The sequence below is a fragment of the Mugil cephalus genome, chromosome 7, assembly GCF_022458985.1.
Source record: "Mugil cephalus isolate CIBA_MC_2020 chromosome 7, CIBA_Mcephalus_1.1, whole genome shotgun sequence".
NCBI classification, from domain to species: domain Eukaryota; kingdom Metazoa; phylum Chordata; class Actinopteri; order Mugiliformes; family Mugilidae; genus Mugil; species Mugil cephalus.
The window spans coordinates 11,757,023-12,185,096 of NC_061776.1; the positions used below are offsets into that span (position 1 = coordinate 11,757,023).

Genomic DNA, 428,074 nt, shown 5'->3' on the forward strand with positions numbered 1-428,074 from the left:
GTTGAACTGTTTCTGATCATTAACAACTGTTTTCCATTTATTTATAGGTGATAAACGATGGCAACAGTTAAAGCACTATGAGAAGAGGTGTGACAGGACTTTTAATGTATGCCAAAAATGTTCTCCTCAATGTCTCCTCGTGACTAAGTGCAGCTCACTGGTTTTGTGATGCTGCATACGCACCTGTCTTTCACTATAAACACTGTAAGTCTCACACTTAAGAGTTTGACAGCATCTTAAAATTTTAAAATCACGATCTACAGAAATAACTTGACCTGAAAGTTCCCTATGATATGAACACAAATTGTAGTAGGAAATCAAACGCCCTTGTAACCATGACTACACCTAGAGTTTAGACAGCTCTGAAGCATCTGGTACAGTATGTGTCTATTTTAATAGACAGCGTTTAATTAAGCTACAGGCAAGTTAAATTTGTACTGCATGTATATATATATATATTTATATGTATACATATAAAATGAATGATCAATAATGAACGAGACATCTCATGTCATAATAAAGCACCTAAGGATGCGTTCTGATGGCATCACATCTGTGATTAAACTTTATGAGCCAAACCGCCTGCCAATCCACCCCCCAGGTCACTTTCCTGATCCACGGCTGACTGCACAGTAACTGGACACATACTGAGAAACAGCTGTCACTCAGTCGACTCTCAGAGGTGTCCATCACAAAGGCCTGCGGATCCAAAATTCTCACCATCTGCTGCTGTTTTGCTGGACGTGAAGCGCAGGCCCGTATCACTTCCACTGTTTGGTGTAGGAGGTATCGTCACTGACTGACAGCAGCTTGCGAGCATGTTCAGAGCCATATGGGGAAAGATTGACTGCTGCACGCTGGCACAAGGCAAAATCATTAGTGTTTGACTCAAGAGTGGTGTAAACCTCAGCACTCTGCCAGACAGATGCCATCTATCCGTTCATTTAGAACATTAATTCGCAGTTTCACATCATCACTGGAGGCAAATCATCTTTTTCCAGTACTCTGACAAAAAAAAGCAAGTACATGACTTCTGGAATCAACATCCGGTGTAACACGACTCACTGTCATAATTAAATGACTTATAGCTTTCACAACCTCTGAGTTCTTTCCCTTTGCTTTTATCCAGTTCTCTGTCCTTAAAATGTTCAAAAATTTTGCCATTGTCAATTCAAGACAATTATCAAATTGTGACAGGATCTACAACTTGTACCTTGGCTCCAGAAGCTCTACAGAAGAACCACAAAAATAGGCTGGTCATTCAACCGCAAACTCTGTAACCCTTTCTGTAATATTTTACATCCCAAGAAAACCTTTCTCTTCTTTTAAACACAGCATTTTGTGTTTCTGGTGGTGAATCAAGTTGGTAGTACTGACTCCTACGATGATCTCCTACTACCACATCAATCAAACATGTGTCTAACTGACTTCATTTTCCACTGTAAAGTACTTCTACACTGGTCAGGACAGCCCTACTCGGTATGGTGTCTGGGCTCAGTGTTAGAGAAAGACTGAGGACCTCGGTGTAGACTCTGAGGATCTTCTCATTGAAAGGGACCAGTTGAGATGGTTCGGGCACCTGATGAGGATCCATCTGGACGCTTACCCATGGAGGTTTACCAGGCACATCCAGCATCCAGAAGATCCAGGCTTTGCCGGAGGGATTATACTATATTTCTCGACTGGCCCTGGGTTACTTAATTATTTTCCAAGAGGAGCTAGAATGCAGGAACGCACATCTGGAGTACCCTAATTAGTCAGTTGACACTGCAATCCAGCTTCAGATAAGAGCACATAAATGGATGGATGGATGGATTTAGAGAAATTTGGCAACCATAAATTGACAATGCTGTGGTCAAGGCAACCCAACAATGGTTCAGGTATGACTGAAGTCAGACAACTAAAACACTTCACTTGTAAACAATTAAAAATGGATGTCTCCTTAGTATCTGGGTCCTTAGTCTGCATAATTCCAAAGTAAGCTGACACTGCAGGCACTACGGTCTTTGAGTGAACTTTATTGGAGTCAAAACCACCCATCTCTTAAGTCAGGGCACAGTCAGACAGGAACAGGGAAAACAAAATGCATCGTTCAGAAAAATGCCTTAAGTATAAAGCAGGGTGGAGCGGGAGCGTATCGATCTCTGGTCGCAACAACTTCCTCTGTCAGCAAAATTCTATTTCTGGATCTCAGGAAGCCAACGAGACCTGATTTGCGGTGAATGACATTACATTACCTTGTCTCTCCCCCAGTCCCAGTGATCTATTTCCATCCAAGCACTCTAAACTGTTAAATTTAGGTTTGACAAAGAGACTGAGCGAGGCAGAACTGTTTGTTGCGGAGGCTGCTCTGCATCCCAGTTAATTGCCTCCTACCCTTGAGTAAATTCCTCCTAGCCGTCTCGTCAACCCGTGTGACACTTTACCTAGCGTGAATGAAACCTGAGGGTAATGAGCAATACTTTTCCTCATGTCAGCAGACGTCCATGAGCAGCTTGGTAAAGCGGAAACTGGAACTCCGCGACGAGACAATCTGGTCTTGGTTTCGCAAGCAAAACTACTCCGAAAGTGTCAAAACCTTCCTTCCAGAGCTGAGGGTGCAGCGGTTCCTCCTATCAAGCAGGACTGGAGACTCTTGGGGGGATTGTGACAGTTAAATCTCATGAGGGGGAAGGGGGGGTCTCATGTTCATGCACTTGGATCCCGTGTGTGTCACACTTGGTGACAAGATCATTTGGACGGCGGAACAAACAAGTCCCGTGTTGCTGCTTTAACAGAGATGCTCCATTAACTCAAGTGTAAACACATCTACCTACAACAGACATGGAGGGGGATATTTTCACTCAGCCCAAAAAAAAAAAAAAAAAAAACCCTCTCTGGAGAAAAGCTCTGAACAATCAATGAATTCTGATTAAATCGACAATAGCGACGGTGAGGCCACTGCAGATGAGACAGTCGTCCGTGGGTGAAGCCGCATGATTCATGGCAATCTAGAGAGTCATTCATCCCCCATCAGGCGGCCATGTCTCCCAAACCTCTGGGTCAGCCCCATAATAAATATAGATGTTGACACGCAGATTCTACCAGTCACAGGAGCAGGCAATTCATGTTGTGGGTGGACTGACTCCGGCCCCGTGTCCGCACCTGACACCCTCCAATTAAACGTGACAGATGCTTGGCGCGTGCACATGCACATTAATACTCTGCAGCACAGAATGAAATCTCCATATCTGACACTGGGCTTTTCTACCCCCCCCCCCCCCCAAGTGCCTTTTGTTCTCTGGGTGTATGTGACCAGATGTGGCCCTACTCCAAATTTAATAAAGATGTGTGCGTCTGTGTGTGTGTAACCTTTGTGTGTGTGTGTATTCGACTTTAATGTGTGACAGACTTTGAGAGTTTCTAAATGTGCGACATGCACTGTGTATATGTATAACATAACAGTGTCGGTGTGTCTGGTGTACGTTTCACACGCACACACTGATCCTATAGATGGTTTTTCTCCAAACCACCTTATTAGCAGTCTCCATGTGTCAGTGGTTAATCCCTTGGTTTCTCTGGGGACGCCCCCTCCCTCTTCCTCCTGTCCTCCTGTCACCCCCTCATCACCACCTCCACAGATGGGTTCTTTTATTTCCCCGCAGAATACTAATAATGGCCATTGAAGGATTCCAAAGGGGCTGGTTTTGCCCCTTAATACCAGCAGCGGGCTTGAATGGTATAATGATGCAAGTGGTGGCCAAGGGAGGGAAGAGGGAGGATCCTACGAGCAAACAGACAACAGCTAATACAAACAACAATTTTCTACAAGTACTTCCCTTTGAATTCATGGAGTGTTTTCATGTCAACTCCGTCTCCAAGAAAATGACGTCTACAAACTCTTAATTTGTAAAAGAAGACAAAATATTCTGTAAGAAATTTCTCAGCTGCTGAGATTTATATGAATTTATATGATTTATAAGAATGTTGGTAATTACTCCGATCAGCCAAAACATTAAAACCACTGAGAGGAGAAGTAAATAACCACCTTGTGTTAATTCAGTGCTGGGAGGAGTTTGGACCTGGTATTCATTCATGTGGATGTTACTTAGACACGTACCACCCACCTAGACCAGACAAGGCACCCCCACCCCATAGTAATGACACTCCTTGACGGCAGCAGCCTGACACACACACACGCACACACGAAAATGTTTAGGAACAAGTAAAAAAAACAGCACAAGGTGTTGACCTGGCCTCCAAATTCTCTAGATCCCAGACTGATCTGTGGGATGATCCACAGAGGTCCCTCTCATCAACCCATAGCACCCAAAGGACACCCAAAGGACACCCTGAGAAGACCCATGTCAATTCTCTGATGAGTCACAACTGTGACTGATCGACACAATGTTAGGCAGGTGGTTTTAATGTTATGCCTGATTGGGGTTGCATAATATAATTTATGTTGTATAATGCTTAAATAAAAGTCAGACATGAAGAACAAAGAGCCAGAAACAAACTGGGGGGGTGGGGGGAGTTGAAGCAGGAGATCTCACAGCTAGCTTGTGTTAGCGCCAGCTGGGGCTCTAAACTGTCCTTGAACCGAAAAAAAAAAAAAAAAAAAATGCTAGGCCACTTGTCAAAGTCAGCAATGGAATTATACTACAGAAATATACATCTGTGTAAGGAAGACACTGGATAAGAGCCTATTTTATAAATTTTAAAATTGGCCCTAGCCCAAGAGAATGAACTCTTTTTATGGAATAATACTAAACCAAGATCCTCCAGGGTGGATTACTGCTGTAGATACTAGAGGCAATAAGTGAATTGAATCATGGGTGGTGCCGTGGTTAATGCTGGGGAGTTTGCATGTTATTCCTGTATCTGAGTGGATTCTCTCCGGGTTCCTAAGACACATGTGTTGGGCAAACTGGCCATAGATATGAGTGTGTTTGTGGGTGTACCCCGGCTATGACTGCTAGGACAGGCCCCAGCCCCCCCCCCCCCGGCGACCAGTGAGACAAGGCTGCCTATGGTCGCCATTCATAGCCATCAAAACACGGATGGAACACAACAGATAAATCCTCCAATAAAAAATATACAGCAAAAGTTGAGCAACTTACAATTAACTGTTTGTTGAGGAACTCGCAGAATCTGAAGGGAAATAAATGTGCTGTAAAACGAAATAAATAAAATGAGGGCACGTATATGTCATGGAACCATATGGTGGCAAAATATAGCTCATATCATTAAAGCCGAGACGCAGCCAACAGCATCCAGAAAGGAATAAAGAGGGGAAATGAGTGTGCCACTATAGTTTCTAATTATAGAGGGACATTATTAAATGTCTCAGCGAGGATGTAGTCAGTGTACACCAAACACAGGCTGGAGTCAAGATACGTCGTCTGCGAGGCTGGGAGAGGGAGGGATGAAGAAAGGGGGGGGGGGGGGGGGGGGGGGGGGGGGTGACACAGCTATTTAAGAAAAACTGACAATTAACACTCTATGTGTATAAAGGCTAACCCTATCAATCCACATGCACTTGGAGGGGCACAGGTAATCAAGGCTCAAAAAACAGCCCTGCGGGACGCCTCAGAGAGGGGGAGATAAACAGCATTAAGAACAGATCCATCTATTCAGTGACAAAGTGAACAAGAGTCGCGGTGTAGATGCCCAAGGCTTGAATTGATTTATTAAGTCAGAGTCTGGTTTCACCCACTGATAGTCTAACTGCTGGATCCCTCTTTTTACAGTACATACACCTATCAGGCATAACATTATGACCACCTTCCTAATATTGTGTAGGTCTCCCTTGTGCCTCCTAAACAATTGTGACTCATCAGAGAATGGACATGGGCTTTTTGAGGCAGATACTTGATCAGTTTGGGGTCTAGTGAATTTGGAGGCCAGGTCAACACCTTGTGCTGTTCTTCACGCGTTCTTTCTAAGCTCTTTGTGTGTGTGTGTCTGTGTCAGGCTGCATCCTGCTGGGGATGTCTGCTGCCATCATTGTTATGGGGTCGGGGTGTCTGGTCTGGTCTAGGTGGGTACATGTCTAAGTAACATCCACATGAATGCCGGATCCAAAAGATTATAGTTTTTGTTGAGAAAAATTAGTCTCCCAGCCTCGCAGACGAAGTATCTTGACTCCAGCCTGTGTTTGGTGTACACTGACTACATCCTCGCTGAGACATTTAATAATGTCCCTCTATAATTAGAAACTATAGTGGCACACTCATTTCCCCTCTTTATTCCTTTCCTTTCTGGGAGCTGTTGGCTGCGTCTCTGCTTTAATGGCTTTAATGACATGAGCTATATTTTGCCACCATATGGTTCCATGACATCTTCTGGGTCTGAACAAGAGGCGCGATGTAGATGCACAAAGCTTGAATTGATAGGTGCTACATGTCTGAGTAACATCCATATGAATGCAAACGTTTCCCAGAAGAACACTGAATTTGTAACAAGATGATCAATGTCATTTACTTCTCCTATCAGTGGTTTTAATGTTGTGGCTGCACCCTTTTCACTTTCCGATCACGTCACAAGCAAATTTTTTGAATGAAAATAATAAATAAATTCATAAACCTGTTTAACTGACGAGAGTGGATTCAAAACAAATTTTTCATCAGCAAATAAAACTTAAAATAAAGATACCACACCATTGTGATGTCAAGAGGGTTATCTTAGCTTGGCCTTGGGGCTATAAATTAAATCTGACAGAGCTTTTACCCGACGGGTACGGCGTAATGATACTTTTAGACACATTCATCATGGAAACTGTCGTAGTCGGTCATAACATATTGTTTTTTTGATTCATTTTACTTAGATCTAGTGCCCTTCTTTATTATGGTTTCCGTATTTTCAAAGGAACAAGCTGTCAAATGAGAGACGTGGAGTGATTTCCGGCTGGTGAGAATACGATATCGAAATGGAGTATGACTTGACTCGGGCCAGACGGTAGCTTTTCAGAAGACAGCTCCAGGATAAACTCTGTGGTTATAAAGGAGAGGTTCACAGACACTGTTTAGATATCATTACAAGGGGAGGACTGAGTGACATGTTATTGAAAATCCTCCCATTCGTGTCAACCTCTCTCTCTAAAGCTGTTGTTTCAGTTGTGATGGAATGCCTCTGTGCCTCTTTTCAAGCTCAGAGTTTAATATTATACATTTCCTTTAAGTATTAATAAAAACGAATGAGATCATACCTTTGCGAGTATTTGAGGTCGAGTCTAAAAGAAGGTTCCTCACTCCTGCTTTGAAAGCATGTATTCACCACACTGAGGTTCAGTGACCTGCTATCTGCTCAAAGATGATTAGCTTTCGGGGTTGTTGGTGGCAGGTGTTGTCACAAGGTGAACTCTAACCTTTACCCTGCCACAGTGTATCTATATTATAGTCTGAGAGGCCGCTGTGTCAAAGGATGTCCGTCCTCTGTGGGCTCAGATGGACTAGAGTGGGACATTTGTCTGTATGAATATTATAGCTTCAGTCTAAATTATTAAACAGAGTGCACTCTGGAAAGCAGCCTCGGATACAGCAAATTCAATCCTTTTGGGTCTTTCTGTTTTTTTTTTGTTTTGTTTTTTTGGTGTAAAAAAAGACCCCTGCGTGAGGCTGGGAGATGGAAAAGCGTGGTGGAATTCCTCCCCGCTGGCTACATTACAGGCCGACTCGTCTGCCTGCAGAAGCAACAGATGGCCGTGGTCTTAGGTTGCTAGGAAACTGGTAATCAAATACTTTAATTCAGATTGATTTGAGAATCTGAGGTTTATTAAAAGCGGGGTGAAGTCTTTTGTTATTTGGATGGCGAGATGTCTTATTTCTCCTTATTTTGGGACGGTAAATATTTGATTGCTCTCAGACTTGGATATAGACTTGGCATCGTACAGTGGACAGGCTGTGGTTGTGTTTTGCGCAGAGCTGTGAATGCAAAAGACTGATGATATCTCAATAACCATAACAGCAGATATAACGAATACTATTAAACTGAAAATGAATGAATGGCACTATTTACTTTTGTGTGCATGGTAGGCCTTGTTGGAATCTGTGGGTTTACAAATTAGACAAAAACACTGAATTCAACCTTATTTAAAATATTAATTGCAACTTAATACCTCAACGAGTCTTGGACAGTGCGTGTTTTCCTGGTTCCTCCTCGTTGCCCATTTATTCTGAGAGCTGGGGAAAACAAAATCGCTGCCGTATAATTACTGCACATGGTCACAATCTTGTTTTGCGTCTTAACACATCACTTAACAAAACTATTGGAGAATTAGAACAAATTCAATGTGCTGTTATTTTCTAATTCCCAATTAAAGTCACAGCGGCTGCGAAAGCTACAAGTCCTCGCTTTTCAAAATGAAAAGTTGGATTGATCACAAAGGGCAAACGAACATGTGCGGATTCGCTCCAAAGCAGAAAATTAAACTGAAAAAAAGAAAAAAAGAAAGGTTGCACGACTTCAGACACAGATCGATGATCAAAATCAAGTTTTAATACGAGGACTTTGCAGTCTGCTCAGACAGACGGATATTAAATGGCCGAACATGACATTAAATAGTCTTTCCACAGAAAACAGGCCCCGTACGTACAATACGTACGATGACTGTAATTATTCCCACCTTTAATGTTTAAATTTATCTGGTCACCTAGATGTTTTTGGTAGCCTAATTCCAGCTAAGCACGAAAAAAAAGAAGACACGAGTGAGTGCCATAATACTGGCAAACACATCAGTCTCCAGATGTTGACCGTTTTGCAAGGAATCTTCTGTTACCAGAGAGCAGAGTTGGCTTTGGCCAGCTCTGGCACAGTAACAGTTAAAAGTCTAGTGATGCTGCAGCGCTGCAGCCGGTTCCCTCAGTTAGTGAGAATGATCAGAGCTGATATAACATTTCCCTGGTGAGTTCATAAATAGATCCAAACAGAAGACAGACAAACCTAGAGGAAAAACACGGCCACTGACTGCTGGTGTTGATGCTAATTGTTCCAAAAGGTGCCCATTTATGAGTTTGTTTTTTTGCCCTCACCTAAAATTAAACCTAAGATCATATTTATTCCTCCACGCTCTGTTCGCTTTGTGTTTATTTTAAGTTCGGCAGACAGATGACTGGGGGTGAGGTATATATGAACACACGAGCAGTTGCGTATGCAAATCCATGTGGCTATACATTCACACTAACGCTCGCGGCAATTGGACATTTTTACCCACAATATGCATCATAATGTGCAGCAGATACGGAGCTGTATAGTCACTCTAGTCATCAGTCCAATCAAACATCACGATGTGGGTCCTACATACACCGATCAGCCACAACATTAAAATCACTGATCACAGAGGCCCCTCCCCTCAACCCATAGGCCCCCACTAACAACATACTGTTGTCAGACACCACAGGACAGGGAGACCTACACAATATTAGAAAGGCAGTCATAATGTTATGCCTGATCGTTGTATGACAAAAAGCCAAAAATTCTTCAAATGCATCATGATTAAATGGACGGTAAGCTGAACCAAAATACCTCATGCTTTCATGGAAATCTTTAATTTTCTTTCAGAGTTGGAATAAATGAATTTTCAACATGACCAGTTTCCAGCAGAAATGGAATCATAGTGAAAACAAAGTGGCACATAGCAAAACAAATATTTGTTCAAGCTGAGGAGAAATAAAGCCAGAACTGATGTGGGCTCCTCAGTTGTAAACGTTGCTCCATGTTGCTCATCTTGTTCTATTTAATGAATGTAGTGTGTCTCTTCTTCTGCAACAGATTACATGTTGGAAGTTGGAATCTCAAATCAGGATTATTTCAATTGGAACAAAAGAATATTGAGCACAGAAACAGCCAACGAAAGTGAATCAGAGAGCCAAAAGTTAACACTTCTTCACAAAAGACTGTACGTCAAGAGAAGGTTCAGTATCGATCAGAGGTACCGACCTTTAGGGAAGTTTAGTTTTTCCACACACACACACAGTCGCAGAGTGCCACTACAGATGAGAAAAGTAACTGTGTATTTTTTTTTGGACCTATAGATATAAAGAAAATCTTCTGAAGCACTTCATATCTTCCCGCTAGAGGGAAGGACTGCCAGGTTGACTTCATATCCTTTGAAGATGTGAGCGCTTAGTGCTGAGCACGGTATCGGCGAATTATTGCAGAAACACCGCAAATATAAGCTGACAACGGATTTTATGAACGTGTTTCATTTTCAGAAATTTTCAGTGCGGTTACTTGAAAGTGCAGCACACGTACGGCAACACAGGCTCTGCTCTGTTACATTCAGTGTAAACCCTGTTCCTGATTTCTGAATTCACACCGATTAGATTAGGTTGTGTCCATCAAGGCAGTTCATTTATTTGTTCGTCAGTTCACAGCACACGTATAGCTTTGTTCCATATTTCTACGTTTGTAGAAACCGAGAGCAAATCACTGCACCAGAACACCATGTGTAAAAATGTGTGAAAAAGAGGATCTGCACACTGGGATCAATGCAAGTATCTTTAACGCACCAAGCTTTCGGTCAGAGGACCTATGTCTGTAGAAGAAATCTGGAAGATTTTAAAAACACATTAATACAAATTGGCCTGCAATTGGCTGAGAGTCTATTGAGGTGAAATCCCAGATGCACGCTTCAGTATTACAGCCACCCTACTAGTGTACATGTTTGAAATAAATAACTAGAACACATACAGTTAGTAGGGGGTCCATACTCCATCAGTTTTTGGGATCCCTGGCCTGAAAAACATTGAAAACCCTTGATCTACAGTTAAAACTGAGCATCTTTCATGTGAACCTTTACAGGAATGAGAAAAAAAGCAAATAACATCATTTCAACTCAGTCTGAGGACCACATCAAATATTAACGACCATGTTGTAATTATAATCCTCGACTGATTCCAAGAGTTTTAACTGTGCAGATTATAAGTCAAAGTGATACAAGCATGTCTGAGGTCTCCTCCTCTCTGATAACGTTAAAATGAATATCTTTGTTTGAAATCATCTTCCATTTCGTGAGCTTGTGAGATTTGATTTTTTTTCCCCCCGTTAAGAATCGAAGTGAAGCGTTTTATCTTGGGATCATGAAAAAACCATTAGACGGTATCAGAGCCACATGTCAGATGTTCTCATCCCAAGAGTGGCGACACGTCATCAACCTGGTGACACGTCCAGTCCCCACCCGCCCCGCTCACGAACCAATAATCCAAGAGGCAGGAGTTTCAAACCGCGCTGAAACTTTGGAATCAAACACGTCCTTCGGATAAAACACCAGAGAGCTGCTTTGTAAATAGAGGGCAAAATCTTTTTTTTTTTCCCTCCAATTTATTATTATTTTTTTATATTCTTCCCCCAAGTCCAGATTCCTGCTCATAAATATAACATTTATGAGCCAAGGAGTAAACTACAAAAAAGGGATGTTCAAATATGATGCACTGTTTGCGAAGCTCGCAGGGAGTTTCACATATCTCCAATCCTATAAGAAAGAATTTTAAAAGAAATACCCATGGAGATTGAGATGCTCAGAGGTCACACTGCTGCAGGCAGCTGAATACAAAAAAGCCAAGATGATAGTGACTGACAGAGATGTTTAGTGTACAAATTGAGTCTCAACTTTAGGGAATATCAGTATGAGAGTGCGACACACATATATATCACTGCAATATTGCTGTAAGCTTTAATGCTGTAACTTTAATACAGAAAAATGACAGTTGCTTTTATGTGGTGGCTTAACCAGAAAGAAAATAGCACATCTGATGTGTTTCCAAGTTGCTCGTTAACCCCGGTGCTCATGATCATGTAAAATAATGAGCACTATCTTTTATAAGCGGTATAAGTGTTGGGCGAGTCTCATGTCAGTAAACAGGCTGCACCATATAACCTTGCTGTCTTCTCTTTCTGGGCAGTCTGGGTTTTTCTTACAGACTAATTTTCTTGCATTGCACAAATATAAATTGACAGTTTTTTCCCAAAAGACTGTCGTGTCTGCTGGGCTGGACTAACACTACTTTTTGCCAAGCTCATTTTTAATAAGCTCTTTAAAGTGGTCACTTCATTTTTCATTAATTATTTTACAGTAATACTAGGGAACGGCAGAACGCAGCCAAGGACAAACATGTTTACTTTTTGATATATTTCAAATTCATACGTCAAAAATAATTAACAAGAGATGAATTGCGCTCTCAAAAGAGAGCAACTAAAGAGAATGAGACTAAAAATATGGCTAAAAAAAAACATCTAACTAACCTGCAAAATAAGACAAAATGGGAACTTATATGACAGCTAGTCTGACACAAACACAAAGGTGAAACGACAGAGACAATAATGTACAACTGACTACTATGAATCGCTATTCATCACTATAAAATTGGTTGTTGCAAAGAAACCAGGGTTACAGTGTGGTAGTTACTAGCTCTGAATTCATTTAAAGATGCTATATATATCAAACTTAAGCAGAAAGTTCATCCTCTACATCCTCTATGTTCTGATAAACACATTTTGAGCATGCACAGCAGAAAGACAAAGTAATGGACTTGTTTAACCCAGTGACCCTGGATGGGTGAGGCAGAGGAGGATGGATTTGTTGGGTCGCAAGAACCTGGTTCCAAATCGTTATAATCATATTCCTCATATGGGAATGTTAAGTTTTAGGTTTAATTGAAGGGATTCTACTTCATTTAAACCCATTGTCCTTCATAGTGGACACCTTAGTCTGCCATCTAGTGGTAGCAAAGGGTCAATACACTAGTCGGTAAAAACATGAAAGCAGGCATTGCATTGGATTCATTCTACGGACGATCACAGGACAAAAGTGTTCAAACTGTTTTTAAATTTATGCTTCTCAATGTTTCCAGTTTGATATGACATGCACATTTTATCAATAGCAACGAGCTACAAAATCTCTAATTAGCAAGTACTCATTTGAGGTCGTTGGGACTTCATTGTTCGCAATTCTGGTTTTGTTCAGCCATGTGCAGGTATTAAAAGGTACCTGTTAAAAGGTAACAGTTTTATATTTTGTCACACATTGGGTGACTTTATTACAATATACATAATGGAATAATCCCAGTGTCCACATATGAGGACATAGTTATTTGTTTGTTTTTTTCAAAAACTACTACTTCCTGTTGGAAGATGATGCTTAGTTTTTATACTATCTTAGGTCCTACTGATCCCAAATACCTTGGAGAAATTAAAAAAGCATAGCAAACAAAAGCTCAGGTCTCAGGAGGTTAACAAAGAAGACAGTCATTATTTCAACAATCAAAAAAAGATATGTGAAATATGTGTAGTTGAGATTGTTGTGGTACAGACCTGATTAATGCAGCTTCAAGTTTTGGCTAGTTACATTAACAGTTTTCCTTTGCTTGCATGTGAAATCGGATAAAGACGAGCACGGAATGGACAAACTCAGCCTCCCCCTAAATGTGTTTGACTAAATCAATAAGACATCATTTACCTTTTCAAAAAGTGTCTGTAATCTGGTTACATTTTTAATCAGTGACTAACGCAATGTCCACCGAGACGACGGGGTTGTCAGCTTGATGCTGCACACCCTATTAATTTAGACGCACAGCTGTTCCGTGTGTCCATCTGTCTGAGCTGGCACCGTCTTGCTGACGGTGGCGTTGTGCTGCGTTGTTTGGAATCTGAATCATTGTTCTCTCTATGAAACTTGGGACTTTCCTTCACCCCTTTGCCAGCCAAGTTGTGATTCCCTGAATGCACCCAGTGGTGGCAAATAAACATCTGGGATCTTTATGCCTCCCCTGTCAGAATGTCTTTGAAGTACACTTCAGCCACTCAGCGGCGCGTCTATCGGGTCAGTGAGAATACAGATGAGTGAACACTGAGAGACAAGCTGGACTCCTCGTGGCGGCGTGCGATGTTTGCCGCATGGGGATTCGTGGTGGTGGACTGATATTTTCACTGCGCATGCAAAGTTTTTTTTTTTTCTTGTGGTTCTTTATTTTCATTTTGAACTGGATTAAAGGTGAAGTGGGAGGGCAGACACAATAGTGGGTGTGTCAACTCTAATCAAGATGATACGGTGCAATTTTAACATCAAGGGCCACTGGGAATCCTACTCCGGTCAGGTCAAAGGTGCATGTTTTACTACTTTACATCGTGTTTTACTTGACATGACCCCCTCCCAGCTACTATATATTCATTACCTGCCACACCGTTTCTTCACCAGTATCAAATCTAATAAAATGTGGCGGTCATGGCAAAACATAAATAAATTATTTTGATAAGAATCCCTTAAGCTTTTTAATATATATATTTTTTAAAAACATGGCCTTTGAGAAGTGTGTGAAGCAGCTATAATTACCGTAATATATTAGGTGTGACATTTCAAGATCTTTTCATCGCTCTCTGGTGAATTATATTAAAATTCAACAACAACATCACCACCCCCCTTCTATCTTCCCTAGTTCAGCATTTTTATTTATTTATTTTGTTCTAATTTGGGATGATGAATACAAGTCTGACAGTCTGTAAATGAACATGAATCCATGTATCTTTGTGTGGAGTCAGCGCGTGTCCAAATAACAACAGATGGCAGACATGCATATCTCTTTCAAAGCCGGGTGACCAGTGGGAACAGAATGAGGCTGACTGGGTTCTGCCCAACACTGATTCACTGTTAGTCACATAAGTGGACCGGAGGAAAGGCAAGACGTTAAATAAACAAGAAATGGATAACTGGAGCACTGGTTGTCAGAACAAAAATAGACCTACCTGTGCTTATTAACAGATTGGTGGAGTATCCTGGGCCTGGGCTGATGTGTCTCTGGCTTTTCACCCATACGTTTCTGCAGTAAAGAAATCAGGGGATGCCATGAAACAAACAACTAATGCTGTCAATATGTTACGTCACATGATCAACCCCCACCTTTCCTTTTAGGGATTTACTGTATTTTTGGCCTTTTTTTATTCTTTATTTGAAAAAAGACAATGAAAAGATAAAGGGAACTTGGAGACGGAGAGTAGAGGATTGGAATGCAGCTATTTGATGTCAAGGATTTGCTTATAAATAGCGAGCCACTTTAGGCATTTGCACACTTAAGTCCGTATTAATCAGCGACAAATTGAGTCGAGTTTTTCAAGTCAACATGTTTCAGTGTTTCTTTTTTCAGCCATTCGGAGACAACTTACATGCAAACGCTGTCATCCAAAATGGCTTGTAATAAACTCCCTAGCACACTCCCAGTGGCTGTTATGGATCAACTTGATAAATATTTTTGGATGCTTTTCCAGTACTGATAGCAGCCTATTGGACAGACCTGAAAACAATCAGGGTGGCTCCATAGCTCGTTCATTAGCAGACGATGTTCTTCTAGCTCTCGACCGCTTCCCAAGACTGGTTGGACCAAATACTTTCTTTTTCTTCTTTAAAGAATTGAGAGGACCACAGATCAATGGCATCCTCGCTGTTTGACGACCACGTTATGTCTTGTATTGGACCGAATCTGAATAATGAATAATAACTGAATGATGAAACAGACTGGACACGGCGTGGGAGATCACTATAGCATTTCAAACACTGCATACTATAGATACAGATATTGAGTGGGCCCAACCAACTAAAAGACATGATATAAGACCAAACAAATAAATATGGACTTCTGTGTTGCTCGTACGTCATCAGATGAGGCATGCAGGGTTAGGTTACACAACGTCCAGCAAACTGGGAATCAAACAGGAGGGAGTATGTGGCAACATGGCTTGTGATTGATTGGCTAATGGACTGACTCATCTTATATAGGCGAGGATGTAGTTAAACATCATTGGAAGATTTTCAAAAAAGCAAACCAGTTTTGAGTCATTAGAGAATGGACATGGGTCTTCTGAGGGTGTCCTGTGGTGTCTGGCAACACGATATTGTTAGTGGGGGTCTTTGGGTCATATGTGTTGTGCTGTTTTTCATGTTTGTGTTTTTTGTTGGTCCTAAACCGTATTTGTTTGTGTGTCATTGCTATGGGGTGGGTGGTACATGTCTTAGTGACATCCACATGAACGCCAGGTCCAAAAGTTTCCCAGCAGAACACTGAATTGTCACAGTATGGTCAATGTTATTAACTTCTCCTGTCAGTGGTTTCAATGTTGTGTTTGATTGCTGTATATACTATATAACATCAAGATGTGAAGGTTGTGCATTAGTTGGTTGTGAAGTTAATGCTGGAGGAACTTCTTTTTGGCAAAAACTAGGACTCTAACGCTTCTCATTAATTGCACTGTTGTTAGTAAGTCAGAGAATCGACAGAATAACAAGGTCTGGGCTACTGAGAACCATGGTGATGATGGTAGGGGATGAATAGCTGAGAAAAAGTCATTATCGACGGAGAATTTTGATTTTTGCTTCATTTAAAATAGTTTTTCCCCCACACACAGAACACAGGGATTTGTGGTGTTGATGCGAAGGTGATAGAATTCTGGTTTAACAGTCTTTCTGTTCTTACGTCTTCCCATCGCGGTGTGCTCCTTGGTCCCTGCACTGCTGTCTGCACACTGTGCACATGTGTGGGCGTGTTAAGACCCTGTATATTATTAACAGAAATCCAAGGGAGCAGGTCGATACAACCCCTGCCCACCAGTGTCCCCCCAAAGTCCTACACACCATCTCCCAGCTTTGCCTGCCTATAGTCATCTATGGTAATCAGAGGGATCACATCACAGCACATCCTTAATCATGCTGGGGGCGGTTCTCGGAAACCGAGTACGCAGTCAGTGAACCGCTGACCTCCGCGGACTACCAACTTCTTTCATCTTGTATCATCAGTTTGTACTTTTTCTCGGCCAAATGCCCAAATTAGAACATATTCGTTCACGTCACAGCGCTGTGGAAGTGATTCAATTTCAAAGAGGTAGGTGCTCATGTGAGCGTGGAGAACTTAGAAGATAATATAAACGCGGTTCTTTTATTGCCTTTTATGACTTTCCAGTGGTCGAAGTATATCTGATGTGTATTCTTTTCCTGTCTGGGTTTTTCTCCTATTTTATACAACATTTCAGACATTGCTAACATTGTGGCACAGGAACAGTAAATCACCTCGGTGCTTCTTTCATCGCCGCCTGTTTATTCACGTCTGTTTGTGCATCTGCAGCCCTATTGACAAGTGGAAGCGTGTCAACCATGTTGATGTAGAGACCCTGCGAAACCTCAGAGTCTAAACTCTACCATTCAAGCCCTCGAGCTAGAAATCCAGAGGACTCGCCGCCTCACTCTTCCACGGCAAATATTTAGAACTTGATTTCCAGCACGGACGGAGAAAAGTGACAGCGAAATAAGAAACTGAGACGCTGAGTTGACTCATTGTCTGCCGTGTGCGGGCAATGTAACCGGCCCCGAATTGGCAAGCGCGCAGGAAAATGTGAAATGAAGGTGATTGTAACCAATAACAGCTCAGATTTTCCTGGTGTATGCAAAATGGAGAGATAGAAGATAATGAAAGATTAATGAGTAAATCTCTGCCCATGAATATTTGAGGAGGGGAGGTCTGTTTAATACATGACCACCATGTGAAAAGCTTCCTGTACATGCCCACTGCCTCATTCGCCGATTTAGAGAGGGATGCTTATTAGATTTTTCAGGCGGATGGCATTTTCATTGCTCTACTCTCCAATGAGGCTCTTTCATAAATCATTTTCTATCACTTTATGTTTTGGTTTTATTCCTGGATGCAGTACACGCAGAAGGAATAAGGATTTTCTTTAAAAAAAAAAAAAACAAGCAGATGATGATAGATGTTTTTTTTCTATTTCTTGCTCAGATTAAAGTCTTAGACAAAGGGATCTTTAACAAAAATAGGTCCATCACGACGTCTGACCGCTTGCATCCCAAACTGCTTTCACATTTCCGATTCCTGGTCGACGAGGGCCACACTTGACATAGCAGCGCTGCTCTAACCGCTTTTGTGACTGACACATAGAGAGGGATCAATGGATTAGTTTCAATGAAATGGGTGTTCTTTGGGGCTGTAGACGTGCCTGTACATGCTAAGAGCGGGATTACGGTGAGGTAGACACGGGCTCTCTGGCCCGGCAGGCGGCTGGCGGCCCATCTCGTGGCTCAAGACGGTGACGAATGGAGAACGCTGCCGGCAGAGTGCACTCATATCTCCAACCCAATCACACTGAGTCAACACGGGAACTCGCATCGTCAATCAGGCTCGGCCATTTATGCAAACAGGAGAAAAATCGGCAAGCGGTCGGCGTACACTGACTCACGTACTTTTACATCAGGGGTTGCTTTCATCGCAGGAATATTAGCGCCGTTCTACTGTGACGTTACGACTGACACAAAAAGTCTCCGTGATGGAGTAGCAGCTGTATTCCTCACAGGTATAATCTCCGTCAAACCTAAGCGACAGGCAGGATTTGAGAAATGGGAGGAATGAGGGATGGGTGTATTTCATTTTTCCAGCACATCCGTTACCTTGTCAGAATGTTCAGATTATGTAATTACCCAATATGTAGACATATTTTATCCAAGCTGGTGGCTCAATTTGTCTATGACAAGAGGCTTAGCCATGTGTTCCGCCCATGAAAGATATTTATAGTACAGAGGGGAGGCTGTGTTTTATATTTTGTTGCCTGTACAAGGGAAACCCAAAGCCATGGAGATGATGTACGGCTTTAATGAACACACTGCATATATGTAATACCAGAGGGAAAACTGGTTGAAAATAACTTTAAGCGAAATGCGATCTTCTACACATGCACACACACCTTTTGTGTAAAAAAATAAATAAAAAAATACACAACGGTGTAAGCACTCATTTACATGCACAAATCTTACCACATCTATGTACCAGCCCACACACAAACACACACATACACACACATACACACACACAGTCTCATTTAGGATTCCTGTGTTCAAGTTGATCACAACGGCAGGGAAATGCTGGGGACAGCAGATGTAAGCGATGCAGAGTCTTCCCCCCCTTCTTTGCATGTCATCAAAGTGGTGGTCGGGACTTCCGATTCCCCCGTCTCCGTAGCAGGGTATGAATAATGCAGCAGTGCGGGGTTGCCTGCCTGACAGAATGACTTGATAAAAACAGCTGGGTGAGACTGCGGGAGACGCCACTAAACCGAAAAAGGACTGCAGCAGCTAAATATAAGAGCTGCCAAAGTCCCAGTAGGAAGAGAAAGTGTGTGTGTGAGTGTGTTCTTACATGTATGTGGTCTGGGTAACTAAATCCGAGGGTGTATGCATGCACGCGTGTTTGTGTGCTAACAACACATCCGCGCCAAAGCACACACCGCGGATGATCAGCGGGGTGTTTACAGACAAAACAGCGGCAAATATGGCGCACCACTGGCACCGTGTTTGGGAGGTTTTGAAAATGTTCTTTCCTGAATGTGGACAGTGAAGCTATTACTCTAGTCAAAGGTGTGCAGACACACCATAAGCCTGTATTTAGCTATAAGAAAAGGTTTAGCATTGACATTAAAGTAACAATGTGTAAGTTATTTAATCTGGTTTTAAGAGAAAAGTGGAATGGTGATGTCTTGTGGTATTGGTGGTAACTGGTTGTAACTTTCAGTAAGGTTCGATTTTTTCAGAAAAGGTAGAGACAGACATGTTTCTAATGACCTCAACCTTTCATTATGCCTGTATTATGCATTTTATTGGCTAATGGTCAGGTAACCATTAGCTTGCTCAATAATTAGCATAACATATGTGTTCTTACAATTTATGGATTATGCCAAACATACTTCTTTACCATGTATTTTCAATATTCATTACTTTTCCTGCACAGTCTTTAGCTGTGTTAAGCAGTCTATGCAAACTGGAATGGGTAAAGTGATGGTGGGAGTTTGGAGATGATGTGGTCCTTCATCACAATCTCGAAGCACTTCATGATAATGGGAGTCAGTGCTACGGGCCAGAAGTCATTTCGGTTACTGGATTTTTTAGGTACTATGGCATAATGGTGGCAGACTTGAATGGACACTTCTTATGTACAGATGCGGCAGGATCTTTTTTACATGAGTCCACTATACTGCACCATGTTTCCACAGTTCCCCAAAAATGGCGAGATCAAAGCTAGATCAAAAAAGGGCTTTATGCAATTTTAGTAGCCTCCACGGTTTCTCGTACACGGATGTAAAGGGAGGATGAGGCAAGGTGTATTAAGCTTGGTGCAATCTGCAACATTACTTCTGGATACCACTAAATCCCCAGACCTTTAAGATTGTCTTATGATTGTCTGGTAGGGAGAGTTGGAACTTTAGGTGATAATCCGCTGCATTTTCATCCCCCTTTCAAAACTCGAATTCATTGTGAAATACATCAGTATGCAGTCTGCTGTCTAGTCTTTATTAAACCAACAGGAGAAACTTAGAAACTTTTGCCAACAGATCTCATTAAAACTGAGACAACTAAACGCTTTAAGTTATGCCAGTGATTTTTTTTTCGTGTACTTTCAATATTCATTACTCTTTATGCCGAATATTTATCTGTTCAGAGCTGAATTTCAGCTTTATGTTTTTGTTGTTTATTTATGCATGCCCTTGTGAGTCATACTCACATTTTCCCTCATTTACACACTGTATGCCGTACTTCACAGCTAATGTTTGTCACAAGAACCTAACTATAGGCCTAAAGCTTGAGTACTGAAGATAAACAGGAGTGACATTTCCCCCAATGAACGCTCTAATCAGACTAACTGCTTCCGAGCGTGGAACTCGCTACTTATCACCACCCAGCGAAACAGGTAAAAGATGCGGTTTAAACGCCGGGAGCAAACTGTACTCACTTAAGTGCGACTTCTGTTCAGTGGCATCACCCTGATGGTCTATTAATCACCAACGCTGACATTGCACATGAACAGTACAGCTAATAACACATGAGTTGCAGCTTTGTCTGAGCAGACAATGCTTAGGAACTGACTGGAAAACCATGTGTCTAGTATCATTTAATGCATATTTTTAGTTTTAGAGATTGCACATTGACTTGGTTTATCACTCCCACCGATACATGGTTTCACAAGCTCAGAGAAGCCCACAGTCAATATGTGCACTGCCTGAAACAACAGTGAATCAGCAGCAAACCAGGTGCTGAAGAAGAAAATCCAAGCAAGTAGCATCGGTGGGCAAACAAGACAACCCGAACCCTGACACTGACACTGTCTGGGTCTTCTTTTATTGGTCTTTCAATAGAATATGAAGTGTGTAGAGCGAACTCTGACTCTCACTTCATGCTGAGGAGTGTATATTAGTGTTCAGGACTCTAACATCTAAACAAAGAAAAATATTTTTTTGGTAAAATCAATGAACAACATTGGGGAGAGTTAACCAATTGTTGCAACATCACAGCTAGCTTTAATCCATTGTTAAGGCTGATGATATTTTTTTTATTATCATGATTTAAAGTAATTGTTACCTTTCTGGCACGTTGCAGAGCATTTAGTAAAAATTTGAACCTGAACAAAGTTCCACCGCCTCCCCCTGCCTGACCTTTGACACTCCCGCCTCCCATGACACATGCAGCGGAAAATAGAGGTGAGGCGGAGGAGCAGCGCGAGTGAAATGGGTCAATGGAGTCAGATTCACAGGCTTTTTCTCGGTAAGTAAAAACAGTAATTAAATAAAATTCAATTATTAGCAGTCTGATGAACTACTATTAACGTTATTATCGCAATTATAGCATTTCAGCGTTGGTTTGTTTACAGTCAAATTAGTCGTTTTTTGGCAGAATTCATATATATTTTCTTGCAAAACTGCTGCTGTAATATCTTACCTCATCAAAACCGTCCCAGTAACAGTAGTAGTTAGTCATTAAACTAGGAGCAGTAGCAGCTGTTTTGCTTGCAGATTAACTTTGTGTAGTACCTGTTTTGACAACTAATGGTGGCTAACTGTAGCTAACTGTAGCTAACGATCGCTAACTGTATCTAACGGTGGCTAACTGTAGCTAACGCTAGCTAACTTCAGCTAGCGGTAGCTAACTTTAGGACACTTTCAGACATTTAGCTTCAACATTTTTTTTCCCTTTTACCTTTATCTTATATCATCATAAAGTAATATGCATACTGAATAAAACTGATTGGTTAGACTTTTATCAGAAATATATGAGAATTGAATATTGAAGAGTGGATTTCTTTTCAATTTTAATGTGACATACGCTTATTAGGAGCATTTTAAGATTACAAAAAAAAGTTTAGAAATGCCAGAAAGGTAAGAAATGCATTAAGTGTTAGTTTATCAGCTGGATTTATCTGCTGGATTTTTCAGTTAAAACATCAAGAAGATAAATACTGACAAAATGAGATATTTAGTGTCCTGGTTAGATTCACCTTAAATGACATGATTTAACGTAATTGGCAAAATAAAAGTATCTTCCTGTTATTCATAAAATACAATGTGATTGTGTGTATTCATGAGTAAGTTCAACGCCTCTTTGTGAGAAAGCACCTGTCTAAAACAAAACGACTTCTTGCTAATGATCATTAGAAGGATGGGAAACATGAAAGTTCAGTCTCACGAGACATTTGTCACGCATGAAGCGAATGTGTCGCGAGAGGCATTTACTCAAAGGTCAGCCGCGTGTCACGAAGCTACAATTCACTGGGCTACCTCGACTGAAATATCTACAGCAGAAAGTGAAATGTTGGAGGACTTGATGAAATGAGCACAAAGGTAACCTATACAGCAGACCTATTCTGGTCTTATTACTTATTCAGTGCTTTGGCAGCTTAAAAATAAAAAGCACATCTCAACCTATTGTCATGGCAAATATCACTGAAGAAGAACTGGTATAAGTTATAATAGAAAAGTAACTTACATTGTCATGGTGACCGTAGTCTCATAATAATATTAATGTGAAAACCCGACGGTCATTTCTGTCGTACATTTAACAATAAAATAAAATAAAGCTTTTGTAACAACATTTTTAATTGCAATTTCCTCATGACCTTTTTTATTATTTTTTTTACATAGTTCATTTGTTGCGGCACTAGTTTGCTTTTTCTCGTTTATCTTTTACAATAAACAAGATGTAGTGGGGTTCAACTTACAGAGCACACTTTACAGCTCAATCTCAGTTGAAATGCTTCGTTGGGGAAATAATTAGTGTAAAAAAAAACAAAAAAAAAAACACTGCGTTTTAAATAGAAAAGAAAAAAACAACCTCCAGATTACTTTGGGGCCACCTCTGCTCTCACAAGGCTTTCCTTTAAAATTGAATTCCGATACATGCAGATTACATTCATTCATCTTTGTGAGTACAATCTTGGTTATGAGTCAGGTTACTCCAGAGGTGCCAGAGGTACACTAACCATAAAACAGCTGTACAGTATGATGCTTCTCTGCTTATAACTGAGCATCGCTCCGAGGCTAAGAGAGAATACAGTGAGCTAATAAACTGCTACACACGAGAAATCCCTTACCGCGAACACCATGTTAACATTTCAGTCGATGTGTTAAAAAGCGAAGGGGTTGCATTGTGTTTCTACAGGAAGCTGAAGATTAAATGTATCTGAGATTAAACGTATCTATAGTACACTTTTCATCCACAACATTAAAACCACTGACAGGAGAAGAAAATAACATTCTTGTGACAATACAGCGTTCTGCTGGGAAACCTTTGCCATTCATGTGGATATTACTTAGGCATGTAGCGCCCAGGTAGACCAGAGCAGATACCCCCCTACCCCATAGCAGTGACACTCCTTGATGGCAGCACACATCCCCAGCAGGATGCATTCCTACGCAGACACACAAATGGTTTAGGAGCAACTCAGAAAACATGAAAAACAGCACAAGGTGTTGACCTGGCCACCAAATTCATAAGATCCCAAACTGATCCAAGTATCTGTGGGGTTTACTGGATCAAGTCTTGATCACAGAGGCCTCTCCCATCAACCAATAGGTCCCAAAGGCCCCCATTAACAACATCCTGTTGCCAGACACCACAGGACACCCTCAGAAGACCCATGTCCACAACTGTTTTGGAGGCACAAGGGAGATCTACACAATATTAGGAAAGTGGTCATAATGTGACACCTCATCGGTGTACGTTCAGAATGTAAAGGTGTACCAGAAACATAAGACATCAATCTTGATGAGTCCAAGACAAACAAGGACATTTGTTATAATCTACCCCAGTAGGAGTGGGCACTTATACATATTTAATTGGCTAATATGTTGTGCCGCCAGATGACATCACAATTAGGAATAAACACTAATAAGATAAACAGTAGTCAGCTGCTGTGATAAACATTAATCAAAGCCAACGCCCGAGTAGCCGTTCTGTATATGTCAACAGATGACGGATGATTCAATAGACCTGAGTGAAACTGAAAGAGGATTCAGTGTTAAAGCACAGACGACGAGAGTCGAAATGTCTGCCCTACTGGCTGGTGATTCATTAGCAAATGTTACTAAATGCAACAATGGCAAATGCATTTTGATCTACAGGACAAATATTAGTTGAAAGAATTGGTGGCGACAGTCCACATGCTCGTGCATTAGTGCGACATGTAAGGAAAAACATAAAATAACAGAGGCTCAGACTGTCAATGCAGGACATGATCAGACTGCTTGAGGAGAAACAGTCCATTGATAATTACATAGAGGATATTGTAGTATGGCTCGCACACATTACAAAGATGAATGCACATTTGGAGGGTCAGTGGTGCAAAAACTGTAGACAGTGGTCTATAGAGATGAGGAAGAAAGTGTTATGGTCAAATGATTCGTCCATCACCATATTCTCGACAAGCTGTCTCACGCATGTGTGGTCCACCAGGCCTGGATGCTTGACCCCTGCAGAGAGGGGATCCGATGGCTCGCTTCTGCTGCGGGGGGAATTTTGATGGAATGGTTTTGTTCCCTTGTTCTGGGGATCTGCAACCTTTACTATCAAGAGCTTGTTCTCTAGCCCATAAAATAAAATTTGTCCGGAGCCGTAAAATATATTTGACCCTCAGATTATAAAGTTTGATTTATAGTGATGCACTGTCTGCTGAATATCCTTTACACTGAGCTGAATTCAGCAGTCACGCTTTTTCCCTCAATTCTCGTTTCACAAGAACTTTACTTTTTTTGGATTTATGCATGTTTAACCGAGGCTCCTACGAGACTGGGCTCCTGCAGGGAAAGGCCCCGGGGGCGGTAGACGTAGTGGGGCACGTAGTGTGTTTTAGCTGGTGAAAAAATATATATATTTTATTTCGGCATCACAGAATAACTTTCAACTCCAAGATGAGAGCAGCTCTTTTAACAAAATCGCCCAATACGCAACAAAAAATAAAGCAGAATAAAATGAAATAGTCTTATTTATTTATTTTTTGACAAAGCTACAGGGGTTGTCATAGAAGGAGGGGTGACTGCAAATCAATACAACGTTGTTTTGCGGTAATTTAAATGGACAAGCGATATAAAAATGTTCCCTTGTAGAGTCGGGATGAACGGTGAAAACTTATGTATTGGTTTGTCTTTAAACTAAATTTGGTACTTCTATGTTGCCCAAACCTCATGTTGTGCTCTGACACAGCTATAATGTAAATATATTAGTAAGAATATGAAGAATGTGATGACTCGCACAGGCAGCTCCAAATGTTGGGAATTGTACACTGCCTCGTACAGACAGTGCCGATCAAGACTGTGCACTATAAATGCTGGGCTCTATTTGACTTAGAGGGAGCTATTTACAGTGCACTCAGGCGGGTTATTGACTATCAAATTAGTAAAATATTAATATCGAAATATTAATAATTGCTATACAAATATTGGATTTAACTAACATTAAATCCACCTCGGGGCACCAGACAGCCAGTTTACCAAAACTCAGTCTCATAAAGGTGGGTATGCTAACTATTAACACAGAACCTTGTTTAATAATTAACTTAATAATCACAAACAATATTACCTCATTAATAGTAGCAAATTTGAAGGATTTAAGAGTTCTACAGTGTAGAGGTTGGCATATTCACTCTTGTACAACATTAACAGACGAGCAAAGTTTCAAGCAAAGTTCCCAATCCCAATTGTTCCCCTTAGCCCTTCCCCTTAATTTTGTGTGTTCATATGAGGGGTAGTGGAGTCCCAATTCTACTTCTGGTCGAGACCTAGGGCTAAGGGGGAGAATTGGGATTGGGCCTAAATCTTGTTATTTTATTATTATTTGTTTGTTAATTTACATAGGTACATATTGACTGTATCTTGTTTTCTTGGTTTTACTCTGGGCCACATGTACACTCCCTGTTCAATTGCCTGTTAACAAAAATAGCTAAACATCCAATCACATGGCTGCAATTCAGTGCATGTAGTCAATCAATTTAATGCATATAGAGCGATTCTGGTTACAACCAAGGAATGCAGAATACCATCTCTGAACACACAACACGTCCAACCTTGAAGAAGATGGGCTACAGCAGCAGAAGACCACACCGGGTGCCACTCCTGTCAGCTAAGAACAGGAAACTGAGACTACAGTTCACACAGGCTCAACAACACTGGACAACAGAAGATTGAAAAAACGTTGCCTGATCTGACACGTCTAGATTTTTGCTGCGACATTCGGATGGCAGGGTCAGAATTCGGTGTAAACAACATGAAAGCATGGATCCATCCTGCCTTGTATCAACGGTTCAGGCTGTTGACACGTTGCCTCAAAGAATTAAGGCAGTTCTGACAGGGTCCAACCTTTTACTAGTGAGGTGTACCTAAAATACGTATACTCCAGCAGCATTTCTTCCCATTGCATAGTCAAGAAACAGCAGCAAACGACATAGCCTCAGTCAGTCTTTTATTACATATTAATTCAATATTTGTATATTCATAATTTATGACACCGTAATCTTGGACGCAGCGAGGAGACCATGAAGTTAAATTTGTTCCAGCTGATTTGACTTGTTTGCCGTGCATTGAACTCTGCTAAGTGCGTGTGTGGGCACTGAGAAGAACGAGAGAAATGTGTGCGTTTATATATACTATATAAAAAACAAAAAGACAATCCTGGATCCAGCTGTCACATGAGAACGCTAATTTGCGGTATTCTCTCGCTGGCACTCGTACATGATGATTCGCATGTTAACGTTCACCTGCAGGCAATCCTCGAGCCTTCTCTCTCTTTCCACAACCATCTCTCACTCTCATGTGCATCATTCGTTTTATTGCAGCATCTCAATTATTCAGTGCTGTCAGCTGAATCCATACGCGCATGTCTTTACGTGTACGTGTGCGTATAGGTTTGTGTGAGGAGATGCAATGTGTGTCTATGTGTGTGTGTGTGTGACATAAACTGAACAGCAAGGGCACACTAGGGTTGCATTTTCATTCATGGCCAGGTCTTTGCTGTAAAAAATTCATTCCACCACTGGACTTGTTTTTCCCCATGTATGAGAAACAGACTTGGACCTCATCTGGCCCCTGTGCACTGCAACCATATGCTATGAAATCATACCTCCAATTACAGCCTTCTCCTTCTCACTGTGAATTTTGTGCGAGGCTTCACAAAAACCAAGGTAGGAATACGCAATGGCAGCAGCCAGCAGCAGCCTAAAGATTAGAGGCATGAGGGATGTACCACTTTGAAAGCCTGAATCAGTCTGGATGGAGATTTTTAAAATGGTTTCTATTTTTCTGTTTAGCTCTCTTGGCTCTCCGTGAAAGTTGTTTAGCTTCACCAGTAGAGAGTAGAAGAGTGGAGATAAATGGCTGCTCCTGAAGAACTCCAAACTGAATAAACGAGGCACATGATGTACAGCTTCAGCCGCTGCTGTTCTTCACACTTCATGTGTGGTTATTGGAATAAATATTGAAGTTGCACTAATGAACATGTTTTGTTACATAATACATGAATACCTACACCGCGAGCCTGACCGGACCAGATGGTTAAGAAGATGGATGGAAACGTCTAATGTAAAAGTGACCGACTTTGCATTTCCTTCCAAATCCATAACCCATTTTGCTGTCTGTCAGCTCATTGTCGTGCTGTTTGCTGTTGCGGCAGACCAAAGTCTCCAGCGGAAAAGCTCTTCTCACACACACACACTTTGCTTGAGCTCCAAAACACCCCCACGTAATACGCTGTGAGACATGAACTCCGCAAGACCTCTGATATCGGTATGTGGTACCAAGGCGTGAGGAGAAGACGCTTTCAGGGCTCTTTCAGTGAACCACGTAGTGCCTTCGAGCACTTCATCTGCTTCATTTGGGCTGGTGCAAACATGGCATTTACACTTCAGAGCACACCAAAAAACAACCAAGGCCCTTGAGAGGAGGAGGGTCATAGAGCAACATCAACATGGATCGTGATCCAAAACCATGAACCTTGAATGTTAGTTATATTTAAACGGCATTGGGTGCCCATTTCCACAAGTTCATATGTTTCATTCAGGACTTGATGGAATCTTAGTTACATACTTATTCTTAATGACTGAGTTAAACGGGCACATTTCCATCTTATTCACTATGTCTAAAACAGCCCTATTCACTGCAGGACGTTTAGGTGTTTTCCCGTCTCATTCCTGAGGATGAGCTCCTGTAACCCCACCCCTCTAGTTGTGTTGTCTTGGTAACCATACAGTACAACGTGCGTGTTGCTCTGCAATAAAATCAGTCCATCCATTTGTACCGGAGATAAACCCAACAGGAGACCTTTGAAGAAGTTCAGTAGCAAAGGTTTGAACCAGATGTTTCTGAATGTTTGATGAGCTTAATGCTACTTTTATTTTCTGTAAATGTACGCTAAGTAGCGCCACTTTGCTCTTCTTACTCCTGAGGCTGGGATTCAGTGTAAGATTAGATTGAAAAGAGTAGATTGACTCGTTTCAATACATTCCCCACAGCCCCTGTCCTCTGGCTGAAACAGCACGGCCCTTATCAGAGTCACGTAGGTCTTTACCAGTGCTTTTCATGCAGCTCTCTGCCTATGTGAGCATGGCATCGCATTTCGACTTTTGTCTCGACATTCTCCTCAAAGAGCATAACGGGGGGGAAAAAAATTACCTCCTCTCATTTTCTTTTTCTCATGAGTGGTTCCAATGCTCGTTCCTAGTCCTTAAGGCAAAGATAAGCATGTAATTTCATTCCCACACAAATATGCTGTAAGAAACACCATAGATACACTGACACCTGTAAAGAAGCACTGTTCTGTAGTGCTTCTGTGAACTCTCCATTTATCTCCGTTTGCGTGAGGAAACTTCAGCTCGTGTCGCAAATCACTGAGTAAAAGTGCTTTCGGGTGATATAGTGATCTTCATCACAATGTGATGACGAGCATCGCGGCAGGAGCGAAGACCTCCGCTGCTTTATTTAACACCTCATCAGATGAATTTCAGGCAAATTTAACTAAATGCACGGTGACACTCTGTGACTATAACCTGCCTCGAGGTGCACTGAATCATTGCGAGAACGCATTAAAATTCCCATTTGCTCCAGTATAATAGCAGATCTGCTGTTTCTGAAACCAGTACCAGGTCATTTTAGACAGAGACAAGGACACGTACATGTGCGTACATGCTTGTAGATCACCTTTAAATGCGGCACATGTAGCGGATCCCACACAGGAGACGTCCGGCCGCTTTATTGAATGCACCGCCTTATTCATATACTTTTTTTCGCAAATGCTTCTTCAATTATTTAGCCGCCGTGCTATTTATGGGCCAAATGTTCTGTCTTCAAATATGCATGACTCGTCTATAAAGGGTTTAACATCTCCTCGCCTCCGTTTGAGTGGCAGAATCATGTGACAGCGGGCCACAATGGGCAAGAGAACACAAATAGTACAAGAGTGAGGTCTGTGTGTCACAGTCTTGGTTTATTTCTGGAGGAAGTGTCTTGGCTTGCGTGACCCGCGCGGAGCAGAGGATGCTGACAGAGCCACCGCTGCACCGGGGTTCGGAACGTTTTGAAAAGTGCACCGGGAACCTGAACATGAAGCATCTGATGGGGGGGGTGACACAGAGTGGGAGGATTGTCTGTGGAGACTGATTTACAAACAGAACTGTGGCAGCAACATGCCAAGTTTTATCAAGGCTGGGAAAAAAAAAAAAGCCCAGTAGTCGTCTCAGCACCTCAGATTAAGAACATCCGGGATCATTTATTTCATTTTAATGCATTACTGCGCTTTTACAAAAGGACTTCCGAGCTTTACAAATTGTTTTGTTTGTTCCAACTGTTGCAGTATAAACCATGAAGTCATTACATGAACAGAAAACAACTCTTTCATACACAAAAAAAGAATTCAACCCTTGCTACTTCACGAAAGTCCTCCTATTTTTGCAGCTATTATTCCCCAGTGGAGTGATTTAACGATAAAACATATTTCCCCTTTGTGTTTTTCTCTCATTTGCCTTCATAGAGGAAAAATAGCAATGTTTTAACTGGGATAATACTCTCATGACTAAACTGTGAGGCAAAATACAAAGACAAACAAACAAACAAACAAAAAACAAAGGGAGGCCATTGAAGCAGCCTATGGAGCTGTTTGACATGAGCAACAGCTCATCTTTCATGTTATATTCAGTCTTTTATAGAGAGGTAAAGCCTGTTCTTTTGTGCAACAGATCTCTGCAATTGAACTGCTCCAGCAGCAGCAACAGCAAATGATTAGTATTAATATCAGGGGCGTGGCCAAACACACGAAGCTATAGGAAACAAAACGGTAAAGAGAAAGACGAAGGTTTTACTTCTATCTGACGCCGGTTTTTCACAGCACAGGTCCAAATGAGTCAGTGTGGCGCAGAGACACCACAGCAGTGACCACTTACCACCACTTGCAAGGCTAAAATCAATTTAACATCTCCTGGATTTACACTCTACTTTAAAGCTTTTCTCACTTCCTCAGCGATGATACCTTCTTGCTGTGTGCAGTCACCTCACACCCACCTACAGCATGTATTAATATTCTCAGAGATTTTGCCACATATGGGACATTAGGGTGGTAGATATAAGATTAATATTTATTCAGTGCACTTGGCTTTTCCTTAATATTTCTGAGACAAATCAGAGCAGCATCCTGACATTCAGACTAGCTGCCGACCGCACGATTCAGCCCAGATAGCGGTACAGTCATGCATCAGTGTGCTAATGTGAAAGTATTCCAGTGAAGGCAGAGCCAGAGGAAGTATCGACTTCCACTTCCTGTTTTTCCTTCATCAGTGAGCACGGCGTGCCAGCTGCACCGCGAGGGCAACAACGTTCTGCCTCATGACTCTGAGTAGGTGTATGGGATGCTGAGGGCTCGTGAGTCATCCACAAGTACGTCTGAAACGGCTGACCAGGTTCCTCCTCCCCATCCAGAGGCTCCATCTGTGGGCCCCATGGGCCAGTAGCTGGCCTCTCTCACGCTCCCTCAGCCCGAGCTGCTCAGGCACGATGCTCCAGTCGTAATCCTTCCCCCTGCCTTCTCCTCCCAACGCTTATGAGCTTCCACAGCCTTCCGCTTCCTCGCCTGACTTCCCGCGTGCCTGGATGCCGAGCTTGGAAACCCAGCTATAGGCAGACATCAGTTAACTCCCTCGAAAAGCCCGCACGAACCCCAGCCCCTGCAGCGCAAACATTTGGAGAGCAACGCGCACCTGTCTAACTCTGTGCACCGCAGAGCATGTGAATGACAGTGTGAAAGGAGAAATGAAGGGAAAAAGCGCAGTCAGAGCTGGAAATGTGGGCTTCTGCTACAAGCTGGTAATTGGAGGCGAGGATGAAGCATTGTTTTTGCACCCTGTACGGTGAACACGCACCGATCAGGCATAACATTATCACCACCTGCCCCATGTTGTGTGTGAATCGTTGGGTCCCTCTGTGAATCAGACTTGTACCAGTGCATCCCACAGATACTTGATCACTTTGGGATCTACTGAATTTGTAGGCCAGATTAACACCTGGTTCTTTTTTTCATGTTTTGTGTGTGTGTGTCAGGCTGCTGCTGCTGTCGGGGAGTGTCATTACTGTGGGTTGGGGGTGCCTGCTCTGGTGTAGGCGGGTGGTACATGTCTGAAGTAACATCCACACAAATGCCAGGTCCAGAGTTTCCCAGCAGAACACTAACTTGTCACTAGATATTCAGTGTTATTTACTTCTCCTGTCAGTGGTTTTAATGTTGTGGCTGATCGGTGCACCGCATAAGGTTTTATATTTATAGAGGGCTGAAATGAACCCAGACTAACAGCTTTAAAGAAAACACTGTAATTGTATTTGACTACTCACTAAAAAAAAGGAATCACTTTAAACCTAAATATACAAAAATGACATGAAATAAGAGAAATACATTTTAGCTCCCCCAATTTGAGCTCATACACTGAAGTCATACTTTTAAAAAGGGAAAACTATTCTAAAGGTCTTGTTAGGTCAGGGGTCAGATGAGGGAGAGGGAGATTATGGAGTTCTAGGAACCGTCAATCCCCACTGTGACTGTGCATCTCATTTGCATAATATGTCCTCTTTCGCCCGGGACCTCTCTCGACTGCCACGACTCATCACTCATCCCATATTTACATTTTATTTCACTTTGTAATTCAGTCTCAAGTTGCCATTTCTTAATTTATTTTTTTTTTTTTTTTAAAAAGATGCAGAAATTGATTACTTGCTTGCTCACTTTGAGTTAAGCAGCAGCACTTGATTCCTTCCCAACTGAAGTATCTTTGTAGCCGCGCAATTAAAGGTCCCGCTTTGCCCTTGTGTGTTTGCCCGACCCATTGATTTTGAGCAGAGGTTCTCTGTGGCAAAGTCAGCAGGGGCCTAAATCGATGAGAAAATTATATCAGAGGCCCTGCCTGGTGATTTGTAGGATCTTGCCCGTGTCCATATTCGACAAGCGCAAATTTGAATTTTATTTCATGCGTTCATGCGTCATACGGTGGGCTAACTCTTCATCTGTGGTAATCTTTTTCAGGGGAGAAGGAGGGGAATAGCTTGCCCTGTTTTAGATGTTTTAATAATTCATCAGTGACATGTCCCCAGGAAATTAGTCTTTTTTTAATATATTCCTAATGGCCCACTTAAAGGTTATGTCTATCAGATGGCTCTAGCTGGAGACACACTGGCATTTTAATCAGCAGAAGAGATGGTAGACTTTGGCTTTATTTCTAAACGAATTCCCATGTTCTATTGATTACATGGAGAATTTGCTTCTGTCTCGAGCGCGAAGATGAGCATAAGCGCTGTTTGATAGCAGATTTACCCATGAGCTCATGCACACACTAACAGAGAAATTTGTCGCCCTAAAATAATCTTGGATGTCTGAAGTGCTTTAAAACACAAAACAATGGATTTTAATTGCTTAAAATTGAGCCTAAAGGTGTCTTTTTGCTATCTGACATGTGCACAATCAATCCTAAATACCTGTAGGAGGTTCAAGAATCTAACTCTGGAGGAACCTTTGCCCTGAAATTCACAGGGAAAACCAAACGTTAACTCTGAGCTGAGGTCATAGGTAGGACGACCAATGACTGATGAAGGAAATCAGCTGTTGCCACTAGCTTCAATTCTTTTATTGATGTTTTGCTTATTTTATTTTTTTCCAACTCAGTCCAACTGAGCGTCAAACTCATACGTCTCCGGTGCTAGAAACTTGCAATAAGTGGTCATGTCAGGGAATAAGAAATGGTCAAAGGAGTTGTTATAATGTACGAGTCTGAAATCATACCAACAAGCTGTATATAATTTACAAAAGCCAAACTAGCCACCAGCATCGCTGAACACCAACCAAGAATCTGGAAAAAATAAATATTTTTCTTGACTGCTCACGCTGCTTCTGTCATTTTGAGTTAAGGATGTTTCCTTTTGAGATGGGCCAACAAAATATGGGTAAATGTAAAAGTTGTAGTGTTTATATAATGGTAATTACAAATAAAGGGTATACACCTGACATCACAACTAGTGAAGTTTCCGTGGTTACGGCCACTGAGTGGCAAAAAGTGACAGTTGAGCATGAAGATTAGCAGCATTAGTTTGAATGATAGACATTAATAACATCTAAATTGTAAAATTAATTTAAAAAATGGAGAGCAGCTGCTGTGCTATTGACTGAACCAACAGATTTGAAAAGCAGAGATATATTTTTACAGGTATCAGGAAGTAAATGGATCACTGCATGACGACAAAACTACTGGAGTCCAGGCACAGAAACCTGGTGTTGTTGTTCACATTTAGTGTCAGGTAATATTCATTTATGCTGTTTTTTTTTTTTATTAAGTCACAACTTAAGTTACTTTGTAAGTTACGTTCTGTCAAGTAAGTTTGTTGGTGTTGTTGTTTTGATGTAGTTACGGCCGACAGTAACTATTTCAGTTCCATTAACAAATGACAATAAAACAAAAAACTGAATATTTGTGATCACTTCTCGTCGTCCTTTTAACATCCAGACAGATGCTACAGTATTGTATGGCTAACATTACTGAAATGACCTAAAACTAACCTAAACAACATGAAACTGAGGCTGCTCCACTTCTCTAAATTCATACTAGTTCGTATGGATCATTGTCGAGTGCAATTACTTTTAATTTGTTCAGATAATCCACATTTTTCACTGGTCTCACTGTATTTACTGATATATTTCACCATGTTTTTTCAGAGGAGCATGACTGTGGGCGGCAGTGTCATCAGTGCATACCCTCTATAGGTTATGAACACCAGCAATAAATTGGAACATCTTGAGTTTAAAAACCAATGCGATATATTTTACACACGTATGCTCATACGTACTACATATGGATGCCACAGTTAATGTCTCCTGGGCAATTTTCGTACGTTCTTCTTCTTCTTCATTGTTCTTCCTCCTATTTCTGCATCTCCATGTACTTCTCATCCTCCTTTCTCTTCCCTCCTCCTCTTCTCCTGCTCTTCCTTCTTTCTCATTTTTCATCTTCTCCTGCTCCCACTGCGTCCCCTCATCCTCTTTTCTCTCTTCCTCCTCCTTCTTCTTCTACTCCTCTTCATTTGCAAATCCAGCCTACCCTGTGGTTTTGATCAAATGTTTGACATCCCTGCATGTCTGGGCATTTTTAAGGGCACTTGATCGAAATGAACATCAATAAATGCCAGTGGTCACACTTACCGCTGAGGCCTAATTTCCACAAAAAATTATGACCAACCACAAAAACTTTTTTTTAAAGAGGATGTGTCAGAACTTTGTCTGAGATCAAAATGCAACATTGAACATAAAAATATTCTATCAGTGAATCACTAAACAAAATAAAGTTGTACTGATGCTTAGAACCTCTGTAGGACCATCTTTTGGTCCAGACAGGGAATTGATCAGGAATCAATAATAGAATTTGCTGAAATAAACAGGATTGTCATCGTTATAAATAGAATTTTATCCTCCTGTCTCCTACCAACAAATATAGCAGAAGTGACATTTCTTTTAAAAGGAAACTGGGTAAACAAACTAGTTGTATAAGTGTCATTTGGAGAAGACAGGGCTACCACATGAGCTCAGTCACAGCCTTGTGCGTACATGAGCATTCAGCCAGATACACTTTCCAATACACCCACGTATAATTATACGCTAACGCCCACATATGCATGTCTGGGCATTTGCAAGGGTGCTGACCATTACCGTTCAAGAGGAAGTCCCTGTATTTTCTGCCGATAATGAAGGTGCTTATTATTTCCCCAGGACTTCCAAAAATCACCACAGCCATTGTCATTATGATCCAGACTGTGTTAACAAAATGTGGCCAAATTCCAAACTTCTCGCCATCTCATTACCGCGGCCGAGTTTGTGAACTTGCCGCTCAGTATCTGCAGGTGGTTGTTCTGATGTGGAGACCAAAGTCAACAGGGCACATGAATTTGTAATGTCCCCAGCACTCTCGGGACTGTCATAATGTCAGAAGCTGGGGTTATGGAAAGATAAAACAAGGAATGATGGTGATAAAAAATACATAAGAACCTTGTAAAGGATGACCTCTCCGAGAAAGGGCCCTCATTTTTGATGATATGTGCATCTTGGGGGTACTGTATATGATTATTTGGGGATGCCAGAGCAAACACTTTATTTGCAGCTTCTTTGGTTTTAAAGATAGTGCAGGTGTAAGTTGTGCTGAAGTGTTGGTATTTCAAAAAACTGGTTGTCCTGGGGTTGAGTGCTACACGAAAGGGAAGAGAAGAAAAGAAATAGGATGTATATTAAGGGCGCAGTCCTTTTGTAAAAAGAGATATCTCAGCTACAAAGGACTGAGTATGACCCGGGCACAGAGGAGGACTCAAGTGTTAGTCACCTCTTTCACCATCTGGTTCTCCCAGAAGGGTTAAGGCAGAGGCATATGGAGCAGGATGTGAGGATGACGCTGTATCTGAATTGTTAATGCGAGGCTGCTCTGACAACTTGTGTTAATGGCACGGCTTCAATCTTTGAGTCCATTTCTCTAAGCTGATTTTTGTTTCACAAATAATTAGTAACTTAAAGGACAAGTGTGTGGGATTTAGTGGCACCTAGTGTTGAGGCGGCAGACTGCAACCTAATGAATACACCCACCTCCCTTCGCAAGAATGCGCAAGAATCTCCAAGAAATCAAAAGACCCTCTTCCGAGACTGCTTTACTCAATTTCTCCTGCCCGAAAATCCTACACACTCGACCTTTGAGTAAAAAAAAAACAAAAAAAACAGCAAAAGCAATTTGTAGGGTGAAATAGTTGAGGTGAGATTTAATCTAAAGGAGTAACAGCAATGGCACATTGAAAGGTCATATGTGCTATTACTTCCTTTCCTGTGAGACATACTGACACGGACAAAGCACCTCATCTGAGCAGCCCATCTCCCCACACAGTGACTAATCAATGCATGTCGGCCACTTTGCACCGGTGGCATGTTTCCACCTCTCTGCCTGACACATATTTAAATATTAATACACATATTCCACCTCCACCTTGAGCCACCAAGCCCAAAAGGTGTACAGAAAAAAAAATAGAAATATGCATCATCCTGTGTGAGAACGTTCTACTTTTTCCTTCAGTAGTTTCTCAAAGTCTACCATAAAGGTAAATACCAAGGGAAACTACATCTAATTAGTTTTCATGACGGCCACTGTTTTGCTGACACTAGGTCTGAAATAATTTATAGAGCAGCCTGCGCCACTGTTACATTTTAAACACCTTGTTAGTTTTGTAGGTATAAAGTTAGAATTTCTGTCCTAATTGCCCTAGTTTCAACTGGGAAGTGTCCGCTTCCTCCAAAGTTGAAAAACAAAGAAATGGGAGGTTCGCAGAAAGGATAATAAATGTGGAACTAATTTTACTGTAGCAGCTCTAGGTAAATGTGGATAACTCAAGATGAGAGTTGAGAGTTTTAAGGACATTTTCACTATTCTTATATTGGTAATACTCCCCCTTGATTGGTCTTCAAATGGGGTTGCATTTATATACGAAGTTCATATGAATGTTCTCATCTCATGGTATTCACAACTTGAGAATGGAAATGTTCTGACAGCTGTGACATGTTTGATGTTAATATTCTGAATGGCCACAATTGTTTCATTATTCCTTTGGATTTCTGACATTATGTTACCTGCTTGTTATCTTTCGTTAGCCTCAGTGTGGTCAAGAACAGTGGTTCCCAACTTGGGTTCCACGCCCCTCCACGGGGGACACCAGAGATCACAGGGGGTGCGCCAAAACTTGTCTGATCTGAGCTCACCGTCAGTTTTCAGCTGTTTCACCAGTTTTTAACCAGCATTGAGTGCGCCTCCCTACATGTACAATATACAGGGCTTAAAGTATTCCTGAACGTGTCGTTTCGTTGCAATCAATAAAAAAGATGTAAAAAAAAACAATGTGCGGGATATTGTCAGGCTCAAGCAGTCAATAGGGTTCCTACACCAATGGCATGAGAGTAATGCAGCTTTCCCCCTCCAAACTAATATTAACTTGCCAATCAGAAGTAGGGTGGGGTCAGGTCTTGGAAAGTTTGGTTGAGATCCAGCTGCAGCTAGTGCGGCATTCAAGACAACTTGGGAAAAAATGAGCTCTGAGTTGTCAAACTCAGAAATGACTGCTTCCAAAATAAAAAAAATCTGCTGCACATAGTTTAATATTGAGCAAACGGTAAGAATATACCAAACTCGAACGCTATGAGATTGGAAATCCGAAATTTCCAAGTTGGAATATAGAATTTCCGAGTTCCCAAAGTCCCCCACTAACAACACCACAGGACACCCTCAGAAGACCCATGTCCATTCTCTGATGAGTCAAAACTGTTTTGGAGGCACAAGGCAGACCTGCACAATATTAGGAAGGTGACGGATAACAACTAACGGCTCCTGCATTCACCGAAATGCAGCAAATAAATATCAGCCACTACTGATTGGATAGAAGAAAATAAACTCAACAACAAATCAAACTGATCTGATTATTGGCCTATGGCCCAACAGTAAACACATCAGACATACAGTACATTCTCTGTTGCATGGAAATAAAATCAAGTAACCACTTGTTGAGTCGCCAACATTGATCACAATCACAATGTAGACATTTTGATGTATGATCAGTAAAACGGCTTCCACCATAGCACCATTAAAACGGAAACGATTTGCATTATTCATGTCCGCAAACCGACTGCCATTACTCTCAGGCTCTGGTCATCTTAATAAAATGCAGAACCATTAATGCTGCCGTCAGTGCCTATGTCACAGCAGTGTGATTTTAAATTAAGTACTTTTAAATGTCTGAAAATTGTTAATCCAAAGCTGCATAGTAAGTAAAGATTACCAAGGCTGATAGTAGAGCGGCACACCGTCGCTTCCAGGTGTTATTATTATTCAGAAGTGATCCGGAGGTCAAATCGAGGGGAGACAGACGAATGCGGCATCCACCCGCCTTTTTCAAAATTGATGAGGGGCACCCTAAAATAAACAATAACGCTCTCTCACTGCCATATCTCTCGCTGTGTCTCAACAAATTGGCCTGCAGCCAGTGCTTTCTGACACGGAGCTAACCTGTTTTGAGTGGACGGCTATATTGAAAGAGGGGAAGAGAGGGTAGACCAACACACAAAACACAACAGACAGCGCCGTGAGAGCAGGGCGGCAGATCCGTCTTCATTTAAAGGCTGTCTCGGGCAGTGATTGTGTCTGGGAGGGCAGGCCTGAACTCGTGCTGAAAAGAGGTTACGGTGGCTGCTGCCCACCTGGGACGAGCCGATAAAAGGGAAGTCTTGTTGGAGGTCTTGGGACTCATAGAATCATGCTTGTGGGTTCCTCTAACGGTGTTGCTAACATGATAAAGGGCTTTTCCCATTCTCTGCCTGCCTCCGGTATTAGCTAACAGCCTCTGTTTTTATTGCCGGACAATGACAGACTGGAACAGGGACAGGTTTTAAACAATAACCACACGTGTGGATCAGTCAGAAACATTATTTTTAGCTGTACATGAATACGTATTTTTAATAATATTTATCAAATAATAAAGGTGAGGCAAAGTGGTGTGCTTTTAGTGAAAATTATGTGGCCATTTCATTAGATATACGTCTAAAATCCCAATTTTTTTTTTTTTTTTTTTTTTACACATTTAAGTGTGTGTTGCAGTAGCGTTGTTACGCCCTGAACTATATTGAGTGTTTCTAATAAATATATAGTCATTATTAACATTATAAGGGCAGACATTGATATTGATATAAAGACCAAAACCAGCTTGTAAATATATTTATTTCTGTTGTAATGTTGGGGATTTTAACGTGGAGGACGTCTGTGTGACTTTACTTGCTTTTGTAGGCAGCCTCAAGTGGCCATTTGGGGAACTGCAGGTATTAGCATTTCTCTGCACTGACTTCATTTTTTATACCTGGAGGTTGCTGCTCCTGCTCCAGTCACACTCTGTAGGTGTATTTTATTAAAGGGCCACTGAGTGTATTGGATAGTGCTATAGGCTATGCTTTCTAATATATACTGTTTATAAATGTGTACTGAGCAAGTGGCCTTGTAGATATGTGCAATTATGACTCTAGTGGTGCAACTTTCCATCCTGAGGGGAAAGTAGTATGACCGCTTGTTTGGAGTACAACTGAGGTTATATGCACGGGGCTTATCTATTATACACATCACATATAAAAATGTAATGGAATATAAATTGGCTTTAATGTAGATATGGACTATGCCGCTACAATAATGTATAAATGTTATTAATCTTCTTTTTTATTTTGTTTAGTTTTTTTAAATGAACTTTACAGGTCCAGACGAGGCTGCTAAACAGTTTTTCTTCTCTAATTTTTTAAATTTTTGTTAATGTTGCATTACTATCGCAATTATAATAGTTTGAGGGTCTTATCTCACACATTTGTGAATATTTGTCAGACGAAAGAAGTTACTAGAAGAGACTTTGGACTTTGGGGAATATTTTCCAGTATTTTCGAACATTTTGTAGAAAACATGATGAAAAAACAAAGTGAGAAAATATGCAGTAATGATGGTAAGCGTTGCCTGCAGCCCTCCTCCTGCATGTACACTCAATTATCTCTGATATTTCTTCGTTTGACGCATCTGAAAGGAGCGGAAAAATGAAACTTGTTGATGATGGCAGCACATTTCGTCCTCGGAGACTTCTTTTGTTTTGTGGAAGCAGTCGCAAAGCATCTCCAGAGTGTCAGTGTTGAGACGTACTGTATGTGGTAGTTATTATATAGAGTCTTTCATTCTTGACTTGGCAGGTAATTGCCTTGGGAAAGTGTGTTTGTATGGCTGCCAGTGCCTTCGGTTGTATATGTCAGAGCACTCTCAAGAGTAAAAAGAAATGAAACCTTGGCTCAAATGTTAGTCGCCTCATAAATTGTAAATTAAATTATGCCATTAACGCTTTCTCAACATTTCCAACATAAATAATTTTGGGCAAAAGTGAGAAAAGGAAAGATTTTTTTTTGTAGAAAGTGATGACCATTCCTGGAGGCAGCCATCCTTCATCCCATTAGTGATTTTACAGGAGTGGCTAATGTGACAGGACCTGATGTGATGGGCTGAATACAAAAGGAGCTCTGCATGCTGCAAAGGTGTATGGTAGGTGGTAGTGCACTGCAGCATTGGGAGTGTGACTCATAGCTGTACCCGCAGCCGGGGATCGGCCACGTTGGTCAGACGGAGACCTCGGAGTAGGAGCTCTTCGCAGCTCGTCCGTCCTGGAATCTATGTTACATCTTGAGATTTTGAACGTGTGCAGAGCGCCGTCTCCACCGTAATCCGCCCAGCTCATCAGTGATGATTATTCAGCACCGACGCCAGAGTAAACATGACAAAGGGCATGTCTCCATTAGCTAATTAATGGGCTTCCTCATTACTTTACTCATTTGCTAAACAACAACAACAAAAAAGCACATTTGGTTTTTCTATCACCATAAGCAAAAAAAATCTACGCCGTTACAGGACATTCTTGTCTTTTACGTGTGTCCAGGTTGTTGTTATTAATACGGCTGCTACCACACAAGGTAGCTGTGAACTGTTGAACTTAAAAGGCTCTGGTATACTCAAAAGTGATTTAACATCTGCAAAAATATGCACAAAAGATCGCATGAAAATATGCAAAGTTTTTCTGGTCAGGCAATTTTCTTGCAAAACTGTCTTTTCCAGTCTGCACAAAGCAAATATTGTAGTTACTCATCTCAGTGCACCTGCTTCACAGAAAAGAATTAATTTTAATAACTAAAGTAGCAAAATAAAATCACAATTCTAATATTATTCTTTTTTTTTATAAAAATGCTGGAACCAAGCTCAGACCAGGAGAAAGGAAGGATTTGCACGACGTAGCATTTCTTAGAGTTTTATGTGTTATGAGCATCAAGTTTCACGCGTGACGTGTGCACCATACTCAAGTTAATTGACCCTAAGATGCACCAACAACACACAGTGTCGGCATCTAAGTTACAGGGTACACAGATAGCACCTGTAGTCTTTATTTGATGTTAGTCATTGACCCAGAGTGAAGGTCATCAGCGCCAAGCTCAGCATATTTGCTGGAAACCTTCACATCAAACATGTCAGTGGGCTTTGAGCGGCCGGCCAGAATTACCAACACGACAACAACTTTAAGTCTCTAGCGGTGGGAGTCACGGCCTTAAGCGTGCTGCATCAATCTCGGGGTTGATTCAGCATGCGCTTATCTGATGCCGAAACCGCACGCTGGTTTTATTTGCGAGATCAGTTACGTGTGTCACACAGGACGATGCAATGCGCCCGGGAGACAGCAGTTAGACGATATCGATATGTATCTAGGCCCTGCTGCCGGGATGAGACATGAAAAGGTCAAAGGAGTGAGCTCCATACTGATTTAGTGAGTGATGGATCGAAGAGCCCACACATCACAATGATGTTTTTATACATCCTGGCGCTGATTCGTCATCCTCTATGGAAACATTTCCACAGAATATGGAGCAAAAAGGCCTAGTAAAAGTAAAGAGCAGTGTAATGTCACACAGAAACAAATCAAAACTGCTTCATGATTAAGTATCAGGCAGATAAGGTGAATTAAGACATTTTGTAAATACAAATCATCATGTTCAGTCCATTTTTTGAACTATCCAAAAATGTCAAAAACGCCACATCTTGAACACAACTTTTCTTACAGTGGATTTGTTTCTAAACCTTTTTAAATCCCTTGTCAGACTACCTTTTGTCTGAAGGCATTAAATAGATCTTCAGATCTTGGCATGAAAGACACCACACATTTGAACAGCAAAGAAAACATTAGATCCTTGATGTTAGAGGTTTGCTAAATAGGGCTGCCACTCCCTAAGAAGGCTGTATGCATCAGCACTTAATCTAAACCCCGATTCTAACGTTACAGATGAGAGTTTCTTCTTGTAGAGTTTCTTGAAGACGTTTCATCCAAGTAACTTCTTCAGGTCTAAGGGACTGGTGGGTTTAGATACTTGAAGCAAATTTCTGATGGACGACACCTGCATATGTTCCTATTTAAATCTGAATTCCTACCATTCCCTTAGACCTGATTATGCTACTTGAGTGGGTGGCGGAAAGTCTTCAAGAAAGTTAATTTGCCTTTCTTTACCGTTTTTGGAAATACCTTTACCTGGATGACTGAGAACCTTCACAGACATTTAACAGAACTCAAAATCCATAACGTTAGAATCAGGGGTTCAGATTAGGTGGCGATGATTGCGGCCTTCTTAGGGAGTGACAGCCCTCGTATTTAAACCTCTGAGGGACCTCAGATCATCAAGGATCTGGTGTTCTCTTTGCTGCTGAAGTGTGTGGTGTCATCATGCCAAGATCCGAAAAAGGTAGTCTGACAAGGGATTTAAAAGGATTTCCAAATTATTTGAAACAAATCCACCATAAGGAAAGCCGTCTCTAATACTCCGGTACATTTTATACCACTGCCAAACTGCTGTTTCTAAGAGCCCAAAAATGTCATCACAGGTGGCAGTTTTATTTGAAGTGCATGCGTCTAAGATCAGAAAAAGACAGCAAATTTGACCTGTGTGGGGAGACTCACCAAGAGGAGGAGGAGATGAAACTGTTAGGTCGTGACAGAATGAAAGACCTAGCCTTATGGAATAATGTGGACGTGACAAAAGTAGACACGTTTAATTGAGACCAAAGGCAGCTTTTCAATGGAAGAACCTCGTGCCAGCTGCGAAGCATGGTAGCGGAAATGCTATGTTTCTGGGTTGTGTGGCTTGCCTCGGGTACTGGGCAGCTTGCACTCAGTGATTCAACAATGAATTCTGCATCCTGTGAGAAAGCGCTTGAAGATAATGCGAGACCATCTGTCAGAAAGTTAAAGATGAAGCGGAAGTGGACCTTTTAATTGGGTAATCATTGCTAAGCACACCAGCAAATCCACAAAGGGACGGCTCGAAAAGGAAAAAGGAACAGCCAAGTTAGGCACCAGATTAGATCTCATTGAAAATTCAACAAGCTGAGTTCAGGCTGTTTATGCAAGAACGCCTACAACAAGTCTCCTCTGGTAAAAGAGGCAATATTAACTTCTGAGGCCGAGGGTGTACTTTCCCAAAACATGTATTAATATTTTTTGTTCAGATGTGTCTCCTTTATCCAAAGGCACAGTTTCAAAGATAAAAATGTCAAAGAGGTTTAATTATTTTTCACGCTGGGGACTCACAGCATCAAGTTTGTTTTCAAAGTATATGTTGTTAGTAGGGGTGGGTTATTGGCAAGGACTTCACGATACGATACGTATCACGATACTTGAGTCACGATACGATGCATTATTGCGATATATTGCAATATTTTACATAGTTCACTGAGAAAGTTTAAATGCAGCTTAAATCACACATTGTATGTACATCAGTTAATGTTATTCAGTGATAATTAATTGGACAAATTGAGTCAAAAAACAATATTAATCCAAATGGTCCATTTCCAATTTATTGCACCTGTAGAGAAAGGGTGGTGGTGGTGACTATTTCTTTTAAAATCGATATTGAGACATTCAAAATCAATACTGTATCAGAAGAAAAGGTATTGCGATATATTACCGTATCAATATTTTTTCTGTCATTTTTTCTGTCACCATGATAAAAACAGTTTTCCTCACTATATATCGTTCTGTGATGATCAACAGAGATGGCAGTCTTTATTATTAATAACAATAAAACACAAGACATGTTTAATACAGTTATAAAACATCTTTTTTATTGACTATACAGCTTTTGATTTGTTCCCACTCTCATATCTGCTACAACTGCAGCCATATTTCAGCTGGCATTGTTCATGACCGAGTTTGGGCCTGAGGGACTTCACCAAAGCGGTTTTAACCACTGTCTTTCTGTCTTTTCCCCTTTTTTTCATCTGTTTCATAGCGGGTCCAGGCCGGCCGTCTGTTTTCTCTGGACACTTGTAATTTTAACATGGGGAGCTTTCATCTTCTGTGAAGGATGTTTTTCTTTTGTTTGTTTTTTTTTTTTTCTCCATTTTCAGCTCAGTCTCCGGACACGTTGCTGAGGTTGGCCTTCGCTGCTATAAATGTGTGGTCGTGTCTGAGCGCGGATGAAGCTGTCTGGCAGACGGAAAGGAGATGTCGTGAGCGTGTGTGTCTGCCGGGGGGGTGGATCAGGAGAGAAGGCGTGATATGTGAAAGATGTTATCATGCAGTGTTTGCATCTGTCTTTCAGGCGTCTGTTTGAATTCCTCGAGTGTTTTAACGAAACAAATGGATTCAGACAATTTGAATCGTACCTTCACACATCTGTTCGCCAAGTTCCGATATTCATATCAACACAAGTATCCACAAGTCCCTTAGAGATCGTTATTAAACCTCCGAATCTAATTAGGCCTTCTAATTAATCAGTAGCAGACGTCAGGCTCAGAGATTATGATTACTTTTATGCTGCATAGTATATCATTCTGTGATCATGGTTAATCACGACTGCAGACAGAGTTTTGGGAAGAATTTGGCAGCTTTTCTGGCCGACCTTGTCCCCGTCACTGCCGCTGCATCCCAGTCAGTCCCACTTGGCACTGGATGACCAATAGTGGTCCAGAAACCTGCAGAGGCCGCACACAACTGTAGCCAAACGACACGAGAGCCAAAAAGAGTGACTTTTCCACTTAGCATCAGAAGTGTTTGCGTAGGGTTTTCTCATTGTAGAAAAAAAAAGTCGAAACCAAGTAGGAAATCCACAGCAGTGTCTCCAAGTTTTGTCGAGTTCAGTGGATAAATCGTTACGAGGTAGAAAAGACAGCACAACAGACTTCTAGATGGTTTGACATGTCGCAACACGACAGCCAAGACTTGGATTTTGCACGACAGTTATTACTGTTCAGGACACACAAACATGTTTTACTTTTAGCACACACACAAGGGAGATCTACTCCGAACAACACCCGATGAACCGACACCCATGGGGTTACGTTCAGGCTATGTTACACTCCAGGCAGCACTTCTTAAAGGTGAAGGCTGGGCCTGTTAAAACTGTTTATAAAGAGAGTGGCGTACATCAGCCACAGGACAGAACATCCACAGGAAATGTCTTTTATTCCATGAACCGAAATGGGTAAAGTACGTTGTCTGTCTGTCTGTGTTCAAACCCCACAACTTAAAGTCAGGGGTGAAAGACGTCCTCAGATTTTAAAAATAAAAGTAGTCAATATGGAGAATGACCCATCTGACTCATACAGGCTCATATACACTGATCAGGCATAACATTATGACCACTGACAGGAGAAGTGAATAACACTGACCATCTTGTGACTATGTAATGTTCTGCTGGGAAACCTTTGGACATGTAGCACTCACTTAGACCCGCTACCCCATAGCAATGACACTCCCTGATGGCAGAAGACATCCAGCAGGATGCAGCCTGACACAGACACACACACACAAAAAAGGTTTAAGAACAACTCACCTGGCCTCCAAATTCACTAGATCCCAAACAGATCAAGTATCCGTGGGTTGAAGTGGATCCCCTCAACCCATAGGACCCAAAAACAACTAACAACGTTCTGTTACAAGACACCACAGGATGCCCTAATCCTCCCTCATTAGCTACCCCTTAATAAATTCTAAGATATGTTTTCTTACGAACTGAAAAGAGGCAGAATCATGTCATAAGTGATATCGCCCACCCGGAATTCCTATTAAATGTCCCAGGTATTCTTTTCCGGCTCACTGGTTTGACTGACTGAGACACCTAAAGACAGCGTTAATGAAAAGCCATGAAGGAAAAGATAAAGAACAAAGCTGTGTATGTTACATAAACTGTAAATTTGTAATAAAACACCTCTCATGTGTTATCCGCAATGAACGAATCAGCGGTAAAAAAACAAACTCCCTTTGAGAAACTGAATATATAAGCAACCACCTAACATTTGAGTGCTTCAGCTTACGTACAGTCAGGCTGATTTTCAATTTCTGAACAAATTGCCAATGCAGATGTCTGGAACAAAGAGAGATCAGCACCTTCATTACAATATCAAACAGTGGTTATTGAAATGTAACGCTGGCACACGTAGCACACAGCACGTTCAGCTGTTACAATTTATGCTACTAGTTGTTGTGAGTTTCATTATATGCATCTCATTGGGTTGCGTGCATTTTGCCTTTTATTATATTGACATAAAGTTCAGGGTGATTTTAATTACTGGTTAATCTGTATTATTTTGTCCGATCAGTGCTGCGAACCCAAGAGAAATCCAGCTTAGAGTGACATGGAAAACAGAAAAGATTTCGCTTTAAAGGATTTGTTGACTATGAAATTCTTTGCGTGCATTCACGAACTAAATTCCTGTTTAATGCCATAAGAGCTAGAAGTTTCTGGCATTTCAAGCCGTGCCTGTAGTGGTTAGCACTTTCCAGTGTTCACAATGTTCTTTCTTCATATGCCACATGTGAATAAATGAACATACCTTAAATATTTATTAAAGCAGCCAGATCGTCAGAATAGCTGAGCAGGATGAGACCTCACAGGTCTCTTTGATGGCGTTCTGCAACTATTAAGGCAAGTGTGCCTTCACTATCAGAGGCTTCAGTGGAAACTAAGAGACGTGGGAGTAAGATGTACTACTCCACTTGATCTCCGCTTTTATTGAAGTTTAAAGTTGAGCTGATCAAAGACCCGAATGCCCGTGCGCGACCGCGTCCGCACGCAGACGTATCCGCGCGCGGGCCCCTAACAGTTTTCCTATTTTGTGCAGGAGCGACGTTCTGCCTCCTAGCTAATGTGAAGGCGCCGTGTGAGTGCAACGTGAGAAAACTACGGGATTTCACGGACGAGAGCGGCCCGGGCAGGTGCAGTGCACATCGAGCACACCCCGGCCCAAAGCCTGCCATGTCCTCACTAACGGGCTTTAGTTTCCTGCTGGGAGCTCTGTGGTGTGTGGATGTCAGAGAGCATCTACGCTCCCTTTCATATGCTGCGTAATTAGCATCCATATCCATCCGTAGGCACGCATGGCCGGTGACTTGCAGCTGACAAATCCGAATAAAAGATCCGCGGGGCTTTGAAATTCAGACCGTTAGTAAACATCAGAGCAAATTATCAGGACATTAAATCTGAAATGTGTTTGCCGTCTACTGTCCGGGGTATGTTGCAGTGTTGTAGCGCACATACATCTACAGTACGCCTGATAATCTTCGCATGTAGACACTTGGATCTCCTGTGTTTGCAATCGATTTGATGCTGGTCGTCATTCGTTCGCAGGCTGGGATCCAAAATGAATGAAATCTGATGCAGGAATTGCATCCTCCACCTTGTTGTTCAGGAGTTTGGCCGCAGCTTCGTGACGTGTGACCCGCGAGCACCTTCATTTACACAGCGTAATGAGACACGGGCTAGTTATTTAATTGGATGCAGCAACACTTGCGGAGACGGAGAGCGCGTTTTGACCTCCTCGCACGTGAGCTCGCACTCTGAACACACACGCGCACGCCGACGCCGACACACACTAGTAAAAGTCCACGGCTCAATTATGCTCACAAATACCCACATACCTCACAATGCGCCACGGGCCTATAAATCACGGTGTTCCCTAACATCTGGTCTTGAGGATGAGCACGACGAGCCAGCGGGACAATTGAGGACCGGGAGGGGCGCGGTGCGGGGCGGAGTCGGGACGCTGAGACGAGCTGCAGTTGCTCTGCTAAAAGACATTTTTCTCAATCTGGACTGTCACCGAGTGAGATGCTCTAAGCAAGATTAATCCCCGGTTTAGGATGCAGGTGACTGGCGTGACATTCGTCATGTGCTAGAAGGAGAAGAAGCCGTTCTAAACAAACACACGCATGCGCACATCCACGCGGACTGAATGCAGAAACAGACAAAAATATATCTTCTGCTTGCGGAGCTTAAACAGACAACAGGTTCTCCATTGGACTGTGCAGTGCAAATGTGATCCTCTGTCAAAAGAAATAGCGTGGCTTGGATAAAGGTTAAAATAAAAAGGTACCAAAAGTGTGATATTTGCGAAGGAGTGTAATTTTCCTGAAAGGCCTGACAGGCAAATACTCTATTAAGGGATGTGATAACCTGGGCTTGCCTGGTGGGCGAGTCCCCGGCTAGCTGCAAACAATTAAGGCGCGTTTCAGCATGAGACAAGTTAACGCCGCAGAATAATGAGCAGGTCAGCTAACAAGTAGCCAGCAGCCCACATCCTGATTAGGAGAGGAGCTGGTGAAAGGACCACTCACACACGAAGAGAGCCATTTAGCATAATTAGATGTCCCGGGGAGAAAAGTGCTTGGACAAAAAGGTTCGTCGCCTTAGATCAGTTCAGATGGCGGGTCTGTCTTTATATCATGGAGGAGGGAATAAGATGGTAAATTATCTTTAATGTGATCTCACAGGTCAGCGCTGTTGTGGGATGTATGTGTCTAACGTCCTGAATTCGCTAAATTAGTCGTCTTCACGTGTTGAAGTCCGTCCTTTGTGGTTGTTTTTATCTCAACGTTAAAGTCCTTTAAAAAGCCCATTAAATTTCGGACTGTATGGTGTTACATGTCTGTAACCACCCGTTAATCGTACGTTAATTAGATAATTATTTTGGATTAATTGCATATTTTTCTTAAACTTTTAACAAGAGCGTGTTGATCGGTCTGTTTGTTTCTGTTTTTCTTTTTCCCGCTCGACGAAACTGAAACGCACGACCGGACACCAGTGCGTTTATTCATCAAAGGCTCGTTTGAACACCGCTTCAAAGACCTTATTAAAGAGTAACGCTACACTACATTTTGGGAGAAGTGAAAACATGGCAACATCAATCTCTACTGGCTGGAAGGGTTTTCTCTGACCACACCCAACTACAAAGCTGGAAGTGCCTCTTATTGCATCATCTGTTGTAGTTCAACCACACCTACGTACCTCTGGATGAAAGGAGTGCTGCACCCCTAAAGACTCTCAGCACCACTCGCCATGTTTACACTAATATTCCAGTTTATACCGATCAGGCGTAACATTGTGTTATCCTAATTTTGTGTTGACCTCCCTTGTGCCTCCAAAACTGTTGTGGCTCATCAGAGGATGGACATGGTCCTTCTGAGGGTGTCCTGTGGTGTCTGGTAACAGGATATTGATACAGATACTTGATCAGTTTGGGATCTAGTGAATTTGGAGGCCGGGTCAAAACCTTGTGCTGTTTTATTTTTTTGTGCTGTTGTTGCTATGGGGTGGGATTGTCTGGTCTGGTCGAGGTGAGTGCTACATGTCTAAGTAACATCCATATGAATACCAAGTCCAAGCGTTAAGAGCAGACCATTGAACTGTCACAAGACGGTCGATGTTATTAATTTTCTGGTGAAGGTGGTTTTAATTTTTATGCCTATGGAGTGCGTGTTGTTCTGAAGTGCCTCACTCTTTCATGCCTTTAACCACCTTATGACATTATGGTATCTGAGAAGATCTATCTGAGGATTTCAACATGTCTAAATGTACAGAAACTGTCCAGCCGTGTAAACTATTGGGTTGCTGATTTGTGCAGCTGTCAACTGTGACTGTCAACGTTTGCCAATTGACGGACCACCAGTTGCGTTCGTCTCAAATGTGGTAAAAATCCCATCTGAAATGGATTTTTTGAATGCTCACATAACCCAGCTAATGAGACCCAATCCAAAACGTCTTTAGCGTAGCTTATATTTCTGCATTGAATCTATGACGTAGGTGTGTATGGCATGGCTCTGTACATTTTTTTTTTTCCTCCACCTACGTCTCTTGCAGACTTTGGAGCAACAAAGTTTGTCCGGCGTCACATTTTCTCCTTGGCATTTCCAGCTGCTAACGTGAGAGGATCATGTTGGATTTAGAGCTAATAATAGACGACCAAATCGTTAAGTCCACCTGCCGAGATCCAAAAATGCGCACAGAAAAACTCACCCTCCTTCTGCCTCAGCTGGTTCAGCGGTCACCTGCTCTCTCTTCTGCATTGAATTAAATCGTGTAAAAGAGGTGCGCACACAAGAAGAAGTGATGTGGCGACATGAGACTGTGTGTACATTTGCGTCGTGGGTGAAGATTGGGGTCAGGCGAAAAGCCTTTGGCAAAGTGGGTGGAAAACCAAGTGCTCAACCTTGAGGAGAAGAGATTGAAGGAGCCACCAATGGGAGCAAGGGATACAGTCGATTGACACAAATGACACGAACAGAGAGTTTCCCCAAACATCCAAGGACGCACCATCCACAACTTTGGGTCACACCACCAAAATGAATAATGTTGATTGGAGCCTAGAGCATTAGAGTTGGCATCATCTTTTCAGATAGAGAGCGGTGACCGACAGAAGAACTAGCTCTGCCCATACACTCAATATGTTTCTGCTTTTCTGAAACTTTTGGGGTGGCAATTGCGAGAGGGTTTCTAAGGCAACCAGAGCTAAGATTGTCAACTAGCGACCACCACTTACGTCAGCTCCAAAGCGATCGGCGACGAGCAAATCGTTCTATATGCTCAACATTAATTAGCTTCGCCTCTAATTTGGGAAATTTAGCTTTAGTTTTCTGGACAGCCTAATGCACTCATGTTGGAACAGCAAGAGAAAAGAAATCTTCTATCGAGTTAAAACCCATTCAATACTTTAGATAAGGAAACATAATGTCGGTGTCATTTGTTTTTCTTTGGTAATAATGGACCATTTCATCTCAAACAGCAATTTCCTCTGAGCTGTTTTCCTTCAGTTGACTGATATTTGTTTGCTGAGCTGCAGAGCTGCATTAAATGAATTTTTTAAAAAGTACAAAGACATTGAGCTGGGATCTGATTGGATGGACTACAGCTGCCTGTAGAATTAATTGTGACACATTTGCTGATTGGGGGAAATCTTTAAATAGAGAGAAACCGCACTGAAGGAAAAGATAAAACCGAGGGGGGAAAGAGGAAAAAATAAAAGATTTGTTTGAATAGACAGCTAGGTAGGTGGTATTTTAATTTGCCTCGAGTTTGTTGCTAGTTGTACGGCGCTGATTCAAATTTTTGGTGACATCTGCAGTTTTCTTTCTCTCCTTCCCCAAGTTATGAGTCACCTCGGGAGGGGAAATAGAAAAAAAAAAAAAAAAAAGAAAAAATCCTTGCATTACAGAACAATTAGATCAGAAAGCTCCGGTAATGCAGCAGGGATCCAGCGCTCGCTACCTACAGTACAGCCGCGGTGAGAAATGGAGGGGGAGAGGAGAGGATGTCAGGACGGGAGGGGCGAAGCATCCGAGAAGGCGGCAGAGGAGGAGGGAGGAGAGCAGCAACAAGAGTATGACTCACATATTAACACAGCCACTTTGCAGATATGTGAAAGATATCTGACGGGAAATTTGCATTTTCTTTTTTGTTTCTTGTTCCTGCCACTTTTCCGTTCATCAGCTCAGCTTTGATGTTGTCTGTATTATGGAGGCTAGAAAAAAAAAAAAATAATAATAATAAAAAAAAACAATGAACAAACTACTCTGCATTTTACACGGCATTCTCTCTCACTGCACTCTTCCTCCCCCTGTTTTCATATTTCTTCTCGTACCCAGTAATCCACCGCATCAAAGGCTATGGGATATGAATCGCCGATGTGTTCCAATCTAAATTTTGCTAATTCATTTCCCTTGTGGATCTCTTCACAAAGCCTCTTAAAATCATTGACTGATAATGAAGCTCATTAGCGGGGCTTCGTATTCTGCCCATTTTCCCCTCTGCAGCTTACTTAGTCTCGACAAGCAACACTAACAAGCAGCTGTGGATCTCTGCTTCTTCTTCTTCTTTTTTTTTTTTTTTTTTTCCTCCTTTGTATAGAAAACATCAAACCGAGGCTTATTATCTTTGGAGGGCCGGGGCGTAAGGATTAACACTGATTGTCGATCATTTCGCTTCATTAGCGGTATTACCGTTCAATAAAATACCATTTTCAAACTAGTACGACTAATAAAGGGGTTTTAAATTATTTTATTAGCCTGTTTTTACTATATTTAGGCGTGAGCAGGGTAAGAAATTCATCTTTATTCAGGCGTGATATGACTGACGCATTTATGAGGCAGATCAGTATAACATCCATATGGATCCGCCGGAAAGAATAAGTATTATCTGACTCACCATGCATGAATTCAATTAGGATGTCTTGACTGCAGCTTCTACATTCAAATGACTACCTCCCAATTTGCTACCTCTCACTCGTGCATGGATCCAAATTCTCAGAGGGCTCGCAAAACACAACTCGGGTCAAAACGGGGAAAGTTGCGGTATCGATTAAGCTGCACCTTAAGCTCCACAAGTGCAGTTTATATATTGTCAGCTGGCAACTAATGAATTCCTGCAGCACTGTGCGCTAATGAACGGCCCGAGTTCCAGTGGTGAGCAGGTGTAAAAACTAATGAAATCTCAGGCGCGAGCCAGACATCGAATTGTAAAAACGGTGGTTTTCTCCCGAGCGGTGTCGCGTCTTTGTTCCCGCCGCGATGTTTCCTGTGATTTTGTTAAACAGAACTGCCAATTACACGTGCTTTATGCCCCCAATATCACATTTTCATTACGCAGATGCAAGACGCGATATGGATCTCCTGTCACGGCCGCGCATTTAGCCTTCGAGATTTGCCATACCTAGAGTAGCATTATTTTGAATGGTCAATCGCTCCGCCGTGATTAGATTTCCTCCTCAGTTTTGGCCGACATTCTCCTCCAGCTTGATACTGGGCATTTGTCTGTGGTAATAATATAAAAACAATTCTATGACAGGTGAAATTGAGTTTATGCCTTTCTCATTTTTAGTAAAAGAGAAGGGAGGTAACCGAATCAATCCTATCATCTAATGCCATTTCTTCTCAGAGTTGAGATTATGTAATACCATATAATACAATAGTGGACATAACCAATATCTTCAGACGGGAGAGCGCTGAGGTGCTCCGCAAGCTAATAGCTGCTCATTACTCTCGTTTTTTTTTTTTTTGTCTCCCATGTTTTGCCTTCCCGTGTGTGAAACTTGCTTTTCGCGATTGTTTCCTTTGAGTTAACTTTCCTTTTGTGTATGCTTCCCCCCGCGCTACCAACACATGCACACAGACGCCAACTCGCATTTTCTTGCCGGTAAAACTGTCATTTAATTGCCCTTTTCTGACACCGATCCCGCGGTGGAAAAGGTGCGCGGGGAAGAAGAAGACGACGACGACACGCCGCAGAAGCCCTATTTATAGCGTTTCTGTTGTGCTTTACAGCAGGATGCGGGGGTGTGACAGGCGTGCACAGTGCAACTTGCGTACATACGAACCTATTTAAGAGTAGTGGAGTAGCTCACTGACCTTTGGGTGCGATATATATGCGTGTATATATAGATATGTAATTTGCTCCTGTGCTTTAGTAGGGGTCAAGTAACAGGTGCTGTGTTGATATAGTCAAAAAGTCACACTCTGAAAGCGTAAAATATTTGTGTGACTAAGCAAACGCTCGGGGCTAATGACTAAAGCTTTAATAAAGTCCTTCCTCACCTCTAGCCTCCAAGAGATTAAATATGAAATGTCAAAACTGCAACATCAAGGAAGTCTCTTTTTTTTGCAAAAAATAAAATAAAAAATTATAATTAAGTAAAGTTGAAATTGGTAGCCAGAACCGCTGCCCGCCGAGGTGAACTGGTTCATGATGCCTAATTAGAACAAAAGTTATTTTTTTCTGATAAACTTTCGGTCTCTAGTTTAAGAGTTTATGAGCATGAACCAAATAAACCATCAGTAACCGATTGCATATGTTTCGCATTCTGGGTGTCTCCATTCACGGGCTCATTAATAAACACAGCAGCGTACGTACGCAGTGCTGCGCAAGCTTCCTACACGCCGTTTAGATTGTGACCCACTATCGTCAGGGGCGTGTCTGCTCGATCCCGCACGCAGCGTGACGAGCACACAGCCAGAGGCAGGTCTCTGGAGGCAGGGGGAGGAAACGAGGAGTCCCCGCAGAGCCCCCGAACCGAACGTCAGCGAAGTCAGTCAGCGATCACACGAAGGAGACGGAAGACACCGAGGCAGCTGGAATCCACAGAAGACCTGCGACAAGCTCCTTCAAGTTGATGGGAACAACTCGTTCCACGCGCGAGGTGTTTAGGGATCGGAGTAGATTCAACTGTATGTGAGAGTCTCGTAATTAATTCTACTTATTGGATTGTTTATTGACTCGCTCACTCGTCCCTGGTCGGTTGTCTGTGTGGTAGACGTATAAAGATTTTCAATGTCAACACAACTGTTTAATTGTATTGAGCCAAAAAAAAAAAAGGCAACCAATCAGGCACAACATTAAAACCACTGAGAGAAGTAAACCTCCCAACTACAAACGAGAAAAACTGTGTGGATGTTACTGTGTGACATTTACCGCTTACCTAGACTGGACCAGGCCCCCCCACCCCATAACAATGACAGTACTTGATGGCAGCGCCCACAAACGGTTTAGGAGCAACTCGAAAAAAAAGGAAAAACAGTACAAGGTGTTGACCTGGCCTCCAGATTCACTAGATAGCAATTTTAATTACAGCGTAATTTTAACGTCACTGCAGAAATATGTTCCTACGATTTCACCGGATCCAGCTACTTTACAACTTGCTCTCTTTTAGCGATATTTCCTTCTCTGCAAAGGCAGATTGTTCAAACATGTGAATAAAATGGTGCTGTAAGTTTCTAAATAGGTTTTAATTTGTAGGCATTTGTACAGGTCACTTGAGTGTAAGCAAACATCTTCCTGGAGTTGTTGAAAAGATTAAAACAGCGACATTGTTCTCGTCAGTGGCACCAGTGGCAATTTGTGAAAACTGCTCCCAAAGATCATTCAGCTGTAACCACAGTAGTATAATTGCCACCAGTTTGTGTACTTTCATTTGTCTGTCCGGTCACAATATTTAAGTCAGCTTCATGCTCGGTGACGAAAAGGCCGTCGACAACCGGGAAAATCGCCTCACGACTTTCATGCGATTAGCCGCGCACGGACAGAAAATGGACGGAATAGGAGGTTTACTCCGACAGACGTGGCCCGTGACGGAGCTATAGCTGCCTTTAGTTATTTTTGGACTCAAGTCCAGACCTTCCGCGTGTCTTCCATCCATTATTCATCGTAAAATCGTTCTCCCCAGAGGAGAATACGTGACGACATGATGGCAGCTGGCTGGCTGAATGTGTTTATGACTCATTTAAACATCATTTACAGTACGGCTTCGAGGAAAAGACGCGACACAGCGATGAAACGGCCCACAAAGGGGGAGAGGAATGGGTTGTCTTTCACAACTGGGCCAGAAAGAGCTGATATGTATGTAAATCCATAGAGCTCAAATGGGGCGCTGCACTTTTGTGCAAAATGTAAAAGATTTTTTTTTTTTTTCCTCAAAAGATTTGCCCAAATCCCCATTTTTATCTGCAAGTCATGTCTCGCGGTAATCAAAGAATTGCGTCGGGATTTGTGCTTTGTGTCAAGCGATGCGTGTGTCTTTTTTTTATTTTTTATTTATTTATTATTTTTTTTAGCTTCGGAGAGCGCTGCCAACTACAAGCAACTCACCCAAGAAAGTGTGGATCCCCTGAGCTACAGATGTGTATGCATAGGATAATGAGGATTCGAGGGGAGTGGAGTTGAGCGTCGGTGCTAGTAGATCTATTTTTGGCTGCGATAATTCCCGTTTTTAGACGAACACAGCCATCGGAGGACGACGGTTAAAAAAACATCCAGGATTCTTTGTGCTTGGATGCAACGCACAAGTCTAAGAGAAGACGAGAAGTAAAATCCTCCCTGAGTCGACGCAATTTTAAATGCTTTTCATTTAAACACACAACAACAAACGCACAATTACCTCCCGGACAAGAAAGCCATACTCTTTCACACTAGTGTGCGGTTTCTTGTGTTACATATGAAGATAGTTCGCACTTCTCCCGGGTCAAAGACGTGACCTCTACTGGACGTTCTCCTTCAGCGGAGACCCGCTGTGATGGCTCGTGGCAGCATCATCTGCTGCAGCTCATTTACTATCCAGCATCAAAGAGAAAACACTGCGACAGCTGCGAGCCCTGTCCGTGACAAACAACCGCCCACGCTTTTGTGCGCATCCACACACACACACACACACACACACACAAATTTACACACGTGTCTATTAAGCTATTCTTTACGCAGAGAGCGGGATTCATTAGCGAGACCAACGGTGCGCTCCTTGCTAATGCCGATCTTCACGTCTCTTTGATACATTTCCTCTGTTATGCCTCCTGACACTTCAGCTCCATAATTGTGATCCCTCAAGGTAGCGGGAATGATATTAGAGTGACAAACACTATATTTCCCTGTGTCTATCAGGCAGGTGAGATAATGGAGAGTAATGCGCGGCTACCTTTGTAACTTATTGACTTTTGAATTAATGCTAATAAATCTGATTAAAAGTTGAAATGAGCCGCATATAAACTCCGTGGAAAATTTTTGTTCCATCCTCCGAGACGCCGGAGCCGATGCCTTGCGACAGACCTTCAATGAGTGGCAGCACGTTCAATGAGAGCACTTTAGACATGCCTATAGAAATTATTTGTACAAGGCCGCACTCACCAAGGGATCAATAGCAATTAGAGGCATTGTTGCTTCTCTCACCTGGTTGGTATTGACAGAAATATTAGACAACTTAAAGGGATCCCGGTAGACTTTGCGTTTATCTGCTAACCTGGACGAGTTCTCATTGTCTCCACTTCTTAAGTTGTTTGCACTATTAGTCACTTCAAGGCAACAGATAAGAGAGTGGAAGAAGAAAACACTTTGATCTCAGCGAACAGACAACATCTCAAGGTCTCTGTTCCGGTGTTGTCGCTGAGCTGGTGTTTTTTCTAGAAGTGGATTTGATCTCGTTCACAGTCCCGCTGGGTTGCGCTGAGCTAGAGAATCGTTTCATACCTGCTCGGAGGTAACACCAGAAGCACGGCAGGAGCAGAGAGACAGTGTCCCGGGATCTGTGGGAGCAACTCTCCCAGTATGGTTGTTGCCTTCAGCTTCCAGATCTTTTCTAGCTCCTCTTTCAGCCCTTGGTATTTCTAAAACTTCTCAGGTCCCTTCAAGTTCACTTGGAATTGCTACATCTATCTCTACAGACCTCTTCTATCGTTTAACCAACCGGACGATGTAGCGGAGGACAGTCGTCTCCAGTTTGTCAGAATGTATCTACAAACTCTTGACTCTTGAAGGATCTTGACTCGGCCGTTCTCCATGACCTTCGGAGAACCTTTTTGACTGTTATGACCTGCCTGCAAGCATCTTACACAACCCTGTCATGCACCGGATTGCCTCAGGTGCATCATATTTGGACAGCAAGGGACATTCATGCCGTTTTACACTGATAGCTGTGATATTAAACTCGCAATAGTCATTCTTTACGATTACCAAAAACCAGAAACTGGTGAAAACTTCCAGTGTCTTCTGTTAGCACGTTTACTAATGTTAGCTGCTATGTCTTCATATTAACTAGACTCTAGTATTATATGGGGCCAGAACCCTGACTGAAAAAAAGAATCAGTCTCACTGGTTTTCAGTTTGGATGTTTTGTTTTTCAGTTTCAACTTACTGGGAGGATTTTGGCGTGGAGGGGAGGGTTTGGGGGGAGTGGCTAGGTATTATAAAATTGGGTGGAGACCAATGGCGGCGGCCGCTGCTTCTGCTGACGACATGGACGGAACCAGTTCGCCTGGAGCTCCCCAACCGCCAGAAAGTCTGTTATTCTCTTTTGCTGTTATTCACGTATGACCTTGCTTTATAAGGACCAACTCAGTGCAACATTACTAGGAAACTAGTTCGTTTCTAGCTAGCTTAGCTTAGCGTTTGCGCATGTAGCAGGCCGTGTTAGATAAAATTTAAAAGAGAGCAACATACTTACTGGCAACATTGTGAAAAAGAAAGAAAACTTTTGTTACAATGCCAAATGTTACTTTCAATGAAAAAATATAATCTTTTTTTTTTTTTGAATGCCAAAGATTAAAGTCAGGGTTCTGGTCTCATAGTATTACAGGTTTTCAAATTTGTCTGAGGGAAGTCGGAAAAAATAAAATTGATTTCTGTCAAGTTTTTTCATCTATAATATTTTTTGGCCACACTTCCAACTTCTCAGTGAGGCGTCCAACTGCTGGTTCCCACCAATAACCACAGGTTTTGTTTACTAGATATGAGACAGGACCAACCCAACACATACATTTTTATTAGAAATCTCTCCACCAGCCTTACATTACATTTTTTTTTGTATGATAAAATGTCCCTTAAAGATTATTATTTTGGGTCTGAGTATCTCCTCTGAGAGCATCTTGCTGACAGTCGGCAAGTTTTACCAACTCATAACAGAAATGTAACTTTGTGTTTGAATCACATCACAAATTCTAATACACGAGAAAGTCTCAGTGATGCCTCTTTTTTTTTAAATATCTGATTAAAATCAAACCAAACTATTTATCATGCCATGCTCAAGGCTGCCTCACAGAAACAAATTGCAACGAGGGGCATGTTCTTCCCTCTCGACATGGGCAGTTCCTTTGAAAATCGTGACTTGAGAGAAATGTGTTTATTTACATTCAGTAGACGCCAGAAGCAAAGTGACTTGTGTACACTTTAGGAATATAATTTAATTTTCCGTGTATTCAGCGAGGGAATTCATTATATGAGGATGAGTCTGTGAAAGAATGGCGTCGTAAAGTGTCGCAGTCGGATCTTAATGCAAGTTCTGAACGGGTGATGTATGTTTTTCGAGGAAAGCTGTTCTATAAATCTGTAAAGGATCCCTCTCTAATTGTTCTTTTATTGTCCATTACAAAGGTGTCTTTCCATGTTCCACGTTGGAGGTGGAAGTTTCATTTAGTTGCAACATGAATGAAATAAGAAGCAATTAGAGACGGCAAGAAATGGCCAGAAAAGGAAGTGTTACGTGACTGACTTAATGTAAATTATATGTACATGGAAACAAGTCTCTTGTGTCACATTGACATTCCTCACACTCACAAATCTGATTTATTTCGAAAGAAAAGTGTTTAATGAGAATATTAACTGAATATCTGCACTAAAGAGACTGTATAAATATGGACAATGTGTCGCCACTTCCTTGCATTGGTCAAACTGGTGCTAGTTTACAGAGGATACAGGTGGCACCATCTTAATCTGGTCTGAGAGCAGAGCTACGTTATTGACAGCACATCATCACTTCTGCCAGACTCACTCGTGTTTTCCTTTAATTAACACTCTGCTGTACCGCCACCAGTTATAAGGAAATGCTGGATTACACACTGTACTTTATTTATTTTTTTTCCAACTCTCAAGGCCCAACTGGATCGCTTCACAACCCGTTGGCATGGCAACTGGCAGTCATCATGATGTCACATCCTGTTTCTATAGCGTAAAACAACTAACTAACACGAAACCTTAGAAAAATTGCTGCTTGAACATACATCAACATTGCATTAACTACCTAAAATAACTGAAACCATTCTGGAGAAATTTTTAATTTGACGTTTTTTTTCGTGTTTTAATCTTCTACTAACACGGAAGGGGTGGAACTTATGGCCAATACTACAGCCAGCCACCAGGGGGAGCTCTACTTACTTTGACTCAAATTCTGTGATGCGAAGAAGACCAGCAGTTAGTGATGCTGATGAGTTGATTAACTGATTGATTGAGCAGTCTGGGATTTGCATAACACAAATGAAAAACATATGAAAAACTACTCGACATTTAAATTTTACATGACATCCTCATCACTGATTGTATATGGTGATTGTGTATAGTATACACACATGCTCTAAAGGTGTGTACAGGCATGTGTATGTCTATAGACGCATGTACGCCTGTATGTGCATTAATAAATAAATGAGTCCATCCCCAATAAGCTCCGGTAAAATACTTTACTTTAAAACTTTATTCCTGGTTTATTTATGTTTATTTCTGGTACAAACAATGGTCTTGGTTTCTGTAACTAATTGTCTTATTCACGGCAAAACTGTACAGAGAAAGGATTTTTCCTTCTCGTTTAAACTGGGTGTTTACATGGCCACATCAGCTCCATTCATAGTCCACCTATTTGCACATTTTTGAATTAGCTGGGGTTAGTCAGGGGAGAAGTCAGGTGTACCACGACGATCCACATTCAGCGTTAAAGCCACTTTACATGAATCCGATGGGTGACGGCACTAAAGATCATCCATCTTTTTATGCAGGTATCCATGCATGGAGAGCAGGAAACCATAGCTAAGGCTGAAAGCCATAATTAAATATATATATATGTATACAGATTTCCGTCAGAATGGATTAGTCGTGGTCGGCATCTCCAACAGGTTGTTTAATATCAGTCTGTCAAAGTGTGCACTTCCTACCTCCAACATAATTAAACATCTAGAGATTACATCCGTGGGTCTGACAGACTTGAAGACTGTAGCGCTGGTAATATTTCATCAAAGCATCAACAAATGTGCCCACACACACACACACACACGTATATAAATATATATGCATCTTGAGCATCATCACAGAATGTGGGAATCCTCCTTTCCATGTTTCGCACTGGCAGCAACACAATAAAGTGAAAACGGGGGCTTGGCTCTGCTGGTTTTCTCCGAACAGAATGTACTTTATGAATCATTATTTCATGAATCACATTTTGGACAGGTACGAAGTTGTTACTCTCGACGCGGTGCCGGAAAGTCGAACGCGTATTCGAAAACACATGTAGGCTACTGTGCATCATATGTCCTGAACTGTGTGCACCAGACGCCTCGCTTTGAACGTCTGCCCCTGATGTGATAAAAAGTCACGGCGATAAAAATAGATTCGATATTTCTGTGCCACATCTGACCCGTTTCATAACTTGTTTCATAAGAAACAGGAGCTATTGCTGGTGGTCAATGGTGCTGAAATTTACATAATAATTGTAAAGAGAGGGTGATTTTGTTCTCATGCCTCTGGGCCATACAACTCAGGATGGAGGGTTTTTTTTTTTTTTTTTTCCTTTCTGGGCCAAGTAGAGGGTGTGGAGCTATTAGAAACTAGAGTTCAGATGGGCTCCGATGGTTATTAATGGAAAGTACCGGAACGAGATCAGCCTCGAAGGATGAGTCACACAGGCAGCGGCCCATCCCCTGAGGTCTCCGCTGGGCAGTGCTTTATTACCCAAGCGTTGCAGTGGTTGGGTGGGATCTAAAGAGCTCCCGCAAACTGTGCTTTTTAGGGCTCTGCTGCACCTCGCGTCTCCGAACCTGCCTCTCAACTACCCGGCGTTCAACTCGCCAATCGCCTGTTTGCACAAGAGGCATTGTTATAAATAAACATGTCTGGTGGAGGTGGCGGGAGCAGAAGATGAAGAGGATACGGTGGGAAAAGAAAACAGGAGGAAAATTGAGGGTGATCCGTGTTTTATGCAAGAAAATGTGAAACAGGACCGCGGCAGAGACGCTCTGGCTTATTTTTTTTTTATGAGGTTGTTGATATGCATGGTTTTGTAAATGAATTGCACACAAAATATGCAAAACATGTTGTCAGAAGAAAATCCTTTATTAAATTCGTGCCATTTGAGATAATGCAACCGATTTGTAAAAGGGACGCTGTAGGGAGATGCAAAAAAATTTCAAGGCTGAAGCTGAAGTCGGTCTTCGAACACATGTAATGCGAACAAAACAAACACATTTTTTAACCCTCGCATCTATAAAACAGTGGAATTTAGACAGAACTGCAAAGAACAGATGTCCCATTATGATGTGGTTTATGCACAAATGCATATTTTAGTGTACAATAGGAATGTGTATATGAGAGTAAAGAGTTTCTGTTCGAATCCTTCACCTCGCTGGAAAACATTAAGCCCGTCCTTGATTCAGGCTCAACATCCAGCTGTGTCAGAATACAAACAATGACTTGAGCCATCAGGTGAGACAACAAAACATGTATCACTAATATATGTTTGGGGCTTTTCCGGACCACTGGATATCTGCAGCCATGGTTTTTTGATAGGGATTAATATCAATGTTTTGTTTGCCCCAAGATTTAAACACCTCTTCTTAATATTCAGTATCAGCTGATCCAATAACCCCTCTGATCTTAAATATTGAAAATGTCCACTACTGAACATTTATAAAGGTTTTTTTCTTATCTTACTTGTACTTTCCTAGATCACATGTGAACTGTGTTAAGTCCAGTAAATAAGGCTTTCAAATCTAAGCTAGTGAGGAGGTGTAAGCTTGTACCCTGGCTCCAGAAGCTCCAACAGACAATGAAAAACTTTGTTTTCAAACGTTGTTTTCAAGAAAGCAAAAAAAATCCTCAAAGAAATACATCCTATTATTTGTTCAGAGACAGGAAATTTGTGCTTGTTTTAATAATTTTGTGCTCATTTAAGGAATTTTCGTCAAGCAAAAAAAAGCTTAACCCATTTTTTCTTACAAAAAAGGTGATTTGATTGAATATATAAATATGTTGCTTCTTTCCAGTAACGTTGTTTTTGCAGTGTACTGCAGAAATGAGCTGCCTTAATCCTGTTACATACTCCACGAGAAGTGAGAATTTTTTTGTAGTTCTCGAAGTAGGCAAGAACTAAAAGAAAGTTCGCTTTGGCCACATCGATTATACTTCCAGGGCATCCTCATAGGGCCGCCCCCCTGCAGTACACACGCTAAGTATTGTGGGAGATGGACAACGAGACGCACTTCTTCATTGCTATTATTATTTTTGGATGTCGGCCGGTCGCTTTGACTCACATAGTATACCGATCTCTGCGCAGGAGATATTAGCATCTGGGAGCTGACAGCGTGGCCATTTCTGCTTTTACGCATAACCACACCCACTCCAATTTTTAACCAATCAGAGAATAGTTGCCGGACTGCACAAAAAGTTCTGCCCGGTCGATGTGTCAAAAAATGTCATTTTGTTCTCGCAGCCCAAGTAGCGAGAACAAATTTGTATGTAACAGCCTTTCATCTCTGTAACGCTCGCTCTAATGTGTTTCACTTGACACGGTTTCCAGGTAACTTTAAATACTGATATCAACACCAGGATGACGGATCAGTACTTCGTCCCTGTGATCTGACCTGAAATTGCACATTGCCACAGTTGTCCCTCTTCACACTGTGGGCTTTATGTAAAATAAGAATATGAATATTTTATAACCATCAGTCCTTGTGTGTAGCCACAAGCATATGTGACTTTTCCGAGAAGGAAAAAAATTCTTGAAAACATAAAAGGTTTTACATGAAGACCTCTTATGTTAATTTTACGCCTCTGCATACCATCATTATCTTAACGCATAATTAACCAAATCTCCCCACTGCCCTGCTGTTTGACCTGATATGTCCATCTGGAGATCATTAGTCAATCTCTAAACCAAAAGCTCTGCAGGTTTATTCAGCCTCACTGAGCAGTATTTGACTTGTGGTATTTCCATTATCGGCCCAGCAGTGCAGGTGCGAATGGGCGGCAGGAGCTGCTACCTATTTGCCGTACCTCCGTTGGGCCGACACATCACTTGGACCAATTAGCTCGTTCTGTCACCCCAGCTCAGAGGCTGCACTGTCTACAGCCAGACACCATAATAGAACCTGTGGGATTAAGTGTACCCCACTTAGATCAACTCCAAACACACAACATGTGGTTCAAATTGTGAGTTATGCCGCGCTCAAGCGACATGAGTGAGGATTAAAGACACCCGACAGCTTAAAAGAGACAAAAACACAATAATTCAATACATCACATGCACTCTGTTTTTAAATATATACTGTCCGTCAAGATCATTTTTTTGTAAATTCCTAATTTATCCCCTGGTCATTTCAGTATTAATCACATTTATGTTGAGACTAACTCAAACATGTGTATATGTTTAAATATCTGAAGAAAAAAAAATGTTGGTTATCACTGCAAACTGATGCTAAATTATCTAGAACAGGGTCTTCAATGTTTTTCAGGTTAAAGACCCTCGAACTGATGGAGGGATGTGTTCTATATTAAACTTTTATAAACATACATTATCATTATTTTTCATTCAATATTAGGCTATTCAAATAATACACAGGTTCAAATATTAATTTTTCTTATTTCAAACATGTGCAACAGTAGGATGGCTGTAACATCTTCTGACTCCATTTATCACTTTACTAAAATATTTTGGATTTGTGTATTAATGTGTATTTAAAGAATTTTTAATTTCTGGGGGAAAATTAAAAAAAATAAATATATGTGAATGTCTAATCAAATAAAGATTTTGAAAAAAAAAAAAGGTTTTGAGTCATTTTTATAAAACCCTTCACGTTTTTTGAGGGGCGTGGCTTAACTGGAGGCAAAACATCTCGAACACGCTAGCTTGTTAACAGCGGTTAGCACATTTCAAGAGGCTGTTTTGGCAAGAACAGCTGAGGAAAACTCATGTTTTAGAGAATATACTAATACACTCACTCTCTGAGACCGTGAGTGTTATTTTAAAAAGTTGACTCTGACTGATGGGACTATATTCACAGACTCCTACACTCTCACACACTGGATGGACGGTTGACCAAAGGAGGACACAGAGGGGACGAAGTCTGGTCTGTTTTCATCAAGTGAAGCCTCTTCAACAAAGATATTTCAAGAAGTAAGTGGAACCACTGTGGAGGGTAATGTAGTAAATGCAACTTCTGCCTTGACGCCCCTGAAACATACAACTAATGTTGAGTTAGCGCAGTTAGCATTAGCATTAACATGTAACAAGAATTCCCCAAATAAGGATTAACTCAGCACAATTTCAGTCACAACTTATTCTAACCCATAACGTTATACAGGCTGAAACTGAAACATTATATATCAATCTTATCTGATAAGAAGTGTGCGTGTTGTTGACTGTCTCACTCCAATCCTTTCTTTAATCAAATTTAATGACTGGTATGTGATAAAACTTCAAGCTAGTGTTTTTGATTTTTCAGTTTTGGCACCGAAAAAATACAGCATTTGCAGTCTCTAATACAAAGTTTTCATGGTTGACAGTGACCAGCATCTAGCCTCAAGCTTCGCTCTGTTCTGCCTCCAGGTAACATCGTGACATCACAGTGATGTAGGTCATGAAGGGGTCTATAAGAAATACAAAAGATTCTGAGGGGCACAAATACTTTTAAGGGACGTTGTATGTGTAATACTTTCCTCTACTCTTGCTGTTACAATGTGAGTCTGGACGAAGAAGTTGGAAGGAAAATTGCACGTCTGTTGTTTCTCACTCTGTTATTAATGAAGTGTGTGATATGTGTTCTTGCACATTTCCTCCTCTTTTCTGCAAGTAATTCTCTCTCCAAGTCTCTATCAGTTTCAGTTTCCTGCTCCATTTACAACTAAATTCAATTTTGGGGCAATTCCCATTTTCTTGCACTCCAAAAAGCTCCCCTCATTCACAGACTCAGGTTGTCACCGCACATGTTCAATTAACTCCCCAGAGTTTGGGTTTCTGTCTGTAGCTTTAAAATAAACACAGTGATCGCTATTTCTCGACTTGGGTTGTTGATTTTGATGCATTCAATGAATAAATAAATAAATGCGTCGTGTCATTCCTGAGTTGTTTTTGACTGGGCGCAACCTAAAAAGCCACTCAGAGCTTCAAAAATGTATGGAGCTTATTCAGCCACACTGAAGCTGCTATTTTTTCTGTCCTGTTATGATGATACAAGACTTCTTACAATATCTGATCCTCTGCACAGATTCTAGGAACACTGCATTAACTCACAACTTGTGAGATACCACTTTTGTCAATCCAGCGAGCACTCATCTGTCCCTTATGTACATGAGCTGTTGTTGTGTAGGTTTGTTGCGTGGGGAGTGCGTCATTCCGCAGACGCAAGGGGAACAAGCGAGAAAACAAATAACAACAACCCATCTATTAAACATGAGGCTGAACTAACCTGGGACCAAAGGCGGAGGTATGGAGCATATTTAGCAGCAAAAAAACAAAACCAAAAAAAAAATAAAAAACAAGCTTCAGTCTAATTGGGTTGAAGTGAAGTTACATTTGGGGTGGGAAGGTGCTGCTCCAGTTATGTAATGACAAACTAAAAACAACCGGAGCCAAAAGATCCTGGCTATACACCAATACATCCAACCCTGCACATGGGTACAAGGAGTACAACTGTTACTTCTCGAAGCCACAGAGTTGGCATTAAAATTTTAGTTGTTTGTGTGGCAGGCTCGCTGCAGGATGATGGGGATAAAACACATCCTTGGGGTCCAATTGGAATTACAAATCTGCCTGGAAGGATTTTTTTGTATCAACTGGGAATCTTAAAGTTTAATAAGGAAGGGGGCTTTTTTCGCCATAAAACATTTTATGAAAAATAGTGCAGCTAGTCAGCATAAAAAGGACAACGTGGGTCTGAAAATCAGTGTTCCACATCCCTACATATGCACACACATAACTAGGGCTGCAACTGACCCTTTCGCAAAACCCCGCCCCCAAACGGTCATTGATCCTAGTAAACAAGGTCCTTCATGTTGCCGACCTCCAACAAGTGAAACATTGAAGCGGGGTGTCTATGGCGTATGTGAGTTGGACTACAACTCTGAGGAAGACGGACTGGTCACATGACCCCCTGCGTCATCTCTGGTGACGCTGCTGGCAGGGAATTGTGAAAAAAGAGTTTCCATTGCACTTTTGCAATAAACTTTTATGTCAATATGCCAGAAAAACCACCTTACAAGAGTGTAAAAGTGATATTTGAGAGTTTTTTCGAAATGTAGGTGTTTCCGTTACCAGCTTTTTATTGCATTATTTGAATTGTGCACATTTCCAGTAATACAAATGCAGCAAATGATAGCTAGCTAGTTAACGTTGAGCTGGCAAGACTATATGAGCAAGCTCATATATATAAAAATGTATGGTTACTATCAGATTCATAATATTATCATCTAACTAACATTAGTTAACTTAATGTTAGCTAGCTAACTTTAACTGTTGCGTTTGGTCTCAATACTGGGAGCTCAATCTGACGTTATGTTTCGTCAATTTACATCAGTTGAACATAGCGTCCAAGCAGGCAATTTAAACTTATTTTGTTTTCATCTTTCATGTTGTCCACTCCTGACTATCCAAACCCTGTACTCGTACTATGGTACGCTTTCACCTCAGTCATCGTATTTTCCCCTTCATTCCATATTTTAATATTTGGGATATGTCCCTCCACTGCATGCTGCAACCCCTTTTGCCTCGATGTGGAGGATACTGTGCAGGTATTGCTTCAAAAACAATCACTGACACGCACCGGTATACTTCTCCCCACTATGGCTAGCAACAGTAACTAAGGCCGGCGAGGCTTTGGTAAAAGGTCAATTAGTAATTCTGTTGCTTTAAGTTTTAGACCAGACAATATCTATTAAACAATGTCAAGGAGATGACTCTATAAAACATGATTTATTCAATCAACCATCCGGCAATCCAGCAATTAATCAATTATATCAAGAGATATCTGGATATGCATGTAAAAAGCCATTAGACCATCGCTGATGGGTTCAACCAGTGCTGCTAAAACAAATTTCCTGTAGCATTAGATTAAAAATGTGACTTTATTAGTATTTAGTGCCATTATTCCATCAATGCATCTAGGAAAACAAGAACACAGACATTTGAAGTATAGCAGGGAGTAATGCAATTTTCTTTTGGCTAATTTTATTTATTTGTTTATTTATACTGATAACAGCTGCCTGTATGTATAACCAAAACAATGGGCTGAAAGATGCCAAAATTCCAAGTCAATAGCTGCCAAGTCAGGGGAAGATTCTGTGGGAATTAATCATCATAAAGATCAAATATAAAAATAGGGATCAGAACATTTACAAATCTGTTGCCAGTCAAATGACATACTTTAAAATTAAATGTTTTTGTGAATTCATATATTTTTTTGTGTTGCTCAGCAGATTAAATGCTGTTATCATTATCTTTCCATGCTGTCCTTTATTTTTAACACCCGACAGAGTGAAAGCATTTATTATAAGGATTTAATTAAGAAGAATGCAGTGAACCTACTATTTTCATTTATTCATGGTTCAAGAGGTTGTTTTAAATTTTTATGTTTTAGGACATTATAATTGCATAGCGGTATCGTTTATTTTACTGTGAATGAAAAGGGAAACAAACCTTGAATTTCAGCAACTAATCCGCCAACTAAAAAACCGGCTGCTGCAGCCACTATTTATATTCAGGTTCACAGGAGTGTATGTGACACTGCTGAACGCGGTGGAGACAAGTTAAAATACACTAATGGAGATCTGCGGGGGCAGACTCACACGGGGAAATCAAAAACCATAGAAAATATATCCACACGGGGCGATCGAACGCCATGGAAACGAACCCGTGTGACGCCATGCAGATTCCAGCCGGGTTTAGAAGTTTGAAAGCAGGCAAGGTGAGTTGAGATCCCTCCGGGGAGTCACTTGCTGAGTTGTAAGCTGGAGGAGAGTACAACCCGTTTTTTTATCATCAACTACACACGCTCGTTCTTTCTGGTTCATTCAAAGACGTAAAAAGATGTGCATTGATGCCAGAATCAGCAGGGAATAAATTCATTTTAAAGAGTCAATTCTAGGAAAAAAAGTATAATATTTGCAAGTCTTTTAGAAGGTGGCATCACTACTGAGTCCACATCCCTTCACAAAAAGAGAGAGGCCAAAATGACAGAAGACCACAAATAGATATTGCAATAACTGTGTATAATGTGCTAATTAATTTCCTAGAACTGAGCTAAGGGTTCTTGGTAGGATTATTTATTTCAAGGGAAAAAGTGCAGCACTTTTTGACTGGCTTGTCTGAACATGGATGCATATACAGCCTTAATCCTACAGCCCATGCTCATCCCTGAATGAAGCAGTGTGTTGGTGTCGCAGCAGACTCGAGTGAGGCGATATGCGATATCTCATAGCCTCTGCTTCAGTTCGTTGCCAAGACGCGAGTGGGCTTAGTCTGAAAATAGAAATGCGTTTATAGGGGCAGGTCAGATTCCTGATAATAGGAGCACTCTACAGCACGAGATGCTTGTCATCATGACATAAACTACTTAAATTATCGCACGAACATATTGAAATAGTTGACGTGGGCTCCGGAGCAGTGCAGAGTCAAGATGATTTGGAATTTTTTGCACTTTTGGCAAAAATTCACCAAAAGAAAACACATTCAAAATTATAAATTATAGTGTACCCTGAGGATAGGATGAATATTTTTGATAATGAATATAAGTTGAAGACAGTTTTGTGATACATATACTTTCAGCTTCTCAGTGGTCTGACAAATATAATAAATAAAACATATAATTTGTTGAAGAATGAGTTCAGCTAAATATTTTACTGAATCCTTTTAGATATTTGGAGGTAAAAATGTTACTCTTGCTCCAGCACTTTCAGCTGGTAGCTGGATTTAGTGGTATCTGACCATTCTTATAGCATCAACTGCAGGTCAACGTTTTATTTAACCCTGTGAAATATTTCAACCAAGTGTCAACTTCAAGGCAGCTCCTAGAATCAAACTCCCAAACTTGAGTCGGGCTCCAAAGACCAGTGAAGCACCTTTGACCTCCATGTTCAAAACAGTACAGCAGAAATAACCAGGTTTACCTGGTACAAAAAACTGTTTTGATTTCTTTAGGCAATTTTGTTAAGGCCTATCTGAACTCCTTGCATTATATTGACTTGGTGATTGACCCATTTGTGAATTAGGTGGGAGTTAAGGCCAAGTCAGGCATCACCAAGATGGCTAAGGCCTATTGGTGTGTCATCTTTATATACAATTAGTTTTCTACATTGCCATGAAACTTGGTACAGACATCCATTGTTCCCAGAGGCTAAATCCTAACGACTTTGCAAGTTTAAACCTTCATTTTTTCTTTGGTTTCCCAATAGCTTGACTGGAATATGAGTGTCTTAACACCCCATTGGGAGTGCATCAACAGATACAGAGAGAAAACTACCCCCAAGACCGAATGGATGGTTCTAAAACCAATCAGAGCCATTTTTCTTGATCAATATCATCTCCAGAGCGCCCTGATGACATGTACGAGTGCGTCGCTGTCTTGTCTGTCCTCTCGTCATTACCTCATAAAGCCCGCCCAAACAACTTGGACGACCTGGATGGTCTTTGCCGGAGCATAATTATTTCCCTAATGGAACAACCCCAGAACAACAAGTTTCTGGTCCAAAAATAGTGGGGCAACAATTCTACGTAGGGTTCATTACTGAGGGGATCATCTGTAATGTGTCAAACCTGTCACCAGCACAATTTTACCTGATTACTTCCGTTACTAACCTTATGACTTTGTACATTCTTGGACAACCTCATTTATGAAATGAAATTAGCAATGAATCAAACTTGTCTGTAATCATTAGGGACAATCCTAATGGGCTGATTGACTCTAAATGCAATCGCACCGACAACCCCATACCTGCTAGTCTCATTTAAAAAACAATTAAAGTTATTTCCCAACTCCCTCCGAGTTGGAAGGGATCAAGATTGAAGAGTGAGTGTCGCTGTGCTGAGACAAGACAGATGTCAAAACACTTTAAATTGACTGCAGCCATTATTACCTTAAGCTTTTAAAACACTCAATCTCTCCATGTACCATATGTGGCATTGAAATTACTTTTATTATAACAAAACTTTCACAGCACACATTTTTGTTTAGTCAGACCTGCGTGCCTGGATGGCTTTGGCTGAATGAACCTCGGAGCACCAAGCTCTCCCATTGAAAAGAAAAGCGATTCAATTAGGACAAAACAGCTCCGGTTGTCAAGCAACACCAAGGACGTCCCATTCTTTTGCACCGTGGCATTCAGATGTTTTCTGAACTGTAATGGCATTAAAGTGAAAATCACAGCCAAGGATGATTACAAACCTTTTCAAAAGCTTGGACGGATTGTCGTCTCTCACCCACATCCTTCTTTGTTTGATTCCGTGAATTGATTGGTGAAGATGTGACTTTTGGTTTAATAGAATCACCTCGGTGGCAATGAACACTCAGGACTGAATTACGAAGCACGCAAGCGGTGAAAATATTCCATATTCTGACACGGTGTCTGCGCAGCCTGTAGCTCACATAAATTAGTCAAAAGGTACAGTTCAGAGACACGCTCTCATTTGTCTGAGCAGAGGATTCAAACGATAGGCTAAAGGAAGTTTTTGGCAAGGTCGAAACCACAAAGCTTTTAATAAAAAAGTTAAAAAAATAAAAAAATAAAGACTGGAGGTCACAGAAAGTTCCCTCATACCCAACTTTCAGCGTTTCTCATTTCATTTCCAACCAAGAGAAGAAAGCAATATCGTCCAAGTATGACATAAGGCCTTGTGTACCTCTTTTGATTTCCTGAAAATATTCCTGACCTCTTTCACGATCGCATGAAATATGCAGACTCTTTTACAAGGGGAGGATTCAAAACTAATAGCATTTTGAAAGGGCAAGGAGCCCCATCTCCCCATTTATTTTCTGAGCCTCTTATCAATAACCGCAGGGGGATAGAGGCTGTGCCAGCGAGCACTGGGTGAGAGAAAGGTTACACCCCGAACAGCTTGGATATCACTCTCACGAAGCAGTATTCTGCCTTTTGGGGGTTATCGAAGGTTTAAATTTAGATAAGATGTTTGACTGAAAGTGACTCAAGTAGATAGTTGTTCCATTTAGAGACACTTAGTAGGTCTCAGTTTTCTCCTGCCTTTTTCCATCTCTACTGACATTGTTGCCAAGCAGTTTGTGTCTAATAACGGCGCACATACTGTGAAGATAGGAAACCCACAAACCTAAAATCACAACGGTGATTAAAACCCATTAACCACAAATTACTTTCAGATATTGCGTACTGAACAAATTCAGATGTCAGGGTGTCCGTTGGTTGTACAGAAACTCAGGGACTTGAATTGATGGATTTAATGACTAAATAATTACCACTGCAAGAAATCTGAGAACACTTTGTACCCCATTATCCTACGGGCAAAACTTTAGCGCAGCAGTGAACCAATCTCCCGCACCACCAAATGAGGCAAGTCAACTTACAGACGCTGGGGTATTTACAGCAACTCAGCCAGCTCTGATTAAGATAAAACATTCAGCCAGTGAGTTACACTTTCACAGGCGGCCTCCTCTTCAAACCAGCTAACTCTCCGCTACGTTCCATGTGCGTGACGCTCATTAAAAAGGACAGGACTAAGGCAAAGGATGTAGCCACGGGACTGTGACATCACCTTGCCCTTGGACAGAAAACCAGACAACTCGGCCAAATTGTTGGAGATAGTGAAAGCATCACCCCATTTTTGGCAAAGCGACCCCCAAACGTTTGGCAGCAAGACCCTATAAGTTAGATTCTCGATGGGCGCGGCAGAAAGGACATATGGATGCAGGTCGGGAGAGAACCTGGAGGGGAATGGGGTGCAGTGAAGCGGCGGCGGCTGGCGGGGGAACAGAGAGCAGTTTTCAATTTTGACGGCAGTAAAACGAGTGGCTCAGAGACGAGAGGTCAGAGTAAGAGCTGATTGGTTTAACTGGAGCTGCTTATGAGAAAAGTTTGGAGCAGACGTGCACGGAAAGTACGGCATTCAAATCCTTTTACTGGTAGAAAAATAGAAATGACAATAAATGACCTGGTTTTTAGCGCTGCTGCATCCAGTCCGCATACAGCGATCAGCCACAACATTAAAACCACTAACAGGAGAATTAAAAAACATTGACCATCTTGCGACGATTCAGTGTTCTGCTACTTTTAGACCTTGAGCAGCGTTTCCACATTCCTCTGATCGTCCACACCTCAGTGCATCACAGAGGTCCGTCCTCTGTTAACGCAGCCACCACGTATAAACAGAAAGCAATACATTCAGTAGGTGGTTAAGCCAAACACAAGCGATAACTGACCAAGACGTTAGGATAAACGACGCCTTCTCAATTTTCCTCTCGTTGTCTTGGCAACGGCACAAGCACGCCTCAATTCAAAACAGACTCCCACATGCACATATGCCACCCGATTCCGCCGACACTTGGGTGTCTCTGTTACAAAATCATAAAGTCTGTTTTTTTTTGTTTTTTGTAGGAAATTTTCTATTGTGTAACACAACGCGGGGTACAAAGTATAGCATACATTAGCCTTGAACACCTTCTTTTTCCACTTTAATGACTGCACAGTTTGCCACACTACGCAATTGATTTAATTTATTTAAGCAACTGAGGCAAAATGTATAAATAAAATAAAATATGAATCCAAAAGTGAAGTGAACATTTTCCGTCGATTTAGCGCTGTCCATCATCAGCAGGTTGGTTTGGGACTAGGTCTTCCACAAGTGTGAAAACTTTCAAAATCTGTCAATTATTGGACTGTCAGAATAAGACGTTTCAGAAATATTCTCCCCTACGAATGTCATTCCCACACACCCAAGTTATAATTTGAACAGAAGTGAATGTTAACGTAGTGACATGCCAAACTAATATTAGGAAGATGGTAAACATGAAAGCTAATAAATATAATCATTGTTAGTGGGACCGTGTTGCAACATTTGCATCACGTTATGATCCTTATTGTACATTTTTGATGCCAGTTTATTTAAAACTGAAATGTTACCAGTCACAACATCTGCAATACCTCGCACTGTGTGTCACTGCTGAATATGAAGGTTCAATAAAATACAACGAAAGTCTGCAGTATTCTGTGTGCAGTCTGTCCTACAGCAATCAGCCACAACATTATGACCACTGACAGGAGAAGTAAATAACATCGACCATCTTGTGACAATTCAATGTTCTCCTGGGAAACTTTTGGACCCGACATTCATTCATTCATGTGGATGTTACTTAGACATGTAGCACCCACCAAGACCAAACCAGACACCCCCACCCCATAGCTGAAGAATATATTAAATGTGCCACCATGACTCTGATCAATTATCTGTGGGATGATCCACAGAGACCCTTCCCCCCTACCCACTTTCCCCAAAGAACCCCTCTAACAACATCCTGTTACCAGAAACCACAGGGCACCCTCAGATCTACGCAATATTAGGAAGGTAGTCATAATGTTATGCCTGGTCGGTGTATGTGGCTTCAGTCTGTGCAAATATGCATCTTGCTTGTTTTTTTGCAACTGTGTGCATGCAGCGTATGTGTATATTTAATTCCAGAGTAAAACCAAAGCCATTAGTTTCTTGCAGTGGCTTTGGGAGTGGTGGCTGTAGCAGCACAGCCTACTAATGAGGTAACTCCTGTTTATTGATTCCAACGCACATCTGCTTGACCAGTCACTCAGCACTTCTTAAGGGTGGTGGAATTCAGCCGCATCCATCTCCGGGTTTACAAAACTGACGCCCATATGCGTAGAGTAAATAGAGAAGTGTGTTAATTACTGTAGTAATAACATGTCGACACGACAAATACATGAGAGGTCATGAGAACAGAAATCTAACGTGTAAACTCGGTATATTATATCACAGTAGACAACGCTGAACCTTCACACCAGAGCTGGATGTAATGACGAGTGGTTTAATGCCCGCTACACAAGCTGAACGCTGTTTGAAGCACATCATTTACGTAACGCCCGTAAACACTGTAATTATGTACTTTAGAAGATGGAAGGTTAAGTCTCCTCCTCGCTGTATCGTAGACTTATTCTGCATTCATTCAGACTAATTAGGCGCTCTGTAAAATATGCATCTATTTTAGTAGTGGCTAACGGTAAGATACAGTGCTGCCAACTTCATTAATAACAGCCTATTTTGTCAAACCCGCAGTTTACAATTCAAAAATATTCATTTAACAATCACATGTGGTTGAAGAAAACCAGCAAAACCTCTCATTTTCTATTCTTACTTTCATAAATTGATGATTAATTTATTAACTGGCTGGTTCTATATTGTTTTCTTCGACATGTTTACGCCCTTATATTCAAACCTTGTATTTTAAGGTACGTGAAAGGTGTCAATTACTGGGATTGGTGAGACACAAGGCGTTGAGACTTCTGAATTGACTGTTCTCAACCTTTGTCACATATCCTTTTATAACATGAGCACTAATAGTGTAAGTATTTTTTTTTATTAATTAGAGCAGTGTCTATTAACACAAAAGTAACACAATTTTTCTTTTGTTTCTCATTGATTTTTAATTATCACATTGAAAGCGTATCTGTTTAACCTGAAGCTGTTAGTATAATCATGACACCTGTCGTGAGCAGATGTGAACAAGCGGTGAAGGGGTTTCATACATTTTTCTTCATTCAGTTTCTTTCAGTTTCCACCGCTAATTTAAAATATGGTCAAAAAATGGTCACTTTATTGTACATATATCAGTTTATTTTTTTTTTTAATATATAAATTTAAACTGTAATATCTCTTTTATAAACGTACCAAGAACATCCTGGTTGCTCTGATTATCATTCTGACCTGTACAGAACCTGGAGTTCACCTATGGCAAAAATGAACAGACCGACATAAATCAGGAGGGCACACGCACCAGCATGACCCCAATTCCATCTATACGTCGGGACAAAAACCAAACCATGAAGCCCATGAAACTCTCAGTAGATCACCATGATATCACTATAAATCAAGGCAAGGTCATAAAAACCATTTCCAAATCTTCGCTGGAACTCATTGACCTCCGTAATTGTGAAGCAGGGTGCGTTTGAAGCCAGCAGGAGCCTTCGTAGTGTTGGTCATCGGGCCAAACCGACTAACTGAGCTTGAAGGGCCTTGGTCACGGATATGGTGGAGCTTGAGAGGATGTGCCAGAAAGACTGAGATAAACTGCCCCAAATCTGGGAGTGGGGAGATTGTGAAGAGACGTACGCACAACGAGTCAAGCTGTGACTGGTGCTGAAGGGACTTCTATGTAAGCGCTGAACAAAGGGTCTGACTAATGTAATGACTAATGACTGAAAACAATACACACATCAGGTACATCAACTTCCTAATAATGTGTAGGTCAACACTGTAATCTCCAAAACAGTTGTGACTCAGTGGGGATCATCCCATAAATCAGTTAGGAATCTAGTTAATCTGGAGGCCAGGTCCAGTTAAGGATGGCTGCTGCCATCAAAGAGTGTCATTGCTATGGGGTGGTGGGGCCTGGTTTAGTCTAAGACCTAGACCAAACCAAGCACCCCCTCCCACCTAAACTCTAGGTACATGTCAAAGTAACATCCACACAAATGCCAGGTCCGAAAGTTTTCCAGTAGAACATTGTATTGTCACAAGAAGGTCAATGGTATTCGGTTCTAAATTCATCCACCGTTTATCCTGCACTAGGGTCGCGGGGGATTGCTGGAGCCTATCCCAGCTGTCATCGGGCAAGAGTCAGGGTACACCCTGGACCGGTGTATTGCAGGACCAACAAACAGACAAACCGTTCGCACACACGCTCACACCTAGTGTCAATTTGGGATCACCAATTAGCCTAACGAGCATGTCTTTGGAGACACAAGGAGAACATGCACTCCACCCAGAAAGGCCAGAGTTGGACTCAGGTGCACAGGGTGTACCCTGCCTCCTGCCTGATGACAGCTGGGATAGGCTCCAGCAGGTCCCTCCCGAGACCGTAGTGAGGATAGGCGGTAGTATTAGTTGAGATGAGACATCGTCCCCTCTCTGCATTTCTAAACCAATTTCACAACTGATTCTGCCAGCAGGGCTCTTCACGACCGTGAACAAATTTCAAGGTGAAAGTGTGCTGGCAGAAGTTAGTCCATCTCTCTTGTCATGTTTAATTAAAACACGAGCTGATGCAACGGCAATGATGTGGCACCCGGGAGTGGGGTGATGCGATCAAGGTATCTTTGACATGTTTAAGCCTGTCCCCAGGCCCCTTCAGGTGAAGTCATTTCTGGCTTCCTGCAGCGCTACATTAGTCACCAAACCACAGAGTCGGGGAAGCTTGTGCAAGCTGCTAATTTAGACACTGGATTCACCCTTGAGTAAAGGCATCAGATCACTGGGGAAAATCATGTGGTTTGTCAACAAGAGCAACAGGAAGAGTAGGTGGCGCATCCAAAGAAATGTTTGCAGTAACTTTTTCTATTGTACTTCTGTTTCAGTCCTTGTTTTAAATAGAGTCATGGTGGCACATTTTATATATTCTTGTTATTAACAGAAGATTCTTTGTAGGAATATTTTTAAGTTTCCAAGCAGATGCAACCAACACGGAGCTTTCCTCACCCGGGGGCTTTCGAGGACTGAAGAGGCAGCAGTAGTCAATGTGAATGGGTAGATTAAAAACACTTAAGTGGAGTTACGGCAAGGTTGAAGGGTGGGTTAGGATTCATCCACAGCCCACACCAATGCATTTTGTCACTGCAGCGGGATCCATTAACCAGGTCTAATAACAACTAATAAAGTTGCTTTCCCATTGTTTGGTATTGATTTCTCCTCTGCTCCTCCAGACGACTAGAACACCAGCCTTTAATGAGGAGGATAGATCCACACGTCCCTTCATACGTCTGTCATAGCCTCCGCAGCTTTCATTGGTTTTTTCGCGGTGACTTATTCTATGTGATGTCCAAGCCTTTTATTAAGGCACCTGTGTGTTTGGGGAGATCTCATCTCAATTGACCCGTGGTAAGCTGAAGTTATTAAAACAGTCGCTCCTCGCCTTTCTCTCACCAACCTTGTCCCTTCGTTCCCCAACCTCCTTCGGCGCCGCACACCTACTTGATCACTTTCTTTCTGCTTTGACAGCTTCCTCCCACTCGCTCTCATTCTTCATTATTACTCTTCTCTAAGTCTATCTCTCACCCGCTTTCTCTCCCGCTACCCACTCTCTCCCCAGGGTGTTCTCTAACTCTGTAAACCGCTTTCAACTCATTCACTATCCACAGCCTTGTCAATTTACCTGTCCTTTGTTGCTTGAACTTGTCGTTGCCTTGTAACAAGGGACGGTTTCCCTGGGTCTTCTGGCGCCAAAAGTGAGCACTTGTCATATTACTTTCGTGACAGAGTGGCTCCTCCTGTCTCAGAAGTGTCTCGACTTGCTTATCTTTGTTCCGTTTCCCGTGGTGTCCCCGTCCAAGTCCAAAGACAGCTCCTGAATTCCTGAACGCACACCTGTATGCGCAAAGAGCGGCGGCACATGCCTGACGCCTGCCGAGTGTCGGGTGGCGTTAGAAGATATTTATATTTATTGTTTAGTACCTGCATCATTTGCATGACCGGATTGACAAAAACAAGGATTTCAAGTGCAATGCAAAGATCTAAAGATAAGAGGATTTGGTGAGACGTGACTGCGGCGTGTTGGACTCGCTTTGTAATGAGCAACAAAAACAACTTTCAGAGGAGGCTCAATTTATCCGGAAAGGTTACGGAAAAAGAAGAAGAAAACTCCTCTGTGGGAGAATAACAGTGCAGCCAAGCATAGGCTGTGAAGGGTTGTCTAACAGGTACATTAAGTAGCGTGAGTGCTATTAAATGGGTCCAAATATAGTAGAGAGGAGTCAAGTTTCAAAATGTATAAATGGCTCTCCGTGTGTAAGCAGATATGTAAAGGAATGAGGGAGTAGGACCGTTTTAGAGACTGCAAAGATTCCACCCACTAAGTGTATTGTTCTGCTTAAGAGTGAGCTCTAGTGGCAATATGCTGAACCACAAAGAGGCAACAAAGACATGCTGTACATTCCCAGTTACGGGCACTAAGCTGCTTTAGATGATAACACAAGAGATGCTTTGAAAGAACCTGTTTCCTCTGTTCGGCCAATCAGTCAATTTAAGTTGTGGTATAGCAACAATAACTATAATATGAGTCATCATATAATAAATTCTTGTAATAAATAAGAATTAATACTTGCATTTATGAAAGGTGGTGGAGTGTCATACCACCTTTTACAACTAAGTGCACTGACGACTCGATGCATCACTCGCCATGTTCACACTAATATTTGAGTTTATACCGATCAGGCATAACATTATGACCACCTCCCGTATACTGTGTAGGCCTCCAAAACAGCTGGACATGGGTGTGCTGTGGTGTCCACTGCAACCCACAGATACCTGTGCATTATTTGAATAGTTTAGTACTGAACGCAAAATGATAATAATAATGTATATTTATAAATAGCATTAGGTTTAATATAGAGGGAATATAGTGGGTAGGGGTCCCTACTGAGTTTCTACATCAGTTTCAGGGTCCTTGGCCTGAAATACGTTGAAGACCTCTCATCTAGTGACTCTGGAGGCCATGTCAACACCTTGTGCTGCCCTGCTGCCATCAAGCAGTGTCGTTGATATGGGGTCGGGGTGCCTGGTCTGGTCTAGGTGGGTGGTACAGCCACACGAATGGTCTAAACATTTCCCAGCACAACACTGTATTGTCACAAGATGGTCAGCGTTATTTATTTATGTCTCCTGCCAGTGGTTTTATTGTTGTGTCTGATTGGTGTACATGCTACAAGTAAATTCTTAAGTGTCATGGTTGTTTACATCGGAAGAACTTTTTTCCTAATACCAACAATTGATTGCCTTCCTCCACGCCCAAACAAACGTCTAAAACGGAAAAACAATGAGCGGAAAAAAAAAAAAAAAAAAACAGTTGAAGATGACTCGGAGAGGGACTCTAGTAAAGGAAATGGTACTTTAATGGCTCTCGCAAAGTGCTCACAATCTTCCCAAAACAAAGCAATAATCTTCAGTGCGGTAGCCTAGAGATTTCACTAATGAGGACAGATAGGGAGATAAACTATTGCCTTATATTACAGTTGCAGCTGAAAGCCCTTTAACTGCTTCCACTTGGCAGGGATTGTACATCCAATAACTACGCGTGACATAAGTTATGATGTGAATTTGGCCCTGTTGCCTCTTCATTGAAAGACTCGGAAGGTTCGTCGGGAACAAAAAGAAAATGTACTTAGAATTGTAATTTTATTGGTTTCATGTATTACACTTAGGTGCTTTGATATTCCTGAGTGATAGACATAAAATACTGCAATTACTCCTCTCCCTTACCCTTTGACAACATGCATTTCTTTCAGGTATCTGGGTGAAAGCAATTCAGCAATAAATCTCCCGCTGATAGAACACCGTATGCACCTTGATTAAAAAAGCAAAGCTATCACAGCGCAGCTTGTTCACCCTTCAGAGGATGGTCCTCGTCCACATACAAATCACTGTGAATGCCTCGCTGCCTCTCTCACAACACTGCCTCTGCAACAAAAAAAAAAAACAAAACAAAACAAAACAAAAAAAAAAAAACCCTGTTTATTATTCAGGTTTATCATCACACCACGTCTTCTGTTTGCTACCAGTTTCATGGATGGACTGGCAGCAATTTAGAGTTGCTACATGAAACCCCGGCTTTACCGTCAACACTGAAACGGATCCCACTTAGCATTACACAGCCAACCGCATTGATGTGTACTCACAGAAAAAGGCGCGCGCACACACACACACACACACACCCTCCTCCCCGACAGCCACTGCAAACCGCCCACACGCCAAACATTCAGATGCAAACACACATCAGTTCTGGGAAATGCCTGTCAGTTTACCATTTGAGTTTGTGCGCATCCTCAACACCGTGAGCTTCTCATCCCCACACTCAGCCATCAGTCTGAACAGTGGAGGGAAGAGGAATGGGAGTACTACTGCAGTAATCGCACATCCTCTGCCATGGAAGATAATTACCTCACAATGACTTCCTTACTTATTAAAAACCCATTGAAATTACACATGAAGTGGTGAAAAAAAAAAAAAAACACCCATGTGTGCACGGTCTCCTCAGTCTGCACCTTGCCGTCTGTGCTTATTTACACTGCTGGTAACCTGCTCCTGACAACTTATCTTTCAGTAATTCTCAGCTTCCTTCGATTAAAGGCGTCACAATCCCCATGAAAACTTTTCTGCTCGAGAAATTCAAGATACAGGCGAGAATAGAAAAGAATAATCAAAACGAGCCCCGGCTCAAAAAGAAGTTAATCCACACTCATTAAGAGAATCCTGTACGCAATCACTCACAGGATGTGGCAAGTGTAGGAGATCATTACAGCGGATATTCCCAAACACAACAGACAAAGGAAGAACGCTAATTACTTTGACAAATGAAGGTTTGGTTTGATAAATGGCGTGACCAGTGATCCCACATAAAAAAAAGGGACCACACTGAAAACTTGATATCCTTCGGATTCCATTTTGATTTAAATGTGTAAACAAAGCAAGTCTTAAAATAATTACAAGTATAATTGAAGTGAAGTTGTGCATGTACAGTAAGCCAGCAAATTAGCAAAGATCGGTGATTGAGGACAGTATTGTAGATCAAGTAGGGATGTCCTGATCGAGTTCTTCTTGTCACGATCCGATCTTTTAAAAATCTGTATTGGCCGATCCGAGTCCCGATCTTAAGAAAACAGAAATGTACCCATGGCGATTCATAAAGGCGTTTCTTATCTTACTTGCATTCCTCCAGCTCACATATGTACTCTGTAACTAGAATAGTGCTGTCAAAGATAATGTAGCAAAGACAGGTTAGCTCGTACCTTGGCTCTTTACCGCAGAAATGGACTGGTCATCCAACACCATTAACTCCCTAACCTGCTCTTTTCTGCTTTGACACCGTCACTAGAAAACATTTAAAAAAAACAAAAAAACATTTAGTGTTAGTTGATGATGTAGTGCTCTTTGGTGATCTTTTTGGCAACTTTGCAGCTAGCCAAGTGCCAATACAACAAAAGAGGACGAAGACACTTTGAGGCCACAAGGATGTGGTTTTGGTTTATGGCAGGTCTAAAAAGAATAACTACAAAAGATCGGGCTTGGCTGACGCTCTATGCCAATCCAATCCAATCATTTAAAAAATGCCCCTAATACTGATCTCTCCATACTGATTGGGACATCCATAGGATCAGCTACCCCAACACTTTAAATGGTTGAACATGCTAATAAGGGCGTGGCATCTTGAATTTAAACTAATTTCTTTGTGTTGAAATGAGTTCTCTCTTTTCCAGTAAATCCCTACTGGTTAATACTGGACATGATAAATCAGATGCTCTGTTAGAGAGGTAAAACCATGTCATTGTTAACTTGCCGTGTCAGACAACTGCTGCTGCTTGATTGTTGTTGTTTAACAGTAAAAATATGCAATGGTTTGGGCAAGCGCTAGGGGAAGTCATTAGGGTGTTATACTTTGAGCGCCAAAATGGGTGGACCAAGAGTACTCTATGGAACAGTACTTCACACTGATTGGACCATTTTGGGAAGCACAGGAACAGTACCCAGTAAATAAGCTTTACATAGTTTCATAAGCTTGGCCCGGTTTCCCCAAATGGAGCGAGCAGCACTATCCATCTCATCGTGTTGCGCTGTAGGATTCATAAATGAGTAGTTAAGAATTTTGGGGAACTGTGTGTGTTCGTGTGTAAGCTCACTAATTAACACATTTAATTGGCATAAAAACTGGAACGTGTGGGAGCAGTGATTTTCTGGTGGTTGCCTGGATAGAGGTTTAGGGCCACAAACGCTCCGTCGGCCAGTGAAAATCACAGACCCTCGTGAGTACTCTTGATGCGTGCTCTTACGCACCAGTGGGAATCAATCTCCAAGAAGGAGATGCAGGCGAGTTAAATTTAATCAGCTCATTTCCATGACCATAGTTGTGGCATCTATCAAGAAATGTGTACTACTGTGTTTACTCTACTCTACATTTATATGTATAAGCATACCCACTTCTTTACTTGAACACTGTCTTGTTTGTTGTAATATAGTTTTTTTTTTTTTTTTGATATTTTTATATTCTACTTTTTACATCCATATGTGCACTGTCTGCGATGCCGAATGTCTCTGCTACTGTTAACAATGAGAATTTCCCCATTGTTGGATGAATAAAGGCATATCTTATCTTATCTTAATAAAGGGGGAAAAAACATAGCAAATGTAATGTTCATCCTTTAAATCGTTCACCCATTAGTGTCTCAGACAGCGACCTGTCTTCAAAATTCATGCCTAGACCTGAGAGGGGGGGTTTTGTCGGCAGATTCTGATATATTTGGACAGAGGTTTGGAAATAGTGTGGTAAAAACAAAATAACAAGATGGGGTGATGTTCTGACTCTTAAATCAGATTTGGACTGAAAGTATGGTTTTACAATGCAGCTGCAAACTATGGAATCCATGCGAGTTCATCAAAACAAATCTTATTCTAGCTTGACTGTCAGCCCCACTGTTAACCACATCATCATAGTTTTTAATAAATGAGACCCCTTTTAAAGACGTCAAGCATGTGCTTGACCAATTGTGCCTCTGAAAGTAATAATGGTGACGTACTCTTTACCTGGGTGAAAGGGTTGACCCTGTATCCTTATAGGGTTATGCTATATACTATATACTTTGATATTTACAATAGGAAGAAAAGAAGTATTCCACACAGCGTCTATCCAGACTTCAGTCGCTTCCTTTTTGGAAGACATATCTATTGAGTGAAACAACCTTTCACATAGACACATTGACATCAAGGCAACAAGGCCATGGTCACTCTTGAAAGGATGTTTTCACAGTGTGAAGACGTCCTGTTGTTGCTGCTGAATGCCTCAAGGCCGAGCACATCCATACTAATCCACGCATGCTTCTTTCTGAACATGGCAACACCACTAGGCTTTTGAAAAAGATCCTGTGAAGGAGAGTGATTTCATTTTCTATTCATTTCATGGTGCCCTAAGAGTTCATGTTTCACCCAGCTGATGCCAATATCGCCAGATCCACAAGCCTGCATTTCGGAGTGCCATTACCATTCACCGCACGGCGGCCCTCCCCGAACAAAATGAGAACCCGTAAATCCTGACAAGCACGGTGTCTTACCAGCCGTCTTCTGATTCTGAGGACTTATCCACCCATCATTCCTTCATCTGTCAGTTTCTTTTCACGTCTGTCTACTTATCAAAAGGCATTATGGCTGCATGGCAAAGGCCTGCACCTCAACAGTCTTATTCCATTGAGGACTTTTTGATCCGACCACATTCTACCACTCTGATGACAGGAAACGAGACGGTGACACGACGAATGCGGTGAATGGCTTCATCACGCTGATGAGCTCATGGATGACAGCGGCTTTACAGTTTCACAGATGTTGAGTTTGATGATGTGTGAAGATTGAGCTTGAAGCGAATATAGCATAGCACTACACAACAACTACACAACATAAACATACCTGGTTTGGTGTATGTTCCCAATCTGGAACTTGATCACATTGGAACGTGTGAAGAGGCATGACCACATACTGTATGTTGACACTAATTATTAGGGATGGGTACTCGGTACCATAATGACACTGGTGCTGACGCAAACAATAGTAACCACAAACAGTGCTTAATTTCAGTGCCACTGAATTTTTAATAACCACTCCCTTAGCTCTCTTGCTATTGCTATCACTATTGCTGACGATGCAACCTGTGAGACCCCACGCCACTGTTTTTATCAGGATTTGTTATCAGTTTTATTTTATATTGGTTCATTTATTTCTTAGTCTTAGTTCTACTTATATTATTTAAATTAATATTCTGCTCAACTTGCACATCACAAAATGCCTTAAAAATAAAAAGGAATGGGTAACCTCAACGATACACATTCCTACTCATTACTATTCAGAAATGTTGAGCTTGTGCAACTTTTTCTTAAATTATCAATTAATTAGTTGACTGACATTAATCAATTGCCTCCAGTCATAAATTTCAGTCACAGTGTTAGCTGGAGGCAGAACAGAGGGAAGCATGAGGCGAACACTGTCACTTTCAACCATGAAAATGTCGTCTTGCTGTATTTTTTGGTGCTAAAACCATGAGAAATCAAAAACACTAACTTGTTATCACATACCAGCCACTGCCAGATAACTTTGGATTGGCTTCGGCGAAAGATTGGAGTGAGACAATCAACACACACTTCATATCAGATCAGGTTTTTAAAGTAACACTCACGGTCTCAGGGAGTGAGTGTATTAGTATATTTTCTAAAATATGCGTTTACCACGTCCATTCTTGCCAAAACAGTCTGTTGAAATATGCTAACCGCCTTTTACAGGCTATAGTGTTTGAGATGTTTTGCCTCCAGCTAAGCCCCGCCCCTAAAAAGAACTCACATTGTGTACAAAGCGTGAAGGGATCTATTTTCAAGTTGCTGTCAATCAAAAGTCCAGACAAGACATTCACTCTTTCACATGTTCAGATGTCACAACACATGACTTAATCAGTTAATCTAAGTTAATTTCATGAACAACTCAAGAAGTTATTTCACCTAATAGTAATAAATACTGTTTGTTAAATGAGCTTCTTTCAAATATTTGGTAAATATAGGATAGTATACTAAAGAAGAGTAAGACGTGATGTTTCTTTTGTGGATTCACACAAGATTGCAACTCCGTGTGTGTGTTTTAAAGTTTGAAACTTTCTTAAACCTAACTATCTCTCAAGGGCCACATAAATCTTCCTCTGACACACTACCTACTCTGATGTGTAAAAACGTGTGGGCCAACTGGCTTCAGGGGGCGAGGCAGGAGTACTGCAACTGGCATTGAACTGTGGTCTGTGTGATGGTGGGTGGATGGATTCTACCTGTGGTTTACAGGGGCCTAATTCAGCGTAACAAGACATTGGTAGCAAAAGTTCAGGCAGAACTACTATAAACTGTCAGAAGCAGCCATGAATGGTTGTAGCAACATTATCAACTTTTTGTCTTCAATTACTCCACCAACATTTTTAACAACCCTAGAGAGTTGTTTTTTTGCACATTTGCTTCAGGGGGCTTTACAATTTCTTCCAAAAAATGTCCTCTAACACAGACATCCTGGAGAAATTTAGAGATTTGTCTTACTGCAAAGAAAAGCAAGCAGTATATGATATGCAGTGTTTCTCATACAATGTTAATACTATGGCGGGACACCACTAAATAACGGATCGGAAATATTTTTGCATGTTTCAAACAACGTTGTGTTTGCGTTGTTTTTCCCTATTGCTCCTGAATGCACCTTAGACACACACTGGTAATGGCACTTATGTAACATGCAAAGCTATTTGTGTTGTTCACGAATAAAATTTCACATTGTCTCAACTTTTTAAAACCCAATGTTTGTGTTCTTGATGTTTTAGACCACAAAGATTTACAGTTATCTAAAGAGACTGAGTCAAAACCAGAGGAAACGACATAATGTGAACTAGCTAAACTTAATAAGAGCCAGCTTCCAAAGTTAGACTGAAATTAAACAGTTTGCTTAAAATAACTTTATTCGCTGATTGGATTTTATTTAATCTTACATAAATTTGTTCATAGAATTGCACACAAGTGAGAGAAAGAAACGAGAGGCAAATCTGAGTCTCCAGGAGGACAATGATACAGATTCCCAAATCTGTATTTTACATCCCAAGATGGTGGATGGTGAAAAGAGAGGACAGGGAGGAGAAAATAATGAGAGGTGTGCACTGGTCTGTGAAGTGTTTATTTAATTTTTGATCTGTTTTGTTGTGTTATTTTCTGCAGGCGACTGCTTTTGAATAAGTTCGACTACAGTGTTCAACAGAAACCCATGCTGGCACCGATGGGCTCCTTTTTTCAAACCCCGTGGCTAATGCTTTCTGAGGAGCCTGTATCATCAAAGATTACTCTAGAAAAAATGTGCAGAGATAAAAATGGTCAAAGACAAGACAAGTTGGTCTACTGCTGTCTTCAAAGCCACGATACTCCATTTACATAAACAGTCATTTTGACTCACGAAACACAGGAGTAGCTGGAGTAATAACCTGCTGCTTTGGTCTTTTAACACATTTTCAGATCTGAACTAACGTGTCACCGCACCAAAGTCACATAATAACACAAACATGCTAACAGATCAAAGGTGCTCATGTTTTCTGCAGGGTGAAAATGACTGTTTTTGCCAGTGAAGTCTGGTGGCTTTGAACATACAACAGGCCTCAGTTACATTTCAGAAAAGTGGGGATGGTATCAAATACTTAAACTGATGTCATTTCACTCAAGTAGCTAATGTTAGCTAATGTTAGCTAATGTTGTTGACCCCATGCACAGTGGTTCCCTAACCCTAACCCTAGGTTCCTACATACCCAGCTCCTAACCCTAGGTCCCTATGTACCCAGTTCCTAACCCTAACCCTATTTGCTGTAGATGATTTACCATCATCAAGGAGTGTCATTGCTATGGGGTGGGGGTGCCTGGTCTGGTCTAGGTGGGTGGTGCATGTCTAAATAACATCCACACTAATTCCAGGTCCAAGCTTAGATGAAAGTCGCACAATGCTTTGATGCACGTCTAGAGGCACAATCAGACCACCACAGAAGAATGTATTAAAATTGCGTTTATTGAGTAAATATCGGTGAACTTGCTCCCCATAATGAATTCATAATGGACATATGTGCAAACACATTAGTGTGATCATCCCCCTTTCTTTCCCCTGGCAACAACTTGGACGGTCGTACCATCAAAAATGCATTGGCAGGATGAAAGTTTAAACAGCTGCAAGCTGTTGCATGCCCTGCAGACCCATCTAGTGCGACACAACTGCTCAACATCAATCTGAGCAAATCAGCTGCAATCATGTCCGGAGGAACGTCTTTTATTCAACCCATTACTTTTCTGCATAATGATACATACAAATCCTCACAGAACATGGTGGCTGCCTGGACAGGGTTTCAGTGACCTGACAAAGTGGAGCAGAAACTTTTTTAATGTCACTGTTCACAGTGGAGGAACCACGCGGCCATGTTCTTTGACTCCAAACGCTGACTCAATTAACAAGAGAAGGAAGCCACCCTTTTCCTAATGTCAGCCTAAAAACCTTTCCCCAGAAACCAATTACTGGAAAGTGAGTTTGCCTAATTCGCCGTGACATGTCTGGCTGCGTAAAAAACACGAGAAGACCAAGACGGAGCTGTGATGAGGGCTCTTTTTTTTTCTCTCACTATCCTTCCCATTCCCATTTCTGTCACCACGTGGTGACCTTAAGCTATAAGCCAACAGGGGCCGACAGCTTTAGTATTCTGCATCCAACCCACTCATCCATCACATTTTTAAGGTCAGCTTCTATTTCCAGTCACTCTATCAAAAGATATCCCAGTCACATTCATAATGGCAAAAAAAACTCAAGACATGCACAAAAACAACATACAAGTGGAGCCAGGCGTGCAAACAGACATTGGTTTAAATACTTGCATGAATATAGCACCTTTTTACCTGTTAGTTGAAGGATCCGAGGTGATCACTAACATTTTTCATTTCATTAGGGAGGAATGTCCAAAACTATTCACTGGAGTATCGTAGGATTGAAAACATTACAGTATATGATGCTCCCAGTGTTACCCTGAGTGCTTGGTTTCACACCAATTCCCACCTAACTGATGTGACCAACGACTCTCAAGAGTTCTGTGTGACCTTAACAACACTCATGTGTCGCTGTGGTGTTCAAATGGCTTTAGATGTGATCATTCGACAGCTCAACAACCCAGTGGATAGATTAAGTTGTTAGGTAAAAGTTGTGGTATAACTGCCAAAAATAGAAGACATTTTCCACAACCAGACACAACCACTACCTTGTGCTTTTACCTTTTAAGTCTTATTATTTTACAGGCACTCATTACAATCTCACTCTTCTTCAAAAACATAGACAATGATTAACTCTAAAGAAGAGATCTTAGAGATCACTACTATCACAGGTGAAGCAAAGGTACTTAGCAATGTGCAGTCATCATCCTTTGACGTCAAAAGAAATCCTGACAGCACATCCAGGCTCCAGTCGCTGTAGGGCTTGATGCAGCCCCTCAGAGGTTTCCTTTCATCTGTCACTCATGTTAGCGATCTCTGCTGTCCAAATTCTAACAAGAATAAAGACGTACTACAACAGTTAGAATTCCTCAAGTTTGTCTGGACTGCTTGTACCGTTCGCATTGTTTTGTATTGCACATGTGCACTATGCACTGTCCCTTGTATTGTACTTTGTCCTATGTCTTCATGTAGCTCCAGGGTCATAGAGGAATGTCCTCTCTGCTCTGCCATGAAGATCGTTGATTGTTCGCAAATAGAAAGCATAACGCCGGGGTACAGTCCGAGCCACGGGTAGGTGGTTGTTGTCTTTGGGTCTGCATGTGCAGGGCGGACCGCAAGACCGTTTGGTAGATTCATTTTGTGTTTGGGTGTGCGGGTTGTGGTTCAGTCCTGCATCCTCAATCCTCATCCCCTACCTACCTACCTGAACCAGGCTCTGTATCCTCATCCCACCCCTCATACCTCCCTAGAGAGAGGTAGCATTTATTGAATAGGAGTAAAAAGGGCTAAGCTAATTTCTCGGTGGTTGAAAGTCACGGGGTTGTATGGTGGCACCATGGAGGGGGGTGACTCCAGGGCGCTGGAACTCACTGTTAAGCCTTCCTGAGGTGTTATGGATCTAACTTAACAAAACATCTGTGAAGGAAGGTGCCCACTTGAAAACCCAAAAGATATTGCCTACTGCTGTTGGCTAGCCTAGTTAGCTGGAGTCTTCTTGTTGGTTGCTAGCTGGTAACTGGTAGAATGCTAGCCTTCTGGTCAGTTTTCCAGTTGAACTGGGCTTCTAAATGTGTTTTGTCTGGGACTTCGGCACAAGGGATTGTAACATCTTATCCTTTGTAATAACGAATAAGGTCACAATCACGACATGGGAAATTGTGTACACAAAATGCTGTCCTTGAAGTGTTGACACCATCTGAAAGTTGCCAGGCAACAGCTTGCCAAACAATTCAGTCACTTAATGTAGTAAATGAAAAGGCATAATAATAGGATGAGGGCACAGGGAGTATCGGCTCATTCCTCAGACAGATAATAAAATTACTGAGAAAAACTGTGTATAACCGTCCACTGAAACAAACTTCAACGGCCCGTGACATGTCTAAAAATGTAGGCTAACACATCACAGCTTGTGGACACTTCTCCTATGAAGGTCATGAATATTACAAGGTGGGGGCGTAACCGGAGGGCTTCAACGTTGTGTTGGGTTACCAAGAACTCGTCACACCGCTAGCTCACTGTGGTGATCTCCATTTATTCTGGCAATGGGTGAATTTAACCAACAAGAACAAAACAACCCTGTAACTTAGTTGCCTGTTCCTTTTTCTACAGGAAGTAAGCAAATATGCAACAAGAGGAACGTTAGCTTAACACACATTCACCGCAACTTTACCAACATATCACAATATTGGGAGAATTGTAAAAAAGGAAAGTGGCTAGAGGGGTCAAAAAAGTATAGAGGGGCTACCACAGAAGAAGAAATATCTGAGGAGAGAACTCTCAACCTAAAGTGACACTTTCTAACGTTTTAAGAGCCAGATATAGAATCACATTACATACACAATAGACTTTGTGAAATACAAGAAGATGTGCCAGATGTCTCTGTCTGCTTGTAATTATTACACACATTGAAATCGTTGCAAATTTTTTTTAAATACGATACTTTTTCTTGAGGCAGGAAACATGGAGTAGGTGAACACAGCAGTAGAAAGGCCAATACAACACTCGATTAGACGTTATACAAGACACTTGAGTCATTCAAAATGGTTGTCAATTTGCTGTCAATAGAACAGCTTGGCTGACGTAGGAAAGGTATGGTGTATCAGTAAAGGAGAATTGCAAAGACGTGCAATAGAAAGCAGTGAACCAGTTACTGTTAATAGTTGACAAATTGCCTTCACATACGTTATATAGTGGTTTCCTACTGTAGTGGTTTTTAAAGTGCTTTGCAGTGTTTCTTATTAACACACACACAAATGGGAGAAGCGACCACGTAAGGAGCAAGCGGCAACCTCTGGGTCTGAGCAGTGAAGCCCATGTGGAAACTGAGTTATAGAGTAGCTGCTTGAGGCTGCATCGAAAAGGAAGCAAATCCCCATAGACCCCCATGTTAAAAAGCCTAACTTAATAGCAATATTATACATGTTTACAGGCTGGTTCAAAGAACGATTTTGGTCTCACTAGTTAATTTTACTATTTATGACAACCCCCCCAATGTCCATATTTGAATCCGAGTGTGATCGGAGGAAAGCTCATTCAACATGGCGACTGCGGTCTCCGCCAACTTTGGGCTTCATTTTCAAGGTTCATAATCCAATTGGTGACGTCATGATGGGTTTGTCCATACAGTCAAAGAGGTAGCCTACCATAAGGAGAAACTTCCAGTTTAGGGTCATGCCCAAGGAAACTTGGCCGGTAACTGAACCACCATCCCCGTGTTAGTGCGCATTCTGCTTCATTAGCAGAGCCACATCTGCGGCATCTCAAAACAGAGTCCGAACCAAACAGAAAATCTGTGTGGAGCAATAAGCGGACTGTAATTTTACTCAAATTAATACACGCTACAAACCTTACTGTCACTTTCTCACCGTTTTAGTTTGCATGTCAACACTGGTGTTACCTAATCTCGTGGCACATTCTCATTTCTTGAGGACAAATTAATTCACACCACCAGCTACTTGTCAATGCCCTCTACTCCTAACATTAGCATAGTATAACGTTAACCTTTACCAGGCATTCACAAGTCAGAGAATTGACAAGCATGGTTACAAGGTAAAAGAAAGGAAAAGCCTTATTTGTATCACATAAACTGCCGAGATGTTTTCTTGCTGAGAGCAGAGCAGGGCAGGTTCGTTAGCAAAGAGCCAACATGCTTGGAGGCGTTTATGTCCAGATTAGTGGACAAAGTGTGACAAAAAAAAAAAAAATGTTAGCATAGTGCATTAGAGAGCATTGTCATCTTTGTTATGTTCATATAATATAGCTTGCTACTGAAACTTCAAGCCAAGAGTGTGTGTGTGTGTGTGTGTGACATAACACGCAGTATGCACAACTGCCATCTATCACCCACACACTGTCAGCAGGGGTGCAAAAGAGTACACACATATGCACACACACAAACACAAAGTGCTTGTTCCATCTTGGCACACATTCGAGACAAACACACACAAACACACACAGTCAGTAGAAAAAGTTCTTATCAATTCTCAAGAAATCTTCCTCCTCACAGTCTGAGACTTGATATTTTGTGTTTTATATTTATACCAGACACTTCCAGCGCTAATGTTTTTAACAATCGATAGGAGAATTATTCCACACTCGTCCTTAAGTCACACTTAGATCAGTGAACATCTATCGCTTGCCTTCCTTTCACGGCAATCCTCAAGACAAGGCTCGCATTTACAGTGGGGGAAATAAGTATTTGATCCCCTGCTGAATTTGTAAGTTTGCCCACTTCCATAGAAATGATCAGACTCTGGTTTTTATGGTTGTTTACTGGTTATGGGTATAGACAGAATATCAATCGAAAATGCATAAAAAACACACAATCTAAAAGTTATAAATTGTTATGTATTTTATTAAGGGAAATAAGTATTTGATCCCCAACAATTCACTTAGAATTCAGGCTCCTACAGATTGGCTGGTGCGCATGTGGCACACAGCTGTGCTCAGTCAACTAATTACCAATACTCCTGATCTTAACTCGTCATGTATATAAAGCACACCTGCTCTAAGAATCAGTTTCTTACATTCCAACTTCTACAGCACCATGGGCAAGACCAAAGAGCTGTCAAAAGATGTCAGGGACAAGATTGTAGACCTGCACAAGGCTGGTATAGGTTACAAAACCATCAGCAAAAGGCTTGGTGAGAAGGTGACAACTATTGGTGCCATTATTCGCAAGTGGAAGACCCATAAAAGGACCATCAACTGTCCTCGGTCTGGAGCTCCCCGCAAAATCTCGCCTCATGGAGTGAGGATGATGATGAGAAAGGTGAGGGAGCAGCCTAAAACAACACGGCAGGAGCTTGTTAATGATCTGGAAGCAGTTGGGACCTCCGTCACCAAGAAAACAGTTGGCAACACACTGCGCCGTTATGGATTGAACTCTTGCAGTGCCCGCAAGGTCCCCCTGCTCAAGAAGGCACATGTACAGGCCCGCCTTAAGTTTGCCAGTGAACATCTAAATGACTCAGAGAAGGCTTGGGAGAAAGTGCTGTGGTCTGACGAAACCAAAGTTGAGCTATTTGGCATTAACTCGACCCGCCGTGTTTGGAGGATGAAAAAACGTGAGTATGACCCAAAGAACACCATACCCACGGTTAAGCATGGAGGTGGAAACATCATGTTTTGGGGCTGTTTTTCAGCAAAGGGTACAGGGCAACTTCACCGCATTATGGGGCCAATGAATGCAGCCATGTACTGTAACATCTTGGACAAAAACCTTCTTTCCTCAGCAAGAACACTGAAGATGCCTCGTGGGTGGGTTTTCCAACATGACAATGACCCAAAACATACTGCCAGGACAACAAAGGAGTGGCTCAAGAAGAAGCATATTAAGGTCATGGAGTGGCCTAGTCAGTCTCCAGACCTTAACCCGATCGAAAACCTGTGGAGGGAGCTGAAGCTCCGAGTTTCCAAGAGGCAGCCAAGAAACTTGAAGGATTTAGAGACTGTCTGTAAAGATGAATGGGCCAAAATCCCTCCTGCGCTGTGTGCAAACCTGGTGACCAACTACAAGAAACGTCTCATCGCTGTGCTTGCCAACAAAGGTTTCTCTACAAAGTACTGACTTGTGTTGTGCTTGGGGATCAAATACTTATTTCCCTTAATAAAATACATAACAATTTATAACTTTTAGATTGTGTGTTTTTTATGCATTTTCGACTGATATTCTGTCTATACCCATAACCAGTAAACAACCATAAAAACCAGAGTCTGATCATTTCTATGGAAGTGGGCAAACTTACAAATTCAGCAGGGGATCAAATACTTATTTCCCCCACTGTATTTTAATCACAGATAAGTTTACTGTCTATTCAGCCATATCACGATCATTTCCAAACCTCTAATTGGATCCACCTTGTCACCTTTTGCACGCACCAGCTGGCAATTTGCTGGAAACGATATCTATTTTATTTTTGAGGTATTTACGCTTAAAACTTTTTCAAGGTGTCCTCAGAGAAGAAGAAGAAGAAGAAGAAGAGGAAGAGGAAGAAAAAAACACTTGATGAATGAAGAGATAAATAAATGATCTGGATGCCAAAATGTCTCTTGGTATCTCACGGCAGCCATTGTTAACACTCTGTGCCTCTAATTAGACTCATGAGTCGATCGTTAGCGGTTGTTGTTTTCCAGGATGCAGACAGGCATGGAGACGTTGGGACGGTGGAAGTTTCACACTTTCACTGGCTGACAGGACACGCTGTGCTCGGATTTTATCAAATGGCTCGTTGCCAAGAAAATAAATAGTGCTTAATTATATTGACATTAAGTCTCAGGAGATGGAGGAAGCACAATATTCTCCATTGCACTGAATGACACAGTAAACAGTGTTGTCAGGTAGTTGTTAGCGTCTCAATTATAAGGACGGTGACGCACCAAGACGGCCGGCCGCTTCTGAGGTGTCTGGCCATGAGTGAGAGGCCTTGTTTTTGGCATAGTGTCCCACATTTTGGCCACGAGTAATTCTCCAGTAGGGACACTTTTCAGATGATTCAGCACGTCGCACAGGTGGTGGAAGTTGGTGAGCTTGCAGCTTGGAGAACCAGTGGCTCCGGTGATCTGTTAAAACTTTCCTCTTTGAATGGCAAAAACAGAATACCGCAGCCTCATGATATGAAGTTATTTCCTTTCACACAGGCGCACAACGTCACAGGTGGCCTTCGTTGCCGGTAGTTTTTTGATATTCGTTTGTCGTGTTCGTACTTATTAAAGGTAGCATATTTATCAGAAAACTCTAACGTTAGTGGAATAATATATTCTGCCAATGACTGTTGCATACAAGTTCTTCAAGGTCCATATCATATGTTCTGGTTGAATAGGCCTTCAGCACGGCCTGTTCAACCAAGTGAAGGATTTTAGGAGGAGGAAAGATGTGAAAATGCATTCCGGTACTCGCAGCGGTGGTTTTATGAAGTGGATTTATATCCACAGCATTAAAGGTTTTACAGCAAAAATACACACCGCTTTACATCCAGTTGATTGATTGTAAGAATGTGAAGGATGTACACAAATCGAAGTAATTAAAGACGTTTAATTAATGCTGACTGTTCTCCGAGCAGGACATTACGAAGCTCAAGGTACAATCAAACCCATTACCGAGTCTTGTCGGAGTCACAAGGTGAAATTTCACCTCATAAAAATAATAATGCGACTGCCACCTGCTCTGACAGCAAATGTTATTCAAATATATTACGCGTCTCACTGACAAAAGAACCCATAATGGCTAACTACTCCATTTCCTGCACCAATTAATCCACCTCTCTGTGTACTTTATGGCACTTGAAGGTAAAAGGAGTGCAGTACAGTGTCCTTGCAGAGGATGCTATTGGGCACCTTGACACCTGTCAGAGCTGGCTGTCTGACTTTTAGCCTCACCGCGGCAACAGTCTCGTTTTAAATGAGCTCATTTGTGGCTACCCATCTACACGGGGGTGGACTGTCAAGAGGCCATGGCAGGGCGTCAGGACGCAGTGGTTTTCAGCAGCCTCACCCACAACCACACTCTAATTTGCCCTGCTCTCAGGTTTAACTTTTAAATGTTTTAAATCCTTTTAATCTGTTGTTTAAATTCTAAATAAATTTGCATTTGACACTACTGGCCTCGAATAGGAATTCGCCAAAGATTTTCATGTGAGAAGACTGTAAAAGATGGGGAGGAAAAAAAGGATTAGCGAGTTACTCATTAATGGATGCTTTATGAAATAATAATCAGTAGTCAGGAGAAGCCAGATCTGATGGTGCTCGTTCCAGCAGCGCGTCCTGGAGGAGAGATGATTGATGACGGCCTCTCCCTCTCTCTCTCTCCACCGGCGTTTGATGTCTCAGACCTGCCCCGGGCCTTTCCCCGCGCAGCTCTCGCCTCCAGCAAATCCTCAAACCGCCCGAGGTGCCCGAGCTCAGGCCAAGGGGCGCCTAAAATAGAAAGCGCCGGCTACAAAACAAGCCACTGGTCACAGAGATTATCGACTTCTGAAGTTTCTTTACAAATAACTTGTCATTAAACCAACTGGGGAGTGAAATGTACTTATAAGATCAGCGCACAAAGACGGGATTTGTGCAGAAACACCGAATGTCAAGTGTGTTTCTCGGGGTGTGCTGTATAATCTTTGCTATCCTGGAGGATGCAGTGCTCTTCTGCTGCCCTCTTGCTGTACGCTGAAATCTTGTGCACGGGCAAAACTAGCATATACAGTATATGCTATATTATTATAACACCCAATTTGTACAATTAGGCTTTTGTTTTTCACACATGTCCTATTGTCCTATTGGTAAAGAAGCATAAAAAGCAACCTGGAAACACTGTGAAACATGTGCACGAAGATATTCTACAGAAAGCAAAACACGGGTCAGGAGAGGAAAAGGTTCGTGGATCTAGGGTCAAGGTCTCCGTTCCCCATGCGTCCAGGCAGACAGACATAACGGCAGACGGGCGCAAGCGCGAGCTGCAATTTGTTGAAGGTCAAGCTTTCTTGCCTCACAGAGAAGCCTTTGTGTGCGATTTCAATAGCAGAGTATTGACTTGACAACATGTGGCCCTCTATTCAGAGGGAGACATGGATCATTTCTGTCCCGGGAGCTCGAAGTAACCCTGGCTAAGTGACAAGCAGCGGCTTGGTTTATGAATAAACCGTAGCATGGTGCATGTGAAAACCTTCGATCACTTTATTTCTGAGGCACAAGCGCTGAACTCTTCGGTTTATTTACCGTCACCGAACATATTCTTGATATTCTGATTAGGGACAGGCAATATGGGCTTAAAAATCTATCCTTATGAATTCTGTCATTATGGCGATAATAAAAATCACGTTAAAAAATATTATAATTCCAACCCGTGTTTTTGAATCAAACTGTCACTACATTCTGTCTTGAGAGCTCCATGATTATACTTAACAGTTAATGCAGTCAAATAAGCTGCTTACCTCTAAGTTTAAGTAGGAAGTTGTGGAGAAAACTGTGGTGACTAATCAAACAGGTCTGAAATCTGAAAACAGCAACATTGCAAAATGCAATAACAGCGGCTCCATCTTTCCATTCATTTCTGAAATGACATTTACACCATGGAGATGATCTGTCACATGATGAAATGAAACCGTAATTACCCATATTTAAACTGCTATGTCTGTAACGTCAATGGTTATAACCGTTGAAATCTGTGCTTTTTTATTGTTTTTTTCTCATTAGTTTTGAGGGGACAGGCCATCCAAAACGGGGACTGTTCTCAGTAATCGGGGACGTCTGGTCACCCTCTTTTACCAGAGGATGTGGCTGTTTTTGTCCAGACGCATTTGCTGGCTCTCCTTGCATGTGGGATAAATTTGTTCCACATCCACCTTATGATATCTGAACCAGTCCAATGTTATTGATGAGGAGGTGCAAGGACGTCGAGTTCATTGTGCGCGTACGATTGTTTTTCGTAGTACATCATGTACAATAAGTTATGGCCCATTCATAATTCTCATGCTTTAAAAAAAAAAAATAAAATTATTATATCAACAGTCTGTCTATATTTACTGACTACCACACACAAAATATTAGCTTGATGCTCCCTCCTTTGAGTTAATAAAGGTGTATACTCTGGAGGGCCCTGAAATGGCAACAGACCGACGCGAAAGGCGAGATTCGTCATCTTGGGTGGAAATGTTCTAACATGGCAATTGATCTTATTACTATTACATGTCAAGACTGACATTTCATCAGAAAAAATGTATGGAAGCAGCCTCACAGGACTTAATTAAAAAAGCAAGACAAAACAACAGATATCAATCCTTTGTTAGGATGGAGCTGTTTGTAGGAGAAGAGTCAACCTCACGGAAGTCGATTTGTTGCTGGAAGCCATCGGGAACCGTTTAAATTGGAAACCTGTGTTTAATGCAGATGCTATTACCATACATACAATACAAATATATTTGTGGTTGCAGAGTAATGACGTATTCGTATGTATTTATATATATCTTTAAGTCATTTATCAAGCAAACACTCAAATCATTTATTAGTAACGGCTTATTAAATGCCTGATTTATTGTTTTTCCATAAATGTATATTGTTTAAATGGAAAACCTTCGGCAGAGCATGCAGCGTGAACAAATCAGACATTAATTTGGGCTCAGGGAGCTTAAAAAGACCAATTATGAATTCAAGTACTGGGCCTTAAAGCAACAGATCCCCACTGCTAAACCACACGAGCAGTTAGCATCAATGGACACGTGTTATCACAACGGCTACGGTAACCATAGTTCATTTTACGTTCCTCCAACAGGGATTCTCCTGCAGCCTTAAATTATAACTAGTGCAAGAAGTGCGTTTTCAACTACAGGTGAAAATTGAGAATTGTGTGGAGAAAAGCTGTCTAAGGGACCCACTAACACTAGGTAATCATGTCACGCCCAAGCTCATTTGTCTATGCCTAGTTCTTGAGTACGGTACACTGCTTGGTCATGGTACACTTGGTTAAGTATGTGAAAAGCCAAACAAAAGTATGACGTAACCACATGAACACATTTCACACTGAGTGAGTAAACTGACAGGAGATGATCTTTATTTCAGCCTAATGCACTGGTCTTTAACAGGGGTTCTGCGACCCCTAGGGGGTCCACAGGGGTACTGCAGGGGGAGTGGCAAAATCATTCTTCATATATATATCTTTTTAATCTTCCCAAGAAAATTTAAATTTGTGTAAATGCACATTAATATGAATCCAACATTTTAGTGAAGGAATAAATCAAGGTTATCTGTCAGTCAGTATTTCTTTCATTCATCGATACAGGAGTGGTTTCTATACAGCGCACTGTTCCACACAGGGCGCCACACTAGGCCTGTCAATCTAAGCTGCCTGTACACAGTAGACCACGCCCCTTTCGCTGCTCATCCAGTCATGAGGCCGCTTGTTACATGACGACTCTGGCAGGTTCCCGGCAATTGGCCGAGAGCCCATTCAGTTCCCAGGTGAAATCCAGACGCATGCAGCAGAAGAGAAGCTAACAGCGCAGCTCGCTGCCATGTTTTCATGACTAACTGACCCCACGACATTTAGCTATGTTTAAAGGTAAAGGTATGTGTGTTTATGGCAGTTGCACGGCCAGTCTACTGCACATGTTTCAAATTCGAACCTGTATTATTTGAATAGCTTAATATTGAATGTAAATTGATAATAATAATGTATATTTATAAGTAGCACTAGGCCTAGTTTAATATAGAACACATATAGTAGGTAGGAGGTCCCCACTTAATCTCTCCATCAGTTTGGGGTCCTTGGCCTTGACCCCTGGTCTAATGAATTTAATGGGACTACAAGAAAAACAGAAGAGTAAGTTTTGTTTCAGAGGATGACGTGACGGCTGTCGAGGCCTTAGTCCTTCGCTGTCCTTGTTCACTGTTTAGACTGTATCAGTATGCAGCGTGAAACTGCAACTTGTCAATATGTCTGTGCACCAATGTCACCAAGACAAATCTGTCACTTTTTTTTCTCCCTCTCGGTGATTAACGCGCATCAATAAAAGTTTAAAAAAATAAATAAATAAGACGTGGTTGTACGGTACGTGCGTGTGTTTGACACCTCCGCAGCAGATTTCTCTTTTTGGATTAGACCAGATCAGATTCAACTCCACTGTCATGAGCACCCACATGTCTCCGGGTGCTCGTTGTGGCAACTCTGCTCTTCGCGGTGACAGTCAGTGCGTAATAGTCCAAAGAGGGACATTTTGACACCTGTGACAAACTCCCAACAAAGAACAATCATCGTTTCACAAGCCAGCGTTTGTTTGGCCGGTTACACCGCAGCGCTACAGATATGAGTGTTGACCTTTGGCTCTCTGAACCCCCCCCCTCCGCAACAAGCCCTCGAATAAACACAACGCTTCCCAAGAAATGTCGTCCTTTTTTTTTTCTTCCTTTCCGCTTACGTGTTGGCCTCCAGGCGAGAGAGTGGCCTCATCACTGCGTGAGCGCGCCATTAAACCGGCGGTGATATTGGTGTTTTCATCAACCGATGAGTTAAATAAATAAAAACCGCGGCCTCCTGGCCCCTTTGGCTCAGGCCGACCTCCGGTCAGACCCGAGCGCCGAGAGGCGGCCCGCTAATCCAGCTGAACCATAATGCTTTCAATCATCCTTTCCACTCCTTTCTCCTACCCTCCGTCTGCTCCTTCACTTGGCTCCTCCTCTCCTGCCATCACTCCCACTTAAACCCGGTGCGCTGGGGGCCTGACCGAGCGGATTGATTTCCAGTAAGGCGGTGTCTGGAACGCGTTCTGGAGTTTTCCGGACGCGTTCATCCTCCTTTATTGCACTCTAATCTCAAGGGGCGACCGTGTCTGCTCCTCAGGCTTTGCTGTAGACACACACACACACAAACACACACACACACATAAAACCCACGAAGATGGACAAACAGAAGCACACACATACTCAGCCACGTGGAGCCCACAGGATAGTAATTTCGGTATCTGGCTCAACCCTCCAAAGGCTCCTGCTCAATAGCTAAGCACCGTTATTGCCTTCTTTGTCTTAATGAATTTTATTGGCCTTTCACAGTCGGCCTCGTCTTATTGAAGAATAGATAGGCATTTCATTTATAGCAATAAATGCTACCTATCTGTATTAGGGCTCCGATTCAGGAGGCTCGTTCTCCGGTTGCACAGATTAGGTAACCAAAAGGCAAAAGAGTGAAAGGAGATACAGTCTCCTTTGGCCAACGCACTGCAGCCATGAAACATACCCCCCCACTCCCCACCCCGGTCTTCTGGTTGTCTCCTTAAGCCGCTCTACTGCTGCCGGGGAGGGAAGAGAACCCCTCGCAGCGAGAGAAAATCCCTCCATCTTCTCCCAGCGCAGGCACCCAGCAAGTCATGCCCAATTAATGGCGGGGTCAGAGTTTTAACACACTAGCGGACCGTAGTTGCCATTCAGCGCGGCGCGCCGAGATCAGGACCCGGGATAATGAGATTTCTTTGCACCTGGTGATTACAACGAGCAGCCAGCCAGAAACAAAACAGATCAGGACGGCAGGATATGCCCACTGATGGGCCGATTGCTTGGATCGACCCTCGCGGCCCCCCGGTCTATTCTTAGCCGCGCTCCGCCTGCCATTTCCTGCAGGGTCAAGGGTTTGCGGAGCATCACAGGAATCCTGGCTTGTTTTTTTTTGTTTTTTTTTGTTTTGTTTTGTTTTTAATAACGGAGAAGGTTAAAAAAAAAAAAAAAGTGACAGCTTCATGAATGAATAATACAGTGTGGTGATGACATTTTGTTGAGAATGTTTAATTAAAAAAAGGTTTAGCCCAGGCTCTGGCCACTACTCAGTCCCACCATCGTATTTATAGGGACAAAAACAAACAAGTATTTTCTTTTTATATTAGGGGTGGAGCCAAATACGGTATTCGGAAAGGCACAAATAACATGTTTTTTTACAGATACTTATTAAAACCAATAGTTTTCATATTATTTGTTTTTGAGAGGAAAATGGCAAACATCCCATCAAAAATCTGCCTTTCTTCATGTGAACTCCAGAACAGAGGAGGCTTTTTATAACTTTTGGGAAGCAGAGTTTGACCGGAAGATTATTCCGTTACATTAGCATTAGCATTGAGACGTCTGCAGTCAAGTTCTCAAGTTAGCGTTTGTCTGTTCAGCTCAGTAATTCACTAAAACTATTGTGTATTGGTAAATGGTAAATGGTCTTGCTTTTATATAGCGTTTTTCTACATATTGGTACTCAGGGCGCGTTACAGTCACAGAGGTTCAGTGTCTTGCTCATGGACGCTTCTTATGTGGCACATTCTGGGGATCGAACCACTAACAGCTCTACCTACTGAGCCACAGTTACTCCTACTGTCTCACACAAGCACCAAATCACCATCACAATAAATGCTGCGTCAGCCTAAATCACCTCTATTAGCTGCGTTTAATGTAAAACATCAAACCAAATTGCAAATACATCTATAATTATTATAATGGCCAATTAAAGAGTACTTATTTTAACACTTTAAAAAATGCATTTTTACACCTATTTTAATTTTATTCAAATACAAATACTTGTTTTCTCTCAACAAATACAAATACTGGATGTTTTTTTGTATTAATCTTGTCATTATGTGTTCAGCACACTTCAGAAAAAAGGCAAGACATAAACAATGCATTCAGCTCAGGCTCCTACAACCATACAACTAAATTTGAGAGGATTTGCTGAAAGGATCAATTTCCTATTGAAATTCATGAATGACCCGTTTAACCAAGTAATCATTTCACACCACGATTCAATTTCTATAAAAGTAACAAGTCCACATATTTGACTTTTTTTTTTATCAAAATACCTGACACACATTTAAATGTCCGTGTTAATCATTTAACCAGGCCTCCTCTCTGGCAAATTTCCAAAAAACTTTTTTTCCCGTCCAGACCTGACGCCCACTTTCTCGTTAGCAGTCCACACGCACGGCGAAGATCCCCTCATCTAACGTGGTTGTGTCTGATCCTGCCGACCACGGCTGAGTGAAAACGCTGGCAGCGTGACACGGGTTGATGGGGTGCCGGTCCCCAGCGGCTCGATAATGATGAGATAGATGTATGACAGCCAGTCACAGGAGAGTGTCAGCCTATTTGTCTTTCTGTCTCCGCGGGAAGATGGATGACCCTTCAACCTCACGCCAATGGAAATATTCACAGCGTTGCCCTGTCACGAGAAGCCCATCATCATCCCTCACCCTCGCGCCGGCCGCCTCTCAAGGCTTCATGACTTGTTTGGGCTGAATTAACGGGGCCGGTTTGGACGTCCGCTGCGGTTTTATGGAATAATGTGAAGATCCTATTTGAATTCCTGAACAAACTAAAACATTCAAGTGTTAAAAGCAAGTGATTGTGTTAAATTATAATATACATTATATGTATCTGTCCCTTTCCAGTGGGGACCTTGAGGATTTTTCAGTCTCAGAACATTTGTTCTCCTATCGTTTGTTTTACTTTCACGTCTCGCCAATTAGTCTGTCACAAATCTTTCTTTAAATGGACATCCTCTCATTTGTGGTGGGTGCAATGTGAGCAAAACATCTTGAAAATACAGTGATCCAGCATAACATTATGACCACCTTCCTAATATTGTGTAGTTCTCCCTTGTGCCTCTAAACTTGACTTCGCCTGTCACTGGTTTTAATGTTGTGGCTGGTTGCATGTCACTAGCTGCGTTTCCATTACAGGTTTTTGCAAAATAAAAGTGATATTTCTGAAATTTCAATGACGTACAATTGTGTTTTTTACGTGTTTGGATTGAAAGGGTGTTTTGCGAATGAGCTGTAATGTCTCATCTCATAAAACTTCACTTTGAGGAAGAAGGACAAAAAAAAAAAAAAAGAACTGGTCACATGACCCCTGCGTCATCTCCCGTGATGATTAATTGCGTAAAAAAAAGTTACTTTTATATTTATTATTTTATATCGACCCGTCTAAAAAACCACCTCATGGGAGCGTTAAAGTGTTTTAGCGACATGTGTGAGGTTCTTTGACGTCCAGGTGTTTCCATCACCAGCGTTCACTGAGATATTCAAGTTTTTTAGCGTGTGACAAGTGTTAGCGATCAGTCCGTTTACTCATTCACCCTTGGCGCTCCTTTCAAGTAGTATCTCTGACTGTCGGTTCAATGGCGGGTCTCTTTTCAGTTCACAAGCGCAAATCCATAAAAATACGAGTTGTAAAAATTTAAACGGAGAGTTGAAAGCTGCAAAACTCGTCCTTGGAGCTGAGAACTGTAGTCGGGGTTCATCACATGTACCAACACTTTGCACCAGCACTTTGAGATACATAGTTGAGTCTGTTTTTTTTGTTTTGTTCTGTTTTGTTTTGAGGGCATGGAGCATGTTTGCCTCTATTAGAGGGTATAGCAACAGTAAAAGTCTGACAGGGTACAACAGGAGAGAGATGGGGGATGACATCCAGCCACACTCTGGAAGCTGCTATTACAAGATCTGCACTAAATCCCTCGGCTAGAAAAGCATGAATGGAACAATAGTTAACAAACAAATGTTGATCATTTCTCCACCTAGACATTTAAAATAAGAAGCCAAAACCATTGGCGACAACATACTTTATTACTATTATTATTATAACTGACAAATTAGAATAGATACACAATTTGAATACAAAATTATTAATCAGTCCCAATTCATTACGGAACAGGATTATTCAGACGTCCTCACACGAACAGACAAAGCACGAAGACGCATACAAACACAAGCGCACATCTCCGGGGAGCAGAGGTCAGCCACAGATGGGACGCAGAGGACGCGGGGAAGGGGGGGGCAGACCGGAAGATCGGAGGAAATAATTATCTCCATACATTTCAGCCCTTCATTTCCCTCGGGGGATGCACCACTGATGTTCCCAGCCTTCATTTCACTGGATCGCGTCAGCCACGCAGCCTTTGTGCTGCGGAAAATCTTCCAGACATCCCCCTCCGATAACGCCCTCCTCTGAAACTTTCCAAATGTGCAGCTTTATTATTTATTTTTTTTTTTTTTTGACATTACAAGCCCAAAACTCAGAGCCGGCGGTGCGGCCGACTTCAAGGACTTTTAGCGCGTCGCTCGGTTTAGCCTCCTTTTGATGGTGCATCGCACTCTGCTGACTCCCGCGGTTGCCTTGGTAACAGGAGGTTGTACTATGGGGAGTTCAGACAAAGTGCGAATTGAGTTTGTTGATGCAGCGGTTGCAACATTTGTTAATGAGAAAATGAGTATGGGTGGATGGGCCGTCCTCGTCACATCTCCGGAGCCTTGACATGTCATGGTGGCATCCGGTGCTCCCAACTTATTTAATGAATACATGAAGTTCAGTTATGCAATTCATTCATTCGCTCATTCATTTCAGCGTATGAAGACTTTTCATTAATAGATTTACATGAGAAGTGTACTTCCTTTGTGTTAATATTATATCATGTATGTACAGTAAACACAAAACTGTTCCTGAAACACCAATGAATAGGATGTTGCAATGTATTCACATCCTTTGGCCAATCAGATGAAGCTCCAGCTATCTGTCAGGTAACCTCAGATTAATTAATATCCGTAGGGTGGGGTGGTGTGAGGAAGGAGAGAAGAGCATGGAAAATGAGGGTATATCTGCCAGTTTACTGATTTCATTTATGCCATATTTACATTAATTTACATTGAATAATAATCCCCATATGCCAACCTGCAACCTGCAGGAATTCAAACCAAGTAAAAAAATAACCATCACAAACACTGGTAGTAAATACGTGGTTCTGTTTACATGACAACAAAGGCACAAGATCAAGGCCGGTTCTCTAACACCAGACAGCATCCACCCTGAGTGCTGTTTTTAGGAATGTTGTTTTGTGGAGCTACTCAAGCGTCCCCACGGTGACAGCTTGATGGATGTTGTTCCACGTCTGAATGGGATTCGGTTTTACAGCCGGTGTGCGGCGTCGCTGTGTGTTGAACAAGATGTGAAGTTAAGGTTCGAGCTTGGAACAATGCGGGACTTTAGATTGGACTAAAAAGAAGAAATAGGGGCGATGGCTTAACTTTTTTAACGCTGCATTTTAATGGTAACGTATGAAAAACTAAAAGTGACACGCCTGCATATCATATTTACTGCATCAGGGTTGGTCAAATAACTCATGAAAACCCAAACCAGACATTGTCCATGTACAATATGTACATATACAGATATAGAAATATACCCTTCACTTAAGCACAAGTACATGTACAAACTGAACATGTCTTCAATGGACATGTACAGGACTTGCAATAGAATAATTTGAACTATGACCTTTGTCCATACAAACAGAGAGGGTCTGTCTTTATCAAGTGAAGCCTCTCCAACAAAGATATTAGAAGAAGTAAGCGGAACAACTGTGGAGGGTAACGTAGCAACTGGACAATTTTTCATATTTTTTCCCCCAACCTTTCCTATAAAAGCCAAGCAAACGATTGGAGCTGGGACAGGACCTTGATTTGCAGTTTTTATTACTACCAAAAGGGATTTGTAGAGCTTAAGATGCAATGTGGTTTCTTACAGACTCCTTCACTGTGACGTTTTTTGAGGGGCGGGGCTTAACTGGATGCAAAACATCTCAAACACTATAGCCTGTGAACGGCGGTTAGCATATTTCAGTGGACTGTTTTGGCACAACTGGCCAAGGAAAACATACATTTTAGAGAATATATATATACATTCATTCCCTGAGAGATTTTAAAAAGTTTACTCTGACTGATGGGACTACATTCACCGACCCCTCCACTCTCACTCACTGGATGGAGGATTTGACCGGAGGGGGACACTGGGGACAGAGGGGACGAAGTCTCTATCAAGTGAAGCCTCTCCAACAAAGATAATATAAGTAGTAAGTGGAACCACTGTGGAGGGTAAATGCAATGTCTGCTTGGACACACGTTGCGTTAGCTCGCAGTTAGCATTAACATATATCAAGAGTCCCCCAAATAATGATTATCTTAACGTAAAAGAAAAACTGAGGACATACAAATTAGGCGTTAGACGCCTATAACAATATCTTGAATGGACATGTGCAGCACTTGCAATAGAATAATTTGAACTATGACCTTCGTCCATACGGACAGAGAGGGTCTGTCTTTATCAAGTGAAGCCTCTCCAACAAAGATATTAGAAGAAGTAAGCGGAACAACTGTGGAGCATAACGTAGCAAATGTAACTTCTGCTTCGATAAAAGTGAAACACGCAACTAGCGGTTAGCATTAGCATTAACATGTAACAAGAATCCCCTAAATAAGCATTAGCTTAGCATAATTTCAGTCATGATTTATTCTAACCCATAACGTTGTCCAGGATATAACTGATGATGCAAGTGTTGGTGACTGTCTCACTCCGATCTTTTCGTTTAATCGCCCAAGCCCAAACCAAAACTGTCTACGACTGGCAGTGGCTGGTATGTGATAAAACTTCAAGTTTTTTTTGGCACCAAAAAAATACAGCAAGACGACATTTTCATGGTTGAAAGTGACAGTTCTAGCCTCTAGCTTCCTTTTGTTCTGCCTCCAGCTAACACCGTGCAACACAGTGACGTAGGCCATGAAGGGGTCTATAGAACCAATTATGGTATATAAAAAAAAAAAATTGGTTTAGTTTTGAGGTGAAATCAATTCTATAAACTTCAATAAAATTTTATTAGAGGTTAATATTTCCCCATCTTTTAGAATCCTACCTCAGTCAATTGCGTAACATTAAATGTGGGTTAAATGAGGATCTTGTTGGCTAACTGCTTCTTGTTGCCTTCAATGAGAATTTTTAATGAACTTTTGTTTCTTTTCTTGGTACAATTTTCAAAGGCAGTTTCGCTGTCTCCGCAGCATCCCTTACACATCCTACAGCTCAGGAGGATACACTGCCCAAATCCTTCCGTCCTACATGGAAAGTCTTGAGAGCGTCTTACGAATGTGAATCAGGTAATGTAACAGGTCGATGCATTACCACTGCACTCCACAAAGAAATAAAACCCTCCTTTTGGTATAAGCAGTACCTGATTTCACGTCTCACCCTTGGCTGGTCTCTTGACATTAAACGATCATACCTCGACTACGTTGCTCAGAGAAACTCAAAGGGAAGGAGCGACACATTCAGTGGGACACGTTGCGTATAATACACACAGGAATCTGACAGTTTCCAAAAATGTCACTCCCCCAAGCTTTTGCGATGATAACCTTAAATTTCCATTTTTCCGGAATTAGCAAGACACAGAATCGTGGAATGATATCACCTTTGCCACCAGTGTTATAAGCACCAAAAGTGACAGAGCTGTGTGCAGCTGTGAGGTTTTTTTTTCTTATCACATAAAACCAGGACGTCAAGAGTCGTCAAGCGTTTCTCACATGTGACTCCGTGGCAGCTTGTTAATTGACTGCTAACCGTCGTCCTATCACCTGCATTTCCACTCCTCGAGTGTTGCACAGCAGCTAATCGACTTGCGAGAGGATCTCGGACATCTCTTCTGGCTGAATGTTGAACTTCTTGGTAACAGCGTGTGACAATGCATCCATCAGCTCGCAGCCAATGGTGTCTCATTTGTAAAGCCCGATTGATTTTTTTTTTCTACCATTTTTTTCTTTTTTTTTTTTTCCCTTTTGGCTGTAAAGATAAATAGATAAATGTCAGCTGAGGAACGCAATCTCCCACCCACATGTTTGATCACAGGCTAACTGGGCAATCCAATAAAAGATTTTACCCCAGCTGGAGTCTTGCCATTTGGAGCCTTGCCAGACTTCCGTATTAAAATACAATCCCTCTCAGTCAGTGGTATTGCTGTCATTGTTGCTCCAATACCTGACTCGCCATTCACTTCTCCGCAGCTTAACCGAGTCTGCTGGAAGATATGAAAGTACCGTTGGCAGCTCGCGCTGCCGGCGAGCCAAAAATACACCACAGATCGCTAACTGATCTCAGCAGAAAATTCATTTCACATTAACATTTACCAGCCCTATTGAATGGATCGTCACTCATCAGGAGGAAGGCAAACACAAAAATAATTGGTGAGCTCGGTTTAATAAAGTTTCTAAAAGTACAGCTTGGATCTGCTTTCACACTCTGGGGAAATATTCTCTCATTACGCCGGGTGTGGGGGAGGAAGGAAGCAGCAATAAGGTGGATTTCATCCAACGCTCAGGAGAAAATGAAACCTTCCGATGACAGTAGAGCATGTAATGTTTTCATCTGGTTCCACCCGTGAAGGAAAATTAAACGAAAATTACCGTTGCCTCTTTTTTCATCCTGTAACTGATTGTTTCCTTCACAACAGTTAAAATGAATGATTATATTGTGCCTTTATCTTCTTTTTTAATAATTGTGTAACCACTTGTTGTGCTTTGAACTGTAAGAACTCCTGGCTTTTGTGCAGCACATGTGACGATGGCATAATCTTTCTTTCTCACCATCAACGCAAATTAGGACAGATCGTTAATACAGATAATAATTTGGTGTGACACTGATACTTTTTCTTGAAATGTCATGATCATTGAATAACTCTGTAATTTTTCGTGACCCACATTGTTTTAGGAAAAACGTCATTACTGCAAAATAAGAAAAAGGAACAATGTGCCAAAAATATAAATATAACGATGTAAACCACACAATAACAATGGAAAATACAGTCAGAAACAGTAATCAGTTGAGCAAACTAAGTAAACAAAAAGCACCAACGTAATAATAAATGTTAAAACTGCTCAGAGAGGGAAATGTTGCCTCATTAATTTCCCACCACAGAAGTGAGTCTGCATCCTGTGTAACCGCCTTCTCTTTCGAGTACCAACGCATTTCAATAATGGTATCAGTGCCAGCTGTGCGATGCCGCTGTGAAGCTAGGATTCGAGTGTCAAACTCTGTCTAAATCCACCTTTTACTACAGGTGAGGATGGAGAAGCTCCTGCGGCGCACACACTTGGAGGGAAGCTGCGCTCGCATTAACTCTGTCAGGAGTAATTTGCTGGACGTACAGAAGAGAATCTATAACAAAGTATCGATCTCATCACGCTAGTATCGATCTGATACGGGTACTGTGTTTGGTATCGATACTGTCGATATTTAGATCGATACGCCTAGCCCTAACGGACACCATTGGTACGTGTGCAATAGATCGCCACACTCATTCCAGGGATACGCACCAAAAAACAAATCAAAATCCATTAAAGTCTACTTTATAGTGTGTGGGGACAGACCTCTTCACATAGCTTCTCTTCAAACGTAGCGTCCATTTTTCCAGCACTGTTGAACCCCTTGTAGAGCAGCAGTCATGCAGTTACGATAAATCGGAGGGTACGGCAACATCCACGTACGGCGTCTGATGAGGACCCTTGAGCACTCATGGATGCGGGAAGCATAGCGTCCGCCAGGACCTTAAGAACCCAAGTTTTGATCTCATTCTCCAATTCGGCTTTCAGAGGTAAGAGCTGACCACACTGTGGTATCCTGAAATCTGAACCGAAGGAGGGAAGGTCGTAATATTGCAGAGCCGAGAAGAAAACTTGTTTTTTTATTACTACCAAAGAGCTTTTGTGGATCTTAAGATTGACTGTGGTTTCGTATACAGTCAATTATGGGGGGAAAAATAAATTAGTTTTGAAAACGCCCCGAAGGAGAAATCAATTCCATAAACTTCAGTAAAATTTTATTTGAGATTAATATTTTCCCACCTTTTAGAACCTCACTCCATTGACATTAGCATAATTTTTATTGTGGATATATGCTGAACAAACCAATCCCATGCATCATCACATAGCTTCTACTGTATCTAACTGGCCTGAATGAAAGGCTTTTTCTGACATATTTTGCATATCAATATAAGTGTCCTCAAATTGAAATCCCATTCTATTTTCAGAGATTGCTTTTTGATGGATTCTCATTACAGGAATGTTGGCTATGGGTCAAATGAAAATGTCACCACCGGCTCTGCAGAGGCTGCTCGGGAGGAATCCTCTTCGACACAGACACGTCTCTTTACAGCTCAGCCGCCCTCTCCCGGGAGATGAATCACGGAGCCCGGAGAAGAGGGCGCACGGCGAGGGAAGGGTGAATGAGTGTTTGACGAGGTGCCAGTCAGCCGGTTTGTGACAACCTTACATGCTTCCTACGGTGTTATTCACAGGCCATAATCACTTTAAGTCAGGGCGCTATGTTCAGGCTGTCACATTTCCTTCTCTACGTGTTGCCACCAGTGTTAAAAGAAAACCTGAAAATTGCGCAAATCTGTAACAGTTATGAATATTAACTGCTTTAGGAAAATGATTAGTCGATTAATTCGTTAAGTAGAGTCACAAATACAACAGAAATCAATCGATTAATCGTCATTATGCTTGCTGCTGCTCTCTGGTGGACAGACGTGTGAGAACATCTGGGAGCCTAGTGTGTCGCACACCATTGACTCCTATCGCCAGCTTTTTGGTGGATTCAACATTATGAGTCATAAGTCAGGGAGAGAGATGTCTCAGATTGGCAGTTCAGCTTTGACAATTTAATTCAAGAGAGCCCAGCTCATATAGTATAGAAAAGAGGATGCCATAACAGCTACTCAAAAGTGAAGCTAAAGCAAGTAGAGCTCCCCCTGGTGACTGGCTGCAGTATCGGTCATAAGCTCCACCTCCTCCATATTGGCAGATGGGCCCAATTAAAATCTGAAGTACATGTCAAATCATTTTTTAGTTAGTTAATATAATACTTTTGTATGTTCAAGTGCCCATTTTTGTGAGTAGTTTTGTTTTAGTTAGTTATCTGATGCTATAAAAATAGGATGTGATGATTGACAGTCACCATTGACAACTGATCCGTGAAGCAGCCCCGTAGGGAGTAGGAAAAAGCAAGATGGTGCCACCAGTGTCCTAGGGATTTGGACAGAGGGGGGAAGTTTTTTTTTTTTTTCTACAGTCTACAGTCCAGCTCAGTTTGTAGATCTTCTTAGCCTGCTAGCCTCCCAGACACAGGTGACATAAAGTGACGTCGCAGTTGGCCTTCGTTGCCAGCGGTTCTTTAATGTTGAGTTTGTTGTGTCCGAACATTTATGGAGGCAATGTTCCTAAACTTCCTAAATCTTCAACCCTCTAAAAAGGGTCAACAGTGGCTCAGGACTACGTGACACCATAAGTTGGCAACCTCAGTCACTCAAAGAGCTATTTGGACCAGTTTCTACACAGAAAAGAAAACACTGGGAGCGACAAACCAGCATATAAGTTTATGTTTTTCTGCCTTTATGCTCCATACAGACTGTAGTGTGTTGTATTTATGAACTCAATGAACTGCTACAGAAAAAAAATTTAAACTGAACTCTGAAAAAAGACATTGGTTGAAGGCTACTTTATAATTAAAATACTCAATATCCATTTGAGTCCTTGTATTTATGAAAAAAAACAAACAAAAGAAACTGAACTTCAGTTATCTACTGGCAGCAAACCAAACATGCCGCCCTCTTCTGTGTGCCGTCATCCTTTTACTGAAGCGTGCAGTTCAGCTCTCAAATAATAAACAGACTTTTTCACCGAACAATGAAAAAATATGAATATATGCAAAAAATATGCAATTAAAATATTTTTCATACTTGGTTAATGTGATTTCTTCTATTGAACGTCACCTTCATCTTCACACGGCTCACAGACGTCAGCTTTGACGTCCATGAGCGATGTTTGTTTTTAACCCTCTGGAGTATAATCGGCCATTTTTGACTACTTTTGGTTTTACCTTTATATTCCATCTTAAAAACTGTTTACATTGTTTTGTTTGGCAACATTCTTTTCAGTACAACCTCACCTGTGTCATTTTACAATTATTCTGTCATTTTGACAAACTATATTAAGACATTGGACCTAAAACCACCATAAAAGACCAAAAAATCCAAGCAGGAAAAAGTTGGATTTTTCACTTTGGAAACCACAAACTTATTTAACGAACCATTTTTATAGCTTAGAATGTAAATATCAAAAGCTTATGTACAAATTTAGCAAACAACTATTTTCATTAAAATGCAGGTAATGCATCACGTATTTTTGTACAACTATTTACTACTATTGACAAAACCATCAGGTGTGTGGTTCATGTTGGTGAAGACCTGCTGGATCCAAAGATCAACAGGACTCCAAGCGCATGCTCCTTCATATTCACACTAAAGTCCCAGATAGCATCGTATGTTTCTAACACAAGTTTGTGGAGGTTTTCAGTTTCACTTCATTTATGATTCTGCTAGCAACAGTAACTAAGGGGGTTGCTAGCGTCACGGTTGTGTGTATGATTGGACAATGACCGTTTGGAGCCGGGGCAAAATGTCAATTTAGAATTAAATTTTAAAAACTAATAAAATACATTTGAATTAAATACTCCGGGCTGTTGGTTGCCGACCTCTGCACTAGCCTTAAGCCATTTATTTAAATTGTCAACTGGTTGCGCAACAACCTGGTATTCCTCAAACTCTCTCTTTGACGAAGTCCTGGTCCTCACCCAAGTTGACCCAGGAGGCTTGGGAACTCAAACAGACATCACACATTCAGCAGCTGTGACCATGGATGGTGAAAGGGAAAACGGTGCCAGGGCTTCCCAGAATGATCCTTCAGAAATCTTTAAAACACCAGACATTTACTGGTCAAGACCTCTACGGTTGAGAGAGAGCGTTGCTCTGCATCCATCTGTTACCTTCATCTTTTTAACTGCAATTTAAAAACATCCACGTTAAAACATCTTGTCCATATGTGCCAACTTGTACGATGTGCTCCATGATTGTAAGGCTGCTCTTATGAAAGAACCTCTGCTCGCGGTGGCATTGAGAGTTTCAAATGGACTGAGCTCACAGTCTGAGTGGGAACACGAAGTCTCTCTTTCAAGAGACCCCCGAACACACACATACAAAACAAAATAAAAAAGAAATCTACTTTTTCTTGTCTCCCGAGCTCCACGTTAGCGCCATCCAAAACAAGGTTAGGAGTCAAAAAACTGTTCGGTGACTTCACCTGCGTCTCCGTGGCAACGCTTTTTGCCTCCACACAGACGGCCCCCCCGCCTCCCCAGTCCCACTCGACGCCGCGTCCGCGTCCTCCAGGATACGACCCGAGACATTCCACAGCGAAAACGCTTCGACGGATTCATGGAACAAAACTCTGTTTGTGTGTTTAGTTGATTAATTGCCGCTTTGCAGCGTTTTTAGCTGTGATGAGCGGGAGGTCACAGGCAGCGAATGGGGTGGAGGTGTGTGTGTGTGTGTGGGGTGGGGGGCGGGGGGGGGGGGGGGTGCGGCTAGCTGAGCCTCATCTGCTGATGTAGAGGTTCAAGCTGTGTCGAGCAGTAACGAGCAACCTGCGGCGTCGCGGCGCACAAGTCTGCTTCTGGAGTGTCGATTCGGTAATGAGGCTTTTGTGCCGACAGAAGCCGCGTTAGGACATCGGCCTCTCGTGTGCGCGGACGAATAATCGCCGCGTCTGAAACTGCAGACCGCGCTCGCGTGTTTGTGTTTGTGGCCCTAATGACGAGCGGTGCTGGAAATGAGACGGCGGGGTGGGGGTGTAATGAAGAGGGAGAAAGGTGGAGGAGGTGGAGGGGGGGGGGGGGGGGGCAGGGGTTTGCCACATGCAGTTGTTCCAATCACTGATTAATTAGATCATCATTCTCCCGTACTCCTATTGTTCATCTTCTCGTTCGTGTGTGCGTGTGCATCGCTCCATCCATCCATCCATCCAGTATTTGTGGAGCTGAGGTCAGTCGGCTGATGCGGCGCGAGTGCGCTAATGCAGAGGAGACATTAACCCCGGTCCCCCTGGATGAGAGACCGCTTGGCGAGCGTCCGTCCCCGGGGACCGGTGGCATGCTCCTGTCTGCCTGCCAATCTCGTTTCCCGGATAGCTCGCACACTTATTTCATTTTGGCCTGTTTCACAGCCCCGTATTGATTTTTTCGAAACATCATGTCAGCGTGCGGATGAAGGGCCATCTTTCTGCAGCGGGCCTGTTGTGTATTCGCGCGCCGCCGTTTGGTTTTTCTCCCTCTTGTAGCCGGCGAAGGCAATTCCTCCGCGATGATTCGAAAATTAAAAGAAAATCGTTAATTCGGTCAGCTTTTAAATGTCAGCCTCTTCACTCTGCAGTTTCTTTTCTTTTTTTTTTCCCCCTCCACCGCACATACCTTTTCTCCGCTTTCAAGCTCTTTATCTCTATTTGTCTAACCTTTCTCTTTCCCAGCTTTTATTTCCCCTGTTGCTTTTCATACCTCGTGCGCTCGCTCCGGCTGTGTCGAAAAAACCGGCGGATGTGAGACAACAGGCCGGGCATCGGAGACGTCTCTGTCTGTCCGACGGTCCCCGCGGTACATTAGCCGTCCCTTACCATGTATTATTGATTCCCTCCCCTCTAATCACTGTCTCCAGTGTTACCAATGAGCCTTTGCTGCCAGCAGCGCCTGCACTCTGAGGAGCTCGTGGCAGCCAAAGTCCTGGCAGAGGCACAGCTCTGAAAAAAAAAAAAAACGCTGCCGAGCACCAAGAACAACAAGTGAGGTGTTCTCGATTTCGGGCCTCGACGCTCGACAGGAAAAACAAAATTCAAGCATTTTCTCACAACCTCGATTTGGCAGTTTTCGTACCATGAGTCATTGCTCATTTTTTTGCACTCGCCAGTTAGGATGTAGACAACTCCAGCAAAGCGCTGTGGATAGATGCAAGCGCAGGGAGCTTAGACACTTCAAAAATAATCCTACCTTCAACGGAAATCTATTCCACTTTCTACAAATAGAAAAATTATCATTATTTGGTTTGGATCAGTGTCTAGGGATTCACTTGGTTGAAGTTAAATTTAAAAGTTAAATTTAAAAGTGATTCTCTAGATACCAGACATCACAAACATGACTGTTATACCAGATCAGCTCAGGTCTTGGTTAACAGCGGCCGCCTCAGGCGCTGTTGACCAGCAGGGCACTGGTGGAAATTGGACTCTGAATAGCGGACAACTCGTAGGATTGCAGCTGAAATCTTTTCAAAGAAACTATGAATCATCAGGCTCGAGTTAAGTAGCAGGAAACGACACAAGAAGTAAACCAAAAGCACAGTCACAGCGGAGCTGTCAGGACGGCGTCTGGCTTGCACGGACACGTAGCCAACAAGGCTACACTTTTGCGCGGTCGTCCAATAAGCGAGCGGTCCGACGTCCTCGGGCGGCGACGCCGCACACAGGCCGAGTCGGATGCAATTCTCACTTTTGGAGCTTTTTCTACATTTTGCGGGGTGTGTGGCACGTCTACCAGCTCGGAAAAGCTGATAAAAATCTATGCCGTCAGTTGGGCTGAGACGTGTCCTTCAACGAGCAGTTTCCATTTTGACATTTTTTTTGACACAGACGATGTGTTCTGAGGATGAGATCGACCCCTTCCTTCCTTCCCGTGTACGTGAGCTGCTCTGTGTTTCGGCTGTAAAGGCTCACGAGCATCTTTAAACCGAATCCCAGCCTCAGGCGAAACAAGAGCAAAGTGGTGCTACTTAGTACGTACATTTACTGGAAAACCTGTCCACTCGACTAATAGATGACTGTAGCAAATTAGGCCACGCCCCTATTTGGGTGGAAACAAACCACTGGTGGTAAAAACAAATCCCCCCCATAGTCAGTGTTTATGTTGGAAAGCAGGTGAAATGAAATAGTCAGGCAGACACATATATGATGTCACTGCAGAGCGATGATTGGCAGTGTTACATAAAAAAGCATCAACATTCACCACTCTGACATTTTAACGTGAATTTTGAAGTTTTTACATTATAACCAACAACTCTGACAACTAATTTAAAGTGATAAAGTGTTTGTAGCTCACATACACATATGGACTATCAGGGCTTTCCATCTCTGTCCACTTGTTTTATGGCCTGAAGCCTACATTTCTTTAGTTTTCATCCCTCTATTTTGAGGGGAGAAGAGAAAATCTCAGAGTTTTATCTTTTAAATAACGATAAACAATCTTTGGTATTTTGGTGACTTGGCCTTTTTTGGACGTGGCCTTTTCAGTGACGTGGGGTCACTGTCTTCTATTCACCTTATTCAGAGCTAAAACATGGGAGCTCCCATATTATGGCACTTTGTCTTCTATTTATTATTTTTTTTATCTCTGTTTGTCTCCATTTATCTATTATAAATTACGCTCGATTATATATTTTGGTAGGAAGCAACCAATGCCAAGTTCTCCTTAGCGTGGAGGATCGCTGCTGCGTAGCTAACCAATTAGCTTCGACCTGCATCACTGGCGACACTGCTTCTCAAAGCGGTGGTGGGGAATGGAGACATGACAGCCGGGGCGCGACACGAGGCAACAAATTTACAATTTAATGCATGTTTTTTCTTGACAATAACCCCGGATCCACTATGTGAGGGACTTACTGCCTGAACGACGTGATCTACTGAAACGCTCCACAGCGCGACTGGTGGAAACACTCAGTTGCCGTGATCTACAATCGTGGAGCGCGTCCAGTGGAAATCCGGGGTTAGTGAATTCTGGGTTGGAGTGGAGAGGAAGTCAGAGAGCGGTCTGCATGCTCCTACCTTTTGCCACATCTTATCTCTGTGAGATGAGCTTCTCAGCTGTTGCTTCGCTGAAAACAAAACCCCACATCCCAGCTCAACACTGAGCAACTTTGTTACCCTGTTTGGAAGAGCTGTGCAACGGAAATCTGTCTCATTGTAGCAACTAATCATAATGTTAATAAAACTTTCACTTGCTAACCAGCTTTGACAAATGGATTTGCTTTGTTGTTTTGTGTTTTATTATTTTCTGTATTTTTGATTACTGTGTTTTTACTGTTTGTTTTTGACGCAAGTGACGGCACAACTGCACTTTTATTTTCTTTTGAACTTTGTGTTATTTGGCGATTTTTGATGTGTTAAGAAGTGTAACACTACTTTGTGTTAGTTCAATAAATTTAAAAATGTGGAACTGGTCAGGATTTCTGTTAGCGTGACTGAGGCTTGAAAAATTCCTTGAATTAGTGAGTGTCAGCACTGCATTGGAGAACTGTGAGGATGAGGACACAGCGCCTACACACTGCGACGAGGAAACACAATGGGAGGATCTGTCTGTTGCCGAGCACCTAAACAAAACGCACAATAAGAGCTTCCACGTACGCCCAGCTTCAGACTGTGACGACCCTGATGAAGCTACGCGTGAACGTATCGCGGCGTGGCCTCGCTGAAAGGTGCGGCGTCTCTCAAGTGACTGCGAGTGGAATTATTACATGACGGATTGACCTCACGGAGGAGAACAGGAGGCGCTACACACCTCGGCTTCCTGGGCAGACAATCCAAGCAGCGATGCCCCAGTGCTTCAGAGAGCTCTATCCAAAAACACCGCGTGTGACTGACTGTCTGACTTCACCCCTTGTGGAAACGGACATCCCATGTCACCTTTAAAGGTTGCAAACAAACAACAACAACAACAACAAAAAAAAAGCACTGCACTGGCAACAAGTGGCAGTAGACAGTGAAAACATGTAGATGGGCACCTGTAAAGCTCTGCATAGCAACAACCCAGTGGCAAAACAGCAGCATGCTGTCAGCTCGAGACTGTGAGGCTGTCACAATTTCCTGCAAACAATACCCAGTGCAGACTCTGTACATAAGAAACTCACAAAGTCTCAGATGTTGTGTTTTGTTTTTTTTTATATAGTTTCAGTTCCAACTGTTTTCGTTATGTATTTTCATTTTCTACCCGTACAAATGCCCTCGCGATTTGCACACGCTTGTGCCAAAATCACAGCTGTAACGAAGACGCGCAAACGCAACCGCAACCGCAACCGCGTGCTACGACCCGGCCCCGTCGGCCGCGTCGACGGAGCCGTCGGCTTAAAGCGGAGCTTTTCTCAGCCCTTTCAACTATTCAGTCGGCGTTTGTTCTGCGATTCTGACGGACAGATTCCTCGCAGCGGGGAAATCAATTACATTCACACCAATATGGATCAGAGACCACTGGCGATCTGCATCCCCCCCTCCTCCTCTTCCTCCTCCTCCTCCTCCCCCACCTTCTTCTCTCGGCTCTGAGTCTTGCTGAAGAACAGAGGGTTCTTAGTTTTTTTTTCGAAAGAGAGATGACTACTTTTGTGCGAATCTCCGCTGGGTGCTTTAGCTCGGAGTGACACACCGAACACGACGGGGGTGAGCTGGACGTGGGAGGAAGAGTTGAGGGAATATGATCAGTGAAAAAAGTGTGGGTGTGCGTGTGTGTGTGTGTGTGTGCATGTTTGGGGGTATGAAGTGGGTACTTTACCTGATGTCAGGTTGACATCACCACTCCCTTCCACGCCCACTAGAGGCTCAACACAAACCTTTACATCGGCCTGAAACACTGTGGCAGAAAGAAGCAGCTCCGCTCACGTCAATAGGAAAGTCTGACAAACCCGCGTCCGTAAATCAAATTCAACGCTATTCAAATTCGGGCCTTTATGTCTGAAGAACACTTTGTGCGCTAAAAGAGATTGCTAAAGTTTGAGGTGAAAGCAAACTTTTAAAAGTGCGTCTCTCACAAAAAATAAAAAAAAAATGCAGTGGCATTCAAGCCAAAGCTCAGGGTTGCTTCTTTTCTTCACACGTTTTTCACAAAGCACAGATGGAGAAGTGTTTGTTCCCACCGAACAACAAAAGGACCAAATCTGAAAGAGGATTACATCACATGCATCTGATTCAGACGAGTCCTTGACTAAACTACATTGAAGCGAAGGCAAAACGCGAGAAAGCGGCGAACAGAAAGTCGAAGAAAAGTAGATCATTAAAAGGTCAAACGGAAAGAAAAACGAAGGACAAAGAAGAAAGACGAGTGAATGATAAGTTTATACGGCACATCCTTCCCTATTTTTATATATATATATGTATGAATAATATGAAAATGTTGACATTACCAATGGTAATATCATCATCCTGTTAATATGGTTTTGCATTTCCACATTATAAGTTACGGCTGTCAGCCACTGTGTCTTCCAGACACCTGTAGTTGTCTAGCAACTTGACGGCCAAACTTTTTCTGGTCACGACTTCACTTCAAGCTCGCAAGTTCCATTTGCAGTGACCTTAACCCAGACTTTGCACACGCTGCAAAGTTCCTCCACGTGCCGCTCGTGAGCTGCACGACCACGTCTCACGAGCTGCTAGCGCCACACGCTTCTGTGCAAACGCTTCTGTGATTAAATGAATATATAAGTTTGTGATTAATATACAGAGTTGATTCAATGCTCACCACAAGCAGAAACCCAACAGCCAGCCTGCAAACGTATGAAAACAACTCCCGACTGCCTAAATCCACGGAAGAACTTATTTCAGGGAGCCTTCACGGCTAAATACAAAATAACTATGACCTTTGCGGCACACACTCTTTAAAATGTCGTTTTGACAGCAAACCAATAAACAGACTGCGGCGCGTCCACAGAGCTGGTATTTAATTCCTACGTTCAGGCCCAGATCTGCACAGGCTGAGGAGCGAGGACTGGAAATATAAAAACCACATTACATCCAAACCCTAACGCCAACCGGCATGCGAGATCCGCCATGCACACCAGCGTCTGTGGCCATCGCAACACATCTCAGACCGCAGTGTGACTATAATGAATAATTTCCATGAGTGGGCAGCAGCCGCTGTGTCAAACAGACTGTGGAGCGTCGTTTTTATTCTTAATGCGCTGGATCAAAAAAAAATGATTATGATAGCAACTGTTATCCCTGTATGGATAATCCATGTCTCTCCCAGGAGTGAACATCTGTTATTTTTCCTCTCGTAAGCACAGACACTCTTCATGCAATGGGTGTGTCTCAGATGTCTCTTTTTTTGTTTTTGCTGTTGTTGTTTTTTTTCTTGTTTTTGACAAAGCTTGATGAATATCTGTGTTAGAACGAAACGTGGCTCCATCGGAGCCGCAGCTATAGGGTGTTGAACTTTTCTTTTTTTCTTTCCTTTTTCTTTGACAGTTCCCTTCAGCGCCCGTCACATTCCCCAACAAAGCACCTTCAGCCGCCGCAGAGGAAACGTAGCCTGGATAAATTGAGAGCCACGCGACAAACAGCAGCAGCAGCGAAGACGCGTCGGCTCGCAGAGGATTATTCACTTACACATCACACGATCGCCACTTCACGCCCGGAAGCAGGCACGTCTCCTGTTAATAAACAGCACCAATGGGCGGCAGTTGACTGTGAGTGAATGATAACTAAACGGAGTGAACGAGGGCTCGCGTAATTTGACACAAAGCAGCACACGGTCACATAATCTCATTTCGCGCAGTGTGGAAATGTTCTGGGCAAGTGTGTGCAGAAAAAGGTGTCGGGGCTTGAATTCATCTTGAAAGTGACAAAAGAGTATTGGAGTTTCTCACGAAGCAGGCATTGTAAAGAAATCACTGAATGGCATAAAACAACAGCAACCAGTGTTGATGCACAACAAATATATATAAACACACACACATATTCAAACAGTCCTTTGCTCTCTGCTGCAGGCAAATGCAACAAATCCCATTTTTTTTACACCATGAATTCCAGATTTTTGTCAAAACTATTTTAGAGATCTTTTGATCCATTTTGTGAGCCTGTGGAATATAGTCACACAGAGTGGTTTATAAATTATACAGGTTTCTATTAAATTATCTCCTCTGTTTAAATATTTTATGACCGCGTTAGAACCTTAGGTCAATATAAACCCCAGTAAATTATTACCTTCATGATGTACCTAATAAACTGACAGTATGTGTCAGCACATTGCAAATAATTGAGCTGTAGCATTCAAGTGAAACCATCGACAAAGTCCAAAATAAAATCACAAATTACATCCAGACAATAATTCGTTTAAATGGCGCAGGAAAAGCAGATATGTGAGCCTGAAGGGGGCAGTAATACACCGAGTAGCGTCAGTGCTACCACAAATCACGCTAGACGAAGAAGACGCGAATAGCAATTAGCAGCTAGCAAACAATAAAACATAAACCACACAAATACTCAGCTGCTTGTGCATCCAAGCTATGTCCAGGGCCACAAAAAAAGACTGATCACATGTATTTATTCACGCAAAAACGTGTGACACAGTGTGCGTTGTGTTATAATAAGCTCCAAAACTTACCTGAACTAGGTAGCTAGCTGAGCAAAATGCTAACTCCAGCATTTCCTTTCACGAAAAGTTGCACATGTCCGAGGCCAAAGTTGGAGACCGTAGAGTCCTGGTTTGCTGTTAGTCCAAAAAGGCCAATGGTTCCTCCACAAAGCGACACGTTTGAACAAGTCTTACAAGCTTTTTTTTTTACGGAAAGCTACACTAGCCACCGTAGCACTGAGTTAGGGAGCAGACGGCCCAAAGCAGATGTGCAAAACGGTCAACAGGAAGGTGTTTTAACATTTATATAGCCCGACTTTTGTATTTTAAATTAAACAATAATTAAAAAGTCACATTTTATTTCTACAGAGGAATGCTTATTATTCGTAAACGAATAATGTTAATTCTGTTTCACTTGTTTGCTTTTTATTATGGTAAATGTGTTTTTCATGTAACCCTGAATGCAACGAAACCAAACATAAACAGTACACTTTATTTATTAGAACAAGAAACATATATAAGAGAGTAGTTGTGCCTCTTTGTTCGATCACTTTGAGTCTCTAGATTTACTTTCTCAGTCTGAGGCGTCACTCCACAGTAAACAGAGGCTCTGACCAAGGGCCCCCATGAGACCACGGATCCCTGGGCTTGTTCATCATAGACCCAATCAATCCATCCTTGTGTATACAATTAGTATTTATGGATTTGGGGTGAGGCATTGTTTGCAGCCCGACTCCATTTATCTGTCTGAGCAAGCTGACAGGTTTAGTCAAGTTTGCTCTAACAAATATTATGATTTGGTGAGCGGCAGTGGAGATATATGAGGCTCTATGTTGTACTTAGACTGAAATTTATTTCATAAGGACGCATTTTATTATGATTATTATTAGATATTAGCCTGAAGTTGCCACTGAGACCCACTGAATGGTACATGAAAGCCGTCCTCTAGATAGTTTAGACCATTAGTGCCGAACTAAAGTATTATTATCGTGCATTATCAATGTTCTCTAAACATTATCTTGTCAAGCTAAATGACTGCTAAATACTTGTTCCTCCTCTGATGACTCACTTCGGGAGAAGGCAGTTCAGACAGAGAGTTGAGGCTAAACATAGATTCCCTTTCACTATCACAACGGTTAAATCACACGCTGCCATTCATTAATTTAATTACTATATGGCTGAATGGCCGCGACCCATCTCAGGTGCCTTCAGCAATCCTTATTATAGCACGCGGGGGCCGGGGGTCTTGTGGATCCAGCTCATCTGTTGTATTTGCTCACTAGCTCACAGAGACCTCTCGGCCCCAACGTAATCTCACCTCATTAACATTTTAGGTGACGAGTGTGTCAGGGCCTTAATTAACAATTCATGAGCACGGCTTATAGCTATATTAACATTTTAACACCAATAAATCAGCTTCCCTAATTTGCCCATGTCTGTGTGTGTGTGTGTGTGTGTGAGATACTCAAAGGGGTGAAACTTTCTATGTGTGTGGGAGGGCGCTGTTATTTGTTTACATCCACAACAGCCAACTACATCTCTCTCCCTTTGTCTCCAAGTCTGTCTTCACGTCAGACTTTGACCATGACATTTGTTTGAACTTTTACAGTTCTGATCATGGCACTGTAGTGAATCATACCCACTATATTAAAACAAGAAAAATCCAAGCGTCAGTGTGATCCCGAGGAGCTCTCTCTCTCACACACACACACACACACACACACACCGTGTTATGCCAATTAATAATCTGAGAAGATACATGGGGCTAAGCGCCCACAAATGCAAGTGTCACACATAATGGAAAGGCTGACTAATTAGGGCGCTATTTTGGTGTAGTCGGCTATTACAAAGTGGCGAGTCGCCCTCTGACATGTCTTTTACACTTGGAAGCAGAGATGGGAGAGGGGAGATGAATCCGAAATAAAGGCTGAAGACAATCTGGCGCAGTTGATTCTTCATGCACCAAATGCGTCTTCAAAGAGCCTCTGAGAGTGGGTGTAACGGGGCAGCAGTGAGTCCATGAGTCTTTCGGCGCGTTCATATGTTCGCGTTCATATGCATTCTAAAAGGAGCGAAGCATCTGCACATCCACGCCTGTGTGATCACAACACTGTGTCTCACACAGTCTGTTTGGCTCCGTGGAGCTGAGGCAGAGACAGTAAAGCGAAGGAGGAGGCGCCCTCGCGCAGCCCGATGACCCCCTTTGAGAAAGCACCTGTGTAGGAAGCGTGCGCCGGCCTCGGCTCTCCCACTGAGTCACCCGGTGGAAGTGCAGCAGCGTCGCGGTGAACTGCACGCGGCTGCTAAACGAAAGCGATTTCTGCGGCACTGCTCACTCTCCCTGGAAGACAAACCACAGTTCCTATTGTTGTTGTTTTTTTATTTGAAAGGGTGCGTTTAATGTTGAGAAGCCACAGCGTCCACAGTGCACACACGTGGACTATGTTTCAGTTGATCCAGGCACTTTGAAGTCTGGGGCTTTAAGGGTGTATCGGGTTTACAATAAAGCACAAATCTGCTCCTTTCAAAGGAGAGACATCTGCTTTGTGTCGCCTGAGCTGCAACTGAAGCCCCCAGGTGCACTAGCTATTGTGAGTCAGGTTAGAGATCAAGGTCACAGCTTCATAGAACTTAAAGGATCCGAAGGGAGCCGTGGTGAAGGGGAGGCCTCGCAAAATGCTTGTCTCCGTGACAAATGGCAGAAGAAGCCTCCCCCGTTTGTGTTCGGGCAACCCAGGGTCCAATCAGTCCTGCAACTTCTGCAAAGTTGGGAAAATAAGAAACTGATCTGTAATGGGGTGGAAACGTACAAATGTCCTGTGAATTTATGGGAGACATCATGGTTGTGTGTTGTTGTTTTTCCACATAAAAGAGCCTGGTGTATTCCTTCAGTCATGACTCATCTTACTCCCTGCTCGGCATGACTGTCAGGGCACGTACCAAGTTAATGACTATTTTTAACTTGCGCAGCACACACAGGTGTGAGGTCCAAGCCTCAACAATATCGCTGTGGCAAAGTGGACAAAGAACAAGTACTCTAATGACCCACTCCACGATCAAAAGCAGTCAAAACACAACGTAAATTTCCGGGCTCGCGAATCTGAATTCACAGCTGTAAATGTTAGCGGCTGTCGAGTGGCACGCAGAAATGGAGAAAAGCTGGTGACGATTGAGACTGAGAGATAGCATGATCCCAATAAAATGCACTGCAATAAATGAGGGATGGTGAATTTTTTCGGAGTCCATAACACAGATAACTGACATGAGCATGATATGAGGCCAGGTGATGGAACTGGAAATTCAGCTCCACTCAGTAATGAAATGTCTTGTTCTCACTCCAACACTTTTTTTTTTGAAAGGAATTGCCATGACTACGAGGAGCTCCTGCTGTTTTTACTGCTGCTGTGCTGCCCTCTTCTGGAGGTTCAGGGAACAACCACAAAGTGTCGCCGCTCTGATTCACATGAGGCCAACCACTAACAACATGTTTTATCATGTGGAAGAAGCTTCCGTGTGAAACTTTGAATGAATGTTAGAATAAAGTGTAAGAGAATGAAAGCGTGAGCAAATAAACACATGATCAAGGTAAATTATATTTCATGTGGGTGTACAGATGGTACACCAACCTTACCTAAGATTTGCAAATGAATTCACTTACACAACATTTCCCAGCATCTTTCACTTGGGAGGTCTGATGAACTGGTGCAGTCTTACTTAGGGATTACTATTATTAGTGTTCACACCAATCAGCCACAACATTAAAACCTACCACCCACCTAAACCAGACCATGCACCCCCACCCCGTAGCAATGACACTCCCCAGCAGGATGCAGCCTGACACACACACACACACACACACACACACACACACACACACACACACACACACACACACACACACACGCACACACACACACACAATGGTTTAAGAACAACAAAAAAAAACATGAAAACCAGCGCAAGGTGTTGACCTGGCCTCAACATTCACTTTATCCCAAACTCATCAAGTATCACTGGAACAAGTCTGATCCACAGAGGCCCCTCCCCTCAACCCACAGGACCCAAAGGCCCCCACTAACAACATCCTGTTGCCATACACTACAGGACACCCTCAGAAGACCCGTGTCCATTCTCTGAGGAGTCACAGCTGTTTTGGATAAACAAGGGAGAACCTACACAATCTTAGGAAGGCGGTGATAATGTACATAGCTCCCTCCCATAATGCCCTCTGAATCACTGCACCACAGAGTGCTTTCAATTTTCTCCGGTCTTCAAATTTCAGTCCTCCCTTGTTGCTGCCAACATCCTGCGCCACCTGTTTTTATTCCTCCCCATAATCAGCTTTGTGTAAACTGACAGCATCTGTCTGTTCAGGAAAAAAAAAGAAAACAGTTAAGGGAATACCGTGCAGTACAGTGAAATATTCCCCGTGACAACACCATGGGAAGCAGGAGGTAACTGCTTGAGGCCATCTCACAAAAATAATCCTCACAGTGTAACTGTGTGCGCGCACACTCTCCTGTTCACACTTTCTCAGGACGCTAACACACTGACAGAGATTTCCGGCCTCCAGTGCAGGGAATTAAAGCTCTCCTGCAACTAATGTTCTACTTTCTCCTTCTACATTGAGAAAACATCACAGCGTGGCTTAAAAAAAGAAAAAGAAAAAAAGAAAAGAGGAAGAATTTGCCCGACGAGCTGCTGCACAAAAGAAAGAATGATTGCACTCTACGTACCCCCGTTCTCCAGTGGGGACAGACTGAATGTAAATTACTCCTGTTATCCCAGGCCATGAATATCATCGCCACCACCAATACACACACCTCTTTCAACTCTGGTGGTTGCATTCAAAGGACATTATCCTGTCATTCATCAGCGAGGTGTGAATTATTGCCTCCATAATTAATCACCCCACGTTTTAAATGGAGAATAACGTAATTAAAGTTAAAGATTACCACAATTCAAACACCTGTGGAGCTATAAACTTGCTTTCTTTCTTTTTTTTCTTCTCTCTCTCTCCCTGTTTGGATTTCTGGGAGGAGGGTGTGGGCCCTGAACGTCATTCCAGCGGAGTTGCAGTGATTGTGGACTTCCCCAAAGTTCACTTTCTGGAGATCAGTCACAGGGGCAATGTAACTTTGGTGTTTGGGAACGACAACAGAGTAGCGCTCGTTTTCGGTGTTATAAATATTTATTTTGAGGCGTCTGTTAAGTATGAATTACAGGCATGGAGAGATGGACTGGCTGTGGACAGTTTTCGCACTTCTTTTAAACTTTCTTTTCACGCACGGGTCGCCCTCCTCTTACCGTTTGTTCCAAGGGTATGCACACACTGGAGCGGTACACAGGCACAGGGATAGGTAAGTAAACGTGCTTTAAAAAAAATGTTTTTGGATGAACCATTTAAACGTTGCTGCCTCTTGAGAGTGTCTGCACAACAAACTAAACGCGGGCGTTCCTTGCACACTTTGCCCGAAGGTTACACTCAAAAAGAAAGGAAAATATGTGCGCTTTTGTTGCGAAGCTGCCAATAAAAATCCGATGAGTTCCAAACTTCTCCTTGACCGCCGGTTCGACCTCAGATCGGTGAAGGCTTATCCTCTTATGGTCAAATGTATTCACATTCACTGGTGCTTTATCGGCCACAGACTAAATTTGGCTCGGTTTCGCCAGTGTTGCCAAAGGTGATAAGATCCAGATACGCGCTGGAATGTCAATGATTCCACCAACATCTCATCCACAAGAGACCATGAATGGATTTCTAAATGTTTCCTGGTGAATTAGAGAGAAAATGACGGAGGAAACCCCGAAATGACGCTGCGTTTTGGGTAAAGCTCGGCACAGCATATGGACCTAATTATGATGATTTTATTGCATAATCACCAGACCAGCTATTTTCTGTGGTGTGTGCGCAATGGTTAGACTTCCTGGTATATGTACATCTTATTTATCTTTACCTCCCTCCCCAGGAACTGGTGCGCCTATGTGGTGCACAGGAACGTGAGCTGCACCGTGCAGGGGAGTGCGCAGAGCTACCAGGAGCCCGTGGTGGCCCCTTGCCCGCCGTACCAGCCCGACTGCCAGCAAGAAGTGACGTGAGCATCCCGGGAGCGAGGAGAAGGGGTTGAGGGTGCATGTTTAGATGCATGAAACAGACTTGTTTCCTTGAGAGAGAGGGGGAGATGGAGGCAGAGATATTCAAACTGGCTGTCAGACTCAGTTGGCAGGACCAGAAAGCACAGCTCAGAAAGCCAACTGGAAAAAGGCAAAGGGAAACACAGGAAATGTCGCATGAAGCTCGTGAAGACTAGAACTTTAAAACTTTAACTGACCATCCAAGTTGAGCCCACACCCAAACCCCGACACACAATACATGCCACATCTAAAAAGTTTCTAAAATGTTTAGAGTTGCTGCAACATGTGGCTAAATTTCTTGGGAATTCAGGCTAAGGCGTAGGGCAAGGTGTACATCCAGTGCAGGAGCACAGGTGTAGCTAAAGAACTGGGCTGAGAATTCTTCAGAAGTGTAGTATCAAATCTAGACTGCCAAATCTCCCAACTTTGAAACTGTGATACAGTATTTATATTTAGGCCAGCTTCCCTTCCCTTCTAACCAATCTTTGTCTGCATATTTTTGTCGTGTTCAAATGTGTTCACAGACAGATGGTTCACAGTGAGATAGTGTTTAGCCCTCACTATGACACAACTCAATGTCAATTTGCAGCTTTAGTAATCTTACAGAAAAATTTTAAAACTTTCTTATCGATTCAAACAGAAACCACATCATCAGGAAGGAAGTTCAAGAGCTGCGTCATATCTTTGTCTGTGATTAATGTGTTGATTGTGCAAATGATTTATTACCGTGGTTAAAAAAAAGCAATGTGTAATCTAAATATTCATGAACATTTCTCAACACGCCTATTTTCTCACCTCTTTCTAAGTTGGAAACAATAATAAATCATGTGAACTGATTAGAGCCCACATCCCAAACCCCAAACCTTTGCGGTAAACAGAGCATTTATGTAAGTGTTTGTTGTAAATAGGGATGTCTGTACCAGTAACTGGTGAGTAACAGCTGTAAATTTTGTACTGGGCGATGTTGCAATTTAATATACTTTGCGTTTGTGAATCATTGTTAGTTGCTATCTGTGGTTTAGTTTCTTGTTCCAAACACAAACACATGCGCAAGAAGCCTCTGTGCCATGGAAAAGGTCACCAGGGGATATTTCCAAGTTTCTGCGTAAAGAAAGAAGAGTTGAGGAGGCTTCCTATTATGTCATGTTAGGATGAGAGTTATGTACCCGTTGATTACAGCCACGGTGTTCAGTATCCCACACATTTTCGCTTTTCTCTTCGTTTAACTGGAACACTGTTATCATTGATAGTTGGGAAATGTGCAAAGATGATTGTGTCAGACATGTACTTTCCAGATGTTCTTCATGACATGACCCCTGCCTTTGGGGAAGTGATGTCATCCATTGTTTCTTTGGGAACTATTTTCTTTGGCTGCACAGTTGAAATTTTCATGTACCGAGGAAATAAAATATCCATGTCGGTTTGGTGATACAGGAGTCAACGCTTCCCACTAAAAACATACATATTCTTTTTTCAGAAAAGCATATAAGCTATTGTAAAGAAAGCAAAGGCAATGTTCATATTTGCTTGAGATTTTGAAGGACGTTGCCTTGTGTATTACAGATACCAAAATCGGTTTCGACCCACATACAAGATTGCCTACAAGACAGTCACAGAATTAGAGTGGAGATGCTGTCCTAATTACCAAGGTCCCAACTGCAAAGATTTAAAACCACCCCCAGACCGACAAACCGTTCAGGGAACACAGCCTTTCCTCTCACCAAATCCTGGACATACAACCAGACACACTCAGAGTAAGAAACTATGTTCTGTCTAATTTACCATAAAATACCATGTTGTTACCAAAGTGTCACTAAAAAGCTAACTCAGAATTTAATTTATTTCGTGGTTATAGGGACAGAGCGGAGAGAAACGGCACCCTATGAGGCGAGGCATGGTGGGATGGACAAGGTGCATCTTCTGGAAAATGAAGTTCAGCGTCTGTCTCAGACGGTTGTGGATCTCCAGTCTGCTTTAACAGGGTTGACCGCCAACCTCCGCACAGATCTACAGGATGACACAAAGAAGATGTTGGTGACACTTCTCAACAACATACGTCCACCAGACAGCTCCACGGCTGCAGATACAGAGGAGAGCCCTGCGGTGCTGGATGGCCATCAGGCCACCAGAGGTGGGATTGCCGGAGAGAGGGCACTAGAAAAAATCGAGGCTCGTTTGGATGCTATCAATAATGCACTGAAAAACAAGGAAGAAGCTTTGGATGATTTAAGGGGAATCACATCAAGTCATGAAGGGCAAATACGTGTCCTGATGGATGCCTCCCAGTCTCAGACTCCACCCATAGCAGAGTTTGATGTCATACAGACCTACATTGATGGTAAATTTGAGAAGCTAAAGAAAGAGCTGGACCAGAACGTGGAGGAACAAATGGCCAAAGTACAGAACTCATGCAATGACAAGATCCAGACCATGCAGAAGACCTGTGAAGACAGTGATGACCAAGTTTCGATAAAGTTGACCAAGCTGATGGAAGCCAAAGAGGTTGATCTGAGAAAGGAGATCCGGGCACTGCGTCTTGACATGGCTGCTGCAGATGGACCCGTACGAACTCAGAGGCAGACGGATCCAATCAAAGAAGAGAACCACGGTGACCATAAAGACCTGTGGCGTGAAATTGACCGCATCGCAGAGGCTCACCGCATCCTGAATGTGCGCATCGACAATGAGCTGGCACACCTGTCTGCACCTGAAGATGTCACTGATTTTGGGATGTTGATTGAGGAATTGGAGGCGCGTATAAATATTACGGAACTAAATGCAGAGACTCATTGTTTCTACATTGAAGACAAACTGACCCGCACAATAGCGGATGAAGTGGCGGCACTTCGGCAGCTTCTGGGCGACCGTTTGAACAGCATGGATGACCAGTTCACAAACATGTTGGTGGAAATGAGCAACAACTCCTCCCCAGGGATGTTCGGTGATTCTGTCAGTGCCATTGAAACAAAGGTCAACACTAACAAGCTCCTCCTCGAAGGTCTGGGCGATAAAGTGAATACTCTTGAAGAGTTATGCTCCGTGGGATGTTCAGGATCTGGAGAAAGTTCTGCACCCACACCCAGTGGTCTAGCACACATTTTGAAGGACCTGAATCGCTATAGGACTGACTTGGACGTTCTTCACACAAATGTCGAGTCCAACACTGACAAACTCAGACAACTGGAAGACCTTGTCCAGAGGGAGTCCGCTGGAAATGAGAGACATAAGAAGACGATGGAAGACTTCCAGAAGGGGCTGATTAATCTTCAAGATAATGTGCTTGGCCTGGCCGGTGCTGTTACCGGGTTAGGTGACTCCCTGAGCCAATACAACCAAGATATGTACAGAATAAATGCAACATGCTGCCACGCAGGGCAGAGTGGCATTGGAAGTCAACCCCAACGGGACAACTGGGCTCCACGTGACACAACCAGCCGTCAGGTAGAAGAGCTGAAGAACAGGCTTGATACGCTTAGTGCACAGGTGTCATCGGGCCTGAATCAATGTAAGCAGAGCACACAGGGGGTATCTGGTGAAATATCTGCCGTGGATCAACGTGTTGCCAGACTTGAAAAGGTGTGTGGAGGGTTAGATGGGGTTTCGGCCAACGTCAAAGAACTGAAAGATGGATTGGAGACACATGTTGGAAGCCTGAAGGACTGTTGCTACAGGATGAATGTCACCTGCGGGAAGCATGGCGCCGACATCATTGCACTCCAGAACACCTTGCAGAAGGTCCAGGCACAGCTGTCTGCGATAGCCAAAGAGCCAGGTGAGTTGGTGGTCCGGTTATCTTTGGTAATATCTGGGGGAAAAAAGGCTTTCACTACAATACAGCAAGTCAATTAGTGTTCAGCACAGTAATGTTTAATTATACGTCTATACTTGAAGCTAATTTCTGCAAGAAAATCTCTGAATTTAAATTGACAGAATGTGTAGACAGAGAACAGGTTTCGGTATTGAAAGCTTTCAGGTTTCTATTTGAATATTGACCGGTCATGTTTTTTGCAGACTTGAGGTCAATGAGCAAGCCAACATTTGTCAGTCAATTATCGCAAACAATTGTTTTTAAAACTGTTTAGTATAAACTGCCTGGTCGTAGACGTCATCTCTCAAAACCAATCCAATCATGTGATGATCAAGAATAATAAACTGTAAAGCAGTGATTCAGGACAGGAGAGGTTTGAAGCATCCCAGCTAATGCTAACCATACAGACTACTGCACTAGTCCTAGTAGATGTAGTCGGATCAAACACAGATGGCAGTTCCTTGACGTTGGGTTGGTGCGGCCGTACCTTTATGTAGCTGGTTAGATTGTAAACAATGACAGGAACAGGAAGCTTAGGTACAGATAACTGTTTTCTCCATGTCACACTAGAAGTCTAGGAACATTATTCCCAGTGGAGTCAGACGAATCGGGATGGGTTCACACACGTCAAAAGGCAAAAGTGTTAATAGATTTTTAGAGTGGCTGAAAAGCTTGGTGTCAGAAAGTGAGTGGCATACCACAATAATCACTCAAATGGGAACAATGGTGCATCATTTTCAGAAGTCATCCCTGGAAGGCATTCAGTTTTGCACTCAGAAGTTCAGACTCTGCTTGGGTTCTAACATAGCTGCATGAATGCCAGATTATCGTTTTCAGAAACAAATGATCTGACGAGCACTTTGAATGCGACATACGCGACAACTTCAGACCTCAAAGAGGGATTCTGTCGCAGAGATGGCGCTTATCGAAAAGCAGATTCAGCAAGTTCGGTTTCGGGTTAGCTGTATAGCAGAGTGTGATTGACAACTACAACCCCATCATGAAAAGCGTGCGCTGCTGCAGTCAGAAAAGTACGTGACTGTAGCTGCAATTATAAGTTGACTGCCTGAACGTTCTAGCTAGCTCTGCTTCATTAGTGGGTAGAGTTATCACGACATGGTCTCATGACAGTAATTAGATTCAGATTATGGCTCGTTCAGACAATTGCTACATTGCTGCACTCACGCACTGAAATTAGCCTAAAGAAAAAAAAAAAGTCTAAATACCCACAGGCTTTTTTCAGTTTCCTCCTCAACTTCAATTTCAGTTTATCAAGCGTGATTAACATCTGTGTAAACACAAACTTTTCCTGGAGATAATCCTCCATATAATACATGCTTGCTTGCTCGGTTTACACAGAGGCTTGGAGGGAAGGATCGGATCCCATGAATGGCCACAGGGTATTTCCCAGAGTGGGAGGACACGAGTTCACTGGGCCTCCCGTTCTTGCCTTGAATATGTCATTCAATATGTCCCGGCACCGAGAAAGGCAGGGGCCCACACAGGAGACTTCCTGTGACTTAGATTCATGTTGTCCCAAGAATTCCCCCGTTATTAAAATGGGAAGGAGACAGGTAGCCAGAATCTTAAAATTTTAACATCCTGTCCACCGTGATGATTTACTTGCGCTGTTTCGTCGCTCCCTTATGTAAATGTCAGAACGCCCCGAGCGTACTGCTCCATCCTCCCCGATCCCTTTATGAACAAGAGTTGGGAGTTCTTCTTTCTGTCACCGTGACATAGCTTTTTCAGCTCATACCACAGACTCCAACCTCAGCCTCTCGGTGCACAATACACCTCCCGGCCTGCTTTCTTTCTTCTTACACATGCCAGCCCCCAGAGATTCCCGTAGGGTGACCTCAGCCTGATGTATGGGGTCTGGTCCTCATTAAGGGCCCTGACTCACTGCTGGAGTCAGTCTTGATGGAGAGGGGAGAAGTGGGGCTCCACACCCAGGACCAGATGCTCCAACTACCCCTCAGCTGTGATGTCATGACTGGGGCCCCATTGGCCCGGGTGTCTCCTCTTCTCGACACCGTCCTCCCAAAACTATGGTATGAGAGGAGAGCTGAGGAAGAAAGGAGGCCAGATGGATTAATTGTTGAGAGGAGCAATCCATTTTTTAATGTTTGCCAGGCATGGACTGTTATTTCCAAACTCTGATATTTGATTTCATTACCTTAAATGGAACCATTGCTCCGTACTGTGTTGTGTTGATACCGTCAGAGCCCCCCCTCACCACCCTCCCCCCTTCGCTCCACACATTTTCAACATCAGATGAAGGGTGCCTGTGTCTCTAACTTTCCGACGCAAATATTCACAGTCAATTCACGCCACGATTGGCAACCAGAGGTGAGAAAGGAGTGGGGCATGAAAAGCTACTCATCGCTCAAGCTTTTTACTCGAGGATTTGTGGCACTTTTAGGACGCGTCTCTGTGGAGACATAGTCTGATGACTGATGTGTGCCGTTATCGCCTCTCCCTGCTCTCTCTTGGCGAGCTTCCTTCTCCACCTTCCAGTGTGGCTGTGTGAGATGAGCTCCCCGAGACCATAACCTGGCTCACGCCGCGCTAAATCGACCGCGTGAAAGACAGTGAGAAATGTACATAATAGCCCTCTGTAATGTTGTTATACGCTCGAAATAGAGGGCAAACAGCTAGCCTTGGCTCCGTCCAGATGTAGCCGTCCACCTTTAAAGCTCCGAGACAAATTAACGGCAACATCCTGGAGTCTCCACTTGTTGCTTGGTAACAGGTTTTGGCCGAGATATGGTTCGACACATAGCTCCCTGTAAAAGGCGGAATTGTCGCTGAGATGACATTTTTAAGCTGATTTAACAAACAAGGTGAACTTTAGAGAAGGCAGACTTTGTCTCCTAGTCTTTGTTCTGACCTAAGACTGCAAACTTCCTATTTATACCGACCAGCCACAACATAAAAACCACCGACCAGGAAAAGTAAATAACGTCGACCGTCTTGTGACAATACATTCTGCTGGGAAACCTTTGGACCTGGCATTCGTTTGAATGTTACTTAGACATGAGGAACCCTCATGCCATAGCAATGACACTCCTTGATGACCGCAGCCTGACACAGACACAAAAACAGTTTAGGAACAACTAAAAAAAACATGAAAAACAGCACAGGGCACATGATCAAGCATCCGTGGGATGATCCACAGAGGCCCCTCCCCTCAACCCATATGACCCAACGGCCCCCACTAACAACATTATGTTGCCAGACACCACAGGACAACATCAGAAGATCCCTGTTCATTCTCTGATGAGTCACAACTGTTTTGGAGGCACGAGGGAGACCTACACAATATTTGGTCATAATGTTATGCCTGATCGGTGCATATCAACAGTATATTCAATCAGCTTATTGCTAAGAGTGTTAGACTTTTCCTTTAAGGGCAGATCTCATTCTCTCCTACTCAGTGCCTGTATCTTAAATCCCTCAAGACAGGGAGTTGGGCCGTGTGGCTCGAGATTTAGAGCTTTCTGTAAGTTTGGAATAGAAAGACACAGTCTAAATAGAGATAAAATATCCTCAGCTCTGTGGGTGTGGTGGTGGTGGTGGTTGGGAGCCTACGGAAATGTTTCCTCTCTGCGCTGGAGCTCATATTCTCCACGCAGTCATATGACGACCCCGAGGACACCGCGAACAGATGAGGTGTTGTAATAACATAACTGAGAGATTAACTGGAATAGCTTTGCCCTCGCTCAGTGTGACTGCTGAATGGAACTGCGTGACTTTAGTTGTAAAATGTTGGCATCCGACTCGCCCTCAGCAGCAGCTGCTGTTGCCGCAGAGGTCTGCCCCCACAACGTGTGTGTGTGTGCGTGTGTGTTTGTTTGTCTCTTGTTGTTTTCTCTCTCGTAGGGGAGCCGCGCTTATGAATAACTGACTGTATCATTCAGATGTCTTCTGAGCTGGGACAGGGGATTGTATTATCGTAATGGTCGCAAATTAGCTTAATAGAGGTAATGTAATGTAGAAATATGGAGGGCGCTCCTGCATGCTGCCGCTCCTCATTCACGTGGTGACAAATCAACCTTCTCGTGCCGAATTTTCTCCTTTGAGTCTGCTTTTTTTTTTTCCCTGCTCCTCTTTTTGGAAAAGGTCCCAGTCCCGTCTCAGATCACATCCCCGTCGTTTCCACCTCCCTCCACATCTCTCATGCCGTATCTTTGAATTTGCTCTCCTTTCACTCCTTTCCCTCGTTGCTCGCTCTCCTCCCGTCCAAATTTTTTTCTTTCGATTCGTCCTTCCAAGTGCACCGGAGGACTCTCCACCCCGTCCTGCGAGTGTCTTATTGACGGACGAGGCCACTCGTTTTAAAGCGGGGATGAAAATAAAAAGGCTTTGATTTCACGGGTCGATGCTTTGCGATTGATCACTGTATATTGGACGGACGGGCTGCGAGATTAACTGCCCACTGTGATGAGGAAGTACAAGGAAAAGGGGGACATGAAAGGCTTTTTTTTTTTTAAGTCCAAGGGGGGTTGTTGGGAAAGAATGGAAAATTGTATTCGACACACACACACACACTGTGCATGTATCCAGGCAGCACCATAGTTTTTAGGCGTCGACTGGCGTCGGCTTCCCTGTTGATGAGGCTTCTGAAGCTGCGAGGTGTGCTGTTTCCATCTCTGACTTGGGAGCGCATCTGGAAGTCTTCAAAGGAGACCCATACTCACAATGGGAGTCCCAGAGGTCTGCCATGCGGCGCGCGATCTGAACCTCTCGGCGTTAATATCGCTGGAAGAAAAAAAAAAAAAAAAAAGAAAGAAAAAAACGGGGTGGGGGATTAAATCATGTCCATGTGCATTGTAAGAAAATGAAAAAACAAAATGCGCGTCAGACGGCGAGCGATGCATTACTGTAACCGCCACACCCCGCTCCGTGCCCCTTGACTCCCTTTCTCTTTCTTTCCATTGCACGATGTGCTGCAACACTCCCTGACGCTTTCACACACTTATTTCACCAAAAGTCCGTCCACGCTCACCCCTGCAGTGTCTCAATCTGCCGATGAGCAATAACACATCTGGTTGCAGCGAAGCCCTCGTATGCACGCGTGCGAATGTGCGCGGCGCTCTGTGTGTGTGTGTTGTTTTTTTGTTTTGCTTTTTTTTTTTTTTTTTTTTTACGACTTTGCGGTCGCACCCCTTAGTGAGACCCAGGCTGAGAGCTCATGGGAAATATGCACTCAGGCAACCGGCGTCCTGAAGGAGGCATAGGGAGGAAATGAAGAAGAGATTTCAGATTATGGCAGTACAACATGATAGCTGGGTTTAATTTGTTTTTGATTATACACGTGGTGTCTGCGTAGCTTGCGGTATCACTGGCAGTCAGAAGGAAGAATTTAGTTGATGGCTGGTGATGTTTTATTTGATAAGAACAGGGCGCGTGATTACTTTCATGATCCAGACTAAGAGCAGAAACAGGCAGGCTCTAATTTCATTCCGTTGCTCTCAGGTACTTCAGATTTATTGTAATATATTTGGTTGTGGCAGAACTTCAGTCCCTCATGAATTAGTATTGACGCTAACTACAGATTATTATTTGAGTAACAAGACACTGAAAATGAATTCTTATTCTGCACCTTGGAAATAAGGCGACCACAGGTCCTCTCGGGTTTTAGTTCCCATCTAGTGATGTGAGGTATGTTTGAGAGCTCTGGAAAAAACAAAAACAAAGAAACAATAGGTGTACATTTACATTATTTTAATCTAAACCATATGACTTCAACATGGAGCCCTAGTGGGTGTGCAGAGGTACTGCAGGGGGCTCGCAAATCTTTGGTTGATTAGACATTTTTTATATATATTTTGAATTTCCCCCACAAGTTTAATTTCTTTAAATACACATTAACATGAATCCAACATATTTTAGTGAAGGGATAAGGGATGGCTTATTATTGAATGCAAAATGATAATGATAATGTATATTTATAAATAGCACTAGGCCGAGTTTAATATAGAACACATATAGTAGGTAAAGGGTCCCTACTTAACCCCTCCATCAGTTTTTTATCTAAGACCTCTGAACTAAGCAAACATATTCAGAGCGTTTACACCGATCAGCCACAACATTATGACAGTAGAATAGAATAACATTGACCATCTTGTGACAAGTCAGTGTTCTGCTGGGAAACGTTTGGACGTGACATGTTACTTACTCACCTAGACCAGACCAAACACCTCCACCCCATAGCAATGACTCTCCTCGACAGCACAAGGTGTTGACTTGGCCTCAACATTCACTACTGTAGATCCCAAACTGATCCCCTCAACCCATAGGACCCAAAGCCCCACCCCCACTAACAACCACAGGACACCCTCAGAAGGCCCGTGTCAATTATGTGATGAGTCACAGCTGTTTTGGAGGCACAAGGGAAACTTACACAATATTAGGAAGGTGGTCATAATGTTGTGCCTGATTGGTGTGCATGGCTAGTTTTGAACTAGCGGTTCATTGCTAGATTTCTTTGTTTCCCTCAGGACGTCTGTTTTTAAAATTTAAGTTAATTTTTAAATGAGAGGTCGAAGATGCTATTTTTAAGACTTTTTTTTTTAAAGACCATTCTTTTGTGTGTAAAAAATAAAATAAATCACATCTGATACAGATCGTCAACTCAAGGGATCAGACGGCGATAAATTTAGACACGCTTGTCAAACTTGGCAAACAAATGGTATTTCGGGTGCTTTAGGTGCGTAGGGAATGTCGTAATGTCAGAACACCACTTCGGTCTAGACTGAAATATTTGAGCAAATATCAGATTGCAATGAATCTTCTTTATTCCTCGGAGCTATTGTTTTGCAATCATGTTCAATATTTGGTGCGCTCACTACGCCAGTTGAACCGTAAACACAGCGTGACACAAATGTGACATCTGGTCGTGAGAGTCGTCCGACACAAAGCAGGTACTGTAATTATTTTTTCTCGTCTGTGCGCTCACCTCAGAGGCTTAGGTGATGTCTGTGCCCGCGGGAGGTCTGGAAAGCAGCCATGTTGTTTCCACTCAGATCATTCACGCTGACCGCCCACTTTGCTTTTATGAGGGGTAATAAATTTAACGGTACCGGAAAAAAAAAGAAAAAGAAAAAACTGGGGAGGGGGGTGCAGCGAAGGTTTGTTGTCAAAGTCATTAAGGGAACATTTGACAGAGAAGAAGGAGGTTTTAATGTGATAGAGAAAGTTTATAGCAAAAAGTACATTTTCACAGTCTTTCCTTTCCTTTCACCTTCCAAGGAGTGGCCTTCAGGCCGGAGCGGCCTGCTTCTTTGCCAGATACCGCTGGCACAAGAACCAGAACTCAACAAATCCACATCCCTGTCATCATCCCTGCCCTGCCGTCCAGCCCCAGGCAACCAGTGCAGCCCAACCTGCACACAATCCGGATCAGTCCGCCAAGCCAGCCTTCCGTTCGACATCAACCTGGGGGCCTGCCCACTCTGCCTCTGGTTCCAGTGAGGCCCGTGGTGGAGACGGGAGAGGCGGGACCTCCGGGGTACATGCGCAGGGTGACCGTACGAAGAGGGTCGGAGGACTCATCGAGCAAACCCGTCAAAGGGTTTGCAGGAGCACCAGGTGAGGGATGCAGATGATTATTACCATCATTCTGCAGGTGAAAAAGTGAAGCCGCAAATGTTATTTTTGGGAATTCTGCATCAAAAAACTATATCACTACTGCTCATCCCAAAGAAAACTGTTTCATATACTATATATAATACTGCAGATGCATGTAGCCAAGGGGTTTGAGAAGTGAAGCTAATACAACTTTAAGCTACTGACTGTATACGAAGATGGACGAACCTGATTTGATTCCCGATGAGTGATTTTGAAGCTCATCATGAGTGGGCTCTGGCTGCCACCATCTTGGCAGTGCCTGACTCCTCCTAACTCCTGGCTAAGTCAAAACGTAGAGGAATATAAGCATTGATATGATTCAAATGACTGTGTGGACGAATTATGCAAAAGTTCCCCATCATACGGTTGTTACGAATGGAAAGCCAGAAGTGGTTTGAATTGCAATACCTGCGATGACCACTAGGCACTGGCTTCAATAGACTTCAATTATAAAACAATCACCCACTCTAACCCAGGGATCTTCTACAATTTTTAGGCCAAGGACCCTCAAACTGATGGAGAGAGTAAGTAGGGATCCCCCTACCTAGTATATTTGTTCAATATTTAACTTGTCCTAGTGCTATTTATAAATATACATTATTATTATCATTTTGCCTTCAATATTAAGCTATCCCCTATCCCTTTACTAAAATATGTTGGATTCCTGGTAATGTGTATTTAAAGAAATTTAAATTTGTGGGGGAAAATTAAAAAAATATATACAAAAAATGTCTAATCAACCAAAGATTTTGTGACCCCCCCCCCCCCCCCCCCCTGCAGTACCTCCACGGATCCCCTAGGGGTCACAACCCCCCCGCTGAAGTCCTATGCTCTAACACTACTGATCAGTGTGGTTCTGATAGAAGATAGAAGATAAATCCTAACCCTTTGCTCGACCCCAGCTCCTCCCACTTTTGGCGTCAAGGAAATCCAAGATGGCGTCAGCCCAGTGCTAAATTTAATGCTTCAAAACTAGCCCATAGATCAATAGGTGATAAGATTCATGTTACAGTATCTATTGAGTTACTGAAATTTTCCTGGAGTTATTGTTGGAAATATATGTCAGTGTTAAATTCTAAATCATTCCACAACTAATTTTCATTACCCTTTGATGCTGTATTTTCAATTTTCCAGTAACAAAACAAAAAGTACAAATTTACTGCTAATTGCCTTTCTTTAACACAAGTTGTTACCCTCCAATACACCACCCGGCAGATAGGAAACTGTGAATTAATGTGCTAACGCCGGAGCCTGACGCACAGCCTCCTTGTGTATGAATGAAACAGGAATGACTGCGATTACATGAAAGAAGATTTACGACATATAAATGGCTGTCATTCTGGCACCGCGTAGAGCTGAGAAGGAGCCAGCATTACCACATGTCTGACACAGCGTATGTATCTTCCGCCCTTTTAAGCAGCGCCGTCGGGTTCACCGTGACGTCAGGGCGCTCATCAAAACTAATCAGCGGTGACAAAATGTGGCACGGAGCGAGCGCCTTTCTGACACGCAGCTCAAAAATAAGCTTTTGATTATCACATTTGTTTTTTTGCGGATGCCAAATCAAATGGTGTGACACCGCGCACAGGAAGAATAAATTAAATATCACAAAACAAAGGCTTTGTTGTAGCCTTCACAGTTAGAGAACAGCCTACATTAGTTACTGGCAATGTGGGAGAATAAGTCATGTACATGCCAATTAGTCAGAAATCTTAACACAAGAAACAAACAGAGGCATTCAACATGTATAATTCATCTCCACGCTTTGGACTAGGGTTTTGTTTCAAGGTTTCAATTATTTACCACGTTGTTGTGGCACGGGGGTTTATTTGGAGGTGAAACAGAACAAGTACCTGCAGGTTTAGATCTATTTAAATGCTATAAACATATGAGTCTGCTTTTGCATCCAACTGACCTGAAACAGTTAATTCAAATGAAACCCAAAAACCAACAAAACAGCGCAGCCTGGATTACAAACAGGTTTGTTTTAATTTATACCTTCCCCCCGGGGGGGGAGGGACTCGCCATAAAGTTTCTAATGGAAAACCAAACAGCTGCAGGAGCGCTGGCTGACCCTTGTCTTCAGATGGAGATAAAACATGATGTGTTTGTCATCTGTTTCTCTCGTAGGATACAACCCCTTGCAGCCTGCGCCTTACAGACCCGAACCGGCGAGCAGCCGCCGAGGTACTGCAGCAGTTCGCTGTCGAGTTACGCGGCCTTGCCGTTCCAGTACATCGGAGTAAAAAATAAAAGAAAGAGAGAAAATGGGAAAGGCTGCGAATAATTTGCAGCCAGGGAGTGTGAGGGAGTGGGGAACTGGATGTGTTTAGTTTAAGGAGCTGTGGGTGGATCGTGGAGGGACTTTAGCTCGCCTGCAGGCAGTTGCCAGAAAGTTCTACCCAGGGTTGATCGGCAAATTTAGACAGTCTGAGGTGATGGATAATGAGATAATGACTATATTCGCTTAAAACCCAGACCAGCAGAGCATGCAAACACCTCGTAAATTCAGCGTGTTCATTTAAAACACACAACCAGAAGCAAGAATGAGACGTTTACACTGACCAGGCAACGACTTTATGACCAACTTCCTAATATTGTGTAGGTCTCCCTTGTGCCTCCAAAACAGTTGTGACTCATCAGATGAAGGACATGGGTCTTCTGAGGGCGTCCTGTGGTGTCTGGTAGCACAATGTTGTGGGGGGCTTTGTGTCCTGTGGGTTGAGGGGAGGGGTCTCTGTGGATCATCCCACAGATACTTGATCAGTTTGGGATCTAGTGAATTTGGAGGCCTTGTGCTGTTCTTCATGCTTTTTTTGTTTAGTTTTTTTTGAGTTGGTCTGGTGTAGGTGGGTGCTACATGTCTAGGTAACATCCACATGAATGAATGCCAGGTCCAAATGTTTCCCAGCAGCAATTGAATTGTCACAAGAAGTTATTTAATTCTCCTGTCGGTGGTCATAATGTTACGCCAGATTGGTGTGTAAGAGCAATCACTGTTTTGGCTCCCAGCTCTAACCCCAACACTACGTAATGAGTTTTTCCACTGTTTGTAGCTCCTCTCGCTAAGGTTCCCTGGAACACCATGTATCAAGCTCCCGCTGACTCTCCAGGTAAAAATCCTTCTTCTTTTTTTTTTTGTATAACTGTGAAGTTGTTGTAACCGGTCAGACTTGCAGTAACGTGTCTTTCAAAAGAGATACCAATTACCAAATTTGACGTAATCATGTTTGAGGTTCCTATCACCCTAATGCTGATTAACTTGCATGTTTCTGGCTCCAGTCTCAGTAGACCACAGCGCCTTTGCAGAGTCCTTCTCCTTCTCCGCTGGCCTCACGCAGCAGCCGTTCTCTGGAGACTTCGGCGTCATTCGCTTCAACAGAGTCCTGGTCAACGACGGTGGATACTACAATCCGAACACAGGTAGGGCGACAAAAAGATGTTTGCTACAGGTATGAAGTTGCGTTATCATCTAAAGCTGCAGGGAGACACTTGCAGTCTTGCTGTCGTTAGCCCAACGTTTCGTTTTTACAACCGCTCTTGTCGTCAGTGCAATTTCCAGCGAGAACTCTTTTTTTTTAGGCTTCACGTCCACTGCAGGGTTTGAGAAGTGAAGCTGCGAACAAGATGGATGAACCTAATTAGAGTCGTGATGAGTGATTTGGAAGCGTGAGTGGGCTCGGGCTGCCGGCATCTTGGCGGTGCCCGACCCGCGGTTGAAGTTGACGCAGAGGCTACGTGGACTCCTACGTAGAGTCTCAGAGCTGTGATTGGTCCGCTTGGCAGAAGCGCATTTCTTCATCTCTGCCATTTTCAAATCAAACGTTTTTGATCAAAGAGGACGCCTTGGAGACACAGACATTTGTTTGACTCGTGTTCGGCGAAATTTTCGGCAAATGTTTCAGTCGCCATTGTTGAAAGTAGAAACAAGAATGAACGTGACTGGCAAAAAAGACACAGCGCCGACTAGTGTTTGGGTGGTGCTGCTACAGAGCGAGCCAGACTAATGAGCACACAAGTATAGATGTCTCACACCGACGTAGGCTAGTGCGTACAGGCCCAGCAGTACTATAAAAATGCCTCGACTCCACCTAACTCCTGGCTGTTACACAAAGTCGAGGAGTATAAGCCTCGTTTTAGGGGAATTAGTTGTCAGGAATGGACACCAATACCACTTTTTGACCCAGAAGTGGTTTGAAGTGCGAGCTCGGTCCACATATAAAGTGATTTTCTTGTCGCCCAATTGTTTTGTGGCCAACAGTTAGTGCGTAGTAGTCGATAGTGAACGTTCCAGGCTCTTGCTGCCTCTGTAACCTTACTTGTTTTCAAGTGAGACGAACAAAACAAAGATTTTTCTTAATTTTTTTTTTGTGTGTGGACAGGGCTAGCTCCTTTCCGCCAGCGCCTGTAGAACACGTCAGGGTTAACCTGAATCTGGTGTAAGTCGTAGACATGAGGTAGACATTTCAGCATCTCTGTACTTGCGTCATAAACACAGTTCAGTTTGGAAACCGACTCCCTTTGTGTCGCCAAAGGTGCTTCCTGTGTTAAGATGAATGAAGCTGGAAATCGAGCTGAAAAACATGCATTGAAAGCATTAAGTAGCCAAACGTCCGGAGTAAAGTTCCTTTTTAGTTGGTGAATATCCAAACTGAGCTAAGAGGAGACAAGCCCTGAACATGAACTTGAAAGGAAGCTGGGTGTGTTAAGTAGGCACCAAATTGACTTTTCATGTCATATTTCTGCTCCTTTTCTTTGTACTGCTCCTGGTTGGTTGAATGTTATTGCAGGTTTAGTATATACAGTATATTGTTAGAAAGCTGCAGCTACATATTAAAACTCAGCTAAGGCTTTGTATCAGAAGTAGTGATATTACTGATTCAGTCCAGACTAAATCTTTGCCTTTCACCTGCAGGGACCTTCACCGTCCCCCAAGATGGCCGATACCTGATCTCAGGCCTGCTGACCGCGAAGCAGGGCGAGGGCGTCGAGGCCGTGCTGTCCGTGTCCAACCGCAGCGTTCAGAGGCTGAGGAGCTCAGCCGGCCAGCGCGGGGGCTCCTGCGGCTGCGGCGAGACGGTGTCCTTCAGCCTGATCCTACCCCTGAGGAAAGGAGACCGCGTGGGTCTGGTGAGGACCGGAGGCCAGCTGGCCACGACGGAGTCCAGGGAGATCCTCTCCACCTTCAGCGCCTTCTTCCTGTACGCGCCGCAGGCCCAACGATAGCCGGAGCTCAGCCGGAGCTCAGCCGGAGCAGCGACAACGAGGACGAGTACGTTCCCAGATAGACGGACTGGAGGAAAACAGGATGTTTCCACTGTTTTGCTGTGATGCAGATGCCACTATGTGAAGAGCCCCAGTTATGAAGTTACCTTGCAATTTTGTTAGCCACTCGCCACAGATTCCTAAATACAAGAAGCAGGATTTGTATCTAATATATTTGATTATCAAGTTTTTGTTACTTATTGTGACCATCTTCCATGTACAAGTTTTTGTAAATTAATATTAAAAGCCTCATGTTTATTTTAGAAAAGTGTCCGTGTGGTCGACTATCAGTGGTTGGGCAATAAACCGTCATCAATCACCATTAAACATGAGCTCACTTCCTCCGTGTGCAAAACAAAGCAGCAGACGATTAATAAACCTAAATGAAGAGACTGATGTGGAGAGGGAAAAAGAAACAACATTTTTTTTTTCTCCTTATGTTTTAAACTTGGCCGGCTTCCTCTGAGAAAGACAAGAAGGGGGGAAAAAATAAAAATCACTTTGGCCGTTAGGTGAAGTGGGTGTGGATGAAAGATAAATTTCCCTTTTCCTCACTCCTGAGACTTAAATTTTCCAAGCTTAAGTTATGAGAACTATTTATCCTTGAGATCAGCTTCTGTTAACCCTTAAAAAGAGAAAAGAGCCGGCTGTAATTTAATGATAATAAACAACAGTGCCCTGAATCACTTTTAGAAATCTTTAACGTTTGTGATGTTCAGTAAATCTGGGACGGCTCCAGAGGTTTCAGCTGGAAAACCCTCATTCATGCACGGCTACTTTAAAATAAGCAACAGCGTGAAGGTTATTCTGCTCGCCTCTGGTTACTGTTGAACTTTTTGACTCACTTTGCCTCAGCGCACACACACACACACACACAGAAGAATTCAGTTAGAAACTTTATTTAATACAAATACGACCACAAGCCACAGATTTGTGTTAGCTTCATTAGGCCTTCATCTCTTTTTTTTTTTCCTTCTTCTTACAATGGATTTTTGTTCTTTAAACATATTTTAAACCACATTTCTATACAAATCAAACACAGCATACATTTAAGGTACTTCTGTTGGTCAGACACAATCAAATAGCAAGCGTTAACATCCAAACGAAACAGTCCCACGTACACTTTATAAGAAATTATACAAACAAAAACAAAAAAAAACAAAAAAAAAAAGGCATCGGAGACAGGAAGGATGTGTCGATCAGAGTGCACATCAGATCATTTTCCACAGCAGTTGAGTGGGAACAAACATAATATAGCACATATGCCAGGATCATACAGGATGAAGTGTGATTCTTTCACACAAGATGCTTTACTTTCATAGAAAGAATGGAATTCCTTTGAGCTAATTAGAAGATAAATCTATTCGAACGAGCAAACGAATCAATAAACACACATTTTAATCGTCACAAACGGAGCTACAGAGCAAATGCGGAAACACTTCGGAAATAACGACAGCTATTAGTGACAGCAGCTGTCACCATAAACTGTGCTTTTCTTTTTTTTTTGTTTTTTTTTTCTTGTCAGATGGTTTTTGTTTGCTCCTGCTCGTTTAGTCTTCGCTTGCACATATTATTTATCATGTTACACTTGCCTCGGAGGTACGATCCGTGTCGGTCCTTTCTAATCGTCGCACACATAATGCCGGGGAAGCGCTTTCAAGAGCTTCCTGTACGGAGTCAAGTATTTCCTGTTTATCTCCAAACAAGACCCAGTTTGTTTTTCCCTCCGGTTCAGCGGAGGCACACATGCAGAGACACACGTCGAGGCCGAGGGGTGGCCCCACCCCTCCAATAAAACATCATTTCTGTTTTTCATACGCACTTCAGCTTTTAAAACAACAAAGAAGAATCACCTTTTCAATAATTCTAAGTCTTCATCCTGCGAGGATTGCATACTCCGGTCTGCTGTCGTCTTAGACCGTCAGGGAAGTGCATGTAGGTGAGAGGTGTGCTGAGTTGTAAGTCTGCGTCTCTCGGCGCAGCTTAGGCAAAGTGCGTCGGATAAGTCTAGGTAAAGCCACCGAGGGAACATTAGCAAGAGGCGCACGATACTGCAACCTCTACAGCAGCAGCAGCAGCAGCACTCGGTGATTAGCTGCACGCACACACGCACGTACTTACATCATCCTTCATTTTAAGCTCTTTCCCAACCTGTTTTTTTTTTTTTTTCCTCCACTGATTTGACGCTAAATATTAAAGCTGCGGATTTTGAGGTTCGGAAATGCGCCTCACGCGTTCTCACCATCAAAAAGTGGGGACGCAGGTTCGCCGCGGGACACGTGACGAGGCCTAGCAGTTACTGTTAAGTGCAGGTTATTCCGTGACCAGCCATTCAAAATAACAACTCGACGTATTTCCACATTGCATCGGTGATAAATTATTATTATTTTCTTTTTTTTTCTTTTTTTTTTTCAAACAAGCAAAGGCATCACGATAGAAATCAATAACTTAAACATACCAGTTATCATAAATAATGACGGCATCGTTAACGAAACACACCAGAGCTCGAATCAAGAGAACGCAACGGAACGACGGCGAGACAGTATTCAGCGAAGCTGCTTCATTTTGTTTTTAAACTCACAACTAACTGTGCATTTTCATGTACTTGGCGGAGAAAAAAAAAAAAGAAAACAAAAAAACAAAAAAAAGAAGCAGATCCCATGTGTGACCTTTAGTTTTAATACCAAACGTGACTCACTGTTTATGAAGGTTGTTGATTCTCTATTGGAGAATGTGGCCTTGAGAAATCTTCCCCTCCCCTGAAAGTGAACTAATCACTGCAGTCGGTCCAGAGTCGGGAAAACTGGAAACTAACTACTCTAGGTGAACTGTATATGTCTGGCTGGTTTAATTAACCAGCCACTGTTTCACCTTTTTACAAGCCTCAGTAAAATACAGCCACAGTAAAATACGACTGGTAAGTGGCTGCGTTGGTGTTAATTGCCTGCCCTGCTTTAATTAACAGTGTGTGGGGTTTTTTTTTATTAACATTTTGAATGTCTTCAGGGTGTGAGAAATGTGAAGAGAAAGACGAAAACACTTCCTTCTGCACTACTCGGACTCTAGTGCGTCAGGAGGAGCTCCTGTGCCTCCCCCTGATTGCTAAAACAGACCATCCCGTGTGCTTGAAATTGTAGATTTACAGAGAAAATAGACGATCTCTATCCCTTTACACTGGATAGCAGGTCGGTGATTATTCCCCTGTCTTCCAGGGGACTTTCTGAATAGATCATTCATCAGGATTTACTGCTCTGGTAATAATATCCACACGTGTCTAATGGCTAATTACAGTTCACCAGCTTTTTGTGTTGAAGACCCTGTGTCGCTGCAAAGTTGCGTATGTCTGAGTGCTACGGTGGGGAAATTTGGGTTCCAGTCCGCGTGTGTGTTCTGGCGATGCGTTCAAGTCCAGATTCCGACCGCATTCGCATGTATACCTGCGTATCCATGCCTGCAGGATCAGAGCAGTTCGTCGGGGTTGATGTCTGGGATGGGCAGCCTCCAGTAGCAGAAAGAGCTGAACTCTGGCATCAGGAAGGCCTCGTTCTGCTCCTTGCTCAACAAGGGGAACACGTGCTCCACCAGCTCACTGAGTCTGCCATAACTGGGAAAACAAAGATCAGAAAGACACGATCAGAGGTAGAGAAGGCAGGATAATAATAACCGTAAGAACCAGGGCTGGGTGGTACACTGGTTCACTCTGAATACAGGGATTTCTTTTCGTCATCATATGAATTTTTAATATACCGGCAAACCCGTGTATTTGATTATACAACTTTTTGAACGCTGCGCCACAACACAGCAGAATGAGAAGACCACGGAAACACGGAAGAACATGTTTAAGCAGGACTCCAGCGCACTTCGATAAGTTCAGACGCTCTCACGCCACACAGGACATTTCTCACGCCGAAAAACAATAAAACTAGCCGCACATAGACTTTAAAAGAGATTAGTAATCTATGAACAGATGAGGAAGGCACTGCTCTGATTCATCATCAGACAATCAGAAAATAGTATTTGTCGTTGCCGGGTGAAATAGAAGCGCCTTCCACAAATACGCCAAACTCGTCAAAGGAGAAGTGGAAGTCACTTCATAACTTATTATTATTTCAATAGTTGCTTATTAAAGTCTAGGAACTATGCAAGTAAAAGAATCTCACTCCAAGCTAAATCCAAAACTTGAGAGCCCTGGTTTAAATATGAATAAATATGTCAAAATAATTGAAACCTTGATTATCCCTGTTTATACATTTCACCTTGATAACATTTAATTCTTTTTTTTTATCTCCGAGCTGTAAATGTTCCCAGATTTGATTTCAGAACGTGTTGTGAACACGTAATTATGCATGAATTTTTTATTTTTTTTTAAAAATAGCATGACAGACTGTGATAGCGTCAGAGTTTTGAAATCTCCAGAGGGAGATGTCTAACTCCAAAGGGAAGTACAATGGAGAAGAGACTAGCAGCGAATGGTTGTTGTGACTGCAGGAGAAAAGAAAAAGAACGCAGGTACCAAGTAGAAACTTTGAACATTGGCAGCGCATACACAGCCCATGACTCTTCCACCACATTCACCGCGCTGAAAACAGGCTTGGAGGGTTGGGTGAACCCAGATGAAGACGATGTTATTATTATTTTTTAAGAGCTACGTCCATCCATACACTTGCAAAATCTTTATGTTCTGCTTGTTTCACACGGACAACACCGGTGAAGGAGAGCATTCCTCATATATAAAATGGAGTTGCCAAGGCAACCAGAGCTTGGGAGCGTTCACTAGCCATCGACTGTCGGCTGAAACGAGAAGACCGACGAGCAACTTGCTTTTTGTGTGCATGGGTCTCAAGGCTGCTAAATGTTCAGCAGCTCTTCGTGAAAACAGCCGAGGTGCAGACAGGAAAAAGTAAATGGTATCATAGCAATGAGTGCACATATTTTATAACATTGGCACCAAACGAAAAGGAACCGAGGTCTCGTTCGTCTTATGGGGATGTTTACAGCGGTACAGAAACCACCAGTGATGTACTCACGAGGATTTGTTGCCCTTGGTCTGCTCCTGGATCAGTTCTCCTTTGGGGTTAACTGTGAAGATCCGACACACTGGAACTCCAACCTCCTTGTAGGCAAACACATCCTGTATGGAAACACAACAGTTAACTCAAATTCATTCGACCCCTTTCAATGTTTAACGTCTCTAAATATACGATGAACATCTTTTTTTTTTTTTTTTTGCTTCATGTTTAATGAGTTTTCCTTATTTAATGAGGGCACTGACACAGATACAAAGCCACTTGAACACATCTCTTTCCAATTTAAGGTCAGTCAGTGACATTTCATAGTGATTTGCGTATTTCTCCATTGTTGTGTAACAGGTAGATGTGTGGATGCATATGTGGGGTGACACATAAACATTTCAATTTCAATAATTTTCTAAATGTGCTCTTTCTGTAAACTAAACTAAAACTGAAAACAAATTGCCAGAAACTGTAAATTTAATGTTATATTTCACATATTTTCAATTGTCATTAGTTAGAAAAACACACATGTATGTTTTCTTTTAGATAAATCAAAGTGAAAAGTTTCAGACCAAACCCTAAACAGTCATCTGAGAATACGCTCGACTATGTAATGCTCAAAAGTGAGTGGGCTCTCATACATAATACACACTGGAGGAAACTGACATAAGTGTGTTATTAACATTAACCGCAGATTTCCTGTTTGTGCTCCACTTAATGCCTCTAATGGCAATATTTCTAGAGTAAATGTTTTGGTGGGCGACAGCGTGACTGTGTGTGTTTGTGTATCTAATGTTTTTGTTTTATTTTGGTTGGTGAGAGACGGGACATTTAAAGGCCGACCCATCTCTTCATCTGGGTGTCTGTGTTTGTGCAGCTGAAAGACGGGACGCTGCGCCCGACTTGAGCTCTCCTCTGCAGCTGAAGTCACATGGGACCGTTCTCCGCCAGTGACCTCAGCTCAGGTTCGGCCCGGTGCTGATTTCACATGTTCGTGTCTTAGAAACGGATCTGAGCGTAAAGTGTCCCGTCGGTCTTAAGGGCACACAGCGACTTCCTGAAAACAAAGCTTGTTGACATGTAAGAATTAGCACTTTAATGTCTGGGAGTCAGACATCTTTAAACATGCATTAACTCACATTAGTTCTATTCCCGAAGGCGGCGTAGAATGGCTGCTTGTTATGCTGGAACAGGTTCTTGATGTCTGTAAGGCATTCAATCTTGAAGATCTCTGGTTTCTTCTCGATGACCTCCCTGAAGCGAGCAGACACACTCATTAGAGAGACGCGCATATGCACATGTCCTGGTCGCGGGTCAAGACTGAGATAAATTGGACGAACAAATGTTGAGCTTCTCTCGAATTTCTTTCTTACAGTCACTTCAGATTAATATCAGTTTATAGTAAACACACACGGTCAGTGGTTTTAATGTTGTACATCAGCCACAGCATCAAACCCACATGGTCATAATGTTGTGGCGGATCAGTCTAGATATGACAATGTAATGTAAAACACATGTGTGTGCTTAAAAATCACGATAAAAAAAGCCTCGGTTATAAAGCAATTAACATCAAACAGAAATCAACATGCTACAGGTTGCCATGGTGACACATTAACCATGACGTACAGGTTCAAGGTCGCCCACCGCTTTGCCGCGTGATTAAAAAGCTTAATAGAGAAGAGCATGTCCAACAAACTATTAACCAGACAGACAGTCAGTCTGAGCAGGAGTTGGGCGCGATAATTTAACAATACCAACGCGCCACCGGCATTTACATCCACGCGAGGCGAGCAGCTCCGGTTTAATTAACTCGCCATCAACGCGTGGCATCAGAATTCAATTTGGGCGACTAATGAAGAGACACGGCATCGCAGCTCAGGCGATGGATCAGTTGTTCCGCGGTGGAAAAAATCTCGGCAGCTACGACCAATTATTTCTGCATCAATTTTCGTCGGGGAAAAGGTTTTGATAATAGCGAAGATCAACGAAACCGACTTCCAACTAATTGTTGGACACGTTACTCTGAACAGACAACTTCCAACTGAGTTCTGAGACGGCTGGAAAACTGGGAAATAAAGATGAAAAATAAAGCAGCAGGAAAACGTTAATCACGAATGCATTTCTAGGAGCTGATGGCAAGGCTACTGAAATTGTTTTCTCTCCCAGTTTTAATAACCGGAGCATGCGACGGGCTTATTATAAGCGATGAGGCCTGCGAGAGTGAGAAACTAAGTTTGCAGGCAAAATGATTAAAATGTGAATGGAAGAAAAATACGGCGCGGCTGGAAAACAGCAGGTTTAACGTACAACGGTGAGTTCGGCATGAATGAGAACGCCGTCTGCGGCGCAATTTTAGTCGTACCTGTGGAAAGCGGAGAAGAGGCTGCTGGGAGAAAGCATGAGCGGCCCCCGGGGGAGGATGGTGCCGCCGTCGTTGACCCACTGCAGGTAACCTCTCGTCATGTCCGCCATGCCGATGGCCCGAGCGGAGCAGTACAAGAACTTGTATCCGTTCCTGCCGATGGGCAGAGCAGCGTTCATTAAACGCTCAAACACACGCATCATCATCATAAAGTCTGTAACACTCATTTATGAGCCGATAAATCAAACTAACTTTTAATATATCTCGCAACTCAAAAGAGGTGGGAAATCGGGTTATGCATTATGTTTTAATGACATTTTTGTTTTTTTGCAAATATTCAGTCTTAATTACAGTTAAACTTACTGAGTCATCGACATCAGAGAAACCCACACAAACATTAGGAGGAAACATCATCTCCACAGAAACTGGACTGGGAATGAAACCCAGACGGTCCTAACCACTGACCAGCCATTCATCCTTCCTGCGTGATTAATCCGTGTTGCACTTACTCAGCCACTGAGTGGTAGAGCTTCGCAATGCCCTGGTGAGTCCAGTCTTTACCCAACTGCGGAAGGATCTGTCCAAATACATCAGACCTGAAACGCCAAAAACAAACAAATATCAAACACGTGAAGATGTGGCTTCCCCCTCGTCTTTTACATAAACGTGCTGCAGCGCATGTTGAGTGAGAGAACAGTGGAGACGGTTCAAAAGAGGTCAAACAAAGCGCCAGGGCTACTTTACCATTTCATGATAAAGATAGAACATTATGAAGTCGACTAATGAGGTTTACCAGCCCATAGGGGAGGCTCTGTCTCAGCCCTAACTTATATCGCTTATGCACTGATATGTAAATGGGCTCATTATAGCCCCTCGTGCTCTTCACCCTGTTCTGTGAAGAAACCACATGTCACCGGTCGGCCTAAAGGGTCGCAGAGATAATAAGCCGCAGTCAATCTGGACCTGTCTGATGTCGACCAGCTATGGACTTCGCTGAGCGGGAGCCAGAGAGGCAGCAGACGTTGGTTTTTGATTTCAAAAAGTATCCACTGAAGCCGTCTTTAAGTCAAAGGGCTTCACACAAACACAAATGGATTATGTCCATACGATCTACTAGTTGCTCAGAAAACTGCACAAGACAAACAAGAAAGGAGATGATCAGTAAATCAAAGCTTCTCATCTTCAACTTATCCTACATTTTCAACCGACTTCAGCCATTGTTCATGTACATTCTGCCTCCGTCGGTGGTTTTGATCACGCTAGCAATCAATTCATAGACGTGAGGGACGTTACACACAGCACCACAGAAGGTGTCTTTCTTCTGGGTGAATTGCTTCCTTTTGTACATAGTGAGTGTTTAAAGAGCAGAGCTGAAGTGTGCTTTTAGAGTACTGCGGGACTTTGACGCCATAATGAACGTCGGTGCGAGCCACTTATACGAATTTTCGCCAAACACGAGTTATACAAACGCTTACGTTGCCGAACCTCCTCAGTTGCCCTTTCCCTCTGTATTAATCCAGAACAATCAATTCAATAAAACCAGAGCCTTTACTTGACCTGACTATTGATTTAAAACATGCCACTGGTACGACCGACAGCTTCACTGATTACTATTTTATTATTTTAACTAAGGCAAAGCACCTAAAACTGTGTGCACCAGTGGAGAACAAGCCTGTAACAATGGAGAGGTTTTCAGTAATAACACACTGATGAACTGTGATCAACATATTACATATAACATCCATTTACGCCTTTATACTCCTCCGTTTTATAAACAGTTTTCTGTAATCATTTGTATTATGTAGCGACATGAATGTGAATGAAATCTGTTGTTGTTTGTGAAACTGCAGTGAGTGACTGGAAGTCCGTACTTGGTGATGGTGCCGTCGATGTCAGAGATGATGACTTTGTCATCCCAGTTCCACAGGTAGATGGTGCCCTCGCAGCGACACGTGCCCTGGTACTGAGTGGTGATGCTGAACGTCACATCATTCGGTCCGTCCTTCAGTTTCAGACTGGCCTGGAAACAGAAAGGAGGTGAAGGCATCTGGAGAATCAGTACCAGTCACTAAAACCTAGGCGTTAACTCTCTGCTATGAGTTTCTTTTGCCACATGCACAGGTCTTCAGAGCCCCCTACAGGCGACAAGGAGAACAAGTCATGTCTTCATGGACAGTCAGCAGAGGGAGCTCTAAACTATAAAATAAAACATTGGAAGTACGAATCACATCGAGCACTATGCTGTACGGAAATAAAATGTGTAATCTGATCAAAAATCAGACGTATTATTAGAAATACAGCAGTCACACTTACGTACAGCTTAACAAGTGTGTTAAAGGTCAACAGAAAATAAAAATGAATAAGAGGAAGGAAGCCACATGTGAGACAGTGCTTACTATCTGATCAGAAGAAAGGCGTAGTGACTTCCTGTAAGTGTGTGGGCTGGGATGATGTTGAGTATCAACTGGCTGCAGTCGCTCTTGACACGATGCGGCGCTCAGCTCCTTGGATTCTTCATCACTGGATGAGTCTCCTGCTTTAGGCCTTCAAGGCAAACAGAGGGTTTTCTGTTAATTCTGACAGATAATTAACCATGTGAGATAAATTTACACAGTTTTGACTGGTAATTTAAGTAATTTTACATAAATGTAATGCAGTTTAATGAATCACTTTACAGGAAACATGTAAACACTCACTGTAAGGCCAGCTTCTCCTGAGATATCGAGGCCCCTTCCTCCTCCAAATGAGACTCCTCCTTGGTTTCGAGCTTTGTCTCCGACTGCAGGAAGTAAACAAATAAATCCCCAGACGATAAGCACAACTAACAACATTAGATCTAAAAACAACTGTGCACATTAAGAGGAGTACAGTATATTTTGCACATCTAGTTTATTTAAAATAACGCACCTGCTTGATTGTGCTATCCGCCCTCTTTCGCCAGAACCACCAGCGGCCTGACTTCTTTGGCATTTTCTCCTTCACCCAGGCCTCCTCTGTAGCCTGCCATGAACAACATGACCATGTGAGGGTTAATCATGAGCTAGCGAGCTGCTGATTGACAGTGATCCTCTTAGATTAAACGGCAAAATAGGTAATCAAAACCCGAATCACCTTTGGTAAATTCTTCTGAAATGCTTGAAGACTTAGAATCAAGGGTGCAGCTAGTGTCCAGTTATAATATCTGCGAACAAAGACATTCAACGAGACGCAATTCACACATTTAAATATATATGTTCCTCTCTTGTGCGTTTCTCATCTTGCGGAATAGAAATACTTGCATACCTATTCCCGATCTTTACTACCAGGTTGGGGTTATCTATAATTGCTGGATTTTCAGCAAATTCATGATAGGTGATGATGTGCTCCATGAACCTTTCTGCAAACACAGAGAGAAGAAGAAGGAGACTAATTAAAGACAGCAGATGAAAAGGTCAGTAGTGGTGAGCCATAACATCTTACTAGACTGAAAGGTCAGGAAACTTTTTCTCCCACCAGTGACAGCACCTGAGCGCTGCCGCGATGCGTTTCCAGAGAAGTGTGTGTATTGTCTAATTTTCAAACAGGAAAATCAGGAGTGTCGCTCTTGTGTACCTTTGGATATTTCAGCGTTTTCTGTCAGACCTCCGCACAGAGAAAGGGTAACGTCAGGGACATCGCTGGCTGAGTCAGAAAGACACTCTGTCCCGCTGTCAGCTGCAGCGCTACCCACCGACTGTGGAGACTGTGAACCAGAGTGCATCTCTGAGTCCATCCAGTGCTTAGTCGCCGCTTCGGACTCGCTGGAACGGCAAAAAGCACACAAAAAGCATATTATCATTCATTACGCTTCCTACCTCCGTTCAGTTTTAAAATAGACCGCTCTCATTTAGCACTTTTAATTAAAACGGGTCAGGCAATTATGCGCCTGTCTCATGAGCTAACCTCTTGGGAAAATATCGTGCGGCGACATCAGGTTCAAGTACATTCAGGTCATCTAGGTAGATATCCTCAGGACCCTGATGCTGGCTCCTCTTTGGGACACCTGTGTTCAACAACAGGATGATTTACTTACTCCGTGTACAATTATAAACAGAACAATTCAAACAAACAACCACCCGACGCACCTTTCTTCTTGGAGGGTGAGTCACACAGTTGGCTGTTGGCAGGGGTGGAGGTCGACACGCTGGACGGCAGCACATCCAGGGTCTCTGTGGGGGTTATGGGACTCATGGAGGTAATGGTGCTGTCGGGTGATAGTGGACTCACAGCTGTTACAGCTGTGATAGGGGTGCGCGGCTGAGGCTTGACGATGGCGCACACTGAGGAGGAGGTGGAGGACGAGGAGGCACCGTCATTCTTCTCAGCCTCCGTTTCGTTCGCCATGGCCTCCGAGCTGAGGATGACGCGGAAGTGGGTGCTCTCAGTCGGAGTGATGGTCACGGTTTTAAGCAGTTCTGGTTTCTCTTTCTTGGGGACCTGGATGTCGGATGTTAGAAGTTACTACGATGGTAAGTATGATGACAACTGCTTTGAATTTCATGAGGCAGAAGTGCTTTACCCTGGTTGTTTCGGGAAACTCTCCCCAGGTCCACTGCATGTGGGACTCTGCTCTGAGCAGACTCTCCGAGGGGCTCACCAGCAGCTCAGAGTCACTCTTTGGGGAAAAGGCTTGAGACAAGCCATGACTGGAGAAACACACAGACAAGTGGAAATAATTAATCATTCTCATAAATGTAGAAAAAAAAGAAGATAATTTATATTCCTCTCATACTCCACACACACTGTAAAACAGAAGCTATTGACGCTTCTTAATGTCAACACATACCTGTCACTTGCTGGCCAGTCCCCATCAGACATTGCGTAACCATCGAGGTTGTGCCTGGCCGCGGGTAATTTGGGGTCAATGTCACGCATTGTGGACACTGAAGGTGACCTAAACCCAGGGCGCAAAAAAAAGCACAATAATTAACCCATCCATGTTTAAACAAACCTTTATACAGCAACAAGCAATGACGTTGTTCCTACCTCGAGACATGTGCTGCGGGTTCATCGTCAGAGCTCAGGTCCATCTCAAATATCTCTTCATTTTGCCCAGGGCCGGATGTAGCAGCAGTTGTAGCAGCGGGTGTGTTGGCGGCGGCGTTACCAGTGGTCACTGACATCGGTGGGGTCAGCTCCTCTCTACGGGGGTCTCCTTTGTGCTTCTTTCTCCGTCTTTTCTTCTTCTTTGTGGCCACGGTGCTGGGAGCGGGAGGCTCCGGTGGGTCCTCCGGGTCAACGGGGTCCAGGTCTTTGGGGGCCCTTTGGTTCTCCACCTCGGAGATCCAGAACAGATGACTCTCAGTGGGGATTGGGGAGGTGGCCAGGTGGGCAGGGACAATCTGCTGAAGAAAGGATACAGAGTCAAAAGGATTAAGATGCGTTTTAACAAGTGCAACAAAATGCAGCGCTAATTATCAGTGGAGACGGCGGCAGCGACGCTCGAGTCCAGTAGAACAGGGTGGCGGTCACTGATTAGCTGTCACAATAAGAGCGCTAGCAGCTTGAGTAATAGGTCACACGTCAAATACAGCTACTGCACAACACTGGAGTAATTACTTCCTCATTCCTCTACAGCATGTGCAAAAGCAACACTGACAATTCAAACATTATTAAGACATCTGCCTTAATTGGACGTCAAAATTAACTGCGTTATTAAGGGTATTGTCATTTTATTCTGTTTCATCTGTGCAGTTAGTGTCAGGCTTACGTTCTGCTGCTCTGATTCCTGGACAAAGAAGGCCTCTCCGTTGTCACCGAGCTTCATGTGCAGGTCTACGGGCTCTCCATTCACCTCGATGTCGATCTGGAAATATTTTAGCAAAAGGTACAGCTTGACACATGTGTCTGGACTAACACTGAAACTGACAACAGTGACTTTCTTTTATTAGAAAATTTGTGTTTTTTTACTAGTATTGGCATCGTTTGACACACGAGTGCGTTAGCTGGTATGTATATATATATATATATTTTTCCCCCCAGCAAGATTTACAGACAGACGCATCCACAGGCAGCCCTGTGCTGATGTTGATGCTGCAGACCCGCGCAGCCCATACATCGCCCCTCCCCTACTAGCAGAGTGCCTGCAGCCTGTTTTTTTTTGTATGCATAAGACTGTTAAAAATTCATTGAGTTGAATAAATGTTTCTGTTTTTGGTTAGATTGAGAGTTGTGATATTTGTTATCATTGTGTCATTTTTTTTATCATGTAAATGGAGGGAGAAAAAGCAGTATCGGCTCCAAATATCGGCTCAGAAAAATTGGTAGCAAGTATGAAGTAAATATACCGTATTTTCCGGACTATAAGCCGCTACTTTTTTCCCACACTTTGAACCATGCGGCTTAAGCAAAGATGCGGCTTTTCTGTGGATTTTTTATTTTTTTTTGCGATAAATCCTTCTGGCCGCATGCGAAAAGCATCATTTTCAGCCAGTTTTACTCCGGGATGACAGCGACACGGAGAGCGACACTGACATAGACACAAAAAAGGTATGTGATGAAGCTCTTCCGAGCCTGTTCAACTCCGACACTGAAGACGATGACTTCAGTGGTTTCAGTCAATCAATAACTTTTCTGTTTTGTTTGATCAGCACTTTTACTTTTATGTTACAGGCACCCTCCGGAAACTGATCAGTTCAGTTATGTTTAGTTAAACTAATCAGTTCAGTAGATATCAGCGGCTTATAGCCTGGTGCGGCCTATATATGTACATTTCCATTTTTTTTTTTTTAAGAACTTGGGTGGGTGCGGCTTATATTGAGATGCGCTCTATAGTCCGGAAAATACGGTATATATAAAAAACTAAACAAAAACGGTATCAGCCCTAAAAATCTATATCAGTCGACCTCAATTAGAAAACAATTAAAATCATCAATAGGATACTTTGATATTCATTATTGATCTACAACATGTTGCTTAATAATACAAAGGTTTTGTGAGATGACATTGAAGGCCAATCGCGACTTACAGCCACATCCATCTCCAGAGGGCTGTAGAAGACCTAATAAGTGTACGGCTCTCGTGGGTTTGGATTCTGGGGAGTCTGTCAACAGAATGAGGCTATTCATGTTTGCCAGACAAACCTCAGAGGACCGGGGCCCATTCAGAAACCTGACACCACAAATGAAGAAACCAGGTCACGTCTAGTGCACTACAGACAAGGAGGACGTTCGGTCGCAGAGGGCTCTGCAACCTGAATCCAAATCATCAATATTAATTAAAAACTAATACCCGCCACAATAATCCGTTCCTTTTTCCTATTGTGCAACACTTGATGCTGCTTTTTTTTTTTTTTTTTTGCCTCTTTTGTCCTCTTCAAACGTTGAGCTTGACACAGTGTTGCATTACTGGAATGACTGGAGGCACCGGCCGGCAGGTGTGGGTTATTTTAGACTTTTGGAGTTTAAAGTTCAAGAAAGTGGAAAAGAAATTGAAAGGAGTTAACTACTTATGAATAGCCATGCTTAATTATTATTCCTCTGGTTTTAGAAGAAAACTCTACTTTAAAAACATTTCTGGTTGCCAAACTGAAGTGACTGTGTATGGGAACAAACCCGCTTCCCACAGCCAACATTTAATTAGTGTTTGGCTTTAAATTTTTCAAAATGTCTGGAACGGAAATCACATAATTTATTTGGCCCAGTAACTTCTAAAAAAAAATAATAAAATAAAAAACATACATATATTTAGCAGCAGCAGCAGCCCTCGAGGATCTGGTAAGTGATCCGAGGGCTTTGTTACACAACAGCCCTTGTTGAGGGCTTCTTCACATTTCCTCCCTCTCCCACACATTCAAGTTGTAGAGCCGTTACCATGGAAACCACTCATTCATTCCTCGCCTCCGAGCCCATCAGCATTCAGGGTAGGTGGTGAGGTAGTGTCAGCCCCTTCACAAATCATAGCCCACTATAGTCCACCAGCAAGAAAACCTGCTTTCTTTAAGGGCAGTGCAAAAGCAGCAGTTCACCATTCACAAAAAGATCTACATCCATTACTACGTCCATTCAATTACTAACTGAAGACCAACTACAATCTGATAAACTCAAACAAATGTTGGATTCATTTGGGTTTTTCTTACAATCTGTCAGATAACCACATCCATTTAGTTTTCCTCAGCCTGAGTACCACCAAATTAGACCCAACCTGCTGCTCCCTACTCATCATTTAGGCCGATGCAAAGGTGCTATTTCAGTAAAAGAGATGGCAACGCTAAATATAATAGCACTGTCCCTCCACCATGATTAATTGCATCTCATCTCCAGTCGAGAATATATAGAATAAAGAACTATCAAAAAGTGAGAAAAGCCCACACCGTTGAAGCCATGTTTAGTAAAAACACAAGATTTCTCAGAATGACTCTGTCACTATGCTCAACGTGTATTAATTACGCACATGAGAAATGTGGAATCACATGCTTTTAGCTTAATGGAAGGCTTGTATGACCATACGCTGGGAGAGATGTCAAAGCACATTTTATACATGCTGACGCTGTTATGAAGTATACTCTACTCAGGCAAACACCAGGGCCTCTTTTAAGTGGTGCTTCAGTAGCCTAAGTATTCTGGCACTGGCAGATCACAGTTAACATTTAAAAGACTCTCCCGACTTGGTATTGTACATCATTAACACTAGCAGATCCACGACTTGGTATTGTACATCATTAACACTAGCAGATCCACGATGGGCAGTTTAAAACAGTCTCCATTAAAATCCCCTCAGCAGAATCAGAGGCATCTTTATTGTTATCAAAAACCGGTGTCTAAATTACCCCCCAATGCAAAAGCTCAGCGGAGACACTATCTCTCAAATTACATTCTTCCATAATTGATAGTTTTAGTACGTATAAGTAGGGGAACGTGCAGTGCACTGTAAAATGCTGTGGGACGGAGCAGAAGGGAATAAGGACTGATTTTTCTGACTTCAGAAAATGATGAGGAGACAGGAGGTTCTCCTCTAAAATATTTAGTCATACATCAATCAGCCACAACATTATGACCTCTAACAAGGGAAGTAAATAACACTTGTGACCGCCTTGTGACAATTGAATGTTCTGCTGGGAAACTTTTGGACCCGGCATTCATCCATGTGGATGTTATTTAGACATGTACCACCCAACTAGACCAGAACAAGCACCCCAGCCCCATAGCAATGACATTCCTTGATGGCAGCAGTCATCCCCAGCAGGATACAGGCACAAAAACAGTTCAGGAACAACTCAACAAAACATGACCTGGCCTCCAAATTCACTAGATCCCGAACTGATCGAGTACCGGCCCCTCCCCACAACCCATAGGACCCAGAGGCCCCCACTAACAAAATTCTGCTGCTAGACACCACAGGACACGGTCAGAAGGCCCATGTCTAACGAGTCACAACTGTTTTGGAGTTACAAGGATGATCTACACAATATGAGGCAGGTGGTCATAATGTTTTGCCTGATTGGTGTGCATGACTACAAAAAGTGTCACTGTGCTGTTGCTGGACAGAAGGGATCAATATTGCTTAATATAGCCATCTGTAATGATTCGGTGGAGTAAAATGTGGCACTCAGCGTTAGCTTAGCACATCAGCTGGTTATTTATTATTTAATATTTATTATTTTATTGATTATTTATTTTCTTATGTACCGCTCTTCGCCCTCCTAATTTCCCCTTGAGGATAAATAATTTTTTTTCTGATTCTGATTCTGAAATGCTGCAGTACAGAGGATACTGTGTGAAAACATGCTACAAGAAATTACATAATTCTAGCAGTAAAGCAGAATTTAGAGGTGAGCTACAGAGGTCTGTGGTTAGAGGTCTGTTTTACCTTAAACGGGAACTATATTTAAAACGAAAGCAAAACAGTTTGTGGTTGGTATTAACTGTTTTCTGCCACATATGTATTAGACTGAGTTTGACTTTAATGATCCACAAGGGAAATTACTTGATCACAGCAGCTTAGTTAAAAGATAAAATAAGGTTAAAATAAGATTAAAATAAAATATAAGTATTATCTAATAAAACAAATTAGAAAATAGTGTAAGCAAAAAAATGTACAGAATTATCTTACGATCAAATGTACATAAGTAGGGGGCAAAACAGTGTCCAAGGTGATCTGGTTGTTTGGACTGTTGCACGGCAACAGTTGTGCGGATCTTGTCCACTAAGGGAGGGATACACACTATACGACACCTGCAGAGTCTCAAAGCTGAGCACGGACGCACTGTTGTCCGGAAAGTCCGCACACTCACAAATGTCTTTATGTGGAGCCCAATACTGTAACTTTTTTGGAGAAAAGCATAAAGAATAAACAAGCTTAACTCACCACTTTCTCCTTGGAGCGGAGCACACCCAGCTTGCCGAAGCGCACGTGGAACGGTGAGCACTGGTAGGTGCCATCTCTCTGGCGGACGACCACAACATCGATGCAGCCCGACAGCGTGGCCTGATTAATGCCCTTGTACAGCTCTTTGACAGTCACCAGAACCTGACCTGCCAGCTGGCCCACGTAGTTCATGGTGTCCGCCTGGAAGGGGGGGGAAGAGAACAAAATATTAGCTGATATTATAGAAAGACAGGATGAGGATGTGGTGTTCAGCAAAAGCGACGAGGTGAAGATGGTTTTAGCTCGTACTAGTTTTTCCTGCTCGATTTCCCCAATAGTCTCACGGTCCGTCGTGCGTCGTCTCTTCTTTGAAGTAGACTGTCGCAAACTTCCACACGACTGTCTCTCACTTGTCTTTTGCTTTCATTTCGTAGCTCGCTCCCTGCCTGGCTGTGGTGTCTGTTATCTCCTGACCTGTATACAGACTGCCAGAGTACTGCTGTCAGCCTACCGCTGGCCAATGTCCCAGATGAGCAGCCTCAGAGAGAAGGGGGCTAATGGCTGTCCCCAAACAATGAGGCAACCTCATACAGAGATCCCACTGCCCTGAGAGGAGCTCACTTCCTGTTTACATTCAAAACAAAAAATAAAACCACATTTTTTGTGACTATAACTATACAGCCTTGGATTAATGCTGCATATTTTCCCCAAAACACTTGTAGCCTCTTCGGATGAGAAGTTTGTGAGCAAGTAAATTTCTTAACAAGGGATCTGTTGAAGCTAGTAAATCAGAGAGATAATAGTGGAAGTCTCATTATGCTGAATAACATAAAACGTCCGTCTTCCTTTGGCCTCGTGGCTGAATTTGCAGTCGTTGCAATGTGCAAAGTGACACAGAGTGCATGTAACGATTAACTTAGTAAACAGGATTTTGAGTTGCCCTGTCAGGATCTAAGCGAGTGCGGCCTGTAAACACGTTCACCCTGCTGACTTCGTCGGGTTTATGCAACCTGAAATGCTGCTATCTCACACTGACCTTTTGTTCTGAGCGTAGCCATGAGAGCGGTGCTGGGGTTGTGGGGGCAGAGAGAGTAGAGAATAGGGGGATTTGTGCAAGGGTGGCGTCGTGGAATATGGGAAATTGGTATAGTACTGAACAAAGAGCAGTAAAAAAATGTATGTTTAGTCAATTAGGAATAACTTACTTTTAGACGCAACCAGAAAGGTAAACACCGTGAAACTCAAAGAGCCATCTGAGCAAACAGACCGTTTTTAGAAGGCTTCAGGTCAGCTGAGGAACTCAGGAAGCGCTCACATACTTCAAAGAACTTCAGCACACATTTGTATTCAAATAGGATGAAAAAGCAGGTTTTCCCTTTGTTGACATTCACTAAAGAGTCTTTTTCCTGGAGGACCAACACCAATATGGTGGCTACCCAAGTTATAACACTATGCAACATCACCCACATGCACATGACAATGATATGAAACTACAAAGCATTTATTAATAGCGTGGATATTTTAATTATTGTGGTCTACTGTAGGTCTGCATTGTCTGAAAACTCTGGGTGACATAATAGACAGATACCAAATAAGTAGATGAAATCTATTAACACAGTCGACTCAAACATGGGTTGAAACCTAAAAAATGAACGAAATTTTACAAATCCTGGCGGCAAAAGTAAAAGTGCAACACATTGTCTGCCTGTTCCATGCATGTTCTGTGTCACTGGAAACTAAGGACCACCTTGTTCTTGTCAAGCAAATAACACGTGACTATATGTATTTAACGCTCTAAAGCTCCTGTGCCTTACGTGAAGCAGTACGACATTACAATAAAGGTCAAGAAGGTCTTGAGTTAAGGGAGAAAATTGCATATTTAAAACAAAAACAAAACATACCCTCACAAAAAGGCCTGAAACCAAAGCCACCAGCATTCATTTATCTAGAAGGCAGTAACATGTGATAGACTTGCTCCACCTGCTCCTACCCATTGTCATGTCGTTTACTCGTACCAGTGTAAACACCCAAGTAGGAGTACACATACATACTGTTCAATTTAAACCTTAAAAAGATCTGAAACTGACATCATCTGTCTGATTCACAGTATCTATGTGTCAAAACACAAGGCTTGGCTACAACAACAAACCGAGCAACCTGCCCAACTGAGCAACAATAGATGACTAACAGTTTATTCTGTCCCTCTAGCATCAGGCCGAGCTGGACTAGGAAACTTGTTGACTCACCAGCGACCAAGACGACCTCGGGGACGAGGACTCATCCTGTTCACTGTTGTCTGTGTTGTCATCTGTGTTGCTTTCCACAAGCTCCCAATTTCCCCAGGACCTCTGTCTCTTCATCACTGTTTACAGAGCATCAGCTCCCACTTTGCCTACTCTAGGATATTCCTCTAGGATCAGTGTTTTCCTCCCTCAGTTGATGACAATGCCTCCCTGCCATCTTGGATCTAATCTGAAATATGGCCCACCTAATCACCTTCAAATAACCCTGCCGTAGGTACATTCAGATACGCTATCTGGAGACGGTGACAATTGTGCAACACCGCCATAAACTTTGTCATCCTGCTTCTTCTGGTTTATCCTTTGCTGGATGCGCACTTGTGGTTGTCCAGTCAGGTGACAGGGCACAAGAGGTTTAGCCAATGGGACGTCGTCTTGAATGTGGCAGCGCAGGACTGATAAGGGGACAGCTAATGTGAACGACTAAGCAATGTTTTCCCCTGATAAGAGTAAACGCTGAGGGAAAGAACCAAGCAGGACTCGGCAGGGCGACGTTCTCACACCGTCGCTCACGTGTTCATCACCGCCTCGGCTGCATGAGCTTGTTATTGTGCACGACTTATCAAAAGGTGGAGAAGAGGGCGGGGAGATGATGACAATCCTTGAGTCAACCAATGGATTGTTTAGTACGCCATGTGTATTTTCTTCGTTTCCCATTATCAGTGAGCAAGGTGACATCCGATACATGTGAGCACATAAGAAAAACAGCACAGGCGTCTATAAATACCAAAGAGATAATCTCTGCAGGAATGAGTCAACATTACTTATCACTATTGATTGATAAAATACATAAATGTCAGGTACGCTCAGGTTGTAGTCCAAGCACCGGTCAATTCAAACATGCTTCAACCAAGTTCTCTACGGTCTGGATTCTGGCACCTTCCCGTCTGGTTTACCTCAAAAAGCTGAGGACACACTACCAGATTTTATCAGTCGGCATGGGTGGTTAGCATTAAAATCTGTTAAGAGTCTGAGGGAGTTAAGACACAAATATGCAAGTGCGTGAGGGGAACAGACCTAACCTGACCTCAGTCGCAGTCAACGAAACCGAATCAACCAAACCAAACTGAGACGGATCTGGACGCAATCGAGTGGTGTAAACTGATTATCGACCCAACTGCTAAAACATGTAGCCGACTGCCAATGAAAAAGACAGAGTGAGAAGCAGCAGAAGCATCAAAACAACGTTGGCAAACAGCGAGAGCAAGAGAGCGGCGACAAACCAAACCTGGATCGCAGGAAAGGAGGAGAGATTAATCGAGTTGTGGCAGTGGCACGAGCGCTTATATAATGTTTGTTGGTGGCATACCACAACTGTTGCCAACTGTCAAGAGTTTGAAGCGCTCACTTGGTTTCACAAATCATGTAGTTTGTGATACCTGATCAGACTCAACCATTCAGCATGTGATCCCCAGTCTCTCAATCGTCGCACAAAAATCTGCTGAAGTCTGTTCGTTAGTGTATACTCCTGGTCTTTTCAAAATCTGCATACTGTGAAAGTTGTGTAGCATTTACTTTATAGCTATTGTACACATAACCAAACATTTAAGAACATGACTAAACTTGTCAGCAGTCTGGAAGTAATATACAGAACCAAGAAGAGATTGACGAAGCTTTATACAGCCGAGTGAATTAGAAAGATATTTAAGTTTCTCAGCTGTTTTTTCTAACCTTCCAGCTCTGTGTGTTTCTGTGATAAAAGCCAATACACTTTTCTTTAGTGTCACATATTTTGCACCCTGAAGTAGACTCGACTGTCACATAAAATCTTTACAGAATAGCTTGGAGGCAGGTTTTTTTTTGTTTTTTTTTACTTAATACACTGCAGAGCTATAACTGTCAAGCATTAAGGCCTACACTGGATTGATTTTAAAGTTTATTGTATTTTATTGAAGTGTAAAAATAGTGTGTGTGCAAAAATACCCGACTAGGACATCCATAAACATAATGTATAAGGCTCTTCCAATAAGGCCTCTGACCAACCGTCCCATCTGCTGAGCTCTTTATAAGCTCTACCAAAGAAAACACACAAGCCTACCGAGTTGAGACTGTGGGTTTGGCCTCCTCCTGTGCTAGAATCTGTTCTGTGTTCAAGACTCTGACAAGAGCCATTAATAGATGTATAAATACTTTCTCGTGTTTGAAATAACCCAGCCACAAGCGAATAAACCAAGCAAGAAGCAACGCATTAATCTTTAACTGCATACTTGTAGTTTTTATCTGGAATGATGCAAAGCACATTTGCTTCAACTGTGTGACAAATGGATCAGTCCTGTTACTGAGTTTACTAACCAAACCATAGTGGGTTCATGTTACTCTCTTTCAAGTATTAGATTACACCAAACAGCAAACTCATTATACGTGTAAAATAATCCATGGCAATCGGGCAATAATAGGCAGTGATGGCTTTCGTTTTTACTCATTTTGCACCCCTAGAAAAACACACATCATTCATTCAGGGCGACAGTTTAATTCCTTATTCTCAACACTGTATACAAATTCCTGGCGAGTGTGAATTTGGCGACACAGTAAGTGGAAACGGACAAAGCCCCAACACAAAATCTGCCATGTAGGATTGAGACTGCCCAGCCTAAAATAGTGTTTGTTTTGTTGCTTTTCAACACACAACCTCTTTCTTAGTGTTTTCTCATCTTCTTAGTAGGGTCGCGGGCTTGAGGCAGGGTACACCCTGGACAGGTCGCCAGTCTATCGCAGGGCCAACACGTAGACAAACAACCATTAGCACTCACACCTGGGGTCAATTTAGGTTCAACAATTAGCCCAACGCACCTGTCTTTTGGAGGTGGGAGGAAACCGGAGTATCCGGAGGAAACAGAGAACATGCAGACTCCATCCAGAAAGGCCAGAGTTGGACTCGAACCTGGACCTTCTCGCTGGGAGGCATCGGTGCTAACCACCGAGCCGCTAAATGGTACATTTGCAGTCTATGGTGCTGTGACACTGCCCGGTCGAGTCCAAGCGGGACGTACATGTCTAAGTAACATCCACATGAATGCCAGGTTCAAAAGCTTCCCAGCCGAACACGGATTTGTCATAAGATGGTCAATGTCATTTACTTCCCCCGTTAGAGGTCATAATGTTGTGGCTGATCGCTGTATTTTGACTTGGATGTTACACTGTACTGGTGCATACTTTTAATACTTAGTACAAGCAATACTGGCTAACTAGAGTCTCCAAAATGACCATCAATTAAGTTCATTACCTCTGTAAAAATGGGTTTGTTAAACTCGGCATTTAAGAAGCTGATTATTTCACATGGCGGATGTATTACGCTATAATTATACTACTGCGCAGTGCTATGCAAGGGCCTTACGCAAGTCAGGCTAATTATGTTTCTATGTCCTGCTTCACTTTTAACAGTGGCAACTGAAACTGTAGCCAAAAGTTTGCCACACACAAATGTCTGTATCTCCAAACCTGCTCAGCTAAACCTCACCGATTCTTTATTGATCTAAAACAATCAAAACTCACAGAGATGGAAAACAAACCAGAAATACTAATAAGTTACATATCTGGGGAAGTGGAGTCAACAATGCAACAGGAGCAACAGCAGCAGCATAAATTACGCATTACATGGTATACACTTTAATTAATACACTTAAATTAGTAAACAACAAGGTTAATGTGCTGCCACTGACTTTTTTTTCATGTGTATTGCAAAACAAATGACAGTGAGTGGTGAATCAGTGCTCACACCACATATAAATAAAATGCCTTTAGGAGTAAAGAGGTGTTTCCTGCCGTCTAATCTATTTAAAAACACCCGTGTGGTACAGGTGTCTCGTTTGCTGATGTGTCAGCGCTGCTCACAAGCCGAGACCTCTGCTGCAACAAGCCGCAAATCGCGCAACGTTACTGACACGGGACACAAGCGCTTTGAGGACACACTGCGGAAATAAGCAGGGCATGAAATAAAACTCAAATCACGTCCACCGAGCCGTGAAAAAAAACGCCAGAGACGTTCGCCACTTGCACAAATTCAAACCGTACCCGGTGCAGTGACGCATAGTGGACGTAGAGGAAAAAGAAAATGAATGGAGACGGCTAGCTGTTTTTAACCCTGTGCTAGCCTCGATGTTAGCGTTTGGTTTAACGTTATCGTGTCAGTTTCTGGGTCTTCAGTGTCCACGAAATGCAAATGCCTTTATTTGTTATGCTACGAATGTGCTGTGCAATATTTTCACTACAGTCGACGTTTTTCATTAATTAAAATACCCGAGCGCAGCTAAAATAAATAATTGTAAATAACTGTTAGCCAGCTTACATGCTAGCTAACGTTAGCCGAGGGTGGACTGAACATTATCGAAAGAGAGAAGCGACGGGCTGAAGACGGGCTGAAATGGTCCCGTCCACCCCGGCTCACCTTTGGGTTGCTTCAGCTGGACGCCGCCGGGTGGTGAAGGGGTGTCGCGGTGTCCTCAGCGAGTCCCCATGTCATGTAGCTTTGGGGAGCCTCCTCCTGACGTGTCCGTCCCTGGACCACCGTGGCCGACTGGTGTGTGGCAGCTGAGGCTGAAGTTGACGGGACGGGGAGACGCACAGCGGCGGCGCACTCGCACAACTAGTGGGACAACTCGGCTCAGTGCACGGGTTCAAGTCCGCGCACTGGTGATGTCATGCGCAAAAACAAATAGCCGGCTCCGACGCATAATTTACTGTTATGAATGATTGATTGACAAATCTCTGTTATGATGCGTGGAACTATTTGGGGACCTCCAAATAGTTCATTATACGAGCAATACAAACAGGTAGAAATTAACCCCTTTAATGCAAATCAATACATGCAAATTTATGTATATGTAGGCACGTTTGCAGGTATATATGTCTATACATTTATATTTTTATATATGTGTGTGGGTATGCTAACTGTCCACACTTTATATCAACCACAACATTAAAACCACTGACCACAAAAGTAAATAACATTGACCATCCTGTGACAATTCAATGTTCTGCTTTTGCACCTGGCATTGTGTGGATGTTACCTGGACATGTAGTAGTCTACCACCCACCTAGACCAGACCAGGCACCCCCACTACCCCATAGCAATGACACTCTTTTTAATGGCAGCAGCCAAGGTACACACACAAAAACAACTCAAGAAACGTGCACCTGGCCTCCAAATTCACTAGATTGCAAACTGATCAAGTATCTATGGGTTGATCCACAGAGACCCTACAGACCATCCCAACGAACCCAAAGATTCCCACTGACAACATGGTTTTGCTGGTATAGTCACTGATTGATATGTTATTGTCAATTCTCTGATGAGTCACACTTGTTTTGGAGGCAGGCAGGCAGATGACATAATGTTATGCCTGGTCAGTGTTTACATATAACTGTTTGAATCTCATCTCATCTAATCCTTAGAAAATGAATGATCTGTTATTGGGGATTGTTTCAGACAAAGGCAACCCTCTCAAAAACAGCTGCATCTGCACTAAAAGGAGTGCCTCAAAGAGAAACAGACATAACTTGATCATTAGTTCGTCAGCCTCAAACCAAACGCTTCAGGGAGGATTCCATGTGTGATTTCCTTAAATTGTACCTGCAATACAGCATTCCCCCAACTGTCAGCACAACGTTCTGACTGTGACGCTCATACGAACACATGTACCTCGTATGTCTGTACTATTTTCTTTAACACCTTTAACTGAAATGGTTTTCACACTCACAGTGTTTACCTGCTCCACCTTTCCTAAAAAACAGTCGATGTCTACACCTACAGCTCGCATGCGTCCGTGCGTACACATGATGCACGCTAACAGTATATGCTAACACATAACACAAACCAGATAACTGATAAAGAGTTCATGTCACATTTTTTCCTTTATTTTTTGTTTTTACATCGCGAAAACCTCTGGGTCACTTGATTCGAGAGGTCAAAGGTCAACTACACATAATACTGTAATATAAGAATACAGCATTTTGCTTTTAATGGCCTTTTTTTATTATTTTTTAAAACAAAGATTAATAACAGATAAATTCCTTCCCACACATTGCATTAACTGCTAATAGTAGCCACAGGTGACAGGGGACCTGCCAAGCAACTACAGCACACAGTTATTCTCTCTGAATCCCATTCATAGTTTCCTTCCTTGACAAGCAATGCCCAAAGCTCTTTAGCCCAGCACACGAAAGACGCAAGAGGAAGCAGCTGTATTCAAGATTTATTGAACTGCTTTGTTGCACCGGCATGTGCCGGGGTAAAATGCTTTGGAGGCAGCACGGTCGTTAATCTTCTTTACGTCACTACGCTTGCATCTTCCTTTAGTCTTTCTTCTCCTCCTTGTTCTCCTCGTCTTCTGGGTTGTACACGCTGACGGTGAACTCGCCGGCCTCCGTGCCGTACTTGTTCTTGACCATCAGGGCGTATTTGCCAGAGTCGGTGGTGGTGACGGCGGCAATCGTGATGCTGGCGAACTTGCCGTGCTCGAACTTGAGCTTGTAGCGGTCGTCGGACTGCAGCTCCTTGTCGTTCTTTACCCACCACACCTCAGGCACGGGCTCGCCCCAGACGTTGCCCGTCAGGTTCAGGGACTAAAGCGAAAGAGAAAGAAAGAAAACAGGTTTCCAGGGTATTGATGTGGTCGCAGAATTCAGAAGAAAGAGGAACACACACACACACACACACACAAAAACAAAACAGAGTGAGAGAGTAATTACTTACCTTGCCCTCTTGGATTGCAACCACATCTGGCAAGCCTCCAACAACACGGGCACGATCTGAGCAAGAAAAACAGTGGTGAGCCAAGCACGTCAACTGTCACAGTCGCTGAGTAGTGAGCATTTCCCTGTTAAACAGCATAATATTCACCAACACCGACAGTGTTAGCTGGAATAATATTCAATATTTGATCAGTGTGGTAATTTCATCTACAAATGAGCCCATTTCTATTAATGAGATATATGCATATTCAATTCCCCTGAACCAGAGTTAAAATAAATAAATAAATAAAATAATAATAATAATAATAATAATAGAGGTCTCTCTATCCAGGAAAAGTCGCATCATGTCACAGAGCCATGTCTCCTGGGAGCAAGGAATAAATAACCACTTACTTCTCTCTGCGATGGCAGCAGCTCTGCGCAGGGAAAAGAGACAGAGATTGTCAGAAGCATCTTAAAATGATATCAGTTAGTGCTAAGCTACACAATAGCAGGAAGTATATTTTGAGTGCTTATGAAAGGACTTGGAAAGTACACAGATACTATTTTAAGTTTGTGACGACTGTTACTATTTATTCGTGTAAACATCCTCTTCAGGGAAAGTCAGAAGGATTGAGTCAGATGAGTCTGTTTACTTACTTGAGCCTTTGGAATTCTTCAAATGCTTCCTCCCATGCTGCACCAACACAAATCAGCAATTATAATTTAGTTACACAAGCCAAAGTTAATAGGATGTAATGCTCTTTGAGCGTGGAGAATCTCTCTCCTTTTTGACTTTAAAAACTTTCCCTCACCCTTTCCGGACAGATCAAAGACTCTCTTCACACCGTCCTTGCCATCAAAGATGTCTATGGTGTATTTGCCCTTGTCCTTCTCAGTGGGCTCATTGATCTTAAGCCACAGCTGCTCTCCTGTAACTCCGGACTTAACTCTCTCGGAGGCGGCAATCTTAGCATCTCTGAGGAGGAAAACAGGGACACAGAGATCAAGTCGTGTTTTATTTGCTGAAATCCAAGTCACGGCGACGTAGGGCGCAAACAGGAAGCAGCTCACTCTTAAAACCCAAGCAATCAATCAGCCCCTGTACTTTAACAAAATCGCACGTGAGATGAGATTTTTCACCCATCTGTGGTTTGTCTTCTTATGATACACCAGAAGATTGTTCAGGGAAGCTGAGACTTTCCCTCAAAAGCGTCGCTTTACTGTGCAGTATGAATCACTGGAGCCTATAGCAGCAAAACCCATTTCAGAATACAATAGAAGGATATTGTCTTATGTAATGCGCAGTATATCTCTGCTGTCACATATGTAAATCCTGTTGTGGTAGAATACACAGAGACTTTGCAGGCACCTCCACCATCATTGTGACGTTTAATGAAAACACACACTTTTGTTGTAAATTAGTAAAATATGCACAAAATTTGCTCTGTTGATGCTGTTGATTAACGCGTGTCTGCTTCAAGTGCATGCAAGACTACAGTTTTTTCCATTCTGTTTGATCTTTAGTCGATTGTTGTCATGCATACTGTATGTACTGTATCCCCTTTTATGTGCTTTGACGTTGTCTTGCCACCTTTTTGTTTGATTTCTTTCTTTGTGTAGCATCGGAGGAATCGCAAATTAGCCTTACGGCTAAATCTGACACATTTAGAACGTGTTGTCGTCTTAACGAGCGTTGATCCGTCCTCAAAAAAGTGCAGAAAATATGTCACAGTCTCGGTTTATCTGTTATAGGAGTGTAGATGTTGGTATGTTACATTATGAGTAATTAATGTGTTGAACTATATACATTTTTTAAAACGGTTGCATGTATCATGATCGTTAATTTTCAAAAAGGATATCAAATATGAACATGAACTGGTTGTATTTTTGTTACGTACTTCTGCAGCCAACCAACGCGCAGGTCCTCATGGTGATATGTGACCGTGGAATAGAGAGTGATGCCGTGTTCGGTGCTGAGAATCTGGATGTCGCTGGAAGAGTTGGCTAGAGGGGAAATAATCAAAAAACACGCATTTATTGCTATTCCTTGGAAGAGGCTGTTGTCTGTGTTTTTTTCTTTGTGTTTCTTTCAGTGAGTGGACTACATGATGTGCTTCATTACCGCCTGGCAAGTGTGAATTATAATGACTCACCAATAACCCTGAACAGCTCATTCATTACAGCCTGGTATCCTGAGGAAAATGATGATAGCACTTGTTAATGTCATGCTCTCTCTCTTTTTTTTTGCAGCACTGATTTCCACTTTTCTACTTAATTTGCCACTCATGAAATTCATGAAGGGGGCCGTACCTGCGTCTGTCAGATTGAAGGTGCTCTTATCTTTGCCTCTCTCATCCCTCAGGAAGACCTCGTAAATGCCCGCGTCGTGCTTTGAGATCTAGGGTGTCATATAAAAGTCACATTAGTGTCCTTGAGGCAATAATGAGTTCCCTCCAACCTCATAGAGAGGTGAATACAGAATCATTCTTAGGACAGATAACAGACAGTGGAATAGCCACACAGAGACCAACTAAACCGAAAAGGCAAGCTTTTCTCCCGCCCGTGATGCTGCAGGCGATTAAAGGAAAACAGGGTGGAGGAAAACATGTAGAAGGTGAGACGAGGAGGACACATGGAGAAATCAGGCGTCAACTTATGGCAGAAAGATTATGTCCAGACTTTAGGTCTTGGTGGCGGGCGAACGTCGTCTGCAGGTGGTTTTTTCCCTTCTTTTTCTTTCTTTTCCTGTTGCTTAATAACCCACTGTGAATTAGACAGATAAGCCAGTTATTGCAAATGCGACAGAAGCTCGTGCAATGACAACAACCCTCCGTTATGGAATAATGATGACACAGTTTCAATGGAGCATGGATATAACTTCACTCGCTCTGGTTCCTTAATAATGAACCGGATGAACGGGAAAGCTGGGTTCTGTTGAAGCGAGGTTGTGTAAGGTTCCTGTCCAGTTAAAGAAAACAGAGATCGGCGTGCCTTCAAAGAGTGGGCACGGAAGCCAGGCAATAGTTGTGTGCTCCGTGGTAAAATGGAGGTTTTTGTCAATGGAGTCCGGTGGCTTCGAAGAGAACATAGATCAATGTAACGGCTTCCAATCCCCGATGGCTGTAGGTTAAGTGGTGATAACATTCTAAATATAGCAAATGCTCAAACCGATTTATTTGGTTGGGTGGAGTTTCTGTTAGGTGGCGAAAATAGCATTTACTGTTGACACATCCTTGTCAGTTTATTGCTTGGCGACTCCCGTCTGCTTCTCCAAACTGGGGGACGCATCTCGTACAACCTCACTCCACAAGAAACCAAACTATCCCTTGTCACAAATGGACCTTTTACATGTTTGAGTAAGGAGGCCAGAGGAGTGAATACAGCATTAGAAATGAAGTGGAAGAATGAATGACACAGATAAACCACATGCTGCACTGCCGTCACGCGGCCGTAAGCGTTGAAAAGTACAACCTCTGAGCCTCTAATATCCAAACTGATCACTTCACAGCGAGAATGAAAAGTTCAAAAGAGAATGATTTGGCTCTTGTCCGTTGTTCTGACTCTGTTGGGATATTTTTAAAAGTGCTTCATCATTTATGATTCTGTGCGTCAGAGAGCGGTCGGCCGGCAGTGCAGCATCTAGTCAAGCTCTACAGCAAAAGCGTAGCTGCGCCAGCATCACTTTTTTAGCTCTTTACTCATGAGCTCTTCCCAGAGCAAGGCCTCCTATGTAACGGCTGACCTTTCCGATATTAAAGGTCAGCTCGCTGTCCTTCATCTCGATCTTCTTCGCGTCCTCGTCTTCCTCAGCAATCTCAATGCTGTCCTTCAGCCAAATGATCTCGGTCTCCGCTCTGACATTTCCGATCTGCGACATGAAGAAGCGTTGAGGGAAAACATCTTTGAAAAGACAGCAGTGCAAGCATTTACAGTCACTTTCGTTACCTTGCATTTCAACAGCACATCACATTCTGGAGTAACGGCGAAGTCGAGGTACTCCACAAAGTGAGGGCCTGTGGACATTGAATAAAAAGGTAATTACAGAAACATGCTTGAGTAATTAGCATTAAAATTGCGCAGCAGGAGAAGAGAGATTCATTACCTTGTTTCCTGACCCATTCGGCTCTTTCAAATTCTGATTTCTTTTGGAGCTCTCTGAATTCTGCACAAAGTTAACATGAATGTTACAGTGTATCAGCACATCCTGTCCATCCAAAAATAAATAAGAGACGACAGAGAGGAAAGGTTGTCTTCTGCTGCCCCTCGATGGATAAAGAGTTTAACTGCAGCAAAAGGCAGGGATGGCTCTCCTCTCTAAACACAAATTCAACAGTCTCACTTCTTTTCTTACCATCTCCAATTAGCACCAGGCTAGTTGTACCCTTAGCCTTTCCGTCCACCAGGTTAAAGGTGAACGTCCCCTCGTCCGTCACTTCCAGAGAGTCCATGAACATTTCGATGATGCCGGTGGACTTGTCGAAGTTCATCGTGTATTTCTAGAACGCGACGAAGGTCCAGAGGTGACCAGCTGACACAGAACGGCACCATCGTGATGGGAGACTAATTAGACCTGGATCCCTACCTGTCCCTGAGTGATGATGACGTCGTTGAAGACGTACTCCACTTGGCAATCGGAGGTCCATTTCTCGACCTCAGTCCAGAATCGCACGCGGCCCTTCTCGAGCAGCTCCATGGACATTTCGTTCTTGAAGGGAATAACTGGAGAGAGGCGGACATTGTTGATATCTTGCATGGAGCCAACTACACAGTCTACTGTGTTGATGCTGGTGTTAAATGATTCTGTGCTACAGGTAATTCACCTGGGAACTTGTGCTCATGGCTGAGATCCAGAAGGCGTCTGAGACCTGAAAACAACACAAAGGCGAAATGAGCGAATGACCTCCATAAACTGACCTACAGCAACGAATGATCAAGACAAAAATATCTCAGTGTAACAGAGGGGAACTGGAAGCAGCTGTTGGGGCAGGATGACAGACGGGAGTTTACACAGCCAAGACTCACCCTCCTCAGTGAGCGTGTAGCTGGAGGAAATGCCTTCAGTGTTGGTGACCTCACAGGAGAAAGTGCCCAGATCCTCCAGGGAAGGACTGTTGAAGATGGCTCTGGATCTGAAAGAAAAGCAAACAAGGAAATCAGTTTTGACCTGGATTTGTAGATGCGTGGATGCTTTCTTCATCGGGGAACTTTAAGTGGACTTACTTGCCCCCTTGGGTGACGACAGTGAGGCGAGAGGTGTCTGTGATTGCCTTGTAGTTCTTGGACCAAATGAACTCAGAGCCCTCGCTCATCTCAGAGCACTCGAACACCATAGAAATCACGCCGTCGTCGTCCACGTCCACGTAAATCTCTTTAGTGCCTGAGAAAGAAAAAAATAAACGACACTGTGAAGAAAAGACAGCAGGGGCAAATAATAAAAATGGAAGACATGACAGTGAGTCGACAGCAGAAATCACGGATCAACACCGAGAAATGGCGATTTTCTGCGTTCCCTCCAGACTTTCCAGACCCGCGTTGGAACACTGTGCAAGGGAATGTGTGAGTTGCATAATAACACACTCACCAGGGCGAGTCTGGGCCAGGACTGGACCCAAGACGGCTGAGGGCTTTCCAACTCCGGCAAGATTTTGAGCACGAACGTGGAAGACGTAGGACGTACCGGCCTTCAGCCCGGTGACCTGGATCAGCACATGAGGAGTCGAGGGAAAGTTAAAAACAACGGAGCCTTTAGTCGCTTAAAAGCACATTTCACATGAAGATATATACGGGAAGGGCCGAGTTGTTCGAAATATAACAAATGCATCTTCCTCACCTTCATATATTTCATCTTGTTGGCCTTCTCATGGACGGCCTTCCAGCCCTTCTCACCAGCCGAGGCCTCCTTGATGTCCAGGTAGTAGCCGTTGACTGGGCTGCGGCCGTCAAAGGCAGGCGGCTCCCACAGGACCACGACTGAAGTGTCACGGACCTCCAGCACGTGAAGACCAACAGGGCGACCTTGGAGAATAAAAGATACAAGGAGTGAACAGTGTAGGGATAAATCTGGATCCTAACGCAAATGACTGCACAAATATTTTGTTTCAAAAATGAGTGTATAGTCAGTAAAAAGCTAACAATGTAAGCCTTTGCTCCTGAAATGCAACTATTATTATTGGAATTCATTGGTATAGCACAGAATACATTTTAATGGGACAATTACTCTCTTTATTGTTTTTTTTCGTATCGTATTACACAAGAGAAGGAATCAGAACTGCTTAAAAATCTAAAAACCGGTACTGTTCAGTATTTTTAGTTTGAATAATAGCAGCATTTGATTGATTGATCATCACTACGGTCCACTCTAATCTCTATAAACCTAATTTCATGAATGTATTATGTTTGGATGAGCGTGTTGCCTCATACCTGGAACAGTAATGGTCCACTCCTTACACTCCAGAGCTGCACTGGGAAGAGAGGCCCTACTCACACCTGCCATGTTCATTGCACGCACTTGGAACTGGTAGAGGACATTCTCCTTCAGGTTCTCAGCCTAATACAAACAAAAAGAAAATAATTGGAAGCAGGTGAAAAGCTTACAGATGAAGTGAGCCTGTTCAATGGCTTCCCGAAGTGCAAGGCCTCACTTTATAAGAGGTTGTAGTCAGTGCCTGGTGGTTCATTTCGTGCCATTTCCCAACAACATCTCCCTTCACGGTCCTGTAGTCCACGAAATATCCCCTGACATCGGCTCCTCCGTTGTCTGCGGGCGCGCTCCAGGAGAGCACCATGTAGTCTCTGACAGCCTCCACCAGGGTTATACCGGTGGGCTTACCGGGCACGGCTGTGGTGGGAACGTACAAGTCGGTCAACGTGATTTGTGACAGAAAATGTGAAGTAGCAGTGTGTCCGGGGAGGTGTTTTTCAGACATTCAAGCCCTTTTTATTCAATGAAAAAGCATATCATATACATAGCTCGACACTGGCCAAACATTACAGAGAACTCAGTGGTCATTAGTGTTAAAATATCATAGTAAATACATGCTACATGCTTTGCATAAACAACAAATAGACTCTTTTTAGTGTCCGTATAAAGGATAAAATACTCACGCTCAGGACCAGAAGCACACTAAGAAAATCTCCGAAGCCAGGCGAGACTCTCATTAGGATCATGCTCTTTAAGAATGTTTAAGCCTTCACCTTTGGCCATGCAGCAAGAGGAACTCCTGAGGAGTTATCAAATAGCAAAACAGAACCCCCAGCGTTTATTTATACAGATGGCAATACTAATAAAAAAAAGCATTGTGAAACATAATCTGATTTGTCAATATAAAATGTAAGAATGGGAAAATGTCGAGTTAGAGATGAGTATGACGTGCAGGCACATGCATTACTGTGTAACCACCAGCTGTTGGATAAACCACATGTATAGATGAAACAAACTGAGCTGTATTAGATTGAAACATCAGAAATGTGGACAATAATGAAAGATGGCGGGATACGGAGAGGAACTGGAGTGATGAAAGCTATGAAACAGTTATGAGCTCCTCTTAAAATGTGTGTACCCTCTTAACAATCACACCTTGGATGAATTTTTAAAAATAGCTGGGAGGATGGAGCAGAGGGAGAGAGACAGCGGGTTCAACTCTGCAGGCAAAGCGAACGGTGGAGAAGAATTACGATGAGGACACTCACAGATGGCAGCCTGGACGACCACAGCATCAGAATCGGAGGAGTTCTGGCTGTATCCGGCCGCGTTTACCGCCTTCACCCTGAACACGTAGTTCGCTCCGGTGGTCAGGCCGTGGCACACAAATCTAATCAGAGAAAAGACATCATAATTTCACGCTGGTACAGAAACAACAGGTCGCTGCACTTTAATTAAACACCAAAAGCAGGTAACGTCTGCACGACAAATGTCATTTTCTTTCTTTGAGTGAACAATGGGAGAATAACTGTGCCCACCTGGTCTGCTTGACTGGTTTGTTGTTGCAGGGCATCCAGACATCTGTGCCCACCACGCTGCATTCAATGTAATAGCCCACCAGCTGAATGACTTCCTTAGAGGCTGCCCAGGAGACCACCACAGAGGTGGCGGTGTTCCTGGTGGCAACTGGATTGCCTGGAGCTGATGGCAGGTCTGTTAGAGAAAGAAACGGGGCAGTAAGAAAACGAGACTAAGAATCTGTGATTAAATACAGTTTAGAAACAGGAACAAAATACAGAAAAGTGGAATTGATGAGACCTTTTATGCAGAGAAACGGGACTGTGTGGGAGTCCCTGTATGCAATGGCGGTATATACGCTCTTGCAAGGTTGTCCAGCTCACCCAGTTTATCTCCAACTGTAGTTTCTCCGGTGGGCACAGACGGCTCGCCCACGCCTGCGGAGTTGCAGCAGCGCACACGGAAGTTGTAGGATTTGCCCTCTGCCAGGTCAAACAGGGCAAAGCGGGGAGACTTCACCGGCGTACTGGTGTTCACTCTCTGCCAGGTGTCGGACCCTGAAATACACTGTGATCAACAGAGAGCCGGAGAAACGTTAGAGACGGAGGCCGACAACACGACTGCAGTCGGGGATCAGGGTAAGCCAGCCATACAGAAAACAAAAGGGAGGTTGGCTGTCAAGTCTCCAGATGGTGCTCTTCACATACATAAAGGTTAACGGTAAAATGCCAAGCTTTTCTGCTACCGTTTCATTTCAATAGGTCAGTTATTAGCCGTAAATCTGTCGGGGAGGATAGGAAGGATTTAGGGCGGCAGGAATGTGCTGCGATATTTCTTGCGTGATCAGTTTTTACATTAGCATAGCAACACTAACATGGCAGCCTCTGAGATGTGAGTAGAGAGTGGAGTAGGGAGTTTTCTGTTTTCTCCTCACCTTCTCGATGTAGTACATGACTCCTTCGTGACCCCTCTGCACAGGGGGCTTCCAGGCGAGCACCACATAGCTCTTGGTTGCCTCAGTAACCACGACATCAGTCGGTTCTCCGGGGATCACGCCGACTGGGGAGAGGTGAAGACATCATTTGGAAGTGGCCGCTTCAACTGATCACTGACGCAAGTCAGTTCAAATGGGTTATAATTACTGGTGTAGCTTCATTTCAGCACTGATACCAAAACTTTGTTATTTTTAAGGATGAGAAAAATAAACTACTCCCATTTTCTGTCGTATTGCAGAAATTCTCACACAGTATTTAGGTATTCGTGAAGAAATCCAAGACTTCTGCCTTGCATAATAACTAAAAACATGTATTTGCACTGATCCAAGTTAATAAGTTGTCAGTCCCACTGTCTTCTGCATTGTTTTTGTTTACTTACAGTAAGATATTAAATAAGTTCAATGTGCCATTACTGCACAATAGAATTACTGACGCACCAGATAAAACAATTCATTTGCACGAATCAGTATTTCAGCTCTATTTACAGGAAATAATAAGATAACAGGGCTTCCATGCTGTGCCGCATATATGTAAATGGCTTCCACTTCCTGCTGTGTGATGACGACAGCAGCGATTTCTGTGAAGGAGACGCATTCAGGTGGGATGCGGATGATAGGAGGCAGGGCTCAGTCCGGGTTCAATCTCATCCCGGTAACTGTAGCTATAAATTCTTAAGCCAACTGAAGATTAAAACCTCCAACACAGCAAGAGGTGGGCATACCTGTGGGATCCTCCTCTGTGAACTTGATCATCCCAGTCCAAGGTGCAGAGGGCCCGGCTGTGAGAGAAAATAACAGAAATCCATAAAAGATTTAGCCGCGGGCTTTGTCGAAATGTGTCGACGGGCGCAGTTCTCACCTCTGAGGCGGGCTCTGTCGGAGGGATCCATGGCAACCACGGCCTCGGAGACGCGGGATGGGCGGCTGACTCCCGCCTTGTTCAGGGCACGCACTCTGAAGACGTAAGAGCGGCCCTCCACCAGGCCTGTGACGGGGAAGCGGGCGTACTTCACTGGGACATCATTACACTGAGCCCAGTGATGGGTGCCCACCTCACACCTGTTAACACAAAACATATGTAAATTACATTTGCACTGTGATTACTATGTAAAAGCACTTTGATACATACAATGTACTAGTTGATCTGAACAGGTGTTGCATAAGACTTTACTGGTATGCGCAGTTATCGTTGACAGTTTTTCTGTATATCCTTCAAAAAGAATTATAATATACCCTGTATGTAAACTGACTCATAGTTTCCTTCGTCCATATATTGTAAATTCTAAGAGGCTGAGCTGACCCACCTGTCGATGTAGTATCCCAGGATGGAGCTGCTGCCCTCCACCGCTGGCTGCTTCCAGGTCACCACCACATAATCCTTGTTGGCATCATGACAGTGCACATCCAGGGGGGCCACGGGAACCCCCTCCAGCTCCACTTCGGCATCTGATCCGCACACACAAACTTGTAAGTTACGCCGTTTCTAAATCAGGTTGATCTCCATCACACACTCAGTTTCCATTTTCTGACCTACTTATGTCTTTACAGTATGGTGTACGTGGCAGCCATGCAGCTCGCTAAGTTACGTTCATTTACATCTTAGTGCATTACAAAGAATTTCTGGTGATTTTCTTGTATACATAGGCATTTCGGTTCAAACCAATCACACCTGCTCTGAGGGGTTTTCTGATATAGAAACCAGATTCCTCACAGGAAACCAAACACCTCATGTCAGACAGAGTGTCATGTCAGTCAGAGACATTAAGCAGAATTAACATGCTGTGTCACTTTACACAAAACCACAGACCACAGATCAAGTTTCATGATGTTTGAACTGAAATCACTGTACCTCTCACAAACACATAGGCAGAGTAGGAGTCAAATCCGGATTTGGTGTTGACGCGCAGGGTGTACATGCCCTCATCTTCTTTGTTGAGGTGATTAAGGGTGAGAATGGCACGATCCCCAGTCCAGATGGTGTGCACCCATTTAGAAGGCTTCAAGGGCACAGCTGGTAGTCAATAACGAAAAAAAAAAAGGTGGGAACGGATACATGAATGGATTAATACATATAGAAGCAGCGTAGACTATATATGAAAGAACACAGTACTGCCATTTCAATCTCCTACTTACAGTTTCTGTACCACACGACTTCCGGCTGGTATTTCTTCACAGTGGGATAAATGATGACAGTGCAGCCCAGACTCAGTGTCTCCCCTTCACGGCCAAAGGCCACTTCAAATTTATCAATGATGGTTGTTTCAAAAGTGACACCATGCTCGGGACAGAAACCATCTGGGGACATGGAAACAAATCAAAATCAGGAACCTGGTACAATCATAGTATGACATCTAGTAGACATTTTCTTCAATAGTCGCTCTGTTGTTTTTCCACATCCACCAGCTCCTGATGGATAATACCTGTCTGTTTGGCTTGTCTTCACCTTCTGATTGCTAACATGGTCTGACTTTAGCATTGAGCAGGTAGTTCACATCATTGACTTTTAGATTGCTTTCGGTTAAAACAATTGCCTGCAATGGCTGATGATGGAGTTGGCGATAATGAACACAGAGGGTGCTGAAATACTAAATCTTGTCTGAAATGCTAAAAGTCCCCTAAAGCGCTGGATGGCCTCTAAAATGTTACACAGCCTCTAAATGCTAAATTGCCCCTAAAGCGCTACATCAAAAATATTGTGAGGCTGTTAAAATGTTAGGTGGCCTCTAAAACTAAAATGCTTTAAGTGGAATAGATGCTAAAATGCTAAACAGCATAGCTTCTAAAATAGTACATAGCTGCGAAATTGCCTCTAAAATACAAACTCTTTTATAAAATGCTAAATAACCCACAATGAACTACACAACCTGTAAATGTTACAAAGCTACTAAAATGCCACTTAGCCTCTTAAAATTTTATACAGTACCTATTTTAAACTAAATAACCCATGAAATGACAAATACACAGTATATATAACCATCTTACGTGGTTTAGGATCAAGTGGGCCTGCTTCCTCGCCCTCTTGGAACCCTGTGGAGAAAAACTCTCAGTCAGTAACCTTGTCGCTTTGCTTGTAACTCTGACAAATTGTAACGCAAGCACACAAATTACGTTACACTAGTAAATGAGCCGGATAGACTTTCCTGCTGCAACCTCCGAAGCCATTTGACTCCTGATAAATACTTTTAACACAACGTGGGGTTACACTGAGCTTTAAAGTGGCTCTATTTTAAACCTTTGAACTTTGACCTCTGAACTGAGGGAAACAAGAGCTGCTGCAGGGAAGACGGGAAGAAAAACAGTTTCACCAGTTACCTACTTTTCACAACAATAGTGGCTGTGGATGACGCTTCCCCTTTCACATTGAGGACAGAGGCGCGATACTGAGCAGTATCAAAGAAATCGCAGCTGGAAATAAAATGTCACAAGTTATCTTTAGTGCACGAAGTGCTTCAGAAGATAAAAGCATTCAGGTTTGGATAATGTGCGTCGTTGGAACACGTCACTACTTCTGACGGAGGCCATGCAGTGAGAGGTGAATGATTACCTACTTCTTGATCTCCAGGGAGTGCATGTTGTAATTGCTCTCGGCTGTGTACTTGTCAGGGTGGGCCTTGGCATCAATGAGCACATTATTTTTGTACCTTGAAGACAGCGGAGAGACAGCTTGTTTATTTTTACCTTTGTCTTCAGAGACTTTAATTGCAGCGTTCATGTTGCAGCTATGGAAAATGGACCGATGACGGCAGCTTTCGGATGGAAACTTCTCTAATGACACACATGCACATGACGGATTGCTCTCAACGGCCTCTTGTGAGTCAGAGGAGGTGGAGGATAATGAACTTGAAGCGTAACTCACCAAGCAATCCTGGGTTTGGGCCATCCAGCCACAGTGCAGTGCAGCTTCACAGTCTTGCCCTCCCAGACAGTCTGTCCACGGGGCTTGACAATAAACTCTGGAAGGTGCATGAGGCTGTCCGGGTTCATTTTCTTGCGGAACTCTGACCATTCCTCCATCTACAGCATGGGAATGAATTCAAGTTGAGTTTATCTGAGGGATTTCTGAAGGTTCCCCCTGTCATTGCAAATCCACATGTGAATGAAAAGGATTTACCGTCCTGCATAGTTCCAGGCGTTCAGCGGATTCTCTGATATGGGTTGATCTTGTTTTCTTCTCCACCTTGACTTCCATAGCCTCCCTGGCCTCCCTGACAAACAGGTTCCTCATGGCCACATAGTTAATCCCCTCCTCTGTTACGTCCTCCTCCTGGGCCTCCATCAGACCACGAACCACTTCATGACTGAAACAAACCGAAACACGAGCATATGGAAAAACATCCGACAAAACATCAGCTGTGTTCGGCAGACTCTTTACTCACTTGGCTCTGAATACGGGGATAACATAGCCGATAACTTCTTTGTCCGTGTCCATCGCCAGGTAGGTGCGTTTGGCTCTCTTGGGTAGCGGGCTCAGTTTAACCACCTCCTGCCCCTTCTCTGTCTTCACAGACTTCTTCAGGCTTAGAGGCAACAGACAACAGTCAGTTTATTTGGCCTTCAGTGGCTCCATGCACATATTGTGTTATATGCAAAGTATATTACGACAATGTTGCACCTTAAAACTGAACCTGAAAACCAACAATCACATGATCCATGGTCGTACTCAGAAGACTGTGGTGTCAAAGCCTGATTTTGCTTACTTGTCTGTGCCACTGACCTCCACTGAATATTAAAAATACATCAGCAAGGAGCACTGGAGAAACTAAATTGTCTTAATCCTTGGAAGTTAATAGTCCCAGTTAAATGTAACATCTAGGCCCGTTTAAGAAAACTGTCAGTAATGAGAAAATGCACCATTACACTGGACAAACCCAGGCACTAAAACTAAGCTAAGACAAGAACAACAGAACTCGCTGGAGGTTTATTGAGGACGTTTCATCCAGGGGGCTTCTTCTTTAAGGGACCTCAAGCAAGTGCAGTTATCTCTAGTTGAACTACACCAAGTAAGTGGTCTACAACAACCACCCCGCAAAACACTCCAACCTTCGTTAGGCTGATGTTTTATCTTCTAATTTGAAGTATTAATTTAACTCTAGGATCAGTTAAGAAGCTGTATTTTATTTGTTGTGATTTAAACTCTGGAACTTTGGAAACTGGAAACTGCGTCCATGCATCACAGTTATTTGTAGAAAATGAGGAAAACAATTGTAAAGCTGCAGTGCAATTCCAAAAATAACAACACACTGCATGTATAAAACTTTAAATAAATGTGCCGGTTACATAAATACATATTCAGCCGAAGCTACAGTCCAGTTACTCAGAGACGAAGGTGTATATTTCCGTCCAGCCTCCAGGACCCTGGCCCATATTACACTCTGACTCATTTACCTATCAGCCTCTCTGGCCTCCACGTTGTCAGCTGGGGTTTATAAATGGAAGCGGAACTGGTGGGTACGCAGCCAGGTGGAAAGGTTCAATTTAGAGCTCCGCTTTTGCTCATAATCTCCGCCAAGCCCGCCCTAGTCATTCCATTTGGCCTGGAAGGAGAGGCGGGATCCGACGGCTTTGATAAACTGTATTCCATATTGGGGAGATAGGATCAAGTAGATGGAAGGGCTCTCAATGCACAGCAGAGAGGTGCAGTCGAAGATGAGACTCACAAAAGGCTTTGGCGTTGTCAAGAAGTTCCTCCTGCTGCTGCTGAGTCACCATGTGAATGGAAAGGAAGTCTTTGGTTGAGTGTGAAAGAAAGTTAGAGGTAGAAAAAGTTTTACAGGTGAACAGAGCAGCTGGGTTTAGAAGCTACTGTCGGTTCCGGTTTCAAGATTTGAAGGACACAGTTTCCACTTTCACCCTTTCAGAAACTCTGGACACAGAGAAACTATGCTCACTAATTATTTCGACAAGCCTTGTGTTGTGAGTGTGTGTGGCTGCGATCTCATGACTTCCATACAGTGTCCCTACAGTTGCCCTAATGGCACCGTCTCATGCCATGTCTACAGAAATAGCCCTGCTGTCCACGAATGTATCTGGCAGCCCTTCACTACAGCTGAGATTCCTTCCTCGGCCCCATTTAGAAAGCTTTCCTGGTTCCAACATGTACACTGAGGCCGGCGGCTTGAAGGACAAAGAAACTGCTCTCAACACAAACATGTTGACAAGCGATTGTTGGCATTCCTTTGACAAATCATCGTTGTCATCTAACGGAGAATTTCACATACAGGTTCAACCAGCTGAAAGTGTTGAACAGCGTTTTTAAAGAGTTTTTAGAGCTACGGACGCAAAAGATCCACTATTCATCTATTATTTTCTACTTTAACCAACGTTGGTCAGTAAAATATCGAACAAGAGAAAAAAAAAGTTTCACGTACAACTACAAACATCACAACAATACAGAGGTGTGGACTCAGATTGCACAATAACACAAAACAGGTCTTGAAATCTGAATCCGACTGGACTGGTTTGAGATTTAATGGTGAATAATCAGACCTTCTGTGAGATTTGAAAGTAAAAACACTAGGTTCTAATCCACAGATTGAATATATAACTACACAACACATAGACAGAATACATTTAACACGGCTTTGAAAGGTAAATTGTGCACATTTCGTTGAGAAAGGATGCATTATTAACTTGAATTTGCCATCCTGCTGTTGACTGGAGAAGAATATGACGCGATCTTGTTAAAAATAAAGGCCTGACATCATAAAAGATGGACATCAATGGGTATATGAAGCAACAGCAGCAAGAAAGCGCTTGTTCTTGATAAAATAAATAAATAACTTTGACCTACATGTTTTTTATTTCTTGCTACTCATTGCACTTCACTACAGGCCCAGAAGACAGTGCTGAATATTTGAAAGCTTGAACGCGTTCTTCTCCACTGAAGTTCTGGAAGCGGCAGGTCACACCTCATTTTTATTTTAAAGCTTTTCTGATATCACCCAGCTTGGTTACATGAGCTTTGGACCTCGCATCTGCTGCACTCCTACCCTCTTACCGGTGGCTGGTGGACTTGAAAGTGGAGAACGACTTCTGGCTAACGGACGACTTGGTGCTCAGGTAATAGCTGCTCTCATATTGACGCTGCTGCTTCTCCTCCTGTTGATGCTGCTGCTTCTTTGTCACTTGTAACGACTGCGACATCCTGAAGGCCGCTTCGCCAACTTACAAAGACCGTGTCCTTTACTTTACCAGCTCTGCAAATCAATCTCACCGTTATCATTATTATAACAGATTGGTTCCTGAGCCGGGGGGGTTAGTTTACAGCCGGGACGGTGATTAGATATTAAGGGTGATGGTTTAAGCGATGAGCTACAGTTTGAAAGACTTTTTTTAATCATGACGTTAAAATGGTTATTATGATTTTGATGAAGAAGTGTTAGCTCGGGTTATGATCTACTTCTAACATGTTAAATGAAGCAGCAGGTAGAAAATAATATCGATTTCACAAGACGCTCAACGTGTGATTTTAGATCTTCAGATGATCTGCAGCGGTGGAATTACAAAATATCTTGTAGAGAACTAAAAAATATGGTGACATGCAAAGATTTACTGGAAAAGGGTTCAAATGTAGTTGGTATTATTTGAATGAATGGACTGGTAAATCATCAGTAATATTATAATAAGTTAAATATTTATTAATTTGGCTAATACGATGCCAGAGAAAGAGCAATAAATGCCCATCAGAAATTCTAAATTGCATTATATTGAAAGTTGCTTGTTTCACTAAAGGTTTTCAGTCAGATCAGAATCTGTGAATTTTTAATATTTACACATGAGGAAAAGCAACAGTACAAAAGTATAGATTGTCAGAACTGTTGCACGTTTATTTAAGTCCACTGAGTAGTTAGTCGACTAAAAGTTAAAGCTCCAGTAGGTATCGCTCAAGTTGGACAGGTTGAAAACAGGAGCGGCTTCCTCTGCGCACAGTCCCGTCATAGTCGTCATTGTGTAACCTCAGGGATTAACACGTAATGTGAGAACTGCAGTTCATCTGCACTTGAAAACAAAAGACTACACAGAAACGCATTTCTACCGGATCTGTCCTTGAGCAGCACCTACTGCAGAGAGTCTGCTCTCTAGAGCGACACACTGAACGCCACTGTAAGCCATGAACGCACATACAGAGTGGATGGAGATAGAGATATGTGTCATTAAAACATTTTTAATGTGAAGTCAATGCTAAATGGAGAGATGAAGATAAAATTTCACTACAATCTCACATGCAGTATAACCTGCTAGTGTCTTAAAAGGAAGAAACCCTTGTTAGTGCAACAGAGACAATAAAAGATGAATTAAAAACATGATCAAAAATACATCAGTAGAGTGGAAGCAGGCCTCGGGCCTTATCGATTCAGGGTTTTAAAAGGTAGCCAAATGAAACAAACTAGAAGAGCAATTAGTCTGTGTGAGGAAAAAATCAAAGACATACATGTATCACTCACCACTAATAAAAATCCACAGTCGCTGAGAAGAGGAGAAATTGTGCGTAATTCCAAAAGTAGCTAAAGCAAGTTCGGATCTAGGCAAAGCAGCAGGGTGAGGGGCAGTGGACAGGACGGCAGTCCACAGAACAAAAATAATGCTGCCACTCGGCAGAATGCACAAGACACCGTCAGGACCTTTTAAGGTTGGGACAGCTTTAAATTTAGACCATGAGACCACGAGAAGGGCCGGAGGAGCTGAGGAGCCTCTGCTGGGTCTGGCCCTTCACTGAGTGCTGAAACTTAAGGGGGAAATGCAGGAGTCCGTGGGGACAAACAGTGGGTCTGGTAAATTAAATGGCAATAGAAGGAGATTGGGTGCATTCGACCAGTGGGGTGAGCTGACATTGACACAAGTTTGTGCCAAAGCCAGCACACACATCTCACAGCACAAATCTGAACTGCCTCTAGTGTGTCTAAATGAACAAAACCTTTAAATCTGCTGGGTTTTTACCGCATGTTGTTTGAGCGGCAGGGCTGCAGCAAGATGACACCACAAACTGCTTCCACTGTCTCAAATTACCTTCACCTACTGATCAGTTTTCCAGCTTACTTATTCGTAATCAATGTGTAGTCAGTCTGAGGTGCACAATGCGTGTAGTCAATCCGCTCCAAAATCTGATATTTAGATAAAGAAATCAAAATAAACCCTTGATTAAAGGCTTGATTAGTTGTAACCACTGCTTGAAAGGATGAACCATGTTTGTCGGCTGCACGGGTGGTTGCTGCCACCTGGTGGTGAAACACATTAACTACATTGTTTCTAGTATGGATAGATTAAATTAGAATGATTAAAATAAAGCTTTATACGTAATTGTGCCAAGGTGAGAATATATTTACAATATATTTACGAGTATCAGTCTGTGTAATAATTAAAAAAAAAGAAATAAGTTGACCTAACAACATGGAACATTCCAGACGGTTCGGTCCTACCTGCTTCGCTCTGATTGGTCAGTTCGTGAAGCCGGAAATAAAACATCTATGGTCCCTCTTCATCAGCCTGTGTTGATGTTCTGGTAGCTGTGTGTGCAGCTTTTTAACACTAATACCTAGACGTTTTCACAAAGGTGGGTGTTTTAATATTCGCCAGTCCAGCGCACATTGAGGCCACGTAATGTTTGGACTCAAAAAAGAGTACGTTTTAACTGTGAACTGACCTCGGCTAGCTCGGCTAAAGCCAGCCTGGTCAGTCTGGTTATGTAGGTCAACAGTGGTTTAGCTGGCTAGTGAATAAAATGTGAAAACTATCACTCTCCGATTACTATTCTATGATATTTTGGTTCTTACATTTATTGTTGTCACCCAGTATACGGTAAGCGATGCTAGCATAATTTGATGTGATCGTGGCTTGACGACACATTCTGTATCTCCTGCATAAAAAATGTTATGTAAAATACATGTTGAGGGAGTTTAGGTAATAACATTTATTTTTTACCCAGAAAGCTCATAAAGTACACTAATTCTGTAAATTCAAATACGTAAATGAACATCATTGATGGAGTCAAACCTGTGTATTACAATGTGTATTTAGTTGCTTCTGCATTGCTTCCTGTTTTGAAGTGCATCATAATGAATACAACTAAAACGTCATTATTTAATGGTACATCATATTGTGTAGGCCAAGCTCACTGCCTTCATGTCACCTGCGTTACAGGAGGGAAGACCTAGCAGCTGCCAACATGTCGAGCAAAAAGGCCAAGGGGAAGAACACCAAGAAGCGTCCTCAGCGCGCCACCTCCAATGTGTTCGCCATGTTTGATCAGTCTCAGATCCAGGAGTTCAAGGAGGCTTTCAACATGATCGACCAAAACAGGGACGGCTTTATTGACAAGGAAGACCTTCACGACATGCTGGCCTCATTAGGTAGGTATAGGGTATAAGTAAAATTATAAAGGAGTGGAAGGTAGACGGAAAACAAAATTTGCTGGCTTGTGTTTTTGTAAAGGTAATATGATCTGAATACGAGTAGTGAGCTAGGGCCACTCTATAACCTTTTAATTTTTCCAGGTAAGAACCCCACAGATGAGTACCTGGAGGCCATGATGAACGAAGCGCCAGGCCCGATCAACTTTACGATGTTTCTGACCATGTTCGGAGAGAAGCTGAACGGCACGGATCCCGAAGATGTGATCCGTAACGCTTTCGCCTGCTTCGACGAGGAAGGCACAGGTGAGACGAAGTGTTAAACTTGAGATGGATGTTAAGCTGAATGAGTTGGATGACTTAGAGCATGTAAAATGTTTCCTGCCCACAGGTATGATCCAGGAGGAGTATCTGCGGGAGCTGCTCACTACAATGGGCGACAGGTTCACGGATGAGGACGTGGACGAGCTCTTCCGCGAGGCGCCCATTGACAAGAAAGGCAACTTCAACTATGTAGCATTCACGCGTATCCTAAAACACGGTGCAAAGGACAAGGATGATTAGGGGCAGCACTGGACGAGGTTTTATCTGTACTTCATGTTTTAAGTTAGGTCAGCTGTATCTTGTTACTTGGCTCACGAAAAGGCTTCACTGTGGTATAGCTATACTGAAGGTCATTCCTTTAAGCTGCTTTTTTGAACCTCTGGGTGACACCCCTCCACTACTACTATTAAAGCTCATTTGCACATCTGTGACATCACTAAAGGGTCAATATAAGCTAGTAAAGATGTATGAAAAGACCCTCATGGATAAAGCTGGAAATTAACTGACACAAGATGTTTGTTACGTATTTTGTAGGATATTTAATGATTGAGATTAAATTGTGTTCCGAGATGAATCACAGATGCTGTTAAGTCTTAAATGTTTATTTTAAAACAAAGGAATATGGACGGGATGTTCTACAGATACATCATCAAACGCTAGATGTGACAATTGTGGTTTGTTGATGAATCTTCATGCAGAATCCATGTGCTATATAATGAAAAGTATGTGGAGAGCATTGTTTCTTGGGTTATTTTATTGGTATGAAATAGGGCTGTATTTATTTTATCAACTTATCTTTTAGTTTGTGACATACAGTATATCATTGTTGATTCTCAAACCATATTTAGTTGAAGATCGGATATGAAGAAAACCTGACATTAGACACTTTGTTTACAATCAAATTTGATTATTTTGACTTGTTGTCTTAATTCCTGTTTCAACAACACGTGTGCACAGTGACATCATTAAAGAAATGTTCCCAGTTTGGTGTGCATGGGCCTGACTTCATCTCCACATGACAGTTTTTAGGATTAAATGAACAGGACACATTATTGCTAACATGCCTGTGGCCAAAGTGGAGCAAAGTTACAACAGTTTGATCAAAATCTCGATAAGTGTAACGTCCATATGGTGAACACGCTAAAATGCGATAAAAAGGGGGAGTAGACACAGACATTTGATATTAGCAGTACTACTATGTTGGGATGTTTTTTTCAAAGGATCCACATACTTTAACACAAATGAAAGCACCTCCCACCGCTTCATGGAGTGTCTGTGGTTACAACGACTCAGACAGCGCTTCATTTCTCTCTTCAAACCAGACAATGTGTCTGTGATGTACCCAGCGTCTGCGCTGATAACCGGCATCCGTCTTTTTCGCTGAATCCTTTACGTCGAAGATTCTCTCGCACACATCACACCAACAATAAATAAACCAGGATCTGCTTCACACTGGAAGCTTTCTGTACACTCTGCCATTGCTCACAGAGCAATGTATAACACAGGAGGCTCAGCTAGTCTGCCAGGGCGAGGTTTTTCGACTGGATCTTCGAAAGGTGGTCTGAGATGCAAGCCTCAATCTTATCGCACTGGGCAAGGAAATCCTACGGACAAATATTCACTCGTTATTGGATTTTCAGTTAAAATGACATAGTTTAATTTACAGAAAAAATAATGACATAAACTCACTTGCACCGTCTTTACAAGTCCCTTTTTCTTCATCCTGCAGTCATTAAAATTTTCTGGGACAGTCTGTTAAAAGAGGAGCAGTTCAACGGTTTGTTTCATATCGCTTATAAATAAAACATGCCCTTAAAAAATGCACTAAAATAGATTACCAGAGCATCTATCTGCTCCAGTATCTTCATGAACTGCTCTGCAGCTATTTTCACTCTGTGGTCTAGTTTACCCAGCGCCTCTGCCTGGAGGTCTTTGGCCAGGAAGCCCTGTGGAAGAAAAAAACAAACAAAACAACATAAATATAACAAGAGAAATATATTGTGTATTGCTGCATCTGAAAAGAAAACATGGTTATTTACTTACATTTTTTAGTCCAGTCAGCTCTCCGTCTACCTTCTCCAGCTTTTTAGCCGTCTGCTCCACAGATTTCTCGATGTCTTTCAGCTTCCTCAGTTCAGCCTCTTCCTCTGGACTGTTCTGTTTGTAGATCATTATCAGTACTTGACCAAACACAAAACAGAGATGTGTGACGTGCAAAGGAGCATACCCGCTTTCCAATCATCATGAGTTTGCAGCCTTCTTTTACTCCATAGCTAGATAGGCTCTCCTCCATGTCCTTCAGTGATTTCCCTGGGATTTACGTGATATGGTTAGAACCAGATATAAAATATGAAACCGATGATCACGAAAGTAAGAGACGTGCAGCCTACCCTTGAAGATGAGTTTCTGTGAGGCAGATGGGACCCCAGTGGCTTGCATGAGAGCCTCTGACAGGTCTTTAACAGTCAGTCCTTTACCATTATCATCCTGGCCTGTCAGTGTGATGCTGTGCTTAGTTGATCCTAAATTAGGAGAGTGACAAAAAATGAAGCTCCTTGTGTGTCGATTATTTTCTGAACAGACTGATCATTATCACCCGATAGCTCCAATAAACCACGGACGTAAAGCGAAGCAAAGGAAAAACGCACACACATCTTCACGTCTTGATAAAAAAATGCCGGCACCGTAGATTAATTGGGAGACGGAAGAAGATTTATTAAATAAATTTAACAAATAATAAGTAACAGCTAAACTCGAAATGCTTGGTAACAGCTACATTAGCTAACCATCTCCTAGCTGCGATCAACACGTTACTAAACGCACAATTATAAAGGTGACATCTCGTAATTATCATGTAATGTAATTAACAATCATATTACTGTACCATATGCGACTGTCACGGTTAGCGTTTGGTCTGACATTTTGCTTTTCAGCGTCTTTAAATCACCACCATTGACTGTATATATACCACAACATGAAATGCACCGCTAACCAACTGTTGCTGGTTGCTAACTACTTCCGGGATAACCCGGAAATAGTTCTTCTTCTCTTTCTCTTTTTTCTCTCTCTTTTTTTAGACTTTGTCTTTAGGATACAGTCAAGGATTTCAACACGGGGCAATGGAGCAACAAATAAAAACGACACTGTAACCAACTCAATGCTCTTATTTTTTTTTGAATAAAAGTAATATGCATTTGTGGAACAAAACAAGCGCGCTTATTTTTGAGCTCTGCTTTTATTCCAGATACTTGTAGAAAACAAAGTTAAACTTGGAGTTACCGCACGATTTTGGACTGGGGGGACGTCAGGCCACGTCAGCTGGCTCTGTGGCGCAATGGATAGCGCATTGGACTTCTAGTTAAGAGCACTTGAGAAGTGATTCAAAGGTTGTGGGTTCGAGTCCCACCAGAGTCGCATTTTTATACTTTTACTTTTAAAACTGCGTATTAATATAAAGCAGGTTTTATGTTTTTCTGTCTGCACTGTCTTGTAATTAATTTTGCTTTATATATTTGGGAATTCCCTTGCATTACTGCAACATCCTCACTTTATTTCAGTATTTCTGTGTTTGTATTCTCTGAAGAAAGTTAGGACAGAACAAAGGTTTCTAAATATAAATGCTATAAATAGAATAAATGTATCTTATATATCTATTGATGTTTGGCAATAAGCTCAAGCACAAAGTACAGCTGAGAAGGATAATTACTTATTCAAGTTTTGTGACCAAAACTTGCATAAATAAGATCATAATCAACAAACTACCACCTCAGGGTTAAATTAAAGCACATCATTTATTTTGCATGTTTTGAAATAACCCCGCAGATTATTTTAACAGGCTTAGTGACAATCCTCTCCACAACTCAAAATGATCATAACTAAACAACACAATAAAAGCAGCAACAAACACAAATAAATTAATACTAACACAGGTGAGTAACACTGACAAGTTGTTGAGTATGACTAGGGTTTGTTTGTTTTTTTTAAAAAAAGGTTCAGTATGTTACAAGGCCACATGCTAGCACGGTAGTAGTAACAATACACAACCCAACACTGGGACAGCTTCAAAATTGTAGTGTTCTCAGGTCAAACTGTTTAGTTTTCTTTTTGCATGTATAAGTGTTACCCTACATATAAAAGTGTTTCCAGTCGAAGTGCAGTCGTTTTTAATCTGTTCCTCGTTTATGTGGCGGGAATCTGCGGCAGGCCGAACTCATCCACCAAAACACCATCCTGACACCGAGAAGAGAAAAACACATTAATTGGGCAGAGTTCGGGTTATACACAATCACCTTTCATGTGTTTTTATTATTTTAATTGGCTCATGTTTGAGTAGAATTGAATGTAAATGGTTTAAAAGACTATTTTTTACATATTTCACCCATTTTGCAGAAACAGACACAATTTGAGATTTGAATATTAATACTAACGATGGATAAATTAGACTCGTATGTTTCCTTTCATGTGTTTTTGTGGCTGTAACCGTGGGATCTCGTGATTGTTACCTTGTTTGTCTTGGTGTCGCTGGGGATCCCCTCGGGGATCGATGGAGCAGCTGAGGCCTCGTCCAGGTACGAGCTGTCGTCATCCAGCAGCAGCTCATCACCCAGCGCGTCCAGCTCTGAAAACACAGGGTTGTAGATTGAATCAGAGACCGGCCAGGTGGGACTCAGCAGAATTTTGATAAATATTCATTCATATTTTATTTCTTGTCTAATTAACACAGCTCTACCCTGGTCAGTGGGCCTGACCTCCCGTGTTCTCAGTAATGCCGTGATTTTTAATTTATCATTGCGTGTGGGAAAGGAGATCTCCACCATAGCAACAGTGTTACCCTGCCGTGATTCATTAATTATTGATTACTAAAAGTGTGAAAGACACTCAGGTATACCTGCTTCCAGGTCATCCTCATCGATCTCTGGAGTGCCGTAGCTGCGGCTCAGGGCTTCTTGTACCTCGTTGGCATCTTCCATCATGTCCTCCAGCTGGTCCTGTAAATCCTGGAAGTCCAAAAAAAGAGTAACGGACATTTAACCTTAATTTAACAGAAAATCAATCGAACAAATACTGGACACTAAGAAGGATCCATTTAATCATGTAAATCCTGTAAATCTTATGTTGCTGATTCCTACATTGTCGTACTTAAATCTGAATGTGGAGTAAGAAAATAAGTAAATTTTATGTACAAACAGAACTGAAATGTACTACTAATGCCTTGTGTAGCCTCTGTGGATTAGAACCGAATGACAACAGAAAAAGTTCAATGGAGAATAGACGTACGTCGATCTGATCCAGTTTCACATCCTTGTAAGCCCTTTTCATTTCCTTCGCACCGATCTTCATGGCCTCCACCTGGCAACACAAAATAAGTCAGGGAAAACATAGATTTAGGGTGCACTCACACATGGGCCTAAGCACTGTAGATGTTTGTGCTTTAATTAACTAAATCTAAACCTATAACATAGAGGGCCGTATGTCATAAATAGAGTTGAACATGTCGGATATGACCAATAGCTCGACAGTGACCCAAACTGCTCAGAGTCCTCGTCGAGCGGCGTCGTCCTCACCGTTGTTTTTGTGTCCTTTAATGTCTGGATTGTGTAGTTTGCCTGCTCCATGTTAAACGACTGCTGAGCCAGCTGCTCCCTTTGACCTTCATACCTGTGTAAAAGCAGTACAGTAGCTTTTGAAACACGCAGTAGTTTGTTTGCGCGTAACCATTTATTTTAATCAGCCGTACCAGTGCTGGGGCTCATCTTGATTAGAGAGAAGACAGGTGATGTTTTGTCTTGACAAACATTCACCGGTTCCTTGGGACTTGGGAAGCACAGAACCCTGCACTCCACTAGTTCCTACTAGCACTACATGTATCTCCTCCACTGTCCATCCTTCTACATCTTTTCTTTCCTTTGTTCCCCCCCTCTATCCACTGAGGTGTAGCACTGCCCTCCCTGCCACACAAGGTCACTACACTCAATAAAGATCAACAGGACAGTTCTCAGGGAGGGCTGGTGATGGTCACACTCACGCACTGAAGTAATAAAGCTTTCAGCTGCAAGAATATAACTGCATCAAACTCATATAATGTTGACACCCTGTGGTGTTCAACTATGCAGACAAATGCAGACAAAAAAAGGAAAAAAAAAAAAAAAACATTCACCGGTTCCAGCTTCTCAAATTGTCTGATTTGTCAGAACTTTAGACACAATTGAACGTTTTTATAGTATTTACTCAATGTTGATGAAATTGTGACATGAATTGTTCCGGTTATGCATCTGTAATGTAACTGATCATTGGATACAGCCCAATATTTATATTCATGGTACATTTGAACAGCTAAGGTTAAGTATATCTGTGACAACAGCTCGATAGTATCAGGACTGTGGTGTGCACCGTCATGACAATAAACTCTTTGACTTTTATGGCAATTCACTGTTCTACCAGGAAACTTCTGGACACCCCCACCCCATAGCAATGACACTCCTTGATGGCAGCAGCCATCCCCAGCAGGATGCAGCCTGACACAAGTGCACACACATAAACGGTTTAGGAACAACTCAAAAAAACATGAAGAACAGCTCAAGGTTTTGACCTGGCCTCCAAATTCACTAGATCCCAGACTGATCAAGTATCTGTGGGATGATCCACAGAGGCCCCTCCCCTCAACCCATAGGACCCAAAGATCCCGACTAACAACATCCTATTACCAGACACCACAGGACACCCTCAGAATGACCATGACCATGTTTTGGAGGCACAAGGGAGACGTACACAATATTAGGAAGGTGGTCATAATGTTATGCCACATCAGTGTATATTTGCACAGTGCAGGACTCACATTTTCTTCTGCTTCAGGACTCTCATCGCCTTCTGTTTCACCATATTCTGCATTTGGGAAGGAACGAATAATAAATAAATAACAAAGTTTGCTGCATCCGTCCCGTAACCTTTACAGAGCGCGGCCGACGCTGATGTGTCCCACCTTCGAGGGCCCGTCTCTCATCTTTTTCATCTGATCTTTGTACTTCAAAAGTTCAGCATCCAGACGCCCAATTTTCTTCTCTATGGACTCTGCCCTGGCATCCACCTGAAAGAGGAGATGAGGTCCGTAAGAAGAGTCTGTGGCATATATCCAAAAAGGGTTCATAAAACAAAACAAACAAAATTTTGAATTTTGAGAAGATTGTCAAGAAAGTTTCTGATGGTTTATACCCACAGAGTTTCCTATTTAAACTTCATAACTTCCCACCAGTCCCATGAAACATCTTCTCTAAACTCAACAAGCTTTTTTTGCATATTTATAAGAGGCAACCTGGCACAGCTAGCACAGTCCTGCTGACTTGTGTTTGTGTGTTTATTTGTGTGTGTGGTGCATTAGAGGATAACAAGGAGGTAAGAAGCCCGTTATAATCAAGTCGCCGCTCCGCATCTAAACCGAGATTAATGCCCCTGTTTGTGTTGCATTTGGATGAAAGTGCTCTTTAATGCAGCTGGTTAGCAGGCTAGCAGGCTTCCTACCCTTTTGTGGCCATGTTAGCTTAGTGACTGGACCACTGGGTCGTGCAGCAGCACACATATAAACAACAAAACCTCTTCTCCGCCCGACGCTACTCACGTTGCCGATACAGTCCGACAGGTTCGGGGGAGGCGCTTTGGGTTTCCCGCGACCGAATATCCTGTTCATTTTTTTTTCTAAACGCAGCAACTAGCGTTCTTTAGAAAATACACAAAAACAACACATAAAAAAAACGGGACAGGGGATTTCTTCTTCACTGAGGACACCCGGAAGCAACGGTCCAGACGCAAAACGATCCCATTGGTTGGCGTGAACTGCGGCGACCAATGAGGGGCCGAGGCCCGCGGCTGCCCCCCGGCGGTGAGTGGAGGAACCGCAGCCTCCCATTTAAACCTTTTGTCCGCTTATGACACCGCATCCATCACCAGGCTTTGTTACACTTCCTCTGCAGGAAAGCTGGAATTAAAGATGGGGTTTGGACTGTTTGATCGTCCAAAACCTATCTTTATCATTTAATAAAATACACACTCCCCAGTGTCACTTTATGATATGTTATAAGGAGTAATTTACTTATTTAGAAAGAACATTGATCTTAATAATAAGTGTGTCACTGTTAGACAGCTGAATAATTTTCAAATATATTATGTTTTAAGAACCATTATTATATCTGTGAAAAAAAAATCACAGTTGTTAAGATTATAAAGCAAAAACTGGGCATTAGCCATTAGGCTTAATAAAAAGCCAAATCAAATACAAAGCTAAAACAAATAAAGCAGATACAGCTAATGATGTTCATGTTTATGCAATAGCTGGTTCTTAGGGTGGAGACTAAATGTATTGTAAGGGGTGCCCTCATGGGTACTAATCAGAGTAAATATTTGGCAATTAAAATTGAAATGAAGATTTTGTCGTCCAGATCTGTTAACATGTAATATTATTAGTTGAGTTAAATGCCTGCACTAGTGGCATTATTGTTGTAGCAAGTTCAAGTGGAGCTAGTTTATATACTTTATTTTGATAAATGTGAGGGATCATTAAATTATTTTACCATTTTTAGCAGATAATTTAATTAAATTAACCTAATGCTGCAACTACTAGTACTTACTTGTGTTTATTATTATATAACTTCGGTCTGCCTTTCAGTTAATCATTTTGTCCATCAATCATAAGAGATGATAATGAAACATTCCCTCTGTGGTTCCCTGTAATCGGTGTTGACATCTTCTACATCTAAATTAGTTTTTTATCTGTGACCATCAGATCAATGCTGAGTTCAGTTCGGTTTGATTTATCGCATCAATAACAATCCAAACGGTCCCAAAATCCTTTAATCAATCTGAAGCATGAATCCTCCGGAGCACGCACTGAGATGACCCCTGTCAACAGAAATAAACCTTCTTGGAAATTGACACTTAGTAAGTGGATGTAATACGTGAAAGTCTCATTAAGGACCAGATTTTCAGCTTTGAAAGCTTGTGAAAAACCTCTCTCCTCCTGCACGCTGACAATTACTTTGGCTTTTTAGCTCTTGAATCCGTCACAGAAGCCTCTCTGTACAGTGGACAATTACACCATTTACCTTCGAAGACAGCCCTGCATAGCGGCCAAACCTAAATCCATTCATTTTTTTTTACATTCATAACGGAGGACATCATGTCTTCAGGGAAAATCACCTACAAAGATTTCTTTTTCACAGAACTGTAACCAGCGCCTGTGAGAAATGTCCGAGGTGTTGCCAAGCAATTTATTCACCACGTATAACGATATCTATTACTGCTCATAAACCCGTTTTAATGAGAGCTTTATTAAAAGTGGTATGGATTAATTGCCTCTTACTACACCCTGATCTAATAACACAGAACGCTAATACACGTAATGACAAATTGCAAATTGACATTCCATTTTCCTCCCCAACCTGTGTTATCTTTAGCACGCAGCTTATGCAACCTGTGGAGATTTTCCTTAGGACAATTAGATCCCAAATTGGAACCGAGAGCCTGTTTCTGAGCCGGGCTTCATCTAATGGCTCACTAATGCAGGCACACCTTGAGAGACAGTGGCAAAGAACAGGGGGGGAGAAGAAAAAAAAAAAGTCGTAATCTCTGTAATTATGGCTGACAGTTTCATCAATGCACACAAGGACAGATTGATTTAATTTGCCTCTCAAACCTCTGTTGTCTGTGCACCATTAGGACTGTCAGCCGCCGCAAAGAGAGCTTCCTTGTTCTGAAGCCTTTGACAAATGCCAGCTGGAGGAAAAATGAATAAATAAATAAATAAAACACAATTCTTTGTAATAAAAGAAAAAAATGCACTAGTGAGGTCAGAGTTTGATGGGTATCGCATCTCTTTCAGGGGTAACTCCTTCTCAGAAAGTCCTCCAAACTAAATTACAGAGTACTGACCTCTCCGCAGTGGCTCACATGACCTTTTTGTTCCTTCAATTTAATGCACTCTTGGCTTCCTGAACTTTTAGACATGCACTTAAGAAGTACTCTCCCTCTTTTTTATTTTTGATCTCTCGCCATTATTTGCCGAAGTAGCAACGCAAAACCTGCTCGGATCAGGAGCTGTAATTTTGTTCTTTGACTTAATTATGACGTTAATTTACACAACGCTCAAATAATAAGGACCTCATTCAGTTAATGATGTTATTTAGCGCTTCACGATGCACTGAAAGACGTGGTATTACTTCTAAGTGCTGCAATTTTAGGCCCGAGTCTTGAGTCACTCCAAGGTCTGGAGCATTTGGGACAACACGGTAACTCTCAAACCCCGTCCTCTGGTTGCCTAGGTAACATGCTTGCGTCTTTTCCAGCCGAAAAAGTGAGCTAGGAGAACTTAAGGACGTTGGTAACGTGTGGATCGAGCTACAGTAGCTCTTCTTCTTCTGGATTCAATCGACCGTCCACCGTCAGTGTTATTTACTTCTCCTGTCGGTGGTTTTAATGTTGTGGCTGATCCGTCTGAATGCAATGGTCAGGATCTTGCAGCTGAATGCACAGAGCAGGAGGCAGGAATGACTGGACGTAAACTAATGTCTACTGTTAACAGCTGATGTGATTGTGGTGTACACTGCATGGAAGAGTATTCAGATATTCAGCTTTGCAGCAAAGAGCAGGTCCAGCTGGTGCTGTTCCTCCAATGCAACACGCCGCCACCTAAAAAATATTTACACACACGCACAAAAAAAAGTCTCCTCACACAGGGTCTAATTAGCAGTAACCGCACATGCCCTACAATTAGCACAACAAATCTTTTGGCATGCTCACCATGGAAACACCAATGTTTTATCTGACTCGAGTTACTGAATGGGGAGGTGGGTTCAAGTCTCACAGTGATGCATGTTTTACTTCCTTGGATCCACATGGATTAGGGGCAATTAGGGCCCATGCTCCTAAGACCACACAAGTTCACACTTTAGCTTTATTGTGACTTTATTTATTTTTTTAACATTCAAAGCCAAAAGATACATCAAAATATCCAACAGATACAACAGCAGCCAAAGAGGGCACGTTATATGTACACGAGGCTCGGATCTGGGCTCAGTCTGGCTGATATTGTCTTAATGAATACAGATCGTTTATTTCATGATGATGATCAAGAGACACGTACCACAACCAAGCAAACAAATCCTCTGTAAGGCTTTGATCTATTATCTATCTAATCTAATCTAATCTAACTACTGCAGTTTGAACATACAGGATATAGGTATGAGTACAAAACTGACTCATTGCTGATCTTCTGAAGCAAGCACAATACGATTTATAGTCCGACACAATTTCTGGAATAGCTACTTTATCAGTTTTAAACAAGTAAGTATATTAGTAGTCAGCTCTATAAAAAGATCTGCCTGATCTTGTGGTTTAAACCACGTGGAATGAAAGAAATCCAACATACACTACCAAAAGTACTGTATTTGTATATATATATATGTATATATATACATATATATATATTCACATTTGTGTGTTTGTGTGATTTATTTATTTTTTTTAATCAATGAACTGCTCAGTAACGTACACCTAATAAGCTGAAAAGATGACAGTAGTTAACATTCAGTCGCACTAAACACTAAAAACCCTGTTGCATTAATACGGGGTGTTATTATCATGCTGGCTTGTTGCCTTGGAGCCCTCTGCCCAGTTTTCACATTAAGTTTGAGACGATGTGAGAACGCGCCGCGCAGTCAACATCCCCCTCGACGAGGCGCGGCATCGCAGCTGGAAATGTTCAGCGGTGCGGAACAGCGTGGGATGTGATGATACTTTAGTTGAGCTTCACAGAACAATGTGTTGACAATGAAGCTCCATCAAGTCAACGCCCCGGTCAAGGAGAAAACACTCGGATTCAGGCTGTTGACTGATTGAGATGTGAATTACAGAGGATTCATCCCTGAGAGGTTTTTAAATGTCCCGCAGAGATTCTCTGTCAAAAGGCTGTTCACGAGTTAACAGTAACAGCCAAGCAACAAACTGCAACTCACCTAAGCACAATGCTCGTTTTGGGTGCTGCTCCCGGAATAACCGGGGACAATCACTGTCCATTGTGTGCCCCGAGCAAAGCTTGATCTTTCTGTATTCACGAGAACCATATTATTCATTTGAATGTCAAAGGTAGAGGACGACGTACAAGATCAGCTCGATTAAATGTGAACGGACACCACATGAATGGTTTTGGTTTCTCTTGGATATCTTTTTTTTTTTTTTTTGCACTACCATGAACAATGTCAAAATTTATTTCTCGTCCACCTTTGACTTCTTCGCATATGGATGTCATAAAGCATGAGATATACAGAGATTAAGGTTCCAGCTAGGCTTTTTTCTCCTCGAGGCATCTTTGCACTCATATGTCTAATAGGTTTATTTTAAAGTCTGATTTTATTCTATATCTTTCTTTATGTTAACAAAAAAAAAAAAAAAACTCAAAAGCACAATAATCAACACTATGAAAAAAGAAGTAGAGCAACTATTTGCTGGTCCAGCACTTGTCCAGGGAGTATTCATGGCAGCAGACTAGATATTGTTTGGTTCAGGTCTTTCCATGGGATTTGTTATCGTGTAGATTAACACCAGGTTTATTCTTTAACTTTAGATTTTTTCCAGATTCTCTGATCAATACGCTGGACACAGAAATAGCCCCCCCTGCCTTCTCTCTAGACTCTCGCTCAGATTGCAGTGGTGATTTGCGTCAACCCCAGGTCATTGGAGTCCTCCCAGCTCTGATAGCGCGTAGGGGACATGTCCAACGCTAGTCATACAGGCCTGGCCTGCCTCATATCTCCGCGAGTTTCTGTAGGGCACGAGTGATCCCGCAGAGTGCTTCTCACTCGGCTCACCCCCTGAGAGTCACCGTGTCCCTGGAGTCCGGGGCAGCAAAAGTCCCTGAAGCACCTCTTGAAGTTCTCGTCCAGGAAAGCGTACAGGATGGGGTTGAGGCTGCTGTTGGTGTAGCCCAGCGCCACGCAGAAGAAGTAGGCGGCCATGACGGCAGTAGTCTCGGGCACGTTCCCCGACAGGGCCTTGACCAGGATGAAGATGTGGATGGGCGTCCAGCACACCACGAAGACGGCGACCACCACCAGCACCAAACGGGTGATCCGGCGAAGGTTGCGGTCCTTCTCGCGCGAGCCCGACAGCAGGCGCACACTCTTCAGACGCATGACCATCAGCGTGTAGCACACGGTGATGATGATGACCGGGGCCACAAAGGCGAAGATGAAGACGCAGATCTTCATCAGGGTGTCCCAGTAGGAGTACGGCTCAGGGAACTGCAAAGCACATTCGGTGGTCCCTGTGAAAAAGATTTGACCAAATCAGATTCACAAAAACATTCGCGCACCAAGCTAGCTACTTTTTCTGCAAGATTAGCGCGCTAATTTTGCTTATTTAGCAGATATGGCACAAGACGCAAATGTGATTTTAGTCCTGCATACAGTCAATTAGTGGACATTGTCCTCAGCAGCACACACACCAGACTTACTCATTATGAATGCTAAACAGGAGGTTCAATGTAAAGTACTGGCAAAAACAAACTGAAAAGATAACTAAAGGGCATGGAAGTCATTCAAGCTTCATTTGATTCCACCCAATACTTGTCAGGGTTTCCTAAAGTTACCTGACACCTGCAAGCTCAACAAGATTTATCCTTTGAAAGCTGTGAATGTCAATGCAAGGTTTCAAGGCAATCAATCCGGTAATGAATCTAGACTATCCCTCAGTCAAAGTTGACAACAACAGTCCAGCAACTTGTTATTCTTGGACCTCTAGCAAGGCTAATAAGTATGCAGAGTGATCACGTAGTGTCGTCATTACAGAAGTTCCAAAATTACTTCCATCATCTGGTCTAACAGCTCTGAGTAAAGTGCACTGTACTTGCAATGAATGGAGCTTGAAAGAAAAGAAAATCGTTCAAGGTTTATTCTTGGGGAAGGAAACCCTACTACCTCCCCTACACTGCGGGCTTATCGTGGAATCTAAAGCAGCCAACTGAGATAATTGAGGTAATCTTTCCGAGGGACGCTGAAATGTAAAGGAGATGTACGATTTAAATCGCCTGTCCTTGCTTTGTCCTTTCCCCACTCACAGAAGGTACGCTCTGCCTCTGCACCAGACACACATACAAATAAATGGAGGAGACACGAGAAGAGGGACTTGTAAATCGCTGCTACACGGCTAAACGGTCAGTGTACCGTTATTGGTTTTGGTGCTGCCAAGCACCATGGCAGGGATGCCGGCGGCCGACGACAGCAGCCAGATGATCACGTTGATGATTTTGGCTTTGACGGGCGTGCGGAAATCCAAGGCCTTAACGGGGTGGCACACGGCCACGTAGCGGTCCACGCTCATCATGGTCAGCGTGAAGATGCTGGTGAACATGTTGTAGTAGTCGATGGAGATGAAGACCTTGCACGCCACCTCGCCGAACGGCCAGGAGCTGAGCAGGTAGTCGGTGCTCTGGAAGGGCATGGTGGTGGTGACCAGAGCGTCGGCTACGGCCAGGTTGAAGATGTAGATGTTGGTGGCTGTTTTCATTTTGGTGTATCTGTAAGTGGGAGACGAGGTGCGAATGAGGAGTCTCTGATCATTTAAATCCTTTAAATGAAGCAGGAGATTAACGCAATCACCTTTGGAGATGAAGGTTAATTGACAATGTGCTTAGCTCAACAGCCTGCGTGACATGAGGTGAGACAAAAAACAAAAGAAAAATCTCTGTTTCACATCCATCTTGAAACGTGGCCTTCATTTTGATCTCAGCCACACACCTCTGTCTTGCAGGGTTGTGACACTGTTGTGTTGACTCAGTTTGCTCACAGACAGAGGTGTAAATACCCGCCACTGCACTCGGTCCCCGTAGTTCATGCTACGGTAAGTGTTTGCACGAGCAACAAGACAAAGCGATGCCAGGGTTGGGGCCGTGTTTATACAGCAGATAAAGACACTTGAAGCGGGTATGAGAGCGGCATGAGGCAGGGCGTCACGTTTAGACATCTAGACAACAGACAAACAGACACCTGCGACTGCACACAGGACTGTGTTTGTGCTGCATTTCCTGCAGCAGTGAGTGTTTCCAGGGCCACACTGTGCTGTGACATGTCTCACTGTCACACACAAAAATGCACACAAAGCAAAAAAAAACAACAACAACAACAAAAAAAAACCTTCCGACTGGCTCAATCTGCTTATACTGCAGATAAGGATCCTTCGAATAGGCTACATTTAAAAAGTCTGGCCACACTCCCTAATTCTGGAGCATCATCACGGGTCGGACCACACCCACGTTTGAAACAGGCCTTAATTTCGATCTAAGCTGCACACTTGTGAAAGTTTGTGAATGGATGTGGGACGCTATGACTTTATCTTTTAACAATCTGCCCACAGACACCCAGACAGGCAGACGAAAACAGACAGACACCTGGCAAAGCTAAAACCTATGTGGGGTGGTTCCTCGCGACAGGATGTGTCATCTGGATCGTGTATTGCCATGACACACACACACGCACGCACACACACACACACACACACACACACACACACACATGCATACAAAAGTTGAAAACAACCAGGCTGTAAAGACCTGGAATTGTTATACTGTGTAGCCACTGGTTAAAAGATAATTCTATTAAAATAAAATAAAAACACACACATATTATCATATTGTAACAACACACACTGGTGCAAAAAAAGGAAAAAAAAATTACTAGAGATTCAATTGATATGTATATATAAGTATATCATGTCCTATATTAACACTATTTTACATTTACTGATGTGACCATACATTTGCTTTTGACACGACATGCGCATTTTGCATATTTCCAAGTTAGAAAAAAAAAAAAAACTCACCGAATGATGACATACATCACCAAACAGTTTCCCACCAAGCCCACCACAAACACCACGGAGTACACGGCGACTATGATGGGGATGATGGGCGACATCGGCTCGGGCTCAGCATCCCAGGTGCCGTTGGGGGTGTAGTTGAAGATGTCCGACTCCGACAAGCCGGGCTGCCAGGTGAAGTTTGGGACGCACTCCCCCGGCTGGCCCGAGGGACACCGGTCCTCCTTGAAGATGTGCACCACGCCGCTCTCCATGGTGCTGGTCGCTGATGCTGCGGGGCGTAAACTGGCCGCTCAACTTGGACTAATGTCAGCCCGGAGACTGAATCTGGGTCTCACACGCGTGCTAAAATAAAATAAAATAAAAAAAAAATAAAAGAAAAAGAAAGAAAGACAAATGGAAACGTGGTCTATTGGTGCGGACTGTGGGTTCTGTGAGAGAGAAAACGCGCGCACCAGCCGGCGCTCAAGGACATTATTACACAAGTGTATCAACACCTTACCTGATTTTGTTTCCCTGCTTCCCAAAAGTTAATTCACTTGAATAAAAAAAAAAAAAAAATTAAAACAGCCTCAGCAGCTGTTAAGGACGCTTGGTGACGTGCGACTGAAATCCAGATGCACAGAATGTGGCGGGTTTCTGGGTAGTTGGCGAACGAGCAAATGCACTGCCTGTGCCACCGCTGCGTCCTCGACGGTGCGCACTGGAAGCCCGCACTGCACATTCAGTGACATCAGAGGCTGAGCCAACACATATGACTGAGTATCCAGCCAGAAGAAGGTCTCCAAACACCCGATAAGCTGGAAATATAACCAGCTCTGTTTAAATTGGCTTTTGCATGATTTGCGGTGCAAGTAATTACTAATCACTTATGGCATGCCACCATTACAGCATCTTATTCCAGGTTAAAATATCTTACGTTTTTTTTAAGATATTTTGATGAGTTCACAAGTTGCCAAGGCAAGCAGTACGTCAACAACACATGCACATCTTGAAATAGTTTGAATTCCCATTAATGCTGCTATAAAATCTTCCCTAGCAACTCCCCTGAGATGTTCCTCCGCAATACGAAAAGGCACATTGAAGAGGCATGAAGTGCGAGAAGGACATTTGATAACAACCCTCAGATGATTGCATCTATGTCTGGCCAGCAGCATCAAGGGGTAAGAAATATGGCTTCAAAGAAAAACTGATCATTTCCCCATCACCATGTTTTGACTGCTCTCTGGTTAAATTCCTTCCTGCTCTAAGAGCAGAGCAGCCTTTTCTTTTTTTTTTTTTTTTTACTGCCTCTCACATGTCCTCATAATTTACACCTCCTTTCATGTGCATCTCCTTCATTTTTATCCCCTTAACACGACTCTAAAAAAAAACACCACTGCAGTGGCACGAAGTCAAAACAGCACCAAGAGCTCGAGATGAAAAAATCTGTAAATGGAAAAGCTCTCCTCTCAGCAGGAATCGCAGGCTATCCCTCTCCTCGACACCGCCACCTCCCACCCCCAACATAGTAGATATCAGGTCATAATTAAGTGGGGGAAGTTTCCCTTCCCTCCGTTCATACATGAACAGCTGTTGCTTGGAGACCCATTGTGGCCAGGTGTTGCTTAAGTGACAAAGCCTTTCTGCGAGTTTGTCTCCATTGTCGAGGAGGGCACAGGCTTCAGTTGTTGTTTCTTCCCTTTTTTTTTTTCCGGTCATTGTAAATGGTTGGTAAACGTTCACTACTTGAACCTTGACCCGACAGTAGCAGAGGATGAATCACGCCTTTCCTCACATCAGATCCAGTGGAGGAAAAAAGATGCTAAATCTTAATGTATATATAACAAAGCTGTGTTTCCACATAGATACGATCTGCTAGTCTTCCTCTGGCACTTGAAACATTTTGTTTTTAATTTGAGCTCAAGAGAAGGAAAAGGAGAAGGAGGAGGAGGAGGAGATTAAGCGCTTGTTATGTAACCTGCAGCAGTTGAGGTCAAGAACAAACTCCCCCCTTTCAGTGAACTGAACCCGAGGTGCTGTCTGCTCGGTGAGAAGCTCCAGTTAATGATTTCACGATGGAGACGTGCACTGGACACAAAGGGAAAACATTCTGTGAAGCAATTACTCTCTTTTGTTGGGATTTCCCAGATGTTTACGCAACAATTGTTTCGAGCGTTCTTCTCCATCAGACAGTGACTGTTTCTCAGAATGGGTTTCAGTTTTAAGTCACCCTACAACTATATTATTGATTAGTCTTCAAAACATCCACCTCCACTCCCACACTAGACCGGTTACCGCGAGCAACTAGAAAGAAGGAACAGCAGAACAGCCTGGACATTGGTGATGACAGAAGAAAAAAAAAAATACCAGATTTACATTTGAAGTTTAAGTGTTAGTCTACTGGATCTGCTGGAAATAAGGCTTGTAAGAGCAATAGGAGTGAGAGTGAACTCTTAAAATTCTCTGTAGAGCCGAGGGGAACCGAAGAGCTAGCTGCTACTCTGTGGGTTGGTCACCTTTTAGAATACAATCATTTGACCATGTGATTAAATAAATGGGAGTTTGAATGTGAAAACCTTCTTTTTACTCCAAACTTCCATCACTGTATTCGCCCATTGCGATCAAGGCCATTCCTTCATCTTCCCTTTCATGTTTTTTAACAAGGGATAACACTGTAGTTTAAAATCCTGGGTTAACCCTTCAGTTGTCTTCTCATCGGTGGCTTTGCCCTCTCTGGTCAAAAGTGACCTGGTCTGTTTGACTATTTATATTGTCTGATAACTACTGCCATGAGGAGAAGACCACATTTTTTATAAAATTATGTAACATGAAAACATTTTACCTAGAGGACAGGAGGAAAGAAGGAAAAGATTCAATGAACGATCAAATTCTTTTTATGATCTTTGATAACTCACCTGTAATAGAAATACTGTTGTCACTAACAGTTTTTCATAAACGTATTCATAGCCATAACCTTCCTACTCTCTCTGGGGGATTTCAGGACGGGTTTTGCGAATCATCTTGAGTCTATTTTGGTAAACCACCCCCATCCTAATTTCCTGTCCATCCCGTTGTCCCGTTCCCACCCTTTGTCTGGAGATACAGTGTCACTCTGGCATCTGTATTTGTACAGTTCAATTTTCATTTAATTCTCTCCAGCTGATCCTCTCAAGCCATATCGAACAGTGGGCGGGAGCCTTGATCTGTGAAGCTGAATCTCCAGGTCCATCCACAGACAGTCTGTGAGACAGTCAAGGCCACCCCAGTGATGTCATGACTCTGGTTCGTTATTGTGCTCATAAGGTAATAGAAATCCATTATCTGCATCCTATGGCAACAGGATTTCTTCTGCGACCTTTCTGGATCTGGAGGCATTCATCGCTCCCTCAGTTGTGACCTGCCTCCTTGTCCTTGCCCTGATGCTGCCACCGCCGTGCTGCACAGTAGAGATTTGATTTATTTGGTTCAGAGCACGCTCCCCTGTTCTCCACACTCACGCCGGGGTCCGGTAATCTGTTCCTATTGATGAGATATGGGGTGATTTCTATAACTACAGATTACTCCCATCAAGATCCATTTGCAGAACTCACGATGGTGCCTCATCATTTTCCCGATGTGTATTTCAATCACGGCGCTTTGTTTGAAATCACAAGAGAGAGGGGGGAAAACAAAGACGGACTCGGGAAAAAGGCCTTATTATTAGCTTCATGACAATAGGCTAGAAACAGGGTTTTCTCTAGTAGCTAGGAAGGGTTGTGCTCTTTGTCCCCGTCAGGAACAAGAGTTAACCGCAGGTGCTCCCAGTTAAAACACAGATTAGATTAAAATACTAATAGTGTCCTGTGACGTGTTAAAATCCACGTACGCGTAAAGACTGCAAACCGAGCGGCCCCTTATCAGGACAAATGCATCCAGCGAGTTCGAGCGAGGGGAGCTTTGTATGCGGACGCCGTGCTGCCTCACAAACATCCACAGGTATCCAGATGGTGCGGTCACGCCAGGTCTTCCCGGTTCTGCTCTGGATGAAAATGACTTGGTTGCTGAAAATGTGATCGGCATGTGTTGCTGCTCTGGCCCTTCTTTAGGGGATTCAGCGGCGGTTTGGCACCGGCGTTTTCTTTCTGCTCTAATTTGGTCAAAAGCAGACACTCGTTGAGAGAGTACTGCACAATGTCCTCAGATTACATCGGATTCGGCCATTACTGTTGTTAGATACAATGAAACCAATAAGACAACAATCCCTTTGTTTGCTTTTTTTTTTTTTTGGCAGGGTACAGGGATTATGCTAAGTGGGTGCTGTTTAAAGCGAGAGGCCGCGGCGGCTTAAGTTCTCTTGATAACACACACCTGCCAAACACCTTGGACATTGTCCAGAGGAGAACGGGTGCTGCTACGTGTTAGCAGGTGTTAAGAAAAGCATCCTCATTTTACTAATTGTGAATAAAACTTTCGCACAGCACTGAACATCCGCAGTGTAGAGCCACTGACGTACTGGAGCTTTGCATTGTGTGTCAGTAGTGTATGGTCGTTCGTTTTTATTTTATTAATTGTAGAACTATTTGTAAGGGTTTAAATCGTCCATTCTTAAATGATTTATCCTCTACTGTGTCTTAACAGTCTAAGCTCCCAAAACTCAGCATTCAGCTATCAAACGCTCTGTAAACCCAGGAATAAATCTTCAAGAAATTATCCATGTGAGCTGGGTTTTTTTTTTTTTTTTTTTTAATTTAACAGCCAGAGTATCGTCTGAAATTACAACCTAGAGTGACTGCACACAAAAAATGATTACAGTGCACCTGCGCTTGGCTATAAACGATATGAAATCATACTCTGAACCCCTTGAGAATCCATTAATTCCACTGTGGTGTGTCATGCATGAGATACTGAGAGGTATCCACAACTTAATGCTGCACACAGCAGCAGCTTTTTTTTTTTTTTTAATTCAGGCATGAGTTCAAGGTGTAAGCAACACACTCGTATTTGTCATTCTCCTTAGACGCGGCCCTAAATCAAGCATCACGCTGCGCTGCTGTCGGCACAGCCTTGTTTTGATCGTAGCCATGGGAACGGACAGTTTCTGACCCATGGTTACAAGAGCAAAGGGATTTGATCGATGAAGCGAGGCAACAATACCCGTCGCCTTGAAAGCTGATGTAACAATCTGCCGGGCAGGGTGAATAAAAGTGTCAAACGCAAACAGTCGGGGAGCGTGAACCACAAAACTTATTTTTATTTGCCCTTGACGTGTTAAACAGCATGAATATTCAGGAAACATGCAAAACGCAGTGTCGAGAGGGAAGGAATCAAAAAAGATCGAACGGCCGAGACCAGTCGTACTGTGAGAAGGCACTTGCATCAGGGGAGTTTCATCTAGACACCAAACCTCAGAGGCTGACTGTGCACACAAACACCTGCTTTCACTTTTGTCTTGACCCTGAGCAACACGGGTGGGTAGCATAATAAAGAAAAGAAAAAAACATCTGTTTCAAGGGTCAGGATTCACACAGTTGTTGCAGATGAGCACGCACAGGGACCATTGTGAGCCTCTAAATTGTGTTTGGAGAGCAAGGCAGGGTCAGGCTCCTGCAGCCCAAAGGCCGTAAGCCCGAACATAAATATTGGATGTGGGCACGTTCCAGCTCTGCACCAAGTTTTAAAACAGACAGAAAGTTGATTTTTGAATTTTACAAAGATTAAGGACAAGGTGTTCTTTATCTACCAAGGTGAAATGTTAGTACACGGGAGAAATAAAGGGCGTCTGCCGGAAAGTTTAGGAGAAGGTTCGTCATATGTGAGAATATGTGACTTTCGCAGTTAAACAACATCGTCCACATGGAGTTTAACTGAAGGCATCTGGAAGCAGATTTCCCATGGGCACGTTGCTGCCAGCTTGGATGTCTGTCTGCATCATGTATAAGCAGCTTTGAGTACAGCACACTGTAGCTATTGTAAATACTCATACACTGTGTCATGAAAAAGTTTGGCTACGCCCGGGCAAACACAACATTCCGTTAATATTTGATGTGCAAAAATTATTGCACGGGTGAAGTAAATGCTGTTGGTTTTTCAATTATTTGTTCAATTTGATTTTCGTTTTTTCTTTCTTTCTTTCTTTAAATGTGAAAATATGAAAAATTGTCAATTCAAAGTAAAATTTCACATCCCCCTGTAGTACCTCCAGGGACCACCTTTGACTTTGTTTATAAGACGTTACCAGGCTGTCGCCATCAGTTGGAACCAGCCCTCTCTCAGTAAACATTTTATTCCTTCAGTGATGAGCTGATACTGGTTCATATTCAGCAGCCCACGCTCATCTTCAAGTTGTAGACATGTCTGTAATAAAGTGAATTTACAAAGAGCAAGTATCTTCCAGAGTATTAGTGATGCATTTGTGTTTATTTAATATTTTAAACTGAGTTGATTGTCATTTATAGTCTGTCGACGTCATGAATGCGAAGGCTAAAAGATTTAAACTGTAAATCTACACAAGCTAACATTGATGTAGTATCTTTGTAGTATTTTTATCACAAGCATAAACTTAGGAGCAACTATTCGTTACCACAAATGTTGTCCCATCAATCTCTCACATAACATTAGTTCTATTCTTCAAATAGTGAGAAAAGAACTGAAAGTAGCTCTTGAAAATTTGTAGAAATCTGATATTTGTTAGATCTTTTTTGCTGAGGCATGAAGACATTTCAGGAGTTGGAGACCAACAAAACCAACAAAATTCCCCAACAAGATTTTCAGCTTGTTACTCATTCTTTATGTTTCCTTTTGGTGTGTCACTATTACACAGAGGAATTTATTATTTTTTATTTGCATTGAATAAGTTTTACATCGAGCTTGAAGGTCAAGATAAATTTATTTATGGTTTGACTGGTTGATTGATTGATTAATTGAGATCACCTCTCATATGTCCACACTGACCTGATATAATGTTCCGATGGAATGTGATGTCATTGCTGTAACTAAGTTACTTTTTTAAAGAAGTAATCTGATTACTTTTTCAAGGTAACTATGGTAACACTGGTTGCCATGGAATGTATGTCAGAATCTTTGATGGTATGTGATGTCATCATGGCTTTGATCTGTAGAATGTTGCTGTGAGTATAAATAGGGATCAGCTCCTAAAAGCCACACGTGAGTTATTGATCGGTAAACCTACCAGAAGACACACAGCGAGCGAACGTGAAGATTACTTCATATTCAACACAGCAACAGTCAGAGATTCGAACAGTAAACACTATTCGATTTGAAATGGAGACCAGTGCTACAAACAGCTACAAGGTTCACAGAACCTTTAAAGTTACCCTGCGTAACTTTAGGCACCAAGTCTACATTCCAAAGAAGTCTGCCATGACGTCTGCAGAGGAAAACAAGGAGAAGTCTCAGCCAACGGACTCCAGGAAAATCACTGTTAACTTCCAGGAGGAGGTTGAGCAGAACATCAGCATCCAGCTCAACAACGAAGACTTTCCAGCTCTCCAGACCGAGCCGACTCAACCCCAGGAGTCACAGAAGAACTCCAAGGCCGCTAACCTGAGGGGACCCCGTAAACAGAAGAAGGACAAGATGGCAGTTAAAATGACCTACGCGCAGGCAACCAAACGTGCATCACTTGCCAACTCGCCTACACTGTCCCCCACAGCCGCCGAAGTACCTGGTACAGCAACTGAAGTACCAGCCACAGCTATCACAGTATCTGATGCAGCTCCAGGGATTCCTGTCGCAGCTCCCACAGTACGTGAGCCAGCTACTGGCATTAGAGCTGCCTGCCTGCCGCATTTCCAGATGTGCCTGCACCCACAGTCTCCGATAGAATGCCTGCCGCATTATCTCCAGAGAGTGGCATTCTGCCATATCTCCAGATATGGCTACTGCATTTCCAGAAGTGCCTGCTGCATCTCCAGAAATGCCTGCCGCATTTCCAGATGTGCCTGCCACATCTCCAGAGGTGCCTGCCGCATTTCCAGAAGTGCTTGCCATATCTCCAGATATGGCTACTGCATTTCCAGAAGTGTCTGCCGCATCTCCTGGAATGCCTGCCGCATTTCCAGATGTGCCTGCCACATCTCCAGAGACCAGTGCTACAAACCGCTACAAGGTTCACAGAACCTTTAAAGTTACCCTGCGTGACTTTAGGCACCAAGTCTACATTCCAAAGAAGTCTGCCATGACGTCTGCAGAGGAAAACCAGGAGAAGTCTCAGCCAACGGACTCCAGGAAAATCACTTCTAACTTCCAGGAGGAGGTTGAGCAGAACATCAGCATCCAGCTCAACAATGAAGACTTTCCAGCTCTCCAGACCGAGCCGACTCAACCCCAGGAGTCACAGAAGAACTCCAAGGCCGCTAACCTGAGGGGACCCCGTAAACAGAAGAAGGACAAGATGGCAGTTAAAAAGACCTACGCGCAGGCAACCAAACCTGCATCACTTGCCAACTCGCCTACACTGTCCCCCACAGCCGCCGAAGTACCTGGTACAGCAACTGAAGTACCAGCCACAGCTATCACAGTATCTGATGCAGCTCCAGGGATTCCTGTCGCAGCTCCCACAGTACGTGAGCCAGCTACTGAAATGCCTGCCGCATTTCCAGATGTGCCTGCCACATCTCCAGAGATGCCTGCCGCATTTCCAGAAGTGCCTGCCATATCTCCAGATATGGCTACTGCATTTCCAGAAATGTCTGCCGCATCTCCAGAAATGCCTGCCGCATTTCCAGATGTGCCTGCCACATCTCCAGAGGTGCCTGCCGCATTTCCAGAAGTGCTTGCCATATCTCCAGATATGGCTACTGCATTTCCAGAAGTGTCTGCCGCATCTCCAGGAATGCCTGCCGCATTTCCAGATGTGCCTGCCACATCTCCAGAGACCAGTGCTACAAACCGCTACAAGGTTCACAGAACCTTTAAAGTTACCCTGCGTGACTTTAGGCACCAAGTCTACATTCCAAAGAAGTCTGCCATGACGTCTGCAGAGGAAAACCAGGAGAAGTCTCAGCCAACGGACTCCAGGAAAATCACTTCTAACTTCCAGGAGGAGGTTGAGCAGAACATCAGCATCCAGCTCAACAATGAAGACTTTCCAGCTCTCCAGACCGAGCCGACTCAACCCCAGGAGTCACAGAAGAACTCCAAGGCCGCTAACCTGAGGGGACCCCGTAAACAGAAGAAGGACAAGATGGCAGTTAAAATGACCTACGCGCAGGCAACCAAACGTGCATCACTTGCCACCTCGCCTACACTGTCCCCAACAGCAGCCGAAGTACCTGGTACAGCAACTGAAGTACCAGCCACAGCTATCACAGTATCTGATGCAGCTCCAGGGATTCCTGTCGCCGCTCCCACAGTACGTGAGCCAGCTACTGAAATGCCTGCCGCATTTCCAGATGTGCTTGCCACATCTCCAGAGATGCCTGCCGCATTTCCAGAAGTGCTTGCCATATCTCCAGATATGGCTACTGCATTTCCAGAAGTGTCTGCCGCATTTCCAGAAATGCCTGCCGCATTTCCAGATGTGCCTGCAGCATTTCCAGAAGTGCCTGCCATATCTCCAGATATGGCTACTGCTTTTCCAGAAGTGCCTGCCACATCTCCAGAAATGCCTGCCGCATTTCCAGATGTGCCTGCCGCATTTCCAGATGTGCCTGCAGCATTTCCAGAAGTGTCTGCCACATCTCCAGATGTGTCCGCCACATCTCCAGAAGTGCCTGTCGCGTCTCCATATGTGCCTGCTGCATGTCCAGAAGTACCCGCTGCAGCTCCTGCTGTAGATGGTGCATCTCCAGAGATTCCTGTAGCAGCACCCACAGCACCTCCGCCAACTTCTGGGTTGGCAGCTGGAGACACCCTTCCACAGGCTGCCATGAGGCCTTCAACAGGGCCATACAGGATGGACACGAGGTCTAAAGTCCAACGTTCCACACGGCCAGATAGGATGGACACAAGACCTAAAGTCCAACCAGGACCAAAACCGATGGATTGGATACCTAAATTACAGCAATCCACACCAAAGAAACGGGCTGAGACAAAACCTAAAGTGGAGCCATCTACCATGCTCCAATGTGCAGTTCCAGAAATGCCCGTCACTGCTCTCAACGTACCTGCTGCACCAAACCCTGCACAGACCACCACAAAGATCAAAGTGCAACCTTTGGCATTGCCAAAACTGATGGAGCTGACACCTAAATTGTCATCTTCCACCAGGCCAATACCTGTCAATGCCAAACTGCGCCCCACAACTTTCACCCTGCAAAGACTGGAGTCTACTACAGAGCCCACACAGCAGCCTGCAGCAACTAAAGTACATCCAATTCTCCAAATGCTGCGTGGAAACACAACTGAGAAACCACAGCCTGCTGTCAAGCCTGAACTCACCAGCACTGGGATCAAGAACGACACCTTACTTCAGATCTCGGAGATGGAGTTTCAAAGAATTCTGGGTGAAGGGACAGACAAGATCTCCTCCTTGGAGAAAGAAAAGGCTGCTCTAAGAAAAGAGTTGGAGCAACTGAAAGAACAGCTCACTGCCCAAGGAAAAGAGGCAAAAGAAGAGATGGCTCTTCTTCATCAGGAGCTCAGCAAGAAGACAGAGATGCATGGAAATGTCTTCCTGAAGGGTAAACAGCTACAAGAGGCTCTCCAGTCAGAAGAGCAAAAAAGGAAGGAAGCCGAGGCCTGTCTTCAACAACAAGCAGAGGAGACCACTAAAGTTAAAGCTGCACTGACTCTAATGCGGACTCAGATGGATGAGCAACAGCGTCAGTGGGAGGAGGAGAAACTCCACTACCTTTCTGAGAATGCAGAGATCACAGCAACTATGACGGCTGCAGCTACCAAGACGCAGGAGGACCTGGAAAACCAAAAAAGACAGTGGGACCAGGAAAGGGCCAACCTCCAGCAACATTTACAATCCGTGACCGAGGCCCTCGAGAAAACGGTGGAGGAGGGGGAAAACTCCAGAGAGGCATCAATGGACAGACATCTGGAACAGCAGGTTGAGGAGGCACCAAAAAAGGCAAAGAAGAAATCTCTGAAGAAGCGATTCATCAACCTTTTCCGAAGAACTTGAGAGACCCAGCCTCAGTCTGACCTCTGTCATAACCGCTGTCCTATCACCCACTCCCCGTCCAAAACCCCCATTTTTGTTTATTGTTGTGTGAATGTGAGTGTGAATGGTTGTTTGTCTCTGTGTGTTTGTCCTGTGATGGAGCCCTGGCCAGAGTGGCCTAGTGTCTCTCTGTGTTAACCCTGTGATGTACTGGCAGCCTGTCCTTACGGTATTGGACAAAAACATCATTTGTCCATTGCCTGCTGGAAGAAGCTCCAGACATCAACAGGTGTATGCTCTAACATCTACGGACAATGAATGAATGAGTGAATGAATGAGTGTCTTCATTAACAGCATAAAAATAAAAAAAAAAAAAAAAAAAAAAAAATATCTGAATTCAAACTATTGTTTTCTTATCGATAACACTAAACCTGTTTGACTTTAACAACATCACGTAATCACACAGTTATTCATATTAACATGCTAGTACAGCATATATATCCACACATATCTACATAATACACTTACTTGCACTGTAGATTCTTGTGATTTTGTTGGTGTGTTATGTTGATGCCTGTGTATGTTTGTGTACAAGCTACTGGACACGTGAATGAATGAAGTATTTTTCTATTCAATTCTACATTTCACTTTTATTTCAATGTTGTTATTGTCACGTGAATGGTGACTAGTCGACCTGATGCTTAAAAAGGGCATGGATGGATGGACAACTGGACGATGAAGTTTTTTTTTTAAATGCCAAAACCATAACAATAATAATAATTACACCCACGCCTTTCCTTTACAAATGTGTAGACACTGATAGGGGTGTTTCGGTCTTAAGGGATTCTAAGGAGATTTTTAAAAAATTACTTGAAGGTAAAAACAAAAACAAAAGCAAAAACAGCCTTGGGTTCTGTTTTTTGGTCATATTTAAATCTGATTTAATCCTTTATCAACACCTAAGTACATCCCAACAGCTGCCTCTATAAGGAGACCCTGAACTTGTTGATTGTTGCCATGAGTGCTGAATGAGCAGAAATATTAACGTAAATACAAACACCTATGTACAGCCAAGGACAAGGACTTTATTCAAATTCAGATGGGAGTGCTCCACCGGCAAAGAGCCCTTTAAGAGCCACTAATTAACAACAAATGGGATATGGAGATGTGTGGAAGCATTGTCCTCGAGGACCGAAGGTTTCTGGTCTTTCAGAACACAGCTGTGAGACTTGAAACTGAATTTACTCCAAGACCTTGAAGCTCGTCCAGTGAATCACCCCCCAAATGCTGAACAGGAGGCGTTTTTAGACTCCTCAACACATTACATGAAAACATTTTAAAGGGATTCTGATTTGGATGAGGATCCACGATTAATGTGACAGGGTGAAGTCTGTACCGCAGGTGACCTGAAGGTCTTGACTGTCGCTGAAGGATCAGATCGAGGCGGCAACAATTATAGGGTGGGAAATTATTCCTCTAAAATAGTGGGTGACTCACATTCCTTTTCATTTTGTTTTACATGAAGAATACGTCAAGTCAAACCCAGATACACACACTTAATTATCCGTTTGCCTGCCTTCTACGAGCCACCCCGTCCCACGTCCCCCTTCTTATAACCAGCTCTATCACTTCCAGAACGTCTGCACTAAAACCGTCCACCAACCTGACGCTGCCGTATGTATAACCTCACCAGCTCTTACCTCAATACATTTTTGTTCCCCCCTGATTAAAGTGTAGCGTAAACTGTGTGAGATTAGGAGAATCTTTCCACTGTAGCTGACCTCTGGTTACTTCATTCAGGCTGAATTGAAGATGGGAAAAAAAAGAAAATAATTCTCTGCATTACTTCCATTTTCACTACAAACCTTATGACACATAAATAACTGATTTTCATTTCACAAGCTCACAAGATTTTCTTCTTGTGACTTCTCCCTGAAGGCAGATTTGAGCAAAAATGGCATCAAAAGCTATTTGAAAAAAAGAAAAAAAGAAAAAGAAATGTTGTTACACAGGTGTTGTGACACATTCTGCTGCCTCCACTAAATAAGGTCTGGGAAGAAAACTCACTAATCTTATCAAGTCGGTCGTTGCATTTGTACCCTCATCAGTCACTGATGAAAACAAAGACACAGATAAGCATCTTTATTGAGATTGTTACAACGTTTTACAGGTAAGACTTAAATAAGTTTTTCTTTTTTTTATAGTTTTGTACATCATCACAGACATAAAGTGCGACTTCAATCACCACACGTCACTTAGCTTGGAGGGCACGACACGAAGCACGACAGTCAAATCAAATAACACCGAGGATCATCTGGGGTGCGGCTGGAAGGGGGAAACCACACCGTTTGTTTCAAGTCATTACACGAAGTGAAGGGCTGATTATTAAAATGGACCAAAACAGACCGACGTACGCACACACGTTCACACTCATCCACACGATGATACGCTAACACACACATGCACAGGAGCTGTTCAGCTTCGGGCTGCCACCGCTGGAGCCTGCTGCTGATCGGTGGACTGGAGCTGTCTTCCCAGGTACTCCCTGCGAGAGACAAAATAAAACACCTTGTTAGTCCCTTTAGAGTCATTCAGTGCATTTACATGCAGAGCTTAATCGAGCTATGCTCAAAATTCGACTTTCTGACTACAGTCCTTGTCTCAATTTACATGCAGCGCAAGAAAATCGAACAACTGTTCTCCTCCTCCACACTAGGTGGCGATACGTGTCTTTTCAGCGGGATAATACCACATTAATACGGCCCGATTTCCGGTTGACCTGATGCGTGATATAATAAATAAGAGTCGTTCATGCGGCAGACCGGCATTTCAAACAACAACCAGACGGATAATAGTACATTTTTTAATCTTGTACGTGATGTTCGCGCTACTTCTGGTGCAGGTAAGATCCGCGCTATCCCTCAGATGGCTCCATTTTGCTCTTTTTCTTCTTCTGCGATCGGCTTTCTTGGATGTTTTTGTTCCGGGGTCACACGCCAGCGCAGCAGTTGTGGAGAATGCGCACACGCAGTATCCGATGAAAACTCTGATTCCAATCGGATTGCCTGGGTGTCTCAATCGGATAATGAGAACTCCGATTGTAATCAGAGTAATGTGGTTACATGCACTTAAGTTCTCCTGTTATAGCCCGATTGAGGCAATAATTCTTTTTTTTCACGTGCATGTAAACGCACTGATTCCCATGCCCCCGCGCCAGAAAACAAGACTTGCACATAGTTGGATGGTCCTGCAACCAATCAGAGCCATTTTTTGTGAACAAATTCATCTCCACCGCACTCAGATGACATGTATGACCATGAAGCTGGTGCTCCAACCAAACCACATGATTGGTTGGGCAGATCTTTACCGGATCTTAATCAATTCCCAATGAAGTGACCCTAGACCAACTTAAGTCGGGTTGACTTTCAGGCTAAACAGACTCTGATGACAAGTGAGTGTAGCTACACAAGGCTTAAAAATATTATTGGTGTTATGGTGCAAATTAAGACCAAAAAATAGTTTGACATCTTGTAGTTTTCTCATTTGTTTTCTTGGGGACAATTATGGAGAAAAAAATATCAACCACTCTCATCTGAAACTCCCAACACCAACCAATTATCTTAGCTCTGATAGAGAAACAAGGGAGACGTAAATCTGACAACACTAAAAGCTCATTAATGAACACGTTATATCTTGTATGTTTACAAAAACCTGATTATTACTAAACTTAGATTAGATAGAGTATTTATAGAGGGGTTTCACGGTGCGTCATAAATCCGGAGGCACTAGGCCAAGTAAACAAAGCGCACGGACTGAAATAGATCGTGGAAAAAGGTGACGTGATGCTGTGTTTTTGGCTGTACCAATCGGCACTCTGCGAAAAACGTTTGGAATTTTATAGACTCCTTATTAGAAATCAGGAACAATAATGCCAGAAGTTATCAGAGGAAAGGAGGGGCTTGTGGATGGCGAAGCTAAACCAGGATCTACGAGGCAAAACTCTGGACAAAGTCCAAATTTGCTGGACCCATTTCTTGTCAGATAATTTAAATGTTGATACAGCTGATACAGATGAAACAGCTACAAACAGCAATAATTCACCACTTTCCACAATCCTCTTCAGTCCAGGGGTTTGTTTACCTTGAGCTGCTGGCGTCTTCTCGATTTATGACAGGCTCATGAAAGCCCTCTATTAGACAGATACAGTCACTTCATTTAAATTAAAGGAAACACAGTATCTGGGGTCTGTGATCTTGAGTTGGACCAATTCTGATGTAATAATGTCCAACTACTCCTCCTCCTCATTTAATGCACTCGCTGGCAGAATGGTCCTTGTTTTTCTTTAATAAGGGTTTTGATGGAGCCCACATTTTAAAAATATATGAGATCCTTGCAGTTATTCCGAACCACGTGCTGAAATATGATGCCATTATTTTAAAAGGTCACATTTCTCTCTCAGGTGTCTTCTTGGCAGTAACATTTCCACATACTCTGTAGCACCTTATTGCAAGCAGAAAATACCTAACGTCTGTCAGACGCCTGAAAATGCAAAAGGATAAAAAAAAAAAAAAAGATATCTGACGTTAGGGAATATTGTCTCGTTAAAAGCAAATATTAAAGCCATTGTTTCGCCACCACTTCCTACTTTTATGTTTGCAGAATGGGATGTTTCTATATTTGCACCAATTTAAGTATGAATCACAGCAGTGAGTTAATACTGCAGCCATGACAGAGAGCTACCATCTTTTATGTGTTACTGTTTCATGTTGGTCCTCCTTAAAATGCCAAATATTGCTCATCTCTGGTTTCAGCCTCCACATCTGCACTGAAATGTTCATCTCTTTGTTTAATATGTCGATAACAGATTCCTGAAAAAAATAAATAAAAATAATCAAAGTATAAATGTCTAACTGTTCTGTTCTGTGCTTTTGCTTCACATCTCCATCTCATGTACGAGTTTATCCGCGGTGTCATGGCAATCGTTGAGAAGTCAGTAATGATCTTAAGGTAGTTTGCAAATAGCAGTCACAAGTTAATTCAGAATACAGCCTGTGAGTTAATAAATGCAGCCGGTGGTAATTGGAAGGATGAGTTATAAAGTCAGTTTCATGCAGCTGACGCACTTCGGGATGTGCGTCTGTGCATCTGCTTTACGAATTCAAACCTACACAGATAAATGAGTCGTGGAGGTTAAGCACCGCGTGATGTGAAGTAATATTCACAGAGAAACTGAATAAAGTGGCTCGGAGTGTGATTCTGCATCAATTCATTTGTGATAGTCAACACGCTGTGCTGCCCTCACAATCCACCTCACTTTTGTATCGCGGTAAAAGAAACACTTTAAGGCTATTTTATATCCCGCAAGATGTTTTTTCTGTTTGTGATCAACTTGAATGTAGTTTAAAGCCTCATACTTGAATAGTAATAAAAGATATTCCGTGTACAAATTAAAACCCATTTTCAGTGCTTTTATCTTTAGAATAAAACACAAGCGTGGTAGAGACAAACCAAACAGATAAAGAACTACAAGGCAACGAAGGCCGACTGTGACTTCACCTCAAGTTACCTGTGGCTGGGAGAAAAAAAAAAAAAATGAAAAGGTGAAAATGCTGCAAAGGCCAATGGCCAGCTGGCACATTTACACATTTACTCTGAAAAGGAAATGACTTCCAGGAAACTGAAAGACATACTAATAGCTAGGGAGCTAGGGGGAGCCGAACTATCAGAGCTGATCTGAGTCATGCTGATCACTTGGGTCTACAGTTTATTAATTCTGGATGATCACACGATTGTGAAAATATCCGTTCATTTGAATGTGAAGATTAGATTAAAACTGTCAAATGAGATGAGGCGTCTGCGTGTTCCCTATGAACTTCTGTCCCCCCCACGCACTGGTTCTCCAAGTTGAAGAGTAGGAGTGATTTCTCTCAGAGGATCCATCATGCCGTGTAACAGTATGGGATGGGACAGAGTGGAAAAGTTAAGGCCACAGACCCTCATCGACTGCCCGACACCAGCTAATGTGCCGACTATGGGCTTGTTGTATCATGGCCCTAGGGCAGATTCAACTCTCTTACAATGACACATAATATTATAGATTACTGTGGCCCATGCTCGCTAATGAAACCTACCAACCTAGCATTGACCCAGTTAGCAGTAAAAATCAAAGCATGTGGGTTTACAAACAAGCTGATGTAAGTGTGAATCACTGTTTATATGCAGCCTACTTACCGTGAAGACTACAGACTAGAGCATTAAGACCACAAACAGCGCTAACCTTCTGAATGGGCAGGTCACGCCAGGCATTGCCCACTGATGCTTGTATTGACATCAGAGGCACTATTTTTACGGGATTGTGTAAGGACCACTCTTCCGGTATTCACAACCTGGCAAACCGATTCTCTTGTTCATATCCAAGTTCAAGATTTTTCAGAAACCACTAAGTGAACTATAAGTTAATATATCGCAATTTAGTCACAAAATAAAATTAATCACAAAAGAGTTATATTATTCATTCATTATTCATTATCTTTTCATTCTCGTTCTACAATGGGTTACCTGGTCATTAGCTTGCTAAACTTTTAGCCATGGGGCCTTCTAGATGTCAACAGTTGCCTAGCAACAGTTGCGGGGCTTAGCTGGAGGCAAAACATCTCAAACACTGTAGCCTGTAGTTAGCACGCTAGCTAGCATATTTCAACGGACTGTTTTGGCAAGAATGGACGAGGAAAACGCGTATTTTAGAGAATATACTAACATAATCACTTCCCGAGGCCGTGAGTGTTATTTTCAAAAGTTTACTCCGACTGATGGGGTTATTCACTACACTCTCACTCGCTGGACGGACGTTTTGACCGAACGTGGACACAGAGGGGATGAAGTCTGGTCTGTCTTTATCAAGTGAAGCCTCTCCAACAAAGATATTACAAGACGTAAGTGGAACCGCTTTGGAGGGTAACAAATTCAACTTCTGTTTGGACACCCCAGAAACATGCAACTCACGTTGAGTTAGCTAGTGGTTAGCATTAGCATTAATATCTAACAAGAACCCTCTAAATAATTATTAACTTAACGTAATTTGAGTCACAATTTAGTCTTATTCAGGCTGAAACTGATGATGCATTACCAACTAATCTTATCTGATATGAAGTGTGCATTGTTTATTGTTGATCGTCTCATTCCAATCCTTTCTTTTAATCAGCCAAACCAAAGTTGTCTACAACTGGCACTGGCTGGTATGTGATAATACTTCAAGCTAGTGTTTTTGATTTTTCGGTTTTGGCTCCAAAAAATACAGTAAGAGGACATTTCCAGAATCTACAGCGACAGTGCAGACCCCTGCGCAGACCCTGGTGCTGTAACTGACGTGCACCTATGAGCCATGGCGACACAGGGCGGTCTGCTTGGTTGATATTCCTGTTTTAGTATTTCCGGCAGCTTCTCCATCTCCGCAACTTTCAAGCTGATTGTTTTGGATGAATAAAGATGGAACACATTGAGGAAAGGTTAACTGAGGAGGTTCGGAAATAAAAACATTTGTAGGGCTTGTGTTTGGTGAAATTTTGCCAAAAGTTTCAGTAGCCATTGTTAAAATTGAAGCAGGAAGTTCCACTCGCGTTTAGGTGGCGTTGTTACAGAGTATAACACCGTCTTAACATTAAGATTCCACACTTTCACTGGGAAACACTTTGTACTTTGTACACAATTAACAAAGGAGGTGAAAAAGAAATAAGTACATAATGAAATCTATCAAGCCTAGCGCGCTTTGAGACAAACTGTCTCAGTTCATACAGGAATACAAATAAGGACTAAATGAATTGCAACACAAAGCTGCATTTTTTCCCTTGAAATCAACACTATGTTCAAGTGTGGACTGAAAATAGGGAACGTGTTCTTTTCAATCTCCATCCAAGGTCAATTTACACATCCTGTTATTTATTTCACCCCCCTTTGCCTCTGGCAAATCTGAACACAAATTTGGATATTATGATGGTCGTAAAAGGCAGCTATTGAATTGCGATCTATTATGTTAGATCATCTCTGTAGGGTGGACTGTACTTCATTTTCAACAATAGCTGTCAATAGCTGACGGGCTTCAACAACAGACAAACTTATTCACGATCCAGAAATACATTAAAGGAAACTACTTTCCAAAGCACACTAAAGGGCACAAAGATAAATAACAGTATTCACACATTCATCACCGCTGTTGTCATGACAGCCGGGGCCTTAGGTGGGTAGGGACAAGAAGATCTTCTCCTGGAAACAACAACGGCGCGGCAACCCACTCAAGGTGACAGTGGGTGCGGTGAGCCGCAATGGAAAAAAAAAATCTTTTTGGTGGGTGAATGAGACTCCAAAGTTTGAAAAAAAAAGGTTTTTGTAATTTTCTCATTCTAAAGAGTATTGACACATTTTGCTTTCAAGGAGGGAGTGAATGTAGGCAGCAGATAATTCAATATGATGGAACAACCTTAAGACACAACCCCCCCCACCCCGCACATAATGGGTCTTGTCGAGTGGAAAAGCCAGATGACGTGAACAACAATGTCCTATTTTCATCTTTCTTCCTTTCTTTTCCGGGAAATTTAATTATTTAATTAGAAACACAAACCGATCACCGCATCGCTCTGACAGCTCAAATACGGCAACCTGTCACCTGAAACTGTGCTCGTCACAAAGGTGGGTAAGCGTGGGTGTTTAATGTCTAGAAGTAGAAGTCCAAGGAAACACAGGAACTGAGTAACGTCCTCGGCTGTGACTAGTGTCCTCGGCTTTTGAATTGACCCACAGCTGCTTTCACAAAGTTGAAAACAGGCTGTGAATGATGAAATGTGCCTTTCATTCCACATAAAATCTAATCAGCTTTGTCCTGGTATGAAGGTGTGAGCTGAATTTTTTTACACAAGTTAGAAAACTAGACCAGCAATGCTTGATTGATTCTAGTACTTCAGTCTTCTCTCTCTTTATTTGGTATTTTATCCAGTATGTTTTTGTGTGGGGATTTTTGCCTTTATTTTTTTGGTAAACAAAGACAAATTGCTAAGCTATTCGAGTGTCTGCAGGATTCACTGGAACAAGCAAGAGGAACTCTCATCAACGCTCCCAGGACCCAAAGACACCACAGGACACCCTCAGATGTCCTACAGGTGGGCGGTATAACCAAAAATGTGTATTTTTCAAAACTCTAACAGTATCATGGTATATCATGGTATTTTTTTTTCATGCATAATCACAACATTGATGTGATGATGACGGTTACATTTATTCTGACATATTTATTGATACTTATTTAAACTGTAATGGCAACAACAGCGCAAGCGCCTACCATAATATATATTTTTTTCTTATTCACAAACAGCTAAAATCGGGGACATTTTTGTTGACAGCTTTTGCCGGGGGATTGTTTATCCAAAACACTAAAAACAACCGACACCTTTCTTTTCTTCTTCTCGTTCCGTTCATCCATTTTTTGGACCTTTTCCATCGTCACCACGCCTCGCAGTGACGCAGTTGCACCACGTGTCTCGACCCTACTGTGACCATTCCCGTCCAGAATATGGTCCCTTCACAATATTAGGCGGGTGGTATTAATGTTGTGGCTAATCGGTGGATGTCATAAGAGACATATCAACAGCACAAAAATAAAAAAAAATATCCTGGGCTTTTTGCAGGTTCCTGCATCTGCCCCATTTACCATCTGCAAAACATTTTTTTCTTCTATCCATAATTTTCTGTTTGAGATAAAGAATTATTATTATTATTATTTTTAAATCAACCACTGAGTGTTACAGTATTCATTTCTGTGAAAGCCTAACGGTAGATATCAGATTTTATTTCTTCTTGGTTACCAAAAAACCTTTTGTGTTGCTCTGAATAAATATCCATGATAACACGTTCACTCCAGTGATCATATAGTTTACACGGAACATTACTTAGGGGTAGGAAGCACTACACCCTGATATTAAACACAATACCTACATACACAGTTGCTCGGGGAACTGAGTGTATGTGTTTTAGATAGTGGCCGCAAAACACATTTATTTCCACTTGCTGGTTTTTAGTGTTTCCAAGCAATTCAGGACAAGGGGGGAAAAAAAAGCAGACAAACACAATAACTGAGAAACTAAAGAGTTGTGAGCTTCCATATGTAATAAATAATAAAGTGACTGTGCTGCTGCTGGTCTGAATGGATGGAGGCAGATCCTGAAATTTCCCGAGAGCTGTGGCCAAATTATGCACGGATTCACTGTACAGTTAAAAATAAACTTCTCAGAGGTTTATGGTTGATGTATATGTACATCAAATGTTACATTCTGGTGTGTGTCTTTATCAGCTGGCACATACTCTCCGTTTAAATTACCATTCTAGCAAATGTGTGAATTAAGATCCACACTTACTCCACTTATTTCCAGCTGATCGTACACATTGTTAATTAAAGCCGTGGCGCAGGTGGTTCTAGCTGTTTTGGCTCATTAGGCCTCTTCTCAGGATTGTGTGGACATGTGCAAACCATTACTGACTGTTTACTGTACGTAAATGAGAACAAATATTTGGACAAAAAGCTCTCTCTCCACCCATGAGCCTGGTACGAGCTACTGTAACAACGCCGCAAATGTACAAAGGCAGAATATTAAGAGATTCTTTCCTGACACAATATGAAACATAACACACTGATGAATAATAATTCTTCTCTTAATGCGTTTAATCTTGTTAAAACAATTTAAGTCCCACTTTTATTGGAAAATACAGATTCTCTGAATATGCCATTACTGTTAATTTATGCATTTTAACACTACTTCACGTTTCCACATGACGCATGTTTCAATTTGCAAAATGAGGTGTTTCCAGATCTCTATGGATTCCAGTAGGATAAAAACATTCTTAACTTTTCAAGAACAATTTGTAAAATCTAGAGTTTGGTTTAAACTGGATAATTGATAAATTGTAAGAATTTATGGTTGTGCACCAGAACTGACCGGCTCATTTTGGAGTTAACACTTTAACATTGTGCTGGGTCGTAAATTGGACAGCAGCAGCTTTTTGGAACCAATCAAAACTCTGTGCAATATGTTGCTGGAAAGCTAATTTTCTTCTGACTGAAGCCATCACAGGATTCAACCAAACACAGCCGACACGACCAACAGAAAACAAACAAAACTGTGAAATTTTCGAGCCTTTTTGCGCAAACTATCTCACTGTCCACAGATTTAAAATCTTAGCAATTATATTATATTCCAATTTTTAGCGTTTTTTAATTCCCAGCGTGCTGTCATTTTTTGTATATTCTTTCAAATTTGACATTGTCTCTTATAATTTTTTTGTATATATTGTTGCGATGCTGTGACGAGGAAGTTTCCCATATGTGGGATAAAAAAAACAATGCCTTATGACAACACCACTTAAGAGTGATTCTGACTTGTATGCTATAAACTTCAGACTTTCAAAAGAGACTAAGAGCATGAATGAGCTCCAAAATGTTCATGAACACGATTCAATTTACTTTGGATATGTCCTAAATAGGCATTTTTTTGTAAGGTTTTTGTTTTTGAAAAAAATGCTGGAATGATAAGAGGTTAATAAATGTTGAACAAGTGTTTTGCTGAGACGTGGACAAAGAAAATGCCCGTTGGAGAAATCAAAGCTGTGTCCTGTGCCGCTACAATGTTTAGTTACATTTCTGAGGGGGTTACATGTCAAACATAAACTCTCTACACAGGCAGTGATTGGCATCTCTGTGAATCTGTTAGCTTCCTTGAACTCCTTAAGTATTCTTATCAGTATGGATGTCCATTGACTTTCATAGGCTCCAACACATCTCCACAAAGCTTTGACCTAAGGGGAAATCTAACCAGCCAGAATATATGAAAGTATGCATGAGGGCGAGCACCTCCGTGGAGATATAACGGATTTATCATGAAGCTGTGAACGTGTACATACCAGTTGTGCACCATCAGCTTCTGCACGGCCAGCAGGGCGTTGTAACGGACGAGCTGGTCCTCGTGGTGCATATGATTCATAACCAGCTGTTTTCCACCCAGCTGCTCAATCACCCTGAAATGGGAGGATTATAATGAATAATGGGAGAAAGGCCTTTATACACAGAAAACAGGTGCCATTTTCATGTTTTAGGTCATTCAGGGATCCATCAGGTAATCTAATCCAGCCTGAATGATGCATCTTCTAAAGGGTCACTGGCCTTGAAAAAATAGGCACTGCTGTAAAAAGGAAAACAGGCCTGTGGAGTGCTTTAATAATAATATAAAGTAAATGGTCTGAAACAGAGAAAAATGGAAAGTAGGTCTGAGCACAGGAACTCTGCACTGGTGCGGTTACATTATGTCAGGGGGTTTAATTAACAATGTGACACTGGAGATGGGCCACGGCGTCGTCAGGGTAATAAGACTGAGACGGGAGATGAGAAAACCCATATTAACGTCTATCAAAGAGTATTTATGAATAGGACTGACCTCAGTGGATTTAAGATTAAACCAAATAACTGTGGAGAACATATCGCACAACTGACATCGAAACTTAATCAAACATGAGCATTGGGATTTGCTGAATATGACAGGAGTTCTCGCTTTCATTTAACCCAATCGATTCACTATTTTAACCAAAACGTGGACAAGCTTGTTAAGGACAAACAATATATTATTCTCGTGTTTTTTTAGAGATGCAAGACTAAATAAAAAAATTAAATCTGAGTGTTTTGCTCCTCGTATTTCTTCTTTAATCATGTTAATATAGTTGTATTCGTATTCATTAGCTGTAATGTTGCAATCCTTGCTCCAGTAACGTTTACTGAAATGGTTTCAGGCATTTTTCCAAGTACTTAAAAAAAAAAAGAAGAGTGAAAACGCTCAGGATGAGTAAACCTGTTGAATCACATGCAAATGATGTTGTTCAATCTTCCAGTACATGTAAAACTGCCGATGTGACGTCCTCTTAAATAGGCTCAAACTTGAAAAATGCTGTTTTCCAGGATGTTTAATTCAGCCAACACTTTATCTAATTACAGCGTGCAGCTCATAATGAAAGGGTAATTGCAAATGGCATCTTGGAGCCACGGTGGGTTTCACGTCTATGCAATAATCATCACAAAATCACGATAACTATCAATTTCATCATTCACCGACGGCAGCTTGTGTTTCTTGTGTCGCCATCCACCCATTCACGTTAAAAGGTGAACCACAAGTACTTTTGACCTCCGTCACTAATGTGCGTGTCGACACAAGCGCACACAAACATTGTGAGTGATGGGAGTAACTATGGGAATACGTTTGTCCTCTCGGTGGCGCTTAGAGAAAAGCAACCTTGACAAACAGCTGTTCAAATAACACAAATATGTCACTGTTCATCTGGAGTAAACTCACTCACTCACTCTATCCAAATCCTGTGACTGGATGTGAGGCTTACCGTTTCCCACGTGGGTAATGTCGCACGTATTCCCCGATGTCGTGCGCTGCCACCGCGATCACTTGAGGATCGTCAGACACTTCGAGAAGCCTGGTCAGAATCCTATTGAAGGAAGGCGGGAAAAAAAGATGGTGTGTTCAGACAGGAAGGTCCACCTGCATCAAAGGATTCAATCACAGTTTCACCCCCCTCGTCCCCTCGCTAGCCTGCACTCACGTTATCCCAAACCCAGCGGGCCGAGACGCGGTTACCTCGGACACATACGTTACGTTACCGTAACTCACAGTGGTTTGCGCTATTAACCAAATTCAAAGTGTGGCTGGAAGCGTTAACTAACATCGTTTTTACCAACAAATTCCCCCAAACAACACCCTCTTCCCGTGTTTTCCCCGGTCTTGCGTCGCTCCCCGACCTGCAGCCAACAGCAATGGTGCATCATAATTACCGTAATAGCAGCTTTTTTTTTTTGTCCCACAAAGTGTCCAGCCACACTTTAAATTTTATCCATCGGTGAGTTACGGTAATTCAAATACCGCAAGCTTTTTTCTTTTTTTTCTTTTAAATCAGCAGGTGGATGTTTAGGTCTTTAAGGGTTAACAGTGTTTGCACACATGCGTGACCAACCGCGCCAACGTCCACCTCTTCCAACGGTACCGTGCCAGGGAAGCACGCTGTACCCAGGCACAGTATGGGTGCTCTCACACCAGCTATAGGATCCAGACTTTAGGGAGAAAGCATGACACGGTTGCCTAGTGTGATCACATATTTCTCGGATGCCAGTCGCCAAATTTTTTTTTTTGACAAAGCCTAAAAAAAACATAAATAGATTATTTTCACACAAGCGGTTTGGACAGTACCCATTCGTTGACTGCAAACTAAAGTAAACAGACATAATCCTTAAATCAGATCATGACATTTACTGAGAAGTGACACATCATTTTACAAAGTGAGACAAAGCCTGGGTGAAAACAAGAGGGTAATTTAAGTTGAGCTGATTTAAAGAGAGGACAGTGATGAGACGATGTGATACATCTGCGCGTGCGGTAGATTAGGATTTTTAGCAAACATCGATAAGCACGACGACGACGACGACGTGTGACCGGAATAACAAACAGCATGAACACAAACTGATGTCGTATCTCTTGTTATCTCAGTAAATGTGCATCAGATTCATCAAAAGCACGACCCGAGGTGCTTCCAGAGGGCCGACAGTTGTTAAGAGCCTGCAGCCACTTTCAGTTCATAGTGGCTGCTTCTGTTTGCACTAATCCTAATTTGTCAACCACATTTATCTGATCCACCGTGTTGCCAGCGGTTTGCTTTGAACGCGGAGCTGCAACAACCGTTGAAAGGTTTTTATTCGGACAGATGAATATTGGCAGCCTGGAAGCCAGCCCCAAATTCCATCACGCACGGAAATGTAATTCAGCAAGAATCTGAAGGGCCAATTAAATAGTTTATGTTGCGACGGCGTCATCATACACATCTTCTGAGAGCCGCTGAGTTAATTTTGTTTCTCTAAATCAATGTTGCCTGAGAAATAGTTTGTATAAATCTATCAAATTTAGGAGCCTTATTAAACCATTAAAAGCGTAATTTTATAATACTTTAATTCAAGTAAGCTTTTTAGAGTCACGTCTCGCAATTTCAGTAGCCATTTGTTTAATTTATGGCACAAAAATAGCGTTTAAAATATGAATTCCCTTCAGCGGCAACATGCTCCACTCTCATCAGACTCTCTTTTTGCTCGCAGAAGCGTCGACGTGATAACAAATCAGGTTTTTGAGAGCCATAGAGAAAATTAACTGCCTTGCTACAAGCACACGCTTCGTCTTACTTGAGGAGCTCGTAGTTCTTCTCGTTCAGGCGGACGGCGTTCTCACGCCAGAACTTCTCTGACTTGTGCACAGGACTCCATTCCAGGCGGCCGGACTTGAGCTCAGAGCTGTATTCATCGAAGGAGCTGTTGGGATTAAAAAATAAATAAATAAAAAAATAGAGGTGCCGTGAAATGCACTGAAACTAAAACCTATTGTGTAATCAATGCAGCATTCACAGCTGATGCTGAATTGAGTCTCTAGTCTTTTCATAAAACGGTTAGGACACAGCAAGATAATGCCCTTAATTATAATGAGCATCCATCCGTATATGTTGTTTACATGCATCATGCTTCACATAAGGGCTGAAAATAAAAGGCTCAGTGAAGTGACGGCCCTGCGGGTACCTGAGATCCTGCACACTCTCTCCCAGCCTCTCGAGGAGGAACTTGATGTCCTCGGTGATGTCCTCGTCGTCGTACTTCTGCTGCTCCAAGTTCTCGAGCTGCTTCAGCACCTTGCACTGAATCATGGCCAAAGCGTACTCCTGGCGAGTCTCCCTCTCCGACGACTTCTCCAGGAGATTCTGCAGAGAGAGCACAAAGGAATAAGGTAATGAGGCCGACTAAATTAGTGTGTGAGCAATTCAGTCAAGGGCGTATTTATAATAAAGTATTCATACTTTGAATAAGTCCTATTGAGTGAATGGATAAGAAAACAAATAGTGAAGGACTAAAACATAAATAAGGATTTGTATATTATAGGACTTTAATTAAAATCTCTTTTGGGAGGTTGTGATGTTTATGTTACTTATGCAATTTATTATATGTAAAAAAAAAAATTGCAAAAAATTAAAATTAAAATAGTGCTATAGTATTCATACTATATATATTTATTATCTTATATATTATATTTTTGAATGCTTTTTAATTCAATGTGATGTTCAGTATGGGCAGAAATTACTATCTGGTCATTCTGTTTCTAAGTTGATTTGGGAAAATGCAATCTCATATCCTCCAATAAAAACAATCTACATTATAGTACAAGTATATTTTTGAAGTTTCTTCACTGGACAAAGTCAAAGAGCTTTGGAGTGACTTAAAAGAAAAGTGGCTTCAGCAATCAAACCGGAGACAGTGGAAACCACTCCACATCCTGATTGGACCACTTAAAGCTTCCAGTGAGAGGATACCTGTAACAAAGATCTGTTTTCTAACAAGAACATTTAGTGCCACACAACAAACATACAAGTGCTACCTCTGAGGACGTGTTCAAGGGCTTCCAGATGGTCTCGATAATTCCTGTCACTTTGCTAGCCCCATGTGGTGAGCGGAATTATTTGCATAATTGGCACATTTGGGAAAACGGCTAACTATGGTAGTATTGTTGAATATTTTATAAAAGATCCTAATATAAACCGATCAGCCACAACATTAAAACCACCTACAGGAGAAGCAAACGACATCGACCATCTCGTGACAATTCAATGTTCTGCTGGGAAACTTATGGACCTGGTATTCGTGTGGATGTTACTTAAGACATGTAGCACCCACTTAGACCAGACCATAGCAATGACACTCCTTTATGGCAGCAGCCACCCCCAGCAGGAAGCAACCTGACACATAAACGGCTCAAGAACGACTCAAAAAAACATGAAGAACAGCTCAAGGTGTTTACCTAGCTTCCAAATTCACTAGATCCCAAATAGATCAAGTATCTATGGGATGATCCACAGAGGCCCCTCCCCTCAACCCATAGGACCCAAGGACCCCCACTTGCAAACTCCTGTTTTTAGACCATGTCCATTCTCTGATGAGTAACAAAAGTTTAGGAGGTACAAGGGAGACCTAGACAATATTAGGAAAGTGGTCATAATGTTATGCCTGATCAGTGTGTGCAGTAATCAAAAACCACTAGTGACACAACACTGGGTCTCTAAATATCTGAAACTCCACCACACATAGTACCGGTAAAGCTTAATAACTCCAGGGAAAAACCCACTTAACGTCAAGATGTTTCTGGATCCTCCCTCCGCTGCCCACCACTGCATTTAATTAGGTGTAATGTAGCAGTCAGTGTGAACGGCAAATCTTGTGGACCAATTAAAAACAAAGGCCCTCCTTTTTATGGCACACGCTTGATGTGACAGGTCTAGCAGCATGAGAGGTGCACTGAAGGGGCTTTGGGGGAAATTAAAAGCAGGAAGACAGACCGCCCGCCGAGGACAACATAGTACAGGACACAACGTCCCCTAAAAACCCCGTCTCAGAAGAATGTGTTTGAATATAAAAAGACGCTATAAAAGGTACATAGGTGTCTGCTGGTTCCTGTTACAATGGCAGCAGCGAAATTATGATGGAAACGGGCTGAAAGACAGACACAAAAAAAACAAACTCCTCTGGGTTTGAAAATCCGCTAAATTTCGAGCTCATGTTTCAGTCATGTAATCAGTGGCGTTTATCGCGCCATTGTGCGCCGGGCAAGGTCACAGAGGCTTTCTGTTGTTGCGGCGTTTGGACAAAGCCGGCCTATCACTGAACATTTTTATATAAAAATCCATATTTCCTCTTGGCTGTAATTCTTTGACTCGACAGCAACACTTAGTTTGGTATTGAAGCTGATGTGTGCCAAGGGTGGCCAGGTACTGCAGACTGTCAGCTGGGTAAATGTAATGTGACAAAGGAGATGATTACACCAGTTAATAATAATAATAAACTCCATTTAACAGAGAAATGTTCCTCCGCATAAGATGTGTAATCAAGTGGGGGCCCGAGTAATAATTTCCATGCTCCTAACTCGGTCCTCGGAAGGTATCGCATTGATTTCCAGAGGTTTTTCCCATATATTTCAAAACGCCACTGGCCCCCTGTCAGACTCAGTAACTTTCTGTAGTTAAAAACATGGAGATAAATGGGTCCAATTCAATTTTGTCGCAGCATAGTACAGGGATTTCATTGCCTGGCATAAACACCAGACAACAGAGCAAGTCCAGAACACATCTCTCGGGACTACATTAAATATTCAACATAAATTTTGAGCAATCACAGTGAGGGAGCTGAAAGGGCAGCTTAATCATAAATCACATTTTTTTGTGTATCATTTATGGCCTCGCTTGTTTTATGGGCTACTGTTAAAGAGCTGTCATTTTAGTTTGTTCCTGTTGCAATAAGAGTCAGGCTCCTAGTTTAAAACGAAGAATGAACAGTCTTACATCGTGAAAGTTTTACTGACAGACGTTCTCAAGCCGTTTCTTAAACTTGTAACAACCGATCGCTTTATCAAGTTAGGGACACTGACGTCAACATCTTTAAAGTTGATTGTGTTACCGAACAGTCGTCCATTTACTCATCCAGCGATTACAGACAGGATACTATTATGGATTGTTGCCAGTCACATATACACTCTCCAGCAGCTCCTCAGGGGAAAAAAAAACAAAACAACATCTCTCCTGCTTCTAAACGCTCCACTGTTCTCACCGTAATGTAATTAATCACATCACTTGTCTGCTGTCTGGTGTCATTTTCCATGGAAACAGCTGCACGGTAGGCAGAATAAAATAAATGAAATCAAAACAGTTTGAATTAAATGTGCAGACTTGAGTTTCTTTGTAGGTTTAAATACAGACGTGGCTCCTTTATTTTTGTCACACTCTAAATCACCGTTTTTTCTCTAAACTCCTTTTTAACCACATGATGAATACATCGTCTTTCATCTCTGTTTTTAGTCTCCATCATCTCCACTGACATGCTCACCACCAACTTGATCACTTTGTCTGTTGCTTTGTGTGTTTCTCCATGAAACCAGTTGCCTGCTGAGGCACAGAATTACACAACCAGATTGTCGAGAGTGAACCTAAACATTAAAGCTGAAGGAATCTGTGGGTTAATCATCATATGTGACCAGTTAATATTACACACTGGGACTTAATGGATTATTACTATAAATATATTAATAAAAACCTACTTGCTATTTAGTTTTTTGAATCACTTGAATCTAAATACACATGCTCTTTTAGCTCCATTTTGGCCTCCACCTACTGTCTCTTGTCCTTCTAAATGCTCCACTGTGGTCACCACCGAGCCGATTGCTCTTTTTTTTTTTTTGTCCATTGTTTTGTGTGTTTTGCAGTTTCCTGCTATGGTAGAAAATTACAATACGAGAGCGGCAAGAGTGCACAGAAACAACACAGGTAAAAAGAGTCTACATATCCAGCGACCTCCTTCACTTTACACTGTGATGTGATACATTGTTATCATAAACATGTTGATAACAGCCCCTATAATGAACCACTACCTCCAGCTTTTTGTCAAAAAGGACGAGAGCAAGCAAAGAAAAAGTGGCAAATGAAATGGATTCAGTTAGCGCGCTCAAACCTTTTTCAGTGAAAAGTAGCATTTTAGCGGCTCAACGCACACACACACACACACACACACACACACACACACACACACACGTACACAAAGTGAACATTTCTCCACTGACCCTGAAGGCAGCCAGAATGATTCGCGTGACCTTCTCTTTGACAGACTCCTGGAGGATGTCGGACAGGGCTGGCACCACGTTGTAGCGCCTCAACTGCTCACAGAGCTGAGGGCTGAAGGCCAAGAGCCACACACAGAAGATCATCTGGTACTGGAGCTGGAAGCCGCACTTGTTGCTCAGCACCGCCGTGATGCTTAAACAGACGAGAATAATATAAATAAATAAAGACTAAAATGGTGAAAAGACACAAAGAGCCCGGGAAGAGGACCCACTTTTACCCGTTGGTTAATAGAGGGGCTTTTACAGCTATGTACCTACACGCTGCTCTTCCATTATCTCTGATGATGGCTGAGATTGAAAGCTTCGGTCTATGGCTAGCGGAAGAGTTGCTCAAAATGTAGAGTACACAACTAATGACGGGCGGCAAGTCATACATTTGCAGAAATAGCTGTAAAGTGCACAGATGTGGCATCATAAATGTGCAGTAATTGTCCCGTACAAGCTAAGCAGTACGTCTGTTTTACTACACTTAATTGAGAATTTTACTTTACAACCACCACCTTTTGACAAATGTGGCTCCAGAATATATTTCATCCATGTCACGATGGCACAGAACTGAATCCTCCGAGGTTTTTGTATAATCTAAACGGCATGACAAGTGCGCACTTCGCATCCATTCATAAAAGTGGTTTTCTAATATGTTTTCTTTTTCAATTTATAGACTGGATAAGAAGAACTGAAGCAGGGGACACATTAGCCAATCTTTTTTTTTTTAAACACGGTGAAAGAAAAAGAAAACACCTGAAGGCCATCTGTCATTTTGACAACTGAGACTAACTCAATAATGCTGTGGCCCGTCTTTATCTTCACATAACAGAAACTTCACTTCACACAAGCCTACAAACATTTGAATGAATAAAACTCAGCACAGTCTTTCAAATTAGTCTGATTTGGTCTGAACTTGACTTGGTGCTCCAAGAGAACTTTATCCATTGCACTGTTACAATGCAAAAAATAAGAAAAATTAATGAATATAAAAAAATAGTCGTTTGTTGCAGTTTTAGACCATTATAATTGTAATAATAAGAAGAACAACAACAATTACCAGAAGAAGAAGAAGAAGAAGAATAACCAGAAGAAGAAGAAGAAGAAGAATAACCAGAAGAAGAAGAAGAAGAAGAATAACCAGAAGAAGAATAACCAGAAGAAGAATAACCAGAAGAAGAAGAAGAAGAAGAAGAATAACCAGAAGAAGAATAACCAGAAGAAGAAGAATAACCAGAAGAAGAAGAAGAAGAAGAATAACCAGAAGAAGAAGAATAACCAGAAGAAGAAGAATAACCAGAAGAAGAAGAAGAATAACCAGAAGAAGAAGAATAACCAGAAGAAGAATAACCAGAAGAAGAAGAATAACCAGAAGAATAACCAGAAGAATAACCAGAAGAATAACCAGAATAACCAGAATAACCAGAAGAAGAAGAAGAAGAAGAAGAAGATGGAGAGACATAAAGAATAAGAATAAGAAAAGAAAAAAGAAGAATAACCAGAAGAAAAAGAAGAATAACCAGAAGAAAAAGATGAACCAGAAGAAGAAGAAGAACCAGAAGAAGAAGAAGAAGAAGAACTAATTGCTACTTTGAGAAGTCTGACATGAAATCTTCACTTACCAGTTGACTCCATCAGCCTCCACCCAGGCAAACCTATACTCATTGACCCTCAACATCAGCTGAAGGCAGCCGGCCACACACTGGACGTACTGAGAGCTCTGGAAAAGACACGAGAGAGACGTTTACTAAAGCGGAAGCGTGGGCTCCAGCTGTGCAGTCAGGAGAATAAGCGAGGTGTTAGAAAGTCGTGCTTGTTTAGAAGTAGTCGACAAGCAGAGACAGGACGCGAAAGAAGACCAAGTCCAAACCTTGCATTACCACCACCTATCAAACCTGAGGCATTGCACATGCACTCTACGGTATGTAAACAACGAGACATGCTAAATCACACACTGACAGTACAATACAGAGCCACAGCAGGGGGAAAGGTGTCCCATCACGCCTGAGCACAGTAATGGAAACTGAGATTAGAGTGGAAGAAGCTGAGAGGAGAAAGTAGACCACATTAATCTGTTATTTAAAAGAGGCAGAGTCAAAGCAAAGAGGTCCAGCAAGAGAAACAGGCAGCGGTGAAGACAGAGGAGCAGAGGAGGAGAGGTTACCTGGTTGAAAATGCAAAGGAAAAGATGAGTTATCATAGAGCGTTCCTGTATTTATTTCTGAGCACGCTTTTCAGAATAATCACTTTCCAAAATATGGGCTATTTAATGGTAGGATGCTGCTGCTGCTGGTGCTGCTGTGCAAAAGCTATTTCAATTGTCCATTGTTTATTCTTTCCATGCGAGGACTGACTCACGGCATGCAGTTTTCGCTTGTACAGTTAAAATCAACCAGTGGCAGCAAACACCATGCCGTCTAAATGGAGGAGTCTTTCTCGTAATGCTCGTGTCAACAGACTAAAGTCTCCAACAGCCTGGAAATATTCATGAAACACTGGAGTGCAAGAAGAAGACGGGAGAGAAAAAGGGAGGAAGGAAAAGATGTGAAAGTCCAGCGACAGCCGACAGACGCCAGCTCTCACAAACCCTGACGTTTGTTTCCTTTTTTTTTTTTTGAATCGTTTAGGTGGAAGCTCCAGAGTGACGGAAGGATGCACTTCACTCATACTCACTTCGCTGGGAGAAATAGTTCCCGCTCCTGTTTCTGGACCTGTACCATGTAGATTCTAATGAGAGATAAACAAAAGAAACAGGTGCAAAATGTTTCACAATGCATCGCTTCAAGCTGAGTCACAGTGGCAGTGGACTAACACAGTTATCGGTTGGGCCGCCGGTGCAATTCGGGGAAAAGGGGGGTGGGGGGGGGGGACGCTGACGGAGTCGCTGCCCGGCTGTCGAGGAGAAAGATGAAGAGTAAAATCCAATTTCAAGGAGCAGAACCAAGAACACATTTTACGGACGATGTTAAAAATGAAGCGAGGCCCGTTTATGAAAGAATATTTGTTTTGAAGGCGACCTCGGGGTGCGTTAGACACAGAGGGGTACGAGGCAGAAGCACAAGAGGAACCAGAAAAACCGCGATGTTCAGCTCGTTTGCCGGCGCAAAGCCAGCACCCGCCGAGCAGCTGTCACCTTAAGGTCTCACACGTCTGCTCAAACCCAGGATGAATAAATTCATATAGCATAAATATTGATTGAAACGAGGTTTTTAGAGTCAAAGCAAACAAGAGAAGTGGATAAGGGGTTTGTGAATAGAGACAGAAATGAGAAATCACTCTGTTTAGATGATTAGACACTTTGGAAAAAAAAAAAAAAGGAAATTAATTAAACTCCATAGGAAAAAGAAGTGGTTTGTGCCTCTAAAGGCTGATGTGCCAGTATCTACGAAATTAATAACCAGTGACATGATTTACAAAAAGAAATTAAGTCATTTATTGTCAAAAATCAATTAAATACAGCTGCAAAATTGGATTTGTGCATCCGTGCGACCAGAAAGATCAACTGCAATTAATTGGACCTTTCATTTTTATTCACATATACACACACTATGCAATTCAAATATAATACTATACTACTATATATATATATATTACCCAGCATCCAGACAAACAGACAGCTGACAGTTTGATGTAGAAAAATCACAATAAAAGAAAATACCTGGTGATTCTGTGTTGCCTCATAAGCAAAAAAACGCCTCTTTACCATATTTCTGAAAAACCTTTTACAGACATCACAAGCCATATTTGCAACAAAATGGTGATTTGTGTACCTGTGAACTGAGCTGGCTTTTGATCCAGTTGAAGTAGTAGTTGAGATCGCTTCCCTCCATCAGGTCCCGGCCCCAGGCAGCCAGCTTAGCGATGATCCTCGCTGCCTAATAAAACAGAGGGGGGGACATTTTACATTCAGATTGCTTTAGCGTCCGTCTGCGAGGAACAGCAACAGACGTTTACAGCAAACCATCAATAAAACCAGCGAGTGACCAACTACATATATTTATTACTTGCTTTATGGTACTTGTATGGATTTTTGTGTGTAAAATAGGGCAGTAACAATGACAGATAGCTGACAGCTCACTGCGGAGTCTGCTGCTTTGTTTGAGAGGGAGGGACACGATGAAAAGTCTAAGAAGAGCTAAAGGGAGTCGGGGTGAAAGCTGAGCCCATCCAGATCCTTATATTTCAAGCACCTTTCTCAGAAACTTAACACGGACCACGCTCTACAAGTTCACAAAATGACTGACGGATATCTCATAAACAATTTGAGCTCGGTAAGTGCGCACTGTGTCCCGATTCAGACGCGTCCTCCAATTTCCTCCTCGCCGGGAGAGGATGGGCAGAAACATTGAAGCTGTAATTTAAAAGCAAGACTCAGCATGAATTCTGACTTAAGTGCCGTGTCACAGACTTGGGGTCACATTATGGCCACCTGCTGGATGCCATCTGGCTGGTATTACTGCTCGAGTTGTCTGCGTCCCAGCGTAGTTTGTTGTTAGGCGGCCATTTCTTATTTGAAAAGGGCAGACGGGAGAAGTCATTACATTAATTGCCCATTAGAGGAGAAAGAGGAAGGTTGCTTTGTGAGGAATTATTAATGCCCTGCTATGATTAGAAGGAGAGATATCTGTGAAAGATTCATGACTTTTTAACAGGCTACACCATCTTAGATGTGACTTTGAAAAGTCTATTCAGTGCACTTTGATGCAGCTAGATTATCTTGTGTCCTCCTCTAAAAGCACCGCTCTCTATTTCCACCGTCCACAGCCCACTGTGAACAAGCCCCTCACGACAAACATGCACCAACACGTCTAATGTCGCATTGGCAGCTTGGATTGTGACTGGTCCTGCTTTAGTAAACTCTCTTAACTCACCATGTGGACAGTAAAGAGGTCCTGACGATTCAGCATTGGGAGGAAGTAGGACCAGGCGGTGTTCTTAGTCTTTTTGGCGTAGTCAAAGAAGATGTTCACCCTCTGATGATTCTCCTGAGGGACATTTGACAAAAAAGTCTTTTGTGAGCTCTTGGAAAGCAAACTGACAGCCTATGCACAGATCCGCCAATGAGTCAAGAGGTAAGAAGAGTCGCAACAAAGTCCGACGACATCAAGATTAAAGGTGCAATCAATCAACGAAACGTCTGCTGGCACCAGTGTGTAAGTTCTGGTGTTGTGTTTTCTCCCAGAGCAGCAGTGTAGCTTTTTAAAAGTGAAGGGAGCTTTTACATTTGTTCGACAGACGTACGATCTTATGCGCTCTGGAAGATGAGCGTTAACAGATTGTTACGACATTTTTAAACTGCACACTCATCAATTCGGCTTTTTATCAGTTAGTTGAACAGTGTTTTGTGAAAACGCAGTCAGTGGTTGAGATAATTGTTTTAGGATACTGAATTATTTCCCACCAGTATAATCTTTTTTAAGACTAAGAGTGTGTATGATTCGTACTAATTTATTAATTCACAGCAAACAAAAGTAAGTCACAACTTGTTACATGTAAAACTCAAGTGTATTAATCACTAAACCAAACCTTCAGCTGTGTGTGAAACAAAAGCACACTTAAAAGCTTTAATATTTTCTTTAAATCGTTGACATTGGCCAAGTCTTTGAATGCACGCAAGACATAAATCAATTGTCTTTCACAGTAAAGCTAAACATTGTGTTATTCAAAGTGTTCAAGCCTTCAAATATTGTTCCTATTACCTTCTAAAAATGTCTGTACTTTATATGCATGCCCCATTTGGCCAAAGCCAGTGGTTCTGTCTGTTTACCTGCAGAGTGTCATCAATCAGAGTCAGGATGTACTGGACTGTCTGTTCCTTGGAGATGTGAGCCATCAGGTTCAGGAATGTCTTTGCGCACTGAGGAACAACAACAACAACAACAACAAATAGCACACACATGTATCTCTTGGTAAACTGAACAAAATGTCTTTGTCATTGAAAAGAGCCCAGATGAGGTCGTATAAATGCAAGACGGTGAGTCTGAAGTTAGGTTTACAGGAATTGATTTCACAATTAATAGTGGTGTTAAAGCTTCAGGGGGATTCAGAGCAACAAAAACGGCACAAGATGCTGCACATGATGATTACATGTTTAACTTGTTAATTGTATTTGTATCAGGTGCCCATCAGTCCATAAATTGTAGGTTTAAAACAAACTGCCGAAAAACTTAAGCCTTCCGTGCGTTGAATAAATACATTGAATCACTGAGAGTGTAAAATGATTTTATACCTGATGCCCTTCGTTAGTCAGAATGACCTGCTTCTCCTCAGTGTTGGCCACCTCAAACTTCTTGATGAACTCACAGTCCTCTGCTGAGATCATCTGACTCCTACAAGACAATCAAGACAGACATTTTAGTAAAATACAACCACTGGAGTGGAGGCTTTGCTTTGCTACTGACATGCTTCAAATTCACCTAGACATACCACATGTTTGAGTCAAGACAAAAAACAACACTGAATACGGAGGTAGTCAGTTACAAAAAAGCAAGCTTACATTAAATCTGCACTTTTTAAATCCAGAATTAAATCAGATGACTTTTTTTTTAAGCATATAAACGGTATTGGAACAGGCACATTAAAACAGGAAGTGGAACTCAAGACAGTGAATCACGATGCAGGAACTAGAGCGGAGCTGGTGGATTACCACAGTGCGCAACTATTACGATAATGTATTCTGAGAAGTAGATATAAGGAGAGTTTCAATACAATATTGCAACAAAATACAAAAAAAATATGCAGCTTATTTAGATAAATGTCGGCTATTATGCTGTACCAAACCGAGCACTGACAACTCATTTGAAGCAGAAGTGTATACAGTGGACAATACACTAGAATATGATGCGTTTAAATACAAAACAGTTTTCCACAACATCATTAATAATAAAACGAGAACAACTTTGTGGAGCAGGTTATCAAAAACTGAAAATTTTACAAGTTTCGTACATGTAAAATCCACAGCAAAGCTATTGAGGTAACACTGCACGAGATCATAGAGGTGCATGTTAACTTGATGGGCTGTTGTAACATGAACTTACTGGAGATAGGACTGCCAGTTGACCAGATTGGCCCGAACCTCTGCAGCCTTTGCAGCAATGATGTTGGTGGGGACTGCAGCGTCCACAGCCCCGCGGATGTCCATCTTGTGATATGTCCCTTACAGTATATTATTGGAGGAAAAAAAAATCCAACACCACCTGGATGGAGACAGAATTCATTTCAGAACAGTGACACAACACCGGAGGCAAAAAATGACATGGCATTTACTCCAATCTGAAAACCACCAACTACAAACAACAGTAAAATGAAGTAAATGAAAGTATAAATGATAGTTAAATATTATTTGACTGCAGCGAAAGACAGAAAAGCAAGTTTTGAGATTTGGGAGATTTAGACATTACTACTATCAATGGTCGTGACTAGTTGTACCAAAAATGCCCGATGTCTGTCCTACATTTTAATGTAAATAGCTGTAAATAAATTTGTTGTTTGCTAAATTTGTGCTTTTTCCAGTTCTGATTTTATGGATTTATTGTAGTTTTAGGTCCAGTGTGTTAATGCAATATGTTAAAATAAATAAAAAATAATAATAAATGTAAAGTCACACAGGTGAGGTTGTGCTGTAAAGAATGAAACCAAACAACGCAGCAAGGTGAACAGTTTTTCAGATTAAAAGGTAAAACCAAAAATAAGCCATGTATTGTGGACTGAAGGGTTATTAACTAGGATGGTTGGCTGTTTACACTTGATGAGCCGAGAACAAAGCTTATTACAAATGGACATATGAGCTACAAATACTACCAATCAATAACTGTAATAATAGTTCTCCGTGTGGGGACATTTTTAGCCAAAACTTTAATTCTGACACAAGCTAAATACACCTCTGCCAGCTAGCAACAGCAGCTAATGCTAGCTAACGAGCACAACCAATGTCACGACAAGTCACGACAGGAGAATTCGTGTAAAGCATCGCAGTAAACATCCTGTCACACTAAACCACGTTAAAGCTACAGACAGATGTGATTTATACGATTTAAACTGACATACTATAACGTCAACAGCCGCACAAACACCGGTAGCTGAGAGAGGCTAGTCAGCAGCCAGTAGCGAAATCAGCTGATAATGCTAGGCTAAGCTAGGCTAGCCGTGCTAATGTTCCTTCTGTAACTGGCCCGAAAAGACAATAATAACTGCTACTCGCGTGCTAACGTCTAAGACACAGCATATATATTTGAGAAAATATGTATCTGCTAGATTTGAATCTTAATGACAACAAATAGCGGAGTCAAGTGTTTGAGTTACTCACCAGATCCTGGTTCAGTGAAGAGCAGCAGACTGAGTCTGACTACAACACGGCGTCATGTGACAGTCAGTCACATGAGTCAACCTCAGTCCGCAGCACAAGATACGTGTTTTTCTTTTTTTTTTTTTCACTTCCAAATGACAGAAATTACTGAAGAGCATTAGGGCCACCCGTTAGCAAAATGAGAGGAATTCGCCGAAATGTCAAGAATAAAGTTGAGAAAAAGTTTTAGTAGCTGAGCTTTTGATACTATGACAACATATGGAAGAGTATTAGGGCCACACATGAGAAAAAATGTGAGAGTTAGATTTAATTTTCCGTATGCACTTCGAGAAAAAAGTCGAATACAGTAGAAAGTCAAAATACATTGTCCAGAATAAAGTTGAAATATAATGTCGAGAATGAAGTTAAAATATAAGTTCAGAATAAAGTCTAAATATGCTGTCAACAATAAGTCAAATACAAAATGAAGTCAAAATACAATGTAGAGAATAAAGTCGATCTTTTGAAACCAATGAAAGAGTATCAGGGCCAATGCATGAGGGAAAAAAAGAGGTAGATTTATTTTTTCATTATGCACTTCGACAAAAAAGTCGAAATGTTGATAAAAAAAAAGTCGAATACAGTATAAAGTCAAAATACATTGTCCAGAATAAAGTCGAAATATAATGTTGAGAAAACAGTTGAATACAGAGTGAAGTTAAAATTCAGTGTCAAAATATAATGTGGAGAATAAAGTCGACCTTTTGAGACTATAACAGCCTTTGTAAGAATATTAGGGCCATGCATGAGAAAAGAAATGCCAGGAAGTAGATTTTATTCATCATGCACTTTGAGAGAAAAGTTGAAACATCGAGAAAAAAAAAGTCAAAATGTCAAGAAATTGTGTGAGTTGTGCAGGACAAATAAAGCATCATGTAAATCTGTAAATATAGTTTGCTCATTCAGATTTATTGTTATTGTTTTCAGTCCCCTCATGTTTCTAACTGTAGCTTGTGGGATGAATAAAAGCTAAATGAATATATTGTCTCATGATGAGGGTCTCGAGGGTTACTGCAATAAAATGTGTCAATTAATCTAAAAAACAAGGAGACTGTCCACAACATTTCTGTTGAAGCATGGATAGGAAGTCGAATAGCCATTAAAAACAAAATAAAACCTCCAAAGAAAAGCAAGGATAGACTAAATGAAAGCTGTGATAGTTCCCCCTCCAGTAACAGCTAAAATATCCTGAAGAGCTACAAAATGACAACCCATCAGCATGTGACTCCCGCCTATCGGTTACAATCAGCTTTTGTTATCAGTCGACGCTGTGCTTGAACTCCGTGGCTCTGTGAGGATGACAGAGAGCTGGAGTCAGTTGATTGCTCACACTGAAGAGCTTTGATCAGTGTTTATCTGCCTGTAACGAGCCACACGACCAAATACAACATGCCGGCATCTCCTCGGTAAGGAAAATAACTCTTGCACCAAACTTGCCACCACAGTGTACGTGCATATTAATGGTGAGGCACGTACATCAGGGCCATATGTTCCCTCTACTACCAACGTTATTTAATCCGTTGTATTACAAAGGGGTTCATCAAGGAGCAATTACAGTCACAAATGATTCCACGCCTGTCACTAGTCTTCCTCTCTGTCCATCTAACTCAGACACTAAAACCTCCAGGCTTAATCTGGCCTAAGCTGGTGAGACGCAGTAAAGCAGAGAGGAATCAGGATTGCATCGAGTGGGAACATTGTCCTAATCCCCTTCTGCCCTCTCCTTTGTAAACAGTCTGCTCTTCGTCAGGGTCACTGATGCTCGTTCCCCCTCTCTCGCCCTCACTCCGCCGCGATGTGCTTCAGGGGAAAACCTAGAGGAACGGAGCAAGACGCACGGATTTCTCATGGTCTCCGCCGGACTCGAGCCTCACGTGGCGAGTGAGGCCTCATGGTCGTAGCATGCCATGCGCTAGAGCGGTGAAGCAGTGGGAGATCAGGCCCACGTCTGCTCGGCGGGGGATCAGGCGCGCCAAGGCCCTGATGTGGCAGCGGATACGGAGTCTGGCCCGGGCCTGCCAGCATGGTGCAGGGTACTCAGTTGACTACAACGACCCGGACCGAGAGGAGCAGGAGATGGTGTGCCTTGAGGTACGGACGTGTAGTATTTTCAATAGCCACTTTACCCTAAACTTACCACTGATAATTACTTTGAAGCTATTCTGAATTAAGAAAATACAGTCACTATCCAGGTTAGTAAAATCTAACTAGCTAATCATTTTTGTTGTTGCTGTAATTAGCTGCTACAGATCAATATTAAAAGCCTAATTTAAATTGTGGAGGAATCGGTAATATAACATGCCTCTATATCCTTCAGGTAACGTTCTCATGCAGAAAATTCAAACATCCTCCATATTTAGTTTTGTTGTTGTTGTTGTTGTCATTGCAGCTATAGCAGATCTCTCGTCTTAGCATCAGTAGCCCTTTTTGCACTATTTAGGGACGCACTTCCCGTCTGAACGAGGCTTAAGAAGATTAAAAGAAGAAAATAGTGTGCCTTGAAATAGTGTGATACAAGTCATCACACATTCAAGCAAAGTCTGACACACGGGCGGGCAAAAAATGCATCCAGCGTTAACACCCGGGTGTAATATTCAATAAGAGGGAGCTAAGTGCTGTGAATGCAGACGGACTTAGAGCATGGTTTATCTTGGAGTTTGGCAACAGAGCCATTCCCGGTAACTGGATAAATAAAGATTTCCAGTGGCTTTATGTAGTAAGGAGAGCTACGTTACTATTCACAGAGAGGAAGGGATTGTGAGGGTGGAAAGGGAGGAGCTACTTCGAGAACTGAGCGGGAGTCATTTCAGGTCATTTTACGTTACAGACGGCTCTCCCGTGGCTAGGATCCTCAGAGGAGTAAAAACAAAAACAGACACATCTTGAACACTGATGAACTTTTTTTTTTAATCCACTATCGAAACACACACAAACACATATACAGTACATACCACAGTTAAATGATGGGACACCACTATTTTTTCTCCTGTTGACTTCCATGTCTTTTTATGTTGCAGAGCTCATTCTCATTCCCATCTTCTGTAACTATTTGTCCTCTAGAGGGTTATTGCAGAGCAAACAAGTGTATATATATATATACATATATTCTCTGAAAGCACCATTTTTTTTCTATTTGGATTCTGCTATCTCTTTGATGGATTTTTTTTTGTTCCTGCAGTTTAAGACCTGCATCACTTCCTCTGATAGCTCTTAAGAAATATCTCAATATGTCTGCAAAGATTCTCAGTCATGATACAAAAAAACAAACAAACAACACAGCTAAAACAAAGACAAGTGGAAATGTTGGAGTTTTCTTGAGGTCACTCAAGCACACTCGAAACTCACACGACTAGGGTCCGTTAATGACCCAAACCTCACCTGCCTTAACGAGTCCTTACAGTTACTACCAATTGTCAGGACGCGGTTTAATTGCAGCTGAGTTCTGGGTCGTTAACAGACCCCAGTCAGGTAAGTGCCAGGTTTTAACACCCACAGATGTTCCTGATAAAAACCTAAATTCCATCATTAAGAGCTGAAGAGGATGAGGGGTGAATTTTCTTCAAGAAAACTCCAACAAGTCCGGTTGCTTTTGTTTCAGCCTAAATGTCACCTGCTGACTTTTTACCTGCTTCACTGTCCAGGAAATACTGAAATAATGTCATTACATTTAGTGCTTCTACTGCAAGGCAGCTACATAGTAGTGAAAAGCTGAAATCCTTCAACGTTCCCTCCAATGTTGAAGTGAATACCCTCATAGTTTAACTGAAAGCTAAAGCTACAGCTAAAATGACAAAATCTGTCAGTATCCAGAAATATATGAATTGTAGTACATGCAAAAAGACAAAAAAATATATGTATATTACAGCTATGCATGCAGCTATGCTTGGATGCTACAGTCTGTAGCATCCAAGTTCATAAAAACCCTTTTCACTGCACATTTTAAATGATATAGGAGGTAAAACACAGGTGTAAATGAGGCCCTGCACCACACAGGTGTTTTCATCTATTCTGACTCATGAAAGCTCTAGTGAGTTTGATTTTTAGTTTATAACTTTGTGAAATTATCAGTCTCTCATTCTCGAGAGCCAGCAGGAATGACTAAAATGTTAGTTGTGAAACGAAAGCGTCAGGGAGCTGTCTGTCTTTTGCAGCGAGCAACAAAATGCCCCCAGCCATAACCGAACCAGGAACATTAGAATTACACGCTCAGACCTCTAGACAACCGAGTGATAATGATTCACATCGAGCTATTAACATCGGGCAGCTAATGTGACTGGCCGTGCAGTCAGTTTACGCTTGTTGTGTACCCCCTTTTATCCTCTGTAGGTATGCACCTATTTTTCTATGATACAAATGACACGGCTTTATCATAAGCAGGCACAGTTTCAAAGGGTGTACAATAAATCACTGGGTCTGCTCAGTTCAGCTCGAATTGTTATGGTCGGAATGAATTGCTATCACAGAGTCCAGACGCAATTACGGAAATGATAATTGGCATGTCCCGAAAACGATGGGGCCTCATAACCTTCATTTCAGACAGAGCAAAGAGAGACCTTCTTCAACTTAGCGGATGGCCTTAGTACCTCTTTTACAAATCAAGAAAGACTCTGTATTGTCCGTGTGCATATTTGCGAGCACTCTTCACCATTTCAAGTCTGGGCCATTTGATTAATGTTTATATATTTCTATCACAAAACGGCGTCAGGAGCTTTTGTATCGTGCAGGATGCACCCTCAGTCCTTAGACACCGAATTCTGATAATAAAAGCTCCACTTAGAAAACCTTTCGAGGGGAAAAAACAGATGAAAGAACCTCCGGGAAGAGCGATTACGGAGGGATCCGAGAAGGACAAACCTACAAATAACGTAACAGATTTACAATAGACACCATCAAGGTGATAAAAGTACAGAATGTACCATAAATTTATGGCGTGGGAGGACTTGAAGTGATTTCCTACTGAACACACCAGGAAGTAGCAAAGATGCAGCATCAGCTTATCCTCCGTCTACTTGCCCACATCTTGGGCTGAGTCAGATTTAATTATTAATCCATTTCAGAATCAGAATTGATTTTCTTTGACCGTGTATGCACACATGCAGGAAATTGGTTATATGTTGCTCTCAGTGTACTTGAATATGATATAGGTACGTATAAATAGGATGTAAAGCATAAAGATGAGTGCGCAGGACTGAGAAAATATATGAATATATACAGCACGCATACATAAACTGTGAGAAGAGCATGTAATATATAATCTGTTGTAGAGGCAGCTATACCTCTACAGTATTACCTTTTTATGTGTATTTGCCTAGTTTTTGTAATGTATTTTTCATTAGCTCAGTTTTTATAGGAGCATCACATAAGGCCCAGACATCATACATAATAAACACAAATGCAAAATCTCAAATCTGTTCACTATTACATCTCCCTGCAACATTTCTAACACTGGAGACGTCACAGAATCACAACAAATCCATAGTAACGTAAAGTTCAAAATGGTCTTTGAGTTGGCCCAAAAAGGAGAGCGTTCACCTCGAAATGAAAGGGATAAATTGGACAATCATCCTGCACAGAGACTTATCGCTTATTTGGTTATGTTGATAATGTGGCGTTAAACTAAAAAACAAAAGAACAGATGTCGGTGTAACTTGGTTACGAGGATTAACGCGCTGATTACGCGTTATTAGCCTCAGCCTGACATTTACAGTACAAAGAGCAACTTGATCAACACACCTGGGGGAGACGGAGAAATTCATCGGATGGGGAAATTAAATTCAAACGGAGAGAAAAATGACGTCTCCTTTATTCTCTCTGCGTTTTTTGACGCCGTGATTGAACGTCTATTCTTCACCTGCAGAGTGCTCCGAGACAATGGTCCTTTGAGGTGTTTGGTAACCGCATTCCCTCTCTAGTCCCTATCTGCAGGTTGAGCTGCGGTGATTGAATCGGAGGCTACTTTCCTTTAAGCTCGACGGTGATCTGAATCCCCTTTATCACGCACTGAAAAGACTTTATTCATGTCGTCACACGGCTCCGTCGGCCTGCTCTTCCTTGCGACCTTGTGTGTGCTCCCTCCTCCACTTGGCATTGTGCCCTGAGAGGGAAAGGAGTGCGCGCACAACAGAACGAGTATCACTCGTTGCATGTTTGTGTGCGTATCAATCTCACAGCACCATTTGTGGCTCTGTGTTGCGTAACATGAACACAAGGGAAGGTGTTAAATGAAGTGCTGTGGAGAAAGTCACAGAAGTCACATGTCTAATATCTCAGAGGAGGGATAGATATGCGTGGATGCTCCGGGCACACCCCCCGGTTAAGTGCAGGCAGAAATGCAGTGATTATTCAGGAAATAAATGTATCCAGAGCCCCTCTTGTTTTGTTTTTTTTTTGTTTTTTTTTGACGAGACACCAGCTCCGGGTCTGTGCAGACAGTGCAAGAACAGTTCTCCACAGGCTCCACACACACACACACACACACACATATTCTGTGGCGCTTCTTAATGTGTAACTGGCGAAATTGGTTTTCATGGTGTTGACTGGCCCCGGAAGGCAGAGGCACAAATGCACTGGTGTAAATGAAGTTCATAGAAATGGGTGTGTTGCTGTAGAGTTTTGCAGAATGGACAGGTATTGAGCGCAGAGTGCCATCTGCTGATTGCACAAAGCAAGACATGTACGTGCGTTCTATAAGATAAACCATGAATAATGCCATATGATAGATCACATTGATTCTAGCCCGACTCTGCATCTTGATCCGTGCAGTGTGAGACTCGTGCACATGTGCATAATTCATTGGGGTCACATGAAAGAGAGGATATCCTATAGAAAGTGGCTGTGGCTCCCAGAGTTGCACATGAAAATTGAGCCACTATAAGTCGACACACGATTCCTTCGTATCCTGCTGTAGTTCCAGCTGCCTTCAGATGGCAGTGTTGCCTTCCACATATCCATCAGTTGCGGGCCTTTACTGTGGATTACAAGACACACAGGAGCCTGCAATCTGTAAAAGCATAGGAGCGTAGACTGAGAGGTAGAAACGGAGCGGACCAGGATGTACTGTAGGCCAGTTTATTTGATGATAATCATTGCTGTTAGAGAAGGAGAATCAGCTTCTTTAAACTCATGTTAAGTCAAGTAACAAATAATGTGAGAAAACAGATTCAGGATAAAAACCCCCTCTGAACAAATAAAACAGACTGGATGCATGTGCATTTACATGCATGTACTGCAATGTAATTTGCCTGTATTTAGTTTGCCTTCATATATATGCAGAGTAAGTTACTGAACTAAACCTCACACATTATACAACACTGTCCTTCAGCTGGGTTCAGCTGCATGTTCACTCTTTAGCTGCTGTTTCAGCACCACAGACAGCGACTTCAAACTAAAGCTGATTCTCGGTGTGCGCAATTTCAGGATTTCAAAGACACTTTTAGTATTATTTCAGCGTTTTCTTTTACATATTTGAACCTTTATGGATATCAATCATCTAAAAAGCTTTTGTGTCTTGGCTTTTATGATGCATTATTATTATTATTAATTTATTTTTTTTATTCCTCTTTAATCTAAACTGACGCCATGAATGAATGATCAGTTTCTAGTCTCTCTCAAACACAAGGCGCAGTAAACCCGTGCTTTACTGTCGGGCTTTTACGCTCTTCACTGGGCTACTACGAGTTGGTGAGAAGACGCATGCGTAGTGACTTGAAGCAGCCGGTCGGGGGGAAAAAAGCCTTATGTGCCATCGGATGTAATCAAGGCAAAGAATTACCTCTTCGCGCTGTGCATACATGGTGAAATTGTAAGTACTTGTAGCAAACCGATGTATCATTGATTTCGTGCGGGTTGCGTTTGAGGCCGTTTCCTGGCATTTTTTTTTTTTTTTTTTTTTTTTTTTTTTTTTTTAACGGCATGTCACTATCGAGCTGTGCAGCGGGCTTTTAACAGATCCAGGCAGTGTCTTGTCGGTGGTTGTCCAGAGCGATGAAGCTCTACGGTTCTTCACGGTGGCACTTTCCACGGACGCGCTGTGCAATGGTGGTTCTGATGTTTGAATCGGCACAGGAGCCATTAGATCCCGGCATCGTCTGCGTTCGTGCGGCTGTGAGGAGACCGCCGCTTGATTCGGGTGTTATCATGATTTATCCTTTGAATGGAAACGACCACCCCCACCCCCCATTTCATCGTCCGTGGCTGTTGAGTCAAACCCATAGCGTACTGCAATTGTGTCAGCTTGGAAGTACCCGACACCTAACGCGTAAAATATGCCATTTGGCGAGGCGCACGAAATCTGCAGCAGAAGCCTGCTCCAAAATCTGAGCGAAACCGCGGATCCATTTTAGAAATGACCAAATTGTGTTGTATTCAGTGAAAGGATGTGATAGAGCGATGTTGCGGTTATAGATTTGCAAGCTGCGCCCTTAGGCCCCCCCTCTCTCCCTCCCTCCTTTCATGTACCAAATCTTCAGACATTTTTTATTTTTTTTTCAATGCATCGTTTCTTGTGTCAGGTATGGCAGCCGGGTGATGCCGTGTGTTGGGAGCGACAGCGTTGTTACATAAATGATCTGACGGGATTTGGCAGAGTCTGACCCGCTGATGACACATTTGTTAAAATCAGACAAGAAGTCATTCTGTCTGTAGCCTATAGGCCTACAAGACCAAGTGGATTCTGATGAATACGCTAAGAGATCTATAGCCACAGTTCAGTTGCAGCACAGCAGTTCTTCGTGCACATGATGAATTCAGTCTAAAGTAGAGGCCATTCACGTTGGCTCTTTGCATTATTTGCAAGTGTGTGTGTGTCATTCACCGCTCCAGCTGGATGAAGTGAAATCCTTTAATTCACAAATGGGATATTTTCAAATTTGGATTATGGATATTGAGCCCGTGATCCCTTTTTTTTTCTCCCTCACACGCAGCGAAAGTGTAAAGGAACCCACTGCCACATGAGAAGGGATGAAATGTTCCTGGCGAGTGCATATTTGGCAGCAGGAAAGGCAAAATCAGCAAATTACGGCTCCATACTTTCAGTAGAGAAAACAGGCATTCCTTTACAGTGTGACCTCTGGGCATGCCTCCACACGCACATTCAGCCAGATGGCATCACCAGCACTGTACATATAATAAACGGGGTGTCAACTGGTGAGTGTAATTTAAATGGCCTCGGTTCCGTCTTCATCCTGGCGAAAGTGCTGGCAGAAATGGATTCACGGCCGGGATTTCAAGCTGCCATCACCTCTGCTGTCTTATGGCACCTCCCTTGTTGCACTGGCACTGATTTGTATTGCACAAATGCATCACTAGACAAGATTTCAGTTTAATAATATTCCTGACAGGCTAAACCCGGTGCCTCCCTCTCCCCTCTCCTCTGTCTATAGCCCATGGGATCAGAGCGGATGGAGATGCGAAAGAGGCAGATGTCGGTGCAGCAGGAGTCGGCAGCGGGGGGAACTGCACCGGCCCAGCAGGACCAGCCGGGCCAGGCCAACCCACGGGGCTCAAATGCATGTTGCTTCTGCTGGTGCTGCTGCTGTAGCTGCTCCTGGTAGGTCCCCCCCCCACCCCCCACCCCCCACCCCCCGAACCGAGAACTCTGTCATCGGCGGCCCAGCGTGGCTGACATTATTGCACACCCGACAGCACAGTCTAAGCTACCATGTCTCAACAGCAGGCTTTTGGCTCGTGTCTCGTGTTCTTGACATTTTTTGAATGTGATGTGTGGACGTTTGCCTAGGATGTGCAATATTTTATTCATGAAGCGCAACAAAAGCTTCACCCATATACATCTTCTGGGAATACAGTGCGTCAGTGTGAACTTTTTTTGGCCGACCAAATTCTACTCCAGGTCTGGCAATGCAATATAGGGCAGAGCTTAAGTGCAGACACACAGCTAACTTAAGTAGATACTGATATTATCATTTACTATATTAAAACTTAGTGATACCAGTAGTCTAAGAATGCCATTTATATATCTGCAGTGAGCTTCTTAAATGTTAGGATCTGGTGTTTTTCTCTGCCATGTATTGTTCAGACTATTGGTAAAGTAAATGAGCTATCTGAATACATCTTTATGGGCTCTGGGTAATTACAATGGCCATTATTTTCACTAATTAATACACAATCAAGAGAATAATCGTGATGAAAATGTTGATTCGTCGCATTGCTACAAATATCAAGTCTGCACAGACTTAGACAGACTTAAATGATCCACAAGGGAAATTATTTGGTCGTAGTAGCTTAGTTGTTAGAAAAAGATGAGCTGTTATACAGCTGGATAGAGTAGGGTGTAAAAGGAAGTTCTGTAGCATTGACTATGGGAGCGGAGCTGGATTGTTTTAGTGGATGGAATGGATTGTCCATAATGGGCATTAAGACATAATGGGCATTAACAAATTATGAGTCCATAATTTACATTAAGGTTGTTATATCGCTATATAATGAGTGAATGAATAAAGGACTGACGGGAACTTACATCATCTCCAGGAATGAAGACCGGGATGACAGGAACCGAAAGGCATCGTATGACGTCAAGGAAGGGACCGCAGACTGTGAAGACTGGTCAGCACCAATTGCGACACATTTATTAAATACACATCTTCATTTCTTAAAAAACGCTGAAGTCAACTCACATCTTTGTTCCCGTGTCCCGTGCAGTCCTAAGCCCACGTTGGAGGAGGTGCGCTCATGGGCCCAGTCGTTCGACAAGCTGATGTGCTGCCCGGGGGGGAGGAACTCTTTCCGACAGTTCCTCCGCACCGAGTTCAGCGAGGAGAACATGCTCTTCTGGTTGGCCTGCGAGGAGTTCAGCAAAGAGACCAATAAGACCGCGATCGAGGAGAAGGCCCGGGTCATCTACGAGGACTACATCTCCATCCTCTCGCCCAAAGAGGTCTGCTGGCTTGATTTTCACGATGATTAGTTGGAAATGTTTTAAGGGTAAAACTTGAATGAGCGTCTTATCTCACACAGTAGTCAAACATTTTGGGAATTACTCTTCTTTTCTTTGTGTTTGGTAAGATTATCAATGGCATTTTCTTATCGTCATGCTAAAATAAAAATATGCTACAGCTAACAGCAGGATAGCCTAGCTTCGCACAAAGACGAACGTTAATAACGTTAATAAGGGGGAACAGCTGCGTCACCTCTGTCCATTGGTAACAAAGTCCACCTCTAGCACTAATTATACAGGTTTTCTTAAATTTTAGGGGGATATATGCCAGCCCAGAGCCGTATATTAGATATATGTCTCTGATATACGTAGCCTATCGCTCAACCTTCAAGCGGTTGCCAGGCAACCGGCTCAGATTCCAGGGAGTTACTTGTCCCAAACGAGAGACTGGAAACAAAACTGCCGCTAAATAACACATTGATCATTTTTTAACAAACATATTACATGGTTATCTTTAGACATCTTTAAGGTGTATTTGTATTATCTTTAAGTAAAAGGTAAGCAAGCTGCATCCCGCTGTTTCCAGTCTTTGTGCACAGCTAAGCTAACCAGCTAGCTGAGGACGTCACGTGGCTGGGAAACAATACTAAGATAATGGTCTTTAACGCTTCTTGGTTGTGTTCGTACTGTGTGAGATCGCATCACTCAGGATGCACTTCACATAATTTCAGGGCAGGCAAACTAGGCAATTATTTCGGAAAAAATGGCTACCTTTTGGCATATTTTGCAAATACATCCAATAAAAACCGTTGAAGCCTATGAAGAATCTGCAGTGACATGACTCCACAACCCTCACAGTTTTTTTTTCCCCTGACTGTTTATTCTCTCGACTCCCAGGTGAGCCTCGACTCCCGCGTGCGAGAGGCGATCAACAGGAACATGCTGGAGCCCAACTCGCACACATTCGACGACGCCCAGCTGCAGATCTACACACTAATGCAAAGAGACTCGTATCCCCGCTACATGAACTCCCCGGCCTACAAAAACCTGCTCAACACTCTGTCAGAGCAGTCCCCCGAATCTTAGGGTGGTGATGACCTGTGATCTTTTAACTCTCTTTACCCCCCAAACCCCCTTCCCCTATAATCCTTTACCCCATTTTTAAAAAGAAAAAAAATATTTCTTTGTATGTTCAGTGTAGGATTACATGAGCCAGGCTTCGAGGCCTGGCCCCTCCCAGGGATCTCAGCGCTATTGTGATCTGCACCTGACCGAAGACACTCAGGTCTCAAAATCTCCCGAGGGCTCGACATCACAAGTACTGCTACAGATCAACATAGCAAAACACTCCAAAGGAATATGAATACATTTTATTTCTGGTTTTTCTTTTTCTTTCTTTTGATAGAAATAATCTATTTTATTTGTGTTCAGAGTTTTTTATGGTCTGTTGTTTTTTTGTATGATTGTTTGGGGGAGGGGTGGGGGTGGGGGGTGATTCCTACTGTAGACTATATATTTATGAGTTTGTAAATAGTCAAAATGGAATTGTGGGTATTTTACGTGGAAACGCCTGGTTCTATTTAACTGCGTATGAAAATCAAAGCTCAAGTCAAAGGCTACGTGTTAGCTCTACTTGCAGGCAGCTTTGTGGGGTACTGTATGATTTTACCTTGGTTTTCACCCTGTTTCGTTACCTAACCTCACACTTACCTTGGTACCTGTGACAAGCGACTTGGCAACTCCAGTTCACGTAGAACCTGCCGCGTGATGGGAGGGGGGAAAAAAAAAAATAAATAAGCGTGGTTGCGGGTGACGCAAGAGAAAGTGACAGCGGCTCTTTGTCACGGTGTGCAATTTGTTTCCTTAAGAAACTCAAATCAATGATGGAAGGGTGCGTTAGCTTTTGTCACTCTAAATCACAGAGGACTGCCTATGTAATTATTGTTATTTTTTATTCAAGTGTTACTCACCGCACACCCAAGTTTAATGTGTTTTTACCAGGCGTGAGAACCAAGTTCACCAGATAAAGTATTTTTATTTAGCTGCGGACAATACGGAAAGTTTAAGTCATAAGTTGGAGGAAACCGGTGAAAAAAGAAGATATAGTGTTAAATGAATAATTTTATGGGTGTAATTTCTCAGATGTTTCCCCTATAAATTAAATTATTATTTATTTTTATTTATATGGTACCGGAAACGGTTTAAGAGTTTTAGAAATACACTGACTCTGCTTTCTCCAAGATGTTTCTCTGAATCCTTGTTGTCTGACTCTGCAAAAAAAAAAAACGGCATTCACAAAATATTATTGACAGAATTATTTATTAAGATTACATGTTTGCCTGTGAATGCTGACTGGCCGTTGGCAGACTAATTGGAAGAGAACTTATTAAACTCATACGATTTAGCAATAATTACAGACAAACTAAAAAAATGATTATTTTTTTCAGACAACTTGCTATAACCAGAAATGACGTGTAAAATAATTTGACGTACGACATAGTGATAGTGTTAATAATGTAAAACTGAGTGGGGGCGAGGATGGACGCTGGGCTCGGGCCGGGGGTTAGCAGCAACACCAAAGCTACCACGCAAACTGTGTTCGCACGTTCGACGAGAGACCAAAATTGGAGTTGCCAAGTGTCAAACACTTTTGTGTATTCTGATAGTTTTTTAGTTGAATTTACGTTGTTGCCTCACAGACGTGTCACTCAAAGACAAGATCCTCACATGGGGAAGTGCCTTGACATTCAAGTTTTACGACATCTTTCTCATGGGCAACGGTTGTTTTCAGACTCTTGCCGTCAAGAGCAGTCACTGGAGCACGGAGCCAGTTTACTGGATAATTGTCCCTCTCATTGGCCAAATTATCACGCGTGTTTCGTCTTGATCCCTCAGTCGTGACTGCATCAGTTCACTTTGGTAGCTCGGTGGAGGCTGGGCTGGGGTGCGGGCGACGGCGGCGGCACACGTCTTCATCAGCCCCCGGAGCGTGGGGACTGGGCGCCGGGCGGTTGATCGGAACTTCTCGCCAACCTGTGTGCTTCACTTCTGCTCGTCTTAGGCTGTAACTTAACTATGTGCAATTTGAGCTGATGGGTGCACCGCGCAGATCAACCTCAAAACACAATCTAAGCCAATGGTTTGGAGTGATGCCTATAAATGTTGTTTCTTCTTCTGTTTACTATATGAAATGTGTTTTTTTTTTTGTTTTGTTTTGTTTTTTTGCGCTGAGTTTACTGAAGAATATATTTAAAAAAAAATATGTGAATGTTTACAGTATATGGTTTAGTTATTTATTTATTTTTTTCTGCTACTCTCCAAGAAAATAATGACTTGTGGGCATTTTCGATTAAGATAAAATAAAAGCACAATAATTTTACTGACTCGTGGTATGATTCGATCACTTAACCCCGACGTCTTAAACGTTCATTCAGTAAATTAGTAGATAATCAGCAAAACAGCTGTGTAAGTTTGCATGTTTAAATGCAGGATTTTTGCTGTTCAACCAGAGACACATTTCTATTGGTAATTTCTTGCGTTTACCATGTAAACACTATAAAAAAAAAAAAACATATCTCTTTCACTTTTATCTTCTAACTCCTAAAACCTCAGACTTAACTTACTTCAAACTTCACCATAGAACGAACTCCATCTCAACCATTTATTGAAATAAATTGAGTTGCTTTTGCAGTTTTACCCAAAGAGAACATTTTATTGCTTACTTGTAACAGCGTAGTTTCACACACCGATCAGGCATAACATTATGACCACCTTCCTAATATTGTCTAGGTCTCCCTTATGCCTCTAAAACAGTTGTGACTCATCAGAGAATGGACATGGGTCTTCTGATGTGTCCTGTAGTGTCTGTAAACAAGATACGGTTAGTGGGGGTCCTATGGGTTGAGGGGAGGGGGCTCTGTGGATCGGTCAGTCTGCATCCCGCTGGGGACGGCTGCTGCTATCCATGTTACTTAGTGGTTTTAATGTTGTGGCTGATCAGTGTATATTGACATCACTTCGTGATGTTTTTCTTTTTTTTTTTACCTTGATTCATTTGTAAAGATCTTATGTCTAAAGAGGTGCAACCATCCAATAGTTCATCCATCCGTCATTTATAACTTCTTACCCTGAGAGATACTGGGGGCTGGAGTCTATCTCAGCCTGGCACTGGGTGAGAGGTGTGCTACACTGGGGACAGGTCACAAGTCTAACACAGAGAGAGAGAGAGAGACAACCAGCCATTCACACTCACAGGCACAACAAATTCAGAATCAGCAATTAAAATAAAATGCATGTGTTCGGGCGGCGGGAAGAAGCTGGAGCACCCAGAGAAAACACACAAAGGCTGAACCGGAGCAGCACTGCATCACCGCTTCCTATTGGACCAATGTTTGTGCAAAATAAATTGTGAAAAAAAAAGCTCAAATGAAATTCATAATTCAATTTATGTTTATGAAATTTGCGGAAGTACAAAGAGAAAGTCACTACGACTCCTTTTATATAATACACACGAAGAAGAGTCGTGAAGCAGTACAATCTGAAAAAAGAAAAAAAGGGGCAACACATACGTTCGCACACTTCTACTACGTTTTGAGTTAAATTCGTTTTGATCACCGATTCCTCAAAATCAAAACCTTCTTCGCGGGGATTAGACCGTCTTAACGTTGCATAACAGCTCCGGGTTCAGTTTGTGTGTCGGTAAGAAGGCGGCGCAGCAGCTCATCCACACAGAGTGGCTGCACCTGGCAATTTAAAAGAGGTTGGGGGGGGGGGGGGGGGCAATTGTGCATCTTCCCTGGTCCGGCCAATGACATTATCCAGTCCCTAGACGGATTAATATGCACAAATCAGCATTCACTTTGATGTGATGAATATTCCTCCAATTACAAACGTATACTCACGACACACACACACGCACGCACACACACGCACAACCCCCGTCCTCTCAGATCCTTAATTGCATCAGTATAATGTTAAAGATTTACATAACCAGGAGGGACTGGAGGAGCATCATAAAAGACAACTAATGAAAAGCACTTCTTTCTAATCAAATGGATTACACTTTATTGGGAAATTAAATAAAACAATGCAATGTTGTGAGTGGGAAAGCAAAACAACATTGTCCAAAGTGTTAAAACTACATGTAAAAAAAATGCAGATAAAAGAGACAAGACTGATCGCATATATCCTGACAGTGAAGAACAACTAATAACAACGGTAAAAGGTTTTTCCTTAGTTTTGGGAGGTGGGGGGGTTTGGAGGGGGGGGGGCTCTGGGGAAATGACAACGAGCTCAATCTATGAACAAGAAATTTATTCAAACGGTGACTGCAGTGGCATCTTTGTATGGCATGTTGTGTACCATGTACCACAGAGTACAAAACTCCAATCTGTTTCAGACAGATCGACAGAACCTGGTCCAGGAATTTTGCTACTTGTCCGGAGTGCCATGGATGACGCCCGCAGATTCAGCAGAACTACGGACACACACACAAAAAGAAACACAAGTTAGTATTTAGATAATGGCAGATTTACATCAAAGACCAACAGATTAACAGACTAAACTGATTATTAAATGACAAGGAGACACTACTCCTGTGTTCTCCCTTGTTTGTATAGTGCACTGAATTACAATGCGAAGTAAACGCTTTCACGCAGCAGACAGGTGTGTGACACACATTCAACCACTGTCAGACAAGAAAAACAGACTCTAATGACGCCTTAATTCACATCCTGTGTCAGTTAGTTACTTCTGGTGGTGGAAGTTATTCTCTGCACCTGTTATAAGTGGTTGAAATGACTTTTAAAAAAAAAAAAACCTAAACCAAAGTTAAGTCAATCCATCTAAAAATCACCAAATATTAAATAGATGTTTCATGTTAGATAACTCTGACTCTAACCTTGTTTCTGGTCAATGTAACAATATAAACGATGTAGAAAAATATGTGTAATTCACAGAATAAATAAACGTTTGTTGTAGGTGAATCTCCCTCATGCTGAACTAATCATGTGACACCCGTCTCAGTTATCTCGTGGACATTAATCCAAATGTTAACACTGTGTTGTGGTTGTTAAGTCATGTTTAGCTCCCATGTTCACAGAGGGCTATTCCATTTTTACATGGATGAGTTCCTTTACTCCACTTTTAAACCATCTGTCTTCAGGAATCTTGAAAAATCCTCCCTCCATTCCTATCTAGAAGATTGCAATTGTTTCTTTTCTTCTGAAAGGTTTTATGGTTTTATCTTCTGCTGGACAGAGCCATTTACACTTGTGCGCCCGTCAGTCTGGCTCACTCTGTTGCCATTTCCTGCTTCGCTTTCACCAATGGCGACCAAAACGTACACATAAATCCCCGCTGAAGAGTCGTACAAATGTCTGTACGCGTGCTGCGTCTCGTAGTTACATTTCTGGAGAGAGTGCACGTCAGTTAAGATGCTAGTCTCTGCATAGGTGTCTGCGTTGTCACGTCAACATAACGCAGAAGTAGAAACCGTCTATCAACCCAGTACTTCTGAGTTTTTTCCTCCTGTTTTCCTTGGCGTCATTTCTAGAAATTCTCCGTAATGATCAATCCATTGCAAAACCACATCTAGTTTTGACAAGGCTGTAGTACATATCCCAGGTCTATGTGTGGCACTGTTTCTGCTACAGAACTCAGCCAAAAAAACAAAGGAGACGAAAAAGAGGCAGAGCCGGTGCATCAACCCTGCGCGCCGCAGACAAACATACAGTCCAGATTATCGTCCTTTTTTGCTCATGCTAGTGGCGAAATAATAGTATATATTGCTCCAGCCTGGTCGGCCTAAACGTGCAAGACTTATGCTGCTTCACCCAAAAATCGCATTTGTGTAAACGTGTCGTTATTAATGCATGAATGATAAACAAGCCTCCAGTCACTAGGTGGCAGCAGTGCTCAAACTAATCAACAGGCTGCTCGTTCCACCCTAGAAGAAGTACACAGGAACACTTGTATACAGAGCTGATGGAGAAGTTTATGACAGGAATGAACTAAAAAAAACGGCAAGTGGTGGTAACCAGCATAAAAAAAACAAAAAAAAACAGGAAATACCACAAAGCCTACACAGCTCTTGGGTTTCTGTGAATACGCTCAACATTAGGAAAGACCTGTGTGTGTTTTATGGCTAAAAACTCTGGAAGCAGACAGCATGAAACCAAACAAATTAAGAAGACACCTGGAAACCTTACACTCCAGTTACACCAATGAGCCACTGGACGTTTTCCAATAAAAACTCAACGAGCACTGGATCATTTACCAGGGAAACTTCTCCAACACCAGTCATTTTGTGAGCGCGGCATCAGTGAATAAAACGAGCGCCGTTAGCCTCTCACAAAGTTGCCCAGGTGCAAAAAAAAAAAACTCACACAAAAGCGAGAGGAGAGGAGCTAATACTCCCGGCAGCATTGGACACGGTCACAGACGTACTTGGCGAGAAAAGTGCTGAGACGCTGAATACTATCCCTGCTTTCCAATGACACGGCCTCCAAGAACAACTCCCAGAAGATCTGACAGAGAAACGTTTTGTCGTACAAACGGATGAGGCCACTGACAGCGATAGAGACCGTCTGTTTATTGCTTATGTCCGTTTTTGACATGTCAGGGTCACTTGGTGAAGACCTGCTCTTTTGTAAATATAAAAAACGCAGTGAAAGTTTGAAAGAAATGTGAAGGTTAATTATGTTTTATGAAAAATGCTCAATACTTCAGGGTTCAAGGCTTTTTTTTGTCTTCTGGATAGGAAATATGTTCAGGCAAAGTAAATGCAAATGTTATGCACTTTTCATCACTAGTGAGAAGCTACATATAAGCAGTATTACATCAAACTTTGCACCAAAAAAACAAATGTTTACTTTTTTTTGAGAATCAGACAAACTGAGGAGTCTTGTTAAAATGTTACAAATTGAGTTAATAAACTTTTGATATTCCAGCTCATTTTATTGATCTATTTTGATAATCAGGGGATTGTATGCAGAACGCTCGTGCCAGCGACTCATACAGTGGTTTTGTGCGGAAAAATAAATGAATAAATAAATACTATCAGGTTCCCGATAGAATTTCAAATCAACAGGGGGGCGTGAAACACTCTCCGTCGCGTAGGGGGTGCATGACAGGAAATAATTGAGAACCAGTGTATGAGCCTACACCAGCATGTTCTGACAAGGCCACGCAGCCGAAAGTCTGTTGATGTTTGTGTTGTGGAGACCGAATGATGGATGATGGAAGTCAGACTGAATCAACAAAACTGAACCAACAGATTAGGAAACATACCTTCCATCTATTTCCGCACTGATTGCAGAAGACAAACGTGGTCATTGGCTCATCAGCACTGCGAGTTTGAACCTGGAAAAGATTTGAAGAGAAAGCCACAAACCACACATCACGCTCACTGGATTCATAGTAGTCATTACAAATTCTATCAATTTAAAATCACACAGATTTTTTTTTAGCATCGACCGAAGCATTTACGAAGGCGTCTCCTACCTGTGTGTAAGTGCAGCACTTCCCCTTGCATTTGCCACAGGTGAATAGGTCGGTTTGAGTGCCCCCGGTGGTGGCCATCTGGTGGTCCCTGACAGCCTCTTTGGTCAAATTCTTTCTCATCTCTTTCAGCTCATCGCTGGCCATTTCCTACCGAACCGAGGGAAAACCGGTAAAGACGCATTCAAGGAAGTGAATTTAAACCGACACGAATCAAGGGCTCAGTTTGCTGCCGACAGCCGACCCACCTCTGCAGTCATCTTCGCCATCCGCTCGGGGGTTACGCTCCCGCATAGCACGGTCCTCCTTAAATTAGGGTTTTTCACGTCCTTCAGATTCGAGATTCGGCTTCGCACGCGGTTCTTGTATTTCATGTCTGTGTTCTTAAACTCTTGGAAGATGCGTGATGGCAGGTCAAGGAATTTTTCTTTATGCCACATTAGAGAAAGCAGAGTCGTTACCTAAATCAGCTCTGCTGTTGTTGTTGAGCTTTGGTGCTTTTAATCCATTAGTTTTTTCTGTTTGAATTATTGATCAATATTCACAAAGCACATGTAACATTCTTTATTTTATACTTTCTTTTTGTTAAATACTCTGGTTACTTAATATTAAGATATAACAGACAGTATAGCTCCAATCTACTTATTTATATTATAAGCACTATAATAAATAACAGCAGTTCTTTAAAACACAGTAATAATAACAAGCGTCCCACTCCACCTTAAACCACACTAACTCATGTTTCACTTTCAGTGTAAAGGATATATTCCTCAATCTGTGCTCCGAGTTCGTCACAATCAGCACCAATAGCAATATGATCGTCTGAAGAAGGAAACGTATCAAGGAGTGGACATAAATAGTTGGAAAATACTGTACATACAATTTGATAGTAACTACGGAAATGAAATGATGAAAGTGGGTCATAACAGGGTACCTCCAGTCTGCAGAGCATTGGACAGCATCTCTCTGCACTTGATCCGGATGGAGTCGGAGGTACCAGGGGCACGAGGAAAGGTGTTGATTAACGTGTTGGTGGCGACTTCGGTGGGTTCGCTCTTGCTGCTGGAATTACTACTGGAGCTGCTGTGGAAGCAACGAGAACGAGTCAAACCTGGAGTGAACCACATGTTTGTGTAAAGATGTATAAAAATGTGTTTAATTTCTACACACACACGGCTGGCAATGCTAATGTCTTTTTCTCGTTACCTTTCCTCTTTCGCCTCTGGGCTCCCCTGTGACGGAGAAACGGGCGTCGTTTGTTCTTTCCTCTTCTCCTCTGAATTTTTATCTCCACCTCCAGGCTCATCTGGAGAAATCAACCAAGCATCAATATCAAATAACTTAAAGAGATACAGGTGACACTGAAGTTAGTAAAGCCAAACACTTTCATGATCATTAAAAAAACATAGACAGCTTCTTCTTCATAGACAGCTGGAACACAATTTACTATTAAAAAAAAGTATATGATGCACGTGTTACACAAAAAGTATATCTGACTAAGAGTAAATGTGTAAATCTTTGCTGAAAGCTTCACTGAAACTCATGGCTTTGTTTGTTTATAGTGTTGAACTCCGTGGGCTGAGAATAGGTGTAAGCAGCTTAAAAAAATTACCAAAAGGACATTTTTGACACCTAGTGTACTCGGAGTGTGAGCTGTTTCCATAAAAAATATTCCTAATTTGCTTGGACAAGGTACAAAAAGCACGACACAGTCACGCTCTTGAGAAATCACAAAAGCTTAAGAATAGTTATGACTGAAAATAACATTTACCCAAAAGCTTCTTCCATGACTTGATCAGGGACTTGGCTAGGGACGTAACCTCCTCGTCTGTGCTTTGTTTGCGTATGGCATTTACGGACATCCCGATCCTGGTGGACTGTGAGAGGACATTGTGTCAGAGTTTCTGGGTTTTGAACGGTGCCCGAGTCCACAGTTAAGTCCGAGGATGAAAATGAGCAAAGATACCTGAAGCAGCTCCAGGGTCATGGGGACACTGCGCAGCTCCTTCAACAGATCCAAAGCCCCGGCCTGTGAAGAATAACAGAGGGGAGGGAGGACTATTTAGGTCAACACACTTAACCCACCTTTCTCCCCGTGTGTACCCCACTGGTGTATGACTGCGAGTGAGTGATGTTTGGTGGGGGGCAGAGAGGCAGTTTTGCGCGGATTGACAGTCACGTTTCCGTCAGTCTGCTGTAGCTATAAAGGTGGTTTACCACCACCACCAGGGTGTGAAATGTGTGAGCGGACGAATAACGTATCCTGTGTAAAGCCACTTTGAGTATGAATGATAAAGCACTATATAAAACCTGCATTATTATTATTATTACGTTTGACCCACCTCACACTGAACCTCTCCTGATTAGTCTGCTCCATCATATGTGAATGGTGTAAATGACACAAATACTGAGCTACTCTGAATGTCAGCGATATTACAACTTTCATTAAGCTGTACAAATGTGGAAACTTTATATGCAATTGATATTCTTTCTGCAAAACTAAATAAAAAAGTCACTGAACTGAAAAACTTTTACTTTAGACACAAACGCAATCATTAGATCAGTCACTTTGCAGAAATAATACGTACAGCTACAAAGATATATGGGGAAAATTTGTTCTTAATTTTGACTGTGATTTCCGTCTTTTGTGTTTTTAACAAAATTAAGTTTCGATTTTGTTTCGTCGGTCAGATAAAAGTCACATAAATATGGTTAAAATTATGTAATAACATTTTTAACTCTCTTACTACATTTAAAAAACATAGAATTGATTAAAATAGTTCACTGGTAATGCGCACAAGTGCATCTTTATTATTGTTTTCCGACACCGTACTTGTAGTTCAATTATAGCAGCTAGGCGGCTAACAACTGAACTCAGCTACCTACTTAGCCGCTTAAAGAACACACAAACCTAACCTTCACTTTAAATTATAACAAAACACGCTTGCCCGTGTTTATTTCTGGTATTTCACTTTCATTTCAATCTTAAAACGACCACACCGCGGCGTCTACTCGGCGTTTGCATCGTACACAGCTATAATGATTAGTGGGATGCTATGTGGCTAACGTAAACACAAAGCTAGTTGTTGCTCATAGCTTCAGGTACACCGGTCGCTTAGGTTACTGTTTAGGCCTGAATGTGTGGTTCATTGTCAGAGAAAACACTGCAGTGAAATGACACAGCGTCAGATTTTAGTTGACAGTGAGGTACCGGCTAAAGAGAGAATTAGCTAGCAGCTAAGCAGGTAACCGTTCATTCCCCTCAGACATCTCACCCCGTTTTTCTTCTGCGCCATTTTATCCATCTTCTTGGCGATTCTTATGACCTCCTCTTCCTCCTTCTTGCCCATGTTGACTGATGCGATGGAATCCAAGGGAATTAGGAGCGAGCGGGAAGGAAAATTGGCGACAAAGACCACGCCACTGGAGTAAAAGCGGCGGCGGAGGAGGCGTCTCTACTTGGCGGAGCGGGACCACCGCACCACACTACACAGCCAACCCTCCCCACTGGCTGTGTAGCAGACCTGACGAGTTGATGGTGCACGATCGATTCAAGGAAGAGTTAGTCGAGACAGAACTCAAGATCCCCTAACAGAGCTGTCATAGTTTATTGAATTGGGACAATGCACATTAATCAACATTGATGCGTTAGACATTAGTGTAAATGAGCCGGAAATAGCTAACTTTTAGCCGTAGTCGAGACATTAAAACATCAATCATACAATATACAATTACAGAACCAGATACAGACAGACAATGTCAAAACAAACCACAAAATAGACGCAGACAGACAATAATGAAACAGACAATATTATGAGAAAACATTTGATCCACAAGTTTGAATCAGGTTAAGAAAACTATTTAGGCTACGTGAGTACGTCTGGTTTATTTTTAACCAATGATTGAGATTTTTTTTTTTTTTCCAAGTCGTTGACGCAGTTTCTAATGTGTGGTTCCAGGAAAGTTCCTCCTCCGGATAAGACCATTTGTGAGATTTTAGTCCTACACCTGGGTTCATTAAAGGCTCATTAAAGTCTGTCTACATCTATCTAACTCTACGTACGTCTAATTCTACTTGTTGTGTAGTTTTGCATAAAACACCTGTTCTTCTGCTACCTAAACATTTTTATTGCATTCACCACCAGTCGTTCAATAGTGTGCCACTTGCATCTTGGTTCAACAGTAGATTCACTGGTGGGAACCATTCACCTCCACTACGTTACTCAGATTCAACGTTTAACGAACTACTGTTCAGAACTATTTAAATAAACCAACAGAACATTAATTGGTTGAATATTTATGACTATGTCAACTAACTTATTTTTAAAAAATTCAAAACATAATAACATACAAACATGAATTATGCAATATTACCAAATTTTTTTAATAGATGAGATTTTTTTTCGTTTCCAGAGTAAAAATGGCAATTTAAAAACATTAACTTGACTTGTTAGAAATTGTGATGGGGCCATTTTATTTATCTATTTATTTTATTTATTATTATTATTATTATTATTATTATTATTATTATTATTAATAATAATAATTATTATTATTATTATTTACAATTTTCCAGTTAAACACAACAATAAATAAATATAAGACTATTCAGTGGACACCTGATAATTACTTGACGCCTTACTATTATCACAGACTGGGAGGTCTGATCTGAGAAATCGCAATTAACATTCAGCAGCAATTAACAAGATGAGCAAGCAAGAAAAAACATGAATGTCTTGTCTTCACACACTCCACGACCTTCAAATTAATAAAATAAACCTACCTCCTCACATTTACTATAGTTATTAAAATAAAGCAAGGGGGGAAAAAATCACATTTGTCATAAACAGTGGTCATATACAAGCTGTGACAATGAAGTTTTTTGTTGGTGCTTGTAGTTGGCTCGGTGCTCGCTGACATTTTTCAGTCCTAGAATAATAACAAGAAAACAGCAGTTATGTCATTGAGATTAATTAAAAATGCATGAAAGAGCCTCTGTGTCGTTACGTTGGACTCTGGCTTTTGATGAAGGCATGGCTACCGCAAAAATCGAACCTGTGACCTTTTGGGTAAAAGGATCCGGGCCAGAGTGATGGCACACTGTTGATCTTATGCTGCATTCATGTGGCACCGACTGACTCGCTAATTTGGATCTTGCTAATCCAAACAGATCAGCAGGTGACATTACCACCCAGTGATTGAAGGTTAGGCAATCATTGCAAACAATCTGAATAATTTAACTGAGCAAAAAAGTGTTGTATGCTGATAATTACAGTTTATGAAATATATAGTATACGGCACAAAATGGTCACATATAACCCTGGTTAGCAAGAGCTAATAACGCAAAATATTACACTGAACATTATACGCCAACTCACGCTTTGAACAAGTAACGTAAAGGACCATTTCCTTGTACTGGACTGAATGACCAACCCAGGACCTTGCTTAACCCCTTAGGCACCACTAGGCAGCCTCTACCTTCCAGGACACAACACGTGGTCGTGGGACGTATTAGTAGATTTTAACCTGTTGTAATTAGCAAGCTGTCTGTTAACTGCAGTCTAGTGACACGGCCCTCACCTCCTGATGCATTTAGGTCATTAAAGCACAGTTTAAAAGGCCACATTTAAAATCTAACACAGCTGTCCATTTCTATGTTATTTATTTTTTTTACTAATAATATGGAACATGAAACTCACCAAAGTCCAGAAACTGATGCATCGTGTGACGTGAAATCTGATGGTGGATTTCCAATACCTGCTGTGAGGTAGAAGTGCTCTCTAAAGACCTTATTCTGCCTCATGCTGTCAGCAAGTGCGCAAAATCTTTAACCTAATCCCTATTAGGCCAAGACCTCTCAAATCTGATTATGCAGGCTGCCTGCAAATTAGAAGCAGTCCTAGCCACCTGTGGTATCTCCTGATAGCGGTAAAGATTTGCTAACATCATTTAACCCCGGAGAGTCCACATATACTTTCATACTTTCATTTTTCACCACTTCTTTCCCGGTTATTTATTAATTGCTGTATTGCTGAGTTTTTTACCTGCGTAAAGTGAGTTTGCTTCTCACTTTAGCTTCCAGTGCAACTGACGAGAGAGAAATTTGTGGCAAACCTTTGGTACATTAATATCTTTTTTAAATATGAAATTAGATTTACTACATAGACAATGACACACGTGTAGCTGTTTTGACCAAATGAAACTACCGTCCCACACCTCAAGAAAAAAATAATGTTTGTTCATTTTTCCTACAGGCTATTTTTCCTACGAATAAAATAACACATTCCCAGTCTGGCGCGGTACACTTCCCCTGTGTTTCCCTGTTTTGTTACCTTATCTTGATATGCTGATTAAGTGTGAGCAAAGATTAAGCAAATTGGCCATGATGTTGTGCGTCTCAAAATAGCCCTCGAACGCTGCTGAGAGGCTTTGACCAGCGCTCGGAGGAGTAACAGAGGCACACATTCTGTTACTTTGGCTGTTAATTTATTGGTTAATTAAGCTGAAATGTGAGCTATAAGGTAAGATTTGTGTTTGTTAACCCGATGATTATTGTCTTTGTTACCTACAGGGTGTAATTTTGTCTGAATAGCTGATAATGTTTGAGGTGTGTATGACCTGTGTTTACAGTACTGTGGGTGGGTTACTATTAGAGCTACAGTTGATTACAATTTATTATGATATGGTTCCTTTAAACCATGTATGTTCTGTCTGTTGTAGACAAATATAAAAGAAATCTGTAAAGGCTCTTCATGATGTTTCTTTTAACGTACAAATTAAGCTATTTTCTGCTCTGTTCCACTGGCTTTTTTTTAGCACAACTTGAATAACAACCGCGTCCATGTTGTCTATCAACATGAGAACATCTTAATGTACGAACAACTTTAATAAATTGCCAGTTTATTAGGCACACTTAGGCCTTAATGCAGCCTTACACAGTCCTGTTGTGGTTTATAGACTTTCTTTTTCAACATGTTAATATTTATGAGGTTATGTCTCACTAAATTAAATATGTCGTTGTATGGAAATAATTTCTTTAAAACAAAGCATCTTCTTCATGCATGTTTGTGAACTGCTTTACTCTACTCATGATATAGTTGATATGCTAAACTTTAGCATATCAACTGTATCAACAGCTAAAGAAAAACAAACACATATTATTCATTAATAAAGAAACTGTTTGATAAAATCAACGAGACAATTAGGAGATAAAACTACCACTAAATGTAAGATGTTGTGATATGGTCCTATAACAGCATAGAGCTACTGCTAACGTAGCATTAGCTGGAATACAATATGTATGTGATTTAATTTGATCACAATGTGTTATAACGTGGAGGTCACCTTTTTAGAGGAAATATACAAAGATATGTTTTCCATGAATACTTTGCCAGACCAGAGGAGACCAGACCAGACTTAACTGCGACAGATCTAGTCACCTAATGTTAATAGTTGCTTTAAATCCTGACATGACCTGTGGAGTAAGCAATCCCTTTCACACGAAGGCTGTTTAAAGTAACACACTTCACTAACATCTACTGCCAGTGCATCTATCATACGATTACGATTTACATGTGCTGTCCTTAAATTCTGAATCCTAATGGTCTCTGTTTATTATTGCTAGCCACCTCCACGCAACATGAGCACCACACCGGTCCAGGAGCACCCTGCCCAGGGACTGTCCTCTGGCAGTGGGCAGACGCTACCCTCCCGACCCTTACAGCCCATCTCTGATCCCTCATCTTCCAAGAGGGTGTGCTTCTACAAAAGCGGTGATTATAAATTCAGCGGGCACCGCATGGTCATCAACGCCCGCACCTTCAAGACGTTTGACGCTCTACTGGACGCTCTGTCCAAAAAAGTGCCTCTGCCGTTTGGAGTGAGGACCATCACCACGCCTCGGGGAACTCATGTGGTCAAGGCTTTGGATGACTTACACAATGGGGGAGCTTACGTTTGTTCTGATCAGAAACGAGTGAAGCCACTAAATCTGGATGAAGTGAACCGGCGGCAAGTACCTTGGAACACCACCAGACCACTCAGCGCAAGGCGACGGAGGCGTCAAGGACTCAGATTTAGTCAGTTCGAGAGAAGGAATGAAGCCACCATCAGGCCAGCGAAGATCACAGAGAGGGCGGCGGTACGGACGCCAAAGAGGCTTGAGGTCATAAAGAACCGGGATCCGACTGTTAAACGCACAATTGTGCTGCAAAGAAGAACGGCACCGACTTTTGAGGCTTTGCTGGATTACCTTTCTCATATCCTGCAGTTCCCAGTGCTGAAACTCTACTCTTTGGAAGGCAGAAGAGTAAGTGGGTAGAATCAGTGGATCAGTGTTTAAGATAAATGTTTAAGCTAGATTCGAATCTTCATCTCTCAAACCTGCACATTCAAAAGAAGCAGCGAGTTAGCTAAGCATAAAGACACGAAACAAGCAACCATTTGAGAGGGCATATAGTTTTTACAGTACAGTCTACATTTTTAAATTTGGACTGAGTCAAGCTAGCACTTCTTCCTGGTTGACACTTGTTTCGCTAAGTAGCTATTAGCTCCGTCTTTGTGTAGAATGGACAAATAAATAAAAGCTTTAAATTTATATTTATAGTGATCTGAACATTAAATATACTGTATATTACATTATCATTTCTGAATGATAATGAGTATAATCCTTCAAATTTGATTGGAAAGCTAATGGCTACGGCTTAGAGGATACAGTTTAGTGTACTAGTAGATCTACCTCCACCTATATCGTCCTCAGCCACATTGTTAGATATAAAGGTGAGCAAGGGAGAATTGGATAATCAATTATCATCGGTTTATTTTAGTTAATTTTTAATGTAAAAACTAGCTAACTGCCCAGTGAAGGCTAGTTTTATAGGCAGGCTACTCAAACCAAATCATATTAGACTAGCCAAAATATATGTAAGAGCTGCAGAGTTTAAAATGAACCATTAAAAATATTGTTTTATGTTGACATTAGGCTTTTCTATCTGGGCCACGCCATGTGGATCTGTGGAACATGTGTTCTTGACCCTGATATAGTGTCCTTTCTATCTAAGGACACCTTAGGCCGTGCATTAAGCTAAGCCACTGTATGTCAAGTTCACACAAACAGGATGGTGTTTATTGTAAGGCTAAAACCCATAGGAGACAGGCACAACTGATATCCTCTATTTCTTCTCTTAGATAACAACTTACTTTTTACCTGGTTTGACAATTGATTATTGGTCCAAATAATCTCAGCCCCTTGTTCCTCTGTATCACATATTCCATATGGATTTTAGATGATCATTTATTACAGATTCTCAACTTAGTTAACATAGCTAAAATAAAACAAATGTTTGTGCTTAATTTTCTTTTGTAACAAATGTTTCAGAGATTAAGAATCAAGGCTTTTTATATATAACTTTACACTATATAAGCCTTCCAAGAAGAGCTAAGAGCTGCTATCTAAATGTCTACCCCATAGTGAGTTAACACTATAATCCTGTATGTCCTTCAGCAACAACAAGAAGAACCTTCATATTAAAGGTTTAAAAGCATCCAAAAACCGCTAGGACCTCCTCATTTATCGTGATTTAGGGTAATGTGTGGCAAGAATAAACAGCACTAATTGCTCAAACTGCAAGTGATATTGCAAATCTTCATACGAGTGGAACTAGTATAAAATGTGTGATCAGTCCAAATGAATTGAAGTGTATAAATGACAAAAATCACATAATGTTCCCTTTTATTGTGTGAAACGTGTTTGTGCTCTTCTTTTAGGTCGACGGTCTCACTGCACTGATCTTGTGTTCTGGAGTTGTCGTGGCAGCGGGAAATGAGCCGTTCAGATTAGGAAACCTTGGTTTTCACAGACCTGGCCAAGTGGGACAGTCTGTGTACGTGGAACCATCGATGTTACAACCAACAACACGTAAGTATTATTAAGTCCCCTAGGTATGATAAATGTTAGTATTCATGATATGATCTAAAGTATATTTTTAGAACAACGTAGTAAATAATGGTAAATGCTAAAAAAAAACTGTCAAAACAATGAAAACTCAACAAGCAGATGAACGATTTCAGTGATACAATAGTTTTGTTCTATTTTTAATAAACTGAACAATAAGAATAAAGTTATAGTTGTCACATTTGTTTGTCTATTATACTCCTAATGTCTTTTAAAAGCTCTTCGTTAAAGACTCAATTCATCCAAAATGTAGATTCTTTTTTTTTTTTCATTTATTTCTAGCAAGTCACTGTAGTTAGTTTTGGTTTTATCTAACATTAATCACCCTACCAATATGTACGGTAATCATTATGTAGAAATAAGTAACTTATAACCCCCTAATAATTGTGTGATGAATTGAGCATATTTGTCAATTTAAACTGAGGTTTGTCATAAAATTGTTTAATTCTAAAACTGTGTAATTAGACCCTAACCCTAACCTTTTCACCTCTTCTAATTCTCATCAAGTCTGAACAAATGAGGTGACATGCGGTTAGGGCCGTGGTTAAGTTTGTGATGGTGATGGACACCGTGTAAGAAATGTAGTTCACACAAAAATACTAGTTGTGTAACTCTGACTTTCTTGACTTGTAATTCTTTCTTTTAAACTGTCAAACACCATAATTATTGGGTAATGGGGTAATGCATGTAAAACTAATACTCAACCTATTTTTAAATTACATAAGAAAGCCATAAGAATTCTAAATCGATCAGAACCAAACAACAATTTAAAACGCCCTTACATTTTATGATTTAGTTGCATTTAGGGTGACACAGATAATGTACAAAGTACACAATAATTTACTTTGCGAAAGTACTCAGTGGCTGTTTGGAATTAAATTGAGTCCGTACTAACTGAGGGGATCAGGTGTTTTCAAAAATCCTAAAACAAGAAGTAATATTAAACAACAGTCTATTTCTTTTCGAGGTGTTAGCCTGTGGAATAGTTATGATGATGAAATGAAAATGTGTAGTTCAACTTACTCATTTAAAAACATGTTTAAAATCAAATTGTTACAAAAATATAGAAACTAGCTATGGAAAAAAAGTAATAATGATTTTGGTAGATGAAAGCTGAATGTTCTTGAGGATGTGTTTTTTAAGGATGTGTTGTTTGTAACAAGGATAGGCATAATAATGAGCATGAGCTTCATCCCTCATTGTATTTTGTGTATGTTGAAAGTAAATTTCATTTACGTACATTTTTTCCAGCTTTTATGTTCAGCATCACCCTAAAAGCAAATGAGCCTGTGACATCCAATTGTTTCTTTAAATACACCTGTCAAATCAATGTGAATACTACATGATTCATGTCTAAAAATGCTTTCTTTCTCTCTTTCTCCATCTCCAACCTGTATTTTCATCAAACACCTCCGAATCAAAGAGAAGAACAAATCTTTCTCCAGTGGAAGAGGCTCCAGGAACTTCTCCCTGTCGTCAGAGCGATACATTGTCAACCAGATAAACAAGTCTCAAACTGGAAGCATGAGCAGCCACCCGCATCACCACCACCATGAATCACCTGACACAGAAGTCAACCAGCGCCATACATCTATAGATACGTGCGGAAGTGAGAGGGTGGACAAGGATCATCCTCCTTGCATCCTGCCTCAGGAGGACGATATTGAAAAGTCTTTCCGCGTCAATCAAGACGGAAGCATGACGGTGGAGATGAAGGTTCATCTGACCATTAAAGAGGAAGAGATGCTCCACTGGACTACCACGCTCAGCCGCTCCAGCCTTAGCAAGAGGACAGTTTGTGCCTCTGCTTCTGAGTCAGGCAACAGCTCACCTGACTCAAACAACGCCGTTGCCAAAGCCTCCTCCTCTATCAGTGAAGATGAAATGAAAGAGGAGAACCATCCCGCCGCTGACGAGAGAATGTATGAAGGGTATACTACTTCAAGTGCTTTGGGCAGATCAAAAACAGGTTTCAAACGTACTCCTACGCCAGGACCTCGACACGTTAACAAGAAGGCATCTGTTGAGAGCGTGAAGATGGTGACGCAGTCAGGGGTCCAAGAAAGCACCCTGGGACATTATTCCTACATGGAGAGGACGGCCGACGGTGAGATGACTGAGGGCTACTGCGTTGTCAGACACAGCAGCAGCAGCAGCAACAGGCCGATACCGAAACCCCGGAAAACAGCGTCAGCAGGAGCAAGCAACAAATGCTCCAGCTCTTCTCTCAGGTCGGCAGGGGTCGCTGAAGTCCTTCAGATACAGAATAACGGCATGGAGGTGACAGAGACTGTGATGCACATCTATGAGAGTCAAGGCTGCTATGACAACTACGTTGCAAATGATGAATATAGTGTAGACGGTTTTCCTTTGCACGGCTCCACCCCAGCACCAGAAAGCAAACCATCCCCTGACTCAGGGCCTGGTTCATCTAGTAATGATTGTGATATAGATTGTAGCTGGCAGCCACCCACTGCTGACTCACTACGGAAAGAAGAGATGTTGTCGCTGTCATCAGAATCAGTATCTCTGCCACACAAGATTGCCAACAATGTGTCTTCAGGGACTGAGAATGAAGCCCAAACTCCGACGAACCCACAAATCCAGGAGACGATTAAAAATGACAAAAGCATGAAGAAGAAAAAAGTGATTAAGTCAAATAGGAATAGCTCAGCTTCAACAAGTGGCACCAATAAAAAACCAAAGGAAGGCACGTCAAAAAATAGCAAATATTCATCTACTGAAAAGATAAGCAGTGATGCCAGTGTGAGAAATAAGAGTTTGAATTCAGCAGAAAGTGCTAAAAGTGTTCAAAAGAGTAAAGGGGCACAAAAGAAATCAGAAAAGTCTCTGTCTACGAAATCTATTAAAGAGGAAAAGAAACCCAAGAGGGACTCAGCCTTATTAGGTAGCAGTGAAAACATGAAAATAACCCCTCCTAAGAGACAAACAGCTGCTAAGGACAATGGCCATAATGTAAATTCTCCAACTGGAAGACCTCAAATGAAAAAGAGCATATCAGATATTTTACAAACAAAGAAATCTAATTCGGCTGCCAAAAAGACAGTTAACAAGCCAAAATCCATGACCGAAAACATAATGTTATCACCTAACAGGTCTGCACAGCCGAGCGAGAGCATTTCGCTGCCTTCTCTCAATCCTTCACCCTCTGAAATCCACCAATACGTCGAGAGCTGGTTGGAGAACGTCAACCCAGAAGCAGTGCCATACGCAGAGGAGGCGGTCCCAGATGAAGCCGAACCTCGGACGAAGGTTGTGTTTCAGATCGGCGCCGACTCCGAATCAGATGAAAAGAGTGAATGCAAGAATGATTTGGACGAATACTGCGCGTACCCTGACAGTGCAGTCAAGAAATCTGCTTCTTGTCTGTCAGTTCCCCTTTACCACGAAGGGCCAGCAACCACCATGCTGCACACCGAACACAAAGCGCTGAGTTTATGTGTTTCGATGCCAAGTGTCAGGGTTGACCCCGTGCACCAAGAGAGCTGGCTGAGGTCGCACAAATCTGCAGAGAACCTCCATGCAGCTCACAGTGAAGCGGCTTCATCGAACGTTTTGAGCCCCAAAGCGAAGATCAAACCCGTCCTGCAGCAACTCTGTTCGTCAATTCAGTGCATCAGAAGAGCGTCTGACGGCAACACAACGTCCAGCCTGGAAAAGTCCCACAGTCTTCCGGATTTCCCAACACAAGTAGCCTCAGTGTTCGGCTCGCCGTGTAAGGCCTTCTTGTCGTTCTTGTCAGTCATGACTCTGAACGACACTGTAAAAGGCTTCGCGGCAGGAGGAGAAAACAGCCCATCAAGAACCACCTCCGAGGCCATGCTAATGATGCAATCCCTGCAGAAAATCTCCGGCATAGAGGACGAGGAGGAGCAGAGGGCGAGTCTGACTGATTTGCAGAGCAGAGCGTCTTCTCAGATGAGAGAGCGCTGGAAGGATTTCCAGGTTCTGAGGGAGAGGCTCGAGAGTGAGCCGCTTTCTCCCAAAGTTTCAGAAACCGAGTTTGCGCTGGACGTCGCGTCAGAAGTTGGCGATGTGTTTGAGGGTCAGCATTCGGCCATCGATGAGCTGATGGAAGAGCTGAATATGCCACAGGATCTCAGAGAAGAGATCGTGTCAACAATCCAATACGCTAAAAGCTTTTACCCTGTAGAGGAGAGCACGTTTGTAGAAACTGAAAGAAATCAGTCGGACTCAGAGGAAGATGTTGAGCAGTTTACGAAAGACTGCAACGGTGAAACGAAGCTATCACCGGAGCCGAGTAATTGTGATGCTGTTCATAACCAACAGACAAATATTATAAGACACTCAGATGACAATCAGGAATTACAGCAAGAAAGAGAAGAGTTATTGACATGTGAAGAAAGAGAGACAGAAGCAAATGGAGATGACCAAGTAGATGAGGGAGAAGGGGTGAAGATCAGTGAATGTGGGGATCTGAAAGAGATAGATGGAAACAATGAAGAGGAAGATGGGGAAACTGAGGAAAAGACGGAAGAAGAGGCAGAACAGAAGGCAGAGAAAGGAAGTGCTGGCGAATCTGTTGAGAAAGTTGAAGGAGGGTCAGAGGAAGAGACGGCAGCGGATGAAGAAGAGGTGAGGGAAAGATTAGAAGGAGGAGAGGGGGAGGAAATGGAGGAAGGATTAGTGGCCGGCGAAGCAAGGGAGGGTGATAGCGTCGAGGAGAGTGATGGGAGGGAGGGCGTGGAAGAGACAGAGGAGGAGATGAAAGGTGAGCCAGAGGAAGAAAACAGCGAGGAGGAGGAGGAGGAGGAGGAAGCTGAGGAGAAGCAAGGGGAGGAGATTATTCAGATGGAAGAAGAAGAAGACGTGGGTGAAAATGGGGATGAAGAGAAAGAAGTAGAAAATGTAATTGAAGAAATGTCGGAGGAGGAGGAGAAAAACAATGAGGAGTCAGATCATATTACTGAGGATGAGAAGGTAGAGGAGGTAGAAGAGGAAGAGGTAAAGGTAATAAAGGGAGCTAGTGAGGAGATAGATGAGGAAGAGGAGGTAGGAGATGAAAGTGAAGAAATGGAGGAAGAGGAGGAGGGGAAAGAGGAGGAGGAGGAAGGAGAAGCTGATGCATTTACTAGAACAGTTCAAGTAGAGGAGAAAGATATTGAGGAGACAGATGAGGAAGACAAAATGGAAGAGGAAACTGAGCAGAGAAATGAGGAAGATGAGGAAGAGGCAGATGAGGAGGAGGTGATTGAAGAGAGAAATGAGGAAGATGAGGAAGAGGCAGATGAGAAGGAGGTGACTGAACAGAGAAATGAGGAAGATGAGAAAGAGACAGATGAGGAGGAGGTGATTGGAGAGAGAAATGAGGAAGATGAGGAAGAGGTAGATGAGGAGGAGGCGATTGAACAGAGAAATGAGGAAGATGAGGAAGAGGCAGATGATGAGGAGGTGACTGAAGAGAGAAATGAGGAATATGAGGAAGAGGCAGATGATGAGGAGGCGATTGAACAGAGAAATGAGGATGATGAGGAAGAGGGAAAAGAAGAAGAGAAAGAACAGATAACAGAGGTGGTTATGGAGGAAAACACTGAAGCTGAGGAGGAGGACAGTCAGGAGGAAGATGAAAGGGAAAATGAGGAGGAACAGGAGGAGGAGGATATTGAGGTCAAAAATACAGACGACATTAGATCCAGGGAAGTCACAGACGAGGATGAGCAAGAAAGTGACAACTATACAGAAGATGAAAAAAAATGTGATGAGGTTGAAGATAGCAGGAAGAAGATGGAGAAAACAGGAACTAGTGAGGAGGAAGAATCAATAGTAGAGAAGGAAGCTGTTGAGGAGTTAGCCAGGCAAGTGGTCGATGATGTGGAAGGGGAAGAATTGAACGAGGAGTCAGATCAGGTTGAAAAGCCGTCAGATGATGAAGCAAAAGAAGGAAAGAACACAGAGGACAGTTGTTCAGACGATAGGGATTGTAAAAACGAGCTAGAAGAGGCTTCCTATTTGCAGCCATGTGCGAGTAGCAGTGAAGAAGAAAATGGAGAACGTAACACCGAATCCCCAATTAAATATTCCTCTGAGGGTTCGTGTGAGGACGACAAAGGCAACGGAACGGACACCGTTAACGAACTCGACGACAACGAGGAGGCAAGAAGCAACAGTTCAGCTCATCCGGCGGAAATTTCACAGGAATTACTTGACTTTGTGAACTACGCCCTCCAGTCCTCCTCGCTTATATTCACATACGACACCCTGGGGAACATCAGGATTGAGCCCGACAATGCTCGCGTCGTGCAAACTCCAATAACTGCGGTCACAAAGAGCAGAAAGGACAGTTCTTATGGTTTGAAGCGTCTCCCGAGCCCAAACACCTCCGATTTATCTGATTACAGACCAGAAACATCAGAAAGCGGTGGTTATAAGTCTCAGGAGTCGGTAGATATCGCTTCAGAGAGTGGAGAAGAGGCCCCAGAGAAACCTGCTCCAACAAATGTGGAGTGGAACCCAACACTGTCCGCTGCAAGTAATTCAAACAGCTCAGGGAGTTTTCCCTCCACTGATTCAGACACCAGAGCCTCAAGGGATCTGTCTTATTTCAGTGCTGCAAGCTCATTAAAAGCAGACGCCGAAGCCCCAACACAGGCCGCTCAGTGCATTTCATTTAACTCCACTGATGGGGTTTTGATTGATCGAGGTAGGTGGCTCCTAAAGGAGAACCATCTCATTAGAAAATCTCCTCCAGTCTCTCTGGGAATGTATGATAATCTGGACAGCACATCCCTGGACACCGGTCAGGAGAACAACAGCGAGGATTCCCCACCTCCTCACAAAACCCAGACCAACCTCCTCACAACCTTATCCTCGTCTGAGCTCGAGGAGATGGCCAAGCCTCAAACCCCAAAGTGCACCTACTTCAATATGCCCCACGGGAGCGACTCAGACCCCTTCCTGGACGAGGCCAGTGTCAAAAGTGGGAAAAAGGGTTCAGGCAGTGTCACTGGGAGAGGCTTCAGGGTGTCGCCTACCGTTGATACCTCTAAAACTTGGACAAACAGAAATGGCAGCCTGTCTTCGTTTGCATCAGTGGAGTTTAAAGTCCCAGACAGGAAAGTGCATCCTGAGGGGGAGTCCTCAGCTGTGGCCGAGACGAGAAGGACACCTGGTGGAGGAGGGAACGTATTGCGAGCGCAAGACTCACTGGAAAACCTGCACGTGAGATGTGGCCAATACTGTCCAATACTATGAAAGCAGGACGTTATATTCATCAAGAACTTTCACACAGTTATTTTTCTTGTAACAGAGCTAGAAAGGTTTTATTGTTTGCAGCCTCACCAGACTCATAGATGTGTGTGTGGTGACTGAGAAGAGTTGTGCCTCTTATTCCTGTTTTAATATAGACAAAAATATAAGTTTACACGTGATAACTTTATTATTGTCTTTCTAGTGGTGGTATATATTTTTACTCATTCAATGCTCCAAATTGTTGATCACTGTAATATTTATCATGACTATTGTTCGTTGAGATTAATGAAGAATGTGCAGTAGGTGTTCATTTCAGGATTTTGACAAATGATTGTGTCAGCTGAAAAACTAATTCGAAAGCAGCTTTAACTTACATAGGAAACAGTGGTGCAATATATATTTTTTTATTGTTGTGGCTTGAAAAGTCTTTGGTATTCTGAAAATATCTTGAGAAGCAACAGAAGCTGTGAGGATGAAACATGACAGACGCAATCGAAAGTGCAAGATATTTACCTCAGGATGTGGTTGAGACCAAAAACAGAGCAAAAAAAATAATAGATTTAAATTCGTCCGGTGTACTCAAACACCAAATGAATGATGACGGTGCTCTGTATCTGTAATAATCAACCTTGAATGTGAGGAAGAGAGCGTAGCATAGAGTAGTTTAATAGTCTAATAGCATAATAAGTCATATAAGTCAGATTTTTTTCAGAAAACAAGAAAAAAAATTAGCAAGCACATTGATATTTTTATTGATATTGAGTTACAATTGTAACAAAATGGCTTATTATACAATTATGCTATTAGCCTAATGATATAGTGCAACCAGAGAACATTAGAGAGAGTCTGACCAACTCATATCATGAGTGCCATGTTAGATACATCAGAGGGAAGATTAAGTAAAACCCTATGGGGTGGATGTACTATGTTGAAATAAATCGCTTATTTTCACCACTAACCGGCCCATAAATATTACTGCCAGCATCTGTCAATATGTAAAAGGTCCTCACTTACATATCCCAGCGTCTACTTACTTTAAATATCTTAAATGAGCCTGTAAAATAGTAGCCCAATCACCTCATCAGTCACAGAGCTGTGTTTACCTTCCCCTCAGACTCAGAAAACATCACCGTTTAAAGTTTGAAATTACTCAGAAAAATTACAAATATTAAGAAATAGTGAAAATTAAACCAGTCTTACTGCTATTTAGTATTATCATTATAGCATTAGCACGCTAGCCATAATAACTTAGGAGTAACCCAGCCATAGTCTATCTACATCTACATAAGTTACATGCACACGTGGGTTTCACACTATATATGATGGTAGCTGCTATTTTTCTAAACCTTTAGTAACTAGCTAGCATAAAGTTAGCATAAGGCTTGGTTAACTTCAAACTTCATTCATTTGAAAAGCGGTGTTGGACATTTTTAAGATAAAGGTTCACATTAATGATGGTATGACTTTATTTTACCTGCATAAAATTTTAACAAACAGTCATTTACCTCATAATAGGGAGAAATCAGTTGACATCTACAGTAGTTTTTCCCTTTAACCTTCTGCTCCCACAACTTTCTCCGTTTTTGTTCATGGTGGAGTTTCTTCCCTGTTTCCTGATCTTGGCATATTTTAACTTTTAATACAATTTTCTTCTCTGTTATTGCCACTTCTCTATCGGTGAATATTGATTAGACGTATCTAACATGGCGCCCATGAAACACGGTATCAGCTCAGAACCAATCATCATAGGATAGCTCAGACGGTTCATTCCCTAGTTGACCAGACTCTCTCTAATATACGGCTCTGAGTGTAACTTGATTCTGCTGCCCCCTACAGGTTTGAAGGTTCCATTACGCACCACCAGCATAAAACTGACATTCATAAATCTCGTCAGGTTAAAGTTTCATCAAATGTAAAGGTATTGAAATATTGGAGAAACAAGATCCTCGGGAAAAGCAGAAGAATGGGTTCCTGGGTTTTAACTTCCTTTTTGTGCCTTCTTTCAGCGCCACACGCTGGATGTGTAGCTGAAGTTGTCAACATGTACAACATGACAGCATTTTAACCGTGTTGAATGTGAACCTGTGATTAAAGCTCATTCACGCTCGTTTTTCAGATCAGAAACAACAAATAAAGACGACTGTGAATCAGAATAATTTTGCTCAGATAATTTAATAAATGATGATGATGATGATGATGATGATGATGAATGGATGCCACGTAACAGTTAAGAACCAAACTCACTATCAAACACACAGCCCTGCCTCCTAAAAGTTATATTTCGGGTTGAGATGGTGAAACTAATTTGTGATGATTGTCTCGAAGCTCATCTCTGGACTCGGCTGACATTTAAATTTTGCAAGGTCATTAAATTAGTGCAGCGTGTGACTTCTGAACGAGCCTTGGGCTATCAATACTGGGATTATTCCCGGAGTACTTGGCGTCTTCAGATGATCATGTCAAAAGTGTCAAAAACAAACAAACAAACCAAAAAAAACTCTTCAATATCATTCTGACTTTGGAAACAAGTTGGCGAGGTATGAGTCCCATCCACTCATCTTCAGGCCGGTGAAGATGCAGAGGAGAGGGTGAGTGTCATCTGCAGCTGTCAGTCAGAGTCAGTGATGCCCCCCCTCCCACCCCCAGTACCCACCCTGATACAGTCAGTCATATGCAAGTGACACTTGATGTGATCATCGCTGACAGTCCGGCTTGAAATATGTGTGACCAGAGGATAATATCCTGGAAGTAAGTGTGACCAGATGACAGCAGGTGTTAATTTGCATGCGGTTAATTCACTGGGGCAATTTTATGCTTTTTTTTTTTATTTGATGGCTCGCACGTGATAATTTGACAACGCTGCGAGGGGAAAGTGCTGGGAAATGCTCGAGCTGACCGTGTGCGGCGGGTGTCCCCCCACCTACCCACCCAGTCCGTGACCCAATCACTCACAAATGCACAGAGTGAGACAAAGAAACAAGGGAGACAAAGAGAGGGAGTGAGGTCTTTACAAAGTGACCATTCTGGATACTTTCCAAGGGTTTTGCCAGTCACTATGGAGATTTGGAAAACGGCCCCTGCAGTTTAATTCCTCTGTTGTTACTGTGGTCCAAAGGTATCCGGTGGAAGCTCGGATCCCCGAAATGAGCGCCTGTCCCTGCTTATTGTGCTCACCACTGACAGAAAAATACGCCCGAGAAATACAAATCACTGCAAGTGGAGAAGAGAAAATTCCTCATATTAGGTAAAGAGTAAGCAGGTGCCCAGTAAAATGTTTTACATGATACTGGATTCATTTGGCGTTTTACTGTGTTCACTGGCTTAGGTGGAGATAAGTTTTACTGCAGCTCACGGCAAAAAGGAAAAAGCTTTTGTAAATGAAACCACGTGAGAGGTTTAAACGGGCTTGTATAGTCGTCCACCAAGTATATACAGAAAAAACCTGTGTATCAATGCAGTGACTTCACAAAGAGGGGCCCTGGTATGGACATTTCTGTCTCATCAGTTAGATTTACTTCAGTCTGCTCTCCATGCGCTCACCCAAGTGCAACAAACACCTCCCTCCATAAATATGCAGTCGTGACCCACAGAGAAGTCCACCAATTAATCCAAAAAAAAAATGACTAAAGAAGGAGACACACTTTCCCAAATGCAGCTTTATAAACAACAAACAATTCACCAATTTGTCCGGGAGAGATTGTGAATCCGTCTCCGTTGCAGTTTCAGCTCTGGGAAATAATATTGGGGACGATTGCTATGGCTACCAGGAGCGCGGGTCGATGATTCACCATCATGGGAGATGAAAACAAAGGGCGCCTTTTTCGCTACCCCGGTGCCCGCGGTATTGAAAGCGATGACACCCAGAAACAAGATTTAACTTATCTGTTGCCCCGTCCCATTACGGGCCGACTGACTAATGTCGAGCCTTATTTGATTCTTGCTCTGCGCCTCCTTTAATTAGCTCCCCTGCGGCGCTGTCGCTTTGGAGAAGGAACAAGAATCTCAGCAGCACAGATAAAAAAGGACTAAATTCCAAACATTGCCAGGAATGGGAGCTATTTGGGCCACACTGTTGCACTGGCAAACACCGGGGCTACCAACAATCATTACGTCCCACCGTCTGCATTCTGTTGCTGCAGTTAGGTGACAGATCAGCAATACACAATCCCTGCACTGTTTGTGACAATCCCGGCCTCCTCTGTCTGCCTCTGTGGCCAACACTGGCAGAGAGGGATCATAATGGGCCTGGGAGCAGGAATTTTTATGGCCCCCACCCCTGCCTCTAAGGTTAGGTCATGTGAATCTCCATAGACAGTTTTAGCGATGGGGTCCCACTGTTTACTCACACTGGGTCTCCTGTATCACCGGCCTTGATGCTTTTCTGCTTCCTGCTTTAGTTATTTCTATTAGTTACTTTATACTCTAATTCTACATTTCAGGGGATAAAATGAGAACTTTTCGCTCCACTACAGCTATATTTGACAATTTAAAATTAAGAATGTACCGGTAAAGCCTCCTAATAAACCAATTACACAATGTCCACTTTAAAAACATTAAGTGCATTTTGTTTCTTATACTGTATATTTAAATTTTTGAGTACATTTTGTATTACTGGACATTTATTTGTTTCTGAATAGTATCACAGCTTAGTGCAAGTTTTTCTTGAAGGATCTCCATCTCCTCTACTAGCGGAATGCAGCTAAATTTATTAATATTGGACTAATGTAGGCAACAGTTTATATGACTATATTTCAAACCTTCACTGACTGAATTCAGGATCAGTTTATCAAATGTGATGCACGTTACCCAACCCAACTGTCTAAAGTGTGTAAACATTATGTTTGCATACAGGTTGATGAATTACAATATTCCAGTTCCTAGGTCTTCAACAGGGGGTCAGCGACCCCTACGGGGTCCATGGGGGTACTGCAACCAAAATCCTTGGTTGATTAGACATTTTACATATATATATATATATATTTCCCCCCAACAAATTTAAATTTCTTTAAATACACATTAACGCAAATCTAACATATTTTAGTAAAGGGATAAATGGAGGCAGAAGACGTTATCTTTCAGTCAACACTGCAGTGTTAGCAGAAGAGAAGCTAACAGTGCAGTGAGCCCCAAACAGGCCTACTGAGGCCAAAGTGGATCACTTTTACACTTGAACAAGAAATAGAAATAAAGGTAATAAGAAATAATAATTGAACCTCAGCATTATTAACCTCACATTGAATGCAGAATGATAATAATGTATATTTATCAGTTTGAGGGTCCTTGGCCTGAAAAACATTGAAGACCCCTTTTCTAGTTAACTTAATTACTTAAAAATCTTCTCTCCAATTAGCTACAAATCCAAACTAAGATATTAATTGAATCATTTACTCTACACTGACAGTTTAGTGGAGATCCCTTTACATTTAGACTAAATGCAATTTAACTTATGATGTTCAGTCAGACAACACATCTCTCTAGATTATTAATGTATAACATTAACAGACAGAATCGTTTCCAAATTAACTTCAAAGCTAAATCACTGTCTTCTCATACTCTTGACCTTGTGATTTATTTATAATAGAATGGATTAGAGAAAAAGAAAGTCATGGTGCTACACTTAATTGGTGGTCCTTTTTTAAAATGTTGCCATATTCCCATGTTTATTCACGTCATGGGCATAGTTATTGACTTAGATTTAATATGCACCTTTTTAACAACCTTGCAATGAGTTTGATTGATTATCAACTTTCATGTACTTTTATGGTGTGGTTTTGTCTTCAGAAGCTGTATATGTGTAGGTCACAGTCAAAACTAATACCGTAGCGCACAGGTGTCAAACATATGGCGGTAGAGGGCCCGATCTGGCCCGCAGGGGATGAATTTGCACTTTACTTTTCCTAGTGTCGAAGGAGGATACCTTCCTCTCCTTCAGCCCAGGATCTTTATACCTTTTGGAAAGGATAGTCCATCTATGCACTAATCACGTGACAATTTCTCACATTTTGGTTATTTATTTGGTACACAGAAAATAAGTATTGACTTCAGCGCTGAGACTTCAGTCAGTCCACCTTGGGGGTTACAAAAAACAAAGGCCCCCCTCCAAGCATACACAGTACCCTTATTTCACCTAGACTCCGCCCGTAAGACGATAGGGAGTAGTGCTGCCTCAGTGAGTTTGTCAGTGAGTTTCTATGTGTAGCCAGTTAGCTTTATCTGGTTTCCGGCGTATGAAATATTGGAATATTGGGGTGCAATGTATCCTAGTCTGTGAGCAAGCTGCAGCAAAGCGGAAGATAGCGGAAGTAACATTCTTCATGTTTTTTTCCAGCGTTATACACAGGCTGAAGGCCTTACTTTACCCCTTACAACCCAACACTAGGTTTCACACAATTTTAGTCAGAGCTGTGGACATAACACAACATTGAGACATACAGAAATTGCACTTCTTTTTCCTAAGAAGCGTCTGGTTGTTGATAAAAAATTTTGTAATACTGCAGGTCATTAAATGAAAATACTTTCATAATGTACTGTACGTGGCCCCTGAACGAACATGAGTCCCTGCCGTAGCGTAAGGACAACTACTATGCAACCAAAACTGTAAAACAGTCTTAAACTTTACTCAGCCAAAGCTACGCTCTAGTTTGACATTTACAACTGCATTTCTTTCCTCCCAAAGATCAGAGCAGCTGAGTTCATCCCTGCACTGTGACATCTCAGGGGCAGGATGCCAACATCAAATCACTGTGGCTCGCCCTCAGCCGCGGGCCGGGGCAAAAAATAAAATGTGAAAATCTTTGTGAAAGAAATCTTTGTGCAGTCAGAGTGTCATCTTGTGAACAAACATTGCTAAACCGCACCGCATCGCAGCTCCCTTACAGACGTTTTGGGTTTTCTACAGAGCGTAGGACAGCCAGCAGCGGCACTGAGGCGTGGCTGGGGGGTGTAGAGTGTCACTGGCTCAGCTCTGCTGCCCTGCGTCTCCCTTCAGAACCACTGAATCTCAGCAGCAAGTCAGCAGCACTGCAGCACTGACGGCCCTGTGTGCTGAGAGAGGGGGAAAGGCAGAGGGAGGGAGGATAGCAGTCTGGTTCTTGGGGGGGTAAAGACGTATGTACCCCAAGTCTAAGCTAGGGAAGTCTTTCTTTGGGTAGATAAAGAGGTGCTGTGGAGTATTGTTGTTGCATAATGGGGCCTTTATACGGTTTAATGGGGTTTATGACTCGCCATTGCAAAATATGCCAATATGTCTACATTTCGGCTTTTTTTTGCTCCGTTTGCCTGTCCTGTCTGCACATCTCTAGGAGGAAAGAGCTTTTTGACTTGAGTCTCTATGAGATGTGTGTTTATTTTCTGTCGCAGGGGTCACTCTGAGGAAATGTGGCGCTCCAAGGCTGTGACCATCCCCCCAACCCCCAAGTAATGAGTGACTTTGAACCTCTCTGTCTGCAACAGCATCAGAGACTTGTGATGTCCCTTAAACTCAGTTAACGACCGACACGCTGTTTTAACCCCCTCTGATACATCCACCCTGTAATGATGAGTACTGATAATACCATTAATAACGACAGCCAGGAAGTCTTGTGACACAATGCTGCATAAAAATGAATAAAGAGTTCCAAGTAACTTGACCGAAGAAGGAGTTTATGTAATATCAGGAAAAAAAGCCTCAGCTTTGCATTGCTAAATCCATATTTCACTTGTGGTCAGACCTCACGTATTCTGACTTTATCGTGCGCAAACAGCTGGCCTGAATATTGATCCACAATCTGTATCTATGGTGCTGAAAGGGACCAGATACAGAGATATAGATGTGTGTGTATGCGTGTGTGTGTTCCGCTTTGTGATTGGAGTCTCACGGTGTCACTCAAGTCGCCTCTAAGTTATTTGCATAAGGAGGAGACTATAAATGTGTAATGGTTTAGGAGACGCCCTCCCAGGCGCACTCTGCTGATGCTTTCGGGACGAGAACTACTGTACTAGATCAGCGACATTGCTCTAGTGACCGATTGTCTGAAAAGATACAAGTCAAGATGTCCTACAGATCAGCTCCGCACTCATCTTACAAAAAGATGTTCGGAGGGGAAAGAACCGCGGTCCGGTCCGGCTACTCCAGCCGCCAGTTCTCCAGCCCGGTGCGTTCCTCCCGGGTATCCTTCGGGCTGTCATCCGGCCAGAACATTTACGCAGTGAAGACCCACAGGCTCCGGAGCAGCGCGGCCATGCCCCGGCTGGCCTCCGAGAACTTGGACTTCTCCCTGTCCGATGCCATAAACACCGAGTTCATCGCGAACCGCACCAACGAGAAGGTGCAGATGCAGTCGCTCAACGACCGCTTCGCCAACTACATCGACAAGGTCCGCTTCCTGGAGCAGCAGAACAAGATCCTGCTGGCCGAGCTGGAGCAGCTGCGGGGCAAAGGCACGTCCCGGGTCGGAGATCTGTACGAGGACGAGATGCGGGAGCTGAGGCGCCAGGTGGACCAGCTGACCAACGAGAAGGCCCGGGTGGAGGTTCACCGGGATAACCTGGCGGACGACATCGACAGGCTGAGAGAGAAGTAGGAGGCGTGGCACTCTGCTGTGGTTCCATGTTTCTTTTGTTGCGTTTGTGTGTGCTCAAAGCCCATCCATCCATATAAATATATATATATATGTAGACCGTTATCACTTACAAAGATACTCCTTTGCGCAAAAAGTGTCACAGATTTGAGTTTGAGCTCTTGTATTTCCATAAGTGGAAGAAAGGAGACAGCTGGGGAGGAAGAAAAGAGACGTCATAGCCCCTTTTTCTTTTTTTTTTTTGGATGAAAGTCCAAGTTGCTGCTAAAATTAAACGTCTGCTTTCTGTGTGTTTTTTTTCAGGTTGCAGGATGAAATGTCCCAGCGCGAAGAGGCTGAATCAAACATGCAGAGCTTCAGACAGGTACAGTATGACCCAGCTGATAAAATAAAGCACAACTATGACATCAGGGAAAACTTTTATTCGGTTTCAAATTTAAAAAAGAGGGAAATCTAGCTCTTGGGCCCTGCGCTATCCCTTCTTCTCTGCTATTCTTGGTTTAATAAGGGTCCAAAGCCCCAAAGAGATGCCTGTAATGTGTCCAACAGTAACGAGGTGTAAATGCCCCCTTTCTCTCCTGAGTGGTCTCTATCTAATTACTGCTCATGAGCTGCAGGGACCTGAGCCCTTCTTTGATGACACAACAGAAGATTCAGTCCGTGAATCCAAAATAGCCGCAGAGCAGAGACTGACCCCCGGCCGCTGAGTTAAGTCAGGCCTGCAATGAGAGGAGCTCTTTTAAAAGTACGACTGGTCGCAGTGAATGGGGCCGGACACAGGTTCGACGTCAGTGTGGATCCAACGTGTTTATCAGAGCGAGAAGACGAGCCACCGTGTGATCCGGCTGGCTTGTCCCGGGACAGCGTCAACACAGGAAAATCTCTTTATGGTCTTGCCAGAGATCGTTTCCTATCCCTGGGATTCACGGTGAATGAGGAAGAGGTGATGAGTCATGCAAATAGTTTCAGAGGGGATAGAAAAAGCAATCTTAGCTTTAGTCCATGAAAATGTGTCACTTTATTCTAACATATTACAATGAATTGACACATTTTCATGGGTTTCAGAGCCTTTAGTTATCCATACACTACGCGATGATGACTTTGTCTGTGTGAATGGCAGGAAGGAAGTCCCCGTAACCCGCCTCTGTGGCACACAGACAACAATGCAGGGCCCACGGGCAGCTCTTGCTCAGTCAGGCAGACAGTCACTCTTCCAGCCTTGGGCTTGTTTGGTGAAACCCTGCTGAATGGCGCACTTTGTTTGTGGCATTAGCGCAGGGGCAAAGCTGCTTCATTACCTCAATTAGGAGCCCGTCAACGCCCCGACAAAGCGCGGCGGCGCTGCAGCTAGCGCGTATATGTGTACGCAAGAGGTGAGAACAATGAAGAAGGGTGGAACTGCAGACCTGCAATATGTTTTGCCTCATGTTTAATTCAGTAGACCTACAAACTGGTAAGTTAGAGCTCCCAGGACAACAGGGGGATTTCTACCAGAACGACCAGGGGAGGATTTTGGAGTAAGAATGCAGTTAGGTAATAAATGGGATTAAGGATCTCTGCTTTGTGGTTCTGCATGTTCTGCCTCTTTTATTGGACTCCAACAGGAATTATCTGGAGCCTTTTCTCAGATATAAAGTGTGGAGTTATAAAGTTTAAAAACAATGCAGCTGACAAACTCCATCCCGTAACATGTCTTGTAGATGAGAGAAAAAAGGGAGAAGTGACGTGTTTCTATGTGAACATTTAAAGGTTTAAAATACTATACAATAGAATTACTCAAATCTAATAGGTCCAGTTCTTGAGTAAAGTCACTTTCTTCTATTACAGATCTGTTTTTTATTGTTTTTTATTCACTCATTGACCATTACCTAAAAACTGCTCCATCATATATGTCATTCCTTAGGTAACACCTCCTAGCTTGTTACCAGGATCTGCACTGACACATGTCATATGCCTACACTTGATTTTTATTGGATGCATGTGTCTGTGACCTTGCCCGACTACACAGTAGGTCATTTGTGTATGTGACTGCACTTTAGACCATGTGAACAAGCTTTTTTTTTTTTTTCGCGTCAGCAAACACATTGTGCATAATTCATGTCACCTTCACAAGTCACCTTATTAAGAGTCGGTGTTGCGGTGCAGGACGTGGACAATGCTGCGCTCGCCAGACTGGACCTGGAGCGGAAAGTAGAGTCTCTCCAGGAGGAAATCAACTTCCTCAAGAAGCTGCATGATGAGGTAAGCTTCCCTTTTTTTTTTTTTGTGAGCACAGCTGAGTCACTCTACTGCAGACATGCTCTACTGCCCAATAAGTGAAAAAGCATATTTAGACTGTGCCAAGTCATTTGAAATATTTGTTAATCTGCTTAAGAACCAAATTAGCGGGGATTTCTCAATGTTGCATAAAATGGTGCGGAGTACATGAAGACTAACTGCGTGTGCCGTTTGTGCGTACTTGCTCTGCTGATTCCTGTTGCAGGAAATGCTGGAGCTGCAGAATCAGATCCAGCAGCAGCATGTGCAGGTGGACATGGAAGTGGCTAAGCCTGACCTGACAGCTGCTCTGAGGGACGTCCGTCTGCAGTACGAAAACCTGGCCTCCAAAAACATCCAGGAGTCAGAGGAATGGTACAAGTCCAAGGTATGGAGGTTTAGTAAAATCCACTGATGGTGTGAGGTCATGCATTGGAAGAGCATTGGAAGAGCAATTTTGAAGCTCAGTGTAGGTGGCTCTGGCCGTAGCCATCTTGGCAGGGCCTGATTATACCTAAAATCTGGCTAATTAAATGAATAAATAAATACGCCATGAGGTGGAGTTTGAGTGGAGCCGATGTAGGGAGGTGATGCTGAGGCAGACAGCTGCAAGCACCTCAAATAAGCCACGCCCTAATTTATGCATACCCCCCCACACACCAACACTACCACCATATAGTTCTCAGGACCATAGACAGTATAATGGATGTGGAGCTGCTCCTTAAAAGTGAAGCCAAAGCAAGTAGAGCTCCCCCTGGTGACTGGCTGCAGTATAGGTCATAAGCCCCAGCGCCTCCATGTTAGTGGAATAAAATGAGAACAGTATATAACGCAACATTTCTTTGTAGCTGGTGGAGGCAGAGCAGCGCGTAGTATAGACCGGTCGGGTCATTGGTTTTGGAGCCTGCCTCCAGTGGCCACTTGAGGAACTGTAGTCTTCAGCACTACTGTTACTCAGGGGTTGTTACTAGATATAATCCTAGTTTCAGTACATTTCAGATAAAATTTAAATCATCTATATAATGCACAACAATATTTTGAAATAATCAGTGGACCACATGAGAACTTGAATGTCAAAGGCATCACTTGTTGCAGTGAGAAACCAGTGGAGATGCATCACCTGACTCTGCAGTTCCCCCGAGCGGTTTAATGTCCTTCAGCTCTTTGTTTTTGGCTTTACAACCCACAGCTTTGCTGCGCTCATTGCTTATTTAGATGTTCAACCAAAAACCTCTAAAAGTTATTCACAAGCTCTTGAACATAGTTCAACGTTTATTTATCAAAGGAATTTTTGAAAAAACGGAGCAATGAGGAGAGTAAATAAATAGTGGACTTAACTTTCATCTGCTGGCTTGGAAAACATGATTGTGTTAGTACGTGTAATTTAATTCCACAAATCAATGTGTAATGTGTAAATGGCAGCATTTGCAATGGTTTTGATTATAAATTCCAACTTATTTGCTTCCAGTGATGCTAAATAAAAACGATCCCGTCAGATAAACACATTTCTTGCCAACACTGCACCAGGATGGATTCTAATTTTCTACGCTATCCTCATCAATTCCAGCTGTGTTCATCTCGTCTGTTTTGCTATGTGCTCCATGTTTCTGTCCGGCCTGGGACTGTGTATTCATTCCACCCAGAGAGAAATTGTCACATCAAATGTTTGCATTGCTAATATTTTCTTATTGATCGTATACACCACACCTGCCAATTTCCTCCTGAGTTTGTTCTGAGTTCGTTGTCACTTATCTCACATAAACTGCATTTATTTAATAGAACGGTAAAACTCGTAAAGACAAATAGGAAATGCTGCTCCATCCTCCAAATCTGCAGCGTAATGCCTGTCACAGCCTCATCTTTCATAATTTACACACTGCCACGCAACCTGTCATATTTGTTCCGCTTCACCCTCTCGCTCGTCATTTATTGAACAGCTGGTTTTTCTCCTCTCTTACTTCCAGTTTGCTGACCTCACCGAAGCTGCAGCCAGGAACAACGAGGCTCTAAGAGTGGCCAAGCAGGAGGCCATTGACTACAGACGCCAAGTTCAGGCGCTTACTTGCGAGGTGGACGCCCTGAAAGGAACTGTGAGTGTGCATCTTTTGTCTCGCGCTGTGGTGTAATGGGAAAGGGCAACGTCACGTACAGGTGGAAGCAAACAAATCAAGCTCGGTACTAAAAGCTTGCCAAGGTCGCTGCAGATGGGGTGGGCGCCCCCCGCGTTTTGTCTTTTATTTATTTTCGCTGCCTGAGAGTCGTCTCTGTTCCCTCTTTGGCTGCCGTCCCAGAACGAGTCCTTGGAGCGCCAGATGAGGGAGATCGAGGAGAGCTTCTCCGTGGAGACGGGCGGCTACCAGGACACCATCGGCCGCCTGGAGGAGGACATTCACAACATGAAGGACGAGATGGCCCGCCACCTCCGGGAGTACCAGGACCTCCTGAATGTCAAGATGGCGCTGGACATCGAGATTGCCACCTACAGGAAGCTCCTCGAAGGAGAGGAGAGCAGGTGACGCGTGAAGAGAAGCTGAAATCAAAGGAGGAGCGTATTCAAAATGCAAAGATGCAAATATTAACACATGGGTCTGTCATTTTTGCAGGATCTCCACCCCCCTGCCCAACTTCTCCTCTCTAAACCTGAGAGGTGAGGTCACACGCCGCACGTCGATGCCGGTGCTTCTTTATCACTGTTTTCACACTTACTTCTTTCTTTCCTAGAATCAATGATGGATTCCAAACAGCACATTGAAACCTCGTCAACCAAGAAAGTTCTCATCAAGACCATCGAGACCAGGGATGGTCAGGTAAGGCCTTTTCAGTCAGTGGCTTAATTGTCTCTCGTTGGAGCTCGCTAAAGCCTCTGCTCATCCCTCAGGTGATCAACGAGTCGACCCAGAACCATGATGACATGGAGTGAACGGCGCCTCCGTCTTTGCCAAACGACCAACGAAAGCAATAAGAAGAGAAGAAAACCCCATTTCACAGGAGCTACAAGCAACGCGAACCAACCAACAGCACAGACACAAACACACACACACAAAAAAAGAAAGCTTCGAGAAGTGCCTTTACATGTGATGATCCAGTAACCCTGTTAGTTGACACAGACTGTATTTTGCTTCCTACTCTTGTCACACTTGTTTAGACTCAACAAGGAAATCAGCACAACATAGCAAATCCTCACCGAGGTCTACAAGAATCTTTCTTTGTAACCAAAGTAGTATTTTTGATCGATGCAGCATGCACGCCCCAGGGAAATCTGTATGCTAAAGATGTCACAATTGCCTGTACGCAGCAATAAATCATCAAGACTGTAACTCAATGCTTTGCACGAGGTGTCAGTGTCTCAGAATAGTTGACATCATGAACTTTGCACGACCTGTAAAATCTAAATCTAAATTTCATTAATCTAAATCTCATCTAAATTTTCAAGTGTCCAGTCTAGATTCCTTCATCCCAAAGAAGGCGCTCAAATGCACAACATGCTTTATTAGTTCGGAGACTGAATATTTCTATGTTTATACGAATGCAGCTGTTTTTATTTATTTGGAATTCACAAGTTGTCAGGACGGACGCGTGGATTCGAGCAGGGACAAAATAATGAAAACCCTCCTGACTTATCAGGACATTTTCAAGTGAAGGTAAAAGCAAGGAGATGCTAATAATTTATGCTCTTTTTAATGATAAATGTGCTTGTAGTCCATTTACTATTATTAACTGCTACAGCTTATATTTTATTCCCCAGTTTACTCCACTTTTATATTTAAAACCATTATGTTTACAGATAGTTATGAATTACAGCTTCAATAGAAGAAAACTGCTTTTTGATTAGCTTGCGTTTCTGGTTAAGAGAAAAAGTTTCCATCTGAAGAGCATGCTTATTTAATCTGGAGATCAAATTGTCCCACTGTGTTAAGGCAATTATTTTGTTTTGCTTTTTAATTGCTGCTGTTCTGAGTGGTGGCCATTCTGTAGAGCCAGGGCAGTTGTTGGCCGTGGTTTCAGGGGTTTTAGCAGGATCTTGGGTGCGAACCAAATCTACTGAAGGGATTTACATAATGCCTCTATCTGCGGCCTCAGAAAAGACAGAGTCAACGTGTTGGACATGGAGCAAACAAAAACTCAGCATGAAAAGATTTTCTTCTCTTCACAAAGTCTTATTGGAATCTGCTACAAGGTTTAGTTTGCAGCCAATATTTTCCCTGACTAAAACCGACTACCAGGAAACTGGTGTGGTGTGATGAAACGCTCTGCAACACTTACGGATCTAATCATATATATATTTTATCTAAAATTCACTGTCAGGTAGTTTCTTCCTAATAACTGCATGAAGACGGACACCGCTCACTGAAATCTAATGTGTAATGTCAATGTCACTCACTAAACATGATGATTCTGCCCAAGTTTTATTTCTTTGGTATAAAATCATCACATTAAAGGTCAAATTTAGTTTAAAATAATATACAAAATGTCGTATGAACAGTGACTTCTCACTGTTAAATGTACTCTAATGTGTACAGTATTAGAGTAATAATGCTTTTACTTCTCAGTTTATACCTTTTATTTGTATTATGAGATTAGATCTATCCAGCGTTTTACTCTGTCAACATGTTACCAGCTCATCATATAAAGATTTATAAAGCTGCTGAATTTAGTTCACAAATAATCCAGTAATACTGTACTGTACTTCACTGCCATCTGTCGGCGACTGCAGCCCCTGAACCGTCTCCTCTCACATCAGGCTACATTTTATTTCATCATTTATTTATTTATTTATTTATTTTTACCAGAAGTTTTTTTTTAAAGACAAATAAACGTTATACATACATCAAATACCCCCTTAATATATTACAATACAAATACTGTGAACCCAACACACCGCCAATCTTTTTCCATCAACAGACGGAGAGAATGAAAAGAAATGAATGATGAATAACGGGCACATACATAAGTATTATACAACGGTAATTTGACAACTCAATTGTTAGCAATAACTTACATAATCGTCTCGCACAGACAGTTTCATTAGAATAAATAAATAAATAAATAAATAAATAAATAAATAAATAAATAAATAAATAAAATCCCAGATGGCAAAAACTGGCATGTAGGGGTTTTTAATTTTTTTTTAACCTTAAGTTGACAGGAGCTTCTTAAAAAAAACACATTTTATATGTATTTTGACCTCGTTCAAATCTCGCGAGAATTCTCGGAGCTTTGATAAAAACGCGGCTCCAGGTGTTTCGTGATTATTGCGGTTTATAATGTGCTTGTTTAGGTGAGTGCAGACGGATCTCTGCTCATTTTAATAATCCGGGACGCTTGCTGGTTAATTAATGTCGCTTGTTTTCGCCTGCCTGTCCCGGGAGAACCGAGTGTTTGACGACAGAGCAACTTTCTCCATGTGACGTGTCTGTCGGAGGAACCGGTGGAGAAGCAGACATGATGCGTTTAAACTCCGGTTTTTGGCTCATTAATGATTTTTCACAGCTCGCCCTTCGCTAAGTTTACTAATTATGAAGTTTCAAGCGAAAAGCTGAAGAGTGACAGACGCGGATATATATATAAATATATATATATGTTATCTGTTTGAAGTGGCAAACATAACAAATATGGAGTTTCAACAGGTTTTGAGTAAAATGAAACTCAGAGTAACGGTTTCCGACTGAGGCTTTGAATCTTTTTTCTTTTCTTTTTATTTATTTTTTATTTTTTTTATATATATATATATATTTTTTGTCATGGGCTCGGTGACTTCTGCTCTAACCAGGACGAGGAACGCGTTGGTGAAAGTGGGTTCAGAGCCGGAGAACCATGACCCGGAGAGGAGCCAGTCCGCCCCGGAGTCCGACCGGCAGAGGAAGAGGAGCGCCCGGTTCAACGTTCCCAGCCAAGCCGGACGACAGAGTTCCCGGCAGTCGCTGTCCGAGGTCCTGAGCAGACAAGACTCAGACGGAGGCAAAAGTTCAAGGAAAAAGGCTTCAGAAGCTCCACTGAGCCGTGAGTATACCTGGTCTAACGCATTTATGTCGTGAACCCTACCTACAGAAACCTGTCTTTCATTAATGGAAGAAAAATACGTTTTCTCAAGAGTTTAGATGGCTTGCGTGTTCATTTGAGAGACTGGTAATGGTGCATTTTACTCCACTGGATTCATTTATAGCTACACTTACTAACTACAAAGTTAGAGCGTGTCCATACTGGGAGTGGGATCATCTCAAAATATGTTTCATTGTATAAACACTGAACCTATTGTATAATTCTCTGCCTAATGCGTTTAAAAACCAACTGTACCTTGTTTTTATTTTTATCATACTCGTGTACAGCAGATTAAATGGTAGAAAAGAGATTTGTTTTTTGGTCTGAACACTGTTCGTGATGCTTGGATGCTGCCAAAGTGATGGACTGATTAAGAAATTGTTGGTTACAAGTAGCTTTTGTAATAAATATAAATCAGTACAGAATCGTGATCTGTTGAAGGTCAACGCACATTCACAATGTTATAAAAATTGTCTAGACGCTGTTTTCTTATTGTGGGATGCTGTGTAAATCTTGAGCGTTACATTTTAATTTATTTATATTCCTTTGCCTTCTACTTTATTGACATATCCACACGTCCTGAGAGTTTGTAGTGGGTCAACTTACAGCTACATTGTTGGTGACTGGGGCTGTTCTGCATACATTTTAACTTTTAATACTTATTATATAGTATATACTGTATCACACTGATCAGCCATGCAATTATGACCACCAATAGCTCTGGTGGGGGATTCCCTATCCATAGCACTCAGTACTGATTCAAATGTGGTCCGAGGAAGGAAAAGAACTCATCGGCCGCCAAGGTTAACTGATGCATGTGAGGAGTTGAGGCTTGTCCGCGTGGTCCGATCCAACGGAGGAGCTGCTGTTGCTCAGATTGATGGCTCTGATAGAAAGATGCCGGGATGGATGGCGTGTCACAGTTTGTTTAGTGTGGGGCTGTGCAGCCGCAGACCGGTCAGTTCAGTGCCCACGCTGACCCCTGTCCGCTGCTGAATGCACCCACCTGCGCTCGGCTACAATGAGCATCAGGACATGAAGCAACAGAAGAAGGTGGTCCGGTCTGATGAATCTTTTACATCATACTGATGTGTGACTTAGTTTGGCGACACATTTATCCACTGGTAGGGAATATATCTTCTTCACAACAGATACTTTGGCTTGTCTTATCAAGGACCTCACAGGTGGAAACGCTCATATTAATGATGGCGCATTAAATGTCCCATTAAACTAGTCCAGTGATCCGTTGTCTGTAATACCAAGGCTCTTTGAACGTTAATCTAAATTGGATGTTATTAATGGACGTGGCTGATTACACCTCTGAAAAATGACGGTGGGGCGCAGGCAGACGATGCTGTTGTGGAATGATTTTTGCTTAAAAAGTTGAAGTAAAAGCAGTGACACCAGCACCATTTAAAGGCATCCTACGGTCTGACAGCTTCCCCTTGCTTTGGATATTTTAACTTTCAGGACTTCAGCAGTTATTTTACACCACTGACATTCAGCCAGCTATATGTGTTTGGCTTTATAATTAGATTCTTTTGTATTGATCACCAGCTCAAAGTGCAACAATGGGATTTTGAAACGCAATTGTTCAGCTCTTGCGAGAGTGACCTTCCTCAGATTTGGAGACCGCGCTGGCCGTTGTGTTAATAGATGAGAGAAACTGGTCACTTCAGAGGATCATGCAATTATGCTACAAACAAACAAACAAAAAAAAAAAGGTATTCAATGAATGATGCTGAGCTCTTTGAAGGCCAGCCTCAATGCAACATATCTCCACTACCCGAGGATCTCTTTGATGTCTGATGAGTAAAAGAAACAAAACTAACGGTCGTGTTCATTTGAACAAATTGAAATGTTTTTTTCATAGAGATGATTGTTCAAAGTTTACTGACTAGGCTTTAATGCTCAAATACTAAGTTGATGTGATGAAAGCACGGTGAACTCGTTGTATAATCTACAACTACACTATTTCATGGTGAGTCAGTTCATATTAACGACTAAAACAACAGCTCGTTATCTGTTTTTATGAAGCGAACTGTGACTTTGCACATAATGAGTGCAGCTCAGTCTAATTCCCTTCAAATAAAACATTTTCACCATGATTTTTTGGTTTTATTAATGCCTTTAATCCTGTTTATCTTCACCTCGCTCCACTGCTGTCACCTCTAGTTCCAGCTACCTGCATATCTGTCCCAGAGGGAAACACGTCTCCCTGGTTGGCTCCTAAAATACCACCTGTACTGTGGCGTTTCCATGACCATATGACAGCGTAGACTCCCATTGAGTTTCCTCCCTGGTCCCGAGTGATGTTCATGTGTGATGAGGATTCTCCTCCCTGACTCACACATGACTTCACGCTCATCTGCTCCCTCCTGAGGAACAAAACACAGACACCTACCTCCCTGACATCTTGAGTGGTTGTGTCAGACAGCTCTCAACCACTTTACCGGTTATGGAGTAAACAGATTGTTGAGAACACTTTGACATTTGCTCTGACAACTTTGGACCATGACTATTATCTGGGCTACCACGGCAAATAAGACGACAACCCCTGTGATTAATATGTGTGGGTTATTTTAAACGGTGCTGAGGCAGTTCCAGCCTCCCAGAGTGCACGAGAGCGGTGTTGCAGGAAGTGTCTTGTAGTCGCGGTCAGGTATAAGTATATAATCTATTGGAGAGACTCTATAATAATAATAGTGATGTCGAAGGACTGCAATTACCCGACACTTGATTTCACTGCTGGCACAAGAACTAGGTCATATTCAGAGAGAGGGAGATTCAGGAGCTCGTAGAGCATTAGTCATATTGGATGGCATTTTAAAAGACAACACATTTGGATGCAAAACAATAGAGTAGAGCTGTGTCACACTATTTCAAAAGGGAAAGATTACACATGCAGACATGTAGTAAAAAATACACACACATATATATTAAAATGTCTTATCATGACTTTATGAGGTCTTAAAATTTGAAGGTATTTTTGAGGTAAATTTTGAGACCAAAAGAAACATTGAAAAAGTGTGTGTGAATAATTAATTTATTAAAAAACAAAGATGAACTGGTAACATAAAAACTGGAGTACTGTGAGAGCATTTGCAAATTGTCTCTGAGAGCGGCAGAACATACGTGGATGGAAGTTCAGAGCCTGTTACACAAGTGTTTATACGCACAATTTATTCTCCCAGCCTGTTTGAGTTCTGTTGTATGATAGTGGTCTATGGTCTTTATCGTAAACTAAAATTGTTAAGTTAAAGGTGTCACTGGCTACAATTTGAAGTGGGGCTGAGGTATTAAATACAATATTGAGAAGGTCATAAAAAGTCTTACAAAGGTATTGAAATTAACTTCAAGATTCCTGTGTATACCCTGTATATATTTTAAACAAATTACTGCCTATCCAGCAGCGCTAACAAAAGATTGCCATGCTTACTGTGGAAGAAAGCTCAGACCTTTTTGTTTGTTTGTCTGTTTGTTTGTTTGTTTGTTGTTTTTGCTTGCCTTTGATGATCTGGACACAGGCCTGATGTTATTACCATTGGAAACATCGGACGTGTGGTGCCGCCTCAAGTTGCCCGTTTCTCAATCAAAGTGTTGCACTTGAACGCTCACACCAGCAGGTGGCAGTAGTCTGAAATTGTCTTTCAAAAGGTGGAAGAGCTACTTTTAGCTGAGAGACTATTAATCTTATAAGGGCGAAAACCATCCACAGTTTTTTTTTTGAAGATGCAAAACGAGATCCTCTGAAGTGACTAGTTTCTCTCATCTACTAGCACAACGGCCAGTATAGTCTCCAAATCTGAGGAAGGTCGGTCTCACAAGAGCTGAACAATTGCGTTTCAAAATCCTATTGTTGCACTTTGAGTGCTATGTGTGCCCTTTGATCTCGGCACTGGTTTGCTAAGCTGTATCGTCCATCAGTGAACTCTCCGTCCAAATCATCATGGTGAATAAAGATCCAACTCCGGCACAAAAATTAAAATCACAGATGACCGTTTCCTTGGTGTGTCATAGCTTCCAGCTTGTAAATGCTAACTGGGACGCACCAAGTGACTTCTTACCAACGTTTGTGGAACATAATTTTGGGGGGGGGGGGAATTTTATTTTTTTTTTAAAAAAGTTTCCAAAACTCCACATAAAAAAAATCTCATTAAGAGGAAGGATTAAAGTCTGAAAGGGAAAGGATTGGTGGCAACCAAAGATTTTTGTTGCTGGAGAGCGCCGAAAGAAGAAAAAGGGCTTTTTTGAGAGCATAAATGTTTGTCAGTAAAGCTTATGTAATTACTCCAATTGCCAGAAGGGAGAGACAAATTTTCCACTTCATAACTTTAATATCTCCATGGTGATTTATGTCAATGCATCCTGTATAAATTACTAGTGCGTCTGCTGCTATGTGGAGATGCATCCTTTATTAATAAGTAAGGAGGCATCAGATGGCCTATTGAAATTGAATTCTCCATGCAGCTGAGATGATTGGATTGTTAAGAAATAAATAAATAAAAACAATTCAACTTTTCAGTGTAGAAAAAGGCTTTTGGTTTGACCTTTATTCACACTCCCAGTAAAAATTTCTTTTATTTGTGGGAGATTGCACATTAAAATGTCTGAATGCCTAATCTGAATCAACAAAAGACTATTTTCCCTGTTTATTTTGTTACATTTTGATTGGACATTGAATGAATATTCATTCATACCAATACAGTATCTGAACTAAAACCCCAAAATCGAGCTGAGATAATAAACAAGAACAATCTGGTACACATCAGAGACAGGTGATCCAGCTGTGACATGTCACAAGTAATTCATATCAACTTCAGTTGGGATCCAGAACGTGTGCCTCATGTGACAAATGTGTGCTCCACCGCTCTGCCTCACAGTGGGAGGAGGATGTAGAGCGCGAGGAAAGACGAGAGGAACCATGAATCTTGAGTGGAAATTTAGGGCATTTATGTGCAAACAAACTGCGGTTTAGCTTTGTTGGTACATTAAACAATGAGGCAGTGGTTGAACTTGTGTGCAGGTGCAAGGGCAGTAAGTTCTGGGAGGGGCCTTTAAAACATCCTTCAGTGTTGGTTCCTCAGCTCCACATGTTTTATAGTTCATGTGTTCAGTCTTTGCGTTGAGTGTTTCCTACTGGTTGTTTCAATGTTTTTAGCCGAGCTAAATTTGTTTGTGATCAGAAAATGGGTTTAGATGATGGACACAGGTAGTAATTATCTCCAGTATTATATAACGTGTTATTAAATTATATAACTTCAAAGTACCTGCATATGAGTGTCAGTGACACCTCTGTAGTTTAGAATACCTCTATACGCAGTATTTTTCCATGTATTTAAATAAAAGGATTTATGAAAAAAAGTGTTTTTACTATCAACAATCATTTCTTTTTCTGTTTCTAGCATATCAACTGTCCCAAGGCCATGAGTCCCTTAATGAGGGTGTCATAGTTTGCACAGTATGTGTCTCCATTACGTGCGGCATTTTTTTGTTTTTTTTTGTGCAGGATGGCAGGAGTTCTGGTCCAAGTAACCGATTAGTTGCTTCGTTCTGCCGGGGGACAGATGTCTGGCTCTTAATCAAAAGGTTTACATTTGTATGCCCTCCTGACCTGACATCACCCCACTGGTTCTCGCCTCTTTGATCTGGACTCACGCTGGTGCAAAAGTCATTAGCTAAAGCTGTGGTTCACGACGCAAGACATCCACTCTCCGTTTCCTTCAAGGTCTCGGTGCAGCGGGATTCAGACGACGGAGAACGACAGTTCTCTGAGCTCTCTCTGTTTTGTCAGCTCATTTCCCTCAGGTTTGCTACGCAGGCTAACATTACCCTTAAAGGTACCTCTAATGAGCATTTAGCAGGGGAAAAGAAACGCTCACTTGCACCCTGTGTGTCTTAATTACACGAGTGTGTCACTGTGGTGACAGGGTGTGGGGACTGACAAAGTGTGTGTCACTCTGCAGTCTAGGGGAGACCTCTAATGAGCTTGTTTTTCTGTCTGATTGCATCGTTGTTGTCTTGAATTGTCATGTGCTACTGGGACAGATTACATAATCAAAAAAAATAAATAAATAAAAAAACCCAAAACAATTGAATGGATTTGGATAGATTGCAAAACAAAATGATGGTGAAATGTCACATTATTAGCATCCAGTGAGATGTGCTGCTAGATTTGATTTATTTTTGATATAAGATTTTTTTTTCTTTTTGTTTTTGCATAGGTTTTAAACCCATCACAAATAAAAATGGGATGCTTTTAAGGGTTTGGATGAATTTGGTGCAACACGCCGTTTCTAAACCATAGTTAGTCCTCATTTCCTTTTTATCCTCACCACTAATTAATGTCTGTTTGGTGATGGTCTGTCCCACTGTTTGATGGCCAGATCAAAGGTTGAGCGATAGTTTATCCTCAATGGACATCAGTAGAAGCAAGCAGCTGTGGTTTTGAGCCAAACAATCCACTTTAGTATTGGTTTATTACAAAAAAAAAAAAATCTTGAGATGTACTGATACTATAACTTTTGTAAACATCCCATCAAATCTGAATTGAGTCCGGTTTCTATTGCGTTACTCCAACAAGCACTGACAAAGATGAACAAAACAGACCCAGAGAAAGACTCAATAAAATTACTCTATAATACGGATTCAGAAACCGTAAAACCCACCTAATGAGTGCCGTATTAACCCCTTGTCATCCTCTGTGAAATGTATGCAGTATATGTCGGAAAGCACTTCCTGTTGCCTAGTGACCATAACATTGCCCGAGTAATGACCCTTGAGGAAAATGGATCTTGACAAGGGTTCAGTACATGTATGGGTAGAGGATACACCTCTCCAAGCAGCTGGAACCACTATAAACAAGAGCTATATATAGATTATTTAGCTTGACAGGAACGGGAAGAAAACCTTGGCATTTTGCTGATGGAAGAACTGCTCTCACGACCAATAATATTTAAATTCATTGTCAAACTCTCATGTAACATCAGCTATATCTTGTATTCCTGTCCCCATCAGATTCTTACATGTACGCTTCAGTCACATGTTTGTATGTCTCCTCTCTTTGTCTCTTCCTGACCGGGCTCAAGAGAATCAAATTAAGGATCCATAAAAGCTAGTATGGATTTGGAAAAGTGGATTAGCCTCAGTTTCATTTAGTTTTAGTTCATTTCAGTTATGATGAATGTAGCTAAATAAAAGATGCTAACGCTAAGAGTTTAACTGAGAAGTAACGATAGCCATATAATAATGTAGCGTCTGACACGACGTTAAAAGGATGACGAGGTCGAAAATATTCTGTTATTGTTATTTATTGTTGGAACTGAAATAGTGAATGTCGACCGTAACTACGCCAAAAATAACAACATCCACAAACTTATCTGACAGCCTTCCAGAATGTAACTTTACTTATCTGACATAATAAATGTGAAACCCCTACACCAGATTTCAGTGCCTGGATCCCAGTTAGAGATCCATTTACTTCTATTTTATTTGGCTTTAGGAGATATCTGTAAAAATATATCTCTGACTGCTTTTAAAATCTGTTGGTTCAGTCAAATGCACAACAGCTCTTCACCATTTTTTAAATTAATTTTACAGTTTAGACACTGTTGAAGCCTATGACTCAAACTAATGTGGCTAATCTCCATGATCAACTGCCATTCAGTGGCCGTAACCATGGAGACGGGGTGACGTCACGTGCATACCCTCTAAAAACGTGTAAAAACTATCCTGAGCCACTACACTTTACCTGGCTACCTGACACAAATGTATTTTTTCGATTTATGCTGACTTTACAGAGGCGAAGAAGTCGGAGGATCAATTATGTTGTGTTTAAATGTTTTGATACGATGGATGTTTTCATCTCTACAGAAAAATGTTTCCAACTCTACCTCATGGTCACATTAGAAGATGGAGAAATAAGGCTGTAGTCATAGAGAGATGCTAAACTTAAATTTGAATTCTAACGCACACTTTCTCAGTCTGAGAAAGAACACAAATTGTGCTTTGTTTCTAACCTCCCAACCCTGTTTGATGATCCAACAGATATTTTGCCTGAAGCACCTTTGTTCTGACTGATTTTGGTAGGATGGTGGGATTTCGTGGCAGTCCGCTCGGCTGTTGTGCTGTTTACCAGAACGACTGCCGAATGCACGCTCTGGCCTTTTTGCTTTAAAAATAATTTCACAGCGGTGACCTGACCACCAAAGCCTAACAATGCTTTTAGCGGAGTGTTCTATTAAAAGCCTGCACTGCAGCTTTTGTAGGGTAACACTTAAAGTTGTAGAACATCATGTAGCCTCCTAAAGCATCATAAAAGTAAGAGCAGCAGCACACTCCCTCCGTTAAGTGTGTTATGTAACCTCCACTCTAACTACTGTAATCCCCAAATGCATTAGACAGGAGGCTCTGAACACACAGCAGTGCGCTTTGACAACAATGATATACACCTGCTTTCATGAAACGCACTCTCAGAGAAAATCTTACCCTTTGGCACCTTTCTGCTCTTAATTACTCCCATTGTTTTAGACTCATTTATCAAGGATGTATTTAATATTGTCGACGGCACTCCGCAGTAATATGATAATGTCATTAATCCCATTGACGCAACTGTGCTCCCAACAGGCCAGTCACATTTAAATGTACAAACAAACGCTAAGGGTTTCAAATAAACAGCTGTCTGCGCTTCGGCTGACAAAAGTGAGGAACGACAGAGTTGCACAGTATTCGCAGACGTGCCCCGATTAACATAAAAAGCTGCCACTTGACATTGCAGCGCGAGACTGTTGCAAAATTAGGGTCCTCACAAATTGCTACATGCAGAATGGATCTGAGGCTGGGAGACCCGGGTGACAGAAGAAGGAGAACATAAAGAGTGCTTACTGTAGCTCGCAGACGAAATGAGAGGGAGTGTAATTATCTAACAAGTGTATAATGTGTCCTCTGGAAATGTACTGAGTCCAACCGGCTCCGTTATAATTAGATTCTGATTGTGATCAATCTACTTTTTTTATGCGTTAATTGCTGCTGACGGTGTTGTTATGTATTTACGTCCGGGTTTTACGTCATGATAATCACTTTTTATGAAGGTGGTTGTTTCACCACACAGACGTCTAATAGCATTATTTACTAGTTGTCCGAAGAAGTTGCAGAAACAGTTTTCAAATGAGAAGTAACAGTAAACTCATTACACTCATTACTCTACTCATAATAAGAAAACACGTAATGTATTTATGCATTTATAAATAACATAATCATATTTGTTTACGGTTGTGTTTACCGTGTGTTATACGAAGCTGAATATGTTCTGAAAATGAAAAGTTAGATCTGAAATTCATGAGAAAATAAGCAGCATTCACTGGTCTGTGATGTTGTGGGCGTGTCCTGTTGAAGGTCTCACATAGTCTCCTGTGGTTGGACGGGGCGGCTCCGTGGGTCTACCTCCTGACTAATGATGCCGTCCACATGTTGAAAAACAATTTTCTTGTCTCCAGTTTGTTTGTAGCTGACAGTTGGTCAATAGTGGATGTGTTGGGCTCTGGTTGCCTAGGTAACCCTATTGTATATATTTCCTGAGCAAGAGATGAAGCGATGTTACCATGTATGATGACACAGCGACATCTGGGTTCACCTGATACTCCAAGCCTATCAACTAGTGACGTTTGATACCACCGGTTTATATCCGATACGGAGTAAAATGCAGACTGGTATCGGGGCGATACCGATACTTTGTACATAAATAAACCTGAATGTGTCTGATAAACCTAAAAAAAAAGTAGTATATTTAAAATCATAGCTTCATAAAGAATACAAGACATCAGAGTAATTTATTTATTTATTTTAAACTCAGAAGTATATTGAGGTAGTGACCTCATTTACTATATAGACGAGCTAATACAACAACAGAAAAACCAAACAGGACACAATCATACATAATGTGAGAAGTTTCTAACTCTAAAAACTAAAAAAATTAAAATAATAAGACCATTAAAATAAATTGTGTAATTGTTGAGACTTCTGTCCACGTCATCATAAATGCCTCATATTCTGTGTTGTGGTTTAACCTGAGTTTGTGTTTCACAAGGTTTGTTCTGTTGCCACAACTCAATAGTTTAGTTACTTTCCGCCATGTTCCTGTTAATGATATACATCACTTCAAACAACTGAAGTATCAATATTTTGATTTGAGAATCACCCCCATGCCGCTACTGTCAGTGTGTTTTATTTGGAACCTAAGTCATGGGCGACATTTCCTTCACGTAAATGATCCCCTTAGAGTTCAGGTATGTTCACACTGGTGCAGCCCACTCTGCATCACCCCAGCATTTTTTTGCCGATAAATCACTAAATTTCTGTACAGACTTTTTACGTAGGAGGTTGTCTCACCACACAGACATCTAGTCGATGGATCTCATCAGGACTCCATTGTCTCTTGTCCCCACACATGACTCCAGAAGCATATGAGAGATTGGGCTGCTTCAACCTCCCTTTTCCATTGTGGAGAATAATAATAACGGAGGAGTATCTTGATTAATAATTTGCATTAATATATTCATAGCTTATCCAGATCAGTTCTGAGGTTGCTTCCTGGATGGATTTTACATTCATCAGGTTTATTCTTTAGTTACTGTTGCTGCCATAAAATCTGGTGTCGCACCACAAACAAACTGCACCGAACTTACCTGACGTTGTGTCAGTTTTGGTTCCAGATATTGATCGAAGCCCAGATAAACCGTGTTAACAAAACAGGTTAGGTGGAAAATCCCAATATGCCCTGAACATATCAGTAAAGTGTATTTCCCTATGAATAAGTTTCCCTATGAATGCTGCTGACATTAACAGAGGTTTCTTGCAGTTTTAGGGGAGGACACATATTTATGACTCCAACACCAAATTAATTCTGAAACGGTGAAACCGTTTAATGGTTTTTACTCCAAATCAAACAAAATCTTAGCAAATACTTTTAGTGATGCATGACCTTCATATGTAACGTGTTTAGAGACAAATTCCAGTTTGTTATACCACAGCTTGAAAGTCTGGGACTTGAGACACCAGATTCTTTAATGCAACAAAAAACCAGGGCATTTATCTAACTCTAATCACAGGTGTGAATCCCCATCTGCTGCAACAGTCTGGCGCGCCCGTCATACACCCCCAGCCACCTCCTGACAACTCTGCTGAAGTTCATGAATGCGGCGTTGCATACATTAAAGTAGAGAGTAATCCATAAGCGATTATGTTGTACTTAAAACTAATTGGAAAAACAGTATAAACACATATTAGGAAGAGTTGTTCATTAACTCTATTTATTAATGTAGTAATGCTTCTAAATCCCCGCCCTTTGTTGTCACATTGCTTGGAATATATTACACTGATTGTGGCAATATGAGAGGGAACCGAGAGGGAGAGGAGTAAACACAACACACTTAATTCAATATTGGCTTAAATCATTTTGCATGAAGAGCAAATAAAGAAATTACAGCTACAACACTTGTACGCATGAGCAGTGTGAACAAGATTCAAGTAGATGCGGTTTATTTGCACATAAATTAAGCATGAAATTCATCATTCGCCAATTGCATCATGTCTTCTAATCTGTGCGCATGCTATTATAGGCACATCAATTGGGAAGAAGGTGTGAGAACAAGGCAGAAGCCCTTTTTTTTTTTTATAAGAGCACTCACAGGCACTAATCAGGGGGGAAATGAAACACGAAAAAATTCCACAGCTAAATGTCAGATGGTGATAATATGTGGAGCTTTTCATCCTTTGTTGGTCTGGTCTGTGCGGTTGTGTGTACGTCTGTGCGGGTTACGTGATGAAATGTGTATTTGTAAAATTAAAGGTGGCTCAAACCGGCACGAAGGAGAGGTTTTTCCACTCAGAGCGATAAAGAAAGCGGAGTCCTTGCTCCGGTGTCAGTTAATCAGCTGCCTTTTAAAAGGACTGATAATAATAATGATGACTTCTTTTCAGAGCGACAGTACGTAACAGGCTCCAAAGGACCTTCATCCTTCTGTAGCTGAGAAAATAAAAGCAGTGGCATTGATTTAATGACTAGCTTTGCTAGTCTAAGCGCACACATAATCACTCTGCCCCTACCTCCCTACCCTTCCTCCTTTTCCTTCTTTCCTGTTTGTTGTCTCTTCATCCACATGTTGTTTTTGATCAGTTTAGACTGTTTCAGTGCGTGTGAACAAAACAAAAAGAATAGACTCCAGTAGCTTACCGTGCCTTTTCTATAAATTCTTGACAGTAGGAGGAGTCACGTTCATTTAAAGACCTCCTGAGATGCCCTCTACAACCACCACCACCCACCACACACACCTACTGTACCTCTTGGGGAAGAGAGACAAGAAGAGAGAGACGGAGAGAGAGAGAGTAGGGAGGGAGGGAGGGAGGGAGGGAGGGTGGGAGTGGTGGAGGAGCATAGAGCGAAGAAAAACAAATCAAGAGCCATAAGCTCCTTGAAATGAGCTTGTTGAGGTGTGAGTAACGGAAAGAGGGAGAGAAAAGCTATGTGTAACAAAGCCAGGGGGTGGAGAAGGACTTGAGAGGAAATTCTCCCGCTCCGTGCTTTGACAGTTCTCCAGTGGAGTCAGATTAGCCGGAGTCAGAGGACTACACGTTTTTTTTTTTTTTATTTCTCTCCGAGAGGAGAGTTGCCCAGCTTAAACTGAAACAACAAGAACGCGCCGCAACTGACAAGAGGCACCGAAGCGAGATTAAAAGGCACGAGGGCGACCGGAGGGTGCCAGAGACATGGAAGCTAACTCTAAAAAACACCGCTTCAGGAAGGGTCGGAGTGCCACCTTCAGCATTGATGGTTTCAACATCACCATAGGTAAGAATCTGAGCATGTAGAAGGATAAAGTGTGATCACATGTGGAAGTGTGTGTGTGTGTGTGTGTGTGTGTGTGAGGCAGTGCTACACGGTGACATCGTTAAACACATCATCACCTTTCAGCTTCTTTGCACAACTCGGCGCGTTAGTCCGTTCTGCTGAAGTTGGCGCTTGCCTCTGTGATGCAACTACACCATGGAAACAAGGGGGCTTCAGTCTAAAGCTTACGTCACCAGGAATTCATTTTATCGTCTTGACAACCAGAGTGTTGAGGAACTTATGTGCCACTTCCCTTTTTTTCTTTTTTTTCTTTTTTCTTTTTGCAACACGTGTGAAAACGCTCCCAGGAACGAGTGTTGAAACAACAGCTTCGGAGTAAGAGAATGATCTGTGCCGGCATTTCAGAGAATTGTGTTCTGAAAACCGGTTGCAGCTTTGTTTTGTACACACTAGCGTTAACCTTTCGCCAAAAGCAATCGAGTTGTGATGGTAAACAAAATGTGCTGTCAGCCATGCTCATCACTGTTATGATGCTAAAATAGAAAAAAAGTTTGCACAGAACTCTTAGAATAAAGCATTAGTAGAAACCTCAGATGACCTGTAAGACTTTTGCACATTCATTTTCAGACGTGGTAAAGCACCCCTATCTGTGCTGTAATGATAGGGGTTTGTCACAGTTGAGAGTCAAGGCATCACAAGAAGCCAAAAAGTGTGCACGTTTCGTTCATTAGTGGATACCTCATCAGATTTGCTATCAAACCCGGTAAGCATGGTTAGTTACTATTGTTTACCCTGACGTAAATGTCAGGAATGCTTTTACAGGTGGAGACCACTGACATTTCTTCCTTCCTCATCTTTTCTGATTAGCTGCTATTGCTAGTGTGAGGTGATACCTGGACCCTACAAAGGTTGCACAGGCGGTTGCCAGGAGACAGTCAGTTACTCTAGGAGAGCTGGACAGGGCGAGAGAATGTCCTCCGCTGATCAGCAGGACCGGTATCCGCCTTACAAAATGACCTCCAGCAGGCCACTGGTGTGAACGTCTCTGACCAAACAATATGAAACGGACTCCGTGACGGTGGCCTGAGGGGCCGACGTCCTCTAGTTGGCTCCTGCACTCACTGCCCCACACTGTGGAAGAGCAGGATTGTGAGGTCCACTTCTGGCGCCTTGTGCTTTTCACATGTGGTAGACGTGAAACGATCTGGAGAACCTTAAGCAGTCATTGTTCAGCATGATGGAGGGACAGCGATGGTCTGCTCTAGATCTGGGAGTCGGGACCCCAGGACACCATCCGTCGTTTCGTTAGGAGCATGTCCTGATGTCATCAGACCTGCATGCAAGCACATTGGGGCTGTACAAACATTACACATTCTGTATTAGTGTAGATATCCAGTATGATCGCTACTTTAAAGTGAGTTTCATTATCAAACTGATAAGGACATTTAACCCTCTGGAGTCCAGATCATAATTGGCCGTTTTTGACTACTATTGGTTTTACCTTAAAATTTCACCTTAAAAACTGTACTAACAATTTTTAATAAGCCTAGCTTTACTGCTTATTAAAAACGGGTACATAGTTTGAAGTTTGAAGATTCAGTGACACTGTGTCTTGTAGTTACGTCGTCTTAAATTGGTCATGTGATGTGGACGCTCTGGCACGTCCGTGAACTCTAGACAGTTAAAAAGCAGTTTCTTAAGGACTTTTTAAACCTATTAAATAGAACAGAGTTAACATTTAAGCAATAGCTAACATTGGATGTTAATAGCATCAATTAAAATGTGTCTCTTAAAGTGTCTATACACTTTATTTAAGTGTATCAGGAAATGTTGATATAATTAATGTATGTTAGAAATATAAATTTGTTTTTAACCCTTTAAAGCCTGATACAGGGGCAGATATATTGGGGTTTAACCCTTTAAAGCCTGACCGTACCGTTGATGATGTGTTAAAGCACCCGGGATTTAAATTACCGTAACTCACAGTGGTGTGCTCTATTGACAAAATTCAAAGTGTGGCTGAACACTGGGAAGTTCTGCTTTTGTCTGGAAGACCCTCGTGACATCTTAACTTTTCGATTGTACTAACAAATTCCTTGGTGCGTCATAATTACCGTAATGGCAGCTTTTCTCCCCAGCAAGTGCAACTTCCCAGTGTTCTGCCACACTTTGAATTTTGCGAGTTACGGTAATTCAAATAATGAAAGCTTTTTTTATGTGCAGGTGGATGTTCAGGTCTTAAAGCGTTTTTTTTTTTTTTTCTTCTAAATGTGCGTTTCGACATGACATATTTAATTAATTAATATATAATTTCACCCAGTTAAAACTTGGTGATTGCATGTCAAGTTTTAGTGTTTAGACTTAATAGAGGTAGAGATGTGTCTCAGATGAGTTTCGGGTATGTTTAGATCTCTAAAAGCTGCCCTAACGATTTCATGATCCCACAGAAAATGGACTTTGGATGGTCCTCTTCCTTTTACGATTAAAAACACCCGACTCAATCACACGTGTCCTATGGCACTATACTACCCTACAAGCATGGCAGTTGTCATGGTAACCGACGAGTGTCACAATCAATGGCTCACTGGGCCAGGGTTTCAGCCTGCACAGCATTTTACCAATCACCTCCTCTGAAGCGTGACTCCTAAGCATTGGTACCTCGTTGCCTGACTGGACTCCTTGTGTTCTCTTCTTTATTAAAGTCTCCACCTCGATTGTAGCCGGCGGCCTCGGCTCACATTCCAACCGAGGTGTTTTGCCATGTGTTACACTTATTAGCTTTGTTATGTGTCTGTTGACGTTACGAAGCTCATGGGATAAAAAAGATGATTTCAACTTGTCAGCTGCTATGAAATGGTTCAGAGTTATTCGAGTTACTGTTTTGTTCAACCCATTCGACTCTTTCCTTCTTCTATTTTTACCACGTCCTTTTCAGTTTGTCTGAATTTTCATCTTTGTTCCAAATGGCACCCGAAAGAAATTTATTTCACAAAGCAGGGTTCAATTGAAAACAACAGCTGTAATTACTGACAAGCTCTTTTGTGTGTTTTGTTTCTTAGTGTCTGTTGGGAAGACTATAGACTCCCGACATGCGATTCTCAATCATTTCCTAGAGAATTGTTCTCCAAATAATAATCTGTCTGAAATTGTGTTTTTTTTTTTCAAAGAACTTGCATGAAACCAAACTTGAAAAATGTTAACTGTAGAATGTACCAAGTATTATCCAGAGAATCCATCTAAAATAAGATAAACTCAGGAATCATCTTGAGTCATGAATGGCTCAGAAAATACATGCAGATTTATTATTCCAGGATTTTATATCGAAGGTGATACATTTAATGAAACATACAGGAGGCCATGTTTAACCCATGTCACTGTTGTTATGTAACTGGCCAAACAACGGGATCACATTGGACACTGTTCTGCCATTTTACTAGATAATACATATTTTTTTAAATTTTATTTGAATCTAATCTTCTAATCTTATTTTATTTTTATCTTTCTTTTTACTTGTGGGCCTTAAAAGTGTTTCTTTTATGATATGCAACTAAGCTTCTGTGACCAAGTGGATCATTAAAGTCTAAATCATAGATCTTCAACAGGGGGTCCGGGACCCCTAGGGGGTCCATGGAGGTACTGCACAGGGGTCACAAAGTCTTTGGTTGATTAGAAATTTTTATACATTTTTTTTTTTTTTTTTTTTCCCAGAAATTTAAATTTCTTTAAATACACATTAACATGAATCCAACATATTTTACTAAAGGGATAAGGGATAGCTTAATATTGAATGCAATATAGTATATAGTAGGAAGGGGCTCCCTACTAAATCTCTCCATCAGCTTGGGGTTCTTGGTCTGAACATGCAATTCCTGAAATAGCCACTTGAGGCTGGCTCCAAAAGTGAGTCAGTAAATCTCCATATTAAAATGCCCAATGTTACAGCACAGACTAATTAATATGTTCACAGGCTGGTTTCTGTAGCTGATATTTTGATACATGACTGTACGGGTTTTTAAATATTATTAAAAATCTCTTGTTTGAATTATACCATGTGCCTTAAAGTTTTGCATAATTTAGGGCGTAGCTGCTTTGAGTAAGAGGCTGGTGTCATTGCACATAACTAACTACCTGCCTTAGCATCGCCCATGTGCCTAAGCTCAGGCATGTTTAGTCCATTCTCAAATACAGTCAGTGTTGTTAGGACATCATGCTGGACAGTGTGATAGCTTCAGAGACCTCCCACTCAGCTTTCTGATGCTGGATTGATGAGCTTCTCTGTGACAATTTCTGTGGCGTCTCTCTCCAGCTCTCTTTGTCTTTTTTTTTTTTTTTTTTTTCCATTTTATTGTGGGCAACCAAGGACAACTCAGTGAATGTCTTGCACAGGAGAATGTTTGAATGTCTCTTTACTCTGCCTTTCAGAGAGGGCATTCAGGACAGAACAACTATACACACCTTGGATTTCTGATGTGGCCACACAACATGACACACACACACAGTACTTACATTCTAGTGTAGCCTCACTCATTACCTTTACTCTCTCTGTTTCTTGCTTTATTTGTGTCTCTCTCTTGCCTGGCATGGAGGCAGCGAAAAGCAGAAGGGCACAGAATCAAACATTAGTGGGCACAGTGGTGAAGTTACACACAGACTTTATACTCTGTTTCCATGGTGAGAACATATTGCGTGTTTTCTTCTGAATGCCCTTTTTATTTCTGATGACATACACGGTCAGAGGAGCCCACACTCCTCGTAGCTCAATCAGTAGATTTCACACCGTCCCTTTGTTAGATCCTCTCGGCCTGTATGCAGAAAATGAACCTCGTGGTTCAGCTCCATGTATGATGCTCCAGGACACAGTTAACAACACTCGCTACAGCTATTTCCAGGAGTATTCCAGGGGGGTGAATCTCAGAGTTGATTAAACGCTACAAGTTTTTGGTTTTCCAAATTTGTTCAAGTCAAATTATAGTCCGCTCGCTGTTATTAAAGCTGGTTCTCTGTGAATGTTTGACTGGAGCTTATACAATATATACAGTATAATACACTGATGTGGCATAACATTATGACCTGCTTCCTGATACTGTGTAGGTCTCTCTTGTGACTCATCAGAGAATGGACATGGGTCTTCTGAGGGTGTCCTGTAGTGTCTGGTAACACAATGTTCTTAGTTTGGGCCATTGGGCCCTTTGGGCTTGAGGACAGTGATCTCTGTGGATCATCCCACAGATACTTAATCACTTTGGGATCTAGTGAATTTGGAGGCCAGGTCAACATCTTGCGCTGTTGTTCGTGTTTTTTTCAGTTGTGTCTAAACCATTTTGTATCGGGCTGCATCCTGCTGGGGATGGCTGTGGGGTGGGGATGTCTGGTCTGGTCTAGGTGGGTGTTACATGTTTAAGTAACATCCACATGAATGTTGGGTCCAGAAATTTCCCAGTTGAACACTGAATTGTCACATTATCGTCAATATTATTTACTTCTGGTGTTTATGTCTTGTGCATTACGTCATATTTATTGGGCAGAACCACTTTGCACATGTCAAAAAAGTGTGATTATCTTTCAGCTAGCAACAAGTTATTTAACCCCAACTGATGCAATGAGTGAAATCAAATTGAAGAAAAACAACAGTAGAACACAGATCAATGTTTAACAGTGAAAGGATTTCCACACGTACAATGAGAAGGGAACTCAATGGATTAGGAGTGAACAGCTATGTAGCTTTCAGAAAACCACTAATGAGTGAGGCTAACCGGTATAAAAAGGCTTCAGTTTGCTAGGGAGCATAAAGATTGGACTCACAGGCATATTCCAAGATGACAATGGAAAGTTTTATCTGGCTCAAATTGTGAAAGAGTGGTTCGGGGAGCGTGAGACATGATTTTCACACATGAGTCGAGACCTTAACCCTGTTGAGAGTCTTTGGAGTGCAGCAGCGGTCAGACTCTCCCATCATCAATACGAGATCTTGGTGAAAAATGAATGCAACACTGGATGGATATATGTAACACTGGTGACACTGCAGAAGCTTATGGAAACAATGCCACATCAATTGCATGCAAAGCTAAAGGTTGTCCAACAACAAAATAGTGTGCGATTCTCATCATATCTGTGAGAGAGGGTTTAAATAAAAACATCATGTACTGTCACTCTGATAGTGTACACTTCTCTTAAACCTTGGTTTTTATATTGGGAGGCAAAGGATATGAGTTAGCACAGCCTCTTGTAACTTGCTCGCTCATAGTCAAGTGTGGGTTGACATAATGGGTGTGGACAAAAGAGGGAATTGGTTTAACTCGGCGCGGAACAAGACAGGCGACACAATATTGGAGTAAAGCACGTTTTATTTCACTGTGTCGCTAATGGCAGCCTCGTGAGTCTCTGCTGAAAACTAAAAACGATGACTTTCGTCTTCCAACAGATCTGAGGACAATCTGATTAACACTATTATTTTTCATCACAGGAAAACAGCCTTGTGTTCTCTGCCAGTCGAAGAATTACGCCTGCAGATGTCCACATACATCTTAACCCTTCAAACGTCTGTGTCCTCCAACACAGCACGATTTAACAAAATAAGATGTTTATTTCAGGACAACAAATTATGAATGTAGAACTGCAGGCTCGAACGATGAAGAAAATAATTAAAGAAATACATCAAACTTAACCAAAGCTTGTAAATAGAACATAAATTAAAGGTTTGTGGGCGAAAGGAGATGATGCTTATTACAGTAGCAGGATATGAAAACATTTTGTCACCGCATGGGATAAAGAACTTGCAGAATTTAAATAACATGTATTTGTCTTAATTTAGAAAGCAGCTAGGAGGATGTGGCGGTCCAATTGGATAAATGTTGTTTATCAGGCTGTGCTTTCATCTCAGATATCTGCAGGATGTGGTGGAAGGTCACTTTCTATCCTGTGATGTCGGCGTCATCCTTCTGGGAGCCTAAGCCGTGAGCACGGTGGTGTCCTGGATTTAGCCCCGCTGTGGGCTTTGGGGGGGGGGGTCAAAGGTTGTGGGTCCTCTGGGAGGTCACCAGGGGCGCAACCTGTCCCCAGTTCATACTCAATCCAACTCCTCTACAAATTTATATATTTCAAAAATTTCCCCCGTTCGAATCTGGCATTGCAGACGTTAGTGCGGACTTAATGGAGGAGCTCCATCACGTGTTTGCTGTTTATTGCATCTACTCCTGCAGCCAGGTTAAGCGTTTTATTGGAACATTAAAAGCCTTCTCCGTCTGTCTTCAGCTCCACATTAAAGCGATGGAATGGATTCTTATCCACAAAGTTACCTTAATTTACTGGGCAGGTTATACGAGTGCACTCAATTACTCCGGGAAACCTGAACCCTGCAGTTCTTTGATGCATCTCTCTGGTTCATTGTGGCCACACATTCGAGCAATAAATGTTCAAATAAAAGGGAAACCTCTCGATGAACTGACAAACCAACATCTTTAATGCAGCTTTAGTTTTGTTGGGTCACAAAAACTAGTGCACTGCGTGTATTTCAGATTCCTGAACTCGTTTATTATTGCTGTGAATTTGAGTATTTTAAGTAAGTTAATTAATGGTTTTGACAGTGGATAATTAATGGTGTGTTTATGGATTTATTAATTCAGCGTAGAGTTGCTTGTGTAGTTATAAATGTTTATATGTTTACTTCCCCTCCTTTCATTACACATTTGGTCATACGTGCAAGTAAGCCATTGTAAGGGTTTTCTGAATTTGTAATATTACATGAGATAAAGTTAGTAATAAATAGAGAACACTACAAAAACCTCATCATGTTGGCAGCTGCAAATGTTATTTAGCTGCTGGCAAAAGTATTTAGTCTTAAAAATTAATTAAAAATCTAGATGGTGGATTTTCCACAACCTGGAAGTACAAAGTGTGTTATTTTAATGGCATTTAAATGCGCCTGATAAAATATTAATTGACAATTAAAGCTAATCTAACTTCAGGTCTACATTTTATGAATTGCCTTTTAAAGTAGAAGTGACTGATTAGGCCTTCACAAAGAATAATAGGTTGTGATCAGGCTCAGGTTCTGTCACCGCAGGGTAAAAACTCTTCCTCAGACTTTGCAGAGACCAAACATGGTAAGTTCACATTGATTGGTTTAATCACTGCAGTGTAAAGAGATGACGTTAAACTGTAGCAACAACAGCCAGTGATTGCGGTGTTTGTGTGAATTAGAGCTGTGGTTGAGTACTCCCAGCATGCATGAGTGGGTTTAAGTGACCGGTCAATGAAGGCAAACATGACCCCAAAACACACCTCTGTTTCAGTTTTACTCATACAGCAAAACAAAACCAAAACATTCAAAACCGTCTCTATGACTCTAGTTAAGCCCCGAATTAAGTTCCTCATGTTTAAAAAGAAAAATTAAATTGGAAATTGGAAATGTTTGGAGATTTTTCTGTGCTCATCTAAGTGGCTTCTTCAGATCTAAATGACTGTTGGGAGTTTATTAAATTTTAATATGTTTTAATATTGTGTGGTGTTCACTCACATGACTCTGGGTCTATTAACAACCAACAGAGCCATGTATTAGAGAGAGTCTGGCCAACTCACTTAATGAGCGCCATGTTAAATCAGAGGGACGATTCTACAGTGAAACCCTAGAGAGTGGATGTGCTTTGTTGACATAAATGTCTTATTTTCACCATTAACGGGCTTATAAATGTTATTGCCAACATCTGTCAATATGTAAAAGGTCGTCACTGAAATATCCCAGCATCTACTTACTTTAAATATCTTAAATGAGCCTGTAAAATGATTTGTAGCCCAATCGCCTCATCAGTCATTGAGCTGTGTTTACCTTCTCCTCAGTCTCTGTGTTCATCCATCAACATTAAAAGTTTGAAATTACTCAGAAAAAAATTATAAATACTCAGAAATAGAGAAAATTAAACTAGTCTTACTGTTTTTTAGTATTATGATTATAATATTGGCACACTAGTCATAATACTCAGGCAAAGTTGTGGCTCAATTAAATTTATTTACATCGACATAAATTACATGTACACATGTATTTCACACAGGACTTGACATTATTTTTTTTGTTTACCAGCCACTTCCTGGTTATTTCTGCCTCTCTTACCAGTTCTGCACTCTTTTCTTTTCTTTTCTTTTCTTTTCTTTTCTTTTCTTTTCTTTTCTTCAGCCATGTATTCAGTGTTTTGTCCTCTCCAAATAAATTGAATGTTATATTTGGAAAATACTCCATTTTCCTAGTTATTAAGTGACTTAAAGTTGGTTGGTGTTGTTGGTTGCCAGGGGCAACCGTGTCTATCTCGTTGCTAGGGGCAGCGGAGGTCCACCGAGAAATAATCGTCGTTGAACACTGGCGATTCGCCAATCAGAAGCGAGTGTTCAAGAGAGCCGTGTTCTAATTTCCGTTAAATAGCTTCTTTTTTTTTTCTGTCTCCCCCCATCCTGCAGTACGGTCCATCTTCAGCTTTTCTTTTGTTTGTCTCGTCCCAGGGCCACGGGAGAACGTCTGACTACAGTGACATCGGTCACGAATGAACCAATGAGCTATAGTGTCATAGTCTCACTTTGCATTTCGTTTATTATTTCAGATACCATCTGAGAAAACTACAATTAAAAAAAAAAAAATATATATATATATATTTCAGGCCGCCACAGTGGCTAGTGGGAGTGGCTGTGCTACCTGCCACTGCTGAAATTCAAATTTGGCGGGTTTATGTTAATGTCAAGCCCTGGTTTCCCTAGTTTATTCTAGCATGAGGCTTGGTTAACTTCAAACTTAATTCATTTGTAAAGCGGTGTTTTTTGAGATCAAGTTTCACATTAATGATGGTATGACTTTACTTTTCCTGTATAAAATCTTAACAAACACCAAAGAGAGACGTTGATAATTACTTCACGTAACAGGGACAAATCAGTTGACATCCAGTTCTTCCTTTTAATCTTCTGCTCCCATAACTTTCTCCGTTTTTGTTTCCCTCCACGTTTTCCTGATCCTGGTCTTAAACTGTAGTCTGAACACTGTGGCATATTTTAACTTTTAATCCAACTTTATTCTCTGTTAATACCACTTCTCTATGGGTGAATATTGGTTAGATGTATCTAACATGGCGCCTGTGAAACACGTGACCATCTCAGAACCAATCAGCTCAGATGATTAATTCCCTAGTTGGCCAGACTCTCTATGGCTCCACACGGCTCTGACAACCAGATTTTTATAGTGTCACCTAGTGGACAAAAGAGGACCTGCATCTCAAGAAGCTCAGTCATTGCTCTCGATGTTCAGGCCTCACAGATCGTGATTGCCAAAAATCAACAGCAGCTAAGAGTTGTGATTGCAGTGGAATGGTGCGTGTTCATCTCATTATGTGGCTCAGCCAGGTTCAAGAAGCTGCTCCTCTCAACGCTGCCTCATCAGTAATTGTCACTCTCCACTCAGGCTTGAAATCAGTGAGTTTAACGCCGCCGCTGCTGCTGCTGATGCTGATGCTGACTGGCTGTGGGCTTGCAGTTTTTGGCTCTTCTGCACAATCATTCCCACACTCTTTGCTCACTTCAGTGGGCAGAGATTCCAGCAGGGCACCAGCCTCTGAAGTGACAGCAACAATTACAAGGCTTTCACAATCATTTAAATCACAGGAAATTCTAGGGTTTATGGAGCAGTCAGAGGCCTCTCCCCGAATCTTCCCCGCCCGCTGTGCTTCCTCAGATAAAGGTTCACAAATCAGTTTGTGTAATGTCGAACGAAGAGATACACAAGAAAGACAGATTCGTTTATACTAAACTCCGGGTCATGAACTTGGAGGAAATAAACAGTCCTTTAACCACAGTTAATATCAATACTATGCTCTGTCTGTTCAACATCTGGATGTGGGGAATACACATATTTCAGTTTATTTTTGTTTATCATTTGTTGTATTTAATTCATGAACAGCAAAATCATCCATGATAAGTTTGGTTGTAGGTTTCATTCTGAATTCTTGATTTGTTTCCTCCAGTGGCAAATGAAGAAGGAGAGAGCTCCGCCCGACCTCAGGCCAGCTTCTCACGTAAGTGGACCTCACACTCTATTAGTTCCGCTCGGTTATTAGCCGGTTCACCAAACCTGTTCATTTCAAGTCATTTCACCTTTCAGATGAAAGCACAGAGGGGTCGTTCTGGCCCGAGTTAATGAGCTAATGGGCAGCTACAGATTTCTGGCCACCTCGCTAAAATGGAGACGGAAGACGATGGTGTTCAAATCAAATGTTACTGAAGCTTAAAAAATCCAGTTTAAGCTCATGAGCTGGGTCTCGCTCACATATAATAGGTTGTCGGACAATTTCACCGGGGAAAAAGATTTCTATTACACGAGTCAATAAATAAAATGTGCAGTAAAACGTATCCAGACGATGATCACCGATGGCATTAAAAATGTGATTTAAACACGTGATTATTTACAATAAAACGTGACCTAATTCTAATTTTGGGATTTAAAAATGTTCTGTTACCTTAAAAATGCTTTTAAACTTTCCAAAAAGAAAAGACTATTACAAACTTGTAGTATTATTTGTCAGCAGTAAGTGAACTACTTTTACAGATTCACTGCCACTGACAACATTCATCCACATGGGGGCAGTATTACAGAGGAGCTCAGTTCTCCCACTCCCTCATACAGAGATTTTAATGAACTGCACCAGGATGTACCTGGAGACTCAGCAATTGTTCACCACCACCTTGAAAACAAATGAAAACACGATTCACGACGCTGCACAAAGTGAGTGCAACACCACAGAGGTTTTTTGTTCATTTATTTATCCATTTGCTTCCGCAGGCTCAAAGTCGCAGAGCGCTTTGTGGAATGCCATCACGGCGGGGATGGGGATCAAAGGCAAAGAGCAGAAGCTCCCCCTGAATGACCCGCGAAGTCCCGAGGAGATACTGGCCGATGATCTCCCTGCAGCCGACGAACCAGATGCCACAGAGAAAACTGCCATCAGGTTTGCTGCTGCCACCCGGTCTCAGTAATGACACCAAAGAAAAAAGAAAAGAAAAGAAAAGAAAAGAAAGAAAAGTCCTGGCTTTGTTAATTATCATGAAGTGAATGTAGTGTCAGGCGCATCGACACCAATGTCCAGCTCGCTATCGTATAAAGCAGTGATTTGCATTCTGTCGATACACCTTCCTCACCAGCACACGGGCTGGAAACAAAGCAGACTTCATTTGGTTTTAGGTTTATAATTTTGGATTAGTGAGAGCGTAATTACTAAGTTGACAAATTTTGAAGTTAAACCTCTGTTTTCTTCTCACTGTGGGAAAAAATATACTCTCCTGTCTGACATTTTGCAGTCTTAATACACACACACACACACACACACAGTGGTAATTGCTATGTATGGCTGCTGACCTCAAGGGACTTGGTCATGATTGATTCCACCTTGATAACAAGGACTTCAAACCACCATTAACATAATTTGTTGTCACTTTTAGAATATTGAATGTCTTTTAACGCCTGATTCCAATTAACCTTGATGGCTCCCGAGACTTTTACAAATGCCGCAGGTGGCCACAAGTGAGCATTTGTCAGAGGATACTAAAAACGTACCCGGCAGTACCCGATAACAGGCTTTTGATTGTATGCAAAATAGACAGTGAGTGATGACGAGCCCCGATTTAGTCTGGGATTTTCAGCAGCTCTGTGCAGTCGGTATTTACAGAGAGATCCAGAATTTATGGGGCGCTCAGTGTGAGATCGTGGGAATCCCATCTGAGTGTTGTTTGTCTTGTGTTTTTTTTATTTTTTTTTTTTACTTTCTAACGACTTAACCGACACGGCCTTCCTCTTTGCCTCTTTTCAACGCTATCTCATGTTACAGCGACGTCGCCCTCGGCCGTAGTCTCTCCTTGAACGAGTGTTGGCGACAAGGAGAAAGTGATTTTCCATTTGAGTGAACGCAGCATCTTCCTTCACTTAAAAGCTATAGCTACAGAGTTTAAAGGAAGACACAGGCCGTGCAAAAAAAGCTTCCCTACAGGAAATGCTTCGTTTGTCCACCGGGACGTTGATTTTATTTCAGTTTCACATGTTAAGCTGTAATATTTGCTTCAATCCCTGCCAAGAATGAGGCAAACACTGCATAACACTTTTGGATTAACAATTCATATAACACTACTGCTGGCTAAAGGGAATGATTAAATACGTATGCAAGTACTAAAAAAAAACATAAAGAATCTGATCTTTGGTTTACTCAAATATTTGTGTGGTGAAATAATGGTTACTGAACGTCCCTGATTCACTATATTATTCATTTCTAACATCTCTGTGGGGGAATATCTCGCTAAAGTCAAGGGACGTCTTTGGACAAACTAACGGTGGTTAATAGAGGGCAAGTCCACGGGGAGCTGAAGGGATCTACAACTGAATGACAAATGGCAAGATTATGGTACGGGGTGATTAAAGGACCGTGGAACTAGCAGTAATCCATAAAATGATGTAACCACAGTGTCACCTCAGAGGCCAGAGCTGCCTGTTACCCTCCAGGCGACGATAATTAGATTTTATTGGAGAATGGAGAGGCATCGCGTGATGTGTAGCAGCCAGGGTCGGACAGATCTGATTGTCATAACCTGGACTTGAATGAAAGGATTAGGGGAAAAAAAAAGGAAAAAAAAGATGTCCAGATGAAAACTATGAAAGAGTTTACGAAGCCACTCGTTCATATTTTATCAGTCGGATCAGCTGAGGTGATGGTTCAAATAGTTTTAGGATTATAGAAGCTGGGGAAACACAACTGAGCCAATCTGTGAAGGGATAAAAAAAAAAAAAAAAGCAAATGTGGAGCCATTAATGTATAAACACATACTGACTCATCTGGTGTCATGCTGTTGTTTCTCCTCATTAGGGATTCATTTTACAGCACCGAGCGACATCTGAGTGGTTTATACGACGCGCTCATGCAGAAACATTTTGTTTAGCTTTTATTGAATGAAATGGAAATGCACAAAGCAAACTTCCCGTCTTATGTAAATCACATCACTTACAACATAGGTCCTTAACAGAGGGATCCGTGACCCCTAGGGGGCAGCGGAGGTACTGCAAGGGGGTCACAAAATGTTTGATTGATTAGACATTTTTTTAACATATTTTTTCACATATTTTTTTGAATTTTCCCCCACAAATTAAAATTTCTTTAAATGCACATGAACACAAATCCAACATATTTTAGTAAAGGGATAAATGAAGCCAGAAGAACTTGTTGTTGCACATGTTTGAAATAAAACACGAGTATTTGAACCAGTGTGGGGGTCCTTGGCATGAAAAACGTTGAAGAACCCTGACTTGCCTTCCTACTGTACGCCACGCCGATTGTATCATTTGTTTTATATACGTAGTCGTTTTTTGGCCCACACACAAACACAGTCTCCGCGGCGTGATTGCGATCAGCACTCACCTCTCATCCGGTTCAATACTTCGACCGATCGACCGACCGTTGTTTCCATTTTAAAATTACGAGTCTTCCGGGAAAACTCTTTAAAGGACTGAAACACAAAAAGCAATTAGGCTTATTTCATTCTGATCCCAGAGGAGGGGACGTGAAAGATTTTGGGAAGAGATTATTATTCATTAGTTGTAAATGGCCCTTTTTAATTAGATACAAATTGCTGTTGTATTCATCTGTAGCTAATGATTCGCTGGGATATAATGCTAACGAGGGACCCGTAGGTTTGTAGCGATTTTTAAATCTATTTTTGTTTTCCACAACCAGCTCAAGATTAAACCTGCACTTGCATGATCGACATGTCTTGTAATGACATTGATAATGTAACAAGGTAATGAGGTATTTTGCAAATTGCAAAGGCAAAAAGAGCAGAAGAAAATGGGAATGAACCACTCATAATAAGTTACTGACGACTGTACGTATTGATTAATGGAAACTGATTAAAAACTGATGAAAATTTTACCAAAAAGCATGAACCCCAAAAACAAAAGAGTATTTTATAGAGATCTAAAGTCAATGAAACAGATCACAAAAGAGACAAGCTTACCAAATGTTACAATTCTCTCTCTCTCACTCACACACACACACACACACACGCACACACACACAAAGACCAGGATCATCAAACTTTATCTCGGCCTCACACACATTTGGTTGAGACTGAGTCACTCAGCAGTGAGATTTATCTGATGCTTAATTGGATTCGGTGCGCCGCTGTGAACTTTGCAGTTGATTAGGACGGCTGTCTCCGTCTTGGCAGCGCACAGTTTGCGAGGCTGCCCTCCTCGTTTGGCTGCGGTCGCCGGTTCACAGACCCCCGCTGACATCTCCTGCGCGGCAACAAGCTCCATCACTAGCCTCACTAGCCGGCTAATGATCCTCCGCTGGCCGGAGCTCGCGGGGGAAAATGGCAGAGCTGCTGATCAAAATGACTGAGGTGTGACCTCCCAGTAATGATGTTAAAGAGCTGTGTCCCTGCTGTTTGCCACAAATGCTTAGCTATGACGTTTATACACTATTATACAGAGTGTGCCACGGCTCCTGAGAACGGGTGGAGGTCGTAACAGCGGGAAACGAAACAAAACTTGAAACTGTTCCAAACACTGAATGGTGAGATGAATTCTTCTGAGCTCTTATTTTTTTGGTTATTAGCTGGAGTGTGGAGCTACACAGACGTTGTCATTTACCACTTTAAAACAGACTTTAATAGAAACACACCAATCAGTCATAACATTATGATCACCTTCCTAATATTGTGTAGGTCTCTTTTGTGCCTCCAAAACAGTTGTGACTCATCAGAGAATGGACATGGACCTTCTGAGGGTGTCCTGTGGTGTCTGGTAACAGGACGTTGTTAGTGGGTCCTATGACTTGAGGGGAGGGGCCTCTGTGGATCATCCCACAGATACTTGGTCGGTTTGGGATCTGGTGAATTTGGAGGCCAGGTCAACACCTTGTGCTGTTCTTCATGTTGTTTTTTTAGTTGTTGCATCCTGCTGCCATCAAGGTGCATCGCTGCTATGGAGTGGTGGTGTCTGGTCTGGTCTAGGAAACATCCTCATGAATGCCAGGTCCAAAAGTTTCCCAGCCGAACATTGAATTGTCTCAAGATGGTCAATGATATTCACTTCTCCTCTCCTCTCAGTGGTCATAATGTTATGGCCAAACGAAATAAAGAAACATAAAAATGGTCCAAATAAAGCTAATATTAAGACCAAACATATGTAAGAAAATATACACAGTTTAAGAAGAAGGGTAATAGTATCTTTGTTTACATTTCTGATCAGTCACTTTTTCTTAACCCAAAAAAATGTATAACAAGTTACATGGTCAACCCTGTTTGTTTTTTTTTTACTTGTACTGAAGGCCATTTGAGATTAAATAATCCTTTATTTATCCCAGGTATATTAAATTTGCTCAAATAACAGCTTTTAAATACACTGTTCACCCATGACATCCACTTTGCCGCTGCTTTCCACACATGTCATTTTTGGATTAATGCAGTAATAGGATCAGAGCAGCTGCAGACTGGAAGCACGTTGGGGGGCAGCAGAGTATCTTGTGTGTGTGCAGCATAAATTTTCTGTGATGTTTGTCGGTTGGACCACGGACAGAAAGTCTCCATCTACTATATTTGGGGAACATGTGATTCTCTGCTGACAGATATAATATATATGCATTATACATATTACACATGACATGAAATTGGAAAATGTTGCATGAAAATCGACCGTTGAAATTGTTCTTTTACTAATGATTACTTCTTTTACTTTCATATTTCAGGACTGAATTTATAGTAAATTACCTTCATCAAGACACTGAAGTGTTATTCAGACGAGTCATGCTGAGCAAGCTCTAAAAATACGTTCAGTACCATATGGTGATTCCCACCTGTAATAGACACCCAGCTCTGGTAGTATTTACACCTTTAAGCCGCTTCCAGGTCTCTGTTTGGGTTACCCAGACTTTATTTAGCCTATATGGTTGCCTCATGAGCGGCTCTGGCTAATGACGACCCACCTGGAGCTGTAGTTGTGTCCAACTAATAAGCTTACAGGGCCGACTGTACTCTGACCCGTGTGAACGGAAAATACTCACGGTGACACAGCAGCAGATTTCATAGATCTGGTAATATGTGATGAGAGATTTAAATTTCTTTGCGTAATAACGGCACCAGTTGCTTAATATATCAGCCATAAACAAGATGTTAGTATGGTAGGTTTCTGTTGCTGTGGGGCTGCATCAAGGACGACCTGCAAAGACTAGAAGGTTCTATGGTTGGTCTGCATGGTCACAAACTACAATCTGTTTCATCAGAGGATCATGAGTCGCTCAGAACACCTCGTATGTACGATTCTGACTGTGAAAACGCTGTCTCACGCTCCCTGTACCACACTTTTACTATTTGAGTCCAATTAATAATGGCTAACCCCTAACCCCATGGCGTTGTTGTTCTGAAATATGCCCGTGACATCAGTTTTGTGTTATAACTAGAGCGCGTAGTTATTAACCTAAGAATAGAAGGACAGGAGTATGACTGACCTTACCTGGTGGCAGCGGCCGATAATAGACCCCGACCAGCTCTTCTGCAGCTCCCGTGAGCTGCCAGTTCCGGCTTTTAGAGTTTTATTCAGAATTGAAATGGTGAAGAGGTGACAGGTGGTGAAGACGTCTTCGGGGTCGTCTTCCTCAAAACGTTTGTGTCTGTATCTCCACGTATAAATGTATTCTGATTTCCCACCGCTGACTCACCTGACTGTGATCTCCTCACTACCGGTTCGCCACACGGGAGGTGACGTTTACTTGCTCAAGGTAGATGAGTCAAACCCCGTCAGCATGAGAGACTAACGCACCCAACACAAAGACCATAACAGTTGGGGTTAAATAACTTGTTGCTAGCTGGAAGATTATCACCCATGCAGTAGCCGTCCAGTAGGAGGCTCATATCTATCTGCTTGGTTAAATCCAGGTTTTTGGGCCAGGCTGTGTAGATCTAAGGTTGCTGACCCTGTTGTCAAGATACTAAACTAAGCTCAACAAAGTCTATGGGCCTCTGAAAAACCATGAACAGACAACATTTCATAGACTGGACTCTGCACATTATGTACATTATTACGTTACTTTAATCTTCTCTGTACATATTTTCTTTTCTTTGTTTTTCTCTTAGGGTGTTTTTTTTTTCATAACTGTTATTTAAATGTCTGTGTACATGTGTGAGCCTTTAAGCCGAGAGGTCTCTGCAAAATTTCGTCATGTTCTCACGATGACAATAAGGACTCTTGATTCTGAATGATGATCTGAACGGCCTGGACGTGAGGCCTGGATGCCCCATCGGTGTTTGCTACATGTCTAGTCTGACAATAGAGCTGGAAAATAGTCATTGTATTAAACCATTACCAATTCATGCTGCGTCAACCGCTGGGACCTTTTTGACCACAGTGTATAAGTGAAGATCTGTTTTTATATAAAGAGTATTTATGCTATTCAAACTTGATTACTTCCTCTCTCCCTTCACTCTTTTTTTTTCCAGCTGCTGCTTCACCTCTGACCTCTGACTGTCTAGGGGGCGAAGTAATAAATAGGAAGTTTCTACTCAAGAGTATTTTTCCGCCGCCGTCACTCTGCAAATAAATATAGTTTTACAGCCGGGTTGCCCTCAATTTCTCCCACCCATCTTCATATCTCTGCTCCTTTCCGATATGAAAAGAGGAATGAAGTGTAGACGAGGAATCATGTTTTGTGATAGATGGTCTCCACCGAGATGTGGTCATTACCGCTAAGGCGCTTGCTATTTTGATGCATAGATGTCCTTATCGACTTGCCTGGAAATTTAAATGAGATTTAAATTTTTCATGCACCTCCAAATGGCCGGGGCCGCTAATGTCTGGGTTTTCGATGTGTGAGCTTTGAGGGAGCCCGAACACAGCGGTGACGAGAATACCTTAGCAGGCCGTAATTTCCAGCGGGTCCTTCTGTCATAGTCGCACGAATAATTCATTTTCACCGGACGTGATTCATCGGGGTCTTTTTTTGTGAACACTTGTTGTAATAGTGATTAATCAGAGACTTATTTTGATTATTATCACGTGAATAAAATGTCGACTACACGTGTTCAACTCATTTAGACATTGTTTTTCCACTTCACCAACGAAAACCTTCTCATCTTTTTTTGTAAACTCTCCTTTAAACTTCATCTATTAGAATATCTTCTTCAGACTTAGTTATTCTCACATTTGCTGTCAGATTCCTGAAGCCAAATACCTCCCTGCACTCCTAATATTTCATCCCATACTTAGCGTTGTTGCCTTGTGGTTTCTTTGAATCCAGTGGTCCAAGTATGATCCATTGCTTCATTCCTCAGTTGCCGAAGTAATTTAAGTATTCAGGTGCAAAGCCTGGGTGCCACATCTCCCTCGACTCGGCTGCATTCTCGATCTTGCTGTTTCATGTATTAAAATCCTTTCTAGGGGGAATGTAGGCTGCTCTAATTATTTCTCTTTAACCCTAATCACCTTCCGATTAGTCAAAACTACGATGAAGCTCGTCAGGCGCTCGGCTGTGACTGAAAGAGATCCACATCAGTGGTGCTGAACTTCCATTTGAGATATTTTGTGTGATCAGATGAGGCTTAGCAAATGCAGATGATTGACGATCCTACTTCTAGTGCCAGTACTGGTAATGAGGAGGTCAGGTTGGGTTGTGAGCTTGGAGTCTCTGTCTTCCTTTTATACGGGTGACATGGCTTAGCGTGCCATCACGGACAATTAGAGGAACAGATTTTAGGGTTTAGGAGGATCGAAGTATTTCATTTCCTTGGAATGAACCTGTCATATTTACCTAGGGCGTGGATTGGCTTACACACAGCTCACCATGTTGCTTTATGTTTGGTGAAGGGTCTTCAACAGGGGGTCTGCGGAGGTACAGCAGGGGAGTCGTAAAATCTTTGGTTGATAGACATTTTTTGTATATGTATAGACATTTTCCCCCATAAATTTAAATTTCTTTAATACACATTAACATGAATACAACATATTTTAGTAAAGAGGTTATAAGCTGTTTTTTAGCGTAAATAGCTCTAGGCCGAGTTTAATATAGAACACATATAGTAGGTAGGTTGTGATCTCTCCATCAGTTTGGGGGCCTTTGGCCTGAAAAACATTGAAAGCTGCACTAGAGCATAGGTCTTCAACAGCGGGGCCGCGACCCCTAAGGGGTCCGTGGGAGTCCTGCGCAAAATCTTTAGTTAATTAGACATTTTTATATATTGTTTGTTAAATTTTCCACTAATATTTTCCAGCACGAACACCCTACTGTACATACAACTGCACATGTTTTTTATTAAAAGAAAAAAAAAATGGCCTTGTGCATTATTTGAATAGCTTAATATTGATATTAATATTTCAAATCGTTAATGACGATGTATATTTATATATAGCACTAGGCTGAGTTTAATATGTAGCACATGCAGTGGGTAGGGTGTCCCTACTTAATCTCTCCCCCCTGAACTAGAAAACATCTTTTAAGTGCAGGTTCTCTCACCTGATTGAAAGAGGGAGGGGTATTCATTTACACTTTTAGATCCCGCCAGCCTGGCTTTTAATGTTTGCTTTTCCACTTGGTGCAGCATCTATTTATAATCAAATGTTGTCGGCACCTGTACCTAAAAGTGTGTGTGTGGGTGCTTTTGAAATAAATTAGTTTGAAGGGAAAAATGTGTTTATCGCTGTTCTGAACGACTACACTGGAAGACCGGGGAGGTCATAGAGTAGTTGGAGGAGACTATTTTTGCCAAATAGCTGGGTTTGAATTCAATCTTTCAGCTTCAGAAAAATGTCACAGAATGTTGTGCCCATGTTTTTATTCTACGTTTATTATACAGAGATATTCAGAGAATATCTCTGTATAAACCCCAGTCTCCATGTGCAGGTATCGTGCAGAGATAGATTTCCTCCTCTGTGTAATCAAGAGTGATAGGATGACGTTAATTTGAAAAGTGACCTTTACGAAAGCGCGTTTCTTCTCGTTCACCTAGTTCATAGCGGCTCCTAATCAGGAGTCTACTACTGTAAACTTCTAGCGGCTGTTTATTCAGTCATGCTTACATTCCTGCAGCTTTTTTTTTTTTTGCATAAACATATGATTCCCAGAGCGGCGCAGCTCACAATGACCCAGAGTTATGCTCGTGACGCAACTTTTCTGACCAATCTCGACCTCGCCTGATGTCGCACTCTCAGACGACGCGGCGCATCGGGCGTCTGGGGTGTAAACCTGTGAACAGCGAGCGGCCAAATGTGAATTTTCCTGTTGTGCCTTCCCCCGGAGTTGACCTGTCAATTTTCCTGTGGCTTAAAAATCTCCTGTGACCGGCATACCTCCACAGTGATTAAGAGCGTGTTGTTGAGAGGCAGCCCGAAAAGGGAGAGAAACCAAAAGACAGAGAGGAAAGAGACATGGATAAGTGCACCTTTGAAGAGAACACGAGCAGGTCCGTGGCTCTCAGGCAGACCTCTCTCCTCCCTCCTCGCCGGGGACCCATCTCAGCAGATGAAAGCGGGGGACTCTTTGAGGTGGCGCCCTGGCATTATCCCTGCATCCTGCATCAAGTAATTGAAAGACCTGAGAGGATGGTAGGGGGGCTTGGTGGGGGAAAGGGGAGAGGGGGCTCCGGGGTTGAGTCATCCTTGGAACTTTGGGACTTGCAAAACAACAAGAAGGCAGCTCATTGTTGTTGTTTTATTTGACATTCATTGAGCTCGGTGGGGAGAATGATATAGATTCAAAAACCTTGAAAGCTTTATTAGTGAGCTAGCATCTCAATAAATCTGCCAAATGGGGAATAAAATGAGCAGATGCTAAAACGAAGCATCCACTGCATCTCTAAGTACTGCTTTATACGAGGCGCACGGCACTTAACGCACGCTGTGCGTCCTGACGCCTGTTATAAAACCCATGTGGCCTGGTACGTGTCACATTGTCCAGCCGACGAAATATTTCCTCCCATAAGGATGTGAGGCAGACGTTAAAGTGAACAGCGTTCGTCTGCAGCGGGGTTCAGTACGGGCCGGCCTCGAGCACGCTCCGTGGATCAAAGTAATCTCTGTTAAATCAGCGTCAGTGCACCGTCCGCATGCTATTTAATCCCTCATTGGCATATTATCCACATTTCAGATGAGGACATCAAAGATCTGCGTTTGCATTGAATTTTTGCATCACTTCAGCTGTTGTTCTAAATCTCTGATGTAGTTTTAATTTTAGAAGTATTGCTTTTTTTTTTTGCAGCAAGTGACAGGATTTTCATGTTTAAATTATTATATATTTTTTTTTTAACCCATCTCCTCCTAAAGGTCTTGCCCTCCTGTTCCTCGGCATCCCCTCTCATTTTACCTCCCTCGCTCCTTGTGGCTTCCCAGCGAATGAAACAGAACATGGTTCCTCATTATGAGCCTGACTCCTCCCTCCCTTTGACTGGTGCTGTTTCTCCTCCCTCCCTCTTGTGTGGAGAGCTCGGCAGCGAGCTTTAATCCCGGATTGCGCTGCCCTGCCGTCTGCATCCCGTCGTTGCTGGGAGAGCATGGCACGGCTCCAGGACCCCTGTGCTCACACAGGAGAGAAGTGAACGAACAGCAGAGAGGCAGAAAGGGAAAAGAGGTACAGTTGGAGTGTTTCACGACTGTCAACAGCTGCTTGAGCGCTGCACTGCCCTGAGTGTTATTGAGTTTCTGTCACACACACTCTCTCACATAACAAGAGAGCAAAGAGAGGAGAAAAAAAAAACAAAAAGAAACAAAAAGGAAAAGGATGGAAGCCAGTTTGTTGCAGCAGCTGTGGGTGCAATTGTGAGCGAGGAAGCCTCGGTCACATCCTGGGTGCCACCACATCGCAACCTCTCGCCGCTCCGCGCTTCATCTTCCGCACCGCTCACTCTTAGGACGGATTAAACTTCTTCCTTTTTTTTTCTTTTTTTTTTTTTCTTATCTCGTGTTGGCAACATCTGACACACTCCGTCTGACATGGAGTCCCCCACCAAAGAGATCGAGGAGTTTGAAAGCACGGCCCTGAAGTACCTCCAGCCAGAGCAGATAGAGAAGATTTGGCTGAGGCTCCGAGGACTGTGAGTATTTCCACTTTTTTTTTAATTATTTCAACAAGTGTGTGTAGCAGTGCTGTGTTTAAGCTTCTGCATGAACGAGCTACATTTTCAGTATTAACCAATCTGTCATAATTTCTATTAAAAACCAAAAAAAACAAACAAACTTAGAGAGCATGTTTGTCTCATCTCACCTAGGTTTTATGAACAGTCTGAGCTGAATTGTGTGAATGTCGGTGTATGTGAGAGAAAGAGACACGTTAGACTAAGTATTAAAAAGTGGAAGGAAAGACTAAAGAAGTGAGAAAAACACAGGGAGAAGAGCCAAACAGAAGTGTTAGGAGATATTTTCTCAGGCGAAAAGGGAGAAAAACACACAAGTGAGCTGTGTTGTTCAAGCACAAAAGAAAAAAGTATTTTTTTTCAACTTTCGTGCACCAGATGAGGAAATTATTATGTTTTTGTGCACTCTTCGCGCCAGATGTCATTTTAATTACACGTCTCCTCTGACATGCAATAAACCCCTGTTCTACAGAAAGCCTTGCAATGCGTGAGGGCTACAAATTTAAACGTTTTCCCGTCGAGATAATGAAGAAAATTTTACACTTGTCCTTGGTGTGGTGTATTTTTAGTCGTTATTACCTGTTACGCATCCATGTTGTTTCTGAGACAGAAACCTCCTTCAGCATCACGTCTCACATTCTGCCAGAGGTAGTGTTTTAAACCTGCATCACTTCATCACATCCACCAACCAATCTATTCCCCCCTCCCTCCCCCCCCCCTTTTTTGCTGACTTTATATGTGCAGTAAGTTTGAAGTATCTCATCAGCGGCTGGGGAGGGGGGCACTGTTGCTAGGAAGGTTGGGTCATGAAGACGATCTTTATTGCTGCAGCTGAGTGTCTCAATGAAACACTGTTTTCCTCTGCATCCAAGAGGATGGTTGAGTGAACGGAGCTGCCTTAGTCTCCTCCTCTCTCACATGACTCTATTTGCATAATTTTACTTCTTCTTCTTTTTATTTTTTTTTTTCAACCGTGGAGTTTCTCATGATTAGTCATTGTTTCTCCCCTTGTGTCAAAAGCCCGACGTGCCACATTCAGTTTCCTCGGGCGACTTCATTGTCTCTTCCGTTTTGGTCACCATCATAACCATCTGTCTTTCTGGATAATTGATGGATAGTGAGTCAGATGAGTGTCACAGGAGCCCGGGTGTTGTGTTGTGTGTTTTTTTTTGTTTTTTTGTTTGTTTGTTTTTTTGTTTTTTTTCTTCCTTCTTTCCTTTTTCATCAGGGCTATGCTGCAGTTTTGCTGGCTGCTCTGAAGGCTCCTGTTGCGTGTCAGAGATCACATTAGCCTTTAATCTCACAAAGAGCCTCCATCTGAAGAGAGGGAGCTCCGACTGACAGGCAGCGCCCACAGATGCTGACACTTCATGGGAGCGTATGTTGTGTGTTTAATGGGGAGCGATCGACGTCGCGCGGTGTGTATGTGTTTGAGACGGGGGAAAGGTTGACTGTGCACGTGTTCATGGATGGTGTGTGTTTGTGTGTTTGTGTGTGTGTGTGTGTGTGTGTGTGTGTGTGTGTGTTGGCTTGGTGACATTTGCTGCACGTCCTGCCAGCTTATCCTTGGAGATTTGTTTGGCAGCTGTATGATTTGTGCGCGAGCGTGCAGGATGGCTATCACGGCTCAGACTGAGCTGGAGTGGGGTTCTCCACCGAGTGCACCAATCATCCGCGGACAGACAGAAAGACGACTTGCTTTTGGACAGTCGATGCAGTCTGGAGATATCTGGTGACATCCTCTGATCAAGACATGGACAGTGCTGGATGTTGGTTTTTATTACTTCCCTCTGACGAACGCCCCCTTTTGTGTTTTTGCATCATGAATGGACTCCAATGGGTTTCCATTAATAAATTAGATCACTGCGGCGAACACGACCTCTCCGTCACCCGCTGATTAATGGAAATCAATGAGTTATTTAATTAATTGTTCAACAGTTCATCACAAGAGAGCTCGGGAAGGGTAATGTAGAGGAGGATGGATGAAGGTGAGCAGTCGTCCTGTACCACTGCGTCACCTGAGTGAGATCCTCTCATAGCACCACGTCCCTCTAGTCTCTATACTCTTTATTTTTTTACTTTGCCACATTTCAGCGACTTGTCACAACTTTATTAGTTTCAAAGGCATCGCATTAAAGTGTGATGCTTTGTTATAGCTCACAGCGGCTATAATTAGAGCTGAGACAATTAGTCGATTGCTCAATTAGTCAGAAGCGACGTGACGGGAAATTAAGTGGCGACAGTTTTCATCGTTGTTGATGTAATTTTTGTGTGTGCGAATATTTCAAAGCACATTGAAGACTGGGGCTGATTAACCGGAATGAAAAACAAATAACTGGCTAATCACCAAAATAATCAGAAAGTGAATCTATAGGACAAATATGTTAGCAGTCACCCTCTAGGAATTACTTAACGGGACAGTGTAGAGAAGTTTTCCAGTTACATGGTCAACACTGGCTTTTTTTTTCTTGTAATGAAGGATATTTAAGATGAAATAATCCTTTATTTGAGTAAAATAATAATAAACACATTCCCCCTGCTGCCGCCCAAGAAAAGAAGCATGTTGGCTGCCCAGGTGTCCATTTAAAATGACCTCATATTAAGCTCAAGGTTATATTTTGATTAATAATTAATAACCTGTGACGCTATAATATAATTACATGCCCTGAGCCAGCTCGACACATGTTCAAGCTGATAATGTGGAGGACATTGGATTAAATATGTCAAAATAGAAAAAGATTAGTATCGTTGACACACGTGGGAGCTGAGGAAGGTTCGGGCAGGAAGGGAGAAACACAGCAAATATCAATACCCCCGTGTTTCCCTGACCTCCACCTTTATGTTCTTATCCGTATCCGTCTGCCTGTCATGTTTCCTAAACCTTATCCATAACCGCCTCACGACGCCCTCCTTTCTTTTCTATCATTTAATCTCTGTTTGAAACACTTTGCCTCGCTTTGATTCCAATCGCCTGATGAAATCATGTTCGTCTTCCCTCCTCTAATTTCCAGGGAGCTCTTACAATTTCTTCACAGGGGCTAACTTCCTTAGCTTGCAGTTTAATGCTGACCTCTAAACGATTGATGCAGAAAACGGCAGAGAAACAAATCAAGCTAAGTGCTGCGAATTCTCCCTGACTGGAATTTAAATCCAGCATCTGTAGTTGAACAGTAGCAGGTCCACTAGTGGGATAGCCCCCTCGCCCCCTCGCCCCCCGAACACACACACACACACTCTCTCTTTGCTGTTTTATAAGTGCTTCAAGTGTGTGTGTGAACTCTGCTTTTAGAGCCGTGCTGTTATCACTTCATAAAGGTGTGGGAGTGTTTTAGGTCAAATGTTGGCGCGAGTGATGATTCACTAGGTAGGTGAGGTGTGTTATACTGTGTGTGTGTGTGTGTGTGTGTGTGTGTGTGTGTGTGTGTGTGTTTGGTAGTAAAGTTGTTGGTGGGTTGGTGTGCGTTTTCTGCAAAGCATTACGCCTCCCTTAAATCCTTCATCTGCTTAAGTGATTGTTAGCATTTGCATTCTTTTATAGAACTGACCGTGTGTGAATACGGCTTAATAATGTGACTGCTGGAAAACGGAAGGGAAACAAATGGTGCAATCAAAAGCCCCCCCCCACCTATTTGCTGATAGCCAGTGGCACTCTCCTCTTCACACGCATCCACCAGACTCCTGCTAAATTGCTCATTTACCTGAAGAAATGCCTCCTGTGCTTGAGCAGTTGCGCTTTTTGTGAGATTCGATCAGCAGAGTGAGAATGGAATTCTCACTGAAGTGCGTTTTAGTTTTTGTTGTCACATTTTTACTTCTATAAGGCAGACTATGTGTACTTGGCTTCTCCTTGGACAGGACATGAGCAAAAAATTAGTGAATGTGACAAATTCTCTCGAACCATTTGTATGGTCTAAGACTTTAATGTTTTTCTCTGGCAGGCGCAAGTACAAGAAGACGTCCCAGAGGTAAGACATCGTCAAGGACCCTGGACCCCAATCCATTTCTCCCCTCCCTGAAATTCATTCCCCCCCTTCCCCCGTCCCCCCCTCTTCAGTTCTTGATACAACTCCCACTCTCCTGCATCACTGGACCCCATGGACCTGCGTTTTTGTTTGCTTTTTCATTGTCCATTGTTATTTTCCTGCAAAGCACGTTGCAACTCTGTCACCAAAAGTGCAATTTGAATAAAATGTATTATTATTACTGTGATTATTATCATTATTATCCCCTCTATCCATCCACCTCCGTTCATGAGAGACCCCTATCATAGGTGAACTAGCAAAACACACCTTGTCACATTTTCACTGTTCCTTTCACTCTCGTTTTCTCTTCCGTTAATTCAAGTGTCAGCGTGTTGTCATTACCAGATAACCGGCACCGTAATGGATAGAAATTATTGTGTCACGGTTTACCATAGATAACACATGGAAGTTGAAAGCCTGACGAATAACTCAAGTGCCATGTGTGTTATCGTCTTCATTATGAAACTTTCATTTGTTTTGTTGTGTTGGAGATGCTCTGGGGAAATCAAGCTCCCCATTAAGGGGGGCGTGAACGCATTTATTTACAAGGGAGAAAACATGGAGTAATTAATGCCACTGGTTGAGTGGGTAATGCAGATTTAAGTGTCATTTGTTAAAGATGTTTCTGCACTGAACAGTCTGTCAGAAGCTGTGCCAAAGACACTTACCATGGCTCTGTGACCCAACCTTTGCATCCCAGTATGTTACATCTGATCTGATTTAGAAATCAAATAAGACGAGTTCTTTTGCGTGTCTTTCCGCTAAGATGCAAGTGGGCTTTTAATTTGAAATGGCCACAGGAAGTGTGTGTTTATCAGGGATCAGGAGAAACAGGCCAAACAGGACGCCAATTATACTTAAGAACTTAGATTGAATTAGAAACACAGATCTACCCCTGAGGAAAAAAAAAAAAAACTTGCTTTAAATAAAGGCACTGCACTATCCATATGTGTCAAACACCACCGTCCCTGTTGATGATTTTTTTTCAACAATTTCATATAGGTGTCAGAGGTCCAACATCATCGTTTTGTCAAGTGTATTAGTCCAAATTCAGCCTTGATCCTGAATTTCATCCAATCAAAAAGTAGCTCTTCTGAGAACAGGCTGTTTTTCTTGCCTGCACCTTTAAATGCTAATGAGCTGTTTGACCACGCCCACGCCACGCCCCTCTCGGGGAGAGGGCGTTACCATGCTGCGCTAATGTTTACGTCGATTTCTGACAATGGTCGGTAGAGAAGCTGTGTTCAACCAGTTTGATGCAGAAGGAGAGTTTCCTGAAGAAGTTCAGACTCTGCGGCTGCAGCAGGACGTTTCTGAATGTTTAGATAAAAATATTGTGTGTCTGAAAATGTTACAAAGTTTGTTCGTATTTGTTGTCACAGTTACTACCATGTAGCTAACGCTAACTTCCGCTAACTGTAAAGGTACTTGTCACGGGTTCGTTGATGCAGCCAACAACAGAACAACCGTCGTGCTTTGCTCGTACCTTTGCTATGTGAATTTGCCCGTGACTGTATATCCAAGGTATTTGCGAGGAGAATAAATGGCGTCCGCTCAGTAATTTTAGAGGGCAGCTCATCTATCTAGCCAAAAGATACAAAAAACAATATCCGGGGGGCGGGTCAAAGGCAGGATCCTCTACTGGAGAAAGTGGATATTTCCCTGCATGACGTCAAGACGGGAAAAAAAATCTCAGATCAGCGGAAGTGTGAGAATTTCTTTTCACTTCATACACAGGCTATGGGGACACATATTACTGAACCTTTACAAAGTGAATTTTTCATAATATAATACGATATAATATAGTTTTTGTTGATTTCCAAATCCAAGTAAACCTGTCCTGTGTCCTTTATTTACCTTACAGTACAAAAACAGATGTCTGTCAGTCATTTTCTGGAAAAGGTTTAAATGCCAATCCATGTTTTTCCCATCAGTTTGCACAATCCAATGCAGACTTTGACCGTGAACAGCTCATGCACACTCTGTTCCATTTATACTACAATGTTACATGCCGATCAGCATGTGGCCAAAAAAAAAAAATAAAAAAACACACACACAGGACTATCTTGGATAAATTTCAAAGGATTGCTGTGATTTCCCTTTGAATTTGAATTTGGTTGGGGGGTCTCACCAGGAGTTTGACAGCATGTGGTGCTTCTCCTCGTATGTTTTCTGTACGCATGCGCCTCCATCGGGCTTTCAGAGCAGACAATAGCAGACTTCACACAGATGTCACGCAGGCCCTTGCGGACATGCAGTTGCGAAAAAAACATGAATTGGTGTTAAGTTGTAGGTGGAGAGCAGAACATAAAATCCATCCCATGAGATAACACAGGTGACACATTCTCTGCTCCTCTGTGTGCAAATGGCTGTTGCTGCAGGCGGAGAGCCAGAACGCGACAAACCAATAATGTGTCTTTTAACACTTTCTAACTAATCCTGTCTGTGGCACTCGGTCTAAAGCCCATTAGTAGCTGATGCCTCTTTAAAAATTGATGAAAAACGTGTAGTTTCATTAAAAGGAAACAAAAATAATTTAAACAGCAAAGTGAGACTATTTTTAGATAAAACTTGATGAGGGAACAAACGTCACAACGATGCGGCGCACTGATGTGCTTTTAAGAGGTTTTGAGCAGCGATGGAAGTCAGACGTAACACAATCATCATTTTGTTGTCTGTATATTGAGCTTTCTTCTGCAATTACACAAATATAGGAAAATGAATTAAATCCTGTTTAAACATCCCAAACCAAACAATGTATTCTATGCAAACAGCGTCATCTCGAAATTGCTGAAGTAATTAACGTTATAGTTTATTTGCATACACTTCTTATTCTCGTGGCACAATTTAAATCAACACGTGGTCCGGCTTCAATCTAAAAAACTCATTGGCGCAAATTGTGTTCACTTAGTAAATAGGAAAATTGCAGTCACCCCACAAAATGGAGCTCAAAACAAAAAAACTATGTTACCGAAGCGCGTCTCTAATATTGCTTCATGGCATTTCCTGTGAACTGGGGGATTGCCACACAGTCGGAGTAATTGAACGCAACACTCCTCATGCTACTTATTGGCGCAGTGTGTGGTCGCTCGGAGTGCTGTTGAGAAATCCGTTTGCGCTTTCTGCCGCAGTCTCTCTGTCTCCCTCGCTCTCTCCGTGCCGGGGTGGGTGAGTTCCTGTGTGGAGGAGCTGCGTGATTGACAGCTCCATATGTGTCTGTGTAATTACGGCCGGGCTAATTGGCAGAGAGGAACACTGGGACATTGTCATTACTGACACACCAGGACAACCCCTCACACATGCAGATGGAAGGAGAGATGGCCCTCTTCGCAGAGGGAGGCATGGAGCAATGAGAACGAAAGGAGTGGCTGCGTGAGTTGGTGCTTGCATAGAAAGGAGGTGAAGAGGGATGGGGGAGAAAAAAAAAATACGAAAGACGAACGTCTGTGTTTTGTGGGTTGTATGTGGGCTTGATGGTGTTGCAGGGAAACAGTTTGCCTGTTTCTATTTAGGTTATCATTTTTTGTTCACGTGGTTGTTATTGTGTTTCAGGACTCTAAACAACTGACAGCTGGTAAGCTCCGCCCCCTCCTTAGCTACCGTTGCAATGACAGGAAAACGTTCAATTCACAGCACAGCATCTTGCATCGTGCAGCTTATGATGATAAATAAAATATTGTTGTATTACTGTTGAGAATTGCCAGGATTTGATGACACATTCGAAACATCTTCTGAACATTTCTTTCTGCTGTCTAATATTGTGTAGGTCTCTCAAAAACAGTTGTGACTCATCAGGAAATGGACATGGGCCTTCTGGGGGGGGTCCTGTGGTGTCTGGCAACGCAGTGTTGTTAGTGTGGGTCTTTGGGTCCTGTGGATTGAGAGGAGGGGCCTGTATGGATCAGGCTCGTTCCAGTGCATCAGTCTGGGATCTAGTGAGTTTGGAGGCCAGGTCAAAACCTTGTGCTGCTTTTCAGCAATGTTCTATATTTCTCCTGTTTTTTCCTGGTTTTAATGTTGCGGCTGATCGTTGTATTTGTAGTGTAGTGTAATTTTAAAACCTGTGATGTGCCAAGAAGAAGATAAATGAAAAAGACGCAAGCAGAATGACAATGATGTCATATTTGATTATGAGGTTGTATTGATTACAATGATATGTCTGATCGTAATGCATTATATATTGCACTTATTGCACTTTGTAAAACTTGCAGTTTGTAATAAACTTTTTTATTTTAAAAATAAGCTTAGAACTGAAAAATAAGGGTGTGAAATGTGCAAGAATGACTTTATTAAACTGGGAACCAAGGAGAATTCTGAAGCTACCTTGAAAAAATAAAAAAAAGTAGTTGATAACGGCGCAGTGGGAAAAAAGGATGGGGACCAGGCGCCATGCACTGGCACACGGTGCAGACAGATAAGGCCACCTGACACCCAAGGTCAAGAAAACCTCAGCAACAGTGACGGCGACAATTTCTAACGGTGTAATTGGTTAAAATGAAGGGGTGGTATAAGGGTGTGCTCCAAATGTAGGGGATGGACAGAAGGTGTGACCTGTGGGGTCCCAAAAGTATAAAAGATGAGAACAAAGGCCTTTACACTTTAGAGTAGGACTGTGGTGAACTTTTCTGCACTGTAAGACTGCTCTCCTTTGTGGCTGGTCATAAAGATCACTCTGGTGCTCTGAATGCGGACTCCTGACGATTTCTTCGAGACTCCAAAGAGAAGACTTAACCAGGCTGAACTGAACAACTCCCAGGGGCTTTCTTTGACACAACAGTAGCTAGCCAGGTTATGTTATATGCACTATATAAAAAAGCTGATACAATGGTTGAGTATTCTTGAAGGCGTTTTGTCCAAATTTGTCCAATGAGTGCTGCTGAGGCCGGTTGTCCTGCAATTAGATGAATTTATTTTCCTATTTTTTTTTTTCCTCCTAATGAGTGTTACTCTAGTGACCCATTAGTGGGTTGTAAATGTTAGGAGCAACTTGGATATGTGTATAAATGTCTGTTGCTTTGCTTTATTTGGACATAACAGGACCTGGATAATTGGGAACCTTCACATTTGTTGGTTTTCACTCATTTGAAAAAGATAAGAAATAATTAACTAACCGTGATTGGTTCACAGTTGGAGTGAAGGCAAAAAGATTAGGCCATTTGTAGGTGGGCGCTGTCTCTGGCTCGCGGGCGCTGTCTCTGGCTCGCGGGCGCTGTCTCTGGCTCGTGGGCGCTGTTGCTGGCTGGTCTGTTTTTACAGGGAGAAACCTGTAAAAAGGATCTCAGATGAGGTTATACTGTTTTAATACTGATAATTCACTGAGGCTAAACGTTAGTCCTCTAGAGAAAGAAAATGTCACCAGCTATGTAGAACATAACAAAAACATATCTTTTTTTTTTCCATATTCATCCTTTACTTCAAACCTGGTATCACTCTTAACTACAGTCTTAACAGCGCTGTTCAGGGGATGGGTCGATACAAAACGTGTTACTCCATTGACAAAACTCCGCTCAATCACCGAGCTCCTGAATGTGCCAGAAGGTAATTAGATTCTGTCCATTTACCGAGAAGAAAAAGCGGCACTTTCTCTTGTGTTTCCCAAAAAGGCATTGATCACCCAAGCACCACAATTTACAGGAATCATTCACCATCAACGCAACACGCGGAGGACTTGAGTATCTCCTTGTATTCACTGACAGGCGCCTCTGCTGCACTGAATGAAACAGGCTTTTACTTAAGCCTGTAAATATCCTACGGTGGCCACTCCTTGTAACCTAGCTTTTAAAAGCTCTAAGTGTTTTGCCATCCGATCCAGGCGAGCCCTCAGCCTTAAATGGCCTTATGCAGTCAGCCAAGTTGCCACCTCTAAGTATGTGTTTATGTGAAAGGTTTTGTGTGTCCTTTCCATCTCTCGTTGCTCTTGTGTTTGTTGAGATTGCAGTCTGTGAAACTATGCAGGGCAACAGCGCATGTTTCAGTGGCAGTAATGACTCCTCTACGGATTGGGCCCCTGCAATTTGCAGCAGTTTTCACACTTTCAGACTGTGCTCCTGAACACATGTTTGTGTCAAAAGTTTTTAGACAGAACAGTTTGTAGATCAAGTCCAAGTCTCAAGTTACTTGAGATACAGCAAGTCTAAGTCGAGTCTAAAGACTCGCTAAAGGAAAATATTAAATGTTTGTTTCTCTGATTTTTATTTATTTTTTTTTTTACATCATCAAGTCATCATACCTTTAGGACCAAGTCTTTGTTGTCGCAGTCTACTCGATTGCATGTACTCTACGGATTTGCATGTTTTTTCTTAATAATCCTAAAAAAAAAAATTTTATTCTCCATTCTTTACCGTGGTAAAAAAAAACTGACATTTACGGATCTAAATACCAAGTAGTGGGCAGATTTCTTTTTCCACTGTGTAAAGCATTTAGATCGGAAGTAATTATTCTTTTATTTTCTGGAGGCAGCAGTGGAAAAAACTACCACCTACAGAAACTCAACTGTCCCACACTAACACGAAGAGATAAACTCCTCTCAGTATTGTCCATAATGACTGACATCCTAAGAAGTGATGAGGAAAACACAGAAGAAGCCTTAGTGTTTATTGAGGCCACTGAGGTTTCATCCTGTGTATCTTTTGGGGAAGCCCGGTAGATTCACTAAGCCCTAGCCCTAGTTTTACTTGTATGTTTCAGAACAATTATACTAGTCAGAACCTTGTCGCCACCACTCACTTTGACAAAGTCAACTTAGGGAACCAGTTCAGGAGAAGAGAAACGGAACTGACCAAATACAACAAAACAGCAGCTTCGTCTATTCTGAACACTCAATATAATATAATATTGTCACTATACAATCATCAAGAATGAAATAAAATCCATAGAGCGCCTGGGGCCACGCCCACTGAGTGGCAAAAACATGGTGAAATGTATCAGTAAATACAGTGAGACCAGGGGAAATGTGGATTATCAGATCAAATTAAGAACAATCAGACTCGACAATGATCCACGCAAACTACCAAATAACAAATGGTCCAAAATCATTGATTGTATCAGGAAATCATTTATCCTGATATTTAGTATATGGACCTGATTTTAACGCTGGGAAATACTGTACTTAAACTAAAGTATCACCTTTTGGTACTTTATACCCACTTGGAAAAGTGGATTAGCCTCAGTTTCATTTAGTTTTAGCTCATTTCAGTTATGATGAATGTAGCTAAATAAAAGATGCTAACGCTAAGAGCTTAACAGAGAAGTAACGTTAGCCACACAATACTGTAGCACCTGACCAGATGTTTAAAGGATGACGAGGAGTGATCACAAATATTCTGTTTGTGTAATTGTTATTTATTATGTCGGCAGCATCAGCAAACTTGTCTGACAGCCCTCAAGAACATAACTTAAGAGTAACTAAGGTATGACTTTATCAACCAAAAAAAAAAAAAAAACCCAGCATAAATTAATATTACCTGACACAAAACATGAACTGTGCCTGTATTCCAGTTGTTTCTAATGCAGCGCTCCATTTACTTCTCTTTTCTTTGGCGGTCTGATATACCCGTAAAAATATGTCTCTGACTGCTTTTCAAATCTGTTGGTGCAGTCAATCACACAACAGGTCTTCACCTTTTCTTCACGCTATTAAAGCCTGTGATTCAAACTAATGCTGCTAATCTCCATGCTCATCTGTCACTTTTTGCTGCTCAGTGGCCGTAACCACGGAGACGACCGCTTGTTGTGACGTCACGTACATACCTATGGTCTATAGACCAACTGACCGTCATGATCCAGGAGGGGTCTGGTCTGTAACATGGTCTGTAGCTCTTCCTAGATTCCTAGCCTCGTAGGTAACGTTGGCTCCTTGGTTTCCTGCAGCCATTTGCAGTCTACAAGCTTATCACCCAAGTTGGACCTTGAGGGCTTGGCGGCCATTTTGACAATTTCATACTACTGCCTGAGGCCATAGACTTATTAATCACACCTCAAAAAACCTGAAATATGATTTTTTTTTTTTTTTTACATTTTAGTTTAGTAGAATTTTAAGAAAAGAAAAAATGACACTGTAGGGCAATTCAACTTGGACTTGAGTGCCTTTAATAAAAATGCCTCCACCGTATTACATTGTTGTCGAGTTGTGTGGTATAGGACATCAGGGATTTCATCGTAGAAACTGAAATAAAAACAGCAACAGGGACAGTGAATGAAGAAAATCAGCACATTGTCAGAGGAGGAGAAATAAAAGAAGCAATGCAGAGAAGGATGGATATTGTCAGGCTGAGTGTCACAGGGGAAAATTGAACTCTTCGGTTAATGTCAGTAATCAGGGAGCATTGGCTGCCTTTCAAGAACAGCCCATTATATGCCATTACCAAAGCCCCTCTGTCTCTCTCTCTATGGTTCAGGGCCATTTGTCAGTCACCACAGCTATTGGGCTCTTTAGTGAAGATGATTCATTTGGGGAAGCAATAGTGGACGGTTACTGGTTTTAATGTTTTGCTTCTGAAACAAATACAATCATAAATATCATCATAAAACTAACTGATAATCGTCCTTGGAGCAATATGGAGCATTAAGAGCTGCAATAAAAATAATAATGTGCTTAAAGTATGAATTAAAAACAGATTATGTACTCTTGAGACTTTCATAATATTTCACTTGAGGCAACATTGTCTTTATTTTAATCACATTCAAATCAAAAGGAATCGGTTTGTTGAGTCCAGCTCAAGAGCTCGAGACCTTGGTTTCAGCTCTCGTTGACTCATTGTTTCATCTGCTTTCTACTTGTGGTGATGACTTTTAGCTGAGGCGTGTTTCCATGTCTGTCTCCAAATTCCAATCTTGTACCTAATGTCACCTAAAGCAGCAGTAAACACATCAATTCTGGATGTTTAATTTTTAAACGCTTTCTTTTCTGGGGGGGGGAAAAAAAAAAAAATGTTGCAATTTATTTTCTTTCGTTGATTTCCAGCGAAGCCACACTGATGACTCTGATCTTTCGTTCCCTATTTCTTCCTCCCATAACCCCACCGCTTCTCTCCTGCTACCTGATGATTAGAGGGGTAATTACCTGACTCAAATGAATCCCCAAGCTTGGGCTAATTACATTCTTCTCACCCAGTCTTTTTCTTCATCCTCTTCCTCCCTTTCCATTCCCCTCTGCTTCACATCAGGTACACCTTGCTTTTCTGAGGAACCTGCCTCAGTTAGCACGGCTCGCACCGCGTCACAGTTTTCTTAACTATGCAGGTGCTCAGAGGCACCGTTCAGTATGCAAACTAAAAGCAGAGCAACGTACATATTCTCTGATACTATAACTGCACACATGTACATAATCGGTGTGCCCTCATTCCCAAGGACTCAGATACTGACATTTTATTGGGAAAAATCATTCATCATAATAAATGCTGAACCTGAATAGGTGCTACACAGATGCATAAAAACATAACAGATACAGCCTTGCTTTACTTTTGGATTAAAATATGTATTTTTTTATAAATAGAAAATAGAAAAAAGTCAAATGTGTACATAACACCAAGTCTGAAACCGATTAAATGAACTGAAGCCACAGAGTTTACAGTTGATTCCTGTGTTTAATTTCAATTTAAATTAATTGTAGCAATAAACAAGAAAGGAAATGTAGATGTACCCAGTTGCAGCCAAGGGCTGATTTACATTGGTAGTCCCCCTGCCTAAAAACAAATAATACAACACATATAAAATATAGAAGTTACAATGTAATATACATCATCTTATATACACATAATCTCATAGACACATAATAGTAACAAGCGAACCTGACCTAAAAGGCCTTTAAGTCAGACGGCTTTCACCCAGGAGAGCGGTGTTTTTTGTCTGGCAGCCTGCGTATCTGTGTTGACACAGATGTGCCAAAGATAATGCACTTCCTCGACGGCCGTGTGAGACTAACAGGGAAGAACTCACGAACTCAAAAAGCAGGTCAGCGGACAGAACTTCACAGCAGAAATTACATCCTGGAATAAAAAGCAGTATTGGTATCTAGAGCTAATTTCCTAACAATGACAATAATAATAACAATGCATTGGTTTTACGTAGCGCTTTATCATAGACACTCAAAGCACTTTACATTAAATACGTGATTCATTCACTCACAGACACAATCTGGTGGTGGTAAACTACCTTAGTTGTCACAGCTGCCCTGGGGCAGGCTGATGGAAACATGGCTGCCAATCTAGCGCCTACGGCCTCTCCGACCACCACCCACATCACTCACTCGTAATCATACACCAGTGGGGTACACAGGGGGAAAGAAGGGGGGTTAAGTGTCTTGTCCGAGGACTTGATGGACAGAGTAGGGATTGGGCGGAAAGCCAACCTTTCGGTTATTGGACGACCGCTCTGCCTCCTGAGCTACTGTCACCCACAGTAATAGTTAATCAATATGTGCAGGGGGGAATTTATATGTTCCTCACCTGTTTATCAAGCCCTTAGTAAAATCAAACCGGCACGCGTCGTTTAAATTTTTTTGACACTTCAACGATGTGTTGACTCGTAAGCCAATGAAATGCATATGTTGTACCGACCCTTAATGACTTTCGTTACTTGCAGTGTAAATGTATTTTCAGACGCTGCCGCAGCAGCGACGGCCGGAGCCTCCCGCAGTGGGCTCTTAAAACGGGTGACGTCACAGAGGTTTCACCCACCTTTTCATGCAGCGAATGGCTGAAATAAACCACATTCAAATTCTCTCCCGTAGAGCAGCAGCAGCATGAGAGTGATGAGAGTAGGAGAGAACAACCATCGACTGTCTCATCGCTTTTAAATGGGTTATCATTGGAGTCAATTGCAGACAATTGTGAGTCATGCCTCAGACACTGGAGGGCTAGTGCGTATCCCTGCGATGCAAGCAGCACCGTGTGCACATAGACATCAGATTTCTAATTCTGATCGATTTTCCATTCCGGTTCAACAATACACTCCAGTAGCTGCACACAAAGAGGGATCATTCAATTGTTCTTTTTTGCTTACCTTGTCACTAGGGACACTGTCCCTTTGTGCTACTGTAAGGCCTGCATTCTCATTATACAGCAATGAGCTTCTACACTGATTACTTCTTCCTCTTTGCCTACCTCATGAAGACATTATTGAGCTAAGTGTATTGCCATTTTGAAGATTGATTACAAAGCCCTAAATGATTGGCTTTTATCCCGCTGCTACTCCAACACATATGAGTGTCAGCTCAGCGGGCTTCCCCCTCCTGATGCCTGGAGCCAATATTATTTCAGATTTGTGTTGCAGATTGTCTTCTTTAATGCGGTTGTTTATATCCTCTAACCATCCCACCACTACACCGGTCTCTGCTGGCTGATTATCCAAAGAGTACACGAGCAGAATTTATATTTTTTGAAAGAGAGAGAGAGAGAAGGATTTGGTCACACTGTGTGAGAATGTGAAAACAACGCACCATGTGCTTTTTATACTGCAAACACATACAATACAATCAACGAGGTCACAAGATACATGAAAATAAAGCAACAATAATGACATAGTAATACACATATAAAACGAAATGTATTTTTGAAAAAAATTGTAAAAGTAACAACACCTAAAAATACAAATTCTAATACATGACACAGATTGAGAGTCAATTAAGTTGTAGCCTCAGTGTCCTTAGCTAGGAGTTCCAAGTTGAAGTGGTTCAAAAATGGCTGCCAGACATTGCAAAACCTGTGGGTTGATCCCTCGATTGAATATTTCAACTTCGTAAGTTTTATATTTTACATCCCGACCCAGTGCCTGTGCGTGAATTGAACTGATTTCCAGTTACATAAAATAAGGCGCCTGGTTAGTAGGGATGAAAAGGTGATGGCATCCGACTGTGCTCCAGATACTGTATGGCCACCTCAGATGGGACCACACCAAATAATGCCATTTCAGGAGCAGGGCTTATAAGAGAATGTGTCAAAAAAAAAAAAAAAAACTGAGGACCCAAACTCTACCAACTTGCCCCCACACGTGTGCCAGAGGGCGTCCAGGGCCTGGCAGCGTTGTTAGCGGGTCGGATCCACCTCTGGATATATCCTGGCAACGTCTACGTTTAGACAAATGGAGCACTCTAAACTGGAGCAAACCGTGTCTGATACAGATTGAACTCATCCACTGTGTTTTTGAGCTGAATGTGTGTAATCATGCGTGATGCCCAGCAGCCATCCGTAACGTTTGTGTGTTTGTGTGAACACTGTGTGTGTTTCTTTGCATTCAGCTACCTCCTCATTCATCTCCTGATAACCTGGTCATTTACACGCCTAGTGCAGACCTGACATATAATCTATTTAAATGTCTTCTGTGGTCCAAAGGCTCTGCTGTAATTGATGTGAAAGGCATTGTCTCCAAAATGGGATTTTCTTGGGAATGCAGGTGAAGCAGATGAAGAATGCTTGAGTTTGACTGAGGCGATGTTTAGCTTCTTTAAGCATCCCACTGTTTTCTAACTATATGAGAGAACTCAAACACTTCTAGAAGTTGCAAAAAGTTACATAAAACTTTTGGCCAGAGCCAGATGAATCTAAATTCCACATTATCAGGCCAAAAATGGAAACATTTTCTGCACGGCTATTATATCTGATTGACTCTTGTCGTCCAGTGTTTGGTTGTTTTTAATTGGGTCAGTTTGCCTGACCATTGGTCTTTTTGGCAAATCCTGCAAGTGAATGAAAAAATAAATTAAAAGAGGTAAGCGGTTTTGCGCAAATGTGTCTTTAGCCGCCGCTGGATGAAAGCCAAGTAGATAATGGCTTGATTAGTGATGTGGTGCTTTGCTGCTAGTAGCCGCCCTAGCTGTTATGTAAACAGAGGACGGTGAAGGATTTGGCAGCGTAAAGTGAAACATGTTGCTTGTCACTCGGCGGAAAGCTCCTCTCTCAAACGCGAAAAACTATTAATGAACACATTCGGCAACTGTTACGCACCGCGCTTGCTTTGGAAAATAAGCCGGAATTATTTTTAAATGTGCGAGCGTGTGAATGGACCTGCCGGTGTTTTCTTTGATGTTAATCTGAGAGGAGCGCTGGAAATCACCGCTGCAGTGAAGCACTTAAGAATCTGTTTTCTGTCACAGTTTTTTTCTAACACTCTTTTGGACAAGCTGAACTAAACATCCTCTCCAGAAAATAAACATTCAGTACTGTAGTTCAGTTACACAGTTAGATTTATGGAGACTAAGGGAAACAACATGTGCATGGTTTACTTTAGTGATTAAGTTTATTTTAGCTCCTGAGGAGGGCTGTTAACATGTAGCCGATTCATCAGTTGGACAGAACACCAGTTCATCAACTTGTTTACTCACTGTTTCACTAACTTTTTAGCCAAAAAATGCATTTTCCACAGCATATAACAGAGCGAGTTACATAACCTTGGATTTTTGGCTGTTGATCGGACAAACCAAAGACATTTGAAGCGTTCTAGAAAAAATGCTAATGGATTCTTCCTATTTTCTGACATTTTGAAGACAATAATCGGCAGATTAAAAAACTAAAATAACTGTTGGTTGCAGCTCTAGCGATGACACATGATGTGACAGACGTCGACACAGGAGGTTTTAGCTCTCAGGTTGTAGAGGTTTTATTCTTCACATGATTTATGAAGATTTGACGACAAAGTAGGATGATTATGCAGCATGACAAGACAATAGCAAACGTATTATCTACTACAGGTTCTAAAAAAGAACAGAACAGAGTAGAAAAACCTTTATTTGTCCCACAATGGGGACATTGCAGTTTTCAGCAGCATACATGGGGGCAGAAAAGTAACAAGAATAAAGAGTGGATTGTATAGAAGATATATAATAAGATGAAAAGAAATATAGAATAGAATAAACAATGTACAAGTATTGGCATAAACACAAAAGGTATTGAATTGTAACAAACGTAATTGGTAACAAAAAGTATTGAATGACAAAGTATTGAATTGCAAACAGATAATATTGGTAAGTAATATTCCACATATTGTGAGTGTTCATTGCGGAGCCCAACAGCAATTCAACTTCAAGTTCAGTATATACAGCTAATACACTTCAGCCTTATTGTCAACATCTGTTTGGCTTGGAAAGTGGCTTAAATTCAATTTAACCCCCACTATTGAGCAATTGTAACTAGCAATACGAGTATACCACACATTTACCGCACATATCACACTGTATGTGTGTAGAAGCTGGATAGGTGGTGGGGGGGTGGTCTGCTATATTATGCTGTTCATTAGCCAAGCCTCTCATTAAACTGGTTGCCTCTAACTGAGACTCTGCCTTCCCAAATCAACAGACATCTGAAGAAAAAAATAAGTGACCCTCGGGGGCGCCGAAGACACAAAGACGCAGAGGAGTCTGCAGTCTCATCTCCACACCGCTGTTTGCTCCTGCTGAATATAATGAAGCTTAATTGAGTCATAAATGGCATGCTAATTTTGGTAACCATGGTGTTTGATGGACACACTTGGTGTTCCATGATAGCTTAAAGGGATAGTTCAATTTTTGCGCTCTACTTTAACTGTACGCTGTATCTTGTGATTAGTTGTGGTGTGTAAATGGTCTGTAATAACACAACAAATCAAACAGCTTCTGGTCCTCCGTTATGAAGATACGACAAAAAAAAATACCTGCAAACAAAACAGTTGATTTCTGTCAAGTAATCGGTCCGTAAAGTAGGCTGTTGGCTAATAATAATACGCTGACGAATTGGTCTCAACCTTTACTTTGGGTCTTGAGTTGGTTTGTATTCTGCGTTATTGCAATACGTAGCAGAACAAAAGGAACTGTACAACTTTAAGATAAATCTGACATTTAAAACCATAATCACAGCAGTTAAGATTATAATAACAGCAGATGGTAACTGTAAGAAGTACCTGTAGGATTCAATAATAGCGCACAAATGCCATCGAAAGGAACCATGTTTGATAACTTTTAAAGTGCGTCCTCGTGCCGCTCAGTGAGGTCTAGAAGCATGTGGTTTTCATCTGGTCCACCTCTAAATGAACGCTGAGTGTAGCTGCTTTGTTGGCTGCCATGAAGATGTGATGTAATAATGTTTATATTGACAAGTGCCTGAATCAGCACTAGTGGTGTGGTAATGGCCTAAATACAGGTTTACATTGTTGTACCTATTAAGGGCATGGGACCATATATGGTAACTTCACTGACCTTGATTTTCTACATGAAAATTAAAACATTTGAAAAATGTCACCAAAGTAAAAAAAAAAAAAAAAGTCATCTTGTGCCTTACAGCAGGGATCTTCAGTGTTTTTCAGGTCAAGAACCCCCAGAACTGATTAGAGAGATTAAATATAGACCCCCTACCTACTAAATGTGTTCTATAATAAACTCAGCCTAGTGCTATTTAGAAATATACATTATCATTTTGCATTCAGTTTGAAGTTATTCAAATAATTCAAATATATATATATATGTGTGTGTGTATATATATATATATATATATATTTAATTTCAAGTACTGCAGTAAATCCCCTGACCCCCTGTTGAAGACCTATGCCCTACAATAACACAATAACATAACTTGTACACACATACACCTGAGCAAAAAGAAAACAACTCGATGAAACGTCAGATAATTTAACTTGTAGCGTCAGTCACCACCATCATGTGATACTGTCAACAGACCAGCGTGTAGTGAGAACGCCAGCGCTCAAAAGAGGAGATAATAAACAGAAACGGACACGTGGTGTTAAACTTCTGGGCCACAATAACGTCGTTCTTTATTGATAAACCAAGCACCGTCCAGCGGATCGAGACACTTGAGGAAGTTTACAAAGTGACTGTAACTGGTAGATTAAGAACCCAAAGAGTAGATACTGAGCAAGATAGTTATCTGTTGTTTACCTTAGAAGTTGCGAGACATTTAAAGGAGCGGCGGCTAGGATTTAAGATTGGCGACCCGCCACTGGAAGCACTGCGTGGGTGTTGCGTAACACATTTTTCGTTCCGTTTGAGTTGCCTTTAACTATGGTTCTGGATTACTATTTTCTGATGGTATTCAGGAAACGTTACGATCAATTAATTGTAGCGCTTAATACCGCGATTAATTGTGAAATCTAGTAATCGTGACATCCCTATTAAGGAGTATCACATCAAAACCAAGATACTGTACATCTAGATACTGTATTGATACAATAAACACTGGCCACAGTTCTAACAATGTGTGAGTGCAAGTATTAATAACCTTCTTAGCTTGGTTGGTTTTGGCGAAGCTAAAGAAGACCTGGTGCTGAACCTTCTGCTTCCCAGGCTTGACTGGCTACCTGAACGCAGCTTATCACCTTATGCTGTCGCCTCCTGATGGCTTCTCTCTCCAACGCCATCCACCTGACCGACTGCCCGTGTGGTTCTTTTATGTGTCTCTTTTTAATGGAGTGTTTCCATGTGATGGGAAGGGAGGAAAAGGGCAGAGCTAGGTGTCTGGAATCAGAAAATAAGCTGCTTAAAACGCTCCTTTTTTTACATCACATGTGTGACACAGAGCCGGTGCAAGCTGTTATGCTCTGACATTTATCAAGCTTCGATATTAGATTTTTTTTTAAGCACCTTAATCCCTGTTTGGAGGCGCGTAGAGGATTTTGAATTTATGTTGACAATATTGTGAGAATAAGTCATTTTATTGATGAAAGCTAAGTTATTTATGGACGTAAATATGTGATATATAAGCATTATAAACTATATAGGTTTAGGTTGTAATCAGATAGCTATATAATAGCATTCATAGAGCATTACTACTAATACATGATTGGGTCTGCATGTGCTTTCAAAGCTGCATCAGTTTTAGGTTACTCGGACTCCACATGACGTTAGGAATAGGCATCCAGACAGTGATTGATTGTTATAAAAAAAAAAGGCCTCAAGTGTGCCAAGAAAACATTCTCCACCCCATTACACCACGGCCCACCTGGACTCTTAACAGAAGCCAGGCTGGCTTCGTGGATTCATGCTGTTGATTCTGGCCTACCATCTGCATCTTCAGCAGAGAGTCAGATCCATCAGACCAGGTTTATTTTTCCATTCTCCGGTTTTGATGAATCTGTACCCACTACAGCATGAGACAGACTTGTCCATTTCAGTCGGAAAAAAGGCGTTGCTGTCTGCAGACTCATCGCTCACTGATGTTAGTTTTCGCACTTCTGAATAGACTCCAGAGACTTGGGCCGTGATAATCCTGGGAGATTAGCAGATTCAGAAATAACTCATCACCATCAGAAGCTGTCACAGACACATAGATCCCATTTCTCCATTCTGTTATTTGGTGTGAACGTTGGCTAAAGCTGCTGACCTGTGATTGGCTGGTTAGATTAGAGGCGTATTGGTGAGCTGGTTGATGTCCAGTTAAGGAAAAAAATAAATGCTAAAATCTCTGTTTCAAATCTAAAACTGCAGTAGAAGTGCATCACTCTGTGGTTATCAAATCAGTCAAATTCATGCCTCATAGCTGGGGTTGTGTGTGAAAATTACGCACCGTCCACTCTATGACTTTATTTAAACGAGTGATGCTAAGGAGGCTACTTAAAATGCGCTCATGAGCGCAGACGCCATGTTTCATACATGGAATCTCAATGAAAGTTTATGCCTGCAGTCCTTCTTCTTCTTTTTGACTGATGTCAGCACAATATCTGCTGTCACGCTAATGGCTTATTGTCTTCGTAACAAATGAGCCGTACATCACCAGAACATAGCCGCAAATGTAGTACAGTCATCATCGTTGTGAGCATATGTTCAGTACATTAAAGCGGATTTATTTGACTCCGTGCAGAAAATGGGAGTGACAATGCAGATTAATCGTGAGGACAAGGTGTTTTAAAACGGGCTCCAGAAACCGAGAAGTTCTCACTATTTAAGTTTCAGGCGCAGCTGTCTCATTAGCATGGCGTCTGTTAGCTATCGCTCTGTGTAAATGAGCAAAATCGGAAATTCAACCAGTGCATGGGCTATGTGAATCTGCTGCTCTATGCCCAGGTCGGTAGTTGAGTGTGTAATGTGGTTCATGATAGAACCGTGGGAGTGTTTATCTGCGTACATAAAATCCAAGGACGCGTGAGTAACAAATAAAGAACTCAAGACGTCTCATTCGATGGGTTTTTAAGTTAATTGTGTGGCTGCGATACACTTGCGACGACTGAAACGTACATGTGTGAACAATTATTCATTCGACTCCTGCTGGACTGAAAAATAAAGCGCACAGTCGCAAGGTCTTTCCTGTGTGTGTGTGTGTGTGCGTCTGTTATGTGAAGTGGTGCATCGCTCCAACTAAAAAGCACTCTGACGCCCTTGTTTGTCCAGGGGTTGAAGGACAGACCAGTGATGACCTCACTCGCCACACTGCGCCACTTTTAAGCTTTTATTGATCCATCTGTGCAGTTGTGTGTTAATGTGTGTGTGACAAGGACAGAGAGCTCTGTTATCATGGTCCCTCCCTCTCCGTCTCTGTTGTGTCTCCTTCTCTTTGCGTTTTAGAATCTACCTGAATTATCTCTGCACACATTTCAATCAGCATATCTGTTCTCCAATTGGCCATTGAGGAGATTCCCCCTCTTGGAGTGGGCTTTGCTTCTTTGTACACATGCTTTAATTTTCATTTTAAATGTGACATAGAGGCAGATATAGTTGGCTATCACCACATGTCTAGATTACTGCTCTAATCATCTCTGGTAGACTCGGAGCATTATGCACTATCTGTTATTATGTCGGCGCTCTGGCTTTGAGTCAAACACATAATCTAATTGAAAGCGCTATTTTCTCTACCTCTTCTGTTTCATTGAGTTAGCTTGCTGGATTGTGTGTGTATATGTGTGTTAGTGTCTCTGACCGGCCACATGTCACCATGGGCCATTTTTGGCTCCGGGGATGTAACTTCCTTTGCAGTATCTGGAGTTTAAGGTTATGTCAACCCGCCAACCCTTTTATCTATCAACAACCTTCAAATCTGCAAACCTCAGGGCGTCTGGATCTCCGACATGAGATAACACACATACCCAATTCACCCGTGAAAGGACAGCCAAAGTCAAATGTGTTGCTTCATTATGGCAAAATGTCCCTAGTCGGACATTAAACACAGAGCAGCCATACATTTTTCAGATCTTTACCATTTACCAGGTGTAGTTTATTAACATGTCAGAGTGCATAGATGGTTCACACTGATCAGACATAACATTATGACCACCTTTCTAATATTGTGCATGTCTCCCTTGTGCATCCACAACAGTTGTGACTCATCAGATAATGGATGTGGGCCACCTGAGGGTGTCCTGTGGCGTCCTGAAACAGGATGCTGTTAGTGGGGGGCCTTTGGGTCCTATGGGTTGAGGGTAGGGGCCTCTGTGGATCAGGCTTATTCCGGTGCATCCCACCGATGCTTGATCAGTTTGCAATCTGGTGAATTTGGAGGCCAGGTCAAAACCTTGAGCTGTCCTTCATGTTTTTTTGAGTTGTTTGTAAAACGTTGTTGTGCGCGTGCTGCTGGGGATAACTGCTGCCATCAAGGAGTGTCATTCCTATGGGGTTGGGGTGCCTCGTCTGGTCCAGGTGGGTGCTACATGTCTAAGTAACATCCACTTGAATACACAAGTGGATGGACTTTCACAACAGAACATTGTATTGTCACAAGATGTTCAACGTTATTTACTTCTCCTGCCAGTGGTTTTAACGTTGTGACTGGCCAATCAATCAATTAGTCAATAAACCAATCAATCAGTCTTTATAAAGCACTTTAAAAACAACACGGTTGGCCAAAGTGCTTTACAAAGACATAGGAAACTAGGTTAAAATCTTAAAACAAACAATAAAAACAATAAGACCCGACATCTCAAACTGAGTTAAAAGCCAAAAATAAAAAAAAAAGTGCTTTAGGAGATGATTTAAAAACGAGGAGTGAGTCGGCCCGCCTGATGTGCAAAGGCATGTCGTTCCACGGTTTGGGGGCAGCGACTAAAAAGGCACGGTCACCTCTCAGCTTCCTCTTTGTCTTAGGCAGAACCAACAATGACAGATCAGCCGACCTGAAAGAGCATGGGGGAGTGTACGGCTGGAGCCTGTCAGACAGATGCTGTAGGGCAAGGCCATGAACACATTTAAAAACAGATAAAAGAATTGTAAAAATAAACCAGAAATTAACTGGGAGCCAGTGAATTGCCCCTAAAATTGGGATATTGTCTTCATGTTTTTTGGCACCAGAGGTCTCAGTGGACTCAAAAATGGACTCAAACGCTGATCTAACTTGTGTATCAAATTTTAGATCACTGTGGAGTCTTCCACTCAGGTTTGTTGCTGGGAAATGTTGGTTTAAAGGCCGTGGATTCATCACTGGCTGATTGTGTATATTAAATACATTTCAAGCTATATTCTAACAGATGTGAAAAGACAGTGTGGTTAGTTTATCTTGGGGTTGTTTCTATGGACTGAAAACACAACTGTGCTGCTGTAACAGACCATTTATATTGATTAGTACAGTAATGAAGTCAAATTGCGTTGGCATTTTCAACTAGACAGAACTGAGGTTGTAGCTCAGACTTTAAAACTACCTCCCTAAGAACAGGAATCATCAGTTAGTAAAAATACTTGTTTATCTCTCTAAGTAAATGCAGTGAAATCTGATTGAAAGATACATTCTAGCTAATAGCAGTGACGCTGCCGAGCCTCACTCCTCTCACGGTGTTACAACATCAGTTACAGGCTCTGTCCTCTGTGATAATGGTAGCTTCAGTGAAATTACTCCAAAATGACTCCTCTCCCTGTTTGTTAAAGCTTAAACGTGAAAGAATAGATCCTGGAATTTCAACAGACATTCACAGCAAGACGCACCAAGCTTTTATTACCTTATGGATGACAGAATGACAGGAATAAGAACTGCGAAGACAAAAGCATGTTATCCTGCGAACTCTAGCTAAGATAACTGATTAACCTGCATATGTATGTGCAGAATTTGTAAACAAGCTACAAGACTGTGGTAGCTGGTAATCCAAATAGTATTGACCAATAACATCTAAGTGCGCTGCATGGAAATAAACAGCCGACGTGGAGACATGTTGCTAAGGTCTTTATTTAGAATGTGTTGTCCCGTCCTTGACGTTAGTAACAACTCCCTTTTCATTTCCCCTCGTTTTCTGCTCGGCCGAAGTAAAAACCTAAAGTTAATCTGGATATTCGCTTGTTACACCCGAACCAAAGTCATCAGATTGACATAAGCGAAACAGTTATTGCTGCAACTAAACAGATAAAGAGCTGAAAGTCTCCTTATTCTGGGGTGGATTTGGGACAGTTTGGCACTTATTGTGGCTAAGCCAGGGCAGAATGCAATCGGATTTGTAATCTGGGTAATAGATCCCAAGTGAGTAAAATACAGCATCATACATGCCCATCCTACTGTAGAGTACGTGTAGAGAGGCATAGGTTAAGACTAGTAGGAAGTGAAGGCTGCTCTGAGGGCACACGGAGGACGAGAAGACGAAGAAGAGAGAAAAATTGAGGGAATTAGTGGGAAGTGAACTGGGAACACATCTGATTACGTCTGGTTTACAATACAGCAATCATTTCTCAGTTTGGAAGCCTTTTGTGTGACACTTGGAGATGCTCCGTAGAAGAATAGTTTCCTGGAACAAGACATTCTCCTTTGATAAAATGCGACCATCTGCAGAAACAACTTATCAGTGCGCACCCGCCGAGGCTGAGAGAAACCCAGACGAGAACCGAAACTTACATTTACAATGAAATTAGATAACAAAAAAAAAGTCTGTTGAGATGGTGAACATTAACAAACTCCTCCAGGCGGTAAAGAGGGAGACATTGGTTGTCACATAAAACCTGAGAAAAGAGCGGCCAGGACTTGGCCAAGTAGGCTAAGAGGTGCAGGTAGAGCTTCCTCTCCCTCTTGTGCAATGATAAACAACGCTGAGTGCAGCACAGATGAAAGGGTTTCCTGCAGTCTGTCAAAGAAATGCTTGAAGCAGGCAAAAAAAAAAGACATTTTAATTAACACGACTGAAGAATCGAAGAACTTTGCCAAGAGTTTAAGGACATAAAAATGCCCAGAGGTTTTTGATAAGACAGTTATGAGCTCAGCAAGAATCTCAGAATGAGGTTTCTGTGCAGAAATTAAAGTTCTCCAGTAGAAATAAAACAAAGAGAGGTTCCTAAGTAATAGCACCACAAATTAGAAACGGTTCATTGAAGTCGAGGGAGAAAAAAAAAATAAAAATCCAATGCATCCAATGGCCTAGTACAAGTCAATTTAAAGGGTGAATGAGTTCAGTAGGAAGGAGCCCGCATGACACCACCAAAGAAACTGAGAAAAAGACTTTATAGCACATCAAGAAAAGCCACAACAAAAGACACTCAGAAGTAAACCGAGGCTTTTATTAATCGTTTATGTGGTTCATTCTCACTTTCAACCTACTACTTCTGATGCATCTTACATCCGGCTCGCGTGGCACAATCTGATTTAATTTACGACCGACTGAGGAAATTACTTCATATCTTGCTGGGACGCATAAATGAAATGTTCGCTTTTTTTTTTCATGCAAACTGCACCTCCCTGCGTAACGACTTTATTTAGATTGTTTTTGGTTTTACGTACTACATCTCATTTACTTCGGCTGTAATTGTGCTTTTGATTTGGCCATCCAAGCTCCCCTCAGCAGGAGGATTTTTGCACATCTCAATTGCCCCTAATTGGTTTGGGTTACTGTTTAGAAAATTGAGTTTGTGTACCCACACGGGTCCGTCAGGTTGGAAGAACTCCTTGTTAAAATCATTAGCCTGGCAGTGGATTTTGGCAGCGACAACACCTGCTGCTGGCATCCGGTGTGGTGCTGCCTAATCAGCGCTGGAAAACCTCCTAAAAATAACATCTGACTGGGCTAATCGTTATACTTAGATTATAAAGAAGTTTAAAATGTTGCGCAGCAATTACATGTAATTGGTAAATGTGAGTAAGTTCTATTTGTGACTGGGGAGCTATTTTTACAACCCTTAATTAGTTCTGGGGTTTACCAAGAATGAATATCCTGATTAGCTTCCTCCGATTGCACCAATTTACTTTACATTAATTTTATTACACGCATTTGACTTGGGTAGCTACCGGATATTTCTGCAGTTTTCATTCCTGTTGGCTGCCGAGCGTCATTAATGGAGCAGCGTGGGGTTAAGTGGTTTGCTCGAGGGCACGCCGGTGGCTGAATGGAGAAGAGGAACCCCCTTTTTCCACGATGTGATTCATACTTGCCAATTGGGACCCGGCGCAGTGAAACGCACACTCTCGAAATTACTTTTGCAAACTCCGCGACTGCCTGCAGCTTCGCAACTTTGTGCGATGTGTGTACGCTCGTTGCGTGTGTGTGTGTGTGTGTGTGTGTTTGTGCCTTCGCGGCTGACGGAGAGAGACAGAAAGCCTTTTTAATCTCCAGCCTGCATGACTCATCTGACATGGGAATTCAGTGACCTTTTGAAAATCAGGTTTTACCTTATTAGATTGCTGTAAGTGAATTACTGGTATTTAATGACCCTCTTATGAACTGGGGGCATGGTGGACAACGCTGGACGGGCAGACAAAACATGACCGAGGAATGGATTGCAAAGATCCATTTTACACTAGACAATGTTCAAAAGCACTTTATTTAAAGATACGTGTGGGGGGGGTTCACTTTGCATTTTCATGCCACAATACCCAAGGAATTGAAGACAACAGTTTACAAGTTTTATCTTGTATTTTAAAGGCTTTGCTGTTGTTTGTTATTTGTAAATTGTCAAAACAGCATTTTCAGTAGGTATGTTAAAGAGTCATATGCACTGGAGACGTTTGCTGGTATTAACCTCACTTCCATTTCAACAGTTAGCATCACTGTGGCTCATGCAGCTAAAATGTCTTGCTGACTCTGTCCATAACTCTATGCTCCCCAAAATGTGGGAGACATACAGTGTCTTTATTTAGAATCGCCTCCTTTGTCTCTGCTGCTCTGCATTGATTTCTGCTCATCTATAAATCTATATCTTGCGTAAAAGTGAAAAATATCGCTTTCAAAAGCATCTGTCAAAGCATGCAAGATGCTTTGACATACGATATAGTCATTATCGTAACGTACAATACGAGGATTCACTGGCTTTTCGCTAATATAAACTTTATTTCTGAGAATATTTTGAAAACTATAAATATGCATATTCTTAATACCATCCTACTCCGTCTCTGTTAATATTCTAGTACAGCCTGGTTCACAACTCTGAATCATCCGACGCAACTCTTGTGGTGTAAAAGGTTAGACAGTGCCAGTGGGGGTAAATTAAATATTCAACATTACTGTATCTTTTTACACTTTTAATAATATTGCAGTGGGCAAGTCGAAATTCGCAAAGTCATAAAACATTTACTGTGTCAAATGAGTTTCTTGCCAACAAACACTTGACCTGAGAGCATCACAGTTTCTTCTTTTAGACCTTCTCTGGTCGTGACACACTTCTTAATCTCTCAGATTACAAACCTTGTGCGTCGAAGCGTGTTGAGGATTAATGTCCAGCACTGGCTCGTGGCATGGGAAAGAGCAAAGATTTTTGTGAGAGATTAAAGGAACAACAGTATGGTTCATTTTCCACTTTTCAGAACCTTCAGAATCACCTGCTGCGATACATTAATTGCAATTTGGAAATGAGGAGAGATAAAGTCGATGCATGTGAAGTGCACACTGTATGGACAGATATAGTATGTGACATATGTTGGCAACAAGAACCTGACATATTGTAGATATAGAGCGAGGCGTAGTGTGGAGTAAGGGTTGTGAAAGTTCATCGTTTCCCCGTGTGAATTGTTGGAGTGACAAGAGCAATACAGAATCTCAGTCAGGCCAATTAATGCAGTTGGGTTGTTTTGTGTCAGGCCACTGAACTTTGATTACACGCCAAGGCTTTTGTAATTCCAAATATCTCTGGCTGCGTTTTAAGAGACCTGAGCTCCTATGCAGTAGTGTGTTGAATCTTTGATTGAGCTGTTCCACTCTGCTGGCTCTGCTAATCAATAGAGCGAATAACACAGGCATATTATCGGGGTGCTGCATTTCCAGCTCTTTATGCAAGTTTGAATGGAATCCATGTCGCTTCGCTGTGGTGAATGGAGATAATGTACTCCCCACCTGGAAACAGGGGTTTGGTTAAAAAAAAAAAAAAAGTTAACGCAGATCAGGTCTGTTAAATGTCACGCTTAGCAACTGTGGTTTGTCTTGCTTTCTCAGAGATAATTTGGTAGACTTTACATTGCCGCTGACTCATTTCTGAAGCTTTCTAATCTTGGTTTGATCTGCACTGACTTGAGACTTTTCCTAAAATACACTGAACGTTAAGTAACTATAATTGTGGACTCAAAGCACAGTTTCTAATGCAACAAATGGCCAAATGCTCTTCTCACAGTGTCAATGTTTGCTGAGGGTTCATTCTCCAACACCATTTGGTAATTTGTAAATGCTCAAATTTTGCATCAAAGCTTCATCAACCAAAGAAATTTACTCCGATGCTCATTGTGAAGATTAATTTGAACTATAATAGAAATGCAAAGTGTTTTATGTTTGAGCTAAAGCGTGGAGCGCCATCTATATGTATAGTGATTCACTTGCTCCTTATAACTTAGTTGTTATAGTTGTCCACTAGTGAACGTTCCAGCCTCTGGTTTCCTAAGAAAACACCTCGTTTCCTCTCCACAGCAAATGCTTCAGAGTTAAACCAGTGAAAAATAAAAAATATTACTAGTGTACGGACGGCAAAATCTCCACTAAATGTCATGACTCTCTGTTTGAAAAGAAAATACTGTCAATGCTGTGTTGCTATCAGCATCTGGAATCTGGTGGGAACCAAAGACGTGTACGGATGTATCATCACACTGACTCAAAGTTGAGATTAGTTCAACTTTGTCCTCCAACACTTTACACAACAACAACAAATGTTCTTTTGCATAACTTCTTTCATTCTTTTTTTTCATTCCAGCGTTTATATTCCGTGAAGATGTGTATTTTAGATAAATTATGTGTCTACTCCACTGTGAGCCACAATAACCAAATTTCGTTTAATACATGCACAGATGGTGTCTTTGTTGAATCACAATAAAGCAAGTCTAAGTAATAATTGCAGCACAAAGTTTTCCCAGATGTTGGATATTATTTATACCAAAAAAGTGCTGCCAGTGACAACTGGTTGTTACCATAGACTGTAACTAAAGAAGGACTACGGAACAGCTCCTCATAAGTGAAGCCAAAGCAAGTAGAGCTCCCCCTGGTGGCTAGTTGCAGTATAGGTCATAAGCTCCACCTAAGTGCCTTTTAAAACACTAAAATATACGTGTTTTGTTTTTTCCAAGGGTGGTTTCAGTCATTTTAGGTAGTAGCACCGCTCGTATCCCCGGAAAAATAGCGTTAGTTTGGCCAATGTAAGGGAGTGGGGAAGCGTCGTCCGTATTTATATACAGTCGATGGTTCTTACAGTGGTTCTAACAATGTGCAGTAATAGCTTTGCTGCATCAAATTTCAAATATGCCTTCCTTTTGCTGTCACTTGAGGCCTAAACCAAATGGGGTGTAGTTGTTTAGTCATTATAGACCCCATTTAATGTTTAATTATGCCCACAGAGGTGTGTACATTCCAGTGAGCTCGTATTTGTACCGTTCGTCCTTTTTCTTCTATCCGACTTCATCTTTTTTTTTTCTTCTTCTTCTAATTACTGGCATGAGTCATGGAAAGGCAGCGTTAATTGGCCATGTCTGCTTTTCCAGGCTCTGTGCATGTCGGGAGACTCGTTGTATCATGTCATAGCATGTTATTCTCAGTGAATTTAGATTTCAGTTTGGGAATGAGTGGGGCCCAGTCGTCAGATGATACTGATTAAAAGCCCAATCAGAGCGTAGAACTCCACCGATCTTTTTATTTAGCAGAGGTATAATTGCTGCTGTGAATTTGTGCGTCTCACACTGTGGGCTACAACTGAGCCATCTTGCTGGGACTTATTCTCTCTATTAACAGGTATCACACTGTCAAGTCAGTGGCTAAAAAAATGGGAAAAAACTTGTGATTCTCAGGCTTTAAAATCATTTTTGTTTTTTTGTGTTACAATTAAAGCTTTGTTATTTGTTGCTTTTCATGGTTATGTCTAGATTTTAACCAAAGCCATAATATTTTCCTTGCTATAGCTAACTATATGTAGCCACAAATGGGATAGATATGAACTCCACCACTTTGTATTCCCTCAGTCCTCATCAAACACAAATCAGCGCCCTACATTTTGATTCCAGTTTTCACATGTGACCTTTTTCGATTTGTAACCGTTCATGGAAAACCTTTTCAAATCCTGTTATATGAACAAAATCGCTTATTACACCATATTACTATGGTGCATTTTATCTCCTCTAACTGTTTTCCAAGCAGGTTTAAGGTTTTCCCCTGGTTATGTCATCCATGCATTACTCTGTGTGATTAGTCTGAGTTTCCTCCTGGCTGCGGGCCCTGCGCTTAACTGGGTGTTATCTGCCGTACTGCAGCCACGTACCTCTGTCCCATGAGGACTAGCCCCTGCTGGCCAGAACGGACATAGTGTACAGTACATGCGCGAACAAACACTTTCCATGTTTGTTGACTGTCCTTTACTTTACGCTTTACTGCTGCTTGCACTCGTGCTGGTTTTGTTTCATTACTCTGCAGAACAAATTACTTCCCAGAACCGACAAATTGCTTACTGGGATTAAAGAAAATGTTGTTTGCATTTCGAATCACTTTTCATTGATGATCATTTTTTTTTGCATACTCGTAAATACAAGCAAACTTGCTCATTACCACACATATAAGAGTTCAACACACTAGCATCCTGTGCATTGGTATTAAATTTGCCTTTATAATCTCAAATTAAAACCCAGAGTGGTCACTCCTGCTTCCATTAAGGAAACAATGTCATTGGTATTCTCATTGCCTTTAGTTGAAAGGCAGTTCTTCCAATGAATTCTAATTCCACGCTGCACAATACCAAAGAGACACAGAAAACGACCCACAACTAAGAGTTTTGGACCCATCAGCTAAAGACGAAGATGCCATTAAATGATAATATTGTTTGAAGTTAATATGCTGAAAAGGATTTTTCATTATCTGCCTTCTGTCACTTGACTTGGTCATTTCCTTAGTTTTGGCCGAGTTAAAAGCTGCAGTGAGACAATCAGCTGAAGGTAATTTGGCCCAAGGTGTCTGATTGCTTCGATTAGAGTAGCCCTTACCTTGTTTCTTGCCAAATTACACTAGTATTTTCTGTGCTGCTATCTTTTACTGAGGGCAGTGGCCATTTCATTTATTATCTACAATGAAGTAAAACCATATCTGGATGTCAGATGTTGTGTATAAATTAAAATCCTCGGGTTGCACTGTGGATTTATATTTCTTTCTTCCACATGGAGCCCAGGAATACCTACAGAGTGGAGCAGGATGATGACAGGTCATATGGCAGACGAATGCTCAACCTTTTAAAACGATGACTTGGCTGCTGGTAAATCACCCACCTTCCACTGTTGGCAAACGGTTCACTGCCTTTCATCGACTCACCGTGTGCAACCTGGAATTTGCCGAAGATGGCTTTTGTTATGACTTTTTGCCCACATTGGAATGATCTTGGCCATAAAGCACAGGTTCAGTTGGTGGCATAAGGTCCCGTTGTTAAATTAAAAGTGTGATTCCTCAACGAGTGAATCTAAAAGATTTTGTGCTCATAATTTATTTACGTTAATGTGGGACTTTACAGCTCAAATTTATCCCCTGAAATACACTGCAGCGTCTCTTCTTCTCTGCTTTTTTAAAGGGTTGGTTCACGCAAATGAAATCAATTGGTAGATTGATTCATCATCCAAAATGGGGCGTGGCCAGTAGCAGCTTATTTGCATTTACCGCCACAGACAAACAGAAGCCAAGGTTAAAGAGGAATCGTAGAATGGATGCTGTATCTGTGTGGTAGGTTAAGGTAAAATAACATTCAGGGGACATGTGGGGAAAAAAATGGTATAACATCGGACCTTTTAATGTACTGCTTTTTATTATGGATAAATAAATACTGCAGTCTGTGCATCTGCCTCAGATCCAGTAGCTAAACCAGACACAGGGATTTTTATTTGAGCCAAGAACGGGAGAATTTACTGCATCTAAATGAAACGCTGACCAACCTTTTTTTGCCCTTCACGGTCTACTTTAGATAAGATTTGTTTTCCCACAGAAATTCTTACCCCTAAAGTTCAAATGCCATAACAGCTAAAAGCTATAAAACACCTTCACTGCCATAAATGGAGCCGACCGCTGAAGGTATGCAAGGTTGAGGTCAAGTGATAACAGCGTTCTGTTTCTGTTATACGTGCACGCTCTACGGTGGTGGAACATCTCTGGATATTACATGTCAGTGCTTTCATAATTTGTACCTGCACATGATAATGTGAGGCAGTACGTGCCAACATAAATCACAGCCGTTCTAGATGCACTTTACAAGAGGAAAACACACCATAAACAATGCTAATAATCTACCAGGTGCAGCTTTAAATGTCATGTGCACTTCATTATGTATAAGGTTCAACACAACATTACAATAACAGTAGTAAATATAAAATAATGCCAACTGAGTTAAAGGAATCCTGTGTTGTGGCAAACAACAGCACAGTTCCTCAAAATAGCTCATGGCTTTGCATAATAGATGGATGCTGAGCAGTGACAAGTACTGCAGGACTTATCACTGAAATCATGTTTTACATCTGTAGTAAGGTTTTGAACGCATGTCGTCTTTAGTGTTCCAATAAACTGGAAACCACTGCATAATGAACAAATAGTTTTGATCCAAACGACTCTCTGACTCTCTCTCTTTTGTTTTTTTTGTGCTCATAGTGTTATTGAAGTTTTTTTTTTCTACTTCATCTCACAGATTTGATTGGCAGACTTTGACACGAGTGGGCTGCATTCAGCCAACCACTGATCTTTTTTTAAGGTTTCTTCTGTCCCACGCCATTCTTGTCACATCTGTCATTTACAACCTCCCACGGGGAGAGGCTTTGTTTAGAACAGATATTGGAACTTTTTGAAGGAGTTACCAATACCGCTCGGGGAGTGTGTGCGCCGACTGGTTTGGCGCTGTATCGGTATGTGTAAGTTTTATTTAGAGCCGTCAACAGCAGCAGAAACATTCAGCCCGCGGTAGCTGTTGCCACTCATGACTGAATGGCCGCCGACGCTCTGTGTGGGTGTCACATTAACATTTGTATTTACATATAATTAAGGCATTTAGCTCACGTTCCATAGCAACACACAATAAGAGAGGAGGAAGGAGCTCAAGGGCATTTTAATAGGGCTTACTGGGTTATTACTGTATGTCTGTCCATGTTTCTCAACAACAACATTTATTAATCTAAAACAATTGACATAGGTTTTGATATTTGTTCCTCCCTGAATTTGATCAAATGGAACCTTTTGCTGCATTTAAAAGAAAGCGAAACTTAACCCGTCTTTGGAGCACTTTTCTATCCAACCCATGGATATTTCATTTCATTTTAATATGAAACTAAATCTCGAACGTTTCATGTAAATGTACCCAGACTTATGATTAGGGATGGGCATCGTTAACCAATTCTTTTAAAGAACCGGTTTCAACTCGTTCAATTCATCAATATCATTAGCCTTTGTGCTCATCGATTCGATTCCCCTTACCGAATATTGATATCCCAGTTCAGAAGGTGGCGGTAATGCACCTAAAAGTTGTTTGCCAACCGCCATAAATCGAAAGAAGAAGAAAAATCTTTACATCAAAGCAGTCATCCACATCCCGCGACAACAAAGAAGACGGTCGCGAGTGTGGCTTCACTTCTCATCACTTCTTACGCAGCACCGTAATTTCAAGCAAGGGCGGCAACACCACCGACATGGTGAAGCATTTGTCGGCAACGCATGGCATTAAATACCCAAAGTGCCATGTGTTCTCCTGTCAACGTGTGCAGTTTTCGCTAAGTCTTAGCCGAGCAGTGCTAGTGAGGATCCAGTGACCAGTTTCCTGTTTGTTTTCTTACTCAAACTCTTATGTCTCAGTTAGAAACTCAATACAGTTGCTGTTGTTTACACAAAACCACAAATGCCTGCTTTTTCTAGACTAAAAATTCACCGGAGGAATTTATAAGGAAATCGAATCAGATCAATAAGCAGAATCATTAATGGAATCTGTGTCAATAAAATCGTATCAATGCACATCCCTTCTTCTGATGCATTCGTGTGCTAATGAGAGCCTCTTAGATTTAAAATATTCTTGCTAACACACCAAATTCAAGCTTCTTACAGTACTGCAAATAATTATTTTCAGCAGCCAACTGCTGGATGCTTCTCTCCAGAACAGCAAGTCCAGTCGTTTTGCACTTAATACGCAATATTTAAACAACCTATTGCAATCTGTGTTAGCAAATTCTCTCTGTCCAGGTTTAAGACTTAAAATATTCCTCCATAGGGTAATGCTTCTTTACACAAAGATGCCACAGAGCTTTTAAATTTTGTGTGTCTTATGTCTCCTGTGGTCAAAAGTGGTGTAATTAAGTGTCACGGTGTCACAGATTCCCATTTAAATGAATGTCTGTCAGCTCACCATTTGCTGTGAGAGGATGCAATAAAAATAACAGCTGAGTCTATGCACCTGCCCACAAGCGACGGAGAGTGACATAAACATATGTTAGGATTTCTGTTTCTGTTTTTTTTTTTGTTTTGTTTTTTTGCAGAGAGAACAAAAATAAGATAGGTCCTAAAATACTGTATATTGTGCCATAGTAGTCTCTCTTTCAGTAGCAGCCAAGTGCTATCACGATATTTGTAAAATGCAGAAGAACAATGGATTTGATAAAGAGAACAAATGAAAAACTGCCATATTCACCATTCAATGAATAAAATAACTACCCTGAGGTGCCAACTCCATATTAAACGACTCCTCCGATCTCTGCTTCACCCCATCTCTCTTGTCAAAATGTAGATGTCCCAGGACTCTGGTATTTTATTGATGGTTCTCCGCTGCGGTCACAAATCAACGGTGGAAGCTGCAGAGTATGTGGACCCACGGCTTTCCTGAGTCATCATGTTTTTACAGGCCGTGTTCTGCTTATCAGCCCCAAACCTGTGTGTGTTCCCTGAAAGCACGCTAATCTCCCCCGATGATTACATTGACCCCAGGCCATTGATTACACACCGTCTAGGCTACAAAGTCAGTGGAACATAGGCTGTGGCCAAATGTTGTGTTCTGGCACTGCTGTCACCTCCCCACCCCCAACCCCTCCCCTCCTCAACCCGCCCCATTTATTCCATCCTCGGTGCTCTGCTGTGTGGAAAATAGGCTCTGGCTGTTGCTGCAGCTTCCACAAGCAGAAATTGACTTGTTTTCATATGAGTTAGGTCAGAATGGGAGAAATTTCATTTTTAAATTATTATTCCCAGTGGGTAGGCAGGGAGAGTTTTTTTTTTTTTGCTTGAGTGACAAAGCAATTGTTAGAGGAAAGAGAAAGCTGTTGCCAAGTTACCCTCTGCTGTTTAATTTCCATTATTTTTTTCTTTTTCATGTTCACTTCTTGCTGTCACAACAGCTGTCGAGAGGTTGGGCATTGTGAGGCCCCGCTGTACTTCGCCGGACGGCTGTAGTTTGACACCACATCGCTGCGCTCCTTTCATTCTCCTTCCGCTTTTCTCCTTTGAGCAGGTCAGCACGGGCCAAAGAACTGGAGGCAACAGGCATAAAGGAACCGAATGCCTCCAACCTGAATTCCAACTCTAATCCCCTCTCTGCGCTCTCTGCTTACCCTTATGATGGAGAATAAATAAATCTCTCATCTTCAGATACAGAGGCAGACAGCTGGAGGCTCACGTCTTTGCCTCGCTCCGTCACTGGCCTGCTTAACCCGGCAGCTGCTCAAATTTGACTATTTGGTGGAGGAAATAAACATGCATGAGAAAATATTAGGGAGTTTATGCGCTAAATTGATGATTCATGTGATGGTTAATGTTTCTTATACATAAAAACAGGTGTTTGCCTTGGGATTATAAGCAAGCAAATGTATCTCTTGGTGTAAATTAAACTAAAAATTGGATTTTTAGTGCTGCCGCTTATGTAAACCTGACCCCTGCGGTCTACAACACCATTAAAAACTTATTGTTAGCTTCTGGAGCCCTCACAATTGACAAAGGTCTCTAATGGCACTGCACCTTCATTTTTCATATCTCAAACACACATGCCAGGGTTTCTTTTAAGACTTTTAGCCCCTACAGGTCAGGCTTTACTACTCGACCCTGGCTGGCCCTTGAAATATTGAGCTGTCAAAGAGAAGACATTTCATGGCACCCATCAGACGCGTTGCACTTTGAGCTGTGAGCTGTGTCCTCAGTGTCACCAATAAACTTAGACGACACAAGTCTGCAGAAGACACCACACAATTCAGACCGAATAGAGACAAGGAGCATATGCCACCAAGTTTATTTCTGAGCATACTTTTATTCTTGCACATCAGTGGACCTACAGTTCCTCTTTGAACTCAACCAAGTGACGCTTCACTTGAAAGATACAGTATTTTATCTTAGTGTGTTGTTTTTGTGGGGGGGTGGTGGGGAAGGAGAAATGAACAGCCCGTCCGTGACAGTCCGTCCTGGACAGATAGGCTTTAGTTTGAAATCTACACCACTTGTAGTAAATTTACCTGAAGTGGAAGGATTTATTTCGAATAATCTGCAGCTCTTTTTATATCCCTCGCCGAACCCATTGGCATCCGCAACCTTTTTCTTCTTCTGAAGACAGCTCTGCAGATCTTAGCCAGACCCTCGATGTCAGACGTTTAAATTAGACATGTTCCACTTGTCAGATCCTAAAAAGGTTCTTATCTGTCACCTAAGCTGAAGCCCCTGATTCTAAATTTACAGATTTGATGTTTTGACAAATGTAGTGGCATACTTACCTTTTCCATTTCGCTCATCAGTTTCTTTCTTCATCTATTTGAATTACGGAACGTTTGCTTTGTTAAAATATGGGATGTTATTTTTTCTTCACATGTCTGTAGCCATTGCAAGTCACATACATCTCGGACCAGTCCCTTATATCATACGCATATATTTCACTCGTATCTCATGTATATGTATAAACAATATTCTCAGGTTAGTAGTTAAGTGGCAATACCCTATACACTTATGCTAATGTATCCGTACCAGTGCCAGTATTTACATTTATATTTCAGTCCTCATTGGGTTCCTCTAGTCTTCATCAGCGCTACTGTACATATCTGCTGTATTACCAAATGGTTTCCACAAACTAAAAACCAACTGATGGATGAATCTTCAGGAATTTTAGTTAATAGATTAACACCAATGGCTCCATCGAGTCAACGGTTCCCTTTCTCCATCAGTATACTTAGCCGCTTGGACACAGTATGAAACTGAAGGCATATAATCCTTTACAGACCTTCACCTGCCACTTTAGGTATGCCTTGCTAGTAAAAGGTTGGACCCCTTTTACCTTCAGAACTGCCTTAATTCTGATGATATGAGCTTTGAGACACGGTGCTTCCTGCTGGAATTTGCCGTCAGAAGATGGTCCACTGTGGTCATAAAGGGATGGACATGGTCAGCAACAATACTCAGGTAGACTGTGACATTTAAACCATGCTCAGTTTGTACTAAGGGACCAAAGTGTGCCAAGAAAATATCCCCCACACCATTACACCACCACCACCAGACTGAACCGTTGATACAAGGCAGGATGGATCCATGCTTTCATGTTGTTTACACCAAATTCTGACCCTGTCATCCAAATGTCACAGCTGAAATCAAGACTTTGTGTTGGTGAGTCTGTGTGAACTGTAGTCTCAGTTTCCTGTTCTTAGCTGACAGGAGTGGCACCTGGTGTGGTCTTCTGCTGCTGTAGCCCATCTTCTTCAAGGTTGGACGTGTTGTGCGTTCAGAGATGGTATTCTGCATTCCTTGGTTGTAACCAGTGGTCATTTGAGTTACTGTTGTCTTTCTATCATCTCCAACCAGTCTGCCCATTCTCCTCTGACCTCTAACAACAACAAGGGATTTTAATCCACACAACTGCCGCTCACTGGATATATTTTTTTTTTCAGAACATTCTCTGTAAACCCCAGAGATGGTTGTGTGAAAATCCCAGTAGATCAGCAGTTTCTGAAATACTCGTCCGGCACCAACAACCATACCACGTTCAAAGTCACTTCAGTCCCCTTTCTTCCCCATTCTGATGCTCAGTTTGAACTTCAGCAAGTTGTCTTCACCTCTACATGCCTAAATGCACTGAATTGCTGCCATGTGATTGATCGATTAGCTATTTGTGTTAACAAGCAATTGAGTAGATGTACCTAATAGTGGCCAGTGAGTGTGTATTTTAGAGTTTGAGCAATGGGATTCAACAGAAGTTAGATCCTTTTACTTTGTATGATGCACGTATGAATACGTAGCTTTCGTTTCTTTTTTATGGTAATAGTAGAACTTGAGGAAGTTGGTTCACGGCCTCACCACTAAGTGTTCAGGCATAGCAAATTACACGGCTGCTACTCAACCACCCGACCAGCTTTCCCTCTGCCTTAAACGGAAATTTTTCAGTTGGCCGTGTGCCCAGGAGTTACTTTGGGCCTGACCCGTGCTATTAACCTGACGTGTTGCCTCCCTTGGTAATGACAGCAGGTGAAACGAGCAAATTTTATTTTGGTTGGCAGAGACATTGATTTATTGTATGTTCTGGCACTCGGCACATCGTCGCAAGTCTTTCTGTTTTCAAAACTGTCTCTGTAGTCTGTAACCTTGAGGTGCAAAATATATTTTTTTTTTTGAACGGTTGTATTAGATTGTCACTTTTGTCTTTTATTCTACAATACAAAAAGAAAAATCTATTTTTCTCTAAACAGTTTCTTTTTGCACTGCAGGACTTACAAGGAAAATAATCTTTTATTCACACCATAAAGCCTCCCTCCATCTCCACATCTGCTAAATTATACTTTTACTGGACAAAAAGAAAACTGATTGGACGTTTACTTTTTGTTAGACGCACAAAAGCAGAACGGGAAATTTCTAACGTAATGACCAGCAGAAGAAATTTCGACGTTGTGCTGTGAATTATAGTCTGACGGGGAGAGAGATATTGTTCCAGGGGGTAGGGAATTTCTTTCTGTTCTCGTGTATTAGCTGGAAGGCTGACTGGCTCACAGCTGTTCTTAATAACAATCATTAGTGCCATCTAAATCACATGTGTGGTGATTCTAGAGATTCAGCTCACCCCTCATCCTTTCACTTCTCTGGGATTCTTGAATAGCTGTCAGTAGCTGTCATGTGGAGCATAGGTTGAAGCAGTTAAAGGACTCCATTTGTCTTCTTCATGCAAACATTTTATCAGATCATCAGATTTATTTTATGTCATCAGATTTATTGCCGTAGCAGAAAGCAGAAGGGGGATGTCAGTGGCCTTGTACCACTTTAGTCTATGTCAGAATCTACCTGCTGGATTACCATAACATTTTGTACAGAGGTTCATGCTGACCAGATGATGACTAATTTTGTTGATCCCCTGACTTTTCCCCCAGCGACTTCATAACCTGCACATACGAAAATACAGTATAAGTGTTTATCTGGATTGTCCATCTATCTGTACCTCCAGCCCATTCCTGTGCAAGCGATATCTCGGAAGCGCCTTGATGTCATTTCTTCAAGTTTGGACAATTGTCCACTGTGGACTCAAGGATGAGCTGATTAGATTTTAGTGTTCAAAGGTTGAGGTGACCTCAATTTGACCATAACTTAACAGCACATACGTTAAACTTCTGCACTCTTTTGTATTATTATGAGTCTTGACAGAAAAAGATACAACCTGCAACTTAATTTGTCGGCAGCGATAAACAACCACAGGTGATAACTCTGGTTTGGTTTTGGCTCCGAGTGACAAATCTCCATTACGTTCTCCCCAGAGGAGAAATTCTTAACATTTCTAATGATCATTGGCTTTTCCACTGGTGCCTCCAGTAGATTAAAGTTTTAACAGATTCTTTAAAGTTTTTCTTTAGAAAACATTTACCGAGCATCAGATTTTGTGCATGGTTCCCAAAGTTCTCAAGTACTGAGTTGAGATTTTTAACTTTTAAAGCAATAAAATCAAATAAATTTGGTAGAAATAAAGTTTTTCCAGCAGAAGTAGTTTGGGTTTATGTGCATTTTAGTTGGGTATGTCCCTGACTATATTACCCCTAGTATAAAGCCCTGCTGTACTTGTTTCAATCAGTGTTCCCATGCTAACACATTGAACAAAGTTGGTAAACATTATGCTAAACATTACTGTTGTGAGCATGTTAGCATGCTAATGTGAGCCGGGTTCCGCTGTGGTTAAGTTGAGCCTCACAGAGCTTGACTGGGGACTCTTTGTCCTATTGGACATGTTGAGACACTTTACTTAATGAATACAGAAATTGAAGAGGTGGGTAAACATTTTTTCCAGAAAGTTCCCCAGGTATTATTGTAAAATCTACTGTATATCAGTGTAAAGTGGTCAAATGCAGGTCACACTGCATGCTTTCCCTCTATTTTTAATGGATTTTACAACATTTAACAGATACACATAGCAGATGGAGGCACATTCTCTCAGACACAGAAATATTTTAGAGCCTTAAAAAAACAAAAAACAAATAAATTCACCTGCTGCCAGGGAATGTAATCAGTGAATGCATCAGAAACCTCTTGCTCTCCCACCTCTCTGCTTAATAATTCAACAACGAGCGTAGCCTCTCTGGGCATTCACTGTGAAAGGGAGCGCGTGACCTCCGGCGCAGCAGCAGGTGGTTTACCGCGGGTAGAGGTCGCAGGGTGCCAAATTGAACTTGCCTCTCTCTCTTTAATGTTATTTTTGGATATTACGATCCCAATAACGTACATTGATCTGCAGTTTCAAGTAAATTGGTTTGGACACACTATATTATAGAGAGAAAATGGTGTTTGCTCAATGAAAGCTGACTTTGTAATAATAATATGAAATTTAGAAAAATAATATCTGGACCAGTGGAGAAGAAAATAAGAGACCTGTCTTTGCAGGCACATGAATATAATGGCATTATGGGTGGTGCCAAAAAGCACAAGAAGACGCACATTTCGGTTCAATATCTATCAGAGATGTGTATGTTTCTAGATTAAACGTAACAAGAAAATCACAGGTGGAACTAATAACTTTAATGCTTATAGAGCTCCAACTCAGATCAGGTCTATAAAATACTTTCAACCCACACATAGACCAACCCGACTCAACTATTCTGTCAAAGATGCTTTGTTTCAGTCTGGAAAAGGAAGCTTGTGAATCCAGTCTGCTGCTCCATAGAAAATCCTGCATATGCACGGGCACAATAAAATTCAGTTTATAGGTCAAATCGTATTTAGTTAGTTGTCTACAACTTGGCAATTCAAACCGAGAGGGTACGTTTATTGTCGCCCAATGCAACAGGAGCCCAGACCGGTTTAATCCAATATGAGTCGCAATTAACTTAACATGTCAAGATGGCAGGGGTGTAATCCCATTTGATAAATGACCGCTCGGCTTCTGTTTTAGATTACGATGCCTGGTGAAGCAACTGGAGAGAGGAGAGGCTTCCCTCGCTGACCTCAAGAAGAACCTCGAGTATGCAGCGTCTGTGCTGGAATCTGTTTACATCGAGGAGACAAGGTAAGAAAGCGATAGCCCTCGACAGTGGGACACGTTTTTGCACGGTTCATTTACTGTGAACAACAGCGCAGCGCTGACAATGGCCAGACTTGGCAAAATGGATGACTACAATTAGTGTGGCCTCTTACTTCATCCACGTGTCCCTGCTTGGTTATGTAGATAAGCCATGTATTGCTTTTTAAAACCTTGTAAGCTCAGTGACATGGAAACATATTAATGTCACCTTCACTGATTGTGGCTACAAGTGACACCTCAATCAATACCTGACACAAAAACACAAGTTGATCCTTAACACATAGGTCTTCAACCCCTTAGGGGGTCGTGGAGGTACTGCAAGGGGGGTTGCAAAATCTTTAGTTGATTAGACTTCTTTTAGACATTTATTTTTAGTTTTCTCCCACAGTTTTCTGGCATGGCCACCCTACTGTTGCATATGTTTAAAATCTGTCCATCAAGGAAGTTATCATTCAAATTGGTCTGAAATGCATGGAGAGAATAGGTAGTTGAAGTTATTCAAGTACTGCTCATATGTTAAGGCATCACTAATGGTCCAGTAATATAACATAAACACTTTGAGTGTCTTTGCCTTTAACTCAGTGTGGCTCATGAGACAGATAGTTGTCTTAGAACCTGGTAGAGACTGAAATGAGAGCTAAACTAACATAAATGTGGAACTCACATGTATCAGGTTGACATAGTGTTGCCAGATTTAGATTTCTATCTTTACAGTAGTTTCAGGGCCTATATGGTATAAGAGGGTAAATATACGACAGTTAGCCATTTGACTGATAATGATTAAAGCTGTTTTATTCAAACGGACAAGCCTCCATATTTATTCCTTAGATTACTGCAGTTCCATACACATAGGATAGTTTTGATTAAATACACTGTCCTAGTGTGTGATTTGTTTCACGTTGTTTTTGTTCATACGACAGTTTAGGTCAAAAAGCAACGGTTCGATATTCCTTCATTTTCCATCTGGCAACACGACTTGTAAAGGAGCATTTTTCTAGTCTTCTTCTAACACGGAATATATTCGTAGTAAACATGGGCAGATGTTATTCAGACTTCACAAGACCTCATCTTCAAAGGTCTCATCTGTTTTCCTTCTACTTTAGCTTAGTCATAGAAATATTGTCGTCAAGGCAAATTATTGTTAAGGTGCAGTTGGAAAATACACTTATTCTTCCACACAATCAGAATATGGCCAGGCTTATGGAATTATGTAAACCTCTCATCATCTTGATCCAGTCAGATTAGGGTCAGCGATGGCATGACCATGCCAGGATGGAGGATGATGAACTATTGAGTGCAGATTCTGCGTAGCGCCGTGATTATCAGTGTGATGTGAATGCTTGTATTCACCTCGGAGGGTTGGGAGCTTTTGCGCTTGAGTCCTCTTACATGTAAACAAAGCAGAGTACATGAGAATTATTTCACACAATTGGATTTGTATGTTGCATCATGGCGTTTCAATTTTGAGCTTACAATGTTTTGGGTTGTTACATAAGAGGCGATATTATTTGATGGACGGCTCTGGGATTTGTGCTTTATCCCCTGGGAGAGTAGAGCTGCAACAAATAGTAAATGTTTGAGCTTTTAGTGTCTGAATCTTGCTCTTTGCTCCTTCCTTTTCTTCATTCTCACTTCCAGGCGCTTGGTGGACACAGAGGATGAGCTCAGCGACATCCAGTCGGAGTCGGTGCCTTCGGAGGTGCGGGACTGGCTGGCCTCCACCTTCACCAGACAGATGGGCCTGATGCTGCGGCGCAATGAGGAAAAGCCGCGCTTCCGCAGCATCGTCCACGCCGTCCAGGCTGGCATATTTGTTGAGAGGTAAAGAGTGCAAATGATTTACAAAAAAACACACCGGCTAACCTTATCAACAAGCGGGCTGTCATCACTGCTGACCAGTTGCTTTTTTAAAACACGTTTTGGATATTCACAGTCAAAGGTTTTAGGACAGCACGTAGTGTAGGTGGTCACGGCTTCATCCTACAGCAAGATAATGACCCAAAACTTTAGTCCGAGCTAAACCAGAGCTACCTCAGAATAAAAACAAGATGGAAAGACTTTAACCCCATTGACCTGGTTTGCGATAAACTGGACAGAAGAGTGAAAGCAAAGCGCCGTACAAGTGCCACACATTTCTTGTAACTTCTCCAACAAAATTGGGAAGAACTCTCCGAAAAAGATTTGATTTCTATTTTAGAAAGAAGGAATGTCACAAGTTTAGAATATATTTTGAGTTATATATCGGTTCCAGGACTCTTTTTTTTAACTTCAGTTGTTTATGTGGTCTATGCTTTAATTTCAGAGTAAGATGAGTGCATACATTTCATTAAAAAAGAAAGAAATATTGTGTTATGGTGTTCTATAAACTTTCACCAGTAGTGAACCATGACCTGGATGATGATCACAGACATCCCATTTCCTATTAAATTCAATTTGAATTTTAAGGACAACACTGTTGCACACACTACAAATGCAACTTCATATCTTGCTTATGATTATCCATCAATAGTAAAATATAGAAATACAAAGTGGGTAAATGTAACTTATAAAGTAATGGTGTCACGTTCATATTTCCATTCAGTTTCTCTCGCAGTGTAGGAATATGATTTCTGCGTTATAATACTGTTGTATTGGTGATGGTGAACAGCAAGTGGCTCCCTGGAAGGAAGGAATCTATCCAGTTTAGAAGCTGCCACGGTCTGTTGGAAGATAAGTGCTCATCCTCACCTGAGTTGGACCATGCATCATCACGGCCTTGGCGAGCTCGGCCGAGCACAATCATTCAGAGAGTTACAGACAACCCTCCCTCCAAGGCTGCGCTTTATCACACAGTAACATGCAACATGCATTTGTTTAAATCTCTAAGCCCTAAAAAATGAAAGCCATAATCTTTCTTAATCTGTTTTTTCGCAGAGGGAACTACTTTAAAAAAAAAAAAAAAAAAAAAAACAATGCAGGAAGATTGGAATAGGATAGGAATGAAAAGGTGGAGCCATGTGGAGCACTATGATCTACACACCACTTTGCTTATATATATATATATATATATATATGACCTGCGTGATTTTTAGTGTCTTTCATTTATGGAAACGATTGTATTTTGACGTGAATTTTTCCCAGTTTGTAATGTTATATTCCATCAATCATGTGTGATGAAGCCTTAAATCCTTAACATGTGGGAATAGAAAGACTTACAGAAGCTTTTACCTTTTCATAACCTTTCCTTTCTCGCACAGTTTCACACTGAGTTGTGTGAGTCTCGGCGGAGACGCTTCCACTCTGTGCTTCCAGGACATTGCGGTAACCTCCGGCGTTCACACTCAGCGCCGCTCTGCATTTGATGTTTTTATCTCGTCCAAACAGGATGTACCGACGTACCTCCAATATGGTGGGACTCAGCTACCCTGCGACTGTCATATCTGTGCTTAAGGTATTAACGTGTTCACACACATTCGAACAGAAAAACACACACAACCCCCCCCCCGACCATTCATCATTTATTTTGTTTTCCTTCTTTTTGTTTAACAAGGTGAATACATTGTTCGTGATGGACATTGTCATTATTTGAATCTCCTTCTCCGCCCGCACAGAATGTTGACAAGTGGTCGTTTGACGTGTTCGCCCTAAACGAAGCCAGCGGGGACCACGCGCTCAAATTCATATTCTACGAGTTGCTCACGAGATATGATCTCATCAGCCGTTTCAAGGTAAAATCGCAAGCATTTAACTCACCACTGCTGAAAAACCGTTTGGTACAAATTTAACCTCCGCCTTGATTCGACGGACACGACCCCTCTCGTTTCTCTCTCTCGTAAGAGCGAGATTATGTCGTTGTATTTCAACAATGACCATTTCACGAGGGAGGCTGGGCGTACTTCATCTCCTCTCGAAAGCCCTGGAGCTCATTTTCCTCGGCGTCTTATAGCTGAGGACACTCCAGCTGAAGTGACAGCATTTGAGTGTAAATGACACGGGCAATGAAGCTGATATGAATATGTAATCGTTGTCTCCAGTGGCAGTAAATGATTCACGATCCATGATTTTTATGGCATCGATTTCAGATGCTCCACTCGTTTCATTTGCGGCCATCATTTAACACGAAACTTGTTTCTTGCAGCGATTCTGACTCACAGGCATTTTCTGTTTTTGTTTTGTTTGTTTTTATATCCGCTCTCAGATCCCGATATCTGCGGTGGTGTCATTCGTGGAGGCCTTAGAAGTTGGCTACAGCAAACATAAAAACCCCTATCACAACCTGATCCACGCTGCTGACGTCACACAGACTGTTCACTACCTGCTGCTGAAGACTGGCATGGTGGTGAGTATTACTACTACTACTACTACTACTCTAACTTATTCTTGCTGAATAAGAAACCAGTTGATCATATTGGTTTTATTCCAAGAAAGAAAGCTCACTGGATTGAGGCTTAGTCTGAACACTTATTCAGAACATCTCTGTCAGCTGACTTATGCCAGCCTAATTGCAGCTTTGCGTGACATGCAGCCTCTAAATATGGCTTGTATTTTATCCTGCAGAACCATGCTCCCATGGGGGGAAAAAACAAAAACAAACAAAAAGGGAACACGCAAAGAAAATCACGGGTCGACACAGATGTGTGGTGGTTAGCACTAATGCCTCATAGCAAGAAGGGTTCGAATCCAACTGGGGCCTTTCTGTGCGTGTTCTCCCTGTATCTGGTTCTCTGATTCTAAATTGGTCGTAGATGTGAGTGGTTGTCAGTCTCTTTGCGTTGGCTGTGTGATAGACTGACAACCTGTCCAGCGTCTACCCTGCCTCTCGCCCTATGACAGCAAGGATAGGCTCCCGTCCCCCCACGACCCTCTAGAGCAGGGGTCTTCAACTTTTTTCATGCCAAGGACCCCCACACTAATGTAGAGATTAAGTAGGGACCCCCTACCTACTATATGTGTTGTAAATTAAACTCTGCCTATATATATATATATATATATGTATGTATAAAAAATGTCTAATCAACCAAAGATTTTACAACCACCTGCAGTACCTCCACGGACCCCCTCGGGGTCGTGGACCCCCTGTTGAAGACCTATGCTCCAGAGGAGAAGCAGTTATAGAAGATGAGATGAGACCTTTTTAATTTCTTCGTATATATTTGAAAACATAAAACTTTTAAGAATATCTGCTTAAATGTGCCTCTCATCAATGGTCATTGTCTGAACGTTTTAAAGATTTTTTTTTTTTCATTCTATATATTAAGCTGCTTTTGTTCTGTTTCCATCTGGTGACCTATATTTCACTCCTTCCCACTAGAGTGACTTTAGGGCATTTTCTAATGTTGAATTATTCCAAAAAAACCAAACATTAGGCGTTAGGGCTCAAAGTCCCCGACCAACCGGCCGCCCCCACGCCCAGTGTTTTTATTTAATCACCTTAATAAGGTGGCTGCCACAGCTGTCGACGTGGTGTGTTTCTTTGGGCAGTGCCTTGCAGAGTAAACCACATTACTGCTAGAACCACGGGCTCCTGGGAGAGCAGGAGAACAGCATCTATCATTTCTCAGGCCCTCCAGATTTCATTAAATCAACAATCAACAGGTCATTCATAAAGCAGGCCCGTGAGGAAATGCGCTGAGCGGTGGATCGGCCATCTTGCACCCACCCCGTTCTTAATGACCCCCCCTCCCCTCCCCCCATCCCCCTCCGCTGATTAGTCACCAATATCGACTGGGCTTCCTGAGCTAAATCCCCACTCTGTGAGATGTGAGTGCATGCACATCTCAAAGGAAAACGTCCAATCGCTGAGGTGTGCAGATGCTGCATACGCTCCCAGATTAAACATGAACTCCTAAATAAAGGAAACGCCCGTAGATGTTTGATCTTCTTCAAACATTTATGTTCCTGCTTTTCTTTCTACACGGCTTTTAGCTCTGAACTGTTCGTGAGATAAACTGTAAACTGTGAGGTGGCCTTTCACTGTTAAAAACAGGAATTATTCACCATTTCTTAATAAAAAAACTGGGTTTATAGACAAAACAGTGTCTAGTCTCGCCTAGAAAACAAACTCTTCTTTTAACTGTATCTCTAAAAGTTGACCTAAAATCTTAAATAGGAAAGTGTGATGGGTGGTCTCACTTTGCGGAGGCATTTATTAAATCAAAGAGAGCGTGACTGGTTCATTTATTTTTGGCAACGGTGACAAACCAGACTGAGAGACCTTCTAAGATAAAGAGGATAGAGAAGTGCATCACTGACAGTTTAATATGTGATTCTCAATAGAGCTTGTCTCATCTAGAGTTTCCTTTTTGCTTTTCTAACCTTTCCTTTATCTCCGTCTCCCATTTGTTTCCTCTCATCCCCGACGGTAATGTATTCTTCGTGCCGAATGCTCCTCTTCCTCCCCTGCATCCTTTATATCACGTTTCTCCTCTGCGTCTCCATGGTGCGATCCACCACTCACCGCATTCCCCGTTTTCCGTTCACTGCCTTCTCATTTCTCTTCTCTAATTTCTGTCCATCCTTTCGTCTCGTGCTCATTACTTCCCCTCCTTCTTTCCTGTCAACGTCCCTGCCTTTTCCATCTCGTTGCCTCCCATCCTCCTTCTGTATGATCCCATAATATACCATTCCTTCTCCTTATATTTACCTCCTCCTGCTCCCATTCTTCAACTCCCCTCCGCCCCGCCGCCCTCGTCCCTCTTCCTCCTCCTCTCCTCCTCCTCCTCCTCCTCCTCTTCCATTCGCCTCCAGCATTGGCTGACTGAGCTTGAGATCTTTGCCATGATCTTTGCGGCGGCCGTGCACGACTACGAGCACACGGGGACCACAAACAACTTCCACATTCAGACAAGGTAATGGATCATAAAATCAAAAATGCATGGCACTGACTCACCCGATCAATGTTTTCATTTACAGCAGGGGGCTTCATATTCACACTGGGATCGCCTGCAGTGCAGTAATAACACTCGAGAGTCCACATGAACTCTAAACCCCGTGCCCTTTAAAAAAAAACAACAACAACAAAAAAAAAGCCAGTGTGTTGTCCAAGTCTCGAAAGCCTTTTAATTTATTGGAACTTTAAGTGGAGGTGACACACTGATTATGTCAGTAAAAAGAAACAAATCTAGTGTTAATTTATTTGACCCTCGGTGCAATCATTCTCAGTTAGTCTTTTATTAATCCCTAATTTCTTTTTAGGAGTTGGGATGAGTAAACTTTCTTTGGCCTTTAAAATAAAATAAATTATCAGAGATATACACCCACTTGCCACTTTATTAGGTACACCTGTTCAATTGCTTGTTAATTGCTTGTTAATACAAATAACTAATCATCATTTAGGCATGTAGAGGTGATCGAGACAACTTGCTGAAGTTCAAACTGAGCATCAGAATGGGGAAGAAAGGGGATTTAAGTGACTTTGAATGTGTTGGTGCCAGACGGGCTGGTCTGAGTATTTCAGAAACTGCTGATCTACTGGGATTTTCACACAACCATCTCTGGGGTTTACAGAGAATGTTCTGAAAAAAAAAAATATATCCAGTGAGCGGCAGTTGTGTGGATTAAAATCCCTTGTTGATGTGAGAGGTCAGAGGAGAATGGGCAGACTGGTTGGAGATGATAGAAAGACAATAGTAACTCAAATAACCACTGGTTACAACCAAGGAATGCAGAACACCATCTCTGAACACACAACACGTCCAACCTTGAAGAAGATGGGCTAGAGCAGCAGAAGACCACACCGGGGGCCACTAATGTCAGCTAAGAACAGGAAACTGAGACTATAGTTCACACAGGCTCAACAAAACAAGACAATAGAAGATTGAAAAATGTTGCCTGGTCTGAAGAGTCTCGATTTCAGCTGTGACATTTGGATGACAGGTTCAGAATTTGGTGTAAACGACATGAAAGCATGGATCCATCCTGCCGTGTATCGACGGTTCAGGCTGGTGGTGGTGTAATGGTGTGGGGGATATTTTCTTAGCACACTTTGGGCCCCTTAGCACAAACTGATCATGGTTTAAATGCCACAGCCTGCCTGAGTATTGTTGCTGAACATGTCCATCCCTTTATGACCACAGTGGACCATCTTCTGACGGCAAATTCCAGCAGGAAGCACCGTGTCTCAAAGCTCATATCATCTCAAACTGGTTTTTGAAACATGAGTTCACTGTACTCGAATGGCCTCCACAGTCACCAGATCTCAATCCAATAGAGCACCTTTGAGATGTGGTTGAACGGGAGATTCGCATTATAGATGTGTAGACGACAAATCTGCAGCAACTGTGTGATGTTATCATGTCAATATGGACCAAAACCTCTGAGGAATGTTTCCAGCACCTTGTTGAAAGTATGACACGAAGAATTAAGGCACTTCTGAAGGTAAAAGGAGTCCAACCTTTTACTAGCAAGGTGTACCTAATAAAGTGGCCGGTGAGTGTATTTAGGAGGATTTCATTATGGGGCGAGTTTCAACTGATACAGAGAAACAAAATGCCTTTGCATGCAATTGGATAGTCAGAGCTATTTTGTTGTAAACGTATTCCACTCCACGGCTCTCAAATGATGTGGGATGACTCGAGCTCATAAAGCCCGCCCAAACGATTTGAGTGGCCCAGCAAATCTTTACCCCTGCGTAATAAACTTCCAAAGGGCAGAAAAGTTCATCTGGCTCCTGGGCTATTTCAAAGGAGGATACCTTTGGGATTGGACTGAATTGGATTTTATCTCTTGGAAGTCTTCCCTTTTAAAGAAGACCTTCAGAAAAAAACTCATTTTAATTCAAGTATGAATAATTCTTCCATTAGCCAGGTGAGAGTGCCTTTGCAAGAAGGACAAGATTAGACACAGTTGCAACACATAGAAACCTGTGTCAGTTTGTTTTCATGTCTGTACCTTCTGCAGAGGTCAATCTGTAGTATGTGAGAAAAAAGTAAAGCAGCATGAGCAAACAAAGGAAACTGAAAGAGGAAAACATAACAAAAATGAACAATTTTCTTGTGAATTTCAAAAGTTAGTAACATTGATGTTTGTTCTAAGTTTTTCCAGTTAAACAAGGGACTATTTGCTTTCTCTTTGATTGGCAGGTCAGACACAGCCATCCTGTACAATGACCGCTCAGTGCTGGAGAGTCACCATGTCAGCGCGGCCTACCGCCTGCTGCAGGACGACGATGAGATGAACATCCTCTACAACCTCTCCAAGGATGACTGGAGGTCAGTGAGACATGCTGTACCACGAAGGAAGAGACAGGCACAAAGGTGGCTGTGCTGAGTGGCAGAAAAGGGAAACAAAATATGGCCGCGTGACGGACAGGAGCTCACGTTATGTACAAAATAAACTCATCTCGTGTTTTTCTGACTCTGTCAAAGCAGAGAGAAAATCTGCAGACGTGGATTACCGTCGAGGTCTAACAACTTTATACTAAATGGGAAGGTTACTGTAAGTGATAGCGCACTGGGAGGAGACAGCTCCAATCCGATTTCTCGCAGCATATAAGCCGAGACTTGTCACGCCGGATATTATAAATAGCCCTCAACAACCGCCTTCATTTATTTTGGCGACTTCCGAAATAAATCGGCTTTTATTACCTGCGAGTTTGACGGTTCATTATTCTGCGCACGGCTCATGTTTTTCTCTCCTTTGTTTTCATCCAGAGAGCTGCGGGCTCTGGTGGTGGAGATGGTGCTGGCCACAGATATGTCCTGCCACTTCCAGCAGGTTAAGGCCATGAAGAACTTCCTACAACAGCCTGAGGGGTCAGTTGTCTTTCCCTTGTCCCTGTAATTTACATACAACTTAACCCTATTTTCAACCTCTATTCACATGCCCCCTGCATTTTCCAACCCAATTAACCCTTACTCTGTGAGTAAATCCTTCAGGGTTTACACACAGACACCGAACAAACATGCTTTCTATGAATTGATCCTTTTGGAATGAGCTAGGATTTCTGTTGCTCAGGTGTTGTTTACCCGACATAAAAAAAAATAGAAAGGGAGAGAGAATTTCGCTGCCAAATAGTGCCAAATGTCATCCGTTATACAGCGCTGGTGTGCAGCAGGGTATCACCACACAGCCTCTCGGGCACAAACACTGCTCGTTTTTCTGTGCTGGAAGTCTGCAGCAGAGTTACGGTGCAGTCACAACAGATCTGGCAGGGTGAGATTTATCTGAAAAACAGCCAGCTTTAGAAATCCGTGGCAGGTTAGCCGCTACGCTGTAGCTCTATTATACGCAGACAACAGCAGACTGCATTTATACGGATTCTCGTTCAGCCACCTGTACTCTTTGTCACAAAACGGAGAGATTGGTGTCAAATGAAAGCAGTTTGAGGAGAGACGGAGGCGGGGAAGGGGCTTACCCCACAGCAAAAGACTAATCAGTGGACGTTTGATAGTCATTTATATAATTTTGACAATCCTGTGCGGGATTTAGGAGATTTAAATCGTATCATCACAGGGTGCACAGTGGTTATTTGTACAGTGAAACTGAGTCAAACTGCATTACATAACATGTGGTTTATTAAACATACATATAGAGGTGTGTCAGTGGTTCACTGAAGTGGAGATGTTCAAACTTGTAATAACGCCAAGATAAAGAGTAAACTTAAATCAAGGTGCCACAGAAACATGAAATAACACATTCCAGAAACCCAACACAGACAATGTGATGAATTAAACTAGCTCAGGATGTTGCAGCAAACTCTGTTGTGTCTGTTTTATTTATGTCTGGGTTGACGGGCAGCATTAAAAGATAACAGATATAATGGTACATCATCACTGTATGCTTTTAACAGGGTCACATGGCCAAGGGTGTTTCCATTGTAGCACAACTCATAAGATAAACAGCTTTAGTTTTGCCTGGTCACACTGCTCGTCTTTTTCCATGTCCCTGAGCCGTGTCCTCTTCGGCATCTGATATATTCTTCGCAAACGAACAGGGCTAATGTCGGTCACCTACAGATCTAACAATCTGAGGGGAAATGGAAAGTTTATACTGGGGTTTAGAGGGAGGACAGCTTTCTTGTATGCATGCTTTAAAACCACAGAGATAAAAGCACCTTTTTTTTTTTCTTTTTTTTTTGTTTTTGTCGTTGCTTAACTGCAGTTTAAGTATAAAGAAACGTGGCCAGCTGGTCTGTTTCCCCCTTGCTGTAAATATCCTTACACATTTAAGGGCGGTTGTGGTGTGCATATCTTCCGAGCGCTTCCTAGCAGAACTTCCTCTTCACGTATTTTAAGCGCACGCACGCCACGGTGACTGATAACTGCTGTTCGTGCAGATGCGGAGCTGCGTTTGCTAACAGACATAACAGGGCTGTCAAGCAGAGGACCGCGCGGCCCGGTGAGTCATCACTGCCGATGTAGCTGCGGCGCTCTGACTAGAGAAAGCTGCGAGAAACTTCTCGACCTTGGGGGGTGCTCTTCTCTTCTCTTCTCTTCCCTTCTCCTCTCGCTGTGATAATGCCCCCCCAATCGTCATGATTGGAAAACTGCTCTGAAGGCGCTGATGTGGAGATAAGCAGCTTCCAAGGGATACACGTTGGAATGTTCCTGTATTTGTGAACCCAAATAAAAAAAAATAAATAAAAAAGTGCTGACTGCAGTGTAATCACAAAGCTACAGTATAGGGTACACACGCGCACGCACAAGTAAGCATGGACATACATAAGCGATTGCAGCCTGCAGGGAGCTGTGAGCCTGAATAGACTCTAATGTGAAGTAATCCAAACCAGTCTGCTGCAGGCCTGCTTAGAGTGCACTTTAAGACCCAATCTGTCACAAAAGGAAGGGAAATGTGAGCTAGCCCCCCCCCCCCCCCCCCCCCCCCCCCTCCCCTCCTCCTCCTCTGTTCAACCTTGTGCTGAGTGTGTGTATAAAGTGTTTTCATTTGCCTGCGTGCTTTCCGTATTCCGCCCTTTCATGCATCAGTCCATTAAACATGATATTTTGATACGGTTATCTGTTGATATTGCCGACACAACTGATTTTCTGATGAGGTAAGATGATGCATCTTCACACCGTGTCCCGGTGTAGAAGACCGATTAGCCTAATGGAGGCAGTGTGATTAAAGGGGACTTTTTTTTCTTTCTCCCCCCTCTGCTCTATTTAAGGTGTTTCTGTGCTTACAGCTGCGTGCATTTGTACCGACATGCTAATAGGTGTCTGTCTATATTTTAGCATCTGTTTAATTACACATTAGTAGTGAAGTATTTTTTTTATTTTTATTTTTTTGCATTTGCATTTGCACCTTCTTTATTTGACAGATGCGTGACAAATCCCGTGAAAAGACCGAAACCGTCAGTGAACCGAGCCCGATGACGGCTTCTCTCCACAGTTGCCAAAGTTATTTAAACATATCATGGAGCCACACTGTTGTGCGGTTTGACATATTCCTTTAATGCCTTTAAGTAAACACACACCGGTTTATTTTGAGACGGCCCGACATCCTGCTACTGGAAATGCTCACTACTAACTGAAAACAGTCCTTTCCTTTATGTTTGAGTCGCACAAATAAGTATTTAAATACACACGGATCAAGCATAACATTATGACCACTGACAGGAAACACTGACCATCTTAACAGAAGAATACAGAGTTCTGCTGGGAAACTTTTGGACCTGGCATTCATTCATGTGGATGTTACTTAGACGTGTAGCACCCACCTAGATCAGACCAGGCATCCCCACCTCATAGCAATGATAGTAGCCTGACACACACACAAAAATAGTTGAGGCACCATTCAGAAAAACATGGAAAAACAGCACAAAGTGTTGACATGGCTTCCACATCCACTAGATCATGGGTCTTCAATTTAAGTTTCTTTAAATACACCTTAACATGAATCCAACATATTTTAGTAAAGGCATTTCAGTCAGTACTTCATTCATTCAGTGATACAGGAGCTGTCTGAACACTAGCACACTAGCCACACTAGCCGAGACCTGTCGATCTAAACCTCCTACATGTTATACACACAGTAGGCCCCGCCCCTGTCGTTATTGAGCCAATCACGGGGCTGCATATTACACGCTGGCTCTGTCAGGTTCCTTGCAATTGGCTGAGACCCTGTTCAGTCTCCAGGTGAAATCCCAAACCTGTGTATTATTTGATTAGCTCAATGTTGAATGCAAAATGATGATGATATTTATAAATCAGCCCATTTTAATTTAGAACACATGTAGTAGGTAGAGGTTCCCAACTTAATCTGTCATCAGTTTGGGGTCCTTGGCCTGAAAAACATTGAAGACTCCTGCATTAGATCCCAAACTGATCAAGTATCTGTGGGATGATCCACAGAGGCCCCTCCCCTCAACCTATCGAACCCAAAGACTCCCCCACTAACAACATCCTGCTTCCAGACACCACAGGACCCCCTCAGGAGGTCCATGCCCATTCCTTCCGTCCGCAATGACTGCAAAGTAGACGATTTGAACTAATGGGGGCGAAACCCCACAGCCCGCACTCTACCCATACTGTAAACACCAGCCAGTGTCAATAAAAAGCATCCCATTTCTTGGACTTTTTCCATCTGATATTGCTCTCTTCAGTTGTCTGCCTTGACTGCTGTGGACAGATTGCTGTAGGCATGTTCACAGCTGTGCCTCATGTTTTCCATTTTTCTCTTATAACCAGCTGTCTTCAGGGACACTCGGTGCCTTTGACATTTTTCTAGTTTCCAATATTTGTCTGGAAGGTCTTGATATAGGCTTTGACAGGACTTTTGATAACATCAGATTGAACCCCAGAATTTGATGTGAAACCTGGAAACTCGAAGGTGATTTCACCTCAGCTTACTATGGTACTTCCATAACCAATGGGTGTGGTTTATTTTTGTCTAAATATAATGCAATTCAATTTGTAGACATAAAAGTGTCATTCATTATAAAACTATAAACCGTTCAATAACCTTGCGTGTGACAAATGTTCAACTCTGCTCTGTGTTTCCAGCATAGACAAGCCCAAAGCTCTGTCCCTGCTGCTGCACACCGCCGACATCAGCCACCCAGCCAAAAGCTGGGACGTCCACCACCGCTGGACCACCTCCCTGCTCGAGGAGTTCTTCAGACAGGTGAGTGGGTTCACCTGATCGATCCCAGTCCTGCAAGGGATGGCAGTGATCCATTGTGTACAGTTTGTTCGATACTCACAATTACAACTAATCCAATCTAAGACTTTGTTCAGACTGCAGCCAAATCAGGTTTGTTTCTATAATCAGATCTCAAAGACAGATTGTCGGCATGCTTTTTTTGTGTGTGTGTGTGTGTGTGCGTGTGTGTGCAAGTACCCAGGTCAGATTTGTGTGTCCAGACCTCAGCAGCCTATCTGCTGTGGTACAGACGTAGGCGTGAGTAAGTACTTAGCTATTCTGGTCACACTTTCCTATACGTCGTGAGGTATCTCTTGATAAATTGCCTTGTTCTGCTAAGTTTCCTCCAGGTTTACCCCCCCTCCCCATTACCTATGCAACATTATTAGTCTTTATATTCCCTTGTTGTTATTTTGCTTTTGATTTTTTACCATCCAGATTTTCTAAAATCAATCTGAATACTGTCTGGATTTGAAAAAGACAATACTGTCTGAACAATACTCAATAGAACAGTGTTGGAATACATTTATTTGTGCATTGAAGACCAAACAACTTTACTTAAAAGACTGGCTTTTGAGGTTGGGCAAAGTAGTAGTGTGCTATAAATATAGGATGTTTAGGGGACATAAAAACATTTTAATGTTGCCCTGTTGAGTCATTTAGCTCGGACTATCCCTTCTTTGACCTTTTTAGTCTGTATTATTTTAAATTTCTGCAAAGTGTTATGATTTTAATGTCCTGTTTTCATTTACAGTGAATAAAAGCAACTATTGTTATTTTAATGCCATCTTAAAGAACACTTTATAGTTGCTTAGTTGAGATGGACGTCCTAGATAATTATATCCGCTGGAAAAGTACGTCACATTCAGTCTACAAACGTGTGCCACTTCCACAGAGGCTGATTCTTGACGCAAATTGCAGCCATTGGGTGATTATGGCCTTTAAATACCTTTGAACTTGAAAGACTCTGGTATGATGCTGTACAATTTAGCACAGTGTACAGACTGAGATGAGATTATCACAAATCATACACAGAAACATGATATTTGTGTCAGGAAGGTGAAAGCAAACTAGTCCATTAAGCGTGTGATCCTCTAGAACCTTTGACCGGGAACATTTGAATGAAAGCCAAACTCTGTATTAGCGAGTTTTGCTCAGTTTCATTATTTGTAGAACATTTTCAAACTTTGAGCCAAAGTGATTTAGAAGCTGAAAACAGTCTACAATTACCTCAAAGTTTTTTTCTGCTATATAGAAGTAATACAAGGATTTCACGAAGATGAAACAAGATCTGAGGTGCATTGCAACTGATTTATCTTTTGTTTTTTTTTACTCCTCTGTTTCTCTTGTTTAAGATTGGATTAAGTGGTAGCTGCCATGTCAGTAATCATGATGTTCGTGAACAGTTGTTTTAATATGATACTTTGGCACAACACCAGCATCCAGAAATCATTCCATTAGTGAGACATCCAGTCATAACAAAAAATCATTTTTTTTTTCAAACAATTTCAAGCACAATGAAAGAGTAAAATGTGCAATGTGACCTCTTTCATAAAACAGTGCATTTGGCTTTAAATTATAAATGTTGACATTGTAAATGTCATCAAGAAAAAAACGGAGGTTTAAATGGTGCCACTCTGCTTTCATCTCCTCCATTATTAATCCGCATTGTTCTCATTATCAGTGCCATTGTTATTGTGGCCTCTGCCTCTCGGGGCAGGAATTGCCGATAAATTGCTTCTCCAAAGAACATCGCCTCCCAACTCCACATCTCATCTGTTTGTGACAAATCAGAAGAGAAAACAAAACACATCTGTGGCCCAAAAGCCCTCGTGGTGGGGCCCAGACAAATTCAAAGTCTGCTGATAAAAGTGTGAGCATATGGTGTGTGCAGTGGTGTGCGCGTATGCCCAAAGGCCGTGTTGGGGTTTTCTTTTTCTAAAAACCAAACGCTGAGTGATTTAGAGTAAGGAAGCTGTTGTTTTTTCCAGGGGGACAAAGAAGCTGAGCTCGGGCTGCCGTTCTCTCCGCTCTGCGACCGAAAGTCGACGATGGTGGCGCAGTCCCAGATCGGTGAGTGGCTTGTCAGTCCTCAACATTCATAGTCTCATGATGGCGTCTGCTTGTATTGGCTCACCATTTGTACTGATGGAGTGGTCATAATGTCAGCAAGTGGATGGGGGCTTATTAAAGGTTCTGGTATGAATACTTGTTCCAGAGAAGAAGCTTGCATGTATTCAGTTTATTAAATAATGGCTAAAAAGGCTTGTGTTCGGTTTTACCTCCTGTATTTGTCGGGTTTCTCTCAAACAGTATCAAATGTTTGCCCATGCAAAAATGCAAAGAATAAACATCAAGCATTTCCAGTGAGATGCACTAATAAACTTCTAAATGACTGTGCTTCTGTTGACCATGAATACTTTAATTCATAGCTCTTCTAGCTACTACAGGAGGGGTCACAAAATCTTTGGTTGATTCGATATTTTTTATATATATTTAAATACAAATTAACATGAATCCAACATATTTTGTGATAAATGGAGGCAGAAGACGTTCTCTTTCAGTTGATTCACTCATTCAGCGATACAGGAACCTAATTTCTATCTTCCACTGCTTGGTTTGAGCTTGAGTTTCTATCCAGTTTGCTAGCACGCGTGACTACAGACCTACTGACGCTACTGTTGCTGATGCCTGTGTCCTCAGGGTTCATAGACTTCATCGTGGTGCCCACCTTCACCGTGCTAACAGACATGATGGAGCGTATCGTCACGCCGCTCATTGACGAGGCCTCCCATTCAGGTTTCGCCGGCTTCAGGCGTTCAAGGTGAGCCGCGGCACTTTCTCCGAGGATGACATATAATTATTCGGATGTAAATATGTTGCTAAGTAGCAGAACTGATGCAGATGGAAGTAGGTGGCGATGTGTGAGTCGGAGTACATTTTAATCAACCGGGCTGGTTAATCAAGGGTGGAAAATTTATAGTTTTCCACCCTTCACCTCTCACACCTTTCAGAATAACTGCTCGCTCAACGGCGTGATTAAACATCAACAGCTCCTCTGCAGTAGCAGCATAACTAATGGGAGCACTGACAACAGCAGATGAGTCTCCCATGAGTAATCCATTTGTGCGCGTGGAAGTGTCTCCACCTTTCATCAGGCAAAGCGGCGCACCTTGAAATTGGCATTTTAGAGATGCTAGTCAAGTTCACGTCACCGTCGCCTGATCAAGAATGGGCCTTGGAGCTGGCGTGGCATACACAATAGTCTCTCAAGATACAAAAAGGCATTTGATGATTGTCTCCATTGGTTTAAATAATTGACTCAATACTTTCCCTCATAGCAACTCAGGTATGTGCAAGGCTTTGAAATCTCTCAAATAATAAATTTCCCTTGCCACTGTGTCAGCGATATTTAAACTGTCCAGAGACAGTTAATTAAAAACCTACTAAACTTGTAAAATGAGATAATTTGGAAAATAAAAAAGTGCGTCGGGGAGTCAGCATCTTCCGTTGCACCTGCACATCGACAACAGCCTCCTCATTTTCCTCAACAGCAGTCATTAGCATCACTCAGTGGGCCGAGAGAGGCTAAGCTGAAGCTAACCGGCTGGAAATCTCAGATAGTGTTGCCACCAGTGCAGTCTCCTTGTCTGCCTACACACCTGGATGCTTATGGGTTTTTCTAGGGACTGTTCCTTCAAAGCATTTATAGGTGCTTTCAATCATCTGTAACTATGTCTGCTCTCTGCGGCCCGGCCGCCTCAGTTTATCCATCCGTCTCTCTTTTAACACGCAGCTGAGTCTGAATGTTTTCAGCCTGAATAGATACAGGACTTAACTGTTTGAGGGGTTGAAATGAAATGACTGAATGAATTCATGGTCACCAGAGGATGACTCCTGCTCACTGTGAAGACCCACCATGATGTTGACATATGTGTTTTCTGCTAAAATGCCTCAGAAACTATTTTACTAAGGTTAAGTGGTGATTCTAAATTGTCCGTCTCTGTGTGTTAGCCCTGGCTGCACCCCGCCTCTTGCAAAATGACAGCCTGGGTAACTTCAGCAATGCAGCACAGCATTGTACTTGCATGAAGTACCTATAATCCAACTTGAGAGCATCTTTCATTAGATTAGATTTTCAAATGCATCATGAAGGCCCACTGAAAAGCTCTGGAGTCCTGAGAATATTCTTTTTTTTTTTAAGAAAAAAAAATTGATTATCTCAGCCAAATTCCCGAACTACAGAATAATTTTTAAGCAGATTTTATTCATGAGAGACATGGGGCATAATGATGTCCTTGAAGAGTATAAAGTATGCTGGAAATATACAGTATGATTATCATGTGGTGGAAAGCCCTGCTCCAGACCAACTTTAACTTTACTTTTAGTTCAGTCAGATACTTGGTTTATGAACAAATACTAGTCAAATTAACGATAATATCATCTACCACTAATTAGCATATGTTAGCATGCTAACGTTATAAACAAAGAGGGTGGCTGTGACAAAAGTGACCTGCTTATGTTAGCATTTCTTACCCTACTCTCATATTGTCTCTAAATAATAGGTCTTCAACAGGGGGTCCACAGACCCACTAGGGGCCACTGCAGGGGGGTCTTTGGTTGATTAGACATTTTGTATATACATTTGTTCTTTTAGTTTTCCCCTTCTTTCCTCTTAAATTTATTTAAATACACATCAACACAAATCCAACATGTTTAGTAAAGGGATAAGGTTAATACTGAATGCAAAATTATGATAATAATGTATATTTATGAATAGCACTAGGCCCAGTTTAATATAGAACACATATAGTAGGTAGTAATTAATCTCTCCATCAGTTTGGGGGTCCTTGGCCTGTAAAACGTTGAAGACCACTGCTCTAAAGTTTTAACTCTCTTCCTCCGTCTTCTTCTCTTTCTGTCCAGTCTGAATAGTATTAGCTCGGATGAAGCCAAGAGGCACAGCATCAAGAGCGCTGACAGCAGCTCGTCCGGCCAGAGCTCTCTGCTGACGGTCGACATGAAGAACTTCAAGGCGTTGTGGAACGAAGAGGTGTATCAGAACAGGGAGAGGTGGAAAGCCCAGGCTGCTAAAGGTACCGTACGTCATTATGACTTACAGAGTGATGGCGAAAAAATGTCTGCACTGCCGTTAACTGAGCTCACAGAGGGATTTGAACTGATCTGTGTCTGTATATGTCCACATGCATTATTGGCGTTAATTTTCTACCTATTCCAATAAGGTACCTAATTATAAACGTTTTAATCATGGTGAATAAATGATTTCATTTATTCAAATCATTTGTGCTGTATATATAAATAACAAAGATTACCTACCTGCCAGAATGGTGTCTTCCTACTTCCTTCTAATAGCTCGAGTTCATTAAAAATTTACAGTTTGAAAGCTTATTGTGAGTTATACATTACCATACACTAAGTTATTGAGCATAATTATTTATGGTCAGAATTAACACTGGAGTTAAATGATAATATCTCTCTGAAACTGCTGGGTGGGTGTATACGTAAATAATATATTTGATTTGGCTGCCACCTTGTGGTTATGAACTGTTAATGCAGATTTTAGTGGCACGAGTCAGGTGTGAAACTGCACACTGAGCTCTCTCAACCTTTACTGGCTCTAAGGCAGAAGTAAGAAGTTGTACTAATTTCTATTGCACACTTGCCAACTTGACTCCGTGTGACCTCAGAAGCGGAGGAGAGAGCCAAAAAGGAAGCCGAGGAGCTGGCCCAGCAGGAGGAGGCTATGGAGCCCCAGGAGCCCCAGGAATCCGAACAGCCTGAACCAAAGGAGGACAAACTGGAGGAGGAGGCGCCCGAGTCGGCAGAGGTCAGCAGACCGCCAGATGGCAACACAGGGGAAACGGAGCAGGCAGCGCCGCCCGGGAGCGCCACGCACAAGAATCCTCCACTGCAGAACGGTACGTCCTTTTAGCTGTGTAATCACACACAGCATGGCCTCTCTTTACTCCATGTGACATGAAGCTGTTTCTCTACATTACTTATACATGCAAAGTAATCATGTGTACCCGAGTACCAGCTACACAGAACTGTACCAGCATTTATACTTTCCTGTCTCAGCACTGTGCCATGTTTCAACCTTTAGCACCACCTGATAATTCTGACACCATAGCGTGTTGATATAATATTTGTTCTTTCTGTGCATATTTCATAAAAGCTCCAAGAGGATGCTTTTGCAAGTTTGCTCATGTGCTCCCATCAAATAACACGGCTGCTCCGGTTTTTCAGGAGAGTTGTCAGAAGGGGCTGAATCTCCAGAGGATGAAGAAAAGAAGAACAAAGGAGTCGATGGTGAGTTTAATCGCTCCGCTTGAAAGCTTGAAACGATTGACTTTTTATTTTATTGACTACTTCTGACCTTAGAAAATTGTATTTTCACCTATTGTGTAAAAAACATAATCACTGTAACTTTTTGGTTCCTTGATCAGAAGATCGAACAGACATTATAATTCATAGAAATTCATTAAATTTCTTAATTTCTTCTCCCCAAAGCAGAGGCAGTGATGGAGTAAGCGATCACAGCCTTACTGCTGCTGCACTGCGGTCGACCTGGACCTGCGTTTGAACCCTGAACGGGCGAACTGATAATATAATATAGGGAAAGCCATTAGTTGGACTGTGTCGCCCCCTTCAGGACGCAGATAAACTGACACCTTTGCTTCCTTTTTATTTTTTATTTTTTAATGATCAACTGTTAAAATCTTTCTTTTACCATATCTTTACTCCCAGGCTCTTCTACACAGAGCCACGTGCATTACTCCTCCCTTCCTGCTAGCTGGTAAAGAACCTTAAAATAAGAGAGCGGGCTGAAGAGGAGCCTTTTACCAGACTGCTGTCGTTTTTAGCTTTCCCTTCTTTTACTCAACTCTTATGTTTAATCCAAACACAGACATGTAGCCGTTGATCTAGCCCAACTTCCACCTGCTGCAGCACTCCTTATTACATTTATTAGTCTGGTGAATCGAAAGATTTTCTTTGCAAATGAATACGTGAATGCAGATCTGTGTGCACTGGAGAGTAAATGCACATTCAGAGGGACTTTTACAACTGCTGCACGCCACACACAACACACACGTGTACAGCACACTGGGGTTACATTCGCACGTCTACAGCACTACTATTTTCTTAAACACACTCTGGCATAGAACCCCTTGTTGTTGTGCTTTTGGAGCCTCCGTTTGTGGCTCACTCCCCCCTCAACATGTTTACTTTCTTAGTGCTTTCCTCAGACATCGTGCAATTTGAACTTGCAGCCAGGTTCATGTAGTTTTTTTTCTGTGTGTGTGTGTGTGTTTTTGTCCTCTTTATTGTATATATTGAAAGTTGTATATGTATGGATATGAGGAGGAGGAGGAGGAGAAGGAGTAGAAATCTATCCACTATTTTGTCCACTGTTTTGTTTTGGATATGCTGTAATATGTTTGTGAAAACTGTCCAAAAATTAGACTGCAGCTTTTTGCATTTCAAACATATCACACACGCAGATGCATTTAAAAAAAAAAATCTTTTGTAAAATTTTTGTAAAATCTCATCGTTTACCTCTTTTTTTGTGTGTGTGTGCGTAAACGCATTTGTTGTGTCCTTCACGAATCATGCACTAGATGTGTCTAATATCCTCACACTGTACGTCTTTTTCTCAATGCCTTCTTCTGTGTATTCAAGCTGTAGCAAAAAGTCAACGCTGTCGCCGAATTAGAGAAAAATCCTATGATCAGTGTATGTTTTTTATTATTATTATTATTATTATTATTTTATTTTGGAGCGCGGTTGTGCTGCCGAGGCTTCATCTTCTAGGTTGTCGGTGTGATGTTTAATCGGCGTGTTTACAGTGCTGCTCGTACACCTGTCCATGCTTCTGTGATGCATTTGAGGCTACGAGTCCAAACTGTATCTGCTACTTGCCAGGTTTTTTAAGGCTTGTAATGTTGTGTATAGAAAATGCAAATATTGCTTACTGTGCATATGTAACATATTGAACCCCTGCAACACTGGTTCACCTTTTACTATATATCTAACGCGTGTAATAGGAGAAGAAGGAAGAAGCATTTCTGGCAGTATTTGCATAACGATGGATATGTTTTTCCTAAAACTGTGCACTTTTGTTTTCCTGTTTTTTTTTTTATTATTACTTTTATGAAAATCTCCAAATTTATTGTGCCAAGATCAGCTACTTGGTATATTTTAAAGAAAACTATACATACATGGATTAAAAAAGAAAGGGGAGACGTACCTAAAATTAATCTAAAATTATACATTCATTTTGGTTTAATACTCTCTCCCTAATATTTTAATTATTTTTTTTTTGTGTGTCTGTGTAATATAACCATGTTCTACTTTCTACCTAAAAACTCCAGTCAGTGGTCAGCAGGCCATCCGGCTGAATGTGTGCCTCTATCTGTACTCTCCATTTCACAAACGTCCACTTGTAGAACAGCAAACTTTGTGATGTCATTTGAATCTGTGCCGACCCAGGCGCAGTCAAAGCAACCAGTTAATATCTTCCAGCAAATGTTTCAAAGTCACTGTTGTTGGAAAGTCTGTTTGTAAAGTCAGCCGTTTGATGTTGCAGCAGTATAGTATTTGTAATTGTATATTTTATGGTATATTTTGCTCTTTTTCATTTAGGAAAAAAAAACAACTATTTTCCAGCTGATTTGTGCTGTACAGTGTACGTTCCTTTTGTTTGTTACTGTACCGTCTTCTTTTTTTTTTTTTTTACTCGGAGGAGTTCATCTTGTTCGTGCAGACGCATTTTTACTTTTTCATTTTGTCTCTCCTCTGCGTCTCCATTTTGCTCTGCTGTCCTTCACCAGCGCTGAAGTCGGAAATTTTTAGTCGCTCAAAACTGTAAATTTGAAGTAAAAAAAAAGAAAAATGTTAGAAAACTAGATTTACAAAAAAAAAACAAAAAAAAAACTTATTGCATCTTCAAAATAGGCTGCCTGACGCTTGGTTAAAAGCAGAATATATTTTCTGTACCAAGGGACCAACACATGTACAGTCTTGTAGTTTGCTCTACCTTCCACTTGCTACTGTGATAGCCTACTGTATGGATATTTAAAAGGAATTTATACCAACCATAATAAGAATCATAGCTGTATTTATGACATGTAAAGACTTCTAAACATGGTGTTTTGTAACGGTTACGATGAAACACATTATTTGTTGTTTGTTTAATGCTTTGTTTCCTTGTTTAGTCTGAATCACTCTATAACGACTGATCTCAAACTGTTCCAGTGACTGAGGTTAGATGGATGTAAAGCAAAGTGTGTGTGTGTGTGTGTGTATGTGGGTGGGTGGGTGGTTGTGTGTGTGTGTGGGTGTGTGTGTGTGTGTGTATGTGTGTGTGCGCGGGTGTGTGTGTGTGTGTGTGTCTGTGTGAGTGAAACTGCCGCAAAATACTTAATGTGCATTTCTGATCTCCTCACTGTGATCTGCTCTGTTGATGAAAGTGTGACGAGATGAGTGTTTTTGCGAGAAAGAGATAAACACAACGTGATGCAGTGGACTGTATAAAGCTGGGTGAACGATTCATTTTACATCGAGCTGGCGCGTATTTGACCTCAGACTGGTGCCGCTGAGACGTTCGCTTGCATGAAACACAAAGCGAACCAACCAGGGTGAAACCGCAAGAAGCGAGTGACGCATTTGAAAGAACAATGAGGTGAACAAATGAACAACAGCCTTATTTTACTCTCCACTACATCTACATCTAAATAGACAGGGTGACTGAGCGTGAATGTGTGTGCGAGCATGTGTGTGCAAGCGTGCATGTATGTGCATGCATGTGTGCGTCACTGTTCCGTGCTGGCCAGGCGGCCATGTGTGCCACCATGCTCTGTGACTGCACAACCGTATCAATAAATCTGGACTCAAAGGGCTCAGATCATGTCTGCCTGTCTTTATTTCTACACTCCCACCTACACCATGTTTGTTTTACACCAGGGGCCTAGTGCTATTGATAAATATACATTATATATGTTATTATCGTTTTGCATTCACTGTTAATCTATTCAAATAATGCACAGGTTCAAATATTCATTTTTGTTGTTTCAAACATGTGCAGCAGTAGGGTGGCCATGCAACTGCCGTAAACATAAACGTACATGGGATTTCACCTGGGGACTGAATAGGCTCTATTTAAATTTGTGGGGGAAAATTAGAAAAAATATATATAAAATGTATAATCAACCAAAGATTTTGCGACCCCCCTCTGCAGTACCTCTGCAAAACCCCTAGGGGTCATGGAAACTGTATGGGAAAAGGCAGGCAATTTTAAAAAATAAAATGAAATGTTTAGCAGATTATTGCTCTCACCATCTATCTATCCAGCTATCACAAGTTAAAAACAACGATTTAGACAAATATTGCTGCCTTTGAAAGGAGATCACACACCACTGTCACACACTGAAACTTTTTTTTTAAAAAAAGGTTGCGTCTGTGGATAATGCCGAAATTCCCAACTAAGACCAACCATTTTGTTTTCCCGACTTCCTGTGTTGTCCACTGTAAGCTCACAGGATTTATGTATGTTTATATACTGCTCCAAAAGAAATGACAGGATCAGAGATGCAGTAGAGGGGCAGCAATGAGACGATCCTCCGAAAACAGGAATGATTTTACAGGTGGACACCACTGACGTTTTTTCCCTCCTCATCTTTTCTGACTGTTTTTCCACTAGTTTTACATTTGGCTAGCGTCACTGTCACTAATGGTAGCATGGGGAGATACAGTATGTGCACCAGTCCAACTCCTCCAGGACCACGCATATAGATCCCTTCACGGTTTGTAAACATTATGATGTTTTTGAGGGACGGGGCTTAACTGGAAGCAAAACATCTCAAACACTACAGCCTGTGAACGCTAGTTAGCATATTGTTTGGCAAGAATGGACGAGGAAAACGCGTATTTTAGAGAATATACCAATACACTCACTCCTCGAGACCGTGAGTGTTATTTTAAAAAGTTGACTCTGACTGATGGGAGTATATTCAATGACCTCTACACTCACTGGATGGACGGTTGACCAAAGGAGGGCACAGAGGGGATGAAGTCTGGTCTTTATCAAGTGAAGCCGCTCCAACAAAGATATTATCAGAAGTAAGTGGAACCACTGTGGAGGGTAAAGTAGTCAATACAACCACAGCTTGGACACCCCTGAAACATACAACTAATGCTGAGTTAGCTAGTGGTTAGCATTAGCATTAACATGTAACAAGAATCCCCTAAATAAGGATTAACTTAATATAATTTCAGTCACAATTTAGTCTAAACCACAATGTTTTCCAGACTGAAACTAATGATACATTACATATGTGCTGCAAACAGAGAGTTGTTGATTATTGTCTTGCTCCAATCCTTTCTTTTAATCGCATTCAGTCAAAGTCGTCTACAACTGGCAGTGGCTGGTATGCGATAAAAGTTCAAGTTAGTGTTTTTGATTTTTCAGTTTTGGCACCAAAAAATACAGTAAGATGACATTTTCATGGTTGAGAGTGACAGTGTTTGCCTCAAGCTTCCCTCTGTTTTGCCTACAGCTAACACTGTGATGTGTTAGACGTGGGGCATGAAGGGGCCTGGAGGAGATATCAGGAGACAGGCAGTGACTCTAGGCGATCTGGACACGGCTGTAGAAGATTGTACTACCACGGCCCTGCAGGCCACTGATGTGAATGTCTCTTAGAAACTGCCCTGCACCCTGAAGGTCTCCTGTAATTTGCCTTGGAATACCAGAATTGTCAGGTTCACCACTTGAGCCCTAAGAGCAGAGTTCACCCTGAAAAGATGTGTAAGGCTCTGGAGAATCACATCCTTCTGACCTTGGTTACAGGGACCTTCCAGCATGTTTTTTCCTACGCACTTAGACTTTATCTTTCAACATTTCTTTTGGTACAAAACTTGTGACTGTATCACAATTTCCATTTAGTTTCTCAAGTTAAGTGCCATTCTAGTTCCAATTTAGCAAACGCAATGGCCCGTACAGGGATCAGACCCGTGGCCTTGGTAGTTATTAGCACCACGCTCTGCCATCTGAGCTAACTGGCCACACAGTGCAACCTCCTGAAGCCCCCTGAACAACTCCCATGTTAATAAACGATCCACTAGATGTCTCTGTTAGACCTTAAATTACACCGAGGCTCCAGCAGAATCACAGCTCCCAGGCTCGGAGGGGCCCGGGGCACTAAAAAAGATCAACGGACTTGATGTATACCGTGTCACTCTCCCAAGATAGTCGGCGTATAGCTCTTTATCCGCTGCATAGGCAACTCCACAAACATTACACACAGAACGCATATTTATCACCAGCCGCATGCATATTCATGGGCAGGTTGATGGAGCTCGTGGAGGGATGTGTATGAGTTCTCAGCTCAGCGCTGAGTGCCGGAGCAGAAGGCGAATGTTAATTCAATTATACGGCAGCTGTTCCTTGGTGCCCATGGCCACTGTGTTTGCACTAGAACAGAAATCTTGTATTAGGTCCCTCGCCATAAAAGACCATTGCCAGGCATGAGAATGGGGACTGCCTGTAACCAAAAGCCATCAACGGTATTTTAAAGAGCTTTTAATGCTTATTTTTGGCCTGATTGAGGGATTTGGTTCGGCTCTAAAGTAAGATTTGTGGGATTTTTTTGTTGTTTTGGCTTGCAGTTGATTTACAGATTTTTTTTTTTTTTTACTCTATTAAATGTGCTCGGAAGTAAAATGTGCAAATGAGATTGTTTGCTGTATTAACTCCAGTCAAGGGTGGGTGGATAAAGTGTGCATCCTGTGGTGATCGCTCCGTCATTTTGTCACGACACAGCTGATCTGCAGATACACAAGCGTTTTCGATACGGCTTACCAGTACACGACAAGTAGAAGAAGTGAGGCCTACCTAAAACACAGAGTGTGTGTGTGTGTATGTGAGAAAGCGTGTGTGTTGGTATTCATGCTCCACCCCACCTCCTGTCCCGAGCTCGGGCTGAGCTCCAGTGCTGCTTGATGGAGGAAGAGTGGGAGGACGCGTTGGTGGTGGTGGTGGTGGTGGTGGTGAGGGGGGAGAGGATGTGAAGGCATCCACCGGCCTGTCCCTTCATTACCCGGCTCCCTGAGACTCCATCCTTGTGATTTAATCACACAGCCACTGGCAGGATGTGCCTCTCTGATGTTACCTGGACCCGCTAATCAGTTTGCTTTTCCTTCATCAAAAGGAAAACAACCACACCTGCGGGAAGGATGCGCTCAACTGCACATTACGTATGTGTAATGTGTGCACGCATGCAAATGTGGAGGCGCTTACACCCACGGCAGCACACATGGCAAAGTAAGAAAAATAAGTGCGCAACTGAGAAACCAAATCAGTTTTCATTGTTGCTTAATCCGCTGATACTTTTGTCTGTTGGACGATTAATCATTTGGTTTATAAAATGAAGACAAACGCTCGTGACAGTTTCCCAGGGCCCAGAGTGACATCTGCAGATTACTCATGTTGGAAAGTGAGCAGTCGAAAACTCAAAGACGTTCACTTTACTGTCACATAAGAAACAAAAACCAAAAAAAAAGGCAGTAAATCCTCAAATGTAGCGGTTATCTGTTCAAGTGACCAGTTAATCGTCGAATAAAATCCGATGCTGTGACACCACCTTTTAGGAAACCATCCTTTAACCTAACCAGAACCGACAGCGTGTTCTCACCACTTAACTCCACGCGACCACGGTCGTGCAGCATGTAAAGCAGACATTGCATATCAAGCTGTTTAATAAAAATGAAACCCTGTCTATCCACTGGAAAGAGCACAGAGCTGTATTTAGAGTGACTGATCGAGAGCCCAGAATCAAAGGGCCCTGTGGCACGAGCTGCTAGTGTGTCTGGGAATTGGCCCAACTCTTAAAGAGCCAAGCTTCCCTCATCTTGACTGGGGACCGACCCCCAAATAGGAAGAAGCTATTTCTGCTGGCAGCCAAGTGGCTCCTTTTCTGGAAGCCTGTCAGGTGAGGACTGGTGGCTGCCAACTGTAACCCCCTCAGGTGGGCACGCGGGGCAGGGCGGGCGCTCGCGGCTGCAGCGCTGTGACACGGAGCAGATGACGCGAGTCGCAGAGGGCGTCGAGCTCCCCCGACGTCTCCAGACAAAGATTCTGCGGAGATGGAGGAGAAAAATACCAACATCTCAACTCCTGACTGCAAAGCTGTCACAAGCTCATTTAGTCACAAGCAGCAACGGCAGCGAATACAACTCTGACGTTGTTGTGAACTTTACGCGTTTTGGACGTTTTCTGTAAATGTGTTTTTGGGCCTGTGCTGACTCTCACAAAACATGGCAGTTTAAATATTTCTGCAAGAAAACAACATTAATATTCCAGAGCTAAAATCAGCTGAAAGGATTTTTTTATTGACATTTTTTAATGCAGTTTTCTTTGACAGTAAAACCAAAATAAAGGGAATTTTTCATTATTATTAAAAAAAAAAGACAAATGTTTATTTGCTATGAGCTGAAGCTTCATCCTACACATTTACAGTCAAGATGCATTTGTTTAGTTTTTGTTTTGTAAATTACACTTAAACAGAAAAAGAAAGCAATTCATTGTTCTGGTTGTTTATTTACATGCATTATTTGCATATTGCATATTTGCATATTTACATGTTGTTCATTGATGTGTGTACTTGAAATAAACTCAAAATAATTATGAGGGATTAATATGATTTATACCTAAAACACAGAATAAAATTAAAACTATTTCATTTAAGAAAATCACCTCAATCAAACCTAGATTTTTTTGGGTCTCTCTACAAGATAAGGCCACAGCAAGGATGAAATACATCATGTCATGGTTAATATTGTAATTCTGTGGTGCAAATATATGACAAATTTGCGGTAAATCTAATTATGCAGTCCCATATGATGTGCCTTAAACCTGGGGCTTCTGGGGCCTGCATGGCCTCCTGGGTAGTCACCTGCTTTGCTCGGTTGATAATCCAGTCTTGGATATTACAGAGGAGCATTATCACTCATTCATTTGTTTTGTTTTTTTGTCTCTGGCCACCTAATGATTGTGATTGTGAGTCCTGTTTTTGTTCTCTGATAAATCCTGTAGAGGACGTTTGTGTCCATGTACCAGTCAGTTTGTGAGGTTTGACTTTGTGTGTATTCTTTGTGTATTTTCCTATGTCAATTTTCTGGCGCTTAGACATCGAGTTCATTCATTGCACCCAAAACCAAAACAAATACCTTGTACCTGTGAACACACTATAGCATTAGATGATCGTCCTAAAGAACTTTTACCGGTGAATATTCATTTCCTTTTTCGACTCAATTTCCAGCTGTCATTCACGACTCACGACATCCTCCCTTTAAGGCCAATTTAACACTGCAACACCATGTTGCCTGTTCTCGCCGAAGCTGGTTAAACACAGATGGCATGATGTCACGTCGAGATATTTCTAGCGAGGCTACAATCGGGTTTGTTTTACGAACTCGCACCTTATGAATTCATTCCTTTTATCTTTGGGTTTCTGCTGGAAAACACATGAATAAAACATGAATCCTCCTCAACCTTCGTGACACTCAGACTGCTGTCGGAGAGGAAGAACATTTTATATATAATAAAGATAAATAAAGTGCTTGGGGTAAAATCTTTTAGCTTGAGCTTATACATATATCGATATTCAACCAATCTGCTGTATTTTCCTTAAAAAATAAAGTTCATAGTTAGTAACACACATAGCATTACTTTTAACTTCATATGTAGATAAATGTTGTTTCATTGTGGTCATTAAAAGCAACCAAATAAACAGTCCTATACAATCCATATAGACATCCATGTGACAATACCAAAAGTTAAAGCGCAAAGAAACGTATTTACAGCCTGATAAATAAAAACAAAACAAAACAAAACAAGAATCACACCTGTTTAAATTATACATGGTAATATATTGTCATAATTAAGGTCCTGGCGCCTTTGACAGGTGGGTGCTGTCACTGTCAGCTAGGTGTCTGCAAAGGTGTCACCCACGCATCTCAGCTCCTCCTCGTTGCACATTTTATAAGTTTACGGTGACACCCGTAGGCAGGTCTACGAGTGGTGGTGGTGCTGGTGGTGCTGCTGCTGCTGGTTTGTCCATCTTTTTATAAAGTCGGTGCTTGTGACGTTCTCTCGCTGGCACAGCGTCAGACAGAGGGGCTGCATGCAAAAAAAAAAAAGGAAATGTGGAAATGTGAAGAGGACTATTTTTGCTTTCAGAGAGAGTTACATGGTGTTATGTTGTTGAGGAATAACAGTTAATCCGTGTGTTAACAGTTGCATGACTCTGAGAACCAACTGCTCCAGGCTGTTGTTTAGCAAATAGCAGTCACAGCATGTCACTCACCGTGAAGCCACAAATGACTGTTTTTACATCCCTGTTTAGGTGCACGTTAATTAGACCACACTGAGGCCAACTTTACTAACGTCTTCCGTCGAAGGAAACCAGTCCAGTAGCGCAGCAGGGACGGCTCTCTCAGATTATTATAAAACACTGTGAAGCGATTTCTTAAAGGACTTTATTGGTCATAAAATATGGGTCACGATGAAGGCAAACACTTAAATGCTTAAAACTCCAGTTCCTCATGTGAAATGTCTTCACAGCAATAATAAGACTGATTCAACAGCTGGTTGGTAGCTGTCTGCCTCTGTGTCACATATCCTCAACGTCACTCCTTCGGTCATTTTTCCAGTAGTAATATGTGGATCGATACTGAAATATCAAAACCTCTGATACCAGATCTTTATGCTGTAGAATCATTAACTGTATATACCATGGACAAACACATCGTGAGGTCACCCACTGGATTCTGAACCTCGAAAGTGAAGCCCAAAGTGGGCGGAGCCTGTGGTCGCCATGTTGGATGAGCTTTACTAGGCTCACACTCGAATATTCCAAATGTGGACATGTGGGGTGCTGGACACTGAGACCTGCCCACCCAACTCTCTGCTACCTGTTAGCTCAGGCTACGCCCTTAATTATGCAGAATTTTAAACTTTAATAAAAAAAAAAAATCACCCTCCGTACAGTTGTTTATTTATGATTAGACGGACAGAAGAGGACAGAAATTAAAATAATTTATTTTAATGGTCTTATGATTTTACTTGTAACTTGTAACTAATTGTGTCTGTTTTGTTTGTTTTTTGTTCCTGTCGTCGTATTAGCTCGGCTATATAGTAGATGAGGCGGCTACCTCAATATAGTTCCCAGTTTAAAATACATAAACAAATTACTGAGATGTCCTTATGAAGATATGATTTGAAATACACCACTTATTTATTTATTTATTTATTCAAATTTATTGCACACATTAGGTGTATTTTCACGGAGTATCGGTATCGAGCCGCTATCGCCGATACCAGGCTGAATTTTACTTAGTATCAGATCGGAAAGGAAATCGGTGGTATCGAACATCACTATTTTCAAGATGGCGACGGTGGGCCCGAGGAATCCGGTGGAGGTCACTCGTCTTCATAGTCAGTGCTAACAGGTACATCCACTATATTTCCAGCCATACAGTGCTGTTTATTTAATGCAGAGTTAGTGTTGTGGTTCGGAATAACTGCCAACTTTAGAGTTGGTGTATTTTCTCACTTTGGCTAGCCTGTTGCCACGAAATAAAACACTGCTACAATGCTAAGTAAATGTACAGGTTGGTCTATTGTCACCTGTGTGAGTACAACTCCAGGTGTGTTGTGCTTAACTTGGGTAATTTAATATTTATGTAGCTTACTACTTAGACTATACTATATCTCTGAGGCAAAATATTATACTTTTTATATATATTGTTTTTATATATACTATACAACACTACGTTTGTCTCACAGTTGTTGTCACTTTACTCCAGATGAGGACTTTAAGCTATCATGACATCATGAAATGCTTTAATCTAAATGTATTCACATCCAAACTGAATGAAGAACGAGTGTTTTAAAATTGTGGCATAGACACTTTTAGTTAAGTAAAAGATCTAATTAGCAGCATTACAGTAATAACAGTAATGGCATGAAACTCACAAGTTTGAAAAAAGAAAGGAGAAAAAAAAAACATTATCAGGTTGCAGTGTTTTTGCTGTACTTTTCACTTCCTGTTTTATTTAGAAAAACATTGCTGTGCTGTGATTTACTACATCCTGTTTTTGTTTCCTTTCCCCCCAGTTTTTCTGCACCATCTGTGTTCGTTACCGGCCCGTCTCTTGCTGGCTTCATATGAGGTGGTGTTCATCGTACGTGAGTACGTCTGTAGGATCGCCCTCTCTTCAGGTATTCACAAATTTGTTCAGATTGTGGTGTGTTTGTAGGCGATTTCAGAAAGGATGTAAGTCAATGGTAAGTTAATACAAACTCCACTGTGTAAAATGCAAGTAAAATCAGAATCCAATGATTTGCAAATCTTTTTTAACTTGGATTCAATAGAATACACATTACACAAACAGTGACAGAGTATTTAATGTTCAAACTGATAAACTAGATGGTTTTTTGCAAATATTATTTGGATGTGGATGCCTGTGACATGTTCCAAATACGCTTTGGACAGGTTAATTGGAAATGGGTGAGTGTGGTGATTGGGTGTAAAAGCGGCATCCCTGAAAGGTTTAATTGTTCACAAACAAGGATGTAAATAAACAGTTTCTCAATGCAAAATTGAAATACTGTAGGGATTTCATCATCTGTAGTCCATAACATCATCAAAACATTCAGAACATTTGGAGAAATCTCTGCATGTAAACAGCAAACACCAACGTAAAATGCCTTTGACCTTTAGTCCAGGGGGACCTGTACTGGGGAACTAACATCAACCTGTAAAGGATGTTTCCAGGTGGGCAGTTCAGAAAACCATTGTCAGTTAACACAGTTTGCTGCTACATTTACAAGTGCGAGTTTAAACTCTGCAAAGTGAAATCGGCTGAAAAGTTCATATTTGAGTTTGTTTTTGGAAAAAAAATATGGACATCCAGGAGTGTCCAGGTTGTTATCAGTGAAAAATTTAAAAAACAGCTACTGTGATGGCTTGGGGCGGGGCTGTGATATTGATGCTGTGAACACACTTCCGCCAGACTTGTGTTTTCATAATTAATACTGGATTATACATCATACTTATTTATTTATGTATTTATTTTTTACAACTCTCCACGGATTATGTCGACATCATGTCACATCCTGATGCTAAGGCGTCAAATGACAGAATGACAGAATAAAACGAAACTTATTCAAAAAATTGTCACTTAAACAAGCATCAACATTATATTAACTATCTGAAATGATGGCAACCATACTTGAAAAGAATTATTTGACTGTATTTAAATGTTTTAGTTCGGCCCATGTCCCATCCGCTAACATTGAGGGGTTGGAACTTATAACCAATACTGCAGCCAGCCACAAGCTCTACTTACTTTGGCTTCAATTTTGAGGAGCAGGTCCATCTCGATACAGTCTATGACCCGGACACCGTGTGGCTTTGTAGTAAAAGAGTAATAGTATGTGTGAGGAAAATACTGACGTTCCCAACAGCCTCATCCTCACATTATGCCTTTGCATTTCCAACATTCAGTTAGCTGCTCATTAGCTTGCTAATCAGTTCGCCTTGGTGACTTTTGGACCTTAGACCTTTAGTTTTTTTCTCCTGCTTTCTTGATTTGACTTCATTTTCCTTCATGTAGCTGGTTTCTACAGCTGGACTCTTTTTACTATGATTTTTTTGCCTGTTCCTTGGATTTTCCCTATTTGCCTGCACCTTGTGCTTCAATGTTTGCCTGAATATACTGTATAAAGCAAAGTGTTTCAAACACATCAGAGCGCAGGGAAGTCAATGGGACAGCTGATGAAGCTCAATTTTACTGATAAAGGAAAGCTATTTGCAGAACACACAAAGCAAAACAGAACAAAAGAATGGAAGAAATTTCCAATACAATAAAAAAAGGAAAAAACAACCTCAAATATAAGTTGTAACAATAATAATATAAATGTAGTCATTATTATGACATCTGAACCCTGTCAAACTGTTTACAGATACTTCACAGACCTACAGAGGCCTCATAAGATATCGCTGGCCCAAAAGCATAATTGCCTAAGTAATTTTTTGACTTGTTTTTACAATATCAATAAAAAAAGATAACGGACTAAAATGCTAAAAATAGTTTTTCAAAAAACTTTGAAATATGACTTAGGCGATTATGCTATTAGGCTAATGATATATTAGATCTGCTAAGGGTATGGACAGTCAAAGGCTAATGAGTAGAAGTGAAGGGAAGTAAGAGCGAAAATCATATCAACACCAAGAGTGTTGACTAGGTGAGAAAACCACATCACAACCCTGTCAATCATCTCGGCTCCGTGCCTGATTTAAAAAAAAAAAAAAAAAAAATTGAACTGTTATGAAAAAAAAATGTGTAAAAGTTGGCAAATCAGTGGAATCATGCGAAAATCAAAAACACATAAAAGTTTATTTTATGAGCTTTTAATTTGTGATCTCGGTGCTTCTCCTCTGCTTCTGGGGTCTCGGGCAATTTGGAAAACAGACAATAAATCATGTGTTTACTTTTCTAAGGCATATGTTGTGTACTCGCATATATAGTTGCCGCTGTCACACACCACCTCCTGTTCTGCGGTGCAGCTCGTCGTGCGTTCCATGCGACACATATATGAAAGTGAAGATGTGATTCTTACTTAAATATGATATCTGACACATTTTTATTTATCTTATCACTTTCTGGGTATTGAAGTGTCGCACTCTCCCACAACAGATTGTCACAGCCACTTTGAACGCGTGCGAACAGATTGCGCTTTGAAAAAGAAACCGGGCGCCTGCAGCAACATTTCACGTCTGCATCCCGTCTCTGTCTGAGGAGCGGGACTAACATCTTTACATTATACATTTTCAAAAACATATCCATTATTCATATCCCCATATTTTAATACTATTAGCACTTCTGTGCCACCCACCTAAATACCTGCACGTTTATTATCAAAGGGAGTGCGACAGACCGACTTACTATTTTCTTCTTGCTTGTGTGTGAAGAAATGAGGAAAGTAGCAGCAGTGGACAATCACACAAACTTAAATTAGATCTGTGAGGCCGTTTTACGGCCGCGCGCTGGATCTGAACATAAACGGACCTTCGTGGAACTTCCATTTTAGCTTTCCGCTGGCGTGTTTGTGTTGACAGACAACAGCAACAAAGGCAAACACACACACACACACGCGCGCGCATGCAGAAGCACACAATGCCCCACCTGTGTGGGTGGGAGGTGTGGCCACTCAGCAGCTGAGTGGGGCAGCATATGGAGTTTCTAATTGGGTAGAACAGCACAGCTGGAGGACACCAGTCCAGGACCTGGCCTCTGGTAATCAGTCCCACAATCCTCAGCACTCCTCTGCACATCCACCATGTGAGCATTCAGCGCGAGGGTGGTGTCGGTGCCCACTGTTAAAACACAACAGGAAACCGGTCCGCGATGAAGGTTTCGCAGAACGTTTCCCATTTTGACACAGTCTCGACGTCCAGCGTCACATTTAACGGAACAAAGGTGGAAACACTCATCATTTAGAACCCCCTGTGCTTCTGTGATATTAGTGTATTATTAGATCACTGTAAGTGCACGACGCATCACTCTGTACTTTGACGTTGCACAAAGGAAATAAAATATTTTGTACGTCTTGCCATGAAATGATTGTGACAGTGATTTATTCTAGATTCAACGTTTTTCAGACCAAGGATCCCAAACTGATGGAGAGATCAGGACCCACTACCTACTAAATACTAAATATACATTATCATTATTATCATTTTGCATTCAATATTAAGCTTTTCAAATAATACACAGGTTCAAGTATTATTTTTTATTTCAAACATGTGCAGCAGTAGAGTGTTTGAGGGGGAAGGTTATGGGGTAAAATTAAAAAGAACAAAGTATATATATAAAAATGTCTAATCAACCAAAGATTTTGTGAAACCCCCCTGCAGTACCTCCACGGACCTCCTATTGAAGACCTAGGTTCTAGGTCACAGGTGTCAAACATACGGCCCGGGGGCTAAAAGTGGCCCGCCAGAGAGTCTAATCTGGCCCGCGGCATGAATTTGCAAATATTTACGAAAATGACATAGAAGACTGCAATTTGTCAATGAAGATAAACATTAACCCTAATTTGTCCACTGTTATAGTAAGAGAAGTCCCCAGACTCAACAGCAGACAGAAATGTGCCCAAATTGCACTTATTTTTCATTTTTTTAAGGGTGAGGTTACTAGATGTGAACATTTTCCTAATTTACTTGTTCTTCTTTGCACTTAAACAAATGGGGAAAAAAAATCTGGAGTTGTCTTTACTTAAAGGTTATTATTCTGTTGTGTAACTGGACTGTATGTGGCCCCAGAACTAGAATGAGTTTGGCACCCCTGTTCTAGATAGATAAAACGTATGTAATCTCAAAGAAACAGATGACTGATGTGTGTAAATAGGAATGAAAAGAGGAATGTGCCTGAAAACAAAATGATTCCAACTTTATGGGCAACTGTCTGTTAGAAAGAGCAGAACAAAAGAGTTCCTGGACCAAAGAGCATCACTTAACACCCAGATCAGGTCCTAGTTCCATTCAAAGATCGATTGCTACCTAATGAATACATAATAAAATATTTAAATTCATAGATTCCTCGTAAACATAAATATGTGCATATATGCTGATAAATTTCTAAAATGAGCACTGCTCTCATGATGTTTTACAAACAGGAAGGAATAGGAAGGAGAAATCCGCTCACATAAGTAGCGTTAATAGGGGAACTCTAGTCAGAGCTGAATGCAGAAAACAGAAAACTGTTTTATGCTAATCTGTGCAGATAATTTTTCTCAGGCTGTCACTGTGACTCCGTCCTCCACCCGGATATCAACAGAAAACATGATCGATTACAACGCCTCCCCCCTTCTTAGTACATTTATTTACATTTATTTACTCATTCACTGACAATGTGCTCAATTTTTTTTTTTCTCTTCCCGCCCTGTATGTGGTCACAGTTAGTAAAGCATGATATTGTTTTTTAGATTTATGCGCAGGCATTAAATCACTAAGGATAGCAGTCTAGGTTAAATCACAGTTGTTCTTTAAGGTGATTTGTTGTCTAAACCTGACCACGAGCTGCTCTCGGGATACCATTAAGAAAGCTAATTAGCAGCAGACATGTGTATTTATTATGAGACAGGGTTAGTAATGTTGTCTGTTTTGAGTTTTCTTTGCAGCCTAATTTGAAATTACATTCGAAGCCGATGCATGTTATAGGACAACGTGGATCTTCGGTTGAGGCATTAGGAAAAACCTTTTATTACTGAAAAGACAACAAATCCGGGAACAACAGGTTAGCGGCGTGAAAACGAGGATTGGAAATTATTATCATCAGCAACTGAAGTGCTCATCTGGGTATCAACAAGTACTCAAAATAAATGAGTCGCACTTGTATGTGGCACGGGCGTAAGCACTTCCTCATTTAGCCTTTGTGTTTTGGGTTTAGTTAATTGAACATGCGGCTCAGTGTTAAGGCGAAATGAGGAAGCGGGAGCTGTTAGTTCACTGAGAGACTGAAAATTAACATCGCTGGCCTCATTACAGAGTCAGTATCTATCAGTTTTGTAAGAACGCTTCGCCGTCGCCTTCGCAGGGTTTCCGCCGAAGAGATGACCCGTCAGATGGAGCTCTAAATTTACATTTCTGGACACCGTCGCCGCCTTCCTCGGCCACTTCAACCCGCGCCCGTCGCCCAGACGTTCCCCTTAACCGCTGACATCAATTGAGAAACGCTCGCAGCCCAGCGTGCGATCGGCGGCGCCTTCATTTGCAGCTCTGCGCCACGCGCCGCGGCTTTAAAAGCTGATAATGTGATAATTAAAAGAGCTGACAGGCAAGAACTGTCAGCGAGATGCTCTGATTTGCCAACCTCTGCTGTCTGAAATACCTCTCAAATTACAATGCTTCCTACCCTTGAAGTATAACAAGTAAAATATCAAACGCAATAATTAAGAGGGACAGATAAAGGAGGCACCTCGGCGGCGGACAGCTTGATAAAATCTGTCCCGCACACATCACAGTATCAGAATCAGACCTGAAACAAGGATCTTTTTGCAGACAAAAGATCACTGCCACGTCTCTCGCCACCTCTCTCTTCCTCTTCCTCTCCCTTTCTCTCTCAACCACACCATGATTTATTACCTGAAAAGACAAGAGAACTAATTAGTGGAGTAATTAATTAATATAAATTTGCATATTTGCATTTGCAATTAGTGCAGTCAACTGATTAGTCTGAGATGGGGAGTTTGACTCTTCAGATGCTTAAATGTGTGTGTGTGTGTGTGTGTGTGTGTGTGTGTGTGTGTGTGTGTGTGCTGGACCAGAACGATCAGCCGACCAGCTGAGGCATTTTTTGAGGGGGGCTGAAGCAGTGATGAAGGGACTGTGAGGTGTTTTTTTTTTTTTTTTTTTTTTGGTGTTACTTTCATGTGTCCATATGTGTGTTTCAGGCGCGTTCGTGTACAATACGTGTACACGTTCGCCCGCACATTGGTGTGAACACATGCTCGCCGCTCTGTCTCACACACGTTAGGTTAAGCGTCTGCGCGTCCGACGCCGTCCCCGGGCATGGACGCCGTCCCCTCGTGTCGCCTTTCGTCCTCTGAACCCGCACCAAGGTGTAATCACCTCACCGTGGCCGAGCTGGTGCCGCTGATCGATGTCTCGCAGTGTCCAATACAGAGAGATTGATAAGTCGCTTTAATTGATTCTCCTTGCAACAAGGTCATTCACAGGCATACGTTCGTGTGTGCGCCGGTGTGTGTGTTCCACATAACTGAGGAGTGCATATACCCATATCGAGTGCCAGCTGTGCCCCAGTGTGGATTTGGCAGCGTGCCACCGCGCCTTTTCCACTGGGTGTGCTTAATGTCTATGGCAGCGAGGTACCAACGCCTCTCTTATGCTCACACCATGATCTGCATGTAAGGTTTCCACTGGAATTTCTCCACCTCTCCTGCACGGGGGCCTTGATTGATTGAGAAGAAGATCGACCGAAAATGAAAATGAATCTCTGCTTCGTGTAACGCTGTGAACTCATTATCCTCGTGTGGTCTGTGGACAAAACAAAACATTCAGTGAAACCAACCAGGTCTGTGGAACATCAAGCATTATACTTATGTCTTACCAAGTGATGCATAAGTTACCTAAATCCTCTCCTAGTGGGTTGCAAAATCTTTGGTTGATTAGACATTTTTTATATATTTTTTTATTTTCTCCCTCAAATTTAAGTTTCTTTAAATACACATTAACACAAACACATTTTAGCAAAGGGATAAGGGATAGCTTAATGTTAAATGCAAAATAATAATAATAATGATTAGAATGTATATTTATAAATAGCACCTATAGTAGGTAGGGGGTCCCTGCTTAATCTCTCCATCCGTTTGGGGGTCTGTTCTAGATGTTGCCATCAGGGAGACACCTTCAGGACATGGTGGCTACCACTATAAAACCCTCTGAAGGCTCTATATACACTGATCAGCCACAACATTAAAACCACTGACAGGAGAACTGAATAACATTGACCATCTTGTGACAATTAAATGTCCTGCTGGGAATCTTTTGGACCTGGCATTCATTCATGTGGATGTTACTTAGACGTGTACGACCCACCTAGACCAGAGACGGCACAAAGCATTGACTTGGCTTCCCAATTCAAGTATCTGTGGGATTCACTGAATCCTGATCCATAAAGCCCCCTCCCCTTCACCCGTGGGGGGCTGTTGAGTCCTATGCAATTGTTCTGTTGCCAGACACCATGGGACGCCCTCAGAAGATCCATGTCCATTCTCTGACGAGCCACAGCTGTTTTACAGGCACAAGGGAGACCTACACAATATTAGGAAGGTGGTCATAATGTTATGCCTAATGTGGGCCCCCTTCTATTTACAGTAAGACAGATTTTGTTAGTTTAAACGTCCTTTAGTAAATTCACCATCGGAGACGTAACAACCAAGCCACACAGTCCATACTTCACTGTGCTTTGTTCAGAATGGTGTTGCTTCTTTTAACCAACTGCATGTGGATGGCAACAGCAAAAACGCAGTTTTTATAAAACAATTATCAGTAAAACACACAGCATTCACTGTGAAATAGTAACCCTCCCTTTTCCGCAACTTGGACTGCACATTTGACAAAAGGGTGGAAATGTGGAAGTGGCTGTGTGGGTTTTAGGCAAACAAATATTATTCCCCGACAAATGGATGAATGGTATTCCAGAGAGGTCAGATTTCCTACTTGACCTTTCATGGATAAACCATATTTTAATAACAGAAAGCCCCGTGAATGGATTTATGTTTCACAGCCTCCAGAAAAAAGGCGTCATTTTCTAAAAAAATCAGTTCAAAAAGTACGGGCAGTTCTGTTAAAACGTGTGAAACAATCACGTGTCGGAATTTTAAAAAGTCATATAAGGTTGAGTTTTCTCAGCAGTTCGTGAGCTCCGACGTTTGACGGACAGATTTCACTCATTTCAATTGAGGAATTTTCTATTTTGTTTTTCACACTTATAAAAACGTTCAGGACTGTCAGGGATAAAACCTGCACACGGGGCGCACGAGCCCAAATACATTAGTAATGCACCAAAATAATATCATTTCATTAGAGACTTATATGAGCTATTTGTGCAAAGCTTAAGCTTTCCACCTCCATGCTCAGGTACATTGTGTGTGGAAGTGTAAATTAGGCAAATACTATCCATCTATCTACTGAGAATGCCTGCAAAATCCTGCACATTCCTCCCTTTTCCCGGTAAATAGACATTAATGCATCGTTCTTACACGTGGAGATGCAGATATTAGTTGTTATCCCTCTCCGCTCTGTGTTTTTGACGGTAAACGCGGGCCTCCCGGTGCCCATTACCGGAGCTGCCAGATGATCGGTACGGAATGGAGGTCCCATGGGACACTGAACACGTGGTCTCGGCTGCCACAAGACGTCAGCGGCAGATGGCATGGGTACCCGCTGTTGGCATGAGTGTCATTCCTCAAAGAGAGAGGGAAGGGGAAGAGTGAGAGAGAAAGTGGGAGAGAGGGAGAGGAAGAGCGGATCACAGCGAGGCGGAGGAACGAGGGTGCGCAGGGTTTTTAAGCTCTTTCCTGAAGGTTTTTTCTTTTTTTTAATTGTGGTTTGCGAGAGGAGAAGCTGCGGCGCAGATTCAGAGGAGGTATTTGGGAAAATGATCGACACACGCTGACCAGAGGTTGGTATTATTTATTCAGCTTTATATAGATGGAATGATTTTCTTCTGCACGTTGTTTGGGAGTCAGAAATAGCTATGTAGAGAATGTATTACATGATCCAATAAAAGGTTTAAAACCTGGTCATTTTCACAACAAGTCCAAAGACAGTGAAGTTGAGTGTCTTTGAAAAGGTAGCTGGCTGTGACATTGGCCCCGCTAGCCAATTTGTTACTCTTCCTCTTGGGAGGGCTCATTCGCGGGGTAATTAACTGACAACCTTCAAAAGACGCGGCACTGTATTCCGTCCTCATAGTTTATGTCTCCGCTTTGATGTTGCAGGAAATATGTTGACACTGCCGTTCGAGGAGCATAATATGATGCGCGAGCCGCGGTTCGGGGCCAATTATCCACGTGAAAGCTTACCTGAGAGCCTGGAGCAGGAACGAAAACACGGCCAAGACAGGTCCGCCTCAGACATGAGGGAGGCCGAGGACGACATCTCCGACAGAGAGGAGGAGGAACGGGACGAAGATCAGGACGAGAACGGTCTTCACAAAAAGCGCGGCCCGCGGAAAAAGAAACTCGCCAGGGAGCAGGTGGACCGGGCCAAACTACGGCGCCACGAAGCCAACGCCCGAGAGCGCAGCCGGATGCACGGCTTGAACGACGCGCTGGAGAGCCTGCGCAAAGTTGTCCCGTGTTACTCCAAAACTCAAAAACTGTCCAAGATTGAGACCCTCAGACTTGCTAAAAACTACATCTGGGCCCTGTCGGAGACGCTGAGCGCGGGGAAGAGACCGGACCTCCTCGCCTTCGTGCAGACTTTGTGCAAAGGATTATCGCAGCCTACGACCAACCTGGTGGCCGGTTGTTTGCAGCTGAACGCGAGGAACTTCCTCACAGACCACAACGGGGAGGTCGTGTTCTCTGGCAGGTCGCCCTACGACGCCATGTACCCGTACCCGGGCACAGACATGAACACGCCCCCCGGCCACAGCGGCAGCAGCTTGGACAACAGCGCCAAGCCGTACCGACACTACAGCTACGGCGGCGCCTACGAGCCCTTCTACGAGAACCCGTCCCCGGAGGCCGGGAGCCCGCATTTCGACGGCCAGCTGAGTCCACCGATGAACTTTAACGGGATATTCTCACTAAAACACGACGACCCGCCAGACTACGGCAAGAGCAGCCACTATGGCATGCGCTACTGCAGTGCGCCAGGACGCACGGCTCTTGCGCACAACTCCATGTACCGAGTCTCCCCAGAGGCCCGTTTTCCCTACGATCTACACGTCCGCAGTCAGTCCTTCCAAGCACAAGGGGAAGTTAATGGCTCTTTCCACAATTAATCAGTGAGCTGGACAAAGTTCAAGTTTCAGAAGCGATGCAATTTCCCCCCACAGTTGTTGGACGAGTTGAGCGAAATGGACACAGACCTGCTGATGCGCTGCAGAAATCCCCATTTAAAACATGTTGTGTTTTCCAGTTTCTTTGTTTGTTTGTTTTTTTGAAACAGGATACGGGCCAGTAGCTTAGACAAGAGAGCTTCACCACTTTCTATTTTTTTGTGCTGATACAAGACAGAAAAAAAGAAACCGCGAGAACGTTTTTGGTTTGTTGAATGTAGACGAACTTAATGTGTGCGCCGATATTTTCCGTGATTTCCGAGAAAATTAAGATTTAATGGCTCAGTTCCAAGTGTTTGCTTCCAAAAACTCTGAAATAATTCGCCGAGGATGCATATTCCGAGCAGATTATTTGCTGTTACAGCACATTAATTCTGTGTGTTTGTTAATGGCAGTGTTGCAGATGTTTTTGAGTAAGAGGTTAGATAATGCTGATACGCTGAAGTGAGAAATTAATTCTATTTTCGGGTCGTTTAAAAGCTTCGCCGCAGTCACTAAATTGATTTTCGGGGGCGAAATGTGATCACGTCAATGAAACAGGAAGAAACTGAAGACGTTTCACTTCATCAGGGAAGTTTGCTGAGACACGATTGGAGTTCAGAGATTCAGTCCGTTAGCAATAAAGGTCAATTGAGCTATGCAAGGCAGCAAATGCAATCTTTGCTCACTAAACATGATACACAGTGTGTCTGCTCCTTCTCGCAAGGCGTTTCTCGTGATCTGAGGTCAAATTGAAAAAAAAAAAATAATAATATGAATTTGGAGGAAATGTTTTAGTTCGGAGACGAGTGCGATGTGTGTCGCAAGGAATTTATGGGGAATTAAAAACAAAACAAAATGCGTTCCTATTTGGAGTAAATAGTGTGGTAACAAGGTGAATGTAAATTATTATTGTAGGCTATTTATTTATTTAAGCTTATTTATTATAAGTCCGTCAATTTGAATGTGAATAATATATTATAGGAAAAAAAAAATATTGTAAAACAAAAAAATGAGCAGTGTTCAGTTTTATGTGATTTTCCACGCGCTGAAAGTTTGTTTATGTTGCATTGTTGTATATTTCAACCCAGCTGAAAGTCGAGCTCTGGATGGAGGGAACAAAAAAAAAAAAAAAAGCATTTTGTGTCAGGTGGACACAATGTTTTGTTTTCACTATATGAATCCGAACAACATGCCTTAAAAAAAGAGATGGTGGCCATCAATATGCAACGAGATGAAAGTTTTGGATAGTTTGATGTAAACTTTTTACACTTCCTTGTTGCTGCGAGGAGCAACTGTGATGCACTTCATGTATTCCTGCACAATGTTGGTGACTGTGCTCATAAATTCTGTTGATTTTGTAACTTTAACCGAATGGCGAATGATTATTGGATGGTATTTCTCCTTCATTTCTTGCATCCACTGACCTGACACGCACACGCACACACACGCACAGATACACTCCTGAAAACTCGTTATGGATCGAAATATTCGTGAAGTAATGTGTTAATGTTTTGTGATGTGTTTTGTCGTAATAAAATGGCGAGGCTTTATGTTGTTGATCAGCTTCTCAGCTTCCCGTGGAAATGATCGACAGCAGACGGTAATTAAGAAAAATAATAAATGGTTAGAGAAATAAATCAAGATCGTAATAATAAGAGCAAAACGCCCCCGGGCGTAGTTTTATTTATCTGTTCATTTCATTTCATTTAAAAACTAATCGTAAATAACCTCTGAGATTTTAGTGGCTAGGGCCCGTTTATGAGAACAGCATAATATTTACCACAATTCGTGAAAAAATAATAATAATAACCAACTCCATATTCTTTAAATTTGTTGAGAATAAACGAATCTAATCTACATTTTTTTAAATGTGTCGATATAATTTGATTTAATTTCAACTGATCAGATGGCTGATTTGTGTCAGAAATGCCCTCAAGCTGTTGGGTGTCAGCCAGTTGTTCCCAGTCCTCCCAGTTTGGCAACAAAAAAAAAAAAAAAAAAAAAAAAATGGAAGTGGGGAGACCGATAATCCCCAGAGACGCAGAATTATTCTTGGAAAAGAAAGACGATCTCCAGCAAGATGACCAAATAATAATAATAAATCAATAAAATAAATAATTAGAAGCCTATTTCTATTTTCATTTTTGTGTATTTTAAAAAAGACTTTTATGGGAAGTTATTTGCGAAACGTTGTACTCATTTATTTATTTATTTGTGCCGCGCTCAAAACTATTGGAAAATGTGACAAGATTTCATGCAGGTAAAATTAAGGCGATCAGTGAATGAAATTATAATTATGTGGAGAAAGTGCATTTTTTTATATCGTCACAATAAATTTTTTTTATTTTTTTTATAAAAAAAAACTTCACAGTTAAACGCTACTTTCTCTTTATTGTATCAATATATAACTACACTAGTCATATTTATCATTTTTACTCAGATCGCTGCACAAAGACATCATTTGATGTTGGTGACCCTGCAAACACACACACACACACACACACACCTGACAGCAACACCTTCAAAACCCCTAAGAGCTTACAAATCCTCACCCGCATCACCCGCTGCCCTGCACCCTGTCCGTCTCTCTGAAAGCCCGGGTCACATGTAACCTGTGCTCACAGCCTAATGAGCTTCCAGGTAGAAGGTGGATGACACGTATGAGGAATGTCACAGTAGACAGAGCTGGGATCCAGTGGTGACTTGACAAGTGTGCAGTTAATTTAGAAAAAGGACTTTTTAACTCAAACAGCAACTTACTTGTGACACTTTGCGGCACCGATGGAGCCTGTTGTTGTGCTGCAGATCCTTTGATTCAGCTCGTCTTCTTTTAATTGTTGCCAACGCCTGTGTGTGTCTGTGTGTGTGTGTGTGTGTCTGTGTGTGTGCGTGTGTGTGCATTTGCAGGGAAAGCGGCGTTTGCTTTGTGATGATGACAGTAGTCACTTTACAGATGAGCACGAAATTCAGATAAAAGCTCAGCAAACGCACGAAGCAAATTGGAACTAAATACCTGACAAAGGACCGACTCACATGTGCAAAGTTAAACAGGTAAAAAAAAAAAAGAAAACAAAAAGCTGCTTCTTTTAGCAGCTAAATTAGGCCTGAAGGAACCATGTCAATATTTTTATTTTTATTGGACTGGTTACACAAAACCAGACAAATCTTTTTGTCTTTTGTTTATTTAATGAATTGAAATGCTGTGTTTAGTTAGATGTATCACCAGAGTGTCAAAACAGGAATTTCTGGCGCCATACAGTTCATTTTTATTATTTAGCATATTTGAAATGTCGTTTATTTTTTTGTTTGTTTGTTTGTTTGTTTTTAACCGATCATTTTCCAGTCTTCATTCCCTCACTCACCCTCCTGGAACCCCAGGTTACTCGAGGTCTCTCTGGGGCCCTAACAGCCCCTCTTCAGCCCCCACCCCGCCACACCGCCGGGCCTTATTCCTCCCATCCACTAAGTTTCTCAGCCTTACATCTCGTCTCAGGCTGGATAGAGTGCGTATGTATCTTTGAGTATGTGTGTGTGCTGGAGTAGCAGGTTCAAATCCCTCTCGGGGCTTCACATAGAGGCTGAGGAGGAGGAGGGGGGTGAAGGAGGAGGGTGTTGCACGCCCACCGGGTTCACAGGGCGGCGTGCTGCAGTTTAGCACGGGGTCAAACGCATACACGCACCCCTACATTCATGCAGCTCATTAAGCTTTGGTGGAGGGAGTGAGGCGGGAGAGGGGAGGGGGGGGAGAAAGAAGTATAGGGAGGGAGACGGAGGGAGCATATGGCCCGGCTCTGTGTGGGAGGTGAAGGACAGCAAACGGGGAGTGGGGAGGAGGCGAGGGGGGATATATATTGTATGGAAGTACACTTGCAGTCTGAGATGTGGTGACGTAATTAGTGCAAAAACAAACACGGCACTTCGGGACAAGCTGTAAACTAACAACAGCGCGTCTCAGAAGTTGGGAAAAAGTTCGGCTCGGTCGCCGCACAAAATTCACCTTCACACACACATATATATATATATATATATGTATGTTCTTCGTAATATATTATGGTAATTTATTGTAATCGTGGACGTTTCCCTGCGACGTCTGAGAATCAGAGCAGCAGTCGAGAAAAATGAAAATAATGTTCCCCGCCACGTCGCCAAGCATCCTCAAATTTTGTGCCATTCCCAAGCCCCAGATGGTGTGGGATGGGAAACGTTCCCCCATTAAATTCCTAATAATCATTTCTCCTGCGGAATCGGGGGTGGTGGCAGTGGGCATGGAGGAGGGTTGGGTGCGAATGTGTGTGTGTGTGTGTGTGTGTGTGTGTGTGTGTGTGTGGAGGAGGGGGTGAGGGTGGGTGGCGGGAGGAGGGGAGGGAGGGGATGAGAAGTGAGGATTGGGTTGGTGGGTGAGGGGAGTAGAGGGATTTGGTGTTTTAATTAGACAGATTTAAGAAGCTGAACCCCCCTCTCGTAGTTTGTGTGTGTGTGTGTGTGTGGAGACACTCGTTTGTGCTCATTCTTGTGTGCGTGTGGAAAAAAAAAAACATACATGTGAGTGGATACGCGCACGTGCGAGGATGTGTGTGTGTGTGTGTGTGTGTGTGTGTGTGTGTGTGTGTGTGTGTGTGAGTGTGTGTGTGTGTGTGTGTGTGTGTGTGTGTGTGTGCGTGCGCAGGTCATGGCAGGGCTGATGCTGCAGCAGAGGAGGCCTGACACTCCAGTGCGACGGGCCAGGATCTCATTAACGTGTCAGATTGGTGGATCAGTCTCTCTGGCAGCCGGCCCGGCCTCTCACAGGAAGTACTTTCTCTCTATCTGTGAACTTGGCACTGAAAGGTTAGGCAGGCAGGCAGGGAGGGAGGGAGGGAGATGAGGGGGAATACATTGGCTTGGAGGAGAAAGGAGATGAGAGACAGAGGCATTAATTATAGTATTTGGTCAGATTGGATAAATATTGGGTGAAGGATTGCGGTTTAAGAGCCGCTTTTATCCGTCGGGGAGCGGGAACAAATGAGATATGAATAGCGGCGCTGATCATTGCCGCGGAGCGAGGGTCTCCTGCCGTTGCACTATTTTGAAGGTGGAGATATGCTAAGCATGTGACAGGAGCATCTGTCACTACATCACCTTTGTGCTTTGTGCTCTTTGTCTAGGGGTACTCTGACTGGGTGCATGCAGGCATGTGTTCAGTGTGTGTGTGTGTGGAGATGGAGTACAGGGTGGGTTCTGGAGCAGGTGGGAAACATACAGGGGTGTGATCCTCTGACACCCAGCAACACCCTATTCCAGGGCAGACAGAGAGACGGGTGCTGCCGCCGCCGCTGCCGCTGCTGCTGCTGCTGGGTGAAGCGGCTTCGATTCCCTCGGCTGTGAATCCGAGCATCTGCTAGTCATGACTGCAGTGTGATGTGAGAGAGACGGGCGAATTCGATATGTTTCGAGGATAAACTGAAACGAGATAAATCGGCTGCATCCTGATGGCACACGGGGGAGATTATAATTAATCTTTTTCTGCTTATATATCTTAGCTGTGTCTTGCATCTTTTTTCTTTTTTTTTTTTTTATAGCACCATCCTCTCACAAATTCATCTGTTGACATGCGGTAAAAGTCAAATGGATACAATATTCTTCCTTCAGACGGTCATTGATGTACTGATTTGAGTCTTGAAGACCAAAATATATCAGTATGTATTACACAGTACAGCTGCAGTAGGAAATAAAAGTGAATAAATGTATTTAACACTGTTTTATCTTATCTGGGACAGTTTTGGTTCATGTTTATGTCTCTGTTTTAAATGGTTATTGTCAGGAGCCGCTTTCTGTTTCATTTAAATATCATTGCAGGAAAAACTGTGGGGAGATTTGTCTTCAGTCAAACATTTAAATCAACAAGATTCCTGAGCAGGATTTCTGAAGAGGAGCGTTTTTTTTGTGTGTGTGTGTGTGTGGTCTCGGCGTCAGTTGTGAATTTCAATGGAACTCAAGGAATCAGCTTTTTAAATATGAGCACTTGTTCATGTTCTCTTCAGAAAATGGGAGCGGATAGAAAATGCACAGCAACTAACGAGCGACTGATCCTCGGCCACGTTTTAAAAATGTTTTACCGCGTGTGTCTGCGTGCTGTGAATTTCATCGAGCCGCCTTGGTTGATTTTAATCCCGTGACGGTGAAAGACCTGCTCAGCAAACCCATCCTTCAGCATCCAGACACATCTCGTGTTGTTCACAAAACAGGAAGTGACGGTTTTACACGAGAACCTGTTTTACTGAACATGAAACACACTTCACGGGAGGAAGCTGCTCCACGAGGACGTGAAGACGTGTGAGCTTGCTGAGGTATTTCGATGACCGGTGCAAATAATTCATCGCTTACACGAATATGCTGCAGTGGGACCTTTGAGATTTCTGTTATTTATCCTGTGTTCATGTAACATGAAGCAAACCAACTGTCTAGAGAGGAGAGGATGAGAGTTAGTTAGACGCCTGTGAACGCACGGCCGAGGCTGCTGTCTGTGTAAGAGGAGTTTCTCGAAATGAGTTTATTAAGAAATGGACCGGCGACAGCGTCCAGCTGGTGTTCACTTCCTCACGACTTTATTGAAAATGGCCTGGGGACAAATCTCTCGGTTCAAACTGATCCAGTTACAAGGACGTGCTGAGTCCACCTGACACAGGTCGACTGTCACAAGACACTTTATGTGAAAGGAAAGGAGTCTCCAACGTTTTTCATGCCAAGGACCCCAAACTGATGGAGAGATGAAGTGGGGACGCCCAACTACTATGTGCTATATATTAAACTCGACCTAGTGCTATAAATATAAATAAATATATAATATTATTATTATTTTGCATTTATTATTAAGCTGTTCAATTAATACACAGGTT

The 428,074-nt window shown here is 42.2% G+C and overlaps 14 protein-coding genes, 1 long non-coding RNA gene and 1 other non-coding gene across 33 annotated transcripts; 8 read left to right on the plus strand and 8 right to left on the minus strand.

The window, feature by feature from the left end:
* Positions 1-95,718: 95,718 nt before the first annotated feature.
* Positions 95,719-122,455, minus strand: LOC125011204. The gene is made up of 2 exons (XR_007113142.1): positions 122,264-122,455; positions 95,719-96,616 (listed from the first exon to the last, which is right to left on the minus strand). It is a non-coding gene; the product is annotated as an uncharacterized LOC125011204 (long non-coding RNA).
* Positions 122,456-127,308: 4,853 nt separating this feature from the next.
* Positions 127,309-145,339, plus strand: emilin2a (elastin microfibril interfacer 2a). 2 transcript variants are annotated; one of them, XM_047590425.1, is made up of 9 exons: positions 127,311-127,593; positions 128,203-128,328; positions 129,932-130,122; positions 130,224-132,140; positions 139,434-139,772; positions 141,942-141,998; positions 142,868-142,924; positions 143,094-143,234; positions 144,727-145,339. In XM_047590425.1, the coding sequence occupies exons 1-9, from the start codon at positions 127,448-127,450 to the stop codon at positions 145,035-145,037; spliced, it is 3,285 nt and encodes a 1,094-aa protein (XP_047446381.1). In that variant the 5' UTR covers positions 127,311-127,447; the 3' UTR covers positions 145,038-145,339. The 2 variants fall into 2 exon arrangements, with proteins under 2 accessions (XP_047446382.1, XP_047446381.1); XM_047590426.1 differs by lacking the exon at positions 141,942-141,998 and having other exon boundaries at positions 127,309-127,593.
* A 620-nt stretch (positions 145,340-145,959) lies between these two features.
* lpin2 (lipin 2) lies at positions 145,960-169,666 on the minus strand. Of its 6 annotated transcripts, none has more exons than XM_047590431.1 (21): positions 165,020-165,408; positions 163,083-163,397; positions 162,774-162,974; positions 158,179-158,274; positions 157,455-157,813; positions 157,255-157,362; positions 156,988-157,114; positions 156,554-156,905; positions 156,372-156,471; positions 156,042-156,229; positions 155,733-155,826; positions 155,562-155,631; positions 155,358-155,450; positions 155,147-155,229; positions 154,847-154,994; positions 154,322-154,470; positions 152,960-153,046; positions 152,451-152,603; positions 151,228-151,342; positions 150,104-150,207; positions 145,960-148,680 (listed from the first exon to the last, which is right to left on the minus strand). In XM_047590431.1, exons 3-21 carry the CDS (start codon positions 162,963-162,965, stop codon positions 148,536-148,538), a joined length of 2,763 nt encoding a protein of 920 aa, XP_047446387.1. In that variant the 5' UTR covers positions 162,966-162,974; positions 163,083-163,397; positions 165,020-165,408; the 3' UTR covers positions 145,960-148,535. The 6 variants fall into 6 exon arrangements, with proteins under 6 accessions (XP_047446387.1, XP_047446388.1, XP_047446385.1 ...); XM_047590432.1 differs by having other exon boundaries at positions 163,083-163,258; positions 165,020-165,108; XM_047590429.1 differs by lacking the exons at positions 163,083-163,397; positions 165,020-165,408 and adding an exon at positions 169,458-169,666.
* Positions 169,667-170,904: 1,238 nt separating this feature from the next.
* On the minus strand, positions 170,905-189,290 carry myom1a (myomesin 1a (skelemin)). Of its 3 annotated transcripts, XM_047589432.1 has the most exons (38): positions 189,123-189,290; positions 187,676-187,874; positions 185,055-185,195; positions 184,790-184,976; positions 184,535-184,692; positions 184,227-184,319; positions 183,995-184,083; positions 183,661-183,705; positions 182,812-182,973; positions 182,528-182,689; positions 181,983-182,124; positions 181,538-181,737; positions 181,401-181,457; positions 180,619-180,743; positions 180,068-180,251; positions 179,705-179,879; positions 179,435-179,556; positions 178,387-178,583; positions 178,166-178,292; positions 177,576-177,760; positions 177,327-177,441; positions 176,966-177,122; positions 176,768-176,874; positions 176,566-176,610; positions 176,328-176,464; positions 176,097-176,241; positions 175,848-175,907; positions 175,691-175,758; positions 175,488-175,613; positions 174,425-174,508; positions 174,056-174,143; positions 173,899-173,937; positions 173,644-173,749; positions 172,558-172,721; positions 172,403-172,439; positions 172,157-172,179; positions 171,765-171,820; positions 170,905-171,634 (listed from the first exon to the last, which is right to left on the minus strand). In XM_047589432.1, the coding sequence occupies exons 2-38, from the start codon at positions 187,819-187,821 to the stop codon at positions 171,365-171,367; spliced, it is 4,524 nt and encodes a 1,507-aa protein (XP_047445388.1). In that variant the 5' UTR covers positions 187,822-187,874; positions 189,123-189,290; the 3' UTR covers positions 170,905-171,364. The 3 variants fall into 3 exon arrangements, with proteins under 3 accessions (XP_047445388.1, XP_047445389.1, XP_047445390.1); XM_047589433.1 differs by lacking the exon at positions 174,425-174,508; XM_047589434.1 differs by lacking the exon at positions 187,676-187,874 and having other exon boundaries at positions 189,123-189,287.
* Positions 189,291-190,100: 810 nt separating this feature from the next.
* myl12.2 (myosin, light chain 12, genome duplicate 2) lies at positions 190,101-192,333 on the plus strand. The gene is made up of 4 exons (XM_047589580.1): positions 190,101-190,228; positions 190,816-191,024; positions 191,169-191,330; positions 191,416-192,333. The coding sequence occupies exons 2-4, from the start codon at positions 190,841-190,843 to the stop codon at positions 191,586-191,588; spliced, it is 519 nt and encodes a 172-aa protein (XP_047445536.1). The 5' UTR covers positions 190,101-190,228; positions 190,816-190,840; the 3' UTR covers positions 191,589-192,333.
* bag1 (BCL2 associated athanogene 1) lies at positions 191,935-194,371 on the minus strand. Its single transcript, XM_047589579.1, has 7 exons — positions 194,233-194,371; positions 193,739-193,870; positions 193,576-193,658; positions 193,392-193,505; positions 193,187-193,294; positions 193,038-193,100; positions 191,935-192,952 (listed from the first exon to the last, which is right to left on the minus strand). The coding sequence occupies exons 1-7, from the start codon at positions 194,267-194,269 to the stop codon at positions 192,863-192,865; spliced, it is 627 nt and encodes a 208-aa protein (XP_047445535.1). The 5' UTR covers positions 194,270-194,371; the 3' UTR covers positions 191,935-192,862.
* A 297-nt stretch (positions 194,372-194,668) lies between these two features.
* trnar-ucu lies at positions 194,669-194,762 on the plus strand. The gene is made up of 2 exons: positions 194,669-194,705; positions 194,727-194,762. It is a non-coding gene; the product is annotated as a tRNA-Arg (tRNA).
* Positions 194,763-195,120: 358 nt separating this feature from the next.
* On the minus strand, positions 195,121-199,144 carry chmp5a (charged multivesicular body protein 5a). The gene is made up of 8 exons (XM_047589492.1): positions 198,961-199,144; positions 198,328-198,432; positions 198,184-198,230; positions 196,913-197,006; positions 196,626-196,697; positions 196,237-196,345; positions 195,851-195,966; positions 195,121-195,578 (listed from the first exon to the last, which is right to left on the minus strand). The coding sequence occupies exons 1-8, from the start codon at positions 199,027-199,029 to the stop codon at positions 195,528-195,530; spliced, it is 663 nt and encodes a 220-aa protein (XP_047445448.1). The 5' UTR covers positions 199,030-199,144; the 3' UTR covers positions 195,121-195,527.
* Positions 199,145-202,286: 3,142 nt separating this feature from the next.
* On the minus strand, positions 202,287-220,234 carry oprk1 (opioid receptor, kappa 1). Of its 3 annotated transcripts, none has more exons than XM_047589448.1 (4): positions 219,939-220,234; positions 207,207-207,548; positions 205,553-205,905; positions 202,287-204,654 (listed from the first exon to the last, which is right to left on the minus strand). In XM_047589448.1, exons 2-4 carry the CDS (start codon positions 207,455-207,457, stop codon positions 204,116-204,118), a joined length of 1,143 nt encoding a protein of 380 aa, XP_047445404.1. In that variant the 5' UTR covers positions 207,458-207,548; positions 219,939-220,234; the 3' UTR covers positions 202,287-204,115. The 3 variants fall into 3 exon arrangements, with proteins under 3 accessions (XP_047445404.1, XP_047445405.1, XP_047445406.1); XM_047589449.1 differs by lacking the exon at positions 219,939-220,234 and adding an exon at positions 207,706-208,662; XM_047589450.1 differs by lacking the exons at positions 207,207-207,548; positions 219,939-220,234 and adding an exon at positions 205,988-206,919.
* A 131-nt stretch (positions 220,235-220,365) lies between these two features.
* atp6v1h (ATPase H+ transporting V1 subunit H) lies at positions 220,366-246,434 on the minus strand. 2 transcript variants are annotated; one of them, XM_047589445.1, is made up of 14 exons: positions 246,307-246,434; positions 245,039-245,197; positions 244,231-244,330; positions 243,769-243,858; positions 242,873-242,986; positions 241,772-241,876; positions 240,675-240,728; positions 239,624-239,721; positions 237,957-238,149; positions 233,882-234,060; positions 233,495-233,620; positions 231,658-231,759; positions 230,179-230,292; positions 220,366-220,783 (listed from the first exon to the last, which is right to left on the minus strand). In XM_047589445.1, the coding sequence occupies exons 2-14, from the start codon at positions 245,140-245,142 to the stop codon at positions 220,714-220,716; spliced, it is 1,449 nt and encodes a 482-aa protein (XP_047445401.1). In that variant the 5' UTR covers positions 245,143-245,197; positions 246,307-246,434; the 3' UTR covers positions 220,366-220,713. The 2 variants fall into 2 exon arrangements, with proteins under 2 accessions (XP_047445401.1, XP_047445403.1); XM_047589447.1 differs by lacking the exon at positions 240,675-240,728.
* Positions 246,435-248,104: 1,670 nt separating this feature from the next.
* rgs20 (regulator of G protein signaling 20) lies at positions 248,105-260,615 on the plus strand. The gene is made up of 5 exons (XM_047590697.1): positions 248,105-248,436; positions 255,726-255,892; positions 256,831-256,905; positions 257,002-257,236; positions 258,134-260,615. Exons 1-5 carry the CDS (start codon positions 248,248-248,250, stop codon positions 258,320-258,322), a joined length of 855 nt encoding a protein of 284 aa, XP_047446653.1. The 5' UTR covers positions 248,105-248,247; the 3' UTR covers positions 258,323-260,615.
* A 1,661-nt stretch (positions 260,616-262,276) lies between these two features.
* tcea1 (transcription elongation factor A (SII), 1) lies at positions 262,277-269,261 on the minus strand. Its single transcript, XM_047590571.1, has 10 exons — positions 269,011-269,261; positions 267,702-267,764; positions 267,507-267,612; positions 266,942-267,041; positions 266,670-266,818; positions 266,501-266,557; positions 265,984-266,138; positions 265,739-265,885; positions 265,526-265,597; positions 262,277-262,712 (listed from the first exon to the last, which is right to left on the minus strand). Exons 1-10 carry the CDS (start codon positions 269,083-269,085, stop codon positions 262,704-262,706), a joined length of 933 nt encoding a protein of 310 aa, XP_047446527.1. The 5' UTR covers positions 269,086-269,261; the 3' UTR covers positions 262,277-262,703.
* Positions 269,262-272,061: 2,800 nt separating this feature from the next.
* LOC125010646 (oxygen-regulated protein 1) lies at positions 272,062-285,056 on the plus strand. The gene is made up of 5 exons (XM_047589407.1): positions 272,062-272,256; positions 273,360-274,043; positions 275,501-275,651; positions 277,111-280,976; positions 281,082-285,056. Exons 2-5 carry the CDS (start codon positions 273,375-273,377, stop codon positions 282,918-282,920), a joined length of 6,525 nt encoding a protein of 2,174 aa, XP_047445363.1. The 5' UTR covers positions 272,062-272,256; positions 273,360-273,374; the 3' UTR covers positions 282,921-285,056.
* A 5,774-nt stretch (positions 285,057-290,830) lies between these two features.
* LOC125010239 (vimentin A2-like) lies at positions 290,831-297,053 on the plus strand. Its single transcript, XM_047588663.1, has 9 exons — positions 290,831-291,474; positions 291,779-291,839; positions 293,621-293,716; positions 293,958-294,119; positions 295,696-295,821; positions 296,023-296,243; positions 296,335-296,378; positions 296,453-296,538; positions 296,610-297,053. The coding sequence occupies exons 1-9, from the start codon at positions 290,948-290,950 to the stop codon at positions 296,649-296,651; spliced, it is 1,365 nt and encodes a 454-aa protein (XP_047444619.1). The 5' UTR covers positions 290,831-290,947; the 3' UTR covers positions 296,652-297,053.
* A 1,900-nt stretch (positions 297,054-298,953) lies between these two features.
* On the plus strand, positions 298,954-402,463 carry pde1cb (phosphodiesterase 1C, calmodulin-dependent b). Of its 6 annotated transcripts, none has more exons than XM_047588656.1 (20): positions 298,954-299,009; positions 299,502-299,731; positions 323,609-323,659; positions 324,424-324,589; positions 339,677-339,703; positions 378,351-378,464; positions 380,118-380,300; positions 381,843-381,909; positions 382,070-382,186; positions 382,657-382,797; positions 385,206-385,306; positions 387,539-387,667; positions 388,109-388,210; positions 392,402-392,522; positions 394,532-394,613; positions 395,244-395,364; positions 397,467-397,636; positions 398,249-398,479; positions 398,808-398,870; positions 399,072-402,463. In XM_047588656.1, the coding sequence occupies exons 1-20, from the start codon at positions 298,996-298,998 to the stop codon at positions 399,089-399,091; spliced, it is 2,250 nt and encodes a 749-aa protein (XP_047444612.1). In that variant the 5' UTR covers positions 298,954-298,995; the 3' UTR covers positions 399,092-402,463. The 6 variants fall into 6 exon arrangements, with proteins under 6 accessions (XP_047444612.1, XP_047444613.1, XP_047444614.1 ...); XM_047588657.1 differs by having other exon boundaries at positions 399,075-402,463; XM_047588658.1 differs by lacking the exons at positions 298,954-299,009; positions 339,677-339,703 and having other exon boundaries at positions 299,136-299,731.
* Positions 402,464-410,744: 8,281 nt separating this feature from the next.
* Positions 410,745-422,566, plus strand: neurod6b (neuronal differentiation 6b). 2 transcript variants are annotated; one of them, XM_047590740.1, is made up of 2 exons: positions 410,745-410,808; positions 420,151-422,566. In XM_047590740.1, exon 2 carries the CDS (start codon positions 420,156-420,158, stop codon positions 421,158-421,160), a length of 1,005 nt encoding a protein of 334 aa, XP_047446696.1. In that variant the 5' UTR covers positions 410,745-410,808; positions 420,151-420,155; the 3' UTR covers positions 421,161-422,566. The 2 variants fall into 2 exon arrangements, with proteins under 2 accessions (XP_047446696.1, XP_047446695.1); XM_047590739.1 differs by lacking the exon at positions 410,745-410,808 and adding an exon at positions 419,010-419,831.
* The last annotated feature ends 5,508 nt before the right edge of the window (positions 422,567-428,074 follow it).

What these genes read in the sequence shown, in the direction of transcription:
- LOC125010239 (XM_047588663.1), top strand. Translation starts at nt 290,948, where the DNA reads ATGTCCTACAGATCAGCTCCGCACTCATCTTACAAAAAGATGTTCGGA. An exon ending in TCAAGAAGCTGCATGATGAG is followed by an intron (nt 293,717 to 293,957) that starts GTAAGCTTCCCT and finishes TTCCTGTTGCAG; the next exon opens with GAAATGCTGGAGCTGCAGAA. An exon ending in CTCCTCTCTAAACCTGAGAG is followed by an intron (nt 296,379 to 296,452) that starts GTGAGGTCACAC and finishes TTTCTTTCCTAG; the next exon opens with AATCAATGATGGATTCCAAA.
- chmp5a (XM_047589492.1), bottom strand. Translation starts at nt 199,029, where the DNA reads ATGAACAGGATATTCGGTCGCGGGAAACCCAAAGCGCCTCCCCCGAAC. An exon ending in TGTCGGACTGTATCGGCAAC is followed by an intron (nt 198,433 to 198,960) that starts GTGAGTAGCGTC and finishes CTCCTCTTTCAG; the next exon opens with GTGGATGCCAGGGCAGAGTC. An exon ending in TGAGAGACGGGCCCTCGAAG is followed by an intron (nt 198,231 to 198,327) that starts GTGGGACACATC and finishes TCCCAAATGCAG; the next exon opens with AATATGGTGAAACAGAAGGC.
- lpin2 (XM_047590427.1), bottom strand. Translation starts at nt 165,133, where the DNA reads ATGAAGAGACAGAGGTCCTGGGGAAATTGGGAGCTTGTGGAAAGCAAC. An exon ending in CGGATAGCACAATCAAGCAG is followed by an intron (nt 155,230 to 155,357) that starts GTGCGTTATTTT and finishes TACTTCCTGCAG; the next exon opens with TCGGAGACAAAGCTCGAAAC. An exon ending in ACCAAGGGCAACAAATCCTC is followed by an intron (nt 148,681 to 150,103) that starts GTGAGTACATCA and finishes TTGTTTTCCCAG; the next exon opens with TTATGGCAGACTCAGTGAGC.
- emilin2a (XM_047590425.1), top strand. Translation starts at nt 127,448, where the DNA reads ATGAATTACAGGCATGGAGAGATGGACTGGCTGTGGACAGTTTTCGCA. An exon ending in GTACACAGGCACAGGGATAG is followed by an intron (nt 127,594 to 128,202) that starts GTAAGTAAACGT and finishes CTCCCTCCCCAG; the next exon opens with GAACTGGTGCGCCTATGTGG. An exon ending in TACAACCAGACACACTCAGA is followed by an intron (nt 130,123 to 130,223) that starts GTAAGAAACTAT and finishes TCGTGGTTATAG; the next exon opens with GGACAGAGCGGAGAGAAACG.
- rgs20 (XM_047590697.1), top strand. Translation starts at nt 248,248, where the DNA reads ATGCCATGCGCTAGAGCGGTGAAGCAGTGGGAGATCAGGCCCACGTCT. An exon ending in TGCTGCTGTAGCTGCTCCTG is followed by an intron (nt 255,893 to 256,830) that starts GTAGGTCCCCCC and finishes CATCATCTCCAG; the next exon opens with GAATGAAGACCGGGATGACA. An exon ending in ACCGCAGACTGTGAAGACTG is followed by an intron (nt 256,906 to 257,001) that starts GTCAGCACCAAT and finishes TGTCCCGTGCAG; the next exon opens with TCCTAAGCCCACGTTGGAGG.
- tcea1 (XM_047590571.1), bottom strand. Translation starts at nt 269,085, where the DNA reads ATGGGCAAGAAGGAGGAAGAGGAGGTCATAAGAATCGCCAAGAAGATG. An exon ending in CCAGAGGCGAAAGAGGAAAG is followed by an intron (nt 266,819 to 266,941) that starts GTAACGAGAAAA and finishes TTGCTTCCACAG; the next exon opens with CAGCTCCAGTAGTAATTCCA. An exon ending in TGGCGAAGATGACTGCAGAG is followed by an intron (nt 265,886 to 265,983) that starts GTGGGTCGGCTG and finishes TCGGTTCGGTAG; the next exon opens with GAAATGGCCAGCGATGAGCT.
- LOC125010646 (XM_047589407.1), top strand. Translation starts at nt 273,375, where the DNA reads ATGAGCACCACACCGGTCCAGGAGCACCCTGCCCAGGGACTGTCCTCT. An exon ending in GATGTTACAACCAACAACAC is followed by an intron (nt 275,652 to 277,110) that starts GTAAGTATTATT and finishes TCCGAATCAAAG; the next exon opens with AGAAGAACAAATCTTTCTCC. An exon ending in ATGAGAAGGAGGTGACTGAA is followed by an intron (nt 280,977 to 281,081) that starts CAGAGAAATGAG and finishes GCGATTGAACAG; the next exon opens with AGAAATGAGGAAGATGAGGA.
- atp6v1h (XM_047589445.1), bottom strand. Translation starts at nt 245,142, where the DNA reads ATGGACATCCGCGGGGCTGTGGACGCTGCAGTCCCCACCAACATCATT. An exon ending in AACTGGCAGTCCTATCTCCA is followed by an intron (nt 244,331 to 245,038) that starts GTAAGTTCATGT and finishes ATTGTCTTGTAG; the next exon opens with GAGTCAGATGATCTCAGCAG. An exon ending in AAAGCCAGCTCAGTTCACAG is followed by an intron (nt 240,729 to 241,771) that starts GTACACAAATCA and finishes ATCTCTCATTAG; the next exon opens with AATCTACATGGTACAGGTCC.
- bag1 (XM_047589579.1), bottom strand. Translation starts at nt 194,269, where the DNA reads ATGTCAGACCAAACGCTAACCGTGACAGTCGCATATG. An exon ending in AACCGTGACAGTCGCATATG is followed by an intron (nt 193,871 to 194,232) that starts GTACAGTAATAT and finishes CTCCTAATTTAG; the next exon opens with GATCAACTAAGCACAGCATC. An exon ending in TCATGATGATTGGAAAGCGG is followed by an intron (nt 193,506 to 193,575) that starts GTATGCTCCTTT and finishes ATCTACAAACAG; the next exon opens with AACAGTCCAGAGGAAGAGGC.
- oprk1 (XM_047589448.1), bottom strand. Translation starts at nt 207,457, where the DNA reads ATGGAGAGCGGCGTGGTGCACATCTTCAAGGAGGACCGGTGTCCCTCG. An exon ending in GTGATGTATGTCATCATTCG is followed by an intron (nt 205,906 to 207,206) that starts GTGAGTTTTTTT and finishes TCCCACTTACAG; the next exon opens with ATACACCAAAATGAAAACAG. An exon ending in CAGCACCAAAACCAATAACG is followed by an intron (nt 204,655 to 205,552) that starts GTACACTGACCG and finishes TCTTTTTCACAG; the next exon opens with GGACCACCGAATGTGCTTTG.
- pde1cb (XM_047588656.1), top strand. An exon ending in TTCCTACAACAGCCTGAGGG is followed by an intron (nt 388,211 to 392,401) that starts GTCAGTTGTCTT and finishes CTGTGTTTCCAG; the next exon opens with CATAGACAAGCCCAAAGCTC. An exon ending in GGTGGCGCAGTCCCAGATCG is followed by an intron (nt 394,614 to 395,243) that starts GTGAGTGGCTTG and finishes CTGTGTCCTCAG; the next exon opens with GGTTCATAGACTTCATCGTG.
- neurod6b (XM_047590740.1), top strand. Translation starts at nt 420,156, where the DNA reads ATGTTGACACTGCCGTTCGAGGAGCATAATATGATGCGCGAGCCGCGG.
- myom1a (XM_047589432.1), bottom strand. Translation starts at nt 187,821, where the DNA reads ATGTCGCAGTCGTTACAAGTGACAAAGAAGCAGCAGCATCAACAGGAG. An exon ending in GGTCGTCCAGGCTGCCATCT is followed by an intron (nt 178,584 to 179,434) that starts GTGAGTGTCCTC and finishes TTCCCACCACAG; the next exon opens with CCGTGCCCGGTAAGCCCACC. An exon ending in TGACCTTTAATATCGGAAAG is followed by an intron (nt 174,509 to 175,487) that starts GTCAGCCGTTAC and finishes TCTAATTCACAG; the next exon opens with TGGGTTATTAAGCAACAGGA.
- myl12.2 (XM_047589580.1), top strand. Translation starts at nt 190,841, where the DNA reads ATGTCGAGCAAAAAGGCCAAGGGGAAGAACACCAAGAAGCGTCCTCAG. An exon ending in CGACATGCTGGCCTCATTAG is followed by an intron (nt 191,025 to 191,168) that starts GTAGGTATAGGG and finishes TAATTTTTCCAG; the next exon opens with GTAAGAACCCCACAGATGAG. An exon ending in CTTCGACGAGGAAGGCACAG is followed by an intron (nt 191,331 to 191,415) that starts GTGAGACGAAGT and finishes TCCTGCCCACAG; the next exon opens with GTATGATCCAGGAGGAGTAT.